The 475,082-nt window shown below is 34.4% G+C and overlaps 4 protein-coding genes and 3 long non-coding RNA genes across 9 annotated transcripts; 3 read left to right on the forward strand and 4 right to left on the reverse strand.

Moving 5' to 3' along the window:
* Window positions 1-11,281: 11,281 nt before the first annotated feature.
* Window positions 11,282-424,848, reverse strand: LOC147075650 (uncharacterized). 2 transcript variants are annotated; one of them, XM_085941985.1, is made up of 6 exons: window positions 424,669-424,848; window positions 424,451-424,544; window positions 424,035-424,064; window positions 41,814-41,928; window positions 32,485-32,827; window positions 11,282-13,093 (listed from the first exon to the last, which is right to left on the reverse strand). In XM_085941985.1, exons 1-6 carry the CDS (start codon window positions 424,721-424,723, stop codon window positions 12,945-12,947), a joined length of 786 nt encoding a protein of 261 aa, XP_085798111.1. In that variant the 5' UTR covers window positions 424,724-424,848; the 3' UTR covers window positions 11,282-12,944. The 2 variants fall into 2 exon arrangements, with proteins under 2 accessions (XP_085798111.1, XP_085798110.1); XM_085941984.1 differs by having other exon boundaries at window positions 11,299-13,093; window positions 424,451-424,559.
* On the reverse strand, window positions 170,355-171,392 carry LOC147075651 (uncharacterized). Of its 2 annotated transcripts, none has more exons than XR_015069993.1 (3): window positions 171,077-171,392; window positions 170,881-170,965; window positions 170,355-170,469 (listed from the first exon to the last, which is right to left on the reverse strand). It is a non-coding gene; the product is annotated as an uncharacterized LOC147075651 (long non-coding RNA). The 2 variants fall into 2 exon arrangements; XR_015069992.1 differs by having other exon boundaries at window positions 170,363-170,469; window positions 170,919-170,965.
* A 2,767-nt stretch (window positions 424,849-427,615) lies between the features above and the next one.
* On the reverse strand, window positions 427,616-429,807 carry LOC147075652 (uncharacterized). The gene is made up of 2 exons (XR_015069950.1): window positions 429,773-429,807; window positions 427,616-428,312 (listed from the first exon to the last, which is right to left on the reverse strand). It is a non-coding gene; the product is annotated as an uncharacterized LOC147075652 (long non-coding RNA).
* A 680-nt stretch (window positions 429,808-430,487) lies between these two features.
* On the forward strand, window positions 430,488-437,525 carry LOC147075653 (dnaJ homolog subfamily C member 25 homolog). The gene has a single exon (XM_085941955.1). It carries the CDS (start codon window positions 430,592-430,594, stop codon window positions 431,636-431,638), a length of 1,047 nt encoding a protein of 348 aa, XP_085798081.1. The 5' UTR covers window positions 430,488-430,591; the 3' UTR covers window positions 431,639-437,525.
* Window positions 437,526-438,328: 803 nt separating this feature from the next.
* On the reverse strand, window positions 438,329-448,700 carry LOC147075654 (EP300-interacting inhibitor of differentiation 3-like). The gene is made up of 5 exons (XM_085941956.1): window positions 448,547-448,700; window positions 446,571-446,800; window positions 445,518-445,887; window positions 444,297-444,418; window positions 438,329-440,522 (listed from the first exon to the last, which is right to left on the reverse strand). Exons 1-5 carry the CDS (start codon window positions 448,605-448,607, stop codon window positions 440,466-440,468), a joined length of 840 nt encoding a protein of 279 aa, XP_085798082.1. The 5' UTR covers window positions 448,608-448,700; the 3' UTR covers window positions 438,329-440,465.
* Window positions 448,701-455,086: 6,386 nt separating this feature from the next.
* LOC147075655 (uncharacterized) lies at window positions 455,087-465,855 on the forward strand. Its single transcript, XM_085941957.1, has 7 exons — window positions 455,087-455,290; window positions 455,950-456,100; window positions 457,758-457,998; window positions 459,543-459,771; window positions 460,385-460,637; window positions 461,551-461,704; window positions 463,050-465,855. The coding sequence occupies exons 2-7, from the start codon at window positions 455,966-455,968 to the stop codon at window positions 463,352-463,354; spliced, it is 1,317 nt and encodes a 438-aa protein (XP_085798083.1). The 5' UTR covers window positions 455,087-455,290; window positions 455,950-455,965; the 3' UTR covers window positions 463,355-465,855.
* A 100-nt stretch (window positions 465,856-465,955) lies between these two features.
* Window positions 465,956-471,320, forward strand: LOC147075656 (uncharacterized). The gene is made up of 3 exons (XR_015069951.1): window positions 465,956-466,057; window positions 469,320-469,549; window positions 471,179-471,320. It is a non-coding gene; the product is annotated as an uncharacterized LOC147075656 (long non-coding RNA).
* The last annotated feature ends 3,762 nt before the right edge of the window (window positions 471,321-475,082 follow it).

Below are 475,082 nucleotides of genomic sequence, written 5' to 3' on the forward strand. Positions count from 1 at the left end.
CATATCAGAATTATTTTTAAATTAAGTAATAAGAAATTCAAAGACGGATTAATCAATCATGAAGTTGATTAGTTAAAAATGATTGAAGTTAGGAAAACTAATTTTTTAAACAGGAAAGTGAACTATTTTGTACCAGTTATAAATTGAATTTCGAATATTATTTGACCGTATATTAATTACCGTGGTATTTTTTGTAACTTATGTATCATAAAAAAATATGACATTTTACATGCTCTTGAAGTCTCCCTTGAAATGTTAGTCTGTCTCAATGCGACCAATGTGGCAATCTCCGCCTCCATGTCACGTGCCATTTTGGACACATAAAGTAAATTTGGTATGGATTTATAACTAGACTAGTAATAATGTCACGGCAGACTGGCGGCAATTGAAATTGTTGTTTTTGTTTCTAGAAACACCCATCCGTCTTCTAAAGACTTTTTATTTTCTATTCAGTTCTGTATAATGATCAAAATGTTAAGATGGGTCAGAAACCAAATTGAATAGGTCAGGTGTACTATAATTTACCACTGTCTGAAGTAAAATAATGTAATTTTGTAAAAAAAAAATATGAGTATGTTCATACTGACAAGATTATTAATGCATAAAAATGTCAGGTATAACGATAAATAATTATTTACTATTATAAAGTGCACGGATTTGAACCCTAATTATTGATAAGATTTTAATAATGGTACATATTTCATAATGGTGGCCCAAATACTTAAAATAAAAATGAATGGAGTTGTGCAAATATTAAGTAAATTCCTACAAACTTACATATTTGAGAACAAAATCATAATACTTACATTATTATGATGTGATTCTATACATATTGTGTGAAATGAATTTATCTATATTCTATCATAATATGGTTATTTTTAAACAATTACCTAAAGCAAAAGGAACTATCGGCAGGCATATAGTTTTGTAATGTTGTGAACACTGTTTCGGTGCTTTAGTTTATTTGAGGTTTGCAGCATCATATTATTATTAACCCACGATGGCTGAGTGGTTACCGCGTCAGCTTTCAGGGTTCGAATAAATCCTGGGTCTGGCAAATTCACATGTTGTTTTTCAACGTATGTATGAATCTAATAGGTTGAGCAAGTGGCTCACATGGCTAACCTCCACTCTGTGGAGGTCCATATTATGATCGAACATGAAAAAAAAAAACAGTAAGTACTCATGTTATTCTTTTGAGACCAAATTAAAATATGATTTAATATTACAATTTTTCTTGACAATTTTACTCTATTAAATTCTTCAAAATTACAGTATTTTTGTTGAATTTGGCAAAAAAATAATTCTAAAATAAAATAATCAACACTGCAGTCTAATTAAGTGGCTAAGCTGGGCATTTTCCCTTTTAATGTACAGGTTTTCTGCAAATTTAGGCATATCAAACCTGTTATTTCTGGTGATAGTGACTATTGCTTGAAAAGTGGCTAATGAGAAAATTTAAGCCCAACATATCGTCGCTGTAGGATTGGTTTGTCGAATAGACCAAATGTAAAATGTTCAGGAGATGAAAAACAAATTACATTATATTTAAATACATGGAGGTATTTAAATTGTTGTTTTTACAGCATACAAATGCTGTTTTCATTACAAAGCAATTTAAAGAAAATGATGGTTCTGGTCCGTTTAGATACAAAAAATCATTTTGCATTATAAGGTTGATTTCGACAAAAACGGATATTCGACAAACCAATCCTATAGTGACGATATTCCAACTTATAAATTGCTTCCCATTTACTTAATTCCTCCATAATTGTAATTCCCAATCGCAAATTTGCTCTTATTGTACACTGTACAGGGTTCAAATGGTAACTGATTAAAGTTAAACCAAGCATATTAAATAATATAATATTTAATTGAAAGGTTGTTAAACTTAATGGTATTGTGTATGTGTGATGTTTGTGAAACACAAGTGGAAGATTGTGATTATAATTTTTTAAAATAGCCTATATCACAGATTTTTTTATACTTCATTTTAATGTGCCATTCAAATATTTTTGTCAATTTTTGAATCTATGCTGCATTTCTAACATGATCAATTAAAATATTTGTATTTAAAATGGGTGTATTATTTTTTTCACTATACTTACATAACAAATTGTTTTTTTAAAAAATAACATTATTTTTTTATTACTATGCATTCTTTTACATCTTAAAAAAGAATGACAAAGATTTCAGAATAAATATGGCAGCGATTTCCAATGAAAGTTCTGTGAAAATTTGCAGAAGCCACATACAACTTTCCACAATTTTTGTGATCGAGTTAAGAAACAATATTGAAAGATTTTACTGAGCTATGGACTCAGTGGTCAGATGTAAAGTGAAAATGGTCATTATTTATCGTGACCAGACGGATAAGAATTCCACAAGATATTTCAAAGGCTCATCCAACCAAAAATGGTTGGGGACTACTGTTATATGGACATATGAAATCATACAACATACATTATTTGAGTGATAAAAAAGTGTATAATATAGTAGTTTACCACAGAATGATACCTATACTCTAAGGCCTCCTCCCACTGCGCAATTGAAATCTGACGGAACTGGTTTGTGAAGGAACTCATAAACTGTCCAATGTGATGCTTCGCACACGGCGCTACTGCAACTCACTTGAAATAATAATCACAACCTCAAACTGGACCATCAGCTGTTTTGTACAAAAACTGACTACACGCACGCTGCTGCGTTTACTCGAATACAATTAGGTTATTTCAATTTTCCGATTAATATTTAATAAATAATGTCTTCGAGCGAGTCAAGTTATGCGAGTTAAGTTACTTGTAGTACGTAGTGCTACCAATTTTGGTAAGAAAATATGATATTTCACCGTATCTAATGATATTGGCACCACTGTTTTACAGTTACTGGAAACTTGAGAGACCGCACAACTGGCATGTCGCGTCTCTTCGCGACCGTTTGAAACAGAGATTCCAGTCTCGCCGTCAGCAAGCCGCCATTGGAATACATTGGCTAGATACTGGTTGGAATTTTAGTTGCTCCGTGGGAGGAGGGCCTTAGAATTATGAACTCTGTATCTAACAAACATAATATAAACAAAATCAATATCAATTACTAATTTTGCTCCTAATGTACAGGCTCTAAAAATATATTATATCATTGATTAGTTTAAGCAAAAAGGTCGATAGTGACCATGGCCCCCACAAGGGAGGGGCTGACAGGGCTCTAGCCTGGGGGCCGGGCTCAGGAGGGGCCCGGCGAGGCGAGTCGACCAGATAAGTGAGACAAACACACATCACAAATTTGCTTTAATAGTAAAAAAAAATGTCGCCTGTGGCGCTATTTTCCTTCAATAATATTATTATTTAGAATTATGTGGTTGTACGATATAATTTTTAATTGTGTATATACTCAACATCTCCATAATTCAAATGGATGTATATACAATAAAACACTAAATATACCTACACGTTAATTTTACCGCTTACACCATTTGGAAAACGCTACGGTAGAGCGTTACACTGACTTTATCCTTAACGATAGGTAGGGGGGCCGCCACAGATCCTAGTCTGGGGGCCCGCTTCACGATGCGGGGCCCATGATAGTGACAATTTGCATGTTTACAGGACAATGATTTAAAAATTTATTATTGGTCTTGTCATATATTTTTCAGAGGACTATGCTAAAAGAATAATTGTAACTTTGTCACATAATAAGTTATTACATGACAAAGTTAATGTCTCAAAACTGTTGGCTATAGTTGATAGTATTAACTTATTACTAATAACAATAACCATTGCCAACAGTTTTGAGACACTAGAATGTAGATGACATTTTAAATAATTTAACCAGGGCTCGAAATGGAACGGAACGCACCGGAGCGCCATTCCGGCTCGTGAAATTTGTAAAATCATCGCTCCGTCTCGTGGAAAAAATATGTTGACCGTCTGAGCTAGAATACACGTACGATTTGATGACTATGTAAATCGAGCGCACCGGTTCGTAAACTTTTCCATTTCGAGCGCTGAATTTAACCTCATAATAATGACTCGTTTTGACAGTGACATCCCTAACACCCCTTAGCATCCTCAATATTAAATGCCATCCAAGGGTCATCCTTCGGTATATCAGTGCTGCCATCTTTTTTTATGCTGATTATAGTAAAGGTAAAAAGAATATAGTATTTCTGAAAAACTATAGTACCTACTCAGGAACACAGATATACACGAGATAAAGCCTCTTCATTTTAGAATTATGAGGTATGCGCCGTATCTACCACCGCATGTATGGACCGACTGCCACTGATATACACATACAAACAAACAAGATGATGTGATTCCAAAAATGCAGCCAAATATATGAATTTTACATAGATCAAAAAATAATGATCACCAGCCTGGATGAAGGCTTCTTCAAGATGATTCCATTCCTCTTGATTCTGTGAGTTGCGTTACCACGTACTTTTGCAAAACTCAACTATTTCGTCGACATCTTCTGCCTCTTGGGTACCACCTAGGCAGGTTATATGAAAGTATGGTGAAGCAGGCAGGTTATATAAAATTATGGTGAGGCAGGCTGGTAATCAAGTTGAGGCAAAACTACCACGTTAACATTATTATATTATATGAGTACGTTATAACGACGGCCAAAAGGCCAAAGTAAATCCTTTCGTGATCACGTTCGCTATTTCTCGTAAGTTGTCGGCTATTGTTGGCCAGCTTCATTCAGTTGTATGAGAAAGCCAATGCCTTGCCCCTCTTTTTATTTAATACCTCTATGGGTACCACTGAGTATCCAGTTCTATAGATCTTTTACTTTACAAAGGAGCACCTCCACTCCGCTAAGTATGCGCAATAGCAAAATTCTACGATATAATTTCTAATTGAACTGCGTACAGAGTCGTGGAGTGGGGACATGCCTTCTTAAGAGCCCGATGAACAGGAACAAGGTCATTCATAGTTCATTCAGAGAATGATCTCAGAGTTGAAAGGACGTCATTTTAATTCAGTCTACCCTCAAAAACCTCTAACCATCGGGGATTTATTTTAAGAAACGCAATAATTATTAATTACAATTCTCGGGCGAATGAATATTATTATTATTATTCCCTTCAAACATAACATGTATGCGACGTGACCTGAAGCCAGCCGAACGAATACAGGGCTGTCAAAATAATATCAATCTAATTTTACGTTTTAAAAAGTTACAAATTTAAAGTTAAAAATAGCTTACTGAACAGATGGAATAATTACATAATTCCAAGCGTCAAACGGCATACAACATTTATCTAAAATAATTATGAAAAGACTGGCTGATTATGTTATGTTATTTTTGTATTGTTCTTATTTTTTTGCTTATCAAAATATTTCACATATTATCTGATGATGTGTATTTTGGATATATCGTAATATGTATCTTGTCTCATTAAAATTGATATTAAGTTGATATAGCATAGGAAAATCTGTAAATCATTAAAATGTTAATTTTGTTATAGTTTTTAATTAAACCTGTACAATTACATATTAGATTTAAACACTGTTGTACTATGTAACTTTTATAATATCAGATATCCTTACGTGAGATGGGCAAGATAAAAAATAAAACTGTAGGATGTCTGCAAAAGATTAAACAAAACCCATCTCATTGGATACCCGAATGGTAAGCAACTGTATCTATATATTATATTTTTCCGCCAAATTGCACACAATTAAAAACACATCATAAAAATAAGTAATTAGTCTTCGACAGCCCTGGTCGGTAACTTTGCTATCTTCTCAGCGACGCTAGCTTTGAATAAAAAAATGTGTGGGTGTCTCTACGTTAATAATATTTTTTTATATAAATTATTTCTTGCAGTGGCTTTACTTACCAACAATAATTATTGTACCTACCTATTTTTATAAAAGTAAACTTGCGTTACTTGTTTGTAAAAGTGTCAGACTAAATTAATTAAACTAATCGGGTAAGTAATAAAAAGTCATTAATTGAGTTAGCAGTAGTAACCAAGTAAATGGTAGAATTCCATTTTAAAAGAAATGAAAATATAATTAATTATATTTTCATTTCTTTTAATAATAAGTCACTTTCTTTTTATAATAAACAGACATCACTATATTACACTTTTTTTTAAAATATGCATTAGAATTAAACAATGTGTACCTATTTTTTTAATAATTATGTAATAGGTCTTACACATTCAAAATAAATACTATTCAATAATAATGTTTTTTGGATAGCACATGAAATAAAAATGTAGGTAGATATGTATTTCAACATCCTTCGTATGTTTAGCTCTCGGACAATTTCTGGTTAAAACGTTATTAATATATTATTAAGTTTATATCGTGGCTATCCATCATATTGGTTACAATATTTCCCACCAAACAGATGATTAACAAATTGAATTTAGTAACATTTACGTATATTAGAAGATATCATTTTTTGGTCACCCCATATTTTATTCACGTTGACAGTGTTATGTTATGAGAGATCATTATTTACTTTAGACCAAAGCATTGTCGGCGACCTTTGAATATTACCAGTAGAGCAACAATTCCGGACCACATGTAAAAAAACCATATTTTCAATTCTCAAGGGCAATTCTGTAGAGCGTCCCCTTAAGGGGGGACATGCTCGTCGAAGGTCAAAATTGAGTTTTTATTGTATTTTCAAACCATGATCCTGGACACTCCTTAAACGTTGTAGATAATCTATTTATATAATTTTGAAGCCTTATTATCCTTTATAGTTATTTTAAACATTTGATGACTGCATGAAGTATTTTTGTTACATAAAATAGTATTCTTTTAAACCTCTCGCTCTAATGTTTTAGAATATAGTCATATTTCGGTACAGAACTGTGCAGTGGTGTTAAGATTTTTTACATTTATTAATTTTTAAACGCATTTATAAAACCATTAGTATAATTTATTACGAGATAATTTTTGTAAAATATTCACGATAAAAAATTATTTTGATAATCTCTGTGATCCCAAATTTGACAAGAATTAGGCATTTTATTATTCAAAAAATCGGCAAGATTAACACATTTGAAGATGATTTTAAAGATATTTATTATAAGCTATGTCTTTGACCATTCAAGTGTGATAAAAATCTTATGAATAATGATTGCTTTATAATAATTATTGACCTAAGAAGAAGGTAGTGTTTTTTTGAAATACGCCATTTCTTTTGTCATTCCCTAGTGGTTAAGCTACAACATACGGCCGTAGCCATAAATTGACAAACTATAATTAAAGTAGGGAGTAAAATTATGTTAACGCGCGTGTTTGAACATATACCTAACCGAATTTTTTTTTATTTTTTTTTAAACGGTACATGTTCAAACACGCGCGTCAATATCATTTTACTCCCTACTTCAATTATAGTTTGTCAATTTATGGCTACGGCCGTATGTTGTAGCTTAACCACTAGGGAATGACAAAAGAAATGGCGTATTTCAAAAAAACACTACCTTATTCTTAGGTCAATAATTATTATAAAGCAATCATTATTCATAAGATGTTTATCACACTTGAATGGTCAAAGACATAGCTTATAATAAATATCTTTAGAATCATCTTGAAATGTGTTAATCTTGCCGATTTTTTGAATAATAAAATGCCTAATTCTTGTCAAATTTGGGATCACAGAGATTATCAATATAATTTTTATCGTGAATATTTTACAAAAATTATCTCGTAATAAATTATGCTAATAGTTTTATAAATGCGTTTAAAAATTAATAAATGTAAAAAATCTTAACACCACTGCACAGTTATGTACCGAAATATGACTATATTCTAAAACATTAGAGCGAGAGGTTTAAAAGAATACTATTTTATGTAACAAAAATACTTCATGCAGTCATCAAATGTTTAAAATAACTATAAAGGATAATAAGGCTTCAAAATTATATAAATAGATCACCTACAACGTTTAAGGAGTGTCCAGGATCATGGTTTGAATATACAATAAAAACTCAATTTTGACCTTCGACGAGCATGTCCCCCCTTAAGGTAAAGTAATTATACTATGAAAATAATATGTAGGTATTATAATTTTAAAATATATTTATTAATCAAAAATAAAAAAGTATATGGTTATCGCATTTATATGCCGTAGTGTGAAACATCTCCAGCAATTTTATCTGGGTACTTTTATAAGTTTTGTTACTGAATATAAAGAGCATTATTATATTATACACGTCATGTAAAACAGGTGACAGATACACAATTCGCCAAGCATTTTAATCAAAAAAAGTGGCCATGTGAATTCAGTTTATGGTCCTGTACCTGTGTACATATGTGTATTAAGTGCTGAATTTTTGGCGATTAACCTTAGTAAAATCTTATCTGAAATTTTGGATTGGAGGACAAGGGGTTGGACTGAAATAAAAGTAAATGTTTCATTTTAATATATAATATGTATTTACAATTTACAATTCATTAAATAATTTACATTTTTATTTGAATAGCGGGTGTGGCCGACGCTGCAGATGTAATTAGAGACATTTATAGACAATTCTACTTTTCCAAACACGTCAATTCAACGAGATTTTTATTTTGTAAATAATAGAGACGTGTCCATGTTCTTGACTAGATAATATATTTGACGAGTCGTATTACGTGCACCTTGTATGCTAAGCCAGGCCAATTCATTGAACAGTCTATTGGAAAGCCAGCCCTAACAATCTTTATTGAAAATTGCGAAGAAATGTAAAGTTATCTTATGAAAATGCCATAGAAACAAAAGAAGAATAATATATTCTCAAATTATTAATTCTCAATCCCACTTTTGAATACTTACCTACATTAACACATTTATAAATACAATTGAACCTCGATTATCTGCATTAATTGGGGATGAAGGTAGTTCGGATATTAAAAAATGCGAATCAAAGAAAAAAAAATTGTCCATGGCGCAAACCCATGGGAAGCGGTGTGGAAGTTGTAAGGGGTTTATGAGGCAGAATTTTATTATATTTTGCTGGTAAACCACTCGCGATACGCACACGCCACTTCCATAGACTTTGTGCCTTGTTCTTCCGGAATAATCTCTTTTGTATAGGTAGGTACAATAATTGGTCTATCTTGTAAATTGAATTTATTTTTTCAGGGATTAAAAAAAAATCAACTGTATTTATGAAGTTAGCAATATTTTCCGCTGTATAAGGTTTTTTTTTTTTTAAATCTTATTGGTTCTAGATTTTTACACATATGTAAATCCATCAAAATTTTAATTTTTTACCAAAATACGATTTAAGAATTTTACCAGATATATTGACGATACAATTCTTAAACAATTTCACTATTACTGATGCTCACAATCGTGATGAAATCATGTTAATCGAGTTTTGGATAATCGAGGCTCCACGGTACATACACCTATATAATAATTTATAATATTGTATAATATAATTAAAACTTTAAAGTTAAAATAATGTTAACTATGGATAGTGAAAAGGCATCAATGCAATCTAAAATATATTTAGACTCAAAATCTTCAATATTTATAAATAATCAACATTTTTAACATATGAATAAAGTGGCATTGAGAATGTAAACATTCACATATTTTGAAAAGGTATAACTCACATTTCTTCGGTTGCGTTTTTTTAATTGGAATGATTTAGATTTTTATTTAAAAATGTGGATTTATTCTATGTTATTAAATTATCAAATTACAGGCACCAAACAAATTATCCAACTTCTTTTTACAAAAAAAAAAACTTTAAATAAACACTCGTGTTATTAATCGCTGAAGGGAAAATTTAAATTAAAAATGTGGTTCATTGAGCATTGTTTTAACGATTTACTGTGATAAAACATAACCGATGACGTTAATATATAACATTCAACATTAACAATTATTGTTTAGCTATGAAGAAATAATATGCGTTCCATGACACTAATCGACTAATCCATTTTCTTCCTGATGCCAATTAAAAACGGCAGAGAAAAAAATGCATTAGATTCAGCATTCATTTCTTGTAAAAGTTATACTACTCAATTTGACTTCCACTTTGTTATATAGTACGCGGTGAACCAAATATTGATAAGTGGACTATCTTTAGACTTTGTATGACATCAGACATCACAGTTAAAACACCCTATCCTTCAAAAATCCCTAATTAAAATGAGGATGAGATCACGAGATCGAGAAGGACACTCAAACGCGGCATTACGCATTATGGTATTAGACTATCTATAAAATTATCTACTATTTTACTATCTTAAAATTACAGGCATTATAGTACGGAGAGATATATCCACATTGAAAACGTGAAATAATAGCGACTGACATAGAGTGTGGTGGATCCTAATTCGGAAGAAATTTTTTAATTACTCGCCTAAACGTTGTGTTAAATGACAAACGATCCGCTGTACAAATACATTCAGCGTCGATTTTCTTCGACACAGATGACACAACCGATTCGTAATAAGATTTAAAAGAGGCCCACAAAACAGTCCTAACGAGTCATACAATTATTATTAAACTCGGTATACCAAAATCTTAAAAAAAATGTGTATTTGTTTCAAATTGAGCATAAAGTATTACCAAAAGAATAATGTAATTTCTGCAACTAAAATAAAAAAAGCCAAATTGCACTTTTTTCCACAAATCTATGAAAACTGTTTTTTCTTTTATTAAATTTGGCACAACATAAAGGCGGCCCATTAAATTGTGTCTATTACAATTTTTATATTAATCGTTTGACATGGCAAGTAATCTTAGAATGGCTTCCGTTGAATTAGGATCTGTCGCACACGGGGAGTGATAATATAAGAAAAGTGCAGATCGGTCGGGCGGGGGCACGCGGAGCATACAAGGTGACGGATCTCGTTGAACAGACGCTGTGGCGACTCTCGGCTGAGTAAAGTCATCGACCATAGAACAGCGATCACGATTACACACCTTCGATAAATAATATTTGCCTCACACCTTACTTGCTTACTTACTACTAAAACCAGAGTCTTGTAGCTCTCTTAACACATAAAAGTACATTTATGGAAAAAACAATGTAAACCCGATGATAATAAATTGTATATCTATAGAAAAAACCCGCCGGGACCGTGTCCTCGCGGGTTTCACTCTTATTAATGGCATTATTTGGTCACAAAATTTTGTAATTAGTACGATTAAAAAATAATATCTGCAGGTAGATTAAAAAAATATACTAAACGTATTCAGGCGTTCGGACATTTTAAAGACAGGGTTTCGCCGACGACAGATTGTCTCTCGTTCGGCATATTATTACTTTTATAATAATTGTATTCTCTAACATAACATTTAATATTTTGCACAATTTTTTTTATTACCATTTAAACATCTTGACAGCAAAATTTTTTTAAAAGCATTCAAAAAGACGAATGTAAAATATTCAAAGTCAAATAATTAAATTCTTTCAGTATTATCAGGCGTCCGAGAAAAAATCATTCAAGTCTTTCGTTTCATTTTACTATTGATATGGAAAAAACGGTCGCCTTCCGCCTTAGAACCATTTTTTTTGGCAACAAATATTTGGTTAATAAATTTTATCTGTACATAACTTAATTATTTATAATAATATTTCCCTAAGAACATGTTACAATCATCTTAATCAAAAGGGATTAAAATATTGACGTTCAATCAAATCTAACATGCAATATTCAACGGATAACATCAATTTTTTTAAAAACTCCAACAAATAAGTCATAATTAAATGTCCTTCAAACGAAAGACGAGGGTTCTATATCGCCTTCTGAAAAATCTATTTAATAAATTATCAATGAGCAACCTGATCATACTGATTACATTTAATTAATTGTTTGAAAAACTTTAAGCCGTTTTTTTAATAAATTCAGGTTCGATGACCCCTTTTAAATATCTAATTCAAAATTAATATAATAAATTGGAACTTTTTTTTGAAAAATAAAACAAATAGCTAAACCTAAAAATGAAGTAAATCGATAATACTATATCGGCATTATTCAAACAATCTCGATCATACTTTTTTGAGTCAAAATCAAAAAACTGCTGTCATTTTTTGCATAAAATCGTTTTGTTCGACACATACTACGGTGGACTTTTAAAAAAATGAAGATTTGACTAAGCGAACGGCCTGTTTACGGTTCAACAATTAGTATAGGGACCAATCTACGCGTGCAGATTCCAAGATGGGTGTTTTTTCTCTATAAAATTAAGGTAGCGTGAACCATGTTGAATTAGATTTTAGGTATTGAAATATATCAGAATTTAATATTATGTACCTAGTGATGAAACATGGAGGTCTTCACGGATAAATTTATTGTGACACAGTGAAGTGCCAAAAGGTAGGCAATACTCCGATGTATTTTTTGAGGAGTGCAGTGATTAAACTTTTTACATTTGTCTCGAGAGAATCCTATGGAGCAATTTTTACTGGCACAAACGTCCATAGAATCGAAACGACCGTTCGCATAGTTAAATATCGGTAATTTTTGGGAGAAACATGAAAACTGAAAATTGAAATTTTCTTACAACGGGTATTTCTGTGAGGTTATTTTAACAATTCGGTCATGTAAACATGTTGTAATAAAACTTTTTTGTACAATTGCAATTCTGAAGTTATCATATTTAACCCAAAGAACACTGATTTGAAAACTGAGGGAAACGATTAATTCTTTAGAGCAGGCGGAAGAGAAAGGAAATAGAAAACAATTAATTTATCAATAAGTTTATCATGGGTACGGAACGGAAGGCATATCGCCTCTTTGTACGACAGGGCAAATCTGCACGCCCGCTTTGCACTTTGCGTTTCTCTCATCTCCGACGCACAGGGACATTCCCCGCTGTCCCTGACCGAAGAGATCCATCGTGTTCCTCGCTATCCCGGTGAACGGTGGATATTTTTCTCGAGGATGGGGGTGAACGTTTCTCAGGGTCATCCCGGTGGAGGGGGCGAAGCCGAAAGAGAGAGAGAGAGAGAGAGGAAGAGAGCGGGCCTACACGATCTTGATGTGCGAGAGCGAGAGGGTGGTGGCGCTGGCGGAGAGGGCGACCCCCGAGTCTCCGGAGCCGCTCTGCACAGAGGAGCGGTCACTCTGATCCGTGTCGCTCTGGTTCGACGTGTAGCCAATCACGTCCACTTCATCTGAAACAATGCAAAATAATCATTTTTTTAACACAGTATTTTTTCAGAATCATAAAAATTGAGGACCCTAAAAGACAGTGATTGCTAATTTTATTGATAATTTAATGAGAATACTGATTCTTGTTTCATATAGGTACATAATTACATTAATGTATTATCATACAAAGGAAGAGACATGGTTTTCCCATTCTCAGCTATTCTCAGTATAAAACTAATTGAGAATATGGCAAATACTTTTCTTTGATATAATACACTACTGACTACACAATGCATTTGCACATAAATTGAAACACCATCAGAAAAAATAATGTTCCAGATACTTATGTTGGATACAGAATGATACCTACATTTATTATTTATTGAATAAAAAATAGTGTAATTAAAACACATAGGAATCGCCAATAAGTGAACGAAGATAACTCAATAATTCGAAAATAAATTAAGCTACAGACCTACAAACTTATCTGTAGAATGGCCAAAAATGGAACTACAAACTACTATAGGACGCCATTTTGAAAATTTCATTCGAATGTCAGATTTTGTCCAGTTACGAGTCTTGATTGGGTAGTTTTCGACAGTGGCTCCCCCATTACAGTACCTAGGTACTTGGTGATTATTTCTATAGCGCGGTCGGTGACATTTCTAAAATTCAAATCGTATACTATCGTCTTTTTTTAAGAATTATGATGACAATGAAAAAAATATTATGAAATTATTAGTTTGGATAATATATTATTATCATATAGGTGTCTCATATTCTACAAAAAGTGACGGGTTTACGCATCAAGAGAGATATTCAAATTTATCGTCGTAAGTTCTGTCAATGTTCAATGTTGCCTGACACATCTAAAACTCCTTTGTTCGCGATGCTACAGATTTGCGGAAAACAGCAAGCACAGCGAGTATTCGATATTTGAATAAACAAAAGAAATCAAAATTCGAATCCGAGCCATAAATTGCATTTGGCGAATATCAAACATAAAAAACCTATATGTAAAGTAAACAAACATATCTCGTGACATGTAAAGAAAGTAGGGAAGGAAAAGCAAGAGAGATATGTCCATTGCTCCACAAGCCGCCGGTAGATTGGCGGAGCCGCGATAAATTGAGAAAAAGTAAGCGAGGCAGGAAAAATGCGCCCGCGAGAGAGAGGAAGGGTAAATAAAATAAATCCCGATTGTCATTCATGCGAAGGGATATATTTCCCGCTTTGCAGCGGAAAAGGGATAAGACGTCGGATCCCGGGAACGGCCGGGACTTAGGCCCCGCGGTTAGGCCTAAGCCCCGGAATCCTAAATCCATTTTTACATCGGGCTTGACCACTGCGTCTTGAGATATACACAACATTTCGAATAGTTTTCCATGTCTGCAAGATTTTCTTTGCAAAACAAATGCGTAATTATTTATTTTGAACGGTCAATTATTATATTTTAAATTGCGAATTTTGAATGTGCTATGTTATGGATTTATATTTTAAAATATTATTAAAAAGTTGGACAGCGGCCGGTGTCAACTCGGCAACTATAGAGATAAAATTAAATTAAAAAAAAGTTATGATTTACGAATCATCAATAAAACAATTACATCAATCTTGGTTAGGTTTACTCTGAAGATGAATATCACATTCAAAATTAAATAACATGGTTAAATCGAAAAATAATTATAATTCGAAAATAGAATATTTCTGACTTCAGTCCGTTAGATATTTAAAAATAACAGGATATAAAAAGTAAATACCCCGATCATTAAGTTGGTATTGCATCGGCATCAGTAAAGTATTTCAAATCAACATAATACTACTCGTATAATGTCTATAATCACAGATAAGAATAATATTTTATTCGTGTGTTCCTGCATAGAAAAACAAAACATATTATTTCGTATTTCACAGTATTATCATGCGAACTAATTTAAATTAATAGCTGGTGTCGTCTTCGGTTCATCATGCTGTAAGAAAAATTAAGGAGTTATTTTTTATCAGCCACCGTAGAGCTCTGCGAGTTGTAGCAGTTTTGTAGCGATCCGATGCTATTTATTATTCGCCCCCACATTAATACGGCCACAACTTAAAATCGAAAAACCAATAAGATTTTTTGAAACTACAATATCCGAGCATAGTATGTAACCAATCGAAATAATTAAATAATATCTGTACTGTATATTGGGCACATGTGAAAATAAAAAGAAAAGAACACACGCTAATTTTCTTTGATTTTCAATATCCCATCCCATCCACCCATTCACAGTCCGGCTCGTAGGCGCGTAAATGTCTAAATTACTTAAATGATATTATTTCTTATTATCAAACTGTAGCTTTTTTTGTAAGTTCGAAACGTTTGGACCATGAGCGCCCTCCGTACTAAAAACAGTGGCGGGAAATCGGCGTCGTTTAGTGCAACAACAAAAAATCTGACAGGTGTCGTTTGGTGAGTTTCTGGGGACGCTCTACAGAATTGCCCTTGAGAATTGAAAATATGATTTTTTTACATGTGGTCCGGAATTGTTGCTCTACTGGTAATATGCAAAGGTCGCCGACAATGCTTTGGTCTAAAGTAATAATAATGATCTCTTATTTAATTTAAATCATAACACTGTCAAAGTGTATAAAATATGGGGTGACCAAAAAATGATATCTTCTAATATACGTAAATGTTACTAAATTCAATTTGTTAATCAGGTGTTTGGTGGAAAACATTGCAACCAATATGATGGATAGCCACGATATAAACTTAATAATAATATATTAATAACGTTTTAACCTGAAATTGTCCGAGAGCTAAACATACGAAGGATGTTGAAATACATATCTACCTACATTTTTATTTCATGTGCTATCCAAAAAACATTATTAATGAATAGTATTTATTTTGAATATGTAAGACCTATTACATAACTATTTAAAAAAAATGGGTACATATTGTTTAATTCTAATGCATATTTAAAAAAAAAATAATATAGTGATGTCTGTTTATTATAAAAGAAAGTGACTTTTTATTAAAAGAAATGAAAATATAATTAATTATATTTTCATTTCTTTTAAAATGGAATTCTACCAAGTAAATGCTAACTCAATTAATGACTTTTTATTACTTACCCGATTAGTTTAATTAATTTAGTCTGACACTTTTACAAACAAGTAACGCAACTTTACTTTTAGTTGGTAGGTACAATAATTATTAATTAATAAAAGCCAATGCAAGAAATAATTTATACTCATAAAAAATGGTCACCCATAGATTTTTTTTTATTCAAAGCTAGCGATCGCAGAGAACAAGACAAAAAAAACTGCCGACTTTATCGAATCAATCACCCAGGGCTGTCGAAGACGTCTTACTTGTTTTTATGATAAATTGTTTTTAATTGTGTGCAATTTGGTGGGAAAATATAATATATACAGTTGCTTACCATTCGGTTATCCCATGAGCTGGGTTTTGTTTACTCTTTTGCTGACATCCTACAGTTTTATCTGATATTATAAAAGTCACACAGTACAACAGTGTTTAAATCTAATATGTAATTGCACCGGTTTAATTAAAAACTATAACGAAATTAACATTTTAATGATTTACAGATTTTCCTATGTTATATCAACTTAATAGCAATTTTAATGAGACCAGATACATATGACGATATATCCAAAATACACATCATCAGATAATATGTGAAATATTTTGATAAGCAAAAAAATAAGAACAATACAAAAATAACATAACATAATCAGCTAGTCTTTTCATAATTATTTTAGATGAATGTTGTATGCCGTTTGACGCTTGGAAGTATGTAATTATTCCATCGGTACAGTAAGCTATTTTTAACTTTAAATTTGTAACTCTTTAAAACGTAAAATTAGATTGATATTATTTTGACAGCCCTGTATTCGTTCGGCCGGTTTCAGGTTACGTCGCATACATGTTATGTTTGAAGGGAATAATAATAATGATATTCGTTCGACCGAAAATTGTAATTAATAATTATTGCGTTTCTTAAAATAAATCCCCGATGGTTAGAGGTTTTTGAGGTTAGACTGAATTAAAATGACGTCCTTTCAACGCTGAGGTTTATTTCTGACTAAACTATGAATGACCTTGTTCCTGTTCAGCTGAGTCTTAAGAGGGGGCTCAAGAGAAGGAGATTGAAATATAATCTAGTATCAAAAGGACATCGGCGTCGTTAGGACGTTAATTTAAATCGATATTTTCGCAAAAATCACTGATCATCGGAGATTTTATTTAAAAAAAAAATATAATATATTATTGGTATTGTCGGCCGTCTTACACATTATTATTTGATAAACAACTGCACGTGTACGCCGATCAGAAAACAGGGCTGTCAAAATATTATATGGATTAATATTTTTAAAATGTTAATTTCGTCATAGTTTTTAATCAAACCTGTAAGTACATACTGATAACTTGGGTGGATATCGTAGCAAAATACGTCAAGAACTTTTAAAATACGCTCAGGAGATGAATCAAACACCATAATAATTTTATTATTATCATACATTTTTTTATTAACATTTGGATTTTCTTGAAACCATGAGACTTTGCTACAATTTGGCGATGTTCAGGAATACAAAGTACCTAGGCAAGAGAAAGACAGAAGATAATATGAAGGTAAGTATATTTAGAAATACAATCATATCGTAGGTATATAGATTATATAAAATGCTGAATGATTTATAAGTAGGTTACTAGAAGGTGCTGGAGGAATGAAGTATATATAGGAAGTACCTATCAAATATTTGATGATAGTGACAACGTTATAATCAGATAGTTGATACTAATCAATATCAAATTAATGTTCTTATTGCATCTAGTAGGTACAACTAGAACATTACTGTTTGCAATGCTCCACGAACACAACATTTTTTGATCTCAATACTATACGGACATCTCTTTCCGGTACGACAGCTCACAGTGAACTGTGATACAGCGAAATGTAATACGTACAAATTACACGCAACGTACACATTGATATCGTTCAACAATAGAAACTGACGACTTACAAAAACACTGCGTCATTAATTATAATTACCTGTAATGTGTAGCTCCCTTCTAAGCCACTAAGATCTTTTGATACCTGAAAAAATGTGTAGATACATACGTGACTGATAAGGCCACGCGCACACGATATTCACTTCTTGGTGTGAAAAGTCGCACCGACTAGCAAAAGAGGATCCCACCATATAGCATGTCGTCACCTTAATACTACAACTAGATAACTCTGATTTGGTCATTGTTGAGAAAATGAAATTTAAACTTTACTCGATTAACTTAAATCTAGGCTAAAATTATTATTTAAAATAAAAATAAAATAGTGTTTGTCTAATTGGGAACAATTAAATAATGTTCAATCGTATGAAAAAATATTGTAGATATACTAAGTAGGTACTTACCTATTTTATTTTAACATACTATTGATATATCTACGGGTATATTATTATTATTACCAAATTCAAATTGAGCATAGGTTGATACTCAAATACTATTATAGTATGTTTATGATTTCGAGAAAATAATACGATGGTATATAATCCATATCAATTATTTGAAAACATTACATTTGCATGTAGGTACATGTATAATATAGTGAAAAGGTCAGATACCTGTTTAATTTGCAAGATAACATCAAAATTTGTATATACTTACCTAAATGAAGAATGACATTCATGAGTGAGCACGGCGCAAAGCTATGAAAATGTGTTTTTTTCAATTTGAAAATATTTTAATTGTGTATTATTTTATTACAGATTCATAATACATTATATAACTAATAGAACATACTGTTTTTTTCTATGAATAAGAAAGACTGGAAGGAATATATTGTGTCACGGCAATCAAGAAAGACCGGAAAATATGGCCAACAATGCATGATACACAAACATAAAATACACAAAATTACCTATTTAAGTTTACCGCACACGTGCAGACCACGCGATATTTGTTTACGCAAAGTCGTCGCTTTCCAAAATGGCGAATTTGGTTGCCAGTTTTTATAGCGATGAATCAGTATGTTCCTTCCTGTCTTTTTTTATTCGTAGGTTTGTTTACTATGTACACCAAGAAATTTCCATTTATAAAATCGGAAATGAGTTTTGGAATATAATGCAACTAAAACTGGAAAAATTCTATCATGGGTGTTTACTTCTTGAATTAGTTGACCCCAGAAACAACAGGTCCATTCCACTACGTGAACCACAGTGGATATTATGCCGGGTCCACATTGGCAACATGTCGCCGGCAACCTCGTTAAATTTTACGATAAGTATGATAATTATCATAAAATTTATCGAGGTTGTCGCGTGACATGTTGCCTGTGTGGACCCGGCATTAGATGCACAAAACTTGAATAAAATATATTATAAATAAAATTTATAAAAAGTACAATATAATTAATTGCGTCGACAGCCCTGGCGTCGCCCGCCAGTCAGATGGGCTAATAAAAAAATAATGTGTCTAGTGACTGTATGTTAATAATTATTTTTAGGCACTCATGATATAAATTATTTCGCCCATTGGCTTTACATACAATAATGCTTCTTCCTACCACTTGTTTCACTAGTATAAAAGTGAAGTTGCGCAGCCAATAAAAAGTCACTTTCTTTTTATAATAGGCAGACACTAAATTCTACGTTTTAAAAAATATGCATTATAATTAAACAATACCTATTATTTTTAATACGTAGGTCCTAAACATTACAAATAAACACTATTCATTAGTAATGTTTTTGGATAGCACATGAAATAAAAATGTAGGTAGATATATATGTCAACATCCTTCGTATATTTAGTTCTCGGACAATTTCAGGTTAGAAAGTTATTAATATATTATTAAGTTTATATCGTGGCTAATACATAATCAAAAAAGTTATCATATCCATCATATCAGTTGCAATACTTCACACCAAAGAACTGATAAACATATTGAATTTAATAACATTTATTAGAAAGTACTATTTTTTGGTCACCCCATAGCTTCACTTCACAAGCTTCACTTGGAGGGAGTTTATTGAGACCAACATTGGCGGCAACCTTTTTATATTAACTAGTAGACCAGTTATTATGGACCACATGTAAAAAAATCATATTTTCAATTCTCAAGGCCGATTCTGTAGAGCTTCCCCTTAAAGAGGAAATATAGCCGCTGTCCATTTATTTATTGTTATTTTTTATCAGCCACCGTAGAGCTCTGCGAGTTGTAGCAGTTTTGTAGCGATCCGATGCTATTTATTATTCGCCCCCACATTAATACGGCCACAACTTAAAATCGAAAAACCAATAAGATTTTTTGAAACTACAATATCCGAGCATAGTATGTAACCAATCGAAATAATTAAATAATATCTGTACTGTATATTGGGCACATGTGAAAATAAAAAGAAAAGAACACACGCTAATTTTCTTTGATTTTCAATATCCCATCCCATCCACCCATTCACAGTCCGGCTCGTAGGCGCGTAAATGTCTAAATTACTTAAATGATATTATTTCTTATTATCAAACTGTAGCTTTTTTTGTAAGTTCGAAACGTTTGGACCATGAGCGCCCTCCGTACTAAAAACAGTGGCGGGAAATCGGCGTCGTTTAGTGCAACAACAAAAAATCTGACAGGTGTCGTTTGGTGAGTTTCTGGGGACGCTCTACAGAATTGCCCTTGAGAATTGAAAATATGATTTTTTTACATGTGGTCCGGAATTGTTGCTCTACTGGTAATATGCAAAGGTCGCCGACAATGCTTTGGTCTAAAGTAATAATAATGATCTCTTATTTAATTTAAATCATAACACTGTCAAAGTGTATAAAATATGGGGTGACCAAAAAATGATATCTTCTAATATACGTAAATGTTACTAAATTCAATTTGTTAATCAGGTGTTTGGTGGAAAACATTGCAACCAATATGATGGATAGCCACGATATAAACTTAATAATAATATATTAATAACGTTTTAACCTGAAATTGTCCGAGAGCTAAACATACGAAGGATGTTGAAATACATATCTACCTACATTTTTATTTCATGTGCTATCCAAAAAACATTATTAATGAATAGTATTTATTTTGAATATGTAAGACCTATTACATAACTATTTAAAAAAAATGGGTACATATTGTTTAATTCTAATGCATATTTAAAAAAAAAATAATATAGTGATGTCTGTTTATTATAAAAGAAAGTGACTTTTTATTAAAAGAAATGAAAATATAATTAATTATATTTTCATTTCTTTTAAAATGGAATTCTACCAAGTAAATGCTAACTCAATTAATGACTTTTTATTACTTACCCGATTAGTTTAATTAATTTAGTCTGACACTTTTACAAACAAGTAACGCAACTTTACTTTTAGTTGGTAGGTACAATAATTATTAATTAATAAAAGCCAATGCAAGAAATAATTTATACTCATAAAAAATGGTCACCCATAGATTTTTTTTTATTCAAAGCTAGCGATCGCAGAGAACAAGACAAAAAAAACTGCCGACTTTATCGAATCAATCACCCAGGGCTGTCGAAGACGTCTTACTTGTTTTTATGATAAATTGTTTTTAATTGTGTGCAATTTGGTGGGAAAATATAATATATACAGTTGCTTACCATTCGGTTATCCCATGAGCTGGGTTTTGTTTACTCTTTTGCTGACATCCTACAGTTTTATCTGATATTATAAAAGTCACACAGTACAACAGTGTTTAAATCTAATATGTAATTGCACCGGTTTAATTAAAAACTATAACGAAATTAACATTTTAATGATTTACAGATTTTCCTATGTTATATCAACTTAATAGCAATTTTAATGAGACCAGATACATATGACGATATATCCAAAATACACATCATCAGATAATATGTGAAATATTTTGATAAGCAAAAAAATAAGAACAATACAAAAATAACATAACATAATCAGCTAGTCTTTTCATAATTATTTTAGATGAATGTTGTATGCCGTTTGACGCTTGGAAGTATGTAATTATTCCATCGGTACAGTAAGCTATTTTTAACTTTAAATTTGTAACTCTTTAAAACGTAAAATTAGATTGATATTATTTTGACAGCCCTGTATTCGTTCGGCCGGTTTCAGGTTACGTCGCATACATGTTATGTTTGAAGGGAATAATAATAATGATATTCGTTCGACCGAAAATTGTAATTAATAATTATTGCGTTTCTTAAAATAAATCCCCGATGGTTAGAGGTTTTTGAGGTTAGACTGAATTAAAATGACGTCCTTTCAACGCTGAGGTTTATTTCTGACTAAACTATGAATGACCTTGTTCCTGTTCAGCTGAGTCTTAAGAGGGGGCTCAAGAGAAGGAGATTGAAATATAATCTAGTATCAAAAGGACATCGGCGTCGTTAGGACGTTAATTTAAATCGATATTTTCGCAAAAATCACTGATCATCGGAGATTTTATTTAAAAAAAAAATATAATATATTATTGGTATTGTCGGCCGTCTTACACATTATTATTTGATAAACAACTGCACGTGTACGCCGATCAGAAAACAGGGCTGTCAAAATATTATATGGATTAATATTTTTAAAATGTTAATTTCGTCATAGTTTTTAATCAAACCTGTAAGTACATACTGATAACTTGGGTGGATATCGTAGCAAAATACGTCAAGAACTTTTAAAATACGCTCAGGAGATGAATCAAACACCATAATAATTTTATTATTATCATACATTTTTTTATTAACATTTGGATTTTCTTGAAACCATGAGACTTTGCTACAATTTGGCGATGTTCAGGAATACAAAGTACCTAGGCAAGAGAAAGACAGAAGATAATATGAAGGTAAGTATATTTAGAAATACAATCATATCGTAGGTATATAGATTATATAAAATGCTGAATGATTTATAAGTAGGTTACTAGAAGGTGCTGGAGGAATGAAGTATATATAGGAAGTACCTATCAAATATTTGATGATAGTGACAACGTTATAATCAGATAGTTGATACTAATCAATATCAAATTAATGTTCTTATTGCATCTAGTAGGTACAACTAGAACATTACTGTTTGCAATGCTCCACGAACACAACATTTTTTGATCTCAATACTATACGGACATCTCTTTCCGGTACGACAGCTCACAGTGAACTGTGATACAGCGAAATGTAATACGTACAAATTACACGCAACGTACACATTGATATCGTTCAACAATAGAAACTGACGACTTACAAAAACACTGCGTCATTAATTATAATTACCTGTAATGTGTAGCTCCCTTCTAAGCCACTAAGATCTTTTGATACCTGAAAAAATGTGTAGATACATACGTGACTGATAAGGCCACGCGCACACGATATTCACTTCTTGGTGTGAAAAGTCGCACCGACTAGCAAAAGAGGATCCCACCATATAGCATGTCGTCACCTTAATACTACAACTAGATAACTCTGATTTGGTCATTGTTGAGAAAATGAAATTTAAACTTTACTCGATTAACTTAAATCTAGGCTAAAATTATTATTTAAAATAAAAATAAAATAGTGTTTGTCTAATTGGGAACAATTAAATAATGTTCAATCGTATGAAAAAATATTGTAGATATACTAAGTAGGTACTTACCTATTTTATTTTAACATACTATTGATATATCTACGGGTATATTATTATTATTACCAAATTCAAATTGAGCATAGGTTGATACTCAAATACTATTATAGTATGTTTATGATTTCGAGAAAATAATACGATGGTATATAATCCATATCAATTATTTGAAAACATTACATTTGCATGTAGGTACATGTATAATATAGTGAAAAGGTCAGATACCTGTTTAATTTGCAAGATAACATCAAAATTTGTATATACTTACCTAAATGAAGAATGACATTCATGAGTGAGCACGGCGCAAAGCTATGAAAATGTGTTTTTTTCAATTTGAAAATATTTTAATTGTGTATTATTTTATTACAGATTCATAATACATTATATAACTAATAGAACATACTGTTTTTTTCTATGAATAAGAAAGACTGGAAGGAATATATTGTGTCACGGCAATCAAGAAAGACCGGAAAATATGGCCAACAATGCATGATACACAAACATAAAATACACAAAATTACCTATTTAAGTTTACCGCACACGTGCAGACCACGCGATATTTGTTTACGCAAAGTCGTCGCTTTCCAAAATGGCGAATTTGGTTGCCAGTTTTTATAGCGATGAATCAGTATGTTCCTTCCTGTCTTTTTTTATTCGTAGGTTTGTTTACTATGTACACCAAGAAATTTCCATTTATAAAATCGGAAATGAGTTTTGGAATATAATGCAACTAAAACTGGAAAAATTCTATCATGGGTGTTTACTTCTTGAATTAGTTGACCCCAGAAACAACAGGTCCATTCCACTACGTGAACCACAGTGGATATTATGCCGGGTCCACATTGGCAACATGTCGCCGGCAACCTCGTTAAATTTTACGATAAGTATGATAATTATCATAAAATTTATCGAGGTTGTCGCGTGACATGTTGCCTGTGTGGACCCGGCATTAGATGCACAAAACTTGAATAAAATATATTATAAATAAAATTTATAAAAAGTACAATATAATTAATTGCGTCGACAGCCCTGGCGTCGCCCGCCAGTCAGATGGGCTAATAAAAAAATAATGTGTCTAGTGACTGTATGTTAATAATTATTTTTAGGCACTCATGATATAAATTATTTCGCCCATTGGCTTTACATACAATAATGCTTCTTCCTACCACTTGTTTCACTAGTATAAAAGTGAAGTTGCGCAGCCAATAAAAAGTCACTTTCTTTTTATAATAGGCAGACACTAAATTCTACGTTTTAAAAAATATGCATTATAATTAAACAATACCTATTATTTTTAATACGTAGGTCCTAAACATTACAAATAAACACTATTCATTAGTAATGTTTTTGGATAGCACATGAAATAAAAATGTAGGTAGATATATATGTCAACATCCTTCGTATATTTAGTTCTCGGACAATTTCAGGTTAGAAAGTTATTAATATATTATTAAGTTTATATCGTGGCTAATACATAATCAAAAAAGTTATCATATCCATCATATCAGTTGCAATACTTCACACCAAAGAACTGATAAACATATTGAATTTAATAACATTTATTAGAAAGTACTATTTTTTGGTCACCCCATAGCTTCACTTCACAAGCTTCACTTGGAGGGAGTTTATTGAGACCAACATTGGCGGCAACCTTTTTATATTAACTAGTAGACCAGTTATTATGGACCACATGTAAAAAAATCATATTTTCAATTCTCAAGGCCGATTCTGTAGAGCTTCCCCTTAAAGAGGAAATATAGCCGCTGTCCATTAAATGCTGCGCGGAGATAGGGGGGGGGGTATTTTACCTGTTGGAGGATACCTAGCGTGTCATCAAAATTGGGAACCTATTCGAATTATTAGTTTTGAAAAATAATTATCGTACCATTTGTGAACACGTTGAACAGATTGCACTCGCCATTACATTAAAGCAAGTTTACACATAATAAGAGCCTCGAACTGAAGTGCCGAATAAAATACTGCATATTAAATTGTCAGCTTTCGTGCTAATTGATATTTAGTTTGGCTGAACTTCAGCTCAGTTCCCTTAACAGGATGTGTAAAGGTGGAATTCGACGGCCGGTGTACCAACTTAACAAATGTACCAATAATTATTGTGCATTCGTAGACCAAGTTCTAAGTGCAGAAGTGAATAATTGATAACTTTTTAATTATAAACCCGCGATTTATGCATTACGGAAATATTCATGCTCAAGTCATGAAATTATTCACCGTCCTTATTTGTAAAGTACACCAGTCATTGAATTCCGCATTATAAAATATTGCATTACATTTGTCAATAAAATAATGCATTGCGAGGTTCGTCGTTATTATAATAATTGTACTTAACACATTTTCAGTCATTTGACCCGATCGAGTATTTGCAGCAAAGCTTCTGAGTGATTTGCGGTAACGTCAAGACATTACAGAAGAATTATAATTTAAGTTATTTTTCAGCTGTGGTCATCTCGACCTGAGGTCGGGAGCGACAAGTACATCGGCGTCGTGTCGTGCGTCGTATCAGCATGTAGCGATCGGCGAATCAGTTTGAAAAGTCGGTCGCGTGATTCGGGGCGATCAGGGGCGGCACTCACGCACCGCCACCTTCCCCGGGGGGCGTTATCTAATCCTTTAAGTGCCGTTCGATAGTTCGCGCACGACAACGCCTGTACCTATGATGACCATATCACACCGAGAGAACGTATTCTAGCTTCTGGCCGGCTATAAACCGAAATCACAAATACCTACTCTGATGTGTGAGCATATTATGCAGGGTTTATACATAATATTATGTACAACAAACAAGACGTTAGCGATGGGAATGAACGTAAAAACGCACGTTATTCGGATTCATGTTGACGGTAGGAATGAAAGCGTTGTGTGGATCATTTTGTATTATCGCCGGGGATGATAAATTGCACGTGCAGACAATTGCTCGCAAGGATAAATTACCGGGCGGTCGATTGTAAGTGCGAAGAATTGATCGGTCGAAAAATAGACCTCACTGAAATTTACCACGCGAACAAGTAGGGAATATTTTTAAGTTTCCGGAATTATTTTCCCTAAATAATAAACATCAGAATAAACTTACGTAGGCACATAATATGGCGTAGATATTATTTAAAATAAATAACGACCAATATTATTTGAAATGTGCTATTTTTAGATTAAAAAGCTATGGAAGAAAAGGATGGGTAATACGCTATTCTGCCCTTCTTAGGAAGAAGGCAGTAACTCGCAAAATTTGTGATATTGAGTTATGAATGACATTCGTTAGGTAATTTTGAAAGCTATATATTCTGTTCACCTTAAAATCAGTATTATCACTAAAATACCGTTAAAATCCTTAGTGAAAAAATAGACATCTTCTAAAATAATACATTTTTTTTAGCAAAAAGGCAGTAATTGCACATATTCATTGTAGTTACTGCTTGTTTATTATTAATTTGTTTGTATTTTACTTCCTACTAATAAAAATTGCAACCGTTTTTTTATTAATTCACAGTACTAAAGTTTGAGAAAAAACACATTATGTCATTTATCTCGAGAACGTGTGTGAGAGTCAGTTACTGCCTTCTTCTTAAGAAGGGCAGTATTGTAAATGTCTGTTCATTCAATTATTAGAAAGGTAGTGGCGTAGCTACCTCTCACAAGAGTATACAAAGAATTGGGACCCAACCAGAAAAGAGGCTGTAAATAGTAGGTCAATTTCCTATTTTAAGTAAGACCGGTCGTATTACATGCCGTCCGATCAATCGACACGACGACATAACCGACGTATCTTCGGGTCGGGTTAGATTTTCGCTGTAATACGGCCGACGAAGCGCCACAATATAGCGCCCTCGTTATCGGACGACTCACAAAAGAATAATCGAATGGGCGATATACACGGACCGATCTTCGGAATTAAGTGCCGACAAAAACATATTTCAGGTATCCTATTACGGGCGAGCGGCAGGGGGTCAAGATTTCCCAGGGGCATTGTGTAACGTTCTTAATACATTTTACTTCCACAAAAAATGACCCAACATTTATCTTTCTCATGATAAACATATTATTTTGTTATCAATTTCTATTGTTATTAATTGTTACTCATAATCACTATTTCTTTCTACCGATTCATCACAATTAATAGATATCTACCTACCTACACCTTTGACCATAGTGATACACAAATATTATGAATCGTATAGTTTCAACAGTTGTTAACTCCACTTTTGCAATAAAATGAATTATTAACAATACAAGTTTGTACAACTTTTAAAGCTGTACAAAAGTAGGGTACATATTTATAACACATTCAACGATGACATATTTCTCACGTGACCTAAGTTTTCACAGTATATAAATGATGTATGTGTGACATTCCAACATTTAGTTTCAAATCGTGTTTACTCCTAATTTGAAAGTTTTAAAATAATATTAGACCACAAATTTATATGTATTGTAAAATGCTTTAATAATCTATCGTTCAACTATGACATTAAGTTTGATAATAGTTTACACGTTTCCGAGTTCGAGCCATGGGACACTCGGCACTAAAAACAGTGTGACGGAAAATGGACGTCGTTTAAAACAAAAAAAAAAAAACTGATAAACATCGTTCGAGTGGGCTTATACCACAGCAGATGAGCATGAAAATTCAAAAAGGCAATGAGCACCACACATGTTTTCTCGCTCTATTTATGAAAATGTGAGTTAGCATCTTTTGTAACCACATAATTCATATATTACATGAGGGGCTTAGAACAAAAAACGGCAATTTTCATTTACGTAAAATGTTCGTATGTCATTAAAAATGACTTGCCTACAAAAATTTTAGAATTTCTGATTTTTAAATGTTGTTGGTATACTAATAATATATAAGTTACTTATAACATTTTATAATACATTTTATTAGAAATTATGCATACTTATAAGAGAAAATCAGATATTTTTATTGACTTGCAAACAATTTAAAAAAAATGGGAAATGCAGTCTTTGTTTCTAAAGTCCTAATAATGAAGGTGTCTATAAACAATTATTAATACCTATCTACGGAAGAAACAAACGCCAACAATATTTTCGTATGGATCGCTACGCAATGAATTGGAATAAAAGCGTACCCATAATAATTGTTTTTTTCTAATTAAGCAAATAAAGTGACTTCGTAAAATGTCTGGTGATAAGAGAGTTCATCGACTCCAAGTGGCGTATGGTATAGTACACAATAATATTATATCAACGCAAACAATACAAGAGAAGATTATAGGTAAACAAGTAAGTGTATCAGATAAACATGTAGCAGATAGACTATTTTTCTAATAACAATTAAACGGATACAGAAGAGTGGGCGATGTCATCGAAAATTATAACATTATTATTTATTATGTAACATTATTGATTGAGGGTGCTCTGTGGGGAACGATTTTAGATAAAATAATTACAAGATCTTTTTATATACAACGTTTTTCAATTTTCTGTTGAATCATATAAACTTGACTTGACTACCTTAAACGATCAAAAAAAATTGTACTTGATAGAAATAATACTGAAATGTCATTTTGACATTTCATATTGATTTCCATAGTAACGCACGTATATATTAATAATTGAGTTGCTAGGACCCCAGATACCTAGCAACCAATAATAGTGGTTTGGATTACGGATTTCTTCCGAAATAACTTTTCATACAAAACAGAATTAACTGAAAATGAATTCAATTCTACTTAAAGATGGCTAAAAGTATTAAAAAATGCATTGGCATCGTGTTCTGATATATTCTAAAAGTTTCAAATGTCTAGCTAGTCGGGAAGTTAGTTAAAATCGATTGCAAAATTTGTACTGGATAAACAACCACCGGACAAATAATAAGAATACGACCTAATAAAAACGTTGTAAAGTGAAGTGAACGGTACCTAGTCTAAATTTAACACTCTGAATGTGACATGTGGACATCCATTAATATGTACCAGTCTATGAAATAGTCTCTCATATATAAATCTCAATATTAACGTGGACACATTAGCAGAGTATGTCAAAGACGTGAATGAAAATCCGCAATCATGTTTAGCTGGCCGTAGCTTTCAAGCTACGTCACTTCCGATGCGAGTGCACTTTCCGAATCAGATGCGAGATGCTCTACGCGCCTGTACAAAAATTTTACGTTAAAAAATGAGCACACATACTGTGTTCAATTATCGCTTCGGATATCAACATACGAGGCAGTTAGTTTCAAAATCGGTAACCTCAATTTCCTTTAGCAAACATATTAGTACACAATTAGAAAAAGCAAATAGATCATGATAGGACCCACATATCATAGCGGTCAGCGTATATGGGCGCGAATCCCAGAGGAGGGAGGCGGGTTCAAATCCCACTGAGTGTCGTATTTTTTTAAAAGTTTTTTATAGCGGTTATATATTCCATATGATACTCATTTTATAAATTGATACCTGTAGTGATTTGCATTTCCGACGAAAATCTAAAACATTGCATTCAATTGTACCGAATTACAAAAATATATTATACGAGTATAATATGCGCATTACAATTCTGATGCAGTGCATTGAATCGAGATATAACCATGTTTAACCGCTTTTAACACGAATTTAAATGAACTTCAGCAAAAATACTGGCATATATTTAATATAGTCGTAAGACTGCTTGCACCATAGACAAATGCTATGTAGATAATATATTGATTGAATTGGTATATGTTAATACCATTGTATTAAAGTAGCAAAGTAAAATACGCCCTTACATTATTTCCTAGCCCTATAAAAACGTAACATTTGAATTTGGAAACATTTCTGTGCTCTGGTCTAAAGTGGCGCGTATAGTAAACGTAACTGAACGTAACCATATTTTCACGTTCAACAAAAGGGACGGGAAGTGGTAAAATTTTATCACGTATCACGCTGTTCCGTACGTTCGGATTTAAATATCATACGAATCACACAAGAGTGGAATGTGCACACTTATAACAACATTTTTTCTAGCGCGTTAATCATGAAAAATGTTTTTAAAAACAACAAGGCAGGTACTAGAGTTGTAGAGATTTGAGAAAAGGTAACGTAATTAATAGCCGGGGTCACCATATTTACTATAACATGCGTGCCATTGATCCAACAACGTTATGAAACAGTGTTCGATATGCAAAAAAACGACTGGTTTCTTTAGCGGTCTCACACATAAGCTTCAATTACATTGAGCTTCTTTACGAGCTGTTTGTTGGCGAATTTATAATCTGCCTGTAAAGTCGCCTAGTGTAATCATCAAAAATGTTAGCTTGTTCGATGATTACACTGGGCGACTTTACAGGCAGATTGTAAATTCGCCAATAAACAGCTCGTAAAGAAGCTCAATGTAATTGAGGCTATACAAACTTGCGGTAACCGTAACAAGTCAACATTATCAATGCAATTTAATTGAAGAACAAAATACACATATTACACTAAGGCCCTCCTCCCACGGCGCAACTGAAATCTGGCGGAACTGGTTGGTGATGGTACTCATAAACTGACCAATGTGACGCTTCGCACACGGTGCTACTGAAGCCACTTGAAATAAAAATCACATAACCTCAAACTGTCAAACTGGACCATCAGCTGTTTTGTACAAAAACCGACAACACGCACGCTGCTGCGTTTACTCGAATACAATTAGGTTATTTCAATTTTGCTTATCTTGTACTTTTGACGTCTTGGGTTGTTAATGGTTTTTATAGCATGACACTTGTTCGCAGTGCTACCAATTTTGGTAAGAAAATATGATTTTTCCCCGAATCTAATGATGTTGGTACCACTGTTTTACGGTGACTGGAAACTTCAGCGCGCGACTAGCATGTCGCGTCTCTTCCCGACCGTTTTGAAGCTGAGAGATTTCAGTCTCGCCGTCAGCGAGCCGCCATTGAAATACATTGGCTAGATACTGGTTGGAATTTTAGTTCCAGTTCCGTTGGACTTCAGTTGCTCCGTGGGAGGAGGGCCTAACACTAACAGAATTGACTCAATTGTATTGATTGAAAAAATGGTTTGAGCTAACTAAATTGGTATTCTCATAATAATATGCCAAACGCACAACACAGCAATAGACGATGAGGAGCATAACATAAGATATCAATATTATATTAATATTATGTTTTTATACCACTTCTCATTTGTATAAAATCATTGCTTTTTTGTTCAATGACATTTAGCTGATTATAGTGCTTGGCAGATGATATTGACTATATGAGTCTATGGAACAAATCGAATAGTCTGTGTGCGAGATCGAAAAAGCAATTTTGTTAGCATTTCTCAGTTCAGATTATGTTTAGTTCCGTCGATTTTCTACGACCCGTAGTATTGGTAGGCGAGTTATAGTAGTCAGCAATTCGATTTACGTTTGGATCGAAATCGGAGGTCCCCAACCTATTATATACCTCGCACCCCTAGAATATGTTTGATCACTGCTCGCACCTCAAAATAATAGCAATCCGAGTCGATAGATCTTTAATAGCTTCGAAAAATAGCAAAAATGCCCAAGTTGGGAAATTTCCTATTTCTAATCCAATTTATAGTATTCATAAAGAATATTATACAGTACGGAGATCTAGAACTTTTCTTCGGAATCCCTCGAAACACCATCTCGCGCACACTGGGGGTGGTGCGTGTACCAGGTTAAGAACCCCTAATATGGATAGGATATTGGATACAATAAATTTGTTGCCACTAGGTTAAAGCGGAATTGACTGACGTATTTATTCGCATTCTAAAATTACTAAAAATCGAGACCACAGGAGACTGAACAGATCGTTCAGTATTCCGATTGAGATGAAGATGAACTTACCGGATTCTGAAATGGAATTGGGTTCGGCACACCGGCTGGCGGAGCCGCTAGACGCGCTCAGGCCGCTGGAGACGGAGCCGGCTGAGGAGGCGCTGCACGCGCTGGACGCCTCCGAGCACTCGGATAGCGAGCGCCGCTGCAGCGCGAGGCTGGTCTGCGCGCGGAACCGGTGCGCGCCCCGCTCTCGGGCCATCGCGGGCAGAGCCAGCGGCGAGGGGACGGGCAGGGCCAGGACAAGGGGGTGGGCACGTTCCAGCCGCGCCAACCGCCGCCGAAGGTAGCGCTGCTTCCGCGCCAGGGTCTCCCGATACGCGCCGTGACGCTTTTCTCGTTCTTCCAGGTTCTGAAAACCAAAAAAAGCAATTAATAATCAGACATTTATATAACCACCCGGTGTCAACACTAAACACACTAACTAATACACAAAGCTGTCGCATTTATTTCTTCTTGCGTGATTGTCCTCTGCGCAAGCAGAGGCGCGTTTCTTTAACGCAACATGACGCAACTGATTCGTTAAAAAAATAAAAGGGGGCCTCCGAAGAGTTAAAACCCGCCACTCAGTTATTAATTATACTGCAATTTTAAAAAAGATTCATAGTTTCCACAAACTGTGTGGAAAATAGGTATTTCCCAAAGCATAACAAAATCCCTGCATAAAAGTAGCAGTTCTTATAACTTTTCAGTATAAGTAAAAATATGTTAATTAAGTAGGTAGATAGATCCGAATAAAAATTGATTTTAGGTTCCTCATCTCCACCAGTCATGTATGTAGAGCCGTGGATATGCAGGGCCGCCTAGATACGAACAGTGAACAAAACTTAGATTGTTCATCTACACTTCGTAGGGGGCCTCAAAATCGGTCAGTGCGTCAGGCGTCCACGTCATTAAGCGCGCCACTGTGCGCAAGGACCACGCAGTAGTATTTTAAAATAAGAAATAGAAAGTATTTCGTATACAACGTACAGATCACGAACTAACTGCTTAGTGTATATAAGCAAACTAAAACGAAGTTAATCCATTTATTTATGAATGTTCAGTCATTCAAATCTGGCACTCGACATATTGAATTCATCCAACATGCTAACATATTATTGACATCACAACTATACTGTTTGACCGATCTATATATATATCGATATATGATAATTTAATATTTTCCCAAGAATTGGTCAATATAATTTCTCTCATAGTTTTACAGCCCAGCTATTATTCAAATGGTTATGAAAGAAAGCTGTGCAGTATTTTTAATTGTTCTTATTCCAATGCAATGATAATTTTGGTCTGCATAATTCCACAAAATTACGTTCTACGTCATCTTATACGAATTACGAGTATAATAGAGCTTCGCTATTGCATATTCACGAATAAAAATAATTATGAAAATGTATTCTTCATAGTATGTATTCATTATGCCAGCATAAAGCGTCTGCCTAAAAGTTTTCGAGCGTTCGAATATTATACATAAATATATTCATGTCTATATTCCGTAGTCGCCTTTCTTCTGTTTTGGCGATATCTTTTATTCAACGAGCTTGAAATTTATAAATACAGTCGAAAACTCCGACGCGACGTTTGCTTTTCATAAAATGTGAAAGAAAAAAATATATACTATATCGAAATCAACCCTTGTATTCTAGCGAGAGCACTACATTAAACATTCTCTTGAAAGAGTGAGTCCTGCCAGGGCGAAAAAACATGCGTAAAGAAAATTATACTAATACCTAGGTAGGTATAAGTATATTGGAAAACAGTAAATATTGAAGACAACACGAATTTATTCATAGTATTTGTCTTTCTAATATCTTAGTCACCCCGAATGCGTCTATTCTTCTACAGATAATATGTCAGATAATACTTAGTTATGGACGAGCACCTAGAGTCCAGAATCGAACAGTTTAGTGTATTTTTTGTTTTAAATGTATAAATAACAGTGGCGATGGGTGACTTTTGGAAAGAGGTAGGCTGTGGAGATCTGATAAAAAGAGCACACTTGTCAGGTATACTTACGAGAATAGTACGATATTTACTACTAATGAATAGGTACACACTAGTAAATGACAACGACACACTAATTCAATGAAACTTCAAAAACTCATTGACGACATAAAAATGAGCGATGTGTTTAAATTACGTATTTTTCAAAACATGTATACCCATCAAAAATCATTAGATAAAATTTATTTTTATTTATAAAAACAATCTATACTTACCTACTTATTTATTAATATTCGAATAAACGCCGTTGATTTTTTTTTTTTTTTGATTATCTAATTATTAATGATTTTGTCCAAAGCGCGCAGTCGTGACAACATTATTATGCGCGAATGTTTTAGGCTCTGCGATAGGAGCTTACCTTATTTCGTACAAATCAGCAGACTTGCTGAGGTTACGAGACGTAAAGTCCATACGAAAAAAATTCAGAATTACTTCACCATAATCGGAGATTTATTTACGTCGAGACGTCGCGGCGTTTATTATTTATTTACGGCGCACTGTAGTATATTTTTAATACCTTTGCAGTTGTTTTGTAAACTGTGTAATACATTCCTACATATACGGCATCTCTCGTTGGCAAAATAAATTATTTGTATGTAACATAAAATAATGAAGTGATAAGTATATAAATATGTCAATATGCAATTAAAAAATATTTTTCTTAAGAAGGTAAGCTTTAAATAATCGCCTAGTATGGAGTCTTCGCCACTGATAAATAATATTATGTTATGATCATCTCGTGAGAATAAACTGACTTTACTTTAAACATGTTCATTCACTCTTGACCTTCGTCAGCATTCATAAGTAATTAATGAAACTTCCCTATGAATACAATACGGTGGAAGGCAGTTCTCAATAATATTCACTTTATTCAAATTGTAAATAAAATATAAAGTAATTGGATTAAAACATTCAAATGTATAATACCAAACCCAATGTCGTTATAGCATTTCAATTATGTAACGACGTAAATACAATCAACTTCGTCAATATCGATTCTTTCCAAACGCCTTTGCCTCCGTTAATCCCGCGTTTTCCAATAGAGATTTCACCACTAATTTCTCCCCGCGCATAATCCGTAATAGGTATTACGTTATGCCGAGCTGGTAGTATATTGTATCCTCATTTTGAAATCTGTTTACACAGGGTCGCAGAGGGGTTTTAAACTAGATCCCCGCTGCGGGATATTTTCTCTACGTCTGAATTTATTTCTACGACGTTCGACGTAATATCTCTGTCCACCTCTGTCTATCCCTTGTCCATATCAATTAAATTCTAAAGGGATCTATATAAAATATAACAAAACTATATAAATTAAAATGACCTCACTTTTATAAGATAATAAATAAATCAATAAGAACTATTTAAGACGTCCATTACATAATTTTATCTAATGTAATATTCCTAGCACGCATGTAGACTGATTGAAATTTGACTGACCCAACTATTTTTTGTCGACTCATTATGGCGGATTTTCATTGTACTATTGAACGCTCAACTTCATAATACTCACTGGTGAAGATGATATTATCAGAAGACAATTAATTCTTTGTGGCATTGTCAAAAGCGGTAGGTAACATTAGATACAAGATCAGAGGCTATTTTAAAACAACTAGATACCACCCACTGTGGCCGCGCGGCTTAAGCGCTGGACTATAACGCCGTGGGTCCCAGGTTCGAATCCCGGGTCTGGCAAGTACACATATTGTTTTTCAATTTGTGTGTGAGTCAGGGTATGGACCTAATAGGTTGAGCAAGTGGCTGAACATCCATTTCTCGTAAAAAAACAAAAATCTGTTAATACAAACCTCTACTCTGTGGAGGCCCATATGATCGTATTAGGAACGGACATGGTCGGAAAAAAATATATTATTATGCCAGTCACAAATCTCATACCACAAATAGACCAAACCATCTTCAGTAGTCATCTCATTTTAAAGATCGATGATTTAGAATAGTGTTGACGAGGAAATAGAGATGAGAATAATAATTACTGTAAGTAGCAATATAATATCATATTATGGATTGCTCATATGAGCAATTGCAATCTTCCTCTGATCGCCTTTACAAAACAATAATAAGACAAGTTCTGTCAAATAGGCCGAACGCTCGGACGCTGAACTCAAAGTTCGTGAGAATGATTTTGTGCCCCATCTGTGAGAATAGGGGTGGCGTCGATACAACTGTGTGCTTTAAAAAAATATTTGATTTGATAAGTCAGACGTTGTGAGATTCACAACTCTCATAATTTGATACATGGATGAGAACAAACCTTCAAAGCGTTTCATATTCTGCATTTATGAAGAGTATTGGAAAACCAGAACTTCGCTGGATAGATGAAATATCACGAGACTTGCACGTGCTAGGGTTAATCGGGTGGAAGAGTATGATTAAGGCGGTCTACGTTCACCCAGAACTGTAGCTCGATAAAAGAAGTATGATAATAATAATTACTTCACCAAGTCTTAGTCTAACCATCAATAAAGTTTCCTGTATATAGGAACTGTATGCCATCTCAATTCAGGCCTTTTTCGAATCTGTCTGTATCAGTGATTAGTGATTCTGATTACCAAATGATAATTATTGCCAAAAATACTCAAAAAGGGCTGTAGAGAGAGACGAATATAATATTAAATTCTACAGGTTTCCTCTTATCTTCACCTGTACGAATTTTTTTATGTATTTTCGAGTCATCAGGAGACATGCGATATTTATAAATGATAATAAAAAACGACCTATTTAAATACATTTTTCGGTATATGTCATATTAAGTATTTTTAAGTGGTATATGAAAATTTCTGAATTTCTGCTCGTATAAGAAGAATATTTTCAACTTATCATTACAGAATTTTAAGAAGCTACGCCGATAAAATATATGCTAGTAAACGGTGGTAGTCAACAAGATTGTTTTAATAGAGATAATAGAGATGGTGTAGGTATAGCCAAACGACAAAGAGTAGAAAAAAATGTATGAAAACTTGTTTAGTTGTCTTGTTAATTAGATTGATTTATTTACTTAAGAGCATACTTCAGTGAAACGGCAAATAATTTTCAACAGTAGGTGCGACGAAATTTCTCACTAGTCGCCAATCGGAGACTTACAGTCGAGCTGTCTGCATGTCGATTTGTTTTGTCATAGAGTCGGGTGAAAATATTCTTAAATCGTGTAAAGATGACAAAATAACTTTACGTATGTACTTAAAAAAGAAAACATGTCAATGAATATACTACTATTATTAGTAATATAACAATAAACATAACATTAAATGGACGCATGTTGGATTTTTATGACAAATTATATTTCGTTCGGCACACGTCATTTGCGCAATCCGCTCATCGCCTAGCCACGATCTTTTTAGACCATGCCTCAACTGAAGTATAGCCTTAAGTGTTACCCCCGTTTCAGACGGGACACCGGTGTCGCGCTCGTATATAATAAGGATGCCTTTGTATTCGGATAAAGGGGCCTTTGTATTATGTTTATGAACGCCCAGAGTTAATGAGCCAACGCATAATTTCGCGATATAAATTAGAACATGAAACTGGCTGCGGTCATAAAAACATGTGTATCGGCGGCTTGAGAATGTAGCGGCCGACGGAAAAGTGTACCGGACACGCTTTGACTCATTAGATCGGGGCGTTCATAAACATAATACAAAGGCCCTTTTATTCGAATACAAAGGCCTCCTTATTATAAACGAGCGCGACACCGGTGTCCCGTCTGAAACGGGCCTTACCCTTATAATTTATTGTAAAAATGAACCGATATTAAACTACAACAGTTATATTATTCAAGTTGTACAGTACCAAATATAAAAATGAAACATAGAAACGATAATAAACCGAGCAACGGTAATAGAATAATAACCGAATAACACACACGCACAGCGAGATACCGTGATTACAATCTCTTGTTTAATTTACAGCAGGTAGGGGGAGTCCCGGAAATAATTTAAGGGACACAGTAGACATTATAACGATTTCGTATCGCATTATCGCGGTTTATCACAGTTTACCCCGTGCGGGGAATTCGGCATTGCATCAACAACAAACACAACGGCAGGAAATAATAACAGGGAGAACGAAATTGTATTACGGAAGCATCAAAAAATATGTTTAGTTCAATGATTGAAATTAGGTACTCGTTGGTTAACTCTAACAATGAGTAATAAAATTAACTTTTCTCCATAGGGATTATCTATGAGTAGGGATTCCAATCCCGGAATCCCGAACTATTTTCGATACCTATGAATCTCGGGATCGGTAAACATGGGATTGATTTTTTTATCAATTATAAAGTAAAAACGAAAATATAACAGAAAAAATACTTTTAATAACAAATAACTACATTAGAAATAAACTGAGTTTGAATGAAGTTGGATTTATTACCCATGTGTAAGTTGCCAATTTATTTTATTTTTTCAAAGATAAAAAGATAATGCTTCGCACTATTAACAAAGTAATTCCACCATTATCTCATACGTTTTCCGGCAGTTTCATATTTGGCTGACTAATTAGATTTATGAAGCAGAGAGGCCATACACCATGATTTGCTTTACTATTTTAAATCTCGCTAACTCATTCATCAAGTCTTTACTATCAGAAACAGCAATCTCGTATAATATAAACACAATATTGATTTTACGAAATTTTATAAATGAAAATCGTTAAGATTTATTTTTGACCGATTTTACCAATGTTATTTGTATATATAAAAATTTTATATTAACTATGGGAAAAAAAATGCCAATCACGGGATCCCGGGATTGTCAAATTGTAATCCCGAAATCCCAGGATCAAAATTTTGGCTCGGGATTGGATTCCCTATGTATGAGTGATAGGAAAGTTAGTTGAGTAATTAATAATTGAGCCATCGTTTACAACAGGATTCCATTATAATAATTTTGAAAGAGGGTTTTTATTTCTATATATTTTTTAATTATTAACGTTGAAAGCAAACACATATTACATCGATAGATCAATAAGAAAATTATATGAGACAAAAAATTCTTTATTTCGAAATCACTACATAAGCAACATAAACGATATAATGTAGATATATACTATGGTCATGGCCCCCACAAGGGGGGGGGGGGCTGACAGGTCCCTAGCCTGGGAGCCCGGGCTCAGGAAGGGCCCGGCGTGGCAAGTCGACCAAATAAGTAAGATAAACACACATCACAGATTTGCTCCAATTGTAAAAAAGTTAGTGTTAATATAGTTAATGTTGCAATAGTGTTATTATTTAAAATTATGTGGTTGGATAATGAAATTTTTAATTGTGTATCGATACCCGACAACTCCATAATTCAAATGGATGTAGGTAATAAAATATACAAAAAAACACTAAATATATTAATATAACTGTAGAGCGTCACACTGCCTTTATCCTTAGCGATAGGTAGGGGGGCCGCCAAAGATCCTAGCTTGGGGGCCCGCTTCAGGATGTGGGGCCATGACTATGGTGTACACTTGTGTACATGTAATGTAATTGCATTTTATTTATTTATTATATGTATATGAGAGTCGTGGCGATTCAAACTATCGTATCCATACTGGTTAAATGTATGAATGCGAATGCCACTCTAAATATTATGTCGAAAAGGGTTCAGTTTAGCCGACACACCGTACGCTTTACAACATTATCTCTTGAGAATGGTCCCTGCAACGAACCCGAAACGTCGTGAAAAGAAAGAAGAATAGCTTAAATCTAGATAGGTCAAAAAGGGCCAACAGTGAAATCATTAACCAATAGATTCGAACTATCACCTTGGTGAAAATTATGACAATAATTATGCTTGATTACAGAGTATTTAGTGATAATATAGCGGGCAATTACGAATAAATGGAACTTTCTATAAGTAGTCATAAATAAGGCAGGTGGTTAAATCTACGATCGACCCGCAACTGTTGTGGACACCTGTTAGGAAAAAAAATTAACTACGACTATGATAGTTGAAATTTGCATACGTGCATGTTCGTGGGGGGGTCTCACTCATATCACTCACTCAACGTTAAACATGTAACGATTTTTTAAAAAGGTTAAATGTGTGAATTTTAAAAATTAGATGTCCTATATTCCGTTCGAATTGTACAAAAAGCGAGCGATTCAGTTTAAAAAAAAGTCCGTTGTAAATTATGCAGATTCGGAATGAATTGTTTCCGGATTATAATCAAGTGAAAATTAATTGCGTCTAACGGGGTAAAAAATATTTCCGTGTTTCAACCAAACCGGTGGGGAAAAGTCCAAAAGTGACACGTTGTATTTTCAATTATTTAAATAGGCAGGTAGGTATGTAATGAATTTAAAATTGAAACGAAATTAATTGACAAAAACGCCAACTGATTATATTATGTAGATATACTATTATTATTGTCTTTCAAATGACATTTTTTGAAAATCATTTTTTTCACATTTCTATAGAATATAGTTTTCACTTTAGATTTTACTTTGAAATTGGCGTATACATAAGTACGTAAAATTCATTTTTCTAGGTGGTTCATGTTTTCGAAGCTCCATATCTAAACGGATACAGTAGAACATGGATTATCTGGATTGATTAGGGATGAAGATAGTCCGGATAACGATAAATCCGGATAAAAATATCTATTTCACTTCCGAAATTAACATTTCTCATATCTTTTAATAAACCACTTCTTTTACTCAACGAATAATTTCCAAGATTTGAGAATTTAACATTCCATATAAGTATTGAACATATTATATAACTTAAAACTTGAAAAAATCATATTTGAAAAAATGCAACGCCTGACGGGATTTGAACCCGTATATCCACTGGTATCGCGCCAATATGCTTTAACCAATTAAGCTACATGCCTTCTTCTTAATCACGATAATTTAAACTAGTAGGTCCTACATGCAATGCTTATCTAATTGCGTTATTATTGACTATCGGTTTTTGTCCTTTACATAAAGGAATATTAATTGCCTAAATTACTAACCGACGTCCGGCTCTCGTCAAATATTTAGATTTTTAGTAGGTATATATTTGAGATGTTTTCAGGTTATGTATGTTCAATTTCTAATATAAATTTTCGAATATTTCACTTATTCATATTATTCTTCTAATTTATAATCATGCGTAAGTGATTATTATTTTTATATCGAGTTAGGGATATTACTGTACTAGAATTAATATACCCAGAAAAATTCCTCTCAAAATCAAAGTCGATGGCTATTTTTTGACCCCCCCCCCCCTACTAAAGAACATTATTGGTATGGTATTGAAATAAAAGAAGATATCGATATTTTTTTTGCCATCACTATTTTATAACAAAAACAGTTTTATAAAAGTATTGGAAATAGTACATACCTTTATATATTTTTTCGCTTTCGTTAACAATCCTAATGTGGTGTGTTTGGAGGCCTCTGGTCCTAAGGGTACTATGTCTTTGAGAGTTTCCAAACAATCCCGAAGGTGGGCCCGTCTGTAACAAAAATAAATACACAGGTTCGTCAAAAAACCAATAAACTGAATAAACAATAACACAAATAAAGTTAAATGCAGTTAACACAAAGAAAAGTGTATGCTAATACAATTAATAATAATTGTATTCAGGTCATTTTTGGTTTCGGGAAGAAAAAAACGTTTTGTTATAAGTTATACAAAAAATGATAATATCAATTTGTAGTTAGTATTTTTTGACGAAAAACGTGGTAGAGTAGCAACTTATTAATTTTTACCCAGTTTAAAGCCAGTTAAACCCAGTTTTTTCATTAGACTATCTTTTTTAGATTCTAGATAAAGATACATGCGGCATTATTTATTGAATATATTATATAATTATGTAGGTACATATTTTTTGTCTCGTAGGTATAAAGAATACGGGGTTATCCAACTCGTGGTACAGTCATGTCATTTGATACAAATAATTCGCGCGTATCTTCTCATTCTATGTCCTTGCGTCTTTACCTTTACCAAAGCCTTCAGGGAGTGTGCTAAGAGTCAAAATGCGTTTGCGACCCTAACTTTTACCTAAATTAACCAATAATTAAACACATGTATCTCTGGGAGAATGGTAGTTCTATACAACAGGTTAAGATAGTGTAAAATATACGTGTGTAAGCAGTGAAAAGCGTATGATTGTGGGTGAATGATGGTTTTCAATTTATTATGGAACATATTCACATTACTCATCCTATATACTACGTTGTAAAGGCACCTTACTATATGAGTCGTATAGTATCAAAAGTAGAACTGTCGCATATATGTCGAAATTGAACTAAGTATGCCACATTATTCTTCGGATCATAATGTATGACTAGCAATATAATATTCGAATTAAAATCATATCTATGTGGTATAAAATCGTGAAAGAAAATAGGGCTTGGTATCAAAGTTAGAACTGTTCACGTCTTTGGAAACACAAGTAGAACTGTTCGGTTTCGACCAATCACAGAGTTGCCCTAAGTGACGTCACAATATGCCCGATCATACATATCGTTCAGTTGTGACTGTTGACATGCCGTGTTTAAAGTTGAGTTTTTTATGTTTTTTTTTACCAAAACATATAAATACTGATGGCTAGTCCCCTCATGGAGTACCAACCAACACCAGTAATAATAAACATAGGTCGCAAGAGAAGCAGAAATCCTGAAAAATGACAGGCAAAAATCGACAAAGTTGGCAGGTCAGTGCATGTAAAATCCATAGGCGTGCGTACCTACATCAAATGTTTTGAAAATATTACTTATTAAATATTTTAATTTTATTTTATTTATCCAAGTTTAAACTATTTCAAAAACATAGTGCTAATTCTTTTTCATCCTCGGAAGAATGAAACCTCAGTTGAAAATTTTCCTATAAGGATAAACCGCTCCTGATTCATTAAATTTAATAAAGTGGATTTTAGTATAATTGTTTTTATGAAATTTTATTTATATTATTAAAACCAGATTAAAACAATGTCCCCCCTCTCCACCAACAAGAATAGTTTCTATAATTATTTGGATTGTTTTTGTTCAATTTTTGTTTGTTTTCTTAAATCTTTTATTTATTTTCTGTGAACTGCTTATTTCATTCCTTTTTTCTTATCGATGACATATTAAGAAAAGAAATATGAAGCCTTCAAAACGTTAGGGGAATGTTTTAGTCCAGGTAGAGAATTTATATCGATCAGACTACGGGAAACTAAAGAATATTATACAAGAAAAATAATAACATTGATACGATTCGTCCATTTACAGTTGCAAAAAGTGAAAGAAGTTTTTGAATAAATTATTAACTAAGCATTATGGGCCACAATGGTAAACTTTACCTAGGTACTCTCCAATTCTATACAAATAACATTTGATGAAAATAACTCCCGGAATAATTTACGAGATTCGGGGGACGTGAACTTAGGTGAAATACAAGATGACATTCTAAATGAACTTATAGTATAGATTTTATTCCGTTATTATTCTTAATACCTAATACATTGGAAAATATGTCCTATTTTCTTTATTATAAAATATGTCATACAATAATATCTCTGTCTCCCTGTATGTTTATGGTTTCATGTTATTTTTTTAATACCCACAATATTTAATCAATTTAAAATTAAAGCATTATAAATTTTATGTAGGTACCTATTAAAATTGAAATCAATAAATAAAAAAATACATTATTTTTATTATAATGATGTACTGCACTGGTAAATTTGAACTACTTCTTAGTGACGTCATCCACAATTGTTTGGGATCAAATACAGAACGTTACACAACCTTGGTAACAAAGACAGAACTGTATATTATGTGAGTATCAAATGTAGCACTCTTCACTTTTAAAACATGTATATTTAATTATTTACAACAATCAGAATTCTGACATACGTAAATTCTGTTGTGTATTTCTAATTTCTAAAAGTAGAAAAATAATTTATGCTTTTATAAAACTCAAAAATCCAACAAAGCGTATTTCGTCATTTTCTCGAAACGATGAATAGTGCACAGTTCTACATATGATTCTATACGACTCATATTATACACACTTAAAGAGTGCCGCTATTTCTCACGACAACCGATGTCCCAAAACAAATATATTTTTGGAAAATTATGATGTGACACCTAATTAGTTCTAAATTCAGTATATTACACTGTTCCCTCCCGAGCGGGGAATATGGTCTTCCACATGTGTAGTAGAGGTAATATTAATAGACTTAAGGCGAAGTCTTCATTGAGCCTTTTTAAAGAGCCACCTAGCGGAAAAATACGAAGCTTGCAATTTGAGACATTTTTTTGATAATTTACAATTTCAACTGTATTAATGAATAAATATGTATCTGAAAACATTAAAAATAAAAATATTTTTTATTTTAAGTCAAAGACAAACTTACAATTGTAAAAAATGTAATAAAATGTGAATTTGTTCTATCGATCCGCACCCTATTATTACATATATTTTATGGTCATATTTATTCATAATATTTAGTTTATTAAGTTTTCTAAGCATCACCTAAGCGATTTTTGACAAATTCATAGTTTTAATATTTTTTATATATATTTTAAAAAACATCGATTTTTATAAAAAATATAAATGTGTATAACTTGAAATCCTTTTTATTTATATCAAATCAATTATTTTTATAAATATAAATAAAATATTTATATTAATATAAATAAAAAGGATTTCAAGTTATACACATTTATATTTTTTATAAAAATCGATGTTTTTTAAAATAGATATAAAAAATATTAAAACTATGAATTTGACAAAAATCGCTTAGGTGATGCTTAGAAAACTTAATAAACTAAATTTTAATAATAAATATGACCATAAAATACATGTAATAATAGGGTGCGGATCGATAGAACAAATTCACATTTTATTACATTTTTTACAATTGTAAGTTTGTCTTTGACTTAAAATAAAAAATATTTTTATTTTTATTGTTTTCAGATACATATTTATTCATTAATACAGTTGAAATTGTAAAATATCAAAAAAATGTCTCAAATTGCAAGCTTCATATTTTTCCGCTAGGTGCCTCTTTAAAAAAGGCTCAGTGAAGACTTCGCCTTAACGAGAAATGGTTAATAGCCATTCGTCCAGCACACGTTGAGAAAAACAACATGCATATTTTTGCGACCGAGGGCTTCAGAGACGACCGCTTTACCGACCAGCAGAATGGAATAATAATTATACTAATGCATCACCCACGGTGGCCGCGCGGCTTAAGCGTTGGACTATAAAGCCGTGTGTCCCAGGTTCGAATCCTGGGTCTGGCAAGTACACATATTGTTTTTCAATTTGTGTGTGTCAGGGTATGGACCTAATAGGTTGAGCAAAAAACAAAATCTGTCAACACAAACCTCTACTCTGTGGAGGCCCATATGATCCAATTAGGATCGGACATGATAACTATCTTAGAAATAGAGAACATCAGTTGTTTATTCTCCCAAGGTGCAGAACCAACCTGCCACTGGTAATGCCAATTGGGAGGGCGATAACTATGTTCAACGAAATTGCTTCGGGTGTTGATATATTCCACCTACGTGAGGATGAGTATAGGTGGACGTTATTTTATAAATTTTTTAAATAGGGTCTGTTTAACTCATCCGGTGTATTTCCATGTACCTATATAATTAATATTTTTGTATGTACATATTTCTACTGTTTAATAACATACTATCTAGCTCTTTTTTTTATGTCATGTTGTGAACGTCTTAAACTTATAATTGTAATGTCCACAATATGTAAAAATAAATAAATTGAATTGAATAAATTGAATTGAATTGAATTGAAAAGAATCCAACAAAATTAAAATTTATATAATTAATTATTATTAATAATTAGCAATAAATTACAATAGTAACAGAACATTATTTTTATAACTATTTAGACACCGTCTCCTCTTCTTAAATACCTCGATTCTTAATTACCATGATAATAATGGCTTATACATGAATAGTGTTGAAATAAATTAAAATTGTACACACTTAGGTAAAATGTTTATGTTTGCATCATGCAGGCACTGATAGATTCAGGTTGGCAGTGTCCGGCCGGTTAACAATAACAAGGCATTTAATCACTATCAGTCTGATCGGCGATCAGCTGGACAGATAGCTCGAAGTGGAATAACAATAATGATAGAGCCGAGGTGTAGGTGAAACGATGCGCTCTGATCAGCGGCCATGACATTCGCCAGGATCGTAATCAGATATTTTGTATGGTGATAAAATTAAGCATTAATACGGAAGTACCATAAATAATTTGTGTTACTGTCGCGTAGATTCATATTTCTGTTTTGCTGTGCATTCTCAGATACGTCATCGTCCAGTTTTAAGAGTTATCTTATTCTTAGCATTCACACTTTAGATAGTCGTGCGCTCCGCCAAGAAGTGGTAGTAGAGATGGACAGACCAAATCACTCGAAGGCCAGACCATCGCTGGACATATGACATCATCCAGTGGTATACAATATATACAAAAAGACTTAAAGGGCGAACAAGAGCCCGCCGGATCGAGAGTGGCTGAGATGATTATAAATCACACACAATATTTAATAAACAAAGATTTATCTAACGTATGAAAACTTGATATTTTCTCATTTCGAGTTTAATAATAAACAGTATTTTATTTTATCATGTCAAGTTTAAAATTTTCAGGGTGGAGCCAAAATTAATATTTAAATCGACAATCATTAATATGCGGAGTTCTCAATTAACATTGTCCATTGAATATGCCCAGCGAAGGATTGACAACAAATCTATTTTAATCTGTAATATTTCAAACAACTTTACATATTATTATAAAAAAATGAACTTAGTGCAATCTGCTAGTCTTCAGTTCACAAGGTACCTACTTGTTAATTCAACAATGTCGATCTATGTTATTTTGAGAGTTTTTTTTTTATTTTTAAATCTCAAATGTATTTTAACAAAGTTTCAATCTAAGATTTTTGTTATTTAAGTTTGACAAATAATACACAATTACTTGATCTACAACTGATCTAGCTAATATTTACCTATAAACCTTATGTTTCTTAGCCTGATCGGGAGTATTAGGCTGGTGTGTCGACAATTTTGGCATATATTATAATTTGCTGTAATGAATCGCCATTTTCTGAGGATTAATTAATTAATAAATAAATACACACGAAAATGCTGTTGACATCCCAATTCGGCCCTGTCCAGCGTTGAACGGTGGGCAGTCAGCAGTGTATAATGACTATTAGCGCCCGATTCATTTATATACGGATAAAACAAAACACAATAAGTAAAACAAAACAATGTGATGCATAATTGCGGGTTGATTAATGCATATTTCGGTGCGGCAAGATTTTTCAAATACTAAAAATGCAGTGTAGTTTCCATAGAAATCGTATACATTCAACATACTATGTATAAAAGATTGCATCGATTATGTTCTCAGAATGAAACTCTAGTCGATATGAGAATTATACTTTTCCATTTGAATCGTTTTTAGTGCCTCAGGAAACCTTTTGGTATTTTTAATTACTATCCATCACTTACGTATATTATAATATCCGACCATGTCCGATCCTAATAGGATCATATGGGCCTCCACAGAGTAGAGGTTTGTATTAACAGATTTTGGTTTTTTTTAACGAGAAATGGATGTGACCCACTCGCTCAACCTATTAGGTCCATACCCTGACTCACACACAAATTGAAAAACAATATGTGTACTTGCCAGACCCAGGATTCGAACCTGGGACCCACGGCGTTATAGTCCAACGGTTAAGCAGCGCGGCACCGTGGGTGCATATATTTTATTCGATAATAAATACACAACTGGCGCAGACTAGTTACTTACTGCTTATAATATAGAATATTCGGGGGATGGGACAACTGGACGCTAGGACAAATTGGGCGCCGCACTATCGAATGAAATAATTAATATACGTTCGTTACGATTTTATACAGAAAGTCGACGAGGAATTTTAATCAGTTTCTATCTACTACTTAGTAGTTTAAATTCATTTTGTTGTTAACATAATGGTTTTATTGCAAATTGAGAATTATGATGCCTGAAGCTTTATTATAAAAATAAAGTAACTCTCTTCTCGTTGGAACTTAAGCATTATGCATATGCACATTTAAATCATTATTTACTTGTGCATATTTAAGTTCTCACCAAGTATTAAATAAATTTGAATATAAATAATAATACAACATATATATTTATAAAATACCTATAATTCGCGAACGTCTATTTATTTTAGAATTTCATTCGATTGCGTGGCGCCCAATCGTCCTAGACTAGCGATGGAAAATACGTGGCAGGCCAAAAAAAATAGTTATAAATATTACAAACATGGAAAGCATGCCGATACTTTTTATATCTGTAAAAAACCAACAATCTCGTTGTTGACCATTTTTTCTTCCACATACCCATGTGAAAGTATTTTTTCAATATTGACATCATGTACATTCAGACTAGAAAAATGTTGATAAAGGAAGGTACAGCAGCATGAATTAATTTGCAATCAACGACATATTATCAGCCTGATATAAAAAGTCTCGCAAATAACATGAAACAAAAAACCTCAAACAAAAATTAGTGTGTTATTAAATGTTTTTATATTTCCTTATCTGTAATTATTTTATGTGTATCTATATATTCAATAAAAAACAGAGTTACCAATGTACCTAATTGTTTTTATATATTTAATAAATAATATGATTTAGATTATAATTACGTGTACTGTACACCTAAAAAGAAATGGCACGCGCCACGAATTAAAAAAACTGCTTATTTTGGCACGCTGATCAAATTGCCATCCCTGTCCTAGACCCTAGACTCGTATTGAAATAAGAAATAATATTATATATTCGATTGCTTGTACGTAACAATTTTCCCATGCATTATTCTAGTTTATTTTATAAAAATATAGTCAAAAATCTCCTGGACTCCTGCTATACGGTATGATAGGTTATTAATTAGTAAACATTTTTAAGATTCAATAGCAGCACGTATTGCAAGGTCAACACAATCTAAGCCTTTTCGTCGTTCGACACATTACAATCGCATCATCCACTATCATTATAATACTATTATCAGCGGCTTTACGAATTTCAGTGACGGTGGGTGGGTAGGTACGCGACAGTCGTCACGTACACTAATCTTTGTCTATGTAGCCGAGCGATCGCGCGGGCAATCACGCGTTGCTAATGGATTCAAAAAATAACCGCATTGTCTGAGAACAGCAATGCATAAAATTATTGCAATCAGAATCAGAATTTCGATTGCTAATCGCGCGAACGTCCGTGTGGAGAACCTACACATTCACTGTCGACCGTGTAATATCGTAATGACTTAAGAGTGCTCCATAGGAATAGAGTCGTGACAATGTAAAAAGTGTGCAGGTAAATTCAGTCGTAATACAAAATACAATATGCTTTCATTGAGATTTTTAAGGGAAGCATTAACCATTCCTATTTTAATTTTCTTAATCAGCTTGCGTGAAAGTTTTTAAATGAACTACGAGGAAGCCCGCGTGATCTCGTCGTATCACTTGATTTCAATTGCTTCACGCATGGCCTGCCCGCATGGGTGAAAAATATATACATAGATATAAAATGTGAATCCCGCACTTTAAGTCAAGCCGTAGTTTCCCCTTACCGTTGCGTAGTAGGCTCTTTGCACAGTAGAATGGTTTGGTTGGATATGTCACGCAGAATAAAGAAATAAGAATCGATGGCATCAACTGACCGGTTTTATGAAATTACGAGAAAATCTCTGAATTTAATTACACATAATGTATATTCAATACGGAATAGTAAATTACCATTGTTTTCACATAAATACTTGTTAACCATTCGCCCAACCCATTGGTTCCTCAGTCTGTATCAAGTACACATTAAAAAAAACTTCATGCATTTCAAATATTGTGTATCTCATTTCATTATAAAATGAGTTTAGAATAGTGGATAATATTCCATATATTTCCGTGCGACGAATTACGTGTATATACCTACATAGTATTCTGAGCAGTTAATAGTTTTCTCAGATGCCAATCCAGTAGGCACAGACTTACAAACTTATCTACAGAATGGATGGGGGAGCCACCGTTGAAAACTACCTAATCAAGACTCGCAGCTGGACAGAATCTGACATTCGAATGACGTTTTCAAAATGGCGTCCAAATGGTAATTCGTAGTTCCATTTTTGACCGTTCGTTAGATAAGTTTGTAGGACTGTACCTATGAATTTACAAATAATTGACAAATGTGGGTATTTCAAAGTGAAAGAAGGTTTATCCTGTAACTTAAAGGACAATTGGTCACGATACTTTTATAATCATATTATCATATTAATCTTTCAGATTCTGTAATCCTACATTATCACACTAAGGTAATTATTTTAAGTCTATGCTACCATGTCTTTTTTCGTTAAAATTAATGTAAAAAAAACAATTCCGAAATTCCGGGGACATTTTTAATCGCATGAATCGAACGGAATCTCGGAATTATAAACCCTATTTTTGATTACAAGCATCACGAATAAGAAAAAAAAATATCATACCGTTCCAGTTATAGAATAACATTTATATTCGTTTAGATAGGTAGGTACGCGACTGAACGATGGCTCCGTTTTATGGAGGCCATCACTCCGAAATGACAGTTGGTTGAAAGGCTACCAAAGAGTGTCATTGAACCGACAGAAAATTAATATTTCCTTAAAAATTTGAGACAAAGAGAAAATACAAAAGATAACGGCGGATCTGTAATCGGAACACGAAAGACAGACTCGTGCACAAGTCGAGCGGGAAATGCGCAAACGTCGAACGGAGACGGAAAAAACACCGGAAAAACAGTTAGAAATATATAATATTATTTTATATCGAAAACTCACTTACACACACACACATATAATATATTATATATTACGATACACTGGAGAAATATTTTAAAATGAAATTATGTATGTTCAACAAGGAAAGTTGCATTTTAAAATATTTATTCATTAAATTTTAGAACTATTCCATTTGAGTTTCTTGAAAAGTACAAAACTTAACTGAGTAAATGGATTAGTAAAAGACTTAAATCCATTAGAATTTAAATTCAAATTTCATCAAGTACCCTCGGTCGATAGTATTATTATTATTCAACATACATAATTTTGAAAAACACTTCTGAGAAAATATATTATAACCAATAGAAAAAATCTTTTTGAAAAAAGTAAGACACCCACACCCTGGCAGGAATCGAACCTGCATCTCTTGGGTTTACGCCCCGTGCGCATTGTCCACAATCCTACTAGGTGACATACTAATTACGACAAATTTTAACTATTGGCCTTTTATAATACCTGCTCATCAGCGCTCTTCCAAATCAAGCTACTATTGGCAATCGGTTTTTGTTTATTAAATCAAAGTAGGTAGGTACCTACTACTTTAATTACTAACCGACGCCACGGATCTCTCCAATATTTTATGTCGTAACTTACTCGAACTTGCTAATGATTTTTAATTAATTATTTATTTTATTCAACGAATAATTCACAAGATTTAAGAATGTACCTTTCTAATAATTATTGAACATACATATAATTTTGAAAAACACTTCTTGACATGCCAATTACGACAATTGATTTGGAAGAGCGCTGATGAGCAGGTATTATAAAAAGGCCAATAGTTAAAATCCATGGTTTTAATTATAGTGAAACAAACCCTCCGACATAAATCCATCATATTATTTAGGTTAAGTGGGTGTCGAATCTCACATCTTTTCACTGTCTGGGCTGCTCTATCCTCTGAGCTACATAGAGATAATTTAATATATTTCCATATTACAGGAAAATAGTGAATGTACATAGCAAAGTACCTACCTAATGGAGTTTGTATCTGATGTGGTTAGTAGTTGGAATAATTTAATATTGGTTGTAAAGTTAAATGTAAAATGGTACCTACGTTAATGTAATGGAGACGTTTATTTTGTAATGGTATTAATATAAAATTAGTACGCCGTCATGTAACTCGTGTAATTTCGGTATGTAGATGTAGATTGTAGATAGAAGAAACGTTTAAATAAGCATTATCCGCTCACATAATGTGTGTCTGTTGACTGAACCGGTAAAAAAAACCTCAGGGAAAGGTAGTTACGACGTTAAACGTCTTTATCCATTTACTAGACTCACGTCTGCTTGGCTCCACAAAATCAAATACATTATAGAATGTCCGAACTTTTTATTCGACCTTTGTCCGGTTTAATGTTGTGGGGTACCACCCGGGATAGGCTCTTATCACCTTCTTATGTAGGGCTTTGGTGTGTGCTAAATACATGTTATTATATTATGCAATATTGTATTATCACAATTCTTCGCGAAAAGTAAGGACGTCACATACTAGGGTGTCCTTGCAAAACTGCGGTTATTGAAGCTCTGATTGGAACTAGCGTAATGATTCAACATCCTCGAAACAAGTATTGTATCTATTATACTTTTGCGCCTTTTTCTAAACCATAAATTCCACAACATACCCACCTAGCAAACATATTATCAATGTACCTCTTTCCTAAGAATCACATCATTGACATTGACGACACATAATAACATTAGTGGTTTATTTTTTTGTGCACAAGTATCTACGCATTTGTTATGTAAATATTATAAGCACCTTTGCTGTTAGTTTCAGTATTTTGTTATGCTGTTAGGCATGGCCCCCACATCCTAAAGCAGGCCCCCAGGCCTGGATCTTGGGCGGCCCCCCTTACCTACTGCTAAGGTTAAGAGCCATGCGATGTTCGACAATAGCGTTTTCCAAATTCTACACATGAATATCATCTAAGTATATCAATCATTATATCAAACTAAATTGTATCGTACAACCATATATTATTTAAAAATATATAAGTAGGTATATTATTGAAATTGGAAATATACCTCATATAAATAATTCGTGATATGTGTCTATCTCATTTAGCTGGTCGACCCGCCACGCCGGGCCGCTCTAAGCCCGGGCCCCCAGGCTAGGGTCCTATCAGCTTTCTTCCCTTTGCGGGGGCCATGCTTTTGGGCGTTGTTTAACAATCGAATATGTGATTGTGACAAAATATACATACGCGCCTTTTTAAGATTTTTTTTATTATTTAATATTTTATGACTGGTTTAAACTGTTTCAAGGCTCCCTTTAAAACTTTCTGACAAATCGATTGCGTCATATGCGCTACCCATTACCGTTCACATTCATCCATAGAAAGGTAAGCCCGGGTTGTAAACTCCAGCATCGTACGATTCGTACTTATGCCGTATAGGAATGCTTAGTAACAACAGTGATAAGATTATAGTATTTTTTCGGTGGTTCACTTGGAAGCCGTGATATAAAATACGTGTCCGTTAGATTTCAAAAATTATAACATGTTTGAAATTCAGCGAAACAGTTTGTCAGTGTTATAATAGAACCGCGGTTAGAAGATTAACCACCTGACAAAAATACAGACTTCCCAAAACACGCATTATTTTCCGTCAGTGGTCCAGGGGGCGAGGGGTGAAGCATAATGCCTGTCTAATCCACAATGAAACACAAAATAACATAATGTATGTATAATAAAACTCTGGCTAAGGAAATGTTTTAGAATGATAAAAGGGCCTGTGAATATGATTGTAATATTTCATGATGATGTTCACACAATGCGATTATCACATCAAAGTAGAACTAATATCAAAGGCTATTTAACCAACTTGCTGAATAAAGTATTAGATATAAATAAACTTAAGTCTTTGTTTCATATATATAATATATATATATATTCTGGATATATCAGTAAATATCAAATCAAGCAATAGGTATTTGCCCAGGCACCACCCATGATATTGTATTAATTAATTGAATGTAGGACCAAACTTAATGCCGACATTCGAGGACAGGTCATAATTATGGCCCGTTATGGAGTGGTGACAAATCGATGAGGAAGGTGTTCGATAGCCAAATCCTCAGTTACGAGGGGGCCTCATGAAGAGGAAGTGATATTTTATTCACTGATCCGAAAAACACCCGTTGTGTGCGAGCCTACCGACCTACCGATAGAGAATGCCACAGGACAAAATCGCCGAACCCTCACATGCGTTTCTTTAAACTTATCACCATGTTAATAAAAGTACTTGTTCGCCACATATCGTATAAAAAAATACATTCGGTTTACATACCCAGGACCTCCCTGGATCCACCAATGCCAACCATTGTATAAGAATGTATTCCAACAGTTAAGTGATTTATTTTGCAGCAGCAGTCTAAATTGTCAAAAATCACCTTAATAAATCAGTCCACAACTTACGAGAGTAGATTATTTTCAATTTCGTAGTTTCCCTAAGAAAACCAAAAAACATATTATTTTGTATTCCAGAAAGATAGGCACTATGGGCTAACAGCAAAATACACGGATACTTTGTTCGTGGCATTAAAAAAAATGATTTGTTCATGTCAGTCCTAATAGCTCATTTCAGGATAATTCTCTGTTTGATTAGTTGTTTGAAGAATATTGTTGGCGATACCCGTACAAAACAAATAAAATATATTATATTAAATAATTATTACCAGCTTAAAATATTATTAAAGTTTCTATCATAGATAAGGATTCATTTATTTAAAATACATTTTTATCCAGTCAATTTATAAAGATTAAACGAACAAGTTTGGTAATAACCGGTCCCGAAGAAATTAATAAAATTCTAATAGGTAGATTATTTTTAACATAAAAAGATTTTATTACAATTAAATTGTAAAGGCCCAGTTTTAATTTGTCCTAAGTGCGATTTATAAATTTTGAGTAAATCAAGTTTGTACGAAAGGTAGAGTATAATATCCAGTGGCAAAGACTCAAGGCGATTGGTACAATGTGTCAACGTATATTAGAATGGGACACATACCACCTACACACACTAATTGTATGTGATGATTGGTGCGTATTCAAAATGTAATTTTCTTTTATTATATGAAGGGTACATGGCGAAAACAGGATCGTCGCATTTTATTATTTTTTTAGATTTAAATGCCAATTTGTTCAACAGAGGAAGTGCTCAAGAATGGTATCATTAAAAGTAGGTACCAAAATCGATTTCATTGCTTCATATAATGAAGAGTAGGTAAGGCAAACATCAGCTCATCGTGTATAAAACGGGTTTGGGTCGAAATCCCAAAGGCCGGAATCTCGAAGGCCGAAATCCCGAAAAATAAAAAATACAAATAATTGAGCGATTTTAACACTTATCTTGGATTGCGCAAATTTTACAAGAGACAAAAAACCATTTTTTGTGGAAAAATGGGTTTTTGTCTCACTTGTAAAATTTGCACAATTCAAGGTAAGTGTTAAAATTGCGCATTATTACTGTTTGTATTTTTTTTATTTTTCGGGATTTCGTTCTTCGGGATTACGGCCATTCGGGATTTCATCCGGCACCCGTATAAAACTGCACAAAAACTTAGAATATGTTTTTATTACCTTTTTCACTGTTATCATATTTCAAAATAAATGAGAAATTAATACGTAAATTCTTTTACTTAGTATTAAACCCATTTTCTAACCAATAACGATTTCATTCTTCTTTTTGCTCTCCTACAAAATTATCATTTAATCGATGAGGCTGTTTTTGCCGTACACCCTCATAAGTTAAGTGACGGGATGAAGAATTTTCAATGTTGAAATATGGCTATAATTTAGATTGCTGTTCCAAAATGACTATATTAATACCGCTCATTATTTTTTTCATATGGACAGCACGCGCCTTCTAAATAAAAGAATCCCTGTCACTCGCCGGTCTTCCCAGGTCATGCACGACATCCCGTGGCTCCTCCGCATAGGTACACATTGTTAAAAATTATATCAGAACGACATTTTAAATCTATAACTGATTATTCATCATCAAATAGCAGTATTACTAATTAAATGCATTTCCAACATGAATTGATAGTTAAGTTAACACCATAAAATAATTAACAGTATATTTCATTCATTATAAATCGTCTCAAATCAAAAAAGCCTTCTAATTAAAATTAATTGTATTAATAATATTATACCATCTTATAAGTACTGTTTGTTGTAATACTTCAACAATATAAAATATATTACATAAACTATTTATTTTTATTTAACGAATCGTTAAGTGATAAAAAACTACTAGGTAGTTAATTTCGTCGTAAGTAGATAGGACGCACATGGTTCAAGTGGTAAAGTACATTGGCATAAATCCAGTGGATGCGGGTTCGAGTCCCGCTGGGCGTCATATTTTTTCTAAAAGTTTTATAGCTATGTCTAAGGTATTTTCAATTTGTATATATTATATGATAAATTAAATGTCTTTCTTTCTAGCTACGCGCCAAACCATAAGCCATCTACGTTTATCCGCATAATGAGTTCCATTCGAAGGTTGGTAAGTAGTCTTAAATGATAGTAAAAACACGAATCGGAAATCGATTTATGTGCTATATTATTCACTAAGGGAGGGTGAAATGTCAAAATAAAAAATAAGTGACGTAAGGGAAATCAAGTATCACGTGAGCGATAGCTTTCATAATTGGTGTAATCAAAAAAGGGTGTTCGACACGCTCTCGATTGTAATTGGGTGGGTGGCAAGTTGAAGGGTCGATTGATTGGTCAGGTGAATTATTTTCGTTCGTGACGTAACACACCCGGGAAATTAATATGCGATACATTGTGGTTGCCTTTCATATCATAATATTACAATCATTTATTACCGTGTGATTAGGGTTTGAACTTCCAATACAATTTAATTCAACCACTGTTTATCCACGGACAAATTCAAACATAACATCTGCCAACATTATTCGGAAATCGTTGATTACTATTTCTCAAATTAAAATTTTAAATACTGGGTGTTACGCCTACCCTTGCCTACGTATTGTAGAGATATATCGTAATAAATGAATAAAAAATATCGCTGTACCTTTTTGGAATTGCCACCTGTATTTTCCAGAAAAAATGGAAGCTCTAAAGTCTAAAACAATCGTATCATGAAGGGTATGTAAATATGGAGTACCTAATCCTTTACTCGTCCAATCTACCATCGCCACGTTCGGTGCCCTGGTTTGTGTAAAGATTGTAAAAGATTTGACGCCCTCATGGGAAGAAGCGATTCGCAGCTCTACGATTAATGTGATGTTTTGGAGGACATTATACATATCAGTACAATGCCCTAAATATGAACGACACAGAGTACATCTGCGAATCGCGGATACCTTTGAGAATGTTGATGAATTGAAAGGTGCCCTGGCGGTGGGTAGAACGGAAAAGCTCGGTAGAATTGTAAAGTTCTTTAACAGAATTAGAGTGAGGGCCTGATCAGCGGATCCTCTTCCAGATGAGAAAAGGCGATATGACAGTCGCAGTCAAAGCTTCGGTAAAATCATAAAAAAATCCTTTACTCGGTACATCATTGTCAAATAAAATTAATTACGCCATATTTATCTCCACGTGGTTTGGATATGATAAAAACGGTTAGAAGTAAAAAAACTACAGCTAGCCTGAAAATAAACTACGTATTTGGTACTGACAAAATAAATGTGGCACACAATGAGTAATGTCCACAGAAAAGATTAATAAAAAAAATGCGAAAGCCAGTTGCCATAAGCTGGCCATACACAGTGAGTTTGACCTACAGGTTGAGCATACGAGGGTAGTCCCAGAAGTACCCGACCTAACAAAGAAAACAAAAAAAAATGGGAAAACATATTTTTATTTCTCTACGTAATTTCCTTTTAGGTCGATACATTTTTCCCAGCGATGTTCAATAGCTTCGATACCCTGTTTATAGTGAGAATTGTCGAGCTCCTCAAAATAGCCATCAACCGCAGACTCCATCTCTTCATTGTTGGCAAATCTTTTACCACCGAGCCATTTTTTCAAGTTTGGAAACAGAAAATAATCCGAGGGGGCTAAATCTGGTGAATAAAATGCGTGAGGAAGCAATTCGAACTTTAATTCATTGATTTTGGTCATCGCGATAACGGATGTGTGAACTGATGAATTGTCCTGATGAAAAGAAACTTTCTTTTTCGCCAAATGCGGTTGTTTTTTCTTGATTTCATCACTCAAACGCTGCAATAAGTTTGCATGATACACGCCGTTGATTGATTTTCCTTTCTGAAGATAATCAATGAAAATTACCCCACGCGCATCCCAAAAAACTGACGTCATGACCTTGCCTGCAGATGGAACTGTCTTCGCCTTCTTTGGAGCCGATTCTCCCTTTTCAGTCGATTGTTTTGACTGTTCTTTCGTCTCAGGTGTGAAGTGATGGACCCATGTTTCATTCATGGTTATGAATAGATGCAAAAACTCTACTTTATTGCTGTGAAACTTCGCCAAACACTCGATTGAAACATCCTCACGATGCTGGTTTTGTTCCATTGTGAGTAATTGCGGCACCCACCTTGCGCACAGCTTTCCCATGTCCAATTTTTCAGTCAATGTGTGATGTACATCACTTTTTGAAATGCCCACCATGCCTGCTAGCTTGCGCAATTTCAGTCGACGTTCATCCAATTCCATTTTGTGGATTTTCGTCACCATTTCTGGCGTGGTCATCTCATTTGGTCGACCACTGCGACGTTCGTCTTGGCAGCTCATCCGAGCTCGTTTAAACTCAGTCACCCAATATGTTACTATTGTAAACAAAGGAGCATACACCCCCAGAGTAGAATCTAGAGCCGCTTTGATATTGGTTGGACTGAAGCCTTTCAAATGAAAGTATTGTATCACATAACTATGACCAATTTTTTCCACGTTTACAAATTCACTGAGAACGTTCACTGTTGATGGCTGACAAATAATTACTGAATAACGTAGCATCGTCAAACTTCAAACTAAGGCTTTATAAGGTTAGTACTTTCTATCATGGTCATTATTTTCAAACAACAACTGCTATCTATACGTCAGGTCGGGTACTTCTGGGACTACCGGTACCACGGAAAATTACTGAATCTACGTTAGTGGGCACACGACAGATCAGTTCAAACTGTCCCATTAAAATATTTCATACTGTCAAGCGATGTGTATGTATCGGGTGTTTTTTTTTAGAGGTATAGAACTTTAAGCTGGCAGCACTTTTTTTGATTGGCGGCCATTTTGTCAGCTGTTAAGTGATTTATGTTTAGTTTGGTTTGGCATTTCAACATGAATAGACTGACGCCTGAACGCTTCCAAATTGTGAAAATTTATTTTAAAACAAGATTGCCGTTGATCCCGATTTTCATAAGCAAATTTTGTTTAGCGATGAAGCTCACTTTTGGTTGAATGGATACGTCAATAAACAAAACTGCCATATTTGGAGTGATGATAATCCTCAGGTGTATGTTGAGACACCGTTACATCCAGAAAAATTGACTGTTTGGTGTGCTTTATGGGCTGGTGGAATAATTGGTCCGTACTTCTTTAAAAACGATGCTGGCCAGAACGTTACAGTCAATGGTGACCGCTATAGAGCCATGATTACTGACTTTTTCGTTCATCAATTGAACAACCATGATGTGCAGGAGCTGTGGTTTCAACAAGACGGCGCAACATGTCACACAGCTCGTGCCACAATTGATTTATTGAAGGAAACGTTTGGTAACCGCATAGTTTCACGTTTCGGACCCGTGAATTGGCCTCCAAGATCGTGCGATTTAACGCCGCTTGACTATTTCCTGTGGGGATATGTGAAGTCGCTAGTCTACGCCGATAAGTCCGAAACGATTGACCACTTGGAGGACAACATTCGCCGCGTTATTGCCGATATACGGCCACAAATGTTGGAAAAAGTCATCGAAAATTGGACCTCCAGATTAGACTACGTCCGAGCCAGCCGTGGCGGTCATATGCCAGAAGTCATATTTAAATTATAATGCTAGAAGAGCATCTTTCGAATAAAGTAAATTTCATGTCAATATAAAAAGTCATCTTTGTTTTATTCCATTTCAAAGTTCTATACCTCTAAAAAAACACCCTTTATAAACGTAAAGTTTGTGCCAAGCGTCAGAAACTGCGAAGGTTAGATACACGGGGGTAGCCGTTTAAATTGCCTTTAACTAGGGTATACTTGAACGATATTGATACACGAATTATTGTTAAATTGTTATGAGGTAATAGTTGTTTTTATTAGAAACAGCCAAATATAATATACTCGCCCAGAGAGATTGGTAAAATTGTGCAGACACTGCATATCTGCTACAATATGTCAACTACACAATATGTTATGTTGTGAAAACGATGGAGAGAAAAATGGGCAAGTGTAAGACGGTGAATATAGCGTGCGAGTCTGGCAATATAGCGCCGAGATAGCGAAAAAATAACGCCGAAGTGAAATAATGGCCCCCAACGGTCACTTTATTGCGTTATCGAGGACGTATATAAAAATGGAGAGCTATATTATTATGTCGTGGACGTGATAAATAAAATTATAACTACGTTAATGCCGTCGTGCAGGACGGTATATTGTCTTTGGATCGGGATTGCCATCGCTGTCTATAATGATTATAGTGTAAAAGTCTAAAAAATATAGTATTTCTGAAAAAAACTATAGTACAGAAAAAATTTTCATCTTGAATCTTTTAAAATTCAAAATTATAGTATTGTACTATAATTATAGTATGTTTGACAATACTGCTTTGGGTATTGTCGTCTTGCTTCGGGGAGAAGTCGGTAACCAACATTTTAAAATACAATTACTACGAACAACGCTAACTTAAAACTTCGCAGTTTTAGATGATGCATTAAATTGGAGCCTTAGACATTATTACACATTGTAATAACGTCAATTAATGAATTATTGAACTTTTACTAGCAGAATTCCATTTTATAAAATGATAATATAAATTATCAGCCAATGATGGAAGTGACGCCCATGATTGCCGAGCGGTAACGTGTCGGCTTATAATGAAGTGGCTTCCGGGTTGGAATACCGGATCTGGCAAATTCACATTTTTTTCAAAGTGTGTTTGTACAAAAAGTACGGACTTAATAGTTTGAGCAAGTGACTGACGTCCGTTTTCCGTAAAGACAAAAATCTGCCTCCATTATGTGGAGCCCTATATTATGATCCCCTTACGGTTGTCACACTATTAACAGTACTACACAGAGATTAACGATTTGTTTCTGCCTAGCTTCACTTACAGTAACAGAGAAGATCATCCGTGTCACTCACTAATTAAAAATCATTAATTAAATTATACATTGTAAAATGGATAGTAAAATAAACCTGTGTTGTGAAATAAATCCTAAGTAACCGCGATGATATCACACCAAGAAGCACTGATTGTAAACGGTAAGTTACTGCGTGGAATGTTCGGCTTATAGGAACTCTAATTAAAATTTGAACACGTAGACAAAGATCAAAGATAATAAATACCACTGATTGAGAAGGGTAGGTTACCTATGAAATAGGACGGACAATTGATATGGTATTTGTTGGATTTATTTAATCGTATCTGAATTTTCTGTGGACTAAAGAATACGTAAATGTACTTGCAGTGGTGTTGATGACAACACGGTAACTGAAACAGCTATCGGCTACAAAAAAAATGCAGGACTTATAGCCGATAGCGGGGTGCACAATATGGAGAACTGCAGGATCTGTGATGACTAATGGTGGCGTATATGGAACACCAGTTTTCGTTAAATGCATGTAAGTATAGTAAAATGCAATTTCAATGAGATCATAATATCTTTGCCAACTTCTATAGCGACGCGCCTTGTTACCATTGAAGATAGGTTACGAAGAAAAATATAAATTATATTTTTATATTATAAAATTAATACCATTCAGGAGAGCTAACGGCAGATTAAGTTTTAGACAAGTTTGTATGTGAAATTTACTAATTCTGTACGAAGTCGTTGATTCAACTCATCCCTTTCCCAATTTACTAATATTAGGTAACTACATGTATTGTATTTAAATTCGCATAATTATTTAACTATAAAAAGAAAACCTATCTACATTTTCTTTTCGTACACAGAAACAAACATGCAATGTTAACCTAGCTAGACAGCCTATTTATATCTCTCTGGAGTTTACCACTCAATTTAAGTTCTTGATGTCGGCAAATAGAATCTTTTCTTATACTCACTCCACTAAGAAAACATTCCTCGTGGCACTTAGGCCCCGTTTTATTACACATCTTCATGAGAACCGATTGATGTGCGTAGGTACGCACAAGAAAAAATCCTCGCACGCGGGATGGTAACTTCGCGCGCTGTGATATCGCCGTCGCATGCTTTTGAATATTTAAAAGGCTTCTTTATTATTGCGAACCTACGTCTTGATAAACGGCGCCATTTCTTCTACTCCCGCTTCGCATTTTTCCGCGAGCCTATTTCAACTTTAATTTTTCATTGTCTGCAACACACCGGAATGTGACGTCAGACGTGCTTTTCGCGAAATGTGCCGACCGCTTCACAAAACGATTCCGGCGTCCACTTAGAAGCACCTTCTATATTCTACATCCCACATCTAAAACATGGGGAAGCATTAATAGTGAACGATTTTTTAACATTTACCATGGGAAACGAGTCATTTAAATTTGAATACATATTAGGTATAAGTATTCGCGTCAATTACGTACATGCCATGTCTCGTTCATACTGATAACAAACAATCCCATCGAACGCATTCACAAATAATGCTAAGACTTGCTTCTGTCTGCAGAGCGTTCACTATGTACCATCTGACTCGCCACTGTTTCCACAGCGTGCATGAAGTACCATTTGACTAAATCCTGCCATCGAAATGTTCGCGAAGTACCCAATGACTCGCACGTATCTTCAGCGGCCCTATGTTAGAACTTGCGAGTGCAAGCTTCCCGGTCGACATGACGTCATATGACACCATTGTGACGTACTACCGGAGTGATAATAGCACTCGAGAAAATAACGCTGGTCAGACAGCGGCGTTATTCATTGTCACCATACACATATCTACGGTGAGAACTGTGCGCTGGGCGGCATGCCTCGAGCGTGTATTGGCTGACGTCACACGAGTCGGTAGTTAGGAAATCGCGGTGCTCTGATCGTTCACGAAAGACGTTGGCTGAGTGGAAACGTAGTTTTTAGCCATGTCATCTGAATTAGTCATGCATGAGCATACAACCTGGTGTACGACTGTTTCACAGGCAGCCTCTGGCTCACATGTTTCAGATGCACATGAAAGATGCAGTCATGTCTACTATGTATGTTGTCATACAATCCTTGTACCTACACCCGAAAAACGATTTTTCTTTTGAGATATTTGAATACCTCACCGAAAGATCTATGTATTATTCATAATGCTCTTTATCGTGCGGTTAACCTACTGCTTAGATTGATATATCGTTATTTTTTTCTGGATAAGTGGCGTTACGAACATTAGACGCCATTATAATATGAGGGGATAATAATAACCTAATCATGTAGAGAGACTGTATTAAACCAAGCCAACTGAGCTGAGAGGTAAAACCACCGTCTCTAGTTACGAACTGAAAATCAACCAGGTTATTGTTACATTCCCAATAGTCCCCATTTGGGGATGTTTCTGTGAATCTGGAGAGGCCCAAATCGGTATCAAACCAACAAATAGTAAGGGTTGGAAAAACCATACGAAGAAACAAAGTGACAGCGTTCTTTCCACTTTCGAAAATGGAGGGAAATGACATCAACTTCATACGACAGTTTACATATGGAAAAAATACGTTAGTCTGCCATTGGAAGAGGAAGTCCATAGTCACTCAGGCTCGTAATACGACGTAGCACGAAGGCAGCACTATCGTGATACCTACCTCCAACCTCCGCTCTAAAAACTCTGGGCAAGCTGTACGCGTAACATAATAATATATTGTATAATTTGCATGTCTAGCGGTAGCACTCCAGCAAGGACAGGTAACGCATCGGTGGAAGTAGTTCTAAACCCTTAGTGCGGGCCAGAAATGCTGAGAAGAATTTTACTATAATATGTACCACGTACTGGCATATTGAAGGGAAATGTTCCTGCGAGGGACCGGCATCCTAAGATGAAACACCCTGTAATGTATCTCGAAATGTTATTTCTCTCTCCTCCCTGGAAAACTTTTTCATTTGTAACAGTTAAACGGTGGATGCTTTTTGGATGATTTTTCATTTTTGCGTATTTAAGAACGCGGTCGCTTTCTTCTTTTGTAAAAGAACCGCTGGCATGAAAAATATGAAGTTTTTGTATGAGAAAACCGGTATAAATCTACGCGAATCAAAAGAAGAAAACTCGTTCTCAACTTTTCCAAAGTTAAATGAAAAAAAAAACGCTGCGTCAAGTGTATAGTGTTATGAGAATAATAACTCACAAGAATAGGTAGGTACATATTATTATTAATTTTATTTACTATGTTTCGTGGAAAGACACGATCAACAGTTAAAAAATATCTAAAACTATTCAATTTTAATTGTGTTAGTTTTAGTGACCCTTTCCCACACTTAAATAGTCCAATTTGAAGTGTCATATAACTAAACCGGTTCTATGGATTATATAAAATGTGAAAAATGTCACTAAAAAGACACACCGATTGCAAAATTGATAGTAAAAATCGTGATGTCAGAATATTTTGCATAATAAAATAATTGTCACGCATAGCTAAACAAATGTACAATTAATTTCGCATAAAACATGAACTTTGGCGAGAATGAATAGGCATATTATATGTTAAAGATATTAAAATTTACACAGCCGGGCTATTCCAACTAGTTAACATGATAACACCTTTAGTTAGGCATATTTTTAGTTTCATAAGTACTTATGTAACGTTACTGTGAATATGGGCGAAAAAAATTCAGGGAAAAATTAATAATTTTACTTTTGTTGTCCATGTGTTAATGCTATCCGCATTTACGCATACATGATGAGACTTTTGTGACATATATGGGACTTTGTAGAAATATTTACTGATAAAAATGTGTAATTACCTATCTACAATTTATTGTTTGATGATTTTCACACGTCAATCAAAAAAATTTGACGTGGAAGAAATACGATAACGTCTTTCATCTCTGATATCAAGAGTCTAAACCTTTGAAACGATAATGCTTTCTTTAATGTGTCATTGTGTTCTATTTTTTTTATTATTTTATTTATTAAGGAAACAAACAGTTACACGTTGATTACAAAAATTTAAAATATAATAATGAAAAGTTATTGCAACCAGCAAAGTTTCCATAGTATCCATAATTTTAATCTGTAGTTACGTAGTTTGGTACGCCATTGATGTATATATTGAAGTAGTTTAAAAAACATTCGTATTTCGCCGCCCATTCATAAATCTTGATGAAAATTCAAATTGTAAATCTTCAATAATATCAACAAAAGTGCCTTTTGTGTTTGCCATCGAATTGCACTTACAGATTTACAACATATAAAACATTATTATTATATAAATAATTTAACATATCATGGACCTCACGTCATCTTTGTATAAGCAACCATTTATGAGCCGCCGGTTGCTGATCACTGATTGGGCTTACTTTGGCTGGCCTTTCATCCGGGGGCTCCGGGTTCCACCCGGTGAGGTCACAATATATTAATTTAATTTTCTCAAAACTTGGGTGTTTGTGATCGTTTCACTTATTTTACTAATTATTCATTTACTACACTACTATCAGTACGCCCCGTGGCTTGTAGAAAACTAATATATGCTGATATACAGGAGGACCTCGACTTTCGCACATAATTGGTTCCTGAAAAGGTGTGCGAATGTTGAATGTTCGAAAGTAGAGGGAAGTAAAAAAAATTAAATTGTGTGTATTTTGAAATATTTATTTATCAAGTAAATATAAGATGTTTAAAAGACATGTTTAAGTGGGGTTTGCGGGTGTTTCCCTTAAAAAGTTATCAAGAGTTAACTCTTTGCCACTCTTCTTTTTCTTATTTTAAATAAAATATTTTAAATGGTAAATCATTAACTTTACAATATTGCTTAACTGCTGGCACGAAATGTAAAGTGAACCAATCTTTTAATATTAACGCAGTAAACCCAGGCTTTTTTATTTGATTACTGTAAGCAATTCTTTATCCTTCCCTTTCAATGCTCTGGGATTTTCTGGTTGATAAATTAACATTGGCATCAATTTTAAATCACCAGCCAAGTTTCCACCAAGAAGCAATGTCAATCGGTTTTTAGAAGGTTTATGCCCTGGGGCAACTGATTCTTCCTTAGATAAGAATGTACGGCTAGGCATTTTTTTCCAAAATAAACCTGTGTCATCTACATTAAATATTTGGCTAGAGGAATATTCTCCATCTTCAATAATTTTGGATAATGAGGAAATAAATTCTTTTGCAGCATCTTTATCCGCATCAGCCGATTTTCCAGTGAATTTAATATAAACCAACTGTTACTTGCTTGAAAAATCGTGTTAGAATCTTCTTTTTCTAGCCTTCCAATCTTTGTACAAACTAAGAGCCTTCGCTTGAATAATTGAAATATTCAGAGGGACATCTTTTTGATGTTGGTCGTCGATCCATGATGACAAATATTTTCCATTTCATCCATAACTATGCCGTGTCCTTTAGAAACAACCTTAAAAGATAATATATTTCCACAATTTTGAACGTATTCCTTAATTTTATTTTTATTTTTCAAAATTGAACATATCGTAGTAGACCTGTTTGTATCATACGAACGTCCGATTGAAGCAAAAGATTCACCGCAATCAGAACGTCATGTGAAGTTTATAAGTCCTTGATTTCTTTTTGTTCGTATCAACACTGCAGTTTTTTCGTTTCTCACTCATGTTTATAAATTTTTAGGGTGAAATATTTCAAATGAAGAAAATTAGCAAAACGCACAACATGACACGCCCGCACGCGCTTCTGCGCAAGCCACCTATCCTAGCTAACTTTACTCACAAGCAAAGTGACGGGTGCGAGCAGGATGCAAGTGACGCAAGAAATGCACTTGCTTGTGAGCGAGCGAGAAGGGGATATCTTAACCCCACGGCCAGCGCGACGTTTAAAAAAAAACGATTTTTTTTGAAATGTGCGAAATAGCGAATTGTGCGAAAGTCGAACGTTCGTAAGTCGAGGTCCGCCTGTATATTATTATGTAGGGTAACTAACGGTCCCGGATATTAATATGTACAATAATTACGCGATGATTTCAATTATTCTGATTATCGTCGTTCACTATAGTGCATCCATTGTTTAGCTTATAAACAGATTGCTGCAAACTACAAAAAGATTATTCTAATGGATTGAAGTTTTGTACTATTACATGTACTATTCAAATGTAATAGTACAAAACTTAAATCCATTAGAATTTAAATTCAAATTCTATCAAGTACCTTCGGTCGATAGTATTAATATTAAAATGATTATTACTTAAAACTATGCTTGCACTCGAAAATTAAAGCATTCCGAGCAATATTCAGTTTAGCACAAAAATCTTTATCTGACACGCCATATGACGAGAAGCTTGACCCAAGATCACACGTTATGCGTGCACAAGTGGAGGGCAGACTTGATGGTAATCTACAATACATGACACCCGAAATAGATTATATGAGTTGAGATCGCATTCCTCTCCCGTGTGACGACGCATTTTTTTAACACAACCTGATAAAAATGATCATTTAAAAAATATTGTTATAAGAGTAAATTAATTCAGGCTATCGATAGATAATACGAGCAACCTGCTCGAGAGAGGAACGAGTATTTTTTATCGCACTTCGTTCGGGTTTTCAACGTTCATACTAGACCACATTATTATATTATTATAAGGTAAGTTACGCATTCCGCTTATCAGTGCAGATTGGTGCCATTGCGAGATAATGAAGTGGTTTTAAAATAATAATTATTATATCACGGTTACTAGTGATATTTGTAATTTTGAGACATTTTTCGCAAACACATTGGAAATTATTTTAACACAGCGCATTTCGAAATATTGTCGCGAAACTGTTTATTCACTTCGGCCGCGGTTTGGCAAGCAACAGCTGCTCCATATTGCTGAAATTTCAATTCGGATCGTTACTGTAAGACCGTCCGGAACCCTAACCCAATAAAAGCTGTGTACAGTTTACGATTATTTACGTTACATACGAATATTGTGCTCTTACGATAATTTATTTTCGAAATTCAAACGCAAGCACAAAATATATAAAAATAACAAACGAAAATCCTTATCCCAATGTACTGTTTTTTACAATATATAGGTAAGTATAGTACGTGAATACAAAAATATTCATGCAATTTTGAAAATAGAACGCGCAGATTACACTATACCTAAGTAGATGGAATTTTTTACATTATTTCTGTTATGATATTAATTTTATGAAATTATTTAGCACACGCATGAAGCATGGTTAAGTTGATAAACTCCACAAATATTAACATCGTTCAATTACTAGATATTCTGATTTTCTCATTCAGGCAATGGCTGTCGTTTTTTAATGTGCATTGTGATTACACAATGTTTTACACAATTTTTACACGACTTTTAAATTAAATAATAATGCCGTAAGCCTATTGGCTGCTTCGCATCTATTCGCTCTATACACAAGACTGCTTTCGGCCTTTACGGCAGCTAACTAGGGAAGAAAGTATTGAAATATTAACACTTATTGTAACAATTACAATAAGTTAGCCATCTGAACTGTCAAAACTGTCTATATCACTCTAAAATTTATCACAACCAAGAGGGGTGCTGTTAAAACATAACACTTATTTTAACAATTACAATACGTTAGTTGTAATTGTTACAATAAGTGCTAATACTTGGATACTTTTCTATCCTAGAGAGCGGCCGAAAGCAGTCTTGTGTATAGAATAGATGCGCTTATCTACTCATTGTGGCGGATTGTCTTTTAGTACGCCCTGCAAAATGACATTAAATAAATAAATGGAAGTTCTCTGAAAATGAAATGCAATGTAAAATCACTTGTAGCTAACTTAATCAGTGGACCAGAGGTCCGATTTTGCTTAAATTTCATACATTTAGGCTCACTCTCTCGTAGAAGGATTTTTTCAACACCTTTTGATTATGCCACTGTATTTTATGTGAAGATAGATATCATTTAAGATTTCAATATTGAAATTAGAATACAAATCTGAACCCGAGTAGTTCGATTTCACGTTAAATCAGAAGTGACTCACATTATTATGGAATACTAGTTGACTAGCTGAAGTAGGTACTTACACGGCTTTGCACGAGGTCGCGCGGTTGATCGAATATACATTTATTGTACTTACAATAATATGTAATTACGTTTTTCAATATCAAAATAACTGTTTAATCTAGGCATACAATATGTCAAAATAAAAAGAATTCTGACAGCAGTAAAAGTCAAACAAAATAACGCAAAATTAAAATCAAATCCAAAATAAGCAACGCGGTAAAAATTCAAAATTGGAAGGAACAAACAAACTTAATTTGTATATTTTATATATGGATAGACAATAATAATTATGATCAAGTCAAATTTTAATTTATATTCTATGATTATATAATATAACAAAAACGAATACCTAACAACAGAGATAACATCATTTTGTCATGGTTTATTATAAAAAATCATTTAAAACGTGTCTTTTGAAACGGTGATATATAGGTACTTGGTATATAGGTACTTGGTATATAGGTACTTGGTATATAGGTACTTGGTACTCTCAAATAATCTGTTATATGTGTACTACTATGTGTTTATAAATTTAACATGTAATAAAAATACTAGGCAAGTACCTATATATTATAAATTAAAAATCGAATTTTCCGATGTCCGATTGTAACAGACACTTTAAAAAAAAATGTGGTGCAAGATTGTTTCTTTTATTTCATGTCTGTTGGTGTTGCAGCGACTTGTTTGCATTTGCGGAGTTGCAGTTTGCGCAACACTTCAAACGAAACTTTCGCGCGCGATGCAATAATGACCCGTGTTAACAACACCCAATTTATAATCCGACAAAAGTGAGCTATAGTAATAATTATGATAATTAATTAAACACTGCACTTTGGTGCGGTAATTAATTGTTTACGCAATGTACACGATAAAATTTTAGCCTAGCGATTAAATAAAAGACAAAACACATTAGTCACTTTAGATTGCGCAGATAAAATTAATTTAAAATGCAACCGTTTTATCTTTGGAATTTTCACTTAAATTCAAATATTACAGGGTTTAATCAAACACAATAATATTCTTGAAAAAGTAATTTAAGGCATATATGATAAATTATAATACATATTATGACGCAAGGTGACCAGTGACCAAGATGAGAAAATCGACTTCAAAGTTAATAACATAAGAAAGCTAATACCCTACATAACCGTGTTGTCAATATTTTGAAAAAAGAATTAATTAATTACTAATTAACTAATTTGCGATTGTAAATTCTACATAACTGTTTTCAACACTCTGAAAATGAGGTCTTGTTCTCAAATAATGACCCATTATTACAATTCCAAGAAAAGATATTGATGTTTCTATTATTAATGTTTTTTGTATCATAATAACGACGGGTCAAACCAAAACAGTACGTACGCCGCTATAAAAATAATAAACATATTTGATACAAAGGAGTCCATGGAATGTAATCCAATGTTAACACTAAAATGCTTATAACTTGTAACTTTCCGTGTTTGAATCTTGTTTCATATATATTATGTAGCAATATGACAACTGATCATTTGAACTCATTTAATCCTCAGACAATTACATAATTGCTACTGTAAATAATAACTACTCGAACAGTGGAAAGATTATTTATTTATTACCTATCATAACATCTTCAAAATTATAAACTATAAGTACACGTAAGCAATTTGACAAAACTTAATTTATATTTTATAATAAGCATCACACAATAAGTATACTTAGGTGAAAACTCACCGACACACATTTCGTCGACATTCACGAAGCAGGACGATGTATTACTTGACCACATACCTGAAACAAAACAAAACAAGCCATCAATAAAACAAATTTAAATAAACTGAATAAAATTGATCCTGATTTTCAAATCGAAACTCGAAACCCTCGTCTGTTATCAACTTATTTGTCTATGATTGTATCGCAATAATTACGCCGAATGATTCAGTCTATTTTCATTCCATAGAAATTTTAAATGTGTAAAGAACTCTAAGTGCACATTTGCGCCGAGCAGTTGCAAGAAAGAGCTGTCACGAAGTCCGACGAATAGCGCTTCACTTATTCATAGTTGAAGGACCGGCGGGTTCGCGGCGGGGGAGGTCATGAAAAATGCAAGGGCGGCAGCATGTGAGGCGGGAGGTTCGCCGCGCCGACGTAAGCTGTTGTAGCTACAATTATTTTCCCGCCTTTTCATCTTCGCCATAGAAAATATAGATAATGAACTAGCATAAAAAAGATAGAACCAACATTAATATAAATCTTACCAACTGAATTACAGAAAAGTCCTACCGGATGATTGATGCCACAAAAAATATTTTTTAAGGCGAAACGATAGTTGCGAAATTTTTATATTAGCGATATGATTGCCACTGGCCACAAAACTAAAAATTATTTACTAGATAATTACATAACTGTTACCAGTTGCGTATTATTTAAGACAAAAAATCGAAAAGGCACTGAAAATCAAGAGTAGAGAACACAATTTAATATTTTTATTTAAAAATCAACTTAAACTCAAGACTGTGCCATACAATCCAATACCTGATTAAAAAAGCGGATAGTCATAAGTCATTTTATACATATCAAAAGTGTGTGTATTGTATTTCACGCACGGTAGAAGTGAAAGTTCTAAAGTTCTAAAAGTTGTAGTGAAATGAATACGTCATGGTTTTATTGATTTTACTAAAACTAAAAAGATTTAACTAAAATATGTACGATACATAAACCATTGATTGGAAAACTAAATACTGTCAGCGTATATTTTACGCAAGTATAGTCAAACTGCCCCGTGTATGAAACGTGTCACATTTTCGTTGCGCCAGTTGGTGGGGACAATGAATTTATTACACCGTACTTAACAGGCCGCCCCTCTATAGAAGTTTAATTTAATACTGTTACTTGGAAATATGTTACGCCCTGTTTAAATAGTGGTTTATCTGGTGAAAAACTTCAATTATTATACTGACTTGTAAGATTCTAAGTAAGAATGTCGAAAAAAAAGAGTACATACAAGAGAAAAATAGCACGATTAATAATAATAATTAATACACAATCTTGATAACTTTCGCAAGTATGCTATTCGCGTTAACAACATAAAACAATGGCGATCCATCGAGTGGCAGCAGTCAGTCAATCATTACAAAACACACATTGTTTTAATTTTTTTTATAAACCAGAACAGGTATGATGATACCATTTTAATCGCAAGCAGGCCGTGGAAAAGGCGGCCACTTCAGCAGACGTTGCAAAGCATTATTTTTTCCATCGCTTGCGTAAGCGAAAGATTTTCAAATATTTCAGAAGTCGTGCGATATAAATTAATAAATAATGTTGGTCACCGAGTGACGCCTATCGTTCATAAGATATTCAGAAATCTTGACAAAACCAATATAAACGATGTTTTTAATCACGATTTAGTACAGAGTAAACGTCTTCCATGTTCTGTAATTTTTAATGTGTTGCGTTTAGTTTTGAATTTGATTATTGGCGGCCAACTTACGCTGGGCTATACCTACACACACACACATCCGTTTGACGATGTCAATTAAATTGTGGAATGACTTTCCTTGTTTTATCAACAATTAAATTGTAATTAAATACTTTTTTTATTCAACGAACAATTCAAAAGATTTAAGAATTTAACATTCTAATTATTGAATATACTTACACCATTTTGAAAACACTTCTGAGAAAATATATTATAACCAATAGAAAAAATCTTTTTGAAAAAAGTAAGACACCCCGCAGGAATCGAACCTGCATCTCTCGGGTTTCGTGGTAACTTTGGCATAGTGGTCTATGTGCTTGGGCGCGAAACCTCAGAGATGCAGGTTCGATTCCTGCGGGGTGTCTTACTTTTTTCTATTGGTTATAATCTATTTTCTTAGAAGTATTTTCAAAATTATGTATGTTCAATTAAATTGTAATTGGGAACATAAAGTTAAAATAATTACAAATAACATACTTATTATTTACTTCAACAATCACTATTAAGCAATGACATTAATATGGACGAATCATCTGGAAAAGAAAATGACACTCACTTTATTGTCGGGTCTGCCGAATGGCATAATCTGTTCTAACGCCATTACAATAAAGGTGATATTGCTATAAATTCCTGATGCTTTTTGTTGAGTCTGCCGAATGGTTCGGTTCGAACGGGTTCGCTCAAATGAACATTGACATTAGAAACACTGCTCTAGCGCCATTAAAATAAAGGTCATATTGCTATAAATTCCCGATGCGTGATATCGCATAATGGAAATTGCGTGACGTCTACCTATACATGCGAATGCGTGAATTTACTTGCTAGCTACTGTATTGAGTGCGTCGTCCATTAATAATGTCATTGCTATTAAGTTACCCCGAAGCTGTGAGCACATAAAATAAAGTCTTTTAAAATTATACTCCTAATATGAAACATGGCCAATATTGAATACTCATCGATTGGAGTAAATATAGGATGTCTGTTCAAATTCCACTCGATCCAAGTATGTATGTTTGTAAGTAGATATGTTTTTGAAGCTTTTAAAATTTATAATCATAATATTGTCAATTATTGTTAGTATAAGTTTTGCCCGATTAAACGATGCTTTGAAACAAGGGAATATAAATAACTTTTTCATTACATACCTACATAACTTTTTTTTTTAAAGAAATGCAAAGCCTTTGAAAAAATGAATAAATTTACTATAGAAAAAGAAACGTTTAAGGAAACGCTTATTCGGTATATCGTATATTCCTTTGACACAATACAAAGCGATAGATTAGAAATTGTTTTTTTTATATTACAGTATTCAGTGAAGCCTTCAATTAGGTATTGCATAATAACTTACACAGGGAGTCGAGTTGAATAGAGGGGAAGCAATTTGTTCCTTCTAGTACCCTTCCACGAACACCCGCTTAATTAACCGTGCCGGGGTATTTTACCTTCAGTTTGAAAATGGCTGCTCTATTAGAAGAAATGCCACCGAACAAAATAATAATAGTGCATTACAAATAATAAAAAAAATGTGTAAGTATAGAAAAAAATAGTGTTGCATTATTAACTGGCAACGGTGCGCTTGTCGCGAACACAATGACGCATTGTGTCCACCTGCTAATTAACGGAGTGTTACCTTCCTAGTCGAATGAAAGACTCTCACGCTCTATGTATCCATCTACCTACCTAGTGCGACTATTCCTAATAATAGGTAATAGGTACATTATGATTATTGTTATATTGTGAACAATAATTGACGAGCCATCGTCTTGTCTTGCAAAGTGTTTATTTGTTTCTGTATTATATTAGATTAACTATTAACTAATCCAAGCTGTGCACTGCTAGTCTAATATTAGAATGTAGCACAATACATGTTGAATCAGACGAGATACATGCGTGGGTATACGGTGAGTATCTTCTTGGATTAACAATTCTGTGATCCCTGATCCCGAAATTCCAGGACAAACAATGTTAGATTCCCGAGACCGCTAATGAGCGACTGTGATATATTATTTAAAATCTACATTTAAAGGGAAATGTTTCTATTTACATATTTATACTTATATTATATTATATGATACTCCGATTATCGGCTATTTTGTCTCGCACCATCGACATATTATTATTATGTATTAAACTTATTATTTCTGTTCATGGATATATATTTCACTGAGTATATTATAAATAAGCGTAAATACAGGTAGGTACTTGAAATGCAAGTTTTCAGTCTATTGACACAAATGGGTTGAACGAATAGCTAATGACTAAATTCTCATTGAAATGTCTTCATATTGGCAGCTTTCAATTCTAATTCACTTCAAGGATGCCATTCGCTTATAAAATACAGCTATAGTGTGTCTAATAAACGTCTTGCTTGTGTTTGAGGCTAATTATTGTTCGTGTTTGTTGTATATAGTTATTGGGCTGTCACCGTGTATATTCATTATTCTTTCTTCGAGGTTTCGGGCTAGGTGCCTCTGCAACGAACCCGGAATGTCAAGGAAGGAGAAAAAGCAAGATGAGAATCCCAAAATCAAATAAAATAACTAACAATCGTTGGTTTGAATTGCCTCCAGAGATCAGACAAAATCTATATCGAGGCGTTGAAAACGTTAAGGCACTAATATGAATATACATGTATAATATATCAAATTTAAACTTATAAATCCACAAAAGTTGAAAATCCATTGAAATACAGTTCCATACAATATTATAATATACGTCTTCTGCGTGATCGTACTAATTTTATTTCAGGTCGTCGGTAATAAATAATACATTTTAAAATTGTCACGATCACTCTCTCTACGTGACAGTATTTCCAAAAATAATTGATAATATACACGTACATTTTAATATTGTTATACGTATACGCAAGTACAAGGAAAACCGCACTTCAATTATTAGGTATATAATTACATTGCTTTCCAGTTATTTCAGTAATTGAGCCTAGTACAAAACTACGCACATAGTACGTAGTACATCCAATGTATAAAAATTGTTAACAAACGTTTGAAATATGTGTACAGGAGGTCCCGACAAAACCGCCCGGACATTACCACACTATCCTCAGGAATACAAAAACAACATGGACATTTGGAAACATTCTGCTGAAAGAGGCGGGCATTTTTTTAGAATGTAGAAAGTCTAAAATACTTTCAATTTTTAATGTTTACATGCATTTCTGTAGGGGTAACGGATTACAAATAATTATTGTACAATTTTTTTGTGGGATTGTGATGTGTATGTATGTCTGTAATAGGCTTATCTGTCGTATTGTACGACAACGACTTTTTTGTTATTCTCTCTAATTCTTGACATACTAATACCGTGAAATGCGTACATGTATCAGTGGCGAAGGGTGACTTTTGGAAAGAGGTAGGCTGTGGAGTAACCAAGCTTATCAGATATATTTACGGGAAATAAGAAGATAACCCTATATTACTACTGATGAATAGGTACACTAAATCGATGAAATTTCAAAATCTCAATTAGTTTGATATAATTATTAGTTTATAAATAAGCAATTCGATTGAATTATGTATTTTCCTAAACATTTATAAACGTAACATACGCTCAAAATATATTATCTATCATCTTTGAAAATATCCGTTGTTGTGTATAATATGTTCCATAACAATTTATAATTTAACCCGTAAAGCTAGAATTTTAAAATACTTCTATATTTAAAAGACAGACTTAAGTATAAATAACTGATAAATAAAAATCGCGAGATAAATTATTTTATATTTTTAACAACAATCAATATTTATATGTGATTGAATCCCATAGAAATTATTTTTTAAATTATCTTCTTATTAATTATTTTGAATAAATGTGCGGATGTAAGCGCTAACTAAACAGCCTATGATTTCAGTGGCGTCACGTGACTAAAAACGCATACAAACCACATCTTAAATTTCCATCGAATATTTCATAACATAGTTGAATCCATGCGGCAGTAGTTATGGTTATAAAACTTACTAATTTATAAAATAAAACTATGTACTTCTGAATTTTGACGATAGATGACTATCAATTATCTTGGGTTTTTCAGTGTATTTACTTTTTTTAATTTAAATTATTTGCTTGAAGATCTATTTTTCTTAGTAGGTAGGCTTTAAATAATCGCCTACTATGGAGCCTTCGCCACTGACATGTATAGGATAAATTGATGGGGGAAAGTATTGAATCACATAGAGATACGTTACAGCAGATATTCGGCCGTTTTTCTTTCCACGACAAAGACTTACACGGACCTAATAAACTCGGGGGAGGGAATAAATATACAGTCGCCATTCAGCAATAGACTTGCTACAAGAGAGAGGACTGACGCAGCAAAAATGAAAATCCGCGCGCACTAATGAAATGAATAGGTAACAAGAATGGCCGGAATGGCGGCTCTCTCGGAATAATATCGCAAACGAAAAATTACGATTGAGGGATATTTGGGCAGCGAACGGGCCACAATGAGGGTTTGAAAGGGCGACGCTGGGCATTGACTTCAACTCCATTTTGCACAAGTATTCCGCTTGGTTACATGTAATGCATTTTTTTTCAAATACTTCGCGTAATCATTGACATTTGACAGCTTGTGGGTATGTATTACAACAATTATAACTTGAGGCACGGCAATGTGAGTATTAATATTCGAAATCGCCGCACTGAAAGTTATAACTGTTGCTCCCTATCTCGCTATACAGAAACGTTACTTTTGATACTTACATACCTCGATGTAGTTAACTCTTGGATTGAGGCATAGCACTTTTAACACAATTTTTTAAAATTTAATTTGGAGTTAACCCTTATGGTGGAACTGTCCATGAAGAAATAGTAAATGATGAGTATTTAGGTAGGTACATTAAAACCTTATCCGACGGATTTAGCAAAATATAGAAGAAAATACAGTACCTATGTAATTAATTATTAAGTGTACCTATACGTATATGCATTATATAAAACGAAAATAAGATAGCACGTATAATTATTTATGCAGTGACAGTGCACTTTCGGTATGTTTTATAATATCAGGAGATCAAATGTTATTTTTTAAATACAGCTTAAATAAATAACTTCCATACAGTGACAGAAGATCGATAATGATGTACGTAGATGGATCACGGTTCACGGGAATCCATAGGTGAGGCGGTCTCTACGTCGCAATTTGCGCGCATTTTTCACGCGGTTGACAAGCCGACGCGTCGATATTTCAATCAGACAAAGGAGAGGTTAAACCTTTGCAACCCAGCCGATATTGGGGTTTCAAATAGATTTCACCTCTCTACGTGAGGTAATTTGTGGATTTATAATCTTGCCGCCAAACTGAAGAGACCATTCTTTTAGATTCTACATCCCCCACCCTCGGTCAGAAGAAATTGCCGCCAAATTTTGTATGTCGATATCAAGCGAATATTTTACCACGTTTTTCTTAGCTCGTACTCTTGTTTGTCCGGTGGTTGTTTATCCAGTACAAATCTTGCAATCGATTTCAAACTAACTTCCCGACTAGCTAGGCATTTGAAAATTTTAGAATATATCAGAACACGATGCCAATGCATTCCTTTAACCATCTAAGTAGAATTGAATTCATTTTCAGTTAATTCTGTTTTGTATGAAAAGTTATTTCGGAAGAAATCCTTAATCCAATCCACTATTATTGGTTGCTAAGGTGGTGGTCCTAGCATCTAAATTATTAATATATACGTGCGTTACTATGGAAATCAAAATGACATTTCAGTATTCTATATTTGTTTATCATGTTGTATGTCAAAAATGATTTGTTGACAATTGCCTTATTTGTCCTAAATTATTAATACATATAATTGTCAAGTTTATATTATGATTCAACAGAAAATAAAAACGTGGTATGTAAAAAGTTCTTTTTATCTTGTAATTATTTAGGACTGATTCAGAATGGAAAAATGTTGGAAACAAAGTCTGACATCGAATACCGGAATAATTCTCGTAGATACTCTGGTAGTAATAAATAAGTACCTACCTATATTAATTAGTGGAAAGGGCGGACGTAAAGCAGAAATAAGAAAGCGCATACAAATAATTTATATTGCCAGGAAAATAATACTTGTGAAAACATTAGTGTTCTTCATATTTTTGTAAGGTGTCGACCAATGGACCCTCGTGGCAAGGAAGCGGAAGGCAATAGATGTATTCGAAATGCGGTATTGGCGCCGAATGCTTCGTGTTTCTTGGACCAATGACCATACGACGAACCAGTCAATCACCCAAAGACTCCAGACAAAGGAACGGCTCTCGACAACATCGTTATGGATGAGACGCATTATGCAGTTTTTGACATTTTATTCGACGCGGACCAGATAACCTGGAAATACTGATGGTTTTGGGTAGCCTTCAAGGTAGACGAAACAGAGGGGGTCGTATGGGCAGCATATTTATCGGGTTGATCTCGATTCCTCCATAGATTCATCATCGCATTCAAAAATCTTGATATTATTCAGTGTGCGGATACATAGGATAACATCATTCTATCTACCTGATTTTTTATTTCATAATAATTTTAACATTAATTGTAACGGCACACCTAATAATTGTTTTTTTGTTCTTGTTTATAAATTGTCTGATAAACCGTCTTTGATAATATAAAACTTACTCCTATGTTTAATTGTCCATTCCAAATAGAATTTTAATTGACATTGGACCTATAGTTTTATTTATAACCACTGAAGTTCACTGTCCCTTCAAAAACTAGCTGTATGTCACGAACACGATTAGTGTGCTCCTGAGAGGACACTCCCATAAGGAGTGGTACCATCCAATCGCTCGATCTGATCAAAATAGTCAATGTACCACCGGTTATAAAGTAACAGGCTTACGACCCCCGACAAAGACAAGCCATATATGATGTATGAGGAAGTCCTACAGTTGCCCCAGCAGGTTCCACTGCTCCCCAGGGTGAACTGTAGATGAGATAAGTCGGTCACAAGGACCATGAGGAGAGATGGTAAGAATGTAAATAACGACGGAGTAATAATAAAGTAGTAATTAAAATCCAATTAATAAGATAACTACGCTCGTAGTACAAAGATTGTGTGTCCTAATTAAGATGGTAGTAATAGGTATATCATGTTAGTAATAGATATTTGCCATGTTAAATAAATATTAAAATAGCATAATACTGTATTGGACTTCGATTAAATGTAAACAATGTAATTAAGATAAATGGATCTTGTATTGTATAATTGCGATGATTAGGTATTGTCAGCGTGTGTAATTGTAAGCCGACATTAGTATATAAATCTGTAGCCATAATTAGAGTATAATGTTAACATAATTAGATCCGCGAAATTAAGCTGGATAATAATTAATCAATATTTTAATTAATTTAATTAGACGAGAATCGATCTAGACCTGAGCTCAATACATAGCATCTACATAGCATCTAAAACATTCACGAGGTACTGAATACCTCTGACTTCTAATTTTCATCACTCCCATATTAATATCATACGCGTAATCCACGTATCTCGCGCGCGATTGCCCCGCGGTTTTTATCGCGAGTCGTATGTAACATATGACCGGCTCTTGGGGCTGCGTTCGCCAGTCGGTAACCGGACAGTTGTCTCCCTCGCACAACTGGATCAATTCCCTATCCCGACCGCGACCGCAGCCTCCTCGCTCATGTGTGGAGCCCCGTCCCTGTTACGCAATCTGTGACAGCCGCGAGATCTCCATACAAACACATTATTAATGATAGCTAGAGCTGCGCGTGTCCGATCAACATAAAATTTGAAATGACGTACGCGTCTACGGACCGCGGAGATTTCAGTTATTCCATAGGACGCGTAACCATAAAGGTTCGCGAGATATAGAGCCCAGGACAAGATTAATTTTAGCGCCTTAAATATAAGTTAATTAGATATAACATTTATATGTATGCATAGAGAATAAGACCTAGTATTTTAATAATTTTAATTTTTATCATAAATGTACACGTAGCGCGTGGGCGGCCCACTTATAGGTCCGAACTTGTGGCTCCCGCCACTCAGCCAGGGAGAGACTTACATCGCAGGGTGTATACTCATATGCTAGCTTGAACGGTGACGAGCAGATTGACGTATCACACTCTTCGATGCGTTGAGTTTTCGCTTGGTTAATTAAAATCTAAAAATACAATACAAGCTAAAAAACGCACTCATTGTATGAAGAGCTAAGTGAAATCTCACGCTCGGCGGGATACCGCGAAGACGGATTTATGCCGGCAGCCCGCGCCCACCGAATACAGTTGATTTCAGCTCTCTCGCGACTTGCGGTTTCGCGGGGCAATCGATTAAGTCCAAATCTCATAGTGAAAATGATATGCGGATTTTTGACCCGTAGAACGCTCGTCCTAGGGGATGAAATCTCCCGACTCAAATGAAAACCCAGGATTTTTGTATCCTGTATCCAGTTTTTCACTGTCTCCTGGACCGGGTCCACGCTGGACGTCGGTCTGACATTTCCATACAAATTCATATATTTGTGCGAGTCGCACAGGAGTTTGGGACCACCCAACTCCCCCTTTCCTTCTGCGGGTAAAATACCTAAAGTTGGACTCTGTCGTTTCGGCGCGAGAAATCAATTATAAATACCTAACCCCGACTTTAACCCGAAGTTTAATATATGAAACTTTTCTCCGAATTAATATTTCTTTGTTACGAGTGTTAATGTACTTTATCATTTGACGGATGACCGTATACCGTGCTTCGAACATTTATGTGAATAATATTAACTTTGAACACTAATAATTATAATATGATGAACCATTGTGAACTTTTGTGAACTTTTGTGAACTTGAACAATATATGGACCATCTACCGACTATGAGTTTTATTCTGATTACCAACCATACGAAGACCTTGGCCTGTGACTCCTCTTGGCATTGACAACCTCTGCTTCCAAACCCTTGGAACTAGCCGTGGCAGTAGAGGGCCCCGTCATGTACCTATACAAAGACGTCCGATGTCAATTCCATGTTTTTAAATAAGTATACTTATACATATACGAAATAAAAAGTGCTCTAAACTGATCACAAGATTGAAATGGAACACTTAACAATGATACCTACATATAAAGTTTTTTGTTTATTTAAAAAAAAAATATAATATATATATTTTCATAAGAGAAACTTTTAACTGCATTTACCAACAATTATTGATAATAATGACATTGGACTTTTAAGTACTGAGCCACTGTAATGTCAACCTAGAGTAGCTGAGCTAGTCCAAGCCCTTTCTTTTCTTTCTAAAAATTTTCTAGCACGACGGTGCATGGTTGTCACATCATTACCGTGCGGTTCCGTATCGGGATAACAGAGTGAACACGTAAACTCTCCCTTTCAGACACGTTATACGCATCATTGACAGCCCTGCATATCCACGAATATATATATGACGATTGGAGATGGAGATTCCCTAAGCCATGAGGGAACGACCAAGAATAATATACTAATTATCAGCAAATGAGATTTTGTCAATGCCTGGAATATTCCTTATGAATAATTCATTTTTATTTATTTGTTGTTTACCAAATATTTTTTTTGTTTTTTTGTTTGCCAAATATGCAGATTTTAATAAAGTCATATTAAACCATTTTTACGATGTTAATGTACACAAACAGAAAGTAGTAAATACTAGTAGGAAATTTATTATCCAATCAACTAGTTATTAATATTAATTAACACAGCACAGCCATCACAGTTGTGTTACTAATAAAAAGTAAATAATAATATGTGTTGAGTGTGTAGTCCACGTCGGGAGAATCTCGGAAGCGTGGCGAAAGAGTTAACGAATAAAAGCGAGTGCAGCGTGTGGGGGTTGGATAGGGATAAATTGGCACCGCGGCGGAGGCGTCTGTCGCCCGAATCGCTTTTCTTTTCTTCGGAGTTTTTTTTTTGTTTTGCCACCGCTCCCGCGCGCCGGAAGTCAATGAATGATATACCACAGCGTCGAGTTGGCTGCCACGCTACACTTAGTGAGTGATTTTTCTCCTATAAAAGCTCCCAGATGTAAGGAGGGAGATTATTAGCGGCATTACTTTGTTGGTTACTTAATACATACTTACATGAATGCTTGAAACAAAATAATCACACGATAAAATAAATATGAGTTGTTAACTGTGTAAACAGTGTTAACTGACAATAATTCTATTCTTTGGAGAAAGGTAATAAATTAATGATAATAACACAAAATAGTATACAGTAGCTACTTCCACATAAATTAATGATGCGGCTTCAATGTATTGATTGCCACGTAAGACAGCACATCATATTATTCTCTTACACCGAGTTGGTATTTTGTACCAGGTTTATAATACAGAGTCGCCATATCGATATAAAATAATCCTGAAAAAATTGCACCACCAGTCTCGCTATCGAAAGAAAGTATCGAAGTATCTGTCAAAAAATATCGACAGTTTTTTGACGGCCCTAAGCAGATATGGACATAATTTAAAATCACCTTGTCGTGAATATTCTGAAATGTGTGATTTTCAACCAGGCTCTAGACACGCAATCATACCCGTGTGCCCGCAGTGGCTATAATGTACAAAACATATTGCATTGATATAATTGAATTATAAAAATATTATCTAAAATATGAATAAATCCTGACACTACCAATCAAGTATGTAGTGTCATTACTCAGTACATTGCTTTAAATTACAAATATGGTAAACATTTCTTAGTTAATCTAAGTTAATGGCAAATTATTAGCAAAAAGGACATCTGCATCGGCAGTTTAATTAGTTAAGAGCCATCGCCAGAAAGTAAAAGATGTGTGTTGGAATCCCACACGGTACAAGATTCTTTCAAGGTATTTCTCTGAAGCTTATGCATATCACAGTGATGTACCTACATCTTTTCAATACAAATAATACAAAATTATGTGTGTATACAATTTAATGGCAAACTGTATGCAAAAAGGACATTCGCATCGGCAGTTTAATTAGTTATGAGCCATCGCCAGAAAGTAAAAGATGTGTGTTGGAATCCCACACGGTACAAGATTCTTTCAAGGTTTTTCTCTGAAGCTTATCATAGTGATGTATTTTCAATAAAAATAATGCTAAATTCTGTGTGTATGCAGTCTTTAATTTTAAAAAATCGAGTAGGCAGTGTAAAAGTACTCATATAGCGCCTAAAAGTGAACAAATAATCAGTACCAATATTAAAAAAGAAAAATCCGTTATATTATTACCATTTACATATTCACTTAAAAAAAAAACATTGAAATACAACAAATAATCTTGAATTGGGTTTTACGTGGAAGAAGGTCATTCAAACGGTGAAAAACCAATCACTAATTAAGTTACGTATATAAATAATTCAACGGTAATGTTTACATTTCAATTATTGAAAGATGTATGTATGTGTAGGTACCTACGTGTTATTTGCACGTATTCTACAATAAAATAACATAGTGTTAAGTAAGATTACGCAAGAATTGCATTATTAATGTGGCCTGTCAACAATAATCACTGGCACACTAACTCATGGCCAATAATCCTCATGGGATAAAAAAAAAACAGCTGACACCGAAGACATTATACGTCCGGGAAGAAAAATATATTTTCCGGAAAAATAACAACACAAGACACATTTGAAATACGCACAATAAATAACGTTCGGCGCTCTGAAATACAGCAATAAATAAAAAAGATGCCCTGCCAACGATCGACATTTCGCAAAATGGCGGTACGTGCGAGTAAAACGAATCGATCAAACGGTATTCAACAAACAATATCACATTATCATCATTTGTATGCGAAAATAATTATTGAAATACATACCACGTATTTACTCGTATTCTTAACCAATCACTCATTCATCGTAGCAAAACATTAGGATAAATTATACCTAATGACTGAAATCATTTATCTGAATATAATAAAAAAACTTATTTTATTCCACGAAAAATTCACAAGATTTGAAAATGTACATATATATTGAACATACTTACATAATTTGAAAACATGTCATGCATATACGAGAAAAATACGACACCCGACGGGACTTGAACCTGTAACCGCTGGATTCGCGCCAGTTTGCTTTTCCAATTAAGCTACAGGTATCCTACTTAATTACAACGATTTTAACCAGTAATTCTTCGTTTTTACTGCCGGTAGGTGTACGTATGGCGTACCATGCACGCCGCGAATTTTATTGTAAAAATAAAAAAATAAAATCAATGTACGATTCAAGTGTTAAAAAACGAATTTTGTTTCAATTGTGAATATGTGACGACATTTCCAATATATGTCGTTGTGTGTTCAACATATTTGTATGTTTAAAATAATTGATTTACCCCCCGTTTCCCGTTTAAAGCGGGACGTCTAAAGACGTAATTTTTGTATGAGCGGCGTTCCGTTCACGGAGAAGTTCGCGTCTTAAGACGTCATTAAATAAAATGCTTATCGAATTGCGTTAATAATGTTGCCTACCGCAATATTGTTCTAAAATGGATTTTTTCCAGTGGGCATAATATGCATGAGATGTTTTTAAATTATGTATATTAAATGAATATCTTCGATCGATATGTATCGATATTACCTAATATGACGATGAGTGAATACTACTGCATTCACTGAAAATTTGGTTACTATCGAATTATTTTCAATCTTATTTTAATTTTAATAGAATTGTATCTTTAATAATAATGATAACATCATATTTTTGGGGGCAAGACCGACGATATTTAGGCCGTGGCACATAACTGCGATATTACGATGGTGGGTAAAGTGACTTATTGATTATCTTCGACTGCAATTTTTCGTATAATTTATTAATCTTAAATATGCATCAATCATCACTTTCTATAAACAGTTTACAGTTTCCTGTCACGTCCTGACTATTAATAGAGTCTTGGCTTACAGGTATAAATATCGAACAACGTTGTGATTAAGAAAATGAGATAAATAATCTTACGAACGAAAGTACGAATCCGGACATTTCGGACGTATGGCAAGCCAGCCGATAAATGACCAGTGCACGAAAGTAAGATCAGTTTTACTATGAAGATTGTAACTCTGTAGCGCTGTTCTGAAATTGCAGCTTACGCCAAAATCTCCGCATTTTATTTCACATAACTTTCAGGATCCGCGATGTTATTATTTTATTATTATTCGGCCTGATAAAGCGAAGGCGATAACGTTTTCTTATTCTGGAAATCGGCGCGTTCGAACGCGTCGCTTTATGACGCGTTACTTTTTTTTATGGAGACTGCCATCATGAACACGATCGTGTGCGTAAAAGGGTGATTCTGAATCGGTGATCCGAGACTCTATGACTCACTAATCAATTTTTGATTCCCCTGTCTAATCTACATTGAACTAACGACTGTCAGAATCAAGTCGGTTATGGTATGCTCAGATACTAGATTCCTGCACAATACAAATCGATCAGATATTTAGTGTTACAATTATAGGCAAAACTCTGTCTTTTTAATACAACTAATTTCAAATTCAATGTAATATGCCCCATTATCTAGGCTGACCTAGGCTTTGGCAACCAGCATTGTCAACTTATGCGTGTTTCTTGCCAGATCTGGGATTTTTGAGCTAGTATCGAGCTTGCGAAATTCGCATCCAGCGTATAGCGTTAAATCTAGCGTAGTTCGACATAGCAAACTTTAAACTTTTCATGAAAAGCTAGAATCACATATTGACAATTATTAAGCGTATTTGCATACATATTTTTGCGAATAACCGTTGATAATGGTTAGCTACTTTGGATGAGTATTATTCAGAATACAGCGGCATCAATTTAAGATTTCATAGAGGCTATCCAATTGGTCATCCACAGAACTCAATATAAATACGTCAATGGGAAATGGGACACACACAAGATCATTAAATCTGGCGATCACGGCAGTGTCAATAAGAAGATATAGTGTAAGGCGTAAAACCCACTTAACGGAGCGAGTGGGGCTCTCGCGCAAAATTTCACAAGTGGCGTGTAAATCATCGAAAATACAACGTAATCAAATACGCCAGCGCACACTGGATTTGACGACGCATTGTGCGCGCCTGCCCCATGAGTCACCGTTGTGTGGCTTTTCAGCCGGACGAATTAACGAAAATACAACGTAGTCCATTCATTGAACACGGCAAGCAAAATCACGCTCCTCGAAGCGTCGTCGATAGACGGGCGAGAAGCCATTATTTAAGAACAGTGAACTCTTTGTTTAGTTATTGCGTGTCGGATATTAATTACAAGTCCCGAGAAATTTAATAATATTTTTATTGCTTTGTTATGAGAGACGCTGATAATAATAATTATTTTGTGCTCCTTGAACCCCTTATTACATAGGTGAAGGGTAATGCACGGGTGGGAGGGGGCCTACTCAGTAGTGAGCGCACCGAACGCTTTTTTGGTGGGTTTTTTTTATGCTTAACACATAAACCAACGGTCAGCATACGAATAAACTTATTAATAATTAATGTAATATTTCGAATAAGCCAGATCAGAGAAATGTTCATTTGCAATACGTCTAATTCCCTTACGATGAAGAAATATGTACTAAAAAAACTGTTAAAAGTGGAAATTTTACATAATACACGCTAGTATGCGAAAATGAATGTCGTGCTTTACATTATTACGTACATCTGCTTTAGTAAAACTTTATTTATTTATGTATTACAGATTAGTTGACCTAAATCAAAAAAAATGAATATTAAAAAAAACACAAACACACACATAGATGCGACATCTATTATAAAGTAAATACCCCGGGGTGCGATAAGGGCAAAGAAGTGACCTTTTGATAATGGCCGGCGGCTAATTGCGAATGCTGGCAGCAGATGAGATGACACCCCGCGATATTAATATTACCGAACAGCGTCCACCGAAAACACCCTTTGACAGTGTATTAAATGCTGCTCGTTCCAAGTGAGATGATCTACGGACTTAATTTCATTTCATGATCACTATATTGGTGCACATTGATATCGTACATGCCCACCAGTTCACCAATCAATGATTAGACCCGATAGGAAGAAATTCAAACAAGTAGATATAAGTATCTATAATTATTAGAATTTCTCACTTTTTGCTGGTGTCTGGTGATAAGCTAATTCAAACTTTTTTATATTATTAACTACTTCCGAAGCTTATTAACTATTATATTATTTAAAATAGGTACCATTATGTAGCAGGCAACTGTGAAAGTGTGTTTTCATTTTTCCAAACAAAACACGAAAAATTGTATACCTACGTACAATGAAAAAAAGTTTGTCAATCTTCTAAAACGTGTCAAAATTATTTATCGAGTATTTTTGAGGATGCTTTTGGAAAACAAAACAAATGGGAACGGCCTCCTTTGTATTCTTTATTCCGAGATTAAATAAGCGAGCCGAGCGGTGTTGCCAGTTTCATGATGTTGCCAAATTGAGTCAGGAGGACACTAAAGATTTGTAAAATGGTATGCCAATCTGAAACGACATTGTACAAAGTTCAATGTAAGAAAAAGAATTTACATGATTTATTATACATCATCGTCATCATCATCAGCCGGGGTCAATCCACTGCTGGATGAAGGCCTCCCCAAGCTTTCCTCCAACTCTCTCGGTCCTGTGTCGTTCGCTGCCACGTATTTCCGCCGAACTTTACCAGCTCTCCATTTCAGCTGTTTGGCAACGTCTATTACATCGCGTACTCTTGTCTGCTTCCTAACCCATTCGTTTCTCTTACGGTCCTTTCGCGTGATGCCCAACATACACCTCTCCATGCCTCGCTGTGTGACTCTTAGCCTTTGGACAAGTCTCGTGTTGAGGGTCCACGTCTCGCAGCCATACGTGAGCACGGGTAGCACACATTGGTTGAACACCCTACGCTTAAGACATAATGGTAGGTCACTCTTGAAGATACTATTCAGACGTCCGAAAGCACTCCATCCCAGCTTTGTTCTTCGAGCAATTTCATCGTGCATGCTTCTTATTTCATTATACATAATATGCAATTATCATCGTGGTATTAATTCATAATCTAGATTTTTAATTTGACGCATTCTAGGTGCTGTGCTGTCAGAGGATACTTCGTATTCCATAATTTGTCTATACTGGAAGAGTTCAGCATCAAAGAACGTCTACCTGCCAACTGCAAGAGACTCGTTTTCCAATTCTTCGGTCACGTTGGAAGAAGAGATCCGGGTAGATTGGAGAGAAGAATTATCTCCGGTGTCATTGAAGAAGGGAACGTGCGCCTTTCAGATGGAACGACATCATTAAGAAAGCGACTAAATTCATAATGAGTGAAGAAACAAAATCATCGCAGGATCGCTTTAGATAAAATAGGTTGTTGGCTGGTGATTATCAGCCATTCAGGCATCAATATGACGTACGGCTTATGTTTAGTTATCCTGAAGGAAGACTAAGTGTGCGAAGACCATAGTTACGGAGATTTGATGGTGTCCAGGAACAATAGAAGTCGATAGGGGAGGAGAGTAAAAAACCGAGCAGAATAGAAGGGTTTATAAGACGCTATCATGGTTAATCCCGAGTTGTAGCGCAATAAAAAAAAATGCTAAAACGGATAGGTAAATCAATGATTCTAATTAATGAATGATGTACATGAGTACATGACTAACATGAAACAACTGAAGGTTTAGTTAATATGGCGAAGTATCAGGATAGCTGAAGTACCTAAATCTTTTATGAAGGTAAGGAAAATTTAGAGGAAGTGAGAATACGTTTACATCGTATAAAACATGTTTCGCCATAAAAAATAATACATCAAGGCACGCGGACGGGAAGGTAAAGCGTGTAATGTGACCGCGCCGACAATTTGGGAGTTTGCCGATAGATAAGGCGAGCGAAACTTTGCGTATTATCGCCTGATATACGAGTAGAGGCATTATATTGTCTCCCGGCTAACGAGCAGACCCACTTCGCGACGAAAATGAGAAGATCGATTAAAAAATACATTTACAACACACGTTATTTTCTCCGAGTTTTGTCGAAAAATGCATTTTCATTTTGAGAACAGTAAAGAGGGAGAAGTTATTTTGTATCTCCAAAGAATTCTCATTCATTCGTAAGACGACAGGTGACACTGACAGAAGAAAAAATACAATGACAAATAAACACGGACAATCATAAACAGTCATCGTTTTGGCAAGGAATTAATGATTACTTCAGTTTATTATGAATACGGTGTTTATCTGCACGAAATGTAACCTCCTATTTTAAATCCTAATTGAGGGAGCAATAACTGTGTTCAAAACAGTATATTGATATATTCCACTTGGGTGAGAGTGAGTTTGCCGTCGCTATCCTAAGTAATGTGGCAACGGATAGGAAGATAGTATGTATATTAATTTTCTGTTTTTTTTTCATTGAGTCCACAATCTTTACAGAATTTTATGAGAAATTGTTGCTTAATTAACATTTACTAGGATTATCTTATGCTCCGGATCCATACTGATTAATGGTACCAACACGCGACTACTTAATCATCATCATACGTGGCCGAACAGTTCAGGGCGGGTCCTATCCTCCTCCAAAAACTTCCTTCGTCTCCCCCTATCCTGGGCCCAATGTCCTCCAGGTGTTTGCACCGCCGGTCTTGCATCTTAGTTGATACCGTCCAACTACCGGAGTCTGAGCTAGCCAATCGACCTCCGACCGATCCAGGATTAACTTACGCAGTTGAGCACTGTCAATTTTTGCTGTACGGTCGCATCAGATTCTATCAAATTTAACAAATGCGAGGATACAATCCTCTTGGAAGAGGTTGTAGACCTCCAGAGTATGCCGGATACGCCCTTGTTCTCCTTCTAGTGTGGACAAATATATCATACGCAGCACCTTCCTCTCGAAAACATCCAGCGCACGCTTGGTAAGAGTCCAACACTCGGACCCGTAGGTCAGTAATGGTCAGATCGAAACCTTGTATATCAGAATTTTTGTAAGACGGGTGAGGATGAAAGCCTTGAACTGATTTTGTAAACCAAAGTAGCACCAGGGAAGTAATTTATTAGAGTAATGAGACAATATTATTACGTATATAATAAAGGACGGAGGATAATGAAAATATATGAGGAAGCATTACTTAGGTATGTGTGCTTACCTACAAGAATAGGATATCACAGCAAAGTGAGCCTCAGGAGAACAAAGAATTTCCACATTAGAGGATAAATAATACGGCATGTTATTCAATATCTTTCAGCATCACTCTTGTAATTTCGTATCGTTTATTATTTGGCACGTCTGGTGAATATTTACTCATCCCAGGCGCGTATGTGTGCGGAGGATGCGAGGCGATTGACAAAAGGTGAACCGGGTTCATTACCCCGACAGCCTTTGACACGAATCACATCGACATTATTGTGAAATACTAAAACGACATTGAAGATCCACAATTATTCAGGTGGTGAGATTGAAAGAAAACAAGAACACGTGTGTGAGCAAAATTTAAATATATCTACGAATGTAAATTCTACATAATGTTTTCAACATTCAGTAAATAAGGGAAGTGGGTTACCTTTTTGTTGTGGCTGTAAGAAGGTATAATTCTAGAGTGTTGAAGAAAATATTAGATAAACTTAAAACCATGTTATTTTCAATATTTAGTCACGTAAACGAAACGGTTATTCGATATTGGTAATGTTTGACGACATTAAGCGGGCTTTGTATTTATTGAGTTTTGTGGCCTAACCGTCAGTAAGTCACCAATCTTGCTTCAAAGTTTAGGTCCATGGCGACTGGGTTTCACATTTATATCGTATTTATCTGTCCAGTGGGTCGTGATTCGCTCGATAAAGACCGAGTATGATGCGGGGCGGTTAGTTTGTAGGGGTCATTGTTTGTCCTGTGGGTCTTACCGGAAATGATCTATTATTTATTACTAGTCTACTAAAAATCTTACCGATATTGATTTGGTTTTGAAACAAAGTATTTTGTTGTTAATTCTTTTGACAGCTATTTCGGGCTGTGAACCCATTTTCATAACGGTCGTCTTTAACTGTTCCGTTCCGAAGATGGGACCCGAAACAGTTCAGACAAATTAGAATTAACAAAAAAAAATGTTTCAAAACCATTATAATACTTAAAGTTCACCCACTAAAACGCCAATTCAATTAATAAAATTGTATTTAGCTATTTATGTATATATGTTTGAAGGAGGCCAATGATATATATTTAATAATAAAATGGGTCGACCCATAGCATTACGAAGGCTTCCCCGATCTCCTTTAAATCTTCTCGGTCCCTAGTGCTTTGATGACACGTACATCCGCCGAACTAGAAGAGTTCGTCGATCCTGCAGGTCGCAGGGCGCCTTTGTGATCTTGTAGAATCACTATATGATTATATTTGTCACCGAACGACGTGTCTGTTCCATTACGATTAAATTTATACATCTCAGCAACTTACATCCCATAAAGTATCTGCTCTCAAACTTTTGAATTATATTTCACTCATCAATAGGTACCTAGGTCAATATCAATAGATGAAATCGGCACATAACTCATGTTTTTGATTATATGTCTCTTGTAGTCGTTTAATACTCAGCACATCAATTTATGGACAAAATATGTTCAAGTAGACAACAGTACCCATAACATTACAGTACAAGATAGCAAAGTATCTAATTTTGACAGGTACAAGTACCTATCTATCTAGAGAGCTCTTAATGTATGAGTAGATGTAGATACATCCATCAAGCTTCATAGAAATAAATATTGTTGGCTGTTTAAAAATCCGTCAACCTAATAATATTCTAAAAAATACCTAAAAAACATATTCTAACTCTATCCATTTATTTGAATTATAATATCGTCTCTGTTCTGGCAGAACACACTAACTAGTTTTGAGTAATTTGACTTTGAAGTTGTTAAAATGTTTGAAATAATGGTCTATCATGTAAGTTTATTAAGTAATCGTAAAAAGTATGACTTTAAAATAAAGACTGTTTATTTATTAAGAAGGTTTCCAGACGGTAAAGTTTGAAATAAGGAACATTTTGGTATAACTAACTCAATATGTCATTTTTTACGAATTAGTGTCTTCTGCCAGAACAGTGACGATATTATCATATTAAAGGTATTATATTTAAAAAAATAATTGAGTTTGACACTTAGTAGTTTAATGCATTTATACTTTACAACGCATTAAAGATAATATGAATAAATGTAACATACTTAGTACCTACGAAGTACAATTATTATACTTCCATAGGTATAGTATACGTATATGTAATTATTTTTATGTAGAAGTAAAATGAATGTTCTGGTTTTATCTAAAAACTAATATTTTTATTTATATTATTCTGTAATATTTTGAATTTAAAAACAATCTTCGTGTATGCCCCAAATGTGCTCCAAGGTGGTGTCGTCATCTCTGAACCCGTGGTGGGTGCGAAGTAGATCCCGTGTGTGGCAAAAACATAGTTTTTTCAACGTAAGTAAGCATTCAACGGGTTGGGGGAATGGTTAAACACCAGTAACCCTAAACAAAGTCAAAGTGTTAAATCAATCATCCTGTGAAGTATTCTCCTCATAATATGCTCCGATGCTGACATATTGCAGTAAGTAAGATATCAGTACTTGGTGTCGTGTTTCATTTGTGATGTGCATGTGTATGTTGATTGGTATTTGAATACCACTGGCTAGGCTAGCCTCTAGCTAGAAGTATCCAACCAATGTTTTTATGGAGTGATTATTTAACCAATCTTCAAACGTATTGTAATAAAATTCTATGTACGATTTATATAAAAGAACGCTAACTTCTCATAAGTCACTGTCAGGCTATATTACATACGAGGCAGAGTGGTTGGTTGGATGGATATTATTTGTGAGGGCAAACGCAAACTCAAACCGAAACAGAAGTATTTACCCAGGCATTACGAACCGAGTGCGGAATCGAATCGAAATGTATGAAACGCTCAAGTGAGAGGATGAATGTGTAAACCAGATCCTCGGAAGCTGCCTTCAGAGAATGCCAACTCGATTCCATATATAGATATATATATGTAACACAAACACACTCATATTATATCAAGAGAAGAATTCATAGTTTGTAATTGTGAGATCATGGAGAGATTTTATTTCAGAGGAAAATGGCATGCACTATTTTCAAGCATGAAAGTGATTTCAGAAAATCGCATATTATTTAATCAAACTCCAATAACTGTGAATAAAAAACGTATCGTAAAATAACGTTTAAATGTGGTGAATATCAAGTGATGGCTAATTTTATAAACTGACACTTCCTCGCATCGGGTCATCAATGATTACAAAGTGTCACTCCAAAAGTGATAAAATGCATCACTATTTCCTTGGAGCTTGTTGGGTGACGTTGAAATTGCATTTTAGTAGACATGTCTTATACGATAATTAGATGTTTCATGCTTTGAATTTCGACGCATTTTTTGTCTCGCACAAATTTGTCTCGAGGGTATGCTATAGGCACCACTAAGTGAACGCTGAATAACTCAAAAAGATAATGCACCGCCCATGCGATTGTTTTAATCAATGCCTTCAGAGGTTCATTCATTCCTTCAATAATTACGATCAACTATTAGACAAACCATACAGCTGTCCCATAACACGTAAGTCCTGATGCGACCCTGAAACACGTATTGAGGATGTTTCAAAAGAGTCTCAACCTATCCTGCTTCTTCTTCAAATAATCAAAGATATTTATAGTAAATAGTCCTAGACAGTAAAGTTGCTGAATATTTTCCTACCCCTAAATACTCCTCTACAGGATTTTGTAACCAACAAGAAGAGAACAGAAGAAGAAACAATAAGGTTGGCGAGTAACAAGGATTCATACGGTCGGCCAGGAAGCGAACATATTATAACAGTGTCCAAAAAACCTCATAAACATCAAATCACAAACGCTCCATGTATGCATAAATGTCGTCACCTACTAATACTACAACTAGATAATTTGATTTTCACTCTTTTTGAGATAGCTATTGAATATGATTCTACATTTCCTTATCTATAAAATGATTCGGTAAGTCAGAAGTTAATGGGAACTGTATTGATTTTTTTGAAGAATTTGATAACTTTAAAACCATGAATGCATTAAATAAATAAATCTACAATATGTTTTCATACAATTGAACATTATTTAAGTGTTCCCAATTAGACAAGCACAACTTTCCATTTTTATTTTAAATAATAAGTATAGCCTCAAGCTAGATTTATGTTAAACAAATAAAGTTTAAATTTCATTTTCCCAACAATGACCAAATCAGAGTTATCTATTTGTAGTATTAGGGTGACGATATTATGATATGCATGGTAAATAAATTCCAGCCATGAGGTATAATAGATCAGTCGCCAGTTTCATCGCTATCCTACGCCATAGAGTCCATATAACATAGAAATCGTGACGAAGTATACATATTATGTACCTACTAGATGAAATTACTTGAAGTCAACCACTCCAGCCTCAGCAAGCTGCCTATCTAATTGACATTAAGAAATTCCCTCTCAAAACTTTTAGACAAATGTTAATAGCTTCTTAAATTGCATCAATATGTTACATGCAAGGTTGTGCACGAAATTGGTTATATTGTGTGCTATAGATATCTTTGACGGTATTGTTTAGTTTAGACTACGATTCGCTCAATTATTAGGGGCGGGCGCAACACAAATCCTAACAGATAATCTAATAAAAATCAATAGCAAAATGCATAATAACTACCAAATTATCCAATGCACTTAACCAACAAATTATATTAAATAATATACCTATAGAAACCTAGTGTCCGAAAATGAATACCTAACTTTAATCCCATATTATGCGATTAAGAGATAAATAGATTACAAAAATATGTTGTACTTATTTCACTTAGTTGAATAGAATCAGGACCGGTTTCGTCCGCCTAAAAAGGGTAGTATAAATATTTGTATTATTGTATGTTTTGTACCAGATGATGATGACCCTTTGAAGCGGACGACACCAGTCCAGAGTATTATTAAACCGAAGTGGAAGAAATACTACATCATATTGTGTAATTAACACAGTTTATTTCCTTCACGAATTGAAGAAAAAAGAGATAATAATTTAAATAAATTTAAAGTTTTCCACATACAATAATCATATTTCTGTAAATGCTTTAGTAAAGTGATCTTATAACACGTTTTATTATATTTTTGATTTTATTTACAGACAAATGTTTTAGAAACCTGCTGGTATAAGCAAACATTTCCAATTGAGCCACTGAGGTGGGTTAACGCTCGCGCTGGTTGCAGAAAAGTTTCCATAGTGAAAATAAACATCACGGGAAAAGTAGAGAGTGTAGAGACTGTTTCCCATAATAATTTCGGCAACACAGATATCCCATCTACTGTTTACATAAATTGACAAAATAAATATGTGCCAACGTTTGCTTCAATAAAGGATATTAAATTTCAACGCATGCGTATAGTATTAAATAAAACAAAATTTAAATAATATCGAATTTGAACATACTATGACGGTTAAAGATAATGTGATGCCCTTGCCTGTATGCTGTTCAATATAGAACTGGAAAAGTCACAGAAGATCCAAACAAAAATAACAAAAATCATATTAAATAAAGTCATATAACTAAATGGATGTTCCAATGATATCGATAGAATGGCATGGTCGGAACAACCACCTATACAGAAGGCATTTATCACAATGGAAACAATACTCGGAATCGATCGCGCCAAAACAATATATATGCCTGTGAGGGAGGGAGGCGTCTTCGAAACGACATTAGTCAGGACGTTAGAAGAAAAGTTACATTCAAAAACAAATCCTACTACTGCTGAACAGGAACTTCTTATCCACGTGTTAAAACTGTGAACTAACAATCCCCTCCAGTGCAGTTAATCGCACTTCCGTTTTCAAATGAGGAAAGTTCACAAATTTATCATTTCATTTTACGCTCCCGTGGTATACGGATCTATCCAATTTACGTAATTTGAGGATTTTTATCATAAAATCTAAAACGATTAGGAGTGATGTTATAATTAGCATTAGTAAGTTTTTTTGGTTTATTGCGAAGAAGAAAAGGAGTCGCTTCTAAAAAGAGGGCCGATACATTATTTAAACACGCTTCTCGCACGCGTTGCCGCCATGACAGGTACGTCACTGATAAGTCTTCTATGCGACTACAGCGACTTGTTATTGCCGATTTTTTGTTGTCGGACAGTACAGATTAGATAAATACACTTCAGATCAAAACTATTTTCAAAGAAAGTTAAAGTAAAGATATACAAACCATCGTCACGCTCATATGTATTGGCTGGATCAGAGTTCTCGGGATTGTAAAAAAAATATAGCAGGATAAAATTAAGATGTTTAGAAGAGTTGGCAGAACCGTACGCGACGAAGATGGCACGTGGAAGGAGAAATTCAGAAAGATACGCGTTGTCCATTCCAAAACAGTTTCTTTTCAGAAAGCACAATAATGGTTGGCAGACCATCCTCGAGGCAGAAGAAGAGTGGAGACGTTTGGTGGAGGCGCCAAGACACACAATGAGTTGTAGTGCCGATGACAATTAATATTGAATAATGTCTAATTCATGTGGTTTTCTAACCATCACAGGAATCACTATGACAAAAACAGTCTATACCGGTGCGTACCTACTTTCTTAAAAGGGAAATATGTCGAATTGTGTCGGCTAGCGTCGCTCAATTTCCAACATCTTCGACAATAATTTGCAAGGCGCGTGTTTACGCGGGGAAATTTTTCAGTTTACCGGTGGGAAATAGGTGCGCTGCCGCATAATATAAATAAATATTCCAACGGAATGGGAATTTATTTCCATATATCGGATACGAAATTCGCGCCGAATAAATCACGACGCTACGGCGAAAATGGCGCGTAATTACGACAACTGTCACTTTCCGAAATAGTCCACGAGAACAGTACAATATTTTTTTTCGGATGCACTTATTATCTAACATTTAACAGATAATATTATCTAACAATTAAAAAAGATGAATTGAGAAATGAAACTTGATATAATATTATACACCTACCTGCAGTACCGGCGCCGTTGTCCCCCTTCAATTATTATAGTCTCAGTTCTATAGCAAATTCATTAGGATCTACATGCCTTTTTTTAATACTTAGGTACCTATTTTAATAAGAGACTATTTTACAGAGATAAATTCAATAAAACTATCAAAAAATGTGCTATACCTATACGCCATTTACTGAGGTTTAAAGTAGCCAAAACGTATCAACGTAGCGGTCAAAAATATTTAATTTTCATGAAATCTACTCTCAATACTTATAATATTCGTATTCATTTACCGCCTTCTAAAATGTTGTGCCGATTCAAAGCAATACATGACCTGACGAGACATCACCGCCTACCTTTAGCAATTAAAAGTGTGCTTAAGATTTATTAAATCTTTGTACAATATGTACATTGTGCAATGAAGATTAGTTTTAGTTTAGTGACTGGCCTTATCCTTTTAGCATCTCCAGACTTTATGTATATTATTAAACTATGATTTGTGCCTATGGTATATATATCATATGACCGATAAAATATTTTTTGGTAGGCTTGATAGCTATGCTAAAAAATATTCGTAGTACTATCTTATCACAAGTGCCATCGAAAGCTAGTGGAGTTTGTGTGTAGGCAAGTAACAAGTTATTGATTGTGTTTATGTGTTCACTACAATGACATATTAAATGGACAACTCACTTCATACCCGGCGCGCACGAGAAATTGTGCATGAAAGTCATTCACAGATGTGTAGGTAGATGTCACGTGACCATATGACGTATCCGTTTCCATTATGCGATACAAGCTTCGAGAATTTATAGTAATATAACCTTTATTGTAATGGCGTATTAGTGTCATGACTCATTGCGTTAGAAACAGATTCTCGGTTACTTGCGACTTCTCGGAGATTAGACGCAAGTGAGCCCAGCACATCACAGGCGACTGTCCAATGGTTTCTGTCATTCAATTGCATTCATTAAAATGGCATTTTATAAATAATAAATAATACTAACAGATGAAAAGTGATATCCCATCTTTCTAGGAGTGTTTAGTAGATTTTTTTACAATTTTTAACTAGGCACATTGGCATTTTGTAACACAATAATAACGGTGGAGTCGAAACCTGACAGTCAGAAATTTTGTATGGGCAGACCCAGCGGTGTCGCCAGACCGCTTGCAAGCAGAATGTTCATTTGAGCGTAGGATACCGATATTAAAATATGCATTTCGCCATCCGGCAGACCCGACACAAAGTGAGTGTCATTTTATTTTCTAGATGCTTCGTCCATATTAATGTCATTGGTTCACTATAATATTTGTGTTATATTATTACTCCCTGTTCAAATAATGAATACTGTCTAAGCGACAGTTACAGAACCACGCAAGTCAGATCGCCTGGCGGCCCGTGGTAATGCGAGTCGAGTCAGTCAAGAATAAAAACATTTCAGACTGTTCGAACAGAATCACAGTCCCAATTGGATCGAATCATTACATCCAGACATACTGATCCACATCTGACTGTATAGTGTATACAATTCAGTCCGTACTTCCGATTCTTTGAATGTCGAGAAATTTAAATCTTTGAAAAACGCGGTAAACATGATTCTAAAGTGAAAATTGAATCAGATAGTGAAAAGTTAGGATCAGACGGATGTATGATAAAAATGTTCACATTTCAGGAGCTATAGCGTGAGAGTGCTTGAACTATTGCATTTATTGTTTTTATCTGGGTCTCATTTAATAACTTTACTGTTATATTTATTTTAATCATCCAACTTGATTTCGTATAGTAAAATATAATTGCAAAAACCAAAGTAAAATTACTAGATAACAGAGTTTTGATGATCGTTCTAATTATTAATTAGTCCTCGATGTGCACTTGTTTATGTATACCTCAGACAACTTATAAATACAACTCTTAAGAATGTACTGGCATAATTAACTTCGTTGCATTACAGGGCGAAACATAATAACTTCTAATTAACTATTTCTTTTATTGAACGAATAATTCACAAGATTTACGAATGTACCATTCTAATTATTGAACATACATAATTCTGAAAATACTCATGAGAAAATATGGCCAATAAAAAAAATCTTTTTGGTAAAAAGTAAGACACCCGGCAGGAATCGAACCTACGTCTCTTGGGTTTCTCGTCATGTGCATTAACACTATGCTACGAGTGCCATGCTTAATTGCGACAAACTTTAACTATTGGCCTCATTAATACCTGCTCATAAGCGCTCTCCAAATTGAGTTACGGTAGGCAATCGATTTTTGTATTCTAAATCAAAGCATTTATTACTTTAATTACTAACCGACGTCACGTATGTCTCCAATATTTTCTGTTGTGACTTACTCGAACTTGCTAATAATTTTTAATTAACGATTTCTTTTATTCAACGAATAATTCACAATATTTAAGAATGTACCATTCTAATTATTGAACATACATAATTCTAGGTTCGATTCCGGCCGGGTGTCTTACCTTTTACGAAAAAGATTTTTTCTATTGGCCATATTTTCTCATGAGTGTTGTCAGAATTATGTATATTCCATAATAACTTCTGTCGAATGATTCAGAACTGGCAGTGTGTTTAATAATAATAATAATAATAAATGGAAAAATCACGATAAGTTCTAAGCTACCACATTTTCCAAGAAGGCAAACCAATTAAACCCTCTGTATACACGCCTGTATTTAATAATGAAAAGTCGCTTTCTCATCACGTAATAGTATTTAGTTTATGTAACTATGGGACATTTCGTAAGGAGGGGGCAGTGGAAGGGTGTTCTCAGTGTCGTAGGCCAAGTAATGATTTATATCGCTCTGCAACAAAGCGACGCGGCACGATACAAAAGAGACGCCTTCGCCCCGCCGTCGCGAGGTGTGAGAACGGTGAGGCGAGGGCGGAGGGGGGCCAGGAAGCGAGAGGGAGGAAACACATTTCTGACAGGGAAGAAGAAAGTATTTGTCAAACACTCCAATAGGCGGCGAGATATTCGGCGCGAAGGAATCGCGTGCCGCTCGACCGGACAAACATGTGAACACGTAGCAGAACACGTATTAAAATCGGGTGACCGAAAGCGAATAGAAGCAGTATGAAAAAGTGCATTTAATGAAAGACTTTTTTGGTAAGCGAAAATGTAAACTATAGAAGGTTTCAGAGTTAAAACCGCATTTAGATATAACTGACACTAACAACCAAGGCTTGATATAAGAGAGAGTTAAATATATTTTTATATTATATCAATGTTCTCTCTCGCCTAGATTTTTTAGTCTTGGAGTCGTAGAATAAGCAACAAATTAAAGTTCTATGTAAGTATAATAATCGATTAGATAGGAAAGCATCGTCTTGGTTTAATTATGACATTATAATATTATTGCATTTAATTTATAAAATAATAAACTTTAAGAGGCTAAAATAATCGAATACCGAGTTACTTAACTAGTTTTACCGCTGATGGGTTTAAACTAAAGATCACTATTTGGTCTTCACGACTTCTGCATACAATAAAATATATATACAGAGACTACGCAAATTGGCAGTTACCAAAGCCATACTACAAATACGGTTTTGGAAGTGACTATAATTCTATGGCGAAAGATCCAAGCGACATAAATCAATGAATTTACTGAATTCATCTAGTATGTATACCAGTGATGATGCTTCGATTTAGTTTGAGATCAAAATGAAAATATTATTAAAAAGTTGTTGGTAGATATAATTTTCACTACTAAAACATCATAAATATACCTATTGGAAACATATTTGCAAAGAATGGTAGATACACGAAAGCAGTAGGTACCATCGCATTCCACGCACTGTCCTTTACCGACTAAACTATATTTACTAATAATATGCAACTGCGCTATTATTTTTAATTTTGGAGATTATTGGTAACCAGCCACCTTTTGTAATTTTAAATCAAAGTGGTATGTATTAACACTAGGAACTCATTAAAGTTCTTTCAACATTTATAACTTTTAATTTAACCCAAATGAATAATGCATAGGGTCTAAGAATGTAGCATTCTTTATTGAATATACATACATTTTCTAACGCATCAGCAAGCGGGTCAGTTGGACTGATTGGGCACAATCTGACTTCGCGCTCTAGGGGGCCTCGCGCCCTATGTGACTTCAGGCATCGCAAGAAAAAAACAAAACAAAAATGAAACAACAAAAAAAGGTTATTTTGTAGTTTAATCAAATATTATGTTATTCTAAAAGATTTAAAACGCGGGACCTTGTGCAAAATGTTAGAATTCTTACGAATATTCGACCCCATTATTTAAAAAAAAAACGTTCAAAATTTTCTGATTGGTATCAGTGCTAAAAAAGTGCGCAGGTATTTAGATGTATTCTACGTATACATTAATACGGGATAAAGTTGTTAAAAATCATATATTGCATCGAGAATTACATGGGGAATTAATATCATATAGATATTATACCTACAAGAATAAAAATAAAAGAGTAAAATAGTGAAAACATGTTTAAAATTAAATGATATAAGTAGATACACAATATTTAATCATTTCATTTAAGAACTACTAGTTAAAATTGTCGTAATTACGTAGGATGCCCGTAGCTTAATTGGTAAAGCACACTGACACGAATCCAGCGGTTATAAGTTCAAGTTCCCGAAGGGCGTCATATTTTTTTCTAGTAGATATATGCATGAGTTGTTTTCAAATTATGTATGTTCAATAGATAGTTTCTGTATATTATGAAAATGCCCTGTAAGTTGTTTTAAATAATATTTTAAATAATATAGTGTTTTCAATTAAACTGTCCGCACTGCTTACGTAAAGGTTAACCGTTTTCTGAGGACAATTAATATTCGTACACCACAGGTAACCGAGGGGTCTCTTGGTTTGTTAGTACCGACCAGGGAACACAGAATTAATGGGAACTGAAATACCTAACGGGTGCGGAGTAACTGGCAATCGAACTCGAGGGTGGAAGAATATGGGATAAATTTACACACGTGTCAATAATACGTCATTCTAAACTTGTCCTGCGTTCTAACAACTGCTCCCGGTTTATGCACTGACGCTCATTCAATATTGGTGTATTTGACGGTTGCAACACACACTATTGCACTTTATAATGTGTGTTTAATTTTCGTAAGACACTCACACATTCAAAATCCTGCTTCAAAATGTAGTGTATTGGGGGTATAGCTAGAGTTGGGTATTTCCCGAGAAAATCTCAATCTCGAGATTCGGGATTTCCCGAAATGATGAAATTTTGAATTCTCGAGATTCGGGATTTCCAGAAAATAATTCTCGAGGATTCTCAAGATATCGGGAGATTTACAAAAAAACCTGTAAAAATCGTAAAATCACGTAAGCAGTGCGGACAGTTTAATTGAAAACACTATATTATTTAAAATATTATTCCAAACAAATTAAGAATATAATTCCAAACAAAATAGGGGTATAGCTAGAGTTGGGTATTTCCCGAGAAAATCTCAATCTCGAGATTCGGTATTTCCTGAAATGATGAAATTTTGAATTCTCGAGATTCGGGATTTCCAGAAAATAATTCTCGAGAATTCTCAAGATATCGGGAGATTTAAAAAAAAACCTGTAAAAATCGTAAAATCAGACAAATTCCAAAACAATTTTTTTTTTTGTTTATGTAAGAAGACAAACAAAATATAAGTAGGAAAATAACAATATTTCAAAACATTACTAATTTAAATAGAATTTCAAAAAACACAGACTGTCAATGGCTGCCTCTGACAATCGCGTACGCTTTTGAGACACAAAATTCCCTGATGTTGCAAAAATTGCGCTCATTTTGAGTCGACGTTGGCTTAATCGTGTTAAATGCCCCGATCAGTCTTTGAACGTTTTGAGTTTTCTGTCCACTTTTTTCATATAGAAAATAGTTTTTTCAATTAATATTTAATAATAAAGAAATCCCGAATCCCGAAAAAGATTCTCGAGATCCGGGATTTCCCGAAATGTTAAAAATTTCAATTCTCGAGATTCGGGATGGAAAATCTCGAAAATTTCTCGAGAATTCCCGTCGGGAAATTCCCGAAACCCAACTCTAGGTATAGCCTATATGAATTCTATTTATTAACCTGTTCTATGGTACTGACCTTACGCATCATAAATACATGCGGTAATTATACATACTCTCAGCTAAACCGGATGATATAAAAATGTATGCGAGATATGTGTCCCAGGGAGAACAATCATAAAATATGTCAATGATAAATTACTGCCAATATTAAAAATCAAATGTAATCTTTAATCGTTAGCAAGGGGCTACGTCTCACCCGTACGTACGTAACCCCATTGCCGAGTGAAAAATAAGTTGCAAAGGAAAGCTATGAGGGGTGGTAAACAAACAGGCAAACATAAATCGCTGAGAAGCGTCTCGTAGATCGCTGTACACTAAATTTCACGAACTAATTCCAGATTTGTTCAGATAACTCTAAATAAATAACCGAACTACAGTGATCCAATTGAATTTTAAAGATACGGTGAGGTGAATGCTGATGTTTCAAATCATTGCGCAGAATTTTATCGGCGTATAATTAGATAACATAGGTTACATGTCGATGATAATACTGAGTCACAGGAATACTTAGGTGGAACGATCTATACGCAAGTGAAAGTTTTTACGTTTTCACGTTCGCACGTTGGCGTCGCGTAGCGTTAGTGTAGAACGTGTTTAGAAAAAAAAAACACCAGCGTCTAAAAGTGATTTCCAACAAATGAAAACTATTATGCATGAATGAAGTTGTTTTCAACCGTATTTATTGATTTTTTTTTTATCCAAATTAAGGTTTTGACTGATTTATTTTATATAGACTGGTCAACATAAGAATGCGTGGATTATAATTAGGTACTATGTTCATGAGCCGCACAAGCTACGAGTATCGCGGTAATTGCAATACATAATAATTATAATATGTGTAGGTACCTACTTGAAAAAATATTTTTTGAAAAGATACGACGCCCACCGGGACATAAACTTGTAGCCACTAGATTCACGCCAATGTGACGAATTTAACTAGTACCTAGTTATGAAATGATTACCAAATTGCGTTAATGTTGATTATCGGAATGCAAGTTCGGGTGTCGAGCCTAACCTGAATGTTAAATTAATGATTGTCTAGTTAAATTAATCTACTTGTATATTGTAAACCGTATAGGTACTGTCTGTCTTGTTTTTTTTTTTTTTTTAATAAATCAAAACCATTTTCTTCGTCACACTGTTGTTTATAGAATTCGCCACCTACGGGCCCAAAAATATGTATCTAAGAATATTGTAATTGCTTCAAATTTTTGAACAACACTATCCAACACTATTATTGAAATACATAATATATTTGCATATATTTGTCAACCAACGAGTTAATAATTAATTTTTAATGTTTAAAAGAACTTTCATATAAAAGGTATTAAAAACGATTCGTCATTATGTCTGCAGTGCACTAACTTGAAGCGTTTTGAGCAAGCTTGAGCCACGATGGATGACATAGCCGCCGCCCGCTGGTTGTTTACTACTGTCTCATGGCAACGCGTCAGTAGACCGAAATTGCATCGCCGAAAAAAGATGCATACAATATATAAAATATTAAAAATAATAAATATATAATTTCAGCTCATTTAACTACAAACATATTCTTCAGATAACATTTGACGAGGACTGTTTTTATTCTACTATGACTTTATCTATGAATGACACTTACTTGTGAACACCATTATTATAGCTGTACGAATAATGTGCAGACAGATGTTCGAATCCCACACAGTTAAAAAAATATGGAGCTCCATTATTGTAGAATGTAGAGGTATTTTAAAATAGACTTTTTATATAAATGTTCGTCAGCCTATCACATCTGTGAGCTGATGCTGATTCCAAAGACGTCACTGTATTGATTGTAAAATGATTAACATAAATTTTGACCCAGCCGTGTAAATCGAACCCGCGACCCGTGGGCACAAGAGACGAGCGTTCTAGTCACTGGTCCCCAAATTGAATTACATCACGGATGTGATATATATATTCTTATACTGCAAGTTTGGTGGATGATATTCCGTTCACCCTTGTTAAGCACACGCTAGCCCCGGGAGATTCGCATCAGAAGCCTTGTAAATAAAATAAATAATACGATTTCAAAATATGAAAACCCATCGCTCACGGCATTCTCCGCAGTGCCCTCTCGACACGAAATAATATTAAATTTGAAAAGTTATATTATGTTTCGCAAAGTAATGATAACATAATATACCAGTATAATATGGATGCTTATAGGTACCTATACTCGTTTTCATACTACCTAATCTTGAATTTAAAATGCTTATTGTAATCTAATATACTGCTGACAAAATGGGGATACTGGTATTGACAACGGTGGCGAAGACTCCATACTAGGCGATTATTTAAAGCCTACCTTCTTAAGAAAAATATTTTTTAATTGCATATTGACATATTTATATAAGTACTTAATCACTTCATTATTTTATGTTCTATAACAATAATTTATTTTGTCAACGAGAGATGTCGTATATGTAGGAATGTATTACAGTATTACCTACACAGTTTACAAAACAATCTGCAAAGGCATTAAAAAATATACCACAGCGCGCCATCTATCTTGACGTAAATAAATTTCCGATTATGTGTGAAATAATTCAGATTTTTTTTCGTATGGACGTTACGTCTCGTAACCTCAGCAAGTCTGTTGATTTGTATGAAATAAGGTAAGCTCCTATCGCAGAGCATAAGACATTCGCGCATAATATTGTTGTCACGACTGCGCACTTTGTCCAAAACTTTTAATAATTAGTTAATTAAAAAAATAATTTATATGGCGTTTAATCGAATATTAATAAATAAGTACAGCTTGTTTTTAAAAATAAAAATAAATTTTATCTAATAATTTTTGATGGGTATACATGTGTTGAAAAATACGTAATTTAAACGCATTAATTAAAAAAAATAATCACATTTTTTGTCGTCAATGAGTTTTTGAAGTTTCATTGAATTAGTGTGTCGTAGTCATTTATTAGTGTGTACCTATTCATTAGTAGTAAATATCGTACTATTCTCGTAAGTATACCTGACAAGTGTGCTCTTTTTATCAGATCTCCACAGCCTACCTCTTTCCAAAAGTCACCCTTGTAAATATGCTTTGTTCAGGCTCTAGTATTATTCGACTTTTGGAAAGTGGTGAAAGCATTGCCATCAATTAAAATCCAAGGAATGAAATTGATGTATTTTTGGCGTCGTACTAGCGAAGACTGTTCAGGATACCTTGGACAAAACATCGAAACAAAAATACTGTGCTACTGATAACCTGTTAAGTATAAGGGTGTCAAATTTATTTGAGAATAACTAAGTGCTGCATATAGTAAGTAATACATATAATTTTGTGTGAATTATTCTAGAATATGCCAGCATTATTTTTGAGTCCTCACAGGTTCGTCCACATATTGAAGTTGGATCGCGTCCATGATAGATTTCTTCGATTTGCATACTTAGCGACATACGGATACTTTCCTTATGATAATGATAATAAAAAATAATATCTGACTCGTTTTTATCTGGGTATGCTATCAATGCAATCCCTGCCCACCCGAAGGTGGTTGTTCTTAAGGTATTTCTTTGTAGTTCTTCGTGGATTCATTTACAATCTAATCTACGAGTATAATATATATAAGTCTATAGTAACAAGTATTAATTTTCATGTTTCCGCCAATATCACTCGTCGCAGACTCGGAAAGACGAATTTGATGTATCATTTCTGTGGATTAGCGGGATTAGCCTATGGATAGCAAAATGAAGGTTATTTTTTAAATAATGTTTGTAGATCTTTTAAATGAATTAACTTTGTAATTGTTTTTATTATTTTTGTTTTAATATTAACTTGCGGTTGTTTTATATTGATTGTTATTAATAATTAAATAAGTCTCTTTTCAAATTTATAATTAATTCATGTCGGTTTAAATTTTATATTGTGCTTTATTATTTATTATGGTGCATTGGCAAATAACTGTAATGACATAATACTATATTCTAATAAATAAATTACAGTATATAATATACTATATACCTAATACAATTAACTACGCAGAGTTTTTCATCAATCAGAAAATATAGCAAGGATACTAGTTCTACGCCAGTGAAAAAAAGGTGAAGGGAAATATGCGGAAACTTTGCCTCTCGATTGGGAGAAGACAATAAATGGAAACAACTGATTCTGAGTTTTGCAGTGTTCCAGATAAAATGTTCGCGATCATCTATCATGATGGATGCAACAACAAAAATGATGAAAAATGAAGAATGTTGATAAATAATGAAAACCCTTACAACGGAAATAAATATTAACAAAACAACTGATTTATGTTGGATTTCATAATTAGTATTGATAACATTAGGTATAACTGTTGTAACGTAACGGAAATTTAGCTATGTAGTCTGTCTAAAAATATATTATTTCAAATACAATAATTTTAATGGCTTTTTAATAGTGAGCATAAAACGAATCTTGCGATTAAACATCGTAAACCTAGAATAAATTATGTAATGTTGTAAAAACATGATTTACTGTTTATCAGGGGAATGAAGCAGGTAGGTACGGAGCAATAAAAAACGAATAAATATTGCAATCGTTTGATTGCGATAGAATTACTTAAAACGGCCTACTAAGGTACATACTTATAATAACTGTTTATATGTAACAGCAAATAATACTACTAGAGAAAATGTCGGATTCCAATTTAAACTAGGCAATATTTCATGATATGGCAGTAGTACATCGATCCACGCAATATGGAGAAGAGATTCTAGGGTTCACGGAAAATTGATCGCTGACGAAAAAAAACATTTTGTCTGGAATAGATTTTAAAAATCCATTGATGTAGATAACTCATGTACTTGGATGTAATTCGAATTATAGAAGTATAAGAGACACTTCAAACAGTTAAATTGTGTAAAACGTTATTTGCGGTGTAACAAAGAGTTAATACACAATAATTATAGTTTTGTAGTATGTATATAACTACTATTTTTTTCCAATACCTATCGCAATAATTATCTTAGAATCATTATAGTTTCGTTGCAATTTTATGACGCTTTATAGCGTATGCAGTGCTGAATACATTAGCGGTGGTCGGGGCATATAAATAAACGTGAAAATGCGGCCGGAACCGTAGTTCCGCAGATGACCGCCAAGACGTCCACAGCCATGATAATGGTAAGACTATATCATGGGTACTGCCAAAAGTTGGTAAGTCACGAAAACATGTTCTGGAATATTTACAATTTGAAAGTTTGACATACCGTAAGGCATAATTCTTTGTGATTTATATGTACTTATGTTTCATATATCGGATGACCTTGATTTTTTTCTAGCATACATCTTTATATATCGCACCGTGAGTGTAAAACCAAGGCAACTGCAAAAGACATATTTTAGATATATTAGGGTTTTAAGTCTTCGTTTTGTTAGGAGAAATAGAGTTTCTGAAAAAAAACCGTAATATTTGGATTATATCTGCATTATATTGCATGATCTTTGTTACTTTACTTTCACATTATCAATTTCACGACTTTTGCAGTTGTTTTGCATTTAATCTCGAAATTGAAAAATTTGCAGGTGCCCCCTTTTTACACTCAGGGTGCGATATATACACATAATCATTTGTTAACTCTTAATGCCTAAATTATCGACTTTTGGCAGCAACCCCACGAATAATTATTATCTGTTGAAGAAGCTTGTGAAACTATCTGTACGAACAATAATTGTCCCCGCGATCAATTATCCGAATATACATACACTCTCGTTCGTTTACGAGTTTTCGTTAAACATTCGATATAATTAACTCCAGTGTGGTAATTTCGGAGCAGAAAACAAATAACGTCATTACAAATGTGCAAGATATGCGTTGAAAAAAAACCAAATGGGATTCGAGTCTTGGATTCCTGTATCACGAATAACCCGCTTTGTATATGTATGGGAGACAAATAATATAATTTAACCGATAGCAGTGAATCAAGAACAGCTGATTAAAATGATTAATGTCACGTATTTGTATCCAAAGAATGGCGGTGTCCAATGTGTCACAGTAACAGCTTACAACCCCTTTCTCATTCTGTCACCCTGGAATACGGGCTGAGGGAATGGCTGCAATCAGCCTTCATAAAAACAATCACCCACCCCAGCGGGCCGGACATGATAACAAGGCCACAAAGAAGGGATGAAGATTGATTTTAATACTGTCAGTCGAATAAATAATGGTGATAAAAAATCGAGAAAAAGAAAATAAAAAGTGTGACATGGGAAGAAAAAAAAATGTGCGACGAAATAATAACATGACGCGTAGTCAGCTGTAAAGCGGGCGGCCATGATTGATGCGAGAATATTAGATACCGTTTCACATAAGTATTCTGGTCACTAAAAATTCATGTCGGTCTAATCCTGATCACAATCACTTAACAAATGTAAAGTTTGTATTATTATATAATTTTAAACGTTTTGGTATATATCACTGTTTATTTAAAAGTAAATAACATTTTAAGGTGGCGAATCTACATGTGGGTTTAAAAACCCAGTACCGGAATAATTGGGTGGAATGGAATCAACCGGATACGGAAACCGGCGAGTCCCAACGAAAAGAAGCTTCGCCACCATATTAGGTAGTGTAACCGCCGCAAAATCTGACGAATAACTTAAAACGAAAGCCGATGGGTTTTTACGTGTGAAAATCCATACTGGACCCACGAGTTTGCGTGCCGGCCAGTATAGAGCTAGTAGTGGTGATTCGGATTATACATCTTCACGGTCCAGTTAGCGCGGGAATGAAAAATGGCGGAAGGAATATCGTCGTCCTCGGCGACCTTTTTCGCCCGGAAAATTCAGAAAGGAATAAATGAATATTCTAAAAGAAAATGTGGCAAAAACATTAGGTAGGTGCCTAGGAGGGCTAGTTCGGCGGCGAAATATTTGTTGGTACGAGAATCATTAATAAAATATACAATTTACAAAAAACGGTGAGAAATAAGTGAGACGATTTCGATTCTCGATAGTTTCCGTCGCGTAGAGGAAAAATAAAGAAAACAGTGTGAAACCAAACTCGTATTCCAGAAATATTGTTTTATGTGATGAATACCACAGTTGAATAAAACAAAACCAAATTTCACCTGAACTGAAACATATACCTACTTACGAATAATTGTCAAATTCTAAACAATGATTAGTTAGGCAATGTGACCCGTGTGGTTTGATCTCTTCTATGCATATCGAGTCAACACCTCTTAAAAATTTGTGTTTAAACCAGCGGTCCCCAACCTGTGGTCCGTGAGAGAATTTTGGCGGTCCGCGGACTAATTTCAATAAAAATGATCAATTTTCGTATTTATTAAAAAGTTTCAGTACATTCTTATAATATTTTTTCTGCAATTTTAACCTTATTACGTCATAAGTCCATATTCAATGTGTTAAAGAAGAAGACTTTGCTGCTCGGGATAAAATATAGCTTCATAATTCTTCACCATACTTTTGGCATATTCTTCCATTGTAAGTGGTCATTGATCCTTTTTTTTGTAATTAATCTTTTATGCACCTCTATGTCGACGTAGAATTCATATTAATTTAATATGTAATTGTATTGATTCCTTTTTAATAAAATGAAATTTGCATTTTTAATGAATATCTGTGTTAATAAGTTTATTTATTACAATTATTTCATCATTATATTGACATGTCGAATTTTTAACAAGTGTGGAAAAAATACGTGGTAGTGGTCTGCGGGATACAAGATTTTGAATTCAGTGGTCCGCGAGGTCCAAAAAGATGGGGACCGCTGTTAAACGATAGTTACTTATTTCACTTTCAAAACCATCATTAAGACAAATAATGTTTTGTCATAAGGGATATAAGTTACCAACTCTATTTTGCTAACTCTGAATATCAATTACCAACTTAAATAATATCACGATTTCAGCTACCTACCTAATTTGTTTTTAATACACACAATAGATGTATGTACTTGACATTATAATTTACGAAATAAAGTGTCATTTTCAAATTTAAAATAATGGATTAATTGAAGATTTTAGTCGAATAATATAACGATCAATCAACATATTATAAACATGCACAGTGTTTGTCAATAAACTCTTCACAATACTAGTTCAAAACAAACGTTATTATTTTAAACCAGTTATATTCAGTTACTTATTATTCCTATGCATATTTACGCAAAAATGAAATTGCATTTTGCACTAGTTCTATACTGGTTTTAGTAATTCAAATAATAGATTGCATCAGTTGTGTGTTGATTGATTTTTCTGTAAATAACATTGACACTAAAAATTCCGCGAAAATATTATTGTGTAAATAAACAATACAGTCATCTATGTGCCAGACGTTCATATAATAAGCAGATTTTCAAATATTGTAGGAAAAACATTTTTATCAAACAAAAACCAAATACTTAACTGAAATAAAGATCATTTATTAATTGACGAAATAGATTTAATTGGAATCAATGTTTGCCGAAGTTTCTAATAGTGCGTACCTCTAATATGATTAATTATTTATGGAGTCAACCCTCCTCGCCAAGTAGTGATGAATAATCGGACCCTTCTATGGTATTTGGTAAACCTTAACCGCCTTTTTGGAGAAGGGAAAGTTTCTTGGAAGATTAAAACGGCAACCGAGTTCGTGTCAAAACTCAACGCTAAAATAAATATCTCAATACAATTTCAATTTGAAAATACATCTCGGGTCACGTGTCAGAATTGACTATAGCCCGCAGGCGTCCTAAATAAATATTCCCCGAATATGGCAAGGGAGAAAAGGAAAGTATAGCTTGTTCATTCCTTTTCGTCAAAATAAACTTGAAGTTAACCCGGATAACCGGCAAATCAAGTACCTACTACAACTTAATTACAACAATTAAATGTAGGTACGACTTTCGTATAGAAGTGGCATGCGGTGACTTACGCTTGTAAGGATGCTCATGATGTATAAATATATTATTATACTTGCTTACCTAATAATATTTACTACATATTACCTACTATTTAGATTTTTGTAACTTAAATTCAATCTTGGCGAGTGGCCGACGAAGAAGTATTGAATGCGGTGATGCAGCCTGGAAACTTTGATACCTATATTTTAAAAATATCTACTTAATATTAATCATACAGAAGTAAAGTAAAGTAAAATTTACCTTACCATTGCGCAATATACATATACCATATACCTACAAAATATTATTAAATAGTATGTATCTATTAAATAGTATACACCCACGGTGGCCGCGCGGCATAAGCGTTGGACTATCACGCTGTGGGTCTCAGGTTCGAATCCTGGGTCTGGCAAGTAAACATATTGTTTTACAGTTTGTGTGTGAGTCAGGGTATGGACCTAATAGGTTGAGCAAGTGGCTGACACACATTTATCGTAAAAAACAAAATCTGTTAATACAAACCTCTACTCTGTGGAGGCCCATATGATCCTATTAGGATCGGACATGGTCAAAAAAAAAAAAATGTATCTACTATATCGATTATGTCTGGGGATGCAGATCATCTACATTCTACTACATCATATATGGATCGCAAGTTACTTATATATTATAATATGATATGAACGGGTTCTACACTATTACACTAGTCTAACAATCCAAAGTAGCATATTTGAAACTAGCAATAAATGACAATACAAACTTAAACCCACATACCTATTACAACTATTATAATATAAGCATTCCATTTTATTCATACGATGATTTCTTTCAAAATTCTAAAATGAGGTTACAACTTGCAACACAGTACCTACTTAGTGAATTCCATTTACCTACTTACCGCGGGTATTCTGAAATTTTATTTACCGAAGTTAACGAATATTTAAAACTTGCTGGTTCATCATTTATCCGTTTATCGTAAGACCTCACCGAAACACCTAAAACGCCTAATGAAACTTCCAGCCGCGAGTAGTATATATACATAAATTATAATATACTCGGACTAACTTCAAGTTGACTTTCGCGAAAGAGGATCAACCATACTCTACAGGGCGCGCCTTGTGACCTTTACCCAGGTCGTAACGCAGAGCATTTCTCTGCCGTCTTCATAAATTCGGAAAAGAACGGAGGCCCAAGAAAACACAAGGCAGAGGAGAGTCGGAAAATTGGTATGCCGGAGCAATTAAGTCGGTCATGTTGTATGGGGCTCCGAAAATAAGAAAATTGCTACGCCAGTTTTAGCGGTAATTTGGCGCTCGCTTTTTGTATTATCAAAGCTGGAATATCACCCCGAAGGGCAGTTTTGGGAATTATGCTCATTGCATACTGATTAAGTAAGACGGGCGCATGGAAACATACAACTTGCATTAAAGGAATATTAATTTGGTTACAAAACATTACGTACACTATTACGATGTATACTTGGATGCAGAAATCGGTATTTTAGATCTTTATCAGTGCTTATTATACTATAAGAGAAATTTAAATGCAGCATAATAACGTTAAAAAATTATGCAAATCGAATGAGAGATAACATAAACGGAAAATAATTGTCAAAACGATGATTCTCTATTTCTCATACCTAGCAGTATACTAATTTTATTTGCATAATATGCACATATTTGAATATACATACAATAATAATTATAAGTAATTAAGAATAATGATTGGTATTATATACCTATTCAGTGTAGTGCAATGCAGTATACATAGGTAGTTGGAAATAGTTAACAATTCAACATGTACTTACCTAAGTTATAATTATATAATAAACCATTTCTTTTATTCAACGAATAATTCACGAGATTTGTGAATGTAACATTCCATATATTATATATTGAACGGACATAACTTGAATACTTAGAGAAAAAAATACGATGCTCGACGTCACATCCCGTCGAACATCGTATTTTTTTCAAATGTGATTTTTCTAGTGCGTACCTAAATATCTGAGATGTTTTCAAGTTATAATAATTATGCATATTGTTGTTCGTGTACTTTTCAAAAATTAAATGCCTAGTACCAAGACTGGTTCCAACTGACATTTTCAACGTGTCGTTTGTTATTTGTATTACCAATTCTTTCCATCAAGTATTAACAGTGATCAAAATTATATAAAAGATATTACGATGTCATACCGAACACTGGGAAATCTTTAATAACCTAAACTCGACTCGAGTAATCCGTAACCATCTCACGGGGCAATCTCGCATTTACCTTAATGATACAGTATATTATGTTGTTTATTGGCAGAATTAAAACATATTCACTGCCGCAGCAGCGCGAGAGAAGTTATTATTGCAATAATAATGAAATTTAAACCGCATCGCAAATGGGAAAAGTTAGAAGGCGCTGCGGTTAACCTTCGATCCACAAAACGACATCAGCTCGTATATGAGTTCTCTATTGGATTTTGGAAAATATATTACCGAGTTATTTCGCGATACACATACATACAATAGTCACATAATTACAGGCAAGTTTATATTATAATGGAACAGTAGAATGCGACGTTTTGTCAACATACACTTTAAATAGAGTATTTATCATATACATAAACCATGAGTTAAATTTTTCATGTAAATCAAGTCCTGTCGAACTATTATTTATTTATACCAATATCATTTTTTCTTTATATGAAATATTAATGGTCAAAGTATCTACTGTGTGACGAGTGAAAATGGAAAACTTTATAAATTTTTGCGAGCTTAGCCTAAGCATACTGCAGATTTCACAGGAAAGATGTATAATGGATCTCAATGATTCCTTATCTTTTAACACTTTTAAAATTATCCCATAAAATACCTATATTAATATCATAAACGGGTATTATTGTAAGCATCATCGTGTAACAATTATTATTATTGAGAATAAAGCCATAATTGATACAGCAGATCATATCTGCGTGGTTATGGCACTTTTGCAAAATCACAGGTCCGCCCTAAAATCCGTTGGATCGACGAAATACGCGGAAGCCAAAAACTATGAACTGAAATGAGAGGAAGGAGCTGTAGGTAGGCTAGTGAATCGACACAAGATGATGATATTAATATTAACTGTTCGCTCTATCCTAATGCAGGGACCAGGATGAGGGGCAGTGAATGGCAAAGCATCAAAAATTTATATGGCTTAGACTTAGATAATATAAGATAAATATCAATTTATATTGTGACGGGTCTAATAATAATTACTTAGGAGTATATTAATAAAATTACTTCTAGAACTTTTACATGTAGAAATACTAAATTGTGTGAAACGTTCTTATAACATATTATAATGTTATATAATGTACCCATTTAAACATTTCTGAGACTGATTTTATGAGTTTCTTCCAATAGTAAAATTCACAATCTTTAAATAATTACTACCAATAATAATTTTCTGTAAAATGTTTAAGGACACCGCCTACTGAGATACTATCAATATGTAGTACTAATGTACATTTAGCTTTAGTTTCCTGTAATCGTTAAATACATTAACAAGACAAGTACCACAAAAAAAAACACTCATTATTCCATAAGCCAACCTAAGCCAATTATAATTGTATTACTATAGTGTGAATCATCTAAGTAAAAGAGTTTTTTCATAAAAGCTGCAATGTATGTAAATCAAATATGGAATTAAGCAAGCAGCACGAGTCTTTTCAACACACAACATGCGGGAGTCACTCAGCGCTTTGGCATGTCGTTTTCAATACAAATGCCAAAGAATGAGCTTGCGAGTGAAAACAATGCGCACGTCGGTGGGGGCAGCACATCAAGTTAAAGCTCTGATATAAAAACTTTTCGATAAAAGTGCGCTCTCGTGCCAATAGTGCATTTAAGTAATTTAGTAAAATACGTACGCAGTTACCACAATAAAACTAATTTATATTTAAATAACAAACTATTAGAAGTGATTATACAAGTTGCATGTAAATTGCGACATAGGAGTCGATACAATGCTCCAATACATTCTGCGATTTGACCGATTGGTCTGAAATTTTATCGCTGTCTGAAAACAGTGAGATAAAGTGGAAAAGGTCGATTTTTAGATAAGTATGCTAATCGATTGCTGAAAGCTATACATACATAATGAATCAGAGATTGCATTTTGTTGCATTTATTAAAATAATTGTTTTGTAACTTCAAAGCAACAGTGGGACAACACAAAAAAAACCTATCATTATCATCTATTATAAACTGCAGAAAAAAACAAAACAAATATATAGTTAACTATTTCATTTGTATCAGGATAACATTAAAGTTTAATAATTATCTATTCTTGAAACTAGTATTTTTGACTAATCCCACTGTTGCTTTCAGGAAGCGTTATATGGAATATACGTATAATGCTACTTTATCGAATACATACACCTACGTCAAAATAAAATTCTTGGAATTATAAAATACTCGTTAGTCAATAAGTATTGTACGTACTCATGAACTAACCAACAAATTATTTATGCCCCCTATGTATTATTTCTATAGCTTTCTTCCCGTGAGCATGACTGTAACGTCCTTACATGAATGACAGCAACTGTTTTACCATTTTCTAAAGGCGTGTATTTTTGAAGTAAGTATTAATAGACAATTTTGAAAAGTTTTTAAATTTCAAGTGTCAGAATTTTTAATCATTGGTAAGTATTTATTTCGAAGTGTCAGAATAAGGACGCCAGTTTTAATGTGAAGGGTAAAATAATGTTTAAGCAAGTAATAATATTAAAATATCGGTTGTAAAACTAAATAATCATTATTTAAATTACGCGTGTCAGTAGATAAAACATATATTCATTATAATTATGATAATTTGACAAGTAAACAATTTTATATGGGACGCATAGCAATTTAGGGTTACCATCCTTGCACGTAAAGGATGTTTGTCTATGCTCGCACGCAAAATTCATGAATATTCGGAACAAATAACCATTATTTTGATTATTAAAAGAACACTAACTAAGAAGTAATCGAAGTGCTGCAAAAAGAGCTATAATTATATGAGCGCATCACACATAGAGGACAGAAGATAACCTCAATTCTGATAACTTTAAATCCAAAATATAATAATTTAGTGATGTTTGACGGTTTATAAATATTATGAAAATTAAAAATATACCTATTAAACTATTATTATCTAGTTGAAATAACCTGTTTTATAAACTAATTCTATTATGAATGATTTGTCTTCAGTTGAAATTACGTGCAAAATAACTAAGTAGGTAGGTAGTAGCTTAAAGTTAATTGATAGTTAATGGACTATTTCAACCTATATCAATATACTTACTTAAATATTTTTAAAGAAAGTGATATAGAAAAAAATACCTCACTTTAAGGTTAAATTTGATTAAAATGTTATACGGTGAAATATTATTCATTCAACCAAATTTTTCATACCTTTTGAATAAGATTAAAATAGGTAAGTACTTAATATGATTGATCAAACTAAATCGATAATCGAATGAGTTAATGTGATATTAGTATTAATTCAAAAAAAAATATAACCACTTTCGGGTTTGTATGTCGATTATACAATAATTTTATTACTAAAAATCTTTTAGGTAACGAACCTATTTATTGTCGAGACAATGGAGACATACCTATTACCTATTCCATCAAAATTATGGAAATCGATAAATTATACTAAATAATTTTATTTACAAAATACAAGGAATGTTCATTGATCGACAATGGCTAGGCATTTTTTGCTGTGGGGAAATATTGATATATTTTTATAAAATTTACAATAACCTGGTCACACCGTTCACCGTTGACATGTTTACAAGACAAGTGTCCCTTCAAGTTGCCGTGTATTTTTTTTTCGTAAACAACTGAAGTCTGCCGTATTCTTTACTCTTATGTCAAAAATAAGCCTATAATAAACACATCTGGTGTACCTACCTACCTGTTTTCTAATTTTTTTTTAAATGTTGAAAAATATAATATAATACACACTTACTAGGCATACAACATAATTCTATAATGAAGCATGTATTTTCAATAGTCTTTAACCCAGTGTAGATACCTACTGAAAACAGTTTCTAATAAACATTAATAATTGATTACAAACTAATTTTGTTGTACCCAGAACATAGAACCAACAGTTACAGCTGATGGCTAGAACGATTTTTTTAAGAAACCTGCTCAGAAGATCCATATTGAATTGCGGAGCCACTTCTTTAGATACATTCATTATAATATACTTAAAGAAAAAATACTATTCTAGATTTTTAGTGCTGAGAAGTCAATTGTCATCTGTCAAGGTACTACATAATCGTAGACGATTATGGTTTTAGTCTATGATACAGCATCAACTCGAATATTAGTCTATACTCTATGGTATAACCCTGGTTGGAATAACAGAGAAGAATACTATCTTATTAAATTAAAAAAAACGGCCAATTAAATTATTTCTGCCCAAATTTTAATCTATTCTGACACACAAATATGTATACTTAACATTAAACATTTTAATAATTCCCTGTGCTTATTTAAATACTTTCTCATAAATTATTTGAATACTTACCATTGAGCATTTTTTACTTCCTACTGATTTTAAATTATTCCCAAAAATTTATAAAATACTTTTATTATGATACTTCCTATTTTTGAATATTTATACTTACCGAATAATTAGAAGCCTTTTCTAAATCAGATGCATGCCTACTTCTAAGCATACGCGGCTCTCCCATTAGGTCATTCGGTCATTGTCCTCCCAAAATAAATACCTTACAATCGACATAATAATATTAATAATATGTACAATGTCATATAATAATATTAATTATAATCGGTGGATTTGAAATTATAAGGCGTACGCTGTGTTTTTGTTTTGTATTCTCGATGGGCGATAATTCGCCGCCAACGTCCGGCGATTCAATTTTTGACCCAAACTGAGATTTTTATAAAATTTTCTCTCTCATTTTTCATACATTAGACAAAGAAAGATATAAAACAATATTCGACGCTTTAAGTTCCAAGGATGCGTGGATTATATGCCTCTCGGCCATTGTCCGAGTGTGAAACAAAAAATATTTTCAGCTAATTATGTGAAACAGAATGATAAAGTCGACTAGGGTCCCTTGCTACTGCCACGCCGGTGATTATTGTATGATATATTTTTTCTGACAGTTGACAAGTTTCGACGAATGTCTTTGGTTGTTTTAAACGTATGTAAATAGTTTTTGGTGCAGTTATTATACGAATATACATACAAAGTTTGGTTTTTAGTGTTTTATTACATTTTTGTGAAGTTTTGTGGAATTTACGACGATTTATTTGTTTGAACTGACACAAAATGTCTAATTCAGTGGATTATATTTTAAACGAAATAAAGAATGAGACATTTAACTATGATAAACGTCTACAAGCGAAGATATTAGGCAGGTACATGCCGGAGTACATCCACTGTTATGCTCATCAATTTAATTTAGTTCTGCAAAAAGCATCCACCATAACCACTGGTCTGAAAGTTTTTTTTGCCACAGTCCAATCATTTTCCGTCTTTTTTTCGAGATCACCAAAAAGAACGAAAATATTAGATGAATTCGTCAAAGTGCGTCTACCGAAAGCAGCTCCAACTAGATGGTGCTTCAATGCTCAATGTGTGGAGACAGTTTTTTTGTACCGAGAAGACATTGTACAGTGTTTAAATTTAAAACTGGACAGAGAACATGACACCAATACCCTAAGTCAAGGCCAAAACTTAATAAATAATTTGAAAAAAAGCACTTATAATTTATTTGTTGACTTTTTTTCACAAAATAATGCCTCATTGTCAAATTTTATTCAAACAAATGCAAAAAAGAAACTTAGACGCTATTACGATAAAAACATACATCGATAATTTAAAAAAATATATTTCCGAAATCAGAAATGAAGCTAGCACTAATCCAAATTCCAGCTGTGCAACGGGTGATCATAAAAAACGACGGATAGATGACAATAGCAACGCAGTAGCAATTGAAGTCTGTGATACAATTATAGTGGAAATAGAAGCACGATTCACATCCAACGATCATCTCATTATATTCGATTTGTTCAATAAAGAAAATTACACTGATTTAAAAAATAATTTTCCCACAAGTCAAGTAAATTTGGTAAAACAGTTAGAAGAAATAAACATAACCAAGTTAAAAAATGAATTATTGGTGTTTTATCAACGAGATGATTTGCATGGCGCTAATAGTGCAGTTTCTCTTCTACATTTTTTACTCAGCAATAATTTCAACGAAACATTTTCCGAGTCGATCAAAGTTCTCAAATTTATTTGCGTCATACCAATGACAACAGTTGAAAGTGAAAGATGTTTTTCCACTCTCAAAAGAATAAAAACCTTTCTACGCAATACGATGGCCAAGATAGACTGACCGCTCTTGCAATGCTCAGTATTGAAAAAAAATATGTGGGAAAAATAGACAATTTTTATAATCGTGTGATTGATGATTTTTCAAAAAGTAAAGAGAGAAAAGTGGACTTAATTTACAAAAAATTATAACGCGTTGTGTGCAATTTCGGTTACGATGGGTTGGCGTTATGAAAAATGGACATTTTTTGAAGGGTAAGTAGGTACCTATCTATAAAAATTTCTAGCACTTATTATCTAATGTATAAAAAGTCAATTTGCAATACGTCTTTTAAGTATACAACGAAAAGGCAAATTAAAATACTATATTCAAAATGGATCTACCAGTTTTTCGGTTCTAAGGCTGCCAATGCTTCTAAGTAAGTATTGAATTTGGTTGGGTTAATGTTTTATCAATACCAATCAATAAGATATCGAAGTCCTTACATTTTTAGTTTCACGTGTTGTCAAACAAGCGGGGCCCGGGCTTTCCGCGCAGGAACGAAAAAGATTAAAATTACCCAAGTGAATGGATAATTACTAATTCTTCAGGACCTCATGACTGAGGATCGTGACCCGGATAATTTGGTTGTAGAATAGCCTTATCAACGAGTTGGTCCCTCCCCTCTCGGCATACTACGATACGCAAGGTAAGACTCGTGGCATGCATGAATTGTTGCAACCATCTGATGCACCCAATGTTTGCTTTACTATTCGCGGCATGTCTATAATACAAGGCAGTGCGGACGACATAACGGACACTAAGAATCCTAATAATTATGACTGTTAGGCCACTTACATTGGAAACAACTTGAGGTCGCAATAATTCGTAGGTTAGTACCTGTCAGTGGCGAAGGGTGACTTTTGGAAAGAGGTAAGCTGTGGAGATCAGAGAAAAAGAGCACACTTGTCAGGTAACTTACGGGAAATAAGAAGATAATACTTACGATATTACTACTGATGAATAGGTGCACACTAATGACAACGACACACTGGTCATAGGTTTCACCGCTGAATTTGTCAAATTATTTAAATCACTTATGGCAGTAGAATTCCACGCATACTTTCTTTACCAAACAATACGCATCGCCAACAAAAAAGTTTGTTTAATGTATAACTGCCAGTTAAAAACAAATATTTATCATTTATAAATTGTTGTGAAAATGTCTAATATAAGTTTTTTTGCTGTATTCAAATCTAAATGAACCCTTGGAAGGTCAAGCTTTGATAATTTTTAAATGAAATCGTTCGCACATTTTCTACCGGGACACTACACAATTTAATAAATACTTAAGTATATATTTAAAGCACTGGCGAATGATTTCGGTACAATATGAGATAATTTATCCACATTCACAGTAACACAATGAATTTTGTATTATAAAATAAACCTTTACCACCGCTTTGACATGTCAAAATGACATAAACTGTGAATAGCATGTTATGTTTGTCTATGACTGAAGTAACCTAAATAATAATCGCGAATTAATACAATATTTATTTTTAATAACAATTTATAAATTATATGTGATCGAACACAATAGTTATTATTTTTTTAATCATCCTTATTATTTATTATTTGCTTTTAAAGATAAGCAAAGACAATAAACAAATCAACATTTCGAAAAAGCTTTTCTGTTAACGCTTCTGAGTCTCGAACAAAAACCCAGACATGCATGAAGTTGGCAACTGAATTTCGGTAGAAAATTCGGCTTGGATTATCGTTGAAATAATTCTAAAAATAGCACTCACGTTGGACGTTCCGTCATTTATTTTTGATTCGAAACATGACTAAATTAAAAGCTCTACTTATAAATAACGACGATAGATGGCAATCAATATTTTTATTATAACCTACAATGTCCTACAATATAGATATTTATTTATATAAATTAAATACTTGAAAATAAAAGGTAAGCTTTAAATAATCGCTTAGTATGGAGCCTTCGCCACTGGTACCTGTAGTTATAGCTGCAGGTCAGGTCTTTGTCGCTATAATCAAAGTGGGGAGTGTTTGTAAAATGTACCCGGAAAGGTGCGGGATCCAGGGTTGAAGCGAAGAGAAGCCATACCGTAGCCGTAGGCGGGATAAATGCGGAAGTCAGTGACACCTGCTAGATTTTATTAATCCAGCATCCTCTCACCGCCTTAAACATCAATAATAAATAATTATGGATATTTTTTCGAAATTCCCTCCTCCCCCATAACATTCCTGTGTGCGCACACGACTGGACATGAATAACGGTAAAATTGCAAAAAGGAAAGACACGCTGAACCGATCATGCGATAGGATAAACATTGATATCGGCAATCCGCTCTGCTGAGTCCAAGACTACTGGAGTAGAATCGTGAGCAAAGCAGGAACCAAAGACATCGATCCTCAGTAATTTAATAGTGTACCGATTAAGGCTATACTTCAGCTGGGGCACGGTCTAAAACGATCGTGACTACGCGACGCGAAGAATGTGCAAACGACGCGTGCAGAACAAAACATAATATGTCATAAAAATTCAACATGCGTCCATTTAGTGTTATGTTTATTGCTCTATTTGTAATAATAATAATATATTCATTGACATGTTTTCTTTTTCAAGTAAATGGGTAACGTTTTTTAGTCATCTTTACACGATTTAAGAATTAATTCCCCCGACGCCATCACAAAACAAATTGACGTGTTCACAATTCGACTTTCGCTCTCCGATTGGCAGCCAGTCCGAAATTTTGTCGCACCTAAAGTTGAAAATTATTTGCCGTTTCACTGAAGTATGCTCTTAAGCTTTTCAATAGCTGATTCTACGGTCAACACAATATGGGTATGACGTATATTTGTATGCGCAAACAATGTGTCCCTGGCAGGCTTCTATAAATTCTATTAATGACAGAGCGCAATAAATGCAAATACTTTTATTACAATACACTACCCTTGGTCGGCACATCATAAAAATATTGCTACGGTGTACGATGGGAGTTTACCATTGTCGTTATTAATATTGTAAATTTTAAACCGGTAACAAAATAAACGAAAAATAAATCTGTGCAGCGGCGCAATGATGCTTTTGTGCAAGGTCGTAAATTCGTTTTACGACCGGCCGCAAAAAGAATGATGCCAGTTGATATAACATATAACATTATACGGCGAATCAAAATTTTTAAATTCCCGTTTACATCTGGATTCTGGCGTCATATTCCATAACATTGCCAGCAGCTGTTTCGAGACTTACATGCTTGTGTGCACAAAATAATGAGTTCTAAGCTAGCAATTTGAAAAACAAAATTGAAGACATATTATGCATAAATACAAAACAAAGATTAAAAAAGTAAATAATAATTAGGTAGGAACTCAATTATTATTAATTTTTCGTATTCAGTTTCAGAAAGAAATGATTTCTGATGCCAAAATTTAAATTCACCTATATTTCGTGTGATATAATTAAACTACATATTATACGTTATGAATAAATTCTTCTAAGCTATGGAGGTACTTTCAGAAAAATTAAAACCTGCCGCATGACGTTAGCCTAACGACAACCACAATGCATCGTGGTGGGCTCATATATCGTAAAGTAGGTACCTATATATTATAATATGTAGGTACTAATATAACTTTGTTAGATTAAGATTAAGTTTAAAGTTTGGTCAGTTTTCATTAAAAGTAGCTAGTTTCAATTATTCATAGAAGTTTAACAACAGGATTATCAAAAATTGATATCGGCAAGTTAGAAATAATACCTTTTACCATAAATTGAGTTCATTTAAATCGATGAGTGTTTCTATAGTTACAACAGGTTTTTAGCTGATATACCTACTCGGCTAAAAAAACTATGTAATTCCTATCACAATCTTAATAATCAGCATGTCATCATCATCAGCCGGGGTCAATCCACTGCTGGATGAAGGCCTCCCCAAGCTTTCTCCAACTCTCTCGGTCCTGTGTCGTTCGCTGCCACGTATTTCCGCCGAATTTTACCAGTTCGTCAATCCAGCGGCTTTTAGGGCGACCCTGTGGCCGTTTCGTACCCCTTTGGTACCATTGGATGACGGCATTTGTCCAGCGGCCGTCCTTTCGGCGAGCAATGTGCCCCGCCCATCTCCATTTCAGCTGTTTGGAAACGTCTATTACATCGCGTACTCTTGTCTGCTTCCTAACCCATTCGTTTTTCTTACGGTCCTTTCACGTGATGCCCAACATGCACCTCTCCATGCCTCGCTGTGTGACTGCGTTTGGACTTCTCTCGTGTTGAGGGTCCACGTCTCGCAGCCATACGTGAGCACGGGTAGCACACATTGGTTGAACACCCTACGCTTAAGACATAATGGTAGGTAATCAGCATGTAACTACAGTAAAAACGTAAAATATAACCAACTGTTTTATGTGAAAGTACTCTAGTTGAGATGACATTATTGATGTGTTATGTAGGTGCGCAAAAACCTATAAGTACAATATTTAATTTATTCAACGATATTACTAAGATAAAACTAAAATATGGAGAAAACCCGACACTAGCTAGTAATAAAAATACGTACCTATTATTGTTATCTTGTTATAAACAACAAAAGCCAGAAAATTTATTACAAATTATAGCCATTCCTTTCTGACAAGGTGGGTTAAAGAGATAATTACATAGATTTATTTACATATTGCATTTGTGGTTACGATATAAAGATTTTTCTCGATTAAAGATTAGGAAGAAGTCTGTGGTAAGCTATGTACCTTCATTTATTTCAATTTCTTGATGGCCAGAATCAGATATGCAGAGTAGTGTTGTTTAGTATTTCGTAAGATGTTTGAAGCTCGATTCTGTGATTATGTAATCTACACCTGGAGGCCATCGCTCCTTTACTAGTATTGGGCAGTCGTTGATGACATACCACACTGTTTGAGACTCGTAGCTGTCACATTGACAGCAATCGTTGTCATTTATTTTAAACTCGCTTCATGTTTTTTGTATGCGAAATTACGCCGGGGTTAAGTTGACCATTCGGACATAGTTGTCAAGTCACTACCGGAATTACACCCGTGCAATTGGAGAGGCAATAAAGGACACTAACGATCCGTATGCGCGGTTCACAATAATGGCCAACCCTTTTATTTCTATTTGCGAAATGGGCCATCAATGATAATAAAAATATAAATAGGTAGTATTTCGCGGGGTTTGAGTATCTCGGCGCGGACTAAATTTACCTGTATGATTTGTACAAAAGGAGGACCGCGGTAACGTAATATATGAGAGGGGATAACATTTGTTTGGGCACGTGGACAATTATTATTGTCGGTACCTATATTTGTGTAGATACGTATAAAACCAATCACACGACATACCTTACTTGAAAATGTACGTTAGCTCAAGATATTTTGATCTAGTGATACAGAGATTTGTTATTTCGTGGGTGAAAATTCATTTGCAAACCAAAGATGTTGATTATGCAAAGGCTATTCCAGAACAAACTACCGAAATATTGAATATTATAATCAGTATTTCTCGTCATTTCTATTCATGCTTCCACTTAGTTACACATCGTTCAGGTCGTAATCGTCTCGTCTGCCTTGGTTCACGGATCTTTCGGAGGGACATTTCAGCTAAAAATGCAACATTTTAAGTAAAAAAGTGCCATGTAAAATGTGCGTTCACATACGCCTTGGAAACCTGGACATTACACTGCGAAATAAAACAGCCCTGAACATTTTTGAAAGACAAATAAATTATCCGGCGAATTTATGGGCTAATTATCAACGGTAACAATTGGAGGATAAAATTACAATGCCCCATAATCTGTACGAAAATTTCAGAGTATCTAATTCAATATATTTTGTTTAAGAGACTAAGTTATATATTGTAACGTATGGATAGACGACAATCAACCGGCAAATATATTAATGATAGCATTAATTCGCTGGCTATATGAATGAGTTACCAGTGACTGCCATATACTTTGTCGCACTCCTGATGATGATGATGATTCTACCCATCCTAATGGTAGTACAATTTTATTTTTAAAATTAATATTTATGACTAGATATTCAAAATACGATCTTGATTATATATCAATACAACCGAATTCTATAGGTACCTAGGTAAAATGAATAAATAAATGCATGCGTCAAACCAGTTGCGATCAACACAATGTCACAGTTTATCGCCATCGTTCGTAGGGAGGTTTTCATCCACCGTTACAGTAATTATTCCGAGAAGGCATCCCCGCAACCGATGCTATGTTAGACAAACATTCACGTTTCACCAAGCAATAAATTGACGAATGAAAGGAATAACCACGGCGGGCTGGGTACGCGACTCATAAACATGTCAAAATTCACCCCCCTTCGGAAATAAAATCACAGATTAAAAAGCGAAAAAAATCGATATACCCCCCTCGGCAGCTGCACTCCACGTAGTTGCCCCGTGCGACCTTTCCATCTATTTCATATTGTTCGAGGCTAAATACTTCTATAAATCCGAATTAAAATAGTGTACTGCGGCAAAATAACGACGTTGTTTGATTCATATCAATGTAATCTAGTTACTTTCCACAATAATATAATCACTGTGTTGTTATAATCATGATCACTGATCAGTATATTGGTAATAATTAGTAGAGTAAGTATACGTTTTAAACTTTGCACTTTTTACCACACTGATATGCCTCTCTGCCTAATTATTTCGCATAAAATTAGATCAAATGATATTTACTTGTATTAAGGGGGGACATGTTCAGCGTAGGTCAAAATGGAGCTTTTGTTTTATTTTCAAAGCATGATCCTGGACATACCTTAAACGTTGTAGATAATCTATTTATATAATTTTGAAGCCTTATTATCCTTTATATTTATTTTAAACATTTGATGACTGCATAAAGTATTTTTATCACATAAAATAGTATTCTTTTAAACCTCTCGCTCTAATGTTTTAGAATATAGTCATATTTCGGTACATAACTGTGCAGTAGTGTTATGATTTTTTACATTTATTAATTTTTAAACGCATTTATAAAACCATTAGTATAATTTATGACGAGATAATTTTAGTAAAATATTTATGATAAAAAATTATATTGATAATATCTGTGATCCCAAATTTGACAAGAATTAGGAATTTATTATTCAAAAAATCGGCAAGATTAACACATTTGAAGATAATTCTAAAGATACTAATTATAAGCTATGTCTTTGACCATTCAAGTATGATAAACATCCTACGAATAATGATTGATTTATAATAATTATTGACCTAAGAATATGGTAGTGTTTTTTTGAAATACGCCATTTCTTTTGTCATCCCCCAGTAGTTAAGCTACAACATACGGCCGTAGCCATAAATTGACAAACTAAAATTGAAGTAATTTTAGTTTTAACGCGCTTGTACATGTTATTCATTTTGAATTATAGGTACATTTTTTATTCAATGAATAATACATATTATAAGTACTTTAGAAGTTTGTACTTACCCAATCATTCACAAATCGTTGGCATTTTTCCACATGGTAGAAAATAAATGTTTTCCTTGCAAGTGCAATCGAATACTTACTAACGTATTTTAATGTATATTAATAATGCATTGGAAGTTAATTTATAAAACTAGACATTGGTAATTAATTCAATTCGAAATAATCGCCATACAAAAGTGTTGTATTAGAGCGGCGATATTTACTATGTCTGGTTATAGTTTGTGTGTGTATGCTGTACGAGAAATTCCATAGTGTTGTAAGCACTTTACTACATTGCAGCTGATTTCACTTTGCCCCTAAACACTTCAAAAGCGATTCGAGTACTTTGCATTTAGTTCGACGCCAGGAAGGAAATCAATTGGACGAAGCTCGAAGCTTGTGGCATAGGTCCCTCGATAAACAATTCGGGATGGATTTAAATGTATATTATTTTTTCCAGTTCACATTAGTTCACAAACGTTTCTTATTCAACAATGTGATTCACCAGTGTTCGATATGTACCAAGCTCTTCCTAAATGACAATATCGTGTGATCTAACAGAAACTGTAAACCTCGTCTTCAATGGTATGACCATTCCCAAATGAATATTTCCTACAATGACCCCAAAATGTACAAAAAATTGATGCACAAAGTGACAACCAAAACACCGCTAATATGTGTGAAGTTCTCGTATGTAAAGAACCCGTTGCTCTGCCAATTAAATATGCGCATGTTTTTTTTAATTCCCATGTTTCACAGTCATATGAAGTGGAAGTGAACACGTGGAAAGATAATCCTCCAGGTAAATGCACCAAGGTCCAGTCATTGACTACCTTCTTACAATTAATCAAAGCATTATAATTTAGAATATTTAGATTATAATATATGTACAATTTATTGTACTGAACATTCTATGAATACACTGTATGACTACACCAAGAGGAAGCGACATGCATTACAAGATTGTTCGCAGAACCAAACTGTCATGAAACGCATTTCGATGCCTTGCTTTAGACCTTTAGAGTATATTATTTAAAAGTGACTTCAGATCGTGGTAAAATATAATATGCTTTCAATGCTAATGTATACATGTAAATCATGGATCGTTAATGTAAAAGAAATAGAAATTGTATTGTAGATTGTAGGTAGACCTGGTGCAACGTGACATGGAAAGGTATATGTTGGGTACACTGTGTAAAGATCACAAAACACAACCGATTCATTACGAGGCAGAGAATGTGACATGGTAGAAGATACACAGTTTCTCAGCAAATGTATAGCCGCTGGAAAAATGCAGTAATATAATAGTACCGAAAGGGTACTAAAACACGCCGGATCGAACAACTCATTAAGGTACATGGCAGCACGTAGCAATCAAGACCTAGGGATACAGAAGAGTGGAAGGAAATAGGGTGGCAGTAGATAATCTCGGAGATACTCAAGCGTTCTGGTTACCTTTGTATTCTGGTGACGAAAACCTTGCAGATCGTGTACAATAAAACAACGTATGCTAGGATTCAAGTGACACGTATACACACACGACATGCGGCATGGATCTACAATATTCCATTTCGCGAACCCCGCGATGTCTGAACTGAGCACAATGCAAGTGACGTTCGCAGATATTCGGGGGCAATTAGGGGCACAATGCTAAACGCTGCAACCCTCCACACTCATCCGGCACGCGCAGATGTCAAATAATAATGTAAATGCACGCGAATGAATGAATGGGAAACAGGTAGAGAGCAACAACTACGGGGATTAATAATTGCGATACCTGAGTGATAAATTATATTTTTTTAATTCAAGCATACCTTTGCCAGCATGTCCAGTGATTAGGAAAGTGTTTTGAAGAAGTGACTGAAACTGTGCACGACGTCGAAAGGCGGAACCCGGGTCGATAACAACGATTCAAATGTAATCATATAAACACAAATCAATTTGAATTTAAAATTCAGTTCCATCGACTACACTCAGTTGATGCAATTATTTTTATAGTATTATAACTCGTAACATCATCAGAAACATAGTTATACTGTTATAAGAAATATTTTTGATTTTATTTTGGACCGAGTGGGATTAGACCATTTATGCATGACTCAGCTACTATCCATTCCGATAACAATTTGTAATCGTGTATTCAGCCGCAATGAACAATATCTACATAATTCGTAAACGTCAGAAACATACCTGTTAGAACAAAATTTGAAAAATGCAGTAAAGTGCATTGATCGATAGATCTGATGGATCGGGTTCGAATACCACCTGTCAACATATTTATTTTTTTAATATAAAAAGTATGTTTAACACAGAACGTTGTTATAGAAAAATAATTAAATTAGTAGACAGCTAAATTATGTAAAATCATTAGTTATTATTAAGTCAATACAAAATAAACAGTATACAACCGAATCACGTCACGATATATATTAGCATGTCTAATTGTACTGATTTTAGTTTGCCCTTAAACACAACGCCAACAGTATCAATCAAGTATCATCAGGTCTCAGTCGATAGTACCTATTAATTTTATTTTCTAAAATATACATGACATTATTTAGAGAACCATATCGGTTAACAAACTAACCATACAAACTATTGAGTGAATGAATAGTATGGTATAATATCCGTTATACGCACACCAAGCCAATGCCTCCTATGTGCAGTGGACAAAGCGAAATAGAATAAAATTATCGACCGTATAGCCCTACGTCAAACGCCACGCGAGCGAGCGGGGGAAATTTGCATTTTATGATTTTCTCCAAAGCCATAATCGCCGCTGGTGTGCGCGACGACAAAGGGAAAATCTGACATTCTGACACCGCACTGTTATTATTGTTATTAATATAATGGCGAGGGAAAAATAACGCCGCACACCCACGTCCTGGAAACGGTAGTAAACATATTTTCGCAAAGTAACAACACGAAAAGTTCGTGAAAAGAAAGTGGGTAGTGCCAGGTGCTTTCAGGAAACTGATGGATATTATTGAAATCACAAAGGCAACTCGAGTCATTCTGAAAACCTATTCAAAGTGCTACACAATAGCATGATTTGACTACGGTTGGTTTACATTATTAGCTAAAATATAATAATATTGCATTATTAAAAAAATATATATATTTGCCTATGGTTTTCTATCGTTTTCATAACAATGACGTCCGAGAAATATACATTGCCTTTAATACCGAATAATATGCTAGATAATAATTATAATGGAAAATAATACGTCTTGTTGTAATGAGACACCCTACAAAATATCTGCAAACCTGCAACGTTTGGTTGTATGTATAAAGTTTTACTCTACATTTTTTTTTTGTAAAAGAATGGAATCAAAAAATTACAAATTCGACATACTAAGAAGACGAAATCAATATTTCTCTACATAACATTTATATTGGATAGGAAGCCAATGCTGTTGAGTATTATTAAATTATTGGTAACTAACTAACATAATATATGGGATAGTTTTAGTTGAGATTTATTTACACATGTTTTTAATTAATAATACTCATACTTAAAACATTTATAAATAAACCATTTTAAATGTACCACACTTAATGACATAAAAAATCGTGCTGGAGGAGACCGAGGCTCGATATGAGCTAAATCGTCATCGAGAATGATGACAAGAATAATTTATGTATATTGGATAATAACTCTAATATTTAATTGTAAACAAAATACTAAAGCCGAAATTGAATTATAACTAGAATATATTATTATACGTCAACATAAATAACACTATGTTATTAAATCGAGTTAGCATTTCGTTGAGTTTAAATAGCCCACAATGGCCGAGTGGTTACGCGTCAGCTTATGCTTATAATGTCGCGGGTTCGAAATTCGAATCTCGGGTCTGGCAAAAATTCACATATTATAGTGTATGGACCAAAGACTGGCTATATGCATAATAGGTGAGCATGTGGCCAACATTAATTTTTCATAAAAAAAACAAAAATTTGTTAATACAACCTCCACTATGTGCAGACCCATATGATCTTTTTAAATCGAGCATGGTAACAAAAAAATACATAGGTACTGTATTTTAAACATGGTGATAGAGAAGATATTATCAAGGAAGTGTTAAACTGTAGTACCTGCATATTCCAGAACACCTTACGTAGTTCACGAGTTCAAATTGTGTGTTTGAAGACAGCAAGAACCGAATGGATTCAGCAACATTGATTGCACGAATAAAATCTGTGAAGGTTTATATCCCTAAGCGTAATGAAAATTTACATATTCTACAATAAGTAACATGCGAAATAATTATGACATTGTGGATCAAACCATATTGCGAATATCTGAGGGGAGTTCTGAGGAAAGCTGAGTCCAAAACAAATGTTAACACAAATAGTTGAAATACCACAGAATTAACCAAACACTGTTTATACGTATCATCATCATCAGCCGGGGTCAATACACTGCTGGATGAAGGCCTCCCGAAGCTTCGTCCAACTCTCTCGGTCCTGTGTCATTCGCTGCCACGTATTTCCGCCGAACTTTATCAGTTCGTCAAACCAGCGGCTTTTAGGGCGACCTTGTGGCCGTTTCGTGCCCCTTGGGTATCATTGGACGACGGCATTTGTCCAGCGGCCGTCTTTTCGGCGAGCAATGTGCCCCGCCCATCTCCATTTCAGCTGTTTGGCAACGTCTATTACATCGCATACTCCTGTCTGCTTCCTAACCCATTCGTTTCTCTTACGGCCCTTTCGCGTGATGCCTAACATACACCTATCCATGCCTCGCTGTGCGAGTCTTAGCCTTTGGCTAACATCTCTCGTGTTGGGGGTCCACGTCTCGCAGCAATACGTGAGCACGGGCAGCACACATTGGTTGAACACCCTACGCTTAAGACATAATGGTAGGTCATTCTTGAAGATACTATTCAGACGTCCGAATGCGTATACGTGAGTTCAATTAATAATACTTATGAAATCACGCTAATATTATTTAATTTTTACTACAAGTAGTAGGTATAGATTTATACAGGCTTATTAGAACACGTTTAAACATACATTTATTTTTCCTAACAAACGCTTTACCGCACAAAAACGGCTTACATAGAAAGGCTTTCTGTTTTGCCCGATCATATCGCGCGATAAGCGTGCCATTAAAAAAAACTAATTTTCACAGAGCCTCTCCCCCCGCCCCGCCCTGGGCCCGGCGAGGAAAATGCTAAACACTTAAACAGTGAGAACATTTTAAAAGCATTAAAGAAATAATTAACGTCGCCGACGAAACGAAGAAAAAAGAAGAAGAAATTACGCGAAGAGATTGCGCTCACAACTCGTAAATTTAAAACATGGCAAAACTTTTTTACGGCCTCCACTTATACAATCATAATTATCAAAACTGTGGAAATACTTCAACGAAGACGTTATTTTGAATATAAAAACAATTATGAATTAAAATGAATGCTTAATGTGAGGCTATGCATTATTTTATGAACCGCCAAATATAAGCAAAAATCCCAGCGCTTTGGGTCCTTATTTCAAAAACCACCCACACCACACGTGTACTTACTGAATTAAAAATATGTAATACATTCAAAACATATTCTCATTATAATGAAATAATTATTCTTTGCATTTCGATATTTTTTTTCAAATTGTTTCAAGATGGCCGTCATATAATCAGGACGTGGCACTAAATTGCGATAGTAGAGCTAGTTATCGTGTAACTTCGAATGCAATGTGGTCACCGGTTCGCAGTATAATATGAAGATTTTTATTAGATGACCTACACAAATAGTATACAGTCTATATTAATATAGTTAGTGTGTTAGTAGGTAGTGTTGCTAATCACAACCGAAATCGTATCCGGAAATTTGTACGTAAACAGTTCACCGCAGGACATTTATTCGTGCGCTGCAGTACGTGAAACATGAGTTCGTGTAACATTTAATCAAATGACGAGTTCTTCGTTGAACATTTCACCGTGGAGTATATTTGTACTTATGCTACAACATGTGGAGATGTCTTAACTAGGTTAGGTTAGGTCAGGTAAAGGTTAATCTAATTGGAACAGTACTATTTGCAAACTATCGCCGCATTTTGTAAGATACGTACAAATGTGTTCCACGGTGAAATGTTCAACGAAGAACTCGTCATTTGATAAAATGTTATACGAACTCATGTTTTACGTACTGCGACTGCGGCGCACGAATAAGTGTCCCACGATGAACTGCATACGTACAACTTACATGTAACCAACCGAAATAGCTACTGGGTGAAAAATAATTTGTGGAATTTAATATTATTGATATAATACTGCTAAACAATTTAATTCTACTGGGTAAATAATATAAATGAATATTATAAATGATTCGCAAAAATCGTAGCCTTTCATTTATCAATAAACCATATTCCGAAAAATAAGCAGGTATTTTTCAAACATTCGATTATCTTTTCAAATTTATCAACACGTCTATCAAATGCACAACAGGGTAATGGTTTTGAAACAAAGTTATTTTTGTTAACTCTACTTTAATTTACACGGTAACCCAGCTGGTAGAGCGATGTTTCATTCAGTGCAAAGATCTATTCCTCGTAAAAAAAGTCTGCTAATATAGCCCATGGGCCGATATGCTTAGATATAAAGTTCGAACCAGGGATACCCTAAATAACGTAAGGGCTCGATAATCTGAACTAAAGGTACATATGTATAATAATCCGAATAATGTAAATTCAGGATACACGAACAGTTCGATGTTTCAGTAGCATATTCATTTTCTCTCTCGGTTATGAATATAATCAGTCCCTGTATGTCGTCTTCTGTAATCCGTGACGTCGTAGTCGAGTTTCGACTCTACATAATATACAGAACTTATGCAAGCATATTTGTTGAAGATATAATAATATAAACGAACAAATAAATATATATGGTCATTCAATGCGTTGGAGTCAAATCAATACAGTATACATATATCTAGGTAATTCACATAATATAATTGGCTGTTTTCACTAGAATTCGAAAGGTTGATTTTCATCACGGTACGTACACCAACAATGGTAAAATGGATTGAAAATATTGAATCCGAAATATTTTTACGAAGGAACTGTTACAATTTATTAGAACATACAATAAAAGAAAGAAAGAATAATTAAACCAGAGACAAAATAATTATAATATATTATTTTGATCTAAGCGGGCGAATTAACAACTACCATCAAAGACAATTTTACTTGGACTGTCTATGTCTAGATCTAAAAAGACACCATCACAAAATAAACCCAAATCCGAATCATCGAAGTAGCATCATATCGCAATAGATTTTTGGGTTTCCGCCGCGTGTACTTCTTCCTTCTTTCCTTGACGTTTCAACTGAAAAAAAAACAACCGTGAAAGTCTCAGACATTATATTTATAGCATTGCCCCTATTAGGAAATACCAATGACGAAGACTGGATACTGAGAGATTATTTTTCGTTTAACTTGACCGGGCAATATTTCGAATCGATGTATTGGTCAATCCGCAAATAATGAAATTACAACGTGAACTAGAGAAACACTTTAATAGTGTATGTAGACGTCACTAATATTTTGTACTCATATCCGCTGCAGTTCGATTATAAAAGATTAGTTTATGAACAAATATAATATTTAAAATAAATTGAACATATTATTCCGTTTATTCCACAAAATTAGAGTTTTGCCGTTAATATTATATTGCACCCACGCAACTAAACTGCCACAATCCAAAAAACGTCAAACAGAGAAAATCAGCTTTGAAGTTTTTACCTTTCGCATTTTTGTACTGTGTTTTTGAAATATGTTTAGATATTGAATGAAGTTTAGACTTGAATTTGATGACTTAGAGATATGAAATTTTCGGTACATATATGTACTATGGACGATAGACAACGAAACTTAGTAATTAACTCAAAAACACGTAAATTTGGAATTTTGGCGGTTTAGTTGCGAGGGTGCGATATATTTCAGGTAGGTATGTACGTATATTTGCACAAAGATTACTTACTGTCTACGCGTGTTTTTTATTTTTGTTTTCATAATCATTTACCTGTGTCCAATGTGCAGCATTCAGCACTGGGTATTGTAAATGTACCTATTGAATAGATATTTAATTCACTTCAAATAAGGGCTGAATTTCCCCTCACAAACAAAAGACACAGATTCTGTCTGATGACGTCGAACAAATAATATTTGTCTCGAGTCTGGGAGAAATCTATACCGACGCCATCGGAGTGGAAAATGTTTTATTATTAATTTACGTAAGTAACTGAGAAATTTTCTTGCGCAGACCTGGGTTGTTTATAACTACCGAAAGTATGACGACAGTAATTAATCAAAAATGTGACATTATCAGGCGAACGAGGCGAGGCTAGTCGCCAGCAACCCAACAGAGCAGAAGACGTGGAAGTAAGCAAGTACTACATAGTTTGAAGAAGTTGTCCCGCTTTTAAAATTGGAACCCGCCCTCGCGCCTTTCCGGCCGACACCGGAAACAGCCGAGGCGACCGGAAATGTTGCCCGGCCGAGAGACCAGCGGGGGGGTAATGCGCGGGGCGAGGCGTAATCAAAACGAGAGAGAGAGAAAAAGGAGAGATAAATCCGGCAACGGGAAAAAGTTATTTCCCTTTTATAGAAATCGAGACAAGTTTGGGACCGGCCTAATGAAGGGGACACTATTATTATCACTGGGTAAAATTTTTCCACTGCGCATACTATTTTTCTCATGGCTATATCGTTGTGATTGAAAACTTACATTTGATATTCACACACTGACACTACCGCATATTGAAAATATTAAAAAAATAAGTATATTACTATACTAATTGCGAATTATTTTGTTTTATAACGGTTATATAATATGTCAATGCATAAAATATAAAGTTGCGTTGATTCTATGTGCGAGCCGACTATGAACGTTTTAAATAGTATCTAGGTATGAGGCAACATGACTCGGTGGGTTTACAAGAAAACCTCAAAAAAAAACTTTTTAAAACAAAATTATATTATAAAGCCATACGAAATAAATACGTTGTCTAAAAGATTGAGTTCGTTTTAATCATTGACTACGACTAAGTCTACAGTAGGTACACCAACAAAATATTGATTTTATAGGCAGTATCCAAGTGAAAACAACATGTCTTTGTAAATAGTTATTCAACGAACAAATAGGGGGGAAAAGACAAAAAAACACCGAGCAGCTTAGTTATGTTCACCATAAACTAAATATAAATAGCATACCACTCATACCACACGACTCAATGCGAGCAAACACGTGGAAAGTATTGGAAAAGTTGAAAATGTGAAAAGTTTGATGGGAACTGTTATCGCGATTATCCAGAAACTGAAAGCTTCAACTTTATTCGCCCCATAATACGTTTTTCTTTCGACTGACGATTATGTAAACTGAAATGTAAGCCGGACTAGTGACGTGTATTGGAACAGATGAAATAGGGCGGTTCGAATTATAAACGTATTTACATTCAAATTGTTAATCGATAATAAAATACTTGGTCACAGAATGTTTAACGAAAACAGATAACATGTTTGACGGGATAAATTGAAACAATGCATTTTGCTGGAACCAATTAACTGGACGCTTACGAAGACAATAGTGCGTATCCAATATACAAGAAGCAGTTATTTGGACTAAATAATAAGAGAATTAGTTAATGCTAGTAGCAAACTAAACGTTCAGTGATTCGAATGATATAATATGACAATCTATGGTGATAGCAGATACACCTTGTGGTTAGGAATATTTTCACAACCAACTGTAAAATGTGATAATTTTCAAAAGTAGGCGAATAAAAAAAGATCCCAATTCAGCAAATATGAATTTTGAAAAATATCTCCTAACAGATACATCTATGATATGACATTATGAGTATTAAAAGTGAATTTTTCAAGCGAATTAAAACTATTAAGTAATTAACTTAGCGTTTAGGTACTTGGCAGAATTCCATATTACGAAATTACAAATTGTATTAAAATTTACTGAATATTTTAAAGTCTAAGCTATTTCGGTTATTACACCATTATCAAGAGTATCAAAACTCTTCTCTTGATAACGGTGTTACAGCCGAAATAGCTAACGACTTAAAAATATGTTGGAATATTAAATTTAATTGATATAATCATTTTAAATTAAAACTAATTAAATTCTATATGTACCTATTTGATTGAAAATAATACACAGTGAAAAATAAAAAAAATGTATCCATAATACTACAAGTCTTCAAAATCAAAATCTCAGGAATTACAGTGTTATTTTTATTAAATGACCCAAGAAAGCTAGTCGATTAAGAGATGCGATCGTCTCGGTCGCCGTATGACACAGGCAGGGAACACAGAATTAATGGGAACTGAAACTGTGGAGTAACAGGCAACCGATCTCGAGTGTGGATTAATATGGGATAAATTTAAACACGTGTCAAAAATACGTCATTCCAAGCTTGTCCTTCGTCTGACGATTGCTCTCGGTTTATGCACTGACGCTCATTTAATACTGGTGTATTTGAAGGTTGCAACACACACTATTGCACGTCTATAATGTGTGTTTCGTATTCGGAGGACACACACATTCAAAATCCTGCTTCAAAATGTAGTGTAATTATTTATTAATCTGTCCTGTAGATGTGAGCATAATATATTATAATAATTAACTTTGCAGTTTTAAATATATAATCTCGATCAATCTCTTGAGATTGATTGCCCACTTATCATAAACATTCGAAGTAGGTACCTACTTCACATTTTTAAACTAATGATTTATATACAGACACGTGCCACATATGTACAATAAAATGAAACACACAAGAATACATAATATAGCGAAATAGGTTGTCTTTTTATAGATATTAAAGTGATGCTATCACATTATATCGATAGACATAGAGACAGTGACGGCGAATGCGATACGATATGTTTGCTCTTCAGCATCGATAGCCACGCTTTTACCAGAGCGATGAAAATATAAACCCTGCGACAAATTTCTCTCCGATGCGAAATCTTTAGTGAAGCGAAACAAATTCTATATTCGGATCGATGGTGTAATAGCATCCCTGGTTGGTGGGTGGGAGGGGGTGTTGTTGAGGGTTGGAGTTCCGCGCCGGCGAGCAATAAACACGCGTCACACTCGCCGACCAGTCACTTGTAGTCATAGAGGCGGAGCTCGTCCGAAAGGTCACCCTCAAAATAATAATACATCCCCGATGCTCACTAGACTAAATGAACTTTCGGTCAGAAAATATATGGTGTCGGGTAAAACTACAAGTATTTTTTTTTTACGAAATTAAGGTTAAGCGCGTATTATCTCTACAGCGATGTTTGTTAAGTAAACGCACTTTTGTAAATTTAGCATTGGGATGCTATGATGACGCGATGATCATCTCATCTCATTGCATTAATAAATTGGCCCTTATTTCAATATGTCAGGAAAACAGAAGAAGTGTCGTCAATAGGTATTATAATATAGAATATTTAAAAATTGGTTTTGTCGTACTTCTAAGAATCAAAAATTATTACCATTGTGTTTATTGTATATGTATATAATATTGTATTCTGTCAACAAGTAGATTAAATGAACATTTTTTTAGAAGAAACATCTCGACAAGATTAATAAATACACACATAGTACGTTTGAAAATAAATGATGAGGTGTCAAATGATGTCAAACTTCAACTGAAAAGACGAGGCTTAGGGATATCATTGAAAATTTTTGTTTTTCTAATAAAATGTTCATATCTAATGTATCTTTTACTTTTTTTAAAAAAATAATATTATGATATTATAACGACAAATATTTATATTTGTACCAGGATATCCATTGCATGAAATACATATTATAAACAATAGTGTAATTTTGGATGTGGTAAAGGGGACGATGTCTTCAATGAGATTAAGAGAAACTGTTGTTTGCTCTACCTTTAGATACATAAGTCATCAGTCAATTAGCAGTAATAATTTCACGTAGCATACATATTGGCTTAATGTTGTTTGTTCGTTCCAATAAAAATAAAAATTGGAAATATTATTTCATGTATTTATTTTACAGATGTAGATTTTCTTTTAAGTACTATTTTTGTATGTAAAATTAAATCTAACATAAACATTGAAATAGGTTAATAAAAAATATACTCTTCTACCTAGACGATTTTGTCAACACTAGTCTAGTTGGCTCGTTCATTTACCCAAACAATACAGAAGATATCGTCTCGATGTGGTGATGTGATGCTGGACCCGAGAGTGCAAATTCCATAAGTGAAGAAGAACCAAGATTTTTCAGTCGTGGCAATAAATGGACTATTCCTGTCACTTATTACATTCATTTTAGCGGTGAAATTACTTACAAGTGGTTAAGGTATAACAAGGTGTGCTCATTCATTGATCGTGTAATGCATTTTATTTGAGATAATTTCGTTTTTTGATGTGACTGAAAGATGTCTTTACTTCTACATAAACATACCAAATAAACACATTAAAAAAAACTAAAAAGTCGATGGAAATAAGTTATAAATAATTTATAGCAGTATTATGTACATTATCATGTACGAACCTCAGCAGAACACAATTATAGTGGAGGTTGTATTAACATTTGTAATAGTTGTAACCTATTCACCCAACGCAGTGGAAGGCGGCCATGCATAATCCACTGCTAGGACACGGCGGGTGGAGGAGGGTGTATTGAGATCAATTACCTAAATATACGTCGAAAAAACAACCGACAGCTTCGTATTTATACATAGATCAACTATATTTCTCATTCATCACTGAGCAAATACTTAAAAAAAAATACTACTATTGGCTGCTGTGATTTGACAGTACCTAATTGAATTTATTTTGAAAAAATATCTTAATTTTGTAAATAAATTTTGCTTACAAATTGATTTTAATTAATACTCGAAAGAGAGTTTACTTAAATAAGAAATAAAAACGGACATTACATGAGTTGCCAATTTTTGTTTCTGAGTGTTTTTTAGTTGCGCGAAATTATGTCACGTGGTATGTAGGTACTATAATAGTATCTGTAAGCAATGTGAAAAATAATCAATCCATTATTAATAGCTACACGACTTTGAATAAAATATTTTTGTGTTAAATGCCGATAAAATCGAGATTATCTTCATCTGCCTACCTATCTAGCACTAATTGTTAGCTATAATAACAACTCGATCGGTAATATAGATTAAACTAAACCCACGTCCGTAAAACATATAAAAATGGTATACAACATTCCAATGTCGTGTCCACATTCTTCTCGTCGAAAATCAAATTACTATGTAACTTAAATGGCTTTTAAAAGCAAATGGTATAACTCACCGCACGGACAATGGCCACAATCGATATATTCCCTCATTATGATCGTATCTGTCTTGCTAATCGTGCTTACCTGTAAAATAAACAAAGAAAAACGACGTTAGAATCACATGAAAACAAATATTTACACAAGAAAAATAAAGATAACTATGTAGATATGTACCTACACCTAATATTAGGACGTGTTTACACTGTCTTAGTACTAATCATTAATTCATGCTACTCGTACTAATACCGTTACGTGTAAGCCGGCCACATTGGTAACTAATAAGCATTGTAGTTTACAGATTAGTGAGAGTAGTGAGAACTAATGATTGGCACGAAAATTCATGTAAACATGCCTTAAGTTATATCGACGTGGGTTAATTGGAGTATGAAGGTGGGTACCTACAATACTTTCATTAATACGCCTGTAACTTATTTTCACGACAATGTTTATTAAATGTATGGATAATTTCTATAGAAATAGCAACAAGTTGTTGATATTCTTCACTTAGTTTTGAAATACTATTGTCTGGTATTCTAAAACCGCTGTACACCTATATCTACAGACATATTTATTTTAAGAAGCACCAAACAACGAAAATTCAACACAAAAATACAGTTATACTGGTATAGCTAGAATATGCTGGTAGGTATAGCGTTACCAATTTGCCGTTTTTCTTTCTATATCTAGCATTTCTGTATTTAATGTAAAGTAGTGGCGTATGGTAATAAAACTGATAAATAATAGCATAAGATGTTTCGTTAAAAACTTACAGCATATTTGATTAAAAATTAACATAGATTACCTATCATGAAAATTTTCGATTGGACACCATGATCGAAAATGTTTGAAAACCACTGGTTTACCCAAACTATGTATCCATTGTGTTCCCTACCTCAAAAACGTTACGCACATGGCAAACCTGGGCTTTATAATTTAAACAACTAAAGCTAGAAACACAATATTATCATCACGTCACATGAGCTCATATGCTAAAACCATTAGAATATTCAACAAATAAAACTGACAATCTAGACTCTAGAGAAACATTGTTTCAATTACTTATCATTTGTTCAAGCCAATAAAATAAAAAAATAATCGACTCAAAGACGTGTAAATTTGCAAAAACTTAAAATAAATTCATCACACGCGAGGTTGATGGTGTGACGTTATACGCGTGAGGTGATCTTAGTGTGATTCTGATACATTTAATTACCAAGTTTAGTAACGACACTCTACACTCTTTGTCTGTGGCGCGAGCTTACCGAGAGCTCAACGTGACGTGATGGTAATATGTTTATAGCATTACCGTTTTCTTAATAAAAAATGATAAAATACACATTATGTCACTTGAAACATGCCTCATTTAGCGTGCGCTGTTACGTGAATGGTATACACGCGCCATCAACAATAGAGCGCCAGTCTAAGCCAGGCTTAAATACATTATCGGACCTGGTGCAGACTGGTAGTACAGGGCCGGCGATAACAGGGGGCATTAGTGGAGCAAAGTTATAAAAGGCTTTTCTGGCCGCGGGCAGCTCGCGCAGAAGACATGTTAATGTTATTTATGCGGGGTTTAATTGCTGTTTGTTCGAGCCCACATGACATAATCCTAATGGAGATTTTATTGTCTGACAACCAGATACGCAGAGAATTCCTACATCGCTGAAATATCATAAAATGGTACATAACGTGACTACTAGATAGTAATACATAATATAGGCTTTACACATGCATATTATACCAACACTTACTATCGTGTTAAGTCTACAATTTAGTGGCAAGCATAGATAAAAACAAGTCTGTTTGAATATATGCGTGTGTAAAGTCCCCCCCTCCATTACTGGTAATTCTACTCAACGGCATCATCACTATAGAAAACTTCAAATCCAAACGAATATGGCGGAATCAAATGAAAATGCTGTCATATTGAAAAAAAAGTATCGATAAGTACTTCAAAGTATTGATACGTTTCTGACGGCCATATTGATTAGTATCATTACAAAGAACTAATATGGTTCGCGAGTAATGAAGTCTTTCTTTCAAGTTTTCGTAAATTCGGTAAGCCGTGCGAGAATTTCGCAGAAGTGCATCCAAATGTGGATCATTCACAAAAGATGTTAGCACATTTTAGAATAGTATATAATGTTACGTTACGAGTAGCAATGAGAAAAAAATAAACATGAGGAGTGCATTGTGCATTCGGGAGATTATTGAAACACCAATCAAAAACTTTAACGACGGGAATGACGTGACTACGTGTGCTATGCGAATATATCTAATGTTTCCCAAGACGGCGAGATCCACTGAAAGCGTTATTAATTGCACGGAATATAACATCTCAGTTACATGGGAGTAATGAAAATTGAGTTTTCTTTTGATAAATGAACACTAACGAGCGAAAATCACAAGGACTGCGAGAACGTGGCGGGGGAAAGTTGCGAGACAGCTGCTCTCCACTGGAAGATCTCCCCTCTCTTTCACTCGTCGTCTTAATAATATTATTTTGATGAAAAAAAAAATAATGAAAAACTCGTGAAATTCACTTTTCAAAATTCGGGAGATATTAATCATCGCCCGCTGAAAACTATTCTACTGCGTACATATTTTATCAGACTTACACAGTATCTCTTATATGTATATATAGTGTAATATACATAGGTAGAGTGAGGTTTTACAATGGAGACGCTGTTTGAATTTATTAATCGCTCGTGCCAACAGAAAATGAAATGATATTTTCTCCAATACCGTAAGTAATTTATTTTTAAATAAATCCTTAATAATTCTTTCACCATTCTCTAGTTATTAAACAGTCCAACCACTGGTGGTTCGATATAATATTATATATTTGAAATGTGTACCATAGACGTTAAAGTTTACCTACTCAGGTAAGTTTTAATTATGTTATATTACATAAATTTCAACAATACTATTATTATAATTTAGGCCAAATGACCAACAAAAGAGAGATATTGATGTATAAATAAATTACCATTAATTTCCCTGAACGGAGCACATGAGCCTTCATTTGGTAACTGGTATTGTCTATTTGAAGTGGACGCCTGATTGCAATAAATTAGAGAGGAAATCTTCGTGAAGACGAGTTAACGTCGAGAGAAAGAATCGTACATGATTCCAGATACACATTCCTTTTCCTCAAGCGAGCGACAGAATTGGATTGACTACCAGAAGAGAGCCGGAAAAGAAAGACGCACCTAGGTCCGGATGGTGCCAATAGAGGATCTCTCACCAGGACACTAAATGTCTGGCAGGCATTAAATAGGTTAAAGAGTGTGCCAAGATGCAAGATAAATCTAAAGGGGTGGGCCATGTCAACCGATGGGACGTCTTATGCAAGTGTGGTGACGCGCAGGACGCCAGACATACGCTGGTCTATCCTTGTATGGGTGTCATATTATTATGCAATGAGAAGGCGATCTCCTTATCTTGGAGAGAGGTGACATAATTCAAAAACGTGAACAAAATAATATGGCTCCATAGAATGTAGATTATATGCAAAGACTTATTTTACGAGGAATGGTTCTTAGGTATTCGGTCAAAGCATTGGTTCCTGCTCTGGATTAAACACTAAATCGACATGTCTTTGTGATTATGAGTGAACTCATCATAATCGATAAAAGATGTATATGATAAGATAATATTGCGCCAACATAATTGGCCGCGTGAATAGATTCACAAGTTTATTCAAAAGAAAACTATTACATGCTAATTGTAATATTAAAGAAGCCTAACAATCACTATAACAATTGTGTAATGAATGAATGATCATTTCCTTCACAACAAATAATATCTAATCATTTCTACAGATTCAAGGTTTTCATTTATGATTATTGTAAATAGGTAATACGAATATACGGCCAATTAAATGATTTAAAGCATTGGAATTATTTTTTTATGTATTCCTAAATAATCCGGCAACAATAAAGTAGCCAAAGACGCTATATTATATTATATCGCTTGTGGCCAATTTTCCGTGAAATGTAAATACAACCAGAGTAAAAAAAATAGCTCATCCCTCGCGGAGTCGTGTACAGCGGCGTACAACACAATCGAAGATAAAGTTATTTGCGAAGGAAAATTAATTTTCAACTCAGCAAATAAAACGTAAACTGATAAGTTGGATCTATCGACAGTTTAATTAGTTCGGTCGCACAGATTGTGTACATTTCATAAATTTTACGCTGAATACACAAGCATATTATTAGCTTTACGATTAGCTGTTAACATTTCCGATCACTACATATTTAATTTGTTGATGAGATATTTTAAAATGAGTTTTGAAAATAATTTGGTTTATCATGGAACGGAAAATTATGATTACAGCACAATTATCTAAGGGTATTTTAAATACATACAATATTTAAACAGACCAATCAGAAATTACGAGAAATACCGAGGAATTCACATCTTCTTTTTCTATCACTCGAAAGAAACGAAATAAACATAGGAATGGTTAATGTCTCCTATTCAAAAGTAGAATGAAAAATCGTATTATATTAGGTACAACACCTAACGTACACGTTTCTACATTTCCACCACTGAATTCATATGGGTCTATCTATCGTCTATCTATAGTGCGATCTACGCGTTAGTCATACCTGACATCATGGCCCCCAGGCCAGGATGTTTGGGGGCCCCCCTACCTATCGCTAAGTTAAGGGCATTATAATTTTCGACAGTAGTGTTCCTCAAATGGTTTCCGCAGCAACCCAGAGTTAAGGTTATTCTGTGTATTTTTAGCGATTTTTAAATAAATCCAGTTGATTTATTGAGTTGACGGCACTCATCGTGATAATATTATTATGAAGCACTGATCATACCCTTCTTTTGTGGTACTAGCCAAATATCATGCAACCCTTCGTCATATTAAATAAATAGCCATTTTGTAAGTCAGGAAATAGGTACACTTAAAATAATTGTATAATAAATTTCTGCATGTGAATTAACAGTGCATATGAACCATCATATCACATCAAATTCCATCGCTCAGCCACATATTTCAAAATGTTAAAATGTGACTTTTTTACTATTAAATGTGTGGTGTGTATTGTTCTCAGTTAACTAGTCGAACCGTCGCACAGTAGGAGAAAAGCCCAAAAACGTGGCCAAAACCCCAGAAATGAATTTTCGAAATGGGGATACTTGAGTAGTCAGTCAGGTAGAGGAATAATGACTGCATTTCATTGTGAAAGGGGAATTGTTTTGACCTTATACTTTCGTCGCTGCGACAGTTGGAAGTTAGCCTTCGCGGAGAGTGTACGCGTCGCGTGCTAAGCAGACGAAAATAACGGTGACTTTGAAAACCCATAAATTTCAAGTGAAGTGTTCAATTTCAATTCTGCGACTTGAATACGACTTCTGGAGATATGTAGAAAATATTTTTACATTGGTTGAGTCTAAACTTAATGTATAAATTATTGAAATGTGGTATAAATATCTGCATAAATAAAATTGAATAATTTTGAAAACTTGCATTTTCAACTATTCGAAAAGTTATATATTTTGTCACATTTTGCAAAGCTCATAGTCTAGGCCTTTAGTTTATTGTATAACCTTGCGAAATTTACAAAAGTTAGCTGCGGAATAGGTGCGTTTTGGGCTTGATAGGCCATTTTGTTTACTATAATTTAGCTTTTGAATGCGTAATCAGTGACCTTCAAAACCCGCATATATCAATTTCTGTCATGATTTGACACTTTTTTAACATCCATGTCCGCCATTTTGGATCGGCCATTTTTTTTACAATAGTTTAGATTTCGGATTCGTAATCAGCGACCTTGAAAACCCGTATATACCAATTTTTGTCAAGATCTGGCACCTTTTTAACATCCATGTCCGCCATATTGGATCGGCCATTTTGTTTACGATAATTCGTAATCAGCGACCTTCAAAGCCTCTGTATGCCAATTTTTATTCAAATCAGAGGTCATTTCAGGTTTTGGCCACGATTTTGGGCTTTTCTCCTACTGTGCGTCGCGCCGGGCCCTCCTTAAGCCCGGGCCCCCAGACTAGAGCCCTGTCAGCTTCCCCCTTGTGTGGGTCATCCCTGACATATATGGTCAAAATATGTTTCTGCACATTATTTTTAAGTAGGAATTTAAATTTAAATACGAAAAGTACATACTTATAAATGCTAACATGTGAAAATAAACATGGACAAAATTATTTCGACCGAAACACGCCTCAAAGAAAATACATTTTAAGTATCATTGATAATTCAATATAATCCATGCACCTTATACGTGGTGACAAGACTGTTGTTGGTGTACTTTTGTATGAGTCTTGCTAATTTTTCATATTTTCATACAAAGTTTCAATATATTGTAGACTAGGTACGACCTAGTAAACGAGTATTGGTGGTGAACCAAAAACCCTACGTATATTTGAATACATGGCAGAATAATGTAGCGATACGTCATCACGGTCAAGTAGGAATTAAACCCCCCACTCTTTCACAATATACCACCCGTTTCTGTCCTTAATAGTTTATACTACACACAGGCGCACTATAGTTTCATTATAATTATACACACGATAATAATATACAGTTGTAAGTAGACATACTGTTAGGTTAAAATAATTAAATACAAAAAATGGCAAAATATTAAACAATTTCGTACATACATTGCCGTTTTTGATTGTCAGTAAATAACGCATGCAAAACTGGTCATATAGTAAATAAGTAGTTCCCGCTATCCGAGGATGTCCATGGAATAACCGTTACGCGTATTTTTATTCGACATAAATAATTTTATATTTATTTATTGTTATGTATGCGAATAAATAACATACACACAAACCGTACGAGCGAGGCAGAAAATTAACGGGAAATCTGCGAAACGCAAAAATTAACACCGACTTTTCATCGGCCGACTTCGTGAATTGAATACCTAATTTATTTAACGCGCACAGGACCAACACGACGTTCGTATTCGGAATGCGAATTTGCGCGATATACAACTAACCGTGTTCTAAATTTGAAAAGAAACTTACGTGTTCATAAGAACAGTAGTTACTTATTTACTTTTTGTTACATAATATTTACGCAGAATATGAATAAGGCTTAAAACTCTGTATTATTATAGTGTGTAGAAGACAAATATTATAAATATGCAGATGGAACACGCCTCAAAGAAAATACATTTTAAGTATCATTGATAATTCAATATAATCCATGCACCTTATACGTGGTGACAAGACTGTTGTTGGTGTACTTTTGTATGAGTCTTGCTAATTTTTCATATTTTCATACAAAGTTTCAATATATTGTAGACTAGGTACGACCTAGTAAACGAGTATTGGTGGTGAACCAAAAACCCTACGTATATTTGAATACATGGCAGAATAATGTAGCGATACGTCATCACGGTCAAGTAGGAATTAAACCCCCCACTCTTTCACAATATACCACCCGTTTCTGTCCTTAATAGTTTATACTACACACAGGCGCACTATAGTTTCATTATAATTATACACACGATAATAATATACAGTTGTAAGTAGACATACTGTTAGGTTAAAATAATTAAATACAAAAAATGGCAAAATATTAAACAATTTCGTACATACATTGCCGTTTTTGATTGTCAGTAAATAACGCATGCAAAACTGGTCATATAGTAAATAAGTAGTTCCCGCTATCCGAGGATGTCCATGGAATAACCGTTACGCGTATTTTTATTCGACATAAATAATTTTATATGTATTTATTGTTATGTATGCGAATAAATAACATACACACAAACCGTACGAGCGAGGCAGAAAATTAACGGGAAATCTGCGAAACGCAAAAATTAACACCGACTTTTCATCGGCCGACTTCGTGAATTGAATACCTAATTTATTTAACGCGCACAGGACCAACACGACGTTCGTATTCGGAATGCGAATTTGCGCGATATACAACTAACCGTGTTCTAAATTTGAAAAGAAACTTACGTGTTCATAAGAACAGTAGTTACTTATTTACTTTTTGTTACATAATATTTACGCAGAATATGAATAAGGCTTAAAACTCTGTATTATTATAGTGTGTAGAAGACAAATATTATAAATATGCAGATGGAAGCTGACAAAGGCGATTGACTAAAATAGTTCGATCGTATATAGACAATTTCACACTCATTCAGTGATATTTATGTTTTATTTTATTGTGCCGTAGTGAGATAAAAAGTCTGACATTAGTGTCAGGTACAAGTAATACGTCATAAATTGTTTACATAATGAACCAACATAATACAACCTTCCCCGTACCACACCCGGTCTTAATTGAGCTTTTCACGGGATGCGTTATATAGGTATCTAAAGATGTATGTAGATTTTTAGACATGGAAATGTGTCGGAAACTACCTAAGTGTAATTTTACAAATTTGTACTTTAAATACTCACAAGACTAAATAAAATTAAAATATGACGCCCTAGTTTTTGGAGGATTAAAAATGACTTCTGCAGTAGGTCGGACGATTTCGAGTCAAACCGTAAACGTACTGCTGAAAATATCGATGTTGTGAATCAATTGGGCTTTAGAGCAACTTCACATAGACACATTATCCCACGAAAAAATCATCTTCAACGATGACGTTCATTTTTGGTTAAATGGCTTCATAAATAAGCACAATTGTCGCATTTGGAGTAATGAAAATCCACATGCTCTTCTTGAAATATCTGTTGTGGTTGATGGTATGTAGGTCTAATTGGAACGTAATTTATTGAAAACGAAATGGAAATGCGGTTACTGTCAATGGAGAACGCTACAGAAACATGATTACTGATATTTTCTGGCATGAATTAGATGACTTTGATCAGGGTGATATGTGGCTCCACCAATATGCCAATTAGCTCGTGACAAAAAAAAACTTGTTGAGAGAAAAGTTCAGTATATAATATAGGTATATCACTTATTTGATAACCCTATAGTTACCAACCAAGTAAACAGTGTTGCAAACGTTCTGTAAGATTTAATTATTCACCAGTATTCCATCAATAGGATTGTATGTCTTTCTTAGATGTGATGGCTGAAGATAATGATGACAGGTTTAAATTAATTCTGATTCGAATGCGGCACTGCCTATAATAAAAACAAAACATTGGAAGTCGTAGCGTCATTGCGTTTCACCTATTATTAAGAACTTCCAAAATTAGGAAACAGATATTATCGTCGCAACATGAAGCGCTCATCTACCAAAGAACATCAGAATATAATTTGATTACTGATTTTGATTAGCACGAACCGCCCGATTGTGCGTGCACACAGACACAATTAAAGCAATATAATGTGTGCGTGCGTGCATATACGCACACAATCACAACTCAATGTGTGCGAACGTGTGCACGCACACGAGCACGCGCGTTTATGCAATAAATTAAACAAATGAGCAGGTAAAACGAGCTACCGTCTACGCAATTACGATTCATGAATCACACACCTTTCTCTCGCCCTCTCTCTTTATCATCCATTTCATTCGATACAGGTATGCATCGAGGGAAATTAGTGCCGTCTGATTTCGGCCGAAGGAAATAATTCGTGGATAATTCGTAAATATATGGATAGTTACGATAAGAATTTTGAAGAGAATTTACCACGACTAGTAGAATACTTATTTGAAAATCTGTATTCGTAATTCATACATAATAGGTATATATTATATATTACTAATTTGAATAATACGTAATTTTATAATATATTAATGACTACAAGAGACTGGACGCAAGTGAAATGCATGAAGATATTGCGAGCCTCATGGTGCTGAATGCAGAAGTGGTGGAACCAAGCTAGAGCGAAGGCTGCCAAATGATTCGGGTCTCGATCTTCAGTCATCAAAAAAACATTGCAGTCATGGATGCAACTGGCATAGAATATTATATACAAATCCGGATCACCCTGGTCAATGACAATAAATCTCCCAAGAAAGGCACTCCGTCAATATGCTCAGTGATTCGATATATCAATACTAACTTATCCGTCATACTAATACATCAGTTATGATCGCTACATATACATAAATACATTACAAATACCAGCTCGAAGATATGTGCGTACGGTCCAACAAACGTATCTAAAGAACGGTCAAAAATGGAACTACGGACTATCATATGGACGCCATTTTGAAAACGCCATTTTGAAAACGTCATTCGAATGTCAGTCAATGTCAGTTAGTTGCGAGTCTTGATTGGGTAGTTTTCGACTGTGGCTCCCCCATCCATTCTTTAGATAAGTTTGTAGTTCTGTAGGAATGAAATGTGCAGCATGACACAAACAAATAAAATTACTATTTCCTGATTTGCAAAATGTATATTTTTTTCAAAATATTTGCAAACGGGAAAGAAAGAAAACCGTATAACTCTACAGCCTATTATAGTTTTGTGTTGTTATTCGCAGTTTTAGTGGCAGGGTGTATATGCATAAGTGGAATTACTAATTACTTGCAATACTAAACAATCACAAGTACGTACTTATCTCTATTTTAATTATTTCGTCGAAATTTTTACAGCCAAAAAAAATAATTAACTTAAGCGGTGGACTATCACGCCGTGGGTCCCAGGTTCGAATCCTGGGTCTGGCAATACACATATTGTTTTTCAATTTGTGTGTGAGTCAGGGTATGGACCTAATAGGTTGAGCAAGTGGTTGACATCCATTTCTCGTAAAAAACACAATCTGTTAATACAAACCTCTACTTTGTGGAGGCCCATATGATTCTATTAGGATCGGACATGGTCGAAAGAAATTCAGTTCTATGCAGATCTTTACTATTTTACAACGTTTTTCTTAGCTCGTATTCTTATTTGTCCGGTACAAATCTTGCAATCGCTTTTTAACTAACTTCCCGACTAGCTAGACATTTGAAACTTTTATAATATATCGGAACACGATGCCAATGCATTCTTTTAATACTTTTAGCCATATTTAAGTAGAATTCAATTCATTTTCAGTTAATTCTGTTTTGTATGAAAAGTTATTTCGACACCATTATTGGTTGCTAAGCGGATGGTCCAAGCAACTAAATTATTAATATATACGTGCGTTACTATGGAAATCAAAATGACATTTCAGTATTATTTCTATCAAGTACAAATTTTTTTGATCGTTTAAGCTAGCAAGTCAAGTTTATATGATTCAACAGAAAATTTAAAAACGTTTTATATAAAAAGTTCTTTTTATCTTGTAATTATTTATGAATAATTATATTTTAATTATCTTTCTCATCCATAAGAACGGATACCTATAAATAATCCAAAAACAGCTAAAATACAAGTCACTAGGATACTGCCTTGTAGCAGTCGGCTATAAAGTTTCCCTCGTCCGTCGGCCGGAATGGAAATAAGGTCGTAAACAAAAGCTTTCAAATAAACATGCCGATAAAGTGTTAAAGTATAATCGAAATAATAATAAAGCCCGATTAAGAAGCCCGAAAAGCCAATTTACTGCCTGTAAAACATGCAATGCTGAAAAATACCTCGACGTTAACTGCCCGAGTCGAAAATTATTTTTGAATACTATTCACTATACAAAATTTACAATAAGGGCGATTACTGTTAAATAACAGAACCTCCATCTAATAAAATGATAATATATATGCAAGAACACACATTTTTAAGATATCAATTTAAGATGCGTTTCGATATATTTATATTTGCTACCCAATTATCTAAGTTATAATGATTATATCGAAACCAAATATACCAACACTCAAGACAAGTTGTTTGCACTAACGTTGCTTTCATAATTATAACAAGATGGCGAGTAGAATAATAATAGGCCAAAGGTGTTAGCACAGTTAAACAAAATCGTTCGAAAATAATAGTTGCCTGAGAGTCCCAAACGATTTCAAATACTTATCACTTCTAATCGCACTATGACTATTGACTATTATGACTGAAGATATCACGATTTCAGGATACTATTTTTCAGTATTACCAAGCAAGTTTGCACGTTACCTAGATATCCTAGATATTATGTCATATGCAGATGCAAGGTGGTGCCAATATCATTTATATTTTTAATCAAAATATGAATAGAGTTGACCAGAGAAAACAAAATGACTTGATAATAATTAATAATACATGATATAATGGTATCTATATTATACATTAAGGTAACATTGACAATGTTGTGATAATATTATGAAGAGTAGAATAAATGCGAAAGATTATTTTTTACTTAACGGCCCACATGCTCGTCGTAGGTCAAAATTGAGTTTGTCAATTTATGGCTACGGCCGTATGTTGTAGCTTAACCACTGGGGAATGACAAAAGAAATGGCGTATTTCAAAAAAACACTACCTTATTCTTAGGTCAATAATTATTATAAAGCAATCATTATTCGTAGATTTCACTATCACACTCATTTTCGTCACATTCATTATCACACTTGAATGGTCAAAGACATAGCTTATAATGAGCATCTTTAGAATTATCTTCAAATGTGTTAATCTTGCCGATTTTTGAATAATAAAATGCCTAATTCTTGTCAAATTTGGGATCACAGAGATTATCAATATAATTTTTTATCGTGAATATTTTACAAAAATTATCTCGTCATAAATTATACTAATGGTTTTATAAATTCGTCTGTTTTAGAATATAGTCATATTTCAGTACATAACTGTGCAGTGGTGTTAAGATTTTTTACGTTTATTAATTTTTGAACGCATTTATAAAACCATTAGTATAATTTATGACGAGATAATTTTAGTATATATTTACGATAAAAAATTATATTGACAATCTCTGTGATGGGATCACAGAGATTATCAATATAATTTTTGAGGTTTAAAAGAATACTATTTTATGTAATAAAAATACTTTATGCAGTCATCAAATGTTTAAAATAAATATAATATAAAGCATAATAAGGCTTAAGGCCCCCTTAACGTAAACGTATTTAATAGTCAACTCTGTTAAGACTTTCATTAGTGGCAAAACATAACAAATTGATGTCACTAATAACGAATTTACATGATGTAGAATACAGTTTGATTACTTTTTCAATTGGTAAATAGGTAGACTATTAATTAGTCTATATATTCACTTAGTAACAACTTCACGGGACAGGTAGTTCTTAAAACTTAATATTATATCATATTGTAGCAACACTTAATCAGACTTGATGGTTATGGCACCTAGGTTTTATGAATATAATCTAGTCGTGTGGCAAGCAACGACAGAAGTAGTGGACAAAACAGGGTGTCGCGTTACGCGCCGAGCAGTAAACAAGTGTATCAAGTTGCCGATACTGGACCACAGCGTGCAATGTCGCGAATTACAAGAAGGTCGAACCAGATGGATTAACCCAGTCAGTAGCAAACATAAGCGATGGTGCCCACAGAACGCGTCAGGCGCCGCACTCGCGCAAAATTTCTACAAGTGGCGCATAAATCATTGAAAATACAACGTAATCAAATACGCCAGCGCCCACTGGATATGGCGACGCATTATACGCGCGCGCCGCATGAATCATCGTTTTTTCGCGAATCACCGCTTCTCGGCGATACGAATGAAAGAAAATACAATGGAGTCCATTCATTGACCACAGCGAGCAAAAACACGCTGCGCGAGGCATTGTCGATCGACGGGCGGAAAGCAATTATTTAATTACAGAGAAGTCATTGTTTTATTTTATTGCGTGTTCAGTTTATCGCTGGTTGAAGAATGTCGTCGTAAATTTTAATTACAAGCCCCGAAATAATATAATATTTTTATTGCTTTATAACATAGGTGAAGGGTAATGCGCGGGAAGAGACGTGTGATTATGGTTATGAATAAACACTGCATTCGCCGACTTCGCGCGCCCGACGCGTCTGTGGGCACCATCGCTAATAGATACTTACCAATTATTAACTTGTGATTATAAAATTACGTAATAATACTAGTAATCTATACGAATTTTCTTTATTTTAAGCAGGTATTATGTGATATGAACATTGAATGTAATATTATAAGTACTTAGGTAGTTCATATGGATTAAAAAAGAAACATACGAGTTACTTGGAAATAATAGTAACACCTAGCTTTCATTTATTGTGGGAATTATAATAATATTTGTCGTCTCGAGTCTTCAATGACTACAATGTGTCTGTCTATCCATAAATTACCAAAGGTAATACAATTTTCAACAGTTTGTAGGACTTCATTGAAATTGCATTTTAGTGGCCAAACCTTGCATCATAATAAGTGATGATGATTTCATACTTTGCATTTCGCCCCACATGCAGGATTGGTCATCAAATAACCATATTGTTTCGGGTGCACCATACCATGGTTCATACCATTATGCGAGATCTTCAGATGCTGGATTAGCTTCCCGAACTGTGGGGAGTATGATATACTTTATAGGTATAAAGACATAATAGGTATAACTGGGTTTATATTACGCATACATATTTCGAATAATGAGCTAGGTGCAGGGTTGGATTCATCACACACCCAATCAAAGTGCAACGCATCAATAACAATGTATCCTTTATTAATAAAACTTAAAAAATAATTTAAAATACATGTTTTAGTTTTTTAGTGAATATACTAAAATAATCATCACTCGTCAATGTATGTATCATTGTTATCTTGTATGTTATGTTAATATGCAGAACTCACTAGTTTTTTAAGGAATTATTATAATATCATGATGCTTACAAATGTACCTACATACAATTCCATAGAAAACAGCATTACATTATAAACACTTCTAATATAAATAAATACGTGATTGTCATATAATTCATAACAGACATTTATAAAAAATGGTAGCTAGATTGCAATAATTAAAAGCTACATAAAATCCCATAATTGTTAAATAAAACATTTTTATGGTTGTTTACTGCGCAAATAAAACAAAAACCTGCATAAATCCAATATATTACCCATAACTACTGTGACCATATTTTCTAATAGCGAATAAGGGACACAGTTTCTCGATTGTTCGTAACTCAATAAAATAAAAATCACCAAGCATCGTATCATTTCCCCAACGGATCCGTATCTATGGGGTGCCGCCGGATGTGTTCTCGGGTTTGTCAAAAATCTAATACAGTTATGAAAATAAAATGACTCTCCTTTCAAAAGGACGGATGGTCACCGTACCCTATAACGCATTCAAAATTAATTAGTACTACGCAACTTCGCACTTTGTGTCCGATGGCTGTGGCGAGTGATAAATAAAGTTCAACCATGCTTGAAAGAGGTATAAAAAAAGAAAGAAATAAAATTATAGAAGAATGCAACGAAGCAAATTACCGCCTGCGATCATTTAGTAAGATAATCTGCTTTGACAAGGGGGTAAATAAAAGTGGAGATAGGGCACGCTTTATGTAATGCTGAATAATGAATGAGGCATGCCAAGATGCGGACAAGCGTACACCACACTGTGGGAAAGAATGAGAAAATCTCCAACAGTTAAAAAAAAATGATAATCCCAGCTAATACCACTATACAGATTTGATAAGAAAACTATCAACGTTATGGTATAAATTAAAAATAATCCACACATTACAAACTACTCTTCTAGGGCCCATACGAATAGAATGTCGACGTTAAGTCAAATCAAAATAACAACGAAATTCATGCACATTATAATATGAAAGTATAATGACAGGTGCGAAAATCTTAATAGCAAGACAACGCTGCAGTATGTCATCAAAATTGTTATTAAAGTATTAAAATATTGCCGTACATTTAGAAAACACTAAGAAAACTGCATAATATAAATTTAATAATTATAAATTAATATAAACTTTAAATAATTTAATTGTTGCCTTACCTTTGATGGAAATAAGTTAACGATATTAAAACAATACATATTTATTTAGATGAGATTAGAATTGAGATAAATGTCTTATATTTTTCCGCATTTTCTATTTCTTCCTGTTTTTTTTTAGAATTATTAGTAACCATGTCCATGTGCAAGGTGGTTGTTAGTAATTTTGAACAATCACAAACACACAGGCTTTGAGAAAAACACATAAATGTTTTTGTCATGACCAGGAATCGAACCCAGAACTATCGGGTGGAAGGCCAGCGCCTTACCCACTGCACCACGAGAGCCGCCTGATTTCTTCCTGTTATATTCTAATTATAATACAATATACGCACCTTATGCGCTGTCTAATTAGCCTGCATTAGTACTCTTGTTGATCAAGGTATAAAATAATATATATGTAACTGTTGGTGCGTACACCTTCAAATAAAACAACGACAATAATTCAAACATAAGACAAAACTTTTGAATATGTGCTTGATGTAATATCTACAAATCATAGCAGATGATCATAGTCACTCTCGACTACAGCCGAATTCTCTTCATTCATTCTCTATTATCCGCTAGCCTCATGGTGGATGCTGTGTTTTCCAATGAATTCATTCGCATGTCCTGCCTCTTTCACCTGGGACACAGCCCAAACCAATTAAACTTGTGTGGCAATTAATTGACGAGTGACTGTCCCATCATTGATGCTATACATAAATACACAGACTAAGAACTTGAACAATATGTCCCAAGCATGGCCCCCACAAGGGGGGGGGGGCTGATAGGGCTCTAGCTTAGGGGCCCGGCGTGACGGGTTGATAAACGTACCTCACAGTTTTGCACAATAGAAAAAAAGTCGCCTGTGGGCTATTTTACTTCCCGAGTATTCATGTGGATGTATTAAAAATTCGATTAAAAAATAATGCTACATTCCGTGTAAATATCGTGTAATAATTATATTAAATTTGATACATATATGTACCTATTACCTTTTGCAAAAATATCGTGTTCGTTCGAAAACTAAACAGCGGTTTAAACTGAGTTGTGATTTTAGTGACAGTGGTAACTGTATAATATATAAAACAAACGCGGTCTGAAAGGTGCAGCTACAAACCGGCTACCCCTATATGGAAAAATGTCATGCGTTTATTCATGTATTCAGAAGCGTTTAGAGCCAGGTCCTTGGCTAGAAAACAGTGGGACGCAGTTAAATGCACGCTTGCGACACGTAGTTTTAACAGGCACTCTCAAGTTTCAACCAACTTCAATAATATATATACTTAATAAGAATTAGTGGTCAGGATTCCGCAGACTTTTTTTCGTTAAGTCAATATGTGTAATATCACAATTAGTATTAAATCTAAAAACAGTACGAAGCTGATATTAAATACAAGAGATCTCTTATATTACCTAAATACGGCACAGTTTTGTATGGAAGAAAGTTTCTAAGCAGTATTTTGAAGAAACCGTTGATTTCTTTGAATTGTTCTTCCTTCCTTTTTCCTCGACATTTCGGGCACGTTGCAGAGACCATTCTCAAGAGATAATGTGTTGATTAAGTTTACTGTAACTTATTCCTTAAATATCATCTAGCCGGAGTTACATATATAATGTAATCCGACAGCATATGCCAAAATTAGATTTACAGGTGTATAATAACTAAAAAAAGGTAGAAGTCACACTCAACAATGTGTTTTGTTTATTCTTTTTTTTCTATCTGGTTTTATGTTGAGGTCTACAAGTGTGTTCATTTTCAGTGTAACGGTAAATAACTAACTACTGAAGTTTCCGACTATAATTATTTATGTACTTAGTAGTAGAAAAGTGTGTGAATTATTCAATTAAACGATATGTCAATTCTTCTTTTATTAAATCTTAGCCCATCACTGAGGATCTTTGTCATTGTGTGTAGTTCCTATTCTGTGCGTACACGATTCTCTCCTAGACACAGTTGAGCAGATTAGTCCATCAAGACCATCTTCTTTTCTTTTACCGTTTACACTGCCAACCATGACCAAACTGCCATTCCTCACTCAGAGTGACAAGAACCGAAAAGTTTCATCTCAGACATACGGTTAAGGGCCTGTCACTTATGATTAGCTCTTCAAGTGTGGATTTACTGATCTACACGAATACAGTCGATATGCCTCCTAATATCAATTAGAAGAATATATAAAGTCTTATGGTATAAATATATGTTTTAATTACGCAATTATATTGTTATCAATAGCTTGAAAATAACTATTAAATACATAATAAAAGCATTAGTTTAATTTTTAAGTAGGTAGTCATAATTATACACTAAAAACAATTGACTTAGAAAATATGTAAGAAGAAACTCCTCCACGCTGCGTAGAGAACGAGAAATTTTCGAGGTAAAAAGGTCTAACACAAAGACAATATAGAATAGATAGATGACAGATCTCTGCGGCTCACATTTGGGCAAGGAAAATTTTGCGGCAGAGGCCGGAAAGGTTCCAGCGGCATTTATGGTGGACGAATTTTTGGCGCGCCGTGAAAAAAGGTATCGCTCTTCAAAAACATTCTCTACACGGTCATGTTTCAAATAGAAATACGATTCGATCAAATGGTGCCATCGACAGATTCAATCGTTTCCTATTAGTACGTATACCGGCATAATATGACATATTGGAATTAAATAGAGACGCTGTTATATTATTTTAATAATGTTAACTATGAAAACGCCATGTTTCTTATTGCAACGTTATAATATCTAAATCATGCCACTTTTCTAATGAAATGGAATTTACTACTTTACCTACAACATTATGATAAAACCTGAATATTGAAATTTGTATATAGGAGCACGACCTGTGTAAAACCGAAATCATAATAAGTATCATAATAGTGGGTACATTTATTGTGTTTTGCTTTTGTTTATTATTGCTTGGATCTACAGGTCATTACGATTACCTATACACAATAATTGACCAAGACGCTGATTGTTAAATCATCTATAATTGCCTAGAGATTAAAGTGAGACACATAGAGCATGTCTTTCGAAAATACATTCATTTTATGCCACAGTTGTTTTCTAAAATCGATGTGGAGCAGTTTCCTTACTTACTTGCGCACTATATTGTCAACTAGAAGGATTTATTTTATATCGAAATTTACTAGGTCATTGAGTAGGTACCAAGTACAAACGGACTTCTGCCATGAACCCATAACATAAACTATTTTTGTCGTCGATTGGCAGCATCTGCGTTACATAACCTGTTACAGCACACGAACGCAGGTCTGTTCTGGGGCAAAGCAATTTATGTAGAATCAGATATATATATAATATTATAGGAGGAATTAATTTAGCACAGAGCGCGCAAACAAATAATACTGAGCGACCTGCATTTACCGACGAGTTAATTTATTCGGAATGCAAATTGATGCAGCAACGCGGGCTGCGGCTCGACACCGGCAATGTCCTCGGCGAGAATTTAAAAAAATACTATTTACGCGGACAGTGCATTTTGTGGATGCATTGACAATATATTCAAACTAAACGTGCAATCGAAGAGCTACTTTAGTGTGGTTATATTGGTAGACATCTGAGAAAACTCCCAACCAAAAACCAACAAGTCACAAATGCAATTTGTTTTACTAAAGTATTTCATTTGAAATCATTATCAATGAATGTTTATATTATACAGAGCGTTGGAGCGGAGCTCGGAGCAGGAGCATGGAGCAGTGGAGCAATGGAATTTTATTCGTAGCAGGAGCGGAGCTGGAGTACTGAAAATTTGTAGTGCCCCGCTCTGGATGTTTTTTTTTTATTATTATTAAATTATCCAATGAAAATAGTATATTTGACACTTTGCAACACTGGAATTATTTGAATTAGTTCTAAGTGAGAAGATGCAGATAATGAAAGACGATTTGCTGTCGAAATTTTGTTTAATAGAATTAATAATGAAAATGACGAATAATAAACCTTATTTTAAAACTTACTTATTTATTTTTTAACATTTGTACCTACTTACATCTACTTAATACCCTTTAACCCGAAACTGTTTTCACAAGCAATAATTCCTGGCGCCTTGTCGTATTGTGTACGTATATTACATTTTTATCACTCTCCGAATCTTTTAATATTCGACAATAGGATTTAATTTCCTTTACAACACATACATCAATCTTTTTTAAAAAATCACTGCTATTTGTATAATTTCATTCTTAACTGATTGTGCCTCGGAAATACATCTGAACACTAATATATCTACTGATGAACTTGCAATGCGACTTGGAGCTTAGATATAATTTAATCATTATCCTTAGTAACGGTTTAACCTCGATTTTCAACGAATGACTGGCTTTATGTTTATGTAATAGATATTCATATTACTAGACTTGTTTAACCGTTGTATGGTATTATTTGATTCATTCGAGTAGCTGACTAGATAATTACTTTTTAATTACCACATTTAAATAGCATGCTAATTATATCGAATGTCCACCTAATCGTTACGCGCTAGGCGCGTCTTTAGCGTTCAATGTATTAAGAAACTAATATTAAGCAAAAATAATTTATTCATAAATTTATGTATTATTTATTCGTAATAAGTCATTTATATTATATACAGTTTAAACCTATGCGACAGAATTGACCCCGATGATTATAGCAAATCGACAAAATCTTAATCCAAAACATTTCGTAATTTTTTTATCTTCTTCAGAGAAAATATTTTATTAAGATTGCGATGTCGTATTTGGATTTCGTGTTTTTATGAGGTGAACACTCCTGTGTGTAGTATTATTAAGATTGCGATGTCGTATTTGGATTTCGTGTTTTTATGAGGTGAACACTCCTGTGTGTAGTAAGGTGCCCACTTGCGGAATGTTTTTTCTTCATTGAACACACAGCGAGTGCAAGCAATGCATTCATGAACACAGGTAAACAATAATAATTCAAAACAAACATGAACTCGACACCATATTCAAACACTGAACACGTCTTTCGTCCAGAAATAGATATATTATTTTCATTTCAAATAATATGATAGATATGCCCACGATACGAAGTGACACTAAATTTCTACTGCTAAAGATGTAGGTAAATAATGCGATTTCCTATAATATAGATATATATATAATGACAAACTATGTTCCATGAAAAAATAAATATAGATTTAAAAATAAGAAAAACCCAGTACTTTTCCATACACAGTTTACTTTAGGAGATATAATTACTAATCCTATACAAATTAACCAATGTCTTGAAAGAATAGTAACCAGATATTGCAATTCAACATACAGATTAATCCCAGATAATAAATTCTAATTTTAAATCAATATAATATTAATTTCTTTTATTTTGTTAACTGTCAATTCATGGTGGAACTGCATTGTATTGTTGTTTTTATTTATTAAAACGCAATTTTTTTTGTAGTCTTATTCCACTTTTAATCAATAGATTAGGACCGGTTTCGTCCGCCTCAGAGGGACATTTTCAACTGAATACATTTTTTTTAAAACAATATTTATCAAACAAAATCCAAAGCGACAGAAATAATATAACAATAGGTACATAAATAATTATGTTAAATGGAAGGTATTATTGGACGGATAATTATTTATGTACCTATTGTTATATTATTTCTGTCGCTTTGGATTTTGTTTGATAAATATTGTTTAAAAAAAATGTATTCAGTTGAAAATGTCCCTCTGAGGCGGACGGTTCGATACATTCAAATGCATAAAATATAATAATGAATATAGGTACTTCAGACTGTAGGAAATAAATAAGAAAAAAAAACTGACCCATTCCATAATGATAACAGAATGGATATGAGATATTACTTTCGATAAATGCCGATGCTAGGGATATGGTGGTTTACATTAAGGCCCGAAATCTTTACCAAGATACCAGCGGATGAGAAAATAATGTTTCCCTGAGCTGAGAATAGAGTCCAGAGGCCTATCGAGGGTAGATTGTGTAATGGCCCGTAAGAGATATACAGATACTGATTGTGAAATTATATGCGTTAGTATAATGGCACTATCTTACGCTAGTTCGACAATGGATACGAAAGAAAGTCCCAGTCCCCGAGGAATAAATATTCGCAAAGTGTCGATTATGTCGATGGTCAAACGAATAAATCAAAAACTTTACTACTCAATTCTTAACGACTAAGATAGAGAATTAATTATACGTTAGAATATAGATGTCGCAAGAAGATAATATTATTAGTTACAGAATAGAAAGGAAATTATATGCTTATTCATTGTTTTTCATAGTTAATAATTCAACTGAAAAAAGAACAAACTAATTTGGTAGTATTACGTAAAATGCGGGATAATATTATTAAAATGTCTGATACAGTCATTGTTTTTGCCATGGTTAGTTAGATACAATATAAAGTGCTTTGTAATGTAGCATATTTTCAGAAATATTACAAAGCGTGACACGTAGTAAACACTAATAATTTAATACGGTATGTGGATAGGTACTTAAGAAATGCCTACTTATAAATTACCTCAAACAACTTTTTCATATGCCTACTTAATATTATGTAGTGACCTGACTGGAGTTTACAATATCATATAATCAGCAACACGACACGCTCGTCGAATCTCAAAAAATCAATAAAGTATAAGCATATTCCATAATAATTATATTCCTTGTAGCTACTTGTACTGGGTTGGCAACAGAAGAGTCATCGATTATCAACGGTGTTAAGCGCTAGTGTGACCTACGGTTTGGAGTCGTACATGTTGACCGCTTTTAGATTTATATTCAACCATTTTAATCCTGTCAACAAAATAAATTGGCATCTGTGTAAGTGATAATTTAGTATTTAATGTGTGTCTCACCATCGCATCTAAGGCATAAAGTCCACTAAAGCACGCTTGCGGGGCGCTCGCGCATTTTCTATGTGAATCATCGAAAATACCACGTAATCAAATACAACAGCGCACACTAGACTTGACGACGCATTGTGCCCGGCTGCCCCATGAGTCACCGTTTTTGGCTTCTCAGCGATACGAATTAACGAAAATACAACGTAGTCCATTCATTGAACACGGCAAGCAAAATCACGCTCCTCGAAGCGTCGTCGATAGACGGGCGAGAAGCCATTATTTAAGAACAGTGAACTCTTTGTTTAGTTATTGCGTGTCCGATATTAATTACAAGCCCCGAGAAATTTAATAATATCTTTATTGCTTTGTTATGAGAGACGCTGATAATAATAATTATTTTGTGTTCCTTGAGCACCTTGTTACATAGGTGAAGGGTAATGCGCGGGTGGGAGGGGGCCTACTCAGTAGTGAGCGCACCGAACGCTTTTTTGGTGGGCTTTATGCCTAAGAATCATATTTTACAAAAACATTATAATTGTCCACGATTAGAAGACAGTTGCCAAAAACTGTCATTTATATAATATCTAATATCTCCTCCTATCTGTGCCATACTCATCATCGGACATCGGCGATGATTCTGGCCATATTTTCCCTTACAGTACCGAGCTCAAACCAGTATCTGAGATTATAGATCCAGGATGTTCATCCAGGGTTCGCTTATCGGAAATATTGCCTCCAATAATTAGTCGCTGAAGTCGATACCTCCCGGACTATCTCCAGGTGTGGTCAAAGTATTTAGTATACTGACGTTCATGTTTAGACTATGATTTATTTGGCCATTTTCACCGTTAACAACACCCCGACGTTCGTTACTTTAATCTTTCCAGCCGATACGGAGCATGCGCCTGTACACCCACATTTCGAAAGCTTTAAGTTGTCTGAGCTTTGTTTTCTGCGAATATACATAAAATCATCACTCCGTACAGTACCTAGTACCGAAAAAACTTCTAATCATTAACATTGTTATTCCTTTAATCTAGTGCATAATAAGGCACTGGCTTTTCCCTCGGGGGCTCCGTGTTGTCACATAATACCTATATGTGATTTTCTCAAAACCTGAGTGAATGATTGTTTAATTTCTACTACTTATATAACTTTTGATAACTATTCCTTTTACATATCCAACGAATAATTCACAAGATTAGAGAATGTAACATTCTATGTATTGAATATACATAACTTGAAAACACCTAAGTAGGTACTAGAACGAAATCACATTTAAAATGATAGTAAAAAATAACACAATTTGATAAGCATTACATGTAGGACCTACTAGTTAAAATTATCATAATTAAGTAGGAGGCCTGTAGCTTAATTGGTTAAAGCATATTGGCGCGATACTAGTGGATATACGGGTTCAAATCCCGTCGGGCGTCGTATTTTTATCAAATCTGTTTTTTCTAGTAGGGGGTGTTTTCAAGTCATATGTAGGTACATATATAATTGTTTCTCTATACTACTCGTACTATCGTAGTGTTAAAAAAAGGAAAATAGTATATTCCTTAAACGCGCAAAAGTTTCCAGTTCAGAATTTTACTTTCATGGTAAACCTATTATGGCATTTTCAAAAACAGGCAGGGTTGTAGAGAAAGTAGAAAAAAGTTGATAGTCTTGTCGTTCACTTTTAATGTTCATAATTAACAATGAGAATTAACGATACATTACATCGAAGTAATGATAGGAAAACAAGCCGAGTAATCATTATCAAGCTCGCCCAATTTGTATTCAAGCCATTAAAATAATGAAATTATCTCTCAAAGTTTACATTACAGGTGCTTCCCTGAACTTCCATTAATAATAAAACATGTCGAGTCAGGAACTCAATTAATTCTATTAATTTTTGGTGTGAGTAGAAACTGTTCGGTAGAATAAAATAATCACGCGATTTTATAATATTGCTTTCATTCGAGACAGTTTAAATACGACATTACATACTTTATTCGGCGATACAACACCGCGAGAGATATATTTTTAGAATAACGAGACATTCAAAGAGAAAGACAAGTTTTCGTAAGTAAGTAGCAAACGAGTAGGAATGGATTTTAACATGCGAACGTCTGAGTAGGTACGAAGAGCAGACACGCACAGGTAAAGTTTAGTTTATCTCGGTCATAATTATTATTAAGAAGGCCTTTCTTATCAGTTATCGCAACTCACCTCATACCTGTGGGACTGCGTTCAAACTTAATCGTGTGCTGCACATCGCCGAAAGAGTAGACAAAAAATCGCTGTATTTAGAGAGCACGCAAGTACTGTAAGTACGAGGGTGGGTCAATAAGACCTTAGAAAAGCCGACAGGTGGCGCGACTAGTACTGTAAGCGGTTTGTTTTCATGCAGCGGCACTACCGATTCAGTATGCTGCGAAGTTTCAATCAGATTGGTCGGGTTGTTGTGTGTTTCTCGTACATTAAAAAAAAAGGGAAAATGGGAAAATGGAAAATGGAGAAAATTGAGTTTAGAGCTGTTATTAAACATTTTAATATAAAAGGGTTAACAGCAAAGGAAATAAAAAATGAGTTAGATTTAGTTCACGGCATATCTGCTCCTTCACTTGCAACTATTTATAACTGGTTAAATAAATTTAAACGTGGTCGTATATCAACAAAGGATGAACCACGCTCAGGACGTCCTGTAGAGGTGACTACACCAGAAATGATCAATAAAATCCACGATATGGTGTTAAGTGACCGAAGATTAAAGTTGAGTGAGATAATTGAGGTTACAGGGATCTCAAAAGGTAGCGTCATTTCTATTTTACATGACAAATTGGGCATGAAAAATATTTCTGCAAGATGGGTGCCGCGTTTGCTCACAGTCGACAATAAACGCAATAGGGTGGTGGCCTCTAAAGCCCTGTTGTCGCTCATGCAACGCAATCCGGATGAATTTTTTCGTCGCTTTGTGACTGTAGATGAAACATGGATACACCACTATACTCCCGAGACGAAAGAACAATCAAAGCAGTGGATTGCGAAGGCAAACCATGTCCAAAGAAGGCGAAAACCGTAAAATCAGCTGGTAAGGTTATGGCTACTGTATTTTGGGATGCACGTGAAATTATTTTCGTTGACTATTTGGAAAAAGGAAAAACAATAACAGGGGATTATTATGCATCTTTATTGGACCAGCTAAAAAACAAAATTGAAGAAAAACGGCCTCATTTAAACAGGAAAAAAATCCTCTTTCATCAGGACAATGCCCGTGTTCACACATGTTTACGATCAATGGCTAAAATTGAAGAATTGAAGTTCGAATTGGTCGACCACCCACCGTATTCGCCAGATTTAGCCCCCAGTGACTTTTTCCTTTTCCCAAACTTAAAAAAATGGCTAAGTGGACAACGTTTTTTTTCAAATGAAGAAGTCATCGATCGGACAAATGCTTATTTTGAGGACCTTCCGAAAACTTATTTTTCTGACGGTTTAAAAAAAATTGAGAAACGTCTAACCAAGTGTATTGAGCTCCAAGGAGATTATGTTGAGAAATAAAAAAAAAATACAAAAATAAAAACTGTTTTAATGCTTTTTTCTAAGGAATTATTGACCCACCCTCGTATATCGAACAGCGAATGGAGTGTACACATAGATACCAAATGCGATTCGAATTTGCATTCGGTTTTCTAATAGGTGTCGTCGACATATCGATGTAATTAATTACAAAGCTAATCACACGTTAATTTCAACAACCTACCTACTATTATAGTAATTATATTGAACTAACTATGAAACTATGTATTTAGTTTTTTGATTCAAAATTAATCATTGCGATTTTTTATGACGTTATATGGGAATAATTTCATCGCATATATCAGTGTTTCCCAAAGTGAGGTACGCGTACCCCCTGGGGTACGGGAAGAGTTTGGAGGGGTAGATACCCGCTGCACCGGGCTTTGGCTGCGCCTGGTGCAACAAGCATTAATACAACATCAATACAACATCCACGCTAGAAGGTTTATCGCATGCGGAAGAAGAGCAATAATTTTTGGAATTAGCTTCAGACGGATTTTTGAAAAATAAATATATGGAGTGTACTTTAACAACATTCTGGTTGCAAATTCCACATGTATATCCAGTTTTAACAAAGTCCTGAAATCAATCTTGCCTTTCCAATTTCATATCTATGTGAAGTTGGTTTTTCAGCATTTGTAGACATTAAGTCAAAAAAAAGGAACAGGCTTTTGGATGTGGAACCGCATCATCTCAGATTAAAATTAATAACCAGGGAACCAAATTACGATGACCTGTCGTCTCAACATAAACAATTTCACCCTTCTCATTGATTATAATGAATGCTATTTATAATATAACTTTTATTTATTTTATTTATATTTTATTATGAATGAATTTTATTTCTCGTTTATTATTATTTTGTTTATGTACTAAAAAAGGAAAAAAACTAAATATATTTTGATAGTTATTAAAGTAAATGCATTTTTTTTGACGAGGGGCACTCAGTGTTACGAACATTATAGACATTTATTCCTCCGTTATTATTCCGTGTCACAGTTTCATCGTGTTCGAATATAAATATTAAAAATGGTAAAACTACAAAAAAGAAAGCATTCCAATAAATATTATGTGATTAAGCTTCCACAGAACTTCTCCGAGAACATTTTAATATAAGTAATAATTTATCTAAAATATTGTAGCATGGCGCTTTTTAAAGCAAGTAATATTATTTTCAACACCCATGTTGGAGCGCCAGAGGCACATAATAAAAATAAATTTCCCGGTAACGGAGCGCTAAATTTTTTAAGATATTACGAAACATACTCTTCTCTGAGACCAGTGAATGATGCAAATAAATCGCACAGTAAAATGTAAATTGATTGAAATTGAAACATGTACTGACAGCGCTGAGCGTGGACGGACGTCGGCGTGCATTGTATCGAAAGCTTTCAGAGTCGTGATAAGTCTGGAAAAATAAATAAATAAAACGACTCGAGCACAATATCTATTCATCACTTTTATCTGCATCGTAGAAATGAAAGTTTTATGAAGCTCGTGAAAAAGCTGCGTTATTTTTGTAGTTTGCGAGTAATTTAAGATGGCGATATTACATACCGCAAGTCACGACTAGCGACCGATTGAGAGAAATATGAAATTATATTCAAAACCATCTTCTTATACCTACAGCCACATCATATTAAAACTTCAAATAATTAAGCCTGCAGACCCACCAGAGAACGATCATTTACTCACTTACTGGGAACCTCAAAATGAGCATTTCTCTACAATCCACAAACCTATTACTTAATCTTGGCCGACGACGCAATTATGTCCTGTATTATATCGTCACCCTAAAACAACAAGGTATCATCTGGCATTTATACCAAACTGAGATATCGAGCTCCAAAGTTTTGAATATGAATAAAATCTTAACTATATGCAATGAAAATTGGTAGATATTAACAATACTATTATTATTGCATTATGTTTGTATTTTCAAAGCATTGTATACTAAATATATCTGATATTATCCAATCCAGACATTAAAATTTTGTGATGGAACTTAATTGCTCTGAAAATCGAAAAAAATCAGAGCAACAAAGTTCTATCTGATTATTAAACCTTGATGTTGTGAAAATATTTTGCTACAGGGCTTAATTATTGTGTTTAAAATTGAATAAAAATACCTTTATCGATTAATTCTTTATTAGAACAACATTAAATTAAACATAGTTTATGAAAAATGATAGGACGTGGTATAAAAAAAATGTTTCATAATACTGAGATTTAGAACAATATTAATAGTTTATAAAATGACATGAAAGTATCTTCACTTTCAAGGTTTTTGTTGTTAGAATCCATATGATCCATGATGAACGCTCCAGAGTACTCACATAACTTCACAGCTCTGAAAAAAAAAGTTTTTATGATAATAGACTGGCATAAAAAAAATAGTTTCACAAAACTATTATTACGAAACCTCTCAAATTACTCAATTTTTAAATGAAACTTAATAAAGATATCATTGTATTGTCACTGCAGTGATTCATACAGTAATAATTAAATAGTTTATGAAAAGAGCTATTGCAACTATTATTATTTAGTCAATATCATCGCTAACATCTATGTTTTTTCGCAAACAACATACTCTGCAACTTCTCCAAGTACTTCCACCTACCTGAATAATAAAAAGGAGAATATATATGAAATTATGACATATTCTAGAAACAATTTATTCAGATGTAATGTCAAATTTACAAAATATGAAAGAACAGCAAATAAATTAAGTAAGTACTCATTTGAAAAGAAACATAAGTACCCAAAATCCTCATCAATTGTAATATCATCAGACAGTACCTATAACTTGAAGATCGTTTATATTATCCAATAAATTGAGATTGTTGCTGAAAATAAAATAAATAGATAATAGAATTACTTATATTAAATTTGAAACAAAATAGAATAATTAATTGCAATACATGAATAACACAAATAATACATAACCTCAAACTTACCTTGTATTTAAAGCAACGATATTGTAGGTTGGTGAGGTATATTCGTAGTATTATCATCCTCTTAAATGTCCACAATACCCCTTTCACTTAAATAATTGCTCATCTTTATGTTATTTTTATTAAATTGTTGAAAAACGAAGCGCGAATATTTGAGAGAAACGTACTAGTTTGACAGCTGAACGGAAATGAAACCATATTGCTCCAAAATTATTTTTTTTATAGCAAATGGTCCATAGTTGCTTTCAAATTTTAAATCGAACCATTTTGTTCCAAAACAAATTACCAGTGCATCTGATATAGAACTTAAATGCCCTGCTATGTCATAAACCATAAAGATTTTTAAAATCTTGTAACACAGTTTTAAAGAGAAAATTATTATAAGAATTTCGGTACCAAAAAGTCAAAATTGACCAAAATGCCAGATGATACCTTATTGTTCTAGGGTGACGATATTACAAAATACTGGCATCTAGCCATTCTTTCGCACGGAACATTCTTGACAGCCCATATCTGCATGAATTGTATATTTGTTTACCAGTAGGTATATTCTTTCACAAACGACCACAAGACCGTCCTAAACCCCGTTGGATTAACAAACTCGTCAAGTTCGGCGGATGTCCGTGGCAACGTAGAGCTACGGGCCGAGAACAGTGAAAGGAGCCAGGAGAAGCACGATGATGATATTATTTCTAAGTTTGTATTAAATATAAGCATCAACGTAGGTACTAAGCCGCGTACAAACCAAAGTTGGCAATTTCATAAAATATTTATTTAGCCATAAATGGTTTACATGTATTAATTGTTGTGATAACTAATTCATTAGCAATACTTATTCTGAGATTAAATGGGCAACTCAATAATACATACTTATTATAATGAGTTTGAACCCACACCAAATACATCAAAATACTTCTCTAATAGGCATGTTTTAAAGGCAGTTCAAATCAAGTTTTGAGAATGTAATATTCTTAAATTTTGTCTCTTGAATAATAAATAATATACTAATTAAAAATGTAGTTTAAGTTTTAATTCAACGCGATTAATCGACAGCCAGCACCAATTATTAATACCGTCACTATACAGGCCAATTGTCAGTCATAACCCTCACTTTTCAACGAAGTGACATTTTGATGGTAATGGACTTATTACATACTCTTACATACACGAACTATCATAAATCCCCAAAAAATATGTAAAATCAAAATAATTCAAAACTATTTTTTAGCCATTTGTAACATGACAAAAAATATTCCAGCCAAATGATGTACTCATAAACGTAAGCCACAGGGTACAATTTGTTATAATTGTAATAAAATACTATATAATATTGATACTATCGACCGAAGGTACTTGATGCAATTTGAATTTAAATTCTAATGGATTTAAGTTTTGTACTATTCCACTTGAGTAATAATATAAAATAATAAATAAATATTATATGAAATAATAAGTAAATCAAATGCCACAGTTTTTTTCACTTCCTGAACAATTTGATATTTGAGGGTTACGAAAATTTACCTGTACAGTGACGATACACAACAAATCACTAACACATCGGTAGTTAACTCTAGTATATCACGAGTATTATAAAAAAGTTATCTGAAAACAAACGTAAGAGAGTGTAGAATACGAGCATTTGTCTCTCGCGCGGGTAGGAGAGTCTATCAATATCGCCGCCGTCAACCGAAGTCAGGGGCACAAAAGTCCATTAACTCCCCTACACCAGCCCTGTCGGCGTATTTCACTCTTACAAGATAATATTAAAATATATAAATTTACGAAGCGGCGTTCCGGGGAGGTTACAATATTAAACATCTCGCAAATTTTGACAGGACGGTGTGCTGCGGCGCCATCCACGCGACGTGGAGAAATATTACTCGGAAATCTTAGATTAAGATTTCTTCACACCGAAAACTACGGAAGCACTAAGGGGAAATTAATTGCCTACTACATTATAAAGAACATTATGTCGAGCTGCTCCGATGTACCTTTTCTTCGTCGTAGCTATGCTTGTAAGAACAATATAATATACTCCGTAGTAGACGTTTTATAAAAAGTTTTACAGTGACATACTCTATTTGCATTTTAAAGTTAATTTGCCTCGTGATTACGGTAACCAAATAATAAATAATTACAAGATAAAAAGAACTTTTTATATACAGCGTTTTTAATTTTTTTGTTGAACTATTATGCTCAATATGCTCAAACTTGTACTTGATACGAAGTAAATGAAAATGAAAAAAACAAACTAACAAACAATTAATATAGAATACTGAAATGTCATTTTGACATTTAATTTTGATTTCCATAGTAACGCACGTATATATTAATAATTTAGTTGCTAGGACCACCCCCTTAGCAACCAATAACAGCCTTTTACTTTTTACGGATTTTTCTGAAATAACTTTCCACACAAAACAGAATTAACTGAAAATGAATTCAATTCGGCTTAAAGATGGCTAAAAGTAAGTATAAAAGAATGCATTGGCATCGTGTTCTGATATATTTTAAAAGATTCGAATGTCTAGCTAGTCGGGAAGTTAGTTAAAAATCGATTGCAAGATTTGTACCGGACCAAGAACCACCAGACAAATAAGAATACGAGCTAAGAAAAACGTTGTAATAAAATAGCATGCGAAATTATTCGTTTGATGTATATTTATCGATATCAAAAATGTGACATCATGTCATCAATGTGCGTTAAAAACGTGATTCAGTTATATTTGATTATTTTTCTTGTCCATATAATTTATGCAAATAAAAAAATCGCACTCAACTAATTTTTTATTGAGAAAGCATCAGAAAACATAAATTTTAGAAAAAATCGTATACCGAGTGATGACTGATTTCGGTAGCCTAGTTGGCAAAGCACTCGTCCAACATGCGATAGATGTGAGTTGAAATCTTAGTCAGTTAAAGACTATGTATTTTCGACTATGTTAAATTTTTGTAGCTAGTCCTGAATAAAACTACATATTATAATAAAACAAAACATGCAGCCTAAATTCATGTAATATTATAACTATCTTGGGCCGTTCGTCTGATTAGACCAGTGATACCGAACGGAAGTGTTTGTCCTTTCACTCGTCCGACGACGGAAACGGCCATTATATGCAATTAGCATGTTATTTAAATTTGGTAATTAAAAATTAATCAAAAGGTACGCAGTGATTGTGTGAAATATTTCTTAAAATCTCGGGAACCCTTACCTAGCCAATGCACTATCGAAGAATTTGAATTACTTAATTGTATATTTATATCCAACGTTTTGAATATACAAGTTAGGCACCTTAACATATTATAATACATCAACACTACTGTAACTGTAATGTTAGAATGCAAATTTGAAACACTTTGAGAAACAGTCCGTAGTAGGGCGACGACGTTTATTACCTACTTATATCTATATTTCTCAATTTTCATTCTATCATTCCGTGCTACTACTAAATCTCTCGTCTCTGTGCGTTATCGAACTTGTTAAATTATCAAAATGTTTCACTGTTTAAAAACACCATTTTTTTCGAAAGCTTAAGGAAATTCTTGTGGAACATGGTTTGGAATAACAGGCTTAGAAAAATATAATTGTATTGCCAACGAATGCCACTCAATAATACTATACTGTCACATTTGTCACACATATTAATAAAATTATATAAATACCTACGACCACTGTAGAATGTGTCAACAGGTGTACAACTGTTACTGGAGTTCTAGAAAATGTCATTATTTATAACGATAGTAAATAAAGAAGAAAATGTAGTTCTGAATCAATAAAATCTATAAAACTAGGTACATAAAAAAACATTCCTATAACACTATCAAAATATTATCGAAATAAACGTAGGTACAGCGCGTTGGGGTTTTTATTCAAACGATTCGAGTAATTTGCATTTTCTGTATCTAGGTGTGCTACGTGCATGTCAAACGGATTATGATAACCTATAAGGCATCGGTGTCTCTACCTTGCTGGAAATTATGCACGCATAGACTGTAAACAGGCCCAATTGAAGAAGTACACAAGTCCATAATAAACCTATGCTCTGTGAGGCGAGCGAAACACCTGTCTGCCTTGGCAAGTGTTTATTAAGTGTTCTGTGCAACAACGAACACCGTAAACTGCATAAGCATTGTATTTGCATAAGTGCGAATGGTCTCTCTCAAGGTTCGCCCGATGAAACATCGCTAGGAGGCCGCGTAACTTATCTGGATAATATCTGAAAACTGCGCACCAGTGTTGCCAACTGTCCATTCGCAATAATTATGTCAGCTGATAGGTAATAAAACAAGCTAGATAGCTGAAAAAAATGCTAAATTTTAAAATATTATGTCACAATTATTAACATTGTTTTTACAAAAAAATACTCGAAAACGAATTTCGTGTTTTATAACTAATAAAATAAGACATAAAATTAAAAATAAATGCAAGTAAGAAAATGTAGTCAACATTTTTTAGGTAACGTTTATTTTGTTTATAGGATAAGGCAGTGGTCGGCAAACTCTTTAGTTAACAGAGCCAAATATCAACAATTCAACGATTGAGATTTCTTTTGAGAGCCAAATTTCTTAAACTTAAATTATATACCTATGTAGGTACACTGTTTATTAACTTAATAAACTTTAGTTAATGATTAAAGTCTAAATTAAAATATTGGTACACTGAATAAAACTTGATATCATACTTAATAATGAATGATCTTATTTATTGATAAAAAAAATAATTGTATGTAAGGTAAGGTATCCATAAAATTAAATCATGTCAGGTTTGTAGTTGATGTTTTTAATTTTAAGTCTTATTGATGATTCCAGGTTCTCATTAATAAGACGACTTCTCAATTTACTCTTGATTTCCTCTCTTAGAAATCCATTTACTAACCACAAAACATGCAATATTAATTTTGTTGGAAGATTGTATTCATTAATTAAATACAGAACTAGATTTTTCTTGACTCTTCTAAAGTTCCTTAACTGCTTTCTTTCTTGCATCACCGATAGGATATTTTGTGCTAAATGACGTGTATTTAGTTGTAAAGTGTCCCTCCAAATTTGACTTCTTGTTATGCGCCAATGTCATGTTATTCGACAAATAATACAAGTCGGTAGGCTCTTTATTTTCGTCATCCGATTTTCTTTGCTTCTTCTTTGTAGTGATGGCAGAGAGCATTTGTGGCAGAGCTACACTCAAGGCGCCAAAGAGTCGCATGTGGCTCTCGAGCCGCGGCTTGCCGACCGCTGGGATAAGGTATACATAAATCATTCTACAGTGGCACGGGCGTTACGCGTATGTATTGGAATTGCTTGCTCCAATGCCTGGTTTAATGCTAACAAACAATACCACTACAAGTCGCGTTTCCGTACCCATGGTGCCACTGTAGAATGATTTCACTATACAAGGTACACATGTGACATGACCAACATGTTGATTTTCAAGAAAATCGAGTGTTATATATTATATTCTAGCTTTATTATGAGAAGTTTTAAGCTGTTTGCGGTGTCGAAAAACGCTGTATTTAACGTCATATGCCAGAATCGAATTATGCAAGCTAGATGCCTATTCAAAAATGTTACATCTGGCAAGAAAAACTCTAATATCACAACACTGTTGCACACGTACTCACAAATTAGAGAACATGGTTTTTTTTAACTTCTTTTTAGTTTTCTTTAACAAAAGCATCATTCCTATCCTGGCGGGAGTGGCACGAAAGAAGAGCGTCCTGACTGTGTTCGTACACATTTCATCAGTAAGGTTCGCTTTCTCCAAAGGCTTGTTGCCGGATGCACCTACAGTAGATGTGTAAATTTCCATTTTGTTAGCAGAACATAATAATATATATGCCTCCAGCCTCCACACAGTCGAAGTTATATTAACTTGTTGTACGAGCTATGGTTGCTAGGGATGATATACCTACGTATTGATAAAACATGTAGGTATTTCTTTGTTAGACGCGGAAAAGAATTCACGGGTTTAGAGACGGTCGCTCTACCAACTTCGCGACCATCTCTAGCATATCTGTTCAGTTGGCGTATATAATTTTCGTCTTTATAGCTACCCTCTTAATTACGGTAGGACAATTTTATGGGTTGACATCACATTGTAATAATAACGAACACCGCTGGACAATAAGACATTCAGCTCTCTTATGACCGGACTCGTGACTGACTGATGGTTGAGGAGGAGGAGGTTCAACAGTGCCACAAGACCAATCTACACGTTACAGAGTCGAAACAGAAATTTTTTTTGCATCTAAAAGAAAACTTGGATACGAAATTGGTAATTGTATATTGGATTACGCGTGTCTGAGAAAGCGCACGGAGAAAGCTGAAAAAATGTAGTTATATGGGTATAAAATGGGTTAGCTTTCCCCGAAGGCACTGAGATCTTAAGGGGGCTCCAGGTTCGATCCCGGTGAGGTAACAGTATTAGAATGTGGTTTCCTCAAAGCCTGGGTGTTCATGTGATCGTTTCGTTTCGTTTCTACTACTGCACTACAGTTGAGATGAGTGATGCTCTTCGAAATAAGTGGTTTTATTTATCAAAACAGCTAGTAATACGGAAATGACATGGGTACTTAAAAATATTACTTAAATTTGGTTTCAATGTACTACACATTAAATAGGACACATTGTGGAATGTAGATGTTTGGGAAGATAATAATGTAGGTTAGTATTTATTGTGCCGACCAAATAAATCAAATCCGTACTGGGATCTCGGTAGCGTACAGTTTCACTGGATGGATACGTGTTTTTGCTTTAAAGCTTAAAACGCGATCTTATGGATATATTAAATATTTTAATTTTTTTCCCTCAAAACGGGACCTCTACTAATTTTTAGTACTTACGCGTATTCAAGAAAACGCATATTTCTTTATAATTTGTATTTATTAATGAAAAGAATGATAATTATTCTTGGCAGGACTTCTTAAAATTTACTTTGGTAATTAACATTGCTTTAAGAATTGCGACTGTATTTTTTTCTATCGATTTTTTGATTTTTCGCGCCTTTTTTTTAAATTATTACCGTGGGTTGCTCTCTTTTTGCAAACGGAATATTTCAGCGTCCCGAAGCCGTGCTTTTAGGGACAACGGGATAGGCTACTTAAAAACGGGACGTATGGTTACTTATGGATGCACCCATTGCCGATTCAAGTAGAAAGCCGATACATTCACAACGACTGGTCCTACTTTTTCCGCCCCTCCCGTTGTTGTCTATGTATGAACTGTCATTGCCTGTCATTGTTCTATAGAGTGCTCATACTGACACGTCTGTCGTGTTCACACAGGGAATTGTTTGATTTGAATAGATAAGTTAAATGATAAATAATACACTAGCATTAACACACCTTCTACAAATGTAATGCATATATCAATGCTACATATTTTTTGGAAATCGATATTATCTGAAGGACTAGTCTGCTTTGACAGCCGATGAATAACAGGAATGTATATTATTTATTAATAACACTGATAGTTAATATATTTGATTTGAGATTTTTTTATAATTCAATTTTAAACGAGAATATATATACAAAACAAGGGCGAATCAATATGTCAAGCAATCTGGGATCTGATTTTGACAGCTGAAAAGTGGACCACTCATTACTTGTGCAAACAGTTATGCTCAGGCTTTATTAATCTAAAGATGGCCGTGATGCACCGCATTCACTGCATTTATTGACCTCACGCCACGAATATATTATGTAGGTACATAAGTATATTATATTTTTGTAAAAATAATAATAATATTTGATTATCAACGAAAGCATATTTTTTTTACTTTTCATGCAATCCCATATTATTATTTATCATGAGCATACATTTACATGTGGGTACACTGACAAAGTCAAATTCCAAAAATTAGTATGCACTTAGGTGTCAATTTTATAGTGCTACATTTTAAATTAAAAGATCAACAGTTGCCATTATTATTATTATTATTACAGTCAGCAGAATGCGACAGCATAACAATAATGAGATAATTTCGATTCAGATATCGTTAGTCCATCCACAGCGATATTATACCGACAACTGGATTAGGGATAATCGCAGAGACGAGAGCGCATCTTCTATCGTGTTATCTTCGCGGCGAGTGGCAATACAACGAGATAATAAGTATACAATTTACCATCCAACCATACAATTAGATTGTAATGTCGAGAATAGAGCAAACATATTGAGCAATAACAGAATATTATATTATACAATAGTATTGCGCTTTTGTATCACATGGCATTTTTAGTGGCGATTTTCTTTGGCACTGATCACACGATCGATTCGTCAGAACGTTTCAAAAGAGGCCTTCAAACAGTTCAAATCAGTCATAAAATTATTGATTATACCAAAATTTTAATTAGATCACAAATTGAACGTGAAATGTCGCTCAAAGCATAATAAAATATCTAACTTAACCGCTCACCAAATTTATTTTTAAGGTTTATTCAAGAATGTTCATTTGCCATTGTTCGTGTAGATTTAATATTTTTAATTTATAAAGTACATTATTTACGGAAAAAATGCAATAAGATGAAATTTAATATAAATTTAAAAAAATAGTTTAATTTTATTTTTTAACCGTGGGGAGTTGGGTCTCAAAGTCCCTAAATCCGCCACTAAGCATAAGATATCTATGGCTTAGGCATAAAGTCCACTAAAGCGGGCATATTCTATGTGAATCATCGAATATACAACGTAATCAAATACGCCAGCGCACACTGGATTTGACGACGCATTGTGCTCGCCCGCCCCATGAGTCACCGTTGTGTGGCTTCTCAGCGGCACGAATTAACGAAAATACAACGTAGTCCATTCATTGAACACGGCAAACAACGTTCCTGGAAGCGTCGTCGATAGACGGGCGAGAAGGCATTATTTAATAACAGTGAACTCTTTGTTTAGTTATTGCGTGTCCGATATTTCGCTGGTAGAATGATGTCATCGTGAATATTAATTACAAGCCCCGAGAAATTTAATAATATTTTTATTGCTTTGTTATAAGAGACGCTGATAATAATAATTATTTTGTGATCTTTGAGCCCCTTATTACATAGGTGAAAGGTAATGCGCGGGTGGGAGGGGGCCTACTTCGTAGAGAGCGCACCGAGCGCCGCTTTGGTGGGCTTTATGCCTTAGGCCAGTATAAAGAACTCTGTATCAATATTATTGACTTGCAATACACAATAGTATGTCTAATATCTTTATGCCGTGCTAGTAAGCAAGATATGTAACACTATTAATCTATTATCTATTGCCATTTGCAATTAGACATCAGTATTACTATATATTATACATTGTCATTCAACGCAGAATTCACTTGTGGTTGCGAAAGGGTTCAACCAATCTCTTTGGTACCGAACGACGACCCTAGCTAGTCGCGGGTGTTCGACGCAGCGGCGCTATGTATGCGATAATACCATACAAACGATGTGAAAAATGTAGTGGTCAAATTCGCAATGTGATCGAATATCGTCTGGTAATGTCCTAAAATGTTTACGGAAAGGGAAGAGCTGTTCAAGTAGGTTCAACCAGCTGTTAAGCCACCACATCAGTAAATTTTGTTGTGTATTTAGAAAATTTGTGGCGTCATACTGTCAACTTGAAGATGGCTTTACTTGGATTGTCCGGCAGTTTTGTTACTATAGCTATTATTGTTATTTAATATTTTTTTTAATTTTGCCTCTGTGTGCTCCTCTCTCCCATAGGTACTGTCATGTAAATTCTGTCAAAGTACACTTATATGCATGACGTCCTAAGTAATAATGAAATACTGATGGTTTAGATCAAAACGTATGGTCCCGTGATACGCTCGAAAGAAAGGGTGCGGTTTGGTTATTAACTTCAATGATCGAAAATAATCGTGTCACTATTGTCGATATATTTTTTTTAGTTCCCCTTTTGTTAAGCTTCACTGGAAGCAGTTATAACCTATATTGGGATCTATACACATTTGTTTTACAGTCATAGCGGGCGTAAATTATACTATAATATTATGGTATAGATCTACCATCATAAATTGGCGTTTCAGCGAGGGCGCTAGTATGACATTGAGAATTTTACCATAACTAACAAAAAAATAGTAATTTATAATTTATTATTGGTAGTAGATTTCTGTACAAATATTATGCAATCCATAATTCGAGAAACATGTTGTAAAATTAAATGGCATTTATAACAAATTTATCCTCGATAAACAATTTTAGTTTCAAATTCGACCGGCTGCCAACTTACGATCTTAGATCTTAGATCTTTAGTATGTTTAGGATGCGCGAATCGTACTACCTACCGTGATAAATGAATGAAGGTAAGGTATCGCTACAAGATTTATACTATATTTATAAATTGCTGTAAGTCTATGCAGCTATTTGATGAAGAATTCATCACAATACCAGTAGGCAATGTATCAGATTTTGAAGATAATTTGGCGGCACTCACCGCTAGCGAGAAATCCTTTATTTTTACAGGCGAGCTGCGTTTAGATTGCGAAACGCGGGTTCAACAAACCGCTCGCCAAACAACATCACAATATCAGCTGTTGGTGCAATAACACTACTCGCACGGCAGACGTGACGTAACAGCTGATTCGCAACCGAGCCGACATTAGCCATTCACCGGTCGCGCCCGAAGACTATTTATATTTTTATTATCGTTTTTATTTATTATCAACGATTACCAACATACTTTCGCATCGGCGCGAGCGCTATTATTAAAAATATAATATTGAAGATAAAAAATGTATGCCCCAAATAAACAACAAAAACATATGTACAGAATCATTTAAGTATATTCAGAAATTATACAGATTCGTGTGTAATATGTAGCCATCAATATTCGATTTTCACACAACACTATTTTCCAATTTAAACTAGTGTCCTATGTCACTATTTTTCTGTTCACTACATCTACATAAAACTCAGATTTTACAAGCCGTACTAGAGCAAATCTGAAAATAAAGGGATCAAGATTTTCAAATATCACAGATAGCTAAAAATGTATACCTACACCAGGCAAACAAGATGGAATATACTACCTACAAAATAATATTTTATATTTAAAGGATTATTGATAAATTTTATACATGTCACGATACCAGTAGAATACGTAGTCATCAAGTCATATTTAGGATTGTGTCACGAACACGTTTAGTGTGCCCCTGAGAGGACGCTCCCATAAGGAGTGGTACCATCCAACCGCTCGATCTGATCAAAATAGTCAATGTACCACCGGTTATATAGCGAGAAGCTCACGACCCCCGACAAAGACGAGCCATATATGATGTATGAGGAAGTCCTACAGTTGCCCCAGCAGGTTCCACTGCTCCTCAGGGTGAACTGTAGAAGAGATAAGTCGGTCATAAGGACCATGAAGAGTGATGGTAAGAATGTAAATAACGACGGAGTAATAATAAGGTAGTAATTAAAATTCAATTAAATAAATAATTGATAGGTATATAAATGTTAAATTAGCATAATACTGTATTGGACTTCGAGTAGATATAATAATGTAATTAAGATAAATGGATCTAATATTGTATAATTGCGATGATTAGGTATTGTCAGCGTGTGTAATTGTAAACCGACATTAATATATAAATCTGTACCTATAATTAGAATATAATGTTGACATATGATGTGTGTCATATGAGCAGCCTTGGCGCGGCGTTCGCTGGTCGGTAACCGGACAGTTGTCTCCCTCGCACAACTGGATCAATTCCCTATCCCGACCGCGGCCGCAGCCGATTGGCTCATGTGTGGAGCGAAAACCCGGTTACGCAATCCATGACAGCCGCGAGATCTCCATACAAACACATTATCAATGATAGCTAGAGCTGCACGTGTCCGATCAACGTGAAACTTGAAATGACATATGCGTCTATGGACCGCGGAGATTTTAATTATTTTATAGTACGCGTAACCATAAAGGTTCGCGAGATATAGAGCTCGGAGACTGGTCAGATTCCATTAATTTTAGCGCCTTAAATATAAGTTAATTAGATATAACATTTATATGTATACGTAGAGAATAAGACCTAATATTTTAATAATTTTTATTTTTATCATAAATATACACGTAGCGCGTGGGCGGCCCGCTTATAGGTCCGGACTGGTGGCTCCCGCCCTTCAATCATGAGGAGACTCACATCACGGGGTGCATACTCAAATGCTAGCGTAAGCGGTAACGAGCAGATTGACGTATCACACTCTTTGATACACTGAGTTTTCGCTTGGTTAATTAAAATCTAAAAGTACAATACCAGCTAAAAAACACATTCATTGTAAGGAGAGCTATATGAAATCGCGCTCTCAGCGGGATGTCGCGAACGAGATTTCATGCCAGCGGCCCGCGCCTACCGAACTCCGTTGATTTCAGCTCGCTCGCGGCTTGCGGTTCCGCGGGGCAATCAATTAAGTCCAAATCTCATAGTGAAAATGATATGTGGATTTTTGACCCGTAGAACGCTCGCCGAGGGGATGAAATCTCCCGATTCGAATAAAAACCCAGGATTTCCGAATTCTGTATCCAGTTTTCTCACTGCTTCCGAGGACGTCACCACGCCGGTGGACGATCCAAATTCGCATCTATTTTCATACATTTGTGCAGTTGCACAGGAGTTTGGGACCACCCAACTCCCCCTTTCCTCCTGCGGGTAAAATACCCTAAGTTGGACTTAGCGTTTCGGCGCGAAAAATCGTTTAGAAGTACCTAACCGGGACTTATAAAAATTTCGTGAATAATTTTCGGGAATAAATACCTATCTGGTACTTTAACATTTTCGGTGTGAGAAATAAATTATAAATACCTAACTGGGACTTATAAAAATTTCGTGAATAATTTTCTGTCATAAATACCTATCTGGTACTTTAATATTTTTGGAACAAATTGTGAAGTTTCTCTCTCGAATCAATATCTTTTTTTTGTGTTGCGAGTGTTAATGTACTTTATCATCTGACGGATGACCGTATACTGTGCTTCGAACATTTATGTGAATAATATTAACTTTTTTTTGAACACTAATAATTATAATATGATGAACCATTGTGAACTTTGTGAACTTTTGTGAACTTGAACAATATATGGACCATCTACCAACTATGAGTTTTTATTCTGACTTCCAACCATACGAAGACCTTGGCCTGTGACTCCTCTTGGCATTGACAACCTTCACTTCCATACCCTTGGAACTAGCCGCGGCAGTGGAGGGCCCCGTCAATTGCCATAATATGACATCCAAAAAGAGATTATTTCCTCATTTTCATATATTCAAATTCAAATAAACCCTGCCTAAGCCAAACTAGCATAGTGGAGGTAGGTACGCTGTGAAGATCCGATAAAAATAGTGTACACTTTGTCAGACATACTTAGTTACTTTCATTGAATTAAGAATTGTATATTACAGATGTTTGGTTAGTTTTTTTTTTAATTTATCTTAAACCGAACCATAATAGAGAAACGAATATTGGTTTACTATTCGCTAGTATGTGGCTTAGTTTACGCAGGGTTTAGTTGACTTTTAAAAACTAGGCAACACTATCTACAATTTGTAGTGTTAGTTCAATGAAAACAAATATCTACCTATTACTGACTAAATTTAATGTTCACTATTTATATCGGATATATCATACTATACACGTTTGAAGTAACACAAGTAGAGATATTTCACTAACACACGAATTCGAGAATATAAATGTAAATAAATTATGGAAAGCCTAAATTATTATCATTGTAGATAGATACGCCTATCCAATACGCGGAGGTCAGAAATACGAACAATACAGCCTACACGCAAGATAGTTATCCGAACGAGTTATTTTTATGCGTCGAGTTCACAAAGAAGGACGTTCGAAGATAAATAATAATAGGCGCTCAATCAAAAGCGCCCCCGCGGCAGCCTCAATGCGCCGCGAGTAAAGAGCCCTGTCAAGCAGTGCAACAGTTCCCTGCAAACTAGTGTACCTATGAGCCTTTATATCAGGCCAGTCAGTGATGGTGAACAGCATGCACATTTATAATTCAATTATTTTTGCATACTTAATAATCGTAGTAGTAGTAATAACAATTAATAGATAATACTTGATAATTTGTATCAAATTTTTGCATATCAAATAGTCATCATCATCATCAGCCGGGGTCAATCCACTGCTGGATGAAGGCCTCCCCAAGCTTCTTCCAACTCTCTCGGTCCTGTGTCGTTCGCTGCCACGTATTTCCGCCGAACTTTATCAGTTCGTCAATCCAGCGGCTTTTAGGGCGACCCTGTGGCCGTTTCGTGCCCCTTGGGTACCATTGAATGACGGAATTTGTCCTTTCGGCGAGCAATGTACCCCGCCCATCTCCATTTCAGTTGTTTGGAAACGTCTATTACATCGCGTACTCCTGTCTGCGTCCTAACCCATTCGTTTCTCTTACGGTCCTTCATATATCCTATATCAAATATTAGCTGTAAGAATATATAATATGTTTTAATTGCGTTAGCATTTACTTGGTAGAATTCTATTTTACAAGAACTATAATAGCATATTATGCTGGTCGTCATTAAAGTATATCGAATAAGTAATACGGATACATCACGTTTTATTTTTAATAGCACCATAAAGGGAAAATAAATATGGCCACGTATCTTATCTTATCACCAGATTACCAAATTATATTGGAGTATGTTTACTGAAAATGTAAAACTAATATCGATAAACACTCGGTACAAAGCATTAATCATAACAAACGCTATTTTTGTATGTTTTGCAATTTAACGATTCTGCTGTCAAGACTTTTATCGACATAATACAACATTAATTTTCCATTCAAGAGCCAGCCAAATCAGTACCTAGGTGAAGATTTCAAATCTGATTCCACGTCCGATTCTATATCACACCTAGTTTATGCAAGTACAATGTTTGATTCAAGAACGAGCGTTTATTAAACATGTCTCGTAAAACACATTGAAAATTGAAGAGTGCAGAGTATCTAGTCCTAGTGCAATATCTACTCGAGCTTGACATTCACTGCAATGGGAGTTTTCCGCCTGATAAATTGCCCGTCGGCCGACAAAACCTGCGCGGGAATCAAGCATTCCGCAAAGAAGGATTGCAGCCACTACAAACGTAGTACAAAAATAAACAATACACGCAGCAAACAAGGAGTACCCACTTACTCCTGGTAAAGCCAAGTAGAAAGTTCGCAAACAAATCATAAGCCGACACTAACGAGCGAATCGGTCGTTAGGGGGTTTATTGAAGTTTTTCAATATTGAAAGGATACTTTTGTTCGGTTCATCCGAAATACTATACAATCGTAATGGGAAATTGAAAGTACAATAATATTATTATTATGACGGTTTTCAAGATGATCATAAAAAATGGTAGTAACTTGCAATAAGTACTATAAAATAATAGGATAATGTGTTAATTAATTTTATTTGGTTAATAGTTTACGTTACAAATTTAAGTATTTCGGCTTTCACACAATTTGGAACTTATACCTTTGGTGGAAAATTAGGTTTCATATTACTTATGTAAAAATCAAATAGCTTTCAAAATATGTGTGTTTCAATGACATTATTAATGGACAACGCACTCAACACAGTAGCTAGCAAGTAAATTCCCGCATAGTGACATTCGCACATATATAGGTAGGCGTCACGCAATTTCCATTATGCGATATTACGCATCGGGAATTTATGGCAATATCACCTTTATTGTAATGGCGTTGGAACAGTGTTTCTAGTGTCAATGTTCATTTGAGCGAACCCGTTCGAACCGAACCATTCGGCAGACCCGACAAAAAGCATCGGGAATTTATAGCAATATCACCTTTATTGTAATGGCGTTAGAACAGATTATGCCATTCGGCAGACCCGACAAAAAAATGAGTGTCATTTTTTTCCAGATGCTTTGTCCATATTAATGTCATTGGTGTGTTTAAATAAATGTCAGTGTAACTAAAACATGTCTATGCCACTTAAGAGCCATTACACATTAACGTTTGTAGAAGCGCCACAAACACTATTTACCACTGGCGAAGGTTGGCGGTAGGTTGTGTATAGCCGATATAAATACTGCACACTAAACTTTGTCAGTCATACATATTTGTTTTCATAGAAACTAATAAACATAAATTGTGTGAAATGGTGATGAATAGTTTTTAAAATCAAATTAAGCCATGCCTAAACCAAACTACAATAGATTAAGATAAATGTAATTTGTTTCAATTCAACGAAAAGAAATAATTTTGACTGAAAAAATGTGTACTATTTATGTCGGATCTCCACATCTTATGACTACCCTTCGCCACTGCTATTTACTGCAGTTACTACAAGCTGTGTAAATTGAGTGTCAATATCTATTTTAATTTAAAAGAGAATTATAACAAATTCAATCAAACTAATCCTAACAGATGGCCCCACATCCTGAAGTGGGTCGGCAGGTTACAATCTTTAACGGCCCCCCTACCCATCGCTAAGGTTAAGGCCACTGCATTGCTTTACAGCAGCGTATTTTTAAATAAATCCACTTGAATTATTGAACTGTCAGCACTCAGCATCAAATGAAGCACTGATCGCGACCTCGTTTTGTAGTAGCCAATTAACATGGGACCCCTCGCCATATTGGATAAAATAGTCGTTTTCATTAAAGACAGAAAACACACTAAAAATAATTAATATAAAATAAAATTCTACACGTGAATTGTCATTCACTGCGTCTAACGCAACTGGTGCGTTGCCCATCAGGCGGCCATTAGATATAATTAGCATTACATCGCACAATCACATGTTTTAAAAAGAGTTAATATTACAATGAAGTAAAATAGCACCTTTTTAGACCTGGACTTTTTTATTTGTGTTTATCTCGCTTAGCTGGCCGGGCCGCAGAGTATTTGCCTTGTTAGCCCCCAATAAGCCATGATCTAACATCATATTTTAATAATCGTGTAAAAATCAATATCTCATTAAATCAAATGAGAGCGGTGCCGATCGTCATAAACTTATAAAATTATGTGGAATAACTAATTATAAATTGCTTTATTTTTATTTTATTAATTCTGTCGACTGAAAGCACTCGATGAAAGTTTAATTTAAATTCTAATTGATGAGAGTTTTGTACTGTACAAAACTCTCATTAGTTAGAAGTTACATAATTTTATACTATTACACTCGTCGTTAGGCACACATTCGTAAGTGACAAAGGCTTACATAGTTGTCTTGGGTAATTAACCGAATTATTTAAAAGGGAATTATTGCTCTCGCAATAAACCGTGCAACGCAAACGGGTATAGTTAAGTTCACCTTTATTACGCAACGTAAACGTGTACCGTAAAAACACGCATCTACACATGCAGAATGATAACGTTAAATAAGACACGGCGTTATGGTGCCGGCGCCAGACAATTTCAGGCCGTATTGCCGGAAGCATTACGTCACTTTGCGGCTTATTAGCCACGACAGGTGCTAATGTAAAACAAAAGCTCGGAAAACCAAAGCCCGGATTCATTATATGATATTGTTTTCCTCCCGAAGGTGTAATAAAGACGCATAGTAATTAATTATTAATACGGTGGCGCTGGAATTCGTTGTTTTGTTGCTATGGAAACGGGATCCCTGCGTCAATCCTAAAAAGATCGTAGCATTCCACATTCCGTAAATTTAACAATAAAAATGTTGAATACAAAAGATGAAACGTTGCGTGGTTTCCCTACTAAAAACGGTGAAACGAATTAAAATCACTTATAAATTTCAGTTGCTATAACGATAAACTACGGACGTATTTATACGTAAATTAGTGGCAGGGCCAAAATCATATTTTCAAATAGCAATTGATCAGCACTTCATTAAAAATCAAAAATATACAAATTATTCATTTTACATATCTGTACCTCTGAACCAATGTAGAATGTTCGATTTTACGGTAAATTAGTACGGATTTTCTACTTCAAGTATCATATTATTTTTGAGAGCCAATTCACCATTAAACTTGAGTGTGTTTATAGAGAAAACGGGAATTCCTAAAACGAAGCTTTCAAATTTCCAATCTTAATACATTGGACGCTAAAGACAGCGCGTAACGATTAGGCAGCCATTCGATATAATTAGCATGCTATTTAAATGTGGTAATTAAAAAGTTATAGTCAATGCCAATGTTGTAAATTACGTTTTCCCGAAAACTTTAAGTCCATCGTGGTATTTACTGCTTCCTTTTATTTTGACATTTATTATATTAATCATCGGCGTTTTTACGTCTGAGTGCAACTCAGTTGGGAAAATTGCGAGATTGACTCTGACAGAATAAAAATATTCTGAAATATAAAAATATTACACATTATCCATTAAAATTATTGAGAATTTACAAGGTGCAGCATATCGAACGAAAAAACGAAAATTGATCCAGGTTTCCATATTATAAAACATGAACACATTCACATATTTGAAAATGGTTCTGTTAACAACACGAAACATTGATATATATATCTACTCAAAGTCATATGTTTTTTGTTATCGCTTCACGTCGTTTCTACGCAATAGGAGTCACGACCCCGTGAAGGTCTGAAAATACAATAATAACATTATCGTAACGTTAAGGTAATATTTTTATTCTATACTATCTATACAATAACTGTCCATTGACTTTTTTCCCCCGGCACACAAAAAGCTCCTATCATAACATTACATAGCTCCAAGCTTCATCTACGTAGTCACCCTATGTCTTGTGACTTCTTCTGAGTCATCCAGATGGTCTTTATATTATGTAGTACCTACCTTTTTTTTTATCACACCCACCTTGGTTTATAATTTGGCAGAATCTAACGATAATTAGTACACAATTATATATATCAATAACTTATCAAATAAGACGTTTTAATAATAATTACTTGAACATTCAAATAGTTCACTAATCTATTCGTTCAATGTATGCTATCGACCTATCGAATACATATTGTGACTGAACAAACAAAGTCACCCATCATGATCAGATTGTTTTGCTCCGTTTTATTATTGCTCACTGTCAGAATAAGAAAATACTTATCTAATAGATGATGACAATATTGACAATGCCAAATAAACCAAGTAAGTCTTGGCTAAAATTGTACCTATGTAAGTGGAAGATGCATAGAGAGATAGTTGAAAATCCGTAGAGCGCGCACGCATGCACTTTGAAATTTGATTCACGTCAGAAGGACTTCTCGCTTCGAATTTCCATAACCTAATAGCTGCAGCGGCACGTCATAGTCGCGAGCGACTGACTTGTCGAACGGCGCAATTTCGAGGGTAACTAGATTCCACTTGCGGTGACAGAGACAAAATAAGATTTTTAAAACCCGCACATTTCTGATGTGGCAACCATATTCCATATGCATACAAGCATACGAATATATCTGGTAAATTTATAAATTAGATGAATATTATGTTGTAAAATTTAATACATTGCTAATTCATGTAACGAGTTATCTCACTTAATAACGTAATTATTATGATTGTAGATTATGTTTATTAGTCGTACAGAAAGTTATGAGCTCCTCAAAATTGTCAAAATACTGGTAAGAACCTAATTGATTAAGAATAACGATGGAAATGCGTAATGCCTATCAAAGCATATAAAATCGTACATGGTTTTTTTTTCTTTATTTGGAAGCAATTGAGCTCTTCTCTGAATGGAAGGCTATTCTGCTTTACAATGGTTTACAAAAGTATACATACACTTTTTTAACTACAGACATAAATAGTTACATTATTAATAATACAGAATTACATTTTTGTTACACTATACACTAGACATTTACGTTACATTTTTGGAGAAATTCATGTACAATTTTCATAACTGAAATATTTGGTTTTGCCAGGAACGAATTAATCGTGAAAGGAGGGTATAACCTGCATTTTCCCAACTTATTCAATAACACTTCTCTCTCCTGGTCATAGGCATCACATTGCCAGACAATGTGGTTAAGATCTTGGGTGGGATGCCCACACTGACACTGAGGGCTTTCAACCACTTTAATTTTGTACAATGATTCGTTGAGACTGTAATGCCCTGCCCTGCTTCTAGCTATTGTCACTATTACATCTCGCTTTATTTTACAATGTTTACTAAACCAACATTTAGGAGATCTACTATAATAATTTTGATAGTAGTGTGTTCCCTTTTCTTTCCCAAGATTTTCTAAATATTTACCGTTATTTTCGCTCATTTTTTGTTTAAACATGGAATAATTTTAATAAGTAATTTACATATACTTGATTTTGGGATGCCGGATTATTTAGTTATCGAATATTACTAATAAATTATTGATGTACCTACCCACAAATATTTGCTACAAAATGGTGCTACCAACATTATTTATACGTGAAGTTATAATAATATTGCAAGATCTCGATAATATTATAAATCTCTCTCAATTGCATTATATGTAGTTACAAACTTTAATTTCGATGGAAGTTTTGTGATGTATAAATTAGTTTTGAACGCAAGTGTACCGCGAAATATGCTATTAACGTCAAAGTAAGCAAACATTAATGCAGGTAAATAGTATCCTTTAGTTGCAATTTAACGTACCTACCTAATTAGGATTAGACGTATCCTGAAAATCGCCTAGACGACAGCTTGGTGACAGCACCAAACGAGTGGGAAAGTAGTGAAAAGTTTTTAGGAATTATTATGCAGATTATGTTAGGACGAACCTACAGCATTCATTCCTCAGTTCATAACAGTTCAAGGAAATATCAACGGTATAATACAGGGATGGCCAGTGCGTCGATCGCGGACATAACAATATAGTGTACTATTTCTTGTTCAAACGAGTCAAAACTACTCAACGTAAACACAGCACAGACCACAAATGTGCTCGAATAGTAAAAAAGTCGCCTGCGGCGCTATTTTCCCCAAGGGATATTTAAATTTTAAAATACATGGCTGGGCGATGCAATTTGATGTGATATGATTATTGATGTAATTAAATGATAATTCATATTGAGTATAATTTATGTTAAGTATGTTTCCTGGCGAAGGGTTGCATGTTACTTGGCAACTAAAATTTTTAAATATTCGATATACAGGTAAATTGTGTAACTATGTCGAAATTAGATACAGTTAATGTGTACCTACTTAATTTTTTTAGAAGTGAAAGACATAATAATATTACTTAAATATATTATTGTCGTTAATTCGATGTTTCTGTATCGTTATTTTTTATATGTATAAAATATCTGTTTTCAAAATACATATTTGAATTATAAAAAATGGGTTTTTATTGTTCTCGCATGAAGTGATATCAGTCGATCGCCATAAGTAATTTTTTCAACTAGTCGATCCTAGAAAAAAAAAGTGTGGCCAACCCTGGTATATTATAATGTTTGAGGCTTTAACGGTTGTTTTTTTATCGTAGTAGATTTTTGGGTCTCCGCTGTGTGAAATTCCGGTAAAGAACCGGTAATTCGTAACTTTTCCGGGTAGCAGACAATAAAATTAAGATAGCTTCGATACGATGGCTCCGATAGGGGACGGCACAACGAGAAGAAGCAGTTGAACGTTCACAACGAAGAAAAATGTCCAATTACCAGGCATTTATTAACATATTATTATCTTAGTAATAAAAAACAATTTTGTTTAAATGTTTGCGGCATCTGTGCATAATTGTAAAGATGTTATTTTACATTTAATTGTGAGAATGATACATTTTAAAACAGTTAAACAGTTAACGGGGTTGACTATGAAGGGATCATTTTTTACTTTCCTTATAATACTGTAAAAACAGAAACAGATTTCGACCAACTTACAAAATATAGTAAACATATAATGCAGAGATATTATCTACGTACCTATTTAATAAACTTAGTATGTATTGTTGTAAATATATGTATGTTTGTTATTACTAGTATAATTGCCAATATGCTTGTATTATAACTGTGTCATCAGTCCCCCCATGAGATGACGAATTAGGTAATCCAAGGAGCTTATATATTTTGGAAAAGACTGTACACACCCAAGTTGACAACAGAAATGGGAATAAAAATGAAGCGGTTGTTGGTGCAACAGCCCATTCAAATAATGTATAATGACTATTAGATGATAATTTTAATAACTATCTTTTGAGGTTGTCAACTCTTTCTGTGTATATACGTGGCTTTACAAGACAGATATAGACATTGTATAGTCGATTTATTTTCTTATAGCGGTTAAAAGTCTCGTCCGATTAAAAGATTTACAATCAAAATTTTCGGGCTAGGTACGCAAATCACCATGTCCGGAAATGTATACCTACGTATGCAGTTCGCCGTATCACACTCCACCGTGAAATTTTGAAAACAACCGATATACTGGATTATTTGTTAGGTTAGGTTACGTTTTTATTCTTGAAGGAATATTATTGTCTGCAATGCTCTACGAACAACGGGTAATTTTTTCATCTCGGTGCTATAGAGATGACCGTATAATATACAGTCATCTTTTTCCGATAAGAAGGTTTACGGCGAACTGTGCTACGGTGAAATGTAATACGTACACTTTACATGTAATCGCAAATCATGCAATCAAATCTGATTCAAACATATTATGCTATTGTCGATAAACAAACACATAAATGTCCTACATTCGTGTCCTAACCCGGAGATCGATAGTGACAGTGGGCAGAGAGAAATCGGCCATTTCGCGTAAATAAACTCGTTTCATTATATACATCTAAACCAGGGGTGGCCAACCTTTTGCATACCATGCGCCAAATTTTTTTTCAGACGAGTTCAGATGCGCCATACAACTCAAGCACATTTTCTACCTTCTTACGTTCACGGTTTGGGGTTGGAAAATAGGTATAGGGGTAGGATCTGATTCGCTTAGGGGAGGAAAAGGAATAACTTAATCACGCAAATTAATTTATTTATGCCAGTTCAAAAAACACACGTTTATTGGAACACCAATCTACAATAGTCAATTTTCCTAGCCCTGGGAAAATATGTTCACATGGTAATGAACTAAAGAAATTTATTATGTCAGAATCATTTAGATCTGGAAAAAGCTCATAAAATTTCACTTTTTTCAAGAATCAAATTTCAATTTCACACACACAAAAAAACGACTTTCGAATGGCCCTTGCAATATCTTGATTTTTTCAATATATTTGGTCAAATTGCTATTATCCGCAGCACATTCATTCTGCTCTTTCAAGTGTGGAAATTAACTCAAATCCTCATTTTCTAACTGAGAGATGAACAGTTTTAATTTCATTTTAAATGAACTGATGCTATGAGAGCACTCAGGTGTTGAAAATATGAAGATGGAATTCAGTTATGTCGCCTACTTCAAATGAATAAGTACGCGCAAAGATGTAATGAGCCACAGTTTGGCCATCACTGACTAAACTAACTACATAGGTATATGTATAGTGCCATAGTGGTAATGCTATGACCTCTTGTGTATATTGAATGTGACCGACTCGTGAGTTGAAATGTTTAAAATGCCTAATACGCACTTTTGCGCAGTTCGCTGTTCGCCCGCTTTCCGTATATGTACGAAATTTGCGAAATCAAAGACAATTTTTTTTTAGAAAGTGTCGTAAAATTATACTCTTTTAAAAAAGAGGTGAACGAACGCATCGTCACTGTTTGTTTGATGAATGAAATAGATAGGTAAATACATTTTAATGATGCTCCACTCAGTCCACTCCATGCAATTGTTTTGTAGGGAAATATGGGTGAATCGTGTCTATTAGATAATGTATCATTTATGATGAAAACAATATCGCCTTATCAATAAACTACAGTATGTTTAGTAGCTGCTACCGATTAAAAAAATGTTTAAGACACACCTACATAATGGTAATATGTTATTACATTAATAATTAATATTATCGACCGAATGTACTTAATGGAATTCGAGTTTAAATCCGTTAGAAGTGGGATTATGTATTAATCGTCACAGATTATTGAATACAATGATCGATAATTATGATTCTTGTTGCAACATTACTATATAAAAATAAAAAGATAAAATTAGACCATAATACGAGGGTGGGTCAATAATTCCTTAGAAAAAAGCATTAAAACAGTTTTTATTTTTGTATTTTTTTTTTATTTCTCAACATAATCTCCTTGGAGCTCAATACACTTGGTTAGACGTTTCTCAATATTTTTTAAACCGTCAGAAAAATAAGTTTTCGGAAGGTCCTCAAAATAAGCATTTGTCCGATCGATGACTTCTTCATTTGAAAAAAAACGTTGTCCACTTAGCCATTTTTTTAAGTTTGGGAAAAGGAAAAAGTCACTGGGGGCTAAATCTGGCGAATACGGTGGGTGGTCGACCAATTCGAACTTCAATTCTTCAATTTTAGCCATTGATCGTAAACATGTGTGAACACGGGCATTGTCCTGATGAAAGAGGATTTTTTTCCTGTTTAAATGAGGCCGTTTTTCTTCAATTTTGTTTTTTAGCTGGTCCAATAAAGATGCATAATAATCCCCTGTTATTGTTTTTCCTTTTTCCAAATAGTCAACGAAAATAATTTCACGTGCATCCCAAAATACAGTAGCCATAATCTTACCAGCTGATTTTACGGTTTTCGCCTTCTTTGGACATGGTTTGCCTTCGCAATCCACTGCTTTGACTGTTCTTTCGTCTCGGGAGTATAGTGGTGTATCCATGTTTCATCTACAGTCACAAAGCGACGAAAAAATTCATCCGGATTGCGTTGCATGAGCGACAACAGGGCTTTAGAGGCCACCACCCTATTGCGTTTATTGTCGACTGTGAGCAAACGCGGCACCCATCTTGCAGAAATATTTTTCATGCCCAATTTGTCATGTAAAATAGAAATGACGCTACCTTTTGAGATCCCTGTAACCTCAATTATCTCACTTAACTTTAATCTTCGGTCACTTAACACCATATCGTGGATTTTATTGATCATTTCTGGTGTAGTCACCTCTACAGGACGTCCTGAGCGTGGTTCATCCTTTGTTGATGTACGACCACGTTTAAATTCATTTAACCAGTTATAAATAGTTGCAAGTGAAGGAGCAGATATGCCGTGAACTAAATCCAACTCATTTTTTATTTCCTTTGCTGTTAACCCTTTTATATTAAAATGTTTAATAACAGCTCTAAACTCAATTTTCTCCATTTTCCATTTTTCCATTTTCCACAAGCCAATTTTTTTTTTTAAATGTACGAGAAACACACAACAACCCGACCAATCTGATTGAAACTTCGCAGCATACTGAATCGGTAGTGCCGCTGCATGAAAACAAACCGCTTACAGTACTAGTCGCGCCACCTGTCGGCTTTACTAAAGACTTATTGACCCACCCTCGTATGTCTTATGTATCTACTTAATTTTAAATGGCGAACCACACACGAGATAATTTTGTAGGAACCCGAAAGCTTTATATTATATAAAATCGATATTATAAAAGTACATAAACATGGAAAAAAACGGAAATAATACATTGCAAGAATAATGAAGAAGCAAAATAAACAATTTAATTATTATTAATAAAATGCGTTACCTCAGAGTCATTCAATTACTAAGTAATTAATAAGTTCCAATGTTGTATCAAGTCACGGAAACCCATTTAGTTATAAAAGAAGGATTTAATGTGCCTAATTTTTGTTCAAACATTTGGAAAACTGGAAAGATATTTTTTAAAAGAATAATGAATTATCTTCAATCCATAGTTAGAGGATCATAATATGGGCCTCCTCGACGTTGTATTAATTAACAGATTTTTGTTTTCACGACAAATGGACGACCTACTAGGTCGTGCAAATACAAATGGAAACATGTGTTTTTTTATTGTGAAACTCGGGATTCGAATCCGGGAGCCACGATATTATAAGCCGACACGTTACCGTTCGACCATCGTGTGAGTAGATATCTTTACAAAATAAAATCATATTTCCAGAGTAGCTTTCATTTAATTTGGGGATAATTAACGAATATTACGAAGAAACACATAAGGACTCTTTCAATAAACAGAAACTAAAATTTCAGTTAATTTTTTCAGGGCAAAATCCTGTAAGTGATAGAAAATCCCAAGAATAAACTAGCTACATAGATAAACTTTGTTACAACTATATTTGTTTTACATGGTATTGGTACGCACGGGTCTACGACGATTTGGTGCCGTGACAACTGGATGCTACGCAATTCGAAAATAAATAGACGTTAGGTACATATACGTACTTTAAAAAAATATATTTAAATATTATTATTTATATTTAAATTATTATATTACGATTTAATATTTCGTGAGAATTTAAATATGCACACGTAAATAATGATTTAATCGTGCATATGTTTAAGTTCCAACGAAAAAAGAGTTTTTTTTTTTATTTTTATATAAAGCCTTAGGCATGGTAATTCTCAGTCCCCAATAAAAAAAAACATTATGTTAAAGAGTAAAATTAATTAAAACTACTAAATAGTAGATCTTTCTTTCTTTCGACCATGTCCGATCCTAATAGGATCATATGGGCCTCCACAGAGTAGAGGTTTGTATTAACACATTTTGTTTTTTACGAGAAATGGATGTCAGCCACTTGCTCAACCTATTAGGTCCATACCCTGACAGACACAAATTGAAAAACAATATGTGTACTTGCCAGACCCAGGATTCGAACCTGGGACCCACGGCGTAATAGTCCAACGCTTAAGCCACGCAGCCACCGTGGGTGTACAAATAGTACCTAGATAGAAACTGATTAAAATTCATCGTCTACGTTCTGTTTATGTGTCTACGAAAGTGCAGCGTCCAGTTGTCCCATTCCTTATACGCACAATCATAAATCATTAAATACCAGCTGGGATGCCAAATAACGCATTCCGATGGTAGTGCTGACTAATTCACGGGAATTTTCGATGTTAAAATCGAATGCAACCCGGTACATCTACACTTTGCGGTAAATGAAAATTTTCAAAGTTTTAAAATCCGGAATGTGATATGGCTGTGAGGTAGGTATAGTAACAAAGGAAGACGCTGCATATTTTGAGTAATCAATTAGGAATCTTCGTCAATGGCACGACTGCAGCTCCGCCGAACTATTTCGTGTAGCAGACGACAAGTGAAGATCACTCCGATAAGTAATGGCACGAGACAGAGAATGTCTTTAACGTTTAATAAGTGCGCGTTTGTGTGTTCATCAGTGTTGCCATCTTTTGAAAGACAAATAATAGTACAGAGCCTCCAAAATTATATTATTTGGGGAAAAAATATAGTACGCGTTGTCATCTGTTCAAAATGTATAGGTTTTTTGTTTCTCAGAAAAAAAATAACGGAGAATTTGAAAAACTCCGAGACCCCTTTTTATTTTGGTACCTCTACCTCTTCCGACCAAAAATGCTTACCGAAGAATTATTCAAGAAATTTCATTTTAAACTAAAGTCAAGGGATTTTTTTTACGTTTTTCGAACATTGTTTTTTCCAAGTTTTCCAAATCTTCTTATATTGCGAAATTATGTACTTTGCACCAATTTATCAACGGAAATATGGAAGTTTTAGTACATCTCACATATTTTTCCGATTTTCAAAATTATAGTATTTTGGGGGTAGGTACTATACCTGTTTTAAATCGTACATAGTACGCGGACCAAAATGATAGTACAAATACTATAATTATAGTACGGTTGGCAACATGGTGTTCATTAAAATTTGACAATTTGAAGACTCGATTTCAAAAATGATGTACTTACATTAAATAACAATTTATTAATCCAATAAACCGATACGATATACCTACAACATGGCGACTAATTTCTCTTAGCAGTTCAAACAAAACAGTTGACTAATAGTCCCTTATCTTCGCCCTAATGCCGAGCTCACACGGACACGAGGATAAGCCGATTTAATTAATTACATTTGATAATAATTAATGATAGGAGATCGACGCGGAGGAGAGAATATCTCATATTAAACATACAATATACTTAATATACCGCTGCCGCAACCTTAGTAATAGAACAGAGTCTGCCCACATAAACTGCCAGAACGCTCAACGATATCGGATGCTTTCAAAAGCATGATTTGGATTACATACGTGCGAGGCAAGCAAAATAATTTTCATAGTTTAAAAAATGGAAGCTACTAAATTCGTAATATATACGTAATAGTACCTAATCACCTCGTTTATCATTGCTACATAATATACTTAATCGCTATACAAAACAAATGATAAAATTGCGTCCAATAGCGTCGATACCCCATAGAAATTGAGGAGTGAAAACTTTACGTTACGTGAAGATGTTATGAAAACACCCACGTTGGCCGCACGGCATAAGCGTCGGCCTATAGCGACGTGGGTCCCAGGCTAGAATCCTGGGTCTGACAAGTACACATGTGTCGCTAGATTTCAAAATCAGCCAAGTCCATAATAGATGAATAGGAGAAAAACAGCTTTTTGTTTTCTCAAATACACAGTCACAAGGGTGAAAGTTTATATTATTTCGAGTATAGAATATTTAAAATTAATAAATTCCACATTTTGATAAAGCAGAAATGTTAGAAAGCAGTAGTTCTTCAGCAATTCACAAAAAAGTCAAAAATACCTAAAGGTGGACTTGGCTGATTTTGAAATGTAGCGACACACATATTGTTTTTCAGTTTGTGTATGAGTCAGAGTATGTACCAAATAGGTTGAGCAAGTGGCTGACATCCATTTCTCGTAAAAAAAATCAGTACAAACCTGTACTCTGTGGAGGCCCATATGATCCTATTAGGATCGGACATGGTCGAAGAAGAAAATGTAAAAAGCGTGTACCCACATTAAAGTATAATATACCTAATATGTTTTCCGACACCGCAAATAGCTTAAAACTTATCATAATAAAATTACAATATTATACGAGATTCCCTTTAAAATCTACGTGCTAGTCTTTTGTAAGTACTATAATATAGTGTAAATAAAATAAATTGTTGACTAAATTTCTTACCTGCATTTGTTTTTTAATTGAATGACTTGTATACACTTTGAATTTTTAGAAAATCTAGCATGATTTTATGCTGTCTACGTTATCTTACGCATATATTTGTGGATGCCAGTTGGCTACACTGTTCCCAACTCATTTATTAATTATTAATCATACGGCATGTAATTATCCACGTGTAGTCAATTAGTATGACTAGAAGTAGACGCAGTCCTCACTCATCAGGAACAAAGTACAAACTAAAGGATTGTTCAACGTTAAAGAATGATGTGAAGCCGTAGCAAGGAGGTGGTAGAGCTGAGTGTCGCCCAAATTTTCAACGTAAGCACACTTGTACGAGCAGTGTCTTGGGTTTAGATTTTATACGTGTACTGGTGGACCCCACTTTTGGCGATGAATTTACCATTTTTATTCTTCAAAAATTCATATTGAAGACTTTGCCCTTAGGTTGTCTGACAAACCAATCAACAGTATTTTCTTTTATAATGTATTAATCATAAAATATTAAAAAAAAACTTTGTCAAGTATTAGTAAGTACCAAAATTTAATATTTTTATTGTTCAACAAGATTCAAGAATGATATTCTTTATTACAAAAAAGACAATCATATTGGAACACCTCAATGTGATTACTTTACTAGTAGGTGATACTTCGCATGAATCATAAACAATTTTGCTATTCAACGAATAAATCACAAGATTTAAGAATGTAACATTCTCTATTGAACATACTTAATTCGAAAAAAAAATACGACTCCTAGCGGGTTCGAGCCTGCGCCCCTTAGGATTCGCGCCCATGTGCTCTAACCACTAGGTTATGTGTGTTCTATCTAATTGCAACGAAGTCAACTAGTTACAATTCTCATTGCAGCGCTTTGTAAGTTTCGTTATTATTTAGCTGTTGACTTTTGTATTTTAAATGAAAGTATTAATAATTTACCTTACTTACTAACCGTTGTCAGGATCTCTCAAAAATTTTCAAGTGGTTTATACATTTCTATGAGGTGTTTTCAAATATAATATGTATGTTCAGATGAATTGATAACTCAAATGATAAGAGCGCTCGATCAAACTTTTTTCCAATGTATATTTATTTACCTTCGAGTTTTTGCAATGTTATACAAATTATGTATCAACAGCAATAATATTTTAACAATAAATTGCTCCCATAATTTACCCATTTCAAATTCACAGCCCCTCTAAGCAATAACTGTGACATGGAATTTTATCGACTATTCATTTCCCACATTACGTAGCTCTTTTATACTCAATAGCATTACATACATTTAAATATAAATTTCAATACTCATATTTGATAAAGCTCACGATGTGTGCGAAACACATGTTGTAAATAAATGTAAATAAGACGTTTTAATTAATACATTCTATAAAAAAATCGTGAAGTAAATTGATTAAAAAAGCATTTAATGCTCCTACTCCGTATCGCGATCCACACGAGAGAAAAACACAGAGGGGTAGGTTATAGAGGACAAAAATACAACACCTCGTCCAATTTTCCAGCGTTAAAAAACCTATCTAAATTATCTCCGTAATCTGATTGGTGCGTTGAACTCCGGCACGCGTTATTCCGGACAATTTTTTTTCGGTCTTCATTTTCCGTGATAAACTTACCCGTGCGTCACACCGAAATGTCACGACGACACATTTCGCGCTCCGTGTCTATTCGTTTGTTATCGCACGCGTGATTTAATAAATAAATTGCGGAATAAAATGTCATTCGGAAAATACGTTTCGCCACCGGGGGCGCGTTAAACACGCCAGTTAAAAGGATTCGGCGCCGCAGGACGCGACGGTGTCGACTGCTGTATACATATTAAAACATTTTTAAAAACATCGAATTCTGCGTTTATTTTTTCAACGGAAATGTAAAAAGTAAAAATCCCCGTTCATTAAATGTGGAAATGACTGATATAATTTGATTAAAGAATAATTAATGATAACCAGCATGCAATAAAATAAAACTTTTAAAACAAATGTACATATTTGAAGGCTACTAAATGCTAATACTTATATTGTAATATTAATACTATCGACTGAAGGTACTTGATGGAATTTGAATTTAAATTCTAATTGATTCAGGCTCTGTACTATTCCATTTAAGTCGTTTTTTGCGACCCGGGTTTCGCCTTTCGGCATCTTCAGGCGTCGTGTACACTCACCAAAGGTAAGCACACACTGACAACGAACATTCTTTACTCTAGCTAGCTTATATAATAATTGGAAGTAATTAATTATTGATTTATTATATAAGCTAGAGTAAAGAGAGTTCGTTGTCAGCGTGTGTTTACCTTTGGTGAGTGTACACAACGCCTGAAGATGCCGAAAGGCGAAACCCGAGTCGCAAAAAACGACTTAAATGGAATAATACAGAGCTTGAATCCATTAGAACTTATATTGTAATATTGTAGTCTCAACCTGTCCTGCGTTTTCTTTAAACCAACTGGATTCTGGTGTAGGTACATCAAGAAAGTATGAAGGTTAGGACATACGACAACGCAGATGTCGTTGCGTCAAAGCAGATCTTTTAAATACATTTATAATCAATTAAGATCTGCTGTAAGGAGCTATGGGAAGCTGGCATGGCCTAGAAAGGCTAGCGAGTGACAGCGATTCTTGGATGATAAAAAAAAGAATATGAAGAATGTTCATAATGAGCATTCTTAAATCTTGAGAATTGTTCAGTATTGAATATAAAAAAAAATAATAATCAACCAATACGACGTAATTTTTATGAAAACAATAAATTGTAGTTTCATAAAAATCTAGCTCATTTAGGAGGTACCTAGTTAGTAATATTATTTATTATCCCTTGATTTCATTTAATTGTTAACCAGTCCAACTGCCATATGGCTGTGGTTTTGTAAAGATATTGAGCGGAATGCACAATCTAAGATTTCGATCCTAAGGATAAGTCGCCGAAAAGCATGACTTAACTATAGACAATCCTGAGTATAGAGTTAAGGAATCCTTAACCATAGACTACTTTTGTTATGAACACGCCCCCTTCTGTATTACCATTTACCACTGACAGCTGCTGTCAAAATAAATTCGCATGTCTATAAAACAGTCCATACACTCAAATTCATTTAACAATGTATCTCAATATGGATATTGATAGTGTTAATTCGTTTGGCATGTACTTGCAGAATATTATTTTACTTTTATACGCCAGCCCAAAGAAATACAAAATGCCAGGTGAAGAATGCTACTTGACGCTAGTGTTACCATGTTAAAAAAAATATCTTGCGGTGCCTGTGGAATCACGTATAATGACTTATAACGGAAACGTAAGAGTATTATAATTAAATATTAATATGTATTTATAGTTATTGCATTTATAAAATGCAGTTGTCATATTTTTGTCATCGTTTAACAATTATACAATAATTTACCTAAACTATAGGAAAGAGAATTTTTAAATATGGTATTATTTTCAATAGAAATGATCTTAACTAAGGACAATGTTTCTGCATAGTGTTTTCTGCTAAGGAAATTTTAGTTATGACAAATGTTTCTGCATTCCGCTCCTGGTGTGCAAAAAGAATTATTGGTGTCTTTAGTGAAACAGCGCACGGTGGCTGGGTGTAATCATTAATTAGACTTACATTAATTAGATTTTAAAAAAATACTTGGTATTTTGCTACATACGGAAATGTTGTATGCAGTATAAGACACGTTTAAACCGAATACCTATAGTCCTATATGATATTATCTAGATACATCCGCTAAATTGATGCGACTCCATTACTTTCAATATTTAAAAATACAATTCTATGAATTTTCTTACCTGTTACGTATTCATCAATATAATTGACCTTAAAACGAAAATAATATGCAATGAGATGACAGTACGGATATGTATTGAATTGCCGCTATATAAATAGAAGACACAAAAAAACAAATCAGGTTGAACCAAATTCCGCGCACAGGAAGTGTCAATAATAGCGACAGGTATCTCGTCCCACTGCGGGCAATCATTTTCGTTTTCTAACCCCCCCGCCAGGATACAACTCTCACGCGAGTAGCGAGGGATGCGACATCAAAGAAAGCGACACATCATTTCACCGATACAATAATGGGGATGGCCGTTGCTATAACAATATTTCGTCAACAACCCCTATCCCCTCCCACGTTTGTGTCAATTTTTCCACCGTACTCAAGATAACAAGTGTTACACACGACCCTACGTCGCGACTCCTACAAAAGAATACGACAACACTACCTCGCCGTAGTTTACTTGTGCCTTAGCTATTTTCGAATCATTCTGTAAGTCCCCACGTGCCGTGTATACGTTGTAGACGAGGAATTTGAGTAGGATGCACATTGACAGAGTAATATTAAAGTAATATAGTAATCATAATAATATTTTATCAGTGTAATAAGTATTTATCAATGAAATTAAAAATATAACGTATGTAGGAACGCTTTTTGTATCGGTTTTAGTATATTAGTATTTAGTTAATTATATCCGATAGCCAAAATTGTAACGCAATTCGATAAGCATTTCATGTAACAAGCATTAGTTAAAAGTGTTGTGATTCAATAAGATTCCCGTAGCTTAATTGGAAAAGTATACTGGCGCGAATCCAGCAGATACAGGTTCAAGTCCCGTCGGGTGTCTGATGTGAAATGATTTTTTCTAGTGTGTATATGCTTGGATGTTTTCAAATTATGTATATTCAGTATATAGAATGTTACATTCTGAAATCTTGTGTCTTATTCGATGAATAAAAGAAATAGTTTATCACAATTTATTATTATTACAACTGAATAGATATTGTTAGACTCGATAAAAAATAATCAAACACTCATCATTCTAAATTTGTTATCAAATGACATTACACATTAGTTGTGTATCATGCATACATTATCTTCTACTAGTAGAGTAAGCAAAAATGGCTAAGGAAATAAAATAAATATATCAACAGGGGAAATACATTCGAGTTCGCTGAACCAGAGATGTTGACCAAGTGCTAGTACGTTGTTGTATGCGTGCGACAACGTGCTTGAAAACTTTTACATATTGGAAAATCATTTCCATGCAATAAATACTTCATAAAAAATACAATGTTTTAACTCCTGCAGTATGTAGCCACATATTTGTACTATATAGTCTATAATACACAATCACGTATTTCACAAAACTTGAATTACGCAAACGTACAATATATTTAAACTACACAATAAAACTACAATTAAAAACAATCAAACTACAATTAAAATTAAACAATGTATTTAAACTAAACGTATTTTTCATCAAATATTTATTTCGAATAAATGCTCGATTATTTTGTACTATCATCATTATTTTCAAATAATCGTCGTATTCGAAATAAATGCTACATATCTTTTTATTTCATACAAATTACCGATTCGATAGAAACCCGGTCGATGAAACTTCAAATCGACATAAATGCTTTCCTGCTATTTGGGAATCGGCTTGATGGTTTCAGACAAATTAAAAGAAATAATAACCGAATATATTATATCGTTACCTCAATACTACAACTAGATAACTCTGATTTGGTCATTGTTGGGAAAATTAAATTTAAACTTTACTAAACATACTTAAATCTAGGCTATTAACATAAAAATGGAAAATTGTGCTTGTCTAATTGGGTACAATTTAATAATGTTCATCATCATCATCATCAGCCGGGGTCAATCCACTGCTGGATGAAGGCCTCCCCAAGCTTTCTCCAACTCTCTCGTTCCTGTGTCGTTCGCTGCCACGTATTTCCGCCGAACTTTACCAGTTCGTCAATCCAGCGGCTTTTAGGGCGACCCTGTGGCCGTTTCGTACCCCTTGGGTACCATTGGATGACGGCATTTGTCCAGCAGCCGTCCTTTCGGCGAGCAATGTGCCCCGCCCATCTCCATTTCAGCTGTTTGGCAACGTCTATTACATCGCGTACTCTTGTCTGCTTCCTAACCCATTCGTTTCTCTTACGGTCCTTTCATGTGATGCCCAACATGCACCTCTCCATGCCTCGCTGTGTGACTCTTAGCCTTTGGACATCTCTCGTGTTGAGGGTCCACGTCTCGCATCTCGCATAATGTTCAAATGTATGAAAAAAATATTGTAGATATATTATTTTATTTATGGCTTTAAAGTTATTTAATATTTTCAAACACAAAATTAATACAGTTCCCATTAACTTCTGACTTAGGTACCTAGTTTTATCATTTTGTGGATAAGGAAATCAATGTAGAATCACATTCAATAACTATCTCAAAAACAGTAAAAATCAAGTTATCTAGTTGTAGTGTTGCGGTGACGATGTATGTATAAGGTCTAAGGTGGTTAGATGAAAAGGACACAGTGATATACACCCTATTCATTATATTCCAATTGAACGTATCTGTACCTGTGAAACCACCAAGAAACATAAATCTGTGGATCTCCAAAAAACAATCATAACTCAATTTTTATTATCATTTGTTTATTTTTCTACACAATTTATTAAGGTAGTAAAACATCTTCATCACCTAAACTGTCTTCACTAACCCTTTATCACACAAAAAAAAAGAAACCGTGTAAAATAAGAACTCATTTATACGAGATGGCATATTTTTTGCCGGGACGCATCGAAACAGAATACAATACAATATAACTGGATCGCCCGAGTAAGATGTATCGGGAAAATGTATTTTTTCCACACCGTGGGAATACCCCAAAGCCGTCCGGAAAATATTTTCGTCATCCGAAAATATATATTTCTTATCTCCCGGAATAAGGAACAAGTGGAGGGACACGAGCGAGATGTTATCGCCAAAGATATTGTTCGTATTATGGTTAAAATACAACTACCGGAGGAAAATATATTTTCTGCAGCGTTTGTTTTTCTCGAAGAAAAAAAGAATAAGAAAGTACGCTGGGATTTAAATAAATGTGGCGTTTTGCATTGAAAAGTTTATAAGGTATCATTCAAACTGTACATATATTCGTTTTCGTGACCCTGACTGTTGACGATCGTGACCAATGACATCATTAATGGACGACGCACTCAATACAGTAGCTAGCAAGTAAATTCGCATGTATAGGTAGACGTCACGCAATTTCCATTATGCGATATCACGCATTGGGAATTTATAGCAATATGACCTTGTAATGTAATAGCGTTAGAGCAGTGTTTCTAATGTCAATGTTCATTTGAGCGAACCCGTTCGAACCGAACCATTCGGCAGACCCAACAAAAAGCATCAGAAATTTATAGCAATATCACCTTTATTGTAATGGCGTTAGAACAGATTATGCCATTCGGCAGACCCGACAATAAAGTGAGTGTCATTTTCTTTTCCAGATGATTCGTACATATTAATGTCATTGATCGTGACCCCTAGATATAGAATAGATAGGTAGGTACAAACACAGATCATCGTACGTACATCATCATACAACATCGTCAGACCCTAATAATAGATCATTAAATTTAATAATAATCAATAAAATGTCGACTTAATAGGTGAGTGATAAAGTTTTTACCTACTTTATTGTATTAATTTATTATATAAGTTAGAATTAATTGTATTCGTTGTCTGTGTGTATTTATGTTTGTTTGTAGACGTTATATTTTATTTTCACTTTTCTTAATGATAAACACACTGAAACCGAATGTTTTCACTATTGTTTTTCGTTCAATTAGGTTAGTCGAGTAACACACAAATCCACATACACATACGAAATTCCTCATATTTAACAAGCTAACATTCAAACACCGGGGCACGATCAAAAATTAATTATAATACCGAATATTCCATTAGGTACCTATGTTTCTGAAGAGTTCCAAATTATGTATAGTCAACAAGTTTTTCAGTTCACTATTTAGTAGTTAGTTAGTGACCCCTAGAACACACGTTACGACTCCCATGAGGGTTGCGATCCATGGGCTGGGAACACTTGTATTAGAAACATGGACAATATGTAACTTACTCACCTGTTGTCAAGTAAGGGCGAAAAGCAGATACGATAAAATGGATCCATACCTGAAACAAGAAATAGAAAAACATATTAATTACTTTGCTATGAAGTCCACTGTGCTTTATTATAAAATAGGGAGCTTACGATCACACGATCACAGAGACCCGAAAACTAAAATGCTTGATTTGAGTCCAATTTTGGAAATGCACTAATTTATTTTACTTGTGACACACATAAAGCTACGTGGCGTACTTATATATAGGCGATTACAAGATACGGATGGGCACACCTATCTACAAATGAAAACAGTTAGAAACATAAAGTCATTTTACCAATTACCACTTATCACTTTGTAAAACTGACCTAGCCGCCACTATATTAAAAATGTGTTTCAAATATTGTGATAAAGTATTCCTTTAATAAAAAATAAAATTCATAAGTAAAATGGCTTTATTTTCCAAGTTTCATAGCAACAAATTTGATATTTGTGTGTAAGTACCCAAAAACTATGTTTTTGTAGATATTCCACTTTCATCCTAAACCCTGAAAAACAATTCCATATTCACAATATACGTAAAATAGGTGACATGGCATACAATTTTGATGACATTACGAAAAAAAAACTATTGAAGAACAATCTTTTTCTGGCAAAGTTCTCATCGACAGAAAACCATACAAGAAACCCCTACTATAAAGTATTAGGTACCATCATAATATCAGTGTTTAGTTTTAGGTCCAAGAACCTCCGCCCTCTTGTTGACAACACTCCCTCTCGCGTCGCAATCAATCACATCGTGTAAAGTGATCGCTCATTTCACTGGGGCCTATTTCCTCGCTAGACTAGAATTTTTTCTTCCTAAAGTCAGAATCACTTAGTTTCATCAGAATTCTTGAAACAACCAAGTCCGCCATTTCCGAATTTATATTAGTGGTGGAACCCTTTTATATTTCGTATAACATAACGGATACCTTAAATATTTTAGCGAAACATACTCAAAAAATGCGCCGCGGTCGATTTTTTTACTTTGCTCCACAGCTAACATTCAAAAAACGCATTTTTTTGTAGTACTTATTCCACTTTTAATCAATAGATTAGGACCGGTTTCGTCCGCCTCAGAGGGACATTTTCAACATTTCAAAAAAACAACAATACAATGCAGTTCCACCATGAATTGACAATTAACAAAATAAAAGAAATTAAAATTCAAAAGTGTTAAGTTAGTTTTATTCTTAGTGTGATAAACGGTTCTTTATTTAATTTTCAAAAACCACGGAATGTATTTTAATTTAAAACTAAGAATGATTCAATTATTCTAGAGGACTTTACCTCCTGATGCCACCGGATCTAGTGGTGATTACGCATTTCTTCACAAAACATTTTAAATTCTCATCCATCACTTTGACAGTGATGATACTTTTATTAGAATTAATAATCTTGACCGTTTCGTTCAGTGCGATTGAAATAGTTTTAGGTAGTCGTAACGTAACCATCGGTAAAACCAATTGGAAACACGCTAATCTAGATGTTTATAAAAATTCCTGGAAATCGGAAGAGAATAATATAAAAATGAATCGTAGTATGTAGAATAAAGAAAATAGCAAATCGCTTGTAGAAACCAATTTACTTGATAAGCAATTCATGGTGTGTTTTAGCTTCATTATTATCGTGTTGAATAACCGAGTTTATTTACACGAATTATTGTACACATGCAATACACTGTATTACAACTATGAACATGAGACAAGAGTACAGTCAATATTGACATGATTATGCGCATAATGACGAACAATCAAAGACGTAGCATGGATGACGAACCTATGACATACGACCAAATTCTCTTCGACAGATAATAAAATATTAATTAATATTTAACAATATGCATCTATTTTAAAAACTTTTTGCCTTTTTTTCTAAAGACGACGTACCTACCCCACCTAGATATTGTACCTATCTATGTTTAAAAAAATACATTTTGAAAGATTGTCATATTCCCATTAAAATAAGAACGTATTTTCACAGCCTTCGATTTATCTGGCAAATTATGAAGGCATGTCTAAGAAACGAACCAAAAAAAAGTTGACGTAGAGACTTGAGGCCCCGTTTCTAAGAATTGAAAAAAACTGCCGCATATTACGGTGAATTTGTTACTATCGGCAATTCAAAATAATGAATACAATGAATTCTATAAACGATATTATTTAAGTACAAAACAACCAGTAAACGACAAGCTTTCTGGGCGATTTTTATATACGTATAAGCGATCGCCCACGCCGATAAGTCGCCATAATTATGAACACACAATGTAGTAATAATATACAGATTCGTTTTTTTTAATTATTATTGTTAAATTTTTAGGAAGCCTCTTCTCAACCGCGCCTCATCTCATGTTGTTGCAATTGTGTTATTTTTGAGAATTTAATTTTGATATAGGTATAGAGAATTGAGATGAAAGTTGGTACCAACAATATAGTATATTAAGCTGTGCAAGTTTCGTCAATGACAGTACCGTAGTTTTGAGTTGTAATCGAACAAACGGACAGATAGACGTTCTCTCACGCAGAAAGTAAGTTATATATAATTCAGTGTTGAAGTGATGTATATACGTGGATATAACGTATAAACATTTAATGAAAGACAAATACTAAAATTAAGAGAATAAACCGTGGTAGGTATAACACAACAAAACAATTTGCATAGAGGTAAATAAAAGTGCGTAATGTATTTGAAATCGCTAAGCTGAAGAAATGGAAATGACACGAACATGTCGTTCAGTGAATGGATAACCTCGGTTATAAACTTATTTGATCGAAGTAATCATCAATTAGGCGGAAAAATTAGGGGCTAAGAAGAGTGGAAGGTGTTATGAGAGATCGGCCAACATGTCCATGTAGCGGAGAACTACACAGGTACAGGATGCATCTGGGAATGTCCGAGAATGTGCTCCGAGAGGGAAGAGATGCTTACGACGGTCCAACCAAGACCTCTTCACAGAATTTTTGCTGTCCGTATGATTTTAGCTTCGTTTTCTTTGCTATATACACAATGTAACTTCATTTTCTTTTAGCAATTTCCATGTGCTTTTCTCTCCCTGGCACTTTGCATTAAAGTAACCCCATTAAACTCAGTCAGAGCTCACTTTGAGCGTAGCAACCTAGTCTTGGACATCTTCTCCCAGGAAACTTCCAGTCCAATGGTTTCAATCATCAACATTCATTCAACATCACCAATTATTGTAGGGTCCCGCGATACGCTCGATTAAGACCGAGTGTGGTGCGGGACGGGTTTCGGTGGAGGGCGCTTAACTTCAATAGACCAACCAGCTGTTGGGGCCCATCGGGCCGTCCGACTTGGTTGCCACAAAGGCCAATTATATTGCATTTAAAAATTGCGGCGTCTTATTGCGGACGTGAAGATCTCTTCAAAAAGTTTTGTTTGTCCGTATTATTTTAGTTTTGTTTTTATATCTTATAATATCGTTAGATAAATTCATTCAAATCTCCGTGCCTTTCTATCCCATGGTACTTTTTAATAAATTACATCTTTCAGTACTTCAGAGCGTGGCGATCACAGTCTTGGGTAACTGATGATGCTTCATATCGAAACGTATGGCCACGTGATACGCTCGATTAAGACCGAATGTGGTGCGGGATGAGTTGGTTTGAAGGCTCTGTGCTTATGTTGTTATGAGAGGTCTTCGTGCAGTATTGGATCGATCCGGCCTGTTGATGATGATGATGATGATGATGCATAGAATGTTCGGTTTACCAGAAGTCGAATTTGACGAAAAATAATGAATATAAAATATTTTATCATAATGACAAAAAAATTGTCCAAAAACCTTTCCGAAGTCCAATCAATTCCATCTGCGTTCCGTGAAAATGACAGACATCAATGGGAAATATGTCAGATTACCTGAATGGTTTCTGTCATATAATATTTTCCACCGCACAGCCGCGGTGTCAGCGGAAAATAAATTGCTCGCAGGCGCCAAAATGATGTTACGTCACAGAGCCAGCCCCTATCCATCCCCTCTCCCTCGCGCGCGTCTTGCACATTTTTTTCGTCTCGCTCGCCCTCGCACGCGGTCTACCCCTGTCGATCGGAGCGCGATTGAAAAAGGAGGTAAATTTAAATTGCTTTTCCGATACACAAATAAATTTATAAACAGTTGGAGAACTATTTGTTATACGCTTAGATCAGATAAATAAAATATCGCATTGGGAATACATTATTCATGAAGCCTTAAATGGGAGAGATGAAGAGTGCCTTTAAATACCAGGCATTGCGAATGTGGGAAACTCGTGCAATTTCAGTGTAATTTATATAATATCTCTAACCAAACACCAGAGCTAGTGATGTAGTTGGTGATATTCACATGATTTGCGTGGGTGTTTGTGACGTATTCCCTTTACATACAGAGAGGTAGAATCAATGACAGCTAAATCAATGACAGCTAATATATTAATACGTTTAGGTTAAAACTAAATATGCACACGACACGCACGGTGGCCGCGCGGCTTAAGCGTTGGACTATCACGCCGTGGGTCCCAGGTGCGAATCCTGGGTCTGGCAAGTACACACATTGTTTTTCAATTTGTGCGTGAGTCAGGGTATGGACCTAATAGGTTGAGCAAGTGGCTGACATCCATTTCTCGTAAAAAACAAAATCTGTTAATACAAACCTCTACTCTGTGGAGGCCCATATGATCCTATTAGGATCGGACATGGTCGAAAATATGCACAGCTATATAGTTTATAACCATGAATAACGAAATAAGTTTCGAAAGTATAGAGAATGCGGTGTCTATATTAAATTTGACTGGCGAAATAGATATTATGGACTTGATGTATGAAGAATTTAACTCGCTGAAACCTTTTATTGACTCTTCAGGAAGTAAAATCTTCAGCCAAATACAAATGGCTGTCAATTATAATTATTATTTTAAAGAGTTTTGTAGTTTGTGTTATGTCATTTATGATATTATAGAAATATTGAACTATGCGTTTTTAGGTTGTCCTGGTTTTTGCTCCTAAATCCCATTTTTTTTATTTCACATGGTGAAATGCTGGGTTTAATGGCTATCAAACAAACCATATACACAGCATATAGTCTAGTCTAGTCAAACTATATTTCCACCATATGAAGGTTACGAGTTTTTCATCAGATATTCTATAAAAACAATGATAAGTAATATACTCTGCTGTAAATTAGCGGTAATAAGTATCTACACGATTATTTATTTCGCTACGAGTATATTGATCAAATGACTGTAGCCACATTGTTTGTAACTAAGTTTATCATACAAATTCGATACTGTGATCGTAAAACTATAATTATAAGAACTACAGACGCACACGCAGTATGGGCTCATAATTTCATCATCCCGACTGCAGTTATGTGTATGCCAATGCGAATTAACATGAATTCCATGAGTCAATCAATGAAAAGATTTTTTTCAAAATCCACTCTGTTCATTTAGTTTATAATATGGAAGAGCTATTGGCAGCCAATCATTTTATTTGCTGGCTTGTTTGAAAAGCGCCATCAGCATTTTTGCTATCTCTTCTCGTTGGATAAACTGTTTAGTTTGAATTAAATCATACCAATGTTGTACCAAGTGGTGAATCATGCCATATTTGGTTCGGATAAAATTACAAATGAAAAACAATGTAATGGGTTTTTGGTTACATGTAAATTGTAAGGGTGCAGTTCGCCATATGACAGTTTACCGTGAGCTATTGCTATTGTACAGGAAATAAATGGATTGAGATCAGAAAATGACGCGATGTTCATTAAGCGTTTCTTGAACTTCCTAACCTACATATGAATCATTCATAAATCTATACAAATATATTATACAATGATATAAATTGAAAACATATCGAGATCATGTTTGTTACTAATGCAGTACTATGTTGACCACAGTAGGTAGGTAGGTATAATCGAGATTATCCCAATTAAGACGATACATCAGTGAAACGACAAATAATTTTCAACTATAGGCGCGACGAAATTTAGGACTCGCTGGCATTCGGAGAGAGAACGTCGAGCTGTTAACACGTCAATTTGTTTCGTGATGGCGACGGGGGTATTAATTCTTAAATCGTCTAAAGATGACTAAAAACGTTACCAATTTACTTGAAAAAGAAAACATGTCAATGAATATATCATTATTGTTACTAATATAACAATAAACAGAACATTAAATGGACGCATGTTGGAGTTATATGACAAATTATATTTCGTTCGGCATGCGTCATTTGCACCCGCGACCCGCAATCCGCGCATCGCCTAGCCACGATCTTTTTAAACCATGCCTCAACTGAGGTATAGCCTTAAATATTGGAGAATAACCTTACCAATTGAGGACAGATTTAATCTTAATTACTAAGTGTGTTCGTGGTATACATATTCGATTACGACTATACATTATTATGCAGCCTTGCCGAAATTCCCAGAATTTCGAAAACAATATACGTTTCCATTTCCCGAACTGAAGGGAATAATTTATTAAACTCGGCATATAGTGACTGATTAACCGACATTGTCTAAATCAAGTGCCCTCGCTAAAGGTTGCTGTCGACTTAACCTTTAATAGTTGAACTTTCGCTGTTTGTGTATCTCACAAGTGAAACTGTATTTCACAGAGTTGACTAAGCCGCACCGCACCGCTCGGTTATACCTATTTGTGTATTGCACAGAGTTGACTAAGCCACACTATGAGGTTATATTTAACGGTTGGTTAGATCCCACCTCGGAGTTGCATCACGTCAGTGAGCGCAAAGGTCTCTCTAACCATGCGTTTATTCGCAATACCGAGAAAATTTACCGGCGGCCAAAATAAAAGAGTGAAAAAAATCACAGAAGAAAAAAACATACTTATTGGATAAACCATTTTTGTATGTCATGATTTGATAATATCAAGTGACATAATATTGAATCAATTAACATTTATATAGGTACACATATATCGTCGGTGTTTTGTAAAAAGGGCGAATTAACCAAAATGCTACTTTACAAGAGGAGGATTTTTAACTTTTGACGTTTATTTGTTTTTTACCTGTAGATGATTATAAATATCTAACAAGTTTATAATAAAGCTTAGAAAGAATACTGTCATTATAATAGGTATTATTATATAATATTTTAAAATGCCTAATATGTCACATTTGCTTTTTATTTCGTAATTTTAATTAATTTAATTTTAGTCGATTATCGTTTTAAGTACTTTCCTGTGGAGATAAAAATTCGCCGTTTTTACACAACAAAGCTAGTGGGGTACATATTGTATTTTCATTAAAATCTCGATTTCGCCAAAATGGTTGATTCGCCCTTTTTACAAAACACCGACGATATTATATAAAATATATAGTTGTAGGTATACATCATTATTGTGTATTATGATAATATACCTAATGCCATAATACTATTTTTTTCTAAATAAATAATTATATGTAAGTACATAATATTATTATCACGTCAAATGTGACCAACAGGTTGACTGAAAATGAGAAATTATAAAAATTTCATACCAAAAGAGTATTAGTGTATTTTGGAAATAAAATAACCGCATATTTTCAATTATTTAGAGAAAAAATTACCAAATTGTAACATACTAAAACGCATAAAAAATACAAAATTATTAGTGGAGGTTTCCTAATATTAAAATAATCCGAATTATGGGAGCGTAAATTTGAATAAGTATGTATGTAATGTACGTCTTTACATCTGTGGCATAATTCCTTTCTGAATAACAATATGTAAAATGGTATGTCAAATGGGTCGCACTCAATGGGTGGATTCAATAACATAAAAAGAATTTACACATATTAGTAAAGATACATAATATGACGATAAAATTGAAATATGTTCAACTCATTGGGTTGATTTGATGCAACATCATATTGTTTTAGGCAGATAGCGCTGAAAAAATTAGTAATTCCGTCAAATAATCACTAATGTCCATTACATCAGGAGTACAAGCACGTACGTATGTAGTGCTGAAGGAATCGGTATGTGAAACATTTCTATTGTCTATCCGGAGAGGAAGGTATTTTATAAGGAAGGATTTGATTTCTAATGTTACATTATTAATAATAAATTGCGATGTGCGAGAACATAGTTTTGTATTCCGAGCCCGACAGGCACTATACCGGGCGAGAAAACTTTCATTTATGCCATATTTCCAAGATTTAAGGAGAATCTTTCGCTCACTCGCCCCCCTAGGGCGCGCGCCCTGGCCCGAGTCATGAATTTCAGAGTTACTCGTACAATTCCAATTGCGCCGAAACGAAGCGAAAAATCGAGCAATTTTCCGACCAACACAAAAAAAAACTATTTTTGTTGCTATATTATGTGGCGTTATTCTACCACTAAGTCAAAGCAAATACGTCGAATATTTGTATTTACGAGAGTATAGCATTTATGTGCATTTAGAAAACGAACGTAGATTTAAGTTTATCGGCGATGACAATTATAATTCAATATAAAACGTGAGTAATCAGTAACAACGCAGTAGGGAGAGAGATAAGTACGTGTCCGTATTAGTCAGACAAAAAATTGTGACCCTTTTCACGTTGATTTTTAAAGCCCTATTCCCTATTCATTTTTCGATACCAGGAATTCATTCTCTTTCGAATAGTTATTGACATTTAATGACATGTTCAATACATCCGTTCCGTGCATTACAATAAATGACTTTGGCGACGAGGAAACTGCGGAACATGTATCGGTCTGTCTACTCATTGCATCTACTTGCACCATCGATATGTTTAAAGCCAATGACGCGGCCATCACGGTGGCAAAGGCGTGGTTTGGAAGACTCCTTGCATAGACACCACAGAAAAAGAATGTAATATTTTGCGAAAATAGACTGGGCACATACACACAAGAGACAAGTACCTACTCAAAAAGTAGAAAACGTCTAGAGGCCAGTGAATCGACGAGATAGTTAGATTGGATGTACCCGGCATCGCAGCGTACATGACAAAGAAGAATAAAATCAGCTTAACGAGGCCTTCATTGAACAATGGATTGAACCGGACTTAAATGCTCAACTCTGTAAAAGATACGAGATGTTCTTTCTTATCCAATCTGGTAATTATTTTTAAATTCTCTTTAAAAAGTTTCAAACGAGATTGGTTTAGTTGTTTGCAAACTTGATACTTTAATCATTAAGCTGTAGCGAGTTTTCCACCGTACTCATCAGTCATCAACGAGCGAATGGCTCTGGTTGAAAGCCTTGGACGGTGATGGATTATTTTCAGATTCACACAGCCTGTTGTTCACAGACTCTATCTACCTATAATAACACAATCTGTCTACCTATTCGTATTGCTTTAGAGATTTTGTAGGGATCGTACGCCGTTACTTAAACCTCAATACATAAATCGCAAGTAGGTACCTACTTGTATATTAGAATGTATAACTACCGACATTCTTAAAAAGTGTTATTTTATTTTTAGATTTTATTATGATGATGTTCGAAGAGTATTGTGCACCTACATACCCTGTATATGTATTGTGATTGTTCTCCCAAGGTGTATACCTAACTAACCTGTCATTGGTAAAGCTAATCTAGCGGGCAATAACTGTGTTCAACCAAATCGATTCTGATATTGACGTTGTTTTATAAATTCTTAAAAAAATGGTTTACTTAGCTCATTCGACGTAGGTACTTACTTCCATGTACCTACATACTTTATAATGTTTGTATTTATTCTCTATGCTCTTTCTATACCGTTTTTATAATACTGCTTATATTTCTTTGTTTTTCATTTATGCTGAGAACGTCTTGAATTTGTAATGTTAATTCAATCGGCTATAAAATTGAATTATTTTAAAATCTAAAACAGAGAGTATCACGTTTAATTGGTGTGGTCAAGTGGTTAATGCACGTTTTATTGTTTTGTAATAACATGGTGAAATTCGCCGTGAGTAGCTAAAACATGTTTTAAGAAGCTTGTTGATCAACCTGTCCGTGCGTGAAATTATCCTAGTAGGTACGTAAACTTATAGCCCTAATTGGCGCAAATCTAAAATCGACCAAACATTGAAGTTAGTGGCTCCACTAAACCACACGCGGTCTTAGTCGGGCTATCACGGGACCTTACGTTTAGATGTAAAGCATATTTTTTTATGACTGGGAATGTCTCAGGAACACAGAGGTCGCCATGCACTCAAATGTGCGTTGACTGAATTTACATGACTTTAAGTTAAGAGTACCTACCCATGGAAGAGAGGAGCACGTAGAGGCAATATTAAAAATTGTAGTAAGTAACAAAAGCTAATACAAAACTGCCGAATATTCTAAGTGATGAGATCTTCACGTTGGCAGTATGACGCCGCAAATTTTCTAAATGCAACAGAATTTGCCTTTGTGGCGACCAGGTCAGACGGTCCAACGGCTGGTTGAACCGACTTGAGCAACTGTTCCCCGTCCGTATTCATTTTAGGACATTCACAGATGGTGTGGTTTGCATCCTCTATTTCTCCGCTACATGAACATGTTGAACGGGTGCTAGCGAAGCCACTCAAGTCCAGTCAAGAATTTACTGTTTTAATGGTCTGGAATCAAAGCGGTTATCTACATTCGCCATTTGATATTTGGAAAATACATATAGGTACGTGTGCCTGCCTTTGGTGGAGGCATCCCATTTTTTTCTGCCACGTTTTTATTGTCGCATCCAATGTCATTAGATGGATAGTCCGCTTCCTCATGAATAGTTTTTCACTATCAAGGCAAGGAGCCGGCTTAAGATGAAAGTCGCTGATATCCACCTCCTCGCCTTTGAGGAGCATCCTGGATGCGCCGCGTACATGTACCTACATGCAGATCGAGAGGGAGGTCTCCAGCCAAGACAGGGATCGCGTCCGTTGAAGTTGTATGGCCGTTAGTCTGAATTAATTTACAATATTGTAGATAACTCGATAAGCACGAATCAATTGATAGCACCACGTAGCGTTACCTGAAAATCGTAAAGAGACGGTACAAGTCGACAATCTAAGATATGTACGTAGTGAACTAGCAATTAAAAAAGTCGTAGGTTTAAATCCGGACAGCAACGCAACTAAAATTTCATATCTACGAGTATAATAATCCAGGAACTATGTAAGATTCAGTAGTTGGCTAGTTTTAATGCCATGTTCTTTCCTTGTATCTTTTCAACAACAGTTGCAGGATCCACACGCTCAAACATTATTTCTTCCCAAGTTCTTGTAGCACTGCAGTTGCAGCCACTTTGACCGGTGTTGATACTTCAGCGACCGTTTAAACTGTTTAAAGCCACTATCGCAGTGTTAGTTTGGCATTTTACCTGTAGGCCGAGCGTCGATTTATTGGCTCGTCGTATTTGGCGTTCGCCCGATCGATGTGTCGGCCAAGCGACACGCCAAACGGGGCGTGCTTGTTTGTCCGCTTCGGAAACATTATTCCGAACCAGCGAGCGCACCACACCGCCTCCTATTCCGTCAATACGCAATGTTTGCAGGTAGATAACAATATCTCACAATAGTCATAATCATCAAAGACACCATAACGCTGTTCAAGTCATGTCTGCCGCCTTGTCATGTCTTGTCAGTCTCGTAATTCCTGTTCAGCAGTGTCGAAGAATATCTGATAGACGAAGGTAGAATACGAACAAAACATAATCATAAATTACGCACCAGTAGCTACATGCATCAATGTATTTATATTATAAACGGTGAGTGACCAAATCGTTTTGGTAAACGTATTTGTTTATAATAATAAACACAATTGACTGATGGACTTGCATTTAAAAGCCAATAATTGATGACTATACAATTTTATACGAATCACAAAATATCTCGTCAGGCCCAAGACGCACAATTATTCAGATTAGCTCTTATTTTAGAGATTTCCTAATCTTTTCATAAATGCAGATACAAAGTACCTACAATACATACAGTTTTCTACATCTCGGGGTACAACTGAATAACTAAATTTGTACACCGATTGCCTCTTCTTCAAGCTGTGTCCTGCTCAAATCAATTGAAGGTTTTTTGCCGACTAATTGTTATATTATCCAAATATCCCATCTGCCCTTACTCGTTATGTCCACCAGCATTCACCTCTCCTTACTACGTTGTGGTCAGAGTTGGGTATTTCCCGAGAAAATCTCAATCTCGAGATTCGGGATTTCCCGAAATGATGTAATTTTGAAATTTCGAGATTCGGGATTTCCAGAAAAGATTCTCGAGAAAAAGAAATTTAAAAAATCCTAAAATCAGTGTAAAAACAGACAAATTCCAAAAAAATATGTTTTTTTTCTTCATTTATGTAAGTAAGAAGACAAACAAATAGAAGTAGGAAAACAAAAATAATTCAAAACATTACTTATTAAAATAGAATTACAAAAAACAGACAATCGCGCACGCTTTTGAGACACAAAATTCCCTGATGTTGAAAAATTGCGCTCACTTTGAGTCGACGTTGACTTAGTTGTGTTAAATAATCAGTCTTTGAACGTTTTGTATTTTCTGTCAACTGTTTTCATATGGAAAAATCGCTTTTTCAATTAATATTTGATAATAAAGAAGTCCCGAATCCGGGATTTCCCGAAATGTTAAAAATTTCAATTCTTGAGATTCCGGATCGAAAATCTCGAAAATTTCTCGAGAATTCCCCTCGGGAAATTCCCGAACCCAACTCTAGCTATGGTACGCTAAGTTTTTTGGATCTCTCTTTTACTGAACGTCCATTAAACACAGGTTGATGTGAAACACATTAGGTATAATATGGAGTAAATTTATTGTGTGGTAAATTTAATTTAATTTATTTATAACGCAAAATGAATGTGACTTATGTGTCACGTACCTACAAACATCGAAACGATTGAATTAAATTTATTCCGAATAAAATGAAAATAATCAAATTAAAGGTAGGTAATGTATTATGACCTCACACGTGCCGCTCTAAAAATACCACGAAAACCTATGACATTATTTGTGTTTGATGGAGTGTAAGCTTCGGGTAATCTTCCTAATGGGATTATAGAAACTTCTGCTTCCGCAGTTTTCAGAAAAGAAATCACATTTACGTTGAAAACACTTACGGAATCACACCAATCAGTCACACACGACGGTACGTATATATAGATTTATGAGAACCTAGTCAACAATCGTTCAAATAATAAATAGGTTCTATCAACTATAAACTATAGTATGTATTTTATAGAGTACCCACTATAACTTAATGTACTTTTTAACCAAATCTTATTTCATTTAATATGTATACCCACAGAACAGATAATAAATAGAATGCCAATAGGCTATATTCAATACGCCGCATGGTGAAGCAGGCTTTTGAATGTGTGAGTGTCCTACGAAAATGGAGCACGCATTATGCATGTGCAATAGTGTGTGTAATACACCAACATTAAAGGAGCGTAAATGCATAAACCGAGAGCAGTTTTCAGTATTCGACGTTAAACGTATTCTAGACACGTGTGTAAGTTTAACACGGATTTTTCCTTACTCGAATCGGTTACCTGCTATCGCCTTACCCGTTGTATATTTCAGTTCCCATTATTTCTGAGTTCCCTGTGTATACCTATATGACTCCAGCGAGCACTGTTCACCTTTTAAAACACATATTCGATACTACCGATTGTTAAAGCAATATATCGCATTTCATTGCATTTCGATATAAGAAAACATGCATAATATACCTATACCTACATAAAATATTATACCGTGTCCACATTGGCAACAGTTGCTGACAACCTCATTAAATTTCATGCTGATTATCATAAATTATATGACCATAAATTATTTTAATCGAAATTAAACCTGTGACAAACTTCGAGTGTGACTTTTTGGCTAAATCTTCACTTGATGTCCGATCATAATATGATCATATGGGCTGACAAACTTCGAGTGTGACTTTTTGGCTAAATCTTCACTTGATGTCCGATCATAATATGATCATATGGGCCTCCACAGAGTGGAAGTTTGTATTAATAGATTATACTTGATACATCTACTTTTATTAACTATCTATCTAAATAATATGATAAAAACACGTACCGACGTACCTACCTAAATAGTTAAAGTATACGTCTTAAATGGGTGGTATACGTAATGCTGGACAATACATTGGTGGCAAATTGCATGTATGATTTTTTGTAAAATCTGACTTAAGTACTTGAAGGCTAAAAGTCCACCCTGCTATAATTGTTCAGCTTAAAAAACTCTGAATTCAGTTCATTTCGATAAAAAGAAAACACGTAAGTATACAAATAAAATTAATGAATGCCAAATTATTTTTTAACAAAACACTAAGTAGAAAATAATATGTAAAAATATTATCTATACATAATATTAAAATCAAAAGTCACCGCACTCTACAGTTTACAGGTTTACACCTACATAACATACAATGCTAAACACCTGGCTAACTAAGTAACTATAATATGATTAAAACACGTAGGTCGTAAGGTAGTTAAATCATAACCCATGCAATCATCAAGTATCCAAGCATCATGTACCTATGACATTTTGATAAAATTTGACTTCACTTGAATGGTTGTTATAATTCCGATTGTATTATTCATGACAGAACAAATGCATGAAACACTATTGATTGTTAATTAATAATGCAATGCACAATGCACCCCAATACAAACATGTAGTTAAATCATACGATTCAAATGAATGCCACACATGCATACAAGGGATACATACGCAATAAAATAGTATTAATGGGCGATTCAAATCAGCGATAGTTAGTTGTTTCGCGTAGTTTATTGTGTGCCCGATTCGTAATTGCCTTTTTAATTACTGCACTTACACGTGTACGAAGCCGTGTATAATTTTCTCGGAGCACCGCGAACAGCGACGTATTATACCTACCTAGTTCAGTACTGCGTATCGTTGCGTTGCGATAGGCCAGTCGTCAGATGAAAAATGTAGATTCATTTTTTTTCAAAAGGAAGTAAGGAAAAAATAATATATGAGACAAACAATTCTGTTCATAATAAAAATGAGATAAACAATCATTGAAGTTAATACCTACGACAATCACGTCAGAATTTTCCTTTTCTCCAGTATACATAATTGGGCTTTTCTTCGTACCAGGTGATACGAAGAAAATCATATTTCCACTTGTCTCCGACCAAAATATCAGTAGATAGGGGTGAATTCTCAACTAACGGCCGTAAGTGATGTTATCTTAATTGGAAAAAAAATAATTTTAATTTATTTTTTATAAATTATCGTGAATTATCAACAAAGTAAAAATATGTTATCTTAGTTTGCCGGTGAGAAGGTATTTTATACGGGGGGGGGGGGGTGGTTCGAAATAATTATTTTTAAATGGGGATTTTTACAAGTAACTTTGTTTGCAAAATAAATACGAATGTGTATGCAAACTTTGACGGCGGTCCGAAAGCGAAACGTTCAGAAATTTTTCATCACGATATCAATATGTATTACCTTTAAAATCCTATGTGAATCATTCGCTCAACCAACTAGATCCATGCTCGGATCCTTAAACACATTGAAAAAGCAACATGTGAAATTGCCAAATCAAAAATCCACGACTTACCTACGACTTCAAAACATTCTACCAATCGCTAATCGCAAGCATTCTTAAGATAAGGCACGTAATATGTGATTTTATAATCTATTTCTTTATTCAACGAATATTCGTAAGATTTCACAATGTATCATTCTATATATACATCATTTTAAAACACCTCAGGCCTCTCAAAAATACGGCCCGACGGGACTTGATCTTATTACTACTAGATTCGCGCCAATGTGCTTTACCCATTAAGCTACAGGTATCTTACTTTTTTTTTCAAAAAAAATTTTACTAGTAGATACGTATATTATATGAGGTGTTAGTATTTTCACAAAGGGCGTATTATTGTGTATTATTTCATGTAAGTGACTTCAATCATAAAGTTGCAATATTATGAAACGTAATAAATACTTAATAATCATTGCCATATATGAACCAAGTATTTTCCAATAAGCATAACTTTCCGAGCGCCTCCTTACAAGTAAAGTAGGTAGGTACGCAGTATATGTATCCGAAATGGGCTTCAGTCTCAAATTGTCCACACGATTACGCAAATAAAAAGGTAGAAGAAACGAATCGTCCACTTTAATTAAGTATGCACTCACCTGCGTGGTTCGGTTACGCAAGTTGTATACTATTCGTATCCAGTGTTGCGCGACGACCTGAACATTTTCTTAACGATATTAGTTATTGTCTTGCGATACTTGTGAGTCTTCGCTATGGCTTAAAGGCCGACTAAATTGCCACTTAGAGGATTAGTCTCCAGCGAAATTGCCGACCCTCCGAGACCTAATCGCGGCGATATCCCTAAGTAAACGCCGGAACGAATGTCGAAGACTAAGCCAGTGTACAATTAAATCAATTTTAATTGACTGTAGTGAACAAACTGTACATAATATATTTCCTTATTCGTTGATTTGCCTCACGCATAACTTTATTTTAAAATCCATACCTACCTACTTTTTTCTCACTCTAATTGGCTTCAAGAGTTTTTTTTTATAATAATTATAACAGTAATTTGTACCATATCATTGCATCTTTCGTTTCTGTATCTTACTATAAATGGTAAGCATGCGATCCTTAATCCAGAAGATCTTCGGAATAATTATATACCCAACATATTTATATACAAAACGTACATTTGGTATGACTGTTTTAATCAGCACGGTCGAATAGAGACAGAGCACTTGTCTTTGCGGATTCGACCCCTGGTATTGTTTTTTTTTTTCAATATGTGTAACAACCAACACTCGACAAAATGACTATATAACATAATAATATAAATTATAACATGTTTAGGCTTAGGGGCGAAACGATGTTGGTACAATTGTCTTGTAAAGTCGATTATCATAGAATTAATGCATTTCTTACGACTTACTGTTTCAATTAGTTTAATTTTTTTTCAATTCCGAGCTTTGGTCATGTCTTATATTTTCTTTACTGATTTCAACTAGTGGTTAAAACCCAGTCATTGTAAACATTTCTTTAATATACTTAGGTACACGCATCACCGTATTGATTTTAACTGCCAAACTCCTCATGAAGACTTGGTTAAAATTATTTTTTCCGACCATGTCCGATCCTAATAGGATCATATGGGCCTCCACAGAGTAGAGGTTTGTATTAACAGATTTTTGTTTTTTACGAGAAATGGATGCAGCAATTTGCTCAACGTATTAGGTCCATACCCTGACTCACACACAAATTGAAAAACAATATGTGTACTTGCCAGACCCAGGATTCGAACCTGAGACCCACGGCGTGATGGTCCAACGCTTAAGCCGCGCGGCCACCGTGGGTGCTAATTAAAATTATTAAGCTAATTTAATAAAACGGAAATTTTTTTATCGTACTTATTCCATGTTTGGTGGACGAAACAGGTTCAGAATAAAAGTGGAATAAGTAGATACGATAAAAATTTGCGTTTTATCAAATTAAATTAATAATACAATGCATTTCCACCACGAATTAACAGTAAAAGCAATAAAAGAAACCTAATTAGGTAAAATAAAACACAATATACCGTAACTATTTAATTTGCATATTTATAAATAATCAGGACTGGTTTCATCAACACATATTTGCATTCGGGGATATAAGGTCCATTACGTCGACGAAACCGGCTCTGGCCATAACTGAAATAAGTATGATAATACTGTGGAGTGCATGTGGAATAGTTCTACATTTGATACCACACGACTCAAATATTGTATTTTATTGTTTGATAATATGTACTTATATGCTTTGTATCTGGAAGCCAAAGTAGCAATCGAACTATATACGACCATCATAACATTCGCTGTTTATGAATTCACGACATGGTTATGGCTTATAAAGCAGAATTATTGCTGAATTTAGTTTAGTGCTCGGGAATTCTCCGCGGCAAAGAATGAGCTGTGACAGTTTAGCGCTGTGCCCACCGATACTATCGCGAAACCTCGCAAACTGAAAGCCAAACAATAGCGGAATACGGCGATCGATTGCGACATGGTTAGCGGTGAAAGATACGGGCGCGGTGTCACGTAAATAACTCAGCCGAGTGCCGCGGACGTCACAGAGAGTACCTCTAACCACTGTAACTGAAACGAACTACAATTACTTAATACATTTGACATTGTAAATGTCATACTTTTTGAAAAGGGCATTTCACTTCGAAATTTCAAATTTGGAACATTTACTCAGTTTCATTTAAAAATAGACAAAATTTGGCGTTTAAATGCCAAAAAATATAATACGCAATCTCTTTTATAGTACAACACACATCGTTTGTTGCGAACGTCACTTAGTAGGTGTAAACAGACAATACAACCGAATCACACTTCAACTTACTCTTGTCCGACATTGCAAAATGCCATTAGCATATTTTGAAAAGAAGCATTTTCAAGCCAAATTTTTAAATTTTTAAAGTTTCTATAAAAATAACCATTTTCCCTCCCTTCATGAATATTATAAGTTTCGGTCATCTCTTTGGCAGATACTCAGTTCACTCATTGCTAAAAACTATTATTATATTATTAAAAGAGCCTACCGCGTATTGCTAATGAGAAATTATGGCTCAGTTTAAATCGGGTGTGCTTAAATATTCTCTTTCTATCACTCTTGCGTCAGGCCGTTAGTGATGCAATACGACGAAGTCACACTGGCTTCCTTCTGGTCAATTTGAAAACAAACATTCACATAAGTTAGTTAAATAGATATGTACGCTTTTTACATTTTCATCACTAAATCTTCTTCTTCGAAGGCGCTACAGCTCAAGTCTAGTCCTGGCCTCCTCCAGCCGGTACAGTCCTCCGCACGTCTTTTCCAGTTCCTGATTTTTAGCAGCTGGTTGGCATCTTTTGTAACGTTCTAGATCTTTCTCTCAAAGCAATTCACCATTTCATCACTAAATTCCTATGGATATTATGGACATTAACAGAAATGTATGTAGGTAGGTACCTACCTAATATTTTGTTGTGAACAAAACAAACATCGCTCCGCATATACGATGATGACGTATTATAGGTGCAGTATTTGGTGTAAATGTTAAAATGTAAAATATTTATATATATATGTGTTGTTAAAATTATATCTATTCATTTTATTAAGTTTGCCCTATCTGACTAATCATGATTCATGAATTTTCATAATCTAGACTTTTTTCTACAGACTTATATAATAATATGAAAGGACATTAATTAATACAATAATGTGGTTGATAATTAAGCCGCTTTCAGCCATCGGTCCCTTGCGGCATTATCCACGAAAGGCGGCAAATTCGGACGTACCTGCATTTCCATCCACGTTTCTTTCAGGGCGTCCCGTGTTTCCTCGAAGTTGCGTAATTTTCATCATAATAACCGAAATCCCAAGAAGAAAAAAATCAATTAAAAAGTGTAAACTTCTGCACGATGCGGGGATGGTGTGATTATATTCTGTGACAATCGTTAATATATGCGCGCGCAACATTTTGGTCAATCAATACGATTTGAGGAAATGCGATTTGATAGCGCGTTTTATATTATACTGACTGTAGGCTCGAAATTCGCGTCTGGCGAATGTGTAAATTAATACTGAACAAGCAGACAAGAACAGTTTGCAATATCATTACATTCATTACAGAAGGCGAGTCTGTCCGGCGAGTTTTCACCGCTATTCAACGACAATTTTCCAAGTGACATTTACGAGCATTAATTAATATTTTGTGATAGCATTGAATATGTTAAATTTTACAGGTTGGTTTATTAGTAAAGTATTTCTTGAATAATTGCGGGAGTGAATAAGAAGTAAGATCGAATCACCTTCTGTAGTAAAGTAGATACTCAAGCTGTTTCTCCGTTTTTCTTTATAATCTTGATGCACATCAAACTAGCTATTGGTTAATAATGAGATTTGTGAACTCCTCATCGTCACCCCCATGACTGAGAATAATAATCATGAAACCGATTCTGGATACATTTCTTCATATTTTCATAGCCACCGCATGCGTTAAATTTAAAATATAAGTTTTCAATGGACATTTTTCCTGATCATTCCCTCTCATCGGTGCTCACTCTGCCCCCCTTTACCTGCCACACGTTACAAAACAATTAAGATTTCAAAGTTTTCTGGACCTCAGCGAATAGTGTGCCCGAAGAACCGCAAATCTAATTAAACCAGTGTCGACACCTTATGACATAAAATATATATAGGTATATATACAATCTGAGGGTTCGCAATAATAACGATTGCATAATTTGGTCTGAAATTAATTCGAGTCGGCAAATTTCTCTAATTATTGTATGTATAATTTTTCTGGTTTCATTACTCTATTCCAGTGGTCTGCGAACTCAATAAGGATGTGAGCTACTTGTAGAAATTGTACTTGTCTGGTGAGCTACTTATACATATTCCTTCTTTATAATTCATCGTCCTATATCGTAACATACATATATTAGTATTACATCTATTACTTAAAATAAATTAGGACATCAGACTTCCAATATAACATAAAATGCGGACCTACTTTAATTATTTATTTATAAATAAAATAATAATTGAAAAATATCTTGAAATAAGTGTGAGAAAAAGTAAAAATAATTAGTAAAAAGAATGGCATTCACCTTCCTTCACATTTTTTTTCAATTCTCGGAGAGTACCTTGTCACAATTGTTCAATCTGAATGCAATTATTTATTAATTTATTTGAAAAAGACACGTTGAGTACATAACAAATTATTAATTCAGGACGTTCACAACATGACATTTAGAATAAAAATTACAAGTAATCAGTTCAGAAAATCAGAAAAAAACAAGATGGAGGAAAAAAAAGAAAAAAAGAAAGTAAAAATAGTTTTATACAAAAGAAATAAAATAAAAATAAACAACAATAATTCAAAAAATACAAATTAAACAATAAAATAGAATTTAAAAAACAGAATATATAATGGATCGCCAAAAATGTCTATATCTCTAGGGAGTGCATTGACCAGCCGCACAGCCCTCGCAATTGGTGCCTGGTGAGCCTGACATGAGGAAACAGCTTTCACCCAAAATGGGTCATGCGACCACGCATGTAATTGATGGGTGCGTAAAAATCAAAATTTTCTAGAATATCGGGATTGAAAATGATACCACGTGAGAGCAGGGAAAAATGCTTTAAGAGCAGAAGTGACCTATGAGTTTCAAGAGAATGAAAGGCGAGCATGCCTTGAAGAAAGTTAGTCGGAAAAGACTCGTTTGAGAAGGTGTCAAAAGGAAAATAATTATAAACTTTAAAATAGAGATGACGAAGAAATTTGTACTGTGTCTGTTTATATATTTACTTTTAACCACCTTCATAGTGGAAAACGTTGATTCACATAAGTAGGTAGAACAAAACAATGCTTTCATTTTGAGCGGAATTCGAACTAAAGTTGGATACTTTTCTGTTGGGACGAAAGACCATACAAATTCTACAGTTGAGACAACTCTCTTAAGCAACAAATCACATTACAATTTATAAATATGGTAAAAAGTCCCATGCGAGCTACCGAAAATTCCGCCGCGAGCTACCGGTCTCGCGAGCGACCGTTTGGCGATCACTGCTCTATTCTATCGGGAACTATAGTCCGGTCATAGTGATAAATTGTAATAGTGCATGGATTTACTTTCACCAATAGTGAGTATATTAAATTATCGCGATAATAACTGTTTACACGTAAAAGTGCTGACTGTTACTTCAATCTCATTCTTCAATAGTAAGCGAGGCGCGATGATGTCATTTTATGGTACCCTACCATTTGAGAGGTCGTGAAAATCGGTTAACCGCAAAACGGGTCTGCGCGGTGTAGCTCGTTTTCTTACCGGCAGGTTCGCCAATAACGTTCTACTCGCAGGCGCAGATATCGAACAAATCCCAACTGTCGTGTGAAAATAATTCATAAGCTTCCAAACCTTTTTGATCCATGCATGCAATCTTGCAACGTACATTATAATACATGTTTACACATGTATTTTATTGTTATGGCAGTGACAATACGTACCTACTGTTAGCAGTAAATCCATGCACGTGTAAACGGGATATAACTGTTTTGTTCACTCACATTCTTTAAAAATTGTTCTAAATCTACCTCACCAATATTAACAATCATAATAACTGCATATTCATGTTTATTTTTCGTATATTTCCTATCGTTTTTCTATTATTCTATCTAATTAGCTGATTATTTCATAATGTCTTCCGTGTCCGTTTTTTATTAGGAACCTAAATTATGTTGTATCATGTATGAATGTTCCTGTCGGTTGACCTTTATAAAATATATACTTATAAAAAAAAACTCCTTGATTATTATATTCGTTCACATTTTACAATACTAATATCTTAGACTATAGATACATATAGACGCCACCCGTTGCATTGCTAAATGAAGCCGCGTGCCTTGCGTTTGGTTTGTGAGCGAGCGAACGCATTCGTCTACAAATGTTCGAGACCTTAGACCATTTCGCTAGTGCTCGCCCAAAGTGCTCGCACTAGACGCTCAGAATTAAAATGTAATTTTCTATTTTTTTACGTTATATAGTATTTTTAAGCGGTCAAAATGCAACCATTAGATAAAGATATCCATAATTTAAGTTATTTTAAAGAAACACTAGGTCACTGATATTAAAATATATAATAAAATACAAAGAAATTATCACGAACATGTATCAACTTACTTATGAAACGTAATACCATCTTCTTGCTTATCAGTACGGCTACCACATTTTAAGACAACACACAGAACCATCTTTTCTACTTAATTAACCAAAAATATTTACCACTGACTTTATGTTTAACACAAAAAATATCAATTTTAGCAACACGAGCTCGCAAGTCATCGACGCTATGTGAAGCGTTTCGCCCCGATTTGATGGCGATACTTTTGGAAACTGGCTTGTAGCTAGTAGACCTTTTATCTTACTCTAGCGCGTGTCGCAGAGATTGTAAGGGTGCCGAATACTTTCTCACTCGCACTCATGCATCGTTTTTGTTCAGGCCTTGACTAATATAAAGCGGTGAAAGACGTTTGGCATAGGTACGTAAGATAGTGGGTGCATATTAGTATTCTCGTTATGAAACTTTATCCAATGGGCCGATGCAATAAAGATATGATAATCTCGTAAATGTACGAAGCGGCAGCAACCGTCATTCAATAATAGTAATATTATTCGTACATTCTATAATACACACAAAACAATCAACAAGATAAAAAGAATAAATTTGCTACGCCTCCGAAATATTTCTGAATGCCGTTCCCGATTCGACCTCTGAGCCAAGAATTATTAGGGAACGCACTCTACGACAGTGATACTATACACTTAATTATTTACACAATAGATTTATATCAGCTACTACTTCGAATGCATCTCATATTCAATGATATATAATATCTAACTTATTTGTCACTACACGTTTAAAATTAAATGAGACACATTAAAAACCGGAAAAATAAACGTATATTATTCAGATCGTCAAGGCGTACAATCCATACCCCATTAAGACCTTTCGGATCAATTATTATTGTGCGGAAATAATATAATAAGTACTACAAAAACAAAAACAAAAAGAGTTCATATGTAGTGTTGGTGTGGCTACAATGATAGTTGAGAAATTAATTTTAAAATTACTAAAATTTATAAGTTCTGTCGGTATAATAAGGCATGTAAGTTTTTTTATCTTCGGCAGTTATATAATTTTTAAATAAAGCACGAATATGTCGAAGGGTGAACGGATACAGTGACGTGAATAGTGGTAGCACGGAAATATACAATGTGTAATTTAAAAATCATAATGTAAATCGAGGTCATTCCGATATAAGTGCATACCTAAGTACTATGATGTAGTTATTTTCCAAGAAGCAATGTCATTATTTGCACAATAATAAAAAAATAATGAGATATTCTTTTTTTATTCGTTACGAATCTGTTATGAAGTCCTCCTTAAATTATTGAGGTCACATGCTAAATAATATGATAGATAGTGGCGGTATAATGTTATAATGTAGGTACACAACAGGATTTGCAATTCCAGAATCGAGAATGTTGGAATCCCGGGATTCGAGATTATGTTTTCATACTTATATACAAAAAAGACACATTTTTCTCGATCGATGACTGACATATTAAAGAAGGCAAACTGTTAAAGTCAGTAAGAGACATTTTTTGCAATCCATGCTATCCACGGTTCATAGCTGTAGTGTCGAAAAAGAAGAATATTTATAGAAACACGGCCACTGGAAAGAGTAACCGCGTTCCAAACCAACATTTCTATAAAGCAAACTAACAAAATGCTGGTTTACAAACTTAATGTTCCCTTAAAACAAACTAACAACATTATTTATGGTTTATATGTTTTTAGCATTAATGTAATACTTTGACGGCCTCATTAAATTACATACAGTTAAGTGAATTTGCCTTCTTGGACCAACGTTCTTGACAGATTGTTTGAAAGAAAAGTTTACGCATCGCTGCTGCTTAACTTTCCACACTTTCCTCTTCTCTTCGACCCCCACAACCCCCTTATCCGACGTAAACAACATGAATATTGAATGCGTTGTTTTCGGCCGATGTTCCTCGAGTCTTTTCATACGATATGTATGTAAGTAGGCTTTCGCTTTCATTTTTTAAAAGGAATTATCCTAAAAATAATTGAATTATGTACTGGGAAAACTTGAAAAGGAAAAATGTATATTTATAAAGGGAGCAAAAATTTATTTAAAATATCTTCGTTGTTTCACCCATGCTTAAAATGACAGTTAACTGTTTCGTTGAAAAAATGGTCAAATACACAACGCTTATCCACTCGAGGATTAGATTTCATTTATAAAGGAGTTACTGGTCTTCAATATTTCAAAAACCACCATTAACTTACCAAGTTGACAGTCCACATCACAAGACAATTAATTAATTAATTAATTTCTATAATTACATATCTAATTTGTATGTATTTTGTCTGATTTGTACCCCTTTACACCACAGCAAATACTAATAAATTAAAATCAATATATTTTTTACAACATACGCACTATGAAATCAGCAACATCTGAATCAAATCACTTTACTATTTATTTAATACTTAATTGTGTTTAGTACATAATATTTATAATGTAATAAAATTAGTTACTAAACATTTCCTGTTTTAATTACAATTAAGTAGGTACCTACCTATTCTACTTTTAGTATACGTATTGCGTACTAACTATAACAAATGGTTGTAAAAATAGCAGGTGTATACATTATTATTCAAATAATACAATACGATGTTAAGAGATTTCGCCACCGATTCAACTGTACGCTCCCGGAAATTTTCTTCAATGGAGATTGCCAAGACTCCCGCAGTGGCGTTCAGCGGAAGACACAATAGCGGGATACCCTGTACAATAAAATAACAACAATGCAATAATGCTAACCCATTCTGTGTGCAGTTTGCACATTTCCAGATCCGCTCTATTTTAATAGCGCCCCTCCCCCCACATCCCCATGCCTCGCTCCGCATCTGTTCAGCTGGTATTTCGCTCCGCCTGATTCTAGTATTATATTGTAGGTATAAGTTTATTAGAATCTGGAGTTACAGCTGGCCAATTACTTGATATACTTAGTTAAATTAGTATAAGAATTTGTGTCCAGTATACTATTACTACTTGACTCTCTGCCATTTACTAAAGAGTAAACTTATGTGAAAACGCGCTGGTGCCCTATAACTATATAACTATAATTCGTGACATGAAGTCACCCGACGACATGACGTAATTGTGACGTAAGCTCAATACACGCATCGAGGCGAACCGCCCAATGCACACGGCTCACCATAGATATTATTATGCTGAAACACCTATTTGTGTATGGGGACAATGAATAACGCCAGTATTAAAGTAGCGTTAATTTATCGAATGCTATTGACTCACCCCGGTAGTACGTCACAATAATGTCATATGACGTCATGTCGCCGGACGACTTCAACTTGCAAGTTACAACATAAGGCCCCTGGTATGGATTGACGCACTCTATGCTTGTACACCGTGATTTTATTACACACTGAAGTTTTATATTTATTTATGTATATGTTGTCGTTTTTTACCCTGTCGCCGTATGAGTTGATGAAGTAGAAGAAATACAAAAATGCTATCGTGGAATTGTTTGTAATAAATAACGAAAACGTGTCGACAGTAATATAATAACAAAAGAATTGAAGATGGATGGGTAAGCAAAGGTCACACGGAAATCATGCGTGAACTTCAATCGCAGAGATCATGACAAAATAGCGATGGGAAATGTAAAAATAGACACAAGAAAATCGTTTAGTACTCTAGTAAATGCGCACATGGATGCTGTAAATAAATTCTTGAGGAATAATTATTGAAAGTGAAAAAATCAAAAATAAAAAACATTAAGTAGATATTAGTAATGAAACGAATTTAATATAAACCCATCATAGCTGTTGTTAAAATATGTACACTCTCTTTACATATCCGAATGAATAATATTCTAGACCAAAGCTTCTACCATTAAAGGAATCTTGATACAATAAGAAACAACCAAGAAAATATTTGAGCTTTTTTATGGCAAAGTGTGCAGATAGCATATATTTATGCCCGTGCACAATAGGTAGGCGAGTCGAAAGTTTATGCTGTATATAGTTGCTATCGCCGACAGTGTTTGTATCGCTTAATTCGTATCAGCTTGTCTGGCTCGGCCCCCCTTCCGAATTTTCTCGTTACCATCTGAAATATTGTTCGTCCGGAAAATTCTGCATGCAGTTCGTCGTATCACATTTCACTGTGAGCTGTCATATCAGTAACGGATCACCTCACATTGTATTCAACAACTTTACAGTAAGTAGCTCCTGAGTCACTCTCATACAAGTACACTGCAAAGAAATTCATACCAATACTAGGAATAATTTCGATTAATTCCTAATAAAATTCAACATAATACATAAGATAATATTATGTTCTACGCAAACCCTGAATGAATTATTACGTAACACTTGCCCCATCAAATGGTATAATGAAAATGCCGCACCGCTGAGTAGAGCTCGGCTTTGAACTTGACATTGGCAATGTGTTGGTTGCCCCCTCTGACCCTCCCATATCGCCCCTCCCCGGCCACTAGTTCCAATAGCTCCGTGGAAATACTCGTAACCCCACGCGCCGAACAACAATTATTATTATTATTTACGAATTTTAACCTTCTGCTAACGGAGAGCGTAGCGTAGCGGAAAATTATACCAACGCAGGTATTTTCCTTGCTCGTAAATTAGACACGATTTGCATACATATTTTACGAGCACAGTCGGTACAAATAATAACTCAAAGAGGACGCGAAATTTGCTACGGCGGAAATATGGAATACAAGATGCTATGCATACATTTTTCGGAATATTTCCACAACCTTATTTATCTACTAATATTATGTATGTCGATAACTAGATGTACAAAAATGACCGACCATAATTGTATTATATTAGATTGTGACGATGCTTATGAAATACAGTCGAACGTGGTTATTACAATCACGGAAATAGCGAGATCTCCGATGTAATTAGGAAAAATTCGTTGACATTTTAGATTTTCTCTATACATTTATTCACTTTTATAACGAGCTACTTCTCGGGTATACCGAGCAAAACTGTTAATGTGTGGATCGTCTAAGCCAGGGGTTCCCAACCTTTTTTGTACTCTAGAGCACATTCTAAAATATCGGTAGGGTGGCGGGCACCACCTATTTTTAATCGACAAACTCCTTCCATAACTTCTCATTTTCCTATAATTTATTTTCTTATATTCATAATTTATTAATAAATAATAAACAAAAATATTTCAAAATAATAAAACTATTATTCAAATTTCATACACACAGAGATATGTATTTACAAAACGTAAACAAAGTAAACAAAAAACACAAATACAAAGAAAACATTTTATAAAAAAATAGAATATCAATATGTCAATGTGATCTTTGGCATATCATTGGCCAGTGCCTCATAATTAGGAGAGTATGACGATAATCCTGTTAGCAAACAATCATAAAGATGCTCATCGGTGAGTCGAGATCTATATCTTGATTTTATTAAGTTCATGTTTGAAAACAATGATTCGCATAAATATATCGAAAAGTCAAAATTCTGTCTCTGTCGAATAGTGGCGGGCACATACGAATCGTTCCGCGGGCGCCATGGTGCCCGCGGGCACGGGGTTGGGAACCCCTGGTCTAAGCAATAAAATCCGACCGGGCACTCCGGGCAGTCAACTAGACCGATGCCTCCGGGATCGGATTACGTTTATGACACTAGTTAAGTGTCTAAGTACCTAATTGGTGTTTTCGCCGACAACAATGAAAAATTATCCACGCATATGGTTGAAATTGCATGTAAAAAGCTTTGTGAAGTCAGTAGGTACCTACCAGCGCCAGCGGCTCAGCACTGCATTACAATAAACAACTTCTTTAGTAGTTTATGAATTTCCATTCTTGTTTCGGGGATTTTACGATGGTTTTCAGATGTAAAATGTTATATAACGATATAACGAGTAATGCTTATAACGAGCAAATTCAGTCGGTCCCATCTTCCTCGTAATAACCAAGTTCGACTCTATTATTATTAATACATACTGATCAATATGTATAATTAATTTAATGTAAGAGGCTGCGCCAAACCACAGTATAAAGTATAACTACCTTCAAAGGAGCATCAAAGACAGCTAGTAAGGCTCTCATAAAATGTAACTAAAAATATAAATATGTTGCGAGACCTTTGTTCAGGACTAGAAATCCGGGTAGCGAAAACGAGACCGTCTGTCTGCCGTAGATCCTGTGAAGAAAGTCGATTTCCGTAATGCCGTATAATTAAATATCTAAGTAAAACTGCCGATGATGTTAAAATAACTCCGATTAAGCAGAATAAAACCCTGTGATTGTGTGAGTTCATTATTGCCGCGGTAGTTGGCATGCGGCGCGCCCTTTGCGTTGCCGTGTTGGGGTAAAAGGCTTCCCGATGAAGCCGTTCCCTAACAATATACAGTAGGTCAGTAGGTACATATTTCAAATTACTCACGAAATTCTCGCGATGAACTGAAGAATACTAGTCATGTACCTTCATATCACTGCTTTCAACTTATAATTAATGGGATACTTGACATGTACACATCTTTCACGTGAAAGAACCAATCGTGATTTATTACTAATTATAAAATCTAAGTACAATAAAGATGATTTTTTTTAGGAAGGTTGGTAAGTGACTATCGTGTTTAGGGCTGTGTTGATGCAAATGGTAGCGTAGTAAACCAATAGTTGTACTGTCAACCAAGAAAGATTAGACAACTGAATTCTATCTTTGAACTAGAGTTCGACCATTTTTTAAACATTTGTACTCTTTCTTTTCTTTTATTGAATGATCGAAGTTTAAAATATTTAAAGGATTTAGAATTCAATTGAACTTTTGAGTATTGCCATACTAAAGTTCCCAATCACCCAACGAAGAAGAGCTAGTCGACCTCGCACAAGATGGATAGAAAATTCAAAATCGCGGTTGAATATTTTATAAATTCAATAATGAAGGGATTACGCAGATCTGGGTGGAGACGTAAATCTACCATTATTCACATAGAAATGGTTTCTAGGTACTAACAATAAGAAAAAATGTATGATACCACACTCTACGTCCCACCATCATTCGTATCATATTATATTCAAGTGAGTTCCGAACGTTTAGATGTATGTAAAATAAATAATTCATTATATTCAGCACGCCTTATCTCGTATATTTATATAACATACCAACAAAGCTGAATGCAGTTTTATGCATATTATAATTAAATAATAATTATTTTATCAACATACTGGTTGCATCGTTATCACAGCCCCGATAGCAGTAAAATGATTAGAGACCAATTAAATTTATTGTTATTGACTGCTTGACTGGATTTCTCTCCGAAAGAATGAACAACATTAAAACAATAATTATTATATTGATAATTCTATTATGATAATACGAGTGGGAGAGCCATTTATCGAAAAGACGAAGACACATTATGCATAATAGAACATATAAATCCCGTCTGATACACAATATGCAACAGATAAGATTTTTTTTATAATCAATTATATAATAATCTGATTATTCAGATAACAATTTGAATGTCTGAAGATATTGTACAATTAATTCAAATGAGGTATTTTACATATTTCGATCTCCTAAATTTTCTTGTTTGTTCGTTAGAATTAATTGACTAAGTATTAAATATTATTTGTATGACTTGTTAGAATCAAATTACTTGCATGTGGTTGCCTGAATAATATTTTAGAAGTGTAACCTCCAATTGCACTTAAAGCGTAGTATGTTGCAGTTAACTGCTAATGTGTGTTACAAGTGCTTACATATAGGTACGCGCGAAACGTAAGATGCCTTTAAAAAAAATAAGAGGAGGAATCAGACGAAGGTTCCTAAGCGATGTGATAACATCTGGACAATTAATGCAGGCAAACAGTGGTAGGTATGTAGTATGTACCAACTACGAAGAGATACTAAACGGTCACAGGATCGCTCATTCGCTGCTGACTAGATAATGATTTTTTTATTACCACCTTTAAAATGCACGTTAATTAAATCGATCGGCCGCCTGGTCATTACGCGCCAGGTGCGTCTTCAGCGTCAAAAGTATTAAAAGCAGCTAGATCGATGAATAGGTTCGACCACAAAACAGATTAATAAATAGAATTCCGATATGCAATGTCCCAATACACTCCATTTTGACGCAGGGTTTTAAAAATGTGAATGTCCTACGAAAATGAACCACACATTATATACGTCCAATAGTGTGGGTTGCAACCTTCAAATACACCAATATTGAATGAACGTCAGTGAATAAGCCGAGAGCAGTTGTCGGAACGAAGGACAAGCGTATTCTCGACACGTGTTTAAGTTTATCCCAAATCGTTCCACACTCGAGATCGATTGCCTGTTACTCTACACCCGTTAGGTATTTGTGTTCCTATTATTTCAGAGTTCCCTGGGTTCGACATACATGACGGCGAAAAACTAAAAATCGACTCGCTCAGCCACGCCTGATCCACTGCTAAATGAAGGTATCTCTCTGCGGTATCTACTGCAACGAATGTAGGTAGGTACTACTGCTAAATGTGTGTTATCACATATTGGTCGCCCCTAATTTTATTCAATGATAAATACATCATTTTATACGTGGGTACGTTCAATATAAAATTAGGTTACTATATAGGTAAAGTGTATTGAAACACACTCATGACTCGTCCATCGCATTCAGTGATTTATGGTAGATAATTAATTAACACACGTTTTTAGGTCAGTGGATTCAATTCTCGATAAAATTTCACAAAGTTTATCATAAAGACCTTCGGTGATAGCTCGTGTGGTACGTGTTATAACCTCATTTATGATACTTAGGTAAATATCAGTACGTAGGTTCAAACTCGGCTATCCCCGCACCTCTGAAAAGCATTTTCCAAGGTTTTCCATGCAAGCGATACGATTACGTAATCGAACGCAAACGTCACTTTGTGCATTCCCACACACATGTTATAATCTGGCAAACATAATGACTTCGGTATCGCATGTAGGTAAGTAAGCACTATATTTCATATATGTATATACATAATATTATAATAATTATGATGGATAACATAATTCTTATTAGATTATTAATTGTATGTAATTAGCGTCAACATTTGTAATTATAATTAAAAAGATAAATATATACATATATTATTGTTGATGTCACAATTTTAGGCAGGTCTTATAATATAGAGTATAGATAGACTATAGAGGTTGTGATCGAGAATTCTCGAGAAATAACCAGAAAAGGCCAATCTCGAATTAAAAAAAAAATATATTTTCGAAATTAAGAAAATTCTTATTTTACCATATATCATAAGGTAGTGAGTTTTTTGAGAAATTATCACTAGTAAATAAATTAACCTAGACTTAAATTGTATCCTTTATCATTAACACAGTATCTAATCTAGCTAGGACCTAGGTTATAGAGGTTTTACTTTATTTTATTGAAAACAATTATTATAGGTATAAGCGAGAATCAACAGATTCGTTGTCAGTGTGTATTTACCTTTGATGAGAGTGTGTGGTGCCTGAAGATGTCGAAAGGCGAAACCCGGGTCGAAAAAATAGTACACAATGCAATTTTAACGGCCGATAGTATTAAATTTTCAATCGGTACAAATATATTTTTGATTTCCGATTTTTATATAGATATAGTTTGATCATGCAAAGTTTCATACCTGCCATAATTTAATTTGTTCCAAAACACATTACAATATAATAAATGACGTATTCAAGAGATTGCTTCACTAAAATTAATCAAAAAGCAATGACTAAAAGCCAACTGACAACTTGCTACTTACGCTATTCCATAGGAAAATATATAGCATTATCGATCCATGGAACTTCAAAATATGTATAGATATATAAATCATAATACAAGCGTTATACCTACTGAATACGTGATGCATTTCTCAATAAGGGAAAAACTCGCCAAGTACATTAATTGAATTAATATGTAGTATAGTATAAACGTCTCTTGATACAACCAGGGGCGGCTCTACCTTAAGGGTTCGTAGGGACCATCCCCACATCCATAATATCATGTCAAAAATACACGTCCGATATTATCATTATTACATATAATATACCTACTTCATTACATGATTAAAATTACAAATCTCATTCTACAAAAGATGCGAATGCATTAACGTTAGTATACGCATACCGGGAGCGATACAAATAACCCCGAGGTTAATAAAAAAGCTCGCTGTATGTCGTTGTTCAAAACCGATAATGGTAAGTCCATAATAATAATTATTATTAATTAAGTATTTTAAGCACGCTTTTTAGGTGTGATTAAGTAACGACTCAGATAATCTTATTATTTATTTTGAAAAATTACTCATTTCCCATTAAAAAAATCATATTGTTATAAGTAGCTTGGTGCATAATGGTTAATAATTATGAAGAAGTAGGTAGGTATATATATTTAATAATTAATGGCTAAACCCCATCACAAAGAAAGTCGTCGAGCCGCCACTGGATACAACTATATATATTTGAAACATTGGACAAATATTTTGAGACGCATTATAATAGCTAAATAGCTTGTAGCTACCCATTCAAAGAAACATGAGTTCTCTTATATTTTCTTCACAAATAACGTAGCTGTGATGATGACAGAAACCAGATGATTTGATTCAAAATAGAAGCGAGATTCTATTCGATTGCTTTGATTCCAGGACACGTGATCGGCCAACATGTGGATAATGTTATGTCAAATACAATGTCACTGTTCATAACCTAATAACTCGCATCGCTGAACATCATCCACGAAAGTAACACTTTGATATTATATTATAGGTTCACCTAATTATATCGGTTCTCATACAATTTAATATTTTTTTCGCTAGATTTCGAATGCACAGCTAGGTAGTTTAGCACTGAATTATAAGCAACGAATATTTCTAGAATTTCAATTTACATCATGATATAAAAGTACGGTTTCATAATATTATAATATTAGACCAAACACCAGTACCTACGTATAAATAATTCCTGTGATATCCAGTGAAATTATTTTCAATATACATACTTATAATCACTCTTCAATACAAAACAAAGTCAGCATACAATTCATAGTATAAACTCTATGTATAAATATTCTATAAGTACTAATTTTCTTACTTAAAATTATGGGGAAAATATATAGGTATATACTTAGGTAGGTAGGTGCCTACTTACTTTAAATTTAATACCATTATGATATTATTATAATAGTGGGTCTCCATCCCCGCCAGAGCCCTTACCCTCCCATCACGACAAGCGCAAAATAAACGACGATAGGTAATCCAATTTTTAAATTCAATCATCTCGAAAAGTACACCGACGATACTGTTTTTTACATTTTTTAAATGTAAATCATCAATGAGAAATCATAAGCGAAGGTTGTAGATCGATATGCAGACTAACAAAAAAAGTTAGTTTTTTTAAAGAACATTAAGTTGGTACACGATGAAGTACCGGACCGCCCCCAAATTTTAATAATTTTCATTGTAGTAGGACATGTGTATTCGAAATAAGCGAAATGGGTTTTTGAGTGGAACAGAAAAACGTTGCAGGTTGTAGATTTTTTATACCTACTAGATATAAAATAGATAATGAAAAATTTGTCATAAAAATACCGAATCCATGAAACGAATTGACGATTCGTGGTGCGAATGAAATACAAACAACAGCAAGAGAATAATGAAAATAAACGTCCCGTAACTTGAGGAGAATTTTCATGGACAAAGGAAACGTTTCCCGGCGGGTTAAATTTTTTTTATATAAATTATCAAAAAATATATCTTTATATTGTACACTTTACAATATGCCCTTAGCGCCTCGCCTCGCCTACAAAGACGTCGCGTTTTTCGACGTCATCATTAGCATAATATCGAAAATATGTTCTCGGAGCCAAACAATAATGCGAATAAATTTATGTAGCAACACGTACGGTGAAGGAAAACAGGCGGTGGAAGGAGACGAGGAAGAGAAAACTTTGGGTGCTATAAGTGAAAAATGGCCGAGATTCATTAAAACAAGCATGGTGTCGGAGCCCACCATAAAGGCTTTTAGGCTTCCACGGTGCTGTGTTAAATCAAGAGGTTGTTTCTGGATTTATGCCGTGTTCTGCGAAATACCAAAATGATAGTATCGCAACGTTTCGAACCCGGTGTAGGATTTATACATACTTTATTTTTCTAGCAATAATAATCGGTAGCCTAGTCTAAATTTGTGCAAATTTGAATCATTAATTTAAAGGCTTATTTATACACACAGAGAAAAAAGATGTCAACATATTACTGTAGTATCTACAATACATCATATAAGGTTAAATACGTGTTGTTGAGAAACGTTATTTTTCTGTTAAGCTCTGTCAACACTGCGGAAATAAATGTAACGGCTTAATTTGCATTGCTTTTCGATAGAAATTTAATTAGTAAGTCAAGAAATGTTGTCAAATATGAGTCAAACGTAGGTCAATACTTGAGAAGGAATGGAAGAGTGACAAATGGCAATATGATGTTGAGGATGGAAATGGCCAAAGAATTAATAGAAAAGTCACAAGGAAACATCAGTCACAGGCAATGATATTATTAATGGACAATGCACTCAATACAGTGGCTAGCAAGTAAATTCGCGCATAGCGACATTCGCACATGTGTAGGTAGACGTCACGCAATTTCCATTATGCGATATCACGCATCGGGAATTTATAGCAATATCTAATGGCGTTAGAACAGTGTTTCTAGTATCAATGTTCATTTGAGCGAACCCGTTCGAACCGAAGCATTCGGCAGACCCGACAAAAAGCATCGGGAATTTATAGCAATATCACCTTTATTGTAATGGCGTTAGAATAGATTATGCCATTCGGCAGACCCGACAAAAAAGTGAGTGTCATTTTTTTTCCAGATGCTTCGTCCATATTAATGTCATTGGTCACAGGGGAAGATTTCCGATAACTGAGGCTTTCGCAGAAGAAGAACGTCCAGGTACAAGAATCTCAGAGGCAGGCTTGACCTCAGCATTTCATCCGAATTCAGAACAGCGACAGACAGGGATAATAAGATGAACAAAATCACCACTGACGTCCCGCTTACGAATATGACACATAAATAAAAAGAATCTGTCACCCGCTGGACTGTGGTTTATCTGTCTAAATTTACTATCCTCCATCCCACTACACTTAAATATAGGTTGAGCAAAGTAAATACAACCATCCTCGTAAAATTCTATTCTACAAATAGTTACCTAATACCGTTACAGTAGGATATTGGGTGCGAATGTGAAGGTGCAGTAAAAATGGTACTACAATTTTCAAGGCATATTAAAGTCACTAAAATTACTACAATTTGAAACGCGGTAAATTAGTGACGCAGTAATGACATTATTTAACGGGTTACAATGTTTTAAATTATAGCATCGTAAAATATCTTACTAGCTCAGTGAATATCAAAGCCGGCATGACAAATGGCCATGCAGTGAATGAACGGTAGTCGCAAACGCTAGAGAAGACACCTACTATAGCTAATAGACTCGAAAGCTCATAAGTCACGCGCATACTCATACAGACTAGAGGCGTTATGTCACACCGAAGTATACAAACTGTATCCCATATGAAAAGCTTTCGTGCAGTCATAGGGAAACTTTTAACTTCCGAGAAAAACGCAAGTTGTGCAAAATTTTGTATTTACGTCATTTTATATCAGTCTATTACTGTACTAAACACGTAAAATTACACAATAATATATACATTTAGCAAACAGTCAGTGAAGAACAAAGATGAACTTCACATCTTACATTAAAGTGGTATAGTATTCAGGATAAATAAAATAGGTACATAGTTAAATACTGAAGGAATTCCAAATTAGTAACTATGGTAACATTAAGTTTTATTATTATTTTATTATTTGGGTCCCACGAAAAATAGAGATCAGAGACAGTGTACGATACTGCTAAAATGCTAATAATCAAATTCTACTACATACTGATAAAATAACAACTGCGAAGGTTTATATGTACGGCTGCATACTTCCACGGTGAGGTGTGATTAGGGAATCCAATCCCGAGCCAAAATTCTGATCCCGGGATTTCGGGATTACAATTTGACAATCCCGGGATCCCGGGACTGGTCCCGGGATTGGGATTTTTTTCCATTGTTAATATAAAATTTTTATATTTACAAATAACATTGATAAAATCGGTCAAAAATAAATCTAGTATAATTTATACTATTTAAGACATTTATTGTTAATATTGTATACGTTAAATCTTGGAAATACACAAGTTTAATGGAGTAAATAATATTGTAATATAAATAATAATGTGAATTTAATATGAGATTGCTATTTCTGATAGTAAAGACATAATGAATAGATCAGCGAGATTTAAAATAGTAAAGCAAATAATCATGGCGTACTTATGGCCTTTCCTCTTCATAAATCTAATTAGTCAGCCAAATATGAAACTGCCGTAAAACGTATGATATCATGGTGGAATTACTTTGTTAAAAGTGCGAAGCATTGTTTTTTTACCAATCTTTCTCATTTTTAATAATCTATGTGAAAAAATAAAATGAATCGGCAACCTACACATCAAACTTCATTCAAACTCAGTTTATTTCTAATGTAGTTATTTTGTATTATAAGTATTTTTTCTGTTATATTTTCCATAAAAATTGATAAAAAAATCAATCCCGAAATCCCGGGATTATGTTTATCAATCCCGGGATTCATAGGTATCGAAAATAGCTCGGGATCCCGGGATCCCGGGATTGGATTCCCTAGGTGTGATGTCTTGCAACTTTCATACATACAAACATTGACATCAGCAAAGACGTCAGGAGACGTGGTGCCATTTGGTAACCGAAGTCCCAGAGGTATAATTTATTTACTTAAAATACAGCATTGATTATAGTAATCTTGAAGTATCTTGTTTAAAGAAATAACCATTGGATGTATCTAATTTAGTGTATAATATATTCGATATTATGTTTTTTTGACTTCGTTTAAGGGCCTAGTCGAGATTTAAAAAGTACACTTATGCATACAACCGACGTGGCAGGACATACATAATACAGCCACATAGATTATGTGATTTGGCGTACATATGAAATTATTTTAGCGCCGAAACTCACAGCAATAGCATTTTTATTGAATTTCTTTTGGTGGGGCTGCATGGCGAGCAGGACTGACTGAACACTGTTACATGCTGAGAGGAATGGAAGAAACTAGATAAATCTTTGATTTGGAGTGTAGCACCGTCTGTTGGAAGAATAAGAAAGCCTGTTATACCACCTCATTATAAAGAATAGGTACCTACCTAATTGAAAGTTGATAAAATATCCAGCTCTATACATACGTAATAAGAATTACAATATTTATGATAATCCTTTATATATATTTTTATTAAAATGTTTTTATTCACGTGATAATATTATTTAGATAAAGTTATTGCGATTGTGTCTGGCCTTGTTCGCCACTTCCAAGTTAATCGTCACTGCACCATCAGCCATCGCGTGAGGCATGGCGGGCACACAGCAAGAATAAGTCGAGTTAGGAAAAGACCGAACACAAATAAAGGCAATAAGAAACAAACCACTCGTTGGGTTTATTTTTTGTTCTGTTTGATTCAATTATCATTACACGTGTTGGGATTATTTTTATCTGGGGAATGGATCGCCAGTCACGGCCTGGTGGGACGGGTTCGAGGAACGACCCGGGAGCTTTGGATACTAATTGAGAATAGACCATACAATTTTTGACAGATCAGAGGTGTCCGGAACAATCTTCGCCCATAAATCTGAACCATGGAAAATTATTCGTCGATTATAATATATCATATAAAATATATTCTTAGTAATTTTGTTTTTATTTATAAAATCATTTTTACGAATTTACGATTACATTTTTCTAGTGAAGTTTCGTAGGTATATAATATATATCAGTAGCGATGCTCCCTTGAGAGCGCTGGAGCGGTGAACACCCACCCACTCAATTAATGCGAAAAGACTTATTTTTTTTTAAAATAAGTATTTCATTTATATTTCATTAATTAAAAGTGTTCTGATCTATTACCGTAGTCATTAATTCATACACAAAAACAAATTCTAATATGTGTTTTTAACCGGCTATTTTAAATATTATATGTTGATGGGAGCGATATCCGATATCGCTCGACCAAAGCGCCCAGTTCGATTTCTTTGCAATGAGAAAGAGCGTCGTCTGGCGCGTGTAGTAGCAATATGTAAATATTTTTTCTGCGTGCTCCGGAGTGACAGTTTCAGTCGCTCCCGGCCCGAATGCGGCTTCATCGGTTTTAAAACAATACAGCTCGTATCACACGTACAATAATTATTGTTTGACAATTTTTATTCAATATTATTATACAAATTAATTCTTTTCGCAGTACGTATATTAAATTTCCGCACATGTTGACAACATTTCTCAAATTTAGGCGAAGTACAATTTAAAAATAAACTTCAAGTTTTTTTCAGTTTGATAACTAAATTCACAATGTTTATCAAGTATGATATCTCTCCAAACTAGCTCTGTGGGGGGTTTAATATGCGTGGTAGGGTGGAAATCGTAAAATATCACGGCTACATGCTTAAATAATGTCAATTTTGATGAGTTACTGCTTTCAAGAGCCACAATAAATCAGGTCACCTATTTTCTTAATTTGTTATTGAAGTAAGCCAATCCTTAATATGTTGCTTCTCATTAGCGGAAGTCCTATTTTTTTATTGGAATTGAATGATAAATGGCATTGTTGATGATAATATTCTCAATAGTTTTTTTTTATTTTTTGGTGAAGTTTTGATGAAGGCAAAGGCCTTTTTACGGCAGCCAAAAGGTGAAAAAAGTGAACTCCCAGTAAAATAACTCACCGATCGCCACTGATATCTATCTACTTATTTTTAATTCTTCTTTTTATATGACGTCTTAGTTTTTTTTTAATGCAGTAGTCCGTTTTGAGATGCCCAATCCTGTATCACCACTTAATTATGCATCTTATCCAACAGAGAATAAACAATAAATGAATAATCGTGCTATTATTTAAATTTGAAATATATAATATATATACATATTACTGTAACGCCAAGATTATGTCTTATTATAATGAGAGAACGAATAAGCGATGTACCTACTGAACAAATATCAAGATAATTGAGATAGTGAAGAATAGACTAATACGTCATATTGTGCTGTGTGCACCGTTGGCCAAGTTGAGTAATTCGAGGTGCTTCTAACAGTCTGTCCTGTTCTCAAATGTTTTATTATTATTACATACGGTTGCTATGAAAAGAAAGACGACATTTTATATACACCTTGTCCATAGGCCATAGGCATTATTAGGGAATCCAATCCCGAGCCAAAATTCTGATCCCGGGATTTCGGGATTACAATTTGACAATCCCGGGATTGGCATTTGTTCCATTGTTTATATAAAAATTTTATATTTACAAATAACATTGATAAAATCGGTCAAAAATAAATCTAGTATAATTTGTACTATTTAAGACATTTATTGTTAATATTGTATACGTTCAATCTAAGAAATACATAAGTTTAATGGAGTAAATATTATTGTTATATAAATAATAATGTGAATTTAATATGAGATTGCTGTTTCTGATAGTGAAGACTTAATGAATGGGTTAGCGAGATTTAAAATAGTAAAGCAAATCATGGTGTACTTATGGCTTTTCCGCTTCATAAATCTAATTAGTCAGCCAAATACGAAACTGCCGTAAAACGTATGAGATCATGGTGGAATTACTTTGTTAATAGTGCGAAGCATTGTTTTTTTCCAATCTTTCTCATTTTTATTAATTTATGTGAAAAAATAAAATGAATCGGCAACTTACACATGGGTATAAATCAAACTTCATTCAAACTCAGTTTATTTCTAATGTAGCTATTTGTTATTAAAAGTATTTTTTCTGTTATATTTTCGTTTTTATTTTATTTTCCATAAAAAATGTAAAAAAAATCAATCCCGAAAGTTTCGGGATTATGTTTATCAATCCCGGGATTCATAGGTATCGAAAATAGCTCGTGATCCCGGGATTGGAATCCCTAGGCATTATGTCTCCAATGTTGGGAATATTAAATGGTTATGGCTTTTACATACATAGCAGTGACATGCTTGAACCATAGTTCAAGCATAAATAATTGTCAATGTACTTTCTACATACCTACTTCCTGATTAAACACATAAGTAGATTTTATAAACACTATTACACGTATTAATTACAAAGATTGATGACATGCTGGTTAGTTACACACAAAAATAAATTATATTTAACGTCTCACGTGTAGAGAAATAAAACTTTGATACATTTGATGAAAATCCCCGTGAGAATTCTCAAATTTAAAAATAAAGATACTCGCATATATGTACCGCATAAACTAAGTGAATAGCGTACCACTACTAGACTAGAAAACACCCTTCAGTTTCTATAGAGGAGACAAAAAAAATTATATCAACGAACTAGCCCAGCAGGAAAGGCATTTGTGAAATTAAAAAGTCTAGCCCGAGTCGTGTTTTTGGTACGAAATCCTTTTGGGAATTGCTCACTACTACCCAAGCATAACTAGGTACCTATGCCAAGGTGTATTCTTGCTGTGAAAAACTATTACAATACGTGAAAGGCACCGTGATATGAAACGGCTTAACAGTGGCACATTTTCATTACAGCGACTTCATTAAAATAATGCAGTCCCTTTCTACTGTTCGGTGCCATTGTTCCAGAATGCTATAACTGGAATATTTACAGAATAGCCGATAGACTAAGAATACACTTTTACAACGCCATACTAGTATTAAATAATAATAATTATAAATAAAAAAGAAATTGTTTACTATATTTTTTAATTAGAAATAAGTAGGTACATAACTTGGAATAGCCTAATAAACATAACTACATAATATTTTACATCGTTGAAAAAATCTTAGATCAAGTAAGCTTGGAACCAGCAACCACCGCATGCCGGGCGAGTGTTTTACCGACTCATGGATGAAGTCAGTACATATTCTTCAAAATTTCCATGTATGCAGTTCTTTCACTTTTTAATTAAACTATTTTTGTATTATTAGAATGTCAAAAATCTTGTATATTATAATATATTGTGTATTGTATAAATAAAATAGGTAATTCGGTATAGGTAGGTAGGTACTTGCTTATAATGTTTCCTACTAACTCTTTTAATTAACCATGTATAAATTTAATATTGTTAATACTATTATGTATTTCTTGGTTTTCCCCCCACATTTGTCTTGAATATATAATCTCGTCACCTCAATACTACAACTAGATAATTCTGATTTGGTCATTGTAGGGAAAATAAAATTAAAACTTTACTGGATTAACATATATCTAGGATATAATTATTATTTAAAATAAAAATGGAAAATTGTGCTTGTCTAATTGGGAACAGTTAAATAATGTTCAATTGTAGGCAAAAAAAATTGTAGATATATTATTTTATTTATTTAATGCATTTATGGTTTTAAAGTTATCTAATATTTTCAAACACAAAATTAATACAGTTCCCATTAACTTCTGACATATTTAGTTTTTATCATTTTGCAGAGAAGGAAATGTAGAATCATGTTCAACAGCTATCTCAAAAACAGTGAAAATCCAGTTATCTAAGTTTAGTATTGAGGTGACGATTTGTAAGGTTCACTATAACTTGTATCTTATATATATATATCTATATAAATGAATGTTTGTTTGTCTGTCCCGTATGGGTTCCTATACCATTCATTCGATTGCGATGAACCTTTGGTCAGTTGTTGTGCGCACACCCGCGAAGGTTTCTGAATTAGTACAACCAGCTTCTTCTTCAATTCTATCTTCTTCTATTCGTATGCGTTCCCATACCAAATTTGGAAAATCCATGCTCCTCACATGGGCAGCTGTATATGGCCTGCTCACGCGTTGGAAAACCTACTGATTTATTAGTGTACACACCAGACGGAAAAACAAAACATATTGTGTATCCAAAAGCACTTCAATAAACAGAATCAGAACACTTTCTTTCTTTGAGTGGCATTGCAATGCATGCCGGGTAGCTAGCTACTCGCTAGTATTATATAAAACTAAATGTATTTGAATTTGAATAACAAATCAGTGTCACGAATAGAATAATTACAAGATAAAAAGAACTTTTTACAAACAACGTTTTTAAATTTTCTGTTGAATTATTATGTTCAAACTTGTACTTGATATGAAGTAAATAAAAAACAAACAAACAAATATAGAATACTGAAATGTCATTTTGATTTCCATAGTAACGCACGTATATATTAATAATTTCGTTGCTAGGACCATCCACTTCGCAACCAATAATAGTGGATTGGATTACGGATTTCTTCCGAAATAACTTTTCATACAAAACAGAATTAACTGAAAATGAATTCAATTCTACTTAAAGATGGCTAAAAGTATTAAAAGAATGCATTGGCATATATTCTAAAAGTATCAAATGTCTAGCTAGTCGGGAAGTTAGTTAAAAATCGATTGCAAGATTTGTACCGGATAAACAACCACTGGACAAATAAGAATACGACCCAATAAAAACGTTGTAAAAATGAGAAGGAAATAGCGTTATGTATAGTTTGGACTTTTCTTCAATTCGAATGGTTTAAGATCAGGTTTCGACGCATGAGTCAATACACCGCCCTATCCCAGAAGGGAAGAAAATTAAGCCACTCCGGCTCTGGAGGAATAATCTTATGTGAGGCGAACATTAGCGAATACCGACTTGATGCGATTACGACGAAAGTTTGCATACATAAAATGTAACGACCTCGCACGAGTATGACGCTGGGAGTTCCGACGACTGCGATGCGGTTGCCAGTCGATCTCGCCCTGTAAAACAGGCCGGCCCGAACTTCCGAGTAATACTTATTGAGTTAAATACCAACTCCGCGGAGTCGTAAGCCTATCTATATGTCTATGGAGGAGGTTCCTGTGTGAATGCGTTATGTTATCGCATCTCTTAGCTGATGCGAGTTTAAACTTTTCTGAGAACAAAGTTTTCTCCCGAAAGATCGCGACCAAAACTTACTTAAGATGGTAAAATAAATAGATATAAGCAAGCGCTTGGTACGATCTTCATGCGTGTATCTCCAACTAAAAGTTGGCTATCAAATCATCATGATGATGTATAATTTGGATAAACAATACTGTGGTAAGGAAAGTTCAACATACTCTCCGTGGTTTTGAAGAAAATCGTACATCGTTTTCATCGCTGTTTTTGCGATAAAATAATATGTGGATATCACCGAGAACGTGATAGTAGTGATATCCTTACTTGTGAAGCCAACATTTACAGGAGAGCGTTCATTTGCTAATTTGCAAAAGATTTTGCTCAGTTCATTCGAGTTCGGTTCCATCTTAACAATAGCATCGCCTGCATTATGTTGTAAAACTGTATTTAAAAATGTGCAAAAATATTGAAGAACAACAGCTGTTACTGAACAAAATATAGTTGATAAGTATATTTTTTATTAAAATTGTAATGGACATTTAAGTCTCCATATTTCATGTCTATGAAATTTCAAATGCGATATGCGATGTCAATTTGAATGCGGTAGGTACCTACATAACCTGTCAGGATCTAATACGAATCTGGTGGCTTAAAAATTGTTTACGTTACATTAAAATAAATATACCAAAACATTGTAGAAGTCGTAGAAACGGTCGGTGGAAAGTGTATTATATTGTGTGAAGAGCAATAACCATTATCAAATACGCATTTTATGGTCTAAACTCTAAAGCCAATGTACAAAATACGACAGTTAAACTAAGCAATTAATACATTTTAGGATTGTATTATTCCATCCGATAATATTATAACACCTGATGGTAAACTGTATAAACATCCAATGTTGTCAGAAACGAAAAATTACCTATAGGGTCCAGAACTTAAATTACACTGCAACTAGAGGTAAATCAGGCAAATCTAACTTCAAGTAAGCTGTGATCTACCACACTCTTCCATTGTCATTCTTAACTTGAAGAAACGTATTATATTTATCTAAAGTGTTACAAATTAAACAACACACTTGTCTTCTTTCTACCCATCACAAAGAAATACTCAATTTCCCATTCATCGTGAAAATTATACGTTTAAGTATGTCTTTTTTGGGGCACTCACTGCACTCATTGCGCAACTATTCTCCCACGTGCCTACTGCGCGACGGTAAGGGGAACTACACCTCAGTTTAAAGCGAAGGGATTCCTTCGATTTGAATCAAGTGACTATGACTTTGAATATGATTTGCACTTAAACTGGTTAAGACGATACTTCAGTGAAACGGCAAATAATTTTCAACTATAGGCGCGACGAAATTTTGGACTCGCTGGCAGTCGGAGAGCGAACGTCGAGGTGTGAATACGTAAATTTGCTTCGTGATGGCGACGGGGGTATTAATTCTTAAATCGTGTAAAGATGACTAAAAATATTACCCATTTACTTGAAAAAGAAAACATGTCAATGAATATATCATTATTGTTACTAATATAACAATAAACAGAACATTAAATGGACGCATGTTGGATTTATATGACAAATTATATTTCGTTCGGCATGCGTCATTTGCACCCGCAACCCGCAATCCGCGCATCGCCTAGCCACGATCTTTTTAGACCATGCCTCAACTGAGGTATAGCCTTAAGGAAATAAGATTAGGGATGGTTAATGCTACCCGAATCAAATCATATTAGGTATAATTGCAACTGAAAGTATACCCTTATATTTTTACGAACAAATATCTGTGTCCCTGTTATGCGGTCCACCAAAATCCATCCCGCGATCGACACGTTAGACATGTGAGGCACACGTACGAGTAGATAACTTAAAATGTTAGAAACACTGATTGGAAATTGCATAAGAATAGCCTATTACGCAAAGATAATACATTATTGACGTACCTATTCGTCATTAACTAACTCAAATTAATAATGATTGGCGGACTAATAGCAGCCACTCAATACTATTGTATTAGATGACTGCTAGTGGATTTTAAAATCTGTGCGATCTACATACGTGACTCACGGCAGGTAGTCATGTGAAAATCTAAACTGCATTTCATATAGTCAATAAAATGTATGCATATTAATTAGCTTCACACAATACGCGACATGTGCAGTGAATGGTAAATGTGAAAATAATGTACTTTGCCACTAATTGTTATTATCTCGGACTATGTGCTTGAATGTCAAATGAACCAAATGGCAAACCATAATATTATTGTCGTAATAGTCAATTTCAGAGAAAATATGGCACATTAACATTATTTTGATCTATTATTTAGATTATTACTAATATAATATATCTAATATTTGTATTACAACACTTTTTTATTGAGTAAATTTGCATAACCGATCTAAACATTCTAAATAATGATGATTCAGCATTAAAAAAAACCTATATACAGACAGTTATAATAAGTAATGTTTGAAAGTTACATGGCTGTTTGTTGTCATCATAAACCATATCTCTTGAGAATTGCCTATGCAACGATCCCTACGAACGAGGAAGAACATGAGACAACAATCCGAATCCGAAAATCTATCACAAGTTATTAGCAAGTTTTATTACACATTGAATGATTTGGTTCCGGTACATGTCGAACATATTGTTGCAATGAAAAACGACGTACTAACATTTTCTCCAGCTTCAGCTTCATACATTATTAATTTAGACTATATGTAAAGATGCGTTAAATCAGCGTGTTTGGCATAGTAAATGTGTACTTCAAGCATTTGTATATAATCGCTTGGCTGAAAAGGACCCAGAACAGAGAAAATAATATAATGCACGTATATAAAAAAAAATCAAAACAAAATTAGTTTTTTTCGAATCTCCAAAATCAGCACCTGGGGATGTACGCACACCTAACCGCCGGGGTTTTACACATTTGTAACGTGATGTAACTAAACTCGATTATCCAACACTTCTATGCTTTGCAATAGTGTGCCAACTAAAATATGTAAAAGCCACCACATTAAGAAGTTACAATAAATGCATTGTTAACTACTTACTGACATTGTGGGTGGATAAAGAATACATACGTTTCTTCCGAAAGAAAATTATAACAGTAGCCAAAGTAATAAGGCTTCCTACGTTGCATTTTACTGCAATGAGCGGATTAGAAAAGATAACACTCTACTCTATTCGATTACTCAACAGTAATTGGTAACTTCTCGTAATGTGTAGTATTTTATTATAAACTCTCAAATGTCCTTACAGCAGGTAAGTGGTAAGTTTGCGTAGAACAAACTAGTAGGTGTATCAATGATTATGAATAAAATATTTTGGTATAACATACAAAAACGAGATCAACATGATAATATTATCATCACAATCGGCCTGTACCTATCAATCAGCTGCAGGATTAAGGATCCTTCAAGCTATCTCCACTCGTCTAGATTGATAGTTTTTTGCTGCCACGTAATTCCGCCGGACCTTAGTATTTCGTCATTTCAGTTTTATAATTTTCAAATTCAATTAAACCCGAAATATTACATAGGTAACAATCATTCAATACGTTTAAATTCAATTTGTAGCATGCATCGCACCAACTCCTATGACCTATCACGAAAAGTATTTCGTTTACCTTTACATAGTTAATATTATCAAGTGTGAGTAGGTTAGGTACGAGGGTGGGTCAATAAGTCCTTAGAAAAGCCGACAGGTGGCGCGACTAGTACTGTAAGCGGTTTGTTTTCATGCAGCGGCACTACCGATTCAGTGTGCTGCGAAGTTTCAATCAGATTGGTCGGGTTGTTGTGTGTTTCTCGTACATTTAAAAAAAATGCTTGCTTGTGCAATCCATGCTTGTGGAAAATGGAAAAATGGAAAATGGAGAAAATTGAGTTTAGAGCTGTTATTAAACATTTTAATATAAAAGGGTTAACAGCAAAGGAAATAAAAAATGAGTTGGATTTAGTTCACGGCATATCTGCTCCTTCACTTGCAACTCTTTATAACTGTTTAAATGAATTTAAACGTGGTCGTACATCAACAAAGGATGAACCACGCTCAGGACGTCCTGTAGAGGTGACTACACCAGAAATGATCAATAAAATCCACGATATGGTGTTAAGTGACCGAAGATTAAAGTTGAGTGAGATAATTGAGGTTACAGGGATCTCAAAAGGTAGCGTAATTTCTATTTTACATGACAAATTGGGCATGAAAAATATTTCTGCAAGATGGGTGCCGCGTTTGCTCACAGTCGACAATAAACGCAATAGGGTGGTGGCCTCTAAAGCCCTGTTGTCGCTCATGCAACGCAATCCGGATGAATTTTTTCGTCGCTTTGTGACTGTAGATGAAACATGGATACACCACTATACTCCCGAGACGAAATAACAGTCAAAGCAGTGGATTGCGAAGGCAAACCATGTCCAAAGAAGGCGAAAACCGTAAAATCAGCTGGTAAGGTTATGGCTACTGTATTTTGGGATGCACGTGAAATTATTTTCGTTGACTATTTGGAAAAATGAAAAACAATAACAGGGGATTATTATGCATCTTTATTGGACCAGCTAAAAAACAAAATTGAAGAAAAACGGCCTCATTTAAACAGGAAAAAAATCCTCTTTCATCAAGACAATGCCCGTGTTCACACATGTTTACGATCAATGGCTAAAATTGAAGAATTGAAGTTCGAATTGGTCGACCACCCACCGTATTCGCCAGATTTAGCCCCCAGTGACTTTTTCCTTTTCCCAAACTTAAAAAAATGGCTAAGTGGACAACGTTTTTTTTCAAATGAAGAAGTCATCGATCGGACAAATGCTTATTTTGAGGACCTTCCGAAAACTTATTTTTCTGACGGTTTAAAAAAAATGAGAAACGTCTAACCAAGTGTATTGAGCTCCAAGGAGATTATGTTGAGAAATAAAAAAAAAATACAAAAATAAAAACTGTTTTAATGCTTTTTTCTAAGGAATTATTGACCCACCCTCGTACCAAGAATCTAAGTTTAAGTATGTACTGATTGTTTCAGCTATAAGTTCGGTTATTGAAGGATAAGGTTAGCAAATGAAAACTTTAAAGAAAAAAAGTATTATAAATTAAATTGATCATGAATTAACCACCGAAAAAATAGTTAAAAAGTGATATATTCGCTCCAAAGCTGAGCACATGGGCATACACGAGGTGGACGTTATCTTTATATACATTTCACATGTCAATGATTTGAGTTATCCCAAGCCCACCCATAATGTATATGCAGGCCATTACCTAAACCCATTGGGTCCTTTTGATCTGGGTAAAACACGTAGGTATTGGAAAAGCTTCATGTAAACTTGTACGTTCAGCCACTACGCATTTATTAATTTAATGACTAACCAAACAAGCCTTTTAGGATTTAAATGAACCTCTATTTTATAATACAGGGTTAAGTCACGTTGATTAACAAATATATTTTAAAAAAATGTAGCTCACAATAACATAGGTTAGTAAAACACAGAAAAATCCCCACGTGGCCGAATAAAACGAAATCGCGAGCAGAGAGATAGTTTTTCCTTTGTGCTAGGAAATTCGAGAAAAGGCGCGCAAAGCCAAAAGCCAGAGAGAACAAAGAGGGACGACGTTCGGCGAGCAGTAACGCATCCGTGGAGCGATGTGCCGTGCGCTGAGCTGGGCCTGCTACAACAACAACACGAGAAGGGCTGTGGGAGGGGGTGAGCCATGCGCGCTGCATCCGTCTCTCGCCCTAGGACAGCCACTCCCTTAGCGTAGTGGAGTGCCTATTCATAGCTCCGACACTGGAAGATTTCGTATGGGCCACCAAAAAAAAATATTCAATTTTCAACAATATACTAAAATATAAGACATACATATATCTGCTTTACATTATTTTCACTTATCCATGAAATTATCATAATATTTTTTTTATATTTACTTAATATACCCGCCAAAAGTTTAATTTATTACATATTCGAAAATCATAGATATACCTACATAGTATTATTATATATTATACATAGCAACGCTAATATCTTCCAATAATAGTAAATTTGTCAGGCGTTAAGGTCAATGTTAGTAGACTTGGCCAGGGCACCTGTCTCAGAAGTTGTGGATGACGAGTCAGATAAATCTCAAATTATGACATGTTTAATGTGATCGATTCACTACATTAAATGGGATGCACGAATGACTAAATAATAAGTTTAAAAAACCTGCTCATATGTTTTCTTTACATGTGCTGTAAGAACGATCTACCTACGTATTTTGAAATAATTCAATAAAATTAATAAGTATTTAATATGTCAAACATCAACTGAGATTAGTTTGATATTATGAAGAATTGAATTTAAATAAATGACGACGACAAGGTGATAATATCGAACATTAATCTTCAGTAAGTCTGATCCTTAAATGGATTTGCCACAACATTCTGGAGTTCTTCTTGTGAATAACCAATAGATTAAAAAATATTTTATTTACATCGATCGAAATCTTCCTAAATACACTTAATTTATTGTCATCGCCATGTTGTCGAATTCATTTTCCATCCCCAAAAAGCCCCCCAATTTTCTTGCGTCCGTAGTCGGTCCCTCCAGCCCCTGCAAAGCGATGCTCATTATTTCCGATAGCCGAAACTCTCGCGGCTCGTTAACTGCGAATAGCAACTACAACTTGCGACTTAGTTTCATGTCATTCCGGTCGATACTTAAAGGTCGTCCGGGTGGCTTCATGTACAAATGAAACTGCTCCGTCAGGAAATTATTAAGACTGATATTATAAAAACTTTTATTGCAAACATTTATAACAATTATTGTAATATTGCTGTTTCCACATTTGGAAGCAGTAGGTACTATTTTGCTGACATTCTGGTAATAGGTACTGTCCAACAACAGAATCAGCAATTTTACATTAATTGATTCAATCATTAATTTCATTTTTTTATCAATTACGTGTATGGTATGTAATTATTATAGTGACAAAAATATTCTTCATGCAATTTATTTAAAATACAGATATGAAAAATGGCGCAAATAAGCAATTTTTCCGTAAACATTAGTGAGTTACACGATAAGATAAATTCTGTTTTCTTTAGACGGACATATTTTTGAACACATGTGGATGACTGAAATATGTTTGCGACATCGTTTGGCAAATTATTGATTTGTCTTTCACTCGTTAAAAAATGGCGTTATTTTTCTACTGACTAGATTAATTTTAAGTAAGTCAAGAAAGTGTTCACAGAGTTTTTTTTATTTTATACGTTTATACATTATGTTTTATTTTCTAAATTTCCTTAAGGCTTTGCTGGTGAGTTTATATCATGATAATTAAGCGTAGATCAGATTTGATTTACACTTTAATACACTTTGATTCGGTATCACTATGAAACCTGTTAATTTGATTCATTCTCACTGTTGAACCTCTCCAAACCGTGTTTGACTTACATTCCTAAATGTCTTTCTGTCAGCCAAAAAAAAGTTCTGTAAGAACTCATAGACTCTGTAAACTCTTTTAATTTCTGTGATCAGCTATCTTGCATTTAACAACCCAACATTGTTTTACTCCATGTTTCTGACGAACTACGTTGAAAAACTTATATGGCAGATTAGTCTATTTCTATTGTATAAATATTTTAAAGGAGTCAAAAAATCTCTCAAAGAGTTTTCTCAATTCATGAATAAATCTGTGCCGCCAACTAGTCTCACTATTTTCCTCACAAACCCAACCATACTAAATGTATTGCTATCTCGGTTCGATTCTGACCGACTGTATTAAATGCATATTAACGATTCGGAAGATACCGCATCACTGGGTTTCCCTGGGACATAATCTCTACTAAGTGACTATTCCATGGAACCAAACAAAGTTAAGATTCCTATATCATCTTAACTTTAACAGTATCTATTTGTTATCAGCTATCACTAATATTTAAAGTATTCAATGACAATATTGGTAGATCAGTCGGTAAGCTCACCAACCGTAATTCGATGAATGAATGTTTAGTTACATTGCGTACCTACCTAAATTAAAAAAAAATTCAAGATTTTTTCTAATTGGTATGTTATGTTTTTGAGGTGTTCCGAAATCATGTAGATATGTTAAAAAAGGAATATTACATTTTTAATCGTCTGTATTATTATACAAAATAATTGTATTAGGATCATAATATCAGTGGCGAAGGGTGGAGATAGGCTGTTAAGATCCGACATAAATTATTGTGCAAATGAAACTTTGTCAGTCATACCAATTGCTGTTCATTGAACTAAAAATACAAATTTCAGATGGTGCTGATTATTTTTTAAATTTTAATCAATCCCTATCTAAACAAAACTATCGTAGTGGAAGTAGGCTGTGGAGATCCGCCAAAAATAGTGTACACTTGTCAGTCACACTTAATTGTTTTCATTGAATTAAGAGTATACATTGTAGAAAGAGGTGGGTTAGTTTTTTTTTTAAATTCATACGCTGCCTACCCAAACCATGATATAATATAAAACATATTTTCCAATATCTAAAGTTATCCCATTAAATCACAGATAATTTTAGATAGTTTATAGATAAACGATTTTTTTACCGTTATCTATTATAGCTCAGTTTACGCGTGTTTACACTATCTGAAATAATATGTAGTCTCAGTTCAACGAAAACAAATATGTTTAACTGAAAAAGTTTAGTATGCACTGTTTATGTCGAATATAAACAGCCTACCTCCACCCTTCGCTACGGCATAATATAATATAATATGTAATAATTTCAAATTGGCATTGTGTAAAATATGTTTATTAATTGGCATAGTTACATTTCAAATTGTAGTAGGTGTTACGTCAAATTATGACATTTATTGACGACAACAATTTTACCATTCACAATAAATAACACCATGATATTATACTTAATATAATTATTCATTTTTATTGAAAATATGTATACTAATAGTAAAAAGAGAACACCTGCCTTTTATAATATACAAATTTACTATAACTATACGAATAATAACACTATTATGTGAATATATACATTGGTAGATTAAATTTAATAATAATAATTCATTGTCATTCATAACCTCGCAATAACATGATAGTATTACACTATTACAACATAACCTAGATTCACATGAAAAATCAATAATAAACTATTTCTGTCTGATGGCATGTGTCTCTAGTTCAGGGATGGCGAACCTTTTTACGTACGCTTGCCAAAATTTCCCAAATATTATTTTTCGACTGTGGCGGGCCGAGCAGTTTTTCATAGGGAAAAAAATGAAATTTAAGAATTCTGTTAGGAAATTTTGAAAATTACGATTGAGTTCTTGAGAATCTATCTTTCGCCGTGTTTCTAGCCTTTAGATATCTTTTATTCTTTGAATAATTTTTTCCATGTTCAAAGAGATCGTGGAAGCATTTTAACCACGCTTCCTTCATATTATATTCTTCCATTCTTAGCGATAATGTTTGATAAAATAGCAATCAGCTGTTTCTATTTGAACGACTGTTAATAAATTTCATCAGGTGTTTTGTTTGAATGTTTCCATTTTTAATTGCCTGATTGGTCTCAAGCATTGTAAATCGATCAAAATCAGAGGTTCACGAGACGGCTTCTCCAGCCACCTGATGAGGTCAGTGCGATAATATTATTTGCGACGCATAAAGCCTAAGGACCGACCTATAAAATTATATATTTACATTAATTTTACAAAAGTAATGATTATTCTTGAAATTTGTAGTTTTATACAATGCGATCTGTAACTCACGCATTACGTTGCTTCAGTTTGCGCATCGATAGGTAAATATTATTCGTAAAAAAAATTTATTAACCCGATCGGCGCGTTAAGTTTCCATACAAAAGATGTGCTGTCCGCGGTAGGTTTTTCGAAATGTTATTCTTCGCTGTATTATAATAAATACGGCAGTTAAAAATTGTGGCTACAACTGTTATCATGCCTAGATACATAAGGATCCAAGTGCCACACTAAAACACATAATAGAGTGTTGAATTTAGCTGTGTTTACTTTAACAAAACTACTGTATTGCTTTGTTCGGATAAACTCTGTAGCCATTTTCGATGACAAAGCACTTGACTTCAAAACAAGTGCGCCGATGAAGACAATTAATCACTGACTAATTTTATTTTACTCGTGTTAAAAACACTTAAAAATGCCATAAAAATTATTGAAAATAATAGCTTTTATTGGTGACTTATGAATTATTGTTAATTAGTGTAAGTTTTATTGATGACAAATCCATTAAAATTGGATGGTAGTCACCAGTTTTATTTCGTGGCATAGATTGTGTCAGCATTTTACATGTTTTATGGGCCATTATAATTTAAGCGTAAAGGTGAGTCCACACTGATTGAAAATATAATAATAATTTTTTTGTTTTTTTTTTAGTGAAACTTGGATTTTGTAGATTACTTTTCAGTTTTATTGAGCATTGTGTTATGTTAGTGATTGTCATTTTATGTTTTGTAAAAAAAACAATATTTATTTTTTAAATTGCGTAAATTTTTCCAAGTGCTATAAAAACTTTTTTTTGGGTAAGGTTTTAAAAATTTATAAGCATTAAATTGTACGCGAAGATAATATGTAATATAGTTGAAAAGTCAATATTCCATGATTTATATTTTATACCTACCCGTGTGTGTTTTTTTAGCAAAAATTTATACGTTTTATATATTCCTTCATAGTAATTCGTAATTTATTTATAAAAATTGCAATCCTCTAAAATATAATAATATATATTTTTTCATTCCGTGTGGACGCATCTTTACTAAATATTTACGACTTTCAATAATGAGCTCGATTTATGACTTTGAAACAATTAGGGAGACACATGAGTAATAAATGACATAATCCAGAACACAAGTTCAAGTACATTTTTAGAAATATTACGACAAATTTCTTTTCGTTTTTTGGTTGTCTTTTTCGTATTCCCGCACATGATGTAAAAATCGCGGTGAATTCAACTTTACACGGTAAATACTCGGCGCACACTCAACTCGAATGAAATATATTTTGTATACCTACTGCGCAGCCGCGAAAAATACCGCGTAGATTTGAACTGATGCAATCGGACCGGCGAATCTCGATAGATCGAAGGGGTTCGAAAGATCGATGTTTATGAAATTAAAACAACATATTTTTGACAGAGTTATCGATATGGTGGTACGAACACGAATCAGAGCATTTTTCAATACAAAAATTAATACTATGCGTGAAGTATTTCCTACTTTACCGACATTTCAATTTTCGATATCAACAGTTGCGACATCCGCCCAGTATCAGAGCTTATGTAAAAAACAACATATGTCCCATCCGCGGCGATCGGGTTAAAAACCGAAGAAAATACGCATGGCTTGTCGTCATTATTTTTAAATTTATTTGTAAAACTCTTTATATTTTTTTTTTAAATAAAACACTGGCGTGCCATGCAAAATCATCTCGCGTGCCATAGGTTCGCCATCCCTGCTCTAGTTAGTACGTCTACTGACAACTCGATACATATTCATGATCGTAATCAACATCAAATGAATAAGAACTCGCATGCATCAAGTAGGTATGTAATGTACAAGCGTGTTAAAGAACTGCATCACTGACATAATAAATAGTATACTTCCCTAAGCGCCAAGATACAGGCACGACACTCTGTGTTAATATAAAATCTTAAGGAGGGGCGCAATATGTACATATTAGTTCAGAAATAAAATTTCGAGGCATGTAATTAAATTTTACCCAATCAATCAATACAAGTGGCGAAGACTCCATACTAGGCGATTATTTAAAGCCTACTTAACAGTTTAAAAAAATACGCCACATAGCGTCGCTCTTCAACATTGTATCGTATCGATTATTTGCTGGCAATGACATTAATATGGACGAAGCATCTGGAAAAAAATGACACTCATTTTTTTGTCGGGTCTACCGAATGGCATAATTTGTTCTAACGCCATTACAATAAAGGTGATATTGCTATAAATTCCCGATGCTTTTTGCGAATGGTTCGGTTCGAACGGGTTCGCTCAAATGAACATTGACACTAGAAACACTGTTCTAACGCCATTAGAATAAAGTTGATATTGCTATAAATTCCCGATGCATGGTATCGCATAATGGAAATTGCGTGACTTCACCTATACATGTGCGAATGTCGCTATGCGCGAATTTACTTGGTAGCTAGTGTATTGAGTGCGTTGTCCATTAATAATGTCATTGTTTGCTGGTGATCCGGGCGTTTTTTTGTATAGTGTTTTGTCACGTATCTCAAGTGTTTGTAGTAGTTCATAAAAATCGGTAGGCTGTTGACATCGCTGAGAACATTTATCCAAAATAATTATGAAGATAATTTTTAAAAAAAATCTATGTGATTCAATTACATATAAATATTGATTGTTGGCAAAAATAAAAAATAGTCTATCTCATTTTTTTTCTCGGTTTTTATTTATCAGTTAGTTGAGTCATAGACTAAGATAATTTATTCAGTCAGTTATGTCAGTTGAGATCTGATATTGTACATAAATCATTCGTCAGTTTTTAAATTTAGTATTTTAAAATGTCTAGTTTTACGGTAGAAATTATAAATTTTCATGGAACAGCTATACACAACAACGGATTTTTTCAAAGATGACAATATATTTTGATCGTATGTTACGTTCATAAATATTTAAGAAAATACATAATTCAAATTCATTGCTTAATTTCATATCGTCAGTGAGCTTTTGAAATTCCATCGATTTAGTGTGTCGTTGTAATTAATGTGTACATATTCATCAGTAGTAATATTAGATTATCCTTTTATTTCCCGTGAGTATACCTGACAAGTGTGCTTTCTCCACAGCCTACCTCTTTCCAAAGGTCACCTTTCGCCACTGATCAATACGGACCTAGACACTTAAATGTACATAAACATTAAACAATAATATATATTGGTAAAATTCAAATTTATGTATATACCTACACAATGTTATAAAATGAGTAAATAGTTCAGTAAATTGTATGTAATTACATATTCCGTAATTTCGTCAAGACTCATGAGATAACGATATCTAATACATATATACTCCACCGTAAGAACAGAATGATATCGAATAAAAATACATAAATATTTAAAACAGGTGACAAAAATATGTCGGATTAGTGTTTTAACTATAAACATCAACGTGGTCATCTAATTTAACAAATGGGCGAGTTTGTTGAACTTCAAGATGTTAACTAAAAAGGTTTTGATATAAATAAATACGTGCAGACATTGCATAGTGTACCTAATTTTAATTACTAATGAATTTTCAAAGACAATGTCGCAGACATCCGCTCGAAGTCTTGGAAAAACAACAAAAATCAATCAGTAGATAATATGCTCAAAAGTAACTTTAGAACAATACAACCATTATTATTGACAGAGAATTATTTTAATGCTTGACGGCTTTAAAGTTTGCAAGAGTTATCTTTCGTCATATTATATGTAAACATTGATTATACTAGAAAAATGGTACCTACTAGAGGTGGGAAAACAGGTCGATTTTGAAGACTAAGTATACTTACTACCAGTATAAAAAATACTTAGTATCAATACTTGTTCTAAAATACTTACTAGTATTTGGAATACTATATAGAGCGGTTGGCGTGCGTACGTGACACAAGTCTCATACTAAACTGGAACTAAAACTTAACTCCATATTAGTATTTGAAATATCGGCATCAATAGAATCGCTAAAAATACACTGAGCAGGGTTTTTCGAAATGTACCATTTATTATAAAATTTTAAACACATTTTAAATTTATGAGTTGTTTTTATGTTATGTTATAATATTCTTGTTAACATAAATGAATAACAATGATTTTTTTATTGTAAACTGTGTCACCTCAGTCAACTCACCACATTTCCGAGGGAATAATATGCTGCTACAGAAAATTTATGACCTATTTGTTCATACATAAGATGATGTCATCCGCATGCATAGACTAATAAATTAAAATATAATTGTATTCAAGTGCTACCTCGCTCGACCGCATTTAATGTCAATAATACTGAAAGTCTACCAACTAGCCAGCGACTCGCGATGATATCATCACAAGTTTTTTGGAACAAGTTTATTGGGCCACACGTACTGAGTATGGGTAGTTTCATCCGATACTTGAGTACACAAACTGGTGACAGTATTTCCAACTCACCTCTAGTAGCTACCCCAGTGGCGCACCCAGGAATTATTATTGGGGGGGGCCCAAGGAGGAGAATGTAAATTAGTCCCATAGGCTCTTTTTCTTCTTCATATAAATATTTTTACATATTTTCACAATACATGGCGATATACATAGGGACATTTTCAACTACTTGAAAACGTCCCTCAGAGGCGGACGAAACCGGTCCTAATCTATTTAATAAAAGTGGAATAAGTACTAAAAAAAAAATACGTTTTATTAAATTAAAACAACAATACAATATTTATTCCGAATTCCACCGAAAAAAATGTTCCTTTGATTTACACCACCACCGTAGTGGGTGTAGTCGTTCTTTTCGCAGAATGTTGCAGATTTTTGGTTTTTTAATATTGAGGTTCTAACATATTAATTGAAAATGGACACAAAAAGTATTATTGCCTTTAAATTATACACAACCTACTCAATACAACACAGCCTTATATCTCGTTTATCGGTCTTTTGTCTATTGCACTCGGTGTACCTACACCATGGCTCCCACATCCTGAAACGGGCCCTCAGGCTAGGGCAGTGGTCGGCAAACTGCGGCTCTTTGGCCCCTTGAGTGCGGCTCTGCCACATATGCTCTCTGTCATATTTGACATGGCTACAAAGAAGCAGCAAAGAAAATGGAAGAGGATAACCGTAAATACAATGTTGAATAGACCGAGACGCGTTTATTCAAAACTTAAATGGCTTCCAGACCTGTATTTATGTGTCGGGAAAAATTGACGCATTCAAATTTAGAGAGATACTACAACTAAAAACTCGTAATTTTGCCCTAAATATTCTGTCGATGATGCAAGGAAGAAAGCAGCTGAGGAGAAGAGTCAAGAAAAATAAAGTTCTGTATTTAATTAGGTACTGAATAAAATCTTTCAACAATGTTAATATTGCAAGTTTTGTGGTTAGTAAAAAGATTTCCAAGAGAGGAAATCAAGAGTAAATTGAGAAATCGATTTATTGATGAGAACCTGGAATCGTGTTTAAAATTAAATCAACAACATACGAACCTGATTTACCCAAACTTTACAAGGAGGTGCAAGGCCATTATTCACATTGAGCTTGTCAGTCATTGTCATGATTCAATTTTATGGATACCTTACTTACAATTTAATTTTTATTAATAAATAAGATCATTATTACGTATGATATTCAGTTTTATTCAGTGTACCTACCTATAATTTAATTAGGACTTTAACTAAACTACCTACGTATATAATTTAAGTTTAAGAAATTTGGCTCTCAAAAGAAATCTCAATCGTTGTACTGTTGATATGTGGCTCTATTGACCGACCACTGGGCTAGGGTATTTGACGGGCCCCCTATCCACCGCTTAGATTAAAGGCAGTGTGAAACACTACATTAACGTTTTTCAAATTGTGTTTTAGTTCAAATTGAGGGTACTTATACAGTGAATTATTGGCGATTTTCAGTACGTCATCTACTTTAATAATGGAGCTGCCGACACATTATAATCAGAAAATATATTGGACATTTATATAAATTAAAATGTTTATAGTCATGAAGTGTAATAGCGCCGCAGGCGACTTTTTTTTACTATTAAAGCTAATTTATGAAATGTGTTTATCTCACTTATCTGGTCAACCCGACACGCCGGGCCCCCCACAGCCCGGGCCCCCAGGCTAGACCCCTGTCAACCCTCCCCAGCCATGACCACCACCACCACCGGAATACCACTCCGGAATTCGGGTGGACACCGAGAATTTCATTAGGGAACGGGTTTCTAAAAAAACCTGACATTAGTGTTTCGAAATTTTTGTATTAGAAATTAAAATCTAAGAAATATTACTAAAAAGGGTGCCGGAGAATTACAAATAATTTTTTGCCGTGTTGTTTGTCTAAGCCCAAGGTATAGTTTATTGGCTTTCGATTTCAATATGTAAAATCATTCTGATGATTTTCATATTTTGGGGGGGGCCAAGGCCCCCTGCCCCCCCCCCTGGGTGCGCTACTGAGCTACCCTACCGCCTTTTAATAATTGCAGCATTCACTAAAATATTCTCGACATTCATTATTATTCTGTGCAAAATTATGTGACAGTCTGTGTTGAGAGATAGCCGTCTAATAGAATAATATAACAATATAATTAAATAATATAATTAATAATATATGAATAAAGAAGTACGTGTTTACATCTAGCGCTCGCTGTGCGACGCTGCTAGATATAGATTATTGTTTGTAAGAGGGATACAGATTCTTCTTCCCACTCTTACGCCGCAACTGTATGTGCGGCGTGATACTAGTTAGTTCTCTTCGGCTATTTGTAACGCGCTCATATAAAATGTAATCTTTCTGTATAATAATATTCATGCAGTTTAATATAAATAAAGTTAATCGTATATTAAAACTACGTTGCTTATTTACGATCCTAAAAACAATCCACTATTCCCAACAGTCTGTTTTCTCAGTTTTGCATTAATATAATGTAAATAGAAAGAGTAAAAATGTGTGTAAATGAAATGTGAAATGCATATTATTTATTTACACGCCACTGAGAGATATTTTTAAACGATACACGAAAGGATTTATGATAAAACTTACATTAAAAACGACCATTTTGAGGCGATAATAATCAAATACTTAACCACAGTTTTTTTTATGTAAGGCCATTCATTTTCAATCTAAATTATGGTCAACAAGGGTTGGGGTCACTGCAAATAACAGTATGCTAGCTTTTGGTTTAATTGCACAGCATATGATTTTATAATTATTTATTCTATCTATGTAAGTACCTACTTCTTCTTTCTTACTAGACGTGTTTCGTTCACACAGAAAACTTTATCAAATGATAAATATTACTAATAAAACAATTTATATAATTATGACGCAGGTATAAACCAAGTGACAGAAACATTTAAAAAAATCAATAACATTAATTATTGTATTAAAATCAGTATTTTTTTAATATTATTTGCCAACAATTCGTTTCGCGGATATGTTTTGTTTTTTTAATTTATTAACCAAATGACAGAAACATTTAAAAAAAATCAAGAACAATTATTGTGTTAAAATCAGTATTTTTTATATTATTTGCCAACAATTCGTTACGCGGATATGTTTTGTTTTTTAATGTATTATACTTATAGGCAATAGCGGCCTTAAGCCTGGCAACGGGGTAGGTCAATTTTGAATATCGTTATTTCCACCGCAAAATTACCTAACTGCAAAAATGTACTTTTGCAGGAAAGTAAAAAAACCTTCCCATTTTAAAACAACTTAATTTTTTTTACTTTAATAAAACACGTAAATCATGAATATTTTTTTAACAATCATTTAATTTTTAAAATCTTCAAAATTTTTAACTGTATAGTGGCAGTGAGTTATGAATTTTTGCTTTGAAAACAATTGTCACTTATGGAATTTTGCACATTTGCACATATTACCTAGTAATTATTAATTATGATTTACGGAATAGTTATTAACCATTTGCTAATATTTGATGAAAAAAAAATAAATTAAATAAACCATAATTGAACAAAAAAAAAATATTTAAGATATTCTTAAACACAACTTTAGATGTCCATCAAATATCAATGATCATATTATAATAATATAAAAATTACAATGTTTTTAGACACTTAAAATAATTAATGGAAAAGTTAAGTTTATCATATAACTCCCAGCTGAATTTCGGAAGAACATTTTTCAAATCTTGAAGGTGTTTGAATTTTTCTGGTTTCATTTTTAGCTTTCTCTTGTACAGTTGGACTGGTTGCGTCTTCATTTAAGGTTGTAATTGGCTTTACCAATAGCTTCTATGAATCACTATAATAATTAAGTTTAAAGTTAAGGCTACCACCTGAATATTCTAAGCATCCTTAAATCTGCTACTGTTGGGTCACCTCTTCTGAAACCTGGACGAATTGAACTGAAGACATTAACATCATCATAATTTAAAAAAAATAGTCAACTTAAATACTGAACTATAAAGGGTTGAGAATTTATAGCTTCTCTGCACACTCCCACATAGTCAGTTGGTAAGTAGATTTCGTTATTTATAAGTTTTCGTTCAATTAGGCTATCACAGCTATTTACTTCCATTTGGGTATGACCCTTTTCTAAATAGTTATGGACTAATTCTAAATTTATATGGGATAAAGTTAATCTAGCGAATTTGAAAGAATTGAGTTTTTGTTTTGGTAACCACAACCATCTGTGTAAAAAAATATTTTTTTGGTTTGGATGTTTGCTGCTATGTATTGAAGAAAATATTATAATATATAGAAAATTATTATATATTGAAGAAAATATTAAAATATTATAATAGAAAATATTATTATAATATCTATTAGTATTGAAGAAAATATATTGGCAGTCAAACTCCCTTCGCACTCATCCCATAGGTAGCAAAATCAATACTTTGTTACTGTGTTAGCAATAGTATAATTGTGTGCACAAAGTTTTGTTTTATAATAAAGTGCACTCGATTTCAAAAAAGGGGCCAGTTTTACAGCTTGCATATTGATAGTGAACATGGCTATCTCTGCAGGTAATTAATTCCATTGCTTCTTTTTTATCTGGAGCCTTTGATTGTCTCGCTTCTTCTTTCACTTTTATGTGTTCTGCGTATAGTTCATTGGAGAGGTTTGACTGTTTAAAAGCAAAACATAAATCGCACTGGTCCTTCTTTGGTTGGTAAATAGCAATGTTTTGCTTATCTATTTCACCGAAGAAGAATGATTTTTTCATCAGATATGCACCCAATTCTATGCTTCTTTCATTATAAACTCTATAAAGCGACAATTCAGAGTCAAATATCGGCTCTACATAGAGTTTAGTAGAGCACGCCTTGCAATAATATGAATAATGAGACGTTCAAGCATTTCAATAATGTCCAAGAAATTGTTATATTTAAACATAACTGACTAGTTCTAAGTGTATTTTGTGTGTAAATTAGTTTTATAAATACTGTAAATCTCTGTGACAGTTCACTTTTAATTGTAAATTGTATTTATAATGATAATTTCGGAGCTTGAATGCGGCACCAACACAATACGTCGACATTTACAAGACAAAATTGCAGATAGATAATTTTGCAGTCACAAAAAGGGAGCGTTCAGTTAGGTAATTTTGTATTTGAATTTATTTAGAGAAACCATATTTTTGTTTGTTGTATAATTTTGCACGGACATAGGGGTTATTATTGCATACAATATTGTATCATTAGTCCAAATAGTGAAAATTGTCAGTTAGGTAATTTTGCAGTGGAAACAACGATATATTATTTTAATTTGCCTTTTCGTTGTATACTTAAAAGACGTATTGCAAATTAGCTTTTTATACATTATAGAAGAAGTACTATAAATTTTTATATGTAGGTTACTTACCCTTAAAAAAATTCCATTTTTCACGTTGTCAACTCATCGTTAACCGAAATTGCACCCAACACGTTATAATTTTTTGTAAATTAGGTCAAAAAATAAACTTTGTGTGTCTATTTATACACCTAATAACTGTTGTACTTAATACTATTTAAGAACATAAGATTAAAACAATCAAACACATTTAATAAAAACTCCGTTATAATACCTAGTGTTATGGAATGGCGGGATCATTTATATATAAACACTTTTTATATTTCCACTGATCTCATTAGAAGGTAACTTTATGATTAATATAGCAGATTACATTTTAATCGGTAACTTGTACACAATGGTTTAATACAGAAAATGCAGTCGATGGGTTTTACTCAAAGGTTGGATTTAAACTGAACTACAAATTAATAACATAATAATATGAAACTTTCAGAGAACAATGGTCAGTTTGAAATAATAAGCGACAACAAATAAGAATAAAAAGGTTTGCCGCACAAATGAGACCTTGAAACCACAGAACAAAACTCTTGAAACATTTAAGGAAAAATTTATATCATTCTGTTTCATTTTACATATTGAAAATAGTATAGCTGTCTCGTTTTCGGCAATGACCAAAATTTAGTGTATGCAAGCGATAAAACAATATGAAAAAAAGGCGTGTTTTGTGCTTTCTTTCCGTCTCACATATGGGAAATGAGAGAGAAAGAAATATTATTAAGAAATATGTATCTTGGCGTTCATGAAATTGACCGAGAAACGCTTGTGAGAGTTGAGATACGTGTGTGTGTATGGTGGTTAGATACACGTACATACAAATTAGCGTGCGTCACGTTACGATCGCTCGCCAAAACGGAAAAAGGCGTAGGATAATAATATATAGGAGATAATTGACATTGTATAATGTATATAGATTGTAAGATATTTATTTTTGGGAGGTCATTGACTATTTGACCCTAGGAGCCAGCTGCCCATGCTTATAGGTATGTATCCCATTTATGCCATGCATGGATTCAGGATACAAAATAATTATTCAAGTACATATAGTGAAGTTTATAAATTACAAATTCAAAACGTTCACAACAATATGACATAAAAAAAACAAAAGAAATTGTATTAAAACAGTATTAAAAAACATAGAAGTAGTATTAGTATGAGAAAAGCAGTGTGAATAGAGCATATACATAGATATAATAGTTGCAACAATATTATATACTACTCACGTAATAGTACAAAACAGAAGCATTTAATTTTATTCTGAACAGGTGATTCAATCAATAATACGCTATAGATTCGTAGACTAGTAGAATATTGTGGTATGTCGGCTTTACAGAATCGGTGCGGTGATATTAGGAGGGTTACGATTAAAATCTCCCGTGTGTGGTTTAGTTGCGTCCGGTAGAAAGTAAGCATCGCCGCTGAAAGCTCCATTGAAACAAGTGTGCTGAGAGCAGAAAGCTAGAAGTGCGCAGCGAGACAAAGAAACTCCACGGCGAGATCTTTCGAATATTTTTCACTGACTTGAGAGTTGAGACGTCCTCGGCATACGGCTAAGTGCTTTCGGTCAAACTGAAAGTAGGTGTTGCGCTTTGAAAATCGCAATTGAAATTGTACCTACATTATGCAAAACGTACTTATAAGATAACTCTCTCAATGTAATACGAACATTTAGAGTTAAAAATAGAAACGTATTTGATACCTCGTACAATATGCTTTGTCAAAAATTAGAACACACAGTGTGCAGCGCACCCTACTTACTATTTCCATGTATATATATGCAAAATTGGGTAAACTCATAAATAAATACCAAACTTGTGTGAGATTGCACTACATTTCCCTCTAGAAAAAACCTTGGTGATTAGAAAATAAATGACCTTGATTTTAGACATAAATATGGTCGGTTTTCTGCAAACATAGTGATGAAATAATTTTACTTTATACAAATAATAGAGCGCAACTACTATAAACTAAACGTATATAAACTAAACTACTATAAACCTCCGTATTGACTACTGCCCATATTAAAATAATATTGTTTAGTAATTTATTATAGTGATTATATTTATACGCGAATATCAATAGCCACTGGAACCAGTGTTGCCATCTTTTTCTATGCTGATTATAATACAACGCCATAAAAATTATAGTATTTCTGTAAAAAAAAAAATATAGTACAGGAACATTTTTCGGCTTAAATCCTTTAAAATTATAGTATTTTGGCATATTTGGCGTAAAATTATAGTATTTTACATTTTTTGCAGAATCAAAATTATATTATTGTACTATCAATTATAGTACGGTTGGCAACACTGGCTGCATCGGCCGGCAGTGTTGCCAACTTTTCAAAGTGGAATTATAGTACACAGCCTCCAAAATTATAGTATTTGGGGAAAAAATATAGTACGCGTTATCATGTGTTGAAAATGAATAGGTTTTTTATTTCTCAGAAAAAAACGGAGAATTTGAGAAACTCCGAGACCCCTTTTTATTAAGGTACCTCTTCCGACCAAAAATGCTTACCGAAGAATTCAAAAAAAATCATTGTAAACCAAAGTCAAGGGATTTTTTTACGTTTTTCAAGTTTTTTTCTAAGTTCTCCAAATCTTCTTATATTGCGAAATTATGGTACTTTGCACCCATTTATCGAACGGAAATATCGAAATTTTAGTTTTTTTCCATATTTTTTCCGATATGCAAAATTATAGTATTTTGGGTGTACTATACCTGTTTTATATCGTACATAGTACGCGGACCAAAAATTATAGTACAAATAATACTATAATTATAGTACGGTTGGCAACACTGACTGGAACAACAAAGGGATCAGCAACACTCAAGTTTCATCTTGTAGGTATGCCAAATATGGATGTAGGTACCATTGTACGAATAATATTATAGTCCCCACGCAAAAAAAAAACGGTACTGTTCGGTTATACCGGAGGCAGCGGAAAACGCATTTTGAAAATAGCCGATAAACTGAATTATTTGTTAGGTTAACCTAACCAAACCTAACCTAACCTAACCTAACCTAACCTAACCCAACCTAACCGAACCTAAACTAACCCAAACTAACAAATAATCCAGTTTATCGGCTATTTTCAAAATGCGTTTTCCGCTGCCTCCGGTATAACCGAACAGTACCAAAAAAACTCATAACATGTAACCAATACTGTTCTTAAATATTTGAATTCAATAAGTCTGATAATATACCGTAACACAATAATAAGCTTTGTGTTTCATATAACCTAATAATTCATTCATGTCGCCTTCAAAGGGCTGAATTTGATTTCGATTTGTTTTGCTCGTAACCTTTGTCTGGTATGTTTACATACACTTGATTATGTATTAAATTGAATTGAAATTAAATCGTCTGCCCCCTGAGTTGCGATACATTTGGACCCAATGATTTGAGCACGGTAGCAGAGATAGGTAGGTCTTCACTATTCACTATCTTGACTAACAGACCAGGAGAGTGCCCAAGACAGCGAATAATCATAAACATTTTGAGACGAGTGCGGTCGTTGTTTTGGATACTCTTTCGAGGGACGGGGTAATATTATGTCACATATTATTACAGGATATTTTAGAACTTTATAAATCTTTTTTTAACTTATATATTTCTACCTACTTATATTAATTCGACATTATTACCGATTGTTAGATATTATTAAGTATATTCTAATTCTCTTTGTATATTATCTATCTACAGGTAATTAACATGTTTTGTCTATACCTATATTATATATATAGGCTAATAAAATAATGATTTTTAACAAAAAATAACAGCAATCAAGTTCGTCAAATCGTCGCTGTAGGATTGGTTTGTCGAATAAACCAAATGTAAAATGTTCAGTAGATGAAAAACAAATGACATTATTCTATATTTAAATACATGGAGGTATTTAAATTGTTGTTTTTACAGCATATTATGAATGCTGTTTTCATTACAAAGCAATTTAATAAAAGGATGGTTCTGGTCCATTTAGATACAAAAAAATCATTCTGCATTAAAAGGTCGATTTCGACAAAAACGGATATTCGACAAACCAATCACATAGCGACGAAATGGCAATATTAACATTCGTTGTCACTCTAATTCGAATGTGATTGAATGAAAATAGAGCCCCTCTCTTTGTCAGAGCAGTCGGTTAGGGTGGTAGTCCATTGGCCCTCGGGCCATCGTCCGCGGAACCGGTGCCGCTCACCGGTTGATCGCCGTCATGACACTTCCTTTGTTTGCGCGAAATGTAGGACGAATGTTGAGCCATCGGCAACCGTGCCGCATGGATACGAGATACGACCAACACACGCGCGAAAAAATATTATGTAGTATCGAAAGCAGTCTGAGACATTTGAACGAATCACAGCATAGTATAATAATATGTAACGAAACGTCAGATCAATATGATACTATTGTATACACTTGTGTTCATGCAATGTTTGATAACATTAATATAAAACGACAAAGATACACAAATCGTGGCTGCCATGAACAATACGGGGTATTAGAATTTTAGCCATTGAAACGAATACACGAAATTCTTCATATTATATATTGTGTACAATTATATAGGTACCTATACGTTTTTGGTTCATGATGGCAATGCGAATTCAAGAGAATTCTATGCAATAAAAACTCAATTTAAAAACATCGAGGTTTGATGTTTGACTATGTATGCGTCGAAACGGAACATAATATTATTGAATGAGTGTATTTTGTATATACTTATTAAAATATTATTGAAAAGTAAATCAGAAAAAAATTACATGATTGCTTTGTTACACCATGTCAGTATTTTTCGCACCATGCAAAATCGTTTAAGTTTTTGAATTTATTGCCTTGTCTATTATCAAATCTTTTCTTTGTTTATACGTCAACAAATTCGAAATTTCAAATTTCGAAGTGTTTTTTTTCGCATGCCGCATCAAGCCTAGGTCGTATCAAAGGAAAGAGTGTTGAGTCGTTGAGTGGTGTCGAGCGACGGGCGAAGGAGCCGGCTCGTAGGGCGCAGGGCGTGCGCTATCGATCGCGGCTCCAGCTATCGCGCGCCTAGCATAGCCGCTCTTCCGCACGCTCTGGGGACGAATGGCAGCGGCTGGCAGGGCTGTCGGATTTTATTGGGGAATTATCCGCGATAAGAGATTTAGCTGCCGGCGACGCGCTCCAGAGACGCGGGGCGGCCAAACAAAGACGGAAAATTGTTCCGAGTTGAGCTGGGGCTTCGTTTCCCTTTCGTCGATTTCAAATCTGTCAATTTAAATGTTGGAGAGGTAACGACGTATCTATTGAGAAGTCTACAAACAAAAGAGTGTAGATTTCTAAACAAACTTTGTCTAACACCGTACTACAGTTAATGGATCTAAATTCAATTCACAAAAGAGTAAATATTCTGTTTTGATGGCAATAACATAATTATTAGTAACATACAATTTTATTTTACACGACTTGATTTTTTATTATTATTCAATTATCAAACGACGAAATACTTTGGTCTTTGGTTAATTTATAAGTACAAAACTATAATTTGTCAATAATGAGTTTAAACATTAAATTCTCACGATCACGAAGAAGCGCTTTACGTGGCTGACACATCCCCTCGGGATATCGTCTGACTGCGACATTCCGCAACACACTACATAGCCGAAATGCCGTGCCCACACTGGCAACAAGTTGTTGGCAACCTCATTAAATTTTACGATAATTATCATAATTGCTTAAGAAATTTACGATAATTATCGTAAAATCTAACGAGGTTGCCAGTGTGGACCCGGCATAAGGATTCCAATGTTCTAGTTGGTCTCTCTCGTCCTAAAGTGGTGCTACAAAACCAATCTATCTATCCGTCGAAGGCCTCAAATGGCAGATGCCACGGCTGTGGCAAAACACCAAGAGTAGTCATGCGTTATCTTATCCTGTGCTTGCAAATCGGAGTGTGAAATGATGAAGTACCTAACTAGATAAGTCAATCGAGAAAAACAAATCCAATGATAAGTTATATAAAACTATCAATCAAATACTATCACTATTTCAATAGTAAAAAATAAAGAACTTGAGGACCTCAGAAAACTTAATAAATCTCTAAACTAACAACCTAGCACTCATCATAATTTAACCAAAGACAGTAGAAATAAAGGCATATGCATACATGCAGTGTACCTATATTATTGTCGACACATACATTTTAAAGCAGTCAATTGAAATAATGAAATTATTCGACGAAGGAAAAAACATTTTCCTTATTCATAAAAAATAAAGTTATTAACTCAGTTGGACCGGTCGACCATTGCGACTTGGTTTCTACGAGGGAAAATTTCTCAGTTTGCGGCATTTTACGGCGAGCGAGAAGGTCTTTTCTCATCGAGGATTGACCGTAATACATCATATATTATGGAAGTAGGGATCACGCACACTCTAGTGTACGCCAACCAATGTCTTGGGAAGTTGCTCCTGGGACACTTTCGACACAAATTTGAAGAGCGCCTATCGATCGTTACGCCACGGTAAACGCCTGCATAGCGGGTGTGGAGACGTGGCGGGTGGTGGAGGGAAAAGCAAGTTATTAACTCAATTTTAATTTAATGGAAGTATTTTATAACTATTTTTTTTATTCAACGAATAATTCACAAGATTTAAGAATAAAATATTCTTTATTGAAGATACTTAATTTGAAAATACCTTAATATAGGTATAATTTATAAATGAAATCTATTTGAAAAGTATTAAGTACTTACTTACCTATAATTTAGCAATAATTTCATTAGACTTACACCGTTTACGTAAGTCTAGGAATACCTATATAGTATTTTTGACACTTTAGAAGACATACTAATAATGGTTCCAATGACCCCAGAGGAAAACGTGGCGGCGACGGGGCCCCCGAAACCAGCAACCCTGCAGCGTCGCGGGACGCCGGCGTCGGGTCGAAGCTCCGGCGGCCCACGTGGCCAGGCCGCGACTTAACACGTGTCGGGGCGACGGGCGGGCGGACGACAAGTGCCGATTATCGGGCGCAAGGCGGCACACTCCATTCATATTACGCGCGTTTGTTTAGCGGAGCGAAATAAGACGACACGACGGGTTGTGTCGATTATAAAATCAAAATTGTGACGCTGTTGTATGATGCATCCGGGGGTAAAACTGTCAGTTGGCCGACCACAGAGTACGGTTGACGGATTAATTATAAGAGATTTATTCATCCGTCCTAAATCCCAATTTCGATATTGCGTTAAACGCACACGCAAAACGCTATCGAATGTGCGTTGCCCGCATACGTGAAAATCCACATGAATTAATGTGCGCATATAATATAGAATATCGGTGAAAGCGTTGAACGTAATACGTAATACAATCGAATGAAATTCTAAAATAAAGACATTCGTGAATTATAGGTACCTTTTAAATATTTATATTTAATATTATTATTATATTATTATTTAATACCAACTTGGTGAGAATTTAAATATGCATACTTACATAAATAATGATTTAATTGTTCATAATATGTTTAACTTCCAACGAGAAGAGAATTCTTTTATTTTATATAAAGCCTCAGGTATGACAATTCTGAATCCGCAATAAAAAAATCATTATGTTATGTTATTAAGTAGTAGATATAAACTGATTAAAATTCCTCGTATATATTCTGTATAAAATCGTAACGAACGTTTGTTTGTTTCATTCAACAGTGCGGCGCCCAGTTGTCCCTTTCCCGAAATTATGACATAACAGGTTGCAATGGTATATCATAATCTACCTACCAACTTATTAGTCAGTTCTCTCCATTTTTTAATTTGATTTTAATTGATTGTATTTTGAAGAATTCGAGAACCCTGATAATTCTGATAAACATAAACGAATAGAAGTGAAAACGAGAGCACTGCATCTTTAGACAAACGAAAATCAACCGTAAATCATGACAATAGACCCAAACAATAACGACGCAATTCAAGGACTGGAGATAATAATTGACAATTTTGTTTATCTTCGCTGTTGCACTACAAACAGCGGGGGTAGCGAGAATGAGATTAATCGCAAGGGGAGTATGGTTAGAATAATATAAAATAAATGTAGGTAATATCAAATTTGACCCAAAATCGCACGATCAATTAGTTATGTCCATATAACCTTGGCGTCTTTGGGGTGTGTTGCTGAGGACGCTTGGTAAGGTTTCGTTATATAAAGCTTATTTCAGAATCTCAGTCGTTTTAAACAATGAAATTACAGCTAAGGTCGCTAGTAAATAAATAACGCTGAATATAATTCCACTAACGATCGGAGACCAAATCATTTCATAATAATCCATTGGATTATATTGATCTTGTTAATTATTCCATGAATCCCCCCACCCTCCTGTTCCCTTCATTTTTATTCAATCTTCCGATTACTTATCAAGAGAAATTCCAATTATATCACAAGTGAGATACCGTACTCCGGTGGTGCTAAACTTTTGGTTCGCGAACGCGGCTCGTTTCACGAGTTTAATTAAGTTAAGTTTGCGATTTGTTTTGGTACCTACATTGTAAACTGAATAGTATCAAAAGTAATATCTATGTTTATAATATCGTTGATATCATGAATACATAAAATGATGCAATATTAAATAAATATCGCAAATTACCACAAAGTAAATAATCACTGAATCTATTGAAAGAACGTTCAATAAAATTTATTTTTGATATCACAGGGCGCATAATAAGTAGGGCCCGGATTTATATGCTAGTGCATGTTTTGTTAGGGTGTATGCACAGCTATGGGAGTTGCACAGAAATCCGTTTCGAAAGGCGCAGAATCCAAAAATAAAATTTTATTGTGCATATAAATGCATATTTGAGACGTTATAGCATATTTGAGACATTGGTGCATATTTCATTAATAGATTCATATTTTAGGGCTTTTGCATTTATAATTTTATCGAAACATAACGAAATCAGGTAGATGCACTTGCATTTTTAATGGCATCCCCGAGCATTTCATTAATTTATCAGAAAAAGAAAAGTCAACTCGGGCACGGGCACCTTTATTTAAATTTTGCGCTATCACCTATGTGGACGTTGAGAGATGATTTTCCGCATATAAACAAAATACTGACAGATATGCAGAAAATTTAATGCCAGAGAATATTTAAAAAAATATTGTAACTTATTTTTTCGGACAAAAAAACAGCAAATAGTATTTAGGAATAGTTAAGTGTGTCGTTTTTGTTTTTTTAAGTTGTGTTTAGTTTCCACAGTTTACATTTACATTTTGCATTTCTTGTTCAATTATTTGTGATTCGATTTTTTATCGGTAATATTGGGTGAAGTCGGTATTTACAATATTTTCCCATTAAAATGTCAATTTTAACTGCATATTTTTTTGGTTTTAGTGCATATTTTAATGATTTTAAGTGCATATGTGCATGCATATAATCATGTTTTTGTTGCATATAAATCCGCTCCCTAATAATAAGTGATCATTGCTCGGTACGCCCCTGTGAATACGTCATAATAATAATATGTCCTTATTCTCGCAATAAACATATTTAGCGATTTTGATAGTAGCATGTTTTCTAAATTACGTTTGTTTAAAAAACTAAACCGTGTCTTTAAATGTTTAAAGGTACAGAACAGGAGATGCATACCTAAACTACTATCACGTATCAATAAAAATCAGGTGCTTTGTTTTTTTTTTTTAAATTTAAATACATCAGATAAAACACACAAACAACTTGTTGCCAATAACAGGCTGATGAAAAGAACCAAAAATATCGCTAGCAAAATTGAGCGAAAACGGCATAAGTATTAAAATTCCAAAATTTGTTCGACCTCAATAATTTTTTGTTTTTGTTTTTCTTCTCTGTTTATTTTGTGGTTTCCGTATTATATAGGCTGTACGCTCGTTTTATTTAAAACTATAAAGGATACACCCCAATCAGTATTTCAACGCCAATTGTGATGACACAAATATATTTTATAAGTCAGTGTGTTTACACCAAGAAGAAGAAAAATTACCGCCATAGTGATCAAATAATAGTTTTTTGAATAAGCTTGTGAACTTATCTGGACTTAATTATTCGCGCACGGTGTGGAGAATATTCGCGATGACTGCATTACGAGTTGAGCCGAAATACGTCCTCACCCCAGTCGGTAGGATAATACAAATTGGTTTTTATTGATAATCGCTTTGAGAGAAGAAAATCCCCGGTCCCGAATGGGAAAAAGCCTTTGGCCCGATATACCTACACCACCCACCCGCTCGCTACAAGTTAAATAATTATTATTAAATTAGTAAAATAATATGCCTACGGTAGGCAAAGGCAAGCGCGTTACGTTCAGCTAGTCAGGCATTCAGCCAGCTATAACGAATTAATATGTGTAATCGATACCCGTCAGGTCTTAGCTAATAGCTAATAGCATGTGGAAGTCTCATTGAACAAGACCAGACGATCAGGAGCGATTTTCAGGTTTAATCTAGTTTGAAAATAGATTTCAAACGATACATTTTCGAAGAAACTTTATGCCCCAACAAATCAATAGGTATATGTAATGTTTGTAATATGAAAGAATATAATATCGAATGCGTTTTTTTATGTCTAGTAGTCTACCAAGAAAATTTGAATGTCAATGATTTTTATCCTCGGCGGAATAAAAAAAACAACTTTCGAACAGACTTTATCAATTAATGTTTATTTATTCACACACAGATGTAGATGTATGTATATCTAAGTGTAGTCTAAGCATTAGAAAATATCAGCTAAAAATCGTGGAAAAAGCTAAAATTGGGAACCATTCAGTCAAAATTCTGCTAAGAATTTTTTGAATAGACAAAATTATATATCGATACGATATCCTAATTCAAAAATTATTTTAGTTAATGCATCTATTCTTCATTCAAATCAGTAAAAAAAAAACAAGCCTGCCATTTATTTAATGTGTGGCTTGTCGTTACGTAGACCATATATCTGCATTACAATGTGAATGTTTTGGCTGTGGAACAAGTCGAAGAAGTCTCGTATTTGAAGATGTATACAAGTAGTATTCATAAAACCATAAGCAGGTCATTTAAAAATCAAGTTACACATTTAATGATTTATTGAATTGACCATGAATCTTAAATTGTGTCGCGGATTATGAAGTCCGCAACAAATTAATCCGCAATACGAAATAATTTGTAACTAATTCGAACGTTAATATGTTTTTTCTCCAAATTCACTTTCATATATTTAGGCTTTAACTACATAATATATAGAAGATTTAACATGTATATATATATATATATATATGTAGAATATTGTATTGTCAATGACACGGAAAACGAATATCGTCGGGTGGTCGTAAAATAGGCCATGTGGCAAAATGGAAATATAGCACGCGTCATTCATGTCAATCGCGAAGAATTGTGTTTGTTTCCAACGGTACTATACTAATAAACGAGGAGTGGCATGCAGTATCGAATCGATACTTATACAATAGGTGGCTTACTACACCTTTGCATATTTAATATGCATATCAAATATTCCACATGTCTGCCGAACAAAACGAACGTCAAACAAGACAGTAAGTTCACGAATCAAATAACCGCGTAGGTGTTAAAAATTCAAACATAATAAATATTCGAAGGGCCGACCTGACACGTGTCTTTAGTCTGTATACATATTAATAGGTAGGTAGGTACCCCGGTATATTACAAACGTTCACCTCACTGGCTTATGTGCTTAAGTTTAGTATTAATTAATGCAATTAACTAACTTACCCCAGTTTGTTGTAAACGAGTCGCCCTTACTTTTACAGAACTCCCAGTTTTTTTTTGCTATTGGGAATGGAGTGGAACAAAAACAAACTAACAACTTTTCGTAATTAATTGGTAGAATAAATAAAAACTTCTCTATAAAATTGTCCACTAAGAGGGAATTAATCAAAAGTAATAATTTATGAATAACTGTTTTTATTTTATACACACTTTTTGCTCTAACGTTAGTTCGATAAAGTGGACAAAGTGGCAAAGTTAGAGCGTGAAAGATTATATTTTCAAATACCAAATAGATGGGACATGAAGATATGCTTCAATAACCAAAGCTTTCTTGGTATACTATAACAGACCATGAGACCCAACGACAGTAGTGTAGTAGGGCGGTAATGAAGTAATCAGAAATACCCAGAGTTTGCGAAAATCACATACATGTATTATGACCATCGAAGAGTCGAGCCCACAGCCCCCGAACGAATCGTTGTCTTACGCATTTTGGCTATGAGGGACGCCAATTAATACTTACATAATATACGCCGTACGCCACAACTCGGCAGTATATTCATGCATTCGTTCATAAGCATAGGTAGAGAATGTAAATTGTAAATGATAAAATACAAAGATACAGATACAAAACTGTTCATTATACACGGTGTATTAAATCGCAGGTAGTTACTACCATGTTCTGTTCACACCTGTATGTGAGTATAATACATTTGGTCATCAGCATGCATGATCGAACTTCATATTCAGAACTATTATAGTAGTACATACAGACAATATTATTTCGACGATTGCATACTATAATTTTGAAAAAAATATTAAATCGATTTATAAAACGAAAAAATCCCGTGGAATAGATACGAGGTTTAAAATTAAGCCCTTACAGTAAAGCCAAAGGCAAACAGTAAGCGTAAGCTAAGCTTGATATATTTTAAAGCATGACCCATAAACCGGAAAAAAATGCAAACATTCTTTGTCTTCGCCGGGGGATATTATTATTCTATTCTTACAGTGCTCACTTACTTCTATGAGTTTATAAGGATAAAAGAAGGAGATGAACAAAATGAAACAATCGAGAGGCGACTGACCTCAGCGAAAAATACCCTGAAAACTCGAAGGGTTTCCCTTTTATTATATTACATTATTATTCTATTGCCCGTACAAATATTTTTTTTAATCCCTCGTCTCGCATTCAAAGGAAATTAAATCGTAATTTCCATAACTTCAGGACACAATAACTATTTTAAATATTTAGTACATATTACTATGTCAGAAACTCAACGACATGTCGAGATGCGGCCAATAAAGTCAATTTTGTTATGATTAGAATATCAAACATAATAATTTTATTAACAAACAAAAACCACTTGGATTTTTATTTTTCAATATAACGTTATGAGAATGCTGAATATAAATAATTACTAAAATATTTTATTTCATTGTATTTTGAATTTAGTAAGTAGATATATCAATATCAATGTTTTTTTATCTACTATAAAGGTAACGTTTTTGTGTTAACATACTTAATTCAAATCGATACTTCATTCACTTTTGTAGTTATGTTTGCCCTGCAACTTACATTTATCTAAGATATTTTTTCGGATATTAATGAAGTGATCAATAGAAAGAGGGCTATTTCGAATAGTTGGAAAATCAACCATCGAAAATCATAAAATAAATAAAATTCCATCGGAAAACTGCTGTTTTTTTTTTCATTTACCTTAATCATCAAACCACCATCGTATACTTCCTACAATATAAATTCACTGTGTGCAAACCGATGAATAGTATCTTTAGCGTCCTGCTGTTGAATGCTTCTTTATGTTAAAAAGCTGACATAAGCTATTTACATGATATCCCGATTGATTGATGCCACAGAGTTCAGTATTGACAGCAACATAAAGCACAAAGAATAAGTACTTGGGTATATGATATTACTATACTAAACTACCTATCAAAATGATAAGAAAATCGACCCTTAAAACTTTTTTTATATATTACAGGACAGTAGGGGAGACGTACCTAGGCAAAATACCGCTTATAAGCAAACTCAAAATACCGTCCCCAAATATTTTTTGAATCATAAAATTGAATTTAAATAAATTCGTTGGTTTGCGATATTTTATTATTTCTTATTAGCCATCATAAAAATAAATTTATTACACATTGTCATTTAGACTTTAGAGCAACAACAGCTTGTCAGTGCCGCGTGCGAAATAAAATATATAATCTCGTAATTGTTCCAATTTATTAATATTGTACGATGACGACCCCTACTAAAAGAAATGGAATATTTGCATGTCTTCCCCGAGTTTTCGCACTTAGAATGTCTCGTTCTCCAATGTCGCATTACATTACACCAACCTCTACGCCACCTCACTGTCACTAGCTTGCTAGACATCAATTGGAAAATAAGTGTATAAAATATACCAGTCACTTGAGCAGAGGGAAAGAGATGAGCTGCCTTAGCCTGCCTACCCTTCAGTTGGGCCGATCGGCCTAGTGCGATTCCACGCAGGCCGATTATTAAGCTTTAACTTTATCCATCCTTTCACAACTAGGCTCGACTGAACTAACAGTAGAAAAATAGGAATCTTGCACAATCGAATCTCTTCCTGGCATGCTACCTGAACAACTTTTAAGGGCGATTGACATACTAAAGAGTATTGCAAACGTAGCAGATGATCGAGGGAAAGCATGTGAATCACCCAATGACAAATCTGATTAAATAATACGCCGAAGACAAGTTTGAAGAAGAACTTTTCCAGCATAAACGAATCAAGTAGGTAAGTAATCCAAATTTCAATTAATTTCCCATACGCTTTACTGCGTGGTGGACTGCGACAAATATTTGTCATTTATTTGACAAATTAATACGTTATATCATCCGTTACAGGTATGACGGGTCTTTCGTTTCCCTCGCGTACCTACGCAAGTTTTCAACGTTTTTTTTTCACAAAATAATCTTTTATTTTTTATCGTACGTGATAAATTATAGCACATTTTTCATTGTACGCGCTGTTCTATTTATTGTTTCGTGATAATACATCGCTGTTAAATTTTAATCCCAAACACACGCTCGAAAAAAACCTGGTTACCGAGAACACATTTTAGTAACAAAGTTATTATCACGATCAGGCATCCAGAGTCATCTCTCTTATAACCAATAAATTGTGTAACAAGTAGTACCTCAATTAAAAAAAAACAGTAACCTTTATTGATATGAATGATATCATTAATTAATACACGATGTTATCTTCGCAATATATTATTTTTTCTATTATACGTACCTACTGTGAAAGCATGCCTAACTAATTTACGTAAGTTCAACTGGCAGTGTTATAAATTTTAGTGTTACTCAACCGGTGGACTGCAGAATTTTTTTGGTGGTCTGCGAATTATTGGCGTCCAAATATATAGGCTAAAAATTCTAATAAAATCTTCAAAACCAAGTGTCTGTGCATTGAGTTTTTGTTCTTAAAATATATTAATGGTTTTACGTGACGAAATCAACCGCGATCAGACGTTAGACTATACGTTACCTACCATAACAATAATATTTTTTTATTTCTGTGTTAGTGATCCGCAAAACGGTTCTCCTATTTTTAGTGGTCCGCAGGTGGAAAAAGTTTAATAAACACTGATCTACAACACTCTCCCTGTCATTCTTCAACTCGACCAAACGTATTAACGTATTCTATTTGACACTTATTAACAACTAGTAAATATTACCAGGTGGCAGTACCACCTGTCCACATTCGCATACGTCTTATCCCTGTCTCCCTCTATTTACTCACTTATTTGACATCAACCTGGCGGAGTCTTTATAGAGCCTCCTGACTTTGCGAAGTACGCCATCGCTGAACTCGTTCTTTTATCAAACGGCGACGCTTAGCTGATGGTTCTTCCTCATCCATAATGTTTCTATTTTTTTGGGTATATTGCCCAAGGTCACAGTAAGTTACAGCACTCTAACTCTATCCGTTATGCGTGTATGTTTAATACATTTTCTCCATCTCTTGCTCTATAACACATTTTCATATGTTTCCTCGCATGCGTTATAGATAATTTAAGACAAATATACTATATATAAGGTAATAGCACTTATCCTTCGTTAGTAGAAGAAATACTTAATTTCCCATTCATATTCCCATATTCCCGGTCTTTTTCTGGCCACTCTTTGCGCTCTACTTATTCTCTTACTGTGCAAATACCCCACGCCGTGGGGATTCAAATGTTTTCATTTTCTCACTACTGCGGCAGGCCGTGAGTGATGCAATATGAATCAAGTGATACGACGAGGTCACGCGGGCTTCCTTATGCTTAATTTCAAAACGACTTTTAAGTATGGTGGATAAGGAAATAAAAATAGGAATGGTTAAAGCTTCCTCTTCAAAATCGCAATAAGAACATATTAATGTCCACGATTGTTACATTATCACGACTTAATTCCTATGGGTCTGTGGTACGATGAACTCAAACACATTCCGCGATCGACACGTTGGACATGCCTGGTATAATTGATTTATGATTGTTTCTATAAATACTTTGTTCATGACGATACGATCAAAAGTTAAAAATTAAAATAATAAATGGATATGTACCACCCTTCTTCACGGTGACAAACGTAATGAGTTTTTAATGGTTTAAAATTTTAGAATAGATAACGATTCCATTATTAATCAAACTTTAATGTTATATTTATTGATATATTCGGAACAGTCTCAGACAGACTGACAGACAAATTCAAAAAAAAGCCCCCAAGGAAACTTGGGTCGGCTCAATTACTAATTATGTCGATATTTTTCAAACAAATCCTCATTTGAGGTATTCTTTCGTCGGCCGATCGAATATTCAACTAAGAATGTTGTATTCTGAAATCTTCCAAGTTCTAAGATATTAAAAACATATGTAATGTATCCTATGACAGCGGTGATGAATCTATGGCATACGGAGGGATTCTGATGGTACGCGAAATAATAATTCTAAAACCATGAAAACCTCACAGACCGGCACGCAGAACGTTCGAAAATTATTGGGAAAAAGAAAGAGCCAGAGAAAATGCACTTTTTGAAAAGACAACATTTTTTTGGGATGCCACATATCGTTACAGATATTTTTTAGTAACTATGTTAGTACTAATATAAATATTCACCACCTACGGCTTGGTTAATACATAGAGAAACACAAAAAAAATCTGAATTTCAAAATTCGTGAAAAACATCTTACGTGTCATGAATTAATTCTATTCTAATCGTGATTCTTAAGAACCATTTCAAAAAGATGCTATACTCTTGTAAAACAATCGGTGTATGGTCAGTATACGTATAATTACGAGTATGTATATAAACATGTAGAGGAGGTTCATATTTATTTGGAATCCGAGATCAATTCAAAGGAGCATCCAAATAGTTTCGATAGAGTTGCGAACTTGCTCGCTTGTTGGCTTTCGGACACCACAAAGGAGCAGATAATTGCCTACTAAATTTCCTCATAAACAACGGGGGGCTCGGTGGCTGGGGGGCTAGCTTGCGGAAACACTTTCCAGGAGAAGGGGGTTAGGGTGAAAAGGCGCTGCCGGACGTTCGCTTCGAACTTCGGGCTTAATCGTGCGACTCATACGGAAAAAAAACAAACACTTTTGTGCCGAATATGATATAAAAAAGATCCCCAAGTGGCGAAATGCACAATGTGGTCATTTAAAACAATGTATTTTCCGCGCCATATTTTTATATAAGATTATGTATCCGGAATAAAACGGACCGAATATTTTTTTTTATTTCATTTGTATAAATAAATAAAGTACGTACAGACGCCGCATGATGTCTACTAAATCTGAAACATATCTCATAATAATTCATGTAAGTATGACTATGTAGTTATAAAAAGAGGGATTTGTTTTGAACTTATAATCCTATAAAGTACCTACTATGAAAGTTATGTTTTTATAGTTTTTTTGTTTTTAAATATAATCTCACCTAAAATACTCCGCTATAAGTGTATTAGAAAATATTTAAGTAGGTATATCCCTGCATTTCAAACACTATCATTAAAACATATACAATTTAGAAAAACACTTTCTGAGAGAGTATATTATAACCAATAGAAAAAATCTTTTTTGAAAAAAGTAAGCCACCCCGGCCGGGAATCGAACCCTGCATCTCCACGGGTAAACGCGCCAAACGTCGCATTTATCCAATATGATACGGCGTGACATACTAATTGCGACAAATTTTAACTATTGGTCACTTTTAACACCTACTCACCAGCGCTCTTCGAAATCAAGCTACTTTGGCAATCGATTTTTTGGTTTTTGATTTTGGTTATCGATTTAAGAAACAAAAATCGATTTCTTAAATCGATAACCAAAATCAAAAACCAAAAAATCGATTGCCAAAGTAGCTTGATTTCGAAGAGCGCTGGTGAGTAGGTGTTAAAAGTGACCAATAGTTAAAATTTGTCGCAATTAGTATGTCACGCCGTAGCATATTGGATAAATGCGACGTTTGGGGCGTTTACCCGTGGAGATGCAGGGTTCGATTCCCGGCCGGGGTGGCTTACTTTTCTCAAAAAAGATTTTTTCTATTGGTTATAATATACTCTCTCAGAAAGTGTTTTTCTAAATTATGTATTATGTCCCGTAATCAGAATGATATATTCTTAAATCTTGTGAATTATTCGTTTGAATAAAAGAAATAGTTAACTATCATTAAATGTCGACATGTCCAAATAATAGTAGCAATAGTAGCAAGCAGTAATTGTAGAATTATTAAAACATTGAAGCCAAAGAAGGAGTTGAATGATTGTAAATATGAATGTAATTAATTTGTGTAGGTATTGACTATGTAAATATGTTAAAGTCGGCAAGGGCTGCGACCCTGCGATTATAAATTTCCAAAATTATTCCTACCATTATTATAAAGATAATTATAAAATAACCACATAAGACTTAATGTTAATTTACTAGGTGTCTATATAAATAAAAATAGACAATAACCCCTTTTCGATTGAATATTTATTTTATCACAAGGAGATCATTGAGCGTAAAACGCTCAAAGGCGATACCATCGCAAAACACCGATTCCTATGACAATTTCATCAACTACACTCAGTTGATACTATTAACAATCTAATTATTGTGTACCAGGATATTATGAGAATAAAGAAGTACCTATATACTCAGTATAAATAAGAAATTGTGTCACAATATGATATCTTGTCGTATCCTGATTTCCTGATACCTGACTATACTTTTATTAATGATATTAATAAATTCTAATATAGGTACCTAAGTATATCTTTTTTACATATTATATTTTAATACAGCATATATGAAGAATGTTTGCATGACCTGGAAGATATTAATTGAGAGACAATACAACGAAGGTACATTGTAAAAAAAATCGATAGCAAAATTTTGTCACATCGCTAATATCTCCTAATACGCTGTCTTATCCTGATGCCCGGGTGGCTGATACCCTTGTGTATATGGCACTGTATGTGCGTCGCTTAACGAATAATCTGGAATAATCGCATTACCCGTAGAATTAACGACATGGCTCGTGCCCGCTGATGATTTTCCGTAGGTTGTAAATTGCAAACAAAAGTAAAAATACATCCAGTCTACATACACGATAAGCTCTTGCTTATAATTACTTACTTACTTCTTTTTATACATTTGGATAGTTATATTTATTTCCACCAATAAGTAATAAAGAACGTTCAAAATAATGATAAAAGTAATTACTACTTAATTTTTGTATAAACTTAACTTAAACTCATGAATAAATAAATTTGAATTAAAATAATCTCCTTTCTCAATTTTGCTAATCACTAATCGCCAGATATCGATTGCATAAGTTAAGATGCAAATAAGTGGACTTATTAAATAGGTATGACACTGCATCTGACCCATAGTGTTTTTTTTTATTTTGTTACTGAAGATGTAGGTACTGCTATGAGAAGATGAAAATAGCATGAAATTTATTTTAGTTTTTGATCTCCGAAATTCGTACACAGGTAATTTAGTAACGAATTAAGTAGCCATTTAGTTCTACATATTTGACTAGACAATCCTCATCATAAAATCACTCTCGGGTTATTCAACAATCATAAAATCCTCAGATCTAATGACAATTTATCGAAATATGACATATGCAAATAGTGTTTGTTTCAAGTTGTGAGGCGTAGATAAATATTAATTAAGTTTATTCCAAGTTATATGGTAATACAATTAAAGTAAAGTTTAATGTTTTTGAATTGGCTGCCATTCACTTAAGGCTTGAAGCTTTCTTACATGTCGCATGTGACATGTTATGTCAAATGTCAAAGCTTTCAAAGTTAGATTTAAACCAACAAATAATAGTAATGATGATAATCCCCGCGCAAACACACGCCATGTCGGCAAATATTATTTGTGTATTAACATTTTGGGATAGTTTCCAAACTGAAATAATGTAAACATGTCAGCATGAGATAACGTAGTCTATCATACAATATTGATCGACTCAAAACTAATAGTAATAATTATTAACGTTCATCACAAGTTATACGTAAGCCGTAACCGGAATAAATAACTCTTGCGGAAGTTCTATTGCATAATTGTACGTAGATACAAAATCGATAATCTGGTTAATAACTAAAAAAAATGTAGAAAACCCTTCATATACCTATTATGTAAATGGAGCCTTTTTTTTAAAGCTGTACCTCATTGCCGACTATGAGTTATGTATATACAGATTATTTACCAAAATCATTGTCATTTTGTTTTAACACTTTCATAACAGAAACCCGAAATACCTAAACTCATCAACCCGTAAATACCTACATAAACATCAAAAGGCATGATGAATTTTAAATTTCGTTCCCCCGAAAGGAAACTAAGGCTAATGATTGAGGGGAAAATACAAAGATGTCACCTTTGCGTAAAAACTACTAATTATGAACCCTGTGCATTAAACAGTTGAACATTTGTTATTGGCATACAATGGAAAAGTATGAAATGTGCACAACACAAGTTGATTTATTATACATTAATAGTACATCATATCGGTTGCTTTATTGACTGTTTATTTGAATAATTGTACATACATACGCATTGTGGATATGTCTATAGCATTTTTTTAAAAACTAGTTAAAACGAATCAATAGTTAGAATTATATAAAAAGTTACATTTTACAAATCTTTTGTGTTTGCGTAGATTATTGTATCTCAATACAATTTCTCGGTAACAAGTACCAAACAACAATTAATATATTTATTTGTTTTTCTTCACAATACTTTATCTCGTATATTCCACTTTAGTTTCAATTTCGCCACTGGGGACCCGCTGGTGAAAATCGGTTAAATCGGCAAGTACACTAATCACTAAGCATATGGTCACCACCAATTAACTTTATATCGTTTTGGAGTTTTAAGTTTATTTGTATATTGGTATGTATATTTTTTTATCTAATTTACCCTATTTTGGGTTATCAACATCAACACATTTAAAATATATACATATAAATAACAATTATAACCCACGCACTCGCTCATTGCGTGAAAAAATGTGTAAAAATATCCTATATTTAAAAAATCCAATCTCATCAACGTCGGGTTACTATAACCGTCGAGCTATAAGAAAAATACGTTGCTGGGAAATTCGCAGGCTAAAAAAACACAGATCAAAAAAATAAACTAAAGGGTTATAGTAATTAATTTTCTTTGCGACATATTTTCAAAGAAAAGGCCAGAGATTTCCGACGAAAGAAGAGCGACTTTCATAAAAAAAATATAATATTACATTTTCAAAGTTTTAGTTTATTTATAACGGTTTACTTATTACTAGGACACCGTGTGTTTTTCAAAGAGAGACCCAACAACAAAAATCACAGAACAGATTGCATATTTCCTTGCCTTGCTTACTGCACCATTGACTTTAACACAGTAAAATATTAAAATAAATTTATCCGACTTAAAATCCATCAAAAATATCCACAAAAAATAGTTTTTCCCCCTTTATTTTAAGAAGTGAAATGGAAACAGTGAATAGTCGCCAAATTTTGATGCCCTCAATGCACCTCTGTGTAAAAAAAAATCTAGTCTTAACACACGGAAAATGGGTAAAACGCGTTGGAAGTTTACTGGATAAATATCTATAGAAAACGCACAGAGCCTAGTCTAATAATAATATAAGATAAGCAAAAACCTAGAACCTAAAAAAGGGGCTAAGTATCATTACTTACGTATTTATAAAAAATACTGTATGCAATCAATCACATGGTGCATGTTTACATTGTAACGTATCGTGCAGGGAAAGGTCAGTCCACGTTGCATTCCTAAAATGATGCAACGGCAGCTAATTTCAGTTTAATAATGTAGTTGGAAGGCAACCAAAAATTTTAAGTGGATACACGCCGAACATTTACATAAAGGTAGAGATCGCAACACAGATCGTAGTGACACGAATACTACGATAGACCACGTCCACCACTATTACTAGCGCGAAAAGGTATGAACCAATACCAAGTGTGTTTTTTTTTTAAATTTGGATTCATAGATACAAATTTAAAGGTAAAATATTTTTTGAATTTAGAATCCTATACATAGGGCAACGCAATAGACTATGAGTTTTTTAAAATATACAATGGTAGGTAATGTAAAAAATATTGACGAAATGTCGTGTTAAATGATAGGTACATATTCATCTACGTTCATTTGACATGTATGTAGTCTTTTCAGATGCATATAAATGACCACAAGCGAATACTAATATAATATTAGGAAAATCATCATAAAAATAACAGACACTAGTGTCTAGTAGTCTACTGTTTTATGAAATTGACACCGATGGCATGATTAAAAAAGCAAATAAGTAAACTTATGCCGTGTTAAGTGGATTGATGAAAATGACATGGAAACAAAATCTTATTCAAATAACCTAGTCCTGTCTAAAAAAATGCACTTTAATAATTATATGTCATATTGAGGTCGAATTTTGTATGCATGAAAGCTGATCGCGTTATTTGAGATTGTCTTCACATAAAGAATGTACAGTGCACACAGTATTGTACAGTATGTACATAACAAGTTTAGTACGGAGCATAGATCGATTAAAACCGAAATATTTTTTAAAACCCCATTTTTTGTATTGACTGGCAGAATCGTTTGATGGTTCGTTATGGAGAAATAGCACCATGACGTGTCCAGCCAATACGATTCGCGGAATTAGCTTAAATTTGAAGGCAAACTATTTCGTAGTATTGGTGTATAGAAACACTACATCTGTTTATCTGACTTAATCCGAGACGTACATATTATTATAACATTATAATGCAAAACAGGTTTCCATACAAATAATATACGAAGTAAGTGTATGACCTGTTTTTGAGTACGATTGTAAATTGTTTATATTTAATTAATTTCCACATTCTGTAAATGCTCATATTCTAAAATGATTTAGTAGGTATTACGATTCCAAGGGAAAATGTTGATATTTATTTGTATTGGTTGTGTTTGGGGGATGGTAGGTACAAATCAAATAAGAACTTTCAAATTAGTTACGTTACTATGAAAACATTAACAACATTTTATGTAGGAGTACATAGATTGTACTATTGTCAACCAATATGTTGAGCATAAAATTCTTGAAAAATAAAGAAGTTAAGTAGGTACATGTTTCAATGTTTCCCACCATAAATAGGCATGTGTTGAGGTGATAACAGCTCTAAACTCATTTGTCTCATTTTAAATCTAACGTGTAATGTTTAATCCTCGTCACGTCAATTATTAATTGAGTGATAAATAATTTATAATAAACTTTATTCGCGTTAAATTAAAATAACCGACAACCATTGAACATCTATAGTAGTGGTGTTGTGAAACATATTTTGTATTGTTAATTAATTAATTATTAACAGCCGAAACGGTATATTATAGTTGGAACGAATTTTCCACGCCTTATCAAAATTGACTTTGCGAAAGGCGTGAACGCAACGGTTCCTTTGTTCACAAATGAAGGCATTCATCAAATCCATTCGACATGCCATTTCACAGATAGATTCCGGTGCTGGTCAACAGTTTTATATAGATTAGATATACTAAAAGAATATTATTTAATTTTGCACAAAAAAATGATAAAACGTAGCGAATAGAATTTTTCGACAAGTTAATTGAACCGTATCGACCATAGGTAGAATAATGGATGAGTGACCGGAATCATTGCCTACGCGGTCTTTACTTGTCCGAATCGATCCGCGCTCATTTTTCCCGCCGAAGCTCGCTAAAAGGGAAAACAACTACAAGCGTCACCAAAAAAAACTGTGTGCCAGAAAGAGACATGAGGGAAAATAGAGGAGCGCCGAATGCATTCAACAATTTCTATTGCATGAAAACAGCACGTCGCGTAGTGTTGGTACATGTAACACATACGAGCTAGCACGTTTTAGAAAGAGACAAAGCAGAATGCAACTCACGCCTGAAGCGGAACGGAAGGGAAAATGCATTACGACAGGCCCGCATCATGGCGATGCACTCCGTAATATTATTAATTACGATTTCTTACATCATTTTTTTAAACTACACAGAGTGCTATTAGAAAAAAGCACAGTATATCATATCAGTATCTACATAATATATAATGGAACAATTCAACAATGTGCACTTATTTCCCTCGGCGCCCATCCGATTACATATTGTTGCATGTCAAAACCATCAAACTTCATGTTAATTTGGTATGTTTATACTTGATTTCGAAATATTTGCTTTTCGATCAATACTTAGACTTTTTTACATGATACTTAATCACACATTTGATATTTTTTTCCGTCCATCTGTTTATTCCGTTTTAATTCAAAAACTACTGGGCTAATTTTGATGAAACTTGCACACATAAAATTATTGATTGAGGTACAAATTTAGTAAATATCACAAAAAGTTTCCGCAGTTGAGATAAAACTTCTAGAAAATAACGCACTTGAAACAATTTATCAGGAGTAATAATATTAAAGTTGCCATATAGCATCGGTGGTATGGTGAGGTGAGGTACGGATAAAGATCGCTGACGATCTCATCAATTTGAAAAAATCAAATCGAATTTTCCATATATGTCTGTAGGTATATGTATTTTACTAACTTATATTATTCAATGACGCATGTAATCTCCTTTTAGTTTCGACACATCGACCTTAAAGGTAGACACGATTCCTCCCATGCCTACTAATTACGAAGAGGATTACGTATAAAAAATATTCTTAGGTATATAAATTATTGAGAATTGCATCGGCTTGGCCCGTTACTGCCTTAGCGCGACCCCGATTACAGGCGCCGTGCAATTATGGAAATGGCCGCACCGACCCTGACTCGACCGGTTACGATTTTCCGTTGCACTTTGACGTTTGGCGAGCGAGAGGGACGGGATGCGACGCGTCACTCCGCATCTGGCGAAGGGTTTTCGCGCTGTCAATGTGACGGGATAAAATTAGACCGCGGTTGAGTCTATGTGGGCGGCGAGGGGGGCGCGCTCGCGACCGCTCGGCCACTACATGCCATTGTTATGTGACCACCATTTTACTATTTGCATTTTCGAATATCGAACGTGTTTGTGATTTACGATATTAACGCATATTATAACATACACACATGCATAATCCGCGGCGTGAGGTCAGAAAGGGGAAGTAGTAAATCTGTCATTACATTTGATTGAATATCAAATTTAGAATACAAATTGAATAATGTCAAACGGGTAATAAAGCCGACAACCGATAATTTAAAGCACGAACTACCTATACGTCAATATCATGTAATGCAAAACTCCGGTACTAATTCGAATATAGAATAATGTAGGTATGTGTTACGCCGAATGTGCGAAATTGACTATTACATGAAATGAAACAAAATTTTGGCTAATTCATGTAATAGTCAAGCCTGTTACCTTATTCATGAATTAGGTAAATTTTCTGCCGAGTACATGAATTCGCCAGGGTATGGAATTCTTAAACTGTCAACATGACAGAAGAAAAAGTAAATTTAATACGGATAGTTTTATTAGTTATAATCGGACATAATATAATATTATTACTATTAGGTTAGGTTGGGTTAGGTTTTGTAATTCTGAATTAAATTATTCAATTGAATGTCCATTTTGAGGTTAGCTAATAAGTGTCAACAAACTAGGTATCACAAACATACCATCGACCATTGCACGATTGATACCCAAGCACAAATCAAATCGCGAAAATACTTTTCAATAAAATTCTTCCGTTATCATATTATAGTTCTAGTTTTTTTTTGCGCATAGTAAATGGATATGAACGTCATTTTAGTTATTGATTGGTATGTTTTTATATTATAATCAATGACATTTGACACATTTGTTTAGTTTTATTAGTTGCAAAAAACACCACCGGAGCGCGATCATCTATTTTGACCATAGATAATATATGTACATTTTGACCAATGCATGAGCATTTGATACATTTAGTTTAGTTGCAAAAAATACCACCGTAGCGCTACTATCTAATTTGTCCAATACATGAACTAGGCAGAAAAATTACTGCCGAATTCACGCACTCTTCAGATATTTTGTCTAATTCATGAATAAGGCAACGGGCTTGCATTTTTCATGATTTAGGCAAAATTTTGCCCATTTCATGTAATATTCGATTTCGCACATTCCGCGTAACATATATACAGCGACAACGAAAAAGTAGTATGACCTTTTATTTAGGTTGTATTAATTAAAATAAAACACAATATTATATATATTATTATGTATGTATAGTATGTGAGTATGCATTTTTTAAGTAAACTATTTTTAATCAATAAATAATAAATATCACACAAAATTTAAGAATATTCAGAGAATAAGTAAGTAAACATAATTCAAAAATTCTAGCATCGCAACGTGGCATGGAAAGGTGCACGTTGGGCATAACCCGTAAAGATCATAAAAGAAATAAGGAAGCAGACAAGTGCGATGTGATAGAGGTCGCTAAGCAGATGAAATGACAATCGGCAGGACATGCCGCTCGGCGAGTGGATAACCGCTGGACAAATGTCGTAATACATTTATAGGGAGGCCTTCATTCAGCAGTGGATCAACCTCGGCTAATGATGGTGATGATGACATATTTTTGAACAAAAAAAAAATTAAGTAGCTACTTACACCGAATATTGAAGCCGTAACCATTGCATTTCGGGCGTTGCATTTGCATTCCTAATTAATTGTGCAAACACAATGCTTGTATGCGATGCTTCCAATATGGCTTCAAGTCAAATTCGATAGGTCCAAAATAATTTCCATTCTTTTCGTGAAATATGTTTTAGTGTATTCAATATACATAGTTTAATTTATCATCGATCACGGCTATGTTCGCCGCTTATATAAAAAATTTCAACTAATATAAAAATAGATATCGTTATACGGCTATTTATATTAATAAAAAACATCAGTTTATATAAATACTGATCAAAATCTATGTTACTATAATATCTTATGTATCAGTTGGACAAGCCTGTCTAAACAGACGAAACCGATTCTGTTCGTTATTAAATTATTTGGATTAAGTATTAATAATTAGAATAATTACAAGATAAAAAGAACTTTTTATATACAACGTTTTTAAATTGTCTGTTGAATCATATAAACTTGACTTGACTAGCTTAAACGATCAAAAAAAATTGTACTTGATAGAAATAATACTGAAATGTCATTTTGACATGTCATTGATTTCCATAGTAACGCACGTATATATTAATAATTTAGTTGCAAGGACCCCAGACCCCTAGCAACCAATAATGGTGTCGAAATAACTTTTCATACAAAACAGAATTAACTGAAAATGAATTCAATTCTACTTAAAGATTGCTAAAATGCATTGACATCGTGTTCTGATATATTCTATAAGTTTCAAATGTCTAGCTAGTCGGGAAGTTAGTTAAAAATCGATTGCAAGATTTGTACCGGACAAATACGAATACGAGCTAAGAAAAACGTTGTAATGTAATAAATATAATAATTGACAGTTAACGGTTATTACAGTATTTAACTTATTACAGTTTATATTATTTTGAATATTAAATAACTAATAATCTTTCATTATTATTATCCTACAGCTTTGCCCGTTTTTGCGAGCGATTGTGAGCCTTATTCGTCACGTCCGATGGGTTAAAACGCCAAACACACTTATGGAATGTTCGAAATTCAAATAGGTCATATAGAGTATGAAAGGAAGGGTTTTCCGAATTTAAGTTATCTTGCGATATAATATTGATGTTTCTCTAAAGCTTTCCGGCACATACGTCACATTATTGACAATATGGGAATTTATTTTTTCACAATGTTTGCAACACTCGAACCGACTAAACAAAGATGGCCGCTTTAAATTTAAAATGCGTTTTAACCGATATATACAATCAATTTTCACAAACTAATCATAATAAGATTAATCGATAAACATATTAGAACTGATTTATTTAAATTTTTATGAATTAAGTTCTCTGTTTAAGTTAAGTTTCTACACCTCTGACGGAAATCAAGTCTTTTGACACTATAAATTTATTACGCTATGTATACTAACATACGGTATTTCAATTGACTCACCACATATTTACTTATGAGATGCATTCAAGTGACTATAAGTTGAAGTGAGCACAATTTTATATAACTTAACACAGTCACAAAAAAATCACTTTTAAAAACTAGGTAACATCCGTCATTATTTGTTGTTTATGTAAAAAACGACAGGTGATATTATTTACGTCTCATAATGATTTAAAAATGCACAGCACTATATAATAACTCACATTTATAACAAGCACCAATGGATAACTATAAATATTCAAATAAACAATAACATATATACGAATTCCGATTAAAACTGATCATTTCATTGAAACGCGGGCGTACGACATATCGGCGTTTTACGATACCAAGGAAAATTTTAAAATATGTCACTTTTTTTTTTTTTTTTGTAAGGCTGTTGAATCAATTTTTATTTTGAACCAATGAAACTTATATACATTTAATTAGCTCATTATAACCCAAAAATATTTAAAAGGTATCAACCAGTGTTGCCAAATACCATTTTCAAAGTTCAGTAGATTTTTTGATTTTTTTCTTCAAAATACCATTGATTGACAAAAATGTATGAAATTCAACGATTGTGTTTGGTGAAAGCGTGCATATTGACATAATCTCACAAGTGGCTTTTAAAAAATCATGTAAAAAGTGACTTTTGTTCATCACAAATATCATAATTTCTTCTTTTCCTGACAAAAATTTCAGTAGATCTAATGAAATTCCAGTAGACATGGCAACACTGACTATGCGATAAACCCAGTGTTGCCAAGTCAAAATTTAAAAATTCAGTAGATAGACATGGCAACACTGACTATGCGATCAACCCAGCAGTGTTGCCATGTCAACTGAAATTTGCCAATATACTGAATTTTTGATTTTTTTTCGAAATTCAAGAAATCTACTGATATTTGTGTTTCTCCATAATTGTAAATTAACTGATGATTCTTTCAATAATAAACTTGAAATGATTTAAGCATGACCTTTTTTGATGTTATACACTTCTAAATTGACATAAAAAGCATTGTAACTCTACCCAAGAGCGCCATTTTACCCATTAATATCATCATTGTTTACAGTAAATTAATATTATTAGTTATTGTTATTCTTATTAGTTTATATCATATCTAATCAACCACATTTTTCAAAATCTTCTGAAATTTTAAATTTTGACTTGGCAACACTGGGTTGCAGTGTTGCCAAGTCAAAATTAAAAAAATCAGTAGATAGACATGGCAACACTGACTATGCGATCAACCCAGTGTTGCCAAGCCAAAATTTAAAAAATCAGTAGATAGACATGGCAACACTGACTATGCAATCAACCCAGTGTTGCCAAGTCAAAATTTAAAATTTCAGTAGATTTTGACAAAAAATTCAGTAGATTTCATAAAATATCAGTAGATTTTGAAAAATGTGGTTTATTAGATATGATTTAAAACTAATAAGAATAACAATAACTAATAATATTAATTTACTGTAAGCAATGATGATATTAATGGGTAAAATGGCGCTCTTGGGTAGAGTTACAATGCTTTTTATGTCAATTTAGAAGTGTATAACATCAAAAAAGGTCATGCGTAAATCATTTCAAGTTTATTATTGAACGAATCATCAGTTAATTTACAATTATGGAGAAACACAAATATCAGTAGATTTCTTGAATTTCGAAAAAAAATCAAAAATTCAGTATATTGGCAAAAAATATCAGTTGATCTACTGAAATTTGAGTAGACATGGCAACACTGGATCAACCATAGAATATTATTATGTCAAAATTTAATAACATAACATTTTTTTTATGGATGTTAAATGATAATTTTTTAAACCAATGAAACTTATAAACATTCAATTGAATAGGCTCATATAACCCAAAAATATTTAAAAGGTATTCAACAATAATTGGTGTTATACATATTATTTAAATCATTATCATCGAGGATCAATCCACTGCTGGATAAAGGCCTCCCTAGCCTGATTCTATTCCTTTCTGTCATTTGAATTCCTGTATTTATCAAAATCGGTGATATTATATTTATCCTCATATTTGTATCGTCATCATAATCATCGACTTGAACCAATCCACTGCTGGATAAAGGCCTCCCTACCCTGATTCTACTCCTTTCTGTCATTTGAATTGCTGTGTTTATCAAAATCGGTGATATTAAAATTATCTACATATTCGTATCGTTATCATCATCATTATCAACTAGGATCAATCCACTGCTGGATGAAGGGTTCCACAACCTGATTCTACTACTAGCAGTTAAACGAATTCGTGATACTATACCTATTTATATCATCCTTATCAACATCGACCTGAACCAATCCACTGCTGGATTAAGGCCTCCCTAGCCTGATTCTATACTTTTCTTCATTTTAATTGCTGTATTTATCAAAATCGGTGATATTATATTTATCTACATATTTATATTGTCATTATCATCATCGACCTGAACCAATCCACTGCTGGATAAAGCCCTCCCTAGCCTGATTCTACTCCTTTCTGTCTTTTGAATTGCTGTATTTATCAAAATCGGTGAAATTATATATATCTACATATTCATATCGTTATCATCATCATCATCATCAACTAGGATCAATCCACTGCTGGATGAAGGGTTTTCTAGCCTGATTCTATTCCTTTCTGTCATTTGAATTGCTGTATTTATCAAAATCGGTGATATTATATTTATCTACATATTAATATCGTCATCGTCATCGTCACCATCGACCTGATCTAATCCACTGCTGGAATGAGGGTTCTCTAGCCTGATTCCATTCCTTTCTGTCATTTGAATTGCTGTATTTATCAAAATTGGTGATATTATATTTATCTTCATACTCATATCGGCATCATCATCATCATCAACTAGGATCAATCCACTGCTGGATGAAGGATTCTGCAACCTCATTCTACTACTATCAGCGAAATGTCAAACTGTCTGACGTGAATAAAAAATCCATCCCGAAGAGAAAACTATGGCGCCATCTATGCATACTTCACAATTATAATAAAATCCAACACCGCCAAGCCGTCTGCAAGACCTAGCGAGACAGACTGGCGAGAGCCAGCTGGCTCAGCTAGTCTTTCATTATTATTATCCTAAGAGATTTTGGAAAATTCACTAACGGCTCATTTAAGCGACATTTTATTGTTATTTTTACATCTTCACTTCGAAATGTGCGTTACCGATTCATCTACCGTTTGAATTGACCACATTTCACAAATTTTCAATGATTTTACAGGTACGTGACGTTTATAACTGATATTTTCTCATATAGCGTATACAATTCGCCATACTTCTTTTAACATACAGCAGAATGACGTCTTCGTCGCTTAAGACCTTCTAATCCTTTATTTGACAAATGGATTCGATTATTTTTATTCAAATATCGTAATGTAGGCATTGGCGCACTTTTTTCCGGTGAAAAAACCATAATCTTGCTACAATCCACTGCGTAAATAAAAATCTGACAGGTGTGCCCGCCACTGTCCGTCATATCATAGATAACATGATATTCCAAATTTGATTTTTTTATATACTTCTTTGTGGCTGTTCACCCACTATTTTTGTTTTTGAATAATTACCTAGGCTACTAATTTCCATACTAAAAAAGTTGCCATTGCAAACAATGAAAGAAATTAATACGAATTGTTATAGTTATCAAAATGTGTGATATTGTATAATATCTACCTATTTTTATCGTCCCTATCATCATCAATCTTGACCTATACACTGCTGGATGAAGGCCTCCTCAGCCTTATTCTACTCCTTACTTACACATGAATTGTTATATTTATCAAAATCAGTGATATAATATTATTACGAGGGTGGGTCAATAAGTCCTTAGAAAAGCCGACAGGTGGCGCGACTAGTACTGTAAGCGGTTTGTTTTCATGCAGCGGCACTACCGATTCAGTATGCTGCGAAGTTTCAATCAGATTGGTCGGGTTGTTGTTTTTTATTTTCGTACATTTGAAAAAAAAAATTGCTTGTTTACAAAAATGGAGAAAATTGAGTTTAGAGCTGTTATTAAACATTTTAATATAAAAGGGTTAACAGCAAAGGAAATAAAAAATGAGTTGGATTTAGTTCACGGCATATCTGCTCCTTCACTTGCAACTATTTATAACTGGTTAAATGAATTTAAACGTGGTCTTACATCAACAAAGGATGAACCACGCTCAGGACGTCCTGTAGAGGTGACTACACCAGAAATGATCAATAAAATCCACGATGTGGTGTTAAGTGACCGAAGATTAAAGTTGAGTGAGATAATTGAGGTTACAGGGATCTCAAAAGGTAGCGTCATTTCTATTTTACATGACAAATTGGGCATGAAAAAAGTTTCTGCAAGATGGGTGCCGCGTTTGCTCACAGTCGACAATAAACGCAATAGGGTGGTGGCCTCTAAAGCCCTGTTGTCGCTCATGCAACGCAATCCGGATGAATTTTTTCGTCGCTTTGTGACTGTAGATGAAACATGGATACACCACTATACTCCCGAGACGAAAGAACAGTCAAAGCAGTGGATTGCGAAAGGCGAACCATGTCCAAAGAAGGCGAAAACCGTAAAATCAGCTGGTAAGGTTATGGCTACTGTATTTTGGGATGCACGTGGAATTATTTTCGTTGACTATTTGGAAAAAGGAAAAACAATAACAGGGGATTATTATGCATCTTTATTGGACCAGCTAAAAAACAAAATTGAAGAAAAACGGCCTCATTTAAACAGGAAAAAAATCCTCTTTCATCAGGACAATGCCCGTGTTCACACATGTTTACGATCAATGGCTAAAATTGAAGAATTGAAGTTCGAATTGGTCGACCACCCACCGTATTCGCCAGATTTAGCCCCCAGTGACTTTTTCCTTTTCCCAAACTTAAAAAATGGCTAAGTGGACAACGTTTTTTTTCAAATGAAGAAGTCATCGATCGGACAAATGCTTATTTTGAGGACCTTCCGAAAACTTATTTTTCTGACGGTTTAAAAAAAATTGAGAAACGTCTAACCAAGTGTATTGAGCTCCAAGGAGATTATGTTGAGAAATAAAAAAAAAATACAAATATAAAAACTGTTTTAATGCTTTTTTCTAAGGAATTATTGACCCACCCTCGTATCTACCTATCTATATATAATGCCATTATTATCACGAGCCTCAATAAATCCACTGCTGGATGAAGGCCTCTCTACGTTGATTGTATTCTTGACAGTATTGAATTTCTAATGTTATTTATCTACATATTCATATCGTCATCATAATCATCATCATCATCATCAACTAGGATCAATCCACTACTGGATGAAGGGTTCCGCAACCTGATTCTACTATTATCGGTTTAACGAATTTGTGATATTATACCTATTTCTATCATTCTTATATCATCGACCTGAACCAATCCAGTGCTGGATAATGGCCTCCCTAGCCCGGTTCTACTCCTTTCTGTCATATGAATTGCTGTATTTATCAAAATCGGTGATATTATATTTAAAAACATATTCATATCGTCATCATCATCATCAACCAGGATCCATCCACTGCTTAATAAAGACCTCCCTAGCCTGATTCTACTCCTTTTGTCATACGAATGTATGTATTTATCAAAATCTGTGATATTATATGTATCTACACATTCATATCGTCATCATCATCATCATCATTATCATATACCTGAACCAATCCACTGCTTAATAAAGACCCCCTTAGCCTAATTCTCCTCCTTTCTGTCATATGAATTTCTGTATTTATCAAAATCGGTGATTTTATATTTATCTACATATTCATATCGTCATCATCATCATCATCATCATCATCGACCTGAACCAATCCACTGCTTAATAAAGACCTCCCTAGCCAGATTCTACTCCTTTCTGTCATATGAATTTCTGTATTTATCAAAATCGGTGATATTATATTTATCTACATATTCATATCGTCATCATCATCATCATCATCAATCTGAACCAATCCACTGCTTAATAAAGACCTCGCTAGCCTGATTCAACTCCTTTCTGTCATATGAATTTCTGTATTTATCAAAATCGGTGATATTATATTTATTTACATATCCATATCGTCATCATCATCATCATTGACCTGAACCAATCCACTACTTAATAAAGACCTCCTTAGCCTGATTCTACTCCTTTCTGTGGTATGAATTTATGTATTTATCAAAATCGGTTATATTACATTTATCTACATATTCATATCGTCATCATCATCAACCAGAATCAATCCACTGCTGGATGGAGGGTTCCGCAACCTGATTCTACTACTATATTATACCTATTTATCTTCCTTAACATCATTGACCCGAACCCATCTACTGCTGGATAAAGGCCTCCCATGCCTGATTCTACTCCTTTCTGTCATTTGAATTGCTGTATTTATCAAAATCGGTGATATTATATTATATCTATTTATATTTCCATTATATATATGAGCCTGAATCAATCCACCGGTGGATGAAGGCCTCTCTTAAGTTGTTTGAATTTCTGTCGGTCATATGAATTGCTATATTTATCAAAATTGCTGATATTATATTTACCCATTCATAATATCGTCATTATCATCATCAACCGAGATTAATCCACTGCTGGATGAAGGTTATCCCAACCTAATTCTACTCTTCTTGGTCATATAAACTGCAATATTTTTTTAAATTTGTGATTTTATATACCTACCCATTTATATCGTCATTATCGTCATCAACCTGTATCAATCCACTGCTGGATGAAGGCCTTTTTAAGCTGATTCCACATCTTTAGGTCTTATAAATTCCTATTCTTATCAGATATAATATGTATTACTTCATTATTTATCAACATTTGTCTCGATATGAATGTCCCGCACCGGGAAACTATATTGTTTAAGGTTAATTTTTAAAACAAAATATGATTTTTAAAATATTATTCTGTGGCTCCAAGCATTTATTTTTTTATAGACAATCAAACAAAATAATGTTTAAATTTAATTTTTATGCTGCTAACCTTTTTCTATTATGTAAATGGGACCCGAAAGAGATTAATATTCGCGTTATATTGGATCGCTATTTATGATAATCACGATTGAGATGTATAACTATGTATCATATTTAAATGCACATACCTACACATATATTGTATTAAAATTAAAATGACAGTGGTAGCAATCGGCGATTGCCAGCTGTTTTGCTAGGCTTAGCAGCCTGAAATGGTGTCAGATGATATTGAGAAGGCCAGACTCCAGAATAAACTACGCACATGACTCCAAATTTGTATTTGCAGTGACGACATGCATATCGTAAAACTGACAAATCAGATAAATTTTCAATTGTCTGACGTGAATGAAAATCCATCCCGAAGGGAAAACTATGGCGCCGTCTATACACACTTTACAATTATTATATTAAAATCCAACACCAAGTCACTATGATGAAAAGCTGTCTGCAAGACCTAGCGAGACAGACTGGCGAGAGCCAGCTGGCTCAGCTAGTCTCCTATATATTATTATCCTAAGAGATTTTGGAAAATACGTCAACTTTTTTATTTAAATACCACTTTGTTGATTATTAAAGGAATTCACTTCAATTTTTGGAGTCCCGAATCTACTTCCATTTGAATCGGGCACAATCTGATAAAACTCGACACAATCACAGATAAAATCATTTTTAAATCGCGTTTTATATCCGTCACCATACATTTTCGCATCTTGCCTTTCGTCTACCGCAAATCGATTATAATGTCGCTTAATTCTTTCTATATAATCAATAATGCAAAATATCTAAATTAATATTCCACAAAATTATTCAAATCTGTAAGTAGCACATTGGCGTATTCTTGAGTTTTAACACAAAATAAATACATATTTCCTCACTAATTATTACGAAAATATAATCTAAAACTACTTCACTGCCACTTATCTGTCAAACTGAAATATATGATTGATTTTCAATTGTTTTCGCCTATAACAAGTTCATTTGACGTGTCAGAATTCAAATTTAGAATTTGCAGAAACAATCGAAAAATGTGACATTTCTATTAGCATGTTAAATAATCAATTTCAATCAAGATATTTTTATTGTAAGATGAGTTTTCTATTAATTAATAACAAATTTGATTTTTTTAAATACTTCTTTGTGGCTGTTCACGAACTCTTTTTTATTGAATAATTAGGCTACTAATTTCGATAGATTACAATATAGTCATATTAAGTTGCCATTGCAAACAATGAAATAAATTAATACGAATTGTTATAGTTAACAAAATTTGTGATATTGTATAATATCTAACTATTTTTACCATCCTTATCATCATCAATCTGGACCTATCCACTGCTGGATGAAGGCCTCCTCAGCCTTATTATACTCCTTACTTACACATGAATTATTATATTTATCAAAATCAGTGATATTATACTATCTACCTATCTTATAATGCCATTATTATCACGAGCCTTAATAAATCCACTGCTGGATGACGGCCTCTCTACGTTGATTGTATTCTTGATAGTCTTGAATTTCATCATCATCATCAATCCACTGCTGGATGAAGGGTTTGTTTTAACGAATTTGTGATATTATACATTTCTACCATCCTTATCATCATCGACCTGAACCAATCTACTGCTGGATAAAGGCCTCCCATAGCCTGATTATACTCCTTTCTGTCAAATGAATTGCTGTATTTATCAAAATTGGTGATATTATATTATATCTATTTATATTATATCATGAGCCTGAATTAATCCACTGATGGATGAAGGGTTCCGCAACCTGATTCTACTACTATAGGTTTAACGAATTTAACGTCCTTGTCATCATCGACCTGAACCAATCCACTGCTGGATAAAGGCCTCCCTAGCCTGATTCTACTCCTTTATGTCATTTGAATTACTGTATTTATCAAAATTGGTGATATTATATTATATCTATTGATATTATATCATGAGCCTGAATCAATGCACTGATGGATGAAGGCCTTTCTAATTTGTTTGTATTTCTGTCAGTCATACGGTCATATGAATTGCTATATTTATCAAAATTGCTGATATTATATTCACCCATTCATAATATTGTCATTATCATCATCAACCAAGATCAATCCACTGCTGGATGAAGGTTATCCCAACCTAATTCTACTCTTCTTAGTCATATAAACTGCTATATTTTTTTAAATTTGTGATTTTATATACCTACCCATTTATATCGTCATTATCGTCATCAACCTGTATCAATCCACTGCTGGATGAAGGCCTCTTTAAGCTGATTCCACATTTTTAGGTTTTATAAATTCCTGTTTTTATCAGAATTGGTCTATTCCTCTCAGATATAATATGTATTGTTTTATTATTTATTAACATTTGTCTCAATATGAATGTCTCGCACTGGAAAACTATATTGGTTAAGGTTAATTTTGAATTCAAAATTTGATTTTGTAAATATTATTCTATGGCTGCAGGCATTTATTTTTTATAGACAACGAAATAAAACAATGTTTAAATTTGGTTTTTATGCTGCTAACCTTTTTTTAATATGTAAATGGGACCCGAAAGAGATTAATATTTTGATATAATGGATCGCTTTTTAAGATAATCACATATTATTGCTATATATTCGAACGAATGAGATGTATAATTATTTATCATATTTAAATGCACATACCTACACATATATTGTATTAAAATTAAAATGCCATTGGTAGCAATTGGCGATTCTGCTAGGCCTAGCAGCCTGAAGTGGTGTCAGACGATATTGTGAAGGCCAGACTCCAGAATAGACTACGCATACGACTCCAAATTTGTATGGCAGTGACGACATGCAAATCGTAAAACTGACAAATCAGCGAAATGTCAAACTATCTAACGTGAATGAAAATCCATCCCGAAGAGAAAACTATGGCGCCGTCTATACATACTTTACAATTATATTAAAATCCAACACCATGTCATTATAACGAAAAGCTGTCTGCAAGACCTAGCGAGACAGACTGGCGAGAGCCAGCTGGCTCAGCTAGTAATAATCAATTATTCGTATTCTATATAATTGTATTCTCAATTTTCTCGATATATATACATTATATTATATTATGTAGAGACGAACCCAAGTGCGTAAAATTGATAAAAAATGTTTATTTACCATATTATTATCGTTTATCGACAGAATCGTTCGAAAATGGCAACAGGAAGCTCTTACATACCTGAAATAAAAAGAAAACAAAACCATTAAAACGATGTTATTGAATGCAGTGAATGATGTGTTCATATTAGTAGGTACAATGATAAATTTTACACTACACTGTTGATTTTTTTAATCAACAGGTATATATATATATTATGTAATGGATAAGAACTGTTAATGTTATAAGTTATAACGTAATATGAAAATAGATGCTACGGCGGACACGAGCCTGTTGATTTCCTACAACTTGACTATGAGTTACGAGAAACTAATTTGTATCCAAGACAAATAACGAATGAACCTCTACCAAATTATTTAGTTAAACCATGCAAATGTAATTCTAACTGCCGTACATTATCATGTAGTCATAAGAAGTCGGCTTTGACATCTATATCATTGTGCAAATCTGTAAGTAGTGTTTGCAAAAACTGTGATCATGATACTTAAAGCAGTTTGAACACTTGACTTGTTTTTTTTTTTTTTTAATAAAGTGCACTTAGCGTGGTTAGTGGTTATCGTTATTTCAATTATTCACCTACCTATATCTGCAACCTACACTGTTTCTGGATTGACCATTATACTAAAACTAATGTAATATGCATATATATGGTAAAGAAACCAATCTGGGTGATTCTATGCAAAAATATTACTAAATCAAATAATTTAAGCCAAGGAGGATCCTAAGAAACAATAATTTTGAACACATTGCACTACCCGCTATTTTTTTTTTCTAATGGGACGAACCGTTCTACGACCATGCCGATGGCATGGTACAATTATTGCATTTTCAATCAATCCCTGATTCGGTCTTGGTTTTATTGAAGAACTCAGAACAATTTTTGGTGGATTATAAGAAAAAAAATTAAAACCTCAATAAAAAAAAATTTACCACTAATATCGCCTGGCAACATCGACATTATATATCTTTGTGAACCCAAAAACCTATCCTAATTGTCAGAATGCGTTCCGCATATTATGTATACGAAAAGTCTATGGGATCCTGCACTATAAGACAAATAAAAGGTATTCTTTCTGAGTAATCCGTCTTTTAAAAACTATCAAACAACATAGATATAACAATGACTACAAGTAATTAGGTACCCATAAAATCTAAATCATTCGGCACAATGTTCGGATATCAACCGATAGAATAAGCCATTACTCACATTACAAATATGCCTAGCATATGTATGTGCTGTAACAATAAAAACGATATAACGATATCACGACATGGGCTTTTATTTGGTTGTACAAAAGAGTGGATGAGGTTTAATTTCAAATGTAATAATGTGATACGGTCACCACAATATCTGACTGTATCCATAGGGACATCATTTGAACGAAAATACACCATATTCGGGCAAATTGAATAACGAAAAAATCCATTCTATTAATATCTTTATTAATTATTGAGCTATTGAGTCACATATACCTACATTTAACGCACAAAAATGACGCGACGCGCCAGCAAAATTTATCGATCTGCTGATTTGTTCTGTTAAGACATTTTAAGTCCCGCTTACTATCTCGTCGAACTAAAAGCACTCTTTACAAGACACTTGTAAAGCCAGTGCTCACCTACGCATCGGAAACCTGGACATTAACTCTGCGAAATGAACGAGCCCTGAACATATTTGAAAGAAAAATTCTCCGCCGTATATATGGACCGATCATGGCACCAATTGGAGGAGAAGATATAATGCTGAGCTCTACGGGCTGTACGAAGATTGCAGCGCAGTTCAATCAATTAAGATTGGGAGACTGACATGGCTAGGTCATGTGCACCGTATGAATGACAATGAACCGGCAAAGAGAGTGATGTCCAGGAAACCAATAGGACGTAGAAGAAGAGGGAGGCCAAAGATTCGCTGGTTAGATGGAGCTGCCAGTGACTGCCGTATTCTGGGGGTACCAAATTGGAAAGCGGCCACACTGGATAGGGACAGGTGGAGGGAACTGTTGGAGGAGTCCAGGACCCACACCGGGTTGTCGCGCCCCTGATGATGATGATTTATAATCTAGTCAAAACCGTTGAGGTCCCATACCACGTATTTATTATTTAAATTATAAATGTATTTGATTGTAGAAGAGCATTAAACAATATCGCATTTATTTCACTTGAGGACCCAGTGTATTCTCGAACATGTTTCAGACTTTTACTGAATGCATTGTTATTTATAAATGATTAAATGTCACTAATGATTAATGAATAAATAATAATCATTTATCTTAAATTGTAGCGACACGACAAGACATTCAATGCGAGTACAAATTTATATTTTTATTCGTCTGTGTTTCAGCTATTGTACGAACTCATAAATCGGGTTACTCAAAATTGTGAATATTTGCGCTATGTTATACCTACAAAATTTACTGCTTAGATGAGTTTATGATCCGCATGCATATAATATAAAAATTAAAGAGACCGTTACATTAGGGCTAATATTTTATCGTCCTTTGTTCCATACGTGATCAACGGTACTCCTTTACACACTGTACCTGCCTATAAACATGGGAACAACGACACAGTATGCCTTGTTTATCGAATTTTAGTTACGGGGTCCGTCTCTATATGTTACAAGTTACAATATAATGCCAGCGCTCCATTGGGCGAGCCAAAACTTCGAGGACAATAAATCGTCCGATTTGTTTATGCTCTGCTACTGAACAACGAACGAATAAAAAAGTCGAGCTGTCAAAAGTCAAGAGTTGCGATTATCGTAATGTCTTCCGATAATCCTACAATTTTGTGTTATTTATTTGGAGACTTGCATAAAATAATAGAGCAATGAAAACAACACAAGTTTTACGTTTATTTTATGAATTTCATAAATACAAATAAAAAAATAATTGATAAATCTCTCATTTTCTAATGTGTAAATTAACAAATTAACAAATCAATAAATAAAAATATTTAAAACAATTACAGATTTTTTCGGTCCGCATGATTGCGTTTTAATGTCAAATCGAATTTACGTAGTGATCGACGGACGAAGTCTGGTAACTCGGAGAGTAAAATATCAAACATGTTTGAAATCCAACGAGCCTGGTCTGCGGATTAAAAAGTCCGCAGATCTGGAGTGCTCCACGCGAAAAAAAAGTCCGAAGACTGTAAATCGTCTGACTTGCGTGCCAATGGAGCGCCGGCATTATGAACATCTTTCGAATGGTCCCGGAAAGGTGACACGAACATATGGAAAACCGACGAATAACATCACATAGCTTCGACATTGGTTAGTTGTAGACGAATTCAAAAAAAAGGAAGAAAAAAAACCAGCGAGCGATTTACAAAATGACAAGGCCGTTGCCGTTGCCTTTTGATAGCATTATAATTGCTCCGTCTAAAACAAGTCGTTACTGTGAACGGCTGCCTGTAGACCGAATCGCCCAACCAAAAGCGCTACCAGTCCAGGGTTTCCCCATCACCCCGGGGGCCCATACTGCGGTACAATATCATTTTTTAACAATCCCGTAGTTCATTCAATAATTTCATCACTTCGTGTAACCTACAAGGCATCTTAAAGAAGTGGTGTGAATGATTTAAAAAAAATAATGATCCGACATGGCTCTATTTCATAACTATATTGATTTATAATATTAATACTTTCGACCGGAGGTACTTGATGGAATTTGAATTTAAATTGTAATGGACTCAAGTTTTGTACTATTTCATTTGAGTCATTCATTCATTATTCCAATTCACTCAAATGGGATAGTTACAAAACTTAAATCCATTAGAATTTATATTGATTTAGGTGACATTTATCTGAATGTCAACTATTGACTACGTATTTAAAATGATAAAAGTAGCAAGGACTGCATTTCTCAAAATGTGATGCCTCCTTATCAATAAAGGACCTCAAATGAGACTGGAATATATCTACGTATGGTTTGCTATTATATCCTTCCAAGTATAGTTTGTGACAAGAAAAGCTGGAAATTAAACACGCATATAAATTATCTTAGAGATTAGTAACCTCAAAATTCATTTGACTGACAGTGCGACAAATGCTGACGTCCTCAAACGAATGTGAAAATACCGAGAAGTCCTGCATCAAAACGAGAAAATTATAGCACATCGACCACATTATGTAAGGACAAAATTTAAACATTTCCCAGCCGATTATGAAAGAAAAGTATAGTTATCACATGAAAACGCCGCATTACATGGCTTTATAGACTCTAGAATGGTACGAGAGCAAGCTCCATTCTGACTGTTCCGGATAGTAGACATTATAGTGAAAATCGCCCTGATTGTGAAGGGGCTGGGGCGAAAAGAAGAAGGATTATGTTATTCTATCGATGTATTTATATAAAAAAAAACATGAAATTCGTATTTATAATGCTTGAAGTTAAACGAAATTGAAATATAATGATTATCTTACGATTACGAGTCATATTCATTTTGTTTGTTTGCTTTTGTACCTAATCAATAATCAATGTGCATGCATTACTTATATAACATTACCCCGCTAAATGTGAAATGATATTACTGATTGCTGATTGACTGTCGTTCAATGTTTTGCAATTATTCTAAATTTTGTATTAAAAAAAATTAAACCATTGTATTAAAAATCATGATTAATTTCTAAGCATCATCAATTTATAGTTGACTTCCTAATCAACAATAATATTAATCCTATTTCAGTAGCGTATTTTGCCATTACTATTCACCGTTTTAGTACAGTATACACTTCTACACTCAGGCATGAAAATATCGATCAAGTTTAATCGACAATAATTGACTGTCTCGTAAAAAAATATTAGGCAGTAACAACAAATTTAATAAAATGATAATTAAAGTTTAAAACCACTGCATAAATACATTAGTTAATAGTTAATAGGATTGTCGAATATTTGACTTGTTTTTCCTCTCACAGCCAAATCCAAAACACATTTTCGGTTAATAATGTAATCGAGTGATGTGGTGCGGTAAAAAGCACCTGTAATTATTGTGTTACGGATATCACACGCCATTACTCATTACAATAAGTAATACCACTATATCATCATCAGCCGGGGTCAATCCACTGCTGGATGAAGGCCTCCCCAAGCTTTCTCCAACTCTCTCGGTCCTGTGTCGTTCGCTGCCACGTATTTCCGCCGAAATTTACCAGTTCGTCAATCCAGCGGCTTTCAGGGCGACCCTGTGGCCGTTTCGAACCCCTTGGGTACCATTGGATGACGGAATTTGTCCTTTCGGCGAGCAATGTACCCCGCCCATCTCCATTTCAGCTGTTTGGCAACGTCTATTACATCGCGTACTCTTGTCTGCTTCCTAACCCATTCGTTTCTCTTACGGTCCTTTCGCGTGATGCCCAACATGCACCTCTCCATGCCTCGCTGTGTGACTCTTAGCCTTTGGACATCTCTCGTGTTGAGGGTCCACGTCTCGCAGCCATACAGCACGGGTAGCACACATTGGTTGAACACCCTACGCTTAAGACATAATGGTAGGTCACTCTTGAAGATACTATTCAGACGTCCGAAAGCACTCCATCCCAGTTTTGTTCTTCGAGCAATTTCATCGTGCATGCTTCCGTCTATGGACACCTGCTGTCCGAGATAGACGTAGCTGCTGACTTGCTCGAGTTGGGTGCCAGAAATACAGATAATCGCAGGGTCCGAAAAACAGTTCCTCATCACTTTTGTCTTTGAGACATTTATCTTACCACTATATAACAAGGTTTAAATTTTAATATAACTAATGCACAAAGCGACTAATAAAATCAATAATGATAATAATTAACTCTAATTCTTAAATCAATAAGACAGTTTTAATGGAAAATAATGTAAGTATCAAATATTATACAATTTTAAGTTAATATCAAATGGTGAAAATAGTGAAAACTACATTTTTTTATAATATCACAAACATAGTTTTTACTTCACACCATTGTTAGGGCTGTACATTAGTCACGAAGTCATCCGGCGATGCAAATGTACGAATTGTAAAAATGCACGATATTAAGCGATTTGTCAATTTAGAATTTTTATCGAATAAATAGATCCGTATTGTGATTTTCTATTATCATTTTCACGCTGGGGTAAATATTCATTGGAATGATTTATTTTCCAAGGTCAAGAGTGAACTTTTTAGTAATGTCGTGTAAGTAATAATAATTACACTATCTGCCGTGGAACAACGCCTTGCACACGATTGGACTGACGCCTCGCGGACTAATATTGTAGACAGAAATAGTCCCGAGAATAATTTTAGCATTCGAAGTTCAAAGTAAATATCAATGGTTAGATATTATTTCTATAGCTGCAAAAAACTAGACGATTATCGCTTTTATTTCTTTGATAATTCGACGAAAAGTTTTGTTTGCGGTGCGTAATAAAATAACCTCTGAGCATTGGATAAATAAATAAATATACAAACATAAAAAAAACTTTATATTCACATATACATAATATACAAATATGTTTCGAAAACTTGAAAAATTTTGTGTTTCACTCATAGCAGGTACTACATAAGTAGTAAACACACCTCTTGAGAATATACAAACAAATGATTGACACTATTATTAAATTTATTAATAAACTAGTAACTAGAGCAAGTAAGATATGAGTATTTTATGATTATCACCTTCTGCACTACTTAAATATGATATGATACATCTTATATATTTATCCGTAATAGTTGTGTAATATAACTCTTGGCTCTCAACAGGAAATCTGTAGAATATAGAATTTCAACGTGAATCCTTCACTACCTGTTGTAAAATTGAATGATAGAAATTACCTAAATGCTGACTTAATTAAAATCATCGGGAATGTGACAAATCGGGGTGGGCCCTAGCTTTCGCCAAGTCTCCATATGTCCTTTACCAAAGTGGCTGCATTCTAAAGCACACGGCAGTCATTGGTAGCACCAGCTTGCCAGCGAATTGTTGTCTTATCTATTCTTCTACACTGGCATTTATAAAACAGCGTCCATCGATACTAAACTCACCTTTACACAAGTGAAATATATAAAAAATTATCTGAACCGATTTGATTGAACACAGTCATTGCAGTTCCCAATTGGCATTATCAATGGTAGGTTAATTCTGTATCTTGGGAGAATGAACAACTGATGATTTCTAAGATAGCTATTATCCGGGATACTCGAGTCAATACTATAAAAAATGGCCAAGTTCCCATTTACACTGTGTATAATATGTTGGAGAAAATGTGTAACCTAATTTAATAAAGATGTTATCTAACTTTTAGCCTTCGGTGTGTGATTAAGAGTTTGCGATGTGATAGAGGTCACCAAACAGGTCGAACGAGGTCACAATATATTATGTGATTTTTTCAAAACCTGGATGTTTGTGATTATTTTTCTTCTATTGCTAAATACACTACTGTTTCACTACACTCCTGTCATTTGGGACTAATGGCCTGTTGTAGTGTTAAAAATAATACTTACATATTATCTCTATGTATATAATAATCTCGTGTCACGATGTTTGTGGTCGAACTCCTCCGAAATGGCTCGACCGATTTTTATGATTTTTTTTATGTATATTTGTTAGGTATGAGAATAGGTCAACAAGTATATTTCATACCGCTAGGTGATTAGGGTATCTCTAGCCAGAATAATTTTCTTTTATTTTTTTGACAATTTTTTTTTTGTATTTTTTTATTATTTGGCATAAAAAAATACCTATAACTCCAAATTTTCACCCTCCTACCCCCACCCTCCCATTTTTTAATCGCGATTTTATTATTTTTGTATGAACAAATTTAACCGTCGTTCGTATTTCAAACAGAACGAAATTATTTATGTTGTTGAATGACAGATGGCTCTACGTCTGAGAAGAATTCAAGAGAAGCATCGCGTCATTTTGACATTTCATTCGGCATACCACAATGCAGTGCGTGCAAAATTTTGTACGATTTATTTTGTTTATCTATTTTTATGTGCGTGTATTACAGTGCACAATGCCAGCAAGACGCAAAGGGGGCCATTTGGGCCGTCGAACGAATAAAGCAACGAACATGCGAAATAGTAGAGCAGAAAGAACAGACGAACAAATCCAACAAGATAACAAAAACGTGCGTGTAAGCATGTCGCAATTGCGTGCATCTCAATCACAAGAGGCACGAGCTAAACGAAATCAACAACGACAATTGGAACGGAGCCAAGCGCGCCGGTTCGTAGTTAACACACGCAGAGCAAATGACCGATAACGCCAACAAGTACATCGAACATTTACATCCGCTTCGTTCCTTCGTCTCGCATTCGAGTACGAGCCATCTATTTAATATTTTACAAATCTACTTTATGGGCGTGGCGGTGAGGACATCAATCATGTGGATGCACGTTGCGGCTACAATAGCCTCAATTCGCCTAATGCCAGGCGCATCGTCGGCGAACTGGACGCCCTGTTGAATGAGCACAATGAATTATTGAAATTCTTCAAAGCACACATGCACGAATTGCAAAGTGACAATCACGCTATTGTCATCAATCCTGATAAAACTATAATTTGTCATAAAAATTCAACATGCGTCCATTTAATACATTGGACGCTAAAGACGCGCCTAGCGCGTAACGATTAGGTGACAATTAGGGATAATTAGCATGCTATGTTAATGTGGTAATTAATTAGTAATTATCTAGTCAGCAGTCAATGTTCAATTCTAGTCTATTATATTATTAACAATAATAACATATTCATTAACATGTTTTCTTTTTCAAGTAAATGGGTAACGTTTTTTAGTCATCTTTACACGATTTAAGAATTAATACCCCCGTCACCATCACGAAACAAATTGACGTGTTCATAGCTCGACTTTTGCTCTCCGATTGCCAGCGAGTCCAAAATTTCGTCGCACCTATAGTTGAAAATTATTTGCCGTTTCACTGAAGTATGCTCTTAAGAAATAGTAAGCTAGTAAAAACGACTAAGTTAGAGATTTTGGAATGGCCTTCATTCATCAGATGATTGACGACGGCTGATTGCGATGATACAAGTACCTTGCCTAATAAACAACAATGGAAACGTGCACGGAATAAAACTTAATATGCAAACATAAAGAAAAATAATTTTCACGAATTAACTACGCTTTTCAGATGGAAGTGGGCACATGATGGCAGTTGACGTGAAAAATGCTGTGTATTTATAGCATTAGCGCACCGTGTCGAGCAGCCTTCCCCTGTAATGACCGTGAATATAGAAAATTACCGAAACTAATCCACCATCATTGTAATAGCCGCTGTTATACTTCGGCACAGCATTGCCAACTTAAACCTAGTCTTTCTTGCCAGATCCAGCATTTTTCACCAATCGTCTAGCTTGAAAGCTAGCAAAATCTCTCGAATCACTATTATTTCTCTAGGTACATACAAAATTAATTTTTAAATCTTTTTTTATATGTTTCGAAATTTCAGTTGTTTTTGTATAATCCTCTGATTCAAAAATGTTAATCCCACAATCTGATAGTGCCAATTGGGAGAGCGATAACTATGTTCAACCAAATTGCTTCGGGTGTTGATACATTCACATTTGCGTGAGGGTGGGTTTAGGTGGACGATATTTTATAAATTCTTAAAATAGTGTCCTCCCACAGAACAGATAATAAATAGAATACCAATAGGCTATATTCAATACGCCGCATGGTGAAGCAGGCTTTTGAATGTGTGAGTGTCCTACGAAAATGAAGCACGCATTATGCACGTGCAATAGTGTGTGTAATACACCAACATTAAAGGAGCGTAAATGCATAAACCGAGAGCAGTTTTAAGTATTCGACGTTAAACGTATTCTAGACACGACGTGTGTAAGTTTAACCCGGCTTCATCCTTACTCGAGTCGGTTACCTGCTATCGCCTTACCCGTTGTGTATTTCAGTTCCCATTATTAAGGCCATATTCCATTGGCAGACGCCGGACCCGACCCGATCCAACGATCGACGCCAACCGTTGTCGCTAGCTATTTGCAATTACACGCAACGATTCAATCTCGTAGGTCCTTGATTTGATTGGTTAAAATAATACTAGTGTTGCTATTATTAAAATTATAGGTTGAGTGAAAACTAGATATTTCTTAGATTGGTGGCTACACTGAACGCATTCCCGCGCAATTTTACGTCAACAAAACTGAGCTGTCAGCTGTCAAACCTAGCGAGCATCAGATCTGTTAAAATTTATGCGGCCGTTTGACATTTATAGAAAGTTTGTATACTTATTGTTATTTTACATCATGAATAACTGGACGAGCTTGAATCTCCAAACCAATTGAGTAATTCGAATATCGAAATCGAATAATCCAAAGACTAATTTATTGTAGCAAGTATGGCTATATTTCAACTGGCTCAGGCGGTCAGGACTAGCCCGAAAACACTGGGTCAAAAGTTGGCTAACTGAAGAACAGCGTGATCGCCATTGAATATGGCGGATTTTTTTACGTTCCACACTATATCTTTGGCGTGTATTTATTCGACGAGGACTGTGTCCTCGGTGATACTCCATATATATTTTTTTAAGTTTTCGCCATCTTGTAGTTGTTCTGTTGAAATCGACCAGATGAAATGAACGACCGTTTGCATGACTCAGGCGCATATTCGGCTATTTTCGTACGCTTTCGGCAATCTTCGCTTGATAATGAAAGGATCGCACGACGGATAATAGAAAATTTTCCACTTTCGACCCGATCGCTCACGATCCTTGAAAACCATAGAGAATAGAGTTTGACAGTCGTGGCAGACGATCGGGCCAGACGCAATCTGCCAATGGAATATGGGCTTTACTGAGTTCCCTGTGTCCTCCTGACTCCTTAACAAACTCGGTATACTTCTTTGAACTTCTATAGTTATATAAGTGTATTGTCATTGCTTTTGTATGTATATATTATGCCTGGTCCACACCGAAAACAAGTCGCGCGACAACTCGTTAAATTTTACGATAATTATCATAATTGCTTAAGAATTTTTACGATAATTATCATGCTTATCGTAAAATTTAACGAGTTGTCGCGCGACTTGTTTTCGGTGTGGACCAGGCATTATGTTCTCTTTTTTATTTTCAATTTTATCGCTACGTTACTTTTATTACTTTTTTTACTTCATTATAACAATGTTTCATGTCATGCGGTGAACGTCTTAAACTTATAATTTGTAATGTCCACAACATGTTAAAAAATTAATTGAATTGAATCTCCGGATTAAAAATTCTGTCCTGGCTTGCAATCCCTCATAGGTATCTTTCATAAACTATCTATTCTATGTGAACCTCTGTACCTATACATACATATTCCGTTGTAGTTGTCGCGCAGCTATAAATTGGACAGTGGGGGATTGGGTAAAAAAGATACGGCGAACGTCGCCGTATTTCAGCGGTGCACTAATACCGTTGCACGACTTAATGGTCCAACAGTAATCGGCAATAAAACGAACAAATAAATGTCGCTCGGAGCACTTTAACCGCAAATTTTATTATTTAATTTAGTTTTTGCTGCAACGCGATCTGATCTTTGGACCTTGCGGTAACAGGGCAAGGCGAATGGGCGAATAACAAACAAAGCAAGCCACCGGTTTGACTGCACGACAATTTAATACGCTTCTAAAGTTTTTACTTATAAAAAATAGATCAGAATAATTTAGCATTACTACTTGGCCAGACTGTAACTGTACTCAGGTGTGAACAGTGGGTACCTATTTTATTAATAAAAACTTTTGAATATTTTTTGTACCTATTTACTAAAATTTTGTCCCATACAGGAAGAAAATAATAATACTTTCACTATCCTTGAGCGTGGTGACTGGTGACACATTATTATAAGATTATAACCATGATAGTGCAGAATATTATATTAACACGGAAATGTAATAGCGAAATTGTATCTCTTTCGGTCAATTTTCTGTAAAATAATTAAGTACTTACTAAAATTGAGTGAAACTTGCACAGCTGTTGTCGATAATTTCATCTCGATATCTTCAAATGTTCCGAAGTGACAAGAAAAAAACTTTTCGGAAATAACGCGATTATACAACGTGGACAGAAGAGCGCCCGCATACATCCAACGGTTGTCGATCGCACGGGCTCAGTCGAGCTTTAAGTCGAGTGTGATACTGACGTACTGTATAAAGGCATTGACTAGATATCGAAAGAAATAATTAGGTAAGTACTTAATTAAAAATAAATCAATATGTACCTATTTACAGTTGATTTTAGAAAATGCGAAATTTTTTTATCTCTAAAAAAATCATTCATTTGACAAAAAATAATGATTAAAAATTCGGTAGGTATTTTTTGAAATTATGGAAAATTGTCTCCCAAAGGTCTAAATCTAAATCGAATTCCGGAAAATTACGTTATATGGCTATTATTATCTGCAAAATTAAAGCGGTAACATGGGATGGTATCGTATATTATCATTAAAATTGTCGCTGTCTATAATTTGCATGCAATATGAAATTCATCATAGCCATAATAAGCCACTATAAAATTTTAATTGTGATATTCGATATGGGTGCATTAAACCGTCAACATAAAACAATATGACACAAGTGGCGCACAAGCCCAAGTGAAGCGAGTACATTGAACCTATGCGTTAAACTTACAACACTTGATAGCAATTCTAGAAAGTTTTATTTACCTAAATATTATATATAAGTTAATAGCTGTTTATACGTTGCAAGTTATATTTTGTAAATCAAAAGGATGTAGCGGCATATAAACTCTACGGTACGAATGATTTATGTTCTATTATTGCAAATCATACAGCCCAATTATTGATCCGACTCTAAATGTTATCATATGCAAAGCGTCAAAAAATACTGTCAAATCATACAATTTCTACGGGTTAATAAATCCCAGGGTGCGATATTAATTGACACGATTCCACATAATAATAATCATTATCGTTAGGCAAAACCGGGCGATTCGCTTTTAATTCGGCGCCACCGAACGAATAATTTGATTTGATAACATAATTTGGAACATTCAAATAAACGAGCGCACTGGAAGGGGAAATGGTTTGCGGTGGGTGGGGGTGGTGGTGAAAGTGAAGGAGGGGGCAAATAAACGAATCGAGCACAAAAACGGCAAACAGGGTTTCGAGTTGCAGGCGAGTGAAGGAAAACGTTTTTCAGCGGAACTCCACCTTCTCCCCAACCCGCGTTTTCCACTCCAGTAGTACCGCGAAAAGCCGCTTTAATGGCGCCCCCCAGTGACTCCCGCCGCGTGCGGTGGTTAATTGAAGCTTAATTAAAGGGGAAGCTTCCGGAGTTTGAGTACGGCCCTGTTACCGGGAGACCCACAATGCTATGATAGCGACTAACTATATAATACAACACCAAGGCGCCGTGTGTATCCAACTATATTAAACACCATTTTACATTATTAATAAATGTACTGTTTGCGATTAAAAATGGGTTCACAATCACAAGCAATACAGACTAAATGGTATTATCAAAAGGGAAATATTCAGAATTTTAAAGTGTTCTGTGTACCTTTTTATCATAGATACTACATCGTTAATGGGTTTTAAGTATAGTACTACAACAAAAAGTTTTCAAAAAAGTAACCTCAAGTAGTCAGTCACCTGACACGAGATTACAACATCAGTCAAGTCAGCAACACCATTTCGGAAATAGTAATACAAATTACACTGTTGTCATTTATTAATTATTTTAGGTGTGTTGACGGAGTTGTAGCAGAAAAGTTGTAAACTTAGCTCAATAACAATTAATATAATGTATTGTATCATAAAAATGTTTTCATATTTCAACAGGTTGAAAACATTTTTACTTTGTGCATACAAAACCTAAGATTTTTTTTTTGATCATTGAATCAATTGAATACACGTCCAGAATCTCAGAATAACTTGAATCAAGATTTTTTTTAAATTCATACAAAATTTAAACAAACGATTGGATTAAATTTAAATTGTTTTGTTTTCTTTTTTAACAAAATGTTTTCCATATTTATTTATTTTTACTATCGCCATTTATATATCTGATTTTTATACATTATGGTATTTATAATATGATTTAATCATATTCTACAACATTGGCATCCTATATAGGTAATGATTTTTTTAAACGGCAAAATTATGTAAAAAATATACCTATATATTAATTTCGGACAACTTCTTTGGGTGTAGAATGAGGAACTGTATATTTTTAAAGCCACTGGTACTTAAGCTATTTTCACACAAAAGTGAGAGTCATAAGATTCACCATTAAAGCATAGCTCCAGTAGACTAAGCAGCGATCTGCGAAACTACAAATTCCCCCGATTTTTCACGTAGGTACATACAATATACCAAAATGTACGTGCAATATATTAAATACTCCCGACCACGCTTCCGTCATTTACTTTTTATACAGCGCAATGAAATCGCAGTTAGGTATAATATATTGATTGTAAAATACTTTAGCAGAGCTTTATACGACCCAACTATTGGGATAAAAAAATCCTCTACGTAAGTACATACTTATATATAAAATCGGGCCTTGAAGTCAATGATTTTTTTAACATGGCTGTGGGTGGAATTGACGCCGTACCTTTTTATCAATCGACAGTATAATGAAGGTCTCTCCGAGACGTAGCGATAATTAAAAGTTGGGCATTATATTATTACAAAGCCGTTTTGATTGGAAGCCATCAATACCTGTCGCACGTTTCAAACTTTTGTCTTTGTTCTCTCGGACGGTAAATATAAAACTGCTCCAATCGAAATTATTAAATCTGAATGCATTCATCATTCGATTTAGGTTTTGACAGGCGGGTCAGCGTAGTGAGTGATCTCACAGCGTTTGAAGGCCACTTTCAATATTGAACGTTTACTTTTACGTAATTTCATTTTTCAATCTTACCACACGGAACCACAAAACTTACAGATAAAGATGTATACAAAATACTCATTTAATAGCATCAGTAAACGTTACCTATATAATAATACCTACATAATTAATTTTACTTGTCTAATATACCGATTTGATTGGTTAAGATGACATCAAAATGGATTACGTTTTCAGTGAAGACTTATTATAAATCATTCATTACACAATAGAAAACAAATCCACTGTCAGATGAAAATTATTCAGAAATAGAATTATCGCAATGCAGACAGATAAGCATCCAAAATCCAATATAAAAACATTGTAAATAAATGTCAGCCAGCGATGCCTACCTACATATTTTTATATTTATATTCCAACTTTATACATTTCTACATGTCAATATATAAATTACCTAGATCGGTTTGTGCGACCTCAGTTTCGTCTTTCGACATCTCCATGCTTCACACGGTATGTGTCTAAATCTGTACTATTAATTTCGGTTTACCAAATTGCCAACAACCATTCGCCACTGCTGTCTGATATAAAGTATGATATAACTAATTATTAGGCGGAAAAAATAGTTCTTGGTCCTACTGCTTGGTGCTAGTATTTAATACGTATTCAAACATAAGCGAAAACTTAAGACCAAGAGCTTCAAAAAAAGTCCGAATATCAGGGATCCACACATCACTTCTCAAACCGACGTTAGACAGGAAGTTAGTAGAGTAAATAATATCTATCTATGTGTAGGTGAATCCTAAATTCAATAGTTAGCGACAAATGGCTTTGTTGGTATTTTTTATCTTTGAAATGTCTTTAGGTCATTTTTTTTAAGAAGGTAAGCTTTGAACATACCACATAAGATAGTTTTGGCAGAAAACCAGACAGCAAGAGAGAGATATGAAGTGATAGAACATTGTTTATGTAAGTACAGTCGACAATAGCAACCGTTTCAATAATCACACTATCCTGGCAAATTCCTGCGCACTAAAAGACATCCCATATGCGCATGTTCAAGGTTAAATTGTGTACTACGATAGTACCAAAGACGATGACATTACGACATGTATACAACTTTACACTCTGACAGAAATCCGGATCGGAAAACCGATATGACTGGAAATGTACACACAGCTCATATAGGTTTGAAAATAAATCCAATTTAGGTACTACCATTGTAGTTATTATCAATTGAATTAACAAATAAACTGTAAAATTCATAAATAAATAAGACATTAATGTAATAAAGATTACGATTAAAAATTGTATCCATGAAATCGATTGAACGAAATATTCATATTATATATTACTTTATGGCAAAGCGGAAAATTCCATTTCTCAATATTTACTGTTGTCTGCATTTCGCTGGAATCAAACTGCACTCGCCGAGTATCCATCTAGCCGTCAAATGCCGCTCGCAGAATTTTCAATCATCGCCGCCTCTCAATGCCAAACAATTTAAATGATTTAAAAAAAAACTGCAGTATTGGAGGGCAACGAGGAAGAAGAGATCAAATTTTTATTTACTGATGATTGAAAATAATCGATTAGCAATAAATTAACAACAAGCACACTTAACACTTGGAACATGCATGCAATGACATTATTAATGGACGACGCACTCAGTACAGTAGCTAGCAAGTAAATTCGCCCATAGTATTCGCACGTGCATAGGTAGACGTCACGCAATTGCCATTATGCGATATCACGCATCGGGAATTTATAGCAATATCACCTTTATTGTAACGGCGTTAGAACAGTGTTTCTAGTATCAATGTTCGTTTGAGCGAACCTGTTCGAACCGAACCATTCGGCAGACCCGACAAAAAGTTTCGGGAATTTATAGAATATCACCTTTATTGTAATGGCGTTATAACAGATTATGCCATTCGGCAGACCCGACAAAAAAAGTGAGTGTCATTTTTTTTCCAGATGCTTCGTCCATATTAATGTCATTGTATGCATGAATCTAATATACAAGGTCAAATCAGCCATTCTCATGCGAGTGCGAAGAAACCACGGAAAATAGTATGTAGAGTTTTTCCCGAGTCATTGCCGCGGTAATTCTACCGGTTCTACTGTATGACTAAATAAACACACTAAGTACTGGATTTATTTTCACTCACTTGAAAACGTGTGTTTCCCCCATAGGAATGGAAGTATTGTAATATATTTAAGTAGATAAGTAACTACATTAATAATATATTCCAAGGCTTTGTAAAATATGCATTAAATTATAACGGTCTACTTCAACAATGAAAAACCTTTTCCCCGCAGGTGGGTCAAAATTTAACTCGATTTTTTAAAATTCCAATCGCCTGTGAAACATTTTATTGATTCGGTAATCAAAAATAGCAACAAATCCATACAATAGTAAAAACAAGAAAAGCTATATAAATTAAAAGAAAATAAAATTGATTATAATGGGAAATCTTATTGAAGGTGATTCGTATGGGGGAGAATATTTTACTTGTCGTATAAAAGTGTTACCAGCAAGGTGCACATCCCAGAGGGCATAACGAGACCTATTTGGTCTACAGTCTACACTAAGCTTGCTGGACTGCGCCACATGAGATTTAAAGATGTTCGGCCAACATAATTCAACGCGGCACAGGATCGTCCGAGATGGAGAAGATTTCTGAAGAAGGCCATGACCCGACTAGGTTTATGGAGCGTAGAATGATTAATGAAATTTAACAGTTTTTTCTCCATTATTATAGTATTTATTAAGTGGCAAAAAATGGGCGCATTCAGACAATATTTCAAATCATCATAAAATATAATAATATGTAGGTACATGATAATATTATCATGGCAAATATAGAATGCAAATTTCTCTAAATATAATTGCAAACTATAATAGAAAGTTTACCAAACATATTCGACTATATACTATTAGGTATAATGCATATTATTATTCTGAGATAACCACTAGAAAAAATCTTTTTGAAAAAATACGACACCCAGCAGGTTCGAACCTGTGCCCCTAGGAGTTCGCAACCACGTCCACTGACCACTATGCTATACGTGTCCTATATAATTGCGACAAAGTTAACAAATGCTTTTCACAATACTCCCTGAAGCGCTTTCTAAATTGCGTTACTTATTGGCAATTGGTTTTTGTATTTTTAATCAAAGTATTGAGTTAGCTTAATTATTACTAACCGGTGTCAGGAACACTCCAATTTTTTGTTATAGCGTACTTGCACTTGCTAATAGTTTTATAAATATATTCTTCGAACATTCTATTATTGAACATATATGTAATTTGAAAACAATTCTAAGAAATATATAACCAATAACACCCAGCATTAAATCAAAGTATTGAGTTAGCTTAATTATTACTAACCGGTGTCAGGAACACACACTAACATTAATACTCATGACCAGGAATCAGTACAAAGTGGCATGGATGATAACGAAGAACCACCAACATTAAATGAGGTAAAAGGTGCCATGTCAAGGTTAAAAACAAACAAATCGCCTGGAATAGATAACCTCCAGAGTGAATTAATAAAATGTGGGGGAGAAAGCCTGCTCAAACATTTACATAGCCTAATCCACCAAGTATGGACTTCAGAAAAGATGCCAGAAGAGTGGAAGGATGGGCTGATTTGTCCCCTGCACAAGAAAGGAGACCAACTAGAATGTAGTAACTACAGAGGGGTGACACTCCTTAACTCTGCATATAAACTGTTGTCGATTCTGATATTCCAGCGGCTGGAACCCATTGTAGAAGGAATACTCGGGCACTACCAAGGAGGCTTTCGACGAGGGAGATCATGTGTTACTCAAATATTCACTCTAAGGCAGATTCTAGAAAAGACCACTGAATTCAATATTAACACGTATCACCTGTTCATCGATTTTAAGGCAGCTTATGATAGCATTAATCGATACCGGCTATACGAAGCAATGCGAGAATTTGAAATTCCGAAGAAAATAATTAAACTTGTAGAGATGACAATGACACCAGTACAATGCCGGGTAAAGCTTCAAGCGGAAATATCCGAGCCATTTGTATCACTGAATGGCCTAAGGCAAGGTGACGCTCTGGCATGCCTTCTTTTCAATATTGCACTAGAAAAGGCGATGCGGGATGCAAAGATTGATGCCCGTGGCAGCGGCACGATGTTTACTAAGCCTGTGCAGCTGCTGGCGTATGCCGATGATATCGACATCATTGCCAAATCAGAATTGGCGCTGAAAAAGGCATTCACAGCACTAGAAGCCTCTGCCAAAAGAATGGGTTTACAAATAAACGAGGCAAAAACTAAATACATGCCTGTCTATGTCACACCACGAGAAGTCGCACCAAAGTTAGATATTAGTGCATACAAGTTTGATACGGTCGACAGTTTCATATACCTTGGATCTCTTGTAACTCGACATAATGATATTACAGAAGAAATCAACAAGAGAATCATGTCTGCGAATAAATGCTACTTTGGTCTGTTAAGACATTTTAAGTCCCGCTTACTATCTCGTCGAACTAAAAGCACTCTTTACAAGACACTTGTAAAGCCAGTGCTCACCTACGCATCGGAAACCTGGACATTAACTCTGCGAAATGAACGAGCCCTGAACATCTTTGAAAGAAAAATTCTCCGCCGTATATATGGACCGATCAGGGATGGCACCAATTGGAGGAGAAGATATAATGCTGAGCTCTACGGACTGTACGAAGATTGCAGCGCAGTTCAATCAATTAAGATTGGGAGACTGCGATGGCTAGGTCATGTGCACCGTATGAATGACAATGAACCGGCAAAGAGAGTGATGTCCAGCAATCCAATAGGACGTAGAAGAAGAGGGAGGCCAAAGATTCGCTGGTTAGATGGAGCTGCCAGTGACTGCCGTATTCTGGGGGTACCAAATTGGAAAGCGGCCACACTGGATAGGGACAGGTGGAGGGAGCTGTTGGAGGAGGCCAGGACCCACACCGGGTTGTCGCGCCCCTGATGATGATGATGGTGTCAGGAACACTCCAATTTTTTGTTATAGCGTACTTGCACTTGCTAATAGTTTTATAAATATATTCTTCGAACATTCTATTATTGAACATATATGTAATTTGAAAACAATTCTAAGAAATATATAACCAATAACACCCAGCAGGATTTATTGTTTTCATTTTTGATACTATTTTTGACAAAGTAATAATTATGATCGATGCTTCAACCACGTACATCTCACAATCCCATGTTCCTTCTATCCAAATCTCAAATATGGCTTTATTGTCAATTTCAAACGACGACATTCACAATACCTTTTTATGGGGAATGGGACAACTGGACTCCGGACAATTGGACGCCGCACTGTCGTAGACACGTATACAGAACGTAGACGAGGTATTTTAATCAGTTTCTATCTACCACTTAGTAGTTTTAATTCAACATAATGTATTCTTTATTGCGGATTGAGAATTACCATGCCTAAGGCTTTATATAAAATAAAAAAACTCTTTTTTCGTTGGAACTTAAACATATGCACGATTAAATCATTATTTACGTCTGCATATTTACATTCTCACCAACTATTAAATCATAATATAACCATTTAAATATAAATAATAATATTCAATATTTTTTTAAAGTACCTATAAGTAGGTACCTAACGTCAATTTATTTTCGAATTCCGTGGCGTCCAGATGTCCGGTGCAAAATCGTCCTAGACCCTTTTTATGGTATTAATATATTTTGTACGATCGTGAAAAGAGGTGTTTTCAAATTATGTATATTTTAAATTCATCAGGTATTTTTTTCATAAAGTAGATCAAGTAAAAGGGTTTACGTTTACGACATAGCGAAAGCAACATCAACATCGCGTCGGCGTGTTGGTGAGTACATATGAATTGTGCTTTGTGCATACGTTCAGAGCCCAGGCGATCAAACGATACAATGGCAATCGAGATTCGATCGTGCAACTGGAATCGGTTTTCCAAATAGATTCATATGCCAATAGCGCAATATACGTGTATACATTGTTAGCCGAACATCTGACGCAACTTGCGAAATAGCACAATAGGGTAAACAACTATTTAACATTAGCAAATCGCACCTAATGTATGTTGCAGATATCATCGCACGGATAGAGAATGCCGCCAAAAATTTACTCATATGTCGGATAAACACATGAATTGCTACAGAAACACAAAATTAATTCGCTACATTAACCCCTGAATTCATACACTCGAATGGCATAGAGATACTATTCAAACACAATCACATTGTAAAAACAACAGCACAGGTAGAGCCTCAATTTAAATTAAATACTAGCACGTTTTCATCGCCTAGGCCAGGGGTCGGCAAACTCTTGAACCAAAAGAGCCAAATATGAGTGGCACAACGGTTAAAAAAAATTCGAGAGCCATACGTATATTTTTATAAATATGATTTATTTAAATGAATTAATTACATTTTATAGTTGTTTATTTATTAAGTGAAGATGATTTCCCGAATAAAACTAAAGTAATTACTTAATATCATATTATGTTTTTATTGTTGACATTATAAATATATTTTTTTACAGAATATGAATTACATACAATTTTTACGCATTCCTTAAAACTAATGTGAACAATGACCTTCCTTGCATTTCTTTGGAGAGTGTGTATGTTTGGTATGTAACGTGTAGTTTTTAATTTCAGGCGCGACTCCAAAAAATTCTCATCGGTTATTTGGCTTCTCTAAATGCTATTTATATTGTTCATATTTGAAAATGATTGTTCACATACATATTATTATGTCGACTCGAATAAGAGTTCGGAAACCTATTCCATAATATGAATTAAAAATCGTAGTATCTACTTCATGTAGATCTTTTAGAGCACCCCACATGTGTTGTCAAATTAAATTGCATTTTTCTCTCTCCATATACTCAATTTTGGTGGCAAGACCTACAAATTTTTAGCTCCATAACTATTTGCTTTTTAAATCCACCAATAAAATTGTATTTCAAAAGTGCTCGTGTCAATATCAAATGGAGAAAATTTTGATTTGTTGACTTTTGTAATGGGCGGATTTAAAATAACAATCATACCTTTTTGCATCAACCATCACGGAGGAAAAATTAGGCTCGCGATAATGTCATTATATAATATAATACGTGTACAAATCAATGACAAAAAATAAAAATTGTGAATTTTGCAAAAGTTTTTGTAAAAATTGGGAATTTGGCAAAGAGCCGCACACCAATACCCAAAGAGCCACATGTGGCTCGCGAGCCGCGGTTTGCCGACCCCTGACCTAGGCCAGTGGTCGGAAAACCGCGGCTCGCGAGCCACATGCGGCTCTTTGGCCCCTTGAGTGCGGCTCTACCACAAATGCCCTCTACCATATTTGACATGGCTACAAAGAAGAAGCAAAGAAAATCAGATGACGAAAACCGTAAATTTAAAGTTGAATGGACCGAGACTTTTGCGTTTATTCAAAACCTAAATGACCTACCGACCTGTATTATTTGTCGAATAACATGAAATTGGCGCATAACAAGTCAAATTTGGAGGCACACTTTATAACTAAACACGTCATTTAGCACTAAATATCCTGTCAGTGATGCAAGGAAGAAAGCAGTTGAGGAAGAGGGTTTAGAAGAGTCTAGAAAAGAAAAGTTTAGAAAAATCAAGAAAAATCAAGTTCTTTGTTTAATTACTGAATACAATCTTCCAACAAAGTTAATATTGCATGTTTGTGGTTAGTAAAGGGATTTCTAAGAGAAGAAATCAAGAGTAAATTGAGAAGTCGTCTTATTGATGAGAACCTGGAGTCATCAATAAGGCTTAAAATTAAAAACATCAACATACAAACCTGACGTTTCCAAGCTTTCCAACGAGATGCCAGGCCATAATTCATATTGAGTGTTTATCAGTCATTTTTTATGGATTCCTTACATACAATTAATTTTTTATCAATAAATAAAATCATTATTCAGTATGATTAGTAAGTTTTATTCAGTGTACCAATAGTTTAATTAAGACTTAAATCATAAGTTAATTAACAGTGTACCTATATAGGTATATAATTTCAGTTTAAGAAATTTGGCTCTCAAAATAAATCTCAATCGTTGAATTGTTGATATTTGGCTCTGTTGACTAATGAGTTTGCCGACCACTGACCTAGGCAGATGGCACCCTTAATTAATTGAGTAGGTACCCATAAACTTGACGGTATAACTGTAGACCATATTCACAAGTTTGTTTAAAAAAAAAACTATTAGGTACCTACTCGCTGCTACATTGTAGAAAATTTATTATTTATCACTATGACATAGGTACATTAGCACCGTCATATGTATCAGGATGTTAAAACGGCTGCTGGATAAGCCAAGCCGATTTTTTATTTATATTGTATTTACACAGAATTCTCTCCTCGATCCGGCATCCTCGTGTTTACCTTTCGGAAATTTTCTACGTCTTGGGTAATGGAAGGCTAGATTTTTGCAGTAATTATCTCTTCTTCAATCAGTCTTGCCTACTTCCACTTAGGTATGCTTTTTAATAAAGACGACGTTTTATGAACACTTTAATAATATACCTAACATTGAAGCAAATGCAGATTTGAAGACCATTGTAAATTAGGAGACCGAATACTAATTATTGGTAAAGAGTTAATTGCATTGATTGAGATATTTAATTATGTATTTACTTACGTCTAGGGAATCCAATCCCGAGCCAAAATTCTGATCCCGGGATTTCGGGATTGCAATTTGACAATCCCGGGATCCCGGGACTGGTCCCGGGATTTGCATTTTTTCCATTGTTAATATAAAATTTTTATATTTACAAATAACATTGATAAAATCGGTCAAAACTAAATCTAGTATAATTTATACTACTAGGGTGGGTCAATAAGTCCTTAGAAAAGCCGACAGGTGGCGCGACTAGTACTGTAAGCGGTTTGTTTTCATGCAGCGGCACTACCGATTCAGTATGCTGCGAAGTTTCAATCAGATTGGTCGGGTTGTTGTGTGTTTCTCGTACATTTAAAAAAAAAATTTGCTTGTGGAAAATGGAAAAATGGAAAATGGAGAAAATTGAGTTTAGAGCTGTTATTAAACATTTTAATATAAAAGGGTTAACAGCAAAGGAAATAAAAAATGAGTTGGATTTAGTTCACGGCATATCTGCTCCTTCACTTGCAACTATTTATAACTGGTTAAATGAATTTAAACGTGGTCGTACATCAACAAAGGATGAACCACGCTCAGGACGTCCTGTAGAGGTGACTACACCAGAAATGATCAATAAAATCCACGATATGGTGTTAAGTGACCGAAGATTAAAGTTGAGTGAGATAATTGAGGTTACAGGGATCTCAAAAGGTAGCGTCATTTCTATTTTACATGACAAATTGGGCATGAAAAATATTTCTGCAAGATGGGTGCCGCGTTTGCTCACAGTCGACAATAAACGCAATAGGGTGGTGGCCTCTAAAGCCCTGTTGTCGCTCATGCAACGCAATCCGGATGAATTTTTTCGTCGCTTTGTGACTGTAGATGAAACATGGATACACCACTATACTCCCGAGACGAAAGAACAGTCAAAGCAGTGGATTGCGAAGGCAAACCATGTCCAAAGAAGGCGAAAACCGTAAAATCAGCTGGTAAGGTTATGGCTACTGTATTTTGGGATGCACGTGAAATTATTTTCGTTGACTATTTGGAAAAAGGAAAAACAATAACAGGGGATTATTATGCATCTTTATTGGACCAGCTAAAAAACAAAATTGAAGAAAAACGGCCTCATTTAAACAGGAAAAAAATCCTCTTTCACCAGGACAATGCCCGTGTTCACACATGTTTACGATCAATGGCTAAAATTGAAGAATTGAAGTTCGAATTGGTTGACCACCCACCGTATTCGCCAGATTTAGCCCCCAGTGACTTTTTCCTTTTCCCAAACTTAAAAAAATGGCTAAGTGGACAACGTTTTTTTTTCAAATGAAGAAGTCATCGATCGGACAAATGCTTATTTTGAGGACCTTCCGAAAACTTATTTTTCTGACGGTTTAAAAAAAATTGAGAAACGTCTAACCAAGTGTATTGAGCTCCAAGGAGATTATGTTGAGAAATAAAAAAAAATACAAAAATAAAAACTGTTTTAATGCTTTTTTCTAAGGAATTATTGACCCACCCTCGTATTTACGACATTTATTGTTAATAATTGTATAAGTTCAATCTTGGAAATACATAAATTTTAATGGAGTAAATAATATTATAATATAAATAATAATGTGAATTTAATATGAGATTGCTGTTTCTGATAGTAAAGACTTAATGAATGGGTTAGCGAGATTTAAAATAGTAAAGCAAATCATGGTGTACTTATGGCCTTTCCGCTTCATAAATCTAATTAGTCAGCCAAATATGAAACTGCCGTAAAACGTATGAGATCATGGTGGAATTACTTTGTTCATAGTGCAAAGCATTGGTTTTTTCCAATCATTCTCATTTTTATTTATTTATGTGAATCGGCAAATTACACATGGGTATAAATCAAACTTCATGCAAACTCAGTTTATTTCTAATGTAGTTATTTGTTATTAAAAGTATTTTTTCTGTTATATTTTCGTTTTTATTTTATTTTATTTATATAAATTGATAAAAAAAATCAATCCCGAAAGTTTCGGGATTATGTTTATCAATCCCGGGATTCATAGGTATCGAAAATAGCTCGGGATTCCGGGATCCCGGGATTGGAATCCATACTTACGTCTGAAGTATGTGCCTATACTTGCTGTGTACATAATGCGAATATTTACTGAAACATATGATACAATAAGAAATTGAATACTAATTGACAAAACGTAGAATTATTATAATTATTATAACATTAGACATGTCATGTGTCTACGCTTCCCATAGGAATTTTCAAATGTTGACTGAAATACATCCAAGTAAAAGCAAATAGGTATTCATTTTTATTCACTTACCGACTTACCCGAACGTTTTATATATAAGTGGACGTACCTACGCGGATAGAACCCTGCGGAATAAAATCAGAGTGACGAGAGTTGTTACGAAGCAGAGATAAGTAGCCCGACGCTGCAAATAATGCGCCGTCAGCTGGTATGGGGCATCGGGCGTCATTATGGGTAATTGCGGCCAATGAGGGCCATTTAGATTGCACGTTGTTTTTATTGATTGATGATCGTGCGGGCTCCACGCCATACGACGCTTCTGTCACTGCGATAATGCCGATAATAATAATATGTGCTGAAAGACAATGTATGTATATCTAGGGCCGTCAAAGAAGTATCGACATTATTTGACAATATTACGTATTTTTATCTCGGAGTAGGTATAGAAAATATGAAGTAGAATGTGTGCTTTTTTTTTTTAAAAGTATTGTTTATTAGCTACCTATATCGTAAATAATATCTTCTTCTTTCGGTGCCGTCTACAATCGAAGGTACCGACCGACTTGCATTACGCCTCCCGATCCTGCGTCAGTTGTATAAGGACTGAAAGCCTTGGAAATTTACGGAGCCACTTACACTGCTGCAGGCCTATGTTATAACTGGTGATATAAAGACAACATGACATAATTGTGACGTAAGCCAATACACGCTCGAGGCAAGCCGCCCAACACACACTGCTCACCATAGATATTATTATGCTGAAACACCTATTTGTGTATGGGGACAATGAATAACGCCAGTATTTGAATAGCGTTATTTTCTCGAATGCTATTATCACTCCGGTAGTACGTCACAATTATGTCATATGACGTCATGTACACCGAGCGACTACAACTCGCAAGTTCTAACATAAGGCCCCTGACCGCTACCTTCCCCATGTAAATATAATGTCACGCAAAAATACATCAATTTGACAGTTGCTTTGAGTCAATATGTAAAAAACATCCAACCCACGCAGTGTGATCAGTGAAACGAACTATTTTTGAAATGCATAATGAAACCGTACCGTAAAATGGGGTGAGATTAGACCAGAATGCAAAACATTTTGTAGGTAGGTACCTAATTATCTTTTAAGTCTCAAATTTTGTTAAATAGCGATCCCGTATGACTATAAAATTTTAGCTTTATTTATCATGCGTGTTGTTTTCAAAATACTGCATTTTTGTAATATTTAAAAAGTGTAAATATTTCAGTATCAATGCAATGCCGATGACAAAGTATCGATCATTTTGTTCTTGTCGGTTTAAGGGAATCCCGCTGGCAAACAAATTTGAAAATAGCCGATATACTGGATTATTTGTTAGGTTCGGTTAGGTTAAGTAAGGTTCAGTTTGATTAGGTTTGGTTAGGTTAGGTTAATAGGCCATCCATAGACTGAAACCGTATGCGGTTTCGAACCGTGTGCCATACTAAGCTTATCTTTTCTGTGCATGGAAATATATTTTCACCAAGTATATTATAAGCATCTGACCGTATCCCTTTATATCATACACTTACACTTAAAATTTTTGGGATAATATATTTTCATGAGCAAAAATCATAAGTTTAGTATGGCACACGGATCTAAACCGCATACGGTTTCAGTCCATGGATGGCCTCTAAGTCAGGTTTTCATTCTTGAATTTTCCCAAAATCGGGTATGAAAATTGGCGCGGTTCCCGCCTGGCTTCCCTCAAACCGACTTGTACCGATCATTTTTCTTTCAATATGACAACTCCATGTATATAATAAAACAATCTACGGGACAATTACGTTATTTTTTATACTGTGTACCAAGAACCTAAAGTGATAATCGGGGCTGGGGGGGGGGGGTCATTTAAAAAAGATACGAATCCGACTCTAACAATATTACTGACAATAAAAAAAATCTTCAGGTTTCTTATATTATCCTAAAAATATATTAAACGGCTAAGCGGAGTCGGTATGTACATAAACTCATCATGACAGCGCATGCGAACAGAATATTATTTCAATCATTGCGTACATCATGAATATCATATCGTTCGTATCATAGTGGGATTTCTTATTTTCAAAAAAAAAAAAAAACGAAACACGCTTAACGATACAATCATTATAACGACTCTGAAACAATACGGCAGCTCATAATGTATTCTTGTAAACTAAAATAGGTACGTTATTAAAGTAATAATTCGTGCATGAGTGCAATCCGCGCAATCGGTGAAACACGTTCCTATTTTTTAAGCACGCTTTACTTCAATACAATATTATTTAAAATCTAGGTTAATAATACTAAAAACAAAATAAAATCCGACATAGATGTGTACAGCTCGAGAAGAAAGTTTTGTATGGGTTAGGTAACATTATAGGAACATCCGAATTTCCCGGGCCAAAAAGGCATCCGGAAAATTATTATTACTTTTATTTAAATATCTTTGACGAAACTATAAGAGGCGAAGAAGGCGGATCCGGGTGTAGATACCCGAAAATAAATCATATATTTCGATAATAATGTGGTGCGCAATCGGTGGTTCGCAATATTCTAATTAAATTTACAAATCCAGTCGGGCGTATACTTGGTAGAGTTCCCGTGTCGTTGAAAGGAATAAAAAAAAAGAATTGCCAAGGTATCCAAAATTATCAATAATGATAAGTGAGATTCCCTTCATGGCTCGTATTAAAATTTGTATAAAATTCATAATATTAATTATTAAATATAAATTATATACACACACACGACGTTATAAGTTATGACACTCGATGTCGATTCTGTAATATGTGTATCATAATGTGAATATTTTGGATTCGGTACAAGTCGATCATGTTACTTGTTAAATAGTCAATACATGCAGTAGGTACCTACCTAGCTAATGAATAATAAATTCTATCCATTCATAACAAATTCAAGTTTCAGTGTAATCTAGTCAAGATCTGCACGATTAATAACTTATGGAATTGACTGTTTTGAGTGAATCAAAAGTTATCTTGATAGTCTTTTTTCATGTTCACTTTTTATTACTGATAAAGGTTGTTTTGTTGTTATTTGAACCAATTTAATTAATTGTATTTTCATACGGAATATTTACACATAGGTACATACCAAATAAGTATGAAGATGTTTATATATGGATATGTAATGGAATGAAAAGTAAATAATAAAAAGTTTGTAGGTATTGCTATCTGAAATAAAGTGTTGACCGATGTCAAAGATGATTTTTATCTCCCGAAAAAGAAATAATATAATATAAAATAGATTGAGCACCACAGTGATAATGTCAAAAGACAGAGTTAGAGACGCGCGCACATCACGTATCGCAGTCGAAGTAGCGTGGCGAATTTCCTCCGCGACAGTTTACCTATTCCCGGAATGGGTCCCCTGCCAAAAGCGTGCTAGATGTGTGCTACGGCACAAATGCCAAGATGCAATAATTATTTCGTAGGCGTTATTACTACATCGCGTATTTCAATATTGTCAGCTTTGGGGAAACGGGGGAATAATCGGTGCGGTGTCAACGCGGCGATAATTTATATGAGGACCCCAGAGGTAGAGTGTCGCTTCTGACAAATTTAGGGTTTCGAGTTATTATGCATTATCAAGTTATCTGTTTCTATCGAATGGGATAATAAAACTATAACCCATCAAAAACGACGCCAGTATTGCCACAGCATGGTCCGTGATGGAAAACACTGAAAGAATATTGTTCTGAATACGGCGGAAGTGTTATGGGTTTGCGGATATTAAAAACAATATTAATTTATTAGAAAGTATATTTTAATCATTTATATTTATACAATCACAGATAATTTAATAAAGTTTAGAAGTCAAGAATAATTTATTTAGTTAGGAGTAAGAGGTACCTACAAGTTCGAGACAACAGTGCGATTGTTACATAATTATGATACGGAGCGATAAGGGCCGTTTCAGACGGGACACCTGAGTGGCGCCACTGAACCGTCTGAACGCGCCCATTCAATATGTGTAAATGCGGAATCTCGCCACGCCGGTGGCGCCACACAGGTGTCCTGTGTGAAACGGGTCTTAATTGCTCCCCGTCTGGTGAGTGAACGGTGTGATAAAGTATGACACACTTTGAGATTGGTAGGATTTGCAAAATACATAACAAAAGTTCAGGATTTGATAACGGCTACCAAATTGGCCATCCACTAAATGGCACTAAAAATATAACCAACCTTTATTATTAAAATCACCAGTTTTCAGCAGTGAAAATAGTAACACGTACCCTAATTATTATTAATAAACAAACTAAATAAATTGACAATAATATAACGTCACAACAAGCTTGGTTGATGTAAATTTGTGTCTTGTGCTTTTTGATATAGTACTTTTATATCGTCTATAATCGACAAGTTGTCACCATATTCTCCTAGATAGGTAGTACTTTAGTTTGAAAAATCATGAAATCAACTGATGTGGCTTTATGTCTTTTCCATTTCGTGTATAATGTATAGCCCAACTTAATATGAATATTTTATATCAAATACAATACAAAAATATTAATAATAAAAATGGTACCTCAGGTGTACTACGATATAAATATATATTTAAATGAAGTAATATGAATAATTAGCAGTTTAGAATGCTTTACTGTTATTAGCATTAAATTTGACACGATATCACGGAGAATTTGAAATTGAAGCAAACCCATAATATCTTCTCTTTATAAATTATTTTATAAATATACCTGAGTCATGAAGATCGTATTGACAGACAAAGAATATAACAAACATTTTATATAAGTAAGATTTATTCATTAGGATTATTATTATAAGAAATATATCGTCTCTGTTCTGGCAGAACACACTAACTGGAGAATACTAGTTTTGAGTAATTTGGCTTTGAAGTTGTTTAAATGTTTATTAAGGTGACGCATCAGTGAAACGCCAAATAATGTTCAACTGTACGCGCGACGAAAATTTGTACTTGCTTCGCATTCATTGAGAAAACTTGGAGTCGGACGCACGTCACTTTGCTGCGTGATGGCGACGGGCCAATTAATTCTAAAATCGTGTAAAGATGACTAAAAACTTTACCCATTTACTTTAAAAAGCAAACATGTCAATGAATATATTATTATTGATACTAATAGAATAATAAACAGAACATAAAATGGACGTATGTTGGATTTATATGAGAAATAATATTTCGTTTGACAGGCGTCATTTTCACCCGCGACCCGCAATCCGCACATCGCCTAGCAACGATCTTTTTAGACCGTGCCTCAACTAATGCATGGCCTTAAGTAGGCAATCGTAAAAAGGATGACTTTAAAATAAAGACTGTTTATTTATTAAGAAGGTTTCCAGACGGTAAAGTTTGAAATAAGGAACATTTTGGTATAACTAACTCAATATGTAATTTTTTCGAATGAATGTCTTCTGCCAGAACAGTGACGATATCACGGTGGCCGCGCGGCTTAAGCGTTGGACTATAACGCCATGGGTCCCAGCTTCGAATCCTGGGTCTGGCAAGTACACATATTGTTTTTCAATTTGTGTATATACATATACTTAATAGGCTGAGCGAGTGGCTGACATCCATTTCTCGTAAAAAACAAAATCTGTTAATTCAAACCTCTACTCTGTGGAGGCCCATAAAATCCTATTTAGGATCAGACAAACCAGTCAAAACAAAAAAATATATCAACAATCTAAAATATAAAACACGTTTTTTTACTAATTACTTGACAGTCATCCAAGAGTAAAGGTGACAAAATTAGTAATGCAAAATAAATATGTAACCATTAAGAAAAACAAAGTTCTTCAAGAAAATGCAAACGCTATTATTGGAAGTGAGTATGCTTATTATACCGGACTGAAAAAAATCATAAACATTCATTTACGAATAAGTAAATTAGAGACCAAACGTAAGCATTTCGTTTCTCGCCTGTACTGAAAATGTTGGCTTCTTTACGTCCCTACAACACTTTTCCTCTGGGCTCCAGATATCGGCTGGCAACGGGAGAAATACAAAACGATTTCAATGCGAGATTTCACACAAAACTCATTAATTAAGTTGTTGATACAACGAAAATCTGCCATTCAATAATATGTCACTGTAACGTAAGACGAAAAACGCCACACATTAAAGTTTGTAGTGTCACATTCCTCGTCTACGTTTAAATTCGAAGTTAGTGAGAATTTCAATAACAAAATATCCTCCCCCCCCCGTAAAACTTTATCAATAATAATGATATACATACAAAGTTTATATTGTTGGCTACTTGAATATAAATCGTGTATAATATTAAGACTACGAGCAGGCACGACCACTAACTCTTGCGTCTTGTGGTGGCCACAAACTGTTGACTACATTTCGCATACTATTTGTATTATATAACGTTGGCACACACAACGTCGCTGTGTCTAACACCTGCGACTTGCTACGGTAAATCTTGGAGTCACCAGCTCAACGACGCGACCGACCACCACTGCCCCGTAGTCATATCTTTTCTAGGTGTGATAGACTCGCCTGTAGACACTTGGTTAAAATTAATCCCGAAACACACAATAAGTCCAGTAATAAAACTATTGCACTAAAAGAGTTTTAGCTCTGACATGACGATTTAATACGTCATATTGATTACGATTTGGTAAGGTAAAGAAATATTAATATTAGATATGACGATTGTAATTTATTACTAAAACCTACATGCTTTCAAAGTGGGACTTAAGATCTTTATTCTTATGTAAGTGAAAATAGAAACGTTGGTTACTAAAATAGTTCATACACGTGAGCCTACAAGATAAGGTTTTTCATAGTTAGAGCGTTTGCCATGAACTCGTTGGTTATTTGAAATAAGGGTTTTAATGTTGCTTATAAACCCGCCTAATCATCGTGCAGGGTTGAGAGGGCATCCATAAACGAATCTTGTTTGAAGCAAACGACCCGAAAGGTCACGAGTTCGCACGACTCCACACGAGGCTGTGCGGTACCAGTTCACCCCACACTACTCCGGGCAGGAAATTAATCCTTCGGAGAAATTCGCTACAAATTCTTGGTTTCCATTCGAGCATAAAATTACTATAAATACAAAACCGTGTGGGAAATTACGGACGGATAAAAATGTAAGAGGATTTATCACAAATCATAGGCACCGTAGGTAGGTACATAGGGAATTAAATTATTAATGATACACCTTTGTCACACAATTACCCTAGGCAGAGATAATTAAAATATAGAGATATATCCATGGACCCCACATCCTGAAGCGGGCCCCCCCGCTACCTATCGCTAAGGGTAAAGGCAGTGTAACGCTTTCCAAACAGTAGCATTTTCCAAATGGTGTACGTACGCGGTAAATTTAATGTGTAGGTATATTTAGTGTTTTTTTGTATATTTTAATACATCCTTTGAATTATGGAGTTGTCGAGTATTGATACTTCCACAATTAAAAATTGTATCGTATAACCACATAATTTTAAACAATGATATTATTGAAGGAAAATAGCCCCCAGGCGACTTTTTTTACTGGAGAAGCAAGTTTGTGATGTGTGTTTATCTCGCTTATCTGGTAGACTTGCCTCGCCGGGCCCCATCAGCCCCCCTTGCGGGGGCCATGGATATATCACAGAATGATTGTTGCTTGATAAAAAAGTCCTCGAACACACAAGTCTGCATTCAGGCTATTCTACCGGTCATGGCGCGTAGAGCAGAAAATATGAATGACTGTTAGACCGAACACATCTACCGGTGGTTGATGCGCGCTACAGAAAGCATTTCTCTTACTTTTTATATAGGATACGCATACACAGCGCTCGTTGCATCGAACACGTTCTCATATTAAGGCTATACCTCAGTTGAGGCATGGTCTAAAAATATTGTGGCTAGGCGATGCGCGGATTGCGGGTCGCGGGTGCAAATGACGCATGCCGAACGAAATATTATTCGTCATATAAATCCAACATGCGTCCATTTAATGTTCTGTTTATTGTTCTATTAGTAACTCGGTGCATGGTTGCAGCATCAGTCCCGTGCGGCTCCGTCTCGGGACGGAATGAGCACTTAAAATCACTTCTTTCAGACACGTTTAAAGCGTCATAGAAAGCGGCCGTGCATATCCACGGTTGTGCATATATGACGGGTGGTGGTGGGCAGTTTAACGTATGTTCTATTAGTAACAATAATAATATATTCATTGACATGTTTTCTTTTTTAAGTAAATGGGTAATGTTTTTAGTCATCTTTACACGATTTAAGAATTAATACCCCCGTCGCCATCACGAAACAAATTGACGTATTCACACCTCGACGTTCGCTCGCCGACTGCCAGCGAGTCCAAAATTTCGTCGCGCCTATAGCTGAAAATTATTTGCCGTTTCACTGAAGTATCACCATAACAATGAGTGGCAAACAGTGGTGTCTGCGGCTGGTGTTATGTCTACGCGCAGCCTTACCAAGCATTCCTCTCACAAAATATATCACAGAATCTTAAAGCGCTTCATACTCATAACTTTTACTGATACGATTAGCAATGAGTGTGTAAGTTACTGTCACAAATCAGGGAAAAAAATCTGCGATATCGCTTTCTCCCGAGACTTGATATCTATTCTGGCGATAATTGTCTAACGTTTTAAATATCGATGAAAATTCCGAGGTTTCGTACTCAATAAAACCTCATTCTGCCCACGTCTCTGTTGAAATGGGTAAGGATAAAATAATGGGCACCAATTAACCATTAGGTCACCCCATTAAATTAACATAGACCTTCTAATTCTGAAAACGGCAAACAGTTATTAAAATTTATATAAAAATAATAATTAGGTACTTCAGCAATTATACGTTTCAAAAATTGTATATTATGAAAGCTTACACACAAATATAATATATTATCGTGTAGCTGTAGGTATACCGATATACTAGGGTAGGGATTGCAATACTGAATGAAAATGTCAATACCGGTTTTTCGGTATTTCTTATTGAATACCGATATTTCTTAAACAAAAAAAAAGAAGTAGGTGCTTATCAATAAATATAGCTATTAAAATCTTTTTTAAATATTATTTTATAGCAAAAACCTACATGCCTACATTTATTATGTTGACATTTAAAAATATGTACTGATCATAATTGTAGAACTAGCGATTTTTTACAAATAATTTGAATATATTGATAATTTTAACTAAAGCCCTCAAAAGTTCAAGTGCAAATAATTCCGGCTGCAGGAAAAGCTTCTTAAATTCGACGGTTGTACAGTCATCAATAATAGAATAATTGAACATTTTCGTCACGGATGATTTCTATTTCGAAATAATATTATGATAATTAATTGTAAAATATATTTGATGAAATTTGTTTTATTATTTTTTCACCTCTGTTGGATTCACTCAATATATTTGCATATTAACAGCACATAACCTATAATTCGTTTTCAAAAACGTAAACAAGTGTGCTTCTTAATATCGAAAATTACGGTATTCTGGATTTTTAAAATCAGTATTTCGGTATTGATAAATACTGGAATACCGGTATTGCAATCCCTATACTTGGGTAAGGTGTGTGTATGTAGAAAAGAGACATGATTTCCGGATCCGTCCAACCAAGCCACACTACTTCACTTTAATGTATCCTGCGTGTGTGTGAGGGGGTGATTATGGCAAATGTGTATATGTGTGAACCTCAGCCCTTTCCCTTTCGGCTTAAGACGTATTATGGCCATCCATACAACGGAGACGTAATGAAAGAGAGGTTTACCATTCTCGGTTAGAAGCGCTACATATATCTTCAAAGAGACTAAGTACCCAACCTACTTATGCCCATACGTTGACTATCACTCTATATTAGAATCAAATACATATACTATGTTTTCAACATATACATCACAGAGACTGTGCCACATTATATCGTTTCTAATACCAAGCCTTCAGACAAACTACATTAAATGTTATAGAAACACATGGAATGTCCTTACAACCATGAAAATAATTGATTTAATTAGAAACTCACTGTAGACAATACTGGTAGTTTTCTTGCGCTGAATCTACACTACTCAATTATGGCACCATCTTTAAAATGTCAAAAAATAATGTGAAATTGACATTGTACACATAGTACTATATTATTTCAATGTCAATTTCCTTTTCTAATAATACCTACAATCAAATCATTTAGAAACTTTTAATATTAACAATAGTTTTACGAATATTACGTGGATTTATGGGTTAGGATTTTTAGGTGCTATAAAAATGAATAATAGGTACATAAAATATGTAGATATAATTGGAAGATGTTATTAAAATTTCATAATTATGTGCTAAAAAATAAAAATAGGTGTTAAAAATTTAAGTAAGTATTGCAATAAATCATATATAATATTATGTATTTCAACAGTTTAATTTATTATTTATTCGCAAACAGAAAACGCTTTACTACAAATAAAATAATGCTTCAAAAGTGAATTTCGAAATTTCAATTTTCGAAAGTGAATATTTGACGATTTGATCCTAGCAAATTTTTATACATGGAAATACTTCTTTCCACTTCTATAGAAGTTATTATTGCGTATGTAAATGAAACTATTTCTGAAGTAGAAAAAATTTAAACATCTGAGGCATCTGATGGATTTTTCAAAACAGCTTTAATATTCTGCAGCGTTTGAAGTTCAGTATTTTTATTTAAAACACTATTTAATTTTGTACTTATTTCTATTCCAATTGGTCCAGGAACATTTCTTATTTCAGCAGCAGTATTGTTTAAAATATTAATTTGCTTCACTAGTGACTTTGTAGATGATTCTAACATTTAAATTGTGTTTACCAGATGACCATAATTTGAAGTAATGCAAATTCATTTTTTATGGAACGGTTTCCCATTATTTCTTTTGCTGTCGAAATAAAGTTGGAATCTCTTCATCAAGCATCTCCATAATTTCTTGTAATTTTTCCAAATTCGCAGTTTAGTAATTTACTGCATTAACCCAAGTTCTCCACCTAGTTACCACGGGTTGAGGGGGTAGTGACGTAAATTTTTTCGAGAGCGGAGAGGCTGGGCCAACAACTAAAATTGTTGGGTATTGAAATTGAAAATTTTGTGTTTATATGAAAATATGTGCTTAAACCTAGAAAATGTAAAAATATGTAATTATCCAAAAATATTTAAAAATAGGTGCTAACAAATAGGGCTTAAGGGGGGACATGCTCAGCGTAGATCAAAATTGAGCTTTTGTTCTATTTTCAAAGCATGATCCTGGACATACCTTAAACGTTGTAGATAATCTATTTATATAATTTTGAAGCCTTATTATCCTTTATATTTCTTTTAATCATTTGATGACTGCATAAAGTAGTTTTAATACATAAAATAGTATTATTTTAAACCTCTCGGTCTAATGTTTTAGAATATAGTCATATTTCAGTACATAACTGTGCAAAGTAAATAAATATAAAAGATAATAAGGCTTCAAAATTATATGAATAGATTATCTATAACGTTTAAGGTATGTCCAGGATCATGCTTTGAAAATATAAAAAAAGTTCCATTTTGACCCACGCTGAGCACGTCCGCCCTTAAATGTTTCAAACTTGTCTGAAAAAGATAGATATTTTTGATATTTTGTTGTGGAGCCGCTCAAAAAAAAAATTTAAATACCTAAGAATACCCAGGCCTAGTGATTAGGTACATTTGAATATAATATCTTTGTAGCATTCTTTTTGCAAGAATAGCACATAATAAAAATGATAATTTTATTTAGTTATATTTAAGATCTATTCGCATGTAGGTACCAAATACAAACAAAATGCTTATATATGTAATATAATACTTATAGTTTTGTACCCTGCATAATAATATGATCTATAAGTTAACCAACAGTATGTTTTATTGAGTTATTACACAAGTTGATTAGTAGAACACACATTGGCAACTTTCATAACAACAACTTATCAATAAGTAAAAATACAATTTTTAGAAAGTTTTTTTGGGGGGTGGATTATGGTTGCCATCAATAATATAATAATATGATAGCCACACTTAACACAACTGATGTAGGTACCATCATAAACCGTCCAGTGTTCGAATTTAGAACTAAGCTCATCCCAGTATAAAAACTATTGAATGATATAATGTCAAATGTTGGCACGTCGCGCCCTCACTCTGCGAACAACTTATACTGGTGAAAATATAAGGTCAAAATTACAAAAAAGCGAAGTAAACATCCAAAAACGTAATGTGTGTTATATAATAATTTGTAATATAAGATTGCATTAAGGTGTCTTTAAATCATTTCAGAAAACTTCAAACAGGTGATTTGAAAAAATAAAGAGTATAACGGCGATGTAACCATCGTGCACGTAAGCTTTTGAGGCTCTGCACACGTGGCGAGACACGTGAGACGTCATTCCCGGTAAAGTCAGACGATTCGATAATGTGGCGTGCCAGAGGGCGGCGTAATAACCGCACAGTTAGTTACTCACTCGGCCCGATATTACCTAGTTACAAATCACAAAGAAATGCAAAAAAAAAAAAAAAACGACAGTTGGGTAGGCAGACTTTTTAACACGGATTACCTCGAAAACGTGTAAAATAAGATTGGTTTTTTTTTAATTTTAAATAAATGATGAAAAACGAGAACTCTAGTAAAAGGAAAATGGAGGCAAGGCACACGCGTAGCATGTGTTTTATAACAATCGATTAGTGATGTATTGGGGACGATGAGTGTGTACTTTTAAAACTTTACACCGATTATAACGACTACTAATAGTTTTTGCAATCATGTGGTTACAAGATGCCGCTCATTCGCTACATCCCGAAATCTCGTGAGTGAAAATGTTCCTACATTTAATACGATTTTTACAAAAAAATACATTGTTGACAACTAAAATGAAGTATAGATTAAAGAAAGTGGTTGATTAATAACTAAAGAAAATATTAACACACCTACTTAAAAAATACCATTCCTAACATTCACGGCATAAAACTTCGCTTGTACCAACTAAAACCCCGTTTACACGTGGATGGATTTACTGCTGACAGTACCTTTTGTCGCGACCATAACAAAAAAGTGCATGTGTAAACACGTATTACCGTGCATGTTGCAAGATTGCATGCAAGGATCAAAAAAGTTCAGAAGCTTCTGAATTTTCACGCGATAGTTGGACCTGCGCAGTATAACGATAGTGGCGAACCTGCCGGAAAAAAACGAACTACACCGCGCACTCATTTTAACGTTTACCGATTTGCACGACCTATCAAATAGCTAATAGCACTATATAATGACAACATCACGTCTCGCTTCCGCTTGCAGAATGAGATTGGCGAGACAGTCAACACGTTTACGTGTAGACAGTTATTATCGCGATAGCTTAAAATACATACTATTGGTGCCTAAAATGCTAATAGTCGCTATAATCCACCACTTAATAAACTGCTAATGAATTTGAAATATTTAGTATATACCTACGTGTCATAAATTTATAGTGCCTAGGAACAAAACATGGATTGAAAAATACTCATCATGTTATCCAATGATTGAAAATGTTGTCCAGGATCGCAAACTTTGTTTGTAGGTTGACACTGGATTAAGGCTATACCTCAGTTGAGGCATGGTCTAAAAAGATCGTGGCTAGGCGATGCGCGGATCGCAGGTCGCGGGTGCAAATGACGGATGCCGACCGAAATATAATATGTCATATAAATCCAATACGCGTCCATTTAATGTTCTGTTTATTGTTCTATTAGTAACAATAATAATATATTCATTGACATTTTTTCTTTTTCAAGTAAATGGGTAACGTTTTTAGTCATCTTTACACGATTTAAGAATTAATACTCCCGTCGCCATCACGAAACAAATTGACGTATTGACACCTCGACGTTCGTTCTCAGGATGCCAGCGAGTCCAAAATTTCGTCGCGCCTATAGTTGAAAATTATTTGCCGTTTCACTGATGTATCACCTTAATAAACTGCTAATGAATTTTAAATATTTAGTATATACCTACGTGTCATAAATGTATAGTGCCTAGGAACAAAAAGTGTATTGAAAAGTACTAATCATGATATCCAATGATTGAGAAGTATGTCCAGGATCGCAAGCTTTGTTTGTAGGTTGACACCGTATTAAGGAGTCTTGAATAGCTGAAAAAAACACCTCAAAACTAACTTGACTAACCCATCGAGTGTTCTCGCCTAAAATGGGAAATTTTGAGTTAAGTTCAGTTCAGTTAAGTTCAAGTCAAAAAAAATATACATGTAAATCACAGGCTTGAAAGCAAAAGGAGAGCAAAAGAGCAAAACGCTGTCGACGTTCCGTAGTTTGTTTATCCGGGTGTTTTATATTATGCGACCTCGCACAAATTGAAAATTTTCGTCACGTAGATACCCTAATTCAGAAACCTCAGGTCTAGTGTAAAAACATCGTTATCTCCAGTCAAGTTAACCCGAGGAGGGCGTCCGTTGCGTGTCCGTTATGCCCGAAATTATAATTGAGTTAATAATAACGGATGGGACGGGGGGGCCTGGCGGAGAGGCGGAGAGGCGGAGCGGGAGGAGGGAGGGGGGCCGATTCGCATTAATCAAATTAGTCTCCGTTCATTGCGCAACGATTTAGTCCTCGCTTCTGGCCACTCTTCGCCAAATAAGTTGCGTGGATGTGGAACGCGGCGAATGAAAGCTTATGCTGAAAATGTCGTCGGATTCAAAAAGCACAGGAAATCGAAGCAATCAATGCCTATTGCGTATTTTAGACTCGGGGACATGAAGGAGCATTGCACTCTCAGATAAAAATATACCTCAATAACGGGTCTAGGACGATTTGGCACCGGACAACTGGACGCCACGGAATTCGAAAATAAATAGACGTTAGGTACTTATAGGTACTTAAAAAAAATATTCAATATTATTATTTATTTTTTAATTAACTATTTCTTTTATTCAAACGAATAATTCACAAGATTTAAGAATATATCATTCTGATTATTGAACATTATATAATTTAGAAAAACACTAACTGAGAGAGTATATCACAACCAATAGAAAAAACTTTTTTTTACTTTTTTCAAAAAAAAAGTTTTTTCTATTGGTTGTGATATACTCTCTCAGTTAGTGTTTTTCTAAATTATATAATGTTCAATAATCAGAATGATATATTCTTAAATCTTGTGAATTATTCGTTTGAATAAAAGAAATAGTTAATTAAAAATTATTAGCAAGTACAAGAAGTTGCTTAAAAAATATTGGAGAAATTCCTAGACGTCGGTTAGTAATCGTTGTATAGTAACATAACTACCTACTTTGATTTAATGAACAAAAATCGATTGCCGAAGTAACATGATTTCGAAGAGCGCTGAGTGGTAGGTATTTAATAGCCAATAGCTTAAATATTGTCGTCATTAGTATGTCTTCCGTAGCATAATGGTTGAATGCGACGAGTTTGGGGCGTTTACCCGCTGGAAATGCCGGGTTCGATTCCCGACCGGTTGGCTTACTTTTTTCAAAAAAAAAAAGTTTTTTTCTATTGGTTGTGATATGCTCTCTCAGTTAGTGTTTTTCTAAATTATATAATTATTATTTATATTTAAATGATTATATTATGATTTAATAGTTGGTGAGAATGTAAATATGCAGACGTAAACAATGATTTAATAGTGCATAATTGTTCAAGATCCAACGAAAAGAGTTTTTTATTTTATATATGGTAATTCTCGCATGGTAATCGCATGATAATTCTCAATCCGCGATAAAAAAAAAATACATTATGTTAAGAGTAAAATGAATTCAAACTACTAAGTAGTAGATAGAAACTGATTAAAATACCTATACGTTCTGTATACTTGTCTACGACAGTGCGGCGTCCAATTGTCCGGAGGCCAGTCGTCCCATTCCCTCTATAACCGACTACTGTCGTACAATCGAATAAACCACTACCCTACGATTGTAAGGCCTTGTTTGTACATACAATCACATATCAATCGTATATTGCGATTTAATCGCTCAACGTTCAAACATTGTATCGCTTTTTTTCAATGATTAGTGATTACAGTAAAATGTGAGATACCTATATTATTTTTATTAATTGAATTGGCGTTGAAAAAAGGAAGTACGAAAACGTTTTTTACATCTAAAAGACTTCATAAATACTATAAATACACGTCAGAGAAGAGGTATTTATTTGCTCCAGTGTGCAACTTAACTTGTCCAGCAGTTTATCTGGGTTAGACAGGCAGAAGTTTTATAACTAGATATTAAGACCACATATTATATTCATGGGAAATATGTGAGACAGACAGTTCACAATTCAACAATCACGGAGAGCGGCCATATTGTGGGCTTATGACAAGGGTGATCGACTTAACCTCATGGACAGAGTCGAGATAAATAAATACATTGCAAAAAAACGTCCAGAGATTACCTAACTAATGTATAAAAAAACCGGTTTGATAGTCATCTCAAAACTGTTAGAATACTCAAAAATTCGTAGTAGTAATTCTTATACTTCTATAACGTGGTGTTATTGCTAAAAGTTGATAAGCCTCTATATCATGTCATGGAGCAATTGCAATTTCAAGTTTGATATTCCCTCTAAAATCAGGCATAATTTCTTTGTACTTTATGTGCATGTTCTATAATATATCGGACGACCTCGATTTTTTTTTATCTAGCATACATATTTCTATACAGACATATTCCATTGAGAACTCTAAATACCTAAATTATCGACTTACCAACTTTCACGATAAATAAATAGCAATAAAAAGATACAAGTAATTCTAGCAATTGCTGTGGGTGAACACAATACATCCCCTCTTTGTCGTAACTTGGGATTTGCAAGCGTTCGTTTGAAAATTGGTTATCTTTTATAGCCGAAAAAAGCTGTCAACATACATAACTCAAATATCGTAGAATTATCAAAACCTTTGTTTTTAAAACGAGGAGATACTTTTATTTACGTGGAATCATTTAAATTGCTGGGTATTATATTTATTTACTTCATGCCAAAACCAATTTTACTACCCCATTAGAAAGAGGTTACTTCCTGGTTCCTTATGCCTCATTCTCGCGTGGTAAATTTTGTCGTTCAACAGTGTGTTGAATGTTGAACGTGAATTGATACGTGGGAATCGCATTTCAACAAAATTGATCAACTCGCAAGGTTGAGTTGAACAAAGTTGAGGTTCATGTTCGTTCTACCTTTAGTTTAGTCGTTTAACATTCGAGTCTACTAGTTACCTAGCCAAGATAAAATGGGATTAACAACTCGGACCGGTTAATTTGACTTGATGACATCTCGATTACGACTATCGGTTCAAATTAAAACCAATACGTGAGAACATTCTTATCAGTTGCTTCTTGAACATTCAACAAACAGTTGAACGACAAAAATCCCGACGTGAAAACGCAGCATTAGTGTAGTTTGTAAAAAAAAGGTTTAAAAAGTATAGCAATATTTGTTCATGTTTAATTATTATTAGCAATTTGGTCGCCAAGGCAGAAGACAGTATCTATATTTACATTGCCAGAATCGCATAATTTCAAAATAAACGAACATGTTATCATTTTCAACTGTCTTGTGTTCTCAGCCACGTCAAAACAGGGCTTTAATGTTAAAACAGAGATTTTATAATAACGTGTAATCATGAACAGTCTTCAAACATTAGACAGGTGTTGGGTAAATAATAAGAATTAAATACCTACATACCTATTATTTTAATATACGTATAAAATAATATAATAAGACGCCGTTATGAATAGATGTAAATATTTTTGCATACACGTCTAAAAAACAAATCATTTCGACGTGAATGAAAACTGAGTGATGTATTGATAACATTGATAACAATACAAAATTACATAGGAGAATAGTGTAGTCGGGTCCGTGTTGAATAACAGCGATTCTCAAATAAGCCGCTGGGCTCTTCTAGTGTGCTCATTAATTTTGACAAACCCTCAAACTGTCATGCAACATATGTTGCTCGGTAAACTGTAGCATACATAGTTAATAGTTTGTTAGAATAAAATATGCCAATAAAATACGTAACACTATATTACGCGGAATATAATTTATAATATTATTATGTAATTAAGACTATCGTCCGAGGGTATTTATTGAAATCTGAATTAAAATTATAATTGATTTATGTTTTGTACGATTTACACCGTACAATTGTTTTTAGCTATTCATGTTCCGCCTTTCGGTAACTTACTTACTCTTAAGGCTGTAGATCAGTTGAGGCACGATCTAAAAAGATCGTGGCTAGGCGATGCGCGGATTGCGGGTGGAAATGAAGCCTGTCAAACATAATATATAATTTGCCATATAAATCCAACATACGTCCATTTTCTGTTCTGTTTATTGTTCTATTAGTAACAATAATACTATATTCATGGACATGTTTTCTTTTAAAGTAAATGGGTAAAGTTTTTAGTCATCTTTACACGATTTAAGAATTAATTGGCCCGTCGGCATCACGAAACAAAGTGACGTGTTTCTAGCTCGACGTTCTCTCACTGAATGCGAGCGAGTCCAAAATTTCGTCGCGCCTATAGTTGAAAATTATTTGCCGTTTCACTGACGTATCACCTTAACGAAAGGAAAATTTTCCCCAAGTCGCCAAAAACGAAACGAATAGAGCGATTCAAAACTTAAAACAATTAGAATCTATACATTATTTTGAATTAAGTATTTAATATACTGTTATTTTACAATAATTGGCAGATAATACCGTGAAAGTTAGAGCCATTGCCATTTCACACGAGACACCTGTGTCCAGCCACCGGTGTGTCGAGATGCCGCATTTACACATAAATGAATGCGCGCGTTCAGACGGAGACACACTGGCGTCGCGTTTATTTATATGTAAATTTTTTAAATAATCGGTTTGAATATGTCATTTTGACATTTCATATTGATTTCCATAGTAACGCACGTATATATTATTAATTTAGTTGCTAGGAACCCAGACCCCTAGCAACCAATAGTAGTGGATTGGATTACGGATTTCTTCCGAAATAACTTTTCATACAAAACTGAATTAACTGAAAATGAATTCAATTCTACTTAAAGATGGCTAAGAGTATTAAAAAAATGCATTGGCACCGTGTTCTGATATATTCTAAAAGTTTCAAATGTCTAGCTAGTCGGGAAGTTAGTTAAAAATCGATTGCAAGATTTGTACTGGATAAACAACCAACGGACAAATAAGAGTACGACCTAATAAAAACGTTGTAAAATACTTAATATTCGTATACATTATCAAGAATATCTTATATATTAAACTAGTTTTCCGTAAATTCGTTAAAATTTATTTGTTTATTTACCTTGTAATTACTTGATACTGGTGTCAATAGTGAAGAGTTACATACCTGAAACAAGAAAAAAAATGGTCAGAATATGTTATATAATTCAATAATGTCTTGCTATTGGTCCAACTTAAAAGTACGATTACACTGATAAGACGACGAAAGCTCGGGCGGACAATAAACGTGAATTGTATGGGTGAAAAGCTGTCACGTGATTTCATTCAAATTTCGTATCCATGGCGATAATATAACAATAAAACAATAATATTTTATAACAGAGTCGACGATGAATTGGTGGTAATTCTTCAAAAGTTTAATAAACTCTTAAATGACTGTACATATTTTAGAGGTACTGAAAAAATGGAATATACCAACCTAGACGGGTTCGTAATATGAACTTTCTGTACTACAACACTTAGTAACGATCACCATATTATATGCATAAAGGTTGACATTTAATCATTGCGTTATTATAATATGTAAGTTTTTGCGTAACCTTTTTTGTTTCGTGCTGGATATTCCAATTTTGAAATATATATATTATACATTTTCTACAATGCACCCAAGTACTTACTTAATAATCGATAACAGAAAATTTTCATAACAAAATTGTTATCATTAGCATTAGTGTAAAATGGGCAAGCTAAATTTTATTAACTTATTTACAAATATTCTACTCTCGTGTAATATTAAATTCACTACCTATCAAATAGCAATTGCCACACCACTGTAAAAATAAGTTACCCTATACGCTTCATTTACTCATTACTTTATACCGGGTCCCCCCTATGTCAAGTTTGGAAAACGCTGATAGAGGAGTATTTCACACACAAAATCACGAAGTCATTGAAAAGAATTTTTCAGGCGAATACAAAACATCGTGCACTTAGCATAATAATTCGAGTGTTTTTTTTTTCCATTGTAGAAGTAATGCCGAATACAATAATCAGACGATACGCAACGATTATAGGTTGATGGCTCTCGAGCCGACCCAAGAGACTCGCGAGGTTATCTGCGTTGCTGTCAAAACATCCGTTAGATACGCGGAAAGGTGTGTAGCCATTGTTGTCGTGATACCATCACCAGAGCCGCATACTGGGATAAAGCCACCTCGATTCAATCTAGCATATTAGTATCACCAGCTGGAGCCAAATCACTGTCTCCCCGACCTCCTTCAACTCTATATTTGAAGTCATTCTCTGCCATGTGTGATCTCCGTCCCCAATACGTGGTAGGTAGGTACATCTACCTACAGTTACCAACGTAATAATACATCGTGATTGATTGACCTAATCGGAGCCAGTTTGATTTTTGTTTGAAATTTGCGCCATTTTAGCACGACGCTTTGCTCGTCGGCGAAAGCGGTAATATACGAACTTCCCAGTTCTTATGCCTGATAAAAGGTCAATTATTAGCCTTCGTCCATGTTAACACGAACAAGCTTTCCATTCAAAATTCAACTACCCTAGGATTATTTTTTTCCGGGTGAGAGAACGTGTTGTAATTTCGAGCCCCTTTCAATAAGTTAAAAATCAATTACATAACCATGTATAATTACCATATAAAAGTGCTTTAATGTGTAAATTAGTACCGCAATAAATGTGTTTAGTCGGATCTAACCTTAACTGCAGTAACTATTTTATTAATTGCATACCCCTCGAATCGAATTCATGTCCAGTTTTCGGCCATCCACCGTAAACTAACATAAGCCCAGTGTCACACGACGTTCAAGGGTTCAATATAGTCTAGTAATACCAATTAGGGTTAGATCTCTCGATACCGAATTCACGGAAATAAAAATGCAAGGAATCCCGGGATGCAATGATTAGAACCATTGCCCACTGAAGAAGGAAGCCGATACATTACACGACTGGTCCTACTTTTCGCCCCTCCCGTTGTCTATGGATGACCTGTCATTGTTCTATAGAATGATCATACTGACGCGTCTGTCGTGTTCACTTGTCGGAGTATTCTTAGTTTCAGATTTCCTTCAGATTATTTTAACGTATCTTGGAGACCTTGGAGTTCATCTGATTTAGTGGTTATGTGTTATTAATAATTGGAAGTGACGATCAAAGTAAGTAAACTTCTGTGTATAATAATATCATAATACACTAGTGACTAGGGCGTTTGTCAATGTGACAGTCGATTCTAGACGACAATAACTAATAAATTATTTATAGGTACTCTTCATTCATTATATAATACCAAACTTTGCTTGCAAGTACGTTATCAATAAATAGTATGGCAGTGGACCACTCGTTGAATGTGCAAAAAGATATGCTCAGGCTTTATTAATCCAAAGATGGCGGTGTTAGAACTTATTTGAATTTTGTTCAAAGTGGTATTTCCATCAACTAGCGAAATATAGCTCAAAAGAATGCGATTAGATTTTAACAGACATGTATGCGAAAATATATTATAATATACCTATACCCACTATTTACTACATAATAGATACTTGGAGTTTTGAAACTAATTTAATGTTGGCAAGTGTGATCAATTAGTATAATGTGTGGTTTTGCGGACTGATAGCTCTGCATTATCCCAAAAATTGTACGTAACATTAATAAAATAGATCATTTCTAAAAGAAGGTTAGGAATGTATATTTAATATACACGTTCATATTATTACCTTGCACTATGTCGATTATTTCCGGGGATGCTCCGTATCTACAGCATCTATGGGCCACACCAAACGTCACAGATAAAAAAATCAATATACATACATAGTATACATTGTTATGTATGGCGAAAGCGTAGTTTGTTTTACGATTTCAAGGGTCGATTGTTCTAATAAAAACATTTGTTCATAAAATACGTGTCACCATAATCGAAATTATTATCGTGTTAAGATCATGTTCCGAAATACATTTTGAAACAAGCATATATTAGCAAACTTTTCTGACATACACACTTTAAAACGTAAGATTTAACAAAAATATAAAAAAAAATACCCAATGGAACTAACTTGAACCCACCTCCATTGCATGCCGGGTGGAAAATTAAGCTACTGATACAATTGCGAGAAACCTATCAATTATGAATGCATTCGAGGTATTTCTCAAATTACATTTATATGTTACATAAACCGAACTATAAAACCTATCCCATACGCGATTAGAATTTATGAAAAAGATATCATCGTCAATATGATTATTTTGTGCGACTATGCATGTTTGACCTTCCAATCCCTGGATTGAAAATTCTGACTGAGACCGCAATCCGTATTTTTACCTATAATAAAACAACGCATTGGGTAAATTTATTAGACATATGGGCATTTTCGCCAAAGTTTGTACATTGCGTTTTTGGCATGTCCCATGACTTTGATTGATTTTTTCATAGTTATTATATTATAAAATGTTGGAAAGTTATGTACTTTTAACATGCAAATTTATTAATTTACTCTATTCAATCAGTTAAATACAACTATCTGACCTGTATATATTTTTAATTGATTATTTAGATCGAAAGGTAGTGCGTTTTTACCATGTCCCACCCATAAATTCAAATAAACAAAGTCTGATTTCGTCATTAATTTTGAGTGTGTAAAATTAAATTCGTAGTGTTTTCAACAGCTTACATTATATATTTTTGGAAAATATATAGTTTTTTCGTAAATTTGTACCAATATTGAAAAAAAATCACGTTTAAAGTGTGTCCCAGGATATTTGAAAAAGTGGAACTCCACATTCCGTTACCACGATTTTAGCATGAAGGCGAAAAATTTTCACTATAAATATGTTTTTTTTTAATGTAGCAACATTTTTGTATAACACTGATCGCCATGTACACTTTAAATTGTTGGTGTGTGTCGGTATCGCTATCGGAACAGGTTGCTTTCTGGGTTGGTCATTTAAGAAGTTCCACTACTGTTACCACGATTTATAAGGTAAGAAAACACATATTTCTATTTCACATACTACACATATGGAGCTTATCTTTCATACTACAGATATAATAAAACATATCGCAGGTTTAACAATAAAACTAAGCTAAATTTTGGCTTCAAACACTTCTGAAACAGAATCCGTTACTTCCACTCCGAAACTATATTGGTGGTAACGTATATGTGGAATGTAAAAGTAACGAAATGGCATGCATAAAGTTGGGTTTACAGTGTGTGTTTAGTTCTTCATAGATTATAAAAAAAATTATTTTGTCTGTTCGTATGAAAAACAAAAATATTTTCATTAAAAAATATAGAAAATAACCTGACTATAATATAATAATATAATAAAGATTAAAAAAGTATGTGATATGTCTGAATACGCAAAAATAGCGCACATAAAAGTATGGAGATAAAAAAAAACAACAGAAGGAAAAGAAAAAACACCAGACTGAAATAATTGCGAGACAGGCACTGGCTCTGTCATACTCTTTCTGTTATACGCCACCAAAATTTTAAAACTTCTCCATACATTTTAGGCATAGAAATTTATAAAAATGTATGAAAAAGTATTTTTTTGTCACGTTTAACAGAAATGTGTACTCGATTAGATTTAATACCTAGAACTGTAGGTATTCACGAAATGTCAGAAAAGTACGTCTTGATTACAATCAACCTGTATAGCTACATTTTATGTTGATGAATACAATTAAATTTCAAGACAACATAAAGTCGAACTTGGTTATTACGAGGAAGATGGGACCGACTGAATTTGCTTGTTATAAGCGTTACTCGTTATATCAGAGAATAGGTATTTTTAAATGAGCATGTCACATTACACAAAAAGCCGAAAATAAAAAATTTGGAAACCATCGTAAAAATCCCCGAAACGAGCATGGCATTCATAAACTACAAAAGAAGTTGTTTATTGTAATTAACGCTGGTAGGTACCTACGGACTTCACAAACCTTGGATTTTTCAACCATATGCGTGGATACTTTTTTATTATTGTCGGTGAAACACCAATAAGGTAGGTACTTAGACACTTTACTAGTGTCATAAACGTAATCCGACCCCGGCGGCATCCTTTCCAATCGGATTTTATTGCTTAGGGTCGAAATGTTTTAAAACGGTCGACACATTAACAGTATTTTAGCTCGGTATATCCGATAAGTTGCTCGTTATAACAGTGAAAAAATTAAATGTATGGCGAAAATCATAAACCAATTGTCAACAAATGTTTCGTTATTACATCCGAGATCTCGCTATGTCAGAGATCGTAATAACCGAGTTTGACTATAATTATTTTCGTAAAAGTTATATACTCCGTGCCGCGCTAGGAACTCGCGTCTGAATCCCTTGCTGATTTTTTTTTTCATATATTGTTAATTTGCTTAAAAATATTTTTTATCTGAGTTACAAATAATATAAATGCCAAATAAAGTTATGGTAATGTATAGTGTGTCAAAATTATTACCTACCTTATTTTACAAGTATTGTGAAATTTATTATAAAATATGTCTATTTTAGTGATTAAGTTTGATTTGTTTTGTTATTTTGACGCACGTTGAATATTTATCTGTCTATCAAAAAATTCAAATAAATTTCATAAAACAAAAATTTGTTTTTATGGTAACATGTAACTTAAGCTTTACAAATTACACTCCGTTACCATTTCGTTCCATTCCGAAAATGTCCCCAAAAAAGTTGAACGTTAACTATTTTTCATTTGATTATTAAATAACGAAACTTATTTATTTTTCCAATAAAATTTAGTAAAAGTGATTATTGTCTTTAAAAAAATAGCAGAACGAACATTGATTGGTTTTTTCAAATACTAAAGGAAAAATGCTCTGCCATTATAGACATAGGGTAACGGAGGGGAACGAAATGTGCCCAAGAATTAAAATTCAATAATATTTTTTGACTATTTGTAGTTTTATTTTGAAGTGTATGGTTTTTTTAATCTAATAGAGCTCTTTTAAGTGATAAAAAGTGTTTCATTCATGTTTTAAAAGCTAAGTTTCGTAGTCACGGAACGGAAACTTATTATGCCCAATTTCATAATAAAAATGATATAAATATTGTATTAATCAATATTTTGCTGAAAAATTGCTATCACCAATTCAGCAATAGAACAAGGAATCTGCTAGCTATATAAAAATGGTTAATTTGAGTGAAAAAATAATATTACCCAAATTTCAAACATGTACAAACTTTGGCGAAAATGCCCATATACGTTGCGCACGAGAAAACAGCGACCCTGATAACCATAGTAATCATCAACATCATCACTTCTGAGGTTTGGTTCATTGATTTGGCTAATGCTGAACTCGCTTAACCTCGACAGCACCCGTACTACATGTTTTCGCAATAGGTAACGCGGGCCGCGTGTAACCCGCGACACGAATGTGTGCTGTGATGTCAGTCACTTTTCTGTTTGTTGCTGCCTTCAGATTTTGACAGGCCCATCGTATTGTGCAAGAGATAAACGTGATTTCACCGCAGTAAAAAACCAATTATTAATTTAATGCTGAAGATTGATAGCCACACTCGTAAAAACATATAACACACGAGCAACAAAAAAATCTTAGTCAGATTAACAAAATATTGTAATGTACTGGTAATATAACTAAAAAGAAATGGATGTTGGTCGCAACTCGCAACTCGCAGTATCAGTTGAAGTACTGCCTTTCCAATCGCTCTAGGCTGATAAAATCACAGCATCCAGTGGTACCCAAGACATGTTAAAATACTTAAAACGCGACCGAGACCACGCTGGGCCTGATACGATAATCAAGTTTAACTAAAATATGAGAGTGAAGAGAGTTTATTTATCAGTGACTAAAAAAAATACTACCTTTAGTCAGTTTTAATTTTTATATGACCTGCTATTAGAAGTAATTTTTTTAAATTTTCATGAAGTACCTACAGGTATTGCCAACTCTTTCTATGTTTGATTAAAGTTCGCGTCCCTTAAAAAATAATGAAATTTAAAGATGAATAAAGCATTGTTTTAATTATTAAACCACATATTGAGCAACATACAGTCGATACTAGATGCAAATGAATAAATGCTAATAAAAAATAACCCTTTTAACGCATGTCTTAACACACAAATTCAAATACAAATTGAGCAATAATTAGAAAAACTTGTGAAAAATAAAATTCCCAATAATGTTCCACGTTCCACGTCATAAATCTTGTAATTTGATCCCACATTTGACAGAACAAAACTTCGATTTCTTCCTGCAGTTCAAAGAAACGGATTCAAGCTTACCTTGTTGACATCGTGATTCGTGCCATGATTAATGACATTCTTTTAAAATTTGAAGCAATATTTTTGATACCAAACCAAGCAAATTATATCACTTCATATCAGTACGCACTCAAGTCATTCTTGCTATGCTATCTTGTCCCCTCTGAGTGTGCGGACACCAGGTTGAAAGCGCCTGATGTAATATGTACAAGAGTCCAAATAAATTAAAACAGAAATGATCAACGGTAAAACAGTACGAAGTTGGTAATGCTTCCATGTTACCTTACCTTGATGGTATAATGAAGTGATATTTAAATGCAATTCTGAAGTGGAACAGAAAGCAACATAATCATTCATTACGACTGCTGCTCGGATATAATACCTAAGTAGAGAATTATACTAAGCGAGGAGATAGTGAAGACGTCCTCACCATTACAGCGATACGACTCCGCGTGCGTGGTCATTCGGTTCAGTTCGTACGAGTTCATCGACGCATAGCAAATGAACTCGCCGCAGTTTACATTCAAAACCGCTAATATACGAGGGTGGGTCAATAAGTCCTTAGAAAAGCCGACAGGTGGCGCGAATTGTACTGTAAGCGGTTTGTTTTCATGCAGCGGCACTACCGATTCAGTATGCTGCGAAGTTTCAATCAGATCGGTCGGGTTGTTGTGTGTTTCTCGTACATTTAAAAAAAAAATTGCTTGTGGAAAATGGAAAAATGGAAAATGGAGAAAATTGAGTTTAGAGCTGTTATTAAACATTTTAATATAAAAGGGTTAACAGCAAAGGAAATAAAAAATGAGTTGGATTTAGTTCACGGCATATCTGCTCCTTCACTTGCAACTATTTATAACTGGTTAAATGAATTTAAACGTGGTCGTACATCAACAAAGGATGAACCACGCTCAGGACGTCCTGTAGAGGTGACTACACCAGAAATGATCAATAAAATCCACGATATGGTGTTAACTGACCGAAGATTAAAGTTGAGTGAGATAATTGAGGTTACAGGGATCTCAAAAGGTAGCGTCATTTCTATTTTACATGACAAATTGGGCATGAAAAATATTTCTGCAAGATGGGTGCCGCGTTTGCTCACAGTCGACAATAAACGCAATATGGTGGTGGCCTCTAAAGCCCTGTTGTCGCTCATGCAACGCAATCCGGATGATTTTTTTCGTCGCTTTGTGACTGTAGATGAAACATGGATACACCACTATACTCCCGAGACGAAAGAACAGTCAAAGCAGTGGATTGCGAAGGCAAACCATGTCCAAAGAAGGCGAAAACCGTAAAATCAGCTGGTAAGGTTATGGCTACTGTATTTTGGGATGCACGTGAAATTATTTTCGTTGACTATTTGGAAAAAGGAAAAACAATAACAGGGGATTATTATGCATCTTTATTGGACCAGCTAAAAAACAAAATTGAAGAAAAACGGCCTCATTTAAACAGGAAAAAAATCCTCTTTCATCAGGACAATGCCCGTGTTCACACATGTTTACGATCAATGGCTAAAATTGAAGAATTGAAGTTCGAATTGGTCGACCACCCATCGTATTCGCCAGATTTAGCCCCCAGTGACTTTTTCCTTTTCCCAAACTTAAAAAAATGGCTAAGTGGACAACGTTTTTTTTTCAAATGAAGAAGTCATCGATCGGACAAATGCTTATTTTGAGGACCTTCCGGAAACTTATTTTTCTGACGGTTTAAAAAAAATTGAGAAACGTCTAACCAAGTGTATTGAGCTCCAAGGAGATTATGTTGAGAAATAAAAAAAAAATACAAAAATAAAAAGTGTTTTAATGCTTTTTTCTAAGGAATTATTGACCCACCCTCGTAGTACAGAAATTTCGAGTGAATACTTTTTGCGGCATGTTAGTTACTCGCCACGAATCACATTAAACCAGATTCAGAAGCGATAAAGTCATCGGGCCACATATTGTTAGCCACATCTACCTAATAGTTGTACAATACTAATATCGGCCGTACCTACCCGTTCTTCGCATCGGAAACCGCCGAATTTAATCGGTTGTATTTATGGTAAAGATAAGGTTAAGAGAGATTATATTGTACTAATAAGTAATAATAACATATTTTTAAGTGCTTTCCGCTTTTTATGAGATAACATAATCAAGACATATTCGTATGGAATCCAGTGTTGCCAAGAAGTGTCGTTGACAAAAACATGTCAGACGGGGTACGAAAACAAGCTATTTGGGAAGAAAAAACGCTAGATTTTGTGAAAATAAAATCACACCACATTTTCCCAGAAACTAGTTTCAAAATTGACAAAAAATAATTAATTAATCTAACAATCTACAATAAGACGTATTATTTAGGTAATAACTAAGTAATAACAAATAGTGGAATCCTCGATAATCGTCAATCCGATGCCATATACGAGGGTGGGTCAATAATTCCTTAGAAAAAAGCATTAAAACAGTTTTTATTTTTGTATTTTTTTTTTATTTCTCAACATAATCTCCTTGGAGCTCAATACACTTGGTAAGACGTTTCTCAATTTTTTTTAAACCGTCAGAAAAATAAGTTTTCGGAAGGTCCTCAAAATAAGCATTTGTCCGATCGATGACTTCTTCATTTGAAAAAAAACGTTGTCCACTTAGCCATTTTTTTAAGTTTGGGAAAAGGAAAAAGTCACTGGGGGCTAAATCTGGCGAATACGGTGGGTGGTCGACCAATTCGAACTTCAATTCTTCAATTTTAGCCATTGATCGTAAACATGTGTGAACACTGGCATTGTCCTGATGAAAGAGGATTTTTTTCCTGTTTAAATGAGGCCGTTTTTCTTCAATTTCGTTTTTTAGCTGGTCCAATAAAAATGCATAATAATCCCCTGTTATTGTTTTTCCTTTTTCCAAATAGTCAACGAAAATAATTCCACGTGCATCCCAAAATACAGTAGCCATAACCTTACCAGCTGATTTTACGGTTTTCGCCTTCTTTGGACATGGTTCGCCTTTCGCAATCCACTGCTTTGACTGTTCTTTCGTCTCGGAAGTATAGTGGTGTATCCATGTTTCATCTACAGTCACAAAGCGACGAAAAAATTCATCCGGATTGCGTTGCATGAGCGACAACAGGGCTTTAGAGGCCACCACCCTATTGCGTTTATTGTCGACTGTGAGCAAACGCGGCACCCATCTTGCAGAAACTTTTTTCATGCCCAATTTGTCATGTAAAATAGAAATGACGCTACCTTTTGAGATCCCTGTAACCTCAATTATCTCAATCAACTTTAATCTTCGGTCACTTAACACCATATCGTGGATTTTATTGATCATTTCTGGTGTAGTCACCTCTACAGGACGTCCTGAGCGTGGTTCATCCTTTGTTGATGTACGACCACGTTTAAATTCATTTAACCAGTTATAAATAGTTGCAAGTGAAGGAGCAGATATGCCGTGAACTAAATCCAACTCATTTTTTATTTCCTTTGCTGTTAACCCTTTTATATTAAAATGTTTAATAACAGCTCTAAACTCAATTTTCTCCATTTTTGTAAACAAGCAAATTTTTTTTTTAAATGTACGAAAATAAAAAACAACAACCCGACCAATCTGATTGAAACTTCGCAGCATACTGAATCGGTAGTGCCGCTGCATGAAAACAAACCGCTTACAGTACTAGTCGCGCCACATGTCGGCTTTTCTAAGGACTTATTGACCCACCCTCGTACATAAGCACACATTAAATTATAATATCTGATACCATTATATCAATACAACGCCAAGAATACTCCTGTTGTTTTATTTCTCATGTGCCGACTTACCTTCATTAAATATCTGAATAAATAAAATAAATATCTAGCTTATTTTCATCATATTTAAAGCTATCGAAGGCATCAAAAAACGCTAATAAAAACGCCATAAGCTAGACGCAGAAGTTGGTAACGCTGGTGGAATCCTAATCATTTTGTTATCGTTATTTGAGTCACCAAGTAATGTTTACTTGAAAGAGGCATTGAGGTGCTAAATAAATCCTACTATACTAAAACCATCATAATACGATTTTATAGCACTGTATGCAGTGGTACATTTATTATAGCGGGGGTCGGGGGTGTAGATTTATACCTGAAAGTGCAGAGGACTCAGTAGTTCCCCAAATCACCGTTATGACGTCCGTAGCCAATATAATATAATGGTAAAGCTATAGTGAGAAAAATCATACGCCAAATATAAGCTAGCAATTTGTTTTTTTTTTCATTTCTATGTGGTTTTGTGCTGCAATTTTAAGTCTGCTGAATTTCAGTTTTCCGTGAACTTCCGTGAACTATCGTAGAACTGGTAGATCGAGTTATTTTGTGAAACACGGACATTAAAATAAAATAATTAAAAAAAATGGGAATAGTAACAATATACGTGACATTCGTTAGTAGATATTCTTAATAACTACCAACTACCTAACGAGTGGGAATTCAATTTAAAATTAGCAACAGTATATTATTGAGAAACCAAAAATATGCAGCTCAAATTCTCAACATAGACAGCTCATAGACTTTAAAATAATTTTCGACGCGGACTTCAAGAGGAATTGGTGGAACAAGTTTAAATACTGAGACATCATCACATAATCGAAATTTCTAAATAATACGTCATATTATGACACCTCGGCGTAGATATTATCAAATTATCAGTAATATTGAAATAACATAATCGAAATTCATGATATTTTTACGACGCTATTAAACCTGAAGACATTTGTGATTGACAGCTCATGTCTCATGTAAAAATAATAAATATTGAAATGAAAATTGTGTGTACCCACCCGTGTGTCATAAAATAATGCTATATTAAATGTACAGTTCTCGATGTATCCGACATACCGCATTAGTATCAGGGAAACATGTTATGAAAAGAAATATTTCATAAATAATCGTTGTGGTTAGTGGCAGTCGTTATTAGTTTTTTTTTTTGTATTATTATTGTACTTCTATGAATGGTATTAGGGAATCGGGAAGTAGCATCTTCATAAACCGATCCAATAATAAAATTCCGATTACAAGGAATTGCGGGGATGTTATTGCCAATTATCGCGAGATTTTCTATGATATCGAAAGATTCTCGGTTACCAGGGGTACATAATAAAAATAACGCAATATTTTGTTACGTTAAGAGTCACCAAGCACCATTCATCCTTTACGTGGGTAATAGGATGAAAAGTAACAAGGAATCATATCCAGCAGGTAGCAGTTTTATAAATCGATCCAATAATAAAAATATGATAATATCTCCATTATATTATTGTGTATACACTTTATAACAAATGCAGATGTCCTCAGTTACAACGGCTGTAAATTAATCTGACGTGATTGTGAGGCTTCTCATTTTATTACGTTTGAAACTTTTAGAATATATCAGAACACGATGCCAATGCATTTTTTTAATACTTTTAGCCATCTTTAAGTAGAATTGAATTCATTTTCAGTTAATTCTGTTTTGTATGAAAAGTTATTTCGACACCATTATTGGTTGCTAGGGGCCTGGGGTCCTCCTAGCAACTAAATTATTAATGTATACGTGCGTTACTATGAAAATCAATATGACATGTCAAAATGACATTTCAGTATTATTTCTATCAAGCACAATTTTTTTGATCGTTTAAGCTAGTCAAGTCAAGTTTATATGATTCAACAGAAAATTTAAAAACGTTGTATATAAAAAGTTCTTTTTATCTTGTAATTATTATTAATTAGTCCTCGTTATGCACTTGTTTAGTTATTACTACAAATTAAATTACTTTTTGGAATATCACAATAAAATTATACTTCGACGAATATTGAACCGATACGGATTAGTTATATAGAATATCCACAGTTCCTTCCTGAATCCAGTTATATAGAATGTCTACAGTTCCTTCCAGAATCCAGATAGATGACAAGTGTTCATCGTGTGGTCTGCTGACACGTCATGGCGAGACGTGGATCCGAGCCGATTCGTGCTGGGCTACTCGGAGTGAACAATCCTGGGCCATGATGTCTCGACCACCCGACGATGAATAACATAAGAGTATGTAACTAGTGATTTTTGTCAGTGCCGTTACTGCAACCTTACGGAATTAATCAATATTTTTTATGCACATGATAGTGATTCTCGTGATATACAAAAATAACTCACCATGACATGCCCAGTTCAATATTTGTTCCACGATGTGTGTATATATAATTTTAAATGTACATAGAAGTTAACAGGTTTTCGGTTATCAGGAACGCACAAGATGAAATAATCAAAACGTGTTGATAGATTACTCAGATGTGCTTAGAAGGTTGAATGGTATCAGGGAATCAGAAATCGATGCAATTACGAGTTGGTATTCAATTCCATAGGCTTCGGTGGATCGTAGTCAACCGCGTATCAGGGAAACACGAGCGAGAGAGGAGAGCCAACGGCGACCGCACGGTCAAGCCGCAACAAGGCCGCGATGCGAGAGCCCTGAGCAATAAATCGCCGGTACGATTATACCGCTGCGTAGGTACATAATAATAATGTACCTACACACTTCTTCGATAATACATAAACGCTCGACGTGCACTATATTATTTACGGCGATAAAATCAGATGAAACAGATGAATGCCTATCAATAAATAATTAATTAATTATACCTATAATTGAAATTATTGCTGCATTCTGATTTATAATTAAATGTATATCGTACTCTCATTGATTCACAAAAATAATTTGTTTAGCAATATTCCGCGGTATATAAATTATTTGCTAATTAAAAACTAGCGTTGAAACTGTATCTGAACACCGTAGCCGTATATTTTTAAAAAGAAAATGTGTGTGTAGAGTAGAAGTAAAAGATTATCTACCAACATATTTAAATATTTTAATTAAACCACTTTATTTGATATCCATGTGGAATAACAGCTTCAATGAAGCGTCATAATTTCAGTGGATGACAAAAATTAAGAATGAAATGGGAATATGTGGAGAATATAGTCAAAAAACACACATAATTGAACATAAGTACATAATTTTGAAAACACTTCTGAGAAAATATATTATAACCAATAGAAAAAATCTTTTTGAAAAAAGTAAGACACCCCGCAGGATCGAACCTGCACTTCTCGGATATTGCGCCCATTCACATAGAACCACTATGTCATACTAAATTGTGACACATTTTAACTAATGGTTTTTAATATTTACTGAAGTGCTTTCCAAATTTAGCTACTATTGGCGATCGGCTTTTTATTTTAAATCAAAGTAAGTATTATTTTAATTACTAACCGACGTCACAGATCACTCCAAGTTTTTTGCTGTAACTTACTTGAACTTGCTATTTTTTTTTAATTAACTATTTTTTTTAATGTTAAGTTAAAAAAGTAATGTTAAGAATGTTACATTCTTAAATCTTGTGAATTATTCGTTGAATAAAGAAAATAGTTAATTACAAACACATATAATTGGTCATCGTTGACCGGATATCTATTACAGGGTACGGGACACCGTTCAAGGAGGCTGTGTGTCTGGATTTTGGTCTGAAAAATTATAGCAACGCTAACTTTGCACGGTCATAATATGAAGAGAAACAGTCGTAGTAACAGTAACATCGTATTTGGATTTTGGGTTGTCCCTGTGTGTTAATCCCCTTCTGTCTCCGATGTATCGGGCTCATTTCCAATTGTGAAAATGGTCTCTGCTACGATCCCGAAACGCCGAGGAAAGAGGGGCGAGGAACACACGGTGACAATCCATAAACCAAAAATAACGATCACAAACAACTGTAGAAGTATCAAGCAACATATTTAAGGAACATAATTTAATAATCTTACCAAATTTTAAGCAACTTAGCGACCAACCCACGTTACTCTGGCTGGGTGCTTACTATTTAGTAATCAATAGATGACACATTATGTACCTTTTCCGTACTGATTTTACGTTGTCAATAATTGTACGAGTATTAAAGTATTTTAAAATATCCAATAACAGTTTAACTTTGGAAGCAAGCACGGCCAGCATCTTTTACATTAGAATTAGTATTTATTCCTATGTATAATTCAGTGAATTACTATCACAAACAACTGTAGAAGTATCAAGCAACATATTTAAGGAACATAATTTAATAATCTTACCAAATTTTAAGCAACTTAGCGACCAACCCACGTTACTCTGGATGGGTGCTTACTATTTAGTAATCAATAGACGACACATTATGTACCTTTTCCGTACTGATTTTACGTTGTCAATAATTTTATTAAAGTATTTTAAAATATCCAATAACAGTTTAACTTTGGAAGCAAGCACGGCCAGCATCTTTTACATTAGAATTAGTATTTATTCCTATATATAATTCAGTGAATTACTATCACAAACAACTGTAGAAGTATCAAGCAACATATTTAAGGAACATAATTTAATAATCTTACCAAATTTTAAGCAACTTAGCGACCAACCCACGTTACTCTGGCTGGGTGCTTACTATTTAGTAATCAATAGATGACACATTATGTACCTTTTCCGTACTGATTTTACGATGTCAATAATTGTATTAAAGTATTTTAAAATATCCAATAACAGTTTAACTTTGGAAGCAAGCACGGCCAGCATCTTTTACATTAGAATTAGTATTTATTCCTATATAATAATTCAGTGAATTACTTACTACAATTGCGCAATAGTTTAATCAAAGGCACGCCTCGTAACTATATGAAATCCGAACTGATCTATAAACTGTTGATTTTGATAAGACCTACAAGTACCCGTATGCATAGGTGAGTATGTACATAGCATAGCAGTTAAACAGGTAGATCTCGTATTTCGATTAGACAAAGAGACGCGGATACAAACCGGAGGCACTTGTCCGATGGTCGATAGCCCGCCCTGGCCTTATCTGCCTGTTAACCAGACAATCCGGTACCTACATAGATATAAATTATATTGTAAACTAGTAGCCAATGAACATTATTCAGCATGATCAAGAGATTGAATAGTGGTGTCGAAGAGAGCCCGCTGTGTTATGGGTTTGCGGGCATTAAACACAGTATTAATTTATACTAAAGTTTATATAGTTTAATCTTCTAGTTAATCTAGTTAATAATAACATATCGTGTGCTGCTGCCAAAAGTTGGTAATCCAATAATTTTGGTATTTAAAGTTAACAACGGATTATATGTCTATATATAAATAGTATGCTTGATATAGTCATCCGATATATAAAATTAGCATTATGTTTTATTTTAGACGGTATGTCAAACTTTCAAATTACAATTCGAGACTTACCAACTTTTCGCAGTAATCTCACGTAACGTGGGATTACTGCGAAAAGTTGGTAAGTCTCGAAATCGTATTATGGAGTAATTGCAATTTGAATGTTTGACATGCCCTATAAAATCAGCCATAATGCTGATTTCTTTGTGATTTATGTGCATTTTCTATAACGGATGGTAAGACTATAATAAAATCATTGTAGTCACACAACAATCTTATAAAATTGAGAAATTAAAAATTCAATATTCAGTTGGGATCCATTTGCGAGACATCCGGGATCAGAGTGGATCAGTCAGCCTCAAATAAGGACTTCGATAAAGAATTAAAAAGTGTTAATCGTTTCTCGCCTGGTCAATCGACGGGTTATTCACGTATGAGATTGTTATTTGGTGTTTGCAATACGCATAACAGTTGGTCAATTTACTTTCTATCGAATTTAGAATTTGGTTGCTGGGGAAATAGTATCTAATGTTTACTACAAATTAACCTGTTTTGCAAAATGAATTTAATATACCACGAGGGCTTTTTTCGGCTTCACTTTCATATTATACCTATTCGAGTTTACTTTCAATGTCTTCAGTGCATACCTGTTTTATGATATAAATAAACGTACACGTTGAAAATACGAACTACCATTTAAATCAGGGATAGTCAACCTTTTTATACCTAGCGCCCACTTTTGTATCTCTGTTAATAGTAAAATTTTCTAACCGCCCACCGGTTCCACAGTAATGGTGATTTACAAAGTAGGGACGTAACTTTACTTTATAAAATTTATGAGTTACAGCAAGTTAAAGCATCTAATAATAATTACTTACCAAATACTTTATGTCAGACTTTCGCTAAGTTTACTTACTACGCTAAACTTACTGTAGTTAAATCTATCTTTTTGTTTATACTTTGCATACATAGAAGCACGAAGTTCTTCTTGGCAAGTTGTATCAGCCTCTTCAATATTTGCGATAAAAGGATTTTTTATTCAGTCATACACCTTCAATTTCAAAATATCTCCAAATCGTTTTTCCATATCCAATTTAAGTTCATTGATGTGGCTACTGAATCTGTCAATATCCTCTGGAGTTACAACTTTTATAGATGACAATTCAGGAGAGTGATGAAATTCTCTCTTCAATAGATTATAACGAAGTAGTTTAAATTTGTTAATAAATAATGAGACAATACTTTGTAACCTTTAAGAGTTTTATTAGCTCCTTTAAGCTGCAAATTGACATCATTACGTCTCTGTTCTGACAGAACACACTAAATGGCAGTGGCGAAGACTCCATACTAGACGATTATTTAAAGCCTACCTTCTTAAGAAAAATATTTTTTAATTGCATATTGACATATTTATATACTTAATCACTTCATTATTTTATGTTGTATAAAAATAATTTATTTTGCCAACGAGATCGCATATGTAGGAATGTATTACAGTATTACACAGTTTACAAAACAACCGCAAAGGTATTAAAAAAACCACAGCGCGCCGCGCCGTAAATTAAATAATAAATGCCGCGACTTCTCGGCGTAAATAAATTTCCGATTATGTTTGGAATAATTCTGAATTTTTCTTGTATGGACTTTACGTCTCGTAACCTCAGCAAGTCTGCTGATTTGTACGAAATGAGGCAAGCTCCTTTCGCAGAGCCTAAAACATTCGCGCATAATATTGTTGTCACGACTGCGCACTTTGTCCAAAATCATTAATAATTAGATAATTAAAAAAATAATTTCAACGGCGTTTAATCGAATATTAATAAATAAGTAAGTATAGATTGTTTTTAAAAATACGTAATTTAAACACATCGCTCATTTTTATGTCGTCAATGAGTTTTTGAAGTTTCATTGAATTAGTGTGTCGTTATCATTTATTAGTGTGTGCCTATTCATTAGTAGTAAATATCGTACTATTCTCGTAAGTATACCTGACAAGTGTGCTCTTTTTATCATATCTCCACAGCCTACCTCTTTCCAAAAGTCACCCTTCGCCACTGCTAACTGGAGAATACTAGTTTTGAGTAATTTGACTTTGAAGTTGTTAAAATGTTTGAAATAATGGTCTTTCATGTAAGTTTATTAAGTAATCGTAAAAAGGATGACTTTAAAATAAAGACTGTTTATTTATTAAGAAGGTTTCCAGACGGTAAAGTTTGAAATAAGGAACATTTTGGTACTAACTCAATATGTCATTTTTCGAATTAAGTAGTGTCTTCTGCCAGAAAAATGACGATTAAATCTCTTGATATAAATAGTATAATTTCTGAAATTTAAATTATCACGGGGAATTTTAGGAAAACATAATGAAAATGTTTTTAAAACCCCTACCGCCCACCATGAAAGTTGGAACGCCCACTAGTGCGCGGTATGGACCAGGTTTGACTACCCCTGGTTTCAGAAAAAGTTACCATTATCCGCTGAAACGAACAGGTGTCGAAATAAAGAAAAGTGTTGGAAGGTATCTCATCGGACGTGCCACAAGACCGAGTGTCCAATATCACAAAAATTTCATAGAGCTGCATGAAACCGAGACGTGCGATTCGGATTACATCTCACGCTACGTTACGTCAAGTCAAGTAGGGCGGCAACACTGCCAGCGTTTCTCGTAGACGTTGCTACGCCGCGCCGTAGCACGCTTTATCGGACATGTATTCTAAAGAAGTGAAGATAATATTTTGTGCTATATTGTTCATATTATTCTGTATTTATATTATCTAAATATTGGATAAATAGATTTTTAGAGAAAAATATCTAGTTACTAGTACCTACCTAATAACAAACCGCCTTTTAATTCCGGACAGGTACAGGGGAGAAATCGCAGGAGAAGTGAGGAATGTTTTTGGTGGGGGAGTTGCTTCAGGATGAACACTGGTTTGGTGAACTGATTTATTGAAAATAGAAATTACACAGTTGAGTATAATGATATACATAATATATTCTTATTATATTAGGTTACATGGCGCAGGTGTTGGGAAAAGTAGGTATTTAGTGAATAATGCGCCTCATGATTTTTAATGGACTCTGTGAAGCGTAAACCAAAATGTGTGACGAATCGGTTTAATAAATCCTATTGAATGCGGACCTTTTAATTAGTATTTAATTACCACATTTAAATAGCATGATAATTATATCTAATGGCCACCTGATGGGCGACGCACCAGTTGCGTTAGACGCAGTAAATGGTCGATTACTGATAGCGCGCGGGGAGCGCCCAGATGGCTGCCATCATAGAAAAAGCGTTATTGCTTACTACGCACGTCGTCAACTGTTAGAATACCTTATATACCTGCTAATAAGCGGACAAAATTCGATATGGAACTTCACAACTGGCCGACGATGGCAGTATCCCCAATCGCAAATGCAAATGCAATGGCAGTATGCCATAGCATGGTCCGCGCATATCAATTGTTTATATATATACACACATAATATATAGTGTCTGATTTGATAGCGGCTACCAAAATTGGTCGATCAGTGAATTCAACATAAATGCCGCTTAATTGCTGATCGGCGGCTATCGAAGATAGATTATCATATGTATGTATCATTTTTTAATCATGCGTGATCAATAAATAGTATGCCGTATTGCAACACATCGTAAGAAAGTAAATTACCGAACTGTATTTTCAGTAGGCGATTTTCTTTAACGCAGATGACGATTCAACCCAGTCATACAACTTAAAATTATAAGAATATCTGCAATACTATGTTACGTGCGTCGGGCCTCTGCGTCATTAAACGCGCCACAGATTAGGTACGTCTTATTTATTATTTTTGATTTTATTGGTGGGTGGTTGAGGAGAGTATTAAACGTTACCTGACAATAAATACTTCAAAATATATCCAGTAACTGAAAATTGGACTAAATTAAATTCACATTAATTCCGTGATATAATTAAGTAGTTACCTATAAATTGCACTGCACTTCGCAAACTGGCATGATGGCACAATACCAGAGAACAAAATCATCCAGCCAGAAGTTCCAATGCAAATATTTTGTGATAAGATTTTGTGTTGCCATGTGATATACAAAAAAAAACTCCACTGCACACTGACGCAGAACTAATACAGCATAATGACTGGAGAGTTCAAGGCAAAAGAGTTGCATTATATTGTGTTGTATGTATGTATGTCCGACCGTATACCTACGCTGAAAACTAGGCAGACCTGTAACGCAGTGGTTGTCATTCAGTGGTTCATAGAACCGATAGTTAAATATTCATTCTATCGCGAACCAGTTATTGTCCTCAATATAAGGAATATTTGATGTTATAATCTTCTTCTTTCGTCGGACAGCTTTCTCCACATCTTTGCTCCATTCATTTCGGCATTCAGCGGCACGCAGGGTCTTTGTCAGCGTGACACATGCGGCACTCTTCATTTGGATAGATAATCTGGAGGAAGATCTTTCTCGCCCTCTCCGACCTTGGAACTGACCCAATATCACCAGATTGACATATTCACTGGGGGCTATATAAATAACAGAATTAAGAATCAGACGAAGATCAACCGGGAAGAGTATATCTGGAGTTTGCTGGGCCATCTAAAAACCGGCCCTCTTTTACAAGAGACTAACCACGGGAAAATAAAATCCGTAAAAACGCTCTAAACTGGCGAAAATAAGGAATATTGTTCAAAATAACGTTATAACAATAATATGTTGTGGTGGTCTATGAAATCAGACGGGTAGTCTCGCGTAAAAGTGGGCCAAAAAACCTTCACAGCGAACTTGCCTAACTATCATTGCCAAAACCGGTGGCTCAACTCTGCAGAACGAAGAATCGTCATAATAATCGACTGGCTCTGTTTTGTTCTCTCGCTTCTTTCTAAATAAGTTTTATCGCACATAATAACCAGATTATTAATTGCATTGAATTTTTTTCTTAATGTCTCCTATTTTTAAAACAAATCTGCTTTTAAGCATTCTGCTGAATGACGAAAGGAGAGGCGAAACTATCCGAGTCGCGATCCTCTGTCACAAAACTCTTGCAAGTATCTTCATTCTAATTAACTCCAAAAATTGCCATTAAATTAATGGCAACATGTCGGGTGTAATGCAATTAACGTAAATGGCAGGTTATGATGATACTAAGTAGTAGAAATTAAAACTATATTACAACCAAAATTATCAAAGCTGAAGCCATATATAGGGAGTATTTATGATTTACATTCTACAATACGTGCTAAATAAAACTGAGAACCGGTTGTTAGCGACCGCTGCTTCGACAGACCACTAGCAACGTGAAAGCACGAGCATGGATAATCATAATATGACGAGCAAAATCTTCGTAGATGCAGGAATGTAAAGCCAAGTGATTCGCTGCTACAGCCGGTTACTGTAAGATCCAGTTCCAGTGTATTATAATATATAAATAACTAGATAACTTCAAACAATTGTAGAATTATGTGGTAAAATTAAAACAATAAATAACTATTTGATACTTTTAAATAATAATTAAAAAACGCGGGGAAATCCCAAGACCTATTTTGACAATAGTGTTAGGTTAAGTTAGATTATAATAGCTATCGACTATAAAACTAAAATGTATGGACTTTAATATACTTTTATGAAGTCCTAACACCATAAAATATTTATGAATGAATAAATAGGTATAATATATTTTCTTTTGTGACCTTTAAAGGTACCTAATCAAGTTAGGTAACCATGGTGATAATAAATCACGGTTATATGGGGCATATATTATTCAAGGAATAAAATAAACAGAGCCACCTAGTCTCCATCAATTTCACGTAATATAAAATGCTTCTGAAATTAGAAAACTATGTAAAAAAAATGTGACAGTTGGTGTTATGGAATATGTCGTATGACGTAAATTCGTCTTGGAAACTTTCCCGGTTCCTTGTATTACGTCAAAAATGATTACGTGTAATAATTGTACCTATTATATGTCACCGTATGGGTTCGTTGTCGTGCCGGAAAGAGATGGCCGTATATCATTGAGATAAAAAAATGGCGCGTTCGTGAAGCATTCCAATTTTAGAACATTTATTTCAAATATTTGACAGATACGATTTGATACTTACAAACACCTACTTGACAACCTACTTTTGAATCATTCGGAATTTTTTATAAATATAAATGACTATATATTATGACTACATATTATATTTCTAATTTACTTACCTACCTATTTTATTGTCTTTCTCTTGTATTCGGGTAATTTTTACGTATTTTGATTTACACATGAATTTGTTCACAATACTATTACAGCCATACGTTTTCGATATAGCTGCTCACGTTGAAACGTGATACGGCCAACCGGATACATACAAAAATACCAAATTAAGATGAAATCTCAAAAACACGGACTCTGATTTAGTATGAATGGGTCAAATACGAATAAAATACTATAACTTAGTACATATTCATCGTAAAGAATACCAAGCTCAGTGTTACTAGCGGATGCATCCTCGTATTCTTGCCAGTTTTCCGATTCCCCCCTCCTCTTTGCCGCCGCGCGTCAGCCATTGTGGCGAGATGCAATAATTATTATATTGCTGTGTCGCGTGACGTCATCGGACAATTAGAGCAACAAGACGGCCGACGCGGCTGTGCTAGAGGCAGACAAGCGGGAACCGTGCAACTATTATTTTACCGCCAGATTTTCCTCGCCTACTTTCAACGTTGCCAAATTATGACAATGTATCCATCTATTTATATTATATCAATTTACTAGTTTAATTTAAGTATTTTACAAAATGAAAACAGTAATATTTTGAAGAAGAAAAAATGTTACAGTAATGTTAAACAAGAGTATGACTAGCATTCGTTTATTATTTATCATTACATCTGCCAGTTTTCCTTTTCTACTACATACAACGTTGCCAAATTGTGGTGTATTCTCAGTATTGCAAACCGTACTATAATAATTATACATTAATAGAACTATAATTTTTCAAATCGGGATAAGTAGGTACCTAATATGAATAAAAGTTTTGCATATTAACATAAATAAATTCGATCGACAGCTCTGAAGGCGTACCAACACACAAAAAGACTTTAAAGAGAAAATTTTCCATTAGCATCCAAGGAGAGGTAATAAAGGACTCTCAGTCTGTCGTTACTCGTTACAGGGAAAACCACAAATAATACGCCAATGTATACTATAAATTGAAGACACTTTTTTGTAAAATGGCACATGCGCCCAAACGCTCCAAACTACACGGGTTAAAAAGCAAAATTAAAAAGTAGAAGCGAACTGGAAGATGAAGTGAACAAATTTTATGTACACATAGCTATAGAAACTTTTGCATCCATTGCAGCGCTATCCATCTTCATAAAAAAAACATACATAAATATGATTTCGGACCAACACTTTCATAATACTAAACAGGAATGGGCATATATTATAATATGAGGTCAACGAGAGCCACATTCTGGATTTTCTTATATATAAAGAGCCACACCATAGTCACGTTCTCGCGTAGTATTAAATACACAAATTCAAATTTAATTACATTTCTACACAAATCTTGATTGCTACACACATATAAAGTAAAAAAATAGAAAAAATATAATAAAATAAAAAACGAGGAAGAAAACACAAAACAATTAGTTCAAAGTATATTTAATAAAAAATAAAATATAATAAAAAGTTTATTTATCATTTTTAGCTAAATCTGTAAAACGTTGTGTAAAAAGTGTTACAGCCGTTCGCATCAACAAATCTGTCAAATGCTCGTTTGTTAACTTTACTGTGAAAGATATTTTGATTTTACAAACTTCATAGAGTAGGTATAACGATTTACAACTTACTATACAAAATGTAGTATCGAAATGGAAAATAATCGGCAAGCAGCCTTCTTTAATTTAGGATATTTGAATTCTGTTTAAATAAAGTTTCCAAAATTCAAATATGGTTGGTATTTGACTTGTGTTGTAGTAATGCCTGATCTTCTTTCAATTCTAACGACTCTAATTCCACAGCTCCTCTTTCAGCAAGAATTAATAATTCAGACAACGGACAGCCATATCAAAAGATATTGATATCAAAAGATATTGGGAGCCGCAATTAACGCAAGGAAGAGCCGCATTTGCCCACGTCTGCTATATAATATATAATATTTACATATTTTTCACTAACTTCTCACGTTGTATAAAATTATTACTTACGAATAGAATAATAAATCAATTTGCAAAGTTTGTGGCAACACGTGTTACACGTGCATGCTTAGTAAACAACTTACTATTGTTATATTACGTGTTTTTACAGAATTTACAGAACAGATTTTTACAGAACACTACCAACTATTATTTATAATTAATACCATCTTCTATGTCGAACGGTAGATCTTGACATACATGATGGATACAATTATAATATAATTATGTAATCTGTTAACAGTTTTATATTAAAATATTCGCAATCTGTACAAATTAAGCAATACATACACTAATATTTACGTTCCACAAATTTCATTTTTGTAAATACCATCATAATACTTGTCAGTGGCGAATGGTGGAGGTAGGCTGTTACGATTCGACATAGCACACTAAACTTTGTCAGTCATACTTATTTGTTTTCGTTGAATTAAGAAACCATAAGTCCTATTAGATGGTTTTGGTTAGTTTTTTTTAAATTCATCAGGCCTACCAAACCATAATCAATAAAAAATATTCCTCTTTCTATAAAATTATGTATGGTTTAATGACATAATTTTAGATATTTTATAGAAAAACGAATATTTTTTGGCTATTATCTACTATGGCTTGGATTGGGTAGAGTTAAAATGAATTTTAAAAACTAACAAACACTATCTACACATTGTATTCTTAGTTCAATGAAAACAAATACGTTTGACTGACAAAGTTTAGTGTGGACTATTTATGTCGGATCTTAACAGCCTACTTCCACCCTTCGCCGCTGATATATACGACCGGTGCGTTAAAACACTGCGAGAACTATTAGACTGACAGAATGGAGGAGTCCTAGAGAAGATAATATGTCATTGAAATTGGGGGACAACGAGCAAGAGGACTGCGTTTTGGGGAGGAGATGAAGTGGTGAAATAAAACCTACGTCAACCTCATCACTAAAATGTTGCACGTAAGCACCAGTGACGGCGATAGGAGGGGCAAAGCCGCACAATCAATTCAATAACATCAGCGTATTCAATTTAACGAGGACATCAAAAAGTCAATCGATAAGCTGAAAACCTCGTCGGTTGAGGTTTTAATGATCCGTAATCAATTAATGGCGAATGGATATTGTTTGTTTGATATGCATTAGGCTGTTCCGGCCTCGACATCAGTAACTATTTACGTCATTTCGTTTAGAACAGCGGTAAACAACATTTATCCATGTATTAACAGTTCGCGGGCCGTACTGTAATAAATAATAATAAGTACCACAAAAATAATTTTAATTTAATTTGTAGGTATCGAAATACATACATACCTACATTCACATTATCTACTAAACTCAGCATCAGTGCTAGTGAGATCACGACATGCATCAATGGACTCTCGTTTGGCAACAAGTAACATTTCAATTTAATCGAAATGTGAGTTTAGACCGGTTTCAGATAGGACACCGGTGTCGCGCTCGTATATAATAAGGACGCCTTTGTATTCGAATAAAAAGGGTATTTGTATTATGTTTATGAACGCTCCGAGCTAATGAGTCAAAGCGTGTATGGTACACTTTTCCGTCGGCCGCTACTTTCTCAAGCCGCCGATACACATGTTTATGTTCTAATTTATATCGCAAAATTATGCGTTGACTCATTAGCTCTGGGCGTTCTTAAACATAATACAAATGCACCTTTATTCGAATACAAACGCCTCCTTATTATATACGAGCGCGACACCGGTGTCCCGTCTGAAACGGGGGTTAAGGTCAGATTGTTTTAAAGCAGATTTTGTCAGTGTGTAAGTTCAAGCATAAATGCTTTGTGGGGTGGCATTATGATTATCCCATTGTATTCTCCAATCTTTACGCGTGTAGTTATATCACTGATATCTGTGGCAGCGGCTGTTTCACTGAGAACATAATCCGAATAATCGATCAATTATCAGTAAGTATATAGAAATATGCTAGGATTTTATCTCATATTTTAGTCGGTGGACCACCAGCCGTTTAGAATGCGTTCATTACACCAGACTCGGTAACAATTGAATCACAGTGTACTCGTACATATAAGTAGGTACATAGCAGTGGCGAAGGGTGGAGGTAGGCTATTAAGATTTGTCTTTGAAAGAACTTTGTCAGTCAGTATTTGTTTTATTGAATTAAGACTGCAATTTACAGATGGTATTGGTTAGTTTTTAAAAATCAATTACACCCTGCCTAAACCAAATCATACCTAATAGTTTTGTTATATTTTGGGCGATACGACAAAATTGTGCACACTTTTTCATTCATACTTATTTGTTTTCGTCGGATTAAGAATACATATTACACACATTGTTGATTTATTTTTTTAAATTCATTAAAACCTGCCTAACCAACCTATAATACGAGATAAAAATATTATTGTATGTATAAAATATCCATCGTTATGTATGATTTAATTGCATAATTTTAGATATTTTATAGATAGGCGAGTATTTTATGACTATTATCTATTATGGCTTGGTTTGCAGGGTTTAATTGAATTTTAAAAACTAACCAACACGATCTCTGTAAATTGAAGTCTTATTTCAATGAAAACAAATACGTATGACTGACAAAGTTTAGTGTACACTATTTATGGCGAATCTTAATACCCTACCCCCACCCTTCGCTACTGGTACATAGATATAAATTTGATCTTCAGCTAGTCGATTTAAATATTAATTTGGTGGCTATAAATTAGACTAAAGTCGCTTTGTCGTCGCAAATTAGTGAAACAACCGCGGGCTTTCTACGTTGGTGGTTTTTGCCGCGTTGATTAGAACTGCGAGATATTTAAAAACTCATTAATAACAATGTGAAATACGAATGGAAATTTATCTACTGAATGTAAATTGCCCATGACTTACTTTTCCCTTTTGAATACAAGTGGAGGGGTCTACAGAAAATTAAGCAGTTACGATCAAATTTTACTTCCAAAGCGAATCATGGATATAATTCCGTTTTTTTATTTTTTTTATCGCAAAAAAAACGTTTGTATATCACCATTGTTCACCAACATGGCGATATAATCCTACACAGCATACATAATATTATTCATAATAATCATGGCACTATTAATTATTGACCATACACACATAAGGACGCTCCCCGCGCTCTAACAATTTTAAGTGTTTTTGAGTGCAGTTCCAACGTCCAAGTGCACGCCAACCAATTGTCTTGGGAAGTTGCTCCTGGGACACTTTCGGAACAAATTTGAAGAGCGCCTAGCGTTCGTTACGCCACGGTATACGCCTGCATAACGGGTGTAGATAAGTGGCCGGTGGTGGAGGGAAAAGCAAGTTCCAACGTCCTTGTCAAACTAAGAAGACGCGTTCTTAACTAAACACTTCTCCCCGCACACGCATTGTATAATCAAACATAATATAATATTCTATATATTATCTTCTAATTTCTACTGTGCCTCAATAAATCATTGTCCAATCTCAAGTAACCCCCTCCTCCACGAAAAACATCCCACCACTTTCTCCTGCGATTCCTCTCCGTTTTTGTCCTGATTAAAAGGGCGGTTTGATAATAAGTACGAGAAAAATATTTAAATTAAAATAAATACCTACCTATTTTTTTATGGACTGCAGTACGAGGAACAATGAATGAATTAAAGACAGGTATATTAATATGATAATATATTGATGAATGATGCTAAAATTAGGCTGCAATTTAATTTTATATGAATAGCGATCATAATAAAATTATGGACCAAACGATATGGCAGGCGAGTTGTATCACAGAGGCAACGCCTCGGAGCTATAATGTAAGCTCGCGAAAGATAAAAACAAAAACTGGCTACGTGAGCGAGCCGACCTTGAAATGTGCGCCTAGAATAGCCCACAACTGGCCAGCCTAACTTTGGAATCAATCGAGCGCGATAAATAAGAACGCTCACAGCTCAATCATAATTATATCCGCCACGATAGATTGAAACTGAATTATGTTACATAGGTACATAAAGACAGTGGGCAAGCCACGACTGTTGTGAAAAGATAGTACAGGGAAAAGATGGCATTCAAAATCAATTTTAACGTAGGTACAAAAAATTGTACTATTTTTTTTTTGGACCGAATGGGATTAGAGTCCACAACCATTGCAACCCGTGGAAACCATAACGCCCGGTCTGCGATGATAGAAAAAAACAATTCTACAAATTAAAACCGCAAAAATCGCCTTTACACAAATGCAAAATAAGACAATTTACAAAAATTACATTATCGTTGAAATTATGAAAACCTTTTTTTAATTGATTCAAGTGCTATACATTTTTTAAACTGTTGTTATGCTCCCCTGAAAATTTGAGATTTTCCGATGGAAACGTTGTTAACATTCTTAAACTTTGATGCGAACTTTAGAAGGTAGGCTTTTAAGATGTTCACAACATGACTGATGATAATTATAATGAATATCACCATTATCAGCCGGAGTCAATCCACTGCTGGAAGATGGCCTCCCCTACCACACTTCTTGGTCCTTTGTTCTTCGCTACCCCGTACATCCACCGAACTTTATGAGTTCGTCTATCTAGCGGATTTTAGAGTTTCCATAATATGGCCCAGCCCAATGCCACTTCATTTGCGTAGCGATATAGTTACGATTAATCAAAAATCACGTAATAAAAACACAAAATCATAAAACGTAGGTACCTGTACAAAGAAGTACCTACACAGAAAGAGCTAAGTAGAGATAAAAATAATAACGTCCACCCAAACCCATTCTCACGCAAGTGGATTATACCTATCTATCCGAAGAAATTCAATTGAACACAACTATAATATATACCAATGTATGTTGGCACCGTATGAGAATAAGCAAATGATGCTCCCTATTTCTAAGATTTCAAGGGCACATAATATGTGAAGTCGAACAATGCATGTATATTGTATAACTTCATGTATAAGTCGGCCGCTATCGCATGCGTTTTGAAAGAGATATTTTTTTGTCCAGGTTGAAAAATTTGCCCGTTTTAAATAACCTAAGTTACCTATATCTAGATTATAGGGTACCTATGTAAATAGTAAGAAAAGTACTACACCACTGACAAATCTCTAAATTTGACAATTTTATTAATTACTACTTATTAATAAGATATTCGATAAAAGAAACAGTTTGTTGTATGAAACGTTCCCATAAATTAATTATTGCCTTTCTGTTAAATGCTTAAAACTATTTTCTTTTATCCAAATTGTTTGCAAAGCCAGTCTCGCGAGATAGATATTATATTTATGCAGAAATACTAAGCGCTGCCACCCACATAATGGCATACAAATTTGCAGAATCATTGACCAAGCATATTATTAGATTGCTTGAGAGAATAAGGCAATTTTCATTATGCCAATCGACCTTGTGTGTCTTAGCAATCTTTGCATTAGGTACTTGGGAAATAAGATTGCCTTTTACCTGGAGCAAATTTGAGCCCGTCTTATGTACACTGACTGACTGGCTGACTGCAGTAATAAACAAGTACCTAGGCAAGTTACGTACAATACCTATTGTAAAAATGACCTCTAAAACCAAAATATAATTGAAATGTTGTAAGGTATACCTACGTGATGTTATTTAAAAACGTTAGTCTTTTTCACCGAAATCCTGATATGTACCTATTCAAATGAAATAAGGCTAGTTTCACATGGAGGATATTTGTTGTTTGCTACTTTGAAATGACATTTAAATTTGAATATGTTCACGCGGAAATTCGTCGTAGGTACATTTTTGGTGTTGGATATAGATACCATTATTTGGTTACGTTATAGATACCTAATATAACATTAAACGCAACCAATCCACACCAACCCACCCTTCCCAGCGTATGTGGGGGAGGGTGGGTGTAGGGCAAGGCATTTTATACAAAAAAACCGTCAGGAGCTGCATATAGACCAACTTCTATAATATTATCTTTTTTTTTTAAATAAAAATATTCTTTTTAACATTACTACAGGCCTACAGACCCAATTACAATAGTGTAGTTTAACACTAGTATATTTAGTAATATAAGTGAAACACAGGCTTTGATAAAAGCACATAAATATATTGTGTCCGCATAGAGAATCGAACCCGGAGCTCCCGGATGAAAGATCAGCGCCTACGCACTGCACCACGAGAGCTGCTCATCTTATACACTGACACTGTTACGTCACGTGCTCTTTACATACCAGATACTCTATATTATCTTCTGACACTATTGAGAGGAATTAAAAGTTATATTTTCTATTTCTCTTCCTCACACTACTTCCACATTCTAAATAATGCTCTTCGTCTGCTTCCATTTGGCATTTTAATGTTAATAAATCTCGAAAAAATGCGATATCGAACCACCACTAAATTATGGGCGCGTGGAAAATAAATACGGGGGACGGGTTTTAGTTCCAGAAACGACCGCGGTGACATAGAAGACTTGCTATAAAAGTAGCACTGTAGATGTAGATACCATTATTTGGTTGGGTTATAAAAATATAACATTTCATAAAACGCAACCAATCGATACGTTATGTGGGAGAGGGAGGGGGTGTAGGGCAAGGCATTTCACCCAAAAAGACCGTCGGGAGCTGCATAGTTCGAAATTCCAAAACGGAACAATCGGAGAGAGGGATAAATAAAATAAATAATTGACGTACGGAAGGTTGTGTGTGAATAGAACCGCGCTCCATTGAAAGCGGCCGCGAGCATTCGTCAAAATGAAAATGAACGGTCGGGTCGAAAATAAACGTCGTCATAAATTTCCAAAATCGCATAAATTAAACTCTCTGCTGTGTGGCTAGGTGTGAGGGTTAAATAATGTCCAGAGGCGGGCCTGTTCGGGTCGTTTACAGGCCGCTTCCCCCAAGAATTCCGTTGAGCCAAACATTCACAGCATTGGCATCACAGAACAGATTAATAAATATAATTCCGATAGGCTATACGTTCACTACATTTTGACACAGGGTTTTGAATGTATGTGAGCGTCCTACGAAAATGAACCACACATTATAGACATGCAATAGTGTGTGTTGCAATTTCAAATACACCAATATTGAATGAGTGTCAGTGCATAAAACAAGAGCAGTTGTCAGAACGAAATACAAGCGTATTCTTAACACGTGTTCAAGTTTATCCCATATTCTTCCACACTCGAGATCGGTTACCTGTTTCTCCACACCCGTTAGGTATTTCAGTTCCCATTATTTCCATGACCCCTGATTGGCACCCACTACAATCGTACAGTAACCAAACAACGGATACATCACTGGGTGAAACGAAGACAATTATCTTTGTCGAAAATGATTTTTAATTTAGAAAAATTCGCCAAGCATTATGAGTTTAATGTTGTCTTACTATAGTCATCATCACTCATCAGTTATAGTTATAACAATGATAAATCTTTGAATGGATAGTGATATTGCCAAATGTTGGCTGCCATAACGCATATATAACTGTTGAACATTGGTAATACTTTTCATTGGTACCAATTCAGAATACGTGAATGAGTGAACGTGATAAACAATTAATGTTTCATTCAATTCGAGTCAACAGGACAAGAACACACGGTTTGCAGGTATGTATTTGTTTTTATTAACATTAAACAATTACACTGTAATAATACTTGGTATCTTACAACTATCGGAATCGCTCGGTCAATCGAAGTCTACAATGTGCGGCGGTTTCAGAGAGAGGGCATACGGAGGAATCCCAGGTGCTGTTAATACTTTATTAGTAGTAAAACTACGAAACATTAATTCAAAAGTACGTACCCATCCATGCCTGGAAGTTCGAATAGTTAGAGCAGTAACAAAATAATAACTCGAGCTACACTACAATATTCCGGGCGATTAAGAGAACTTATCCGGCAACCGAAATCGAAAACGTTAAACTGCGAGCGTAGTGAGTCAATAATTATCATTTTATTTATTTTTTTAATATGAATTAGTCATCGTCACTGTTTCCCTCGATGCGTGAGGTCAGTCGTGTATGAGATAACGCGACCGTGTGCTTGCTATATCCTCCAAAACGAACAGGTTGAAATAAGTGTGAGATTTTTTGATTAAAATGGTTTTTCCAACCAATATTAAGAACGACTATCGATCAAGGTGAATCGGTACTCGCTAGGCAGTGACGTCCCTAGACAAAATGGCGCCCCTAGGCAGCGCTAAAATGCCACCCCATTTTTTATCATCCTTCCATGACTCCAATATCTAAGAAATGTGTTGTATGGATACAATACTAACAAAATATATAGGTCTAATTTAAATGCCGTCTCTACCTAACACAATGCTTACGGGCCCTTTTAATTAATTTTGTAATTAACGTGTTAATTTGCATTTGAAAAGTAGTTAGCAAAAACACAATTTTGTGCGGCCCGTAAGCTATGGGTTTTAATAAGACAATATTGCGAGTCCACGGTTTTCAGATACAATTCAATATACACCTGACAACTTTCGAGTGACTAGCAAAAATATGTGGATAAATTAATTAGGTACCTACTCTCCAACAGGAAGATTTACGCAAAAGCCGGAAGGCGCTGTTGCCGACTAAATGGGTGGAGCTTGTTAGTTTATAATGGAATTGCCGGTTAAAAATGGGAGGAGCTTGTAGTTCGCAGTTTTAACACGTAGCCAAGAAGATATTGTTCGAGTATAAGTACGAGTATGTAACAACCTATAATTCAAATAGAATTCTCAAATCTGCACGTGTCATTGCTCGTCATCAAGGATGTGACATCTAAAGACCACGGAAGTAAACTAGACATCGCAAATCCGACAAAAAATACACTCCGGTTAAACACTCCATGTCAATTAATACATTTTGTCTCAAACCAGTGAGCTTTATTTTTTAATGGAAAGATATTTCCGTAATTACTAAGTTAGGTACCTATTTCTATATATACCTAATGATTCTTCTCGATTTGCCGCCCTTCGAGTAACTGCCGCCCCCAAGCGACGCTCAATCTGCCTACACCCACGGGACGTCACTGTCGCTAGGTACTGTTGTCAATTAATAATGTCACAAACAATTAAACTGAAGATTTGGTCTTATTACTATTTACTACGGTGACCATAATAATATTATGTTCGAAAAATAAAGGAAAACTCTGAAATGGGTGGATGGAGTGGACAAAATTCCGGCAAGTGCAAATCAAATAAATATAATTATTTTCTTATATTTTACTATTAAAATACAACAGGCGGACATAATTTTTGTGTATTGAATATGTTTGTCAACATTGTGTAATTTTGGTTATCCTACTATTTATTAAATACACATGCCTAACATATTTTGATATCACTTTACATTGTCGTTTTCGTAATGAAACACTTCATGCAACTTCGTGCAACATGCACTTCATGCTATACCTCAGTTGAGGCATGGTCTAAAAAGATCGTGGCTAGGCGATGCGCGGATTGTGCAAATGACGCGTGCCGAACGAAATATAATTTGTCATATAAATCCCACATGCGCACATTTAATGTTCTGTTTATTGTTCTATTAGTAACAATAATAATATATTCATTGACATGTTTTCTTTTTCAAGTAAATGGGTAACGATTTTTAGTCATCTTTACACGATTTAAGAATTAATACCCCCGTCGCCAAACAAATTGACGTGTCCACAGCTCGTCGTTCGCTCTCCGATTGCCAGCGAGTCCAAAATTTCGTCGCACCTATGGTTGAAAATTATTTGCCGTTTCACTGAAGTATCGTCTTAAATAAACCAAAGAAAAATGAAAAATCATACTGCCTACCTATAGGTATAGTTTGTATTTCAGGACATCTAGGTACCGTACCTCAAATAGCAACACAGATAATAAAAGACAGGTGGGTTTTCGAAAAATAACAACGCCCTAAAAGAAAGGAGTCTATACTAAAGCACCTACGCATGGTCATCCTAGGCATAATACATACTAAATTACTATATATCTATGTTGTTATAACACTGCGACAGCACGTGAGGCCCAATGACAGTAGTGTGATACCTAGTAGCGGAAAAACAATCACAGCATGCTCAGGCTTCGAGAAAATCACATAATATGTATTGTGAGTTGTGACCTCACTGGGAATCGAACCCTAAACACCCGGATGAGAAGCCAGTGCCACCCATTGGAATACAAGGGCCACATTCAACGACATTATTTAAAAAAAAAAATGATCTCTCTAATGCAAATGAATTGCATAACAGTCAGTTAAAGTTATGAATATTGTTGAACATTCTAAAGATTCTTACACGAGGACGTTCGATGTAATTAATGATAAAATGTTTAAAAATAAAGATCTCTCAAAAATTAATTCAAAATATCCTTTCTATGGCCGCCAACCTATTTGTTTATTGAGATAATCTTCTCATAATACAAGCCACAGCTTACGTTTTGATTATTTTAAAAAAAACAGACATGATGTAATATGACAATTAAATCAAATTTAATGACGAAGACAGTCACCTACATAAACGTATTGCAAAGAATAGCTTGAATTAATTTATTAATAAATCGCTAGAAATGTATCAATATTACAACTTAAGAAACTAGTAAAAAAAAATTGGGTCTGTAATCATAACTAGCAATTATTGAATGAACAACAATAAATAGCACCGCGATTTGGATAATTACAAATATGGTTTATATGCAAAAACTGTGTTTATCATGAAGTACATAACTACTAAATAAACACTGTTCACACTTAAGGGCCTGCTGAAGAGCCCGCCGTTCAAATATAATTTAGTATAAAAAGGACCTCGGCGTCGTAACTACGTCAATTTAAATCGATCTTTTCGCAAAAATCACTAATCATCGGAGATTTTATTTCAAGAAATATTATTATTATTACTGATAATTTCTGCCGCGCGGAGAATTATTATTATTTTATGAACACCTGCGACATGAAGCCGATCAGAAAACAGGGCTGTCAAAATAATATTAAGCATTCATATTTTTTAAATGTTAATTTCATCATGGTTTTTAATCAAACCTGTGCAAGTACGTACTGATAACTTGGGTGGATTTTGTAGCAAACATACTATTGATATATATACGGGTATATTATTATTATAACCCAATTCAAATTGAACATAGGTTGATACTCAAATACTATTATAGTATGTTTATGATTTCGAGAAAATAATACGATGGTATAATTAATCCATATCAATTATTTGAAAACATTACATTCGCACTTTGCACAAAATTACAAACACATTCGAAGTTTGCCGCACACGTACAGACCACGTGATATTTGTTTACGCAAAATCGTCGCTTTTCAAAATGGCGAATTTGATTACCAGATTTTACTGCGATGAATCAGTATGTTCCTTTTTGTCTTTTTTTATTCGTAGGTTTGTTTACTATGTACACCGAGAAATTTCCATTTATAAACTCGGAAACGATTTTTACAGAAGAGTTTTGGAATATAATGCAACCAAAACTGGAAAAAATTCTATCATGGGTGTTGACTTCCTGAATTAGCTAACCCCAGGTCCATGCCACTACGTGAACCACAGTGGATATTAAGCCATTTCCACACTGGCAACAAGTTGCTGGCAACCTCATTAAATTTTACGATACTTACCATAATTGCTTAAGAAATTTTACAATAATTATCGTAAAATTTAATGAGGTTGCCAGCAACTTGTTGCCAGTGTGGAAATGGCTTAATATCCACTGTGGTTCACGTAGTGGCATGGACCTGGGGTTAGCTAATTCAGGAAGTCAACACCCATGATAGAATTTTTTCCAGTTTTGGTTGCATTATATCCCAAAACTCTTCTGTAAAAATCGTTTCCGAGTTTATAAATGGAAATTTCTCGGTGTACATAGTAAACAAACCTACGAATAAAAAAAGACAAAAAGGAACATACTGATTCATCGCAGTAAAATCTGGTAATCAAATTCGCCATTTTGAAAAGCGACGATTTTGCGTAAACAAATATCACGTGGTCTGTACGTGTGCGGCAAACTTCGAATGTGTTTGTAATTTTGTGCAAAGTGCGAATGTAATGTTTTCAAATAATTGATATGGATTAATTATACCATCGTATTATTTTCTCGAAATCATAAACATACTATAATAGTATTTGAGTATCAACCTATGTTCAATTTGAATTGGGTTATAATAATAATATACCCGTATATATATCAATAGTATGTTTGCTACAAAATCCACCCAAGTTATCAGTACGTACTTGCACAGGTTTGATTAAAAACCATGATGAAATTAACATTTAAAAAATATGAATGCTTAATATTATTTTGACAGCCCTGTTTTCTGATCGGCTTCATGTCGCAGGTGTTCATAAAATAATAATAATTCTCCGCGCGGCAGAAATTATCAGTAATAATAATAATATTTCTTGAAATAAAATCTCCGATGATTAGTGATTTTTGCGAAAAGATCGATTTAAATTGACGTAGTTACGACGCCGAGGTCCTTTTTATACTAAATTATATTTGAACGGCGGGCTCTTCAGCGGGCCCTTAAGATAATTCAGTTCATTCTGAAACGATGAGTTAACCCTCGTGATACTGATTAAGTAATTGGGGTAGTTGGTAATAGGTATATTAGGTATAACTCATTGATCACAATCAGAGTGTATCTATACTGTTGTTCCTTTCGTTTTTTTATAATATTTTACTCCTTACTTTCGCAACTGACGATTACATTACCATTAATCACCTCCAAAATATTATAGGCAAGTATGTGGAACTACATACTTTCAGAATAAACGGGTATGTTTTAATAACAATAAAACTCAGCGAAAACCATAAAAAATTAACCCACAAAGGCGAGAATTGCACTTTTAGTGTTATCAACAATAAAAATTCTTTCGGGTTTTGCTAGACATCGAGTCGCCCGCGATACGGTTGTCACAGCGCAACGTAAAGAAAGATATTACGTACACGTAGTATCTAATATGCAAAACCGCGTGCCGAAACAAAAATTGAATCGCACGTCGGCGAGGTTATTTCATTTTAATGTGATGTTCGGTTTTATATTTTAGAAAGAATTCGCAAGTATTTTTCGATACTGAATTAGAGTTGGAATTAAAATACATAATTATCTCAAAAGGTCTCCTCAAAAGGTATTTGGTTGCCCCTTATCTTATCTATTAATAATTACCTATTATTTTGAAATGATTGCACTTACAATACAATACCATTACTCATAATTTGTATTAACAATGATAATTGATAACAAAAATCATGATGTTTGTAAGAAGGAAAGATTAAACAAAATTTACTTGTTATAAAACTATTAAAAAGGAATTAAAATCATTAATAATAATTATTAATCACGCGGACAAAGGAGATTTATTCTCTGATGAAAGAAGATGAAAGCTAAAAAAATCTTAAAGGTTACTTTTGGAATAAAGCGCTTGGTTGAAGCTGAAACTGTTTATTTTTTGATATATTGCTTTAGTTTTTGGCACTTGGGCATAAAAAGGTTCAATTTTTTGTAGTACTTATTCCACTTTTAATCAAGAGATTAGGACCGGTTTCGTCCGCCTCAGAGGGACATTTTCAACATTTTAGAGTTGATTAAAAGTGGAATAAGTAGTACAAAAAATTGCGTTTTATTAAATAAAAACAACAATACAATGCAGTTCCACCATGAATTGACAGTTAACAAAATAAAAGAAAATAAAAAGGTGCATTATCCCTGAACAATACTATCCTTTGCAGAGCCATCCTACATACCGACCCGGGTGCCAAATAGCGCATTCAAAGGGTAGGACATGGGTAGGACCGTTTTCGTTTCTATATAACTTTGAATACATACCCGGTATTCAGTTCGCCTAATATGAATATTATTTTAGTTTTTATTACAGTAAGTATTAGATATTTTGATTTTTTTCATAAAGAAATACCATTAACACCAAATTTTATTTTATATATTACTATACAAAATTTATAAAAAACGCATACGACGTAGGTACTGTACCTATATTAAGTTGTACCTATGTATTCAACATTTGAAATGAAAAATCTCGCGAAATGGACCTACAATAGGAGACAAAAAAGAGGCCATTTGGTTCCCTTTCCATCTACATAGATATTAAAAATAAAATATTCCGCAGTGCTGACCGTCAATTCGAAGGAGAAACCACTGTATGTATGTATAAACCCTATTTTTTCTAGTTCTTTTTATTTTTCTTTTTTTTACTTCAGACACACGACGAAGAGCCATGCGCTCTTCGTTAATAGGTATAAAAACGCAAGTACTACAGATGAGGAGGATAAAAGGCCGCTTGGCCTTGGTGACTCATAGTACATCTATATATAATTGAAATTTGTAATAGTCACATGTGATCTGTATACATGAGACCGAGTGCATCGAATGATCAGAAATAACACTTTCGGGAAATGCTTCGGGTTTTTGGTTTTAGGGATTTCAAATTTCTGTCATGATATTACAGTAGGTAGGTACCTACGTTTGTATTTTCCAGCTATCTGACACAGTAGTATGTATGGTGTCGTATCAATTTTACACGGTTATTTGTCAAAAATACTATCAAATACATACATTCAAAATCAATGGAGAGTTTCTAATTTAGGTACGACTCTCTGTACCGGTATTTAAATGTTAATTAAACCCCGCCTATTAGCTGCAAGTGTTGAATTATCGCCGGCGGAAAAGATTTAATTTGTTCTTGTTGACTCAGTTGTAAATGACTTTATCGTTATCTTGTTGTTTCAACGGACTGATAAGAGCTCTCTCAGTTGCAGAAATAGCGTTGAAGTAAATGTAATATACCTAGGTATATATGAACTTTTCTATCCAATAAAATACTCTTTCAAAACTTAGTTTCAATACAAATGCAATTTACAATATCTTCTTGTCGTGCGTTCAATAGATGCACGTGCCAAAGACTTCATACTAGGCGATTATATTATATATATTATAATTATATTATAATTAATTGCATATTGACATATTTATATAATCACTTGATCACTTTTATATTTAAAAGGTTTAAAAACATTGACTTACATAAATGCCGGATTATTTGTCAAGGAATTGTGATATTTTTTCGTATGTACTTTAAGTCACGTATCGAATTGTATGAAATATGGTAGGCTCCTATCGCAGAGCCTAAAACCTTCGCGCATAATATTGTTGTCATGACTACACTACAATAATTAAATAATCGCATATAAATATATTGTTTTTTTTTAATATAAAGAAAATATATCTAATAATGTTTGATATGTAGGTATAAATGTTTTGAAAAATACGTAAGTTAAACTCTTCGCTCAATTGTGTCGTCAGTGAATTTTTGAAGTTTAATTGAATTAGTGTGTCGTTGTCATTAGTGTGTACCTATTCATTATTAGTAATATCGTAGGTTTTATCTTCTTATTTCTTGTAAGTATATCTGACTGCGTGCTCTTTTTCTCAGATCTCCACAGCCAACCTCTTTCCAAAAGGCCACCCTTTGCCACTGATAGCTGCTGTATGATGCGGAGCATTCCCAGAAATAATCGATAAAGCACCTACATGTTATTATATTAGAATTAGATGGACACATAATACAATAAGAGTCTTTAATAAACTTCCGCTCCGATCAATTTCGACCCCTGCTTGACAAACAAAATAATCATGTCCGGTTGCGTTCTCTTTTAAACATTAAAACAGGGAGGGGCAAACTTTTTGGATAGAGGGCCAAATTCAAGAATTCAAAATGAGCGGCGGGCGGCAAGTAAAATACCATTTTTAGATATACACTATTTATTATCACGAAAAATAAACATTCCAAAAAATTAATGAGAAGAATGAAACTGTTGTTTTTTAAATTCAGGTGTTAATTTTGTAGTTGATATTCTCAAAACTGCTTTTAAATTGGCATCGGAGATATTTGATCGTAAAGAATTTTTATTGAGGTTCATGATCGAAAATGTTTGTTCACATATATATAGATTGATCCAAAAATAACGAACATTTTTCTTGCATAATCTTTAAGTTGGTCGAATTTGTCTGAATTAAGGACATTGTAAAATTTGGAGATTTCTTCACGACGATGCAATTCTCTTAAATCAGTGTCACACTACAGATCAATAATCTCAAGTTGTAGCTCTGTCGGTACACTATCAATATCTATTGAAATCGATGTTCAACGTAGAAAATAGTGCTTACATAGTGCGAGACGAGACGCAAGGAAGATGTACTGAGATAATACATTTACGAAACAACAAATTCTTCAAATTTTAATCTATTGTCAATATTTTTTAAAAAATTATAAAAAAAGTTATTCGTAATCAAAAGTGCAATTAATGATGGCGGGCCGCAAAAAAATACCCGGCGGGCCACATGCGGCCCGCAGTTTGCCTTCCCCTGCATAGATTCTTTTTGTATCTGAATAGTTCAGTTACAAAATGAAGGTAGACGATTCGAAATAATATTCGCAGAACGATATAAACGTTTCACAAAGCGGCCGTTTTCACGAAAATAGCGATTATGTCACGTAAATTGAATTCAAAGCAAATACTAATGAATGTACCGTAGTTTTGGTAGTGGCTGTATTATTACCTGCGACTTCCTTTATCAACGTTTCTCCGCGGACAGCGTACACACACGTTCGCAAAAAACCTTTTGACAGAGACTGACACAGACGCAAACAGAATAAAATAGTTAAACGATACAAAGGGAGAGAAAAGTCAGCATTATGTAATTAACAAAAATGGAAAGATAAGCGTTTATCAATGGAACGAGACGATTGTATAATATGGTACAGTAAAGGAATGAAATTCTACGACTAATTAATTAACAACCCGATGACAAACTGTGCGCGTGACGTTTCTGCAAACTATTGAATTAGTGTACTGTTGAACAGACGTATAAACGGCTATCATCAATCATTATCTACCGCCAGGTATAATCACTAATTAAGTATGTATGTAAAATGTAAAAAAAAAAACAAAGTAAACGGTCAAAGAAATAGCATTGGCACAGAGTGCACTTAGCAAATATTTGCTTAGAATAGTGATTTCCAATATATGGTAAGCATATTACAGTCCTACAAACTTATCTAAAGAACGGTCAAAAATGGAACTACGAACTACCATTTGGACATTTTAAAAACGTCATTCGAATGTAAGATTCGGCCCAGTTGCGAGTCTTGATTGGGTAGTTTTAGTGGCTCCCCCATCCATTCATAATTTAAGTTTGTAGGTCTGTACCTCGGGTTGTACGCGAAAGGGTGCTTACGTGGTTACTGAATTTCAGTGAACTGCACAATTTTGCCGACCGTGCTATGATTTTTGCATTTTGCCGGCAATAATTTGGAAATCCAGAAAAAATATATATTGCGTATGTCCCTTAGCAGTATTTTAACATTTTTGTGTCACTCCCACGTGCTGAAATATTTAATTTTTCACATTCAGATCGTCTTGTCTGATATTAAATTAGTGCTTCAATTTCAATATTGGCAACAAAAAGTGCCTCCTGTCAATCCTTCTCTGGTCCTTCCGATAAATTAGCAGGTTAACAGTTTTTTTTAATTATTAATAACAATAACCATGTCCTTGCTTTATTGTACACGGTGGTTGTTAGTAATTTTGAACAATCACAAATACCCAGACTTTAAGAAAATCACATAAATATACCTATTGTGTCTAGGGATTGCAATACCGAATGAAAATACCAATACCGGTATTTCCTAATGAATACCGGTATCTACCAATATACATATTATGTAAGTAAATAAATAAATCTCGTTAAAATATTAATATTTTATAGCATGTGCCTGGTCACAAAGGACAATTAAGGGCCACGGAGGTAAACCAGACATCGCGTAACACTACAAAAATTACTGCCTTGTTAAACTTTTTATGTTAATTAATACATTTTGTTTCCACTTTCAATGCCGAATATATCGGTATTGTCTGATTTTTAAAAACGGTATTTCGGTATCGAAAAATACTGGAATACCGGATTTTAAATACCGGTATTGCAATCCCTAATTGTGTCCTCATCAAGAATTGAACTAAGAGATCTAGCAAGAGGCCAGCGCCTTACGTACACTTCACTACGAGAGCCGCCGACTCAGGCGGGTAAACAGATGAAGCGACATTATGAAAAATGAATCTACGGTTTGTTATTATTTTTAATATAATGATTTTTATTCCTTTTTTTTTGAGCCTCTATTACACCCAAAATACTTTGACTGTGGTAATTTTCCCTTGTTCCCCACCCCTGCTTTAAAGATTAGGTAGTACCAAGTGCCTAAAATTTTAGGAAAGGAAACCTCTCGATCTGAGGTCGATACGGACAGTTTTTTTTTGTGAAGGAGAATCTGGAATATCAATAAAACAATGTATTTCGACAAACCAAGATTCTCAAAGCCGGCAACCTATCGGCGATAATATAACACAATACAAAAAATTGCTTCAATCGACGCGTAACAATGGCATTACTTACGCAAACGCAACATCGTCGTGCCGGTGGGTGGGTGGGTAGGAGGGTAGGTGCGTGCGTACGAGTCGCAAAAGACATCCGGCCAAACTGAAAATGGGAAAATAAGGGCGCGCCGCAAATTGTCACTCATTAAAACGTCGCGGTCCCTTTGAAGAATGAGGGAAAACCCGAAAGGAATAAAGGAAGGCGGAAGTAACCAACTATGTGGCGGGGCCTTCCTCGGAAGGTGGGAGGCATCCACTGCTCAAAGGCGCCAAAGCGAGTGGGAGGGAAAATGTAACCGGGCGGCGGAGGACACTTGAGAGAATTTACATTGACAATAAATAAATATAATATAAATACCTACAAAATCAATATATTACACAAGTTTTTTTTCTAATTTTAAAAATAAAATTACCAATAATTATTAATTAAATTATTTTATAACAGAAAAAAAATGACTGAGTGAGATTCGAACTCACATCTTTCACTGTCCGGGTGAGTGCTATTATCCAGGGAATGAGACAACTGGACTCCGAACAATTGGACGCCGCACTGTCGTAGACACGTATACAGAACGTAGACGAGGTATTTTAATCAGTTTCTATCTACTACTTAGTAGTTTTAATTCATTTTACTCGTAACATAATGTATTCTTTATTGCGGATTGGGAATTACCATGCCTAAGGCTTTATATAAAATAAAAAACTCTTTTTTCGTTGGAACTTAAACATATGCACGATTAAATCATTATTTACGTCTGCATATTTACATTCTCACCAACTATTAAATCCATTTAAATATAAATAATAATATTAACTATTTTTTTAAAGTACCTATAAGTACCTAACGTCTATTTATTTTCGAATTCCGTGGCGTCCAGTTGTCCCGGTGCCAAATCGTCCTAGATCCATTATCCATTATAGTATCGAGTCATTCATAAAAACATAAGTACAGTACACCCTCAGTAATCCGCCGCTCGATTATCCGACAACTACTATAATCCGCCGTTATTTATACTAGTTGAAAGCACACAGTCAAGCTCTATAATTCGCCGGTATTCGATTGTCAAATTCAGTAGTCCGCCGCGTACAGGTATACGACGCAGATGAGAGGGGTTTATTTTGGAAACTTCTCCTTCGTAAAACGTACATTAATCGCGAAGAAAGTAATGTGCCAGGGAAGAAAGTGGCCAAGGACCACATCACAATAATAAAATTATGCCGTGCTCCAGTGCAACCGGAACACACAAACTTTTGGTCATAGGTAAAGCCAGGAATCCTAAGCCATTCAAGAATATCTGCCTCACTGGACAACTGGTTGTGTCAACTGATTTACTGTTTAATATTTAGTTAATAAACTTAGTTTATAATTTTGTATTATTTAGTAAATACCTGATTTTGATTAGAACTAAAACCGTAATTTGCTAGTACAATTTTCTCTAAAATTAATTTTCACCATAATTTTGTATGTAGGTATGCACTTATAATCCGCCGCTTTCACTAATTGGACACTTGTCTGGTTTTTGGGGTGGCGGATTACTGAGAGAGTACCTACTGTAATTCAAATTCCACCAAGGATTGGCTACCAAGTTTCCAATATAAGTTACATTGCATCAGCAGTAGGTACCTATATATTATGCTCTTACTTTCTTCTAAGATTTTTCTGACATACTTAAAGTAGGTCAATAGTATATTAATATATAGGGTAGGTTTGTAGGAATTTTCAAGGCAATTAATTACCGACAATTTATGGAGGTGACGATTATTAAGGATTCTAAATAACGGGTTAGTAAGTACGTTATCAAAAAAACTATAATAAAAAACGATAGCTTACATTTTTCATTATTTAATGAAACTTAATTTATTACAAGTTAATTACATTGGTATGCCATGATTAATTGCCCGTTACGCAATATACGTAAGCCGTTCACGCGTCAAACATTTTTTTAAAGACTTTTTCAACCTCTAGCAGTAGGCATCTAATTACTTTGAAAAAAAATGTACTAAACTAAACCTTATTTTCATTTACTTATGAAAGTTGGTAGTATTTACTAAGCAACCTGCATGGTAATCGCGTGAACCATTATCTGTAGATAAGAATCGATTGGATTTGATTAAATGAATGTGTGAGCCTTTGTGGTTCTACCAACATTATCAGTAGGTACCTAATATTGATTTGTGACATGATTGACATTTGAAACAAAAAAAGACGATAAAAAGATTAATTGAAATTTATCAATCATTCTACAATAATGATACGTGACGTTCCATCTGATTTCAAAACGAATCCGGTCAACAAGCATACCTATAATTATTATGATTTGTCTCCTGGAAGAATGCAAAGCCGTTGGAATAATTTCCACAAATATTAGGTTTTTTTCTGTTCAAGAAGACATTTGGAGGCCAATATATAATGAGGACCTGTACACACTTTATGAGAGAGGGAGATCATGTGGCATACGAAAATGCAGAATCCGCTGCATTGATTTCCAGAGGATATACCAGCAAGACGGGCTACGTACGCAACCCCCGAGGGCAAACATGAACGATCGAAATTGAGAATGCTCGACCAAAGCAACTATAGAGTGTCGGCACTGGATCGTCCAGGATGGGGGAAGTTTTTGAAGGAGGCCACGACCCGCCAAGGGTTGTATTGCCATAAATAATGATGATCAGGTTTTCAGAGCAGTCTCACACGGCAGCCACAATATGTTGCTGACGTTCAAGTAGCATGAAGTCGCACGCCATGCGCTGATTACGGGGGCGGTTTGGACATGGGAATATTATGCGGGGAGGTGCGGCGATGCGATAAACGCCCAATAAGCGTTTTTGACGTTTTAACATTTTAATATGTAGGTATGTCGATTTCTATTCGATATCTTCTGTGAACGTTTAGTGCTTACACGTTTCAATGCGCAATGGTTACAGGCGAGCGGGGGGGTCATGTTTGCGGGCATAACAATGGAATGTGTCTTAAATCAATAGATATGCAGTTCATCATAAAGCTCATTTATTTATGTATGTACCTACATAAGTCTTGCCGCCCGGGTGTTTTACCCCTAACAACCCCGCTTGGCGCACCCCTGACCGTAAGTATACAGTAAAGCTTTACGTAAGTACTGTATAATTAATTATTAATTCTTTATTACATAACAATAATTAATATAATAACATATTATTATCTACTCAGTTCAAGATATTATGTAGGTATATGGTGTCAATCGACAACGGAAATGCATCGGCCGATAATGGGATGTGGGTTACCTTCTGGGTGCGGCTAAAAGGTACAATTCTCGTGCGTGAAGAAATATTGGATAAGATTAAAGATTATGTAATTTTCAATACTTACGTATGTGGGTATGCAAGAAACGAGAATTTGAGAAAAATTGACGACATTCAGCGGGATTTGTATTTATTGAGTGTTATGGCCTGGCAGGCTTTGAGCGATTAACCAAAACTGTCTTGGACTACGCACTACGGCGACTGGCCTTCGCATTTATATATTATTAATCTGTTCTGTGGACACCGCAAGGTTAGTGTTTTGAATTGTTATTTTGTGATGCAGAAGCGGCGAAGCTTTTAGCCTAAAAGACGACACAAGCCATAAAACAAATTCGCAAGCTAAAACTGATTGTGCTCCGTACTAGCACGCGACAAACACATGTGCACTCCTACACCCACAATTATTTCATAAAAGCCAATTAACGTGGAGCGGTTATGTAATAAAATCCTCTACGTGCCCTGTCATGCTGGATCACTGGTTTGTATCGAATCATCAAATGGAGAGTTTCCACAATGACCTGACATGTGAGAAACAAATACTGAAAACTTAATATGCTTCGTGCGATGAGATTGCAGCAGATGAAATCGCGATTCAAAACGCTATTACGTCAATGGGCCATTACATACGAAAACAATGTAATTTTAAGTATAGTAACGCCAACCAAAGTTGTATATCGTCTTGCAACATGCAACTAAAATTCATACTGATTTGTCTACCTTCCACACATCATCATAGTGTAATATTTTTATTTAATTTTGGTTACTCATACTCCTATACTGAACCTAGTGATATATTATTATGTACAATACGATCTTGGTTTTTTTTTTTTTTTTTATAGAATTATTAATAACCATGTCCTTGCTTTTTCGTACAAGGTGGTTGTCAGTAATTTTGAACAATCACAAACACCCAGGCTTTGAGAAAAACACATAAATGTTTTTGTCATGACCGGGAATCGAACCCAGGAACTCTCGGGTGGAAGGCGAGCGCCTTACCCACTGCACCACGAGAGCCGCCTATACGATCTTGGTTAATTTCGCATAGGTTTACGCGTTCATAGTTTTTGACGTATAAGAATGATTTTTAGGTTACGCAAGGTAATAAGGGCCGTACACTAGGCGATACATTGGTATTCGACCTATACTGTGTGCTTCCAATGAAGTTGTACATCGCTATTGAGCAGCTAATCCAACGGTAGTCAAAACTGACAGTGGACACCTCCACATGAGGTAGCGACAAATTTTCAGACTCCCATTACTAAGCGAGGCCACACGGTTTTTTGGGAACATGAATATGCACTAACTGCACCGCGATTTCCTAACTATCGACTCGTGTGTCAGCCGACGACATGACGTAATTGTGACGTCAGCCAATACACGCTCGAGGCATGCCGCCCAGCAAACAGTGCTCACCACAGATATTATTATGATGAAACACCTATATGTGTATGGTGACAATGAATAACGCCACTGTCTGACCAGCGTTATTTTCTCGAATGCTATTATCACTCCGGTAGTACGTCACAATGATGTCATATGACGTCATGTCGACCGGGCGGCTTGCACTCGCAAGTTCTAACATAGGGGGCCTGGCTCCGGTTAAATACGGTGTGTCATCGCGATGGGAGCGAAGGAGAGAAATGTTTTTGATGAGTGTGGGAGGGGGTTGCTTTGGGATGAATATTGTTTATGCAGATTGATTTACATAGAAATTACAAAGATAATATCTTGTTTACATAACGAGAGTTTCAGAGTCTATTATAACTAGGGATTCCAATCCCGGGATCCCGAATCCCGGGATCCCGACTATTTTCGATACCTATGAATCCCGGGATTGATAACATAATCCCGGGATTTCGGGATTGATTTTTTTTATCTATTTTTATGGAAAATAAAATAAAAGCGAAAATATAACAAAAAAAAAATTTTAATAAAAAATAGTTACATTAGAAATAAACTGAGTTTGAATGAAGTTTGATTTATACCCATGTGTAGGTTGCCGATTCATTTTATTTTTTCAAATAAATTATTAAAAATTGAAAGATTGGAAAAAAACAATGCTTCGCACTATTAACAAAGTTATTCCACCATGATATCATACGTTTTACGGCAGTTTCAGATTTGGCTGACTAATTAGATTTATGAAGCTGAAAGTACACCATGACCATTTGCTATACTATTTTAAATCTTGCTAATCCATTCATTAAGTCTTTACTATCAGAAACAGCAATCTCCTATTAACGCTTTCGCTGCTGAATAGATAATGAGATTTTAATTGCCCCCTTTAAAATGCACGTTAATTACATCGATCGGCCGCCTGGTCATTACGCACCGTGTGCGTCTTCCGCGTCCAAAGTAATAAATTCACATTATTATTTATATTACAATATTATTTACTCCGTTATACTTGTGTATTTCCAAGATTGAACGAATACAATATTAACAATAAATGTCTTAAATAGTATAAATTATACTAGATTTATTTTTGACCGATTTTATCAATGTTATTTGTAAATATTAAAATTTTATATAAACATTGGAAAAAATGCCAATCCCGGGATTGTCAAATTGTAATCCCGAAATCCCGGGATCAGAATTTTGGCTCGGGATTGGATTCCCTAATTATAACGCATATATCTGCTTCGACAAAGAGGTTTGCGACGTCATGCATCGGAACAATATATTACAGAATATAATTTCTCCCCCTGTACAACTCGGGTACTAGCTATGTACATTGATAAAAAAAAATCGCGTCTTGATCCCGCGGCTGTAAGACTGATGCTAAACACTGTTCAAATGGGGGAGCAAAAGAAAAGGAGAAAATGGAGGTGTCAGTAGATACCCAACACCAGATAATCCTGATGGATTGTGAATTTCTAATACAAATTAAAACGACTAGTCTCTTACGTCAGCTACATACCTATCTTCTCAAAGCCAAAGTCTGCATGTTGGAAGGAGGCAAACTAGTATAACAAACTAAAATAATAGGAATACACACTTAGATTAATGATCAATATGTCAATATACATACGTACATATATCTGCAGTAGGTATATAGAAACGCGCGTAAAATATGTTAATCATATTCGACTTTACGCGAAAATTTTATAATAAATAAACATTCAGATTGTTATATAGGTAGGTGGCGTTAGTTTTTCACGAAATTTCACAATTTACAAGTAGAATAATACAGTAATATAGACCTATGTATTATGTTTTGGAAATTCCTGTATTTCGATTATTTTATCGAGTCGAGGTACCTGTATGCCATATACCTACGTATAGAAAATTGTCGACGAAAACGTTCGTAAGAATAATCACTTTTAAATTTTAATATAAAACCTTGAAAGATTCAAAAATAGATGAAGGAACACAGTATAGAGATGGATATAAGAATAATTGTCAATTAGAAAAATGTTGACGGGTCTCATGGTCCGCTATAATCGAGATTGGCGTTTGGCGTCGCGCTCGGGGGGCGGGGGGGGGCATCGCTCTGACAGCATCCATACACACATAAATAAACGCGATGTTGTTATTACAGCATAGAGCCCCCGCCCCCCTTTGCGCTTCAGCCCCACGGCGCTGGTCCACAGCATCGCGGCGTTGGCGGAGAAAGAGCGTGAAATAATAATACTGAAAAAAAAACCCAACGCCAAAGTCAAGGTGAACCGGATTTGGAAACGCTGCGACCGGCGCTTACTCGGACCGAGAACTCACGTACTATCCATTCAAACCCGAATAAGTATTGCCCCTTCGATGGGTCGGACTGTCATGAAAAGACATAGTATATATTATTATTATAATTTATGACAGCGTTGGAGCGAAGCTCCGAGCAGGAGCACGGTCCAGTGGAGCAATGGAGTTTTACCCGGAGCACCGAACAGTTGTAGTGCTCCACTGCTCTGGATGATTTTTTTAATATTAAATTTTCGTCCTAAAATCCAATGAAAACATAAATTTGACACTTCGCGACATTGGAATTATTTGAAATACGGCAACACTGCCGAGTGAAAATAACCTCACTTTTTTGACAGAAGAGGCAGATAATGAAAGACGGTTTGCAGTCGTTTTGTTTAATAGAATTAATAATGAAAAAGAACGAATAAAAAAACCGTATTTCAAAAATACATATTATTTAACATTTGTAGGTATACATATAATACCTATTAAAACTTTTTACCCGGAGCGGAGCAGACCCTGGAGTAGAGCTGGAGCAAGTATTAGGTCCCGAAGCGGAGCTGGAACGGAGCAACTCAAAAAATAGTCCGCTCCAACTCTCTGATTTATGATGAAGTTGCAAACCAAAATAGCTTATGGGTCATTTTGGAGAAAATTATTTATTTATGGGGTTGTTAATTTTTTTATAATGTATCTACCTAATCTTCAACGTCCCTAAAGTGGGTCGGCGATAGATATTCCGTGACGAATATTACAAATCAAAATATTACAAATTAATATTTTGATCGGAAATTTTGTGAAAATAATATGTATGATAAATTACGAACCAACAATTCTTATTTCAAAATTCTCTCAGGTATTTTTAGGGAGGTTCCATATTTTTGTTTTACAAGAAATGTGTGTTAGCCACTTGCTTAACCTATTATGACCATGCTCTGGGCCCTCGACACGCATTGAAAAAAAACAACAATTATTGTGATTTTGTCAGACCCGGGATTCGAACCCGAGACGTGTTAAGTCGATACGTTACCACTCAGCCATCATGGGTGAATATCGTCACTTAATTACAACATTTAAATAATATGCTAATTATATCTAATGGCCACCAAATGAGCACACAATAGCTGTGGCGTCAGCGCTGTAAGGATTTAATATATGGCTAATAAATTTATACACTGAATATAGGCACACAACATTAAATAATGGAGCATTCCTTATAGAAAATACTTAAATTAAAGTTAGAAATGCAATTTTCATTGATTATAATTACAAAGATGTTGAAAACTTAGTTATTATATTAGGAGATACTTGCAATGTCAGTAGGTACTAGAGTCGGTAGTTTAGTCGTTTAATGACAAGAGCCTACGCCCTACACACTGCAAGCGAAAGACGTGTATTCAAAATTGATATATTATATAGGTACTGGACTCCAGATGGTGTCCCGGTGATAAACTCGGTGATTCTTGATAATACCAACCCTTGAATGGCTTAAGCCTTAAATTATTCAAGATTAGGATGCCATCGAATGCATACTAATTAATGGCTTGTTGCGTTGAGATCAGTATGGAGTCAAAGTCAATGGCTATGGTATCTATCTCACGGTTATTAGGTAGATACATAAAGTTAAACATTTTATGATTAGCATAGCTATAGCAAAAGAGCAACCCCGTTGCACAATTAACATGTAATGAATGCATTTTTTTTATTAATGTTATAGCAACACTGACCCTACCCTATCGACTTACTTGTTGTGTTCGGATTATAAACCAGTTTAAGTGAATTTGCTCGGAAATTTCGAAGGGGTTGGTTTAGATTTTTTTTATTATCATTCTCAACTGATTCTTTGCCTGTCATTACAGGATTTTTGGGTTGGATGATTTTATCCAAACGACTGAAATGTGTTCGGACACAATTGAGGAGCTGATAGATAACCGTTTTCAACAACGAATTTAATTTTCATATTATTTCTAATTTACGTATCTACATTCTTTGACAATATAATTATCATAATATATCCAACATAAATCAAATATGTGGCATAGCTATTCGCTAACAATAAGATAAAAACAATGTGTAATTATCGAAGACACTGTAAACTTGGCTACCGGCAACAGATGAACGAAACGTTCTATTAACAAGTGAGTAATAGAACGATAGTTTAAAATTCAAACATATGTCACTATCCCGAAAAATACATTCCCAACATTTTGTTCTAATCACCACTTCAATTATTTTAGGGGATGATTAAAAAATCTAAGTATAATCACTTTATGTAATGACCCATATGCCGAGGCCATATGAGAGGGAGTGGCTGGAGGTACAATAAAATTTGCCCAAGACCTTGATTTTCAAGTTACAATGCATAATATTATCCGCCTATTTACATTCCCCACGCCCCTAATTATGTTTGTGTTCGATATCGCGTGGAGTAAGTGTTGGTAAAAGCCAAAGAATTTGAAATCTAGATGTAGAGTCGTATGCGCCTTTCGTATTGGAGAATTTGAATCAAGTTCGGTTTTGGATTGGTAACAATTTGATTATTTTTTTCTTCTATTGGCAGCCCCGAAAACAAAACGGCGGATCGCGTTCTGTAGTCTTGTTTAAATTACTTACGAACACATTTCTCGGTGTTTTATGTGATTATCCATCTTAAAAATACTTGTCACTATATTACTTTTGGCTGTCTACATAAAATTGGAGATGGAGTACCTATCTCCAAATGTCTGCTTTGATACGACAATATGTGAGAAAGTACGTGAAATTTCAAAATTATGTCTAATTTGATTATACAATATCCAATCCTATGAATTTAAGTATTCAATGTTTATTTTGGCCATATCTGCACATATTATCATGTACGTAATTAATTATTAGGTGAAACTGAAAGTATGGTGGTACCTATCATAATACCACTGGTATGTCATAGTAGAAGTCTGAAGTTCTCTTCATACGAACTTGCAATAAATACAAAGTCACCTGTAGTAACTAACTTAAGCAGTAGGCCAGAGATCCTTTTTGCATCAATTTCATACATTTCGGATCCATCTCTATAGAAGAAGGTGGTTTTCAATATCGTTGGTAAAAAAAAAACAAGCAGTAAGTTATGAATAATAATTATTTCCATAGTTTCAAAAGAAACCTGTCTCAATTTTCTCACACGTAGAGGAGAATATCGCTAAAACAATGAACAGACTTTATTATAAACAAACAATATTACAAATCAGCCTAATGAATTCGATAAAAACATTTGCGATCACCGAATAATGTTTTTTTCTCTACGCGTTTCGTTGCACGTTGCACATTTTAGATTTTCTCAATACGTAGGTACATACTCAAATCGATAAAATGCAGAAGAATCTAAAAATCATGTCAACTCCAACCGTAGTATATTAGTGCACTCTGGAGTCTGAAGAATGTGAAACCATTATAAATAATTTAGAGCGACGAAGCAAAATGTTAAATTACCGACATTAAAAATACTTCAATGCAATGATATTCTCGAAGCATTTTGCGTATTGGAGTAGCGTACTTATCTCAGTTGCAACAAAAATACACATTCTCGTGTCAACAGACATGAAGATTATTTTATTAATCTCTACGCAATAAAATGCATGACAAACAATGCATGGGTATGTCACTTGTAGCAAACAGACGACTCGCGGGCATTGAGATGTAAAATTCATACAACATATCGTTACCTACGCAAACCCAGGTAAAATAAACAGTTACATTGAATTAAATTCTACAATTATTTTTTAGGTCGATAGGTATTTCGGTTTTCAATCAACAGCCATTTGTCAATTCGTGGGTACGAAAGGATACTCAAAAACAAATTTATATAATTTAATTCAGTGTATGTACCTAATTAACAAATTATTAAAAATTGCTTCTATTACTCTAATCAAATAGTAACCCAATAATAATCATTCTCATTTTACACTGTTTACATTTGCAGGTATTTGTGGAAAAGACAATGATTCACAATTCGCCTAGGCACTTTATATAATGTGGCCTTATGCGGGGCATCTATTCAACCTCGTGGACCAAGTTGAAATAAATAAATACATTGCAAAAAAATCCAGAGAAGGCTTAATCACCTAATATTGTATATATGAACCTATTTAATAGTCCTCTCTTAAAACTGTTTGAATACCTAAAGATAGCGCACGTTCGTAGAAGTAAATCCTTTTAGTGAAATAAAATTAAAATAAAGTGAATTATACTGCGCTACTGTTGTGCGAAGGGAAGGGGTATGTTAACACAATACACTCCCTCCATCTGCCACCACTTGTAAAGTGCAAACATTCAGTTTGAATTTTTGAAAATTAGTAATCTCATGGTCGTTTTAAAGTGTTTATAGCGTGAAACAGATAACAGAAAAAAATATCGTAAAAAAAATGTTTTTAAAACCATTGTAACACCAATGTACCTAAGGAATGTTGTGTATATAAAACAATCACTATAAAATTATTGATGGTTGCTAATAATTGGTTAATGCATTCATGGTGGAATAGTATATGGGGTGGAGGTAGGCTGTTAAGATTTGACATAAATAATGCACACTAAACTTTGTCAGTCATACAATATAATTGTTTTCATTGGACTAAGAATACAATTGGTAGTTTTCGCTGGTTAGTTTTTAAAATTCAATTAAACCCTGCCTAAACCAACCCATAATAGTTTAGGTGTCCTATGGAGTATGGACGATCCGACAAAAGTAGTGCACACCTTTCAGTCATACTTATTTGTTTTCGTTGAATTAAAGGTAGGTACTTATCACAGATGGTGTTGGTTAGTTTTTTTTTAAATTCATTAACCCTGCCCAACCAAACCATAATCGATAAAAAAATATTCTTCTGTCTACCTATGCAATATCTAAAATAATGTATGGTTTAATGAATGGCATAATTTTAGATATTTTATAGATAAACCAATATTTTTTACTATTATCTACTATGGTTTGGGTAGGCAGAGTTTAATTGAATTTTAAAAACTAACAAACGCTATCTACACATTGTAGTCATAGGGTCGTATGTATGAGATTCCCAAATTTTTTATAATTTATAAACTATTTAACCGATTTTCCATCATATAGCGTATAGCACTGTTTGTGACGTAAGCAATCTGACGTCACACGCCATTCAAAATGGCTGCTTCATCTGTCACTTTCAAATGCCAATTGTCAAAGCGCAATATTTCTCATGGAGAGATAAGATGAATTTACGTAAGATTACGATAAATTATCTCCGCTAAACGACCGCAAAAATAGGTATCTACTGCTGTATCTGGCATTAAAATATGCAATTGGAAGCATTCTGCATTCTTCAAAATATTATGGTACCTGCCTACCTAGTTAATTATTGTACGATAACTGTAATAAACAAGGCACAACTCTCAAATACACTGGATACGTCATTAGTGTCATACGGTGATTGGTATAAATGATAATATTATACAGAGATCATTACATATTATTATCTAAATCCATTTGCATTTCTGTCATTTTTTCTTATTATGTTTTGACATCTCATAATTGAAGTGAAGTTAGTCATAATAATATGTATGTATTCAGTATTGCCACCAAATGGAAATTTTTACTGGCAATACTTTATCCTTTCGTACAGTAAGAATTATAAAATAAATGTGATAAAATAACTGATAAATTATTTAAAGTTCATAATATTTATTCATTTATAATTACTAAATTTATATGGTACCGTTCGCACACTTTCAGACACATTTACAATTTCAAAATTTTGAATTATTGATCGGGGAATAAAATTTTATAAGATTGCCATTATACGGACACCATGACACATAATGACGTCACATTAAACAACGAATTACGTTTGTACTCATGCATACAAACGTGCAGTATATTATAGCCTATAAGGTTTTTGGGAATCTCATGCATACGACCCTTAGTTCAATGAAATTATATACGTATGACTTTAATAGCGTAACTCCACCCTTCACCACTAATATAATGTAATATTATACTATATAAGTAGCTGATATTATGTGTTATGTGTTTGACAAGGGTTTAGTATTTCTGGAAAAATACGACATAGTAGGTATCAAGTTAATAATAATAATAATTATTATAATTATAACAAATTGATAAGGAGAGATAAGAGGGACCAAGACATTAATAGATGCTTAGAATTGTTCATTACTCAGATAGGTATATAGGTTTCTGATGATTCATTTTAAATTCAAATATTCGGGCTATCGTACACCGATACCTGATCAACATATTACGTGTAGATAGTCTATTAATGTAAGCAAATTAATATTTCACCAACTTCACTTACAAATACACAAATAAATATAAAACACCCAACAGAAATTAAGGTAAAAATAACTTTACTTCGAATGGAACCATTGGTTCAGTAACTATGCAATGGGGATCGGTGTTATAATAAATGGTAATATGGTAGGCGGATACTCCCGACAAGATTAATGATAACACAAAAATGGTTATAACTTACAACTGTTATTAGTTAGTTCCACAATTTTATTTGACATCACTCAAAATGTCGACGTGAGACATTCCCGACTGATGACAAATGAATCTTTTCACCTCTCGAAAACAAACATCGAACTAAATCAAAAAGATACTCGAGAGCATAAAATAAAGTATAGTGTTACATAGTAAGTAGGTAGGTAAATGCCAGTTTTATTATTTTACATTTACATCAAGGTTATGTACCCGACCTAATCTGTAGAAGTGTGGAAAATCATGACAGTTGTGAAATAGCAAAAATAATACAATTTGAATATAAATGTTCTTAGATGGGATTTAACGTAGGTCCATGCAGCCATTACAATATACTGAGTAAGTATATTCAATTATGAAGTATTACAGAGGAAAGAGCGGTAACCCCCTTCACACATGAGGAAACGATATCAAGAAGAAACGGAAGAGAGTACAGTAAGTATTCAGCACGTAGACCAGATGTATATTTTTGTTTTATAGAAGAAAAATAGATTTTCTTTAATAGCTAACGGTGACATTCAGACGATATATCAGTGAAACGGCAAATAATTTTCAACTCTATAGTCTCCTATGCGCGACGAAATTTTGGACTCGCTGGCATTCGGAGAGCGAACGTCGAGGTGTGAATACGTCAATTTGTTTCGTGATGGCGATGGGGGTATTAATTCTTAAATCGTGTAAAGATGACTAAAAACGTTACCCATTTACTTTAAAAAGAAAACATGTCAATGAATATATTATTATTGTTACTAATAGAACAATAAACAGAGATTAAATGGACGCATGTCGAATTTATATCACAAATTATATTTCATTCGGCATGCGTCATTTGCACCCGCGACCCGCAATCCGTGCATCGCCTAGCCACGATCTTTTTAGACCATGCCTCAACTGAGGTACCTATAAGCCTTACGTGATATTGTTATTTGTTAAACGTATTGTTTCTCATATTTGATAGAATTTTTGGCCAAATCCGAAAACAGCTACGACTTTTGGGTGTTCCCAAATGATAGGTACATGGGGTATTAATTTAAATTCAAAAATAAGCGAAACACGTTTGCGTCAATGTAGTGCGAAATAATCAAATCGCCTAATCCAAAGATATTTTATTTATTATCCCAAATAAGGTAGTATTGTTAAATTTGTAAAAAGTCGTTATTACAATAATGTACAAATCATTAATTTAAAAGAAAATGTATCTAATAGTAAAAATGAGCATTAGACGGGCAAATTAATTTAATTTGTTCTGAAGGTATAATATGTAATTTATAATATGTCTTCGTGTTATTCAGGTTAGTTTACCTCGCTGTGCTATAACCGAATCAAACTCCTCGCATATTCAATTCAATTTATTTATTTTTACATATTGTGGACATTACAAATTATAAGTTCAAGACTTTCACAACATGACATTTAGAAAGAAAGATATATAAAAGAGTATTACATAAAAAAGAGATAGATCAGAATAGACATATTATAATATAGTAAGTTATTAAACAGTAGAAATGTGTACATACAAAAAATATAAATTAGATAGTTACAAGGAAGTACATGGGATGAGTTAAGCAGACCGTATTTTAAGAATTTATAAAACAACGTCCGCCTATACTCATCCTCGCGTAGGTGGAGTATATCAACACCCGAAGCAATTTCGTTGAACATAGTTATCGCCCTCCCAATTGGCATTACCAGTGGCAGGTTGGTTCTGCACCTTGGGAGAATAAACAACTGATGCTATATCAAGTTGGAGCCGACGACAATTGTCCAAGGTGACAACTTCCAAAAGAGTTTCAAGTCATATCATTCTACTGCCCTGATATTCATTTCACTGTGGTGAGTTTACGGCACGCTTAATCTAAAGAGGTAGTATGTATTTCAAAAACACTTGTGGCATAAAATATATAATTGGGTAATTGAGTTATTATAAGAAAAATACAGGTTCATCAGATGGTCGAAACGCTTTTCCCTACACGAGAGTCGAGACCACCGGCTCGGCTCGTCCACGCGTCGCGAAAAGAAAAAGTGGGAAAGCAAAACCGCACCTACGGCACGTCGCTATAAATAATATTTTCAGTTTTCATAAATAACAAAGGTTACGTCAAACGTGAAAATCAGAAATAGCGGCGGGCGAGCGCGATGCAGCTGAAACATTCGACTGAAGCTATTCTACGTATGTAGGTAGGTACATAATATATCGTTACGCAATCTCATAACAACGTACATTTTATAATATAATAAAAATAATAACACGCATCTATCAGGGTTCACGACGTCGGTTTTCGATGAACTAACAACCGGTTTTAGCGGTGGCATAAATTGGTAATGGTTAGGAGCTTGTGTTTTCCGACATTTTTCATTTTTCGATATTCGAGATTGGTTTATTGATTTCTTCAGAAATCAAAGAAATCAACATTGTAATAAAATTACAATCAAAATCGAAATTTCTAACGACGAATAATTATTGTAATTTCTTTTTACGATCGGCAGCTTTATTTTTTCGTTGAACGTTTCCCTACCAAACTGTTATTTTTTCTTACTAACAATCTCTCAGTCTCGACAATCTATGAATAATAATACATATAATATTTCTCGAGAAATGGGAATTCTCGAAATTTCGGAAAATTCATTTCTCGAGATTGACCTTTCCTGATTATTTCTCGCGTCGAGATGTCTTGACCACAACCTCTAGTCATGTGTTTACACTGTTTACATGAATCTTCATTGCGACAAATAAGTATCTAGGTACATATATTATGAAATAGGTGTACTATTATTATTTTGTCGTAGATCTATCACTATTCCAAATTATTGTAGTCTCACGATATAACCCTTCTACTACTACACATTGTAACAAACTCTAACGATTTATAATACATATTTAAATGATAGAATACCAACGTGTTTCCTTGGGTAGGTATATGAGGGAAACGAAGATAGGTACATAGGTACCTAGTTGGAAAAATATTGGACCACACGCTTACCGACTACACCTTGATAATGGTGATATAACCAAAACACTACTTTACTAAAAAAAACTAAATTTGTGGAATCACAATCACAATCACCCAGACAGAAAAACCACACACCAACCCGTCTGGACAGCGTGGTGTGTTATGTCCAAAACCTTCATATGAAAACAAAAACTTCTAGAACCCGGCCCTCATTCTCCGGAGGCCAACCTGATACTGATCACGGCAGCGATCAGCGAAGGAAGGCAGAGGGTGCTAAAAATCCCCGGAGACCCGGAAAAGGCTGCCAACAGATGACCATTGCTACATATAACGCAAGAACATTGTCCAGCGATGCCAAACTTGTAGAGTTTCAAGAAGAGCTCCGGAATATCCACTGGGATGTTGTCGGACTCAGCGAAGTAAGGCGTAAAGGTGAGAGTATTATTACTTTACAAAGCGGACATGTGCTGTACTCCAAAGGAACCGATGAAGGACGCACGAGCGGTGTTGGATTTGTTGTCAACAAAGCCTGGAGGGACCGCATAGTCGAGTTCAACTGCATTTCTGACAGGGTCGCAAGCGTGATACTTAAAATCAATGCTAGGTACCGCATTCAGATTTTGCAAGTATATGCTCCGACACAGAGTTATCCTGATGAAAAAGTGGAAGAGTTTTACGAGGAAATAACATCCTTGAAAAATAAAAGTAAATGCCACTTCAACATCATAATGGGAGATTTCAATGCACGTATTGGATCATACCAAAGAGATGACGTAGCGGTCGGACATTTCGGACATGGCTCAAGGGATGGTAGAGGGGACATGCTTGTGGAGTTTGCTGAAACCAACAATCTTCACATCATGAATTCCTTTTTTCAACATAAACCTACACGTAAATGGACGTGGAGAAGCCCGACAGGAAGGACCAGCGAAATCGATTACATCCTCACTGACAGAAAATATACATTTTTAAACTGTAAAGTGATCAATCAGTTTAACACCGGCAGTGATCACCGGATGGTGAGATGTAAGATAAGATTGAACGTCAAATCAGAAAGATCCAAACTGCAGAAGAAGTCAAATGCTCGCGTATACCTGCAGAACAATACTGAATTCCAAAATGAACTCAAAAATGCACTATCGGCTTTCTTAGATGAGAACGAAACCGTTTCCCTATCCAACGCGGAGGATATAACGAATATTATTCTACAATGTGCAGAAAAAATAGGCGTAAAAAACTCAGAAGTTACACTTTCCACCAAGCTTTCGAAGGCAACATTGAATCTTATGGAGCAGAGAAGGAAAACCAAGAGCGATAGACAGGCACAAAACGATATGGAGTTTTCATCACTTTGCAAAACCCTCCGAAGGAAGATTAGAGAAGACCTTCGTAAATTCAATGTAAACCTCATACAAGCAATTGTGAAAGCAGGCAGAAGTCTAAACAAAAACAAGCAATGCTTGTCGATAGGAAAACGTCAAATCACAGCACTAAAAGCAAAAGATGGTTCTATCGTCAGAAATTGGGAACACTTGTTAAGCCGAGTTGAAGAGTTCTACAGCGATCTCTACAGTGATGACACTGACAATACGACTATAGACTTAGATCTTCAGAGAAATGGAAATTCGGAAGACCATACTCCCGAAATTACATCCTGGGAAGTAACCCATGCTTTAAATTACATGAAAAGTGGGAAAGCCCCCGGGGAAGACGGTTTAACGATAGATATCCTCAAAAAAGCAGGAAAGGATGCAAATGAAGTACTTGCACAATTGTTCACAGCCTGCATATGCAAAGAGGATGTCCCAGAGGTATGGAAAAATGCCAGCATTGTCATTCTTCACAAAAAAGGTGACAGAGAAGACCTAGCAAATTATCGTCCAATAAGTCTACTCCCTATTCTCTACAAGACGTTCACAAAAATTCTCTCAAACCGTCTGCAAAATGTACTAGACGAGAACCAACCGAGAGAACAAGCCGGATTTAGAGGAGGATACAGCACTATGGACCATATCCAAGTCGTCAGAGAAATCATAGAGCGGTACCAGGAATACAAACTGCCACTATGCATGGGTTTTATAGACTATGAGAAGGCGTTTGATTCGATAAAGAAATGTTCAATACTCGACGCACTCAGAAAACAAGGAATCCCTGGACGCTATATAAATATTTTCAATAATATATACAGTAGCGCAACAGCATCTGTAAATCTCCATAAACCATCGCGCAGATTTCCTATCAGCAAAGGAGTCCGACAAGGTGATACAATCTCACCTAAACTATTTACAGCTACCCTTGAAGACTTATTCAGGCAACTTGACTGGAATGACAAAGGGATCCCCATAAATGGAGAATACCTGAGTCATCTGCGCTTTGCCGATGACATAGTAATTTTCTCGCAAGACTCAGAAGACCTCCAAAGCAGAATGCAGGAACTCGCTGAAGTAAGCAACAAAGAAGGTTTGAAAATAAATGTAACAAAGACGAAAGTCATGTTCAACTGCTTTGCAGGCCAAAAAGAGATCCTCATCAATGGCACTCAGCTCGAACAGGTGAAAAGCTACATCTATCTGGGACAACAAGTATCTATAGATGGATGTATATTTGATGAAATTGTTCGCAGAGTAAAGCTAGGCTGGAGTGCTTTTGGCCGCCTGAATAATGTCTTCAAAAGTGACCTTCCACTGTGCCTAAAGCGCAAAGTGTTCAACCAGTGTGTGCTTCCCGTGATGACATATGCGTGTGAAACATGGGCCCTAAGTAAAAGAGAGATCCAGAAACTTAGAGTAGCACAACGTGGTATGGAGAGGTGCATGCTGGGCATAACGCGAAAGGACAAAAAGAGGAATGAGTGGATAAGGAAGCAGACAAGGGTTTGCGATGTAATAAAGTTTATTAAAAGCCTTAAATGGAGATGGGCTGGACACATAGCTCGAAGAAGAGACAATCGTTGGACAAATCTAGTCATCCAGTGGTATCCAAGAAGTACAAAACGTCCACAAGGTAGACCTAGAGGCCGCTGGATCGATGAAATGATAAAGTTCTGCGGAAGTACGTGGCAACGCAATGCACAGGACCGAGAGAAGTGGAAGCAACTTGAAGAGGCCTTCATCCAGCAGTGGATAGATTCAGGCTGATGATGATGATGAACCAAAACACTACTTTACTAAAAAAAACTAAATTTGTGGAATTTAGTACTTAATCACGAAGAGACGCTTTACGTGGTGAGACATGCGTTCCGGATGCTGCCAAAGAGTGCAACATTTCGTACCCTTGTGGCACAAGCCCTCCCTCACCCTGCAGCAGTGCTACAAAAGCGATCTATGCGCTGCAGGTCTGGCATGGCGGGAGGCGCAAGAGTTGGCGATGGATCGAGGGAAGTGGCGCGAACTTGTACTTGCCCTTTGCCCCAACGCTTGGTCGTGACAGGGTGAAATAAGAAAAAAATAGTATACAATGTTATTTTTACAGTACACGTCTTACATTTCTGCGGAAATATCCATACCATCAATTCAATCTAAAATTCGAAAGAACTTACAGGCAAGTCAATGATGATAATAGTAAGTAGGTACCTGCCTAGTTTTTCCAGCCTCTCTTTCATTTATAAAATTGACACCTGCATACAATTTTAAACATCTTTGAGATACATAGGTACACTAATAATAATTAGGGACAATATCAGATCGTATTTAATTGGCGGAATTAATTATTATTTAAAAACACGTAAAACACGTCAAATCTGAATTTGTAACAATGACGCCCACGCGATACAAAAAAAAATGAATCGATTTTAATTTTTTGGCACACGCACTTTTCGGACTATGTTTTCGAATCTCGCAACTATCATCATCACAGCGATAACACGTCAGTCTGTTCGTAATGTATCACTGTGAAACTGAGAGCAGTTTCAAGGTCATAGGAATCAAACCTGAATTAAACACAAAACACTACTAGTAAGGCGATGGGTGCCACAACAACAATCACCCGGTAATAAATTATGTAAAAACATTATTACAAAGTGCTGCTGGTAGCACAGGCCCCATACCTATCCATATATCGATTCAAATCTTTAAAATTATTTTTTAAAACAATATCTACTTCGGTAGATATATAATGTGTAGCTAACTAACAGGTGTTATTGCATTATTAACTAAAAAAAAAAAAAAAGAGTAACTAACTACCTTATGAATTTGACGTCAACTGGTTCGATTTCAAAACCAATACTATATAGATAATAATATCTACCAGTGGCAAAGAGTGGAGGTAGGCTGTTAAGATTCGACATAAATAGTGCACACTAAACTTTGTCAGTCAAACGTATATTTTGTTTTTACTGAACTAAGACTACAATGCGAAGATGGCGTTTGTTCGTTTTTAAAATTCAATTAAACCCTGCGTAATCCAAGCTAGATAATATTCAACAAATATTTTATAAATAGAAGAATATTTTTTATCAATTATGGTTTGGTACCTACAGGCAAGCCTTAATGAATATAAAAATAACTATCCAATACCATGTGTAATATCTATTCATAATTAAACGAAAACAAATAAGTATGACTGCAAAGTGTGTACTATTTTGGGTCGGATCGCCCATAACATACCAAAAATATTATGGTTTGGTTCAGGCAGGGCTTAATTGAATTTTTGTGCACCATTTATGTCGAATCTTAACATTCTACCTCCACCCCTCGCACTGGGGCACTGGTATCTACTATATACACAGTTATATACAGTTTCTACTCCCTAGCCTACAGTAAGTTGGTTGGATTGGTTTGCATCTACACCAACGAATTCAAAACTGGGAGGCGCGAAAAGCTTAACACAATAATGTAGCCACAGGTTTGCAAACTACATAAAAAACAGTCCTATAAAAGTTAGGTTGTTTGCAAACCTGTATGAATATATGGAGACTAATTTTATTATACCTACCTCATTTCTATACTATTGCGCATGCCCCCCACAAGAGGGGGGCTGACAGGGCTCCAGCCTGGGGGCCCGGCGTTGCGGATTGACCAGTTAAGTGGGATAAACACACACCATAAACTCGTTTTATTAGTAAAAAAAGTCGCATGCAGCGCTATTTCGGTTACAGAATATTAACATTATATATATATATATATATATATATATATATATATATATATATATGTGTTTGTGTGATACGATTTGATGTGATTGTGTGGTGTGTGTGTGATTGATGATAATTCACATGTAGAATTTTATTTTATAATCAATTTTATAATTAACTAATAAAAATGGCTACATGGAAACAAAAACCTTTGATGAATTTTGGTTGAATCGAACTGAAAAATAATATAATACTTTGTCAAGAAAAGCAATGCAAGTAGGTACTGCTACCTTTCGTAACATCATATTTATGGGAAACGGAATTTTCTGCATTAGATGCAATGAAATCCATATATCGAGCCCGTTTAGTAGAAAAAAGCACTTGGTGTAAAAATGTATTTAATGAAATAAAGGGGGGGCGGGGCGCCAAGATTAGATTGTTTTAAAAGGGAGGCGTAGTAACGTAAAATTTGGAACCACTGAACTACACTGAAAAATGCTACATACCTACATACATAATATAGTATAGTTGGGAAAGAGCTAATGAGTAGTCACCAGTACTTAGCGTACTAAGATATATATACATAATTATCTAATTTAGCACAAGTTGGAGTATTCGTTAAAACCCGAAACATTACGGGATTGGTTCTCGAATAGACATGATTGTAATAGCATATTGTCTAACGTCACTTTCACCAAGCGGAAAATATATTTCCCCGCGGTATTTTTTTGGTTGTTATCATTTTTTATCGTCCTTATCGGTGTCATTAATTATTGCAATATTTTTCCACGATATAAATAAACAGAAGGTATTGTTTTATTTATTTAATGTTAATGAATCGTGCCATTTACAGGGATGTCAAAAAGTACATAGATAGGTATCAGTGGCGAAGGGTGGAGGTCAGTCATAAATAGTGCACGCTAAACTTTTTCAGTTTCATAAGCATTTGTTTTCATTGAAATAAAACAACAAAGTACCTATAGACGGTGTTAGTTAGTTTTTTTTTTAATTCTATTAAACCCTGCGTAACCAAGCCATAACAAATAATAGTCAAAAAATACTCGTCTATCTATAAAATATCTAAAGTATGCAATTAAATCATACATAACTTTGGATATTTTATAGATAGAATAATATTTTTTATCTATTATGGTTTGGTTTAGACAGAGCTTAATAAATTTAAAAAAAATTAACCAACAAAATGTGTAATATGTAGGTAGTACCTATTCTTAATCCAACGAAAACAAATAAGTATGAATGAAAAAGTGTGCATAATTTGTCGTATCTAGGGAATCCAATCCCGAGCCAAAATTCTGATCCCGGGATTTCGGGATTACAATTTGACAATCCCGGGATCCCGGGACAGGTCCCGAGATTGGCATTTTTTTCCACTGTTAATATAAAAATTTTATATTCACAAATAACATTGATAAAATCGGTCAAAAATAAATCTAGTATAATTTATACTATTTAAGACATTTATTGTTAATATTATATATCTACGTTCAATCTAGGAAATACATAAGTTTAATGGAGTAGATAATATTGTAATAAAAATAATAATGTGAATTTAATATGAGATTGCTGTTTCTGATAGTAACGGCTTAAAGAATGGATTAGCGAGATTTAAAATAGTAAAGCAAATAATCATGGCGTACTTATGGTCTTTCCACTTCATAAATCTAATTAGTCAGCCAAATAAAACTGCCGTAAAACATATGAGATCATGGTGGAATTACTTTGTTAAAAGTGCTAAGCATTGTTTTTTTCAATCTTTCTCATTTTTAATAATTTATGTGAAAACATAAAATGAATCGGCAACTTTCACATGGGTATAAATCAAACTTCATTCAAACTCAGTTTATTTCTAATGTAGTAATTTTTTATTATAATTTTTTTTTTCTGTTATATTTTTGCTTTTATTTTATGTTCCATAAAAATTGATAAAAAAATCAATCCCGAAATCCCGGGATTATGTTTATCAATCCCGGGATTCATATGTATCGAAAATATCTCGGGATCCCGGGATTGGAATCCCTAGTTGTATCGCCCAAAGTATACCAAAACAATTGGTACTACAACAATATTGGTTTAGGCAGGGTTTAATTTATTTTCCAACACCATCTGTAAATAATTGTAGTCTTAGTTCAATAAAAACAAATACAATGTTTAATAGGCAGGCGGATCCTAACAGCCTACCTCCACCCTTCGCTACTGATAGGTATAGTGAAAATACCAAGTCATAAACAAAATAATATGAACTTCGAATTAGCTACGCGAAACCTTGCGTAAAACTAAGAATAATAATGGGAACAGAAATACCGGTGTGGAGAAGCAGGCAACCATCAGGCAACCGATCTCGAGTGCGGAAGAATACGGGATATACTTAAACACTTGACAAGAATACGTCATACGTCGAATACTGACAACTGCTCTCGGTTTATGCAATGACGCTCATTTAATACTGGTGTATTGAAGGTTGCAACCAATGACATTAATATGGACGAAGCATCTGGAAAATAAAATGACACTCACTTTGTGTCGGGTCTGCCGGATGGCGAAATTCATATTTTAATATCGGTATCCTACGCTCAAATGAACATTCTGCTTGCAAGCGGTCTGGCGACACCGCTGGGTCTGCCCATACAAAATTTCTGACTGTCAGGTTTCGACTCCGCCGTTATTATTGTGTTACAAAATGCCAATGTGCCTAGTTAAAAATTGTAAAAAAAATCTACTTAACACTCCAAGAAAGATGGGATATCACTTTTCATGTGTTAGTATTATTTATTATTGATAAAATACCATTTTAAGATACATATTGATGAATGTTTATTCAATGCAATTGAATGACAGAAACCATTGGACAGACGCCTGTGATGCGCTGGGCCCACTTGCGTCTAATCTCCGAGAAGTCGTAAGTAACCTAGAATCTGTTTCTAACGTAATGAGTAATGACACTAATACGCCATTACAATAAAGGTTATATTACTATACATTCTCGAAGCTTGTATCGCATAATGGAAATGGATACGTCATATGGTCACGTGACGTCTCCCTATACATCTGTAAATGACTTTCATGCACAATTTCTCGTGCGCGCCGATATGAAGTGAGATGTCCATTTAATATGTCATTGGTTGCAACACACACTAATGCACATCTATAATAATCGTGGTTCGTTTTCGCAGGACACTCACACATTTAAAATTCAAACTGTACCTATTGGGTTGGTACAGTTCGGTTATGAGGAATACAGCGGTAAACACATTTTGAAAATACCCGATATACTGGATTATGTCGTACAATTTACATATGAGCCGCTAAATGGCCAATAATTGTACTAATTAGATTCCCCCGTGAGCAGGGCATAACCAGAACCCTGCGTTTTGTTGATAATATTTCAGTTGATTTAATAAACGTACTGGCGACGACATAGCAGAGCTATTTAATTTTGTAGAAGATAAACCATCGGATCATCGGCAGGTTGTTTTAAAACTGAAAAAGGGGTCCAAATTTTCTTTGTGGTTTGATCCCTAATTGTGACCATATTATGTACCTATCTATTTCTGTGGGGAGTCAGGATGGTACCCTTAAATGACATAATGGTCCACATAAGTCATAAACGAAGATATCGCGACCGTCTGGCTATGTTGCAGTTCACATTATCGAGTTGAGATTCGTAGAGATATTTCTCACTCGCGCGCGAAGGCTTCATACAATGTCAGTGACGAAGGGTGGAGGTAGACTTTAACCGATAGAAATAGTGCACACTAAAGTTTGTCAGTCATACTTATTTGTTTTCATTGGACTAAGAATAGATACAAATTTCAGATGGTGCAGGTTAGTTTTTAAAATTTAAAAAAACCAAACCATCAGAGTTTAGGTATGCAATGGGCGATCTCTGGAGAACTGACAGAAATAGTCTACACTAAACTTTGTCAGTCATACATAATTGTTTTCATTGCACAAATTGAAGATGGTATTGGTTAAATCGTTAAATTCATGTTACCCTACCTAACCAAACCATATCTAACAGATTTTAAAAAAACCTGTATCTATTTTTGTATAACATTTTATCTAAAATTATGTAAGTATGGTATAATGATAATGGCATAATTTAAGATTTTATCAAGATTGGCAAATATTCTTTGGAATTTAAGTATCTATTATGCCTTGGTTTACGCAATGTTTAATTGAATTTAAAAAACTAACCAACACTGTCTAAAATGTGTAGTCTTAGTTCAATTAAACAAATACGTATGACCGACAAAATTTTATGTACACTGTTTATGTCGGATCACAGCCTCCCTCCACCCTTCGCCACTGTCCGATGTTATGGTGGAGATGAAGATAACGTGCGGGCAAGACCACAATAGCAGGTCATCTTTGACTAAGAACATTGTATATTCATGGGAATAGGTACATATTATTATAAATTAGGGTTAATATCTCTTTACGTCACTTGTTATATTTTTAAACAGTATTTTAGAAAGATATTTTCCCAATAATTATTAGAGATTTTATCTATATAAGTAGGTACCTAGTTCGTCAATTAAAATGGTAAAAGGTATTTATTACCCACAAAAAAAACAATATCGTAAAAAATTGTGTCCACTGTTCACATGATAGATTGTGTGTAAAGTGTAAATATTGCATGCAATCGCAACACGGCGTTGCCAGACTGATATATAATAAATTAATAATGAAATACACTCATGCATCTATCGTTTATTATTATACAATATTATTTATTATCTACACCCACTGTAACACCAGCAAATAGGTAATAAACAAGTTTAATGTTTTAACTCGTTAATAAGATAAATAAATAGGTACCGACTGAACGAAACGATAGTCGTTTGTCAATATCGAAATGATCAGTCAAACGGTCGAAGCTGAAACCACATACGCGATTTTTAAATTACATTTTATTATGCAGTCTTTAATAAAACTATAGAAAAGTTAGTTTAACTAAAAAATTAACAAAACCACGCCCACGATCGCTCTGTCACTGGAGTTTGTTTTTGTTTGAATAAGTCCAACTTTACTATGTTGGCGGTCAAGGGCGTTTGCTAGCTAGTAGCTGTACGTATGTCGATGCGACCCGACCAGAACTTTTTCATTGTTTGCCATCTATCAATACTAGAGTCCACAAAATTCAATGTTATTTATTCTACACTCAACTTACAAATGTCACCACGTAATTTTGGTAGTTATTTTTTAACAGGAACAATACACATACAGAATAAAATTAGTGAAACTAAAAGATTGAATAAAGTTCATAATGCACTCACCTATTTTTTTCTAGCTCGTTGTGTGTTGTCCTAAAAGAAAATGTTCATAGTATTATTAATCGTAAAACAACGTACCTACATAAATAAAAATAGTGTATAATGAATAGTAATTCAACATGCGAGTTCTTTGTTTTAGGGGTATACAAAAGTTGGTCGTTTGGCTTCCGTCGAAAGGGAATAGAAGTGATTTAGTAGGGGCGGCGGCGAAGCGTCAGGGTGCCGTATGAAGGAAACAAAGAAACACGTCCGTAATCAAAATGTATGCGGTTAATACTGTCAGAAACGGAATCGTTGATTTATTTTGAGCATACTTTGTAAATTTAAGCGATATTATTAAGCGTCAGGGCGAGCTAGAGCCGCTCGAAGGTTCGGGGGTGGCTATGTTATTGTACAAAAATATGTAGCGTCACGCTCACCTGCTTCCCAGTGATTTTTTCGTCTTACTCCGTTTGATAATGGTCCTGAGGTCGTCCGGGACGGGCAGGGTCGACGCGTATCCGTGTTCGGCTTCTGCAAGCAAAAATACTGTCAGGCCGTCAAAATCAGCTGATTTTAGCATCACAAAAATAGACAGGGGCCATGTTGACGGGTGAGAGCGATGACAAAGAATGTTTAACGTTCGATAAACGCTCACCTCTATCTCGTCTCTCAATGAACTCTGCGGCTTTTATCAGGGCAGCGATACTCATATTTATGATATTCAATTAAAATATTACTAAAAAACGCACAATATAAAACTCGCACTAATAACAACACGGCACAAGTCCTAACCCTCTAAAGTCACGACTGCATTTATCGATGTCAAAAACACACTGAGCGAACGAATCGTCTTCGCACAGAGCCGGCGTGCGATTGGTCGGCAAACTTCGGCTTTCGTTCGGCCGACCAATCACAGAATTACTTTCAAAGCGTACATTACCTGGGCAGTCACGTGAAGTTCATGCTCCTAAACTAAACAAAACAAACAGCTGTAGCGGGCGATTCGTAAGGGATGGAAACGAATATTGTGTAATCTCGTCTAGAAGTTAAATAATAATCAATTATGGATAGCTAAAACATTATAATAACCGAACAATTCTAATATCTTAATCAAAAATACAAATTTACACCACTGTCGGCACATATTTTCTAACAAGTTTCATAATATTAAATTAGGACTTATGAAACTACAAGGCTCAACTGAACTTAGCAATGTTGAAACGTACTACTGTAATATATAGAATAGAACGAAACCACTAACAATATCTTCGTCTTTCTAAATAATTAATATCTAGTTAATTCCTTGTATTATAATTAATTTAATCTTTGAAATCTTCGTAGTTTTATTAGATATCTAATAGGTAGGTAGGCACCTACCTATGTGTACGCTTTCCGCAAAAAGTCAGGGCTAACTTCAATACCTACCTAAGTAATCAAAAAATGCAAACGAATGTTTGGTAGGTACCTACATAATTTCACTTTTACCAATTTTAATTTCATTATTTTATTCAGAATTATTGGTAGGTAAGCACCTACCTATTTATTTAAATTGCTTCATATAGGTATGTATAATAACAAGCTTTCCTTATTTCCATTCATCCTGGTAATGCGATTACCTACCTACTGGATCAGTTGTTTTTTTTTACTCATAAATCGTGACTGTATGATGGAATTTTTAGACCTTGAGCATTCCAATTTAAGTCATTATAAAATAAGGCATGAAAGGGTGTACATTGCAACTTACGACAGGGAGTTCGTTGTTTCTTTCTCCGTTTAATTTAAAACAAATTGATTTTTTTATTTACATGAAAAATACTGTAAATGGAAAACCGACATAAATATTAGTAAATTGGAACCTCTGACAGAACACCCAAGTTATATTAGGTATTTCCTGTACCTAACATTTATTTTCGAAAAAATTAAGTACCTACTTACATTGTTATGGTTACAATAAAATTTGTCTTTGAATTTACAGTACCTAACCTCTATGCTAAATAGTATGTTTACTGTAATTAATAGGTACGAGGGTGGGTCAATAATTCCTTAGAAAAAAGCATTAAAACAGTTTTTATTTTTGTATTTTTTTTTTATTTCTCAACATAATCTCCTTGGAGCTCAATACACTTGGTTAGACGTTTCTCAATTTTTTTTAAACCGTCAGAAAAATAAGTTTTCGGAAGGTCCTCAAAATAAGCATTTGTCCGATCGATGACTTCTTCATTTGAAAAAAAACGTTGTCCACTTAGCCATTTTTTTAAGTTTGGGAAAAGGAAAAAGTCACTGGGGGCTAAATCTGGCGAATACGGTGGGTGGTCGACCAATTCGAACTTCAATTCTTCAATTTTAGCCATTGATCGTAAACATGTGTGAACACGGGCATTGTCCTGATGAAAGAAGTTTTTTTTCCTGTTTAAATGAGGCCGTTTTTCTTCAATTTTGTTTTTTAGCTGGTCCAATAAAGATGCATAATAATCCCCTGTTATTGTTTTTCCTTTTTCCAAATAGTCAACGAAAATAATTCCACGTGCATCCCAAAATACAGTAGCCATAACCTTACCAGCTGATTTTACGGTTTTCGCCTTCTTTGGACATGGTTCGCCTTTCGCAGTCCACTGCTTTGACTGTTCTTTCGTCTCGGGAGTATAGTGGTGTATCCATGTTTCATCTACAGTCACAAAGCGACGAAAAAATTCATCCCGATTGCGTTGCATGAGCGACAACAGGGCTTTAGAGGCCACCACCCTATTGCGTTTATTGTCGACTGTGAGCAAACGCGGCACCCATCTTGCAGAAATATTTTTCATGCCCAATTTGTCATGTAAAATAGAAATGACGCTACCTTTTGAGATCCCTGTAACCTCAATTATCTCACTCAACTTTAATCTTCGGTCACTTAACACCATATCGTGGATTTTATTGATCATTTCTGGTGTAGTCACCTCTACAGGACGTCCTGAGCGTGGTTCATCCTTTGTTGATGTACGACCACGTTTAAATTCATTTAACCAGTTATAAATAGTTGCAAGTGAAGGAGCAGATATGCCGTGAACTAAATCCAACTCATTTTTTATTTCCTTTGCTGTTAACCCTTTTATATTAAAATGTTTAATAACAGCTCTAAACTCAATTTTCTCCATTTTTTGTAAACAAGCAAATTTTTTTTTTAAATGTACGAGAAACACACAACAACCCGAACAATCTGATTGAAACTTCGCAGCATACTGAATCGGTAGTGCCGCTGCATGAAAACAAACCGCTTACAGTACTAGTCGCGCCACCTGTCGGCTTTTCTAAGGACTTATTGACCCACTCTCGTACCTACCAGTTGAAAGAATAATGGCTAAGTACCTACTGTCAATTTTGTTGGACTGGCAAATTAATGGTTTTGGAGAAAATATTTAATTAGCTACATATACTTACCTACTTACCCTTTCTCTGTAGTTGAAGCCTTCTCATAGTGATATAGGTTATCTTTTTTAATTAAGTAAGTATAATTTTGATGTCTTTATCTAGAAATTTATATAAACATTAGAGTTATTATGGATAGGAATAGGAATTTAATGATTGTATTAAAAATGGGTCATAAAAATGCAACAAACGAATTTTTGGTAATTTTTTTATTAAACAATATTGTACATAGTTACATTAAATTCATATGCATATATGTCAGCAGTAAGTTGGAATACAAAGTGCGGTATGAAATTTATAATATTAACCATAGGTTTGAATATGTCAGAAGAATATAAATAATATCGTATGAAAAATGCATTTTAGAAGAGATAAGAAAGGAACTCAATTTTTTGTGCTCTTTTCTTGAATAGAATATGCAGTCCTTATTGCTTTATTAGAACCATACATTTAACTCCATGTTCTTCTGTGGGACATACCAGTACACTCTGTTTCATAATAGTTTCTATTTATATTATAAAGTATATTATAAAGTACCTATGGCATGTAGAATATTTTATAAACAGCATATTTTATGATTTTTATGAAAATTTATCTCTAAGATAATGTTGGTTATTGGTAGGCTTATCATAATTATGAGACTCTGAACCGGGACAGGAATGGGAGGAAGGGCAAAGAAACAAATTTAAAAATATACCAAATATACGCTACTACGGTGAATCATGACAATTTATTATTGACAATCATTCATACGCGGAACAGCAGCCGGGGCAAAACACCAAACCGGCCGGGACGCTAAGACCAATGTGTGAAACCGGAACAATCCCGGTCATACTAGGACGTATGGTAAGCCTAGTTATTGGTTAACCTTTTGGCATATATCCTAGTTTGCTGTAAAATGAATAAAAGGAAAACAACACTGAAAAATCCAATAACTATAATGAACTATTTCTTTATATGAGACATGATATAGTAATACTTATATAAATTGATAATATTTGGGTCAGCATGTCGCTTATTAAAATTTTAAAATTTAATAGTTTTTGCTACCTAAGAAGAATTATTTAGTAATTTAGAATTCAATTAAACCACCATCTTGTAGAATGTCGATGCATTGAAGTTACAATACAAATATTTTTTTTTTTATTTAAGAAACAAAAATTAAAAGACATCAATCGAAGATAATACTTTCGGTGTTCATCTTTTTAAACATTAAGCTACCCATATAATATCTGCCAATTGCTTGTCTCGATTACTCAACAATATTATGCAATAATTATACCTACTCATCCACCATTTATATAATGATTTCTCTCGTGATATAATCTGGTAGGCTTATCCCCGTCACCACCATTCTTGGCCTGCGTGTACAGTTTATTAATAGATTTTATTATAAGAAATATTTGACACTCATCCTATTACCCAAAATTCGCTATGGATCCAAACATACGCTGAATAGTCGACATAATATGTACATTTAAGAGATGTATAATTATTCATGATTACGATACCTTCATAAACGGACGTTCTGTCACTTATCCTTACATTCAGCAGTCTCATAATTTCTATTAATTTCATAGGTTTAATTAAAAATAATTAATTCACTCAGGTAAAGAAATAGGTACAATGAAAAAATATACTTGATTGAACTACTGAATTATTTTCTTCAACATTTTTGATAATAATCTATCACACAATCCACTACTGGTGGTAGTGACATTAGATGAGGATCCAAATAATATGGGACTAAGGATGAGTCTACACCAGTCTACAATCTACAGACACACGGCCGCTGTATTGCAGTTTGATTGATATTAAACTTACAATCAAGATGTCAATAAACCACATACAAATTGATTAAAAACTATTCGACTTGTAGTTATCAAAGTAGTGTAATAGTAATAGGGTTAGTAGAGAGGTTAATTAATTTCCCCTAATTTGAATAAAATGTAAATATTATTAAGGTCAGCATTCAACACATGTTTTTTTATATTTTAAGTCATGAATGCTGTCATTCTAGGAATAGTTATTTTAGCCATTACAAAACGATAAAATTCTAGACACTTATAGTTGATTATATGAAATTATTATACGTATTTCAATAAATTCTTAAATAAACTTGAGTTCCTAGTTTTAAAATATATTTCCCCCCTATGTCGACGTAACTGGCAAAGTACTGGTACCTACCTACCCGTATATTAATAATATGAATGGCATTTCCATGTCAATCAGATATAAAATTGCTTCTTTAACATTTTCGTCAGTGATATTAATAATAAAAAATTCGTTAATACGATACAAGAGTAGTTAATACGATTATTATGAATAATAATTCAGTGTATTAACTTAACCTGATATTGGTGCATGATTGTAAAACTTGACTGTCATCATGACAGCGGCTGTCAAATTTATTTACTCATATGGATTTAAACAGCTACTATCCAGTATCCATTATTGGCTAGGTAAAGATAATTGTAAAAATTGTCTATTAAAATTAAATAAAAGCTTTATCTTTTTAAAAGCTTGTCGAATTGGATTATTTTGAGTTTGGATTTGAACATCAATTTATTATTCGAGTCAGTAATTTTATGTTTTTTTTTTATTTTAAATAATATAGGTACCTGATAGTTTTATCGAGTAGGTAGGTACCTACCTAGGTAGGTATAGGTATTGGTCAAAATTTATTAAGACTATCTTACCTACCTATACAAATAATAATAGCTGATAATAAATAATATTATTTTCATGTTCAATCAATAGGCTCAAATTTGAATTTTTTTTAAATTTATAAAACGCTTTAAATAAATAAATTTTAATGATGTCATAAAAATAGAAAGGTAACCTTAAAATTATTTTCATATTCTTATGCGATATATAGATATATTATTTAAATACATTAAGTATACAGCTCATATACAGCTGCAGTTATCCTTAATTAAAATTTTATTAGGAAACCTAGGTACCTAGAATAATAATATGGATTGTGATGTTTTTGAATTTGGCCATAAACTAGATGCTAGTCGATTTATGATCAAGTTTTTTTTAAATCTGACATATTTACTCTTTATCTTTAAATTATTGTCTTTAGTCGAAGTTGACGTTGGTGAATTGAGTGACGTTGCTTGCGGTCTTTTGGTGCCAGATATCCACGTTTAAATGTTGTTTCGTGTATGATACGGTGCACAGATAACATTACAAGCTTAAATATGAAATGTCTGCTCTTAGTCTGTCTGGGAGTCGTTTTCTTCCATAGCGCGAGTGGTCAACTATTGGAAGGAATTTATTGCGGGAAGGACAATTGCTACGATGTCCTCGGCGTCACCAGAGAGTCCACGAAAATTGAAATAGCGAGACATTACAGACAGCTCGCTAAAAAATTTCACCCGGATTCTCACAGATCCACTGAGGCTAAAAAGCTAGCCGAGGAGCAATTTAAAATCATCGCCACCGCTTACGAGATTTTAAAAGATGAAGAAGAACGGAATGATTATAATTACATGCTCGATAATCCGGAGGAGTACTACGCTCATTACTACAGGTATTATCGGAGAAGAGTTGCTCCGAAAGTAGACGTAAGAATAGTGATTGCTGTTACTATTTCGATTATTTCAATAATTCAGTACTACAGTGCCTGGCAAAGGTACGAATCTGCCATCAAATATTTTATGACTGTACCCAAATACAGAAATCAAGCTTTGGAATTAGCGAAAGAGGAATCGAAAGAAATTCAGAGTAAAAAGAAAGACGGATTCAAGAAAGTAAGCAAAGCCGAACAAAAGGAAGAAACTGAAAAGTTGATAAGAAAAGTTATCACAGAAAAAATGGATATCAAAGGTTCTTATGCAAAACCTGAAATAGTTGATATCCTATGGATTCAAATACTTATTTTTCCATACACTTTAACCGTATATATTATATGGTATTTGAAGTGGGTTTGGAATTTCTCCATATTGAAAAAGCCATATGGTGACGAAGAAAAGTTATATTTGATTAGAAAGAATCTTTCGATGGGAGTTCATCAGTTTCACGCGCTGGAAGATCACGTCAAAGAAAAATATCTCGAAGAAGAATTGTGGATTCGAGAGAAATTTATCGAGTGGAAGGAATTACAGGAAGAGATTACCAAAAAATCGTTGGCTGAAAACACTAAACATAAACAGTACAGGAGATATATGAAAACACACGGTGCGGGAAGAATGACCTTCGACGATTCGTGATAACACAATTCTTAAAGAAACTAACAAAGACTGCAAATGTGTGTCCTCTCATTCTGTGTTTTGTTATTATTTATTAAGATTTAAATGTTATTTATTTCGTAAGATAGAAAAAATAATAATTTGTTCTCATCAAATCCGTTCGTGTCGACTCCATTCTAAGAATAATTATTGTGTGTATGAATAATTGGATAATGTGATTACGTCGCTGACTAGTTAAGTGTTAACCCAAATTATGTATTAACGAAATATATTTATTTACACTGTTAAATTGAATACCTTTTTTTGAAAGATATTTTATAAACCACATAATATACGTAAGATAAAAATTAATATTTTTATATAACGCAATGCTGCAAAAGCCTGTGGATTGCTTTTACTTGGAAAGTGGGCTTATATAAATATTTTTGTGCATTTTTACATATCCAGTGAAAGTAAATTAAAATATTTTCTATTAAGTACTTACATAAGTACTGTTTCATTTTTCAAAAAATCCTAATTCAACATGTTTTTCAATTGGTAGAGATGTTAGAAATAATTCAACAAAACCGTGTATCATTACTTTTCTTTTCACTGTAACATCCCTACCGATTGGCAATTCTTTTTTCTTTTTCATCTATCCATATATTACAAACTATTTTACTAGATAATATAATATAATCTATGTATCTATTGCTTGCCAAAAAAAATCATCAATATTATAATGGAACTTGATTGTATATAATGTAAAAAATAATTTCTTCAATAAAATGAATTCATTTTTATATAATTCAAGTTACCTTTAATGTATTTTATTACTGAATATTTAAATGTCGAAAATAATAATGATGTTTTTGGAGTCTTAGTGATCCGTTGTCACATCATTCGCATTTTCAATAATCACTTTCTATTGCCATTGTTGTGTATAATGCAACCTAAATAATGAACAAAAAAAAAACTGTTCCCAGTAGAAAGTTTTGTTCGATCAAGCACGAAAGTGTATCGATTTGATATGCTTTTTGAAAGCACGGTGAGCTATCAAAACTGCCAAGTAATATAATTTGAAGAGAGCGATACGTATATTTATGCAATATAATGCTACCAGCTAAATAAGTTGAAAATATTTTTTTTATTCAATATTGAATGTACACAGGAATTTAAGAATACCATCAGCATTATTCAAAGCTGTCGTCAGTATTGCAAAAAATTGTTCTATTCACGACAAATGATATTTTTATTCCACCCATGTTTGAATCGCGAAAGGTTCTCTGAACGATCCCCCAGGTGGTGTTCGTCACAAATATTTTCTGTGGTAGGTATAAATAGTATATATGTTACGCCGATTGTGCGAAATTGAATATTACATGAAATGGGCAAAATTTTGCCTAAATCATGAAAAATGCAAGCCCGTTACCTTATTCATGAATTAGACAAAATATCTGGAGAGTGCGTGAATTCGGCAGTAATTTTTCTGTCTAGTTCATGTCTTGGACAAATTAGATAGTAGCGCTACGGTGGTATTTTTTGCAACTAAACTAAATGTATCAAAATGCTCGTGCATTGGTCAAAATGTACATATATTATCTATGGTCAAAATAGATGATCGCGCTCCGGTGGTATTTTTTGCAACTAATCAAACTAAACAAATGTCATTGATTATAATATAAAAATATACCAATCAATATGTAACTGCAATGACTTTCATATCTATTTACTATGCGCAAAGAAATCTAGAACTATAATATGATAACGGAAGAATTTTATTGAAAAGTATTTTCGTGATTTGATTCGTGCTTGGTTGATTAATTGTTTGTGATAGTTTGTTGACACTTGATAGCTAACCTCAAAATGGACATTCACTTGAATACTTTAATTCAGAATTACAAAACCAAACCTAACCTAATAATAATAATATTATATTATGTCCAATTATAACTAATAAAACCATCCGTATTAAATTTACTTTTTCTTCTGTCATGTTGACAGTTCAAGAATTCCATACCCTGGCGTATTCATGTACCCAGCAGAAAATTTACCTAATTCATGAATAAGGCAACAGGCTTGACTGTTACATGAATTAGCCAAAATTTTGGCCATTTCATGTAATAGTCAATTTCGCACATTCGGTGTAACATATATTATAAGTCTTATTAATTACACTGTGAATATGTCGTGGGTCTCAGATTCGAATGCTGGGTTCGGCAAATACACATATTGTTTTTCAATTTGTGTTTCGTGTCAAGAGTACAGATCTAATAGGCAAATGGCCAACATCCATTTCTCGTAAAAACAAAAATCTGTTAATACAAACCTCCACTCTGTCCCATATTATGATCGGCCATGGTCAAAAGAAGAAGAATTTACTTACCTACGATTCCATACGATTTGTTTCATAAAGGTTTTGCCTAGAATTATGTTGTTTATGTAATTTTTCATTCGTTTTAAAAATAACTCGAATTTCAAAACATTGTTTCATTTTTTCCAATTCTCAGATATTTTTATAAACATCTAAGTATAATAAAGTAAATCTGTGATGCTGAATGTCCAAAATTATATGAGACTTCTGTTATCAGTCGATTAATTAAATAATTACCCTCTCAATTGATAAAATGTAGCATAAATAATAAATAGATAAAATACAGACTATTTATAGGTGAGAATGCATGGCCGTAATTTTGTTGGATGGCATGAAGGTAAATATTAAAACTATTCAGGGGGTAAATAACATAATATACATGATCGTTCTTTGATACAATATATTTGGCCAAAGATAGGCAATGGGAAATTATTCAGTTTAATAAGTTTTCTGAGCTATTCCATTGAAGTAATGAAATAATGATTTTCTTATTCCTGGCGCTACATTCCAATGTAGGTATTGGCCTCCTCCTTCAGCGTCTGTCTCCATCCAGGTCTGTACAAAACCGCTTTACTCCAGTGTAGGACACCCCAAGTCATTAAAAATGAAATGAAATAATTATTGTCAGTTTGAAATAATTTACTGCTTTAGTTTTTTTTCTTGGTTTAGAGCAGGGGGAGGCAAACTTTTTGGATGGAGAGCCAAATTCAAGAATTCAAAATGAGCGGCGGGCCGCAAGTAAAATACCATTTTTAGTTATACACTATTTATTATCACGAAAAATAAACATTACAAAAAAAATAATGAGAAGAATGAAACTGTTGTACATTTTTTAACATTTTTTTAAATTCAGGTGTTAATTTTGTAGTTGATATTCTCAAAACTGCTTGTAAATGGGCATTGGAGATATTTGATCGTAAAGATTTTTTATTGAGGTTCATGATCGAAAATGTTTGTTCACATATATAGGTTGATCTAAAAATAACAAACATTTTTCTTATATAATCTTTAAGTTGGTCGAATTTGTCTGAATTAAGGGCATTGTAAAATTTGGAGATTTATTCATGACTAGGGATTCCAATCCCGGGATCCCGAATTCCGGGATCCCGAGCTATTTTCGATACCTTTGAATCCCGAGATTGGTAAACATAATCCTGGGATTTCGGGATTGATTTTTTATCAATTTTTATGGAAAATAAAATAAAACCTAAAATATAACAAAAAAAAATACTTTTAAAAACAAATAACTAAATTAGAAATAAGCTGAGTTTGAATGAAGTTTGATTTATACCCATATGTAAGTTGCCGATTCATTTTATTTTTTCACATAAATCAATAAAAATGAGAAAGACTGGAAAAAAACAATTCTTCGCACTTTTAACAAAGTAATTCCACCATGATCTCATAAGTTTTACGGCAGTTTCATATTTGGCTGATTAATTAGATTTATGAAGCGGAAAGGCCATACACCACGATTTGCTTTACTATTTTAAATCTAGCTAACCCATTAATTAAGTCTTTACTACCAGAAACAGCAATCTCATATTAAATTCACATTATTATTTATATTACAATATTATTTACTCCATTAAACCTATGTATTTTCAAGATTGAACAATTAACATAATTAACAATAATAATTACAAGATAAAAATAACTTTTTACATACAACGATTTAAAATTTTCTGTTGAATTATTATACTAAATATGCTCAAACTTGTACTTGATATGAATTGAATAAAAAAAAAACAAACAAACAAACAAATATAAAATACTTACTTACTGAAATGTCATTTTGATTTCCATAGTAACGCACGTATATATTAATAATTTAGCTGCTAGGACCACCGCCTTAGTAACCAATAATAGTCTTTAACTTTATACGGATTTTTCTGAAATAACTTTCTATATAAAACAGAATTAATTGAAAATGAATTCGATTCTGCTTAAAGATGGCTAAAAGCATTAAAAGAATGCATTGGCATCGTGTTCTGATATATTCTAAAAGTTTCAAATATCTAGCTAGCCGGGAAGTTAGTTAAAAATCGATTGCAAGATTTGTACCGGACAAACAACCACCGGACAAATAAGAATACGAGCTAATGAAAACGTTGCATACATAAATAGTATAAATTATACTAGATTTATTTTTGACCGATTCTATTAATGTTATTTGTAAAAATAAAAAAAAATGTATTAACTATGGAAAAAATGCTAATCCCGGAATCCCGGGATTATCAAATTGTAATCCCGAAATCCCGGGATCAGAATTTTGGCTCGGGATTGGATTCCCTATTCATGACGATGCAATTCTCTTAAATCAGTATCACACTGCAGATCAATAATCTCAAGTTGTAGCTCTGTCGGTACACTATCAATATCTATTGAAAATGGATCGCGTACTATTGCTAAACTTGTCTCAATTTTTCGGAAGTCGCCAAATCTTTGTGAAAAATCGTCATTCAGAGCTTTAATAATTTTACCATATTCTTCAAATTTATATTCTGGTATATTCAGCGACTTCAAAGTTGGAAAGTGGTCCACGTCATTATTCGATATTTGTCGAAGGAATAGCTTGAGTTTTAATTGAAATCCATTCAAACTTTTTACCATATCATGGGAATATATTTTTGTTCAGGTATTTAAATATGTCATGATGTTCAACGTAGAAAATAGTGGTTACATAGTGTGAGACGAGACGCAAGGAAGACGTACTGAGATAATACATTTACGAAACAACAAATTCTTCAAATTTTAATCTACCTATTGTCAATATTTTTTTAAAAAATTATAAAAAGTTATTTGTAATCAGAAGTACAATTAATGATGGCGGGCCGCAAAAAAATACCCGGCGGGCCACAGTTTGCCCCCCCCTGGTTTAGAGCATGGGTGGCCAACTCGCGGGCCGCATGCGGCCCACTGGGTGTCAACTTGTGGCCCGTGGAGCAGTGAGAAAATAAAAATAATATCAAATGCTGCCGCTAGATGCGCTAATTTCGCAAATTGAGATTCGATATTGGCTCAAGATTTTAAAAAGCACCGTGTGCTTTTTGCTGCATTTGCAACGCCATTCTCCGTAGACGTGAATTTATTACTGGGAAATTTACAAACGGAACATTGTGAAATATGTTGCGATGAACAATTAAAGGAGAAATTTCACCAGGTTGGTTTGGAAGAGTTTTACAAAACATATTTGGACACGGAGAAATATCCTGCATTTTACAAACATGCTCTAATGATGACTTCTCTATTTGGGAACACTTACACGTGTGAACAGCTTTTTAGCCGGATGAAGCATATCAAATCCCGAGTGAGAGCACGAATCACTGATGTACATTTGGAAAACATTAATTACTGTTTGCGTGTAGGAACAACCTCACTCGCTATCGATATTGATGCACTTAGTTCTGCCACACAAAATCAAACTTCTCACTAAAATTTATTATTACTTGTTGACTTGAATTGAATTCATTTTCAGTTAATTCTGTTTTGTAAGTTATTATTGTTGGTTGCTAAGGGGGTCCTAGCAACTTAATTATTAATATATACGTACGTTACTATGGAATTCAATATGAAATGTCAAAATAACAATTCCGTATTTCTATCAAGTACGATAAAAAGTTATTATAAATACATGGAATTGTCAAGTTTATATGATTCAACAGAAAATTTAAAAACATGGTATATAAAAAGTTCTTTTTATATTGCAATTATTTTGTTTATTTATATTATTTCAAAAAAGTCTAATCTAATAAATATATTGTTTGATTCTCAGTTTTGTTTAATTTTATTAATATATATTATATATATTTATTTTTTGTTTTGTATAATAAAAAAAATCGGTTGTGCGGCCGGGTAGGAAATCTCATTTTTCGAATTTGGCCCGGCTGCTGAAAAGGTTGGCCACCCATGGTTTAGAGCAATGATACTCAACCTTTTTTTTCTTCCGGCCAAATACATATATTTGTAAAGTAACGCGGGCCGCATCACTACTGGTGTGACGAAAAAATCTTGAAACCCCCCTTTTTTACAAAACATTTTTGAGATTTTAAAAATTGTTTTTTAAATTAATCGTGTGCAATAACAACACTCTTATACCAGATCTGATGTGGACCATAATGACAATCCTCTTCGGGTGTCACTATCTGTGCGTCAAAGTCGAAACGAATTTCAAGATATACGAAATTCCTGATAATAAATGTGTTTCGGGCCGCACATAAAAGCTTAAAGGGCCGCAGGTTGAGTATCACTGGTTTAGAGTCAAGTAATATTGACATTTCGTACCCTTCTAATTAAAAATACCTACCAGTAAGACATCCAGGATAACGATATGTATGTTGTACATAGAAAGAATGAATGACATTTCAATTGAAAAAACTTTTTTATTACAAAAATACTTGGAAATCACAATGTACATGTAAAATAATTGTTTGTTGTTAGTGAAAAGAAATATTATTACATAATTATTATTACAAGTAACAATAAAGGTCAGCAGAGGATGATTCAATTAATATTTTGAAGATAAATTTAATATCATGAATTGCAACATTACAAGTCCAAATAGGTTTGAAACATTTTTATTAACTAATTGCTACATGAACGTTTTTATATATTTGATAAAGATGAAAGAAATTTAAATACAGCTGTCTCAATATTCTTCTCCATGAATATTATATATCTTATATTACTGAACAAGGTTAGCAAATTCACCTTTCAGAAATAAATATGCAGGTGTGGACAAGGTAGGCATTTTGAAAACAATGACATGGCAGAATATAATAATACAATAATTTGGCAGTAAAACTATCATAAATTTCCCATACAATATAAAATGGTTATTACTTGATATTATTCACTACATAGGTAGGATAAGTATATTTATTTACCAAGTAAACGCTAAATCTCTTGAAAAGAATCATTTTTACAAATTAAAAATGCCTATATAATGATATAAAACTTTCCTTCGCCTTACAAAACTCCTACTTCTTATAGAGGGCTATCAGCATTGTAGGCGATAAACTATTACATTATTTAAATGAAAAATCACATGAAATCATAAGTGAGTATCCAAATCCAGATTATTAATGGCAAGCATTTATTTTGATTTGTCTCCATGTCCTATGTTGAATAATACGAAGCGCAAAACTGTATACAATACTGGCAAGATTGAGAAAATATTTTTTTACTAGTTATGTATTCCACCATACTAAAAGCGTTCAGGAATCACTATAAGTGTCGCAGAACAAAAAGGTTGTATTGATTGCTCTCACTATTTCATAGTGTGGTTCTAATACAATGAAAATGTGTAAATTAATATGTAGCAGTTTTAATTATTTTAAAATTGGTAACCCTACTTCTACTTCTGTCAATTATTATTTATCTGCAAAAATTAAAAAACATGTTGCATTTATGTTTGCACAATCATATTATTTTATTGCAAGGTCATTTTTCATATTCACAAGATTTTTGTAAAATGTGTTCAGATGTGTAAAAGGTTAAAGATCTTAAGTTGATATTGATAGGCCTCATATGATTTCTGACACGACGATGACAGATTATTCAATCGCATAATTTGTTGTTGCTAATTGTATAATATTAAGATGTTCTTTTTCACAATATTTATTAACACAAGAAATGTATGGATAACAATATGGAGATGTCCAGAGACCCGAATTTCACAAGTATTAAATATTAAGACACTCATTCGATCCGTTTTCTATTTAGGTGAAAAGGGGAAATTCAAAAACAGCCATGTACCGAATATAAGTTAACATGCAAAATTATTGATACTGTTGACATAAAAGTTTTTTCTTTAGCAAACAAAAGGAAAGACACTTTGGCAATGCTTAAACTAATTGTTTTGTTCTCAAGATAATGGGTATACACCTCGCTATAAGACTGACATTTTTTTAATAATTGTTTCTACAATTTGATATCAGATCTGGGCCGTCTCACAAAGAGGATTCGTAACAGATTCTTTTCTTACGAGAAACGGATATTAGTCAATTGCTCAACCGATTAGGTCGATGTGTATGAACACCGAATGTGAATTTTCCAGACCTGGAATTCGAACCCGAGACAGACAACTTCATAAACCGACACGTTACTGCTAAACCATCGCAGCCAACATACGTTTCTGGAAAGTTGATAGTGAACTGTAATGCCACAATATGTTATAATAACTTGTTAACTGCATAGCATTTAATTACTATTTAATTACCGCATTTAAATAACATGCCAATTTTATTGAAAGGCCAATTAATGAGGGCACAAACGGGTGTGCCGTCCGCGTAGAAAGGATTAAAATGAATCATTTGCTACCATACAATCGGTTTCAATTTTAGAAAAAAATCACAAGTCTTTAGTTGAAATCACATTTAGTTTATTTTTCATATTTGCATTACAAATATAAATGAGTTCTTCACCGGGAGCAATTCAACGTAGGATGTTCATTCCATGTTTGAAATGAGTCAAGCAGTTCTTGTCACATGTCATTTATAATTTTCTCACATTTATTTGGGCTTCTTTGATGTCGAGTTCCTTTATAGCGAGCTGAAATTAAAAAACAAATAGTGAGTCTCTTAAAGTAAATATGTATATTAAATTGCTATTAACGAGTGAAGGTACTCATGGAATTTTATACTATTCCAATTGAATCATTTTTGACTTGAGTTTCACATTTCGGCATATTCAGGCACTGTGTACCCAACTTTTCATTTTTAAAGGGACTGACAAAAACTTAAATTCGAGATATTGAAATTTTTTAGAAAATAAATAAATATTTTAATAAAAAATCCTATAAATTGTGCTTTTCTGAACATGAATTTTGAATGTATGTAAACAAAAGAAAATACTCATTCAATCATACAACAAATACATATGGAAATGCACACATGCATCTGGAATTCATTTGATATGCATTCAATTGAATGTGTTTTGATATATTGGATTTGTGATTTTTAAAACAATTTTAATTCAATCAGATGTAATTTGCAGGTAATAAAAACGTAAAACCGGGAATTAAATGTACTAAAATGAAACAGGACTAAAGAAACTACTAATAGCAGGAAAATATGAATCGCGGGCATGTAAAATCAGGGTTCCGCTTTATTTAACTGACCCAGAATATAGTTACCTATTGTTACATATATTAAACCATCTTGAAAAGCCATTATTCAATTTTCTAGGCATTGGGGAATTTTGTATAGTTAGTTTTAAAAAAATATTTAGATATAATCACAAAATATAAAAAAAATAGATTAATTACTCTACCAAGGCCTGAACAAAAACGATGCATAAGTGCGAGTGAGAAAGTATTCGGTACCCTTATAATCTCTGCGACACGCGCTAGAGTAAGATAAAAGGTTTACAGATCTGGGAGATGTTTTGCTACGATGTAGCCGGCAAATCTTCGCTTATTGCATAACTAAGCGTAGATAACCGTGTTGCTAAAATTGCTATTTCTAGTGTTAAACATAAAGTCATTGGTAAATATTTTTAGTTAATTAAGTAGAAAAGATGGTTCTGTGTGTTGTATTAAAATATGGTAGCCGTACTGACAAGCAAGAAGATGGTATTACGTTTCATAGGTAAGTTGATACATGTTCGTGATAATTTATTTGTATATTATTATATATTTTAATATCAGTGGCCTAGTGTTTCTTTAAAATAACTTAAATTATGGATATCTTTACCTAATGGTTGCATTTTGACCGCTTAAAAATACTATATAACATAAAAAAATTGAAAATTATATTTTAATTCTGAGCGTCTAGTGCAGGGGAGGGCAAACTGCGGCCCGCCGGGTATTTTTTTACGGCCCGCCATCATTAATTGTTATACTTCTTATTACGAATAACTTTTTTATAATTTTTTAAAAAAATATTTACAATAGATTAAAATTTGAAGAATGTGTGAAATTCGTAAATGTATTATATCAGTACGTCTTCCTTGCGTCTCGTCTCACACTATGTAACCACTATTTTCTACGTTGAACATCGTGACACATTTAAATACTTTTAACTCCGCGTTGCAAGGAAAAAAAATATATGCCCATGATATGGTAAAAAGTTTGAATGGATTTCAATTTATTCCTTCGACAAATATCGAATAATAACGAGGACCACTTTCCAACTTTGAAGTTGCTGAATATACCAGAACATAAATTTGAAGAACATGGTAAAATTTTTAAAGCTCTGAATGACGATTTTTCACAAAGATTTGGTGACTTCCGAAAAATTGAGACAAGTTTAGCAATAGTACGCGATCCATTTTCAATAGATATTGATAGTGTGCCAACAGAGCTACAACTTGAAATTATTGATCTGCAGTGTGACACTGATTTAAGAGAATCGTATCGTCGTGAAGAAATCTCCAAATTTTACAATGCCCATAATTCAGACGAATTCGACCAACTTAAAGATTATGCAAGAAAAATGTTCGTTATTTTTGGATCAACCTATATATAATATGTGAAAAAACATTTTTGATCATGAACCTCAATAACATTTCTTTACGATCAAATATCTCCGATGCCCATTTACAAACAGTTTTGAGAATATCAATTACAAAATTAACACCTGAATTTAAAAAAATGTTACAAAATGTACAACAATTTCATTTTTCTCATTATTTTTTTTGTAATGTTTATTTTTCGTGATAATAAATAGTGTATATCTAAAAAGTGTATTTTACTTGCGGCCCGCTGCTCATTTTGAATTCTTGAATTTGGCCCTCCATCCAAAAAGTTTGCCCACCCCTGGTCTAGTGCGAGCACTTTGGGCGAGCACTAGCGAAATGGTCTATGGTCTCGAACATTTGTAGACGAATGCGTTCGCTCGCCCACAAACCAAACGCACGGCACGCGGCTTCATTTAGCAATGCAACGGGTGGCGTCTAGATGTATCTATAGTCTATGTACTCTACAGATTTTTAGAAAGATTCGTGGCTAGCCAATTGCTGAACGTTTAGCTCCATGCATTAGGTAAAAATAGACAAATAAAATCGAATCTAATGCAGGATTTGAACTTGTGACCCACATCAGGAGCAGAACATGCTAACCAATGCTCCACAACAGGATGAGACTATTTATTCATAAATATATTCAGTACACTTTTATTGACAATAAAATGGGAAGGGCGGATGATTGAAAAGAAAAAAATGGTTTCCTTCCAGATTACACAAAAAAATACTGCTACAAAATACAACAAAGTATTTATTTAGCAGTGATGTGTAATCAATAAAAATATAATATAATCAAACTTGAACAATTTAATTCTAAAAATATTTTTTTTACTAAGAACACGTATTGCAGATAAGAGAGCCATTAATAATTATATGTAGCTGATTTTAACTTTAATGCTACACTTGTAATGCATCTAACTTTAAATTTAAATAAAATGCAGTTGAAATAAGTAATATTTTAGTTATCATTTTTTCATCGATAACCGGATATGCACAAGATTTAAGAATGTTAGATTCTTATTTTGGTTTGAGGTACCTACTAGAGATGGGAAAACTGGTCGATTTTGAAGACTAAGAATACTTACTACCAGTATAAAAAAATACTTAGTATAGAAACTTGTTCCAAAATACTTACTAGTATTTGGAATACTTTATAGAGCGTTTGGCGTGCGTATGCGACAAAAGTTTCATACTCAACTGAAACTAAAACCAACTCCATATTAGTATTTGAAATACGTCTTTTTTAAATTTTTAATAATTTAAATTTGAATCGGCTCAGGGAACTCAGACTGTGTATGGGCTTCAATAGAATTGCAAAAAATACGCTGAGCTCCGCTTGTCGAAAAATCCCATTTATTATAAAATTTTAAACACATTTTTAATTTATGAGTTATTTTTCTGTTAGGTTACAATATTCTTGTTAACAAAAATGAATAACAGTGATTTTTTTTTAATTTTAAACATATTTTGAGCGGTCGTATAACAAGCCTAAGCCTGTGCGTCATCTCACCACTGTGCTGCGACCAAAATTTATGAACTATTATTCAAACATTCGAACGCAATAGACTAATAAATTAAAATATACCTATATTCAAGTGCTATTTCATTTGCGCGCATTTAATGTCAATAGTGTTGAAAGTCTACCAACTAGCGAGTTCACAGATCAGCGAATCGCGATGACATCATCACAGGTTTTTGGAATAAGTTTATTGGGCTACACATACTGAGTATGGGTAGTTTTATCCGGAACTTGAGTACACAAACTGATGACAGTATTTCCAACTCACCTCTAGTACCTATCTAATAAATATTATTGAAATGCTTTTTAATAATCATTTAATAGAATCATAATAAAATCTTTACCATCCAATCCTCCATATCCAATGAAAATATGAATTGATTGTTCTCTTTAATGGAGCTATTTTCATCATTCTTCATTTGGTCTTTTGACACAGGTGATATGTGTGGTAATTTGGTACTGTCATCTAGAAAAAAATAATATATACATTCTAATCAACGAGACAATTGAAATCGACAAGATACATAAAATAAATTTAACCGAACTCCATAAAATAAAATACATTTTCAACTGTTTTTCCTTTTCACATGATTCTAAAGTTTAGCAATGTACAATAATACTGCCAGTTTTCAGTAAATCATTTCAAATGACACTTCATAGATATTTTGTCCTCATACCAGCCAAATATCCGCGTAATGTGGCCCTGGTCTTACAATGGCAATACTCTGGCAAGAATGAATGGTCCAGAAAATTTAAGCCTAGATTGCAGGATTTAGTTTCAAACAAACAATTGCATTTAAATCACATGGTGAAAAAATTTATTAGTTTTTAGTATATTAATAAGTATACATAATAATAATGTATTATTTAGGTTAAAATATAAGTTTACACGATGAATATTTTTTTATTTTTTTGCCTACAAAAGTGAGGGCGGCCTGCCAAATATTTTTGATTTAAAAATTGTCCTTTTGACGAAAAAGTTTGTGAACCCCTAGATAGATAATCGAGGTAATACGACTCTAAGGCTTCCGCCACATAGGCAGGTGCCTTGCTTGGTGGCTACATGCTAGGTGACATATCCTAGTGAACGAACGCACACTATTCTATCGCAATGGCCACACTGCACGCTTCGCGCCTCGCTACGTGATTATGAGTCACCTCGTGAGTCTCCCGGCGGACAAACGTGTTGGTTATTTTTATTGTGTCACCTAGTGATTTTGCAAGGTGGCAGATGTTTCTTAGTATGACAAACGTCAAACACCTTTGAGGTTATGAATAATGATGCATGGGATGAATAATTGACAGTATGCATCCAACAAGTTCGAATTTGCGACTTTCGAAATTTTAAACTTAAATTCTGTGTGAGTAGTAGCTTTCTGGTTAGTTTTGAGAGTGACATATCGTTGTTGACTTAAGCGCTCCCAAATGTCAAATGAATTTGTACCTAAGCACGTAGCCTGCAATGTGGCAGTAGTGGTTTTAGTAGACAAGCATAGCATCTAGCTCAGGACTAGCGAAGCACCTGCCTATGTGGCCGAAGCCTAAGCAAGTTCAATAATACTCACCAATTTCAATGGAGACAATGCCATCTCGTACAAGAAAAGAGATGTGATATAAATTTTCAATGGTTCTCCCAAAACTGTGTGGGTCCAACACGAGATGTAAGAAGCTTAGTGACCGGGAATTGTTTTTTTTATACAGCTGGTTAATTAACTTTCTTATGTGAGACACTACAACAGTGTCTTCTTCTGACTTCTCGATGATTGTAACATTTTCCGGCTTTTCAGTCGTTTGATTTTTGTTCCGCTCAATCTTTTTTCTGTTACTCTGCGGTCTCTCTGCCGGCGGACCAGGTAGAAATGTCCCACGAAGATTTAGAAAGCCTGGCGGATGGTTTGGAATGCACAACGAGGACCAGTAATTGCAGTTACAACGCTGTAATAATAAAGGGAATAATATTTAAAATCTGTTTCAAAATACATTAAAACTATTTTTTTTATTTAATGAATAATGCATTTATTGAACATACAGGATCAACGAGTACAGTACTGTAAGCTTAGTTGTAGAATTGATGGAGGAGTCACAGTCAGGCAACTGTACAGAACCTGACAGCGGAATGACATAATATTCAATATGGTGTCATTAGATTCGTTATGATTGTAGTTTCATTTTAGTCTGCTTTATGGAAAAGTTTGTGAGACTGTATTTAGATTGCTTCATATTATCTATGTTCAATAAAGAATACTATTTTCTTAAATCTTGTATAATTATTATTCATTGAATAAAATACTACATATTTTAGTTACAGATATGATTGGAAAGTGAAGGTATGTGAAACTATGAATCAAAGATTGATAATTATTATCGTTAATGCCTTGATTCAAAACTACAAAAGTTGGTCAACAATTTAACAGAATTTAATATAACACCTCATTTGCAGTTGTAAATTTTAGCATGATTAACGATTGCACCTTTAGCTTGTTGGTGAAGTACACCGTCCGGACTGCAATGAACAATAATAATATATTCGGTACAAATATGTTTCTGAGGTTATAGGAAGTTTGTGTTGTTGTTACAGCTAATGACAATGAATTATTAATGTATTAAAGTAATTTTACAATATGGTCAGCAAGCTCATCCGGATCATAGACATTAGTGTTTCCACTCATGTTTTCCACGCAGAGAGTGGCCATTTCAGAGGTGGCCAGCAAAACACGTGAGTCCAAAAGACTTTCTCCGGGATGTTGAACCTTTTCTTGAATCGGTGCATCGCTTAATAACTTGCCGGCCTCCTTCACAATATTGCGGGTTTTTTCAATGGTTTCAATGCCGTATATTGCATTGTCGTCTGTAACAAAAACACACAAATGAAAAAGTTGGAAGATTTGCATGTGAAAATCATATCTTAATCCTATATTAATTGACTGCAGTGAAGCATTCTTTCATTTTCTCCTCTGTTTAATGTTATATGTATAAATATGTATTCGAATTAACATATTAGTCGTAGGCCGACAATAATGTTGACTGTTTTTGCGATGACCAGTTTTGAGCCATTCGCTTTTTCCTCTAATACTGGCATAGAACAAATTAATAGATAGAAATGTAAAACCCATTGCCATGGACCAAAGTTCTGAAGCAGGGTAGTTTATGGCCTGACCGCCATAAAACCCAAGCGAAAAAAACCGCATCCACTGTTCTCAAAGATTAAAAGCACATTATTTTAACGTGACAAACTAAAATGCATATTATTCACTATTGAAAATAGCATACATAACACATGTTTAAGTTTATAAAATATTTTTCCACACTCGAGATATTTAGCCTGTTATACCTAATGTGACCAGACATCCCGTTTTTACCGGGACAGTGCCGTTTTCAGGCGGCGTGTTCCGGTGTCCCCGAACACAGCTTCGGGACGCCAAAATGTTCCGTTTTCGAAAAGAAACTTGTGACCAAGATACAGAAATATTTTATGAGTATTCACTTTTTTATAATTACATTACACCGCAAAAAGTGTCTGAATGGAACACTAGGAATGTTTCAACCGAAAGTCGTTGGGTGGAGTTGTTCAAACACTTTCGTGCCAATAATTTGGAGCACAAAAATTTTCGTATAATTATTGAATATATTTTATGTCTGCCCGGCACTAATGCACCAGTAGAAAGGGTATTCTCTCTTATGAATAAGTTGTAGACGAGTGAAAAAACACAGTTGAAAGTCGATGTCCTTAAAGCAATGTTAATTATAAAATTAAATTCGAAAAAATCCTGCCAAGAATTTCATTCGTTTTTGAAATCAACACCAGATATAGGTAGGTACCTACTAAATTTTTTCTTCAGAAAAATATAACATTAGATAAATTTTCATGTATTCATACCTGTGTGTACGTAATGCATGTGTGTGCATTAATAAATAAAATAATAATAATATGTACTATTAAAAAATATGTAGGAATTCAAGCGTTGTATGCGCCTACTCAAACATATCTACCGATAATCTTCATATAAATAAATAAAATAGGTAACCTAATATGACATGAAAAAACATTACTATCTTGTTAATTGTATTGTATGAAAGTGTGAGGCGCCTATTAATGGATAAGTACCTACCTTTTTTAGGTGTCCCGGTTTGGGGGAAAAAATAAATGGTCACGTTAGTTATACCATCCCCAGTAGGGTAAGCCTGTTCCCATTAGTTTTGTGTTCCCTGAATACTGGCGTGATGTGATTTAGGTAAGAAGTGTCTGTCATTATGGATATACATTCACACGCCATTTCTCAAACCACTATTGTAAGCTGAATAGAAAAAGATATGAAAACAAAAATATTGTACTTGAATGCGACAATGAATGAAATTGGCGGCAAATCATTGTTTACACTGATTTTATTATTGCGAATTGTCAAGGGATTACTGACGAAGATTCCTTGAAAATTAACTATACAGTATTTTATATCGTATTAGAACTACATACCTACCACGAACTATTTATATTGGTATTTGTTAGCAATTAGTTAGTATTGTTAGCAATTCAAACTTTTGACATTTGATGTTTTAAGAATGTAGTATGTACACTGTACAGGGTATTTTAACTTACCGAGTGTCGAAACATTTTCCAATAGTAATCTGTACTGTTGCTTTCTTTTATAAGTACCCATGGTATTGGGAGAAGAATTTTGAATTAAAAAACGATAAATTATTTTTTTAAATGAAGAGACTTCACCAAAACAAATGAACCGAAGATTATCTATGATAAATTTATCTACGGTGTAGCCAGATATTTAGCAAAAGTTAAATGCTGCTCGTTGTGCTAGGATAAAAATAACAAAATTATTCCATATATTTTCCGTTTCTTTAGCTTTGAATATAAAAAATGAAAGGAGGTTTACCTACCATTAAAACTTTTATTATTCTTGTTGACTCTGAAGTCCCTTGAGATGTTGATCGAATTTTTTGCCTTGTGTTCTTCTGTGCTGGCCCTTTTTTACCCCATTTTCTTCTCGATTATTTATCTCTCTGGTTGCTTATCTTGTTTAGCAGGCTGGCAGGACCGACGCTTCTATCGTCTTTGGTTATTCAATTTGATATGTCTCAAGGAAACCAGGTAGGTGTTCTCTGGACTTCAGAGTCAACAAGAATAATAAGAGTTTTAATCGTAGGTAAAATTCCTTTCATTATTCGCTGTTGACTCTGAAGTCCCATGAGATATCTGTTTGTTATCACCTGGTAAAGCAAGATAGATCCTGCAAGATAGGGTGGATGAACCTAACATGAGAATTAGGTATAACATCTCTTTGCTTTTAGGCTCAGTGCACCGGGCTGAACAAAGAGGTCAACATATTTTGTTCCGCCGCTGTAGAAGTCTGTGTGTCTATCGGTCTCTGGTAAAATGTTTTAAAAGTAGCTTCTTGGCGCCAATTACCTCTCTGCAGGATGTCATCTATGGGGTAATTCTGTAACCAATTTAGAGAGGCGACTGCTGATCGAGTACTGCCTGGTGATTCCTTTTTCCCTGCATCAGCGAGTACTGACTTCACCTAATTTCCGATGACTGCTCGAGTCGCAGGTTTTGGGGGGCCTCTTGACGAGATAAACAATGCCGGAATATTACCACCCTCTTCTCTTCTCTCATTGGAAACGCAGATAAGTTTTCGTAGCCAAAATACTGGATCGATGTTTTGGCAACTGGAAGCAGTGACGTCCCTAGACAAAATGCCGCCCCTAGGGAGCGCCAAAATGCAGCCACATTTTTATACAGTATTTTTTATCATCCTTTCAAGACTCCAATATCTAAGAAATGTGCTGTATGAATACATTACTAATATGGGTACCTAATATACCAATAAATCTAGTTTAAATGCCATCTCTGCTTCAATAGACAATATTGAGAGTCCACGGTTTCAGATACATTTAAATAAAACTCGCGGGTGACTGGCAAAACTATTTGGATACTGACATTAATTATGTACTTTATGTATGCACCTACCTATAATTCAAATATAATTCGTAAATCTGCACGTGTCATTTCTGGTCATCAAGGACGTGATCTCCAAGGGGAACGGAAGTAAACTAGACATCGCGAACCCGACAAAAAATATAGTCTTGTTAAATCTTGTATGTTAATTAATACATTTTGTTTCCAACCAGTGAGCTGATTTTTTAATGACAAGCTATTTCTGTTATTACTAAGTTTCGGTAGCTATTTATATAATATATACCTAACGATTTTTCTCGATTTGCCGCCCTTCGAATAACTGCCGCCCCCAAGCGACGCTCAATCTGCCAACCCCCACGGGACGTCACTGACTGGAAACGCTTAATTTCCATCCAGATTGGCGGTGCTTTGATGTGTCTGTCCTGGAACCAAACACTGGCCATAGAATTATATGGTCGCCATTATCCGCTACACTGAGTAGGGTAAGGTCATGAACCCGTCGTCCCGATGCGAGTAATAATAATATAGCTTTACTGATCATAGGTTTGCAAATGGTAGCTATGGCTGACTTGTGTACAAGAATAGTGTTATATAAAAGACCTTCCTTATTGTATAAGTGACCCAGGTATCTAGCCACTTCAATCGGCTCGGGGGTATTATAGCTTATCGTGTTGGCCATGTACCATGTCTTCCATTTGTCCCATGCAGGTCTATAAGTCTTCAAAGTGAATGCTCGCCAGCCGGAAGTGAGAAGTGATCTGTCCTCTACCGACCAGCTAGAAACTAACTCTGCCCACCCAATTATCCATAATTGGAGTGATAGGTCCCGGGCTTGTGGAGGTGGATAGTTTGTCACCGTATCCACTAGAAATGACCCCAAGTGCGGGATCGGGTAGGGGGGTTCTAGTGATTTCTGCTGTAGGTCTGCGCTTCAAAAACACTTCTTCCACCATGGAGCCACTAGTAAATATTTTCCTCTTGCCATGTTCAGGTGTGCCAATACTTGTGGAATTAGATTCGGCGGCGGGAATATCCAAGCTAGTTTGAATTCCCACTGTCGACTGAAGGCATCGTGGAACAGTGCAAGGGCATCGTTCGGATTTCGTGAGACATACGTTGCGACAACATGGGCTGTGTTGGACGCGAACAGGTCTACGTCCGGGAGTTCCCATCTTTGAAATAGGGGAGTGTAGCCGCCATAACTAGGTGCCATTCTGGGATAATTTTGCTGCGTGAGAGATGGTCTGCCACGCAGTTGTATTTTCCTGGAAGGTATTGTGCAGTCAATGATATACTGGCCTGGTTGGCGATTTCCAGGATCTGTCGGCAAAGACTTAGTAGGGTTTCGGACTTTTTGCCCCCTTCGTTGTTGATGTAGGCCACCACTGTTTTGTTGTCGGTTTGAAGGAGTAATTCTGATCCCCTGAGCGTTTGCTCCCGGAGTTGTATGGCTGAGAGTACTGCATACAGCTCTTTTCGGTTGGAGTGCTACGTGGATTGGCGTTTTGTCCATGTACCTGATAGGTGGTACTCGTCTAACTGCGCTCCCCAGCCTGAATCGGCTGCGTCTGTGGTGAGGAAGTGATTTTAGGTTGCCCTGTGAATCTTTCCTGAGGAACCCACCGCTAGAATCCACCACATGATGTCCTCTCGAGCTTGTGGTGGAATCGATGTTGTTTTGTGAGGGTGGCTCCTTGATAATTGAGCGCTCGTAGGTTGTAGACGTCGGCAATGCAACCTCCCCTGTGGAGTGACGAAGGTTGCAAAGTTGAGTCGCCCGAGGAGGCGTTGGGCCTGCCTGAGCGACCAACTGCCTTTTTGGATCTGCAATTGCAGGTGGTGACGAAGTGATGTGCACTTCTCTGTTGATAGATATTTCCGATTGTTGTGAGTATCCCACGTGATACCCAAGAACTCCCGCTGTTGGCTTGGAATCAGACAAGATTTTTTCTTGTTGATTATCCAGCATTGTGCCTGCATGAAATCTATCATATAAGTCAGTTGCGACAGAAGAATCTCTCTGGACTGATTTGCCATCAGAAAGTCGACTAAGTAAGTGACGATTCTCATACCTTTTCCCCGGAGGTGTTCGACCACCCAGTTTGTTAATGAGGCAAACAGTCTTGGTGCTGCCGACAGTCCGAACGGAATGCACGTGAATTGAAGGAGCTCTCCTTTGTAAACTAGCCGAAGAAATCGGCGATGTTGTATAGCTATAGGTACATGTAGGTACGCTTGGCTTAGTTTATTTTTACTAATCAGTCTTCCCTTTGCAGGAATGTTGGGACCTTGAAATGGTGGAACAGTTTGAACGGCCTTGGTTGTAGGAAACCGTTTAGGCGTTTTAGGTTGAATACGGGTCGTTGACTGCCGTCTTGCTTCCTTACTAGGAACAGGGTTGAGAGGAAGCTCGGAGATGGTTCTGCCGATTCCAATACTCTTGATTTCTTCAGTTCCGTGTAGTGATCTCCGGCGATTGTCGCGTTTGGAAATCCTTCTGGAATTGTACGGAAGGCATTATTAGAGGGGGTTTCTTTATAAACTGAATACGGGTTTCCGTTATTATTTTTAATAATGGTGGTGGTGCACCCTTGGCCTGCCAGATTTCCTGTAAATGCTGGAGGCGTCCCCCTTTGAACGTGGTGAGGGAGACCCGGTCACCTGCGTCTAGGGTAAGTGCCCCTCGCACCACCTCGGTTATCTCTGGGAAAACCTCGGTTGGATGGACGTGGGCCTCTCGGCAAGCCACCCCTAACCTGGTCTGGTAGCCTCCTCGTGTATCCCTGCCTCCGAAAGGTGTCCTTGTGTCCACCTGACGAAGTGCTAGGTTGACTCTCCCTGCCCTGGTCAACCACTTTGGTGGTCTGATCGAAGACCTTCTCACGACCCCCACCTCTTTCTAGGAACACTGCCAGTTTATCTTTATTGAAGATATGTTCGGCGCTAGGTGGGATCTTGTAAAGAGCCTCTCGCGTGAAGGTGTCTTTTATAACGGAGAGGATTTTCTTCCGCCTCGTGCCGACACAGGCTAGGGAGCCCAACTGAATGAATACCACCTATCAGGTACGTGGGAACAAGACCAGTTAGCAAGGCATGGCATTCCAATAGGAAGGAAATGTTTGCAATTCAATCTCAGGTACAATCAATCATAGGATCAGATCTGCTTCTGCAGACAGACAACAAAACAGTGGTGGAATATATCAACAACGAGGGCGGCACAAAATCTGTCATCCTCCTAAACCTATGCCGACAAATACTAGTATTTACCAGTCGAGCCAACATCACGTTTACTGCACAATACTTCCGCACAAATTTCAACTACGTGGCAGATCATCTCTCCCGCAGACACCTCATTTCCGAATGACACCTCATTAACACCGCAACCACCCCCCTGTTTCAAAGATGGGGTGTTCCCAAGGTGGATTTATTCGCAAGCGAAACAGCACATTCATTGCAACGTATGTGTCACGAGACGTTACAGACAGTGGCGCGCTGTATCACGAGGCCTTCAGCCGAGTGTAGGACTTCAGACTGGCGTGGATATTTCCCCCACCAAACATACTTCCACGAGTCCTAGCGCACCTGAACTCAGCAAAAGTGGAGTGGACTTACGAAAAAGGGCGATAGTACCTCCTTATACAACGCCTCACCTACATACGACACTAGTAGGTATGGGGACCAACCGTCCACGTCCAAGGACCCAGGACCTGTCCCTTTAACTATGGATAATTTCGGGTGGGGTGAAAATAACATCAAATTGAATGGTGGAAGAAAGGGCACTCCTTACTTCCAGATGGCGGCCTTCGACTCTAAAAACTTACGAACCAGCTTGGAACAAATGGAAGACAATGACATGGGTAACATGAACCTAATGGATCATAATATCCCTCAACCAATGGAATTGGCCAGATACCTAGACTACATGCACAACATGGACGGTTTGTCGTACAACACCATCCTCGTGCATAAGTCAGCCATAGCCACATTTTGCAAACCGATTATCATTGTAGATATCAGCATCAACGTGGTAGTACAACACAATATGTTACAGGCAATTTCGGTACATAAAACGAAACCCGTCAAACCACCGGTTTGGGATCCAGGACGAGTCGTAGATCATCTCAGGAAAACAACACCGGTGGAGTACAACCTATTCGAAACGTCTCGCAGGACAGCTACCTTCTCAGCTGCTTCTCGCATCGGGACGAAGGGTTCATGACCTCACACTACTCAGTAATAGTAGACAATGGATTAGTGGATAAAAGTGACCACATAATTGAATGGCCAATGTTTGGCTCAAATACAGATACCGCCAAGCATCGTCAATCGGCATGGAAGCTAAGCGCTTCCACATGTCAAAACATCGACCCAGTATTCTGGTTACGGAAACTCGTCTGCATGTCAAACCCAAGGAGAGGGGAAGGTGGGGATATTTCGGAATTATCTTTAAGAGGATCACCAAAACCAGCCATCAGGACAGTTATAGGGAATTGGATAAGGTCAGTACTGTTGGAAGCTGGGGTACAAGAACCACCAGGCAATGTCCGCTCAGTGGTGGCTTCCTTAAACTGTAAATATACCCAATAGATGATATCTTAAAGGGAGGTAACTGGCGTAGTGAGTCGACATTTCACGACAACTACCAGAGAACGATGGACACACCACCATCAGAAGGGGAAAAGAACCCAATAACTTCTCTATTCAACAATATACATTAAAAGTCACGATGGTCTATACCTCGTCAATGAATCATTGTCACATATAGGAATTTGGCATACCCAACACCAGGTGATAACAAACAGATATCTAAAGGACTTCAAAGTCAAATTCGAATAATAAAGAAGTTTTACCTACCAATAAAACTCTTATTATTCACGTTGACTTTGAAGTCCAGGTAACTTCTACCTGGTTCCTTGAGTCATATCATAATGAAGACAAAGGGATCCCAAACTCCATACATAAAAAATGGACGCGCGGGTATGACCAGTAAATAAAAACGGAGGAATGACCAACGACAAGAAAAAGGAAAATAAATTAGTAGAATATAACCTCACGCGAAGAAGAAAGAGCAAACCCTATCTCAAGGACTTCAAAGTCAACATGAATAATAAGAGTTTTATTGGTAGGTAAAACTCCTTTCATTTTGTCTACTTGATTTTCTTCTTTTATTATCTATGATAAAATCACATTTACAAAATTGGTATATTGTCTATGAACATAGATAAGATACTTATCTATGAAAGAAATGTCAGAATGAATGTCAACAATTTGACAACAATTTATTCATTTTAGGAATCGGCTATGGTACCTAAACAAAAAGACGTGATAATCCCGTTGTACTCGTATGCGAAATAAAAACATAATAATCTTCCCAAAGCGACTTAACCAACTGACATCCGTGAACCCGTAAGTCGCTAACTCTGTTTACCGGGCATCTCTTGTAGGTAATAAATCGCATCACCTTTCAGACGAAGACATAGATTTTATTCAGGGATGTGTGCTGGTGCGATCTCGGTAAATGTGCCGCAGAGGTGGCCATGAGATTTTACAATTTTCTTTTTTGACCAAACCAAACCTAACCTACCATAACCTAATCTAACCTACCCCAACCTAATATTACCTCATAATATAATCTTAGATTGTGATAATGTTGCATCAAAGTGTATGAAAATTTCAAATTTTCAATTAACGATTATTGGATCGAAAAGCCGATGCGCCGACAGAAATAGGTATTTAATTATAATTATTGCCTACATGGAATAAACTGTTGTCGTAAAAAAATATATATAAAAGCCTATGGCCACCTCTGCGGCACAATTACCGCTATCTCTATTATATTTATCTAAATATAATATTAAAGTGGTATCGACTTTACTACCTTTGTAATTCTTATTAAAAATATATTTAAAAAGGTGCTTATGATAATATGGCAAGTTAACTATAGTCAGTAGTTAAGTAAATCTCTTCCAGCATGTATTTAATGCGCCAAAATATTACTAAATGTAAAATGTAAGTTTAATAGATTTTGAATTTTCTTGATAGATTTCTTTCAAATGTTTCTTTAGTTGAAACTGCGATAAAATGATGAAGAAAAGTAATGGATGTGACGTATGTGGAGATAACGATACGTTAAAATCGTATTTACGGATACCAAAACAGTGTCAAAATGACCCAAAAGATTTAACAAAAAAATTTCATCGACTCTTACAGTTACAAGTAAGTAAATAATTAAGATGTTTTTATTACTAAACCAAAATAAGGTAATAAAAGATTAAATAAAAACCTGAAAGTAACAGTGAGACAAAGTGAAAAAAGGAGATTTTTACGTATGCCAATCGATTGCTATGTTTGTGGGTGTTTAATGCCCCATGGGTCGATGCGATGACGGCATTTGTCCAGCAGTTGTCCACTCGCTAAGTGACGTGTCCAACCCTTTTCCATTTCATCTACTTAGTCTCTATCAAATCACGTACTCTTGTCTGCTTCCTTATCCATTGGTTATGCCCAACACACACCTTTCCATGCCACGTTTCATTATTTGTAATTTTTGGATTTTTTTTACATTAAGAGTCCATGTTTCAAATTCATATGTGAGCATTGGTAGCACACATTGGTTGAACACGAACCGGAGTGCTCGATAATTTTCCGAAAATGTTAACATATTTTCTAATTTTATGTATACCTATTTCATATAAATATGTATGTTAGATTTTTTGTTACGTGTATCTATCTCAGATGGCCAACTTAATTTTTCCATAAGACAGCGATAATCTCCGAGATTTCATGACCCGGAACTGCGCTCCAAGTCATTTCGGAGGCCTACCTTTATGCTTAAGACACAATGTGAGGTCACTTTTGAAGATACTATTCATCCACCCAAATGCACACCGGTAAAAGATAAACCTACATGATTATTCAATGAGATTTTTAAAAATATCCCATTTAAATGAAATATTATGCCACTGTTGCACTTATTAAAATTATTGTTCTGTAACTTCAAAGCAACAGTGGAATAACTGAGATAACTCACTGTTGCTTTTAGGTATCTATATCATTAAATAAATTGTACAGAGTAATACCAGGCCTGGGCAAACTACGACCCGCCAAGTATTTCTGTGGGACCCACATGCTTTAATTGTATTTCTGAAAAAAGCTAACCTTTTTTCTACATTTTAGCGGTTTTTTAAAAATAAAATTTTAATATCCATGAATTGCACCGTCGAGAAGAAATCTGCAAATTTTAGAACACTCATAAATCGGACAAATTCGAACAACTTACAGATTCCGCTAGAAAAATGTTGATTATTTTTGCATCAACCTACATAATAAATGTGAACAAACATTTTCAATAATCAGTTTTAGGAATCTTAACTACAAAATTAACACCTGGAATTAAAAAAATGTTGAAAAATGTAAAACAGTTTCATTCTTCTCATTAAATTGTTGACTATTAGAGAATCATTTATTTTTTTATGTGGAAATTCCTTATCCATGATAATAAAATAATGTATGTCTCAAAAAAGAAGGTATTTTACTTACGGCCGCCGTTAAATAACAGTATTGCTCAGGCCTGGTGTAATACTGTTAATTAAAATTTGCCTACCACCATGGGCCATTGCTGCATTTGATTTTGTCATTGACTGGTCGAACCGTTTGTTTATTATCAGTGTAATCCAACTTCTTATGTGTTAATAAATTTTAAATTTCTCAAATTGTTCTGATATATTACGTTAATTTTGATTTTTTTTTTTAATGTTAAAAATATGAATTTTGGCTTGTTTTCCAATATTTTTTTTTGATCATATGGACCTAAAATAAAATTATAGGAGAATAATATTATGTTATTTAGGTGTTAATGCATTTTTTGTCACAGGGAGTTGTGGAGTTAAAGAACTTTGGAAATATTTGCACAAATTGCTTCGAAAGGATTAACTCTCTCTTTGATTCACTCACTGAAATGAAAACCATGTACTTAAAAACACAGAATCAACTTAAAACCTTTCTTGAAGAGGATAATAAGAAATTATCGGCAGAGTTTAGAAAATCATGGATTCCTAACAGCACCGAGCCAAATGAACCAATTCAAGATGAATCTGGTGGATATAGAAGTATCGGTAAGTACTTAATGAGAATATTTCTGGTGTCCCGTTGCCTCGAAAAATGTATGACTGATAAGTACATACCTACCTATGCACTATAACTCCCATATCGTCGCTTAAGAAACAACACCGCGGAAGTCAATTAATTAAAATTTTCAGGGGCAAACAAAAACCGTCTCAAAAAATTGAAAATTGATACCTTTTAACTTATTTTTTTTTGTGTTTAGTTAAAAAAAGGTATCAATTTTTGAGACGGTTTTTGTTTGCCCCTGAAAATTTTAATTAATTGACTTCCGCGGTGTTGTTTCTTAAGCGACGATATACTACCTTTTTTCTAAAAGTTACTCCTCGCCATTGGTATGCGATAGCATATTTTTGCACATATATACTCAAAATTATATGAATTACGATTATATCATGGCTTCGGTGATCTGCATAACTTCAAATGCCTCTGATCTGATATTCAATAATACTACGCACTAACGAGACTTAGAGTGTATGTATGACAGTTGGTCGTCTTCATGATTGAGGTAATCACGAAGAGACGTTTTACGTGGCTGGGACATGTGTTCTGGATGCCGCCAAAGAATGCGACACTTCGTACCCTTGTGGCACAATGAAGAACCAAAAACTATGCCACGGTTTTTCATCCCATATTGACTCTTGAATGAGCTATAAATCAATATGCCTTTATAAATCATAAACCGAAAACATGCACATATATGAATGATGAATTTTAGACAATCACAACAGACTAAATAGTTATTATCTCTTGTAAGACCTGGCATATAACTGACATTCAAATTGCGAAATGCATATTTTTTCTATTAACGTAGAATTAATAAAATAGATGGATGAACCAATTTTATTTTTAAAAATCTACAATTATGTATGATTTACCTAATGAAGAAGAAAAAAAATATTTTAAATTTTTTTGACTGACTCCACGATGCCCGAGCGGCTTAAGCTTCGGCCTATAATGTTGTGAGTCCCAGGTTCGAATCCTGTGTCTGGCGAGTACACATTTTGTTTTTCAATTCGTGTTTGAGTCAGAGTATGGACCTAATAGATTGAGCAAGTGGCTGACTTCTCGTAAAAACAAAAATCTGTTAATACAATCCTCCACTTTGTGAAGGCCCATATAATATGTAAGTTTATTAGGATCAGAGATGGTTTAAAAATTTTTTTTTTTTTTAACCTGCCTCCTTTCATATAATTGACTGGCAATATCTCTGACGGAATGCACGTCCAATCCTATACTAACGAATTACAGCAGCCTTTCAGCATTGGTGCTGTATATACGATACCGTCCATCAGTGTGTACGTGTATTCTAGATTCTGACTACTATTTAATTATAACACACACAGATGGGTCTGTTGGTTTGTTACTGATATATTCAATAATATAATTATTATAAATTAATTTTCTTAAGAAAATATGTAGGTCTTTTCCACTGGACCAGACATGATATGGAGGACACTTTCTTATACTGATGTCGGAGAATGTCAATATCCTCAATGATGTAGCTGTTATTTTAATGTTCACTAAACATTTCCAGAAGGTAAATATTTTACCGATCCTGTGATCGAAAAGGTGACCGAATCAGGCATGTCGAAGGATGAGTACACAGAGCCTGAATGGTTGTCAGATGTGGAAACCCTTTCTGATAATCTTGAAGTAAAAATGGAATCCGACCTGGAAATACATCACTCTACCGCTGATGAAAATGTAATCAATATAACAAATGGTGTAAAAACTGATAAAACAAAATGTAAAAACAATACCAGGTAAGCTATGCTTATTTCTTATTCTCATCTTCTGTTCGGTCTTCATTATTTCCTAATTGCATTCATAATCATGAGTGGAGCAATTTAACCATCGGTATGATTGTAGATACAATTTCTAATGCGATTACTGTTATGATTGCTTTTGATAATAACTGTACTCTGGACTTACATCAAACGTATTGCATTGCTTTCTCTCTCTCTCTTCGGCGCCCGTCCGACTATGTATTTTTTTGTGCCAAAATTATGAAACTTCACAGTATTGTAGTATGTTTTTAAAGTGAAAAATTAGTAGATACTTAAAACATAATGTCTCATATATATTTTGGACCTAGATAGGAAAAAATGAAATGTATAATCCCTGAGCTTTATCAGGTACTACATCTGATTTTTCACTTTTACTCCATAATAACATTGTTACTATAATAATACGTTAAATATAGTATTTGATATGAAATTGATAACTGTTTCTTTTCCAATGATTTAAATATTAAAAAGAATTTTAATATGTGGCGGATATCATTCATTTTAACTTTATATTATTTTATTTATTCATCAGCATAATTTCCATATCGTAATGTGAAAGAGTTTAAATTATTTTATTTTCTTTTTGTAGGATAAATAAACGAGGTGTAGCTTATATCAACGCATCAGAAGTTCACGTATTCCTAAATAAGAGTGGAAGCTACGAATGCGATCTCTGCAAAATAAGTTTTAAATGGCGGCACACGGCTGAGCATCACGTCCGATCACAACACACCAAAGAAAAACCTTTCAAATGTCCTACATGCAAGAAAGGATTCACCGCCTCTCATTATTTAAACAGACACGTTTCATGTGTTCACGAAAAAGTTAAATTTACTTGCCAGGTAATAAACAAATACACATTAATAAATTAATACTCTATACTGTCAATTCTTGTACAGTGGAATATTAATTATCCGGACCTCGATTATTCATATTTTATATGAGCATCAGAAAAATGCATGGATACTTTGTAATTTTTTTAATGAATGGGATACAAAGTGTTTATTCCAGAAGTAACTACTTCTACTACTTCACCCTGTTACGTTATAGAATCTTAGGTTAGGGCAAACACCCTCAGAGTAATGATACATAGAGAACGGCTATTGTTCGGCAAAATGAAACCGTGTTTCTTGCGTATAACGCACAGTAGAACCTCGATTTTATTATTATCAACTTAACTATGAAACGTTATACTATCATGTTGCTTACCGGCTTACGGCTACCAAATTTAAACACAACATAGTTAACCATATTATGTTCTACTAAAATAACTACCACTTTATATTTAACAGAAAAACAATAAATTTCAGCAACAAGTGCTCGCAGTTTTTAAATGAATGTAATCAGTCAAATCCTTATTTACCGGCGACGTTCACAAAAAATATTTAATTCAGCTGTAGAAATTTTATCGTACTCTAACGCATAGTGCGGAGATATACGCATGCCGAATGCCTACTCACTCGCACTTATGGTTCGTTTTTGTTCAGGCCTTGGTTATACCACATTCCTAGGTCGATTGCAGTACTTAGTTTTTGACTATCCCGATTTATAATATCCAGATTACATTCATTTCAAACATGTCAGTATACTCAACATGCAACTGTGGAAACTTTTACTATTCAACAAAGGCGTTCTGATTTTTTACTGTTAAAAAACACGTATCTTAATACTTCACGCAGTATTGATAACTAATTTGGACTTTAATAGTGACCAAAAAGTTTGTATTCATCAGATGGTGTTTGTATTTTTATTTAGAAATGTGGCCTGAAGTTTCCCCGTCGATATATTCTGGCTGCCCACGAGAAAGTGCACGAAGGTCCTCCTTCTCTGTCTTGTCCACACACCAAGTGTTTGAAGAAGTTCTATGCAGAGCATGTTTTGAAAGCTCATTTATTAAACAGTCACTCAGGTAATGAATTTAACTCTTATTTTGTTTCATTAAGTTTTCCTTTTAATAGAAGTGGTAAAGATCTACCTGTCGCTTTGTGGATGTAGTGGACTAGAATTCTTATGTGACAATATATATACAGTCGAACTTGGTTATTACGATCACGGACATAGTGAGATCTCGGATGTAATGAGGAAACATTCGTTGACAATTTAAGTTCATGATTTTCTCCATACATTTATTCACTTTTATAACGAGCCACTTATCGGATATACCGAGCAAAAATATCGTCAAAAACTTTCTTAAAACTGTTGATGTGTCGATCGTTTAAAAACCATTTCGACCCTAAGCAATAAAATCTTACAGTAGACAGATGCCTTGATTAAACTCTGCCTAAACCAAACCATAATAGTTTAGGTATGTTATGGATGATCTGACAAAAATATTGCACACCTTTTCAGTTATATTCCTTTTCATTGAATTAAGAATTCATATTACAGATAGTGGGTTGTTTTTTTTAAAATTCATTTTGCCCTGCTTATACTATAACCATAATCGATAAAAAATATTCTATCTATAAAATATCTAAAATTTTATATGGTTCAATGGAATAATTTTAGCTATTTTATAGATAAACGAATATTTTTTGACTATTACCTACTATGGCTTGGATTTGGTAGGGTTTAATTGAATTTTACAAACTAACAAACACACTACACATTATAAGTCTTAGTTTAATGAAAACAAATATGTTTGACTGACAAAGTTTAGTGGGGATTATTTATGTCGAATCTTAACAGCCTACTTCCACCCTTCGCCACTGGAACACATGTTGATATGTTCATGATTTGACTAAAATGAGTTATTAAATGCAGCTTTATTTCTGTTTTCATATTCCATCTATCGGAGCAGACTGGTGACATTCATATAATGACATATTTTTTTGGCAATACAGCGTATAAAAATCCTTATAATAAATATTCATGGAGCACACTGGCCACTGCTTCAATGAAATGTAATGTGTCACTAAATTTGAAAACCTGCTATAACACTTTTTCACTATTTTGAGAAAATCAATAAAAACATTTTTAACCAAAAAGGTTTTTGAATGTTACACGTAGTGTTATAGCGTGAATTGATAGACGCATTGATTTTGTTTCATAAATGACGGATGAGCGGATTTTGAAAGAGGCGATAAAATTTTCATGTAGAGATTTTAATAACGGATCCATTGATATATTATATATCTTGATTATTTAAAAAAAGTGTTATAGCGGGTTTTGAAATTTAGCGACACAAATCAAGGTACACCATTACAATATTAAAAAATCCATTGATAATATCGAATAATTGTGATTTTTTTCAGCCAAGGATTTGATGTGCGACCAATGTGGAAAGAAATTTCGAACGAGTGCTCGCTTGATGAATCACCGTCAGAGGCATGACGACAAACGTCTCAAATGCCCTCACTGTCCCAAACTATTTTCTGTGAAAACCGATCTGTTTGTTCACATGAAATATCACAAAGAAGCGTTACCATGGCGATGCGGGGCATGCAATATGTTTTTCAAAACTACCCGTGGCCTACAAAATCATTTTGCCATTTCACATGGCGAACGAGTCAGCAGATTAGAACTATACATGATATTTAACTCTGCTCAAAGAAGTTAACTACCCTTTTATAATCACAATTTCTAAATAAAATCTTCATTTTATTGAATGTCAAATTTATTACGGGTAATAAACATTATTATTGATTTAAAATGTTTTCACAGGCTAGACAGATCACTAATTTTATTATATCTAGGGCTGTGATTGAAAAATCACGTTTCTAGAATTCTCGAGAAATAATCAGAGAAGGCCATAGATTTTTATAATGATAATTTTCCAAAATTTTGAGAATTACTATTTCTTCAGATATCATCAATGAGCTTTTTGAGAATTCAAGAAATTCTCACTGACTATGCTGCCCAAGAAAATCTGATATCTCAGTTATAACGACAGGAAAGTTAAAAAAAAAGGTCTCAATTTTCATTGTGGTAGGAATTTGTTCAATATCTTGAGAAATCACAAGCTCTAATTATGCCTCACTATCAATGGCGGCTGGGCCTATGTCAAATGGTCAATGACCCTCCAAAAATAAATATCTTACAATCTATGTACAATGTCAATTATAATTATTAATATCGGCTAAAACGTCAACATGAGACGCACGCTAGTCCCAGAAGTATCCGATGTGACATATAGACGGCAGATGTTGTTTGATAATAATGACCATGCTAGAAAGTACCAACCTTATAAAACTTTAGTTTGAAGTTTGACGACGCTTGAGCACAGGCATTTCAAAAAGTGCTGTACATCACATATTGACTGAAAATTTGGAGATGAGAAAGCTGTGCGCAAGGTGGGTGCCGCGATTACTCACAATGGAACAAAAACGGCATCGTGAGGATGTTTCAATCGAGTGTTTGGCGAAGTTTCACAGCAATAAAGCAGAGTTTTTGCGTCTATTCATAACCATGGATGAAACATGGGTCCATACTTCACAGCTGAGACGAAGGAACAGTCAAAACAATAGACTGATAGGGGTGAATCGGCTCCAAAGAAGGCAAAGACAGTTCCATCTGCAGGCAAGATCATGGCGTCAGTTTTTTGGGTTGCGCGTCGTTTCATCAGGACAATGCACCAGTTCACACATCCGTTATCGCGATGGCCAAAATCAATAAGTTAAAGTTCGAATTGCTTCCTCACGCACCCTATTCGCCAGATTTAGTCCCCTCGGATTATTTCTTGTTTCCAAACTTGAAAAAATGGCTCGGTGTTGCCACAGTGAATGATTTATAACATTTTTGTGAAGTTTTATAGCATTGGCGACGGTTTATTTGTTTGAACTGACACTTAGATTTAAAATTTCTAATTCGGTGAATTATATTTTAAACGAAATAAAGAATAACACATTTAACAATGATAAGTGTCTACAAACGAAGATGTTAGGCAGATACATGCCTGAAATGAAAATAGTTCAGACATCGAAAGAGAAGAGCAAAGATGTGAACAGATATTTTTTGTGAGTAGATTTGTGGTTGCGATAAAAGAAATTAATTTTTTTATTTTCATTGTTTAATTTTTCATTGCAAAAATGAAAAGCAATGGACAGAATTTTGTGTTGGTGATTTAAAACATCTTAAAGAAAAAATAAAAAAGCATAGCAATTCTACAGCACACATATTAAATAATTCTATGAGTTTTGTTTTATTAGGAATTATTGCGAATTCAGTTAGACAGCGCTTACCGTAGATCAATCGCTGAATACAATGAAACCGTCGATAAAAGTCGTTTCATTTTAACAAAATTTTTAAAGTGCATTCAATTTTGCGGATCGTTTGGGCTGGCCTTACGAGAAAGAGTCTGATAATCCTGGTATATTTCGTGGATTAATAAATTTCATGCAGGAAATAGATATTGTTTTGAAGGACCATTTAGATAGGTCAACTTCATTCAAAAGAATTTCGAAGACTATCCAAAATGAATTACTAAATTCAATATTAAAAGTCACTCTAGAAGAAATTAGATGTGTCATAAAAAAGTCTAATTACGTAGCAATTCAAGTTGATGAAACGACAGACAGCTCCACAAAAACGCAAATGGTTTTCGTTATAAGATATTTAAAAGACAATACAGTATGATATAAAATAATATATTCAAAATTCCGCCAATCCTCACTATACCGTCGTTCGTTATATGGGTTTTCTCGATAGATTTTTTATATATACGGTCAAAAAAATACTTTTCAATGTCTTTGATATTGGTAAAATTACTGTTTAATGGAAATATTTGGACTGGATGCTGGACAATAACGAGTTTTGAACACCTGCATAAAAAAATGCGACAAAAGCACTTCTTCACTTCAAACAAAAATGAACATCCTACTTTAAATTGATGAAAAACAAAAAAAAAGCATTCAATATTAATAGAAATATGATTTGGAAATAAATAAAATACAATTTCAACTGAGACTTAGATTTCTACAATTGGAATCAATTCTCCGAAAATTGTAAGGTTTTGTATGAAAGTAAATGTTGACAACTTTCCAGGAATATAATATTGTCTCGATCGTTAAGTATGAAATATTGAAATAATGACATTGGTACATTGTGGAATAAATATTTTTGAAAGAAAACCAGTATTTTATTTCAAGTATTACTGACATTTTTACTTATCAATGTAATGCTTTATTTTTATCAGTGTGTTCATACAGAGATAACACAAAACGTTATCATTTGATTGTAATGTGTGTACACCTATTGATACAATATGCACAAAGATGTCTTGAAAAACTATATTTAATTTAAATGGAGCCTACTAGAGAAAATGGTAATAATATATAATATTTTCATAGATGTAACTGTCTTCAATTACTCATTGCCTACTTAATTAAAACTATTGTAAACGCACCTAACCTTACAAATCAACACAAATTTCAAAGTCACAGTATACATACATAAAGTTACTGTACATGGGACTTATATTCAAACCTTTTCAAGATAGTATAAAGTTTAAATACAGAATTGAAAAAGAATGTATTATGTAAACCTAATATAAACCAAAGATGTTTGAAAAAACCTTCTATAGAGAAGAAACCTAAATGTATGAAATTGAAGCAAAGAAGCACTTACATGGTCTACTGACAGCTACAGGCAACTTCACATTGTGAGTTCATTTGAAGAGAACTTCAGACTTTTTACTATGGCATTGTGCTGTAATTTCAGATTCAACCAATTATTTAAATACATGATTCTATGTGCAGCAGTGAAGGGTGGAGATTCAACATAATAGTGCACATTAAACTTTGATAGACATACCTACTTATTTCATTCATTCAATCATTGAAATTGCAGATGGTATCAGTTAGTTTTTAAAATAATTCAATTAAACCCTGCGTAGACCAAACCATAATAGTACAGGTGGGCTGTGGACATCTGACAAAAATGATGCACACTTTGTCAGTCATACCTACTTATTTGTTTTCATTGAACGAATAAGTACAAATTATTGCAGATGGTTTTTAAAATTCAATAAAACCCTCCATAGCAAACCATAATACTTAAAAAATACTCTATCTATAAAATATTTAAAATGACCTATGATCTAATGGCATAATTTTAAATATTTTGTAGATAGAAGAATATTTTTTTATCTAATCTATTATGGTTTGCTTTAGACAGAATTTAATTGAATTTTAAAAACTAACCGATACCATCTGCAATTTTCATCAGATCTCCACAGCCTACCTCCACCCTTCGCCAGTGCCACTAATGTGCAGATATATTGCCAAAATAAGCTTTGAAAAGCTTTCTCGTTTCTCGAGAATAATTTATTTTTTAGAAATATTGAGAATCTCCTTTCACGAGAAATCGATAATGAGATTTTCGAGAATTTCACCAATTATAATATATTCAATCCGCGAGTCTGGATTCTGTAATTGAATTTTGATGGAAAAAATGTTTGTCGGATGCTAAAGAAATCTTAATGAGATATCAACAAACCATTCTCAAAAATCAAATATTCTTTATTTTGAGATTAATTCACCCGTTATGCCCTCACTCCTTCATGTTTATATTCCTGACTTATATACGAGGGTGGGTCAATAATTCCTTAGAAAAAAGCATTAAAACAGTTTTTATTTTTGTATTTTTTTTTATTTCTCAACATAATCTCCTTGGAGCTCAATACACTTGGTTAGACGTTTCTCAATTTTTTTTAAACCGTCAGAAAAATAAGTTTTCGGAAGGTCCCCAAAATAAGCATTTGTCCGATCGATGACTTCTTCATTTGAAAAAAAACGTCCACTTAGCCATTTTTTTAAGTTTGGGAAAAGGAAAAAGTCACTGGGGGCTAAATCTGGCGAATACGGTGGGTGGTCGACCAATTCGAACTTCAATTCTTCAATTTTAGCCATTGATCGTAAACATGTGTGAACACGGGCATTGTCCTGATGAAAGAGGATTTTTTTCCTGTTTAAATGAGGCCGTTTTTCTTCAATTTTGTTTTTTAGCTGGTCCAATAAAGATGCATAATAATCCCCTGTTATTGTTTTTCCTTTTTCCAAATAGTCAACGAAAATAATTCCACGTGCATCCCAAAATACAGTAGCCATAACCTTACCAGCTGATTTTACGGTTTTCGCCTTCTTTGGACATGGTTCGCCTTTCGCAATCCACTGCTTTGACTGTTCTTTCGTCTCGGGAGTATAGTGGTGTATCCATGTTTCATCTACAGTCACAAAGCGACGAAAAAATTCATCCGGATTGCGTTGCATGAGCGACAACAGGGCTTTAGAGGCCACCACCCTATTGCGTTTATTGTCGACTGTGAGCAAACGCGGCACCCATCTTGCAGAAATATTTTTCATGCCCAATTTGTCATGTAAAATAGAAATGACGCTACCTTTTGAGATCCCTGTAACCTCAATTATCTCAGTCAACTTTAATCTTCGGTCACTTAACACCATATCGTGGATTTTATTGATCATTTCTGGTGTAGTCACCTCTACAGGACGTCCTGAGCGTGGTTCATCCTTTGTTGATGTACGACCACGTTTAAATTCATTTAACCAGTTATAAATAGTTGCAAGTGAAGGAGCAGATATGCCGTGAACTAAATCCAACTCATTTTTTATTTCCTTTGCTGTTAACCCTTTTATATTAAAATGTTTAATAACAGCTCTAAACTCAATTTTCTCCATTTTTGTAAACAAGCAAATTTTTTTTTTAAATGTACGAGAAACACACAACAACCCGACCAATCTGATTGAAACTTCGCAGCATACTGAATCGGTAGTGCCGCTGCATGAAAACAAACCGCTTACAGTACTAGTCGCGCCACCTGTCGGCTTTTCTAAGGACTTATTGACCCACCCTCGTATCTTAATTTTAAAATTTAAATAACATGCCTATTGTGAATGTCACGATGTTAAAGTGAATAAATTTTAATTGAGCAAGAAAATGGATGAAAAATATCTCATGTACAAAAACTAGTTTATTATCATCATTTAAGGCACTATAACCCTTGGGGGGGTCGTGGCCTATTCCAGAAACTCTCTCCAACCCGAATCCAATCACTGCAGCTTTCCACTCCCGTTGGCTGAGCATCTACCTCGATGCAGACCAGCCATCTCAGCCATGGCCGTCACGACTTCTATTGCCTTCGGGAAATGTGTACATAGCCCACTTTGATGGTAGCTTCTCTAGTATTTTATGCATGCAGCTGATTCAGTGATTTTTCACATGCCACATGATCTTTATGCCCACATAAATAATTAAAACAAGATATTACATATAGGTACAAGCTGCATTCAACACCGGTTTTAGTGCTAGGCCAATTCATATCGAGGTCCAAAAAAACATAATTCTAATTAAGAAAAAACCACTTCGAAAATCGCTTATAATCAAAATTTAATATTGAACATTTCAGACAATAGACATGAGAAGAAAAGTGTCGGTGTTTTTAATTTGTGAAAATCTGGATAAACTTTATTATGGATCGCATGAGCATCTGATCCATTTTAAACTGTGTCAGCTCTCCCATTTTCCAAAATGATGTTTAATTTTATTTAACCTAAATTTGTTTTTTACAGAAAAATCTAACAGTTGCTACAAATGGATGATATTTACCATAATGTTATTGATAATTCTGTTACTAATTGGGCTTTCATTTTTATCAAATACAAGGCATATCCTTTTATATGTTCTGCTTGGATTTTTAATAGTGTGTATCATAATGACAATCATCATTACTGAAGTATGTCACCGAAAGTCAATTCAGCGGAGAGACGAATCAATAATTTTTGGGAATCCACATTTTACTGTAAGAAAAATACTTATTCAAATAATATAGCACCTTTTTTAGAAGTATTTCTGTATTATAAGTTATATAAATCTGGGAGGAGGCCTAAAAAACCAACATGTGAGTGAAAGTTTTCAGAAGTGCTTTGTCAGAAAGCTTTGAGTTGATGGTAAGAGGTATGGTGGTTGAAGTCAAATGGAATAAACTCTGGAATTTAATCGTCGAATGTACTAGTATGGAGCCACTTTGCCAGTGTTTGCTTTATAGGTGATGAGGCAAGTATACAGACCTCGATTTTCCAGATTATCAATTATCCGTTCATCAGTTTTGTATAATTAGAATGATTAGCATGATTTCTAAAAAATTGAGAAACTTGACATTTTCAAAATTTACAATGAAAAAGGATTTTTCTCAAAATTCAGAAGCCTCCAAACTTTTTTGATTCATGCCTGCAATCTTGCAACTTGCAGGATAATACATGTTTACACATGCATTTTCTTGTTATGGCCGCAACAATACGTACTATCAGCAGTAAATCCATGCACGTGTAAACGGGCTATAACTGTTACGTTCACTCACATCCTTTAAAAGTTGTTCTAAAACTACTTTATTAACAACCATAATAACTGCATAAGTACCTATGTTTTTTGATTGTATATTTTCTATCATTGTTCTATTATTCTATCTACTTAACTGATTTCATAATGTCTTCCGTGTTCGTCTTTTATCAGGACTAGTTAAACGGGGTATTAAGTTAATCATTTGTTAAAATCTGCATACCTACATGATAATATGAATACACAATCAATCGAAATATTAAGGTAAATACTCCACCTACCAGAGGCACCTAGCGGGAAAATACAAAGTTTGCAATTTGGGACATTTTTTTGAGAATTCACATTTTAAATTGTTTTAATTAATAAACATGTATCTAAAAACATTAAAAAGAAGATATTTTTGATTTAAAGTCAAAGATAACCTAACGATTAAAAGAAAACATTACAGTTTCACAGCAATATAAGGAGTTGGTCGTTAGGCATTTGCTCTATTCATATTATTCAGGTGATGAAAAAAATAAGAGGGAGGAGTAAATATCACAAGCACACATGCCCTTATTTATATTTTTTTAATCTATCAAAATAGATTAAATGTCAAAATACGGGAACTCTCAAACTTATACCAAAGATATTTATGTTTACTTTAATAATTGAATCCGAATACTAATACCTATGTACAGTAAAAACAAAACAATGATTCGGTTCGTGGATTGTATCTGTACGAATACGTATACCATCGTCAGCGCTATAAGTACATTGGCTGCCAGGTAATTAGTAGCACTAGTAGGGGTAAACATCCACACGCACACTATCGACCAACCCAGTGATGCCAACCGTACTATAATTATAGTACAATACTATAATTTGAATTCCACAAAAAATGTAAAATACTATAATTTTACACCAAATATACCAAAATACTATAATTTTAAAGGATTCAAGACGAAAAATGTTCCTGTACTATATATTTTTTGGAAATACTATAATTTTTACGCCTTTGTACTATAATCAGCAGAGAAAAAGATGGCAACACTGGACCAACCGAATCATTGTTTGTTTTTACTGTACTTTCTAATTAATTGAAAACTTTTAGGAGGCCAGACAATCACTATCAGACTCAACATTCAACAAAAGACAGTCTGAAAGAAGTTCATGGACTTTTGTCAATATCAAAAAAATGACAATTCGACAAACTACACCTACATAATAGAGTATTATTATTAAATATTAGAAAGTATTATTTAGAAACTAAAAGATTTGTATTATTATTTATGACAACTTATTTTAATAAAGCATGTTTTTAATAAGCTTTATCAACTTTTATTGTATTATCATGAATACGTCTTTCTGATTTAATTATAATATCTACTAGAATTCTGATACTTGCAACATTTCAAGTATTGACGTAACTTATGCTGATGTCCCGTGGGGGTAGGCAAGTCATGCGATGCTTAGGGACGACACATTATTAAGGGCAGCAAATGCAGGAAAGAATATGAATATTACATCCTTTTGAGAGCAGTAGCGGGTTTGCAAGAAGCATAAAAATCCTAGCAACCTATCCTACTTTTTTTTGTAATACCTAATGGCGGGACAAAATTTTCACAAAGGGGCATCCAAACCTCCTCAGACCTCCATGTACTAATAAAGAACCCGATGTTTGAAAGTAGGTTTCGTGGACATGCTATTATCATCGGTGGATGATGTGTGTCTAATGTATTTTTGTTGTAGAAAATATATAAGTAATAAAATAGGTAGATGGGTAACCTAACAAATTTTCGCACAATTTGAGACTTAAAAATATACAACAACATTATGCGCAAAGATTTTAGGCTTCAAGCCTACCGTATTGCATTCATTATGGTAGACAGGGCTGAGATCCGTGATGTAAAGTCTATAAAAAAAAATCTGATATTCATCGGACAATAATCCGATACATACAATAGTTGAAGAGAGATGGGGCTGTGGCATATTCTTTTTAACCTTTGACAGGCAACGTTCAAATTTCCACGCGCCTGCGCCGGGGTGGTCCTCGTGATTCGTCAAATTAAAAACATCACGCGATAAAATTTGGCCAATCACGAGAGTCCTTTTTGTTGGACGGCGTGGGTACGCGAAGTTTGAAAAAGAAAAAGAAAGTAGTGAGCGTCCCTTTTCCAACATGTACGGACCTGCGAAACTTATTGTTAAAACAAAATATGTAAACGTGTGAAGAAAATGTAAAATATAAGAGAATACCAAGTTACGCACAAGACAGATGTGGTTTCATTTAATTTCTCCTCAATTTAAAATATCTTTTTTTGTGAATCCGGGGTTCGATGGACACCTGAGCTAGCCGCTGGAACCCCGGGTATCTCACTTTCCTATTCGAAATGGACAAATATTGTAACCGCGATTGTTTCTACACTACCGATGTTCGAGGACCGAAAGTATGGATGTATTATTCTATGGATAGGTGACTATTTAAGATCTTGTGATAGAGTCCTAATCTGAGGTTTCGTCAGCAAATTCTCCAGAATAGTTGGTGTGCAATAGTAGGAGTGCAAGTTGTCATCATGCGTATTATCACCGGCCTTCCGCGTGTGAAGCGGAGATAGCAGGCCGTGATAACGTCATGGTCAAAGCGGGGGTGGGAGACAGAAACGCACGGGGTATTTGGTCAAGGCTGGTTTATTGTAAGTCGTTACATGTTATTGTCATGGCGGTCGGTCGGTAATTGGCGGGCTGCAAGCGTGGCTTCTTTGCGTCCTAGCTGCTGATGCTTGGCATCCGAGGCGATGCTCGCTGTCCGATGGGAGATAGGATCGGGGCTTGTGGCTTGGCGTGCTGCCGATGTGGTCCTTTATTTCCTGGGGATGCTTGAGAAGTCTGCCGACGCGGTCCTTTTGGCGGGATATGTATCTTGGCTTCGCGTCCGAGGCGAGCAAAGGCGAGAAGAGATTTTGCGGTCGATGCTGCTGGTTCGGCGGTTGATGTAAGAGAGAGCTTTTTGCGCGCGTTCAACTGACAGGCGGCGTCAAGTCAATCCGTCGGTAAAACAGAGAGGTTCCCGACCGACGGATGAACATGACGCCGCCTGTCAGTTGAACGCGCGCAAAAAGCTCTCTCTTACATCAACCGCCGAACCAGCAGCATCGACCGCAAAATCTCTTCTCGCCTTTGCTCGCCTCGGACGCGAAGCCAAGATACATATCCCGCCAAAAGGACCGCGTCGGCAGACTTCTCAAGCATCCCCAGGAAATAAAGGACCACATCGGCAGCACGCCAAGCCACAAGCCCCGATCCTATCTCCCATCGGACAGCGAGCATCGCCTCGGATGCCAAGCATCAGCAGCTAGGACGCAAAGAAGCCACGCTTGCAGCCCGCCAATTACCGACCGACCGCCATGACAATAACATGTAACGACTTACAATAAACCAGCCTTGACCAAATACCCCGTGCGTTTCTGTCTCCCACCCCCGCTTTGACCATGACGTTATCACGGCCTGTGATACACCCCTGTTACAGGCGGGCTTCTCCCGGTGTAAAATAATCATTTAGTAGCTTAAGTCGAAACGTAACCCTGACCTCTAGAAACGGCTTCATAAAACATCTAATCTGATTCCTTGCTCAACCGCGTAAGTATTTCTTTTAATTTAAAAAGTAAAAATGATGATGGATGAAAGCGATAATTTTAAGACTAAATATAAGTATTTAAATATATTATATTTTGCCGCGCATTGTGCATGAAATCCTCGCGCGCCGGCGCCAGGGTCAGGCTCGTGATTCGCCGAATCAAAGATCACGCGATAAAATTTGGCCAATCACGAGAGTCCTTTTTGCTGGATGGCGTCGGTACGAGGAATTTAAAAAGAAAAAGAAAACAAAATTAGTGAGCGTCCGGTTTTAGAACGATACGGACTGACGACTGTAACTGTAAAAAACTACAAAATAACCTTGTCAAACTCAAGATTAAAACATATACCTAATACCAAGTTACACACAAGAAAGTCTTAGTGTTTTATTTAACCACAAACATAAATATATCGTTCCTTTTTTTTTGTGAATCCGGGGTTCGATGGACACCTGAGCTAGCCGCTGGAACCCCGGGGATCTCACCTGCTATCTCCGCTTCACACGCGGAAGGCCGGTGATAAATTGGCGCCCAACGTGGGGCGCCAAATGTCAACTCCGAAAGGGGGGGGGGGGTAGGTATTTGCGCTGGACCCCCCTGATGATGTAATGTCATGTCAAGTCAAGGTGGTATCGTCTGCTTCTTTCGGGGACATGTTTGTGTTGATTGACAACGCGGAAGTACAGGCGAAAACAGGGCGTTTATTGTTCGGAATATAAATACAATAAAGTACAGCGTACAAAATATTTAACAAAAATATTAAAAAAAAATAATTAAATTTAAAATGGCAGTGACGCCGGGAGCGCGGCGCCACAGCCGACGTCCGCAGAGACCAAAACCCGAATGACCCTAATAGGGGCTGGTAGGGCAGAGTAGGTAGTAATAATACCCAACAAACAATTCACAATTATTCTATCTCTGAAAAATGACAAAAACAGCCTCTGGCATATGTACCTGGCTTGTAAGTAGGTACCTCAGGTCTCATATTTCAGACCTTTTCTAGGTACATGCTTTGGAAAGGGGCTGTGGATTTCTTGGAATTATTACTACCTTCTGCATTTCTTTGCTTGTTAGCTACATATTTTGAAATATTTGAACTAGGTACAAATACATATTTTTTCAAAGTAATCTCAAATCAGATATTCTAGGTGCTAGGTACATTGTATGGTTGGGAACTTTGCTTCCAATATTGGTCAAAATTGGATGAAATAATGTAGGTAATAATATTAAAAAAATGATATTAATAATTATTACTATTTGCTTACGGGCTAGAAATTTGCCTCGCAGTCGATCTGTTCATGTTTGCATGAATCAGCCCAATGATGATTCAGGCCTCATGGCCTTGGATCCTCTGAGGATGCCATGGTTTAGGCGGTATCAGTA

Source organism: Rhyacophila brunnea, unplaced genomic scaffold (assembly GCF_057557595.1).
Source record: "Rhyacophila brunnea isolate RB1 unplaced genomic scaffold, BYU_Rbru_1.0 scaffold_14, whole genome shotgun sequence".
Classification (NCBI taxonomy): domain Eukaryota; kingdom Metazoa; phylum Arthropoda; class Insecta; order Trichoptera; family Rhyacophilidae; genus Rhyacophila; species Rhyacophila brunnea.

What these genes read in the sequence shown, in the direction of transcription:
- LOC147075653 (XM_085941955.1), top strand. Translation starts at nt 430,592, where the DNA reads ATGATACGGTGCACAGATAACATTACAAGCTTAAATATGAAATGTCTG.
- LOC147075650 (XM_085941984.1), bottom strand. Translation starts at nt 424,723, where the DNA reads ATGAGTATCGCTGCCCTGATAAAAGCCGCAGAGTTCATTGAGAGACGA. An exon ending in AACGAGCTAGAAAAAAATAG is followed by an intron (nt 41,929 to 424,034) that starts GTGAGTGCATTA and finishes TTTTTGTTACAG; the next exon opens with ACGGGCCCACCTTCGGGATT. An exon ending in AAGCGAAAAAATATATAAAG is followed by an intron (nt 32,828 to 41,813) that starts GTATGTACTATT and finishes TTTGGTTTTCAG; the next exon opens with AACCTGGAAGAACGAGAAAA.
- LOC147075655 (XM_085941957.1), top strand. Translation starts at nt 455,966, where the DNA reads ATGATGAAGAAAAGTAATGGATGTGACGTATGTGGAGATAACGATACG. An exon ending in ATCGACTCTTACAGTTACAA is followed by an intron (nt 456,101 to 457,757) that starts GTAAGTAAATAA and finishes TTTTTGTCACAG; the next exon opens with GGAGTTGTGGAGTTAAAGAA. An exon ending in AAATGTAAAAACAATACCAG is followed by an intron (nt 459,772 to 460,384) that starts GTAAGCTATGCT and finishes TTCTTTTTGTAG; the next exon opens with GATAAATAAACGAGGTGTAG.
- LOC147075654 (XM_085941956.1), bottom strand. Translation starts at nt 448,607, where the DNA reads ATGGGTACTTATAAAAGAAAGCAACAGTACAGATTACTATTGGAAAAT. An exon ending in GGAAAATGTTTCGACACTCG is followed by an intron (nt 446,801 to 448,546) that starts GTAAGTTAAAAT and finishes TTTTTGTTACAG; the next exon opens with ACGACAATGCAATATACGGC. An exon ending in CATTGTCTCCATTGAAATTG is followed by an intron (nt 444,419 to 445,517) that starts GTGAGTATTATT and finishes ATTTTTTTCTAG; the next exon opens with ATGACAGTACCAAATTACCA.